This window comes from Helicoverpa armigera, chromosome 12 (genome assembly GCF_030705265.1).
Source record: "Helicoverpa armigera isolate CAAS_96S chromosome 12, ASM3070526v1, whole genome shotgun sequence".
NCBI lineage: Eukaryota > Metazoa > Arthropoda > Insecta > Lepidoptera > Noctuidae > Helicoverpa > Helicoverpa armigera.
Window position 1 is genome coordinate 5,813,595 of NC_087131.1, and position 538,409 is coordinate 6,352,003.

The window sequence follows — 538,409 nt, forward strand, 5'->3', positions numbered from 1 at the left end:
GATAAATTACCTCGTGTTAGCTAAATGTGTAATCTATAGAGGTAGTCATATTGACTTCCGTTTATAATAAGATTTTGCTTATCAGTATGTATTATTGGCTTCAGTACCTATTGCTTATTCGAGGTGTATCTCTCTATAGAAATAGGAAATCCTTGAGATAGAATATTTGAGTATAACGTTTATAGAACTAGAATAAACTAAATAATATAACAAAATACGGGCGAAATTTCTTTAAAATAAAACACAATTTTCTTAATATAGATAAGTATATTGAATAATTAAATAATATTACTTCAAATATGTTGCCAAAAAAGACTTAGGTATAGTGTAATCGTAAAAGTAATAATAAAACGTTCAAGAGGTCAAAATATTTCGAGTTTGAGTAGAAACATACATTTTAAGTGGGATGATATTGCAATTAGGTTTAATGTACCGAATATCGAAAACGTTGTGGGTTGACATGCAACCAGCTAACTTCAGAGCAGAACTTGTCATCACAAAGTGTTCATATAATTCGTTTGCATGAGAAGTGACAACGTGTGGAAGAGTTGACACGGACAAACCAGAAGTCGTGCAAAACAGTCTATCATTTTACTAATTAATATTAACTATACTTTTATAATTACAACCATTTGCGACAACGGAGCAAAATGTCTAGTGCTATATATTTAATAAATACTATATGTATGGGCACTTTCTATAAGTAAACAGGATGCCATAAAACAATTTGTTCCAAATCACAAAAGGAATAACTAAGTAAATGTTAACCAGATCAAACGTACAGTACATGATAACAGTATCGTTTTTAGACACCCTGGATTACATTTAAGACTCCACTTTCGACTATTTCAATGTTCTTGTCAGTCTTACGTCCTGCAAGTAAACATGGCGGACAGTTTTAAACGATCGTGGCACAAAAAATTAAACAGTTCGTTTGATATTTACGCAAAGAATGCAATAATGTAATACGAGCTGAAAAATATTTAACGGATACGTAAGTGTTTACTGTTTCCTATGCACTGTTCCTCCGTGTGTTGCACTTAAAAAGTGTAACGACAAAACAAGAAATGTCACTGTGAAACTACGATAACACCATACTCGTTCTTACACTTGTTGTTGATTTATTTATTTATCGATAAAATGATAAGTGCAACAACCGGTATGACTTTCACTAAAACTCTTATGATAGTCGAAATTATTTAAGTAAGTACTTTTAACCCGTTAATGTCAAACGTAGACGTTCTTTGTTTTGCAACTACACTCTTCAAGTAAGTAAATATGCGATATGAACAATAAAAATATCATCATTATATAAATTTATTACGTACACTAATAAGTAGCCATTCGAACTCTGTAAATGGTTAAATACTTTAATAGGCGGAGACACCACACTTACAAAGTGCAATAATTAAACTACAAATCCAGATGTATAAAATAATTATGCATCTTCGATTTAGAACTAAACAAACTTGCTAGACTGTTATTCTCAATACCACTAACTGACTTGTGATGTGACGTAGTTCGACATGCATACATTGCCATGAGTATTAAAGAACAAAACTCAGTACAACTGTTGCAGCTAACGACCCATTGCCCACGATCCTGAATTAACAATATGCTCTAGTAGTCGTGCCCTACCAATCTAAAGATGCAGACCAATATTGTGGAAAAGACATACGATTTCCTCTACATCTAAATCATTACGGTTACATTTATCTGTTCTATTAGATAGAGGCACTGGCGGCTTTACGCCTTCATTTGTTGTTCAACAGACAGAGTCGTCCCAAACCTGGCAGTCGTTCTTAACAGTTCATTCTGCTGTATGTCCAATCCACATTACGCCTATGACTTAGAAGTTAATTTAATATTTGACGCTACAATACAATCTTTGAATTGTGATTTAATAAAATTATGCTCATTTCAGAAGTTGGATACCATTGTTCTGACATTTGCCAGTACAACGTGTCCCAAGTGAAGTACGACTGAACTGATATGTGATACCGATAACTGCAAATCAATGGGATACCGCAACACCTCGCGAACTTGCCTGACACTGGGCGAATTAACTCTATGAACATGCATTAAACGACTAATTAAAATATGCTCCGTACTAACATTCTATATTTACGAAACTAACGATATATTTTATATTTTTTTTTTAGTTTAAATACGCTTTATAGTGTAAAAATAGTTTTCTTGAGACAAAAATGTCAAAGCGCTCCTTAATGCCAATCGCGAAATGAACATGCTTTTAGATAAAACTATACCAGTAAATGTTAATAATGCCCGACGAGCAATATAAGATAACCATTCGGTAATATTGAATTATAAATATGTACGTTGTATTGTTTTTACTTCTTAATAGGAAGATATTATGAAAGAAAGACTACAGTTTTACAGAATTGCAAATAAATTTCTGGACGGCAAATCTCTATGATAACTATGTCTTTCCAAATATCATTATTTATATAATAAATATTAATGTGATTGCGTTAAAAAGAATAGATTTCGTGTAATCGCAACTTAATTGATCCAAAGGTTCACGACATGACGAAGTAGGTATACCTATTCTGATAAATAGAATATAATATTTAACAAAATTATTATGTGAGCCATTGAAGAGACCAACTTGACGTGTTTTAACCTAATGACATTAGATAAACTCTTGATTGCTAGATTTCTAAGTCTGGTAAACGAGGTAGTCAAAATCAAAATAAATAATATGACTGAGTAAATTAACGGACGCGATTGGGAGATTGACTGTTAATATACCTACAGAGAATGTTTATACAAACAAGAATTCCTATTCAGATTTCATAATTGAAACAATTTATGTTTGTATTTCTTTAGTCCTATTTTAGCAGGTATACAGTATCTGAACAAATAAGACGGTACGAAATACTATTCCCTAACGATCACACAAGCGAGACCAAAAACTCAAAGTGCATTATTAACGAGTTGGCAGCGGTAAAACCTTTTGTGCAGAAGATCTAAACATGATTATCAAACTGACAATACTATATTCAGGGAACTCTATACAACCATCCTTCTGAGACATTCTGAACGTTATTTAGAAGACATTAAAATCATAAACCTTAGCTTTGATCCAATTGTTAATTACCTTCAATTTATACTAACTAGCATTCTAAAAATTTACTATCTACTGAATGCTGAAAACATCCACACTTAATGAATGCACATAAACATCTAATTTTATAAAGATATTGAACTAAGCCTACTTGATACTTGAGCTGGCAATAAATTCCATTCCAATGTCAGACCAGTATTCTGTCAATTAACAAATTGCATGTTGTGCAGTAACTTACATAACACTAAAACAAGATTTAAGTAATGTGTTATAACGAGGCCCAAATTGTTATTTCTCTGATTATTTTGTTATTTGAGCAATTTCATACAGTTTTCTGGGAGAATGAACTGAAAACGCGAGATGGGACTATTCGGGACGAGATAATACAAAGCTAAGTAAGTTACATAATTTAAATTCATCAGGAAATATAATCTTACTCCATAAAATTTGCAAAAGGATATTCCGTTTTTTTGTCAATCTTCATTCTTCAAGAAAAAATATTAATGAAATAAATACCAATTCATTAAAATTCCGGGCATTGGCCAATGTGATATCAGTCCTTTAAAAAATAAGACATTGTTATATTATCTGACTGTGGAATGGCAAACGTAATAAACTTAATTATAATGAATTAATTATATATTTATTTGCAAGGTATATAAACTAAATGAATGCCGTAGGTCTTGAAAAGACACTAAAAGTAGCTTTTAGCAATGATACGACCGTCATTTAGAAAGGGATATTTATTTAGGTAGCGGTACTAATTTATTGCCAGCGCATCCATCATAATACATAAATTACATATATTTCGGAGGCTCTCAACGCTACTATGCATTACAATATATTTATAATTATATATATTATAATATATAATGTAATAAAAACGTGTAAATAAAGTTACTATAGTTAATAGAACGTACGTCTACATTTATCTCCGCAAGACGTTATTACTTAACATTCATGAAACTGCAAATTTCGACAAGAGAATATCAAAAATAGTGTATCGACGGTCATCGCCTACATTCTGTCTAATATTCTGTAGTCTAATGACGCTATTTAGGTCACTTGAAACATCTTAAGCCAATTCACATTATAATATGGACTATGGTTTAAAATGAAATTTCGTAATTTTTGCCATAATAGTTAAGAGTCACATCCAAAAACATTGCGATTTATAAATCGACCACAATAATTACTGTTCTAGGATTAACAAGTCTAAAATACATTCAGTAAACAGACAGCATGTATACTGTAGTCGCTTTATTTTGTATAATAGTTCACATAAGTTCATGTAACAATACGTTCTTGAGAGTAGAACCCAACGAAGTAATATAAATAGCGCAATTTATACTTAAACAAATAATCAAACATATACCGTAACACAGTCCTCTACTTCCACATCTACGAAATAGGTAATAACCCACATTACACTAAAAACGGTGAAACGCGTACAATAAATGAGTGACGTACTATTTTCTAAACGCTTACAAAATGATAGAGATCTTCACGATAATCCGCTAAGTGGACACTGATTCATAATTAAGTAAGCAACGCCTTCATTCCTTGATCTTGTTAAGAACTCTTGATATAAATGTCCACGTCAAGCTATGAATAATCCAACGGCAATATTTAGTTCTTCTGATAGGCCGAAACTCAGGGAACTATTAGGTTATATCGATACTATAACTTGGTTAGAGGGGTAAAATGAATCTAAGCAACACATCTCCCTAATATTTTTCCAACAATAGTCAATTCTTCTATATTATCAGATGCCCACCTAGCATGTAGAATTAACTAAAAGCAACAAAATGCTAATCATAACTGAAACAATTCGGCTCAAAATTTGCATTTAAATTATGGTTATAGTTTCCGCTACTGATTAACATTCTTTATTAATTCGTCATCATTTAATACCTTTTACGCGAATGCAGTCATAGGGCACTACTGGCCCCTATGCATAAATAGACATTAAATTCAAACCAAACGTCTTACATTACACTATTCAAAGAAAAGAAAACTAAATGAGCTACAGTTATGAAGTTCCACTGGTTCTCCAAATACGGATCCTCAAAACCACTGACTAGTTAAGTGTGTCAAGAATATTCAAAATTCACGGAAAAGACAAAAAGAAGTTAGAGATGATATTGTGCAATGCTTTATACATTACGCTTGCATTTAGAAGACGAAGTTGTTAACATCATTAGAAGTTACACTGCACACTCTAAAAGAAATACAAATTAAATGTTGCTAAACTCCCCGATAATTAAGTAGCAAAGGTGCAAATATGATTTGTCTTACAATAAAACTTCAATAACAACCAAATCTCAGACTATTTAAAGCACAACCTTCAAATGAGCTTAAACTTGCCTCTCATGTTAGTAACTTGAGTTCAAACAACAATGAAGTATGACTAACGAATGTTCAATAATCTCTTGATATTTACTACGACACGAAAACGGACGCTTCTCGCGGAATTCAAAACGTACTGAAATTATACGACCCATACGAACATTGTACGGGTGTGCCAAAACGTTCAAAAGAATATTAGGAGTTAGCAACATTTTTCTGTGATCATCGATACATTCCGTTTGTGTATATTGAGATCGATTACCCTCAAAGTCGAGTGTTACTATTACTAACAGAGGTTTTCTATCCTTCTCCAGTCGGAATTATATTATTTGTAATTTAAGTTATCCTCACCGCAGAACTTCAGGCGTTCTGCTCTTTCAAGTACCAAGATTTACAAAGCATACATACATATGCCACAGATCTATCAGGAAAACGTCATTTTCTTTTTAATATTACTGGCGTGTATTCCATTATCTAATCTGTAATTATGTTATCACTATGAATCGGAAGAATAGTTTTGGCAATCAGAACGACTTCTGTAACAAGATGACGGCGTGCACATAAATTACAAATAACACAACATGTAATACAGTTAGATATTATGTAGATGGTATACGAGCCGATAACGCGGCCATCGCCTGTGTTGTGACAGTTTGCGCGCGGTACACCGCACTCTACAAACTATCGGCTGCCGACGTCATTTGCCGTTTGTCTGCAGAGCCGCATTCAGCTGCGTCCACAGATCTTTCTTGCAGGATTTTGATCTGAAGATAAATAAATTTTTGTCTCACTTTTCTGTATAAATTTTATTTAAAATATAAGGCTCTTCAGTTTATTGAAATGCTATTCTTGGGAGATTATTCGGGTTATTATTACAGTTTCTTGCATACCGTTTTCAGGAAGACTAATATACACAGCTACCTTGTTTAATTCATTTAAACGCAACCTTTGTTGCCCAAAGCCATTGGTGTACAATACGCAATCCGTACCATTATTTATAAAATGAGCAAAAAAATCACGTTTGTTGTATAGGAGCCCCCGAAAACATTTATTTTATTCTAGTTTTCAGAATACATCATCTGTGAAAATTTCAGCTCTCTAACTATCACGGTTCATGAGATACAGCCTGGTGACAGACGGACGGACGGACGGACAGAGGAGCGAAAACAATAGGGTCCCGTTTTACCCTTTGGGTATGGAACCCTAAAAAAGGAAACAAGAAACAACAGCTTAGATTTAGAAATAAATTACTAACCTGCGCAAGGAAGCAAGCCACTCCTTGAACTGTGTGTTTCCTTCTGGTGTGAGCTGGAAAGCTGTACGAGCCGACAGAACGATGCTCACAAACTCCTCATATTCCACTGTAGTCAAGTGGTACAGCTTCTGATGAATGCATTGAATGTACCTGTGAACATTTAATTTTTTTATGTCGGTAAGTAACTCAGTCATCGCTATTCATAATAAGAGAATCGACGTATGAAAGCAAATTGTATGCCATTCTCTACATGGCATTGGATAATGAGATGTCAAATAGCCACCACAATCTATTTACTTATAATGCTACATTACCTAAGCAGCCAATATAAATTGCACTGTGGCAAAATTCTATGCCATATGTATTTTTTTATGTATGTTCAGCGATTACTCAGACTCTTGGACCAATTTGCAAAATTCCTTTTTTTTTTGATATGGTATACTTTCGTAGTGACCCCATAATGTTTAGGTCATGAACTCACGATGAAGCCTCTAAGAAATCGAGGGTAAACTTCTAAGAATTTGTAGGCTTACGTAGAGTAAAATATTAACACTATGGTTATATCTAAAAACATAATAAAAGGTCAGCTTCACGACCTGATGATGGAAATAAGAGAAATTTGAGGGAGCTTCGCAACGTTATGCACAAAAAATATGTCAAGGATCCGTAATATTATGTACAAAATATCGGTCAGATTATTGTAGGTAAGCGAGCAGCCTGGACATGTAAGACTTACATCTGCTGGCACTTCTGCACGAGCGGCGCCAGCGTGCCGCGCAGGTGCTGCATGACGAGGTGGTGCGGGCCGCCGCGCGCCAGCCAGTGCGCCGACTCCACGCACAGCTCGTACAGCACGAACGGCGACACCACCGAGTTCACCGCGCACACGCAGAACTGGTGCAGGTACTGAGCTCCCAGCCGCTTTGAGATGCGGAGCAGCCATTTTACGTGCTCGCCGTATGGTGGGTTTCTGTTAATAATAATGAAGCTTTATTTAAACCATTTTCTTGAATGTAGTAAATTAAAAAAAAAGTTGTGGTGGCCTCTAGGGTAAAGAGCCAACGTCTCAAGCATTAGTACGTCATGTAGTCCCGGAAAGGTTTGCCCGGATAACGGGGTTGACTAGGTCAGATAGGAGCTCCTTGTAAAACACTGGTACTCAGCTGAATCCGGTTAGACCGGAAACCAACGCCAACATATGTAGTTGGGAAAAGGCTCGGGAAGCGGACGGTGTTGAATTTAGGAAATACATACCTGCCAAACTTATTCTGTGGGCGATCATCATGTACCCGACGGGCTTGTGTCTCTAGGGCCAACATGCCTACTCGATACGCCGCTAACAGTCTACGCAACTGCGTCTGATTAACGGCGGGGGCGGGGGCCGCGCCGTTGGGCGGGGCTCCATTGCCTACGCCCACATTTGGGGCGGGGCCTACTCCGTTCACGTTGCCCACGTTCACGCCGGGAGCGCCTGATACTCCGGGAACTGGCACTATCTGTTGTGGAGCTGGCATCGGAGGAGGAATCGGCGCTGGATGCTAAAAAAGTTTGACTTTAGAAACGATTCTTTTGATGCAAAGCACCGCGAACTTGAAGATAGAGATACTTACAACTTGATGCACAGTCGCATTGACTTGTATAGTCTGTGGATGCGCAACATGTTGCGGCATCGGCGGGTGTGGCGCGAGTCCCGGATGCTGCATCGGTTGATGCTGAGGATGCGGCATCGGCTGTGTATGCTGTAACGGTTGAGGATGTTGCTGCAACGGCGGATGTTGTTGTAACGGCGGATGTTGAGGCAATTGCTGATGTTGGGGGATCGGTGGATGTTGGGGGATCGGCGGGTGCTGTTGCAGCGGAGGATGCTGTTGGAGCGGCGGATGTTGTTGTAGTGGCGGGTGTTGTTGCAGCGGGGGTGTTGTTGATGCTGGGGGTGTTGTTGCAGTTGCGGCGCTCCCGGCGGTGCCACGATGCCGCGGACGAAATACGGCGGCAGCGCATACTGTGGTGGCGGATGCGGTGGGCCCGTTCCAGCGTACTGTAAATAAATAAAAAATAATAATGAATCATTTCTTTTCTGAATCTTATGTCATTATCATCTCCCGAGCCTTTTCCCAACTATGTTGGGGTCGGCTTCCAGTCTAACCGGATGTAGCTGAGTATTAGTGTTTTCTGAATCTAAAGTGTTAGGTTGTTTTTAGGGGTATGTCGTTCTGCATAATTAGCTCGAAAGCTTTAATAACCAGCTTGATAATTGTCTCTTTATTAGATATACATAGATTTCAAATTGTTATATACTGACCGGCAGCTGGTATATAGCGGGCGGGTACGGATGGTAGGTGAAGGGGTACGGTATGGGATAGGGCACGGGGACTGCGAGGGGCGGCGGCTGCGCCCTGTACTGTGGCTCGTCCAACAGCGGCTCTGATTCCTCGTTAGCTTGACGTAGATACAACTCGTGCCAGTAGCGGGCCACTGTGTATAGTACTTCGGGGTACACGCCGCCACCTGTGAATAACAGTAAATTTAAGTTAGTTGATACACTTATAGACACATTGTAATTAAAATCAAGTGGTAGAAAGACTTGGGTCTCATAAATTATGAGTAGTTCTGCTTACGAGCAGCAATTATTATTTACACGCCTCATAGGAAAAAATTACCATCCGTTAGCACAACAAACAGCTTTATGTTAGTACTAGCTGGTGCCCGCGACTTCGTCTGCGCAGGTTTAGTATTTCGAACAATATGTTTACAAATTGTAGCCTATGTGTTATTCTGATGTATAAGCTATATTATTGTAAAGTTTCATTAAAATCTATTCAGTAGTTTTTGCGTGAAAGAGTAACAAACATCCATACATCCATACATACAAACTTTCAAGTTTATAATATTAGTAGGATAAATCATGCATATACGCTCCCCAACTATAACATATACCAGCAATATAATTTAGCTTTTCAACATATACCAGCAGCAGTGACGTCAAAATCTTCAATGTGCGCCTCTTTTCTGTTTGTTGCAAGTTTCCCGTCCTACTTTAACTGTTACACCTTACTTATTAATTCCTCAACAGTTTTTCGTACCTTTAGCAGCAGCTTCAACAGTGAGGCAAGCTCGTTCTAACATAGCGTCGCTCTGTTCCTTGCACTGCAGTACAGCGCGTTGTATCTCGTTGTAGTTGAGAGCGTGAGCGTGAGGTAAGACTGACAACGCTAACTCGGCGGCAGCCCGGACTGTGGGTACGTCACGACCGGAGGACGCCTGTACAAAAGCAACACAAGTTTGAAAAGTCACTATACAAACAAACAACAGAACAAAAATCTGGGCTGCTAACCGTTTTAAGAAGTATTTTTTATTTTTTTTAATGATGGCAAAAATCATCAAATAATCCCGCTGTGGGTTAGCAGCGGTGAGGGAGTGTCAGACTTTTACTGACTAAAAATCCATCATGTTCCGTCGTAGGCCTTTTATGTACCAAGGCCGCGGTAACTCTTTCAAACAATGTCGTAGCGACGGCGGGCCTTGGCCCTGTTGGGCCCCACTGGTTTAAGAAGTATCAAAGCTTGTTTATCTTTCAAGTGCACAAAGTTATAAATTTAGGAAGTGGGTGAAACCGCAGGGGACAGCTAGTGTTCAATAAAAATGGTTCAAGCATAAAGATTATAAAGTATAAGATCATAGAGGTTGGTCTTCAACTTACCTTATCCGCAATGCTGGCAGCTTCGGGAGGTGTCAAATGACCTTCCCATGCGTCGATCAAGAATAAGATAGCAGGCGCGCCAATATCCATAGCTTGACCTACAAACAACAACCAACATGTAAATAAACAAACATTTGCACAAATCTTAAGCTTGTTTTGTATAATACTTGCCTGTGATCCAACTAACGTGTGATGAATAGGTACGGCTGAGCCAATTAGCGCTCACACAGTTGTGTAAGCCGAGAGCGTAAAGTCCCAATTGGAAAGCCGCCATGTGTAGTCCTCTGAAAAAATCACAATTGAAACTAGGATTTTTTGCAAAGCCTAAAGCGCTTTGTACACAGAGCAACTTTAGTTGAGGAAATGTACATACTAATTGAAAGTGTGGCTTCAAAACGGACCTTATTTCAACGTCATAATCTGTCATTTTTTAGACAAGAGTTCAACAGAAGTTTAAAAGTTTTTGTGGTACGACGGTTAGTTACCAATTGCTGCAATAGTTGCCCCATTTTCATACTTCATCTTTAGTGCTTACCTATGCGGTCCATGATGTTCCCTAGCACACGACGGCTGAGTGAACAGGCTTGTACTTGAAGAGCCGCCGGCTTTGAACAGCACGGACTTAGCCAACTCGAACATAAAGTGAGCAGACGCTTCAGAGGGTTGATTCGGCACTGAAGGGTATAGGCGCTTGCCTTTGTATCTACAAAAAATTAAACAAATGTTTTTAACTATGATCAGTTTTCTTCAAAAGTCAAAGAAATCAATTGATTATTATATTTCTTAAATAGATAATTACCTATATATTTGTCCAATATTTTATGGCAGATTATTTTTATTATAATTAGTACTCATACATATGGCAGAAATAAGAAGAACTCACTTGGAAGTTGGCTACTAGTGAAAATATACAAAAAATCACAACTAAAGATGCGTGAGGCATCAAAAGGCTGACTTTAGAAGGAAAACTTCACTAAAGTGATCTAACTGAAATTCAAAGCACAAAAAGTGATAATAACCTGGAATCCTTCGCCCTGGAGATGGGCGGGTGCGAGGAGGAAGCATGTGGCGTCGGATGCGGCGTGTGCGTCGTATGCGATGCATGCGTCGTATGCGACGCGTGCGATACGTGCGACGCATGGGACGCGTGCGATGTATGCGACGCGTGCGATGCGTGCGACGCATGTGATACGTGCGACGCATGCGATGCGTGCGATACGTGCGACGCATGCGACGCGTGTGACGCGTGGGATCCGTGCGATGCGTGCGACGAATGCGCGGGAGGCGAGGCGCCGCCCTCGGACACCACCAGACGCTCCATGTCCCCGCTCAGGCTCGCCGTCTGTGCTCGCCACTCATTCGACCCGCATTGCGTGCTCATCTACAGACGTCACATAGTAATTAGTATAGCGGACAACAATATTACATTTACAAGTGTGCAAGCGTTTTATGTGTGAACTGTTTATACGACTACAAAGCTTTATTGACACAATTAAAATAAATTGGTGCACTCATTTTTGGTTTCAAGACGTCTATCATATTGAATATCAATATCAAAATAAGTCAGAATAGGTACTGTAGAGAGCATTGTTCTCAAAATTTAGTTATCCACTTATCAAAAAGAGACAGTAGAGAACAGAAAATAATATTAAAATTTTTTGCTTCACATGAAATGCGAGCGTAACATTGTGTATAGTGTCGGATGCTACTGAGCAACATTTAGAATAATTGATCTACAAAAAGCATCAGCTTTGCACACTATATCAGTTATAACACTACATCAGTTCCATAGCAGTAAAGTATAAGGTACCTGCGAAGGTGTGGCGCTGCTACAGTGCGGCGGGCTGGGGTGCGCGTGAGCATTGTACGCGGGATGCGCGGACACGTCGGCGCGGTACGCGGCCAGGCGCGGGTTGTTCATGTAGTACAAGCTCACCATCGGACTCTTCGTCAACTGGTGGATTTCGCGGTCTAGAAGCTGTGTACAACAAATATGGATATGTGTTAAATTATCATAATGAATAATGCAATTATTATAAATTGTGAACAACAGATTTGCGAAGTGTACACAATTATTTACTTGCATTTAATTACTATAAAAGTACGACATAAGAATACAGTGTAATTTTAATTTACTATATTTTAAGATTGAGTATTATATGACAACTTGATTGAGTAACTATAGTTCATATAAATGAGTGTACATATCATATACATAACTGAGTACAGTAAAGCGCTTACTTTATTCATAATCCTGGCCAGTTTGACCGGATCGTCCTTATAGAAGGACAATAGAGTGAGAGACAGCTCTCCTCGTTGCCTTCTTGTTCCCTCACAAAGAAGAGGATGTTCTGCCTCAGACACATTCGCCTTCAGTCCTAAAGCTGCAACGGCTGCTTCGAACCCTAAGGTTTCATCGTTTGGCGATCTTGCCTAAGGAACAAATATTCAAAGATTAGTATGCTCTAATTTGGGTCCAATGTCATTGAATTATTTAGAGAACACTTACAGGATGTTTATTCTCTTTATCAGTAGCTGATAAAACGAGAACATCGAAAAGGAAGCTCGCCAGTGCAATCGGTAATAGAGCAGGTCCGCGGTTCCTATAGAATAGCATGAATTTAATAATTTAGGTAAAATACACAACAATTTACGCACATGACATAGCATTAGGACATTCTTACCTCAAAGTACCGTCACGCAGTTGCTCAGCCTTCTCGCGAGCTAAAGCCAACTGTTCGGCCCCTGTAGGCAGCTTCTTTAGAAGAGCAACCAATTCCGTCTCTTGGTTGTTCAGTTTTACTTCCAAAGCTTTAGTACTCGCCGGCGGACGAGCCATCTCGAGCGCAAATAGACCTATGCGGAACGCAAGCTCGTGATGTTCGCTGAATTCTGCTAGAACCTAGAAAACGGCGTAAAGATGATAATATTATCAAGAGTTTCAATGAGTTAGCTTATATTGTGGTCTTAGGTATCTTATGAGGAAAGTATTTGGGGCTCTACCACGAACTTTTAAAATTATTTAAGGACCATCCACTTTGGCACTTAAGATTAACCTTTTGACCTGAAAAAACCTTAAACTCAATTTTACACGAATTAGCAGCACAAAACAAGTAAGAGTTCATGGTAATTTTCCCCCTGAAATGTACTCACAGTGCCGAGGAAGGCGCACTTCGATAGCGTGGCAGAAGCGAGACATAAGAGGCGATGCGTGGCCAGTCTAGGGCTGATCGTATGCCGCGGTCTGGGCCGGCTGGGATCGTACGGGCCGCGCTGCTGTCCGCTCGGGGCGGCCGGCCGCGCCACCGTCTAAACGGGTACAAGTTTTAGGAAAGAGAAAACCTTTTCGTTGGGTACTCACGGTGCAATTTGCGAGCGTGGACGACACACACAAGAGGCAGTGCTAGGCAGCGCACAGTCTAGGACTGAGCGTTTTTTGTTGTCGATCGGATCCAGCAGGTTCGTTGACGTCACAGAATCATTCCGGAGCAGTGAACATGGGAGGTGTTACTCACGGTGCAGAGGAAGGCGCACTTGGCGAGCGTGGCGGAGGCGAGGCAGGAGAGGCGGTGCGAGGCGGCGCACAGGCGCGGGCTGGGCGTGTGGCGGCGGCGCGGGCGGCGCGGGTCCAGCGCGGGCAGCAGCGGCGCGGCGCCCAGCGCGGGCGGGCGCGCCAGCAGCTCGCGCGCCAGCCGCGCGCCCAGCGCGCACGCGTCGCGCGCGTGCCCGTGCGCGTGCAGCCCCTCCGCGCGCGCGAACGAGCCCTCCCAGCCGCACGCCCAGCCGCCCGCGCATCCACTGCCGGACGCGATCGCCTAAGGAAAACACACGGTCAAACTGGCTACTTCAGCTGTCACTTCTGATTATCCATCCTCTGTAAAGGTATCACTAAAAGTCACACTGTAAGTAGAACATCATTAACCTAAGCAGGTTTATTTATCTAACATTGTCTTATTATCAAACGTGAAACTTACAACACCAGAGCCGGAGCTGGTCCCCTCTCCCGAGACAGCGCGCCTGGCGGCCGCCGTGTCGTAGAAGTACAGGTTACAGTCGTCATCCGACACCGATTCGTCATTGGACACGCGCCGCTGAGCATCGTCAGACGAAATGGGAGGAGAGCTAGACTCCTGAGAATCCGTGTCTCCACCGCTCTGCTGAAGAATCTCCTCTTCGTTCTCACAGAAACCTAGATAAATAAGTTAACTTTTGTGTAGTAAAATTGCAAACAATCACTATGTATTATAATTACATTGAGTTACAGTTAGCAATGAGTATATGAGGCAGCAGAACAACATAAAGAAAAGTACATAAGTTACCTTCAGAAGAGACACTCGAGTGGTTTCCATCGCTTGGTCCTGAATCACGCGGAGGATCACTTGGTCCTTCCTCAGAGCCACAAGGCTACATAACAACATTTACATTAAAATTTTCAATAAAAGAACAATATTATACGCTTTGTATATCTAGTATTACACAATACCTGATTTGAGGGTCCAGGAACAGCTAAGTCCACATTTATATGACTATTCCTATGAATAGTAGTACGGTGTCCTAGCAGTGAAGGATCGGGATTTGTTAGCCTATAGCTCAATGACATCTCGTTATTCAACACTGCTTTAGACGAATTTACCTGAAACACTCTCGTAATTACACAAAGAAACCACTGTGCATTTAAACAACAGCCTTATGTGGTGTGCGGCAACCACGGTATTTTACGCTTTTCAACCGCAAAGCATTTTACATTAACACCTTAGTAAAACCCACATACCTGATGTACACTATCGTTCTGTTTATCAGCATGTCTAAAGATAGTGAAAGGGCTGTGGTACAGCGGGTTCAAGTCTTTAGTGTAGGTCACCCCGGGTATCTGATAGTCATCCCACTCTAAGAAGCAAGCTTCCATAGCTGGGTGGAACCCTGGGAACACTTCGTTCTCGCTGATACCGTTGATGTAAGGAGAATGAGAATGCGATCGCGACGCATGTCTAGCGTGCGAAGACGAACTTGTAGTTATATGGGTATTGCGATTCTTCGCCACCTGTTAAAAAATAAACTAATATTTAAGAAAAATGTTGGTTGAAGAAAAAGTTGTAGCAACAACTCTTTGCCTACTCAACTTCAAAGTTCCTCCCTATTAAATTAAGTACATTACTTCAGTCTTACCTTATCAAGTACTTTCATGTGCCATTGGGCAAATTGTTCGTGAAGCGTATCACGCTCGTGAGGCGCCAAGGCCGGGTTCAAAGCGGCGAGACGCCACAAGACGACGACCTGTTACAGAAACAACAGGTTCCTATAAAGTCTCAGTTAGTTGTTTAATAGTTAAGGCTATCTGCCAGAGAATGACTGCTTATAAATTCTGCCAGATATTGCTACCCGAGACCTGTGACATTAAGTTATAGATAGCCCGTCCAAATAAGTTCCTCCTAGGCTGTCAGAGACTTTATCAGCAACTTGTAAAACTGGCCATAAACTTCTAGGTATATGATCTACAATAAGTATAGTTACCTCATCACAAAGAGAGGAGCAAGCATGCTGTGCAGCAGAATTGCCTCCACTGCCGCCGTGCTTACCACCGCCGCCGTTGCTGCCCCAAGCCACTAGGGCTGCCTTTGTCGTGTACCACCACACTATAATCTGCAGAAAAACAAACGACTGTTTCTTCAACCATACAAAAAGATGACGCCTTTGTATATTTTCGGATTATTATAAACTGTAATTTTTGGTAAGAAACGTTGAATTTCATCCCTTAGCCCCTTACCTGTTCACATGCCATGACCTCTTCAGTTATGATTTCCAGAAGGGGTATAGCATTTCTATCGTTCCTCTTGAACATCTCTCTGACGATGGAGAGCAAGTTCCACATGCCCTCTGGCTCCCTGCCACGTAGCGGTCTCAACAGTGACGACCATTCCGCCGCAGCAGGGGGCGCGCTTGTACTTAGATAGTTGACATCGCTGCAGAAACGTTAAAAACATGAATAAAACGATTTTGTGTGGATTACTGATAATCCACACAGTTTCAAAATAAAAAATTGCAATTTCATGAAAAGTAATGGGGTGTGAAATCAAAATAAACTTGTGTATTTGAATCTTGAAAGAGGAAATCAATAACTTCAACAATTTTATTTGAAAAATGCATTCGACATTACCTAAAGACAATAGGCGTTGGGACGCAAAATTTGACTAAGATCTTGTTGATGTTGTTGTGCAATGTCTTCTCATCAAGGAACCAGGAGGTATATTCGTAGGCCGAAGCGCCCGCAGTCGGATCCGGTGCACCACATGTGGTGTTTATGGAGTTCGGCTGTGCCGACAACAGTTCGTCCAGTATACGTTGCGCTGTTGGCAAGACTTGCCGAGGCAACTCCGATATCAAGTACTGTGCAAACTTCTGCAGTTGGTCTCTTCGCAAACGCTGCAGAGATTCCGACACAGGTGCTCTGAGGCATACTTGAGTTGGCTGGAAGGGATTAACCGCAATTAACATACAAGTTTAATTAATTGATACGTAATAAATATAGAACTTAAGTCACTTTTATAAATAGATGTTTATTCATGCAAGGAATTCAGACTCGTGAAGTTTACTGAAGAGTCACTTCAAATGCAACTGACTCATATATACTTTTAGAATTACTAGCTCTTTAGCTAGGGCAGAGTATTTTAATAATTCATTTAGAATCTCAAGTGTAATACACAATGCTTTTGAAGCACTTTTATAAATAAATTATCTAGTTGCAAGTTGAGCCAGTAATTTCAAAACCAATATCAAATTAAAATAGAACATTGCACTTTACGAACATCAAATCAATGAGATTCAGCCACCAAAACACCATTTTCTATGTCTCAGAATCAGAAACTTCACAATTCCTTCTAAGACTCTAATTAACAAGAAACTGTTAACAAACGAAACATCAAAATATGTCTGCACTCATTATTACTTACAAGATGTATCCTGTACAGGCACACAGCTACAATATGAGAGCACCAATGCGCCGTTGAGGAGCAGGTGCAGTTACAAGACGATATTCTTTGTCTGTCAAACGTGACAGCAACATTGAACTGAGCCCGCGGCATGCTTAGAACAACCACTGTTGCAGACAAGTGAAAACCTACGAAGATAAGCAAGGTTATGTACATCTGTATCTAAGGAGACACTCTTTAATAAAATACTCAATTTCATTTTGTTTTATTTATTTCTATTATGTATGTACTTTAAACAATCAAAATAATATTCAAGTCAACTTTATTTGAATAAAATAGAGAGTGGAATTTTTAGGTAGTTACAATATCTGTAAATTAAGGAAAATGCAAATTCCAGTGTCTATTTATATAGCCATCAAGATCAGAAAACTAACCAATTTGTAGAACGTCTTTCACTGCTCTATCTCTGAACAGGTGTTCTCCTTTCTGAAACTCATCAGCTGAGCCATTTGCAAGGCAGGAGTACAACCTGATGTCATCTTCACTGTCTGGGAAACTCCAGAAAGCAATCTGGAGTTGCAGTTGCTCCGGTACCGGTGGATAGACATGTTCAACTAATTCAAATGGTATGTGAGATGCTACACATTTTGCTGCTAGTTCACTTAGTGTTGAAACTGTCTTTTCTGTAAAGTTTAATTTATATTGTTTCATGTAACTACCGTAATTCTGTATCGCCACGCTATAATACATATTATAATAAAAGAAAAAGTATATTAGTATCTGAAAACAAACTTAAAATAATCAATTCTTTAAAATAATTTGTTGGCCTACAATATTAATACTATGGTACAACAATATTGAAAAAATAATAATATTATAATTACATATTAGGTATGTAAGTATATTATCTAAAACAAATTAATGTGTTTATGATTTATTGTATGTAATTTTAATTATAATCAAAGAATTGTACAATAATACATAATAAAATATGCATAATAACCTATTTAAATAAATAATTAGCTTTAGCTGCATATTTAGCTGCTATTCTCATTTGTTTTGAAATGTATTCTTTGTTATTCCAAAATATGTTACACAAAATCAATACATTTTCTTCCATTTTAGAACTTTACTATCTGATATTGGAATATCACTCATGTATTATTACATAAACACATATTATCCACCTACAAACCTCAGTGAAAGTTAGAAAGTTGCCCAGAACCAAAATATTCCATTCACTTTGGATCAATACTCAGAAGGATCCTGATGCAGTAAAAAATGCAAGGATTTGAAACCTAAGGTATATCACTGTACTGTTCACTCCAAAGGTAAATGACTTTTAGCACCTGTTCTTTGTATCACTGAACACAATGTATATTCAATTACTACCTATAGATCATGACATCCAAAGTATTTACTGAAAATATGAGCGAAATAAAGCTACTTATACAATTCATGACATAAAATTAACATAATATCGCCTGTAAATGCATGATTCGTCAACAAATGTTAAACACTGTCATCATTTCGTTAGTTCGAAACAAAGAATCAGCTGTATAGAGTTACCTTGAATATTCTTTTTAGTTGATCGGGATCCAAATGAGTTCTGAAGATTTGGACGCCGCCATCCTCGCCAATTGTTGCATAGGCTCTCGGGCTCTGAACTCCAGCTACACAGGGAATCTTCCTCGAACCGTTCAGAATCCTCAAAACTAAAATGGTCAGCCTCCTCCCAGTCGAGTAAGGGAGACCCCACATCGACTGGGGCGGCTTGTCGGCCCCCTTTGCCATTATTATTTGATGCCCCCGCCACGTTAATGAGATTTATTGAAATAATCCCTCAAGAAAATTCGCTGGAACACTTCAGCGATCTACCACAAGGGGGTATCCACGGTCACTGAATTAACATAACTCTTTCGTTTTTTGAAGATATTATGTCACTAGATAAAAAAATTCAAAAGGAGAATACAATGAAACAAAATACATCACAGAATGTAAAACTTTCTAGTTTGAAATCAAACGATATATATAAATCCCCATCAGCACAATAACAAATATGGCCGAACAACGTCCCATAGTCTCTACATCTATCTATAACTATCTATGTATCTATACCCTACGTACGAGTACATAAATATAGATTTTATACATACAATACAAATCGACTATTGGAAAAATCAATAATCGAATAGTAAGAAAGTTAACTGTTGAAAAAACTATTCGATGTAAAATCTACTTTGAAAAGCCAACACGTTTTAATCCAAATAATGTATTACTATCGTATTTATTTGTAGCATGACTGTTTTTTGGCACAGTATATTGGAGAATCCATGTCCTGTTATACCTATAGTTTCGTATGCTTAGTCAGCCAGAATATTTAAACAAAAGGCAAAAATGTTAAGCTGGTTAGCCTTGAACCATTTTGCATGTCCAGTTCGTGAAACTAGTGCATCATCAGGTTCCCATTGTAAGATTTGCCTTTGACGACCACTGAACTGGTACTTTGTAAGGCGCCCCCTAGACATCTAAAATAATTTATCAAACATAACTCCCTCATTTCTAAGAATGTAAAATATTGTAAGCCGTTTTGTATGGCAGGTATGGTGAGGTGACTGCAGAGTGCTTGCAATTTTTTTTTGCATGATTGGAAGAATAATTTCAATAAATATTTCAGCCAAAAAATAAGTGCATTCTAAAAATCGACTAAAACTTTCGTCCTAAGATTCTTGAAATTACTGAACGCGACTTGTGCGACATAAATTTTGAGTTTTTGACAGCGCGAACGACAGCCGAAGTTGAAGATTGTTCTCGACTTTTGAAAATGCTTTTTTATTATTTTTATCCACTATGTTGCAAATAAAATTAACTGTGTAAAGTCACCGGTTTAGTATAATCAGATTCCTAACTACCTCTCAATCAGACTGATCTGGATCGGAAGTAGAGGTTATACATTAGTTGTAAAATTTAAAAGTCATTGCAAAATAATAGCACAAAAATGTTTTGTTGGGGTAATGCGACTCATCATGAACTGTGTATAGAAGGACCGGAGACTCTGGATTTGGTAAGTAAAATTAATACATTTCTGTGGTTATACAGCTTTACAAACGGATTAGTACCGTAAAACGAGGTGACTTTGAGATCCGGGGCGACATTGATGATTACTCAAAATTTATGGTTTTACTTATTTTTATATTTGGAATGGAACGTAATAATTTTTATTTTTATTGTGTTGGCAAGACTGACTCATCAGCCATGTTTTCCGAAAACGTCGAGGTGAGAGGATTGCTGTAAGTAATTTATTTATTTGTTTAAGTTAATATGTAAATAGGACAGTTTTTTTAATACCGGACAACTTTGAATGCACAAATGTATGTATTTACTTGGTATTTATGGAAATAGGATATGTGATTGTATGTTTATTTGAGAACAAAAACAAGTTTTAACCTTCCTCTTGCGGTCGCCATTTTGTTTTCTATGCTTTCATTTGTAGACCGGGGCGTAATTGATTAGTCATATGAGGCGACATTGATAGCTATCAATCTCGCCCCAGTTAATATAAAAATGGAAAGACATAAGACATTGTATCATTTATCAATCTAACCCCAGGTATTTATTTTGTTTGTAGAATCAGAATGGTTCGGACTTACAAGAAAACTCCGGGTACCCGCAACTACAAAAATTATAGTAATGAGACCAAGTTATTGTTGTAAGTATTGTTGTAAGTTGTAAGTATTTATTATTACAATGAGACCTATTTACAAGTTTCCGACTGAAGTAATGATTAAAGAGTTGTGAAGAAACCTTCTACTAATTTAAAAAATGTGGCATTATTTCTATTGCTTATATTTTCTATGTTTTAATTTTTTTTTATTTTTTTAAGTCTGTACCACGTACAAATAATTCTAAGAATGATTGTGTGACCATGTTGATAATTGCGTAGAAATATTTAGTTTTGATAATTATGTTACCTACCTACTAGGTACTTTTTGATCTCTGATTACCCACCTATTATGATTGTTGAGACTGATTATTATAACAGAAATTAGTAAAAACTTTAGAAAGTTTGATATTATTATTAATATACTGACTGATGTTGATTAGATAAAAAGTTTAAAAATTATTTGCGTGTTTTAATGTAGACCCTTTATTACAAATTAAATAAACTTGGACTCAAATATAACACTAATCAATTTCACCCTAGAATCAGTAGCCCCAAAAATAAAAAATAGCTATTTTGGAACCAATAATGTCAATTTTATTTTTTATTGTTTTTGTTCCTTAGCGGGGTGTCTTTCATATTCGATGAAAAAAGAACGTGGTATCAAAGTAGCCCCAAATTCAATATTAAATTGATTACAAGCTTTTTATTTTTTTTTCTATATTAATACCAACTTTTTCCAATAAAAAAAAATTAAATATCAAAGTATGTCGTTAGTCCACCCTACTAGCATTTTTTTTAAATGTGTAACATTCAAATACAAAGAAAGGCATCAGTTTACATTTTAAAATTAATCAATGCCACCTCGTTTTACGGTAAGTAGCTTGAGTCTACTTTGTAAATACTATTGCATAAATTAGATTTACGTAGGTATTCTCTGCGTTGAATTAATCGAACAGATAACCAAGTGATGTTAAATTAGTAGCAACAATCTTATCTTTAACTTTCTTTTATTTAAAAACATGAAATGTTTATGACTGTCCAAATATGGGCTGGTTTAACTGCATACTTATTGCGTAAATAGGATTATATTACACGTAGATATTCCTTTAAACGCTTTATATAATTTTAATTTTTACCAGGTGATAAAACCAACATTATCAAAATGGCGTGAGAGTAACCATATAAAATCAGTAGCTGCCGGAGAGTTTCATTCAATGTACCTTACAAACACTGGCCATTTATATTCCTGTGGAAACAATGAGGTTGGCCAACTGGGACGCCATACAGACAATAGAGAAGGAAAAACTCCAGGTATTGTTACAGTTTTAATTTTTGTTTTGTATTTCGAGTGGTGGTCCACAAAAACAATTCATAGTGTTTTGATATTAGAGACCATAATGCAATCTAATCTCAATGAATATGATGAAAGATTCTTGAGAATTGTGTAATGTTAATGTAAACGTGATATACCTAGCTAATTTTAAAAAGATACAAATAGTATTTGCAGATAAGGGTGTAGAAAGGATGTATGCACAGAATTTTTCAACAAAAAGAAATAAAAAATCTTATAACTTATCACAACATTTTTAATATAAATAGAATTCATTTATGCATAGCCCAAAAGACATTTGTTTACCATACCAAACTATATAAATACCACTATGTATCTACATGAACCTATCTGTTATTTAGATGCGATATGATAAGGCTGAACAAAAAACTGTTAATGTATTTATTATTCATACACACACATGTTACACCTTGATTTAAGGAAATTTAGGGAATACTTTCAGTTGAATTTTAGTTTCTGTCTGCATCAATATTTTTGTTATTAGTGTACAAAGTAAAGGGATGACTATAGTTTTTCTTCTTATCATAATTTACCTTCAGTCAGTATCTCAATAATGCAATATTCTATGAATACAATCAACAATATTATTATCTTCTTCTTATAAAATTTATCATGTTTATCTTTTCAATCATTTTTTTTATTTATTTTTCAGCACTAGTTGAGACTTTCAAAGACTGCACTGTATCGGCTGTAGCTTGTGGTATCCAGCACTCAGTGGCTCTTGATGAATGGGGCCAGCTATTCAGTTGGGGTTCAGACAGTATGGGACAGTTGGGTAGCAATCTAGGTACACATGCTCAGGACAAACCCAAGTTTGTGAAAGGTTTAGCAACAAGGAATGTTATACAAGTTGCATGTGGTGCATATCATTCCATAGCGTTAACAAACAGTAAGTAGATTTGTTATAAATAACCAATGCATTAAGTGCCATTTTAGAGTGCATAAACTGAATGCAAGCTTGCACTATGAAAAAATACAGTAAAATATTGGCATACACTGTGAGGTTTTAGCACTGATGCTATAAAAAATGAACATGCATGGTTCCACCAAATTATGTTTATAAACAATACCTCTTATCACATACATTTATGACATAGTAGTAATGTACAGAACCAAAGGTTACTTAATTTTACAAAACATTTGAAAGTTACAATATCCATAGTGTGTTTATTTTTCTTTTAGATGGTGACCTATTTTCTTGGGGTGCAAATAGCTATGGCCAATGTGGATTAGGTACAATGACAAACAAGGAAATGATACCACAAGCAATCACCTCTCTGCTTGGTGTTCCTATTGCTATGATTGCATGTGGCAGTAACCACACATTTGCATTATCTAAGTAAGTGCTTATTAGTAACTATTCAAAACATAATTTAACACTCACCAAAAATGTTGAAAATAATTTTTTTTTTTAATGGAAATAGATGACAGTGTGCATCCATTTCAAATTTGAGCTCAGTAAAAATATAACCTACAGTAGTTCCCCTTAACATTGCCAATTCAGTTGTGCAAATAACTGACTTAAATGTAAAATAAGTATGTATAGCAAACATAAATAATGTAAATTGCTATGATGTGGTGCATCTCATTGTGCCACACGTTCCTTTGTAAACAATACACAAACTAAAGAAACTAGTTTACATAGAATAACAATTCCAGAAAAGTATGGAACACATAAACAGTTGTTATCACAAAGTAGGTATGTTTTGTTAAGTATTATAGAGCTTTATCTAATTGTGGTCAGATAAAGTTTGGTTTGCAAAATGGTCATACAATAATGTGCCGTGTCATTTATTATAAATAATACTAGGTATTAATAAATTGAATCCAATTTATCTATACATTCTTTTATCTATTGATCTATACTAGAAATTACAAATCACTCCACTATCAGTAATTTGACCTAATTAAATTATTATCTTGCAGATCCGGCGCCGTTTTTGGATGGGGTAAAAACACGCACGGCCAGTTAGGCCTACAAGATAGAGAGAATAAGTGTTACCCCTCGCATTTGAAAACTTTGAGGAATGTTAAGGTATCAGCAATATCCATTTTGATGTAGTTTGATTCCAATTTCATTAAATCGAGATACTATTTCAGTTAAGCTACAGTAAATATAATTTGTATATTGTTCTAGGTGTGTCATATTGCATGTGGAGAAGACTTTACGGTGTTCCTAACATTAGACGGTGGCGTCTTCACATGCGGAACTGGTGAATACGGCCAGACTGGACATGGCACTACAAAGGATGAGCTCGTTCCCAGAAAAGTAATATATTATAATTTTATGGGAAAGCAATAATAGTTGAAAATACACTAAATTAACTAAAACCAAAAGAATAAATGTTTTCTTTTGTAATCTGATATTAGGTCTATTTTGTACCACTGGCAGATACATAGCTGATGCAATACATACTACCTATTGAAGGCCTACTTTCATTTCTCAAAATATCAACTCACTTTTGCATCATACACCAAAAACCAATATCAACTTTCTCCATCCACAAACCCAAAAAAAGCTTTCTTAATACATTTACCCCTGCTGCCCTCAGAGACATTTAATGATTACTTAAGTCACTCCTTAGTGACAGATTCTCATAGAAATTCTGCACCAAGGAACGGCTTAAGTAACCATTAAATGTCTCTGAGTGTGTCCATTAATCATGTTTCCCAGGTTATGGAGCTGATGGGCAGCACAGTAACGCAAGTGGCTTGCGGGCGCCGCCACGTGCTGTGCCGGGTCGGTGACCGCATCCTCGCTTGCGGGTACGGTGCGCGAGGACAGTTAGGCTGCCCACACATGGCCTTCGCGTTAGTGCCCACGCCGGTCAACTTCACGCCTAACGATGAGTCGCCTGTAAGTCGCTTTGATTTCAATTTATCAACTAGCCCTTGGTCAGTGTAACGGCTGATCCCAATATCTAACCGTCTTACCACAAAAACTTTTAAACGTCAGTTTAAGGCTTGTCTAAAAAAATGTCAAATTATGACGTTGACATAAATATGGTTCATTTTGCAGCCACAAATTTTTTAGACAAGTGTAAATCAGGTGTTTAAGTTTTTGTAGTAAGGCCATTAATGTCTGTGGTTTTGCTCACTAGAGATGGTAATATGACATTACTTGTATGGGGTGATAAAATTCTACCTCTAGTAAACAAAACATCAGGTTTGTGAAATATTGGGAAAGGTCCGTTAGTCGGGTCCATAGATTCCGTGTTTCGGAATGCATGTTAAATAAATCCTTATATTACAAGAAGGTACAAAGTCTGAAAACCAGTCTCATTATGGGGTATTAGTTTGTCCAGCCTACGTGGGTCCTGCGCGGTCTACAATGCAGTGTTTCTGATCTGAAGGCACCCTAAGTGCTTTGTGTGTTTAAAGCCTAAAATCTCGGTAAAAAAACACGGTAGTCATGAATAAAACAGAATGATTATTCAATAATGCAAGCTGGGCGTTATTGATTTTTTCACGTGTATTCAGGATTTTGTTTCGCTAAGTACATAACGCTTGAAATTTTAATGCTCGCCTTATTACATTATATGTTATAATAATATATAATCCACTTTGCTACGCCCATTTGGTAGCCACATTTATTAACTAGTAAATTCATTTCTATCATAACATTCAATTCTATTGTTTTCAATACAGACTGAAAACCCTGGCCAGAGTAAGGTAAATAAGTATTTTGCTAAATTATAAGGCCGTATTAGTTTGTAGTTTTCATTCTTTCTTTGCATTTTCTTACTTTTTGACACCTTTAGTGTAATACTAGCACAGTGGTACTATCTATGCTATACAGTCGATCATTTTCTATTCAGATGATCGATTTGTTCATCTGACAATGGTCTTCAATGGAAATAACATTGGCGAAGCTATCATTATGTTCAAGCCTAATATAGCGACTTTGATTGAAAATAATACTATTCCGTATGACCGATCGTATAGACATAGATATCTATAGACTGTGAAACTAGTCAGTTTTATGTAGGAATTTATTTCTTATGGATTCCGTTCTGGTTGCTAATATTCTTGTTTTATTCTTTTGACTCAACAAAAGGAATAATAAAGAAATGTTTTTAACCTAGTAGTGAAAGATCGGCTTGCCACTCTTACTTATGCGAAGCCTTGAAGTGGCTAATGGCTATTTTAATTGAAATTTAATGGATATGTTACTCATATCGTTAACAATTATTTCTATGTTTTAGAGATTAAAAAACAGCAGTTTTATTTACATTTCGATGATTATGATATTACCATCAATGTTTACATTGGTGTGATAATAGCCTGATACGGGTTATTAACATGAACTATTGTTCTTCAGCTTAAGAAGAAACCGAAAGTCGAGGCCGCGACAGCAATATCTCGAACTAGCAACGCGGGCGTGTCCAAACTAAATGTTGAGTCATCTGTATAATATTATAAAATGTATTAGTATTATGTTCAATGTGCTGCAGTTTATCAAAAAATACTTCTTAGATTTCTATGTAATGGTCTATTCTGTAGCTAGGCCTTTTTATTTGTTTTTAGTTCTATCATATTTTTTCTTGTAGCTAGAACTGTTAGATAATTGCATGATAATTTTTATTGTTAGTAGTTAAATCTAAAGAAAGTGATTAAATTACAATGAAAGTTATAAATCACGCGCTAATCTGAAGGCTGGCTACGGATCTGAACTGTATGCTGTTATGTATCACATGATTGTTTTAAATGTTTTGGGGACTCCCCGTAATTGCGAATGCAATTTTACTTTGCTATTTAAAGTCTCTGCGCGGGCAATCCCCCAAACGAGAGGTGGTTGCTAATGAGATTGTCACACGGATGCGTGCGCCTGGGAACCAGTATATACAGTAGCGATAATTTACCACGATGCTTGATATATTGATACTGTTTTGTGTTTCTTCGTTTTATTATTGTCATCGGTTTCGGGGTTAAATGCGTAAATGGTGTCAGAGTTTTCTAAAGTAAACCAAAACTAGATACTCTCTGACGAGGTGAGATAACTTCGTAATTCATTTATCAAAAACATTTCAACGATCCCATAGCCTGCCTTCTCTAACGCGCGATATTTTATCTTCTAACTGCTATCTGTGTCTAATGACAGTGCATCGATAAATAAAACTGCTTTATGCACTGTAATATTAATGTCATGTCATGATCATAATGAGGAAAATAATAATTTACGTTTAATGTTATTATTAATTTAATTAACAGGGTGTTTATTTGAGGGCTAGGCATGTTTAGAGCAGGTGATAAATCTAGATATCAACCGCAATGATTTATAATATATATTATTTGTTATATCCTAAGAAAAGATTTCAAATCACCTATTTTAAACTTGCCTACAAACAAATATTCACCTTGTATTAAAATCAAATTAAATTAACAAAAATGTTACGTTGATTGCAGTTCTCGCAAGAAATCTTCAAGGGTCCTATAAAGGTGTTTGCAGGCGGAGACCACAGTTTTCTGATCATAGACCATGATAGGTCTGGCCCCGTCGATTTCCGTATACAAGACCATACGAAACAAATTATGACCGTGACTTTATCTAAGTTGGCTGCTTGCGAAGTGTTTAAAGACTGCGATGTTGTTAATCAGGTGAAATATGGTGTTTTGTACATTGTCATAAATATTAAATTAAAAGGCACTTAGATTTCTTCTAAATAATGTTGGTGAACTTGGACCACCAACAACATAAACGTCAGATTTCTTAAAATATTTATAACTATGAATAAGAAGTTTAATTTTCTAAGTCGTAAAACGGTCTTTATGTTGTTGGCGAACTCAGGCCTTATTTAGAAAATTAAAAAATAATTTAAATGTGTGTGTACACAAAATAGACTTAAATCTGCAACGTCAAATTAAACTGTATCCTTGCCTTTCAGGATACGCTGGCTTATTTAGAAACCGTGTTCGGATCCCTGGCATGTGTAAACGGATCGTTCTTAGCTGCCAACAATGCCCACTTCGGCTGCAATACTAAAGTGCCCGGCGTTGATCTAAGAAAAGCTGAGGAAGCATTCACACTAGTTAGCAGATTTGAAAATACTACTATAAAGGAACTTGTAAGTATGATATATGTCATAGGCAATATATATAATCCGGCATTGTATAGAATGACAGTTGATGCATAGGTAATGTATGTAACGTGTTTTTTGCAAACATACATACATATACCTACATACATTTCATAGATAAATTGTAAAATAGTTTGAACATTCAATATCATTTCACACATTGCCTGGCCGACCCTGGCATTGTATACAAGACCTAGGAAATGTATAGAATGCCTGCATTATACACATTGTCTATAAAATAATATACATTGTTGACTTCCTAATAGAATTTTTAGCTCAGTTTTAACTGCAAGGTTTATCGATTCAGGTTAAATTGTTTGTTTTTCGACCGACCTCTGATTGTGAACTTGACCTTCAATTTCATACCGATTGGCGTGAGCGATCAAACAAACATGCAATAGTTCTATTGAAGTGTGATTGAGAATTCTATAGAACTTGCCTATGTCAAGGTCACATTTATATTAATGCAGGTAATGCATACGTAACCTGCGCTAATGTGACCTTTTAGTACATTTTAAATACTGCACCGATTTTTATTAGAATGTTTTATCCTGCACTACCCGTTCCCGTGTCCTGAGTGATCTACATCCAGATAAAAATTATATGCCTATGTCATTCTGAAGTATAAGCTACATTATTGCCGAGTTTCATCCAAATCCGTTCAGTTCTGGCCTGAAAAAGTAGCACACATACTCGCAAAGTTTCTCATTTATATATATGTAAGAAACCTTTAGAGTGTATGTAACAAATAGCCCGTATGTTATCTTATTTTCAGATCTTCAACCATCTCACAGAGAACATAATAAAGAAGATGAAAGTGTCTCCCCCTGATGCGGAGGCACTTCGAATGTTCCTCATCTTGCCTCTTTATCACGAAATGCGTAATCCTCGACGACATGTTGAATTACAGGTAAAATTGCCATATTATATAAAAGTATATAGTTAATCATCTGCAGTTAAAATTACATGTATACTAAAGACAATAATAAATCATCAATTATCATAGCACTTCTCAGCAAAGATTGACAACACATCTCATGATCTTATCCACTGAAATGTGGTTTAATTTGGAGAAGACACCCTGGTAAATATGCCTTCATACGAAAGAGCACGGACTCCTGAAAATTTTTCCTTCCTCTAACAGAAACACAATTTGTTCAAGTACTTACACAAACTTTTGCTCCCTCAGGGTCCGTTCGCGGAAGCATTCAACAACTTATCAACGCATCCACAGAGAATAGTAAATCTATGGTGGGAGGCTCAAACCCCGGAATATTTCGAGATGCTAGTCGATATATTCAAAAGTGTTATTGTTTATGAACTTATGCAACCATCAGTGAGAGCGAACAAGGTAAAAATATAATACGCAAAAAATATGTGTAACGAATTCGATTTCAAACTATCACCGCCGATTTCTTTCTGGTTCCAGAAAATATACTTTACACATAGCATAATACAAATTCTGAATACTCTGTCGTCGTTGAACAAAATAAACTTCACAAATCCAAAGAAACCGAAAATTCCTGCGGAATGTTTTTATATTGAAGACCTGTGTGATCATGTGGATATTGCTACCGATTATATTACATGGCTTTCTGATCATGCTGTAAGTATACTTACCTTGCAATCACATGCTACTACATTGTTGCTATTACATGTTCTACCAAACCTACCACTTCAAAAGTTACTCATTGCCTGGTGTGACACATGTATTATCTAATTAACTTCAATGCATTTTGTAATCGTTTTTGTGTAAATTTTCAGTCTGCCCATCCTCATATGTGTAACTACGCGTTCCTATTCGACGTTCAATGCAAATCATTGTTACTAAAAATAGATCAACAGTTGCAAATGCAAATAGCTATAAGTAGAGCGGCCACGCAGATATTCACCCGATTGTTTATGGATCCTACGTATGAGTACCAAAGAGACCAGTTCCTTAACCTGACAGTTTCTAGGAACCATATTGTAAGAGACACCATGACGCAAATCAGTAACCATGAGACTTCGCAGTTGAAGAAACCGCTTAGAGTGAGTATTTGTCAACGCTATACAGAAAAAAAAAAATTCTTGATTCAGTTTGTTATAATTTATTTCTTAACGCGTAAACAATAGAGTCGAATATTAGAGTTAGAATGAATCAAACTACATAGATTAAAAGACAAAATGGAAACCATTTTTGCGTCAATTTTCGTGACATCCAATGTTCTTTCAGGTAGAATTCGTTGGTGAGGAGGCCGAAGATGCTGGTGGTGTGAAAAAGGAGTTCTTCTTATTGCTCCTAAAAGAAATCTTCGATCCAGTCTATGGAATGTTCAAGCAGTCTGAGGAAACCAACATGATTTGGTTCTCTAACAACCCGTTCGAAGATGATGTCATGTACTACTTGATCGGTAAGTCGTGGTCCAGGCTATGGAGACCAGAACTCCAGATTATGGATAGAACTTTTATCCATAAGGATAATGTATCTATCCCTAAATCACGTTGTAAGACGGTGGTGACATTGTAAACTCATACATATGTACATTAGAAATAAAATAAATAATTTTGTCTTTTTAATAAGTCTATGGGTTTGCCCTAAGAGATATCAATAAATTAACCTTAATTATTATTATTCTTTTTTATAGGTGCGATCTACGGCCTAGCTATATACAACTCGATTATAATCTACGTTCCGTTCCCGCTGGTTTTGTACAAGAAGTTGTTAGAAGAAGCTGTTATGTTGGATGACTTGTCGGATCTCTATCCCACGCTTGCCAATAGCCTTAAAAGTTTACTAGATTATCCTGATGAAGATGTAGAAGAGGTTAGTCATACTTATGTTTCGTCATTATTTTAACAAAACACAAATTTTGCTTTGGCATCTTCATTGTTGGTATTGACCGTTATTTATTGTCCTACGGTTTACAAAATTAGTCCGGCGGTTTTATCCACGTCTCGTGGAAACGACTCCCCTTACCTAGATTGAAATATAGCCTACGTTACCTGGGGTTAGCTTCCCAACAGCGAAAGAATTAGTCATACTGAGTTTCAGAGCCGTATAAAAATATTTCCTCTTCATTATAGGTATTAATATAGATGGTTGATATAAGTGCTACACTATTTTATTGTAGGGGTTTTGTCATTGAATGCGCAACCGTATATTGTTCGTCCAAATCTTAATTCATTCCAGATTGTTTAAATTAATTAGTCTTGTCTCCTTCAACAGGTATTCAGCTTATGTTTCGCAGTAAATACAGAAGTTTTCGGTCAGATACAAGTACATCCCCTTAAAGAAAATGGTGAAAACCTTCCTGTAACACATGAGAACAAACAGGAGTATGTGGAGTTGTACGTTGATTTCTTGCTCAATAAGTCCGTTGAAAATCAATTCAAAGCTTTCAATCAAGGGTTTCAGAAGGTAAGAATGATTTTTTAAAGGTTTATATAACGTACTACTAGAGAGTAAAAAAATTTTCGATGTGTCATATTTTACACACGATAAGCTGTAGGCCAACTGTCATTTGAACATCTTTGACAGTTGTTACGGGTAGTCACAAGCCAATAAGTCTGACAACCAGCTTTACCTAGGGGTATTGGGTTAACGGGTACCTGTATTGAGGAGACCAGGCAATCGCTCGTTGTAAAACACTGGTACTCGGCTCGGCTGCATCCGGTTAAACTGGCAGCCGACGCCAACATAGTTGGGAAAAGGCTAGCTCGCTGATGTTTTACACCTTTTCTTATCTTCGTTATACTTTACAGGTATGCGGTGGTAGAATAATAAAATTATTCAGATCACACGAAATGATGTCAGTTGTAATGGGCAATGAAGAATATGACTGGGAAGTGTTCGAAAGCAACTGTGAATATAAAAATGGTTATACCGCTAGTGATCCACAAGTCAGGTAAATATGTGCTTTCAAGTAAAACATACATACTTATTAAAATTAGGTTTAATTATAAAATTATAAAAATATTTAATGTTTTACAGGTGGTTCTGGGAAACTTTCCATGAGCTTCCATTGGAAGATAAGAAGAAATTCCTTTTATTTTTGACTGGCAGCGACCGTGTGCCTATTCAAGGAATGCGTGATATTAAGGTGAGTACACAGTGGCAATATCATTTACAGCTAGATAGAAAAGAGAAATGGGAAGGAAATAATAAAAAGACTAAAGTTCCAACTAATGATATTGTATTTTGTTACAGATTAGGATTCAAGCGGTAGCTGACGACAGGTACTTCCCAGTAGCCCACACATGTTTCAATCTCTTGGATCTTCCGCGTTATAAAACTAAGGAACGTCTCAAATACCACCTTGTCCAAGCTATTCAACAAACACAGGGATTCTCACTCGTATGATTCTGTAGTATGTAGTCTATTGAAATTTTACCAAGATTTCGGCTGTATACACACTGCGTATTAACGCCGCATTCGTATTCAGTGTGTATAAAGCTTAGCACTATAGGCTGGGGCTTAGAGCGTAGTAGTGGAAGCGAGGTTTTTGTTGCGTCTAAAATATATCAAAAGAAATCGTCCAGCGAATTGTGCGAACATTCGTTCATACGTAGTAAGAACCGTTATAACTCAAGGAAATTTCATTTACACAATATTATTTCGCACGTTGTGTGTTAATAACTATTACGATTGAAAGGTTATACCTCCTCTACACTACTTGCATAATTCTTTGACGAAGTGCATGGGAAGGTTGGGCGAAGTGAGACGAAGTGCGACACTGCACACTTGAACTTCGCGGAGCTCTTCGGGCCCTTTGCCTCGGTCGAAAACCCACCGACAACAAGCGGTACTCGTTCGAGGCAAGGTGAAGTTGGACGAAGTAAGACGAAGTACCTAGCAACCTTTAGACACTCTTATATTCGCCGAACTTTGGTCAACTTCGCGAGTAGTGCAGAGGAGGCGTTAAGAAATGACTTTCCGTCGAGGTTCCAGTCTGATGTGTGAGAATGTAGCTCATATTTTTGATTGCTATTTATTATAAATTTAAAGTACACGTGGGTTCGATGCCTCGTTTTTTAGCAGAACTCCATTTAGAATAAACACATTTGAATAATGCAACAAAAATATAATTACACAAACTAATTATATTTTTGTTTTGTTAATGTTACGAAGCTGTCAAATAAATATTTGTCATATAAATTGTTTTAAGTGATGACTTTAGCATACTCACGGTGCCTTTCCATGAAAAAGTATCGATATTCCTGATATTTATATATTTTATATTTATATATTTTATCGTGTAATAAATCAGTTATGTTATGCAACTTTTATAAAGAGGAATGTTTTATTTATTAGTTCCGATGTGGAAAATTTGCATTTAATTGAATGCTGTAAATCTTTATGTGATAACCGGGAGTATTCTGACACATAGCTGGGAATGCGTAGTTTGGGTAGCTATGTGTCGAATAACTTTCGATGGTAATGTAAAAGCCGAATCACAATAATGTACCCAAAAGCACGCACTAATATGACAAAATAATTAAGACCATATGAGTGATCAACAAATTGGTGCGTTTCCACGCAATTAAGCCAAGCATGAGAGAAGAAAGAGGCTTTCTACTATTTATGACTTATTGACTTTTGTTGTGAGTTGATATCAGTTAATCCTCCGCCATCTTTTCAGAAGACTGTAAGCAGGTATTGACGGCTGCACATAGTACTCGAAATGCAGGACAGATTGGGATTTAAAATATTGGTTGACCGAAAATATGACAACTGTGTTTATCTATACTAATATTATAAAGTTTGGTTGTAATGAATAGGCTCAAAAACTACTGGAAGGTTTTTAAAAATTCTTTCACCATTCAAAAGCTACATTATCCACGAGTAACATAGGCTGTATTTTATCCCGGTACGGGCAGTAGTTACCACGGGACGCGGGTAAAACTGCGGGAAAACGGCTAGTTAATATATAATAATAATATTGTAAAAATATCGGTGATTGCGATGCTTGGGTCATAGTCATATTATTGCGTGCTTGGGTTGTTGTATTAGAGCTTTAGAAAGTTATCAATAGTGTGGGATGCCATTTAGTACAGTCTCGAACCTTCTCATGGAGATGTCTGGGCAGCCTTAACTATGGTGACGAAACATGTAGCCACAATGATTTTGTACATAAATCGGCTACCTCTGTGATATTAAACGTATGTAATTGGTTACATTCGGCGACAATACAACGGCTTATTAATTGTTACTGTATTTTGTTATAAATTGTACATGTTTTACATATTCGTACTGTACGTAGCTTGGCTAGATTGCTGTTATTATTTGGAAGCATTTATTGAGCACCTCAGTCTAGGTACTCGGCGTGGTTTGTACACGATGTATGTAATGTATGATAATATAATATTTTCATACACAAATATCGTTTTATTTATCTGCAACCTACAAACCTAACCTACCTACCTAAAACTTCAGCAATTTTGCTCGTTAGATCTATGGTTTTATACATTTTGTTTGAGCCTGTCGTCAAACTATAAACTTACCCATTCTGATGCAGGGTTGCAATGAATAGCCTTGTAAATTCCTAGTGCTTCTTAGCAAGGTATGAAATTGTGTAAAATCTGGAGTAGTTCTGGTATGATACGATATGCTTAGGAAAAAAATAAATTCAAATTGGCATTTAATATAATTTATTTAATTTAAAATATAATTACATAATGAATACCAAATCGATAAAGCCATTTAACATTTTATATACAAAATATTCGTATAATCTCTTCATGACTAGGAAGGTACAATAAGTTTAGCCAATTGTTAATTGTACGTTGGCGAAAGCTTCGAATTTATAATTATCCAATATCACAAACATTTCCTTTACTTACTATAATATTTTATTTAATAGCTGTTTGGGTGTTATATTTAAAATCTTAAAAAAAAACTGTTTATGACATTGGGTAGTTGAGCATTATTTACAGTTACATTTAAAAGCAACTTCGGATTTGTTCGCAATTTATAAAGCCGCACTTTTATAAAGAATAATATAATTAAACGAAAATGATATTATTACATTTTTTTAATAATCATTTATGAATATGACTGTTATTTTTATATATTTTTTTAAGTTTATATATTTACTTACATCCTAAATAATGGTTAAAAATAAATTAATCCTACAATTAAGTACTGATTGAATTCCAATTCGTACATGCCTCAAGACTTTATCACCTAAAGTCTATACAAGTACCTACTCAAAATCCCCGCGCTTTAAGCGAATCAATTAAATTGATTGATGTTTACTTTGATGAGATGATACCTACTATTTTTGTTGACGTTACAAAATGTTTTGTCCCCTAATTAATTAGATATGTAGACACTAGACATTCTGACATGAGTAAAGTCAACAAAATTAATTAAATCGAATTTGAACATCTTTGTGAATATTCCCATTCGGGTTATAGACCGATTGTCAGACTATAATATTCATTGTAGTGAGGGATATGTTAGTAAATACTAAGTTCTAGTTTAGTATGAAGATCGGCCTGAGTTGTCATCATAGTGTTGTGTGCCGGGGGGCGCGCGGTATCCGGGGTAGTTGTGGTTGAGAGCGTGCTGCGCGAAGAAGCTTGAATAGTCCTTCTTAACCTGGAAACAGAGTACACAATGTATAGCAAAATCTACCTCGTACTTACGTGTAATTCACTATTTTTGTAGACCTAAAGTCTCTGACTTCGAAATGAATTGTGGAGTCAGTGATTGCAATGATTGAAAAGTCAATTTGATGGCGTATTAAATAATGGTGCTCGCGAATAAAATACTAAACATCGACATACGCTCACATAGATCATAGACTTTTGCTAAAACTATAGAATTTTATTTTTTATTGGAAATAATTCAGATTTTCCAGAAACCATGCATTTTCGATTCTAAACCTCTACATTGCAAAGCTTTGCAGAAATTGAGGAAAATGAATGTCTTGGTTTAAAAGAATGATCTTAGTCTATTACATGAATGGTCGGTGAAATAGGTGTACGACTCTGCAATCTCAATTCTGGGCCATATGATTTGAGTATACCTACCAACATATCTATTTAGGTACTTTTGGAGTTGGTCCATCTACGATACCTAAAGGATGAATTATATGCATAAAATGTAACTCCTACCAGGAGTTACCTTAAATCACTTGCATTAACGGATGATTGATGATCGGCGTATGTTGTAACATGTTCCTCAAGTGTCGGCAAATTACTTTGGAACTTATATTTGATTTATTAATACTTCGTAAACAGCCAGGAAAACAGTTGAACAATAGACCGAGTAATTATTTGCTAATATCTCGTAAATTAACACTTGTGTAGTATATCGGTATTCATTGTAAGAGTCGTACACCTAAATAAAGATATTGCAAAGCCTACTACGCGAGTGAGGTGCTCGCGACTATAAAAGAACTAGGTTTGCCCTTCACCAAGTGCCGAGATCTGTTAATGGAAAGTTTGTCCAAACATATAGTAGCACTATGACCCAAACTGCACTTACACCTTCGTAATAAAGTCCGGCTATGTACGGACTGGGAACGCCTACACCTCGTTCATTGCAACTAATTCTGCAAGCGAATATTGGCGCAGCTAAAACAGACAACGGTTTTGTTCAACACTGGACGTCATTCTATCAATTCTCTACGTTTTTCTCCTGAAATTTTCTTAAACAACTGGTGTTCTTTTAATGTAGTTAACGTTAGGAAATTAACTCCGTAGTATGAGTGGAACTCCCAAACTAATTCGCTTTTAGGAGCTTTCTAATTAAATCTGTAGTAGAGGTGCTCTGTATTTTATACTGTGTCGTTAAGATTTCACTTTTTAAACTAGAAGTTATGGAAAAACTACTTAATAGCTTTTATGGTAGGCGTTGTAATATTTGAGATGAGATATATTTACAAAGTGTGTTAGGTCAAAAGTCAAATATTTACATCATAATAATTAGCTAACGGTTATAAACTTTGTTCTGCAGCTGTGAAAGAAAATAAGTACTTAGTCAGGGGATTGCATGAAATAGTTAAAACTGTAGTTTAAACCTATATACAGCATGCGGGCTTGTTAGGTTTGAAGAGGTGTTTTTTATATATAGGTAATTTATTAATTTTTACCCGAGTAATCAATCGTAGTTTTTTTTTTTATTCTAAAGATATTTTACCGTATCATATTAATAAAACAGAGATCAAGGTTACCTTGCGCGGTCTGCAGGCAGGGCCCCTGGCCAACTGCCTTCTGGCTTCGTTCTCAGCGGCAACCGCCTCTTTCACCGACTGCGGTGGCCACTTCTGGTCCCCACGCATGTTGACGCCTCCTGTACAATCGTAAGCCCCTTCATTAATATTCACAACGTTCATCTATTTATATCGGAGCCTTCAAATATTTACTTTTATCAATGTTTCTTCAAAATAACTCATGACGCTTCTAAAACATTCGTTGGTATGGAAAATTTGCCAAAATTCCGGCGACAGCAAACATATTCTTAATGGCAGTGTTGTCATTGAGATTACAATGCACAACTGCCGCTGTCGATCCTCTTGGCATAATCCTTAAGTCACCTTTTGTTGTTATTTTATTTATAATCTAAAATGCGGAATGGATTTGGCGTCAGCTAGGAGTCGGTGCACTGATTAGTACGCGACACCCCTAGAGTATTTGTGCCGAGCCGTCGACACATTTAGGGTTAGTTAGGCATCCATCAGTTTGAGTCTGTTAGTGTTTAGCTTAGCTTTTAGACTACGACTGGAGCGACAGAGGATTACAGAGGTTCCGCTTGTCTCCTCGGAAACGGCAATTAATTGCAAGTCTATTAGCAGCTCTACGTCGCATCACTGTTATTAATATCTGACTAATAGCATCAGTACTTCTGTTTGCCTAAAAGTTGTCTTATTAAGGGACAATAATTTGTAAATCTTTTCGAAGAATTTTTAATAATTTGGCCTAGAACCTACTGAGTGTCTCTTTTTTTGGAAATATTGTTTATTGTATTGTTGTGTATGTGTGTGTATTGTTTTTTTTGGTATGTTGGCAACCCTAAATCCCAGCTTGCGACGTTTTCACTTTGTCTTGTGGGATTGGCACCGCATAGCGCACCTGCCGTGTTTCTAGTTTTGCTAAGGACGTATTGACATTTTGTCACTCAACATCATGATGATTTAAGATCTTACTCGCAACTATAATAAATCTAAATGTTTTTCAAAATTTTAAGATGATTAGACTAAATAAAATATTTTATTTCAGACTAGGTACTTTTAGTTTTCCATTAGATAGTTAGAAGTGTATAGTATAGAGTGACAAATGCCATTGACGCATTAAAGCAACGTGTGACAATCTTAGTCTAATAAACGAGACAATATGAGCAATAATTGAGTAAATAGTAAAAGTCTTAACGCGTCGTAAGTCTCTTTTCTAAAGCGACATCGCATAAAAAAGCGATTCTATAAACAATACACGTGGAACTCGGCATATTATGTTTGCGAAGGCGTCTTCAAAGTACCCAGTTTCTTTATGTTCGTTGATATTGCCATTAAAAGAAATGAAATGTTCCCAGTTCTCAAAAATCTGGTACACGATTTATTTGAATGCATGTTCAAACGAGACAGACTCAGAAATAAATGCGTTTGAGTTAATAAATTCCTGTAAGTATATAATGCCTTAATATAGGTACCGCCTCTTACTTTTGCTTTATACTATTTCTGAGATATCTAAGGGACTCTAAAAATAATATTAAGTGAGAAGACCAACCTTGAAATGAAGCTGTGGCGGGTTGACTAGGGAAAACCGGTGGAGGTTTCTGGTGCACAGGCTGTTGCTGACGAAGAGTGATCGTCGCTGGTGGGGGCTCGAACTGCTTCTGTGGGGCCTGGTACGAGGGCTCCGAGTACGATGGCGAGTACTGCGGCTGTGGCGAGTACTGCTGCGGCGACAGCTGCTGCTGTGACGGGTACCCCGGCTGCGAGCCTTGGATCTGCACACAGAAACACTGATAAAGCATATAACTAAAAATTAAATGTAGTTGTTAATCAGATACAGCGCAGATTATCACAATTGTGTGTTCACTACATGTTTACAAGTGAGTAGGAAACTAAAATAATAACACTGCGTCACCACCCTGCAATCAACTCTTTCTAAATCACTGTTTGAACTTTTATGACGACAGTTTGCAAAGTGGCCACGTTTGTACAAAGATCACTCTAAATTAATTGTAGATTCCATTCCAGAAGTATCCAACAAAAAAGGCATAGCATTCGTTATGAAATAGCTATCTGCATTTTACTTACCAAGATATAATTAGTAAAATGAAAACGTGCAAGTCAGTAATGAAACTAAGTTCTATTCGACGACGTTGACGTTGCAACTTCATTGATTCCTGGTACCTGAGGGGAAAGAGGGGCTGGTACTGGTGCCCAGCGGCTTTGTCCCGGGCGATAGGGCTGCGGCGCGACGCCTGGTGATGGTGGGCCTGGCCGGTAGGACGCGGTAACACCGGGACCGACAGGGATCAGCTTACTCAGCCCTGTGGCCTCCTGTCGCCGGCCTTCACAGTACGAAGGATCCGACTCGGGGGCTTGGTACTGAGGCTGCGGGGACTGGGGTTGCTGGTGGTACTGGGGCTGTGGTTGGTACTGGGGTTGTTGTTGGTATTGGGGCTGCTGTTGGTATTGCGGCTGCGGTTGGTATTGGGGTTGTTGCTGGTACTGGGGCTGTTGCTGGTATTGAGGTTGTTGTTGGTACTGGGGCTGTTGTTGTTGGGACTGGTATTGGGGCTGGGGGGAGGCGGGGGATTGCTGCGCGTTGTTGTAGTACGCAGGAGTCTGTTGCTGTTGGGATTTATAATGTAGCGTATAATACATATCGTAATAGTTGTAATAGCTTTGTTTTGCATGCAATTATTGTTGCTTCGCCACCGTAAAGCGTTTGCTATGTGCAGCTGTGATGTCATTTGCATCTAAACCAATCCCGTATATACATACATAATGTAATTGTGTTTCGATCTGAAAGATGGTAATTATAATGAACTATTACTTAATTACCTGTTGTGGTTGATGATATCCGTTCGTTTCGGGCACTGGTGGCCACACTACTTTCTTCTGGCCTGCAACAATGTAATATCCTCGTAAAATGGTGTGTTACATAAAATTGTTTTGGGTATCGTGCCAGACATAACTTTCAATTTTTGTGACATGCGTTAAAAATACTTGTTTGTCGAAATGTTCGTAATCAAGACGTACAATCTCAATCGTCGGGTGATATGATCTTGAGACCACGAGACTCGCGGTCTTCAACACTATGAAATGCTTATTATGACACATCTCTCTTTAAATTAGCGCGACCCACCAAGCAGTTGGAAGTACGCCAGACCATCGAAAAAACAGATTTCGAGGATATAAGTTCGTTTTATTGTGGGCGAACACAGATTTATGATTCAACCTGGGTATTCCGGGAGCTTACAATTTGTTCCAGCCAGTAATGACTGGCAGGAATGCCAGAACACTAGATGAATGACATGTTAGCACTATCTAAATAAATGTATCTGTTCGAGTTTTATGTCTGAAAAATGCGTAGGAATACTGGAGTTACGATAAACAGATGCAACAGAAATTCTTTAGAACGAAATTAACTGGAACTCGGCCTTGCATTTCTACGTGCATTATAAAATCTAATTAAATGAGGTAACGACAGCATACGACTGTTATTGATGTTACAAATGTACTGTGTACAATGTCAGCAAGGTTATGAGATAATTTCAGTGTTGTTATTTTGGTAAATAGATACGAGTACCTACCTACATTGTAGTATTCTAGGACGCAAAATTAATAATGCAAATTGATTGATCTTTCAGGGTATTCTTAGAGGCTTGCGGAAGTAACGTATGTAGAAACCAAAACCTTTATGAAACTATTTTAAGGGTTTGATAGCTGCTATATGCTCCAAACATGACAGAACAAATTCAAAATTAACTGTTATAAGATAATGCAAAATACATGAAAGTTTGTTCAAAATTAATACATTGAACAGTGGACACATTTTCTATGAAAGCCTGACTTAATCAAGCTTCTTTACCAAACATTTTATAGATCTACTAGGTCCACCGTAGTATACGTTTCTGTCCGAGAAAGTGGTAGTTCCTTGCATTACCTAACATTGTTTGCAAAGTTCGAACCGCGATATGTAGGGAACCTATTGAGTTTCAATTTACTCTGTATTAAGGAAACCTCCCTAACTATGTTCAACTGTGCACAACTAACTTACTTAGCTGAAGTTTCGGCAAAATAAACCTGTTTATCCTTTAATATGTGAAGTCCTTTACTTACTTAGTTGGCAAATAATGTCACAGTTGCACTCAATAGCTAAGCAAACATAATTAAATAAACAAATAAATAATTGAATGCAATTCAGTTAAGTTTAAAAGCTTCGTTCAACAGCTGTAATCCGGATCTGGCAGGAGTGCACTCTCAATGTGAAAAAATACTGATAAACTGAAAGCTGTCAGGCCAAATGAGTTAGATAAAAGTGATTAATAAATCAGGAACTCACGATTAAATTAATCAATTTGGGAAGTACGTGAGACGCGGCAACCGCCGGCCGGCCGGTGAGCACTACGTTTGACTACTCAAGTCGCCAGCAGGTGCGACGAGCGCAAATATCTACCGCATATTATATTTTGAGAACGCACATTTTTAGGACACTCATTCGCCAACTCCCTCACGCCCGTTGATACCCACACCCGAAAAATGGACACACCTACTAAAATCTATGACCTTAGACTTCAAGCACCCTATCTGAACGTGCCTAATAATAATTTATAGCTGTTGGAATAGAAGCATAAAACCATTTACATTAGCTACGTACACTCCACAATGAGATCGTAAATTCTAACAAAACGGCAAGACGGAAAATATATTTCACCTGTTGCGAAACTTGCATACCAACACAAGTGATGAAGGTGCATCATATATTAAAATAACAGCCATATTCCTAGAATATAATATGAGGGAAATTGGTACCTAAGCAATTAGTGCAGTAATCTGATCCATTTGGGATTATGGGACGCAATTGAAATTACTTCATCCATTGGTCCATGAGTCGTACATAAATTACAAACGGTCCACATAACCGGTAGTCGCCGACGGCCACTTGCGAGTTATTAACTTGTTTGAGCGATTTAGCGAACTTCAACGTCACTTGACCAGTTTGATGGGCAGGACGAAGGAATAAATAACGATTAGAAATCAGGACCTCAGTCACAAGATGATGTAAATAGGCTGAGCTAGGTACGTGCCTCAGCAGGAAAATTTGTACTCCCATTATAGACGTTATTAACAATTTTACAGAAAACCAATAAACGATCAAGCAAACATATTTACCTAATAAACAGTCTTTAAAATTCTGTATAATAATTTCTATATCGAAGGCAACTGTAAAGTTATTGGCGAACATAATGCCAATAACTAAGAGAGTGAACGAAAAATCCTGCTCTCAAAAATAGTGCACACCTGGAGAAAACGTGTGAACTATGATACTTATGTCGTTTGCATATTCAACACCTGCTGTAAAATTAGATTCTGATTCATGAGCCTACTGAGAGGAACACAAGTAGAAATAGTCTGCGTGACGTCAAACAACTTTTTTATAGATTTTAATCCAGTATCAATGTCTAGATTTCATAGAAATACGAATAAATCGCTTTCTTGTAAAATGAGTTTGTGATGCTTGGTTATGTATTTTTAGGATGCATGTATTCTTGGAAAACACAGAAATAAATTCACAATAGAGATCAATAACTTATTCCCTGGTAAGTAATTATGTTTCCATTCTTTGTTAGCATTTTATCACAAACAAGAAAAAGTATTCACGAGTACTTATAACGGCGTGTACAAGAATTTTCATCGGCTATGGGAGTACAATTATGATAATTACGCTTGGACTTCGCTAAGACTTTTTACTTCTCCGTTCCTATCATACCAACAGGTGTCTAGGTACTGTTGGTTTCTTTGGAAACATACTTCGTGTTACAGCTATTTTTATCTTCAATAGATATCGACACAGAATAGGACTGTGAGTAGAAATGAACTTTGTAATCGTCTCTCAGATACTTGACTATTTTGCGAAAATTAAGAAGGTACCCAAAACACTGCGTACCAAGGTGTTATTTTCGTAATCAAACATCTGAAACATTCATGTTTAACTTCACGGATATAAATTAGGTTTATGTTCACTAGATATCTTCCTACGTTTATTTTCGTTAGCGAAATGGTTAAGCTAAACATTCCGATTTCAGGCACTTCAACAACTTTAGCACTTTAATAAATTAATAATAACGAGCACTTTACCAAGGAACACTGTTTCAGCCATATTTTCGGTTTGTATTCTTCCGTTGTCGACTGTGAACTACTAGAAGAAATAGCAGGTAAAAGCACATTATGCGAAGCTTCCAATCCTTGCCAAATGCTTTCCACTAATGAACATTTAGTGGGCGATTTTTGACAATACGGAGACGAACAAAATGACGGATGTGATTGAACGTTAGGACGTTACACTCATCCTCAATGTTTCATTCATTAAATTGAGATCAATGAATCATCCGCTGTCGTCTAAGCTTCATATAACGTCAGGTAGCTGAGGGGTTTCCTGTTGAACCAGTTAGTTGTCTGTGTAATATTAGCAAGTGTAGCGGCTTCTTTGTGCGTGAGTTTAACTCTACTAAGGCATACGTCCTCAATGCAACACGAGGCAGCATTTGTTAATCACATTAACGAAATGTATGGAATTTTTGATATATAAAGTTCAAACCACGATCTACATGTGTCTACTATTTGTAGGTAATACAAATTGTGACGCCTAGAAATTAAAACCAATGGTTTTGATTGACCGATGACGGATTAATGAGATCTGACTGATGTTACGAGTTTATTTACAGAGCTTGCACAGTCAAAGCTGCATCTATTCTACCAGGCTGTGCTGGTACCTTTAGTAGCCTTCATAAAGTCTGAATAAATATTCCCTGTGGCGTTGAGCTGGCCATCCCAGCTGCGAGCTGATCGCATCCTCGCGTTATCCGGAGGCCAGTACCGGTCAAATGGATGGCGCATGTATACCATGTTCCGCTTGATCGCCAGCACTTGGGTGGGGTCTAACTCTGATAAAGCAGGGAAACTATTAGTAGATTAATAAGCTTACGGTTCTCGTTGAGGAGTTTGGGTGTGTGAAATGTGAAGATACCTCATCAAACGTGTGTTTTAAAGTGAGATTGAAGGTGGTGTTTATCAATTTCAGTGCGCGAAACGGGATCATTCGATAGTTGGATAGTTGTGTCTAATTGTTGTGTGTGACTAACAAATTAAATATTAAACCTTTCTGCAAGTTGAATAGAAATGCAGAAACTATTCAAGAAAGTAGGGAAAAGGATCAGGTGTGGCTAAGAGAGCTTACCTAATAGATTATACTCGAGCTAGCTAGGTGAAGGATCTTGAAGGACGAGTGAAATGTTCCAATAAATTTATTTCACCTCGCCATTTCTAGACACTTACTAAGAGGAACAGGCAATTGTGTTGCACGGTAATTGTAGTTACAAATATTTTGGAAAAGTACTTAAATAAATTGAACCAGAATCCAGTTTGATATCCAGTGCTTAGTCCATTACATATAGGCAATAAATACAATAAGCGTGAATTTAAAGCCACTACTACCATTTCTCAATTTAATTCCATTTCCCAAATTTGTATGTGTTAGAGAGTTATGTATAGAATAATTTAAAAAGTTACTCACTGGGGCGTCCCCTGCCACGGTTGCGTTCTTCTTCCTCGAGCATCCGCAGAACGGCAGAGTTGGCCAAGTTCGCGGGCTTGTCTGTGGTCGGGTCACTGAAGTCAATTCTGTCACAAAAGAAAAAGGAATTTCAAATATGGAATGTTTTTTTATGATACTTAAAAAAAAACACTATGAATCAACAACGTAGCCATCTATATTGTATTACATAATTTTATTGTTGTAAATATTCTATGCAATAATCATAGAAAACGAAAAAATAACAATAGTTTCATCAATTTTACTAAAATAAATGTCATATACCTATAGCTACACCCCATTAAATGCCTATATGTTCATAATTACACGTTACCCGAACAATACGAACGCGGCCGTTCGATCCGATTCAAACATGTTATCAGGTGCCTATCAATCATAATGCTCTAACTATCAATTATTTGATTTCTCAATTGCTTTGTGATTGATTGTAATTGTCCCCTATTAGTACATGTTAGCTAATTGGGCAGAAAGATGGACTGCGATTTTCAAGTAGCTAATGACTGGTTTTAGTGCCAGAACACTAGTCTTGAACAAATTATACGCTTATATATTATAATTACTTCAGTTTATAATCACGCGATTTTGGTTTACGAGTGTCTTTGAAAGATGTTTTGAACATCTGCAATTCCTTTTTAGCATACTGAGAAGTGGTTTTATCTTCTAACCAATAAAACAGATTTGTAAAAAAAATAGCTTCTTTGTCTCACTTTGTCCAGACAATTCGTTGACACCACAGATACACGTCAACCAACCTGTAGATATTTGTGTCATATTTTACGACATAACGTTTCAAATTAGATTTGACAAGCGCTATTTTTTATTTCAGTTTCCGAGAATATGTTGGCAAGGATAATAATACGTAAATATATTTAATGACAAAATATAAAATGTTTGAACGTCATAGAAAGCTGTTTAGTTTTCCGACACTTTTTTTTGTAATTTCTTATAAAAAACTATTGACACCCATGCCATTGGAATCGCATTCAAGTACACGGAACGGACCTTTAGCTAGACCTCTTTATTCATGTTTTCCTTTTACAGGAGAAATGGTAGTTCCTGCTTCATTTGAATTTTCGTAGCGACAAAGCTTAGTAAAGTCTAATGAACCGTCGGTATTCGATAGCTATTACGAACTTAATTCCTTATTGTTTTTCCCTCAATCAATTTGTGAGGGGAATAAACAGTTAAAATGTATAATAATTTGAAATAAGAACACTAAAAAGATGAGTGAACCTCTTATATTTCAGTCTCATATTTTTTCTTTTTAATTATAAATAGTGTGCTTAAGCGAAAAGGATCTGCCTACGTGGCAATGATTTTAATAGTGTGTGGGCTGTAAATGATGTTGATTAATATTCAGGCATTTAAAAGAAAACCTACAGCTATTTTGAGAAATATTTACAGTCTGTACCTTCAGGCTGAAAGATTTAAATTATGTACCAAAGTTTTTATTGAGTGGCGTCACTATTAATCAAAGACTAAAACGAAAACAAAATGACGTTAATTTCCTCAGAATTCGTGAATCAGTCTGTTAGGCAACTTTCACTCACTTTCGAACTAAATCGATTATCATAGCCATTCGGAAAGTCATGTAAAAACATTAACTTGGTTATACAAACACAGGAAACTACGTGGGAACCTGACACAAGAAATCGTGACAAAGCGTTAACTCCACCTTGATTGTGTTACCGAGTTTAGTCGATCAATCCGCGTATTTAGAACCGTACCAGCCTGTTACAAGTTCTTGTTATTTATTGTCTCGGATTTTGTACGCTATTATGTAATAATTGGATACGTGAAAAATTTATTTTTGGGTATTCTAATCAGTCTATTGAATCCTTTGTACTGACACCTATAGAGTTTAAAATAGATAGGCAGGTACAAGTTATATAGTTATCTACTATACTTATTTCATTTTATAATGAGCTCTTTTCAGCTACTAATATTAATGAATCTAAATACCTATTTCCATAATTTCATTTCACATAAATTTGTGCATGTCACCCTTTTTACATGCAAAAGATATTCGATGTAGATACGAAAACATACGTTGATTACTTACGTCATGTTTTCAGTATTTATCGAGACCTCTTGAAGTCTGCATAACATTTTGCTATTAAGATTATAAACTTCTACATACATTTTGTACAAACATTATTCGTATTGTATGTTTATGCAAACGTAACCGATATAATACAATAACCTTTTTTTAGATTAATGTTATTGTAACTGATCGCGACGCCCTGTATACCCAAAATAAATTATGTTTGCCCATTTTGATGAAAAATTCTTTATCAAATTATTTTGGAAAAAAAACGACTGTTATCTGACCTCAATCATAAAGCCTTCTTATATTTCTTATTATTTATTTAAAGTAAAATTAAAACCTTACCACCATTGTTCCAGTTCAATTGGAGTTTTGGAGAAAAAAGATTGTTTATAAAATGCAGACATCAAACATTGATTTGCTAATTACTTATCTGCCAAGTCAACTAAAATGTAGCGAAGATAATTTAAACGAGTAACAGGTGCGTGGAAAATTTACACTGAAATCTTTGTCTATATGATCTATACAAACGAGTAGATATGTATCATTAGGAAAAGGGGAAAGATTTATCTATTAAAAATGTTAGTAGCGGTGCCAACATTTCTTTTATAAATGAGCTTTAAGTCGTAAAAATAAATAGAGAACAAAGGATGTGTCTGGCAAAGACCCGATTGAAGAAACAATTGAATGTAAACATACAATGCATGGCACCATCGCATGTGTGTTGTTGCATGATACCTTTTTTGTTTAAAGACTGCAGGCGGCCAATTGAAAGTTTAAATACACTTTCACTCGACTTCATTACCGTCGTACAAAGTTCACGATCGTGATCAATATCAACATTACCAAATCGTGCGTTCTCTCTCGTTATGAAGATTATGTCATGGCGCATATTACGTCTGCTTATAGGAGAATAATTATGGAGGTTTGAGAAAGTGAGAAAGCACTTGACACCAGTCCAAACATGAATCAGCTGAAAAGACGCTACCATCTTCACTGTGATCTTTTTTATACAATTTTATTTAAGCATAGGAAACATTTTAATTTAACCTGGCCCTTTAATACTTAACCATATTATAAAAAGGTTGTTAAGTTAGTAATCAAGTTGTAACATCAACGATGGTTAACGCGGTGGACCCTGACCGAGTACACACTTCATTAAGCTCAAGATTACATTATATATTTTTAATCTAGACGAGAGCATGAAGTTTATCGCCTAACGCCCACACGTAATTGATACAATTAAGTATTATAAGTAAATATTTTGCCCTTTTCGTAAAATTATAAGGAAAAAAGCTCTGGTATTTAACAAAAGTTTACTTTATCCTGTTAATAAGTACATCAATTAATAAGTTTTCAGGAGAAAGAACTGTATGATAATTAAGACATTTATAATACTCTTGAGAGAGTTCTGGAATAAAACAGGGTCATACAAAATTACAAGGATAAGTACTATAACTATGCCTATGACACACAATGCCTCATTCTCAAGCAGCTTGGCGGCAAAAATTCATGATGAGTAACTTCTTTATAAGAGCAACGTAAATCATTCGAAAATGTTTAAAACAACACTCTTGTTTGCCGTTGAATTACTTATTGTTGGCTGTATTTTTTTTATGTTTTATGGCTGCCTCATTGTGTCATGGTTTGTTAAAAAACTTAATAGTTATGCTGTCTACTAAACTTATTATTTTTTGGTAGAGCTAAGTTATTTTAAAATTACTACTACTACAAACTTATTAAATATTTGAAAAATATGAGCTAGGTACTCGGACGAAGTTCAGTTTCCGACATTCATTAAATTTTATGCCTTTAAATGCATATATACGGTAGAACATGAAGATAAATCTAGAAAAACTTTTAATGGTTCATGCATCATAGAAAGCAAGAAGGGGCAGATAACCTTTTTAGTATCTTACTAAAAGAACCTACCGGGCTGGTCTTATTTTAATTTACAGCATTTTAATATTTCAGTGAACAACGCTACGCCTGCATTAATTGGTAAATGCGATACTTTAGGAAAAGGGATAAATTACACAGCCTTCGATAACGATCTCTGATTAGTTTTGATGGAAAACCATTGAAACGTCTCTTTAATTGAAATTATGTACCCTACTCAAAATGTTAACTCCTGCTATGGTTTGGTTAAGCAATAATTCAAATGTTATTATATTATGCCTTTCACTAATTCTACAATGTTAATGTCGGGCATCTTTTTATTTTTCTATATTTCCAACAGATATACATAGTTCAACAAACGCAGATACGTACATATATTTCATAATCCTGCCGAGATGTGTCAGGTGATTCAGATCTATAGGGTGTCTATATCTTCGGCCGCACTTAGCGCGGTTATGTATAGAGATGTAGTATGATGTACAATGTAGGCACTAAATCGACATTGTGCTCTAGAAACACTACCCTGTTTATGTGTTGAGCTCTGAGATGGAGATACGAAGCTGGTATTCTATAAGCTTGTTGCATCTTTGACGTTTCAAGTGCTAATAGCTGTCAAATTATTATGGGATGTTTAAAATAAAAATAGAATAGAATAGAAAATTGTGCCTTCTTATAAGTTACAAGGAAATTAAGTTACAAAATGTACTTTGTTATTACAAGTCAGTTACATTGTGAAAACTTTATTTTTATTCAAAAGTATTTGTTTATACAACAAATACGGTAACATTGTATCAATTCATCACCTAGGCTTAACCATGTCACCAAGCCTACCTATAACAAACAGCTGCCATATAAAGAAATCGAGTTTACATTCACCTCACTGCACCTTTATTGGCAACGTGATCAGATGTCAATGTCAGATAATTATATCTTGTGTCAGTGCACAAATATAACAGCCTGTATGTGAAATGGTTATTCCGTCATATTGCAGATTGATGAGGCTTATTAAGTAGCCACATAGTAATTACATTTACGTAAACAATCTTGTTGTTAAATATATAATTTAGAATTTAAGAATCTCATAAATCATATTACTGCGAAAACTTAAGCTGTTGCATTTTCCACAATAATAAATAACAAATATTAAATGAATGAAATTCTTCCAATTAAAACCATAAATTGGCCAAGTTTCCACACAGTCATTTATCAACCAGAACACGTAAAATATTGATTTATAGAATCGAATAAGTACCTCTTATAAAGCTATGTTGAGAATATTAATGGTGAATTTATGTAAATATTACAAAGAAAGTAATTACTGCACGCCAATAAAGATCTACACGTCAATAGCTGGACAGTCTTCCGTCTGTTTTTACATACTTATTTGAATAAAAAGCAGGCACGTAAATGCCCAATAACCGGAATAATTCTTACCCGTTTGTCTCGATGACAGTACCCATTGTAACTAGCACTCACAGTACACTTTAGGACAAATTAATTAGCTCGACAATGTATTAATTCTCCTTTATATTTATATAGCGATGAGTGTGCGGTCGGTTTTATGCCAAATCCTGACTCGCTCGTGAGTCTGCTTTGCTTCAGGCTAACTTCTATTTTTATGATTATGATATCACTGTGATAATTTTGCAGAAGACAATGCAATGAGACATTCAAATGAGAGCAATCTTTTTATCAAAAATTACACACTTCAGTAAATACCTATGTTATTTTTCCATATTATGTAATTTCATATAAAAAAATATCAGTTAAATGATTTTTAATTAATAACTTTCCATAAAAAGTATTTAAATTAAAGTATGTAAACTTTTTAGACAAAAAATTTATATGATGAATTTTGAATTATGAATATGGAATTTGAGTATTCGCGCGCATGCGTGTTGTGCGCGGTTACGGCCGCGTCGCGACTGTGCCGGCGCGTGCGCCTTCTTCCTCATTTGCTTGTTTATTTCCACTTTTTGTCGCTTTTGCCATTAATAATGAGATAGGAGATAAAACACGGCGTCAGGTAGCAATTACTCGCACGAAATAACATTCAAAGTGATTCCATTGTACTGAATACATTTAATTTGTAGATTAAAGTAATATTATGACCGTAAAAGAGATTTCTTATTTTTTGGCGAACATAAATTATTGCGTTTAATTAAAATGTGGTTTTGCATTCATTTACAGAGACAAAATATATTGGCCCTATTTGGAATAGGTTGCTTAACCCATAAGGATCTTCTCATGCATCGTCAAGAATGCAACCTTTTTTGCATTGCATTGATAAATTGTAGTAGATCTCAACGACTAACAGCACCTAATTTAATCCTGGCTAGAAACCAATACTTTCCATACACACCTAAATCAAAATACAAGCAATCTGTCTTACATCAGATAATACTCTTAAGCAAAGCAAATACACTGAGTGCTTCCATCACTAGCGTTGAACGCAGACATTTACCAAGCGTACTTAGAACGTTCCAACACAAAGGTATCATGTATTGCACCAATTTATTTTAGCATTACTTTGATGATCCACATGCACAACGGAATGCCCAGTATGTTGGCGCGCTGCTAAATTTCATCTGCGTAAATGTCAGTGCCCCTTCGGTAGCGCGCACTCCATAATTGATCGGTCAACGGCATTCAAATCGGCACAACGTTTATCTTTGGATGCGGTCTTCAATGAAGGTACCTTTGTCAACAGGTTGGTGTCATTATAAAAGGCTTTCTATCAATCTTTTTTCTCTAGTGTGAAACTTTGTGAGGCAACTTTGTGGGAGCTCCCGAAAGTAAATGACACCCGATACACATCATCACAATGAATAAAAGTAATGTGACTGTAGTAAAAAAATGTGCCTCGTTAAAAATGAACACTTCAGCGGTCAAAGCTTGTTTTTAATTAACAAGTTCGGTACCCTTATTCAGTATTCTATCAGCAGAAGACAGTAGGTACGGCGTTGGTGGGAGGCAAAACATGTTATGCAGACTGCACGCATTACAATAACCAAGCTATAACTTATGTCAGCCGTTTAATGTGAGGCAGGTTAAGGTTAGCCTGTAAAAACGGCTTGTTTAAATATTTATGAGTACTCCATGCTTCTCTCCAAACTTGTATTAATACAACTTTATAGGCGAACCAAATTTGACTTATCATTAATCAAGTGGTGAAACAACGCTTTATGTTAAGGGTTTGCGTAAACCGCTCTTCAGTGTAGGTCTGTGAGCGCTCCACACTTCCCGACTGGGTATTGTAGGTTGGTTAATTGGTAAACAATGTTACGGTTGCATCAAAGTCGTTTAGCTGGAAAGTGAGGACGGTCAGTAATTGAAGCCACATCTTGGGTATTTGACCTTCAAGACAGCCGATATAGGTGACCCAGATATTATATTGCGACACCAGTCAACAACAACAAAATTACATCTTGTTTATTTTATCAATTTATTGAGGCTGTGTCTACGTTTTTAAGATATTCATGGAAAAATGTTTTCAGGTCAGCCTAGAACCTAAAAACTTATCGCTTTTTACGACCTTCACCTGAAATCGTTCATCTTACAAGAAATATTTCCTTAAAGTTGTATTGAAGGTGGGGTTTCACAAAAGGATAGAATTTTGAAGAAGAGAGAAGTCGTATAAAAGCCAAAACAAATGAAGCCATTAAAATCAGGGCGGGATACTTTCTTTGAACAAATGGTTTCGTTTAAGAGTCATCCTGTATTTTGTTCACCTAAGCCGGTGGCGTCATCTATATGAGTGACTATTTGTTCGTTTTTGAATTGCACTTTCGAATTGGCCTGTCGCCCATAAGATAAGACACGGCTGCGGCATGTTAACTGCGACAACAATCTGTAAATCATTGTTATTGCACCGGTTAGGCTTAACAGGTGGTAATAAAATGTATACTATTCAAAAGCTTTCAAGTAGCAGTGCATCATGTGGAAAGACGGTGTTAGTTGCGTTTTGGTGCTAAGTATTTTCAGTTTTTCTATCTTTTAGGAAAACCTTTTAATAAGGATTATTTTTGCTCTTACACACGTGAGCAGTTTCATTTATAAAATGTTGATGTGGTCCATTCTTGATTACCTACGTTGGATGTGATTCATGTTACCTACATATAGAATATTAACTTCACCTACTTAATGTATCGCTATCGATAAATACTTGAATATCGAGGGAAGCTCCTCATTCGAAACACGATCCCTACCCTAATGTACTCCTACTGCTTCTTCCATATTAATTATCATAGTGATCTTCATATCAGAAGCGCTTAGATAAATAAGATCGTCATGAAAGCTCGTAAGATTATGGCACAATCATGGGTTTTAGCTAAACAAGCAAAGACAGAAAATTTGGGCGAGCACGGTACGGATATTTGAATATGTTGTACAAATTGATGACGCATGTACCAACCCGCATCGATCAAACGTGGTGATTAACGTTGAATCCTTCTTCGTGTGAAGAGGCCTGTGCCCAGGCAGTGGAACCATAAAAAGGCTGATAATGATAGTATTTTTGTGCATAGACTACGTTTAATTGGATAATCCACAAAATACGCGATGTTTAAATATTTTCACGTACCTATTCGTTTTATTTTTAATGCTTATGGGTTTTCGAATATCCGAATTTTAGTTCAAGCGAATACGTTATCACAGTCAGTGATTCAAATAGGCTCACTGCACATTGTATTAACGTCATAGATTTAATTAGAGCTCTTCCATTAGAGGCTCACGTGAGCCGATCATATATTCCACAGATACAAGTAATGTTTATAAGTACGGATAGATCATATTGATTCGGGGTGACTATGACTCATGGACCGCCTATTGGCACGTCTATTATTTTGTTTTGTTTCCTATGTTTGCGTGTGTGCGACTTTATTTATAACTCGCGACTGTTATTTTTAACGCCGTGCAGTCAGTCTACATTCCGATTAGACTGATAATGTTAAGTATTTTGGTTGTTTAGTTCGGGATTTGTGCACATTGTGAAAGTTGTCTACGAATTATGCCTAGGTATAATTTGTATAAAATATTCACTTTCGCTCTCAATATGCTGTATAAATTCTATTTTTTAGGGTTCCGTACCTCAAAAGGAAAAAACGGAACCCTTATAGGATCACTTTGTTGTCCGTCTGTCTGTCTGTCTGTCTGTCTGTCTGTCAAGACCCTTTATCTCAAGAACGCATGGACGTATCAAGCTGAAATTCACATGAAGTACTCAGGTCTATTGTCCCTTTAAGCTGTGAAAATATCAAACTTCTAAGCCAAGCCAATCAAAAGATACAGCCGATTATGTCGATATTTTCAACAAATTTTCGACACTCGCAAAGGAATCAAAACCTACAGGATACTTCCCGTAAACTCAGAGTCTTGAAATTTGGCATGAAGCATTGTCATATAATGCAAATATAGAAAAAATTACGAAAATCTCATTTTTTTAGTTATATAGGTAATGTAAAAAAAAAATATTTTAATAAAATGAAACTTACTACCTTATTTCTCACGAACGAATAAAGGTATCAATTTGAAATTTATACCAAATACCTAGGTCTATTGTCCCTTTAGGCAGTGAAAAAATCAAACATCTAAGTTAACGCGACCAAAAGATACAGCAGTTATACCGACGCCTTAGACGAATTTCCGTCACACGCTAGGGAATCAAAACCTACAAGGTACTTCCCGTGAACTCAGAATCTTGAAATTCGGCAAGAAGCAACGTTATATAGTACAGATAAAGGAAAAATTGCGAAAATGATAAATTTGAAGTTACATAAAATATTAAAATATTATCAAATCAAATAAAATATTTTCCTCATTTCAATGGGGAATTTAAACGACCAAGTTTGACGGATTTGAGAAATCATTTCTTTGTAGTAAAAGAGTATACTCGCCGTTTATTTCCATTGTCATCAGGTCAGGATCTGATGATGGAAATCCTGAGAAATCGAGGGCAACTATCAGAAATTGTAGGCATGCATAGGATTAAAACTTGATTCTCAGATGTATGTCTTATGATACTATCAAACAGTGAAGGTTTAGAACTTTCTTGATGATGGAGACGTGAGAAAGTCGAGAGAACTCCTCAACGGTATGATTTAGTAACGTCGTGTTTGGGCTTATGTTATTCGTATTGACGAGAACTTTTCACAAAGGTTAAAAATAAAAACTTTTTACAAAAAAAAAAACAACTTCTAAAAACAACAAGAAAACTGTTTATATGCATCGGTCTAGATCTCGGTGGTAAAATAAATATAGATGCATCCTCTAGACACCGACTTCTAGACCGATGCACCTAACATCTTTTTAATTTCTTTCTTGCTTTTGTTTTCTTGTTGCTTTTTTATATGTTTGAAGTTGGATTTGTTTGTAAAATGCTACAAAATAAAATAAAGCCGACTTTATAAAACAAAGAAAGGGACAGAATTACACTTTTGTCAAGGCTCTAGAAACATAAAGCCAGCAGCCCCGAATCCTACTCTCTAGCAGTCGTTGTTACAATTCGACAGTTACAAGTCGTCAGGCAGTTTCGAAAAATACCTGAAACTGGGGCTCGTTAGGTGATTAATCCCTCAAAAATAAAAGATCCCATTAGTACTGAATTCGCATCACCTAAAATAAAATAAGCTCCAACACAAGGTTACGTTATAAATTGTAAAGGAGTTCCCATAACTATATCTGATCTTTGCTATCGATCCCACAATGGCAGTCAAACCTATCTATGTGGAAAGTTGCGGTTGGCGCGAGACTCGCTTTTTATCTATACAGGATTTGTACGGAACCCTCGGTGCGCGAGTCCGACTCGCACTTGGCCGGTTTATTATTTTTTGATTAAAATTAAAGGTAATCTAATCAGGTTGGTATATCTTTGTAGAAAAAATGTGCGTGAAATATATTGCGTTACCACAAAAGCGAATTCTTTTGCCTTTGTTATACTATTGATATTATCCGTAGAATAGACAAATTACTCCACAATTGTATCAACAAGACGTCATCGCCCTGGCAAATGGTCAAACACCGTGAAACAATTACTGAACCACTCATAAATAAACACTTTCTTGTACTTTTGACATTCCTATTTGTATTGCTTTATTTTTACACAATTAGTAACTTACTATAAGTAATATATCTATACTTATGCATGCAAAAATCATCAGAGCAATGCATCTAGCTTCGCCTAGGTGTTATAATGAAATAATAAAGCATAAATTAATTAGCATTATAACCATTAATTAGAAACCAAGTAATGACTGGTTTTAAACAGGAGTTTGTGGCTTAAACCGACAATAATTGCAACGTACATTTAATGTAATCAGTTTTTAAGTCTACGCACGTGTCGTCTTTCAGGAAAGTAAGTATTTTGTTTTGAATTCGCTTTCATTTAATTATCTTTGTTCCCATTTAATAATCTAAGATAGAAGGCGAGTCGCAATGTAATTTCTTATTTATTAGATAGTATTAAAAATTCCTGGACGGAAAGTTGAAAATGATTCTTGCTTCACAATAGTGAAAGTAGAGTTAAAATAAAAATCTTAACAAGCGGAAACAAGCGAAATGAGTTATATTTTATTGAGTTCCAACGCTGTAAGTAGTTGTTTACATCTAACCATTAAATACCTATGTAGAATTCTGCTATTTTATTAATTTCAACGTAATGAAAAATAAAGCATTCTACCTACTTACTTATAGTAAATAACGTTGCCGCTGAAACTAAGTACTTTTAATCTCCCCGAGCACTCTTGATCTTTCATCCAATCATTATAATTTTTATTTTGTTTTGCTCTGCGTAGGTATATAAACAAGCTTCAATCAGATAGAAATTGTAATAGTGAAAGCAAATGTAAATTCTATAACCGAAACGAGAATTTTATCGCCTGAAAGGCATATTGAATATCATACACGTTTACCTATTATACTGTTTCCGTTTGCACTTGACTGTCTGATGAGAATGACCTGTTTCCTACGCTTAGAAGTCAACGCCTTTCAAAATCCATAAATGCAATCCTGAAAATAAATATAAGCTAAATATTTGGCATTTTGTTATTCAACAAATTCTAAGGTGACAGACTGACCATGTTGCCAAAACGGACCTTTTTTAACAAGATCATTTCATCACGCTGGGTACCAGACGCGTATTCTTTATAACAACGAGACCCCTATTCATCAAGTAAACAAGTAAGCAGGTACCCAATAGGATTATTGCCTTATTTATTACCAGAATGTAAACAAAACATGTGACAGTCAAACCTTAATTATTTATACCTACTTCTTTCTTTTTATTCATGTAAACATGACCTTAATCTCGGAAAATATTGAAACGTAGGTAACTTTAGTCGTGGTCATTTCTATGATTTTTATTACTGTATAAAGAACGAAAGGATTAATTTTGGTATCATCTTGTATACTTGCGATACAAATATGCCATAGTGGGCATTCCACACCTATCTGTAAGTATTAACATTTTCATTAATGTGTTCCTTATTAGAAAATACACGTATTTCTTACAATGTAGGTAAGTGCAAATAAGATTGTATCACACGAGTTGATGGATATGGGTAGTATCATTCAACTGTCACTGATCATTGTAAATCGGAGATAAAACGGCCGGTAACTGTACTTTGCAAAACCAGAAGGAAAGTGTGACGTAAAATTGCCATTTACAGAACAACACGCACAATTCCGAAAAGTGGGTTGAAAATAGCTTTGCAATAACTAAACTAAATTAATTATTATTCTTACTATATTGCTTTGACCAATATCAACAAATATCTTCTGGAGCTTTATATTAACCCACGAGGGGAAAATTATTTAAGAAATACTTTGTCACGATTTAATGTATTTTAACAGGTAAAAAATATTTACCCCGAAGCAAATGTCAATGTACTACATCACAGGTTTATGAAATAAGGAGGTGTCTGTAATACCGGCTTATTGCCCTTACCTTCTATGAACTTATCTCCTCCAATAGAACATAATAAAAGTAGACCAGACAGATTAATTTAATACGATCTCGAATTATGACGAGGGTAATCGATTCAATACATATCTACGTGGCATTGACATTCACTCTTCTTGAAGAATAAGACGTCTTGGTAATTAACACCAGATACGGCATATATCATGAAACTGTTTCTATATTATGTGCAGAATATTAATGTAAGTATAAGGACCAGTTCTTCTAAAATTATTGTATGTAGTAACCTCTTGCCTCTTGCTCTTGAATGAGCTTCAAGAACGCACAAGAGCTTAGGTAATAAAATTGAGTCTCTCCGTTGTCAGTTATTTGAATGAATCGAACTCGATCGAGACGAACAATAAAGGCTGGTTTCCAACTTTAGAATTCGCTGTAATTAAATGAAGAGTGTTTGAAAATCAACTAAGTGTGCTCTTCTGAGGTGTTAAATCAATCATTAGGTACATTTCCCAAAGGTCGCAGCCGTTACACATTATCTTGCTTGTTACGCACGTTTTCACATCATTTTGTACAGCTTTCGCTTAACTCAATACAGCTACTGACTTGCACTACCTGTAGCAGGTTCTTTGTATAACTGATATGGCAGATATTAGGACTAGGCTGCACTCCGATAAAATGCTAATGTTTCTAACAAGCTTCTTAACGACTGCAGCTTAATCGTAGTGCAGTCAAGTTCACTGACATGTTTTTCTTTAAACTACTGTTTGCTATGAATTTTCGCCTTCTTTTAAATTAAACGGTTATTTTAAAAAAGTACTTAGGTGCTTGTTTACTTACCCCACAGTGCCGTTGCCAAGGTTCGACATGTGCTTGGTGAGCGTCTCCTTGATGTTCTGCTGGGAGTACAGCCCGATGGGCGAGTTGAACTGCTTGTGTACAATCTTCGGGCCGGTGGCCATCTTTAAGTCGTTCGTTCAGCGCTGGAACGTGAAACAATCTTGTTAGTAACCTTCGTCTTACATTTAGATATAACATTTTTAAATATATCTAATGGGATTGTAATACTTTAATCTAAATGACGAATTTATAATTTAAAAATTGGTTATAAATAATAAAGTAGGTACTTAGTTATTTAATGAATAAAAACATAACAGTCGTAGATACTGCCGCATTTTAAATCAGATTCAGTTTAACTGCAGACTTGAAAGCATAATAAAATTTACGATGCATGCAGACATTCAAAAATACATTGGTTTATGACCCAAGAATGCATGCAGAGATTGTAGATAAATAAACACTTCGCTATATTAGATTCTGATGATGTAAATTATTGAATTAGTTTTGAAAGCTTTGTTAATGAATATCCTAATTTTCATAGTAAGTAATTGAGTAATGTCATCTATTGCTTACATGTATCAATAAAATTTAGTTTCTTCTTACTGGCAGGCTTTTAGATCAAAAGTTCATTAAGTGTAACGAGAAGCGTTGCTTAGTTTATTTTACTAGCTCATTTTGTTGCCCTAGCTAGAATATACGACTATTTACCCCAGGACGCGTATCAGAAAAATTAGGATGACAAATTTTATCCTTCTCATGAGATAATTTTATTACACTCTCGGAAGATTCACGCCTCGGGGTTGGCGTCAGAGCACCTCGTGTTATTGCGTTTTTATTAGCCGAGCCACCGCCAACGACGGCTATCATATTTTTTCCGAATAATGTGTTGAAGGCAGCCAGCTTTGTGCGAATAAGTTCTCAATACTAGAGCTTTCGGTGCAGAATATTCTAGTATTGAAATATGAATAAATCTACGATCAAAACATTGGCGGATTAAATACTTTAACAATAAACCAATGAGATATTTATTATCTAATTGATGATTCTCTAATTAGTGGAGAATAATGTGGTAATTCATCGGCTTCAGAGAAATAGCTTGTCACTGGATTTATTTGTGTACGAGTGTCGTTGTAATTGCGAAATGGACACGGAAGGCGACTTCTCACACCTCCGCGACAGAATTAGCTTATTTCATATTTCCACGTCGCGGAAAACAACATAATATTTTACAATATATTCGTTTGTAAATACGAACATTATTTTGCTTTGAACTGTTCGTGTTACAGATAAGAGATGATATGTATTTTTAACGTTAGAAGAAATTCAATTAGATACGTAGGTACGTTAATGTTCATGTAGGTGGGCTTTCAGTGATAAATTCACACTTCCCACATGTTAGGTAATACCAACAATTAAACTTGAAACGCGAAAGTTTTCGATTTAGGGTTAGGTTAAAGTGTAGTTTTAATTCTATTTGCAGTGTCATAAAATGTGGATAATTTAAAATCTGGTTTCTTAAAATGTTATTGACGGCTGAACATAGTCAGAATCGTTGACACATTAATTAACTACAAATGCATGCACTTCAGTGCCACGTAATAATTACATTTCTCTAAAATGAAATCAAAACCAGGATCTGATACTTATATTGTGTTTACATAATAAATGTACTACAATGTTCAGCTTACGGATACAAACATCGTATTTAAATCAATTTATGTTAAACTATAAGTGTGATAGGCTTAAGTGAAGATCAAAGGTGTGCTGGCTATTACTGATGCATGTTGAAAACTGACTCGATCTCTGTATCCGTTTGCAATCAACATATTGATGCATTTCACATGCTAATGTTATCCCTGTAATCTGGGAATCAATGAAACGACAGCTGTTCGCACTTCGCTGTCATAACAAACGGAAAATTGATTATTTTTTGCTATTTATGTACGTCTAGAACAAAGTTGTCAATTTTATATAAACATTTTTATGTTCAGAAAGTAAACTAGAATAAGTAGCGCTTTTATTGTCTCTTAAAAGTGCAAGGTTTGTGTCCCTAGTATCATAAAACTGCTTCGCGACATTTCAAAGACGGCGGAGCTTTGAGAAAAAAGCAGTTACTTTCATACGTTGATTGAAGCTCTGAAAATGAATGCATTTCAAACAATATCGCTGATGTAAATTTTGTTACAGAATGTGTGTAGGTGTTGGAAAAATAGTTCGTTATCTCCATGCTGCTCAAGATGCGATATTTAATGTGAACGCCGAGAGGTGTAGTCTATTTTCGTTCTGGACTCCTTGCCCGCATGCGTAATAAATATTTGCGCACTTATTTTCGGAATTATACATTCAAGATAACTGAAGATGTTTCGCTAAAGTGTAATAACACTTGAAAGCTTTGTTACCTGCCCACGTGTTTAGTGATAGTAGCTCAATTACACTAATTAGCTCATAAGTAATTAGTTAGACTGTTTGGAAGTTCGCATTGATAATAACTTGCCCCGTGACGTTAACACTGTCCTGTTTATCATGTAATAATAATGAAGCGGATACAATGTTATGGCGTCCTAGATAGGGGAGAAACTAAACATTAAAAGTATTTAGATAGTTGGAAGGTCAACAAAGATGTTTATAGCTTGGACGAGGTTAACAATATCGTCATCAAGGCTGAAAATAATCCACTCGTATAATTCAGACAGTCTGATTCTGTTCAAGAATAAGATTCTATTCTAATACAACATTACACATTTATAAACATTACGATAGTCGAGATTGTTCGAAACTTTTATAATCATTGAGTGATAAACACTGAACTTTATTATTGACATGTAACAGTAGCATTATTCATGAAGTGACAAGGAAGAAAATATTCCCGTGACCAGCCAAAATGTAACAGCGACCGCTTGAACGGAACGCGTTATTTCAGTCACATGAAGTCACGGCGAATTATTTTTGTAACTGTACACCTTGTTCATGAAGTTAGTCATGGATGTCGAGGTCGCCAGGTGATTAGTGTCGAAAAAAAATACACAGACATTTGTAAGCTTTTATTAGTGCAAATGTTATATGAAGCAGTGAGAAGCGTTGTTTTTTAGTGTTTATACCTTGTGCGGCGTTCAGATTCGTGCGAGCGGCGGCGATGCCTGTCTCTAACTGAGTGCGCGGTCGGCGCCCGCCCACTGCCTGCGCACGAGTCTGGGAAATGGACGCCCTCACCTGCAATGTTTCAGCAATCACGGTTATGTTGTTTGATGATCGTATCGACGTATATAAGTCTGCCAATTGGAAAGTATCGGTGATTCATACTTCAGCACATTATGATTTATGAATTCAAACGCAGGCTGATCGCAGATGTAAATAGATGTGCACATGTGTTGACTATAAATAATTTTACACATAGTTGATAATAAATCAATTACGGGAAAAACAAGCCACAATAAAATTACATAAATTACTTCTAGTATTAAATCATAAGTAAAATAATATCACCACAATATTTAATTTTTATTTTGTTCATTAAATAAATTCTCACTGTCTCACCTGAAATAAACAAACAAAGGTGCACAAAAGTCCTTGAACTTAAACTTCACCGAGATTACAGACAGACGGGTAGTGATCACTGATAGCCGCGGCTTCCAACCAACGAATGAAAACGCTTTCCCTCGCTTTAGTTCGGAATTTTATCTAGTTTACATCAACTATTTTTAGTCGGCCTTATATTAAACTTGATGTATAAATTATAATTTCCAGCTTGTGTGTTCTCGGTTTTCAGATAATCAATGTTAATGGTTTAAAAGTTATGTTGGTAGTCGGCCATTGACCTTCATTAGCCAAGTAATAATTATCTTTGTGTAGGTTTGAAATATTAGGTTCAAATACCACTCATTATGCTCATCAATAAAATAAACCTAGGTGTAAGTCACAATTGATGTTTTCTGGAATTGGACTCAAACAAGAATGCAGTATAAAACACTCAAATGTATCTTATTTTTTTAAAGTTTAATTAATATTTACCACGTTTAATACAAAAAATATGAGTAAAAATATTATTGCATGCGAAAAACAGACGGGACTTCTGAAACATAAGATGATAGGTACACACCTTGATAATACCCGTAACCACATTTCTGAGGAGAACCGCTGGCTTTCTGCACCTGTCCAATACATAACCCAATAATAATTATGGGTTTCATGCGGAAAATCGTAGTTTATGCAAATAACACCAGTCCTATTTTGTGACACAAAACAAGTATTCAACGAACTTAAGAACAAAAAGACAAATACAAATTAGAATGGGATTAAAGATCATACAGTGGAAATTAGCCAAATTATCAGAAATATGCAGATATTTTGCTACCGGAGCCATACAAGTTTTACAAACCGCCTTGACGTCAATGAGTGACAATAAAACAAAATAGAATTTTATCCAGGAAAACATTAAAATGTTTCTATCTTGCGAATGTACTTACGATGTATTTTATATCATCTGTGGGTTTACTTTTATTTTAGAACAAAAGAATATCACGCCTCCAAATATTTTGAGTGTTCCCAAGTTTGTTTTTTAGATTTTCACCTTTGTGTTTTTGTTGATATATCCGGCTTTGTCTGAAACCCTGGAGGGCAATTAAACACCGAATGTGTTTTTAAAAAAATGTTCATATTCCCATTCGTTGTTATTAAACAAATAAAAATTTACGGCGTACACAGCTATACAGTATACCACAGAGATTTTCGTAATGTTTCTATCCATGTTTTCTGCCTTTCTTTTGACTTTACTTTCATGAGTTTTTCTGCAGTCTCTATAATTTGATATTTAGAAGTACCTACTTTTTAAGTTCTACCTATTTTAGAATATCTGCTTAAGTATATTGAAAAAAAAAGATCTAAAATCTCAGCACGACAGTCATTTGGCTGAGTTTCGTTAAGCGTCTGTTTATTTTGTACTTTATTGTAATTGTTTCCATGCGTCGCCGGATCCTCACCTTGGCTAAGAAATGTATAAATATAAGCAGAGTCACGGACACATATGATATCGTGGTCAAGAGCAAGTCATGCACTTGTTCTATCATAACCTTTACAATTATGTTTTCATTTAGGAGATAATTTGTAAACAATTTGAGAAGTTTCCAAAGTGTTTATAAAACTGGGCGGGGTTTCAATTTCAATGCTGTCAACATTCTTTAATTTTACTTCGAGAATGCTCGTTGGTAAGGAGCATTGTCTTGATAGCCAATTGGTGGGTAACATTTCAGTAGAATGACGCCGATTTTTATTGCGTTCTTGTTATTAGGATTGAGGCAGATGCAGCTGTCTGCTGTCTGAGGCAAATGTCTTACAAATTGGACGTATCTAACATAGGTACCTACTCCAGAATTATCTCATATACCTATCTAAGTGAAATTGTTTACTATCTTATTTAAACAAATATTTTTCTTACCCGGAAAATAATATGAATAACTCCTGAAAATATTTTCACGGATAATAAATAAAAAGTTTCTATTTTCAGCCAGGTACAAATAGTCGGACAGGTGTGTTTCACGTAACAGAGCTCTGTTACGTGAGGAATGGATCCAAGGTCGATGTATGATGCATTGCGAGCCAGTCCTATGAATCAACGTGATGCAATAACATTATATATAGACGAAACTTTCTTTTTTATTAAACAAACATACTCCAGATTTCCGTCCTCGGTCGAAGATCAAAAAGTTGCCCCAAAGGAGGAGGGATGTAGTGGCGAAAGATATAAAGGAGTGTCAGGTGTCCGAGAATGATATCGTAGAAGCGAAATGGGTAAGAAAAAATGGGAAAGCTATTCTCACCACCATAGTATATGTTATATATGTACGTACATCTATGGTTACACAGCAGGAAAGACAGAGAGACTCTTGTTTATTTTTGTCAATGTCCATCTAGGCTCCTAGCCTAGACAAAAATAAACCTCTAACTACCCTTTTGGAGGACGTAGGTACATGAAACTATACACAATTTCAAAGACCCTCAGGACCCCAGGAAGGTACTTACCTGTTCCAAGGATTTCTCTAAACATGACCCCTTTTTGCGTATCAACCACATTGGTTTAAAATAAAGGGTTGAGAAACTCTGGCCTAGTGTAAGGTCTCACATCTATTATTGGAGGAAGTGTTTTTGTTATCATGTTGAATTTAGAAATTGTCTTCGAAAATGCATTTTTTCACAATGTTTTTTTAACTAGGAAGATAACATAGCGAAGAACATCTTGCTTACCTTCCTCCTGAAAAGGCTTCGATGTGTCTACTCTATATTTATAATAACCTAAATATTAAAATCGTAAAAAAAAGTTTAAGTGATGACCAGCAGTTAGTCGCTCTATTGTGAAGGTGAGCTGGCGAGCAGTACCTACTTTCGTATTATTAAAAGTTAAAACTGAACTTTACAAGGTACAAGGCGAGTAGCGATTAAGTACTCTGTAGTAATTTACTAACTTAAGACAATTTGTTCAGGTACAAATGTTACCTTTAACCGCAGTCTATAGTTATGTCTCTTTAAGTAATTCATTAGATTAATTACCACTAGAAGGTATATTATGAAATAAGTTACAAAAATACTATATAGGTACATACATTCTGCTACCATATACCCATATAGCAAATTTTTCAGAACTGTCTTTTCCTAGCTTTACAATAAGTAGGTACCCAAAAGTGAATGTCTGTTACAGTTCAATACTCTTTGTCATATATTGACCTCGATATATTGTTTAAGAAAAAAATTGCTAAGAATAGAAAGTGTTCTTTTTTCAAATGTATATTTCAATATTTCAGTTGACAAGAACGGTCATGTCGTTGAACTTGTGTAAAAATAATCTTGTTTTCAACTAGGAAGACAAATATTTGCCAAATAACTTTAAGAAAGATGGTTTGTATGATTGATTGCAGCTAGATTTGTGGATCGAAAAGTCTTGCCATAAATATACTTTTACATAAAGCATGGATTGTTTAAAACTCTATCATCCAACATCCTTGACAGTCGTTACGGGTAGTCAGAAGCCAGTAAGTCTGACACCTGTCTAACCAAGGGGTATCGGGTTGCCCGGGTAACTGGATTGAGGAGGTCAGATAGGCAGTCGCTTCTTGTAAAACACTGGTACTCAGCTGAATCCGGTTAGACTGAAGCCGACCCCAACATAGTTGGGAAAAAGGCTTGGAGGATGATGATGATGTTTAAAACTTCTTTATTGGTATGAACTTGTCAAACGGTGTTCGATTGTCAACTGTCATTAATCCATTCGTACATTGTCACATACCGATGAAATCACGCGTTTACATTTAATTTTTTAATTTTCACTTTAATTAAGTGCAACGTTCGTTAGTTAAATAAAAGAAAATGCAAATATTCTTGAAGAATAATAAAGTTTTTTATTAAAAAAATCAAGATGGCTGCTGCATAAACTGCACGATGTCGACGTGACGTTTAAAAACTTCGTCGCGTAAACACTGCGAATCACGTGCAGTTCAAAGAAGTCTCATCTAGAGTCTTAGCGAACAAAATCATCGCAGCTTTTATTAGAATATATAGTAAGTATATTACGATTTCACGTGAATGTGTATGGAAAATACGTGCTAAGTTTTCCTTAGAAATATAAGCTTTAATAAACGCTACAGTAAATTTAGCATAAGCATTTTCTATACTTAGATATATAATCATATCCCACCGTATTTTTACCAGGTATGACAAAAATAAAACATGAAGCGTATCTAGGAAGACTGTCAGAAACCTCATTGGTCTAATTGTCAAAACAATACAATTAGCATCTCAGAGCTGCGAACAAAACACTATCAGGTAATATTGTCCTTATCGATTGGATAGAAGAAGCGTGTTGGTGACACATTGACAAGTGTTCTTCCTCCTAAGATATTATTTGCAGGCTGCCCTGCTGCGATTGCTTGCAAACACTTCAAACGCTCTCCGTACCTATACTTGGGAGACGTTGGAATATTGCGTAATACCGTTTAGAGTATTGTCTAGAGGAACCCGTGTACCTGGTACTATAGTGACCTATTATATGTAGATGAAGTTTAATTCTTCATGACATAGACAGGCGTTGACGCGCACGATCGGTGCTTCCAAAGGTTTTGAAGACGTACCCACGACGTGCATATTCTGCCTAGCGTATGTTGATATTTTCATTAGTTTGAGGTTTGTATATTGTAAAAGTGTAATTTGATATCTATCTCATTTTTAATTGATAAAAAGTTTGACAAATGTAGATAGATTCTAATTGAATATAGTTTTTAGCAAGCTACTTAGGTATGTTTAAAAGTTCGTTTGCAGTAAGTGATAAATCTGCTGCGTTACCATTTATTTCGATCCGAATCTCTATTTCACAAGAAACAACACAAACACAAAATTAAATTATTGCTTGGATAACCTACTAAACGCTTGCAAACATTCGCATGGCTGGCCTAGATACGATTTTTAATGTTAGCACATATTTAACAGCTAAGTAGATAGGTTATGTTTTACAAATTGAAAAAAAGCTGCAATGTTTAAACTACTGGCAGTTTTCCCGCGGTAACCAACAATGAAAGAATTTATCAAAGTTCAGTAGTTTCGGACACTTTATTAGGTATATGAGTAGGTAGGTATAGATACTATAGAGAGAAGACAGGTACTAAAACTAGACGGTGTTGTATGCACCTACATAGTTACCTACTACAGGAACACTGTTCTGAAAATGAAACTTGTAAATATGTTGACTGTAGTATATTGAGCTAAGTAGGTATATAAAAACAGACTTCATCAAGTCCGACTGAAGCGGGAGTGGAAAAAGTATTATTAGTTTTATTAATAACTTCTACATCAATTATTGTTGCTTGACTGAACGCTAACAACCACTCTACTAGGTTTATGGATCTTCATAAAGGCTCCTAGCGCTAATCGATTTAATCATGAACCAATAAATAGATTCCCAGTCGTAAAATATATTCAGAAAGTTTTTTTTAAAAATTCTCTTTTAATGAATTCTGAATCAAACTTATACTATTTATGTTTTCAGAGATATTTTGCCAAAAAGGCCAGATCTAAAAACTCAATCAATTGACCCTTTGTTTTGCTGGTTTTTCTTTTGTTATACAATCTTTTTCCTAGGAGACAGTTACGAAAACAACCATAATATATGTAATTTTTGTGAGCAATGCAATTATTTAAAGGATTATCTTTTAGCCTTTTTCCTTCACTTTGCTCGCTATTTCTGTGTCCTTATAAATATCTGAGTGTACCTACACGAGTTAATCCCCGGATCCGTTCCTCTATTCACACGGATTCCCCTTTCGTCTGATAGGTCGGAAGTCCGTAATGGCCGTCTATTGAACGTCTCGTGCTCAACTTGAAAGACCAGTCGAAGTAAAGGTTACAATCAATTGTTTTATCCTTAAATAAATTCTATTGTCCTTTTGTATTACTGTGATATTGACTTTGTAAACATTTGTCGTAACCGAAACGAGTAAATGCTCTTTCTGCATACTAATGTAATAATTATAATATTAAATGTAGGTAAATATGTACTTAGTTAAAAAAAATATATATTTGAACTACACATTAATCGTTTAGAAAAATATTAGCTTCTCCACTACGAACCTAACTTAAATTTATGACAAAAATCACCGATTCATTCGTCTAATAAATTATTCTTATTGGGTTCCTACTCGCTTTTAGAATAATAATTACCTACCTTTAATTTTTAGTTCAAATTGTCTTAAAATATTCATAATTTTTTGTGTTGACTTTACGCGACCTACCTCTAAAAGCGAAGGTTTAATAAAAACAGTGCTAATATGTACTAATATTCTTTTTATTCTGCTACAACAATTTTAGATATTTCCGAGTATAAATTCTGATTTTTGATTTCTGATTTATTGGTGGCACTTCATTGTTTTATCAGGTAGATAAAGTTAAACAAAAAAGTATGATTTATTTTAATTTCTGTATAAATGCTTAGGAATACCATTGTGGTTGTCAACGTAAGGTTGATGAATCATGAAACTTATCCAAAAAGATAAGCAGATGAAGTTAGAGTGTCTGTTAATTTATGTAAATCGAGGCTTTTAAACACAATGGCCCAGTCGCAGCTACACTTCAAAGTTTCTTTACCCTTCATTGAGGATCCGGAATAATAAGTCACTACTCATGAAAAGGTTCTTTGCCTCTGAAAAAAGTTTTAATCATTTAATTAGGTAGCACAATCAAAAATTTTTTTACGTTATTGGAGTTACAGCCTTTTATCGTCCTACTGCTAGGCATATTCCTCCTCTCAAACGGAGAAGGATTGAGCGTTAATCACCACGCTTGCTCAATGCAGGTTGGTGATTTCAGACCAGGTTTCGTTAAGATGTTTTCCTTCACTTTTTTATCGGCCATTGGTGTTCAAAATAAACTTAGAAAGTTAATACAAACTTTAGAAAAGTTGCATTGGAAACTTGCCTGACCTGGAATTGTATCCACGCACTCATGCTTACTTGAGAGGTTGGTTTTTTACCCACTAGGCCACCACGACTTTATTAATGTGTAAAAGATTTATAATAACTTTTCGTAATATGCGGCAAAACAGTATCTTAACCTCCCCCAGTTTTTAAAGCTTGCGTGACATTTTTCCACGTTTTTCTGCCTTCAAAGCATTTTTGTTTTTCCGCGATAACGAGTTGTGATTTATGGCAAAGTAATTTTAAGAAAAACGGATTTATTGATGTTGATAAAAACCGTTCGTTTGTTGTTAGGCAAATATTAAAATTGAAGTTGGAGTTTATGGAATTGGTTATATTTTTCAGGGATACGAGATGATTATGTACGAGTATGTGGTTTATGTTCTCGTAAATTAGGTGCTATTTTTAATGTTATTCTACTTTTAGATTTCTATGTTCTTACTTCCATAAATACCTACTTAGGTACGTACATATGTACATCATTTATTTTACTCACCTATTTTTATGTCTATTTATTTTGTAATTAACCTTTATAAACTTCTCGGGCTTTTCTTCTACTCACATAACATGTCGTACTTCGGTAGGTATGTCTGCCATTTGGCTGTCCACGTGTAACTACAAGAATCATCGATAACCAAATTATAGACGGACGGTTACATCCCTGAAAACATATCTTAAATACCTACGAATCCATGTGTTAGTTGTCCTATAAATATTCGGCGACGCGATTGATTTTCCAATGAATAGTCTCTGGTCATTTGTGACTATATTATCTACCTAAAAGTATTTAAATCTTGTACCATAGGGATAGACAGCAAATGTTAATACCAGGGCAGATTGTTGAATTGCATTGTTGATGTGGAGATAGGTACTGGCAATTTTATTTGTTGTGTGTGTTTTCGTAGCAACCTCCTTCAGAAGTGTCTACTGACCCGTGTGTTAACGCGTCATGTAGGAAGTCTGATCCTATGTGAAACTATGCTACGATCTGATAGTTCTGTTTCAAGATCTGATAGAAATTCATAAATATAATGACTACCAAATAACGACTTACAAAAGCAAACATTCTTGATTTATTCCCAGTGGTTAAAAGTTAAAGTACGAACACAGAATCTAAACAGTTCCAGATAATACAAAATCGAACTGCGAAATAAAGATTTTCCTTGTAATTCTGTTGATCTCCTAATTACCTGACTCAGGAAGAAACTTGCAAAGCTAGTGTTCCAGCTTCCCGGAATGTCACAATTTGGTGGTGGTGAAGAACCGAGGAAAACTCGAAAATAGGCTCTCGTCGAGTAAAAACCTGACACTGCAAAACAGTGAATTTTTGAGCTGTCTTTGACAGAGACGATATCGGGTGAATGGAACTTCGTAATGATGTGAAGTAACTATCTCGCGCTTGAGTTTATTTTTCCAAACGTTTTGTCTTGAATTTCCGAAAATAACCCCTTATCCAAACTAATATTATAAATGCGAAAGTAACTCTGTCTGTCTGTCTGTCTGTCTTTCTGTCTGTCTGTCTGTCTTTTCTTCACGCCTAAACTACTGAACCGATTTGTGTGAAATTTGGTACAGACATAGTTTGAAACTTGAGAAAGGACATAGGATAGTTTTTATTACAAAAAAAAATAAAAATAAAATTATTCCGGACATATAGCGCCATCTATTGGTCAAATCAAAAATCTGCTGGTAGTCACTATTCCACGCGAACGAAGTTGCGGGCAAAAGCTAGTTATTTATATTTTCTTTCTGTTAAGGAGTTTCGGTGTAACACCGAAATAGCATAACTCCCACATCAGGCTCAATAATTAAGGTAAAATATAGTTTAGAAAACTTTTTAACGGGTAATAGCAGCTTTCTCGTGTTTGGGCTTATTGTATTAGTATTGAAATATATCAATCATAGCTCGATTGCTGCCCTGAGGGTTTGAAGTGTTAAAAGGATTGACAACAATAAAAATCGAAAACCCATATACAATTTATTTAGGAGTAGCCTTTTATCTATATTTTTATCCTGAAAATAGGTACGATTTTTAAACACCCACACTAAGATTTTTGAGCATTAACAGTGAGTGTTTTCAAACCCACACCCGATATTTTTATCTGCATTTAAGTAACATTCAGAGGTAGGTAGTTTTGACCGTTGAAATAATAAATTGCCTGTCCATGAAATTTTAAGATAATTGAGTATTTCTGAAATTAAACTCTTAATGAAACAACAATGTGTCCCTTGGAAATATTTTTATTTTTCAACTCATTAATTGCACTATAATATCCATACAAAACTAAACATAGTTTCACTACACTTAATATAATAAATAATGTGTTTGCATAATGTACTAAATTGAACTACGAATTTTTAAATACTGTTCTGATAGTTACCAAGAGATCAAATCAAGTAGTACCTACAAGTAGCGAAGTAGTTTTACATTTACCCAGCTCTAAAAATGTACAACTCTTCGCGGCAAGTTTTATAATATACATAATATATATCTAATTGGAAATAGAGATCAAAATCAAAGGAGACAGTCTTACTTCAGTATTGACTAGAGTATCATCGATATTTATAACATTTATAACACGTTAGCTGATGATCTTGGGGACAGAAGCGTTTGAAATTTCAAAAATGTATTTATTTAATACAATACAACTGAGTACTGATGATAACTACACATTATATCCTGGGATAACATTTCGGTTAACAACATACAAGGTACTAACTGATTATTATGTACACATAGCTTATAATTAAGTTGAATAACATCTAAAAATCGATTGTATTTTGTTTAATATGACACATATGTACGGGCAGGACGTAATGTCCTTAATTAAGAATTGTTAATAAAAGTTTGACGGGGCGGGTAATATTTCTATGTAGTTAGTTGGTATATGCGGATATGTTGTTTGTTTATTCCTGTTGTCTGTCGTCTTCCACGGAGCCGTTGGCTTTCACTTCCTGGGGCAGAGCCGACTGGAACACAATTTATAGAACATTAGTAATGCAGCGCGTCTGAACACTTCTCGGAAGTTACGCCCGCTTAGGGAAATGTTAATGTTCCTTTCTTTATGTACGAAACACCTAGTAATGTTGCCTCCATTTGAAAAACCGCAACACAGCGCCTCGTGTGAAATGTTATTCTAAAATTAACATTCTAAGAAAATTATGTCCTTGTTAAATCTGGCGTCATCATCTTAACAAGCAAGATCTTATTTACAAAGTAATTTAGTAATTTTGGGAGGATTTCCAACGACATTCAAAGAAACTTGTAAAGTGTTAGGTACCTAATTTATGCTTCATAAAAACTTTTGCTTGTACAGTGGACTACAATAATTTTGCAATTGTAATTATTTAAATACCGCGAGAAGCCTTTACAAGAATTACCATGTTTATCAACAAATGGAAACACTTACTTCGTAGGGCAGTAAGAACATGTTGTTGTCGGACCGGCGTCCGAACCGGAGACGGATGGACGGGGCACGCACGGCACGGTCCTGCTCCTGTGTTAAAAACTAAACTTCATTTATTATACACACATAAGTATACACTAGGTATGTTAAGGTGGCCAGGGGTACCTAAACATATCTCTGTGATTCAGCTTTCTATGTATTTTTGTACCCCTCTAACATAAGTCAGTCCGTAGATGCCTTATTTAACGTCAAAGAGATCTTTTCTTATCCATGGACGAAGCATAAAAGTCTTGATGGAAATCTAGTGCCTTTCTACGCTATTTGCTTTCAAACCATATGGGACATGAATTTGAGTGACAACCTAAAGCATGTTTAAATAAAACACCAATTAATTATTTTATGAATGCCTACTACATAAATGTCGCGACAAAAAGGTGGTATACAAATATTGACGTCATTGACACATTTTACTGGTGATTGATTAGTCATTTTCAACAGTTACTTCATTGTTGTCCAATTAACGGAAATTCTTCGAAAATTATTTATTTGTAATGTTCTTTTCAGAATTTATGGACACACAGTGTTTAAACAATTAATCATGAAAAAAATGTGCCAGTTTTAGGTACAAGCTCACGTGGACCAAAGGTTCTTAAGCATCTTATAAAATAAGCAAAAGCTAACGTAATTAAAATTATTAACAACTCGACGGCAAGTTAAGTTTTGAATTATAAATAGAATACTTATGTCAAATCTTACGACTTTTTCTGAAAAAGAAGGAAAACTTCATTTCTGGAATATTTATAATGCCTCAGGCGCTTTAAACTTTTGAATGTGCTAAATTACTTTTTGCTATGGCTATAACCTGCAATTATACTCGTATTTAAGGAAATAGCTCGCATAGTTAATTAGTTCGGACCAATTTTTGCAATTGCCTAACCAAAAATTACAATTTCAGAATAAGTGGAAAAATTACACATTTAGGATTGTAAATAAATTCCATAACTCGAATGGGAATTTATTCAGTACCTGAAATCTGATAATATTAAATAGCAAAATACAATTTGCTTTCCAAATAATGGTGTCCTCTGATTGTTTTAGAAAAAAAGGTCGGACATAAAACTGGTCAATTGTCGTAAAAGATCTTATAGTGGCTTGTTAGAGGGAATAACTTCATTACACGGGTTTACACGGCATCAAGGGTTTTACGATGTTCGAATCAATACGATCTTGGAGTAGATACGTCTCTTTTCACAAGATATTTATAGTTTTATGAGGTTTTATATAGCCTGCTATGAGTTCGTGCAACAAAATTAAATTTTGTTGTTATTTTTATGTGTGGTCTAATATTGGGGGTTTGTTTACACCTTCACATTAAACAGTTATTCTCAAATATAAGGCAGTACAAATAAAAGTTAAAAATATCATTAATAGATATGTAAATTATTGGTCATGTTCAAATAGAAGTAAACGTCCTAACAATGTTTATATTTGCCTTCGACGACACAATGAATGGAAAGAAAAGGTTAATTTTGATAAACTAGTATTTACTTCTTTCGAGATCATTAAAATGATTTATGTAATTGTTTACCAACTTGTAATTTGGTGTACTTATGGTATTTTTCTTTTACATCACAGTTGATCTCACATTTGCATACGTTTATTTAAATATAATTGTATGTTATTTATTTACCTCCTGGGGGAAGATGTGGGGCACGGCGCGTTCCTCCGAGCGGCGGCCGAAGCGCAGACGCACGGGCGTGCGGACCTCGCGCAGAGAGAGCAGCTCATTCATCTCGTCCAGCTGTAATCATGTACCATTTAGTAACATCGTATATTTTGGAGTATTTAGTTAATATTTAATCGTTTTTTTTGTTATCATGATGATGATTGATGGTGGAATTTTTTATTTACATGTTTGTCTACTGCCGTTTCAACAGATTCACATTAACGTGACGCCTATGACAAAAACAACTGTATAAAAACATAATACTAAATTCCCGTTTCAGAACTTGCCCGCCGGGAAAATGTTGAGCTTAAGAGGAAAATGGATGAATTTTTAGACCTATTAAGAAAACTGCCTAAATATCTTCAAAGTACTCAGGTGGGTAACATTGCTTTTAGCATTATATCTACATTTTTAATGCTGCTTAAAACTTAGTAAAGTTTTCGTGGTCACTAACACACTGTCCTCAACAAGTTATTGATATATAAATTTTAATACAACGTAAAATGTTAAACGCAAGTGAGCTGAGAAATTTTATCGCTAAGGTGACATAATATTAAAGGCCAAACTATTAACTCGTTGTAGGTATATGAGTGTCTAATGGAGTGAAGGATAAGACGAGCTTCATAAAATTAGGGATGAAAGGGTGTATAAGTTAACAAAATTGAGTTATACAAATGCGTTGGGGTTGAAACGACTTGCACGGTTTTGTGACGTCATGATCACGTAAAACTGCGCGGTGTTACGAAAATATTGTTGTGTACTATATTGCGACGTTATTATAGAATGCGTATTTTAATTAAAATATCATGATTGTAATAGATCTATAGGGATTCCAGAGATTACGATTTTTCCTTAAAGTAATTGACCTAGTATGCTTTCCGATTCAGGAAATCACGCCAAATTATCCGACTCCACTACAGCAATAAGATCATTCTGTTAAATTTACACGCTCATATACTCACAACACTGAATTAAACAATCCAATTGGACACTTTTAAATGCTCTCCATTACATAATTATAATTTCTCAGAATGTCTACTGTTTCCATGCATGGCACGCCAAGCGTAGTTACAAAATTTTACCTTTTCGAGTAAGTTTGTTCAGTTTTAAGCTTGATTAACCCAAAAAGCGGTTGACGTGCATTCACGAAGCGCTTTCATAAATTAGCAATATTGATTAATGGCAACTCCTGTTTATGAGAGATTCATAATTTTACGCTTCTTAGTGAATTCTCGTAAGTCAGGGTCAGGTCTTAGAATAGCGCTTGTTATCAGAACCAAAGGGATTATAGAATAACTGTTCATTAAGTTGCAAGTCTATAACGATGACGAAGAAATTTTTTCATACTGGCGGGTATTTTTATCCCAGAGTATTATCGTATAATCGCTGATAGAAGATCTTTTTATAAGAAAAAAAGCTGTTTAACGATGATTACGGAAAAATGGGTTCTATTGGCTCAGCGCTAATTCTTGATGTGTTTAAAATATTGCTTACATACAAGCAAATATTATCACTTAGATAAAGTGTTACGTAAACAATAACATTTCATAGTAAGTGTGTCTATGTCTAGCGCTCGCTCTCTTTACGTATCCACTTATACGTTAATGCAATAAACATAATATACATCAGTCTGTCTTCGTATACGATAACTACAAGCAGAGGGTAACTGATAATACAGACCAAGTCAGATATGACAAATCGAATTACTCTACGCATTCACTGGTTTAGGAAATTAAGATATAATTTGCCAAAAAGATGAAAGGTATGTCTGCGAAGTATGTTAAGGACAACTCAACAATTAAGATCTATGTAAAAGATAATACAGGAGCCATAATAATAGGTTTAACGATGAATAGGTAGAATTTAATGAAAACGTGAGGTCTTTTGATCTTGAAACTTTGGTTGACAGAGTGAAATGAATTGTTAGATAGCTTTTACGAGGGAGGTGTAAGGATATCTGGTCGTCGTTGTACCTACATTATAATGCATTATCCACTCGAGAAACACTTAGAGCCTCCGACAGAAAACTGTTGCGGTTCTGTGGGAAACCAACCCGTGGTACGCTGCGACTGTACCGTTTTAAATATAACCCTTCACTTTGCTTTTATTCTTCATTCAAGCTTTTTGTGGAACAGGTGTTTTGTTAATTTACTTTTAATGTAACTTTTTTTTTTGTTTTTGGCTAATGATACTTTGTTATGATACACGTTAAACTGTAGGTCCCGGCTGTCATTGAACATCCTTGGCAGTCGTTACGGGTAGTCAGAAGCCAGTAAGTCTGACACCAGTCTAACCAAAGGGTATGGGTTGCCCGGGTAACTGGGTTGAGGAGGTCAGATAGGCAGTCGCTTCTTGTAAAGCACTGGTACTCAGCTGAATCCGGTTAGACTGGAAGCCGACCCCAACAAGATTGGGAAAAGGCTCGGAGGATGAGGATGATGATGGCTAATGATACTTTGCGAATTCTTATATTTTTTATTTTGTTATCGTACGTAATCTTATATATTATTTAATTCTTCGTATTTATATTTCTCCACGACATTACTTATTGGCTTATTCTAAAACTGTTTGTTTAAGTATCTCTCGCTTCGCGGTGTAGATACGATATTGCAACCATCCTTTTCTTAAGCCCCGTTTACCCGTCCTTGAGTACTTGTACGAGTGCTTGAACCTTTCAAGTTTGGAATATAAAGCTCTGAGCTTGAATGTTTGTATGATAAACAAAAATATATTTGTATGACTTTCTCAACAAGCAAAGAAATAATCTTAAAAGATTTTGTATAGAGGTAAATTTTCTTTATATTTAAATGTCAACTGCAAGTGTTGGCACGGTAATTTAATATAAAGTAGGATTTAAATATGATAGTTTGATAAAGATGATTCTTGAAAGCAGTTCTTGCAGAATGTGCCTTTATTGGATTGACGACGAACCGTCAACCGTCAAATTACTGATGTATTCAAATTAATACGATTGCTAAATGCGACTGATTGAAACGGATTGCTCTGTGCGTTAAAAGATGCAGCTTAGACTACGATTGGTTAACTGGGTATAAACTTTTAATTTTTATGCTCAAGTCCATGATATTAAGGTATTAGAAAACTTTTTCCGAAAAAGTATAGATAAACCGACATTACAAACCGTTGAAAGGGACAAATTATTAAAATGACAATGGGACCAATCTGCAAGCTTACTCTTTCATATAAAGACAAAATTTTCCAAATCGGTCTACCCGATTTTCCTCCTTCTTTCTGACAATCTTTGAGAAGATGGTTTAAAAGTAATTTATTTAATTTTATAAGTGACTTACGGGAGCTTGAGGAGGCATGTCGGGGTCGGATCGGCGTCCGAAGCGCAGACGACGGGAGGGCGAGCGGACCGACTTGCGGGCGAGCGCGTGGCCGCCCAGTGCGTCGTGCTGGGCTAGTAAGGCGTACAGCCCGCCTAACGCGCCCCAACCGTTTTGACTGTCCGACGCTGCTGATGCTGCTGACAAAAGAACAATATTTTAGGGGAGCCTAAATCCAAAAAAAAAAAAATATGGCTCAAGTGCACCGACCACATAAACGTCTGTTCTTATTAAAACATCGGTTTACTATTTCACGAATAATCACGTGCAATTCACAAAGTATACAATTGTTTTAAGATAAACAGCGTTCATGTGGTTGGTGAACTTGGAGCTAAGTTATGAGTCTTGAAGTTGGTTATTACCTACTTTTTGTGACATCTTCCTAGCCAGCCAAGATCTTTCACGATCTTGATCAGATCAGTGGGTAACAAGAAAGCATTTAGAAACTTTAGGTGTTAGATTTCAATTGTCTACAATAGGAGGCCTGAACTTAAAACTTAACAATAGTATACAATTACTAAATAAGAACACTTATTTACAATTAACATGTAACTATTAATAGGTAAGTAAGTTCATCAAAAGGATTGACACAGACCTTTGACACAGGTATTTCTTGTAATTAATAAATTAAATTATGTCACACAATAGGAGTTTTAGAGCGTAATTTTGTAGGTGTTAGTATTAGGTCCTAAAAATAAATATCAGTTTATGAAGGCTAGGTGTTTATAGTGTTCTAGTTTATATTTATGTAGGTATTGTTGCCCTTCAAGTTGTTTACGCCATAAGAGATTAAACCCTGCGCGGTCGACTGAATACGCACTAGTACTTTGACAACTGCTTTACATGAGGATCTATTCATAGAAGAAAATCTGAACAATTGATAGTACGGTACGGCCTGAACAGTGGACTTTTTTTTAAACTTAATCGTCGATTGATTTGAATTTCGAAGCAATGGCAGTTTTTGTAAAAACGGAGAGCTACCAAATGCATCCTTTTTTTATACGTAATTTAAAACTGGAATAGTTAAGAAAGCAAACAGCAAAAATAGCAATCGAAGACACATTTATAAATAATTTATTGTTTATGTAAATAATATAAAATAAATAAAAATAAAAGAAACCATGAAAAAGAGACAACTTTTCTTATTAATCAAGTAATATAAGTTTGTATATCAAGTTTTATTGGAACAAGCCTTTTGGGAGACAACACAAAAGTTCTTGCAACTCCACTGCGGTACAGGTTAACTTGTTTAAAAAGATTTATCCTCTGTATGTTTGTGAAACGATAACTAATCTTTGGAACAAAACTTTTAATATGAGCGTAAATACTGAGATAGCTTCACAATTTAAGTAAGACACTTTTTACCTAGTAGAATATCTCAAGCTTGAGCTGAGCCGGGTTGCAAGAGAATTTGATGCCGTGTACAAAAGGTACTTTCTACACGGAACAACACTTGCCGTAACAGTTCAAAGGTGTAATGCTTTATACATGAGACTGAAGAACAAATGTACTTCAAAGAAAAATACACAATGTCCCGATAAAGGACCATTCTGAACATTATCCTTGTAGTCTTACTTTGAAGGACGATAGTGTCGTAACTCTATCTTTAACGTTAACCCTCTATTATGACTGTAAAACATAAATAAATTGAGTGAATGATATAAGTATACCGTACTGAAAAAAATCTCATCTTGCTTGGTTTCAAAATTGATTCTGTTTGCTGGGAAACAAACCTCACTCTTGTGTTATATGCAGCTCATACAAAACATACCTATATAATCTCATTCATGGCACCTATAAAAACGAAAGCTTTATTATATGAGGATGTGAGCAAGAACTATAGAAATAACTTGTAACAGTCCTTACATAATTCTTTAGCCCCATCTAATATTCACTCACACTGGACACGCACGCTGAACGTTTGTGATATTAAGTACAATCTATCATGACTTTGTTTCTTATAAACTTGTATGAAATGAGGGTTCCGGAAAACACGAGGGCATCGTATTATAAAATTAGATCCTCCGTAAGATTTAGCGAGGAGTGCGGGACGGTCTAAGGGTCGAAGGGCAGTCAGCCATGCACAGTGTCCCCGACATCGATGTGACATTTACACGGACACGTCTTCATTTATTATAACTAAGTATGATAAAAGTTGAAGTTTGTTGCCCTGTAAAACGCATTGATACTATCAAAAAATTGGGGTTTGTTTTTCATCTGCAATTTAAAATACTCTGTCGCATCACTAGAAACTAAAGTTCGTTACTACACGATAATCTTTACAAATTACTTGTACTATTACACACAATTAAATTGGATTGGGTATGATCCATTGTAACAACTGTAACATTGTAATTCCCATAACTGGGGAACGATAATCGGATCTATTCGAATGTTACAGACTATAATTAACTACGCTATTACACAATTTCTACTTACGACTCAAAATAGACGTTAGAAGAAAGATATTATTAGATTTTAAGCCTTTTACTAAACCTAACCCCTAGAAATAACGTCTTGTTTCCTAGAAAAAAATTATGTATAAATTAATACTCGACTGAAGATCATTTTTTAGACTGGAAACGGACACAACGTAGTTGGGAAAAGGCTCGGGAGACGATGAAGATCATTTTTAAAAAGGATACCTATTAATAAAATACATATGTGATTTAGTTACATTTCCATAAAAATCCGAAAAAAATGTTACATATTTTTCACTCCATATGATTACAAACGCATTTCATTTTAATTCTAAAGCACGATGAAAATATGAATGACAGGAAAACCGCCTTTGACGGGAAAAATATCAAGCTCGTACATTTTACACAGTCGCCCTTGACTCGTTTCATATGGCTTCATTACTGATGCGAAACTGGGTTGTTGTGTGTTCTACGAAATGATAATGGAATTTGTGTTACATTGTGTCAACATAGCTTTGACCTATTGTACAAAAGCCTAACTCTAAACTCATTTTATATTGAATAGATTATCACGCCGTAGTGGAAAACAAAAGTGCAATTTTAGGAATCTTAGAATATCCTGTAAGGTATAGGAGACAGGTAGTAAGACTCGTGCAACAACGATCCTCGATATTTATTACCTATCTACATAGGAAAATAATACCTAAGTGCTGCACTGACATCGTACTTTATGATCTGCCGTCATGTTCCATAACTGCAAACATTTATCTATCAAGCAGAACTTGCGGTAAATAATGCAGATGCAACTACAGATCTTCGTAATAGCTTGGTATTAAGGCCAAGATAATAAATTACCACCGTTCTAGTATTTCGAAAAATTACAAACAAGTTTAAAAATAATAATTCCAGAATTCTAGAATAGAACATAATAATGTGGAGACCGCGAGTTAGTTTAAATTTAATCTCGGAACAGAACAAAGTTTTCAATAGTAACATATCGTTCACCGTCAAAGGGAAAGTTCAATATTCAAAATTATGTTTGTGATACACAAGTTCCGAGATCTTAATCCGTGTCAACCCGGGAATGTACACGGTCTTAGAACTTGACATAAGTTCACAAGTTAGTTTGCTACAGACCTATTAATTAGGAATGTTGCTTTGCTTTGCCAATCATTTGTGCATCCCACACTTAAACTTTGTTCCTACGAGGTTAAAATCTGAGGTTTAACGGAATTATCTCATTGTTTCGCAAGACTGAAATTGCTCTCGCATCGAAAAAGGAGGATTCCTCGGTGGTTTGAAAAGTAATTACTCGTGGGACTCGAAGTGGTTGACTCTTCAATGTTACTTTAGTTGTTTCTTAGAGAGAAGCGTGACAATTTCATTTCGTTGGAATCAATAAGGGAGTATAAATATCTCCGGAGTAAATGCCATTTAATAATGAAATACAGAACGTTCCACCTGAAATCTTTATTTGGAAACTGTAAATACGAATAATTTAGGAGGAGTTTAAAAATGTGATCAGAATATTTAAGAAACTTTGGTGGACGATGCAAGATTGAGTCTGTATTAAGAAACTTAACACTTCTAGCTGCTGAAAATAATTATTTTATGAAACAGTAAGAAATTAATTCGGAATACAAACAGGTCTTAACAAGATAGTTAGTATTCAAGTTGCACACCTTGCATTTCAATTTTGAGAGGCGGCCCGGATTCGGAATTGACCAGCCCAAGGGAATGCTGATTACGCACGAAGCTAGATAGCTCATTTGATAGTTCATAAATAAATATAATCCTTCGAATACTTTGGAAGTTATATTTTGATACATTATACCGTTATGTCCACTGTTGAAAAATCTCCCGTACCATTCCTGCTATTATAAATTTTAATATTTCTAAATATTTCAAAAGTCTCAATCAATAAAGATTATACCAAGGTTACCTACCTATTATCGCTACAATATGACAGTCAGCCTAATTCTCAATCAAGGATCACGTGAAACAGGAATCGCACAGCGTTATAAATAAAGTGAAATACGAATATAATACTCGGGGCCACTGGGCCGTGACTAATGAGTTTTACCCATTTTATTTGACATCGGCATTCAATGCGTCTTTGTAATATTTTTATTTTGATCGAGTAACGTTTTTAATTATGAAGCGTACAATATTTGAAAACGTGTTGTTTCTACTTGATGAATTTGGGGAAGAACAATATGAATGTCAGTATTGTTTTTTTGTGATACGTGACTGGATTGTCTCGTAAATTGGGTCCTTTTAAAGGTCAAAATTGAATAAGTGAACTTTAGTATGTATTTGTAGTAAACCACTTAAATCCTTACACTTATGCTAATCAGTGAGTTACTGGTGAAAATAATAACACTGAAGTCGTTTTTATAACAAAATTAAATGTTTTTACTGTACAACTTGTTAATTGTGTTTTACATACAATAGGGACAAAATTATGCAAATCTCTCTGTTATCCCTACGGGCGCTTTGATTAATTTTCTGAGTTAGCTTGATTGAATTTATGGAAAATTATTTGGAAATAAAATTGACAAACATTCATGGTCTCAATATCTTTACGTTTTCTAAACTGTTGTTTGTCAAGTAATGAAACTGTATAGTGCACAGGATACATTTTAGAGAAACGAATACGTCGCCTTCTTTTACACTTTTAATTTGTTTTCATACAGTGAAATAATTCCTTATTCCATATGCATAGTAGCATTTCACTGATGTGAATACACATTACAGTAATTTAAGTTACATTAACTTCAGATGCCTTAAGCGTACCAATACTTGAGATTTAAGCACTTACTCGATACAATGTTTACTTAGACTTGTGTCGCGAACATAATAGTATTAAAAGCTTGACAAATCGACTGTTGTTTGACACGCCACATTCGACTTGACATACCTATACTTATCAGTTCGATATTTATTAAGATGAAAGAATTTTATTTACCTAATAAAGTGTTTGGTACTGAAACCTAAGTAATGTTTCAAATAAATCTTTAGCACAAGCATTAAGATTAAATTTTATTAATATTTGTATCAGTAAAATTTGTTACACAAAGTAATAGGTACATTTTAGTTGCAGTTGAAAGCTTGAAGTTACTGCATCGCACCCTCAAAGGAGTTTAAATAACTTCTCACTTCCCTCGGGTATAAGGTGTTTAACTGCCCGGTTATTTATTTTTGAGCCTCCTCAGAGCACTTAATTATAGGAAGCTTGTGATTGAATATTACATTTTTGTGGAAAATAATAATGCTTTTTAATTTTCATTCATAAGTAAGGTACACATACCATCAAAGTCAAATATATTACGTGTATTTACCGAATAAGCTACCATTCGATTTCTAACTTCATATGCTTATTTATTATTTCTAATAGTAATGTAAGCTTTAGAATCAATCGAATGAAAATATAAGCATTTAACATTACTTTGAACTATTCTGGTAATAAAAGCCTTTCGATTGCAGAGGCGTAAGTATTATTTATTTATCGTATTACATAAAATTATTATATTATTTTACATTGGGGCTCGAGAGCACGGCCTTGTCTTTACTGAAGATCAAATGTAGGTACAGACCTACTTTAAATGTTAATCCCATCTACCTCGGTCTGTATAGCGGAATCATTCAAACGCGTTCAACTGTTGTAGCGTAATTGAGCATTAGACATCCAAACATCCCCATTTACAATATTATAGAAGAGCAAAATTAAACGAAATGTAATAAACCGGTTCATTTAAGCGTCGAAGAACCTGGTTATGGTTCCGGAAAATGCTAAGATGTACACATGAGTAGGTGTAATAAGGATTCTTAATAAATCCCCCAAAATTTTAGCGTACAAAGTTTGAAGATATGTTGGGGCACGTAGAGCAGCTTTGAACAATCGTCGGGTGTTAAAATCATATCGTGTTTTAGTACCCGCGTCGTTAGTATGACATGAAAGCACACATCGCTGTAAGTTGGTACTCAAATTCTGAGTATTGAATAAAGTCGATACTTAATACTTCTTTTATACTTACGTGATGCTTATAAGTGCGTGTTAAGTTACATAACATTCGTCACGCAAGGGTTATTGAATGGTTTGGGGACGATATGTTTCTTACAGATGTGCATTGAAGAAATAAAGTTTTAGTTAATGTTGTGTAAAGAAGGGCCGAGCAGTTATAAGTTTGTTTCCTGCTTATTTGTGTTGATGACTGGATGCATAAGTTTTGAACTTTAGAGAAATATTTCCAAGATATATTTCATATGTTTACTGAACCAGCTTTTTATTTTTTTAGCGTCGAACTAAAATACTTACATTCATAAGGAGACACAAGCGCCTGCGCGGTGGACACGGGCAATGAGCAGATCGCCGCGAAACCGCAGACAGCCAGCGCGCAAACGAAGCTCGGAGACATGACTGAAACAATACAACACATTGCATTTAATACTCGAGTATAAAACAAATAATTCCTAACTTATTATAAAGATAGTCAAATGAATAAAAATGGAGGATTAACATTTAGGCCAGATTAAATGCGGCTAACAGAAATACCATTTTAACACAGCTTAATTCATTTAGAAAATGCAAGTCACTACTGACACTATTACGCGAATAACGAGTAAACAATGATACGTCCTAAACTACCGCGTAGCTTTAAAATCTTTTTCACTTAACCAGACTATCATTTATTTAAATTATACTGAACCTTTCCCGTCTTATACATAAGTACCCCAATGTTTTAAAAATGTTTACAATGTGACTATTTATTGTCGGATTTGTTTCTCTGTTCTACTGGAATTATTTTTGTAATTGGCTACAATGTTTATTGCAAAATGAAAACATGAACATCACAAAAATAGCATCTGTTTCGTCGAAAAATAACCCTCTCCATTTTATATAAAGCTGTACTTACAATACTTGTAAGTATCTCAAGTTCTATTTAAAGATACGAGTATATAAATAGTTATCAATACGGCTTCAACGTTTGTCGTGTTTAAGAAACCGTTTTGTTCCAATAAACATCTGTCCAGAGCTATGAACAAATAGAGATGGAAAATACACTCGTCCGAGCGGTCCTCTCAATAAATATAGGATGTTTAGAAAAATAAATGAACTTGCCGGTCCAGTACATTCAAAAATATCTACAGGTATTTATTGTTTGAGGAATAGATTCCTTTTATATTCTAGATATAAAAGTTATATAAGGTGTCATATGCATCGTCGTACTCTAGAGAAAATAGCTTACTATAAAAATAATATCTCTTATCCTGCTATCTATAAGAATTTCATGACTAACAAAAGCTGTAAATCTGCACCCGGAACTAATGACCAAAAGTCAATTATGTTCTCTAACTAGTTAAGAATAATTGTTTAGCAGTCTGTTACTTAATATTCATTAATAACTGTCACTGTTTAATTAGGCTGGAAGCATTCAAGTATCAAGATTTACGGATTTTTACGGACTATAAATGAGGCTGTATGATATTTTTGGCTTCTACTAGTACGGTATGCAGGTAAGAGAGATCCATTTATCACTTTCCCATTTCGCCTTTTTATTCCGCTAGAGGGCAGCATTCATTTGTCCGAATTATGCGAGCATGTCCGCCATTTGCGAACAAGCTGGGCCAAGCTTAACCAGATGTTATGTGAATGTAGCATTAACCCCTTTTTGTTAGTAACGATGTTTTGTCATAACCGCGCAACCTTTGCCTAATGCGTATTCTTAGGGAGATATTGTCTTTGTTTCATGAAGTCTGTAAGATACATATTTAGAACTTCAATTTAATCTTATTAAAAAGTTACGTTGTATTTTTTCCCAATTACTAGTTAATGAATTTTCTAATAACGACATAAACAAGGACGAAAACGTTTCAGAACAAAAGTATTAGTTTATTATATTTCAGAAAATGTTGTACACTTTTTTCGATAGGTCCATTAACTTTGACAGCTCAAGTACGCCATCGGATACCAAGAGTTACAAATTATGTACATCTTCTCATTTCTTTTTAGGGAGACAAGGAGTAAATAATACACATTTCCGCTGTATGAAATGCTCTCACAGTATCATCGTATTTTATAAATTGTGCTTAAATTATGCGTAACCTAAGCTTAAATATGTTACGAACATGAAATTATTATCACATTACGAATGACATTTATGGAATATCGCGAGCGTGCGAATAAGTACGTGAATATACGAGCTGTCAGTCAATATGGCTGACGCCCTGACGCCATGGATATAGATGTACGGCCCTCAAGCCGTCGTTATAGGCTGATGGAAGGCTCAACAAGTAGGGTAATGCCGTGTCGTCGACCCTCCCCCGCGGACAAATGTCGCGGTGACGTCATCAATCACGCTTATCACTACTGACGTGACGTGCTGACGCGTCACACGAACCTCTGCTACTACATACTCACACGCGAATGCTAACATTGAACAAGTACGTGCTACGCCGTAGAGCCTAACTGCTACGAAATTGCTACGTTCAACTTTAAACAGCGATTTCGTAGCAGCGAATGAGTTGTTAAAAACAATCCTTCAAAAAATACAGCAAACAATAATAATTGTTAGATTGATGCAATTATTTTTTTACGATCATTAAAAGTTTTTGTTTTTCGCACCTTTATTTTTACACTCCTATAAACACAAATAAACGACTAACAAACAATGTCAAAAAAAGAAGTTGAGAACAATGAGCTAACGACATTTTAACTAAGTTAAGTTATAAACTTAGAAGTAAAATGTTGACAGACCGAATTATATCAAGATTGACAATGAATTAACCTTTGGGAAAACGGTTTACTCAACTAAAAATATAAGTTTGTACAAAATGTCACAGAACATTTTTGTAATACAATTGTATAAAAAGAGGTTTTATATCATGGCAACACTAACTAAGCTGCCCTCTGATCTCGTGTAGAAGAGACGGCTGCGGTAAATAACGTCTGTTCCCGTATACTGCATAATATTAATGATCGTTACCATTTAATTAAATCCCACCACTCGCGTAAAGTGTGTCTACAGCTTTATAATGAGATATTTTTTTCTAGGATGGAATATTAATTTACATGGAACTAAAAATATTAATAAAATGTTTTTATATGTTTTCGGAAGGCAGCGAGACAGAAGTATGTAGTTAGTTTTAATTAAAATGTAAGATCTACTTAGTATGTTTAGAAAATATTTTAAGTCATACATCAATATTTATCGGAGTATTCACTAAACGTGTCATGAAATAAAATAGTGTGTATCTATCTTTTACTCCATTTAAGATAAAATATGAACAAATTATATGAAACTGACATTCAGTTACAGAGCGCACTTCAGAGAAATGCAATTTGTAAATGCTAAGCAACTTTTAATTGATGGTAACGCAATTAGGAGTTAGGCTGCAATCGAGATGTTGCTACTAATATACTTGCTTATACTTGTGTATACAAAGTTAGCCCCAAGCAATTTATTGCTTTATGAACACCGACACTTCACCCATAGTACCTCGTATTTGCAATCCATTTTAGTATTGTATACACATTCTTGCAGCTACATCCGAATCCCCTCGTAGAAATGGAAAATTGGAAATATACATACGTAGTGACATACTAGCCTTAAACATAGCCTTCGTTCTCTTGGGCATTCCCGTTGTAAGCCAAAAAAATACGCATGAATTGAATCCCTCTCAAATAGTTTTATCAGACACTGTGCGAGTATGTCTGTCTGTACGAAAATTCCAATGTAAAATAATACCTTCCTGCAATCAGCTAAACTTTTGTTGTGGTCGCATATCACTGACGATGAAGATCATTTAAGGCATTAATTAACTCTGTCCAATTATTATGGCTGCTATTGAAATATTTTAAGCTTATAAATTTTCTGAAAATTTGTGAGCCATAGAAACTCATACGCACCTTGCTTTAATTCTGCTCGAAACGTTTGTTGAGTTCTTTTATTTTAAACGATTTTATTATTTTACATGTGAATCCGGAGTCGAGAAACATCCGTGACCAGCTATGGTTCAATAAATACTCCGAAATCAATTTCAAAGAATGTATTGTAAAGACTTCCAAGTAATGTAAAAAGTATCGAAAATTTTCCCTAATTCCATATCATTTCCGTACGTCTAAAGGAACGCAGATCAAAAGCGGATTACAAAAACATATTATAGATTCGCATATTATTGTACAAATAGTAGAATAACATCAAAAGATTCTTTGAAATATTTTATCAATGGGTATACTAGTCAGTCTCGTGTTTTCAATTATTTGATGCCACAATATGCTATTCACGTATTTTTCAAATTTATAGACGTGTTTACGTCCTCATCTTTCTGGACTGACATAAAAAATGTTTTATAATTGTTTTTACAGATAGCTTCAGTATTGCCTGCTCTCTTGCAGCGAATCAAAAAGTAGCCGTACCGTACAGAAAAAAAATAACAATAGACTTCTAAAATTTTTTTTTACTTGACAGTAGAAAATTAAATCGATTAAATAGGTAATGGATAGCAAATAAATAATAATAAAGGCATATAATGACACTGATGATACACTATAATACAAGTACGAGCGATATTTCTAAAAGGCCCGATCCCATAAGCTGAGGTATCCGTTTTTGTAGGCAAGTTCTTTCATAAAGCGGTCACTGGTCACCCGCCCTCTATTCTGTAATGTCGTTATCTCATGTTGTGACGTCATCATAAAATAATGTAGCCTCATCAATCAAATGTTTTTCCTCACCTTTTCGGCACAAGTCAAGTATTTTTTTAAATAGACTATTATTAAAATTAAAGCGGTGTTAGCTATTTGTGTAATGGCTTTTTTATTCCGCGTCGTGAACTTTTCGGTCTTTAAGTATCTAAATCACTTTAGGTCTTTTATGTAACTAAATTATATGGCAAGTCTAAAAATAATGTAATAAACTATCTACTATTTACGAAACTCGCCATTTATTTCAGTAATTCCACGATTTTTATATAGTTTCAGTCAGCTCGTTGCTATCACTATGAGTAAGGCAATTTCTGACTTGCTAGTAACATAGTTATTTACTCACGACAGATGAGACTTCGTACCTATAAAAATGGATTTGGTAGAAGATTTGAAATACTCTCCAATTCGACCGAGAGTATCTACGATTGTAAATTCAGAATGGTATCAGACGGTGCAATAAGCAGTAGCTACTAAGTTATATAAAAGTGTTATCTACCTCCGATTTTTAAAGTTATAAAAGAGAATGTATAATGATTGATTGGTTCGTTGACATTTAACTAAAACTAGTAAAGTTAAAATAATGTACAAGTACTTATGTTTCAAAGGTGAAAAACATTCCACTTATAAACAAATAGACATAACTTTTTTAATAATGCTTTGTTGTGTCGCAAATACCTTTCTGACGGGACAGCTAAAATGATTTTCGTCATAAGACCCACACGTTTTAATTAATTTTAATTTATAATCATTTTGATTGTGCAAATATGAAACGATAATCATGTTTCATAAAAGAAATTAATTATATGGATTTTTATGTATTAACATGAGACGGAAAATATTTTCATAATTATTAGTTAAGTACAGTGTTCCGGTGTCGATAAACACACATTGTTGAACTACGGGAAAATGGCGATAAAAATAGCAATTTGCTTCTCCTAATTAGATTCCGTATCCTCCTCATGAAAACACTTCATACGCCATTCTCGTAAACATGTCAAGTATATATTTATAAGCGTCCATAGGTTTCGAGTTCTCTTTATCCTGTCCAATAATTTGCCATAGTTAGGGTCTTTTAAGGATGTTCATGTTTCATATTTATGTATAGAGGACCATTATACATATACATAGATATACTACTTAAATCCAACAACCCTCTTACTCAGATATCCTTTATGAAGAAGGCTTATGTTCAATTGGATGATCACATAGAATTAATTTAATCGTCTTGCATCAACTTTGAAAACTGCAAAACAGTTGCTAAGAATAGAATACGTACAATCTTTGTTATTTTCTGTCACTGCCTACACTATGGTAAGTATAAGCTTCTAGATGCCTCAGAGATTTAAAATGTTTTCGTCAGTCAGGTGTCTATCTGTTTTTACATTTTCCCGAAATAACAATAGTTGTAAGAGACTCGTAGGCGTCCGGGAGTCTTTGAAATCGTAGTCAAAGAAGACTAACAATTCCGTTTATTTCATTGATAGTTAGTATTGATTCTTTGTCACCTTAAAGTTGTATGTAAGTTTGTCCAATTATTTTGGACGAGTATTTTAAGCATTTAATACGAACAAAATCATATTGTTGTGCCAAAACTGAATTTGATTGATGGAGTTTTCGAAACACTTCAAAACCTAAGCAAGCGGTTCATTAGGTTCGAAATCAAAAAGTTAGTTTGCTTTAATCATTAATATTTGTCAAGAGGTACTATATTTTCCTAAGTCTGGAAGGTTTTGTGGTGAGTAAGGTCACATTTTGTTCCTTCATTCAATTTTCCATTTAGATGACTTTATATCACAAGATAAGATGTGAATCAGTCTGTGTGTAGCTAGACTGAAGATAAAAAATACCTTTAGATAAACAAACTTTGTCTTTCAACTCACCGTTAATACAACAATCTAATTTTCTACAACGGAAAACGGAACGATCATTTTTGCTTCTTGGTTGTCTTCAACTAAGATGTCTTTTCGTACGATTCTTCTCAGATTGGCATACCTGTGTATGCCAAGGAGAACTTGAATGTCAGTATAACCGCACCATGTCAAAGTCAATTATAAAGTTGGCACCAAGTAGCTACCTCATAATTACTGATAACTAACAAGTTTGTTATTAAGTATATTCAGATCATAAATAGAAACATTTATACATATTTCGTTTTACAAAAAAGAATCCTTATTACGAATATTTCAAATGGGAAAATCCAAAGAAAACTAAAGCTTGTAAAATGAAACGCATGATTCGGTATCGGCGGCTGGTTATTTAACGACCGGTGTGTGGCTGTACGCGTACGGTATTAGCCATACGTGGCTGTCTTTGATCATTCGAGCGGTAAATTGGAACTCCACACGAAGCTACAGGTGTGCACTAGCCTAACACTATATGCGCTTACCCTATTCACTGACGAAAAATCGCTTCGAATACATTTTTAGATTTTTTTATTATTCAAGCAATATTCTGCATATGTAAGCTTTTTGTAATCCTCTTTGCAGCGTTCGGTTTAAACTGCAAAATGTTTGTCGGACTTTAAAAAAACGGGTATAATATCCAACATCACCGACGACGGCCAACCGAGGTAAATATGAAATGCAAAGTCGTCCTTTATAAAATGCAATTTACATTTCCCGCATTTGTCACACAGATGTGCACCTGACATTTTGAGCTAAAAATGTTCCACAATTTTACGCTAAATGCTGTCTCCCACAATAATACCTACGGTGCATACGTCAATTCGACTTGAGCACTAGAATCAGCATAGGATCAACACCATCCCCTGATTAAAATACTTGAAAACACCTGCGTATAATCGTTTATCTTTCCGTGACACTTCGTCGGATATCGAACGATAAACTTTGTTATTAGTTCAATCAAGAGAGAAACTTGTAATCAGTTTAAAATTGTTTCATTTCTTTATTAAGTTTGATATGATTTCTTAGGATTATTAGTGGCAATTTTACCAAATTGCATTGGGTGTAACTCTAATGCCTGCCTCTCTAATGAAACCCGTATTATATGTGTCAGTGTTAGAAACCCAATTAATTCGATGGTTCAATGTCATCAGAGGGCAGAAGTCAAATTTCTAAGCGTCGGCGTATTGCTAGCGCGCCGAGGTTACGCCACTACCGGGTAAGTTTAATTGGTTCCCCACCGACTGGCTCCGACGGCCGCCCACTAATAGCAAAAACCTATTTAGTCTCAGGTGAATTTTAACTGACGAAATTATTTTAGCTTTCATTAATGAACCCCTACAGAAATTTCTCTAAAAATGTAACTCCCACTCGCACTTAAAATAATCTTACGCGACTCACGGCAATCAAAAGATTAGAAGTTCACCAAAAATGTCACGCAAAAACATATCTATTTAGCTAATCCTCTTAGTAAACTTCGAGCTCAATACCAACTTCATAAGTTATCTTAACGTAATCTTTTCCAAAGCTATGAGATGAACAGGTTTTGTAATTAAAATTTTTTTAGTATCGGCTTCCAAAATTGACTAGAAAAGCGGGAATGAGTAGCGCGCCAATCACGCTGCCGGAAAACATGCAGTAACGAACCTCTTTCATGAAGGAAGGGGAAAACGGGAAAAAAACATAGTAATGGTTCGTGAGAGTAGGGCAGTTTTATTGACAATATCGTATGCAAATGTGATGTAACAATCCGTCATTTTGGACGCCTAGTTTGATGACGTCATGCATCGTTGCAATCTTGACATAAATTGCACACAAATTGTCCGAAATATCATGGTCGGGTGCACGAAGCACTATTAAATCTGACAACTCTGATATCGGTTTGGAAGGGTCGTTTAATAAAATTACCATGAAACAGCTTGGGATAAGCAGATATAACATAATTTTTAAGTATTTTTTTCATTGTCCTGAGCTGGATTATTTCTTTTCTATTCAAACCGCTTCCCAGTGGGATATGTATTGTTTGGTAGATATATCGATAGGAAGCGACTGTATTAGGGAGGTTTTGTCGAAAATGTGTTGTACCAAACTGGTTTATATTCCCATATTTTGCGATTAGGAGTTCTTCGCTCTATCGATTGCTTTATTTTAAAATAACTTTCTAACTACTACTTTTTGTCCCTTACAGTACTACGTACTATTCCTTACCCAAATAAGTATGCACTGTGTTTTAATAAATGGTACTTTTTATATTCTTCAAAAGAAAAATGAGGAGATAACTTGTACAAAATAGCTCGTAAAATATAGCTACCTCTACATAGGTATGACGGTAGCTTTCTAACTCGGTTCGTAATGAACCTCTTTCGCTGGATAAAGGACATCTTCCATTTACCAAAATCTGATTTTGCAAGCGCAGACTAAGACGTTCCTGCTTCATATTTGTGGATTTAAGTTTAACTTATGAGAATACGACTTAGCTTATTGCAAATCAGTGAGAATATATCTGGAGAAATCTTATAATATTTTTAGAATTATTGAAAAATATAAATAAGATCACTTTATGAAATCAACGCTGGCTGTTGACTCGTAAACATACCAAACGATATTTCATTAGAAACCCAACAATGCAGTCACCTTTAGGTGCCATTGGCTTATCAATTTAATTCATGACCTTTAAACTCATCTATATTTTGAAATATATTTTTAAATATAATTTAACAGAGCATCTTTATCATTAGAAAATCTTTTTTCGTGATAAAAATAACAAATTGTAGGTCAACAGGAAAAACGTTTTCCTACGAAAGCCTCGGAAATCAAATTATTAAAACAACGTTATTTTTTATTGAGATAGCATTTTTTTACATTAGGTACCTTAAAAGCTGCGAGTTGGCCAAATCAAACGCTATTGAAATGTAGTTGCGAGTTTAGCTGTTCTGAAATGGCTCAAAGGAAACATTTTACCAGTTGTCAGTGATATTTGTATATTTGCTTCTCTTTGAGCTATCAAAGAGGACATTTTAGATCCCATTTCCCGTTAACTACACCTTTTTTCTATAAAACAGTAAACAGCAAATAGTTTCTTTGAAAAACAGGATACACGTATTTCCACTTCTACGTAAGTCCTTAAATAATTATCTGTAAACGGATCTAAGAAAAAAAACCCTTCTATGCCATATTTTCTATTAATTACGGTACAGTCGTGAGGCAAGCAGCAAATAAAATACGATGCACATACATTACAAGATGATAAAAGATGACAGTTTAATTCTCATTGGGCCGCAGTAATTCTGTCTCAGAGCCGCCCTGAGTGTTTCAAGAAGCCACAATACTGCGGCCGTTTGGATTAAATTTTCCTAACAGAGTTAGGGGGAGAGCGACGTTGATGTGTATGCGTAGCAATAACACGGATTCACCGGCCTAGGGCTGCCAGACAACCCTCGGGGTTTTTGTAAAAGTTGAGGACATAATTTATCATCAGACGACGTTTAGTAAGGTAGGTGTTGTTTGCATTTTTTTATCTCAAGCTCTCACATTAAGCACTTGTTGACTAGTGCAAAAATAATATATTTCCTGTTAAGTTATCATTTAGGTACCTACCTAAGTAAATACATAATAGCATCGTCAAAATGAAAGGGTATCATGAAATTACGTGTAGTAAATTTAAGTATAACAGAAATAACACTATTTACTATTAGGACAATAAGAATTACAAGTGACACAGTAGTTCAAACTTGTATTTAACAAATAGAATGAGGGTTTCCGTAATTTAATTTTAAGCCTCGTTTAATACCGATTTGCATTTTGACGTAAACATCGAGTCGCCGCTTTGACTTACAACTGTATGTTTACGATACAGAGTTACCTCAACCTTCATAGTGTATGAAGGTTAGCAAAGGCTGGCTTTTATTTCGCACAGAGGTTGAGCATTGCCATCCAACGTGGCAATGCTGCCAGTCTTTTGGGCACATTACCCAGTGACAGCGATGAGGAGCAATTTTTTGATGCACTGTATTAGTTTTAAGTTGTATATATATATAAGTTTATTTTATTTTTTCAATTAATGTAAATATTTTGTGAATAAAATTAATTTTCTTATTAAAGTTTCTACTAACTTCCGACACCGATTGCAAAGAGTTTTCGTTCATAATAGCTCACCGGTACCTATTAAGGTTCAATATACGGGTAAAATGAAAAGAAAGGACCGAGTCATAAATAGGCTATTACCGAAGAGGACACCTACATTGTACCGTTCAGTACGAACCTTCCTAGAAAAAAAAGACGAAGTTATTAACACGCAATACTAAGAATCACTCTGTTATATAAAGTAAAATTGCTAGCCTTTGTAATTACAAAAAAAATAACAAGTATATAATTTATTACCCATTGATCATTTCGTTTAGCGTAGCTATTCGTTAAAAAGGGTATTAATTAAATTACACGATGTCAAAGAGCACAGCTTGTTGACTTTCCTCCAAAAAAATGTTGTAACCTGTTAAATAGAATAAGGTATCAAAGAGTTTTTCAAACTTCCTTTTTATCTTTGAACCCTGTCTACTTAAAAAAATACAGTTCTTTGAATATTCCTTTTTAATGTAAACTAGGCGTTTTTTACTCCTACAGTGGATTATAATTAAACAACTCTTTAATCTTTAGAAGTAGGTTAGAGACCTAATGAAATTAAAGTTAAACAAGTCTTGTGTATCTACGACTACTTCTTATGCTTTTAGAAATGTACTTCATTTATAGTTTGACATTTAAAAATGCTTTATAAAATTACGATTTTATGGCCTACAACTTTTAGAGATGCAAATATACCTTCGACGATCTATCGACAATAGGCCACTTTATCAAACTCCCGCTTTATCTGACGGAGCTAAGCGAGCGAAGTAAAGACAGAAATAAAAATAATATCGGCGACAATATAACGCACGGAGCCGTAAAGCGCGTCGTTCAACAAACACCATTCGGTCAATGAACGATCAACCGTCGCCTTGCTAATTGAACGGCTTCGGATCCCAACGATGTATTAATGAAAATGTATGAATTATACGCATGTCCTACTTATCATACTTCTTCGTCCTGAATAGCGTGACTTTGACATAGGTCACACATTAAATATCAAGGCCTACGTAATTAATAGCTGGAGACTAGACAATTTCTTCTTAATATATTTTCCATTCTCAAGATGAACACAAAGCTATAATTATTGCTAGTCAAAACAAAATTTCTAAAACATTAAAAAGTTTCGCTTTCTTTCTGTTACATTCCTTTGTGATCCAATGCATTTTAAAAGCTTTCTCATAGCAAGAAGAAACTTAATCTGCTGAATAATGTAGAAATATTATTTTAATAAATGTGTGAAATTTAATTATTGTAATGCAACCTATTGAGATGAATTATTAGTGATTTTTATTATGATAAGTTTAATTTATTTGTATTGTTTGTAATTTATATGGGTGTAAAGGCCTGAAATAAATGATTTATTATTATTATTATTATTAATCCCAAACGTTATAGGCATTTATTTGGCGAACGTCCAAAAAAGTTTAGCTTAGCAAAAGACGCGCTCATACATTGAAAAGTCACAAGGCTGTTTACCAGACAAATAAATCCAGACAAAAATGTTGACTTAAAACTCAAAGTGAAAAATTGAAACCCATTTTATGCTCCAACAAAATAAATCATAATGTTGTGACGAAAGATGTTTATGACATACCTACGTAAGATGCTTGTTTTTGCTGATATGTTTGCGATATATTTTATCGTCAATTCACCTCACTTTATTCAATCTTATTTGACATTCAACTGAAATACCTTACTTAATTTCATAAAATTGCTTTTCAATGGTATCTAAGTTTAAATTACCATTAGTTTGCAAGGTTTCTTTCAGTCATTCTATCAGGTCTATTGTATCGACCTTTCTGAAATAATGGTTCATATAGAAGCAATGATGCGGAAAAAAGAAAACTGAAGTATGCTATTAAGATCGTTTACATAAGCCGGGACCGGCAAACATGGGCTCCTTGATGTGAGTGATACCGAGTGCCTCACCATTCAGTCGAGGGCGCATATTATTAATACAGCACTGATAAGCACTCTCGATTTTTATAGGCACACAAAGCAAGAGGAACGTATATAGGATAAGTCAATTTCCTTCCAGGTGGTGTTTAAAAATATAGTTTTCGTATGACTCTGATTTTCACACTTACAAGACATGCTTCCAGTATTTATTTTAGTACTAAACTAAGCTTGTGGATTATTTTGTTAATTTCGTTGAATTAATTGTTATAGTATTGAAGCTTTTCACCCACAAGAATGTTATTTTCTTAGTGTTTCTTTATAACTAGTCGTCTGAAATTAACGCCATCAGAAGTCCCTAAGGCGAGATAAATTAGTAGGATAACTATAAAACTACGATAAATACAATACCATGAACGTGGTGGGTTAAGATTTACGAGAGTTAACAAAAGTGGTAATATACAGTCTGCGAGTGAAACTAAAACCATGATTGTAGCTCATTTGATATCATTCTTAATTTTGAAATAGAAGTCGAGATAGTGTACTGGTGGAAATAAAACATACGCTCTTCCTTATTCTCTTATATATTTGGGCATTCATGAATGAGACGTTTCAATAAACAATCCAAGTAAAATCCAATACTGATTAGAGCATCATTCTCAAATGCACCTACCAATTTAGGTTTCCGGGCTTATAAAAGTGTCATAACATCGACACACGAATGTTTTCAAACTATTATTTCACGTAACATATTCCAAATATGTAATTTAAATTGAAAACCAAGCAAAGGCATTTCTAAGCATAGGTACTGTAAGAATCTGTAACAAGAATGCTTTGAAGTAAGATGGATATAAGTCCTCTTATAGACGAGTTAATGATGTACATGCACGGTTATCCAGGAAAAGCTTTATATATGCAAAGAGTGCAGTGCACACAGTCGCCGGCACAAAAGGAGTTTTGTCCCTCTGAATAAAGCACCCACAATTGTTATTCAGTACCCGTTAGAGCCCCTGAAGTTTCTGCTTCGCTCGAAAATTGTTGCTCTCTTAATATTATTATTTATAACATTCAAGCAAAAGGTGAATTCCCCCTGGGTAAGCCCTTTTTAAGTACTGTATAACCATTTCTTTAATATCTAGTCATTTGAAGCCTCATCGTTTTTCATTAGTGTTATTATACCTTGTGGTATTTTGATCTTTTATTTTTATAATTCCTCTGGATTTTCCGTCTTGTCATCGAATGATTTATAAACTACCTACTCAAAAATGGCAGTTACTTTATAAGTACATAGACTGTATATTTGGGATGAAATGTGTGACAATTGTCTGATACTTATATCATTGCTTATAATAAAATTTAAAAGATATGTGCGTCCATAATTTATTTTCAACTTTGATTATGTGCCTCTACATGTAAATATTCATTTGATCCAACTAAAAAAAAACTAAAAAATGTAAAATTCCACGCCCATAAACGATATTTTGTCAGCATTTCCCTATGATCGCTTGTTCATTTTAAAAGGGTTCTACTTCGCACGCCATTAGAACGCTCTTATAGGCGTCTATTGTTCCGCTAGCAGCTACATTGGGTCTAAAAATACAGGCGTGCCTAGACAAACTGAGATAGAATCCGGTCCCAATAATGTCAGCTTTTTGTTGAGTCCCATAACCAATTCACACCCTCGGATTTCCGTGGGCGTTAGGTACAAGTACCAATAAAGGATTTTGTTGAATCGATAGTATGATGATAGTCAATTCGTTTGCTCAAGTGATAGTTATAGACCTAGGCATTATCAATTTCTAGGGCCATATATTGAACTAACGGTCATTGAGGCATCTGAATTGGACATTTACGGGGTACATTAATACTGAGCCTATTGACAGCCGTGTGTGAAATGTGAATTTACCGTTTTAAGGTGAATTCAGTGAACACGAGTGGTGTAAAAATGTATATTGCACGGCCTCACCTGTTAAATAGCGGGATAGCACGCATTTATAGTTATATTCGTGTGACAGATGTGCTTATAACATGAAACAGTACTACTAATTAACATTATGGTTCTTGTACAAACCTTTGTATTTTTGCTGCTGGTAGGCAATCTGTAACAAAGTAATGGTGGATTAGAATTGCTTGCGTCTTAACACAAATCACAACATAAGCTTTTATAAATGTAACACATTAAATGTGGAAATGAAATAAAGTACTCGATTATTCTCAGCAAATAGAGGACTTATTTTGAGTACGAGGAGTTATTTTACTGTCGGAACCAGAAACCTTTTTAATAAAAATAAGTACTCGTTTCATTATTTTTGAACACCTCCTTGTTTCCTAAAAATCTTAAAATAAGCATCATACAAATAGTCTGATTTGTATTTTTCATTCAAAACATCTCTGCTTTACACATCATTTCATGGGCACCATTACTTCCCCACATTTAGGGCAAGGGCAATGGCAGAGTTACCACTTCATTACCTACGCAACATAAATTTAATTTTCACATAGATACGTATACCATTTTTATTCGTAAATTAAGCTTTTACACTTGACTCTGACAAGCGTATCAAGAATTAACTTTTCTAAAAGAGATGTATTTTTATTTACTTTATATTTTACATTCACAAATAAAATATTATAACATTACTAAATGAATACGCATGAAGATTAAGTTGCTTTGAACTGCTTAATTCTATTCAATAGAAAAAGACTTAAATTAAAAAAGGAAAAATACGCTTATACTCTTTGGAACACAAAACAATCAACAAGCCACAAAATATTAAAAAGAAATTGGAATTCTCAATTTAAATTCACCAATTTATGTAACACGTCTAAACGGTCGACCTCCGTGTAATACTCGGTCATAAGCTAACACGATGTTTAACAAGATTCAGCCCTAATAAAATCAAGCTCGGGACCGGTAATGGGAAACTAATTATGGATTCAAAGTGTTTAACATCTTGTCCGCATATACTAAATGGGAAATCCTATGTAAACTTTGGATGTATAGTTTATTGTATCAATACTATAAAGGTGGACATCTCATCACTAAACTTTGGGATTATAAAGGTTAGGTTAAGGCTTTGACTCATCAATTGTATTAATATAATGTACAGGTAGGTACATTTTTGGTACTTCCTATCGTTAACCTTTGGCGGTTAAGTACTGAAACAATCGAAATCTTAATCGAATCTTAATGTCTTTAGAATAAGCGTTGCAAAACAAAATGCTTCCCATAAGATACGATAAATAAAGGTGTTATATTATTTTATAAGTCTTCCAGATTTGACCATCTTTTATACCCGCTTTTGCCTCAAGTATGGCAACAGTCAAGTTGTGTTTTATCCCCAAAAAGCTTTTGCTCAGTCTATAAACTTTTACTTTAAAATACGTTAGTCTAGTCGTTACTTTTTATGAATATTACCCCATTTCAAAACAGCATTACCTGAATTTACAACTACTTTATTTTAATTTCAAATGCGAATTCATTAACGGGAGTTTTCATTATCAATTAAGTGACAAAAATTATACAAATTTTGCTATAGATATTATAAAATAAGGTAAATTCTGTTTAAATATTCTTGTTTAAAATGTTTGAAATTCACAACTCAGAGGGGGGAAACTCACTGACCGTAATTTGAGCTGAGTAACTTAGCTTTTTTGGGGACCTCAATTTAAAAATTATATCAATTAAAAATAAAATTCAGTAACCTTCAAAGAGTGCCTGTTGCCCTTTCAGCAAGGTAACGAATTTAAGGGAATAATAAAATATTTCTTATCATTGTGAAGTTATCGTTGATAGAAAATGTTTGGTAGAAACTGCGTAATTAGAAAGGCTAGTTTCTTGTAATTGGAAATATGCAAACTCAGAGCATCATAATCCCCTGAATGTGTGCGACGTCTTGCCTCGTAAGCGCCAACAGAATTTCGGACGGCAAAATTACCTTTTAAAGTAGTAAGGTAGATAGATATTTGTGTACTTAGCGCAAACAATAATTGGCTAAGTCTGATTTGCACTAGACCTGTGCCGAAACATCTATAAAATCACGTATGTTGTACGGGAGTTACATATATATTTTTTTATTTAAGTTAGCAACGTTTTGTAATAACTTGCCTGCAAAATGAACGAATAACAAAAATATTAGTTATCATGAAAACGCAAAACCGCTTATTCTCAATTTAAAAATCAGATAAAATCAGTAAAGGATTAAGCAGATTTCATTTTTTCCCGAAGGAAGCTTTAATCAAGTGCGAATTCACAGTGTGCTGCCCGTTTCCAATTCCTAGGAAAATCTTTCAGTCTTAATCAAGTTTAGCGCCGTGCAGGGTTTTATCTGTATTGAACAGACAGATTCGCACATTCGCTAATTCCGAGTTTGGCTTCCTACGAAATAAAGGAGTGCTCAATATTACGTACCTACAATTCAACTCCAGTAGTCTATCCAAGTTTAATCAGAATTAACCCTTTCCTTGTACCTACTAGGTATATGTCTAGTTGACTTGACTTCTAATTACTAATTTCGTGTCTGAAAATGTTAAGAATATATGAAATTTCTGCAGTTTGTGGTGCGAAGTAAATTTCTAGTTTAAATTCGAGACCGCTTCAAAGCAATTTCGTGAAGTATGTTTCACGTTGGTGTTATGTACCTACTTAGTTGTAAATCAAAACATGTTTTAACACACGTTTCTATTATTTTATTTAGTGTACATACATTAGGATAGCGCGTATAAATACTCCTACCTTTTAGGGATTAAACATTAATTTAAATTTAGCAGACCCTTTGAACGTAACTGAATATTTTACGTGTAAGAAATATGACTCTTTATTTAACTCATACACAGAATTTAATTGATACACACCAACAGCGGTAGTTGGAAATCCCCGCCAATTTAATTATAAAGCCAACTGACCTATTAAAATGTACCTAACTAAATTTGGTTCTACCTACGCAACATAGTACTATAAATAAAAGTAGGTTATAAATAAAACCTAAAAGTAATTCAAACCATATTTTAAAAATAAAATGTGTCTGACAAACTTATGAATGTTGTGCGCTCTAGGTCACATTGAAACGTTTGCTTAAATCTAATCTACAAGCTGAATATTCATAAGTAGTCAGTGAATACGATGGGTCAGCCACTAATTTGTGTAAATCAAACGTGACTAATCTTAAATTTAATTTGCTGAAGACCTATTTGTTTCGCGTTTGTATTACTGTTCGGCCTCGTGTGTCGGCGTCCTCGATTTATAGCTTGTATTGTGTGCGTTCATTTAAGGATTTTATATGTTTGTTTACGGTAATTCATTTTACGCCTAGAAATTTATTGTTTCACTTCTGATCTTATGATAGTAAAAAACAGCAATAAATTGTACAGTGTTGGCTGCAGAAACACCGTATTTTTTCTATTAGAAGTCGAGTTAGGGGCGTGTCAGTTATGAATATAAATTCAATTACGAAGCAACGAGTTTTTGTCCCGTAGATAAAGTTTCTAACATTTTTTCACAGAGTCCTACCGCAGCATAAATTAAAATTGTACCAAAGGCTTTAGTAATAAATAAACCCAGATGATTGCCGGAAAACTGTAGGGAAACTTTTAACGAAGTGATTTTTGTGTAAAATAAAGTTGGTGGCCATTCCACCCGGTTAAACGAATACTGAACAGCTTTTATGACGTAAACATTATTTCAATTATGACTACGTAAAAATTCAAGGCATTTTTAAAAAGTGCTTTTGATACCTAATTTGAAAGCAAATGTTTGTAATTAGGTAACTTTTCTAGGCCCTAGTTCAACTGGGTTGGGAGAAGCTCTAGCTTACATGATTGTGAAATAACATATTACAGGTAGGTATACGCGTACACTTAATTGTTTTAAGACCATCCGAATGTAGGTACCCGAAATACGTCAAAAGCAAAAAGGTAAAAATTGAAATGATGCGATGGAATTAAATTTCCTCTGAATATGTTAGGGTACATAACAAGCGGTCGCACCGGATGACGACGAACAATAAGTCAACCCGAGCCCTGATCACTGTGTAAATTCGAATTACCTTCTATTTGCCTACCTACGATATCAACAGGAGTTCACATTTTTTCGTGAACATTCGGTGTTCTTAAAATATACCTTTAGATTGCAGATTTATCATTACATAAAACATTTTTTTTTTGTATTTTTTACAACTGTGCATCTAACAAGGAAAAAACAAAAGTTCAGTAATGAAATCAATCAGTGATATTATTGATTGATAGCAACAAGGAAACAGCTATTTTATTTACTTTCATCGTCTTCGGGGAATATTACACCCTCAGAGCCAGAGGAACCAAACAAAATGATTCTTAGTATTAGGCATTATTTCAGTAAAAAGTAACAAGTAGGTTCAAGAAAAAATCTTCGTGTTTATATTCATTTCATCACATAGCTGTCTTGGCTCGTAATATCGTACATTATTCATGAACACTAATGAGTCAACCCTTCACATTTTCAGTCTGTCCATTGTGCAGTTCTAAATATAAGCATTTGCACTTTTCAACAATTTAATAAGTAACATTAAAACTCCAGAAGCGCATACAGTAAAAGGAAAAGATACAAAAATTTAACTAAAGGGCAAAAGTAAATGTATCCATATTTTCTTTTATTATTTAGGCAGTCTATCATCCTTAAAATCAGACAAGAGGAATCGGAAACCAATACGATAATCCAATTTTAGACATTCATTTGTCTTTATTATTGTTGAAAGCCAGTCAACGATTGAGAGCCCCTTGAGAATTATTTCAATTTGGGTCAAAATATTACGGGTTATCAACAGCCTATAACAGCATCTTAAAAATTATTGTTGCGTATGAAATGTTACAGAATCTCATGTAAGACCCAAAGTCATATATAATTTAATTAGTAATTGCGTTTCAAAGTTCAAAATGCCAATCAATACAGGGAGGTCAAGTCGTAGGAATGAGGATTAATTGTTAATAAATAGAAACAATTTTACTGTTAGAGTAACGTGAATCTCTTCGAATGTCAGTAGGCCGGGAAATTTGGGCAGAGGCACGTCACAGGCTCTTAGTAAAATACTCTGCGTGATACACAAACAAATGGCGTTGTTTTATTAGGACTACTTTAAATATGGAGTCAAAACAAATTTTGTTTGAAGATCATCGATAGAACGAAATGGTAGGTATGTTGGCTTTCGTACTTTAATGCTGAACTAGACTTGTAGTAGAATACCTAAACAAAAGCCTGTGGTACTTAAGTTCCAACATGCTTAATGAGCATGCTATGCATGGAACGTGCGAAGTACGAAGCATGAGCACTGCTCACGCTTGAGGACTGATGACACACTGATGACATTTTACACTACACGCTTATCTAAATGACAAACCCCTTATGAACAATAGATCTATATTTTAATGTAAAACTATTTACCTACTACAAAACTTATCTTTTCACTTCAAGCAATACAAAGGCCCGGAAAACGTTAATAAAATCAATAACAAGCAATATCCGTGATTCCATTATTGATGGCTAACAAAAAATCTTAAATAGAGGAAATTGTATAATGTTTTGTTTCTTTTAAAGTTATTGTAACAAATAAGTTTATCACTGGGGACGTCAAACACAGCCCGTTCGATGCGTAGGCGGCACGTTTTACAATCCGACACTGGCGCATAGATGCTGATATCGTATTTATTATGAATCTATATCGCAACTGGTATTAGATTAAGCATTTTAAAGTAGACTGCAGTCGGTTTACAGCAGTGTATAGAGAATAAATATACAGAAATGTTTTGACTCACAGTAACTTTTATGTTGTACGAAGTCGGCACAGATCGTAAATGAGAACACATTTAAGCTTAGATTGTTCTAATCGACTGATATTGATATGCGCTTCATTGCGTCAAAGCAAACGCGTACTATGATATCTTAAATGCCGAATTAATGACGCCATAGCCAATCTATCTAGCCTTTAACAGCCACTGATGACGTTGCAAAAATGTATAGAATCGCAACAAATGATGGAACATAGATTTCCGCGACAGTGTGTCGGACATGTGCCAGCGACGGACGCGATTCTGAACGGTGACCACAACCGACGTCCTATTGAGGCACGCCGCAAATCGATCAGAAGCACGTCACACAATGAATGTCACAAACAAAGATACGAAACTCGACGTGTCGACCAGTCGACGATGTTTCGTGTAAACTTGCATAATAGCCTTCTAGCGGGAACGGTGATGTAAAAACGTAGATGCTTTGACAAAGGTATACGCACAATAAACTTCTACCTGTCCCATATGATCGATCACCTCATTGTGTGTCATGTATGAAATGTCCACTTGAGCATACTTTAGCATACAATTATAATGAAAATAACCGTACTACATAACAATCTCTTATAGCAAAGTCGAAACATGTTTTCATTTAATTTCAACCATGTACTTGTTGACCTTGTGTTTTACCATGGTTCACATAAATTAACACAATAAGTACCTACGTGAAACTAGAAATAAATTCTCTTAGGCACGACTTCGGGTTTTTTTCAAGAAAACTGATACTTAGAAATCCTCAGTTAAGATACTTTCAGACGCCATTGATGAACTTAAATAGCTTTCTACAGTTACCATACAAAACTATCTCAGACAATATAAAAAGCTGAGTATTTGAGCAAACAAAGCGGTCTTCGGTCATGAGAGAACACGTAGGCACAGCTAGTCTATCAAACTACAAAGCTGTTTGCCGAACACGGTCTCTCGTTATCCTCGTAGTCGGTCGAGTGTGGGACGGCTCTTTGTTAAAACCTTCATAGGACCTCTTAAAGTCTCCGTGTAGATCGAACGAGGAACTGTGTCATCGAACAATAGGAATCGCTCTAATATACGTTTATCTTTGGACAGATGCCTACTGATTACGTCGTCCTACCCTTTTTATTGCCAGTCTAGTGCTGGTACTGAAGATTTAGCGATGAATACTTGCGTAGGTACTTATGAGTAGGTACTCTTTTTATAAAATAGGAGTTATGTTCTCGACAACCTCTGGCTTTAATTCTGAACAATGCTTAGGACATTAAAAAGATAAGAAAATATCTAAGTAGATACCGCTACCTTAGACAGATTTATATAAAAGTTTTTAGGCACCTTTCTAGGTTTGAAACTCAAAAAAGATAACAAATCATAATTAAGTAAATAACACAGTTCTTTTTTATGAACACAATGAATTTATGTAGCAACTTGAAAAGCAACAAAAAATAAGAAAAATGTAGACCTACGTAATTTTGTTTCGTAACTTTTGAGTAATAATTTTCCGGCCATCCCAAGGCTTAAACTTAGACATAAAGAACGTGACTTGTTAATCTGTTTTTGTGCATCGGTCGCCAACTCTTTACATATTAAGATTTAACTCTGTCCTGTTATTTATAGACTATTTTAATTGCGAGTTCATGTCGTTTTTTATATCTTTATTTGTGTATTTATAGCTTTATTTATTTGTGTAATGTTTTACATGATATGTGGTATTTTTTCTGTCTAATCTCTTTCCATGTATTAATTCAAAAAATCTCTTTAGTAAACATATAAACAGTTAAGAATTTTACTACGGTAAAAAAAAGTAACATTAAGTTGATGAAAAAAATGCTGTGTACACCAGCGCGTTTATAAACCTCATTTACTAAAATATCCAAAAACACATTTGCCGGGGCTGTAAACTGAAGATTCCATTAAGTAATCACAGGCGCGTTAACTTAGATTTTTATGATAATGAAATAGTGTGACTCCGTAAAAGCTTTTTAACTGCATATCAGGATGCATACAACAGTCATCTGAAATGTCTGAGCGTCAATGAAACTGTAAAATAACTTTACTGCCGTCCGGTGGGGCACAGGAACGCATAATTTCACCGTAAAACTCAGTTTTATTATCGACAACAAGGCACAACTCTTTACAGTTTACTAAGCTGCGGACGTAACGCCTGCAGACGTACACAATACTTCATATTTTTATATCGCCATCGTTTTACATGAATATAAAAAGTTCTGCATAACACCGCTCTAAGTAATATACTTTATTGGGGACGCCATATGCAGGATACCTTATAAACTACTGAATAGAGAATCTCTCAATATAGGAAGTATGTTAAAACTTTGTAACCTTGATGGTCAACCCTCGACTTTGTTTCAGATTGTTTACAACCCAAAAGTTAGTAACTTTACGCGTATAATATTCACGGTAACCAGTACCTGAATAGGATTCAATCGGGTTTGTCACTCCACATCAATTTGCATGGGGAATGACACCGAAATCGACAACAGAATAGTCTTTATTTGATTCACGTCGCCGTCGACGGGTAGTCACAAAGTATGACGTGATTCACCTTGAATCTCTACTAAAAGGAATTTCATTTTCACCCCTAGCTCTGAATACTTTTGAAATATTTGGAATCTTAGCAACTGGGCCAGTAGATCAAATATTTTTTACGTTTTATTCGAAAAAAATTGAACGGTTATTTATATTTACAAAATATCAGGATGTTTTATTTTCGAAAATTTTCACTAATTCTACAATGCAAAGACGTCATAAAACTCTACATAACGCTTAACATAAAATTCCATGTTTTCGAGCTTACATAAAAAGTTTAAACTTGTTATCCACTTTACGTACTAACTCGATATTCATTTTAAAATCACGTACACGAACGTTACAGAGTATTAAAACACCTTCACGCAACTAAAGACTAACTTCATTACGTAGGTGGCGGCGTAGCAAGCTACGTGATCTAAAATCGTGCTACGAGGAAGCTACGGCGTAGTCTCGTAGACTTGGATGGTAAACTGAATGACCCGCATTGGACAGTGGACTCAACTAGTGAGCAAACATTGCAATCGGTTTATAAATGAAATCTTAGAGCAAAGACTCTTGACATTGATGGAGAATCCCATGGAGTCGAGTATTATATCTATACATTCGTGAGTAATATGATTTTTGTTTTTTCGACTATATCGTTATTTTTAACTTAAAAATTTTTAGGACAAGCAGAAAATCGATGATTTAATAATAATGTTAAATTCAATCATAATACCTAGAACCACAGAACCCTTGTATAAATGCACTAAATACCTGCTACCGCACTGAGTCCTCATCAAGTGCTTAATAAGCGGTGCAATGTTCATTGGGAAGCACAAATCATATTTGGATGAGTGAAAATCGCATAACGTTCATCAGCATACCACAGATCGTACTCAATGAAGTGAAATGTTACCGCAACGTGCACTAATATTGAATGATTACTTACTGTATACGCTACTTTATTGGTATGTAAACTTTTGTATGTAGAAACATATTAGCTATTGACTTTTTTTAAGTACCTACTACTTTTCTGTTACTGCGAAGATTTGACTGACAATTTAAATTGCCATAGGCTCGACAAGGAGAAGAGTGATTTTTATTTCTACTATCAACATTGGCAACTATAATCTTAATGACATGCTTAGAGCTCAAAATCAAAAAGCAATTTGAAACTTTATACTATTTAAAAACACTCACATTAGAGGTATTTACTGAACAAACGCAAGGAGCTTCTAATATATAAAGTTTTTCGACCGAGCTGCTTTCATAGCTCACGACTGTACCTATCTACTTCAAGTTCGTGCACCCGATATCTAAAGTTCGCGCCATATTGCATCAAAATCCGTTTAGTTAATTAAACACAAATGAGCTACCACAAACGTAATCCTTTTTTATTTAGAAAGCAATCAAAGAGACTTTATATGAACACATTTCACAACAGTCACGAAACTATTTCGTTCAACATTTAAATATTTATGTGACTAAAAGACCTTTGTAACAGAATATTTCGTCCAAAAATTATTTCTAACGCGATAAGTTTAATAAAATAAATGTCAATTTGATTGCCGTTCGCGTAACTCCTGAGATTTATGTTGATCAGCTTTAGAAAATTAATTTGTGTTCTAATCTGACGATTGTGAATTTGTACCGTTTTAGTGAAAATATTTATTTTTCGTCCGTTGATATTTTGTACTAACAACACCGTCACTAAGCGGCGTGTGCTGAAAAATGAATTAACTATTTTATTAAATACCGTCCGGGCCCATGGCTATCTACAGCTTTTTTACAAAAAAATGTGATAAATCAAGTACCGCTCGACGATTTTGTGCAACCATCTAAGCCTAAACATTTGGTTTCGATAGATATAACCGTTCTTGGGTTATAAAATTATTATGAAACTAGCATTTGCCTGCGACTTCATTCGCATGGAATAGTGACTTCCGGCGTATTTTTGGTTTGACCAATAGATGGCGCTATATGTCCGGAATAAAGGAGATTGGGCAAGAATGTATGAAGTTTGGTCCAAATGTCCACCACGAACGAGACCTATATAATTAAATAGTCCACTTAATTTAGAGTAACTTTTACTAAGAAAGTAAAAAAAAAAACAATGCCAAAAAAAAGTTACAGCCAAAAATGTATTCTTAATTTTCGGTAGTTTTGTATGTTATCATTATTATTTTTTATTTTATTCCACTTCCATTTCCGCACTTTATCTAAAACTAAGATGAGTAAGACACATTTGCATATAAACAGCCCATATTTTTTTGCCCGATGGATGACGAATCACTAACCAATTGAGGCGCCAGAAGTGCTTGAATATACTCAGCGGTGCTTGGATCTAAGAAAGTTCGATGTAGCTGGCGGTGTCTTCTCTCTAATAATGAACAATTCTATTTTGTCAGAAAGTACGAAAATCGAACATCACGAAAAGTAATTGAAAAAATGACATTGATAAAATCTATGCAATGAGTTTTTTGATTTTGCTATAACTTTTTTCTGGCATTATATTTTTTTTTACTTTCATTACAAAAAATGTTCTATATTTAACGGGCTATCTAGCCATATAGGTCTCGTTCGTGGTGGACATTTGGACCGGAATCGCCCATTGTCCTTTTATTTTTTATTTTTATTTATTTTTTTGAAATAAAAACTATCCTATGTCGTTTCTCAAGTTCCAAATGTCTGTACCAAATTTCACACAAATCAATTCAGTAGATTAGGCGTGAAGAAAAGACAGACATACAGACAGACAGACAGAGTTACTTTCACATTTATAATATTAGTTAGGATTGCCACTCATTTTATACAATACTTTCATTATTTCTTGTATTAGCTGTATTCAATTAATATAATATGAACTAAATGAAAATGAATAGACGAGTTGATAGTATGCAACATGATTTAATCACCTTTATCTACACTCAACTCTCTTTGTCGGCCGCCCACTCTATGACAATAAACCGATTCTCTATGAGCACTAGCAAATAGACTGTTAGCGCGCGGGATTAAACTTTAATAATATTTTATTGATACTGATAGTTGATGAACTAATATAGTGACTAGTTTGTACTATAAAACGCAGGTGTTATGATACTCAGAAAGTAACATGTTATAATTTTATATCGATTCATATCAATTCAAGTTTGCTCGCGTTGAAAACTGATCAAATATTTTACATAAGTAATTTATTATGTAACTATATAGAGTTTATTCTAATTAGCTTGCTCGTACTACAATGAAATCCTCATAAAAGTAGGAACCTCTACAGCCTAAATTTAGATCTACTTTACTGAATTAAAGCTGTCACCAAGCCGTCATGGTCAGACTAATGCTCTAATCACTAGGTATCTACTTTGATTACATCAGGCTAATAGATCACTGAGAATGGACGCACAAATATATTTCACGTAAACGTACCTACCTTGAAAAACAGTGACATACCTAGAAAATAAACGATTGATTTTATAATGATACAGAAACTATTATCGTAATAAGATTGTATCCCGATATTCAATATTACAAATTCAATTCAGATCTTCCACGTCAAAAACAGACCCTAATCTCATTATATATTAACATAGGTACATAAACTAGGATACTAGTTCTTCTTTTAACTCAACAAATACCTACTTAACATACTTCCATAAGCTCACTAAGAAAGGTTAATTGTTTACAAGGGCAACAGGTGACAAATAAAATTAGTCGACCGTTACTAATGAAAGGTGGAACACCTAGGGACGTTAAGTGGCTATTGCACAGATTACCTACGAACATTATTCCGCTGAAATATTCGCTAGACTAGAAAAATATCGAGTCGCGCTCGTCCTCGATAATTCAATGTACGGTATCTTTACATTTACGACAGCTACATGTGGGGAAGGAAATAAATATTCCCTTCTGTTTAGATGTAGAGATTTGTGTTGCCTGCCAGCCCTAATCCAATGGAATTGGAAAAATAATCCAACAATTTCAAACTTGGAACATAGACTTCCAAGATCCACGCGATTACATTTTGTAAGAGTGCTTTCTAACTCGACGCTTAACTCGATGTCAGCGAGTTAAATCGAGTAATTAAGTTAAATTGTGTAATTACATATTTATCTCAGAAATTGGAATATCTTACGTAATAAGTATGTGAAACTAAACGGCAGAAAATTACCTAAGAAATTAGCTTTAATTCCAATATTTCGTGTCTAACTACGAGATAATTTTAAATTACAGAACATTTAAGTTACCTCCTCTTATTAGAGACTTGTTAATTTATTCTAAATCGTGTTACATACATTTACAGTGCTAACGATTTGAACTGTGTGATCTTGAGATCTTGCGACAAACACTTTTCTAAAGGTGTGTGGTGACTAGATGAGCGTTATTTCTTCAAAAGTTTTTCGTCATTAAAGTTTGAAAATGTAAAAATGTTTTTCTTACCACATCTCCCAAAAACTTAATATCCTGTCAAAGTGAGTCTAGACTGGACGTCACCGGTTTAGTATTCTAGGACTTACTGCAAGTTTACGGTTATTTAATGGTTCATACGTTAATAACTTTATATTAAGTGACAACGTTTCGGTTTAGTGACAGACACTAGCGTTGACCACTTGTCTGTTTTCTAAGTTTCGCTCAGAAACTATTATATCTAGCAACTGTTGGTAAGATTTAAGAAAATCTTTGTTAAATTTTCCCATCTGTGGTCTTGGATTGCGGCAGTGAATAGTCAGAGAATGCGTCTGCGCATATGGGCGTACGCTAAATCGGTCTAGAGGACATATCATCAATTAATGAAAACTATCTACGTAATTACATAGATAAATTATATCAAGAAAAAGTTTGACACACTACCCGAATTCCGATTACACGAAGGGGTGATTTCAATTACGTGTCGGGAAGTCGAGAACTTTCCCCGATGGCCGAGGTTTGTGGTGAACCAGCCCGGCTTGTTGGAATACCAGCACCAATTTATCCCACCAAGTAATAAATACTTTACTGCTTTATATTAACCAGAACTTTATAAGAGTTCTCGTAGTACTGTGTTACGTAAATTTAATTCGATTTCCCAGCAAAACTTGTCCCATTTCTATTATATAGTTTAGCAAGTTTCCGTATTAGCAGCCCTTACCAATTGGATCCGCTACACTTGCCTCGTAATGATTTCCTAAGTGTTTTTGTTTGAAAGCCTAAACAAAAAAGTTTGGGATGAATAAGCTGTTACCAACTATTAAAACAGCCTATAAATTTAGGAAAGCTTATAAGAAACTGATATCGATTTGTGTTAAGAAATAACTTTGTGGTTGTATTGAAATAGACTGAATTTGAAATTGTCGTATTAACAGACTTGTTGTTCTACTTAATTTAATCCACTAGCAGGCAAGGAAACTGAAGATACACACTTATAGCATCTACCTACTAAATGTGTGTCATTTCGTCATTATGCTGAGTGAATCCCATTCTCGTAGAAATCGGACCCTGTGCTACTATAAAATCCCACGTAGAAGATGTTGGTATAAATTATCCAAATATGGAACTGTATCCATGGCTACCACAGTAACGAGACATATCAGTCACTCCCACGGATAAATAAATTTCTTTAGTGTTTATTTTAAAATACATGGCACGACATCTATCAGCCAGCGACTTTATAATTCAGCGGCAACAAAATTAATATTCATTGCCGCTTCAGCACCTTAATATAGAAAAAGAAAAAAATAACAAATAAGCTTAATTAATTTAAGAGAAATTTATTAGCACCTCGAGTTACGTTTTTGCAACCCTTTAAGGCTTATCCGGGCGTTTAATTACTGCTTGCAAGAGACTGCTGTGTCATCGTAGGCAGTTCTTGAAATTACCAACTACTCGGCAGACTTTTGGAATGTTCATTTTACTCTTAGGATCGCCATTGCCTATGTTGCCTAGAACGTTTGGCACGTTCACGAATCTAGGTATCTTTATAAAACTAATCCGTTACTTTTAATTTGCGAATTAAACTTCAATATAAAATACTGATAGGTATGACATTTTTATAAGACTTATGACTTTTGCATTTCAGGCAAACCTAATTAATTTTAGAGCCAAACAGAAATTTATTTTTAGAAATTTTCCCAAAAAAAGGTCTTTTTAAGAGATAGACATTCTATTTTAGATATTGCAAACACAAATAGTGGGTGACATTTGAAAGGAAAGACACTTAGCTTTATCTAAACGTTTGCACAATATGCTTAAAAATTCATGCTAATGTCAGAGAGATGAAGACGACTAAACTAATGTGAATAAGTCAGTTTAATATATTATTATTTTATATATTTTAGTTTATTTAATCCTAACAGTTCTATGAAATTGGAAACGCAGCATTTGAACACTATTAAAATGTTCTTATTAAATAACAACCTCCGTGATAGAAAGGTAAAATTGATTGATTATTATGAACGATGATTTCTGGGGCTGATAAATCTTATAGCTCTCTTTCTTCAAATAAAATATTTCAGTTGGTTGATATATTTGTTATAAAAAATGAAATAAGTAATTTGTATTGATGAAATGAGAATTAAGACTAGGAAATAAGTAAGGAAAGCCTTTAAAGATTTTTACATGTTTTAAATATCATTTTTATTATAGCCTCACTTAAGTAGATCTTAAATCTTTAGAACACTTTATATACCTCATTACCGTGTTACCCATACCTGATTGCATATTCCCAATTTTTACATAAATTATCGACTTTGTTACGAAATTGTTTTTCTTTACATGGACACTGTTTGACCACCGCATGATACCGAGATAATGAAAATATGATGAAGCATGACATGTTTGTAATTAAAAATTTCAATCGGCAGCTTAATTTGTAATGTCTCAATTTTGATAAATCTGTTACCCACGCATCGACAATTTCTTCGTTTAAAAATTCAGCGGGCATATAAAATCTCTTTGGTCGTGATTGCGTACGATTTCCGATGTAAGCTTCAATGCACGCTTTTCGCATGCTGGATTAGTATTAATGGGATTATGTTTATTTAAAAATATAACGTCACATTTTATTTTCGTCTTCTCACAAGTATTGGCGCTTTCTTAGCTCAAGTATGTATTGTTCTGAATCTGAGACGATGGTATAAAATAAGCTGATAATAACTATATTTTTTTAAAGTTCACACTTAAATAGAGTCTGATTTTTACTTTTGTTATTTTGCCTTTTCTAAAGAAAAATAAATTGGTTTGAGATAAAAATGTCGCTACAATCAATGTAACCACGATGCTAAAAATAGAATTATCATTTTCAAAACTCTTTTCCTTAAAACTGATCGTATACAGAGCTTTCCCTACAATAAAACATTCGTACTGAAAGATACACTGGAACAATGTCCTATTGTACTCCTCCACTTGATCTGAAGTCCATTGTATGAGGGAATGCTGGTGAGAAATTATTTTCAAAACATTTTTGTAACTTTGAGTCTACATATCTATACTAATATAATAAAGAGGAAACATTCGTTTCTTTGTTTGTATCCTAAAGTCTCCAAAACTGATAATGCGGATTTGAAAATTTCTTTCACTGTTAGAAAGCTATACCCTTTTCGATTAACAAAGGCTATATTTTATCCCGATAGAGGCAGAAGTTACAGAAACCGCGGAAAAGCGTAAATAGAAAGTCAGTTGGCTAGTTACAACTCAGATGTAAGGCATATTATGAGATATATATGTTATTAAAGTGCTACTTTGAATAAAGGTCAAGCCCAGTTGCTGTCAAAAGTAAGAAGGGCCCATACCTATATTATCAATTACTTGTGTCCATTTCACTTCTGGTAACAGTGACGTAACTTTATAATACAAGGGAGAATGTATCTGTGCCGTGTCTCTTATTTTCAGAGAAAAAGATTTCAATAGTTTTCTAAATTAATACTTGGAAATCGTATATTACAGGTTTAAGCTTATTGTCGAAGTTGTTTTAGTAATTTTGAAGTGAAAACTATGCAGCTTACGTATCAAAGGAGATGTAATTTGACAAATAGGTTTTAGCAATATTTTTTTACCACTGATTCTAAATTCGATGAGATTGTAATTCATTACATTAATTAGGACGTGTGTTAATTAAAACACTGTGACAATACCATACTTAACACCTTTTACGAGTTAGCCACATTGGTTTTTAGGTACTAATGTGACTCTACAGGTGACGATTGCAATTTGCTAGATGTTCATTAGATTACAAACTGACTAAAAAGCCTGGAAGCTAAATGTCCGATTTTAGTTCGTTTTTCAGTAGGATTTTGGAGTTTATAGTTAGAAGTTTTAGCAGTTTTTCAGTCTTATAATCAAAATATTAGTGTTATAATTATGTACAATGAACATTGCGTTGCGTTTAGAATTTTATGTAAGGTATTTTTTTCTGTCATTAATAAATATTTGAATTTAAAATCTTCTAAAATATTCGTGAGAAATGCAGGCATTAGATTGTTACAATAGTAGTCTTCTCATTAAAGTTTCTTCAAAATGGTGGATTGTAATTTTTTTGGTGCTTGTTCAATAAATAAACTGTGCAATGTATTTTAAGGCTATCTGTAAGTTTTTCATAGATTTTTTTTTCACAAAAAATATTTGAAAATAGAAAACTACTAGATGAGAGTCCACACCTCTTATTACCTGACGTCCTCACGAAAAAATAAACTTTTGAACTTATATGTTGGCTTTACAGTCAAGTTTATTCTGTAACAAACTTTCAAAAACTCAGTCAAAGTTGAAGCGAATAAGGAAATTGCCCTTTACATATCTATTATAGTTTTTGTGAATATTTATTTTATTTTGTAGTAATTAAACTACTATTGAAATATTATTTCTTATCTAAACAGTCCGGAACCGACAGTAAAAATAATTTGTAACCAGATATTTACGAAGGTGCATAAAATCCATAAATCAATTCTGAAATAATCGAAAACTTAACATTCATAACGCATCTAACAGCTCACATTCAAAGTACGTGATATTTAAGTCATACATTTCCATGAATATTTTTCTACACGATGGAGCAATGTGTTACATACCTGAGCTCTATGTGTCGGGAACAGGAACGTCGGATCGTCACAAGTGAATACTTCGAATCACGTTTTCGAAATGATCGCGCGCATTCAATAACAAAGTTTCAGGCATGCAAAAGCTTATATAGGTGTCCGCCCCGCCCACCGACCGCCTTCGGGCGGGACGAGGCGCGCGCTACAGCCTTCGAGCGTAAAACTTAACCATAACTTTTGTTCCGAACTTAATTGTAACTTAGTAACTTTTTAACTCCCGAAAAATTTGCGTGAAAGGATTTTTTGCCAATCGTAACTTTGGTACACGGTATTTTTATTTAGACAACCTGTCATTTCATATTTGTTCAGCTTTTAAGCCAGTTTCTTGCGCACGTTTAGTATTTTTTTACGAAATTTTTATCTCTATATTTTTAGGCGATATGTAATCATTGATATTTTGTCAAATAATATTGGTTTAAAGAAATCAAACCGGGTTTATGTAAACATTTCAAATACTTTTTCGAATTGGTGACATGTTAGTGTCACAAATAGTTTTATTTGAACGCAGAACTTAGCTAACATGTTTTTTTCTTATATTTATATTGCGAAGTGTTTACGTAATAGTGTACAGTGCAATATAAAATATATAAATATAAGAAAACATTTTTACCAGTAACATTAGGTAAGATTAAATAAAATGTTGAGGAAAAAATACAAAAGTAATGGAGTTTCGTTTTCAATAAAACATCAATTCCCAGATGGAGGTACCGCCTCACCTAAGCCTAATTGTAATAGAGAACAGTTCTTCACGAAATCTATGAAAGTATAGTTATGTAAGTGGATAGATCACATTCAGTATTCGTTCATACATCTGATGAAATAACTCCTACACCCGTATTTTTTTTAAAGACGAAGAAGTGCTTAAACCTGAACTCATGCAATGCTGAAAAACTTGCTACCAAGTGGTGAATTATAAAGGGACATTTACTGTATCGGAAGAAAGAAAACTGAATAGTAACGACTTCATCACAGTTTACTTTAAAAATCAACGTGATTGTTAGAACAGAATTTATTAAAAATAAAGGCCCAATGAGGTTTCATCTAACAATACGTACATAGTGCCTTGTAACACTACAGTGATCTGGTGAATGTAGACTTTCTATTCAGGCTTACATTAATTGTACTAAAGGAGTACAATCTACAGGTGTCTGTAAGGTTATTCAGAGCTATTCCCCATTCACCAGTTTGCAGTCGGTACAAACACATAATACGATTCTATACCATATCGTTACGGGTTTGAATAATTCAAACATATTATGGAACCCTTTTATAAGTCGTGAATAATATTTGTATTTATGCATACCAGGGTTTGTAATGTAACAATATTTTTCGGTGTGCTTTGAAAATATTTTTCAGGAGCTTTTATAAATAAAATCCTGCAATTCAAGATGAATGAACTAGTAATCACAATTTTGTATGTATTCAGAGTTATTCTTTCGATTTCGTCATCATCAACAATTTATATTCCTAAACATTTAGACAGGCTTTGTATGTATAGATATTATCATAATTATAAAATTGTTAGCACTAGATATTATCATAAATACTAACACCTACGTAGGTATACATAGGAAGCTACCGGACATCGTTTCCCAGAGAAATTACGTCAAAACACTCATACTGCAATCAATCACTCGATAACCACTTGAAAACAATAATTACACATTGTGTTTACATAAAAAGCAATTAAAAACGATTTTTGTTTGACGTACTCCAATTTCACAAATAGACGGTGCCCATTATGGATATGTGATCAGCGTAATGTGAATGAACTCATAGTTAGGGGAAGCTAGTTAGAAGTAAGAAAATATTGTAAAAAAAACTAAAGACAAAATATAACACTAATAAATTGATGCTTGGCCACTTGATAATTTCTCTGCCTAATCCTACCAAGAAAGTCGAAACGCATCGTTTTCAAATTATGTAGGTACTTATACATAAAGTCCTTTAGTTATTCCTAGTTAGTCGTGATAAGTCAACACATTCAATCAGGAGTACATAGACATCGTGACCTACAGAAATAGTTTTTGGGACACTCATAAGTGACAACAAGATTGCCAATGAAAATAAAACTGTCTACACAAAAACTTAGGAAGGACCTTTTTGTAAAAATTTCAAGACACAACTCTTTAATCTGAACTTTATCTTGTGAAGAATAAAGTACTTTTTCGGACGGACGCCTATCTCGTGTAGTTTATCTTTCTTAACAGATGAATGAACCCTCACGCAGTAGAAGAATATGTAAAATTTATCCCATTCTCAGTGGGTGCTTGGAGTAAACTGCTATCTACTCGATATTGTTTTCCAACGATGTTTTCCACATTATAAAATCTTAGAGATGTTTTATTTTAACATGCCATGAAACATTTATAAGTTATACAGCTGCTTTCAGGAATATTGCCTGTAAATTGCATAAGTAGCCATCCTTATTTTCAATAAAGGTGTTTTAAGTGCAAATTGTAGTATTTGTATCAGTTCCGTTATGGTTAAAAAGCTGTATTTTGTCGCAGTGAATGCATGGATATTACAGTAAATAATACACTATGTATATTATATTCATATACCTTGGAAATAAATGGCATATAACATACTTACCAAAAATAAGAAAAAGGCTTAGGACATGATTATGACAGATGTAATGGAGAAATACACCATTCTTCCGAATACAAGAAATTCAAATTCAGGAATCATCCTTTACTTTGATCCTTTTAGATACCTTATCTCATAATTCTCAAGTAAATTGCGTGGGCCAGTTTGTTGAAATAATCTTAGAATTGAGGTAAACCCACACGATTGTATTGAATTCTTCATATCCCTAATATACGGAATATGTTTTTCTATTTAGGCATATTTCCGTAGAAGAAAAACATGCTAACGTTGAACATTTAAATCCCACTATGTTGCTACATAAATATGTATTGAGACGTAACCAAATACAACAATGAATATAATAATTTTTGAGAGCTCGTATTATTCGTCTTTCTAAGTTAGATTTACCACCTTCCTAGTATTAAAAAATCTTACTAAGACGACCCAGAGGCCTGGACTAGTTCATGCAAAAACAATAATAATAATCGAGTCCTTATGACCGTGACATATGTATCCATGCTAAACTATCTCACTTACTTACAAATCTGTCTGGCCATAAAACAGGGCTCTTAATGGACACTTTCCCTGAAGCCGTAAAAGGGGACCCATTAAAGTTATACCTTACCGATTTTGACGTGCCAAGAGTATTGCTAATGTCCATTACCCATTTTCTATTTAGCACAAGAATTGTGACTAAATCACAGCAAGCAATGGATGTGCAAAAGATCGGTAATGTAACACAGTGTGAGGTAGTGATTAACATTTTCGGCGATAAATCGGTCATTAATATCACACATGGGAGGTTAATGCGTCTGTCTGCGGAGGGTTAGAAATGTACATTTCTACATTATCAAATATCAAATACATATTTTGCTCAACTACCTACGGTACTGTAGTGTAACTAACCAACCTAATCAGCTTTAAAATTGCCATTACATCAGGAACTATTAAATATGTGCCTATTGTAATATATCCCTTTGAATGCATATTGGGTATGTACTGTGTTATGGACCTCGCATTTTTTACAAAAACCTTTTTTCTGATAAATTTTATTTCTTAAACAATACTGGTCGGTCATACATCAAAAAAGTCACAAAAAATCCATACAAATCTGATTTAAACGCGTGTCGATTGTGTCGAACGACATCAAACTTTTTTTTGTAATAAGACCATACATATTTAAAGACTTTATTATAATTGATTTTACGTTTCATAATTTTCAATTAAAATTTAAACTATTACTATATTTACAAACTTAAAATTATTACCTACAAGTTATGTTTGAAGACTACCATAGAGAATTCCCATAGTGATGCACCCGGTAAACCACGAAAAATGCACGTCATCCAGTCGGTTATAAACTTCAGTCTCGGCAGACGAGATCGATGGAAAATAATAAGAGGACAAAGGTCTTCTATTAATAGGCCTGCATAGGGTTGCTGAATCAAACATTAGGAAAAAAACGAATTAACCTATTCAATTGGAATGTATAGTATAGAAATATTTCAGGATTTATTTTGAGCTATGTAAACTTGATGAAATGTAGGTACTTAAAATGTAAACTTCAAAACAAATAATTCAAAATTATAGTTGGCAACTCGCAATAAATTAACATTAAGTATTTTGTTCAAAAGATATCAATGGAGGAAGATGGTAATCTTTATTACCATCCAAGATTGTGGTACTTTTACCACAATTTTAATTTTTTTGTAGGTACTTTCTTAAAATTATATTCATAACTAGCTGGTGCCCGCGACTTCGTCTGCGCAGGTTTAGTATTTCGAACAATATGTTTACAAATTGTAGCCTATGTGTTATTCTGATGTATAAGCTTTATTATTGTAAAGTTTCATTAAAATCCATTCAGTAGTTTTTGCGTGAAAGAGTAACAAACATCCATACATCCATACATACAAACTTTCGCGTTTATAATATTAGTAGGATGTATGAATAAAATTTCCAATTAAAACAAAATTCATATAAAAAGGTTAGGATCAGTTAGAAACAAAAACTATTCATCGGCAACCCTATTTACAGTGCATCCGAGCGATGCTTCCTACGTCGGTGTATCTCACCACCTGCCTCATAGGTATCAGTGATTTCATTTTATACGAGTAGTTAACAACCAATAAGTTACCAGTAAGTTAATCATTATTATTGACTGTACCTATATTTGTACTTTATTTCTATTCATAAAAAACTGGTTTCCGGTTACACTGGAAGCCGACCCCAACATAGTTGGGAAAAAGGCTCGGAGGATGACTTGCCGACTGTACCTAGAGAGAGTTAAAGATGTGAATATAATTTGTTTTGGGTTAAATTATATTTTTAGATATAAGATGATAATTTTTAGAATACTATAGGGCTCTTAGATCTGCTGGAATTAAAGCAAATGTACCCCAAATCGTCAACAAACATCTAACAAACGTGCATGACGTTATATGCTATGGACGCCAAATGTTGCCATTGCCACTGTCATACGCGTTGCATTGTTACCGCAAGTCTCGAACAAACTGTGCAATAACTACGAGAACTCACAAAGATTTCACTTTTCTTTTCATCCAACAAATTATGTGGGTAAGCCATAGGTTCTGGATTGATGGAGCATACGTTTTAAATGGGATGTTTCAAATATAAACTTAAATAACTTTTTAAGTTAACGTGAAAAATAAAAAAATAACCCTACCAGTAAAAAGAAAAGTTCTTACATATTCTTTATATCTCAGACATTCTGTGTAAAGCGATGTGTATTTTATGTAGGTACATAGAAGGGGCATATTTCAATATACGAAAAAGAACAACAATAGAAAATCTGTGGTATTACATTCTGACTCCCACATTCAACTTCATAGTAGCATCCTAATAAAATGTATGGGAACAAATTGTACACACGCGCCCCGTGCGATATTAGAGTCGACATCGACACATGCTTATCTACATTCAACGTACACACCATAGCATTAGCGTAAGCGATGTCAGAATTACATTCGTTTTTAATATAAAAACGCGTTACAGAAAAACGAGAGCGTCCTACTCCCTAACGGGATTCACTTTATGATATGTAATTTGTGCTCTCGCTCCTTCAATTTTTCCCCTCGATTCTTACTTAATTTTTAAAATATTTATATTTAAAATTTTAATATTTATATCTTAAGGAATGTTGACTTGTTTGTTTTATGTATTTTCTTTTTTTCTAAATGGCTGGTTATTTGTGCAATGCAGTTAAGATTTCCTTTAAATGATCTTTACGTATAAAGCTTATAATATCTGTATCAATTATTTATGAAAAATGCTAATTTGAGTATTCCTCATAAGCCAGATACGGTTCATTTTATTGCTTATAATTCATGTTTTTTTTTCTGTTATTTGCTGGAAACACGGCAAGACCACTTTTCATATACCTACATGAAAAGGCCATACCTAGGTAACTGTATAAACAGTTGCTTCATTTTGCACAAAATACTGTGAGCATGAATCATGACAGGAATTACCTATTACGCGTGCAAATATAGTCTAAATTTAAGCAACTTAGTCTAAAATAGAAACAAGTTTAATCTTATTGTAGATATTAAAGCCTATTTGCATTTCTATAAACGTTTTCTGTTATTAATTACACTGAACCAACTGAACCAAATATCTCTCTCGTAAATCAATTGCCACAGAATCTCTTTAGCTTAATTCGACACAATCAGAAGGTGATACTTGAATGAAACATTTAAATATTCAGTTTGTATTAATTTACACAGCCACCTCTCGTTATAGAAGCTTTCTAATTAAAGCAATGATTTTAATTAGATAAAGTAAATTTCATTGCAAACAATCCAGTTGGACCAGAGAGAAACGTCTTTCTTCAACACCAAAATAAATTAACACTGAAAGTAGGTAGTAGCTATCTAATCTCTTGTGGCCTCGGGGGGGTGAATAAAACGAACAACGAAAGATGCTGAGAGATCTCTCTTATATCTAGGATTATGGTTATACTTTGTAATAATGCATTTTACCTACTTAATCATATCTCTGTCTTAAAATATGCAACTCGCATAGACACATTTTGATTTTGTTTGGGTTTTTGCCTCTAAATTACCTAGGTATGTAGGTCAGTGACCTCTGACATTGGGAGAGAACTCATTTCTTCAACTAAGGGAACTGAACATTTCAGAAAATCATGTGGAAAAACTTCTTGTTTTTTCTCCTACCCATTATTTACTGTTAAGAAGAAGGGTATGCCAAACAGCTGCATAGATACTTACCGCGTACCTATAATTTGATTGCATACCAACTGCTGGCCTTCTTTTCTTTCTAAATAATTTCCGCATGCATCAATGGTCTATCTATTTGCTAATGCAGTGATATAAGGCTCGAAGTAGTTACAAGTGCCGGCGTCAGCTCACTACATACTCACTTGCCGGATACTTGTCCACGCGCGCCTCTTAACCCTCCCCAGCCAACCCGGCTCGTACAGTTTACTTCGGGACTTTCAAACTATGAATATTGAATGTTATGAACTACAAAGTTTAGTGGTTTAGTTCTGACCCGATATGTTAGGTGGCAAACCACTGGACTTAAAAAAAATCTGTGGTTGAGTTGCATTATTGAACAGGGTCATGAAAGTGTCAGTTGAATTAATTGAATCAAAATTATATTTTCAAACTCATGTTTTTTATCCAATCGATCAATAAATCGATCATGATGCATGTTTCTGTGCTTAATTTTACAGAAATGAACTTGTGAGCATTTTGCTACATTAAGTAGGTAATCTAAGGCAGCCATAAAATACTTGAATCAGTATTACATAATGCCTCTCTTCCCATATAAATCTTAATGAATGACTTTACCAACAAAGTTGAGATGCGTTTACTAGGAAATAGACATGAAACTAACACGATCAATTCAACTCCAATTAAAACAAACTCATATTTGTCCAACTCTATCAATGCTCATGCATGTGTGGAAAGCGGATTAAAGTCGGATTAGACTTTGTTGCTACTTAGTTTCCTGTATTGGAATGCATGCGGTTACCTACGATTTTACAGTAATACCCGCGCTAACTTCACTAGTTCTCAGCTCTCTCTATAATGGAAATATTTTGTTTTGCATTCCTAACCCCGCTCTAAGCCCGTTATACTACTTCGAACCTGAATTTTATGTGACTATAAAAAATGCATTTTAGTTTTATTCTGCATAAGATTTTCTGTACATGTTTTTGCTATTAATTCTCTTAGGAAAAATAAACACAATGTACTTAGGTAGCTGCAAATAGTTTTTATTTATATTTTATACTTAGTTACTCTAGCTTTTTGGTCATTTTCAACTTTAGTAGGTACCTAATAGGTACAGGTACATAGGTAAGTAAAATAGATATTGTTTAGGTAAGTCCACAGCCGTAATCTGCACCCTAATTAAATATTAGTTGCACACTCATACCTAAATTAAGTAAATATTTATCTACGTATCGTTGCTTCCTTGCAATAATCTCATATCTCCATGTGAACATAGCTGAACCCAGTTCTTTAATCCCTCATCATCATCGCATTAGAATTTCTAACGAGTCCTCAAAAGCGACATAAAGGGATTCCTATTATTAGGAAAGATTCAGCTGCTAGTCCCAGACATCGTTAACGACGTACTCCGCTTTCATTGATAGAATTCTTACTTAGGAGGTGAAGGAACGTCTGTAACATTGCGCCTTACTTAGGTATAAGTTACATTTAACTTTTTTTACCAAAGCCAGTTTACGAACTCTCAGATATAGTTCGTAAGTACCTCTCTAGATATTTTAAACCTATTGGTACATACCAGAGCTTATGATAAATAATAATTTTAAATATCCTCCCTTCTTTTCATTTCATGCAATATATTACATACAATGTAGATATGTATGTACCTAAAATAAATCTGCTATTGAATGGTGATCAATACATAGACATCTACCTATTTTAGCTAAGATTTTAGATATCCAATTAGTCCGTTTCCAGTTCTCGTAAGTAGGTGAGAACTTTTATAGTACCTAAACCTAAACAAAGTATAACAAAGCTGTAATTCGCATGACGTCATACAATAAAACGTTTAGGTCTACTTACGCCCAAACTCTTCATGCGAACGTTCGATTCAAACAGTAATATAAGTTAAACGAGTAGGTATCTCCTAAATTTTAGCGTCCGTAAAGTGAAGATGTCATTACGCTGTAGACGTAAGAAGCATCACTCTGAATATCCGTTTTATTGTTTGAATATAAAGACCTTTATTATTACCCCGTTTGATTGTAACACGTTTGAATCGAGTTTATGATGAAATTTTACATATTAATCATGGAGATAAAATTGAGTTAGCGGTGTTTTGAACTGGTTTATTGATCACTTTATACTTATCTACCAGATGGAAATACCTTTATTGACGTTTTGCTAGGTGCTACTGGGTTAAATAGTGTATGATAGGGACGTTCTCTCGTATACATATACTTATGCCAGGCGCTGCCGTGAGTAACGATGTCATGTCGACTGACTAAATAGGCGTTTATTTCTACCGTGCAGTTCGTCCTACATTTCGCGACCGCCGTAAAATGGATCGCGTTTTGATTTATTGCTCAAATATTGGTCATACGTTTGTTATATCACTTCAATCTTTGATGAATATGACCTTTTGTCTGATTTATAGGTATAGAGGCTATTCGTCAATTAAATGCCTGTTTTCAAAATTGTCCAAGAGTGATTCCGAAACAATATCCGTCTTACCACAAAAACTTTTAAACGTCAGTTTATGCCTTGTCTAAAAAAATGTCAAATTATGACGTTGACATATGGTTCATTTTGCTGCCAAAATTTTATTAGACAAGCGTAAAACAGGGTTTAAAGTTTTTGTAGTAAGGCCCTATAGGTTTAACTGGTTCTATTTTTATATCGCCCTAAAGTACTCAATTATTACAGCTTACTACTCAAAAGTGGGACACAAATAAAAAAGACGTTTCTGTATATATATTATATTGAAAATGTTCTTACACAAGCTTGAACAAGACAAAACGAATACCAAGTGAGTAAATTGTGCAACAGGCAATAATAACAAAGTTGGCTTTTATATCTAATTAAACAAGTTATGCATAAAAGCTTCAACAAATAAACATAATATCAAATTAAGAAATTTTACATCTCGAAGCCACTGGTAAGGCTAGCGCACATCGGCTAAGCAAATACATACAAACGGTTAGATTGTGCACTCAACCTAAAATAACTTAGTATTCGAATACACTATATCTAGTGTAACAAAAAACTTAAAGCAATCATTAACAAACAGTTGAAAAAACCAGCAAAATAACGTCAGCTTTCTAAACATCGATCATAAGGCACTGGTATGGAAAGCCTCAACAATGGAAGCCACCCTGGCTTAGCGTTTTCATTCAACAAATAATGTATAAAAAATCAACTCTTTCAAATTATGTTTGTACTATCGGGCTTCGATAAAACAAACAGAATTAATACACTTACTTCACTGATTTTGTCTCTGTAATATTAAACTTACAATAACAACATATTGTGAATAACGTTACATAGTCTATAAGTACATAACATAACGAATATCATATTCGAATATTTAAGTAGTACAGTCTACAGCAATAGACTTCAACTGAGTATTGGAACAGAGAATTGATTACATATTAATTTCCTTTTTTAACGAACTTTAAATATTTGAAATATGTAGTACCAACGGTATAATAAACTCAACGGCGTAAGTCAATAAATAAGTAGTAAAGGAAGACTGAAATCTTGTAACAACTTACAGAATATTAATCTTAAATAGGTAAATGCATAGAGATATATTTAATATTTAAATATACTTTTAAAAAGTTTAAATGTATTTAAAGTACCAGAAAAGAGATATTTTTAAACTCATTCACCTCTTTTGTACTCTAATAAGGCTACATCCTTCTACACAGCTACAAGATCTCGATAAGTCTGGAAAGTCAGCCAAAGAGTAACCAAATTCTCGACATTCAATGATATTTAAGGTCATGTACAATATCTCTCTCATTTTACACAAGGTTGGTATATTACTAAACGGTAAAAATATGTAAAATAATCAAAACTCTAACTACATACACAACATGTCATAACCACGATATTCAATTCCATAATTGTACTCAGCATACAAATTGCATTGACACCATCACGTAAAAAGGTATTATAAAAATATAACAAGCACACGGTTCTCAAAACAGATAAACACCGATACGCTAAAGTACATAAATACATAGTCCATATGAAGCACTGCTCACAGCGAGGGAAGGGTTTAGCGGAAGCCTTTGGGGCCGAGGTGGTGCATGTTAAAGTGATAGGCGAAAGTAAGCAATGCGGTGCGATAATCAAATATAAGTAGAAAGAACTGTGCCAACCATTCTGAAGGCGTCATTCTTTCTACTGCCTCATGTCAACGAGTTTGCATCAGCCGCTGGCACTGTGCGAGCAAGTACTTCTTCTGTTGTTCGTCGTAGAGGAATATCACCTTGCCGGACCCGGACGTGGGGAACATTCCTAGCACCTTTTTCTTGGCAGTGGGGATGTAGACGCCTTTGTTGACGGCTGTTGGCACTTCAGGGAGCTCCGACCAGAGATACGTCCATACAATCTGTTTCAAAATTATTAAAATTAGGAATTTCGAAGAAAAATATTCATATAACTTCAAAACTGCAATGGCATATGTAAAACTTCTAATTAAGAAAAAATAGTGTTATGCAGTTTCTAGAGTTTAATAACAAGTTTGCTACATTACTCGGTATCTCAAAATTTAACTTTAATATCGAAAGATATTAGAACTTTCTTAGCACTTTGCAGTGGACATGTGTTTGTAAGGTCGTTGCGGAGTGTATCATGAAATATTTACTAGTTGCAGGAACGAGCGCCGGACGGGATAGGTTTGATATACATTATACATGACCTCAGTTCTCGATAAACAATTTTATTGGAAAGATAAGGTATTATTTTTGATTAGTTCGTACCTGCCAGCCGCCGAAGACATTGTTCTTCTCAATGTATAGCATGCGCTTGTCGGTGCACATGACTACTTCTTTACCGGCAATTACCCACACGTGAGCTTCGTACGTGTCCGTGCTGACGTATTTACCCTGTTTCAATATAATTATAAAATTAGTAAAAATATTTTTTGATGAGGTCCTAGTATCCGAATTTCTGCAGACATCTCACAGAGATGATATTAACGAAATTCAGAAGTGCATTTTCAGAATTTTAATACAATGCGATTTTCAGACAAGAAGTAGGCAGAAATGGAAAGATTTACGGACAACCTAAGGGCTGTGATGGATGGATAGATGTGATTTTCAGCCATGGTATTGTTTATTCTCGTAATATATTTTGGTGCATACCTTTTCAAGCTCGAACAACATCTTATATCCTTCAGCATGGAGCCTCGAGTATGGCCTGACGCCACAGTCGGGCGCCATGTATCGCGCAGGTCGACGCTTCGTCACTTCTTCAGACATATCCGCCGCTCTATAGTTACACAAATACAATATTAGTCTAATTATGTACAAGTTTCGTAGAAGTTTCATCATACGTAGTATGCGATATTTTATAAATTGTGTGCCGTTAATGACACAAATTTTTCCAAGAATTTAAGTTTGAAATACAGAATTTTAGAACGTAATAATAAATAAAAGCATAACACTTAATTATAGAACGCCACATTAAATCATAAGCAACAGAAATAAAGCATTAGTAACACACAAACAACCACAACTACTTACTTCAAATGAAACATGCACGCAATGGATTACAATAATGCAAATGAAAATGTTTTTTTGTTATTATTACATGATTGTTTTAAATAACAATTACATTTTTTGCAGTAAGTATTTCACTTTACTCAACTACCCTCCATTATCTCTTCTTACAACCTTTAGTACTTCCTTCTAATAAACACCACATTACATATCTAGTATAATGTACCGGATGCACATGAAAACGTCTTTTGGGTTATTACATCTACGAAGTTTCTTTGCTATATCTCACTTCACTCAACTCCCCCTCATTATCTCTACTTATAAAATACATTTGTTTAGTACTTCCTTCTAACAAGCACAACTTTACATATCTAATCGAAAGTACCAACTTTACCTACAAAACATCTAACCCGACTGTTAACCTCACCACCTCTTAACAGACGTGAGCAGTCCCGAGGTGAAGTCGACGACGCCGCCGACGGGGCGCACTACCAGCCCCACGGCCCCCCGCCCCAGCCCCTTCACGAACCCCCCCGCACCGCCCTCGTGAGCACCCTGGAGGGGCCGGATCAGCACGCCGCGGACACCATCCACTACGCCCTAAGTTTAAACGTACTCAGTGATCGCGATTCGGAAAGTTAGATGATGATTTATGTGATATCGTCGTTTGCACCCCTGGGATTTTTTTGCCAAATCATAGATAGCTCATTCCGATATGACTAGCATGGAATACTTCGAACACTAATAATTCCTACATTTTTCTTAGAATGTATAACTGCCAGCGAACTTGCATATGCACAGCGCTGAGTATTTTCAACTGTCTTTAAAATAAGATCCAAAATGAAATGAAAAAAAGCATGTAGTCGCTCCTATGCTCTTAAATTCACCATTGAGTTAATTGATTCAAAGCATTCTTTGAATTGCGATAATTTCAATAAACATGTCGACAATGAGCAGCCCTACGTCGTAAAAAAATGATTAAAAGGCAACACAAAAGAGCATGCAACGCGTATAACAAACATGCAACACACAAGCATGCAAAAGGCTCTTCATTCATGCGTCACCTCTTGACGGCGTCAAGTGAGCCGGACGCGAAGTCGACGACGCCGGCGGTGGGACGAGCCACGAGCCCCACAGCGCCTTTACCGAGCCCCCGGAAGAACCCTTCCACGCCCTGCTCGCGAGCACCCTCTATGGGCTTCGTGAACACTCCCGTCACGCCGTCTACTACACCCTGTTTATATCGATGACATAATGAAATTTAGAAAAAATCGTAGCGCATTGGCTACTCAGTAGATAATTTTATTCATAGAATTCAAGCTCATAATCGCCATTTTGAACTTAGCGTTCATTTTTTTTTTGTTATGTCCAAAATTGTCATTCAATTCAAAGTCGTTCTAATAAATATTTGTATTAGTTTGCGATTCATCGCTTTACATAATAAAAAACTAGCACGTACCATAACCAGTCCTTTACCGCTTCTCGCAAGACCTTCTTGAAGATTCGCTGGTGGCTTATTGATATTGTCCCTACGGCGTCTCTGGTAATCCTAAGGAAGTACCATAACAGTATGTAATGCAATTCAAATAGAAAGTAAATAAGTAGTCAGTAATTATCTATTTTCATTGTGATTAATGTTCCTGCGTGTTCAGAAAAAGTTGGGTAAGTTCTGCTACTTATGGCATCAGTCAAAGGACTTAACATTATCAATCCACATCCAGAAGTAGGTACCTTCTCTAGGGACGCGGGTGAATTTACAAGAAACAGCTAGTATTTTATATTTACCTTATCTAGCGAGAGTGCAGCAAGCCCATGTCCCATAGCGCCTGTGATACGCGACACGGCTCCAGCCGCGCCGCCCACTGTGTGTCCGACCAGCGAACGTACGCCCAAGAACAGACCCTCGGCAAACTCGCCCGGACCTTGGATTGCACCCTGGATAAGAATGTAAGTCATGTTAATATTATAAAGGCGAGAGTAAATGGATGTTTCTTATTACTTTACTGTTCCTTTCTACTATTCCTTTTTTTTTTCAAGGTATAACATCTATTGAAATGGATTTGTAGTGATCCGATAGGATAAATAGGATACGATAAGTAGTTTTCTCCCAAGCACAGATAAAAGCGAGATATTTTTTAAATAGTTTATTACTGTGAAAACGATAGCGTCAAGCTTTATAATTACGAATGATAATGTTTAGAAAAAATAATGTCTCATCACCAACATAACTATAAAATATCAACATTGAGTTTTTAATTGTATGTACATATGTATTATGAAATAAATTACCTGGAAAGGCTCATAGAACAAATCTTCAACACCCTTCTTTAGTCCCACGACCAGTCCATAGGGGTTGCCTATTACATCTAACCCGAGGACTAGAACATAAAGTTGCTTGAGAGCTTGTCCCGTGTAGTGGTTCTGTACTTGACCGATCAACTCCTTCTGAGATAAGAACTCGTAGTTCCTTTCGTAGTACGACAATCTGGTGGAAAAAAAATATGTTGATAATTGTGTTCGACGTTTAGTATCAGTAAAAAGAATAATCTGATTGATGCATAGGGAAATCTTATCATTCTGAGCTATTCATATTTTGCAGACGGTTCTTTAATATGAAAATGTCGAAGTTGCCCATTGAATTGGGTTGATTAGATGAAATATGCATGTAAAACACTGGCAGCCGACCCAAACATAAGTTAGGCAGATGACGATGAAATGAAGACAAGGTTGTCATCATGAAATTAAGCCACATGAAATTACCTTATCATGGCAGTATTATTATCATACTCAAAGTATACAAACATGTTTCTCTCATATTATGAAAGCTACTCAATTTACTCAAAGATCTTACTTGAATACGACGTCATTCATGTCCGTCAAAGTAACACCGATGCTCTGCAGTACTGTGCCAACAAACGTTGGTAGTTGTGTCGTGCCACCGAGAGAGAACGAAACGTGAACCTAAAGCACAAAGTAATAAAGTTCAAAATCAAATTATAAAATCTATGTGAATATTTTACATCATTGGGTTTGGGTTTTACCTTGAGTGGCGACAAATGCAGATTATCGTAGAAATTCTTGAGATCTGATGCGACCCCTATCGCTGCTAAAGCTTCTAATGGCTGTCCTGCTTTTTCTAAATCGAGTTGGAATGCGTCCAGCTGCAATACAAAATAATTATTAGGTTCCGTTTACATTGACAGGATGCTATTACATATTTTTCGGACTCAGTAAATTAGCAAAAGATCTCGAGCCAAAACACAGACACGAAATTTTTTTTTTCTTTGCAAAAATGAAAACGACTTTAACAATATTACTAAAGCCTTCTAAGTCTGACAAATACTACGCCGAATCTGCATCAAAATCTGTTCAGACAAACGTGAGATTATAGTGTAGTAGTGCGCACAAACATACATATTATATTCATACATATGGGTAAAACTGAGAAGCTCCTTTATTAAGTCACTTAAAAATAAAATCACTAACCGCTTCTTGTTCATTGAGCGACCGTTGTGGGAACATGCCCATGAGTGCGTTGATCAGTCCCATATCCACCTTCACGTGGAACTCTTGAATCAGCACCTTATAGTATTTGTACTGACGGACCATACTGTGTTCCATCAACCGTTCGACTATCGACACTTCGATAAACGGTTTCATACCTAAAATATACAAAATTATTAAGCCATATGTATTGAATCGATTACTTAAAAAACATTGGTTAGAAAACTTTCTAATTTACAAACAAAACGTAGTATCTGTACTGTATTATTACTATTATTTTACCTGTCAAGCAGGCTCTTAGTATATCCTTACTAATATTATAAATGGGAAAGTGAGTTTGTTTGTTTGTTTGTTTGTTTGTTTGTTCCGCTTTCACGCCGTAACTACTGAACCGATTGCTTTGAAATTTTGCAGCCGTAAAGTTAGAAGTCCGGATTAAATAATAGGGTACTTTTTATCCCGAAAAAAATAGATATTCCCGAGGGAAAAAAAAATATTGTTTGCTTGATGGATGGATTGTAGATGGCGCTGTGTGTCCAATATAACCGAATTCCACGCGGGCGAAGCCGCGGGCGGAAAGCTAGTAAGTATCTAAATGCGAAAACATGTACTTGGTTAATGGTTGCACAATATAGGTATTATTTTTGTTAGCTTTTAATACTGTATGTTTTCCGAATGTATTAAAATAAAAAGAAACGAATTATATGCTTTTAATAGTCTATCGAACAAGCGTTTTTGAGCAAGCAGTTAGCCACTCTCGTCTATATTCTAGCGGTATCAAGCATTTACCTCGAGGCACTATGTTCGAATTCCCCAGTCATGCAAAAAAGATTAGGTACAATTTAGAATAAGTCCTACGATTTTGTAGAACATTGGAGATGGATGACATGACCAATGGTGTCTCAATAATGAGTAGATGTTCATCAGGTTTTTTTTCAGACATGTCAACCATGGTGATTATACCGAATTTTCATGTAGGTATTTTTAATATTATTCTAAATTTTATTAAACAAACATGAGTAAACAGTATCTTAGTGCGTTTTCAAACTGGTGTTGTACCTATACACCCAAAAGGGTTGATTTTTAACATGAAATATATTTATTTTCTGTTGATAACTTTAACACGTAATTTTTTTAAACTTTGTTTGCTAATAAATTAAGCCGGTTTATGAATCCGGTATTTCCAGAAGTCCAGATTGAAGAAAAATAATTAATTTGTTCACCACTTATACCAATTTGTTGAAAAAAACCCAATGAAGTATGTATGCACGTATAAAACGATCATATTAAGAAACATATTATACTGACCACTAGGATCCTCATTAGCGATAGACCTTGGGGGAGGTACGGGAGCCAGCACGACTGGGAAGGTGGGCAGCGGCAACTGCTGGTCTACTTGCAGGCGGTGCAGGCGAGCGTGCAGGCGCCGCGAGTGCGGGGTCAGCCCGTATGACGCCCAGAGACCGGGTTGCAGGGTACGGCGGAGAAGACGGACGGATGGCTTCAGTTGGCGCATCTCTTCGAAGTCCACCTGTATCGAGATTAATATGTAGTGATTTTTAACCGACTTCCCAAAAAGCGCAAGTTCTCAATTTGCCCGTATTTTTTTTTTTATTCGTGGTTTTACAATTTGTAAAGTAGATGAAAATAAAATAACATCTATTAAGATTTTAAAAAGAACCTACCAGTCTGTTGTTGTTTATAGCATTGTACAATGAATATTTAGCGAGCTTGACTTGATAATAACATATGCCCTGATATGCATTATTTATTTACTTATGTTTAACTGAGCAAATAAATAAGCTAATAAGTTTGTATGTGGATGATTTTTATATTTGTGGAACAAATTTTCACTAATCGCAGGCCAAAGACGCAAAGAAGATAACACTTAGTAACACACTTAACACAGAGTAGGTGCACGGAGAAAAAATCTTTAACATCTAAATCTGTGTGAGTTTTTGATGAGCACTTCAAAATTAATAAAACTTACCTCAACTTTCTCATCAATTTGTACTCTAGGCGAGAGTATTTCAGTAGTGCTGACCATCTTCTCAGCCATGTATCGTTGATAATGTTCTTCTAACTGCAGCAGCTTCGGCCCTTCAATCTTTTTGTACCGGCGAGCTCCCACTTTGCATTGCTCCCATATTATACCAGAACTAGAAACAATATTGAATTATTGAATCATAAATGTACTGCCCAACTTTAAAAATTACTACGAATGATCCTCAAGAAATATCGAATTTTGAGTTTAGTTCATAAATTATATGTATTTTTTTGCTTTGAACATTTCAAAAATTAACATGTATTGATTGAGACTTCCTCGAGATACTCGTCCAAAATACTTGATCTAGGGCAAGTCGAACATAATCACAGTTTTACTGTTTTGAAATTATATAACCGCACTATAAAACAATAACAACAGTAACATACTTAGAAATACTGATGTAAACAATCTCCAATTGTTCGGGATCGTTCACCAGCGACAATCCTATGCCTTGCATAGACAATACAAGTTCGGTATCGACTAACTCAGCTTCGCCGATAGTGTGGGCACCACTAGCGAGTATCGGATCGTCAGTGAATAGTATCACTCTCTGTAGACCGTCGAGGAACGATACCCAGTATACTCGGGTGGTTTCGTTGATCCTGTAAAGTTATATTTATATCAATAATATGTTTTACCAAGCATGCCTAGCGCGATGAGTTGTGAGGAGATTTCCTAATCTCCTCACAACTTGGGGGTGACCTCTTTCGAGCAGTGTAAGTTTAAGGCTATGACAATATGAGGGAGTATGTAGGAGGAGTACATAAGAGAGAATATAGGGACAGTGAATAAGGAAGAACTTAGGATTAGTACACAAAGAAATATAGCAGTAGACTTCCTCTATGTACTCTACTATGTACTTGGATTATAACTTGTGGGATTACATCAAAATAATAAAAAATGGACGTTCCAAGTAAATCAGTGTTGTGTGCACGCCCAGAAAGCCATCTACGGTAGATCCGTCAGAGTAATAAATGTGAAAACAATTTTACATGTTACTAAGTATCTTACCGACTGTCAGTGAGATGTAAAATAAACAATATAACAGACCCCAAAATGACGGATAATAAACAGCTGCCGATTATAACAAAGTATACATACATAAAATCTCCAATGCCATCTTTTCTCAGATCGTTTTCAATCTCCTTCTTCTTGTGACCTGCAAATATCATAACGCGAGGTCCTGCGGGGTTATCCCACGTGTAAAGCATTTTGTGCATTGAAGACAGTGACCTGAAAATTCAATGATACATTGAGTTTTATTTTGAAGATGAATAAAAATTTCCTACAATATCATATAAGAATTAAATAGGACTAGTGACTTTAGATAGAAGTACATTAATCAGCACAAAATACCATTACCGAATCCCGTGTAACAGCTAGCTCTAATATTTCACAGGAGACGGTTATGGTTATTGAGTTTGTTTCTAAGCAAATCTACTTCAAGCGGTTCAGTCGTTTTACAGTAAAAGCGTATAAACGCAAAATCTATTTTTAATCCATACTAATATTATAAATCTAAGTAAAAATTTAAAGTTTGTATTGTAGGGGGTAATCTTTGGAACCGTTGGTCGGATTTCCAAAAACTTCACTGACAGAAAGCAACAATATTTCTGAGTGCCATAGGCTATATTTTATCCCGATATGGGCAGTAGTTCCTACGGGACGCGGGCGAAACCGCGGAAAAACGGCTACTAATTAATAAACGGATTCTCACTTAGTATTAACATTCTCCTTCTCATAAACAGTGATGTCGTAGGGCGAGAAGTTGACGAGTAGCGCGGGCGCATGTCCGTCGCGGTACTGACGCACTGTGATGTACGTGCCGCCTTCAGTCAGCTGCACTTCCACGTGGAGACCGCCGAACTGTATTAACAGGAAAATATAGTTAATTTATTACCTACTGATAGCTGATGTTCCATGACATATTAACTCCATAGCCTTTTCCCAACTATGTCGAGGTCGGCTACCAGTCTTACCGGGTGCAGCAGATTACCAGTGTTTACAAGGAGCGACTGCCTCTCTGACCTAATCAAAACTTAATGTCAGTGTCAGACTTACCGACTTTTGACTACCCGTAACTTATAAGTATATAGGTATTGTAATAATATGTGCTCCACTAAATGCTCCTTTATTTGCTCTAGTATGTACTTCCTTATGCATTCCTTCATGTACAATACCTCCCCTATAATATCCCTTATATATTTTCCCCCTATCTACCCTCTCATTTACATAAATTTAATTAATGTTATTTTTGAGAAGGATGGCCCCACAAACAATTTTTTTAGGTCTGGAATCGCCCGTGTGCCATATCAGATTTTCCTCAAATGTTTCAGACATCTAAACAGCTCATTTAAGATATATTAAACTACATACATACACAAGAACTTACCTCGTTATTGAGCTTCAAGCAAACTGAATGTTGTTCGGTATATAAGAATGGTGCGGCGTAGTCGGCGGAGCCAGCGACTCGCATTAACAATAACTTGTCTTCCCTCTCTATGACCGGCCATAGAGGCGCGCTTGATTTTTGAGCAACCTGGAACATAAACCATTTTTATCAAACAAGGGCCGATTTTTCAATCGCAATTTAATATTTTACTGAAGAATATGGTTGATACTTTGACAGCTCTTGTGTAAAAAATGTGTCAAATCTCTATATTTAGATAGAAGTTAACTGATGATTTTAAAACCCGCAGTCAAATAATCTCCCGAATAAGTATTCCGATGTAAAGAAATTTATGACATCAAATTACTTCCTACCCCCATACAAGCATTCAGTCAAGAGAAAAGTCGAACTGATTGTTCAACGTAATCTTACCGTGATCCAAGGGTCACCAGATCTGTGCAGCTCTTGGTATTGAATATCGAAAGGCGCTTCATTGATGATCAAGAAGTACGGCGTGAATATAACCATTTTGGTCAAACTGTTGAACGTCAGCTGATTTGTAACTGCCACCTGAGAACATTAAACATATTTAAAAATAATTTTATTTTTCACATTTTCTTTATTTTTTCCTTTTCAAAAAAAGTCCTTACCTGATAAGTTCTTCCCTCATGTTTACAAATAATAACACCAGAACTTCCAGGAACGTCCAACGAGAACTTGTCAGACCATTCCCCAAACTCCACCCTTATAGCCGCTTTCTTCTTACCAAAGAAATTCTTTGCGCGGAACGAAAACAGTATAGGCTCCTTATATTCTTTAGGATGGAATATCACGTTGCCTGTTTCATCCACATTCTAAAAAAGAACAAAAATTTTAAAAATTTACCACAAATGTGTGTGTCCCGCGATTTGTGAATGCTGCTGTGCGGAGCATTATCCTGTACCTTAAAGCTTGCTTACCGTAACCCCGAAATTTAACATAAATAACGCTAAACAAATATACATTAACTATGGTGTTATTAAATGGAGCTCGGGTTAATGTGTCATCATGCAATACCTAAGCTCATGCTACGAGTAAATACGTCACTGGTTCAACTGCTATTAATACTTACAATACTACTACATGCTGCTAAAAAGCAAATAAATGCAGTAGGGTCATGGTAATCCACAAAAACTAAAGCTACAATTTGTGCATTTTTTTTCTCGTTTTAACAAAACAACATTTAACAGACAAACTGACCCCAACCTTTCCAGCGAAGTTGAGTAATCTGTGTACAAATATTCAGTAAGTATCAATTTTTAACCGATAAAATGTGTGTGACTCAAAATTCCACCACAAGTAACGTTAAAACGTGTACAAGTTTAACCAAAACCTGTCAGGAGTGCTTTATGTAGAATAATGCCGTTTGCAAAATAATGTAACCATGTATATCTTAAAAGTTCTAATATGACGTTTGCACTTACCGGCAAACAAGAAGTATGGCGTCTAAGTAATTTACTGCAACATGAATGCTTAATCTGTAATTTCATTAAAATAGAGAAACCCATACAATATTCGTTAAATTAGTGCCTATAAATAACACTTATCTAAACAAATAAAAATATCTGTATCATTGCACCAACTCTATTGTGTCAATACACTATCACATAAATACTCTGGATTAGGCTATGACCCCACTGAAAAACGCATGCTATAAACAACAATTTATTAAATACAAGGCAATGATCATAAATATCGAAACCAAAAAATCCTAAAACTATTGCTTTGAGATGAAGCTTGTTAGACTTAGAAAGCAGTATCGGGACCGAATAAAGGATTAAAAAAAAATAATGAAAGAAAAAAAAACTATTTAAAAATATTCACAGATCATCTCAAAGATACCTTGTTGGGTGTGCTGGAGTCTTTTTCTGGTTTCTTTGATTTCTGTAACCACGCAATGTATTTATGACCAATCGTATTTAAAGGTCTACTCCAATATTACGAATGAAGCCAACTTCACGAGATGTGTCAATGACTTAGTATAATGACAAGACAATACAGTTAGTATAGCTTGATAGAATGACTACTTACTGTACTGCTCATACTTGATAGCTTCAATAAAGTACTAAATACACAAGATACAAGGTGTTAATTGATAATTACTTCCTAGCTTTCAAACTTCATATACCCCTACTGACTGCATTAATACATCTTATCAAGTAAAACAATAATGAGTATAAAAACGAACAGCATCGACTGTTAATATTCATACTCATCACACCAATGTGTTCTGAAGCGATGAATGTCTTTTAAAATTTTGAATTTCCACCTTGTTATTGAACAACATTTAAACCAATTATTGCCAAAACCATCGCACACATGGCACAGAACACCTCAATTTTAAATGAAGACTTAAAATTACTACTTACCCTATAACACAATGTGAAGCCGGTTTTGTTGAGCATCCAGAATGGGCAATATAGAGATAAGACCTGAGTTCCTTCCATGTCCACACTATGCATACCCAAGTCTAGAGTCATTACTGAAGGGCTGTCGTGAGATTCGAAAGACCACACTGAAAGTTCTGTCTCACTATCAGGAAGGTTCTTCGTACAAACCCAACATTTGTCGAGGTAGTTTTTGATCTAGAATAACGAAAATAACATGTTTTTTTTTTAATTTCTTTTTAAACATCTTGTCAGATTCATTTTTAACCCGAAGGTTTCCATACCATCGCACCATTACAGAATGTTGTCATTACATAAGGCGGTCCTTAGACAGCACGATATGATCGCAAAATATCACGATATTGTAGAAATTTATCGACGTTTAGGCTTAGTATTGCAGTGCAGGGCAAATTCTTCTCAACTTAATTCCGCCGCTTACAAATAAACAGGTTTTAGAAAGTCCTAGAAAGATTTTAAAACTTACCATAATAACAATAGAAGCGCGGTTAGGCGACAGATGCGACAAGTGGAACATTTCTCCTGGCTGGAATACTTGCGTCCTCTTCAGACCTAACTGAGAGACGACGATCTCAACGGGCAAACAGTTCTGTAGCTTTACAGCTGGCTTCAGTACTATGTCGTAGCAAGATGAAGCGAACGTGTGCCGGGTCGTCTGCTCGTAGAATACTTGTTCCATTGTACCTAAGGCCTGTAGGTAAGTTAAATTTTAATGGAATTGTTTAAAGAATTATACAAAAAAATCGACTTAGGAGGTTAACAAAATTTTACACATGAATGAATCAGTATTTTTGCCCTTATAATAAAAAATGAATTTCGATAGATATAATCATCGATTTACGAAGTTAACATTAACACATTTAACTTGCAAATATCAATGGATTAATATTACATCAAACAGCCTCTGAAAATAAAACATACCCTCAAATAGAATTTCTCTCCGCTATTCTTATCTTTAGAATCGCACTGCAACAGTCTCGATATCTTCACTTCTTGTTGCAGTTCCCGCCATATGAACGGTGATACAGATACTGTAAAACCTGATCAAGAAAGAAAGGTATGTCACACAAATGGCCTAGTAGGCAAATATACCTAGAACGGAAGAATATTTGGTTAAAAAAAAACGGATTTATTGTCGACCAATGACAGTGTGACCCTTAGAATCTTCCTCTATCTCTAAATGTATATCAAAAATAAATAAAATCTATCATACGCATTATAAAGTCATAGATTAACAAAACACACAGCTACACTTGTCAAATTAAAAAAAAAAAAACACCATTTGATCATATCTTACCTTCAACGGAGTAGAACAATTCAGCAGTGGGCGTATGAACAGCCTGTAACGGCAATCGTAGAATGTCTCCGGGCTTCACGTCGCCTAGTAAACGCACCTCGTTGCCGGAAAGAGTCATGTAGTAAACTGACACGTTCACTGAGAGTGTGTTTGTTACCTGATGGTGAAAGTATGTAAAATCAAAACCAATAATCATTTATTCAAACTTGGCTGCAAAACAGGACTTTTCGAAAGTCAAATTTTTTTTACAAAAGACAGCCCCAAAACGCGCACCCGTTGCCACTTCCCATGTGTTTTTGCTAGGAAGAAGTGGCGCAACAAACTCCCCAGCAACACATATCTGTCTGTAGGTTAAAAGAATCTTTCAACAATTTTTTAAATATAAATTGTAAATATTATGGTGATGGTTCATTGAAAATATACATGAACTAATGTCCCATCAAGACCTATATCAAGATATAAACAAGATACGGCAGTAATATAATTTTTGAAGTTAATTTTTACTGAACAAAATTATGTGTCTTTTTCCCAAACTATGTTGGGGTCGGCTTCCAGTCTAACCGGATGTAGCTGAGTACCAGTGCTTTACAAGGAGCGACTGCCCTATCTGACCCCCTTAACCCAGTTACCCGGGCAACCCGATACCCCTTGGTTAAACTGGTGTCAGACTTACTGGCTTCTGACTACCCGTAACGACTGCCAAGGATGTTCAATGACAGCCGGGACCTACAGTTTAACGTGCCATCCGAAACACAGTCATTGGTGTCTAAGATATACTTAGAAAAGTTGCATTGGTACTTGCCTGACCTGGAATCGAACCCGCGCCCTCATACTCGAGAGGTTGGTTCTTTGCCCGCTAGGACACCACGACTTCCTAACAAAATTATGTAGTAAATTACTGAATTTTGTGGCGTCAAAATTTATACTTCAACAGCTGAATCAGTCTCTTTTCCTTCTTAGTTCACTTTCAGTAGAACCCGTAATGATGATGGCCTCATGACCAGACGTCTAATTTGCATTTTTTTATTCAAGTAAACAATTATAACAGACACTCAGTACACATACCTGCACAACACTTCTCAAATAAATATGCAGTGCCGCTTCCTGCATGACCACTTCGGATATAAGTCCGCGCGGTTCAACCGCGGCTACGTGCGGAACGTTCTTCTCAGGAACGCTACCCGCGAGCTTGCGGCCGAGCGGGAAGTACCGCTTGTCCGCGCGGTCCACCGGGATTTGTACGTCATCGTCTATTTCTACTATCTGAAACTTACCAGTATTTTCGATACATAATCACGAATTTGATAGTAATGTTACAACAGGAAATAAGGAATATCCATACATGTTCATAGGTTCAAACTTAGAATAACTTTACTCCGTAACTATCAGTAGTTTAGGAGTATATGTTTTAAATGGACTTTGTAGTACATCTGTGAGACTCGAGTCAGTTGTGAAATCAAACTTTGAGTTACCTTAACATTCAGCTTGAGCGGTGGAGGCGGTTCATTTAGCTTCATCAGGTTGAGTCCACCATGTTTAAGTTGCAAGGGAACGCAAGCACCCGGTTCTAAAACCACTTCCCTAAATAACAAGACATGATTAATTTAACAATTGTGCTTACAATTGCAAAACACCACAAGATTTGAGAATAAATCGTTTCTTTTATATTTTTACCTGTAGTCTGAAGAAACATATTCTTCAGTAAGGCACACCGAGAAGTCGTGGTTATCATTCAATATTAACTTGGCCGTCAAACCGGTGCAGTTGTGAAGAACATAAGGCGCTCCATGGAATGTTTTTTCAAATGACTACAAAAAATAGAATGCAGTTTATTATAATAATAGTCAAAATAATTCCAGCATATAAAGTATATATTTCTTGGTAATGTTAACTCACATCGAACTTGGATTTGGAGACAGTGGCGCCCTCACTCGCACCTTCAGCAATGGACGATGAAAATGAGTTTCCTAGAAGAGTTAGCACCTGAAATAAATCAGCAATGTGTAGAAAACCTGTTTACAACAGTTTCTAAATATTGAGAAAGTTTATACGTAAATATTCCAGTATAAAAATAATCCTATAATGTAACACTGTAAAAAGTATAAAATTATATGTACAATATATATATAAATAAAATTATATGTACTACAATAAATGTATATTGTTGTAGTATACAATTATATGTTTTTATTTAAGGGAATAAAAATGTTAGGAAAGCACCAAACGCCGTTTTATTGACCGTTATATAAAAAAAAACAATAGAGCTATTAAGTCACGTTACTTATTTCTTTGCTTCACTTATACACATAGCTTCATTTATTAACTACCCGTGCCCACGGTTTCACCTGCATCCCTAGGGAACTACATCGTACATACGGAGAGAAGTAGTTCAGATTTCTCATTATAGCTTCAGTGCCAAAAGGCGGAAATGGATATTTTTTTTCTATGGGATTATTCCTCGTGCAGTGAGTCAAAAGCTTACTTGAAATTATTAATTAATTATTATTAGGTACTTGAAATTTACATTTTAGTGAATTGTATAGATTATCCGATATCTCACCTCCATGCCAGTTCTAGTGATGGTGATCTCCAATGGCTCACTGCTAGACAATGTGATGGTCTTGTTGGCTTGCCTCTGAGCTACCGTTTGCAAATTCGCCGCTTCGTCCGTCGTGTCTATCGACGCGTGACCTTCTTGCGTATGCATTACGATCTGACAAAATAGATCATATTAGTACCTATAAATATATTTTTTATATACAAAAAATAGAAATCCTGCAATCTAAATTAAATTATTAGGGTGAAGGCCCATGTCAAACTTTTTGTATGACAGATAATCGGACCAATTTTTTGTAGGCTTTTCTGTGTTTGTAGGTTTTTCTGATAACAACGAAGGAGCCAAAAACAAAAATAAGAAGAGGAAGGCTTTTCTGACTAGGATTCTTCAATCAATTGTTTGTAAAAACCGGCCAAGTGCGAGTCGGACTCGTGCACGAAGGGTTCCGTAAATTACAGTTAAATCAACCTATCTCAAAAACTATAAGAGATACTTTGATCAAACCAAAAATCGTTGAAAGAGTTAATTAGCATGCATCACCTCTATTTTTTTTAGAATTTTATACCCCGTAGTTATAAAAATAGAGGGGGGGGGACATACTTTTTACGACTTTGAGAGCTGATATCTCAAAAACCGTTCACTTTAAGAAAAATGTTTTTTAGAAAACTTTATATCATTTTAAAAGACCTTTCCATTGATACCCCACACGGGTATGTACATCGAAAAAAAAAATTTCATCCCTCAGTTACATGTATGGGGGGCCCCACCCCCAATTCTTTTTTTTACTATTTAGTGTCATATTTTTGTAGCGGTTCATACAACACATATTCCCATCAAATTTCATCACTGTAGTACTTATAGTTTCCGAGTAAATCGGCTGTGACAGACGGACAGACGGACAGACGGACAGACGGACATGACGAAACTATAAGGGTTCCGTTTTTGCCATTTTGGCTACGGAACCCTAAAAATTATCAGTGTGTTTTATTTTTCTTCTACAAAAAGACGCTCACCGCACGGGATAAACGCTAAAGCTTTGGTTTCCTAGGAAAGCGGTGCAGTCATATAGCGGCCGTAATACAACGGCGAATGACGTCACTAGAATGTTGTCTATATAAACAAAATGGGGCGGTTTCCTAGAGACCGGTAACTGACACCGTAACTTCAAAAAGCGGTGCCGCCATTTGCATGACGGCCGTCTTGTCGGTGTCGGATGGTTTGGTGAACGTTTTATTGAAAGCGGTGAAGCTTTTTTAATCCGTATTTGTGTTTTTTTTTTTAATGAGTTCCAACTCTTAGCAGCGAGGACGACGAAATTTTAATTCGAGATTTCGTTCGTAACCACGAAGCAATAAATAATATAAAAAGTAAAGATTATAGAAAAAGTTAACTAAAACAGAATTGGTGTCGTGAAATTTGAGAAATATTAAATAAAACAGGTTAGGTTAGTAAGTATAATACAACTAAAAAAAACTTTATGACGGTGTGTTAAAACGGCCGTGGAACTTTCCACATGTCATCACCGTAAAGACGACCGTCTATTTGCGTCCGTAATATTACGGCCGCTATATGACGGCACCGCTTTCCTAGGAAACCCAAGCTTAAGAATAAGAAGAAGAAGAAAAAGACGGTCACCGATAATCGGAGCATCTCAGATTTTTGAAAATTGTAAGATTACCTCCATTTTAAGTTCCCAAGGCACATGTTTGTACTGGTAGTCCTTTAGTACTTCCACTGGTTCTATGAGCGGCTCCCATACTGCACGCTCAATGTTATAGTATGATACTTGCATCGCCCACGTCGATTCCGCGTAGAACTAAAAATGTATAATATTATAATTTCATATTACTTTCAACGCCTTTTAAACCGACTTCTCAAAAAGCCTCCTCCTTTTTCCTCAATTAGTCGTTTTTTATGATTTTTAATTATAATCATCATCTTGATAGCTGAGATAGCAGATCACAAGAGCTGTACTTTGCTGGGTACACATATAAGTAAGTCGATACATGCATCGGGAAACACTACCCTATTTAATATTTCTCCTAGAAGATAAAAAGATTTATCCGTTACAAGGACATGATTGCAGGGTAGACATATTTTGCAAAAATATCAAGAAATAAAACCACAATTATTTATACTTTGTAAATGCATAGTAACCACATATTACTTACATCTGAACTCCAATCTTTGACCTGTCCCGTGAGCGAGGCCTGCATAACGAGTACCGGTATAGTCTCGTTACCGATCTCCATTTCAAACGAGGCTACGATTGAAGGACACGATAGCAAACAGATTTCGCCTATAGGAGCGACTGTTGTCATCTCAACAGACGATTCTTCAGCGTTTATAGCTTCTTCGGCTTGCTCTGTAGGTTAAATAAGGTAAGGGTTAAGTAGTGTTGTTCTTAGATAAAAACATTATTCAAATAAATAGGAATCGTTACTTGAGCTAAGCAAAGGGAACGGACAAGTCTTTTGTAGATTATCCTGACACATAAAACATCGTCAGATTTATTTTCAATATATATCAATTGCAGCTTGTCTGACTATAGATAAAATAGAACAAGAGAGGCAAATGTAACATAGAGAATTTTAAGCAATTATTTATTGGAGTTAGTTTTATCCCAGAGGTTTTCATTATACATGATTTGATTTTCTGTGTGCACTTTTCTTTCTGTACGACTCTGTTAAAAATACTATAAGGAAAAATTAACTGCTAAATTACTTACCGGTTTTTAAGAACCAATAGGAGTTAGGTTTGAACGGTTCAATAGCCCACAAGTTATCATAGAATATCGCCTTGTGTTCTTCTACTTTATTATCTTCCTCGCTACTCGTCATCGTCGCCAACACTCGATTTAGAAGAGATATGATATCTGTTAACATAAAAACAATATTTCTTATATTATTTGAAGGTGCAAAAGTAAGGCATAAATTGTTTTTGAAATTTGTGTTTTAAATCCAGTCCTTAAGGGATTATTTGCAGTTTGAATTTTATCAGTTACAGTCTTTGTACATTCCGTGTTTTAAAAAACGCCACGAGTTAAACGATAGTATAGGAAAATTGAGATTTACTTTAGGTTTGTTTTCAAACTTAATCCCAATAATCACGAACCAACTGATGCTAATCAAAATTTTCTAATTTGATGTAAATTAATTCATTTAAAAAGTTACCTGGCGACACAGTAATCTTGATATCCGTAATAGCAATATCTACATGCATGCCCGACATCGGCGGCTGTGAGAGCGCCAACGACAAATGCGTTGGAGCCAACAAGAACCGTGGTGTAGAGCTCTCTGCTTGAGTTCCTAACTGTCGTACGACCATCTGTAGGCCTGAGATACCGCCGTCCGCTACCATGCGCTCGGCCGAACGACGGAGCTTGAAGCGAGCTTCCATCTAGAAAGTAATAGACTTGTACATATGTACTTCGTAATGCTATGCAAAATAAAACTTGAACTACCGATCTTATTTATCAGTTGTACGGTAGAGAATATTACTGCCTTCAAAAACACTATACTCCATTCAAAATAACATTAGAAATTTAAGTAAGCCTTTTTTACTGTTTGCTCAACCAATTTTGACGTCTATTCCGTAGACAAAAGAACGAAATTGAATGCAAAATAGTGGTTACAATACCGAGTATTTACTGCAGCCGCCATTAATCATATTACTAACGCAATAGAAGTCAAAATCGGTTGAACAAACAGTAAAAAAGGTTTACTTAAATTTCTAATGTTATTTTGAATGGAGTATAAGTATGTCGAAAAAAATAATAATATAGAGAGTTTGAGGTTAGATTGCTGCGCTTTAATTGTAAGGAATAAATTTTGAACTGAATAACTTATCGACTAGTTATAGGCGCGCGACGTTGTTTCGTTTCTAACATATTGAAGCTAATAATATAAAAAATCCCATTCAATATATATTCCATTCAAGGAGTTTAATACAAAATACAAACATGAGTTATGTATCAATCCTCTTAGCTATCATAAATCTTCTCGTTGATATCACCTATTACCATCGTTGATCCTGAGTTATATAACCAGGGTAATAACTACAAAATGATATACAATACGTACATTAAGCACCAAAGCGTCACAGGTCTTGTGTTCAAGGGACTCCACTAAGATAATATCGGGCTGTTCAATCTTGATGTTCACCGTCATCATGGCTAATTGACGGGGTTCTATAGCTGCTGTCGATATAGCTGTCGATCTCCTCTTCTATAAAGTAAATCACAAAATGTGTAATTATTTTTTTTTACAATAAAAACTTCAAAATAAAAGGTTCAATGTGTTAAACTGTATGAACGCGCATAACAATAATTTGTAAATAAATTATTATTTGTGAAAAAGAAAACTGCATTTATGAATGCGCATAATTTATAGAGGTACAATTTTTTTTACAAAAAAATATACGTAAAAGAGCATGTTCGGAGTCATATCATAAAGGACCCTAATAAAAATATACTAAACCTACCGCTAGGGTCTCAACAGATTTCTCTGGCACAGTTGTCCTTGGGCCCGGTTGTTCATCTTTGGTTGTCTTTGCATCGTCTACCAAGCCCGTTGTCATGAACTCTGCGATCTTGTTAAGGAAATCCATTGCTAAGATCAGATCGAAACTGAAGATCCTCATGTCAACTGTAGAATGAAAGAATTCATTTTTATTTATATAATTAGTTCTCATTTACTTAAACGGCTACTAAAACAGTCATATAGTAATTTACATCTAAAGATTGTTCGAAAAAGTTACCCTGTTACACCAAAACAAAAATTGGCCCTGGTACACCAAAGGGCTCAAGGTGGACCATGCTACACCCACAGCGGGAACTGTCATCTGATGATTTCTGTTGTAGATTGAACAACGTCATCCTTCTCGGTTATCTACAGTTTATGTTTCTCTATTGTCGACTGGCCTTGTGACAACTGTCAGTTGTAACTCTAATCCCGCGTTTTTAATAATTTACTTTTTCAACTATGCCCTATCACAATAATATTTCCTTCCAAAAAAAAGATGCGCGATATAACTTACTGAATGTGTCTGAATTCTTCATGGTGTACGTGACGTCAATCATGCTTCGTATCTTATCGTGCAGATCCGAAGCTGCCTCGGCTTCTTGACGCTCGGATTTTGTAATACGACGCCTCTCTAAGTACCTGACAAATTGATTATTTACAGATAAAAAATGAATTAACAAATGCTTTATGAGGAGCAAAAAGAGGCTGTTACTGTCCAGGGTTAATTTGTTACGAAATCTGAACTCTATTGTGGCAAAATACGGTCGTAAAAAAGACTTGCCATCCTGTGCCTTACTCCAAACGTACAAAAATATTATTATACAGTAATACCAACTAACCTGGTGACCTTAGTGCCTCTACCAGGCCTTGTGTCATCAAGTGTGCAGTCTACTAAGAGCAAGGAGGTTTGCATCGAGTGATCTGATAGCATCCTCCCCTTGACAGAGAGTAATGTCATACAAAACCGCGCCAAGTCCACGTCTTGAGAGAACATGGAGTATTCAGTAGTCTGTAAATGTTTAATTATATAAAGTAAATAAATAATGTATTTTACCCTTGTATCATTGTTAACATAAGCCAGAAAGTATCAGTGAACTTTGGAAAACAAGCAAGATTTTGACTGTTATATATAATATGCCATGTGTTTTCAGTTGACGTATGATAATTTTAGCTATAGAAAGATCATGTATATGGTCAAGTTTGAAATGTAGTATAAAAAAAAAACAACACAAAAGAGCGCAACAGGCAAAATATTACTTACAGCCGTTGCCGTATTCAGAAGGTCAATGACCAGGCTTTCCATCGTGAAAGAGAACTTTATCGACGTCCTAGGTTTCTGTATCTCTTTAGAAGATATTATGGCTGCCACGGACTTGTTCTGACTCCTAATAGTCTGTCCCTTTACTTTGGAACTAGTTTTCAGCATGGCCGTAGCGGATTTATCGTCAACCTTCGCTTGGCCTTCTTGTAAGTTCTGATTCAGGATTCTCATTATACTCTTGTAGTCGCAGTGGCCTACTGTGATCTGAAATTCAACAATGTTACCATCATTGTTAAAATACAAAATTAACTGCTGAGTGAATCACTCAGAATACTTTTGTCCTGCAAATTTTATTAGTGGTCTGGTAGACAGGACACCTTACATTGTTGACACAATAAAGCGTGTGACACTTCTGCACCACTGTATTGCATCCTCAATCTAGTCTTAAAAATACTTACAGCAATAGTCTTCATTCGTCCAGATATATCCAAGTCGGGCAGGGTATCATACCAAGCCGACAGACTACGTTTAACGAGCAGTTTGAAACTAGTCGGACGCAATAACTTCCTCTCATGAATCGCTTCCTTGTAATCGTTATCAAGCTTCACACAGGAAACCTTCATGTTTTCCAAATCAAGGGTTAACTCTTCGACTGTCACAGTTGTGCTTACATCCTAAAGAAAAAAAAAAGTAAAAGTAAATCTATACTCAATAGTTGACTTGTTTTGAAGCGATGTAGACATTACTATTACCACAACATAATATGGAATTGCAAATCATCACGACAATTTCAAAAGCAACAGTCTAATCTATATTAAGATTGTCTACTGCATACTTACATGAACATTCATGTCCACAAAGTTATTGTTCAAAGTCATGCGACCCAAATCGACGAGCATCGCGTTCAAACTCTTCGAGTTTTCTGGTATTATGATGATAGGCGCCGCCAAACGTACTTTAAGTGATAGCTTAGTAGAATTCGTGTAAGCATTTTGTACATTAGCCCTGGCTGCATCAGCCGCTTGCGAAGATGCGTCTATAATAGCTTGTTGAGCTGTTTGGAAGTTATTCAAAAATTCCTGTACAAATAAAAAAAATATTACTCCCATATCCCTATATAAGTCCTTATCATAATTATATATTTTTTTCGTATAGTCGTGGTACTTACCAACATAGAAGTGACGAACCAATTCAAGAATATAATACGCAAACAGTTGATTTGGCAATCAATCGACATATTAATGTCACTGACAGCCGGGTATTGGTCTAAGTTGTACATTACTATTTGTACATTCATCACATCACCGCCGAGTACTTTGAGAATCTGGGAAAGTATTATTCATCAGTTAGTAAAAATAATTTTTCATTTTTATATTAATTTTAAGTCCTTTTTTATGTAAAAAATATAGATTCAATTTAATTTAAAATAATGTAATTTTTTTAAAATAATTGAATGTTTAAAAAACACACAAAAAATAAGTCCGGTATAATTTTAGTCCTAAATTAAAAAATATATATTTATCCAACCTCTTTGTGTATTGATGCAGGATTCAAATCTTCAACCTTAATGGACGCAATAGCACAGTCTACTTGTGTGTACGAAGCTTTAAGCACCAATCCGGCAGTAGCACCTTTCAGTTGCACCATAGACAGGGGACGGGACTCCGTCGCGAAAACTATCTCTATTGCCCCGATCTTACAGTTCACTTTCATCTGAATGCTTTCCACTTGCTTCTTACGAGATGGCTTTGATACACTCGCTGTGAATTTGAGAATTATATCTTATAATCATAAATATCGAGAAAACATGCTGCGCCGACCCCAAATAAAATTGGGATAAGGGCAGGATGATGATGATGAAATATCGAGACACTTCACACCCGGTTGGTTAGACCCATAGTGCTAGGGGTGCTAACACAACTCATAAACTACATATAAATATTTGTAGATACATTTTATCACCCAGAGTAGTCGTGGTGGCCTAGTGGGCAAAGGACCAACCTCTCGAGTATGAGGGCGCGGGTTCGATTCCAGGTCAGGCAAGTACCAATGCATCTTTTCTAAGTTTGTATGTACTCTCTAAGTATATCTTAGACACCAATGACTGTGTTTCGGATGGCACGTTAAACTGTAGGTCCCGGCTGTCATTGAACATCCTTGGCAGTCGTTACGGGTAGTCAAAAGCCAGTAAATCTGACACCAGTCTAACCAAGGGGTATTGGGTTGCCCAGGAAACTGGGTTGAGGAGGTCAGGCAGGGCAGTCGCTCCTTGTAAAGCACTGGTACTCAGCTACATCCGGTTAGACTGGAAGCCGACCCCAACATAGTTTGGGAAAAAGGCTCGGAGGATGATGACATTTTATCACCCAGACTAGAGACAGCTATGCACTTCACACAAATGTTGACCGTACCGGGAATCGAACCCGGGACCATCAGTTCGGTAGCGCGGGATGGTGACCTTAGCGTCAATGGGGTCGTCGAATTCATGTTAATTTCCTATGAGATATCCTGTAATATGGCGATTTCTGATGAGATGTAACATACCTTTAGATTTGGCCGTAGTGAACTCCTCGTCTTCCACAATAGTTTCTAATGGGCCTGCGTTCGCTGTTCTATCCACTGTACTCTGAATAGCTTGCAGTCTTGTCTGTGAAAGTTTAGAAAATTCTATCAATATGTTATTTTTGCATGAACATACATAATTGATTTAATAAATACATTAAATAACTATTTCACACTTTAACACGATTTTTAAAAACATACCTGATACTCATTAACAATGACAAGAATTTCTCTTAATCCCTCCAGATGCAGTAATACCCTTAAGTCAGTGAAATTTAACTCGATCAACTGTTCTACTGATCCAAACAAACCTCTGAAATCCGGACATTTTTTATCCACCTAGAAATAATACAAAAAAAAAATTAAAATAAACGGAACAATGATACAAAATATCCACTGTATTTTTCTTTCGTCGCAGAACGCTAATTGCAAAATACCCTTGAAAGTAAAGATCAATTTGATTAGAAGCAATGTCAAGGTGTTGGAACCACTTTTATATAATTAGGATTATGTACAACTTAAATTATACTTACATTCCTATACGTAACAGCAAACAAATACTGCTGACAATGAAGCATATTTGAAGTGCTATCTTCAGTAATAGTAATCTCATCATAAGGTAGAACATCTGGTGTTTCGATCATATTCAGTACTTTAAGGCCTCGGCCCACTCTATGATGTTCTAGTTTCACCGCTCCTAAGCGGACAGCGGCGTCTAATGTGAAAGTCTTCTGTATGGCAGTGACTTCTAATAGTGATAGAGAGAACACTAGGAATCTGTCGTAGCCTTTTGACGTGTCTATTGTTTTTCGGTTGATACTGAGGACGAGTTCTGTAACGAAAGTAGTTGGTTAGCGGGTTTTGTAATTGGTAGTTTTATTTCTTCTATCTACGTGAAATCTGACATGAGAAATTCTTGATGAAATATTCATCTCAAAAACTATATTTTTTATTATTACTATTGGTATATTTTTCTTACCTTTCATAATAAAGAAAGCTTCAAGCTCAGTCATTTGTACTGTGTGCTCATCTTTGGCCTTTTCTTTAACTCGGGCGTTCTCTCGCCTTTGCTTCTCCATTGGATCCAAATATTTCAGTAACGAAAGACTCGATCCTTTTGATTCACTAGGCTAAAATAATTACCAAAATTAATACAGTCCATCATAAGTGATTTATTTTTTATACACTGCGACTAAATTACACTCATTTAAATTAAAATGACAACTAAAATAAACAAAGTGCTAAAGATATTGTGAAGTAACAGTTGCTATTTTATTCTAAGCTACTTTGTATACTGCTTAATCTATATTTAATGCGTATCGATAATATAGTGATGTCTAAAGTAAACGTAGTGAAGAAGTGACATTAATCACATCTACAGTCTGTTGGCAAAAAGAGTTACCCCCTGTGCTTGAAATTGCTGTGAGTTCTTAACAGTACAAGTTGTCTCTATCACAGAACCAGTTATAGTGTACGCAAATTTGTAGCAAAATATCTTTAAAGTTGAAAATAAAAGAATATAATTAATCTTTGTGAAATAATAAAAAGGAAATATACGTCATTCAAGAACTCATTTTATTGTTATGTACAAACCTTAAGTTGGGTCATCTCATCAGACTTCGGCAGAGGCATGCTTACTAATATTTCACATAATGCTAATAATCTGCAAGAAAATACGTATAATTTTAAAGTCAATTCACAGCACAGCTCGCTTTCTCGATTGGGTAGATCCAGAATAATAGCGCCAGGTGTATTAACTCCCCACTTAACTAAACCGCTTTTATCCGGACATAATTCTGATATAAATAAAAACAATCAATTTTATCATAGAATTAAATAAAATGGGTCATGCAACACAGTTTTGTTACCATTAAATAGTAAAATAATGAAATATATTTCTTCTTACCAATACAACGGCGTTAGTGAGAAGTACTAAAAAAACATTTAAAAAAAAACGTACCGATCTTCCGAAGCACTGATGGCAATCTTTTGCAACTCGCCCTTGACCCTGACCTTGGGCATGCGCGGGTCGTCGGTAATCAAACACTTATGTATCTGTATAACTAAATTGGTGGGTTGAAGTAAATGCAGTGGGGTTCCTACGTCGTCCGTCGATGCTATTGCTGACGCCCAATCTTCTCGCTCATGGGCTATCACAATCTGTAAAGAGAGATATAAAGCTAATACACATTATTATTTGCCGCTCGGATTCATCTTCCCGGTTAAATGTAAACAGTTACACGGACACAAGCTTAAAAAAATATGTATCAGGTGTCATCGACACGGTCAGTCTTTAAGACTCGCGGTTGTCGCCTGTAGGTATACGCACCTTCACGCGCTGACTAAACCTGGCAGATAATCCGCTAGAGTGGAAGCACTTTGAACGTTACTTAAATTTTAGCACTCTCAATTAGATATGCATTTTGGACATTAGTATATTGAACAGTAATTTATGTAACTGAATGTATCTACCTTGTCTGTACTACTTTCATGAAACACATACCTGCATCTCAGTAAGTTCGAGAGCCATCTTATCGTAGCTGTGTTTGGTAATTTCCATCAGTATGTCTTCATCGGCGAGCCCTTCTTTATACAACTTGTGTACGTCGAGTGCGTGTGAACGAGGCTCCGACTTCACTCTTATGGCACCGAGTTTTACTACCACGCATGCTTGGCCGCTGAAAAAAGCATTCTTTAGGAATGTTGTACTTTTAAGAGGTAGTCAGAAACCAGTCAGTCTGAAAACCAGCCTTGCCCAAAAACTACACGTGCTTGGAGCCTAAATTATGAGGGTTTCTTTTAGGCGATCAAGATGGGACTTTGCAAAATTCAATACCTTTATGGGAAGGTGGGTTCAATTCTCACATTATGGGTGCAAGGCGAGGTAGTTTCACTCTTACTGCCTAAAACCCCTTAAGGCAGTAAAAGAGTAATAATTTTGATATGACAAACACCGACGAATTCGCAACTACAAATCACTAGTATCACTAAATATTTGACGAAGAAACACTCACTCAGAATAAACGCCAGTCTTCGGCACGATAATATACGAAGCAGCAATATCTATATCGACGTCTATAAACGTGTGATGATGTACGGCATACTGCATGCCTAATGCCGATTTCTCTTTGAGATCCGATAGTTTGTTCTCTGCTACTGCTTGTAAACTATAAAAGGATATGTTATTTATTAATGTAGGAAATATGTTGTATATAGGTTTATCAATATCACGGAAGAAAGAAAGATTAGCGGTGATGCCAAGTTAGGTGGGTCAGGCGCCTTCTTGTATGTCAAATACGTAAGATGGGCGTGATCAAAACGATTAGTTACGGGAGAACTAACGAGGCTTTCGGGTTCCTTGAAACACCTATCGTAGCTATTTAGTTTTAAAAAGAATGACGGAATTTTACTTACGTAGATAAGGCAGTAGAATCGGAGGCTGGTTTGAATACGTTTACTATTTCGATGACAGTTTGTGCGTCGTATATAATTTGTAGCGGCCGAGCTGACACCTTCACTCTTTGGTTACACAAGCCATCTGAAAAAAAAACATGAAGATTGTAAAATCTAATATTAATTATATCCTGAGGTTTCATTCACGTGACGGGAGAACCGAGGCAACTTCCTGCAACCGGGAATAAAGTAGTTTCTGTGTCCTTTCTCCGGCTCTAGCTAGAAAATCTGTGTTCCAAATTTCTTTCAAATTGGTTGAGTATTTTTGGCGTGAAAGCCCGACAAAGTTACTTTCGCATTTATATTATTATTAGTAAGGATTAATTAATGTGCCTTACCTAGAGGATTAGTTTCGAATACAACGTTCAATAGATTGACATCTTGTGTGACCTCTTTTGAGATGACCAGTTGAGGCTCAAACGTGCCTTGTTGTACGCCAGTGACACTGAAAGCCTTCATCTGGACGTCCACTCTGGAACGAAAAAAATATTATTGTAAATACAATAAAGTACGAAATCCATATTTTACTTGAACTAAATATATTTTACTTGAAGTAAACTTTGGAGGAAAGAGAGTAACATATTTTTGACTACGATATAATTTCATACAAATCATCTCATCATCAAATGGTTTGTACCAAATCTTGACCATTAACCATCACCTTAAGGTAGACAGGCAGAGAACGCCTTGGGCGTTATACCGCAGTTGTACATTGTACATAAAGTATAAATAAATAAATAATTGCTTTTGTTTTTGTTTCTGAGATGCTGACTATAAATCTACCTATCACAAGTAACTAATTTACGTAATTTTTTGTTGTACCTACCTTACAAAACATGATCAAACAAAAGAATTCCCACAGTTAGTTCACGAAACCGTGCTTACAATTATAAGCATATCTTGATAATCACAAATTGTTACACACATTTACACTACTACGTACCGTAAAGCATTAGCACTAGGCCTCTGCTTCATATCGACTTCAACGTGATCGACACAGGCTTTCAAAACTTCCACTTCATCAGTCACATTCAGTTGAAGTCGGTCTAATTGGAAGTAGCTCTCTATGGCCACATACTCTATGGGCAAGTGTAGAGGCGCCGAGTTCTCTTGGTAGTCTATGGCTCGGAATAACTTCTCCTTTTCTTCAGGCGTCATTGCTTTTTCGAATTGTTTCACTGGAAAAGAGTTTGCGAAGTTTTTTAGAAACTATAAGGGGTTGCTACTTTTCTAAAGATACATTTTGAAAAGTGTGACAAGGCTAGAGAAATTATGATTTTAGTAATTACTTACTGATAGCTGTGCCTTCAGCCAAATCGTCTTCTTTTGAGCCCCCACCATACCACCAGCTGCTAATCCAACTTCGAGTCTTTTTAGCTTCCTCTTCGATTTTACCCAGTCTTTCCACCTAAAATTTTATATTTTCGGTTATATGAGATACACTATGGCTAAGAGATTTGAGTGAGAACCGAAAAGATGTCATCATTTACAGTAATCATACCTCCATTTCAATCTTTTGCCTAATAACGACCAGATTGAATAAATCGAGTGTCTTCTCAGCCTTTTCCAACACACACGCTTGATCAGTGGTCACTTTGCCTTTATTACTAAGTTTGCATTGATAAACAGTCGCATAGTCTTTGCAAAGCTGTCTGTGCTCCAACATATGATTCCAGTCCCAGTTTCTACGTCGCCTTAGAACTTCCTCCTCTAATATGCAACGGTATGCAAACTGCCACCATTCTTTGTAATGGCGTTTGTAAGTATTGAAGTCTGGACGGTACTTTCTAAAAGAAGAAAAATATACCTTAAAATCTGGCTTCCAATATGACTCAGGAGCTTGTATAAAGCAATAACATGGGTCAATAATACAATTAACACCAATCAAGGTACCTGTAAGGCGCTTGCTTGTTCATTCGATCCATTGAATCCGCTAACAACATCATATCTTGGTATTGTGCTTTCGTAAGACTGACTGAAAGCTGCTCCATATGTAGACTAAGTATCACTTTTGGTATACTGAACTTTGGTGTGTCGCCCTCAGGTTTCGGATTTAGTTTTAATTTTGCAGTTGCATTTATAGGACCGAGAGCTAAAAGTAAATTGAAAAATGATTTACTTTGACCTCGTTTCACTTCTTGATTGATCTGATTCATCGACGTTTAATTGGATAAATACAGATCACTATAGTCTTATTACCGTATAATCCACTTACCGTAGTTGTAAAATGAAGGTTTAGAAGATTTTGTGGCAATTTCTTTTTGCAATCTATCCTTTATCTCCATAGGCCCTGACTTCGAATATAATTCAGTTACAGGATTCCAGTACATTGCTAAACCTTCCAAATCTAAAATCTGAAGAGGAAACACATTTTTATTACTGGATTGTTCTCTTTTAGACATGATTATTGAACATCCCCTTAGACTCAATATATTACCTTGAAAATCTTGGTCACAGCGTCAGTTATAACCGCTTTCTGCCAGTTTTCGTCAGTAGTCTGGACGGATAGGTTATGCAAGGTGATACCGAAAGAGAAGGGCGCTTTAGGATTCGTGATACTGTCTTCATAACGTATGTGTATATCTGTGATCTTTAGCTGAACATTCTTGATGATCTGAGTTACCAATTTTTCGACGAACGTCTCGTCGAGCTTGGTCTGATCTAAAAAGAAAATATATGTATTGATATAATAGATCAAGAGCCAGTAAATGCAAGACCTTCGTTACTTTATAAAGGTTGAAACTTTGTGCACGCATCTACCTTACAGAAGGTATACCTCTAATAAATAGACTACTACGAAGTTTGGTTGACGTAGTCGCTGGCTCTTGGGCCATAATATTATCGCTCAAGTATCAAAATCATGGCTGGTCTTAAAAGAAGGCATTACATATATCCTTTTAAGTATAATGTTTGCGTGAAGAGCAATTGTCAAAGCGGCATTTAAAACAAATGGTTTTCCACCGTAATCTAGTGTTTCAGTAAATTGAACAAATAAAAAACCTCATAGGTAACGTATCTTTATATGACGTCACCGTTCGGGCATTTACAACCAGATAACCTTCACCTTTTTACTAATACATATTATAAAATATATGAGAAACAAAATGATGCCATTTCTACAAGGTTGGTGAACCAGACTGGTTATTAATGTGTGTAGCATGTTTGTTTTGTATGTGTGTTCTTAATTAATTGTTAAAATTTTGTACGTACTTATCAGTAGTTTTTTACTTAGTACTTACAACTACAACGAAATTTTTATCGAGCAGTAATTTATGCACCATTCGATAACAGAATGCATTTTCGCAGACTGGTAAACATTGACACAATAAATTAGAGATTGCAAAATAAAACATCTATTTATACTGTATAAATATTCAGATACTGTTATTAATTAATTTAAAATTAAGTCCATTCCATTCACAACAAAATATCATCCTAAATGAATTTCAATAATGACTCAAAACATAAACCTGCTTCATTAGGCATATTAATAGATTGCAAATTAGTTTTTGATTTTTAAACAGTCATCTTAGCAATATATAAAAAAATACTATTAAACGCGGTTTCACCCGCATCCTGTGGAAACTTCTTGTACCTGGATAAAACAGAGCCCAAGTTCAGCGCAGATAATGTATCTTCCAAACAATGAAAGAATTATACAAATTGGTTCAGTAGTTCCGGAGCCTATTCAATTCAAATAAACAAACAAAACTTTTCTTATTAGAACAGGTAACAATACCTTTTAAGGCCTCTCTCTTCTTGGCTTCTTCAACCCTCGCCAGTTCAGCCTGTTTGGCAGCAAGGGCGATCTTCTCTTCCTTCTCAGGGTCATATTTAACCTCAGCGCTAGGGTTGACAATCAGAAACAATCGGTCAACTGTAGCTTCTACTGAGGCGCCATAGAGATTCTTCCAGGGTATTTTCAGTACTAGTTTTCCTGTATAAAAAATAAAATAAAAATAAAAACTAATCTTGAATTAAATACCTGTATGTAATTTTTTAAATGTCTGAATTGAAATCATTTTATTCTTATCTAAAGAACTATTAGACTAGACTATTATTAATTTCATCAATTAAATCGATAAATGTTGAACAAGTACTAGGTAAAAATAAAAATGTAAAAGGCCAAAATGTTATATAAAGAAGTATTTAAAATTATTTTTATTTTTAGTTCTGAATTGGGAGATATTTTTTCCTATTGGATAGTTGCGTGTGGCAATTCTGATTACATCAAATATCTAAAAATACTTTAGTATTGGTTAGTAAATAAGGAGGAAAACCATTATTTCTTTTGTGCTAGATTAGTATGCATTCTTTGGTGTACTTTTCCAAACTGCAGCAACAAAATTTTTATGGTTTATTTATTTTAATTAAAGTGTCTTCATGTCTTGTTTATAAAGTAGTAACTTTTGCGAAGAGTTCCTACTGTTAGGTAAGGCATCCATCTAGGTACTTTATTAGCGCCTATGGTAGCAAATGTGCTAATTGTACAGTTTTTGAGGCCAGCGATTTCTTACTCTGGTTACGTGGATTAGATATTTATAGCTTATATTACATTTTTATATAAACTGGACCAACATGTCATGCAGTGTGATAAACTATAAATGATAACATCATAGCTATTGTTTACATTTAAAGGCTTTTAAAAAAGCAATTAAGATAAGAAAAATTAAATCCTATTACAAAGTCATTCAGGTGTATTAGATTATCCATTATTGTATATTGTTGTATAGTGTAATAGGTAAATGTATAAAAATGGATTACTTTGAAACTTCATGCAGTGTAGTTTATTTCCTAACACATAATAAAATTCAGTTGCATGATAGTAAACAAAGAAAAACATCATTGACTGATAACCAACCTATTATTTATTGTGCCCTGATAACATTTTATGTAGAGGTGCAACAATATTGAACAGTAAGCTTCAAAACATGAATCAAGATGTCCTACAATTTACAATTTAATATTTATATTATTTAATCAATACCAAAATTTGATTTATTTACATTAAATAACACATATCAAACACATTTTATCTTGACAAAAATATTAATAAGCTATGTTCAATGCCAACAATGTTATGGTAAAAATAATTGAATATAATACTACAATTTTCCTGTTAGGGAAATTCGGCACAGAAATACATTTGAAGGTCAAAGTATTGGCCTTCAGACAGAGTGTTCCAAATACAGAATAGTACTGATTTGATGGGATGATGTCACCGGGCATAAGATATGACTGCATTACAATTACAAACAGGGATTCTAGTATCTTTGTTGCATGTTAATTGGTAGCCAGTGATAACCTTGCCTAATTGGGTAGGCTGGCTGGTTGCCTGTTTTTTATTGTATGAATTAGTTTTTTGTTTGTTTGGTTTATACTTTCAAAGCATAAACTGTAGAAAATAATAAATTAATTATCTAGGGTTCAGTTGATATAGTCTTCAAGAATGATTTGAAATATTTCTTTAATAAAAAGTTCACTTTAAAAATATGCAACTTGTAAAGTGCCAAGCCCAATAAGTACTATCTATAATGCATTGAAGTGTTTATGATTAGATAAAAATGGCATTGTTTTTAATGCTCCACTCAGGTGAACACTCAAACACTACAACCTGTATAGTTATAGAAGGTAAACATGAAATGTTTACTCTTTAACCATAACTGTTTGCCTCACCATTAAAATTATCTAGAAAGTAGTTAAAATGATTTAATATAGTATTTGTTATGGAATTTGAAAAGTGGATACTAGTTAATCTAGAAGCTCGGCAATATGATTTATTAATTGAGAACCCTTGTTTTGTGTCACACATGACCCATATTAACTACAATAGATGGAAAGTCCCTGACCTGCTCAGTATCAGTTAACAACTATAAAAATATATTGCACAAGGTTAACTGATACAAAGTAATGGTCAACTACTACCTCCCTAACAAACTTCAAGCTGTTGATTGAAAAGCTTCGATTTTTAATTATACCTCTTTTAAAATGTGATCTAAATCAGTTTAACCAAGTGTTTATTTTTGATGTTTATGATCAATAAAAATACTATAAACATGCCTCACCTAAGTGTCCATAAACTGTCTGAACGGGTATATTGAGTTCCTCCAAAGCATTCTGCTTGAGTATGAGATTTTCCAGCACGACATCGCCTGCAAAACATATACCCAAGACATAAATAACCGCAATCAAAGAAGTGCGGCAACTATGACATCATTCTGGTGCAAAAACTTACCGCCCCATATTCCTAGCTTTAGTTGGGACCTGTTCAGATTCTCCACATAATTGCCTAGGAATCTGTTCAGCACGTCCACCACAATCGATTCGAACACCATCGTGAGCTATAAATTTCTTATTTACTACAGAAAATTGAAATTTTCGTCATTCATGTCATGGTCCGGTATAACACATTATTTCTACAATTTTAACCAATGCACTTCAGTTGATATTAATTTACCAAGATGTTTAAATAAAAATGAATTACACCATTACGCGCGATAGACTGATTTGAAAAATTAAAAAGATTTCCCGAGTTCAATTCAGACCGCAGCGCAATAAATCAGTGTTACAAGTATAGACTCACAGATCACCCCACCCACTTCCACATTTAAGTTTGTATGGATGTTTTACAACAGATCATAGTCTGTAAATGGTATCGATTTAAGTGATTTACTATTGTGATTAATATTAAAGTTATGCCTTAAAATTATCCTTTTATTTATTTCAGCAAATAATCAAATCCATAAGCAAATGAAAGGAAATTCATAATTTTATACATAGCCAAATTAAAAAGCTTTTACCACGCTCTTTAGCAAAATAACTACTGGCAATTTCGTTGTTTGCCTGTCAATTCATGGCAATATCTGTCAAAATCAGCTTGGCAGTTCGGATATTTTGCTAAAATATGCGAAACCAGATGCAAATATTCACATTGATACAATATAATTTCTGTCCTTCTTCCTGCTTTCAAACGGTAGTAGTATTTTAAAACGGAATAAAATAAATACCGTTTTATAAATAAGACCTTATTGCTTTCGAAGTACATGCCGAGCCGTCGAACGTGAGTATAAATCTGATAGTTAGGGGTGAGGAAGACTAAGGCCGGCAATACACGGACCGCTTGAAGCAGTCAGGGGCAACGGGGCAACAGCTTCAAGCTGTCTCATGTCGACCGCCCGAATCAGTTGCAACTGCTCGAGGGGTTCTTGTATGTGCATCTATAGAACTCTGCAGCTCACTGAGCAGTCTAAGACTAAGTTTGCTCTTTTTATTAAAATATGGTCATCCTATCGCTCGTCTTTCCACTTATGGACAAACTCAAACTCAAAATCGATTATTCAAATTAGGCTGATAAATCAGCACTTTTCGAACGTCAAACAACGTTTCGGACGTTTCGTGGACAGCAGAATTTGAAAGCTATGTTAAACTGCAGGACGTTAAACCACTCTAATTTCTGAAAAAACTTATTTTTTTCGCTAAATCCATACATTTAAGATCCCACATTGCCAAAACTAGTGCTGTCTGTAAGTTGCCAGGCTGCGGTGTAAAGGCACAGGTAGGGCTGCCGTCTCGAATTTCGCCAAACCCGGATAAACATTAAAAAAACCCGGACATTTGGCGTAAATCGCATTTTTTCCCCGAACGAGTACGATTTTTTTTAAACAAAATAATACCTAATTTGTAATCCATTTACTATTAACATATACTTAAATTCAATGAGGTGCTTCCTTACATGAAAAGTGTCCGGGTTTTCCCCGGACACTTCTTGAAACCCCGCCCGGACAGCCCCCGGACGGCCTCCAAACGAGGACAAATCCGGGGAAACCCGGACGGATGGCAGCCCTAGGTACAGGAGACCTTGACAGGACACGACGAATTCATCTTATAATTCTAAGCTCGATGATTCATCTCGCGTTCATTTTCTTGTTCAACTGACGTTTAACATTGGCCTCTGAAATAAGGCCAAAATAAGATCAGGGGCCCGATTCTCCTAATTTTACTTAAGCCACATACGATTCACGTTCGTCTGAGATCCAATCCCGACTCAATTACGATTGAAGCGTATGTGGCATTCCGCTATTTTTTCTTTGAAACGTTTTTATCCTTTTCTGTCATTCAATAATGAATCATTTTGTCTGCAAATGATTTACGATTGCAATATGATTGTAGTGTAAAATACCGTATAGACCAAAATCAAAAATAGCAGACCAATCGCAAACCAATCGAATGTCGTTGGAATACGATTGGTCTTATATTAGTAGCAGACTGCAGAATACCCGATATGGTTAAAACTGCTATTGCGATCATATTGAGATTCAATTTCTATTAGATTTTAACATTATTAACTTAGGAGAATCGGGCCCCTGCAGTGCTCAGCGGGCCCAATAATTCGTTTTACAGCACTGTTGTAGTTGACAAAAAAGGAATGGATGAAAGGAAATAAATATATAAAAATTAAAAACACTATTCAGACAGAGGAAAATTTATTGGCTTTTTCAATATAATTACGAACAAGAGTACTAGAGTAGAGAAACGTTACAATCGCAAGAAGTGTAATGGAATGCTTTTTTAAATTTGAAATTTTTGCCTGCATATAAGAAGCTCAGACATGCTTATGAATTCTATTGAAAACTTAAGAGAGGAAGCGAAAATTGATTAAGTATACGATTATAATATGTAAATACAAATAGGTTTTAGACCTAATGGATTGTCCATAATAAAATATATATTTTTTATCATTATACAACAGCCATATCATCACCTCTGAGTTAGTTTATTTAACATCACAATATATATAACATTTGGGGCTTAATTAATATCCAAATAATAAGCCTGTCCAAGACTAATCGACATCTTTGCTACAATCTAAATATAATAGTTTTTGCTGTAGTCAACTGCATATTGTTTAAAATGATTGACTATAATAAAATAACAAATATGTGAGTTGCATACTTATTGAAACTACTTGTTGCACCATAGTTATCATTTGTTAATTTACAATGTTAAAAACTATAACAAATGCAAAAAGTAATCTTTATATTTTTGTGATCATGTAAGTCAAATAATTATACTTTTAATTGGATTTTCTTCTGAAATAATATGCTAGCTAGGGGAAAGCTAAACATCAGTTCATTATACAAGTGACTATGTATAATATTGTTTATTCTAATATTTTTTTTTGTCCTATACTGAGCTGGTAGTATGTTATAGAAAATCTATGTAATTCTTCAAAATGCATAGTTAAATCATAATAACCATTTATGAGCACCTACATACTTAAAATATTATTTGTACACGTCGGAGAATTTTACTGGGTATACATAACAAATACAAGTTCCAAATTATTCGAGTAAAAAGTTATTTCGACATACAATTTATCACCATTTTTAACAAAAAAAAAATCGCTACAAAACATTATGCTTAACTATTATTTAAAAACAAACAATCTTTATCACTTACCAACTAAAATATTGAAACAGGGAAACAGGTGTCATGTAAAAGGATTAATAAATAAAAATATTTTACGATAATAACTTGCATGTTTACATTTAATAGATGTTATATTATTTATTTCTAGATTTTCTAATGTATTTGATTAAAATAATACATACAGTTTGTATTATGCTTCAATAACAGTTTATACCACTGGAAGGGTATATTGAAGAAACTTTGTCTAAAATAACTTTATAAAAACAGAAGTACAAAATGATGGTATTATGAATTGGAACTTACTAATGTTATACTGGTTTTCATTTTGACGTTTATATACTTTTTCTTTAGAAAAATATCTCATTTCACATACAATCAGCATACTGTTTGATTATATTTTTATAGAATTAATATCACTTATGGATAGTGATGTTTGATTATATTATAATAGTCATCTACCAAGTATAGTTTTTATTTGCTTACACCATTAACAGCTATACCATTTTCAATGACAGTCTTTTCGTCAGTTATACTTAAAGATGACACTGATATATCATCCTCATCTGAAAATAAAATATAAATGAAATAAATACACTCGAAAAACAATTTTATAATTAAAAGAAGCATGTTTTGGAATCTTCTTCGGAAAAGTGATTTTACTAACCTGAGCTGACATCTGACTGATTTCGTGGACTCAACCTACAGCCCTTTGACAGGTAGTTTTTCAGTTTTCCAAGTGATGCCAATATTAATCTATAAACAAATAAACATAATTAACCTTTAAGTACCGACCCGTGGTCTGACAGACACTTTGTGAGTTCGAAATGTCTAGTAACACATGTTAGCGAAGTCGTAACCCCTCTGGCTTCTCTCTACCCCTCGGGCAGGCGCTTGGAAGCATTCCTGGTGAGTAGCTGCGTCGGCGCATGCGATTACGGTAAGTTATGATTTTTTTTAAATCGCGAGTGGTCTGTCAGACCACTCGTCTGTACTTGTGTAACTTTTTTTGGATCCGACTTTTTCTAAATTATATCGTTTTTCTAGTTTATTTTTAGTCAGTTCTAAAAATGGATATACCAGGAACGTCGGGTATGAAACGGGCAGCCGCAGATGCAAAAAAAAACGGTGTCAATAATTCACAGGTTCAATTATCGTGGTAGACGCTTATTCAAATATCGGCGATATTTGAATAAGCGTCTACCACGATAATTGAACCTGTGAATAAAAAGTGTTTTGGGTCCAAATATACCTGATAATGTTAGGAAAGAAAATGAAACAGAAGGTAATCAAACCAGAATACTCTGTCCTTCAAAAATGAAGTGCAAGACTGCTCACAAATGTGACATTTGTATGAAACACGTGTGCCTACAATGCAGCAAACCTGTATGCAAAGAGTGTTTCTAAACTATGATAGTTTGGTGCCTGGGGATGTTGAAAAATATGTTTGATTATGTGTTAAACTTTTATTTTTATTGTTACTTACTTATTAATCTTTTAAAAAAGGGTAGTAAAAAAAATATATATATTGTAAAGTTAACACATAATGATTACACTAGTTTACAGTACATCTGTTGCCGGGATTTTTTAAGCTGTTGTTGACTACTCATATTTAACCATATTTAAAACTATTAGTAGTTTTTTTTTATCAGCTCTAGTTTTTGAGATTCAGCCAAGTGCGGTTTAAAGAGAAAAAACGTGTATTTACCTTAAAGAATATTTGTTTAAAAATTATATTAATTGTTAAGTTCCAAAAAACTTGGCTTTAAAGCTCTTCTCTTATGTGTAGGCTTTGGGAAATGGCGTATCAGAGACCAGCAATAGTCAGACATCATATTTACATCCCAGAAACCCTGATAACGTTCTTCCATGACACGTTAATCTTGATACCTACGTTCTCCCTGCTCTTCGCTCATATCTCCTAAATTTTCCGGAAATCTGTCCAGATGACTGAAGAGGACGTGAGTTTATGCTCAAATTGCATCCCATACCTCTTAATTGTAAAAGCAGGTCTTCGACAAGTTCAACATAATTTTCATTATAATTTTTCAAAATTCAATATAATTTTTATTCTCTGAAAGCTCAAGTGAATGCTGCACTGGACACTGAACACATGTACTACTTCGGTTTTGCCATTTAGCTGGATTTTTGGTGTTTAAGCTGTTTATGTTCACGCTACAAAAGTAAGAGTCGGCGAGATGATTTTTCGATTCTTTCCAAATAGTTGGTGTTTTAAGTTTAAAAGTACTTCTTTTACCACTTTTCCATAATCTTAAGTATTCAACGCACGATTTACAAACAGAATCAGGAGCCCAAGATTTGTCATTTTTATGTAACAACATTCCAAAATATAAAAAATAAGTATTTTTAAGCGTCTCTGATGACATTTCTTCTCTTCTCAAACACATATTCTCCACATAAGTAACAAACATGGTTTGGATTGTTCAAACAACGCCTCCTTGAACTACTCGTGTTGTAAAAAGTTCACATATTTGTATAATTACAATAAAATACGTACTTTAGCGACTGAAAAAGGTTCAGAAAAGAGAAAGTCAATAACAAGTAAAGTCGAGCTACAAAAAAATTTTTGCGGGTGTAATTAATAAAAACTAAACATAAGTGAATGTTGCCAGCCATTAAATCCACGGCAACAGGCAAAAAGTTTGATTTTGTAAACTAGTGTTATTCAAATAAAAGTTAGATTTTTCTCTCAAAAAAATTAGAACTGCTATGTAAAAGTCTATAATTAGTAATAAATGTAATTAAAATTTAAATTAATTGTAATTACTTATGCAATAACTAATTGAATAAGCAATAGATAGTAACATATTTTTTAAGCAGAATACAAAGAAACAAAAAAAAAATTGTAATTAAAGCGATGGTGGTCTGCCAGACCCCACGTCGGTACTTGTGTAACTAAAATAGGACGTCGGTACTTAAAGGTTAAGTTGATGAATTCACACACCTACATTTACTCTCAATTTACAGCCAATGCGAATTTATTATTTAAGTTGTCTGGATATGGCCTTTTTCTAAGACACTTCGCTATCTTCAACTTTTCCCCCAATCCTTGCACACAGAAAAGTCTGTCAACCAATTGGCTCGCAATAGCCATAAGTTCCGTACCGACTGGTATCTCAGCTTGTAAACTAACAAAAGAGGCTACTACCTTGGTTTGAATGGACAATAGTTATAGTTTATGGCATACTGCACAACTTACCCTAAGAAAGGTGGGCTAGGCGACAGTGGTCGTGATAAGTACTCTGGGTGAAACTGTACTGTCACATAGTAAGGATGATTGTCTACCACAGCAACTTCCATTCTTGTCTTAGACTCGTCTTTGCCTACGAAGCGGAGACCAGCCGCTTCTAGGCGTTCTATATACTCTGGGTTTACTTCATACCGATGCCTGTGACGTTCTTCAATTACATCTTTCTTATATAGTTGGGCTGTAATAGAAGTATATTGGATAATCAGAATACAGTTTCGGCAAACTGATGAAGAGAAATAACAAATGAGAGAGAATGAACAAAAGATGAAGTAACATGAATAAATGCTCACTTATTACACTAGACTCCAAATAAGTCTTCCTCTTTCCTAACCGCATGGTTCCACCAAGGTTTCCGGGATGATGTTCAGGCATATCAATGACAAGTTTATCTTCACAGTTGGGATCAACCTCTGTTGTGTTAGCACCTTTAAGTCCTAGAACATTTCTAGCGAATTCTATTACCGAGGCTTGTAACCCGAGACAGATACCCAACATTGGTTTTTGTGTTTCACGGCACCATTGACAAGCTTCGATTTTTCCTTCCATTCCTCTTTGACCAAAACCACCGGGTACTATGACGCCACTGGAAATAAAATAGAAAGTAATAAGACATTAGAAATAAGCTGCGCAATATAAGGACAAGTAGGTATACATATTCAAAACCCCTTTTTAAAAACGTATAAGTACGAAATTTTATTGGTAGCCAAAGTTATTGAGAAAACACTTACTCGCTCTTGCACAGATTCTGCCATGCTTTGTGGTAACTGACTGGATCATCTATTTTCGTCTGACGTTCCAAGTTTACAGCTTCAATATACGTGAGGTTAAGTTTACTGCCAGAAGCAATGCAAGCATGTTGCAGAGCCTTTGTCACACTTGCGTAGCTGTCTTCTAATTTTGTGTATTTTCCCACAAGAGCAATATTCACTTCTTTGCGCAGATTGTCTACCCGTTTTGCGAGATTGTGCCACTTCCTCATAAACCTGTAATAATAATGATTTTTTTTACTGAATATTCAAATTCAAACCACAAGAAAACTGGTTTGGTTGGTCCTAAAAATATATTGAGTACTTGAATTTTTATGTATTAATTTACATAGAACGAATAATTATAACACAATTTTTATTAAACAGTAATCCAAAAGGTGAGGCTTGAAGGTATGATTGCAGTTCAGTATACTTAATTATTCACTGTGAAATTAAATACGTTACGTTGTTTTTCTTAGAATTCAACAGACAGTATCTTCGGAATGTAAACGATAAAAAGATAAAGGCGTAATACTAAACTCAATTAAATACCTCTTCAAAATATGATTTGTTAAACTAGGTCACGAACTCACGACCAATAAATATTTTTACGGTCACGATTAATCAGTAGATATAAACTAAACAATTAGATTTGAAAACATAACATCGTGGTGTTTTTTTTGCCAAAAATCTACTGTCTGATACTTACTTTCCTGGTCGTGGCATAGACATGTTCAGCTGAAGCCTCTCATTTAAATACTGTACTACTCCCTGCGCTTCCATTAGCAGGGGTACATGATATACAGAGGTCAAGTCGTGGATGCATATTACCTGTAAATGAACAAAAAAAATTAATTATTATCAGTAGTGATAAAATAAGAAAAGGCCAATAAAAAAAGTTAGCATTTTGTATTCAAACTTCTGACTAACAATTTTGTTTCAAGTTGATGTTAACACTCAGATAAGGGGAAACTTTGGAGTGCCACTTGACACAAATTAAAATTTTCTAGATCGAATGCATTAGTGTTTTAATAAAAAGAACATGACCATAGAAATCGTTAGATCAAGACTTTCAGTTTCTTACGGCCTCATTTTATAACTTGTTTTATTCATTTCAACTGGACTTTCGCAGTTGCTAAGTCACAGTTTTAATCTTTAGTAAGTGGAAACGGATTTTGATATAGAGTTTTATTTTGAAACTTCTGTCATCTTCAGTTATGTATTGTAATACCGAGAATTTATCTGGAGTGCTATTGATTTATGATTAGCCGGAAATACTGATGGCAAAACCTGTTTATTAAATAAATGGGGAATTCCCTTAACATCAAAAAGTCCTGTGTAATAGTTTAGGTACTTTTTAAAAACGTAAATGGTAGGTAGGTACTTTAAAACCTATTGAAAGTAGTGTTGCAATCTTGCTTATCAAAAGCAACACAGTTCATAGTATGACTATATGACGCTATTCCAAGCAGGTTTTAACTTGACTGGTCTATAAATAAGTTATGAACCTATTCTAAAAGCGCGCTCCATACCGGTCCATCGCAGAGTGTATATGCAAACCCTGCATGGTTTGCTCGATTTTCAGCTACCGTTGGTTGCTGAAAATCGCTGCTTCCCGGCCATTTTTGAACCATTGAATCACAGATAAATGGGACCTCCACTACTGACTGTCTCCACAAAGTATCGCCTTACAAATCCAGAATCGACTAATTTCATGGGTACTGTGTCTCATTAGCTATAGTTTTGTATCATGTATCGGTACCGTATTTTGATACGTTATGATAATGAAGATTCCATTGCACGGTATATGCTTCTCAAATAACTCGATTTATCCCTCACAATTGAATTCTCGTATCATAATACGAGCTCTTAAATGTGATACAAGATACCTACCACATGTTATAAGATATACGACAAGGAATTCACGAGAACTTCAGCTTTCTAGAAGATCTTTAGAACCTATACTTTATAGGCAGATCTCGTAGGAACTGTTAATCTTCTTAGATCAATTGAATTGTTTACAATACGGAAAATAAAGTATTTGTCTAATCTCATTAGTTTGTTGTGTTTTCCATTCCACTAGCATAGGGCTGCCATTGCGAATTTCGCCAAACCCGGACAAATATTTAAAAGAACCCGGACATTTGGCGTAAATCGCATTTTTTCCCCGGACGAGTCCGATTTTTTTTTGTTAAACAAAACAATACCTAATTTTTAATATTACCATATTACTTAAATTCAATGAGGTCCTTCCTTACATGAAAAGTTAAGTAAAGAAGCCGCGAGCGAAGCGAGCGCGAAAATTTTTGATATTTGGGACACTTCGACTTCTGCAATATTAGGCGCCCGGGTTATTCGCATACCCAGGTACCATAGGTTAAGATGGCCCTATGAAAAATGTCCGGGTTTTCCCCGGACACTTCTTGAAACCCCGCCCGGACGGCCCCCGGACGGCCTCCAAACGAGGACAAATCCGGGGAAACCCGGACGGATGGCAGCCCTACACTAGCAACATGCGATAGAGCACACTATGCTTAGATGATTATGTTTTTTAAACAAACGTGCGAAACTGTACAGCTAGTAGGGGAGTAGGCTTTATAGTAGTAGCTAAACTATAAATTAGGTAAGTATTCAAAATTCGTTTTGTTTAAACATCCGAAATCTCCAAAAATATGCTAAAGACAAAATGTATGCTTGAATCCCGTTCACGAATACCTAAGCAGTATAAGCAACTGGTTTGTTAAAATACAGAAACGAAACAGAAAAATAAAACGGCAATCTACTTCGCGCTATCGGATTGAAAATAATATTAACCTAGTTTTACTCAGAAACCGAGTTCTTATCGATATGCCACCTGATTCCCGCTTCCGTATTTCAGAATCAAAGGGGTCAAACATCATTGACCTCTTCTCATAATAAGAACTACTACTAGTTACTAAGTAGTTAAATATTTATTTTATAAACATTGATAAGCATAACTGGCTCTTGAATGGAACCAATTGAACAATGGAGTGTGAATAAGCCTTCATACTAAATTATATGTAGGTACCTTATTTTATTTCAAAACTGGTAATCTAGTTCATTATAAGTGGTATTATTAATGAGCAATACATGGTTGGGTTATTTTAGTAATGAACCAAGTTCTCAAATTATTTATGGTCATTGTGGGTTTTTGTGGTAATTCCATATCTATGACAATATCCTTTTGTCTTAGTAATATGGGCTTGCCAGTGTTGTACCCTTAATGCCCTCGAAGAAGGATGTTAAACAAAGCACAAATAATAATGATATCTGATGTTAAATTAAGTAAATAAAACAAACACATCATATTTGAATTTCCCTAACATTGTTGTAGCAAGTACAAGACTAATGAAGAGCAATACAATATCTTATACCATTCAAGAAAATTAAACAAAAGATTGAAAATTTTGTTTTCATTTCCAATTCAAAACATTAAAGCATGAAAAAGAATATTACCTGTTCTGGGCCAACATGACAAAAGTTGGATATCTTTTCTTTGACCCCTTGGTTTATTGGTTTCTCAGATCTGCATAGAATCAAGTCTGGAGACAGGCCCAAGCCTCGTAATTCCCTCACGGATGACTGTGTTGGTTTTGTCTTTGGTTCTCCTGTTGATTTTGGCTAAAATTTTAAATGATAAACCATTATTGAGTATCACAGTTTCTTATTACTTTATTACACAAGTTTAAAACATTCATTGAACTGCTCTGAATGTTTATAAAAGTGTCTTTTACACTGTTTCAATATACTTAGAGCAAGAGCAGAGAAATTTGGTTTGATGCCAGGTGACATTTCAATAAACATTCAGATAAACTATTCAGAATAAACTAAATTGCAGGCAAAAATACAGTGAATTCCAACTTACCATTGGTATTAAAGATACGTGTGCACAACAGAAGTTTTCCCTCTTGACTCGGAACTGAAATTGTCTGAATGCTTCGACAAATGACATTCCTTCGATGTCACCTATTGTGCCACCGAGCTCCACTATGCATACTCTCGGGGGAGCATTGTCTGGTGTTACAGGTATATGGGCTACTCTTTGCACCCATTCTTGTATGGCGTCAGTAATGTGTGGAATGACTACAAGAAACAAAATATTTAGTGGTTCACATAAACCAAATCCATCAAATCTTAAATTGTAAATTATACTCATTGACAGTCATATTTTTGTTAAAAAAAAATGTATGATGAACCTGTTCCTTTGGAAATTAATGTTAGATGGGTGCACTAGGAGCAGGGTAAGTGTAAAGTATGATGAAGAAATGAATATTTACCCTGTACTGTTTTGCCGAGGTAGTCTCCTCGCCTCTCACGTTCAATAACCTGCTGATATATCTTGCCAGTTGTTATATTATTGTCTCTATGCAGTGTGATATCCAAGAAACGCTCGTAGTTGCCAAGATCAAGGTCGACTTCGCCACCGTCATCGAGCACGTAAACTTCACCTAGAAAATAAAAATAGAAGCATGCAATATACGCATCGCAACACGCGGGGTAACAAGTCGAAATATTAAGGTTAAACACAATAACATTTGCTGCACTTACCATGTTCGTATGGAGAAAATGTTCCTGCGTCGATATTTATGTACGGATCAATTTTTATTGAAGTCACATCGATTCCACAGCTTTTTAAAATTGTGCCAAATGAACTCGCTATCACACCTTTTCCAACACCACTTATAACTCCTCCGGTAACCAAAATATATTTCATATCCGGCATAATTACTTTTTAACGTTTGTGTCTCGCTTGATTAAGAACTATTCAGCATTCAGTATTTTTTATATTATTTGGGAACGATGTATCAATTTATTAGAAACGTCAATCACACGTGCTTCATCCGCAAACGCTGCGCGCCATTTGCAATTTTTGCAAATTCTAGAGTGGAACTAGTGTTACTTAGTAAGTTTCGGATATATAAAAAAAATCGGTTTTTATAATAATCGACTAACCACTATTATCATTATCATCCCTCTGCACTCATCCCAATATTTCCTGGGTCGGCCTCACTGACCTCTATATTTACCACTGGACAGGCTGTTGTCAACGTGCTTTTGTGCCCGTTTGATAATCGCTATTTTGGCGCTGTTAGACGTAGCGAGTGTTCGTGGTACTAAAATTATTTAACAGTGAACCAATGAACAAACACGTCTCTCACAGCCATTTGAAATTATACGTCAAAATTAGTTCTGTGGACACTCGCTTAGACGATATTGGCGCTTCAAATGGGCACAAAAAAATTGCTGTCAAACGTACGGAACAGCCGGTCCAGTGTGTAAATATAGAGGTCAGTGGTCGGCCTAGTATATTTTCTCCTTTCATACTCTTCTGTCTACCTCTAAAAAAGTCTAAAAAAGTCGTGGTGGCCTAGTGGGCAAAGAACCGACCTCTCGAGGATGAGGGCGCGGGTTCGATTCCAGGTCAGGCAAGTACCAATGCAACTTTTCTAAGTTTGTATGTACTTTCTAAGTATATCTTAGACACCAATGACTGTGTTTCGGATGGCACGTTAAACTGTAGGTCCCGGCTGTCATTGAACATCCTTGGCAGTCGTTACGGGTAGTCAGAAGCCAGTAAGCCTGACACCAGTCTAACCAAGGGGTATTGGGTTGCCCGGGTAACTGGGTTGAGGAGGTCAGATAGGCAGTCGCTTCTCGTAAACCACTGGTACTCAGCTGAATCCGGTTGGACTGGAAGCCGACCCCAACATAGTTTGGGAAAAAGGCTCGGAGGATGAGGATGACTCTTCTATCTACCTCTACCATCATCATACAATTATAACATTATTTTTAGCAACATCGACTGCACACTATCGATGCATCTTTTCTTTGGTCCCGTTCCACATTCCACTATATCCATCCACGTTCATGCTCATCACCTTCACAGCATGATTCTCATTCCTCGGATGTTTGTATAGTTACTCCACATTTTTTGCAAGCATACCTTTCTCTTTCACAACACTATCGACTAAAACCGTTAGTGTTGCCATTATCTAAGATGGCGCAATCGACTCTAATATTTTATAGTCTGTATCATCGAATGAACGAAAGACCGAACGAAAGACGCCATTCAGCTTCATTCGCATGTTTGTGTCATTATTTCGTGTGTTTTGCTTGAAACTTTGCAAGACTGTAACCAAAAATGCCCAAGTACTATTGTGATTATTGCGACACATATTTAACGCATGATTCTCCAAGCGTTAGAAAAACTCATTGTACGGGCAGAAAACATAAGGACAACGTGAAATTTTACTATCAAAAATGGATGGAGGAACAAGCTCAACATCTCATTGATGCCACAACAGCCGCATTTAAAGCTGGTAAAATTGCCCAGAATCCGTTTAATAAGGGAGCAGCTATTCCACCGCCATGGGATCCCAGCGTTATGGGTCCAGGAGGGCCAAGACCCCCGGTTCCTGCACCTGGAGGGCCACCGGGAATGCTGCCACCTCCGTCGATGGGTCCGGGAGGCCCTATGGCTCCACCGATGATGATGGGTCCTCATGGACCTATGCCACCAATGATGGGAATGAGGCCACCTATGATGGGTCCAATAATGGGACCAATGGGCCCTATGGGACCCATGGGACAAATGCGACCACCTCTAATGAATGGACCGCCTATGAACAAATAGTATCAGTTTATAGTTGAAGAGGACTCGGAATAGTTTTTAATTGTGCCACAAAGTGTGATACATTCTAGCGATGGGCTGAGTGATGATTTTTCTGTATCAATGACTGCGTGACAATGACAAAAAAATATCGATGACAGGAACAATGACAAAATCATCAATGATTTTTGTTTGAGCACATCACGGGCCACGGCACTTCAATTATGAGTAATGATTTAATGAATGAGTAGATGAAATGAAATGATCGCGGAACGGTGTAAAGGCTTAGTGACTTTATCATTTGTTATTTAGTAGTAGGCGTAAAAACTTGGTTGCGTAAATACCAACGCACCTTTCCTACAAGTAATATTCCAATCTTACCTTCATGCTTTGTCCAGGCTTAGGACTGGCAAAGACTAGCAAAATAATACTGGTACCTAATAAAAATATAATATCATTTTGCTTTTCTTTGGCGCATTTAAAAGATTGGTATATTTACAATGATTAAATTGAGGTACTTACTTCTTGGTACCTATTTGTTTTTTTTTTTTTTGTTTTTTTTTTTTTTTTTATGTGTATATCTACAAATATTTACATTTTCTTGCCTGTTGTGCCTATTCATTGGCTACAATTGACGTTTAAAACATAAGCTGTTTTACTTTTGAAACTCCTAGGCGAGTGCGTCTTTCGGATACCATGGTACCAGCTCGTGAAAATACCCTTTCACAAGGCACTGATGTTGCCAGCACACAGCACTTAGTAAAAACTAATTTCGTCAAATTTGGGTAAACATGTTCGTGGTTTTTCCACCACTGAAGTGGAGTGTCGTGTTCCGATCCCATTAGAAGGATGTCATCGTCTAGGTACCTTTGAACTTCCGCTATCGCTCTTGATAACGGGGTTCCTTTAGGCTCTATTTTCGCAATTGCTGTCCTATATAAATTCCATATGGATGGTTCAGTATTACTTCCCGAGTTTTGTGTCGTAGCTAGGGTTGGAGTAGTTAATTGTTTAGTTTTTGCAATTGACGCAGCTACCAATTCGATGACAACTTTTTTCGTTTCTTCAGCCAGATGTTGTGGAAACATGAAAATTTTAAACCTCGGATCTAAAAAAGTTGATAGTGCAAGTGTTCTGCTAAATTCCAAATTGCGAAACCTTTCCGAAGTTTCCTTTTTTAGCTTTTTTAAAACCAATTTCACAACATCATGCAACTCTCTCAACTCTAGAGTTTCTAATGTTTGCAAAGACACTGTGTGATTGGAATCACTTCTCCACCCGTCAAATATTTTTCTCCACTCATACGCGTAGACACTTCATCGAAGGGTTTAAGCACGCACTGCAAATCTTGAATAATTTTCCAATCATTGTCTTCAAGATATGTACCTTTGAAGTTGCTGAGTGGAAGTGTTGCAGTTACAGCCTCTCTAAGTTCAAGAAACCTTTGCAGCATATGAAAGTCAGAGTTCCATCGAGTTTCCACAGACTGAGTGAGTTTTTTTGCTGTTTTTGCCTCCGATTGTTGGACCTGATATTTTACAAACTTTTCTGTGGCCAAAGGGCTACGTTTGTAAAAAGATACAATGTTCTTCACTTTGGTGATTGTCTGTTGCAAATTTTCAACGCTTAATCCACTCTTGACAATTAAATTTAAACTGTGTGCATAACACCCAAAATGGCGCCAATTCAGCTCAGTCGTGATAGCGGAGACTATGTTACTCGCGTTGTCAGACACAACTATGGTAATTTTGTCTGTAATGTTCCAAGTCGATGCACATTTTCTTAATTGAGCTGCTAAGTTTATGGCGGTATGATGTCCAGGGAGGACTTCACACTGCAGGAGAAGCGACTTCAAAATATAGTTTTGATCGATGTAATGAGCTGTTATGGCCATATATGACTCATTTGCTTTTGATGTCCAGCAGTCTGTGGTAAGGCATACACTTTTGCTTCTTCAGTCATTTTGTTTTGTTTCATTAAAACTTGCTGGTACATTGATGGCAGTAAAGTGTTTGAAAGGTACTTACGACTAGGTAGTTGGTAAATGGGATTTAGACCATGAACAAATGCAACAAAGCCCTCGTCTTCCACAATACTGAATGGTTGAAAATCTAACATGAACAATTTCATAAGTAGTCTATTCAACCTTTCCTGTTCAGATGGTGTAATTTTTTTTCTCTGTGTAAATTGAGCTATTGTAGGTTGTCGAACTAAAGACTGCTGGATAATGTGTGGTTGTGGCAACGGATTACCCTCGGCTGAGTGACTAGCAGAAGAAGCAACAACAGACTGTTGAGTCAGATTTTGGGATCCTGCTTGATTAGAAGGGCCAGCTTCCTGTTCCAAACGTTGTTCTGAACTGTTTTGGTGCATACCCATGTTCCTACGTTCATCTTGAATTTCAACCGTAGGATGTTTTCTTAAAATATGTTTTTAAATTTGTTGAGGAAGTTTTATAGGATAATTTTACCCTGCACAGTTTACACACTGCTGTCTTTTCACCAACGGATTCAATGTCAAAATGTACCCAGACGTTGGATGTTTTTCTTAAAGTTGATGCCATTTTTTATTAATAGGTATTTAGGTAAACTGTAACCACTCATTAAATAAGAACGTTAAGTACCTACCATACGTTTTTAATATTTTAGGCACAAACTGCAAATACTAACTTGGTTTTAAAATTTGTAATACACTTCAATATTTACTACGGCATAAGTCAATTAACAAATTACACTACGTACTTCGTAAGTTCGTACGCGTAAAATAAAATTAGGTAAGGATGCTCGTCCTTTCCTAATCAAAAGTTCAATCCAAAACAATGATTCACAAAAAAACAACCTTTCGAGTCAAGTTCGCGCGCAAACTTAAACAACGAAGTGAAAGAATTGTTGCCGTTCCGTGCGCCCAGTCATACGATCGGGCAAGCCTCGCAACAGTCACACATAAGTGTCGCAACGTTGCGATTCGAACCGCCCGCCGCCGGGCCGCCGCTGCGCATTGCGATTGCGACCGAGCACACCCGAGCGGGGCCGAGCGAAACGGCCGAAAATCACCGAAGTTGGCATTCAATTCATTCATTGTCATTCGATTCGAGTAATGATTTAAAAGCATTGATGATTTTGTCGTTGTCATTGCATGATGAAATGATTTTAAAATATCGATGATTTTAACATGTGACATGATATCGGACTCATCTCTAATACATTCTAGTGTTCTTAATTAACATTTGAGGTTATAGAACTGTGTTCATCGGGTTACTGAACTGCTGGTTTTTGTAATTACTGTTAAGATTATGCAAAGTAACATTGTTCTCATAGGCATCTCATGCTTTTGAGAGTTTTAAGCTTTTCTTTGTAGAGCCACAAGTGTGAATTTTAATTTCTGAGTATTTGAATACTCACAAGTTCAACTGACGTGCTGTCACTGTCCTTTAGGATAATTTGTTAACCTTTTCACCGCCACGCCATATCGGTATTCCTATGCCCTGTACGCCAAGCCCGAAAATCTTAATTAAATATCTACAAAAAAATACATAAAAGTAATGATTTAATAGGTTTATTTTGTATTTTTCTGCGACCTGTTTTTTGTCGAGTATAGCCGTCGTTGGCGCACAGGGCACGCTTGCTCATGTCGGCTATAGCCGACATTGGCGTTCAAAAGGTTAATTAAGTACTACTTATGTATGATAAGATCAGGAATTCTATCCCTGATTAGAAACATTTGAAAAAGCCTAAAGTAGAAATATGTCAGCATCCTCCAGATTAACATTTTGATACTACTTTTTATGAGCCTGATTGTAATATCTCGAGTACCAAGACTTTCATTGTTTGACAATGATATTTATGTAATTGTGTACACTATGTATGTACATTTGTATTTTGTGGCATATGACTGTAATTTTTATTGTAAAATAAATAACTATTAAGTCAATCTTTGTTTTTGTATTCAACTTGATTTGCAGAATATGAGTGTACAAGACAGTCTACAAAACTATTGTTAATAATAGCCATGATCAAGCTTGCTGGCATGTATATTCATAACTAGCCGTTTTCCCGCAGTTTCACCCGTGTCCCGTGGGAGCTACTGCCCGCACCGGAATAAAATATAGCCCATGTTACTCGCAGGTAATCTTTCAGCAGCTTTCTAATGGTGAAAGAATATTTTAAATCGGTCCAGTAGTTTTTGAGTTTATCCATTATAACCAAACAAACAAAGTATTCCTCTCTATAATATTAGTATAGATGATAATTCAAAAATAACACAGCAATTAAGAACCATACCCTAAAATTGGGAATAATAATTATTCTCTTAATGCATATGTTTTGAAACAGGATTCTCTTAATATTCTTTTTGTAGTTTTCAATGTAGCCAAATATAGCCCATGTTACTCGCAGGTAATCTTTCAGCAGCTTTCTAATGGTGAAAGAATATTTTAAATCGGTCCAGTAGTTTTTGAGTTTATCCATTACAACCAAACAAACAAAGTATTCCTCTCTATAATATTAGTATAGATGATAATTCAAAAATAACATAGCAATTAAGAACCATACCCTAAAATTGGGAATAATAATTATTCTCTTAATGCATATGTTTTGAAACAGGATTCTCTTAATATTCTTTTTGTAGTTTTCAATGTTTTTTTCTGACTTTTACCCTCAGCGCAGGACCTGCACGTGCAGAATAATTGCATTGTTCCTGCTAGATAGGTACAATTATAGGTAGGTACCATAATTTGCCTGGATCTATCACTTGTATTCAACCAGAGATTTAAACTTACCATATCTGAGTCAACGAGCAATGTGCAAAACCCCTTGATATGTATAATATTTACTGCATGTTACCATAATTGGGGAAAATAAAAATAATAACATCGCATAATTCAACACGTTTATTTAAAATTGTATTCCGAATAACTTAAAAACTTGAAAAAGTTCAAAACGCTACTAACATAGTACCTATCAATATGTACTCAATAAATACTTACGTACTAAGTTTTTTAACCAGCTATTGTAGAAAATGTAATTTACACAAAATAAAATTGGCCCCACAGAGCATTAAAATTAAAATATTAATTTGAGCTCGAATTACGAAGTAGTCAAACACTGGTTATGGAAAATAAAAGTGCCTGCAAAAATGGCACCGTAAGCAAAAGAAAAGACTAGATTAAAGCTTCTATGAATTTCATTGCCTTATGAACAAACTTTGAGATTGGAATTGCTAAAGCACCGCTTTGACACATCAGTACAAGCTTTATCATAATGCTGTTTCTAGTGTTGTAGGCGATACTTTGCCGCGGTCTGGAGATGTTTTGCTTCGAGAGGTTGGTGACGGGCCAGCCGCAGTTGGACTCTTGAAGGAGGATAACTTGGGAGGAGATGATTCAGGGCAAGTATTGAAAAATTCTGCTCTCTTTGCTTGCATTATTTCAGTCCTTGATAGACCTTGTGACCTTATTAACTCAGTATTAAGAGGAAAAACTCCTTGATCGTTTGATTGAGGAAAGTTTCTTTCGATTTCTATAGTGTTTTCATTTACTGGTATTAAATTTCGCCGAGCTCCAAAATGTTGATTTGTTACAATAGGAACTGTTTTCGAAGGTGGGGTTTCAGGTAAAACTTCGTGTTTTTCACCAGAGCTATTAGAATTTTCATCTTCGTTATAAGCTTCGGGTATTGGTGTTGATAAAACATCGGATCTTGGGCTAGCAAATCGCCACTGCGACTTAGGTGATAGCAAAATTTTGGGCGTGTTTTTGTGTTCTTTTATTAGCGCTCCTGTTCTTCCTGGTGAAGTTGGTTGAGCATTTGGCTTGATGACTTTTCTATGCGTGTATGTTTTAGGTGAACCGCTTAAATCGAGAATATTTACTTGTGATCTGTTCGCAACTTGCGAAGGCAGAGTCTGCGGTTTTTCTCTAGAAAGTTTTAATTGCTCTACAGCTGACAGTTTATTAGTTTTATTTTGTGGCAATGTATTTAATTTAACACTATGTTGTAATAAAAGTTTTTTGAAATCGAGTCTGGAGGTTTGGGACATTGGTCCATATCTATCAGCACAGTTGGTTTCTTGTTTCTGGCCATACACAGGACCAGGAGCAGGTACAATGTTTTGTTTTTCTGAAGGCGACCAGCTCATTCTGTTTCTTGGTTCCCCTAAATAACCTGTTTCTGGGAACCGCTGTGAACCCTTTGTGTATAGGGAAGTTTCCGAGCTCACCGGGGATAAACTTATAGTAGACAGCGCAGGTGATTCCGATCTCTCGGGGGTATCCTTAATATTAAGTTTCTTCTTGCTTTTATGTATAACAGCATAAAGTTCCTCGTTAGTCATCGTAGATTTGACAGGGGAAAGTAATTTTGAACTTAGGTCTACAACATTTTCTTTATTAGACGGTGTAGAAGATTTAAAAGGTACTGATGTCCGAGGATCGATCGGCGATATTCTTATGGATTCGTCATTCGAGTTTGCAGAATTCTGTATCCTTTGGTCGGATGCTGTTACAGTTTTCATGCCATAGTTTGAGGCAGATCTTGGAGGCGGGTTCGATTCTAAGTGGCTTCGTTTAGGAAGCGTCCAGAATTTCGGTTGCTCTCTTTGAACTGCGTTTGAAGAGTTTTCGTAGTTGACAACGCCATGCTTACCACGTAAATGAGCAGTATGATATCGATGTAAGGTGGGGTTTATCGCATTCAAATCTACTGTTGGTCCCTTGTCTTGGACTAGACTTGGCGGTATGTTCAAGTAGGGCTTGTCAGCACAGGAATGTCGATAGTCTGGAAAATATAACATATAATTAATTAAACACTAGTTTAAAATTAATTGTATTCTGTCACGGCTTTACCTTTGATATTGCCCTATACCCTACAAACTCGCGATAGTTAAACTATTTTTTACATAATTTATAGCTCACCGTCGTTAATCGGTACCATCCCATATTCATGCTATACCTACGTACGTGTATTTAATATACCTACATATAAGTTTATCTATACAATATTTTAAACATAAGCTCAGATAACGGTGTAATAATCAATCTAAATATGGAGAACTTATGGTTGAAAAAGAACTGTCACCAAATATTTAAGATTTGAACTCCCTTTGTGCCAATACCCCGAAGTATGTAACAAAATGTGTTATTTTTTATTAAATACATCGACACTCGATATTCGAATAAATTCCGAGCTATGTGGAAATATACATTCTCATGCTATTTAAATAAATAAACACATAGGTACAACCAAAACATCAACTCATCTACAAATTACTTAAAATACTAGTAAATATCACTTAAAGATATAATAGAGGTCCAACCCAAAAGCAGAACTACTTAGTGCTAAAATAACGCTTAAATCATAATAAGTACATATCTCTAACGTATGTAGGAAGCGGGTAATTGAACCATTACATAATAATTATGCATAACAACGTTCACAAATATTAATTACGTATACGAAGTGCATGGTATTTTATTCTCAACGTATCATCATTCAACCAATTTATATTTAGTAAGTATATTATTAGTTACAATTTTGTTTAGTGTGGGCCACTAAGTGCTTGTTTAATTGTTTTAGTTTTGTTAGTAATTTAGAGTCCCCATGCATCATGCCAAATAAGCAACACAAAACTTTACCTTTCAAGGAGTTGTCGCTAAAGACGAAACATTGGAAGCAATCTCCTCCACTGTGCAAAGCGATGTAAGATGAGTGCAAAGAACTGTACACCTATGTTTTAATCCTCGGTCTTTGTTAAAAATTGAGTTCTCGTAGTCTCATGTTATCCACAAATTAGTCATGTTATATTGAGACTCAGATTTAGTATTCATTGTTCAATAGGTTATAATTGCCCATAGGTGTGATGTGAAAATAGATTCAGTGGATTATTTACAAAAAAAAATTTAGGTTTACTTAATTTATTGGACAAGTCCTGTTCAGTGTAATGATAGCAAAGAAATTAATATAATTGAATTGAAATTCAACATCAAGTTTCTTTAAAAGGTGTGAAATATACATGATCTATAATTTTTTAACATCATAAACAGAACTTGTTAAAATTTCATAGCCCAGTGCTATTATGAGTAAAGTGAGGGTGATAGCTGAAGGTGTGACATTAAATGAAATAAGTGCGTTAATTCACAATAATTCTATAATAATATTATTTACATTAAAAACACAAGGACACAGAATAACACACCATGCACTTACATACGAAGAATATGAACCACTCGTAAGCTGTGCACACTGCGGTGAAAAAAGCCACCATGCATAATTTAACACTTATCAATAAAACATTATATTTTGTAAAATAAAATACTGATACATCAATGTAGATACAGAATTTAAAATTCATTCATAATATCATTAAAATTAACATTCGCCTACAATACATAAAAACTATCACAGAATTCACAAATTTATTAAATCCAGGGAAGACCGATATCGGCACTAATTGTACGTTGGACGGATTAGTTCCTAATTAATCTAATAAGTAATTTCTAAATCTATATCCAAAAAGTAACTCACTATAAAGAAAAACGAACTAAATATTTGTCTAAAAGTTTCAAGTTGATCTAAGCGTAGATAACGACATTATTCTAAGATTATTCGGTAACAGGAAAATGTGGTACCTTTTTTTCGAAGAAAGATATATATTTAGAGAGATTAGAGAAAGCAGTTTTAAGAATGTTTCGGAAGCTACCAGATCTCAGTGCCATAGTCAGATTCAGAAATTGATAAGATCCTAGCGCGATGCATAGATCCATCGACAGGTACAGTGACTTTGCTGGGAGTGAGGGGGCAAGCGGGTGGCGAGTGCAGAATACAGACATCGTCTGGGTCAGCATCCAAAATTGCTGACAAAATATCTAAAGAATTGTCCCTTCTATCAGGAATGATCGCCACTGTATGCCTTTTGGGCATAGGAGTGGCAAACGGACTGAACGTCAAAGCAGTCAATTTCGACTCAAACTTATCGTCAATAAATGAAGTGTTATTGTTCATACATTCGCACTTTTCTAATTCGTCAATAGCAGTTCTATGACTTAGTTTAGGGGAGACAGTAGGAGGATAGTTAATCTGATCGCGTAATAAATCTGCCGCGATTTCGGCCTGAATCATTTCTAACGAGTCGACTTTTTTGGTATTTGTGCCAAAACTTTCGAGTTTCAGTAGCTTTTTTATGGGCATCAACGGAGAGTTTGCTAACTTATAGCTATCGCTTCGTTTGATTTTGTTGAGATTGGATTTATCGGAAAATTCATCGTTAGTGCTGTTAGGGCTTAATAATTCTCCGTTACTATTAGCATTATTTCTACTGGTAAACATTCTTAAAACTTCAGCTACTTTACTGCCAGACTTATTAAACTCTTGTTTATCGTATTTATTCTGCAACATTATAGGAGTTTGGAAGTTCGGAACGAATGGAGTTATTTGTTCATTTACTTGGGGTGTTAGGTCAACGACATCTACATTTTGCAATTTGGTTTCGAAAAGTTGTCTCGAGATAGACTTTGAGCAAATATTCTTACCTGCTAAATCGTCTTTCGTCGGAGATAAGCTGACACCCTCCGCATCGTGTATATTTACATAAGCCCCGGTCCTAGTGATTGCTTCTACTACTCGCGGTATGTCTTGTGGTTTTTTAGTAGTTTTCGAGTGTTGTTGGTTGTTAAGTACAGGTGTTTCGGTAATAGGTGTAGCAGTAATAATTGTACTTGGTTTAGGAGTTGGTAATGTAACGAATTCTGTGGTCATAGGACCATCAGGAGCGATCGGTGCTTTGATAATCATTTTTCCTAGTTGTGGCGAAGTTGGCTTACTTGAAGGTGGCGGTGGTTCATAGGGGAAATCAGTTTCATCAATAACTTGCACAACATCAGCAGTTTCACGTTGGATGACCGCTGTTGTTGGCTTGATTTCTTGAACAAAAGGTCCTGGCTCAAATGTAGTGTGAGCTCCTTTTCTTCTTTTAAGCGTATCAGATGAGTAAATAACTTGTCCTTGGGAGTCAAGAGTAACTTTTGCGCCCTTTATTTGCACATCATCTAGTGCCGGCGATGATTTGTCCTCTAAGCTATGTTCTAAATAATCTTTACTTCCACCTAAACAGTTTGGCAATTCATTTAGGGAAACGTACTCAGTTTCAGGCAGCTTTCCAGAAAGAACAGTTTGTAAATTTTTCTTAACTACGTCACTGTTTCCATAAATACCTCTATTGAGGCTTAATTTCTGATTATTATTTTTCACATCAGCTATAGTAACGTAATCTCCCGTATCGTAAAAGTCTTCATGTAATTCGGGTTCCTTTGATACCGGCGATTTTTTATTTGACAGTTTATTAGGGAGAACACCTTTTAATTTGCACATTAAGCTGTTAAATGGTTGTAATGAAGATTTTATTTGACTTGTTTTGTTAGTTGGCTTCGTGGAATCTGTAGGCGTTTTCACTTCTTTAACAGGTTTTTCTTCGACTGGCAGGTCTAACTTAGGCCGGCTGGCTACTTTCGATAATTCAGTTTGGGGTTTGATGACGATTTCAGATTCTTTATTACTAATTTCACTTTCGTCATCAGAGTTGGATGGTGTGATGACACACATCGAGGGAATCCGAGAGCTATTAATTGTTGTTTTGTATCTTATCCTCTCTATTCTTTCTGTTCCTTCGAGATCGGATGATTCAGAATAGTCCTGTTCAGATAAGCTATTTTTTCCATGTGCACTTGAGACCGAGTCTTCAATAGGTGAACTAGACGTGTTATGACCCGAATCTGGTGAACTAGTACCTGTACTCTTCTTTGCACTCTCAAGTTCAGTCTCTGTATGAACTTCAGCCACAGCTGTTATTTCCTTATGATTACCAACGTTTCTCGTAATAGTTATTGTTGGAGGTGGAGCTTCGTTTATTTCAGGTGAAGAATTATACCCTTGCTTATCATATCTTACTGGGTTATATCTAAGGCTACTGAACGGAGACTTTGAGAACGAAGTATTTATACTCCTGTCTAAACTAGCATTAGCACTATGTGCGTTGGTACTTCTATTTCTGCTCATCATAGCTAACGAACTCTTTCTCTCCGGGACTGTTGGTCCGATTACCAGAGATCTATCACTTCCCGCAGCCATAAGTGTCGTACAAACTGTTCCAGCGGAGCTCGTGGTTGTACTCGTTGAACCTTTGCCGAAAAGTTCATATTCATTCTCCGCTGTCATTGTTTGACTATTGGAAGAGTTTGAGAGGGCGTTGCTTGTGTGCATTGGAGTGCTAGGAGTTATTTCCTCTTCCTTCAAAGTCTTCAAGCCAGAATCCATATGGAATGATGTATAGTAACCTTCAGTATCACACGAGAATTCTGAACTTGTTTCCAAATCCTCATGCAAATCATGAATTATATCTGGTGTTAGAGTGCCTTCACTTGTAACGCTCCCTGATCCAGAGGTATTAAGGAACCTTCGTCTACTAATTATAGAACTTGGTGGTCCGTGGTGAGCATTAAGAGAATTATTAGATGTTGCGGCTGAAGTAGTACTCTTGGGAGGTACAGTTGTTGTAGTTATTTCGGAACCTATACTTGTACGACCAGACTCGGAACTTGCCGACCAGTTACCACTTGACGAATGCGGTTCATCTTTCGCAGTTCCTGATCGTCTCAGTCTTCTTTGTACCGATGTACCCCGTAGTTTAACACCTGTATTAATTGTCGCAATATTTGGCTGAACGGTTGCAGGAACACCTATGCTCTTCTCGGAAGAGGAATACGATGCACATCTTTGATGTGTTCTCCTGTCCTCTTCACCCGGGCGCTTCTTACGCATGGTTACTGAATCTTGAACCAACTCTATCTGTCTTGGCGGTGATTTGGAATCCTTGCCTTTTTCAGTTTTTGACGTATCCTTAAAGTTATCCCTACTGGCACTAGGAGATCTACCGATTAACCTTAATCTGTTTTTGCCCCATTGTTTAAGAGAGTTGAAGTGTCCTTTCTTGGTCACCGGATCAATAGGACTTTTCTTAAGTAAATCACTAGACTTCGACCTGATGACTGTATTGCTATCTTCGATTTCTTCAGAAGCTGCTGCATTTGATGTATCGCTACGATAGAACAAACCAAGCAAAGCATTAGTCACACGCTAAATGCATACCTATGGTTGAAAAAATCTTTAAAGAGTGCCGCTTAGTCTTGTTACAGCGGAACACTTTAAAGATGAAATTAATCATGAAGCTAATGAACAAATGGCACTATTAGTGTTCAAGTGCACAAATGATTGGATGTCTTTGTTTCCGAGTTATAAGAGCGTTGAGCCAAACAATGACACCCAATGTTAAACATAATGTATTCACAGAAGCACGATAGTATTATCAACGAGTTGTTAAAATGTGTGCTTAAGATTTGAATCGTATATCTTCAAAGCTGTCCACACATGTTGTGCTGAACGGTTACTGTCGTTAATTGAAACGCTTTGAGATTACATTATCTACGAAACAAAGAATAAAACAATAAACAAAAAACATATAGTGTTGATAAGTGATAGATAATGTAATCTGAGTGAGTGTATACAGTGCATACTAGAAGCTTACCCAGCTATAGCCTCTCTAAGCTCTTTTTGATCAGTGCCCGAAATGGTGTTTCGTCTTTTACCCCGAGGTTTTCTCGTGCGGGTCCTTCGTTTCACCGTGTCCGTCTCACCGGCCGTACTCTCTAAGTGGAGAGATTTCCGGGAGCTGCACATTCTGTCGAAGAATTTCCCTGACGTGTCGATAGCTACTACCTCCGGGGAAAATCTGTTGCAAAAAAATAACACCATTAAAAATCAAACATTTAATTATTTTAACTAAGTCAATTACAAAGAAGAAAAAATACTTGAAAAGCAGCGCAGACTGATTAAACTGTCAGGTCAATTTACAGGTCACAAATACATAAATTTTCACATTGTATACAGTCATGTCCATCTTATCAATTGGCAATATAATTAATTAGTGACCTTATTTATTGATCATTCCTTGCTCTTATGAAGTGTTTGAAGTAAATTTATTGATATAAGTATTGTAAGATAAAAAAGTCATTTTGCTACATTATTACTTTGCATAAAAATATGAAGCTTTTATAACATCATTTTATGAAGCAGCTGCATTAAATAGCGATGAACAATAAAAATGGATTAACGAGGCACTTATTTGGACGGTGAACCGCGAAATTGGCTTTTAAGGTGCTTTATAAATCTGTTGCGGCTCCTGGGAGGAAAACACAACTACTGCATATTTTTCTTGGGTGGACCAACAAACATAAACATACAATCCAAATGCTGTTAGATTTTATCTCAACAGATTGACTCTGTCAATAAAGCAACTGTATAAATTGGTTGTCAATCGTCGAAGCGGTTCGACAGCGATGCATTTTAAACAGATACTAGAAAATCAGGGTTGTCAGAACGAAAGTTTTACTTGGAAGCAATGATCCTAAGTTGTTCATCTGGGCTCGGCAGCCTGTGGTCGATGGGTTCGTCGTCTCCCGACCCGCACTCCGACAGTTCGTCGGGAGTCAGTGTGACGCAGCTCGTGATCCTCATGGACGCGTCCGGCAGGGCTGTCACGTCACCCACTGCCTCCTTCGACGTCCATTTCCGAAGCTGCTCAACGACTGACGGCTGGAAATGAGGTCGCGTGTCAATGCTTAATAAACCGAGTATTGGAAACATTTCATTTATTACGCAGAATATCGAGATTATGCTGATTTTGTACTTCATTGAACTCCAATTTGAAGGCGTTGACATCGGCTTATTGAACCAATTTACAAGTCCTTTCTGAACAAATTACTAGTTTTATCTTAAAATTTGAAAGTCAATCATTGTGTGTTATGCTGATACTTTTTACTTATGAGGGTTCCCTAGCGGAATTCGAAGTAATTAACCTTCAGTCCTACAAATTTTAGACATAAAATTTACATATACCAGGAACCTTATAAGCGAAGAATCTGAATTAATTGGACTGATTTACTTACAATGTGGGTTTCGATTTCCACATCGACCTTCTGGTAGACTCGTCTTCGCTTAGTACTAAGGACGGGGGTACACAGTAAGTATGGAGAGTGTTGAGAATCCTTTCGCAGTTGATCGAGGATCGATGCAGACAGCCGGTCTGTTGTTGCCTTTTCATAGAGCTTGCGTATACTTGACGGTCTGTAAACATAACATTATTCAGTACAAAAATAAGGAACAAAGAATAAACTAGAATAAATATTCGAATTACCTATATTTATAACATGCAACCTCACAGAAGTCACAGGTACCTAAGGGTCATCAGGGAACGTGGGTGTTACAGTTAATAAACCAATTGCCTAACCCGAAGGGACCAAAGACGTGACTGTTGTGTTAATAATGCGCATTATAAAACCTTGTTAGCCATTGAGAAATAATACTTCGATACTAATTGGTAATAAGGGTACGATTGCCGACTAATCAATCGTTACGAAATGAATCGTGAATTTCATAATGTACCTTCATTTGGTAACTTACAAGTATGCCCAAAAGTATAAAGCGGTACAAGTTGTTTCATTCATTGGCGCGCATTAATGTTCGTTTGTGATAATTAAATTAGAAAGTTAGCGTTTACCTTGAATCTGGCGTGAATAGGCCCTTTTTGAGGGGATGACTTGCCGTGTATTGGACTTTGCGAGCCGCAAAGTCGGACAGGCTTCCCTCCGCTGTAAAGAAAAGAAACGATCTATTAAAATCTAATGGCAAAGGATGATCATAGTAAGTAAACATAAAGTCCATCAAATATGAAGGTATATATCATGTTGACGGATACCTTCTACTTGCTTCGTTAGTAGTAAGCACAGGTTTGAATGTCGTCCTGTATACTCAATCAAGTAATCACCTTGCCTCGGACGAACGATGGTAGTTTATGGTTGACTCATAAATGTTGCCATATATCTGGACAATATACTGGCCAATAAGTTATGCATGCTTAAATCTATTCTCTGATAGTAATGACTTCAGTAGAATCTTCATGTACCTATGTGTAAGGTAGAATATAGAAGACGTATATTAACAGCAAATAAAATAAACCTGTCTCTTGCGTAAACGTAATAGAGATAAAAGAAAACTTAACACTATCATACATAATAAGGTAACATTAAAAGATAGTTAGCTAACAAACAGATAAATGGCCGCATCGAGTCCCAACACTGCATGAAACAGACAAATAATCCGCCATTAGTCAAGAGCCCGCCCCCCAGGTTATCGGGATTAATGTTACCGGTCCTCACGATGCCTCATTTCACCTTTTCTTGATTGCCCCACACCTAAATCGCATTTGTACCTTTATCAGAACATTACCACTTATCATCATGTACCATGATCTACCGTGACCTTTTAAGCCGAACCCTTCTATTCGATTTCACAAATCATTGTCAGTAACACCTAATAAATTTCAGACTAAATTAATCACGTCGACAAACGGCTGTTCAGTAGTTGTGTTGCATAGCGAACATACTTTGTTTTGATAATGAAGAATGCTGATTAACTGTGATCCAGTCTAGATTATAGTGGTTTATTACAGAAGGAGGAAGCGATGTAAAAGCGGATACAGAGAGAGACAAGTGAGTTATTGCCCTTGCATAGAATCGTGTTCGAAGATCGTGACATGACCATACCTATTTTAGTTTCTAATTATCGATAGGAGAAAATGGATGATATTATTTATCGGCATCGGGATGAAGCACAAAGCTGCATCTGTGGCACAATGGGAACAAATGAAGCAATCAATCCTAAGTATGCAATCCTAGAAAATATGTATCATATTGATGTATCAAACCAGGGGCGATGTGTAACCATTCAGATAAAATAAATGAACTAAGTGAAAGAAGAACACATTATAAAATCAACTTCCCTTCTATTGCCGATTACATTATTAGAAGTATCTCTACTCCGTTAAACTGCATGCCTCATAAGTAGTATTTTAAATACACAGCAATGCAATTACATTTTACTATCAATACGATGATAGTAAAGCTTAATTGCATTTCAAGGTATGCACCAAGCCTGGCCGTTGTGAACTTTGACATCAAATGACTGAAACAGTGCTGTTAAGATAACTTTACAGATAAAGCAAATAAAATAAAGTGAAGTCAATTAAGATAATACAAACAGGTTCCTAAAAAGGAAATTGATAATTCAAAGTGAGATCGGGATAACAGTTAATCGTTTTATCATAAAATTAAAAGATTTTATCGGCGCGCAATCAAATTCATATCCCGCGTTTATTTGTATTTAATCTACCTTCCAATCGAAGTTACGGTGTTAATTGAAAATGCTTTACAAGTACCAACAAGTGTCGAAAACGAGGAAAAGTTCTCACGAAACCCGTTTGTGAATATCGTGGAATTGGAGCTCGTATTTTAGTATGTGGAAATGTTGGTTGTACGGTCAAAGACAGCAATGTTGCACATTCCGCAAGACTGCCAGTGGGGAGAATAAATTTCCAACTGTGGTGGATCCGTGGACATACGAACGCGTTTGCATATGGCCTGACATTGGTCATTGTAGTCTGATAATGTATGCCGCATACAAAGGTGAAGTCCGGCCTCTTTACGTGGCTACTTTTATACAGTACCTACCATAAGTCAGCAAAATGGCAATTCTGAGAATTAAGTAATTTATTATTTTTAATACGGCTTATTGTTCAGTTTTATATTCGGTACACACATCTTCATGGAAACGATACATCAGCCTAACGTATTTACCAGCTCATAATAAATTGATTCATTGTAAAAAATATCTAGTGAAAGTTAAGATCTTATTGCAAATTCAATACAGTGAGCAGCAAAGTCTATGAGGGAAATGGCCTCAGGAAACTAGTTCCATATAAAATAGATAGTGAGATTGAATAGTATTGGATCGCAATAAGTACTGCAAAAGTGGGCCCATTGTGAGCCGGCCTTGGCTCCCTGCGGGACGGCGCGAGCGCAGGGACTACGTGGGTGGCGGGGGTACCGGTGCCCACATATTTACGACTGCCGGTAAAACAAGTGAAATCTTATACTCTATGATGATAGTTAATATTATTTACAAATTATAGCAGCATATATCAATGCCAGATCAAGGTTCGTAATTTTAATCTCAATTGATAACAGTTCGATGGATTATTTAAATTAGAGTTCTTCAAATAGGGGAAAGCTTTGCTTTATGACTTTCCAATTTGAATATATTGCTTTCATAAAATTACCACTATCAATGCACTAAAGACAAGGAATAGTACAGATAACCAAGTTAAACACTGGATGCGGCTTGATGCATCATACGTAACACTATTGCACTGCGTATAGAAACTGCGCTAAAGGCAAGGTCCTATGAGGTCACGACTTTGAGAAGGTCTTGCAAGGGCGCTTTATCAGTGTATATGTAGAAGCAACCAGTTGTGTGAAACTGGTTTCGTGAAATGGAATATGATGGGTATGGAATGTGCAACCAGGTTGTAAAAGTACACTAAAAAGAAAGTTTTTCTAGGACCTCTCTTCCAATGAATAAAATTACAGCTACAATCAATGAAAATATATTAGCCATGAATACAAAATAATATTCTAGTTTTTCCGCTACGGAACTGTGGATCAAGTTCATTTCAGATAAAATGTCGATGAACTTGGTGGAGGTAATTCGCACGCAACCACCCGTAACAATTTATCGCATAAAACTTGTAAAACGGCGCGATGCCTTGCAATTGGACTGCTTTCATCCGTAACTCCTCATATAACAGCGGATACGAAAGATCCCCTTTCTTTGTTTTCGGCATACCTTTAACGATTCCGTCGCCCGGTTCATTGATTTATTGCTTGTTCAATATTCATGGGTGCAAGAAGTAATTTTGTTATTATAACTGTACACAAGAGGCCAAGTTTTTGGAGTGAAGCTCAATAACCACTATATATTGTTGTTCATGAGTTTGCTTCTATACAATTACTCACATACCTAATATCTATTTTTAAAGTTTTAACAATTTCATGATGGCTTTCTACGGCTTGAATATTAAAACCACAGGGTTCGTGGGACGTGTGGGATTAAAGAGCTATAATCTGACAAGGCTTCTTTAGAAGCATTAAATTTTCATGGGCAAGGTATTGCAACCTTTTTCATTTAAATTGAAGCCTACGTATGTTTAATACAACGTATCCAATTACGTGCAGGCAGTGTGCATATCATATGGAACCTGGTAAAGTAAGTACCGCATTTATTTTTTTATTACGGTAGAAGCGCAAGATTTCACAAGACTCCGTTTTATTTTTTTATCTTTACGGCGCGGCGTGGCCTGTTTCCTCGTGGGGACCCTTCGTCTAGCTCTGGGCGTTAATATTAAAGTTTATTGCATCTTAAACCAGGTAGAAGTAACATCCTAATCATTTTATAATCATAAAATCTGCTTTGAAACCACGTATATGCGCTAGGCGACTTTCCTTCTGATTTAACTCATAAACGTCTTAAAGTGTTATGAATTACTGTTAGACGTTTGTCTACAGAATTTCAATTATTTGCTGGACATAGCATTTTCCCGCCAAACAGATAACGCATGAGTCATTCCGTGTTACTGATGTATACCTATTTTGGGATCGTCTGGGAATCACAACAAATGCAGATCGTCTTAAGTAGTCTCTACTCATCTGTCTCATTATAAATCTTTCAGTTAGTGGTACACCGCTAACAGTTAATGCCAAGGTAGACAAGGTTTGTGACATTAAGGGCTGATTTTTCAATCGCCAGATAACTTTTATCTGAGGAATATTTTTAACGTTTTGACAGCTTTTGTATGGAAAATATGTCAAACCGCCATATTTATTCCTCAGATAGAGGTTAACTGATGATTGAAAAATCGGCCCTAATAGTAACAAAATTTAAAGTGCCCATTGAAAGAAACATCAATCTTGTTCCCAAAAAAGAAATATTATTTCTTCAAAGCTACTACAAGGAACTATGTTTACAATTTGTACCAGTACGGCGATAAATAATAGCACGCTCCAAATAAACGAATATTCACTTCTTTATCGAAGAAGGGAGAGCTTCATGAATTGCTGATGTCAGCTGTAGTCTATAGCGTTTCTTTTGCAAATAAGGACGTTGCATAAATTTATAAGCTGTCATTCCTGCAAAGTTTCCTTGAGAAAAAAACTCTTTATATCTGGTCATGTTCGGAGCAAAGTCGGGATCTTATATAGGGAACGAGTTTTGCTACAACTGCAAGACAACGTACATACATATTTAAACCGAAAATGGTATCTGTAAAAAATTGCCTGTGACACTGAGTTGGCTCTAAACGTTCAATTTGGAGTGTACTTATCTTGACCCGCCATAAACCCTGGTCCTAGTATGGTAATACGCTAACATATAATATGCTACTTTATTTAAATTCTGTTATCAATTCAATATGTGAGCTGAGCTATATGAGTTTATACTGGCTTTTAACTTAACAATCATTAATTTTAGCCTAATTTGGATTCAGAAGACCGCCATAAACCTTTATTTAAAACTTTCTTTACAAACAGGGTTGGTACCTAAACGCTTTGTCACTATGTAGCAAACAATTCCTTACGAACATAAAGTTAAAGCTCCCTAAAGTTGACCGCATACTATTATACGTTATTATGATGGAAGGGAGGGTCGAGTTTTATACCAATATTACTTGTCACATATGAGAGTTATATCAGCCACAAATGTAGGCTTTCCCTTACATTGTACCAGCCAAGCTTGCCAAACAAATCTCTGTATTGCTCAAATTTTGTACGGCTTTCTATTGCTTATAGACATCATATATACCTAAAGATTTTGCTCAATTGATAGAAAATGTTTAACTAACTTCTAATAAAATTTTACGATGAAAAACGTTTAACGGTTGATGTTTCACAGTTGGAACACATGAAAAAGGTTTACTATTGTTTGTGAAATAAGTACAAATTACTGGCAAGCAATAAACGGGACATTTTTACCGCAGCAACGATTTAGTACGGGACTGGGGATACCATTGGCACGTTCGAGAACATTAAACCTGGCCCCAACTGTTTCTCGCCATCGACAGTTCTACGTTCTTTCTCTTCTTGAATTCGAACGGATGCTACTAAAAAGTAATGGTGACTACGGAAATACAATAGAATCTTGAAGGCAATATTTTTAACTGGACGGATTTATTGAAGGTTCAGGTATTTCCAGCTGAAAGGTTTATGACTCGGAAGGAAAGAGAATTGGCACTTTACCGCCCCTTTTAACTAATTTCCAAAGTTATTATTCATCATGTCGTCTGTAGATATGGTAATGGTTTCGATATGAAAAACTGATAATTCCGATTAGGATAATAACAATGAATAAATGAAATAATTACTTTCCACACGGTAAATAGGTAGTTTGTATTTTTATCCCTACGAACATTGAGTCCACATGCCACTTAAATGGAATGAAGGTGTACTCGTGTTAAAAGCGACTTTGTAAACACCGCACGTATCTCTGGTCAGGATCACCCCTGTTCGCCGGTACTGTGCATCGGTTGGAGCATGGACCCAAACATTTCGATCTCCAGCATGGTACGAGGGTAATGGCTTCGAAAATTTCAAGATTGTATTTTTTATACACTTCGTTGGTGCGAACAATTTCGGTTGTCATTGATGGACATCCGAACGACGTGTTTAATAATGGATGAAAGCGTTTGAAGCACTCCATAAAGCAAGAAATATGTTTCAGGAATTGCTGATTGTAAATGCAATGACTAATCTAAAAAGCAAATTTTTATTGATGTGGTAATAAAGGCAGTACAAAGTTACGCAGTATACAAGTTACTTGAGGAAGTAATATTCTCTGCATCGTATTAAACAGACAGTAGCTTCACAATACAGGTAATATTCAGCCTCCGTTTTACGACCTGCGGCGGCTGCGTTAAAATATGTTTTAATTATTAGATACGAAGTGTGAGAGCAATAAATATTACATAGTGCGTACGCGGCGTTCTCTGTAAGGATTTATTGTGCAGTAGTACTAGTGCTTCACGCGGCCTTCAATTGGTGCATTACCCCGCGATCCGCATCTAGATTCTAGAACCATTTTATTCCTGCCAATACATTTTAAAGCACTATCGGCGCACTAGGAACTTTGAGTGCTGTGACTACTAGTTTACGACACAATAAAGGTAGAATTCCGTGGGTCGCGGCTTACGCAGCCGCGCGCGGCTTACGACAGTCGTCGGCCGCGCGCGACAATAGTCAACCTATGAAAATGTATGGCGCCGCTGCCGAGGCTCGCGACAGTCGCGCGCGGCCGACGAATTTCGTAAGCCGCGCGCGGCATTGTGTTGAAATTAGTAGATTTTGTTCGTCCGTTCCCTCTAGTCGAAGTGCTAATTGATATCCTTGAAGAAGAAGAGGATGACGTATTGCTGAGGCTGTATTATGAAAATAGATTACCAATCGACCCTATTTTTAAAAAGTAGAAATGATGAAGGATACTACCCAATACTGATTCAAAAGCATTTGTATTGTAATGAAAACAAAAGGAAGTTTTGCCGACTAAATAAAAAACAATTCAATTCTAGTTTTACTAAAATTATATAGATGTTACTAAGCGCTAGACCATGTTGAGATGCATACGGCCGCGCGCGGCTTACGAAATTCGTCGGCCGCGCGCGACTGTCGCGGACCTCGGCAACGGTGCCATACATTTTCATAGGTTGACTATTGTCGCGCGCGGCCGACGACTGTCGTAAGCCGCGCGCGGCTGTCGTAGCCGCTATCCACGGAATTCTACCTTAAAGGTCAATTTATTATTGAGCGATTGATGTACAGCATTAAATGCATAACTAGCTAATGGCTAGTATACTAATTCAAAGATGCAATTTGAAATGGGAATGCCTGTTCCCATTTCAAATTGCATCTTTGATGATTGATCTTATGATTTTTACAGAACAAATGAAAATTATTTAAACGGTTCTACGTATAATTTATCCACACCGACTGTTTATGTACAAGTCGGTACCTAGTTATACTCGTTGAAGTCTATCACAACTGATAACAAATCCATCAAACCAATAGAACAAATCGATAAAGGTGCAGCTTTATCTGGGGATGCAATCAACTCCGATCCATTTCAATAAAACGAAGTAATAATGTAAGTCTTTCACAATATGAACGATGACTTTATACCTTATTGCCTGGCCTCTCATGTAATTTAGAGTTCGTGCGAGCGAACCATACCAACACCAACATTATTTTATTATAGCTATGACGTAATAAATTCCGGTACTGAAAAAACCCGGAATGATATTTGACGATCTCATTATCAACGAGCATATGTCAAGATCAATTTAATACGGCACGCAAAATAACCATCTTGGTGAAGATTGACAAATAATACGTTACGAGGTGATTTTGTAAATGATCGCATGGTACGAACTGTACCCACAGAAAAGCTAATCAAGCACGAGTATTATCAATTAGGGAGCGAAAAAATGCATTTTGCTTCGAAAATCCAATCACAGGACAATCCATGTGTAATGGTATTGGATTTTTACGGTTTGTACACAACGGCATGCGGCACGGCGAATAGATTTTCAGTGCGTCCCAAGTATAAATCACAGCGCCAGCTGACGCCCCATTCCTGAATTCTGAATGAGCTAGCCGAGAGTTACTTTAAATTAAGAATTCTCATGGTACCTCCTGCATTTTTTGAAGTTTCCTGTTTTTACTTCTTTTATGTATTCAAATTATTTTATGAAAATTGCACAAAGAAAAACCCCGCGTCTTATATTTTTTGATTGAAAATTGTATTAAAGAAATCTTTTTGTACTTATTTCAAGCGGTATAAAATAACCTCTGAATAATACTTGGTCGTTGCAATGCAAGGGGTTCATTTTATATTTGAGACTATTCCATACAAGCAAAAATGTTTCATCCATTTTGAGTGAGTGCCAAGGATTTTACAGTCACGATTTATCAGTATTTCAAGACAATATTTTAAGAAAATAAAAATCGCCTTATTGTGTAGTTTTTATAAGTAGTTTGGTTAAAAGACAGATTAAAAATCGTATAATCGCAACATGAAAAGAGGTGAACCGACGTCAAGATACGATTTCTTGATAAACGGCTTAGTAGACAGTCTACAGCAGAAGATAACTGATGAATTTAATAAAGTTAAGTTCACTGACCAATCAGTCGACGATAAAGATTAGACGCTTCTTACTGCGACCATTCAAAGTATTCGCAAAAACATATGGTACGGAGAAAATTACACGCGTTGAATGACGAATAGTGCCGCTTAAGGATCATAGCAGGAAGCATAGCGACCGGTTCCAGATGGCACCGCGGGATAGGAACGCGGGGGAAAAAACTAATCACTTCAGATAACTGAACATTCTCACAAGCCTCGGATAAAGTAGCACTTGACAAATATGGTATTGTTTTTAATACCGCTAGTCTGGCCGCTACACGTATAGATACTCCACGGGATGGCTCAGGTTTATTCAATTTCGTCTAGCAACGCAGAAAAGAACTAAGTGATTTATTGGCATTCCTAAGGATTCAATGTGTAGACTGTATCACACGCGAAGTCACGAGGACGCCTTATACAATATGCTATACGCTAAGCCCTTCCAAGTAAAATATTCTGTAAGTTTGCGGTTTTATGTGGCTTCTATAAATCGCATGATTAACATGGTCAAAGTCTAACATACATACATATAAAATTGCATTGTATTTTCTCACATCCATTTAGCAATATTTTAACGACTGCTCCCTCGTCATAATTCAGTGATGAACATTATTGATGGATGAAGAATATGAAAGTTTTTGGGACCAAGACACACATAACTTGTTTTCATACAAAAATATTTTGTCAGCAAATTGGACCTTCTGTTTTCGTTATAAAATTTATGCAATACAGGAAGATGTCAGTGACCGCATGTAATGTGATTCGCTGCGGTATCCGCCAGCGTGTATAAAATTGATTTATTCACGTAACTATGTGGTACACACAACACAACCCATAGGAGTCGAATGACAAACTGCTGTAGTTTGCCAAGCTTAGATCCCCATCTAATATGTTTGAAAACCTAGACAAACATACAGTTCAAGACCCTGAAATTTACTCTTCCACGCCTGTGCCTTGTTAAGACACCGTATTTTCGCGTAATTTAATCTGCACATATACGAGAAAATTAATATTGCCGTCACTGGTGATACGCATTCAATAAATTAAATTTTAATAACGACGTTAAACGCGTTATAACAAGGAATAAGGTAATGAATTATAATTATGCGCGGAGAGGCCCGACCCACGCGTTCTAATGACTATGGTACAACATTAGCCAAACACAAATTACCAAGAAATGTGTAAACAGGTATTAAAGGGATCGCCGAGTTTTACGTAGCCGAATTAGGGGAGAGTAATGTTCCCTTGTTGTTTTTTATCATTTGTGCCTAATTTATTTTTTGCGCAACTTTCCTGATGACGCGGAATTAATGCGATGCCTGAATTAAATTACCACAAAGAGAACTTAAGAAAGTTTTGAAACTTCCATGTTTAAATAAGAAATTGCAACAGAAGCTATTGTAGGCTTAGAGGATTATTGTTGGCATTTAAAGTGGTCAGGAGCCAACAGTGCGATAATATCAAAGGCTCGTTAACGTTTAAGTTATAAATTTAAGAGACCTGTACCACAATGGAGGGCGTGGTTGAAACTCGTAATATTTTCTCCTTGTGTCGAAGTTGGATCTGCTTCTGCAATGTGCGGCTCTTTTTATAACATAATATAACTTTACGACCTGTAGGTACAATTAGATGTACGAGCAATTCTTCGTGCTTCTTCAATTTAGCTCCCTGTGCACAGTTCCAACTAAAACAAGATCTATTTGCCAGCGGCGTATTTGAATTTCCAGTCGGCGTAAATGTCCGGCTTCCCCTAAAGAATATTGGTTTGCATAATAGCAATCACGATCACAGTAGCTACAAAGTTATGTTACTGTTGTCCACTTGCTTATTGTCTTAAGAATAAAGTTGAGAATAGATAAGGGTGACAGTATTCTGCAGGCTGCTTTACATTGCTCTGTGGTATGGTATTGAATGACGTGTCCTTATTTCTGTGCGCCGCATTCACGTCATCGGAGAATAGATTGAAATGAATAGGAAATGTATGGAGTAGACAGCGCATGTACCGTTGCGTTGTGGTGTGAGCTCAACCACTCCTCGTTAACGTTCCGACCATCAAAACGCACCTGTCTTCGCAACTGGTGCCATTTGATGTTTCCAGTGTTATTGTCACAATTTTATAATATTCGTGAAATTATCACGGAAAGGAAATAACATTTCATTAACAGAAAGTAATTTCAGACCAAAATCGACCATTTAGTTATGTACTTTCCTTTATAAGTAATACTAATTGTAGAGTAGTATGTACATCATTAACATGGTCAGTGTTAGTAAATCGTATCGGATACTCGTGTGTCACCCTTCATTCTTTTGGCTTCACCGCAGACGGATCAATTTTATTATAAACTAGCTTCTGCCCGCGACTTCGTACGCGGATCCTGTCCCTTATGCCAGCGACTACGGGGTCAGCAAAATCAAAGATCTGATTGGTCGCAATAGACGTGACCATAGGGATAAAAGTAGTGATTCTAATTAGTCCGCATTTAAGTTGTGTGAGGCAAAAATATTACACGTATTATTACGTAAAAAAACATTAAATAGATGACAATGTCGGGGTGACTTAGTGGAATTCGTGGTGGTTTAGTGGGTAGAGAACCAATCTCTCAAGTATGAGCGTGCGTCTTTGATTCCAGGTCTGGCAAGTGCCTGCCAATGCAACTTTTCTAAGTTCGTATGTACTTTCTACGTATATTTTGGATACCAATGACCGTTATTTGGAGGGGATGTTAAACTGTAGGTTCCGACTGTCATTGAACATTCTTGGCAGTCGTTATGGGTAGTCAGAAGCCAGTAAGTCTTACCAAGGGGTGTTGGGTTGAGCGGGTAACCGGGTTGTGGAGGTCAGATAAGCAGTCGCTCCTTGTAAAACACTGGTACTCAGTTGCATCGTGACTGGATGTCGACCCTAACATAATTGGGACAAAGGCTCTTGAGAAAATAACGACAATAATAATGAGATATAGGCACCGCAGGACATCTGAGGCTGATGACGGGGAGTAGCGACCCCGCGGGGCTATATATACTGAGTTCTCCAGGGAGTGTATACTGTCCCCCATCTCCGGCCGGTCGGAGTGAACCAGGACGGGGGTAGGTCTCACGCCTCTGGCTTGGCTTGGCCGTCCAGAGTGGAGTCGCTAGAGCAGGATTAGTAGCCCTGCTCGGAGGGTAGGTGCCTCATGGTGAGCACAGGGGAGCACGTAATCTGCGTTTAAAATCCGCCGAGGTATCCTCACCCTTCAGCCGCTCATGTCCCTGTTGCCCTCTTGTTGCTATTCAGTGACTGGTTCCCGGGGGCCCAGTAAGTGAGGTGGCGAGTCTCCACCTGCCGTTTTTACATGTACCTAATACATTGTCATCCACTAACATCCCATCACAATAGCCCAAGTAGTTTTCGTCCATAGTTAGCAATAGTTTAGCACAGAACCGGGAAAAAAAGACAACTTTTTTTTAACGACGTCCACCGGGGATTGTCCTTGGGTTCATTTCTATAGTGTATAAAGGGATAATCGTCGGTTTTGTGTCACCATTTCATTAAAGTTGTCTCAAAAGTTCTTCAGCGTGTTGGCTTCGGCTCCACGTTTGCTAAAACGTCATTTCTTCATATGCTTCATATAGTCTAGCAGGGCTCCTGGAGTTCCACATCAGGTATTTTACATCTTCAATTTTTATAAGTCAACAGAGAATGCTTATCAGATTGAACAACTTTTGCTAAAACGTCATACCTCTATATGCTATAGTCTAGCTGGGCCCCTGGAGTTCCACATCAGGTGTTTTAGATCTTCAATTTGTATTAGTCAATAGAAAGTGCTTATCAAATTGAACAACTTTTGCTAAAACGTCATACCTGTATATGGTACAGAGAAGCTGGGCTCTTGGGGTTCCACATCAGGTGTTCCAGATCTTAAAATTTATTATCTCAGCTCAAAATGCTCATCAAATGAAACAATTTTTGCCAGGCACCATATTTGTATCTCTTATAGTTTTATTGGTCTGTTGGAGTTCTCCACCAGGTCTTCAAGTTTCAAAGATAAATTATAGCCTATATGTTGACCAGGCTTAATACTGATACAACAAAGAAAAAATCATTGAAATCCGTCCAGTAGTTCCGAAGATTAGCGTGTACAAACAAACAGACATACAGACATACAGACATACAGACAAACAGACAGAATTTTTTTTTTGGATTTGTGCTCCATTACTGATTCTAAACCCCACCCAATTATTATTTTTTTAATATATTCAATGTACAGACACAGTTTTTTTACAGATTTATTATATGTATAGAAGTGCGTATTGCTTAACATTAACATTGTAGTTTTATACAAAGGTCTGGAAAAGCTGTAATTACGATAACTTACAATAATTCTTTGATATTTCGGACGGTATATACAATCGCTCGTAGATACGATAAAGTTACAGCAAAAGTTATACAACAATGATAGAATAGATATGTGGAAGATTTCTAGACTTCGACATTTAAGAGGACGAATTGGAATTTTTGGCCCCAAGGATTTCAATTTTTCTCAGTAAATACAAAACGGATCAAAATACAACTTGGTTATCTGAAAGTTCACGATATAAACCTTATTTTGTTTGTTGTAGAAACATGATTACGTAACTTTTATAACAGAGAAAAATATATCAAACATACCTCTTTTTAAAAAGAGATTCACATATTATGGGCATACGGGACCGATTTAAGCCTCTTAACTTTTTTAGTAGTTGAGTATATACATACTCTTTAAAATGGTAGTAGGAATTTTTATCAAATTATCATTTCTAAATAATAAAATTACAAAACCATTTTGTCGCTTACGACTTTTAGTTATAAGCTAGCGCGCGTATTGTTATCCTCGCCCCGCTCAGACGCTCCGACCCCTTTTGGCGCCTTAGATGCGCGTGCCGGTTATGGAATTATTGTTGACCACTTCCTCGCCTTAAGTGTGTCGTAACGCGAGTTAAATGTTTCTGGTATTTCCAAGCGAACAATAGAAGACCAAGGAAATACTGTGTATTAGGTAACAAAATAAACGTTAACGTAACTAAATTGCTAATGGTAATTCATTCTGGAGAACTGAGAAAATATCGTCATCGAGTTTTGCCAAAGATCAGCACGAGCAGTATATACCTATGCAATGAAACTATTGTACCTATGTACATAGTGTACTTATAAACATGAAATAAGCAATCACGAATAAATGAGCATCACGCAGCTAATATATACTGCAGAAGCACTACTGCATGCGCAATCATAAAACAAAATTGGGAACATCACAGGAGAGAACAGGTACATATCTAAAATCCCTGGAAAAGCTATTGGGCAAAACTTTGACAGCAAACGTCGAGGATATAAAATTGCAAAATGTGGGAAGTTTGCTTTCTGTAGAAAATTGTAGATAACTCTACAGGATTGATCCGTCACTGTAGCTTCCAAAGCGAGAATTGCTGTAGGTGCCGAACTAAATTTACCCAATCCAAAATTGGAGTCAAGTTTGAGTGTAGTATGGAATATTTGAGGAATAAATCCATGAAAGATCGAGCAACTAAATTAATTCTGCAGATTGAATAAGAATACGCAGCTGCGGATTTGCGTGTAGTTCTGATTTGTGCAGTTGTCGATAACGCTATGTAAACAAGTAAGCACCGTATTTATTGCTTATAGGAATATTTATAGCTCATATAGTAAAAACAAAACTATGTAGATACGGTTGCAATTTGTTATGTTATCATTTATGATTCACTGTTAGCAGAATTGTTTAGTTTCTTTTGAGGAATATTGTACGACATCAATAAATGTGTTTGATGTCTTGAATTAACTATTTATCTATATTAACAATCTTCTGTTGTGTTAATTAAGTTTTTAAAGTTCTTTTTCCAAGTTTGTCATGATGTCTAAAGCCAAATCTATTATTAAGGAGTTGAAAGCTTTCATACTTGCTGTAAGTTAAGTTTATTATAGCGTTTTAAGTACAGCTACACGATCCAAGCGTGAAATATAAAGTCCGTGGAATGAACACCCGTCATATCTTATTTAGTTTTTATTATTTATTTACGGTCCATGCGTGTTTCCAGTGTTTGTGTTTTGTATCTCCGCGGCCGTCCGGGAACTACGGTATGGTGCGGCTAGTTTCTTGCCAACATCCCACGAGGTGTGCCGAGTCGATGACCTTTCGTTCTCCAGGAAGTCTATACCTCAAATTAATAGCTCACTCCATCTCAGAAAGCCGTTAATAGTTATAGCGCTAAGTAATGCTACAAAGAGATATAGTTTTGCCGAAGGTACAGCTATTGTTATGAATGGCAAATTCATTCATTTATGCAGGACTCTGGAGATATTTTCTTCACATATCTTGTATTGTGCTAAAGTTATTTATTAATGTGACAGTATGAATTTGAAAGCTTTTTGTCGCTGATTGCCATTTGTTTTTACATAAGTTCTGACCTAGAGTAGGAAAACAATTTTATTCGACTATAAAATAGTTTCTAGTAGACATAGGGTAGCGTAATAAAATAGACTGATAGTAAAGCATTCATAAACCTATTTGCTGCTAATATCAAATGTATCTTTTTGGAATGATATAAAGCAACTGATGTATTCATATAACTTATCCCTCATATCTCATACATGCAGTAAAACATTTCAGTGCGACACGTATGATATCGCCAACGACGTCTGCCCCAAGGGTTTACTGGTACTAGAAACTTTCATAGAACCAATAAATTTGTAATCCATACATAAATCATGTCGATTTGTTACGAGTTTAATAGGAAACTTTATACCAACAACTAATGGATTGACATGTTGACATCAGATTAAATGAAAATTATATACCGACTGTACCTAGACCATTTTTTACGATAAATTAAATAGCTTGTTTCCTTTCAATTTAGGACTATCTAGACTATAATTTAGAAACAGTAAACAAACGGTAAATTATAACAGTAAACTTTTGATAGCTAATTTATGTTGTTCGTGTAAAAATCAAAGAAAGAGATAGTACTAAGTTATTAGAATGAGGGCATAGGTTGCGGTAAACACCGAGAGCCAGATATCTGAAGCATTAAAGGAGACAGCCTCGTGCAGATAACCGCAACATAAACGAACCGTAAAGCTGTTTGTTCACTGCTTTTACGATTATTTGTTGGCACTTTGCTACGACGAAAATTCACAAGGAACCGTGTAAAGAAAAATATCACGTAAGCGGAATACAACTGGAAAGAGATAAGGTCTTCGTATTGTTTCGTTGGCTTTTTAACGCGATAGTAAAAGTGTTTCTGCAAGCCCCAGTGAGATAACAACGACTACCAACATCGCGGAGAATGTACTAGTCTAATTTACAGAGTCCGCTATCCAGGCAGTAAATACCATGTTGGACACAGAACCGCGAACATTGCATTAGCGGTATCGCCTGTTTAAACACAGCCCAAACACTAGGCGCTTTGAAGTGCCGATGGCAGACGTTGTTTGACACAGGGCCAAACAATGAACCTTCATATACTCAACACCTCCGCTTTTTAACGTCTTCGACGGTGTGTCTGGTCCAATGTTTGGGTTTGGAAACAAATTGAGAAATTGTTATCGTGTATTTACCGTTCCGAAGGGAAAGTCCAAGTCTAAGAAAAACATTTACTTGTTTAAAAATAATGTTTGAGAAGTTGAATTCCACAAAAAATATGAGAAAATTTTAAACATGATTTTCTGTGGATAAACACAAATGTATTTTTAGATGGCGTTCATTTCTTAGAATAATAATTACACTTTCTTCTTTCTTCGTTCGTTACTTGCCTGTCGTAACATTTACTGCATGTCCGTCTGTTTAAATGCATTTGTCAAACCAGATGTAACCAGAGTACTTGCAAGAGAACACATCAAAAGCATTACAGGAACTCTTAAAATAACCACATGAAAAATGTTTGATCGCCATCGATTGACCTAATCATGTCGGCACCGTTTACTTTGTGGACTAATTAAAACGCAGAACAAGATGCACGTTTCTCATAAACATGGTTGAATGAGTGCAATGTATGGTCATCGTCAATAGGCTATACCAAGCTCTATTGCCCAACCATTCTTGGTGAAACATTAATCAGCGTCGATTACCCACGGAAGATTACACCAGGATATCGAAAAACGTAACGTTATCAAACGATTGCTCCTTCAAACGTTTCTACAATCAAAATAATATTGAGTTTCCGACATACGATTTCAAAACGTAATAGGCAATTCCGATACCGACTTGCCTTGTTATACTCAAAACAAAAACATTTTTACTAACGATCTTATTCCTTTTATTATCTACAGTTTTCCCAAGTCTGTTTCGCAGAGATTTCTTGGAAATCTCTTCAAGAGATCGTGGTTTCTTTTTGATGTCTCTTAAATGTCGGTCACAAGTCACGTGAACAGTGAAAATGTCTATTAAAGAGTCAATTACATTCAAAGCACTTAAGCTAGTCATTGACACATATTAGCTTCGTATAACGATGCAATTAATGTCAAATCGAAATTATGTTTTAAATGAACAGTAGCTTTACATGAGGTTAAAAACGAGCCAAAGACGGTATGTTACACACAGGGGATTGAGTGTCGTTTAATCTATCATAGGTACAGGCAATATTTCACAAGCGTGTGGTTACACCAAGTTTGTGCAACAAGCTCATAGTCATTCAACAAGTACACAAATCAAGGTTGTTAACCTATTTGCGTTACGGTCTGATACCGACTCTGTGTAGCTTCCTCGTATTCATTACCGTTTCGTTGGTATTCATTCACAAAAGCGTTTTGATCGAAATTATGTAACCCTTTCATGTGCCGTAGTGATAGTTTAAAACCATTTTATGTGGGTACTTTGGCAGCCAGTTTCAGTTTTCAGATATCTATGCATGAAAAATGAGGAGCGCTTGCTGGCGTCTAGCCACTGTTTTGCTATGTATTGATTTTTTTCTTAGAAGATTTCAACGTTGTGGTAGCTTTACAAAATTGGTTACAAAACTAAAAAGTTAAATGATTGAATTTAATATGATTATTACATTTAAAAGGTCTGTAGTAAATATGTCTTGATATGAATGAATGAATAAACTTTGCAAAGATCACAAAATCCCAAATAATTTAATTAGCAAATGGCTAACTGGAAAATTAATTATAAACGCGAAACGGATTTTGTAACCAAACACGAACCTTTAAGATTAAATATATGGAGGTACGTGCTTAGCAATGGTGCTTAGTGTCACTCAGGATTATGATTAATTTTCTGCGTGGCATGTATTATAATTTATTACCTAAAAACGTATATATATTTTCCAATGTTACTGAAATATGAGCCTTCACTACGCAGCTTTCTATCTACTTCCGAATAGATGTTCAATTGTTATCTTCGTAACAATAGCCTAAAAATGGCCCCCAATCTCTAGCTCTTTTCATAGACATTTTATTCAGCAATCTCTTACAACTTTTATTTCGAATACATTACGGGTAACTGAGCACGGCGTGCAACGGTGCATTCACATTCATACAGCCCGTAGTTCCGAGTACAATGTTTTAATAAATCACCAAGTAACGAGCCTGTTACAGTAGCCGTTTCGCCAAATCAGGACACTGGTATGAAGAGCGATTTATTTCACTGGAAAACGTTGTGGTTCATTGACGAAAGATAGCGATGTGGGTGAGCATTTGCATGCTGTACTTGAAATCGCGAGATAAAGTCACTGACGTATGTTACAGCTGAATATTAACAGAACGTTACTGAACATTACGTTCAGTCAAGTTTAGATTTATGTTGATAGGTACTCGCTTTAGTTTAGTTTGCAACTAAATCTATTTCGAGATACCTATTTCTAGTTCGAAACTTCATCTAAAAGCAAAGCAACTTAGTTTCCGCGAAGTGCTCATAGCTTGGTCCTCGCTGAAAGATATCATCGAGGTACAATACATAGGTACCATCAAAAACAATGGAGAAGTGTTTCTTATTTCTTCCTTTTCTTAAGTTTTGAGACTCTTTACCAGATAGGTCATCGAGAACAAAATTAACCTCATTCTGATTTAACAGCCATCGATAATGGGCAATCTTAAAAGTTAACTACAAGGTAAATGTGGAACTGTTAAAACGACATCAATCATTTATGACACCCTTCAAGCACTCACTAAAAACACATTACTAGACTGTTCTAACTTGAAATGAGAGGAATAAAATCAAGCCGTTGGATCCGTATCAATCGATGATAACCTGATTCTGGAAGTAGGTAATCATTTATGCAAAATTAAGAAGAATAGAATAAAATTTATTTATTGTCCCGTTAGGCTGCCTTTCTATAATGTAAACAGACATTGAATATGTATTTAGTTTGCATTTTATATCCACACTATCCACAAGGTAACTGTAAGCTTTGGTTCGATTAGCGGGACTGACTCCGATGCTAGGGTCCACCTCATTAAAATTTTACAGCAGCATCGCTATGATAAGATTAAGAGGAGTTTCTTCTCGGTCCTGTATTTACACCTAGGTGTTAAAAGGATTTGGATTTTTCTCGGGAGCAACGATCAAATGCAACAGGTGTAAGGTTAAATGCAACCATGAAGAATAAGCGATTCACTGATTTATTTAGATTACGTCGCTGAGGTTTGCTCATTTACATATCTGTCGCTTCGAAACGTAATGTAGGCGCGATGAGCCGAGCTTTATGCTAAATACTTGTGTACACTCGCATACAATGACAAGAAACGTTAGAGAAGTGTGGTATTTCACAAGGAAGTGGCACTCGGGCTGCGGTCGAGCATTCGCCAAGTCCGCCTTTGGCTAGGGCTGTCAATCTCGTGACCACGACACAGACAAGGTGCAAGCTTCCGGCAACTAGCGGTCAAGCCCTGTATATAGCAGGTACAGGTTTCCCGAAAGCGGTACATCTATGAAGAACTCGTATTATAGTAACGTGATATACTGAATCCGTCGACGGTCTTTACAAGCTTTTTTCTTATTATGATGTGAGAAATTATGTTACAACTATGTTTCTCTTTGCCTTGTTAACTGAGCTTAATTAATCTTCTTACTTTGCAATTATATTTTATTTATTACTATCAGTTCACAGTTACATAGATTAATACGAAGTATTTGAAACGATACTCCACATAACAATGCCAGAAAATTCTTAACCCTGCTCAATCATCCAAGAAAAAGCGACAAGGGTTCAAGCAGATTACGTGTATTATTTACAATCTTCTTTCGTTTTAAAATAGGTTCTACTACTAAAATAGTAGGTGAATAACGAATAGTTTTCGCGGGAATTAAGCTGTAAAAGCAATTCAAGAAACAAATAAAATCAGTTTATAGCTTCGTAGTGAGATTGGAAGTGCAAAAGTTTATAGTAGGAGAGGTATCAAGGTGGCCGCGGCGACTTACTTATAGTTCACGACTAGCTTCGGGCGCCGGGAATCACCTGTGTGGTCCGCCGCCGCGTTTCTACGGGTTAAAACTTAATTATGTGCCCTACCTCGTATTGAATATTCAAATAAATGTAAACAGACCACCTATCAATATGATAAATAAAGGATTTCAATATCGTCGGCTGAATGAAGCCATTGGGGAAGAAAATTGATAGCATCACGAATATACGGAATATAAACAGCAAGTGAACTTGACAGTTTTATGGACAGTAATTTGAGGTCGGCTTGATTTACGTGAATAAAACCGCGGTCTGCACAATTTTCGTTTAGCGCTCTTTAAATAAACGGATACACCATGAGAGCAATTAAATTGTTACAACTCTAATTGACGAAAAGTATTTGCTTACATTAGATTTATTCGTATTTAATGCAAATTCGTAAATTTTTCGTCCGTCGGATCTTCCTTAGCAAATAGAATTCTGACGCGCTCTATTCGAGTAAGGAAGCAATTCGCGAGACCCCTCAGAATACGCAGCTGCCAAGAAACTGTATAAGAGGTCCCTCGTCAAAAAATACTATAAAATAGCTCAGAGTTTTTGTAAATAAAATTTATTCGTGTCACAGTGATCAAGTCCAATAAAATTAATTATCTACAAGAACTAATATTAATCAACCAATGGGAAGCGAACATAACGGAAACATAGGATGATATTACGAAGCCCCCACGATGGGCTACATTTATATGAGGAATCATATTCATTCGACCGGTTTTAAACTCTGGAATGCAATATCAAACTCACCAATACATATCAAACAAAGGTTTAGTACAAAAGCCATAAACTGCGCTCTCGCGAAATATAGTATTCTAACTTTCTAATGCATAGGCTACGATTGTAAACATACAAATAAAATTGTGCATTTTATAACCCTCTGCACTCGCAAGGATCGACTATGTTAATAATAGGCGTCAGTCGACGGCCATGCTTTCAAGGAACAAAACGTTGGCGCACTGGCAGTCAATCTTTGCAATATCGGGCTCTCGGTAACTGTTTCTTATCGCGAATGGCAAAAAAGCCTTTCCATGTCAAGAGGTGTCGGTACGAAAGCCCCTTTGTTCCTTGTACGACACTTATGGATGCGAACTGTGCAAACGATACGGTATTTGCAGTTTTAGGGTTTGACACCTGCGTGAAATGTTGCTTAGCTGGCGTAACAAAGGTTTTAGTGACTGAAATGGGTTCCAATATTTGTTTGTGTCCTTTTCCTTAAATACTCTAAATTTTAATTTTCAATCTGCTTTTATTGGATTTTAAAATGTCCTTCAATAATAAAACCTTTGCCATAAGAGCTATCTTTGTGTCTCTTTCTTGCTTTACCAAGTTATCTTTCTTTTCCAATAAAACACTTTTTCCAATTCTCTGCGGATAGAAGAGATGAACGCCGACCAATAGTACTCTAACAATCAACTATTATGGGCCTATCGTATTCAAAGTCCTATTGTACGCCCCCGAGGTGTTTTACAATCATCTTGAGATTTTCATTTTATAGCACATTGGAGTTTGTTTTTGTTGTTACACAGGGTTTATAGTAGGTTTATGTATAAGGTATACAAAACTTTCTAAATTAGTATAATGAAAAATTAATTAAAAGGTATATTAAAACTGCATTATAGCATAACTTTCTACAATACAAACATGTTGTGAATACAGAATGTCTGTGTCTGTCGTTTACAGTTTACACAATGTAGACACAGATGTACTGTATATTTATGTATGTATTCGGGTTCAATAGGTAGGTCGGGTGAGGCATGCAGTTAATTTGTAGTCGTGATTGAATTAACGAAGCCGACCGCTTGGCAGAGCTCATTTCAAAAGATGTTAGATCCTATCATGTTATGCCTTTATACAGGCGACCGTAATAACGAAAGCAGTTCCCAACTTTACTACAATTCAACGACTTTATTGCTGCCAGGGGTTGGCCAACCATAGAATCTCACAGGTAAGTTACCGCGCTTGTAATCTAGCTCAAAATTGAAAATTCATTCACTGTGACGACTTGCCATTGTGTGCCCATGCAAATGAAACGAAAACAGAAACCGAATAGAGAAATATTAATTTGAAACAGAAATCTACACGGAATTGAAGTGAAATGAGAAATTAATCTGGTTTGGTGTGGTATTGTCGGCTGCGTAGAGATTCTTTTTGCCTGTCAACTCGTTTATGTTTCAGTCGCATGAAGCGAAGTGTACATTTTATTTCACGGCAGGGTTCTAGCCTTGAGGTTGTCGGCTACATTGCATCTGTCCGATCGAGAATATTACGCATATGTCAAAGTAGGTCTGGGTAGTATTCTCATACAATGTTTATGATTAACCAAACATATCTAAATGTGCATGAAACACGTTCTGGCAATGATTTATTTTGAACTTTATGACGTACCGGCTTGGGATTAAGTTGGCTTGTATTCGAATGGAATTGTTGGTACCGGTGAGATGTTCCAGTCGGCTGGATGCTTGTCTAACGAGAACTGACTGCTCTAGGACACAATACTTGGCGGTTCAGGTGTGTTAATTGTGACGGCAAAGAATGCTGCGTTCACACGACTAACGTAAGCCTATCATAGGTACAACGAATTTATTAACGTGGAAATATTGTACGTCAATCAGTGTTAATGCTCGACAAGGCATAACAGAAGTTACATGCATATTTATGCCGCACAATAATTATATTCACGCCAATTAATTCGATGGTTTTCAGAAAACTTACCACAAAATTTCATATAGGTACAACGATGAAAATTTAATGAGTCACCATTACACAGGAAACAAACGGGAAGTTTCGTAATTATAATTACTCTTTGTACTCGCAAAGAAAGCGGTCAAATGTTAAAGAGATAATTGTTAGTACAGGAAATTAAAGGCATTTAGTAATGTAGGACAATCCTTGGTGGGTCCGTTTGATGGCAATCTTGAACAAACTCAGCTAACTTGTTCTTATTACTGCCAGTAACGCTCACTCTAATCTTGTTCATCTCACGATTTTACAGGCTTTCCAGTTGACATGCAAAGTTAGTTTTTCTCAACTAAAGTACTTAACATTCCAGAGAGATTTAATCTTAAATTCGTATTCAACTTGTTAGAGTTGCTAGTTGTATTATTTGATTTGATGGCCTCAGTTCTGTGATTAGATAATGTTGTTTATTTTGTTTGTGTCTCCTACACTTGATTATACAACTTATCCATATCCATTCACAGTTATTTGCAAACTAAGTTTGTTTGTTTGTTCGTCTGTGAACCGTCTAAGTGCGTGAGTCATACGCGTGGGATTCAACTAGTGTACTGAGTTAGTACTTTACCAGTTAAAATGATCATGATTCAAGGTTTCTCACCGTAGAATAGACCTTTAATAAGCTAAGTGTTCTGTGGGAAGTGATTCATAAAACCATTTTGGTCGTTAGCGAAATGGTACTATTTTGGAAGAAGTAGGTTACGGGTTGTGGGGTCTAGTACGATATCTTAATAGAGGTTTAACATAAACGAATTTTATTACGCATTGAATATACTTACCACAGAAATCGAGAAACATAAGAGAAGCTGCATAAGGCAATAAACATCTTTATTATAGATCAAAGCTGAGTCCAAGTTATTATTGACCAAGTTAAAAGCCTGGGTGTTGTTTTTAATATGCAATATTAAGTCTTACAAGACTCATAAGGCGAGTATGCGAAATGATCGTGTAAAGTCTGTGCGAACATAGATTAATTTACTTTTACGAGCTGCTGGATGATTACAGGATACTATATTTGAAATAATCTGCATTGGTATTTTCTATATGAAAGCTTAGACTAAAGTGTAAGTGACCCTTAGATTGTAAAAATTGAAAAGCATAATAACCCTGTAACAATTCGCATATAGATTCTACGGCTAAGTGTATATTTACCAATCAATTAGGCAGGACTACAGTATTGCGTGGGTCACGCTTATCTGTCGAGTTTTTTTTGTTTACGGCTTTTACAGGGCGTGGGTTCGCAGATAAGTCGAACGCAGGATTTGTCCCAAATATTTGCAGTGCCATTTTGTGAAACAAATTCTTTATGTTCACGCAATCTTCAACGTAATTTCCCGACAATTCTTTTCATTATTGAAGTCCCACGCTAAAGTATTATGAATAAAATAAATTGCTTTGAACAATGCTTGTAGGCATCGTCACTGTCAATTAACTTGAAGAAAGTTTTCTTAAGTCACTTATTTTTTTGTAAAATTGCAAAATAATTGTAAATTCGAGATCATTTAAAATTCTCGTTTTTTCAGACTATTTCTTTGAGATGACAACATTCCATAAATGGAAAACTTTCCATGCCGTTCACAATCTTAACATTGAAGACTGACATTTATCGAAAGTTTAAGGTGTAATCTCGTTAATTATATTTTGTTTTATTAAATAACTGGTAGTCAGAGATGTGAATAATATTCAGTTTACAGAATATAAGAATGAACTGAACATTTACGAGGAATTTTGGTACTTACAAAAATCTACATACTGGACCAATGGTTGCCTTGCAGTGAAACAACCGTGATTTCGTACTGTGTTATGTATACTTCATGCAAATATGTATGAAGTATAGTTGTGTTACTGTTAAAGACAGACGAAACAAATAACACAATTTTCAATTCTAAAACCCGATTCGCTTGTTAGTAGTAGCTTTAACAACAAGTGGCTCAAATAATTGAGTAAGTACCATAACAAAATGGTTTTGAGTTCGACTTCCTTGGTCTATACCTACCTACTACGAGTTTGTATTGTTGGCTGTCACGAGTGGCGTGACTAAAGACCATCGTGGCTTGATCCATGCGAGGTCATTCGGCCAACATTTGGCGTAGCGATGCCAAGGTCAACACAAGCTCAGTACCTCCTTCCATAAATTAAGTTCAAGTCTTAAACAGCCTCATTGAAATTCCGATGCTCAGAGATTAGTGCCAGCGCTATCATTGGTCAAGCTGCTTTAATTCATCATACTGCTACAGTCAGTAGAATAAATTCTGCCTCTTGTAAAATGGACACGGATATTAGTAAAATAATAAAGGTTTTATTATAATGTGTTAAACATCGAATAATTGGTCCATTAGCAGATAGTATCCAAAATGAACGTGATCCACTTAAAACAAGCTTATGTCGGTTAGTAAAAAATCGGCCTTGTAATATTTTAATATGATTTTTATTGGCACTATGCCAATTATTATCACATGTATTTACATTCGAACAACCGGTTTGTTTTTATAGCTCCGTGTTGTTTTTTTCTGTTACGTAGGTATGTAAACGTAACTAGTGGTCTTACGCAAAAATTACTATTGCTACCTACAAACCTTGAGTATTTCAATAATTGAAATAAGTACCAGTAGCAGAGCATTACATATAGGTACAATAGGTATAATTAAACAACTCGGGCATTGCATTTTTAGTAGAAACAGGAAAATGCAGAAATAAATGAAATTTTTCTTTGCCGGCAACATGCGTGCATAGCATATGTCAGGTTATTCACCTGATATAAGCACCTACGTAGTCATTTTACATATCCATATCACGGACGTTGTTTGTAAAATGAATAGCTATTATAATACAAATAAAAATCGACGAATGGATATTAATTAACAAGTGCTTGGAAAGGAAGTAATAAACGTTGCTCTACGGAGCGTACAAACATACACCTAATTTTAGAAAAGCGCCAAGTGCGCTTAAAGCGATCTCTTAACTTATGAAATGGGGAAGGAAACTTGCTTCATAACAGTGTAAGGCCTTTTCTTAAGTTACTACAATTTGCATAATAGGGGTCACTTTTTTCTGGGGTTTCGGCATCCGATCCGAACGGAATAAGAAAAGGTGTTTCAATAGTTTAAGATAAGGTACAAGACATATCTCTGGATTCAATATTTTTGCACACTGGTGGCAATAAATGAAGTATATAGTAAGAACTACGAAGGATCATATCGCGTTTTCCTGTAGTGAAAGTGAGTTTATATCCCGTGATTAAACCTCACTTATCTGATAAACAGTTTCTACGTATTCTGGTTGAACGACATTAAACACATTTATTTGTGCAATTAAAGCAATGTGTAGGTAACACCTTTAGGTGCACTCGGGGGCACAACATTATTTGCATCTGTCACATTTGTCTTCTAATTGATGTCGCACCAAATGCAACATTGTGCGCATGGAAATTGTATCTTCAGGGCGTATCGTGGTGTACGGCAGCAAAGCACATTAGCTTCTGTCAGTTATCTGACTATTCTCAGATTTACATACTTCCAGGAATAGTCAGTAATTCAAAGCCGCGCTATATCATGTCGCACCAGGAAACGGCGCACCTTATTTTGTTCTGTGCTTGCAAGACATAAACATTAGTTAGATCTTAATGCATCTTTTATGTGCATTTTCATTGAGCACGTATTTTAAAGACGACGATATTTAAACTACACGTTCTCTAAGTTTCTGGACTTATTTATTTATTTAGCCGTTTATGTACACAATAAACACATGACAGAAGTACATAAGAATTAAATCCAGTCATGTTAAATTGTTTTTGAAATTTTATATCGCATTATTTATATAGCCAGAATAAACAATCCCGTACGTTGGTGTGTAGTAGAGCGGAGAACGTGACTCCCGGTTTTAGTAAACAAACAATGTTTGTATTGTAATTTCAGCAGGTGGACTTTCTAGGCACGTTTCATGCTTGAATAACTTGAGAAAAATGTGCTTGCATATGAGTCAGAACATAGCTTACACTTAAGTATATTCGTTTACTATCGGTATCTAGCTACCCAATATAAAAGTAGCTGTTCTTTTAAATCACTTATGTGATGTATTCTATTGCAACCAGAATAACGTTAAGACTGTAAAAAATATAATCTTCTCAAGAAAACTAGTAACGTCATTAAAATTCTCAACAACCAGCGTTTTCTTTATTTAATAGTACACCTTTTATTTTCATATTTTATTGGTACTCATACTTATGTATTACAAAAATAAACCGTGTATAGAATCTGAACCGAAATACAAGTAATTTTATACGTTTTTTTCCTTCAAAAAATGCGATGAGTGGCGCAATTGCCTGACCTTAGAGGCCAAATTAACTGACAGAGCCATCTAAAATTCTTTCACGTCCGCTGGTCACGCTTGTAATGATTTGTGGTATCTGCCTTCACCCAACAATAATGTTTATTCCGGGTTCCGGGACTGTTTTTGTTACTCTTCGTTCACATTACTTCAAACGCATGAACATTTAAACTGATTTAAATGGGCAATTCAATATGATGACACCGACAAATTCTTGGCACGTGGACAAAACTTCGTGCTCAGGAGCTCATTAAGGGCTTAACTAGAGGTTTACTTGGCTTGGCTATCTAACAACTTGAATGTGAGTATTAAAATACATAGAAGGTCTGGAAAGGCTTGGTCTCATTGTTTCCCTTGAAATATATGTACAAAATGTACATAAATAGACATATATAGATTTAGGTTCGAAATAAAGAAGTTGAACTACTTAAAATATAAAATCGTCTTTCCAACAAACATCTCGTTTTGATCCATTTAACATTCAAAAGCTTACAATACAATAAAACTGATGGTTTCATCATCTCAATGTTACCATATGCTGTTGTAAAGCAGATAAAGGCGAAACACAAATAGCTTCAGGACATTACCCTTGTCAACGCTAGCTTTTCACTTACCTAAGTTATGGTCCTATTGTTCTAAATGCCGTGCCGAGTGCCGTCCTCGCATGGCGGGGCGTCTATCTTGTTCGTAACTCCTTACCACCGGCTTATAGAAATCATTTTAACTTTCCAACGTATTAATGACTTGCGTTTAATATCCTACGATTCATTTAAACCAGCTTGATATCCTGTATTTCATTTTAATAGCGTTTGCACGACAAACATTGGCGATATATCTCAGCAATATGTTGGAAATGTTTGCGAAGCCTCGCTTTCGTTACCCTTTGTCATATAGATACGCCAAAACAATGCTGTGATTTATGTGATCATGGTTTGCAAGTTTGCTTGGCTGCACACCTACTTGTAGTTACAGAGAATGGATAATAAATTATGTTTGGGACAAACTGTCAGCTACGCGGTTCAGTCCGATATTATCAAAATATTCAGAGCAGCATGCGACTGCGAATTTTTTAAAAGGAAAATATAAGTCTATTCTTGTTTCAGGAAGATGAAATGCCGGGATAAGGAAATGTTCAACCAGTGTTAGCCTGGCCATTAATTTACAAGAGCCCCTAATTGGAAAATCCTTTTCAACAAGAGCCGTTGTAGACTAATGTGCATAATTGGACCCTCGACCGTGGACAATTGCTAGCGAAATGGGGCCATCCCAAGTTTTTGTATAAGTGAGAAGTGGGCAGGCATCGTTTGACAGAAATTTAAGACGTTATTTTAATCTCTACTGCAGTATGTAAATGCCGGAGTCCGTGGATAATCTAATTCAATTTAAATATAAATGTAGGTCTACACATTGAAGGGAAAGATAGAAATAAAATGCAAACTAAAATAATGTCAAAATTGGGCCTGCAATAAAATTTAAGTTCAAGGAACATGAGAAAATCCTTAAACTCGTCGTCTCATTATGGCAGGAAGTTACTTGTAGCTGGTAATTCAACATTATCCGGCTCGACTACATCCTCTGTCGAGGGCACTTTCGCGTCCGGATTGTTGTTCAACAAAAGTGAGGACTGAGACCATTTATGCACTATATGCCTACTAAGTTAACCATACGAAAAATATAAGAATTTAATTGAATTTGTGTCGCTTCAAAACGGAACGTAAACGAAATGTCAAACTTTTTGCATAGCTCGATTTTAATTAAAAAGCCTCGTAATTAGGTAACGATGACTGGACGAACGAGTGTGGACGACGGAATTAAACCATTAATTAATTCCGTGTTAGTGTCAGATCACACAAAAATTACTTAATTTGTGACACGAAAACGATAATTGAGCTAAATTTTGTACTTAACATTCGTGTTTAACGCAGTCCATTTAAGAATTTATGGCTTCGTAGCATATATTATTTACTTGAGACCAGTAAGTATGTCATAATCATAATATGCACATAACTTAAAAATCCATTTTAAGGCCTTATTGATTAAGGTCTTGAAAATTAAATTGAGGTGGTAATAATATACGTAATGTCTCGTCGAGGTCGTGGCAGATCATCTTAATAAGAGGCCGACATCACAAATCGTTTAAGTGACGTGTTTGCAGAGCGGTTTCGTCTTGATGAGCTCTCGCAGATTCAAAGATCATGGTTTGGTACCGGGTACGCATTTACGCTATCTACGTAAGATTCGTCAGCTTCGAAATTGTGTATCCATTAACTATGTAAATATTAAAAATCCGTTAAACTTCTAAATATTTACAGTAGTACGAGGAAGCGATATAAAATGTTTCGTCGACTATGCGATGGGTCTTAATTAAATTCGTAAAAATTTGATCATCGAGGGGCACAGCTCACAAGAGAATTCATAAAGCAAACTCGAGGTCAGTACGAACAATGGTTTTTTAATTAAAATTTAACGTTGCTTCACTTTTTTGTATGTACATCAGATTCTGTGTAAATTCTCATTGTGTGTTGTCTATTAATAAATTTTAGTTTTGGTAAACTTTAATTTGATTTTTAGAGGTCACAGAATCTTGTTTACATTGTAGTTCAGTATCCAGTAAGAGATAACTAGCGCTTCGGCCGAACCCTTTCAGTCACGCCGCCATTCGTGACTAACATTGATGTGGCTTTAAGATAAGCCTACGATATTATTTACACGGAGAATTTATTCTTTAGACTGTTAGACCCACGATAAAATGAAATAAATTTGAGATAATATGAATCTTATAAGATACAGTGATATTTTATACTCAGTATTACTTCCAAGTTCAAATGTAAGAAATAAATGTTAAGTATTTATTTCCCGTTCTTCGGTAACAAAATTTGCGATAGGTGACTATTTATTTAATAAAATAATACACAGGAAAACATATAACATCGTTTCTGCTTAACTATCATTGGGGAAAATACTCGCACTAAGCAGCTAACAAGGATCTGCAAGGGGCAATTTGTTTCGCAATAAAGTCGCTTGCCCCATCTGCACAAATGAAAGGTCAGTAGATGGCCAGACCTTAATTAAACTCAACGAATTCGTAATCCAGTCAGCTCGTTCCTATTAAGAACATATCAAGAACTTCTGAGAAACGAAGCAAAAATACTACAAAACTTGTCCTATCTCATAAGTTTCCTTAACTTCTTCTAGTTCTAGTAGTAACAAAACTTCATGAAGTCACATTTTGCTTTACTTGTAGGACGAGGTTTGCTTTGCTTGAATAAATTATGAGAATGGATGGGAGCATTTATGAGCGAGACATGATGAATGGGCGCCTGGCTGTGCCAAAAGAAAACAATGTTTTAAGGAAAAAAGGTTGGCGCTGTGATGATGATGAAGATCTACGCTCAGAACGCTGCATCATTATAATACATTTAGTTTAACTTACCCCGTGATGTTTAAGAACGTATAAGCAAAATGTACTTACCTGAAAATAAAAATAATTGCATTAATCACATTGTTACAAAAGACGATAAAAGAAAAAAAAATACAACTAAGGGAACTCTACGTATAAGGATTATAGGGCCATTTTATTGTTTTAGCGGTTACAAGAATAATTTCAGTATGCAGGCCGCAACAATCGAAATGTTCAAGTAGGTTGACCCCGCTACATGTAAAAGGGCTACGGGATCGCTTTTAACAATAACTCAGTGTTACTTATCCCACTGCCATTAGAGCATAATTTCGTTTGAAGAATTTTGGGATAGATCCCTTTACAAATTGTTTACGACTGCGAAAAGGCCAATAAGATCGGCCATTGTGGTCAATAATGGATAATTGAAAAATGCTAACAAATTCGATTGTGAAGCCATGCGAGAATATTTATGATTTACGATTGGGCGAGGTTAAAATACCGCGGTAGGTTATTTTTATGTTGAGAGTTAAATATTGCTGTTTCTTTTTTGCACACCGTAACGATGAAGCAATGCACGATCCGGATTCGTGGCGTAGAGAATGTAAATTGCGATGGAGAACGTTTTGATTATGTAATTGGAATGTTTTACAACTATCCATTAAAACTACGGGCGCAGAATACAATTACATTTAATTCTAATCATCTATCAATGGCGCATTGTGGCGCTCGCGCACTCGGGCGTGAAAATGTAAACCGATCAGAATAGGAATGCAACGATAAGTGAATAGGGCCTAATTAAACGAGGGCCGTTGTTAGATAATAATGGCCGGCGCACTGTAGGTCACGAAGCTAAGGGCTCGTGATGTGATCGCGCTTTTGTTCACCAGATGTTCGCTCACACATTGGATGCAGATGCTTGCGAACTGTGACAGATTTGGACATTGATACTGATTTGGCTTTTATGATGTTCACCTGCCTACTCGGTTTAATTTATTTAAATTCTAACTAAATATTCTAGCCAGAGCAAAAAGTGCCTAATGGATTTTGAACAAAAAATTCAAGTAGGTACCGAAGTATAAAAATAATGTATTGGAAAGTTGCATTCATGATGTACGCTTTTATACAACATAATGGAGTTAGTGGTGCATGGGGGAGGTGAAACGACATCTGGCGTATATCAAAATGCTATTTTAAAATGATAAGCATGATAACACCCAAGCCACTAATGCACCGCCCCGTGCGTTAAAATACAATTACATTAAAGTTATTATGCTGTGATTACTATTGTATACAGTCGAGGGGATTTACTCGATGAAAGGATCATTATTACATCCTAAACGTTTTATTTCTGCGGTTACATCCGCACGTGTTCGAAACAAATTGTCAACCAAACTTAATTGCGAACACGTGGTTTCTTCATATGTATTCATTATGTATTAATAAGTGAAATTGTTCCAGTAACTTTCTTAAAGAAGACTTTTATGGTCATATACACGAAAAAAGGCAGCACTCAGATGATACGATCTGGTTACGACAACCCGTCAGGACGGTAAAGTGAGGTAAAACGTCGATAGTAAGTGCCCCAGTGAAGTCATCGGTAATTTCAAGCGTGCCCAACTGACCGAAGCGAACAAGCGTGAATAAGGATGAGCCCGCACATCACGAACACACTAAATTAAATAAAAAAAACTTACGCATTAATGTCCTTTTAAACTACACTAATAGAATTAGTGGGATTACAAAACGTGTTTTTGTAATTAGCTTCTAATTTTTGAAACGAGCTGATTAATGTTTCAAAATTATTTAGATGTTGTGACGTATTTGAATTTATTAAGCGTCAACGAAATTAAATTAATTAAGGAACGCGGAGTCCTGCGTTCAGAATTTATATTGTTACACTAAAATCATGGCACGTGTTTGTGGCAGCTGTTGTAATAAAAAGCGACGAAATATAAACGTTATTGTGTAGACTGATCTGTTTATTATTCGCTAAGCACAATACACTTTATCATCTGTCCGCTTAGCACAATTTGGATTCTGTTTTTTTCTCGTATTTCATGTACACACATGGTCATCCTTTTGTATGCTTACAAGTTTTACTCCAAAAATGACTCCCCTAATTGCATTTGTAACATTATTCTTCGATTATAATAAAATTCAATGCAAATATATTTACGGAATTATTTGAAAAAAAAAGGAACTTCCGAGACCTTTTCTGTCTACGAACAACGTAGCTAGATGTGCAAAAACTTTCGAAATGTATGAAGAATTTTAACTTGTGTTTGATCCTTGCATAGATTAAAAACACGTTTGCAACCCATGTTATATGATATACTGCAAATAAAGAGCCTATTTACAGTTTTAATTAAGCTGTCAAACAATGCAATTTTACTGCAATCGTAAATGCAATTTCATTATTATCTTCTATTTTACGAGGGTTGATAATAATGTCCATGAATAACCACAAGCCATATGGGGAAGCGCAATGCATCTATAACTAGAACTGACATGTGTTTGAGAGACCTTTTTAAATGGTAAGTAATAAAAATATTACGCTATTTTTTATCCTGATTTGGTTTATCCATCTGTCAAGTTTAATAACGCTTTCACTACATAACCTCGCGTCAGTCATGAGCGAGAAAATAATAACTCAATAAATTGCCTTTAATCACTGTTACAACTAAATTAATTCAGTTTATTGTTGCAGGGAGACTAAAGGCAGCCAATTAAATGGTTAACCGCTTTCATTATCGTTGAAATAGAGAAATCTGAGCATAAAATGAACGGGAAAATGAATACAATACCGTAATGTGATCACGTCGTTAAAGTTTTCATATAATTGCAGACGTTGTCACGTAGATATACCGAGAACTGTTAAACTTAATACTGTACGTATTTATTGAAGAAACGCGCCAGAAACTTTCCTAATCATAACTTGAATTCAATATAGCAGATCCCGGGACAAGTCACTGCCTCTGGCTCCGAATCTCCCCAACTCCGAAATGGGGAATCGTCCCTAGAATCCTAAAGGAGGTTGTTTATTTTCCGGACGGTTACTTCTGGCAGTTATATTAGAAGAAATTTAAGTTTAGATGATATTTATCCCAATTCATAATTTCAGTTGACTCCAGTGGGATAAATCGCCCGCTGCGAAAATGTAGGTAATTTCTTGAGAATTATGATTTTCTGTAATCAACATCTTCGAAGGCTCGGATGTTTGGGAAATTTCAGATTATATGTACTTGTACGTTTGCCCCCGGCGGTGTTCCGTCGATTGAGTTTTACTATGCCATTAACCGTGGCGAACAACGCATAAAACGCATCACTTTGCAAGGGAAAAACAAATAAATTAACTAAAGGAGGCACTTGAAGAACAATTTATCTCAAGTTCTCGCTCTCTAATAATTCACTGTTATGGCTATGTTGGCAAACAAAAGCAAATGCGGAAGAGTTGTAAAGTTGGTCGATGTTATAATATTGTTTCCTTGTACCTTACTCGCGTAGGGCAAGCGAAAGCTTGACTTTATTCACTCAAAGCATGAAAAGCGAGTTAGCTGAGCACTTTGTCTTCGTGTTCATGTAACGTAGACTAATGTGTCACCGTTACGTCGGCGTCCGTAAGCTTACAGGTAACGGCACGCGGTTGGATTATATTTGACGCAAGACAAACATTCCGTACGTACTTATACATCATAATGAAGACAAAACGACATGATCATGGGAACATTTTTTTTGTTACACCGATAGCATTGTGTAAATACTACTTTTGTAAATAGCGAATTCTGTTACAATCGGTAGTGACTACAGGCATAACATAAGAATGGAACCCAACGATAGGTAGCAGATGAAAACGTCGTAAAGTAATTATGATGCAGCTTTTTTCAGCAGTCATAAGAGTAACTGTTTGAAGGTGTATCACATATCGGCCTCCCTGAAATGCTCAGACAATTTCGTCTAAAAATAAAAAAGTAAAAGTGTGCATGAAAACAAAAGTTTTATAGTCGGTGTGATAGTACGTGACAGGATAATGTGTGTTGCAATGTGAATGCGGCGTCTAGCCTTAAATGGTTAAGTGAACCATTGGGTTCAAGTTCGTTTGGACGATAGGATCGCGGTGGGTGTTTGTTTTGTTGTGACGTGAGAGCCGCAGGCGCCGGCTGCGTCTGTGCTTCTAGAGGTGCTATTATAAACACTGAAGTATATTATGGTTACTGAAAACGCCTGCATCGCGTCTATTATTATTGTGGCTGATACTTTGGTAATAGAACCAACCAATGTTAGTCAATACTCGTAGGTAAGTAAATTATGAATATCCTTGCAGCATATTGTATTTATCAAGCCTACAAAGTTGTACCTATCTATTATCATGGAGAATCTCTTGGTGGAAGCCCCTATTTTTATGGACAGATTCACGGTCAAAAACATTAAACTATCCAATCAAGCTAACAATAAAAGTCAAGCAACTGATGCTGAGAATCCCTTATAAGATCAAACTGGTGACCATAAACCTTGGTTTAATTGACAGTGTACTACCACACCTCAATAATTAATAAGTTGTGTGGCTACTAAAAAGGCGAGCTATTTAAATGCGAATGGTTTTCAAATTCAAATCACGCTCAATCCTATCCAGTTACTCTAATTCAACTATTAAGTCCTCAATAGCGCCGCACCGTATCTGGTTTCTATATCCGATCGGTGGGAGGGAAGAGGGAACGCGGTACAAAAATGTAAAGCCGAAAGACAGAAAGTCGAGGTGAAGCCGGTTTGGGCCGCGTAGGCGTGTGTACTCTAGATTACTGTGAGTAGACTTGTTCAGCGTCGGTGGAATCGCCCTAAAATATTTTTGTCTTATCGAAGTTGATTTATGAATGTTCCAAGCGTCTTTAGGACAAGGATACCGAGATACTTATCGTCGGAGTTCTTATTATGAATGGAGTGTCTATTTTCGTGTGTATAAAGAGAATTATCTGAATATGCAAGCAAACCGTCTGGCGTTTATTTTTACTTCGATTTGGAGCAGTGAATTTATATGATTGTTTATCTTCAAATCTTTTAAGATGATTAACATCTGCTAATTATTGAGTTGGTTTTTCTTTATGTGTGGATTGTTCTATATCATTAAAATTATCTTCTGTGCCCTTGTCATATTTCGTATTTAATGAATGAAAGTATATTATTTGTTAAGATTTACAAAGGCAAGATTTCAGTGGAATGTAATAGTCAACTGGTTTGCTTTAAGGGCTTAATTGTACTCAAAGTTAAAATCATAGCTTCAGTTACCAGGTGTAATTGTACACATTTGAACACTGACATCTCTTAATTAAAACATTGGTTTAAGTAGTCCATTCGCTTGTAATAACATTCCCTAAGTGCACCTTGAAAGAACATTTTAACAGTAGCACATGTATTTGTTTGTAGCGCTCTCATTAGAAAGTAAAGACGTATTTATTGTTGTTTAGAGGTTTTAAGCTAAAAATAAAATTACTCTTAATGAAGGGTGTGAAAGTATGCTTTACTTCGGTTCACACCTTCCACGTGTAGTGTCATGAGGTTTGATTATCTTAGGAAGCGTGTTTGGGCTATTTTTGTTACTATTTAGGGTGCCACACACGAAATTTGTAATTTTCAAAGAAATTACACTTTCCATTATGTCGGAGTTATAAATAAACATTTGGAATTGGTTTCCGTAACAATCTATCGTTTGTTGTTAAGACAAATTGGATCTCTGGAAAGAATGCTGACAGGTTCCGAATAGTTTTTTCTCATGATGGATTTACCTCATATTTTGAAACTGGCGGCAGTTCGCTTTGTTTAACTTAATACTGAAATATGTTTTTTATCTTAAAAATAAATATTGTTCTTGATAAATTTTAACTGGTTGTCGTTGTTTAACTATGATAGTTTAGGCGTAGATATCTGACGTCATCTCGACTTAAAATAAACAGTCCTTCAGTAGAATTCAATTTAAAATCATAGAAATAGTGGTTACATTTTTATAATTCGTGCGTAGGAGTATTGGAAAAGGTCTGTCGTCGACATGCGTCTGACCTCTCGAGTGCCCACGCACATAACTGTACGGAAACGCCACACTAATACTCAAAATACCCATGTAATTGTACACACGAACCCTATAAACGATCTTAAGTTTCTACGTGACTAACCAATGAACCCTCCCATAAACTGTCTTACATCAATTTCGAATCATAAAGTCATTTTGAACCGCTTACATTATTCATAAGCCGTTTCTACATTAACAAAAGACATTGTAATGACCCAATTTAATCCACCTGTGATTAAATCGATACAACGATCAGTTTCAGTACTTAAACTAAATGATAAGTAGCAATTTAAGTACCTACTGATAGTCTTAAATGAAGAACTGAAACCTGAATAACAAGATCTGCAACGATGCGACGATTACGGACCTATAATGTTGTGTAATGACGTAAAAGCATTTTAAGACCAACAGGCAGCGGTAAACTGTGAAAAAAAAATACAAAAGCTGCCACACCTCGTAAGCACTTTAACTTACATCATCCGAGGTATTTGGCCGAGATTTGTCACAAACAAGGTACATACGTGAGTTCATACAAGGATAATAAAGTGGTCCAAATTTCTTTTTAAAACACCAAAAAATTATTGAGTGATAAATAATTCTTTAAAAAGAAGTTATCTAATCTTGTTAGTTACATACTTCTGCAAACACATTTTCGTGATAAGATACCTACTCTACTCATTGTAATCTTTCACCTACATTTGCGTTACAAAATACTGATGCTTGATTAAATAACTTTTCCTTTCATTAATGCGTTTAATATCTGCAATGAAATCCTTACAAAGGGGTCAATTTGTCCATTAAGAAGACGATCAGACAGAGGTCACTGAACTTGACCATGATTTCGAATTGACCAACTCCGACTCAATTTCCATTGATTTATTATTCACATATTGCATTCAAAGAGATGCGTGGCAGTTCATACTTTGAAAGGCGAATACAAATCAAAACGATGAAACGTATTCATCCTGAATAATATACTACAGCAGTCATCATTTTGTTACAGAGCCAGGCACAATTGAATAAGCACAGTTTCAAATTTTATTTTTCCTGGTCTATTGTGTTCAGTTGAATGAAAGAATTAGGTCTTATTTCCTGTGGTAATGTTTAAATCTTAGGAACACGTCAAGTGTTAAACTACCCAAGAAACAGCGACGAACACACATGTAATGATTACGATAATATTTTTCTTGTTCGAGTCTGACGACTACATGTATGAGTCAAGATCTGTAATGAAGGCCAAGGTGTCAAGTGTCGCTCCCTACAGATGCATTATGTGGAACGCTGACTGAATGTTTGCTTTCACTGGCTGCATGCATGCTCGAAACTTTACACCGACCACCTTAGAGAGAACCGAGATAGCTATACTGGTGGATTAGGAAGATATATCTTAAATCGTGAAAAATTTGAAAATCTGAACGAAACAGGACTGTTTTGCCATCAGTTTCGCCCTCATTTAATCCGAGTAAACAACGAATTTATTTAGGTACATCTTTGTAAATTGGTACGGAGTATTTGTATTTACGAGGCGTGAACAGCGGTAGACCGAGATACGGGGTGCTATGTTCTGTTTATTTGAGCTAAGGGCCGGTCTGCCCACACCCTCACTCCCACGCCCATTGTATGATGACGATCAAACTTATTTACATCACAATAAGTCGGCTTGGTCGGCTTAGTTTAATGCCATGTCATCTTCGTGGAATGAGCCTTCAGTATTTTGGTTATCGATAGTTTTCAGAAAGGCAGTGAATAAAAACATACGAGCGATGATTTCAGTTTGGATTAAACATAATATTATCGTAACCATTACAACATTCACCTAGATCTCCGTGGACTATTCGAAAGTCGGCTATCCGACTAAAGGAGGAAAATGTAGATACCTATACGAAAATGCAATTAATTTCTTTCATTACAATCCAGAGATAATAATGAAATCAAAACCATATTATTCGTAATTTTGTATGCGGTAGGTAGTACATAATTGCGAAATATGAGGTAAGCGAAAAAATAACAATGTAATAATGAAACAGAAACAACACACCTTAACTGAAATTCGATTCGTCAGACCAATTGTTTGTTCTTGCAATAAAATGTTCCTGCAATTTGTATTGTATCATGCGAATAAACTGACGTCCATCGTATTTAAACTAAAGAACTTGATAAAGGTTTATTACTAACACGAATTCAGTAAAAAGCATCATGAGATTGCCGTAGTCATCACAATTACATTGTTTCTTGCCTCGATTATTTCAGAGAATAATAAAAAAAAAACATTAAAGTTCTTTATAGCATAACTCAATAAGAGTTTTTGTGTCTGATAAATTGCTTTTCTAAATCTAGACCTCACTGAATGCTGGAATGTTTCCGGGTCATTGTACTTTGCAATTTATGGTAGGAAACATTCGTAAACAAAAACTGTCGTCGAAATCGCTCCTTCACATTTACAGGACGAGATAAGGGGCGCAGGCGGCGAGAGGAAAACATTATATTAATGTTTCGGAAAATACTGGGACCAGCTAAGTAATGATGGCGGTGTTCCAACGACGGTAGTAGATACAAAATATTTTAAGTAGAAACCTACTTAAAGTAATACTGTTGTATAAGTTTTCATAGATCAAGCAGGTTTCGGCTTTTGACAATTTTGGTGTAGTAAGTAATCAGTAAGAATACTTGATGTCATATTTAACACTGAAATATTTGAATATCATTATATCATCTCACAATTTTGTGGCTTATATTTTCCAATTTAGCTTAAAGGATTACAAGGTCCATTAAAAGAAGGCCCAAAGTAATTTGTGGGTCTCTCAGATCATTTAACAATCGATATTTGATTTATTTTTGTCAGTTCAAACAATTCAGTTATCGGTATTTCAATATCGAGTCATCACTACTAGGAACTGGGTCAAACTGAGACAGAGTTTATAAGATAATCGTTAAACAAACAGTCGCAGCCGGTGGCTAGGTGTCAAAGTATCGAGTGTCTATGTCGTAATGCGATCGGTCACGAATCGATATCGGTTATCTCACATGCTGTTTGACTTACGATAAATAGCGGATGCATCGCGATGCAATGGCGCGTTCTATAAATATTTAATTAAAAGTGACATTGTGTAATCTTAAATTACGAAATGTATTGCGCGTGTATAAACATTTGACTTTTACAAACGCAGCTGCTAAAAAGCTTCATAATTGCGCAAATAGTGCCGACATCTGTTGCTGTAAAAAGATTAATTGGAGTAATTATGAAATTATCAACTGTTTTAAAGACAGAGACGTCGTAACATTCATCTCGGTGTATAATTGCCGCGCGGTGGTATCCCGGTAACATTTTTTCAACTCGAAGTAACTAGTTATTATGCAAACGTATGCTATTAAGGTTGGGCTCCACGTGTCTGGACACACGACACACGTCGCTCTCGGTTCAGTGGGCAACGTTCCCGCAGGTGGGCGACTAACGGTCGCTACACAATGCAACCGGTTGCAAGCGACAAAGTACACGCCGAGGTCTCAGCAAGCGTGGACATTTGCGCGCCAACCTGCCTTTAACGGTCGATGATGTAACTTTCAAGGGGGTTGTCAAGAATCGATTTAAATGCAATTGCTAAGGACTCCTGCTTCCATTAGTATTCATGGAATATTAGTATTATACAGATATTACACGCCACACGCTTCACTAGGAACCGAAATAGCATTCTGGACAATTTGTTTTTTTTTCGGAAATTAGGGTCCGTTGGATTTATCATTTATTTTATGAACCATCACTCAACCCCATATAATGGACTTTGATGCCATATAAAATGATACAAAGTGTGTTGTTAAAGTTATTTTAATAAATTGATGATGCACGTGATCGAAATGCATGCATGCGATTTGAAAAATCGATGGAATACCTTGCCTGTCTCAAAATAATAAACGCTCATGCGAGTTCCAAACACGACACGTAAATCGACAAATAGGGGTGGCTCACCCTTCTATAAGACTCGTTTTATGGCTTTTAATAATTTGGTGGGTAAGCTGGCACTGATTGTTGAACTAGCAGCTGCTCGTTGTTACAGGGATTACCGGTATAAATAACGTTTTTTGGTAACCAAGCTAAGGTGATCTTCACACTGCCCCGCATCACGCTGCATCTTGCGTGTCGACGCACCTACGCGCGTTCTTGCGGGAGTGCAGATCTGCATCATCGTGCGGGTTTTTCACGCTCTCACGCGCGTAGGTGCGTTTATTAGATTCACGCACGGCGGCTTCCATTTTCAAATATACACGTCACGCCCATTCAAAATCACGCGCGTCACTGCAGGATCAGTGTGCCATACCTTGCGTCTCGCCCCGCACCTACGCGCGGGGGTGCGTGTTTCTCCGCATGTATGTGCGTGATCCGCATGAACGCGCGTGGATGCATTTTCAGTGTGTTGGACTATGCGTGTTTTCCATACAAACGGAGATATTTCCATACAACGGAAAAAAACGCATCCACGCACTACGCTGCATCATGCGGGGCAGTGTGATAATCGCCTTAGTGTGGAAACGATAAGATTAGTTTACGTCATGTTTGATTTACATTCTACAAGGTTAGAAAATCCATTAGAGATGCAGTCTAAAACGAGATTCGTCTCATCATTATTATAGCTGAAGAATCAAATCAAAAGCTGTAAATTCATAGCACTACATTTCAAATCACACAAATAAAATGTGTAAATCGAAGATCATAGCACTATAAATAACAGTTTAATCGTTCTTTACAACAGTCATGCATTCGAAGTGTGAATTCATGATACTTCGAAATCGAATTGTGGTTATATATCACACAACATTCACAGCTTATGCAATCCGTTCCTCGAATCCCATTCAATTGTACCTTTATGGATGTAACCTAGTCATTTTATCTCAGCCGGTTTGTAATGAATGAACGCACTATGAGGTTTCATGCCCATAAACGGTCAATATGCGCGTTGGGTACAAAATCTTCTGCCGAAGTGCCGAAACCTGTAATACGACGTGGCGCGGTGACAGGGTTCGTTCACCTACCCGGCTAGCTTCCACTGCCGCTGCGAAATAAATCATCTGTTACATGATCTCCGGTACCCAATGACGTAACAAATTAATGAGGCGTACCTAGGGCAAATATCGCAAATCAGTCGTATTTGCTGAACACTTCGTAAAAACTTATTATAATGTGCGCTTGATTGCAGTTACTGCGAGCAAAACTGTAATTACCGCTCCAGATGCAATTACCAGACTACTTACGATGACTGTAATCACTTTCTTGATTTACTGAGTGCATGCTGTAACAGTGTAAGTGATAACTTTGCACAGTTTCTTATTGTGTCTCGTACTATTCCGTTTGTGCATTAAATGTTATCGGTAATTAAGTAGTACTAGTTACTTCAACAAAATAGCTTTATTCATAACTAGCTGTTGCCCGCAACTTCGTCTGCGTGGGCAATATAGAATAGTCAAAATACTACTTATCCCGTAGGTGCATTCTTTCACGTGACAGTATAATTAGGATTAGCACTTAGCAGTAGCATAGATGTCATAGGTGTCATTGAACATCATTGGCAGTCGTTACGGGTAGTCAGAAGCCAGTAAGTCTGACACCAGTCTAACCAAGGGGTATCAGGTTGCCCGGATTACTGGGTTGAGGAGGTCAGATAGGCAGTCGCTTCTTGTAAATCACTGGTACTCAGCTGAATCCGGTTAGACTGGAAGCCGACCCCAACATGATTGGGAAAAAGGCTCGGAGGATGATGACTTAGCAGTAGCATAGATTCATTGATCAAGGTTGTGTTGTGGATGTGACCATTTATCTAAACGAAAGAAGTAAATTTTGTGACGTTGTGAATATCTCTGGATCTAGTCAGCCAATTTGGAAAATTATTACGTATGGTGCGTAAGTAATTTTAATGAAAGACAATTGCATGCGGCAGAGATGAGAATGTTAAGAGGTATGTGTGGAGTTACGCGAATGGATAGAGTGAGGAATGAGTATATAAGAGGAAGTTTGAAAGTAGCGCCGGTATCAGAAAAACTGCGTGGAAACCGGCTGTCGTGGTATGGGCATGTGATGCGGAGGGATGAGAGTCATGTTGTGAGGAAGGTGATGAGTATGAACGTGGACGGATATAGTGGAAGAGGAAGACCAAAGAAACGATGGATGGATTGTGTGAAAGTAGATATGGTAAGAAAATGTTACTTGTGAGATGACGGCAGATAGAAGAGTATGGAAGAAGAAAACATGCTGCGCCGACCCCAAATAAAATTGGAATAAGGGCAGGAGGATGATGATGATGGTGCGTAAGTAATTTTCACAGGAAACAGCTATAATCTATGTCTATATGCTTTGAGTCTGACAAAGCTTTCATTTGTAAATTTTCTGCAGCTGCTGCGACTAATCAGAAGCCAGAAAGTCTGTCAGTCTTACCATGGATATCGTCTTGTGTAGTTGACTGGATTGAAGATAGGTAGATAGGTAGTCGCTCCAAGCAAAATATTGGTACTCAAACAGATTCGGTGACTGGAAGCCAACACCAACATAGTTGGGGAATAGCTGGATGGATGATAAAATGAGTCATCATCATCAGCAGGCGCATAGGGTAGGATAGTTTCACTTTCTCACTATGGTAAGGCTGACCCCACATTAGGCGTGCGCGATCCTCGGGCGTGTGAGTAGCGCGGGCGTCGCGAGCGCGCTGCGTGAACGTCGCGTTTTGCTGCCCTGCGGCATGTGTGAAGAGTGCAAGCGACGCGCTCGCGGCGAGCACGCGGCGCTCAAGTTGCGTATTTACCCTTCGCCCGCTATCCCCGCCGCTCACTAAACGCCTTAGCAGTTAAACGTCAAGCGGCGCGCGTGCGCCGCGAGCGCCCTGCAAACGCCGCAGGGCAGCAAAACGCGACGCTCATGCAACGCGCTCGCGACGCACGCGCGGCGCCCGCGCTACTCACACGCCCGAGGATCGCGCACGCCTAATGTGGTGGCCTAAGCCGGGACTCCACCGAAATGTTTGCATTAGTTCACGAATAGGCAAAATGTACGTATCTGTGAGAGTCCACTTCATGTGTTTGTACTTGAAACCTGCAGTTTTGCCAAGATTTTAAAAATGTGCGCTCGCAATTTGTCATTTCTTGGTGGAGCCAGCAAATCAAAAGAAACATAAGTGTTGTATACTGTGCGTCACTACCGCACACCGGGAAAATTTCGCTCTTGCGGAGGACGTATATTTTGTGTCACACGTAAACAGGACGACAGTAAGTATCCACCGAAACACTTTCAAAGATCTGATGAACGAACAAATCAGACCTGACTTGGTCACCTGGAGCCAATCAGAGCTCTATGAAGCGATAATACGCTTTGGCTCCTACTGTTATTGTGGTTTCTAAAAATTTATTCACCTCATTCAACGATGAATGTAATTCTGATGGCGACGTTGGCAGATCAACTCTTTGACTTCTCGAATAGGATACCATTGGTTTTTGTGCTATGCACACCTGCAATGCATTCTGGATTAGGATAGGATATAGGTGGATAGGATTTGCAACAGAGAACAATTCTGTCTTTAGATTTGTGATTAAATGACATCAAACGTAGTTTTATATAAAAGGTATTTTTTTAGACTTGGCTCGGGTCGTACTGAGACTGTTCGTAATCGTGAACAGTGTACTTGCGATCAGAAGTTGAAAGTAAGCATGTCTCTGGTATGCGGCGCGTAATTTGTACGTTTTCAGACGCATAAAGCATTTTACGTGTGTATGGTATTAAATAGAGAAAGCTCCCATTTCTTATCTGCATTTGTATCTGTTCTTGTTTTTAAAGCTACAGAATCCTACATTACCTACCTCACGCTTAGCAGCGCTTGCGAGAGATAGATCCTCATTTCTTCTAGGATTAAGTTTACATATTTTGCATCAGAAAAAATAATTAAGGTCTACTTAATACTATTCACTCAAAGTAATTTGTTTTAAGGCCAGCACATTAGTGGAAGATATGGCGATTATCACACTGCCCCGCATGATGCAGCGTAGTGCGTGGATGCGTTTTTTTCCGTTGTATGGAAATATCTCCGTTTGTATGGAAAACACGCATAGTCCAACACACTGAAAATGCATCCACGCGCGTTCATGCGGATCACGCACATACATGCGGAGAAACACGCACCCCCGCGCGTAGGTGCGGGGCGAGACGCAAGGTATGGCACACTGAATCCCGCAGTGACGCGCATGATTTTGAATGGGCCTGACGTGTATATTTGAAAATGGAAGCCGCCGTGCGAGAATCTACAAAACGCACCTACGCGCGTGAGTGCGCGAAAAACCCGCACGATGATGCAGATCTGCACTCCCGCAGGAACGCACGTAGGTGCGTCGACACGCAAGATGCAGCGTGATGCGGGGCAGTGTGAAGACCACCTAAGCTAAACTATGTTTATGAAAAAATCCTGATATGAACTCCATCTGTAACTTTAAACGATAATTAATTGTTCCACTAAAGTCATCATTTTTGACATAATGTTCAAAAAATAATTTAGATGGCACCGTTTTAAATTTGGCTGAGAACTATTAATTTTCTTTTCATCAAGGTAATAATTGTAGTTGGATTTTGATGTGGCACGGCAAACTGACAAACACTATTGAAATGTCTATCGAAAAATTACACTACGTGTTAAAATATGGTGAATTACGGAAAATACACAACTCCATCTGTTGAAATAATAATCCTCTATAAAGAATGTATGGTAATATTGTCATTTACCACCTCGCTCCTTTGACTAATTTGATGTATTTTATTTACCACAGATTTAGCACAGATGGAGCTACTTTAACCTTGGCTAAACAAAATTTTCATATTTTTTTTTTCTTCCGAAGTTACTTATAAAGGTGTGATTTTCTGTGTAAAGATTAATAATAGGCCGATCAACTAATATAAGTACAACATTCAAATGTACAGTTTTGACAAATAGATTGTGTGTCGTAATATTTTACATCTTGAATTCACAAAATTTATCATATCTTTTGATAAAGTGAATCGATTTCGATGAAACAAAAACTAAATAATACCCCAAGTTACGTAGAATTTTTGTATATAAGCATTGTCTGCATTTAATTCGTAGATTTTACGTGAATCCCGAACGAACAAACAGACAAACAGACAAAAATTACAAAAATGATGGAAATGGGTTCTGTTAGTTATTCTTTAACATGCTGGCTATTTTTTTTGTCAATTTCTTCAATGTACAAAAATTACTTTTCTACAGATTTATTATATGTATAGATAAAATTATAAATAGCATCTGCAACGGTTAAAAAACTTACGGATACTTTTTTTTGCATAATAACTTTTGGAGTCATTCAAAACGACTACACTATAGTTACCACCATGCCTTTGGTTCCTAGATCCTATTAATATCCATTTGGCATAAAATTAAGTACAGTGGAGTTTTGATGGCTACACAATGGTTTGGAAGGAACACAAAAAAATGATAAATGGCAGCGCTGAAAGATAATAATTGTTCGTCATAATGGAAATAATTATTGTCGCTGCATCACAGCACACCTTTATAAGCGGCTATTATCGCATGGTCGTGGTTTCCTTATCTAAATAATACGTCGGCGATCAGTTATTTTCACCATTATTTTTATGCTGTCACCCGACTGAAACACTGCTTTATCTGTATGATTCACGTCAACCATTTGCGCTGTGGAGCGAATGCAATTAGGTTTATTTCAAATGGATTTATGTCATGCACATGCAATCAATTCATTTCAGGATTGGTTTCCAATCAATGATGCTGACATTACTGTTCTGACTTTAGGAGTAATAAAACGTGTGAACGTCTATCTGTTTCTATTGAACAATACTTTTGTTTAAGCGTTCGTACGTTCAATGGGTACGCACAAGCCATTGTAAATCTATGTCTGTTTTCTTTTATTAAATTCTAAAAGACTCCCCATGGGCCTCGAATACCATGTAGCACGAGATGAAACATGACATGAGCGAGGCTATCCAGTTAACAGACAAGTCATGCCATATAATAAAGGCACCACAGCCCGTTGGACCATTCGAAATCAATTCAATTTGTTCGGCGTTCCTCGGTATTGTAGATCGAGATTATTGTACGAGGAAAGTAATCTCTCTTGGATCTGTTCAGGTTTTTGGTAGTAGGTAAGGAATGTTAAACGACCAGCTAACGATGTAGTTCACGAAAGCTGCAAAGTACATCCGCTTGCAATATAAATGAACTGATCGAACGAGAGCCTGCAATATGGATGAGAGCAGGCTTGTTTTGCCCATATTGGCAGTACTTGTTCTACCCGGGCAGTATGTGGCACCATGGTACGTGATGTGCGGACACACCGGCATTGCTAATGAGCTTGCAACGGAACTGTGTCGATAAGGTTAACATGATTGATTTGAGAGTTGCTCTGAAAACGTTTGTGTTTATGGAGAACTGTTCGCCATGTTTGCGTACGTTCTCCGTTTGAACATCAATGCGGCGAGCTCACGCTTGGTATATGAACAACGAAAGTAATTAGCTCCGACCGAGACTCGTTTACATAACATGCACCTCTCTTTGAAGTGGTCATTTTTATAGTTCACTTCTTAGTTCTTGTTAGTGTTATAAAATTCTGCAGTACTGTCTTTAATAATGAAAGTATTTTACGTCTTCTACAGTTTTATACGATCAGGATTAAACAATGTGTGACAATAATTGCGCATAATTCAGTCAGGATTAATGCTATCACAACACATTAATTCCGAGCCGCGTCAATGAGAACAATTGCCGCACTAATTTCTAGGATCTAGTAGCAATTTTGAACATAGTGGTATCACCCTAATTCACAAGTAGCCCGAGCCTTCTTTTCTACGAAATTATTGTATTCGCTAACTACGAAAAAGTTCACATTCAAAAATTGTGGCAAAGAACAAACAAATTATTTAATTTGTATTAAGGAAAATTAATTCGATATCAACATTAAACTTAGGTATTCATAATGAACGTATTACACCCAAAGGTTAGGTTCCCATTCCCAGTGTTTCATTACAAATTACGAAAGATCATTTAACCACATCAAAGGCGTGCAAATGCGGCAATACCACGATCGTAATCTCGCAAAACATCCGATTATATAATTAGCGTATAGCCTACTTATCTACCTTCTGATACTTTGTAAATACCATAATGTTTCATTTATTTAATATTGAAAATTTCAATTGCAATAATCTTCAATTTCAAAAGAACTTAATTTAAACTTATTTCCAAGTTTAAATTGAGAACAAATACAACTTTAATTTGAGTTAGTAAGTAAACAACAGAGCACCCTCAAAGTATGCTTTAAAACATTGCTATGTCTATTTGCCTACAACTTTCTTAGCTCTCCCATTTCATCTCGAAACACATCTCAAAGCTATCAATAAGCTCAACGTCTCCACCTACAGGATATTGCAAGAATAATTATGTTAATAATATCCCGTTTCCTCGTCCGATTGCATCATATTCCCACGTAGTCTTACGTCACGAGCTCACTTCAATGGACCATTGACAGAAACACTGAGCACATTACCAACAATCAGATTTCATCCACATGTTCGGACCAAAAAGTTAATGTACCATAACAATTATTGTTCCTTTATTATATGACAAAAAAAAACGTGGTAGTAGCACAGCAGAAAAAAATATTGGTAGCAGACAGCTGGTAAAAACACCAATTAAAAATTATTCAAAACTTGTCCGTTGGGAAAAAATATGAATGAAAGTTTTGCTGTCTCAGAATGAGTCAAGGTCTTACGTGCTCAATATTCTGATTAACAGTCGGTAGATTGATTCTTAGAATACCTATTTCAATATTTCCGCTGAACAAAGTTTGTGGGGAACCATAAACGCTATTTGCAGAAGCCGCAAAACTGACGAGGTTGTGTAGCTGTCGACTCGAACCGAGCACAGCGATGCCTCGTGCCACTTCCATGCCACGGGAACTCGGAGGTAAAGCAATTAATTAATTAACAACTGCAAACACGTGACTAAGTTCATGTTGATTTGATATGAAATAGATTAATAAGCTTACATCTCAAACAGTATGCAAACCGTCAGCATGCTGTGAAGAGCTATAAAGCAACATGCAACAAAACCGTTTTTCTTTTTTGTAAAATCGAATACAGGTCTAGTAAAGAGGATATTGTAATAAATCATTAGACAAAAATAGTTAATGAACGGAACAGAACGGTGTATTGGGAAGGGCAGGATGTAGTTTATAAAAGGTAAAAAATAGTCTAGGTGTGTAGTTCATTTATATTCGCATTGTGTCCGACAAAGCCGACAATTTAAAATAACCGCCTCCCTGTATATCGCGAACAATCGATCTTGTCGGCAATGGATCACACGCTGCGCGTGCGCCGTGCGCGGTCCACCATTGTACCCAAAAATATTCAGAATAATGGAAGCTTTCCCTCTTTGTCTGGATAAAAAATGCGGATATTTCGTAAGGGACAATGGAGCGTAGGACACAAAAATCGTGAGCATGAAGAGAAATAACAATATATAAAAGGCTACTATCTACATACGAAATTGTACAACTATTAGCTCTTTTTAGTGTCAAAATTAACGAAGATATCGATTTTGTAGAATTCTCGACATCCTTCCTTCCTAAAACTACAAAAAGTGTGGTTGAAAGTCGAACAAAGGGCAGGACTTCCGATCAGCTGTCAGCCAGCGCCCCTACGTTTTACGGGCTTCATCTAATATTAACTAGGTGCTTAGTTTGTCGGAGTCACGCCAGAAGATAAGTAAAAAATATGGGAATGTCTTATTAAAAATGAATAGAGCCACGTGTTTGTTTTCCTTATTACATTTACTTTGTTCTCACCTTAGTATTTTTTTCGTAAACTTGAACCTTATTAAAGAACTAAATGGGATAATTACTTATACCCAATAATTGACGTTGAGCACGAAGGTTTTATGATTTATTTTTCACTTCTGGCCAATACTTGGTAGCCAGACTGGGCAGTCGGAAATACATCAATCCTAAACAAACAAATATTTAGTTGAAGGATTAATGAATGTAGATCCGATTAAGTATTGATGGTCCGTATCGTATTAACTTGAAACAAATTGCATCGAAACCTTGCGGAATACCTCGGACCCTCGTCAATAGTAACAATGTCAGAGAGGGGAAGGAAAGAGGATCTATGTTAAGTTGCTGTGGTTACAACCGAATCAAATTAAAATACACACTAAACAAAACGGCCATATACCAGATACGAAGAAAAAGGAGAGATTGCGTTTTATGATTTTATTTCCTTGCTTTCAAGCTTCTCGCACCAGCAAAGGATTTTATAGGTCCCAAGCGACGTCCATTTCATCCTATCTTTTTTCCGATTTTATAGCTATGGCAAATATTTGTAGTTGGACCTTCGATATTTGTTTTCGTCGGCACTTTATTGAAGTTAACGAATGATCAACTTCAGCTGTCGTACGGGAACATGTTGTGGAAAGAACCGACTTAAACAGGAAATGTTTCATATTGTAACAATCGGTTTATAGCTAGCCCAATCCGTTCATCATATATCTAACAATCGTTCGTAAGAACATCGGGTAAGTTAAGTAGATTAGCGATAGCACCATATGCTGGTAACAAGAGGGGTTCGTAAAATTTATAGCCGTCGAATCGGTACGCTTATTGCATCATAAGCATCGATGCACGTTAATTGAATCTGCCTTTTCAATCTTTTTTCCGTACGTTCAATTAAACTGTGTACGGCAAACAACTGTTGGCTCTAATTAATTTAATTGAATCTTCACATCGGGGAGATAATTCAATGTTCTCGGAATTCATTTATTGTTTTTCTTTAGCAATTCCAAAATAAATTTACTATTTAATACTGTTTAATTCTTCGATCACTAGTGTGAGAGTAGTTAAATTAGGCACTTTATTATATTGCGTAGCTGTGTTGAAACGTGCCATGCCATGAACTAGTCTGGCACCGGTTGTCGATGTGTGTATAATTAGCGTGGGTTTCTAAAGGTCATTGTCACAGCCTCACTGCATTCAGGAATCAGATTTAAAATAGACTTTACAGACGCATTATATAGTGTAGATAAGTAGGTACTCATATGATATGACACATTTAAAAATAATTGTGAGTGTAATTGTTATGCTTCTACCTCATAATATTTATCTTTTGATGAGAATTCTGCAATGATTTGCATGAGAAATGTGAAACAATAAGTTCAAAACATTAATCTTTTATCCATGACAAGTTAGGTCATTTAAGACGCCTATTAATAACGTCATGAATTACTCAAATTAAGACAGCTTGATTGGTTCCTGATGTTAGAGTTAGAAGATTTTTTTATCAATCACAGTATATTAGAATAAAAGACAGGATGGTCAATTGCAAATCTTCTAACGAGTTAGGATACAAAAGCTCGCATTAGTACCCCGCTACCTGGGACGCATTCTTAGAACACGGGACAAAAAACCCAGCTTCCCCGTTGCTTCTAAAAGTTCCCACAATGACTTAAGAGAGGGTGAATTGTGAATATCTCAAGTGTGGTTTTTATACCCTTACCCATTTGAAGAGTGCGATCATAAAACTGTAACGCAACTGACGTTTTGAACTTAACAAAAAAATATCAAGGTGGTGCACAGTCTTGCCGCTCCATACTAAGTCACGGACAAAATTATTTGTGATATTAATTTACTACCTAAAGACAGTAATTGTACGAAAAATACTTATCCAATGAAATTAAATTAGTTTTTACATGTATCAAATGTTTTCTATTTTATTTTTAGTTGTAAAACCCAATATTGACAAGTTCCATGAAAAAACTGATAAAATAATATTTTCATTTACCTACTCACGTATCCAAAATAAACTTATCTGCCGTCATTCTTAATTAAAATGATATTTAAATGATTGCCAGGCTTAAAAATTTATATAAAAAATACTATTGTAAAGTTTAGAAATATTTACTCCTAATAGGATTTGAATCAAATCAAATCAAATCAACTCATTTATTCAAATAGGATTTAAAAAAAAAACCGGCCAAGTGCGAGTCGGACTCGTGCACGAAGGGTTCCGTAAATTACAGTTAAATCAACCTATCTCAAAAACTATAAGAGATACTTTGATCAAACCAAAAATCGTTGAAAGAGTTAATTAGCATGCATCACCTCTATTTTTTTTAGAATTTTATACCCCGTAGTTATAAAAATAGAGGGGGGGGGACATACTTTTTACGACTTTGAGAGCTGATATCTCAAAAACCGTTCACTTTAAGAAAAATGTTTTTTAGAAAACTTTATATCATTTTAAAAGACCTTTCCATTGATACCCCACACGGGTATGTACATCGAAAAAAAAAATTTCATCCCTCAGTTACATGTATGGGGGGCCCCACCCCCAATTCTTTTTTTTACTATTTAGTGTCATATTTTTGTAGCGGTTCATACAACACATATTCCCATCAAATTTCATCACTGTAGTACTTATAGTTTCCGAGTAAATCGGCTGTGACAGACGGACAGACGGACAGACGGACAGACGGACAGACGGACAGACGGACATGACGAAACTATAAGGGTTCCGTTTTTGCCATTTTGGCTACGGAACCCTAAAAAATCACTTTTGCACGTCAGAGAATTTATGATTCAAATTTGAAAACACTTTATTGCACGCGTATAAGATGTAACGAATAAGTAAAAATAACGAAAGATAGAAAAAGTAGGTAAGTAAAATAAAACAAAGTCTTAATCACTAAATTCACTGGCACTATCACTGTCTCCTTCTGTAGATGAACTTTCTGTGTCCATTCTTTGTACATTAAAGGGCAGAAGCATCTCTGTAACTTCACAAGGTAAAACCTTAATCTTTTTTATAGGAAGTTTTTTATTTAAAAACAGTGACACCTTATACCGAGTAGCATTTTGATTGTCTGGAGGACAGTTAGTCTTCGAAATTATCATTTCTTGTAAATTCTGGCCCTTTCGATCCCAATTTTTTACAGGATCTTTAAACATGATGTCCACAAGTTCGCGACGAGTAAATTCAACCACGCGTCCTGTGATAAACAATTAATTTTAAAAAATCGGGTAGTGTGTAGTAGCAACATTTGTTTTAACATGCTAATAGTATGTAGTCCAGAGATAATTACTGTTAAAATTTTGTTACGGAAAGAAATAGAAAGAACATACAAATCTTCTCGTGAATTTTATTTATAATCAAATTCTGAGTCGTATATTTAAGCACGCTATATGCGTAAATAGGTTTATGTTTAAGAAACTTATGCATAATTTCTAAAAGACCTTACCTTGAACTGTAGATTCCATGTTGTTTATTTTGGAAATACTAATCACTTCTAAAATTATTACTACTTTAACTATGTTAAGTTTTCGCTTTAAACCGCAGTCACTTACGATAGTGTACTTTGACAAGTGATTTCTCGCAGTTTTTATTACATAACTACCCTCCATTTTTTGGAATATGATGAAGTACCTATTCAATTTTGATTTCCGTTTATGTTTTTTCATATACCTTCAAGTTTTCAAAATTGGTTTTTGTCCGCCCGCGGCAACACAGTGTGGTGGTTCTTTGAAAAGAATATGGACTGCAAAATTCTGTAGTTGAAGTTGTAAACGGATATCCTATAGTACTGGTACATGAAGTACACTGTTACACTAAAGCCGCTTGGATTCCCAACCCTCCTTTCTAAAAGATATTATTTTTCGTAATTTATTCAGGCATAAAGCATTAGGTACAAAGCCGTTAGATTTAAGCTGGGGCTCAGATTACGCGACGAAGACTTGCTTAATACGTACCGACTGCAGTCATTCAATAGCCTGCAAAACAACACCGAGGAAAGGCACTATCGGGGACGAAAGGTGACACCGAAGCCTGTGGCATAGATCTATCTGACTAGGTATTGCATAGACATAATATTCAGTGCATTGTGTAGTTGCGCTTATTACTGCTAATTCACCTAGACAGATATGAACGTTCGTACTTTGTTTGCATTCACACGCAATGCAATGATTTATCAATTGGTCGTTAAACATTTAAAAATAAATAATAAAGCGTTTGGATCAACTGTGGAACTGTGGAATACAAAAATTTACTGCAAATCCTGTATTATGTTTCCAAACCGATCTAGACAGTTCTATGTTTGTGACAAGTCTTTAGTACAATAGTGAAAACAATTTGCCAAACTCGTTTCGGGAACACTCATCCAACTCTTTCAAGACATAATATCTGATCTTCTCTGTCGAAACGTGGAAAGCGCCTGAACGATGTATTACAAAAGAGTATCCCAGGATGATGTCATCGAGACTCCCGATAGGTACTCTAGTCGAGTATGTGTGCGTCTGTTTGGTCTGCCCGTTTATGATGTCTTGTTAAGCACGTAGGACCCGTATGTGATAACAAGATCGTATATTATGATAGACAGCTCAGACGTCCAGACCTACTAAATGTCATTATTCATACGAGGACTGAATATTCATTCAGTTTAGATATAATTTGGTAACCTAAAGGATGTGGAACACCTTAAATTATCTAACTTTCACTGTCAAGAATAATGCTTGTCTGGCATTGATGAAACCATTTTGTTTAACCTCAATATATGACGTTTGAGAAGTTGGCAGCAGGCTTGGGTCATAATAGAGTAATAGCTTAGAATTCATATTAACTTAGTTTGAAATGTGGTGTGAGTGTTAATCTAAAGATCTAGCTACTTAATAGCCAGTGACTTTATCGACTAGGTATAGTTACTGAAAGATTAACATCGTGTCCGGTATAGAAAGTTATTAGATAAATATCGCTGCATTTGATCTACCTTGTTTATTTAATAAGGATATTATCATTGATATAAATGTATACTTTTGCAGAGTATCTAAACAAACTATAGTAAAGCTATTTGAACATAAGAGAAAATTGCATTAAAATTAAGATAAAGGGGAACTGATGGTTAAAGAAAGTAGAATAAGCTTATCTCTTTCTTCGATTAAAACGTTACGGCAACTGGGAACAATTTATTGCGCTTTGTATACGCCAGTAGTTTTAACTGGTTTAATATGCCTAATACAATTATCTGCTGGAACTTAAAGCACTTAGAAGAACAAATTGCCCTCCGGATCTTATAAGATTTATATATGATCAGATTCATTGGACGGACGCATAATTCCATCCGATGGTTAAACTAGAGGAATATCTCTTTATCTGAGATGCGGGCAACGGAAACATTCTCTATAATTTCCTCCTATTCAATATTTATTTAGATTAGTGATTTATGTAGCCACTGTCACGGCCCATCATTATTTCACTGTTAAGGATCAAGAAGGCATAGTATGAAGAACCATGAGAAGATTTGAAAGAAATCCGTTATAAAATTTGATACCGATCGCATACCATTAGTAATAGGAGTTAACGACTTGAAAACGAGTCGAGGCCACCTTGAAATAGTTTTAAGTAAAACAAATCAATTTGGTTATTCACGACTCTCAGGATACGTTTTCTGTAAAACTGGTTCCTGTAATATGTTGTAAATAAGGTTTGGTATTGCGTAACCAGGTTTATTTAGCTTACATCGGCATCCATACGGTTGAATGGATGTTCCTCACGCAGTAGATAAAGCAAGCATGGGAAAAACCAACGCCATGCTGCCACAGCTCTCTTTGTTTTCCAGACACCATGACATTTGATCGCTTGCAAATGCAAAACAGACTTTGTATAGCTGAATGTCGAAGGCGAATCATGATGATCTTTGCTCACCGCGCATTTCTAACAACTTTTGAGCACTGTACTGTAGTTGTCGTTTGAGATACACCATAATACAACAAAGTTTTACTTTAAAGCGCGTTTTATATAAATTGCGAAGCTTATCTTAGTAATTTAGCCACCGCCTAATTAATTCTTGCGACACGACTTCGTTTCCTAGTTACAAAGAAAACTGATAAGAACTTTATCGGGCAACGAACTCTGTAACAATTGCACAAATGGCGAGTTACAGTGACCATTGTGTACCTGAATTATGTAACGTAGATTGGCTATTCATAGATGTATCAATAGGAGCATTTCATTTGTGTTTAAGAGTATTGTGAGGCATTTAGTAATGAACAACGAAGCTGCAATAGTTACTGGCTAGGACACTGCAGTTTAGGCTGCGGGTTCGAAATCGCAAATTACTTGACAAGCTGTACCTTGTATCAGCTAACGTTTGCCGGACATGCGATATTCAATACCAAAGGTCTGAAATCAACTCGGAATCGTCTTCTAACCACTTCACAGTTCAAGTTGGAAAATACTACTGCATTAGTCATCTTCGAAACATACCTAGAAAGTTTGCCGTAATTGTGATTATACCCTTCACTTTACATGTTTACCGATAGCATCTGTGCAACCGGCCAGGTTGTGCGGCTAATAAATTATGAAACACGTCGTGTAACCGCACTAACTTACAATATGTAACCAACGTTATTTTGATACTAAGCATTACATGCGAATCTGAGAAAGCGAATGATTTTTAAAACATATGTATTTAGGCTAGGCTAATAGGCTAATTTGCTTAATGTATTTCGAAGTCCTACAAAAAAGATATTACGATAAACATAAGCACTAGGTGACACTGAACAAGCTAGTGGGTCATTAAAAGCACGACAGCTATATACCCACGTGTATTTGTGAAAGTATGAGAAGATGGTAGCATTAAATTCACCAAACTGCCAAATGGACTTTTTATACGTACTAAATGTTAACCAAATATGGACTGTGTTTAAGTCAGGGGATTCTTTACAGACAAATAAACGGAACCATAAAAGGACAGGACCTCCACGAGATGACACTCAAACAACACTTAGCGCTTATCGTCCAGGTGAAAGGTTGTCCAATGAATTGCAGTGTTTACCCTCACCACAATACCAACTAAGTCAACGGCAATTTTTGTTTGTCTCCTTTCTTTGTTGTTTGTCTTGCTTTGTTTTCCGTAACAAATGCATTTAAAGAGATTTTCGTGTCGCTGTGACTCTCTGAGACAGAGTCGTGGTTACACATAATAAATGGCCCCATTACCGTGTAATACGATTTGCTCTGTAAGGAATTCAACTATTCGTGTTATCTGTTTGAATATATAACAGAACAATATAACTATATATATAACAATATAACAGAAATCTTGATAAAGGGCATACCTATTTTCGGTATTGTTCCAATGCCATTAGTAATTAAAGGTCGATTTTATCTTTCCAGTCGATCGGAATAATAGGAGCGTATATCATGAATAGTTAGATGGTGTTCATAAATAAAAGAACAAGGAATTCCATCGTTCAAGTGTTAAATACTTGAGCGGTCAGAATCATCAAGCGGCGGGCAAGCATTGGATGGGTTGGAAATTATCTCGAGACGTTTTTATGGTTCGCATTGGAATCTGGGAGTTTTTTTCCCATCGCGGGTCCGTTCGAACGCTCAAACAGGTTTTTAGATAGCGTTCAGAGTAATGCATCAACGTGGTACGTTTTTGTAAAGGCGGCATATTCAAGGAGGACAAGGTAATGAGGTTTCGGAACGGTCCTTTCAATGAGCTTAATTTACAATTTTAACGTCGTTTTTGTTCTTGATGTACTGATGGAAGCTAGAAACATTGCATGTCTAGTTAGAGGAAAGTTACGAAAGTGAAGCTCTTTCTAAACATAAACGTAGGTATCTGAGAAATTCGCAAAATTGCATGTTATAGATAAAGTAAGGTCCACATAGGTACTTTTAATTATGCAAGCTGCCTTGGATTACTGGCCCATAAGGATTATTTTCCTTATAAGCCTGTCCTAAGCATAGGTAAGTATCTAACAAATAGACCTACCTCACTGCTCGTCTAATTGGTCGGTAATCGACCAGATCAAATACCTTCATATGGACAGCTAGGTAAACGTTTAATAGGCAAGTGGACTGATAATACAGACAGATGCAATAAACTTGATAGCATGTAGGTTATAGGTAGTATAGGATATCATCTCTAGGCAACCTTTTGCTTGGAAAACAAGGTCTTATTTTGATATTTACGTAGTAGGGATATTGTAAAGTATGTATAACTAACTACCTACCTATATTTTCATACTGGCACTTATCAATGCGTACCTAAAGAGACCTCGTTCCATTTTACGTCAATAGGTAGGTACCTACTTTAAAACTTTAAATTAATAAATTTTCCACGAGTACCTAGGTAGGTACCTACAGACAATAGGCTAGTTTCCTAAAAAATAATAATTAGTCCGTCTTGTAGATTGTCCAAAATTAAGCGATACGTATTTTTTCTTTTTTAAATTGGATCAGAACTTGTTAAGATATAGCGTGTTAAAGCTGAGTGTGACGTCACAAGTTGCTACAATTTTCAGGACACTGTGACGTAAAAGGCCCCCACTCCTAATTTTTGAAGCGTATTATCTTTGTCATTTTATGTTTAATTAAAAAAAGAAAAAATACGTATCCAATATTTTTTGATTATCTAAAAAGCGGACTAAATATTATTTCATTATTTCGACCCTGGAAACTACCCTATTTAGATCTGACTTCAGATTATTAATTAGGCTAATTTCATTCAATAACGACTGAACTTACTGGGTTATCAAAGTCAACGGAATCAGTGTTTATGTACCTATTAATTTTGTAAACAAACGAATTAAGTAGGTATGTGGGAGTAGGCGTCGGTAGGTAGGTACCTATGCAGAAATGAAAATTGGAGAAATTTAAACCATCATTGGCCTGCTTTTCCATAAGTCAACAGAGCGTGAAGGCTTAACCTTTTAATGTTAATAGCTGTGTGATTAAACCATTAGTACCTACCTACCTACTTGGAATAGTTACCTAGAAAGCCAGTATCGTTGCTCGATGCATATTAATTAGCAATTAGGTTGGTACCTAGGTGTCTCGGAGATATCTGAACGTTAGCGCCAGTTCCGGCCATGGGTTTCGCGAGAACTTAGGATGTACCTACGACAATCCGACTGTATTTGAGTAAAACTATAACCATAAACTGTGATAAAAGTTGTACTTACGGACTGGCACTTTCTTCGGATCATATTGTTCAACTATCTCGTTTATTTTGATGATCTTCGTTTGCGCTACTTTTGATCGCTCAGTAATATCTTGAAGTTGTGCGGTCAACTCGCTGTAGATATCTTCCGCCAGCAGCACTAACGAGGCGAGTTGTCTCAGCGCATTGCTCAGGGTGCAGTTGGTCACCGCCTGGAGCTCTTCGTCCGACACTCTCGGCTTGCCATCGTTGTCTCGTAAGCTTGTGCGCGATAAAAACTTAGGTTCCACTGCACGCTGCACGAAAGGCATCTCGATAGTAGTCCCAAAACACCTTGAACCACTTACTCACCCATCCCCGCGCCACGAATTAAACGTAATTCCGACATCCATTCAACACACCAACACAAAAAACGTCAGGTAATCGCCACTTTGAATTAACCGACATCCTGACCAGTGAACTTTTACTAATCAGCGGTTTTTAACAGTGCTGTGGAGTTTTTGCTACGCTCTAGTTATTTAATACGAGTTTTAGTTCATGGATTTAAGTTTTAAAAGTTTGACAAAACTTCATGTTGACGAAATCCCGCCATAACAGAAGCCGCGCGATACACTACTGCCCGCACCTGCTGCCATCGGCCGAATCACGGTCGTAACAGTTCGTATAGAAAAACTATGTACGGAGGCTGGTTAAGATATTTAGTTTTGAAAATTAACGAGAGGTGGCGCTTTGTTCAATTTTGTATATTTTTTTTCGTTAGCAACATTATAATGTGGTGTTGCTATCGACTGTTTGTCAGTTCTTTATACGCAAAATACTTACGTCTCTAACTTTGAAATAAGCTTTTTCTTCAGAAAAAAAAGAGGAATGCAAACTTCAAAGCATCTAAATCATAAACAAAATATGTCTACACATGTGATCTACACTTACTTGTTGTTACTTGATATTTATTAAGGTAGAAAATCGCTTTGGTTTTTTCCAAGTGGTTTTGTAAATTTTTGTGTGTAATGGAACGCATATATGTCATGGCGTCCGGCCGGTACCCTTTAAAAGTTGTTGATTGTGTTGTGTGGTGCGTTCTCCTGTTTTTCCGTATATTTGTGGCTTTTCCGACAACGTTTGCTTTCCAAAGGACACCGAAATCTCCGCTTTAATTTTACACCTGTGCGCACTACTTTGGACTCCGAGTTTTCTTTACGATTTGGATTTGACGATATGGGATCTCCGTTCAGATGTTGTGTTCGTTATTGCACTACAACTCGCAGTAAGTTTTAAATATACTATTTTAATGTGGACTTTCCCATTATAAGTATATACAGTACAGTATTATAGGAGATACCGTAGAACAATAATAATATGTCTTCATTTACAGGTGATGATTGCAATGTTATTTTGCATTCATTTCCCAACCCCGATAAGGAAGAGGACAGATTTAGATCTTGGGTCTACTCAATTGGGGGAGATATTCTGGTTTTGGATAACCAATTTGTATTCAAAACAGAAAAATATGCCACAAGCACTTCGAAAGTAAATACCATACAAGAAGTTCAAGATTAAGTGCTAATGCAGTTCCTACTTTGCATTTAAAAGGTACTTGAAATGTGTTTTTGCCTGAGTACAACTATAGATTTTTATCTATACTATTACTATATAGGTAACTATCTATACTATACTAATATTATAAAGAGGAAAGACTTGATTGTTTGTATTGAATAGGCTTCTAAACTACTAAACCGATTGAGATAAAATTTGGTATGGACATAGATTAAAACCCGGTGAAAGACTTGGATTGACACCCAGGATTTTTCAGGATGCGGGTGAAACCGCAGGCAGACAGCTAGTATAATATTAACAGGAAAGATTTAACTCAAAAACTACTGGTGTATCTACTTGGGAAACAAGTGAGACAAGTTGTTGCTGGATAAATACTGTCATGCATAGGATAGTTTTTATTTGAATATGAGAAGTAGTTCCCTTGGGATGTAGGTGAAACCGTGGGTGGACTGTACGTAGCTGTTTTCTGCAGCTTCACCCGTGTCCCGGGGGAACTTCTCCCCATACCTGGATAAAATATAGCCTATGTCACTCCCAGATAATATAAATATTTAATGGTGACAGAATTTTTAAAAATTTTCCAGTAGTGTTTGAGTTTATCCATTACAAACAAACAAACAAAGTTATCCTCTTTACAATATTAGTGTAGATGTAGACTAGCGCTATGCCTGTGAACGTAATTTGAATAAGCATTACTGCTCAAAACACTTTCTATTTATTTGGGAATGAGAAATTTTACTGCAGTAAAAAGTTGGCAATTAAATATGTGACCGACTCCACATTTGACACGATTTACATTTTGTTTTGCGTAATTATTACAATTAGTACTATGTTTTAGTTTCAATTTAAACATGGCTTTGTAGCAGTTTCAACAATTATTCTATAGAGAAAAATGCCAACCAAGGATATTTTGAAATATCATTTATTTAGTAAAATATAAATGTGACTGACACTACATGCAAAAGGAAGTTGTTTTCGAGAGAATTTTTAAAGTTAAATAACCTTCCTTCGTCAAAGATTAAAACAGGCACAATTTATTAAAAAAAGAATAAGTGCTTTATCAAAAGTTTCTAAAAGTATATGTATTTCATTTACAGGCATACCTTGTAAAAGACCATTATCAGATGTTACCAATGTGACCAGTTACAATCCAATATTTGCTCAACCTTCAACATCCACAGCAGGTAAGCCATAATTTTGTTACTGAGGTAATCTTGAAAGCATGTTAGTGTTATTCAGTAAAGTGAAAAGTTTAATTGTCACATCAACTTTATTTTTAAAGTAGTAAGTTTTTTTATTTGATAGAGTTAATATATGATTGTTGCACTTGACTTAACATTGGTATAAAAAATATTTTGTAAATTATTTGTGATTTTTTCTTCAGAACTGGTTAACTTATTTTGGCAGGTCCACTTCATTCTGGTGAACCAATATCTATCAAGACCAGTGAACTTGAGAAGCTAGCAGAAGCAGGTAAATTTCTTAAAACACTTATAGTTTTAACTAGCTTCCGACCGCGGCTTCGCCCGCGTCCAGTTCGGTTATATCGCGTTTCCAAGAGAACTCTCCAAAAGTCCGGGATAAAAACTATCCTACGTTCTTTCTCAATGTCAACTCTATCTCTGTACCAAATTTTATTTAATTCCGTTCAGTGGTTTAGACGTGAAAGCGTAACAGACAGACAGACAGACAGAGTTACTTTCGCATTTATAATATTAGTAGGGAAGTAGGGATTTAACCCCTATTTCACCCCCACACTGGTAAAAAAAATAACTTTCAAAATGAACAAACGATTTTTTGTTTCTTATGACGTGATATTTGATGAACTTGTGTACTAACTTTCAACCCTTATTTCACCCCCCAGCTGGTCGAAATTTCAAAATGCTAGAAAAATGTTTAATGATTTCTTATCAAGTGCTTAAATATAAAGTTTCATGGTTTTATCTTTTAAAATTAAGAAATCCCATACAAACTTTCAACCTCTATTTCAACCCCTTCATCCCTTTTTTCGAAATAAAAGTAGCCTATGTTCTGTCTCGGGGTCTAAAGATTGTCTGTACCAAATTTCATCAAAATCGGTTGCGAGGATTAAGCGGGAAAGCGTAACAGACAGACAGAGTTACTTTCGCATTTATTATATTAGTTTGGATTAAAATCAGTTGATAGGTATGGTAGATATATTTATTTTCTACCATCAATGTGTATTATTCAAGTATTCTATACAATACCTAGGCAATTTATAGAATACTTGGGGTGTTTAGGGTTAAACAATGTATGAAAAATTGCAAATTTGATTGTCCATTAAATACTTTGCCTAGGTAATGTATACCATACCTGCTGGTTCTTCAGCAGTGTATATATATATATTTTATTATGTTTATACATAAATGCATTAATTTAATTTTTCAGATTTAGGCAAACCTGTAAAGACTTCAGGAGTAAAACATATTTCCCTAAAACAAGCAGCTGCAATGACAAAAAATGGTAAATATTTATTTCATAGATTGTATTAGTATACTATGTGGCGATAAGGTTATCACTAGGGAAATTGTTTATTTATTTAATACAATTATTAGATCAATAGTTAACTGTGTACTATTTTATGTGATACTGATAACATTATCGCTACACTGTATATTGCAGTAAGAATTTCAAAATAGAGAATAGAGTTTTGGTCACATAGAGAGGAAGATTGGGCTGAAGTAGATTTTCCTCCAAAATAATTAATTGAAAATCTCATTATGTCAAAGTCGCACTTGAATAAGTTAAGTTTTCAATTTCTATGAAAGAGATAATTGACCTACCTTTTAACAGGTTTTTTTTTTTCAGTACCAAACTTAGCGAATCTGCAAAAAACAATCAAGAAGTTACAACAAAAGAAAGAAAGTTACGCCACACGACTGAAAAGAGCCTTAAGACTTTCTGAAAATACCACTTTTCAGAAGTGCTTACAAAAATTTTCGACTTTGGCAGCCTTGTTTACAGTCATGCAATTTCGCGAAATTTCAAAAGGAAAAATGGGAAGAAGGTTCACAAAGGACGAAAAATCATGGCTCTCAGTTTGTACAAACAGGGCCCAAAAGCATATAGATGGCTCAGTAAAATATTTATTTTACCATCTCCTATCACTCTGAGTCGTCTGATTTCCTGTGCTGGTCTAAGACCAGGAATCAACAAAAGGATATTTAACCAGTTGAAGAAAAGAGCCCAAAAAATGACAGAAAATGAAAAGTTATGCATTCTTCTGTTCGATGAAATATCTATTACACCCCATTATGACTATAATAGAAAACGAGATGCCATTACGGGATTTATTAATAATGGAAAACAAACAAACAGGAACATAGCGGATCATGCACTTGTTTTATGTTAAGAGGGTTTGTAAATAATTACAAACAACCATTGGCTTACACATTTTGCAAAGGAACAACTTCCAAAGGAGATTTGAAACTTTTAATAAAAATATTATTTCCGAATTGCAACAGTGTGGGTTTTATGTGCTTGCAACGGTCTGTGACCAAGGGACTACAAATGTTAGCGCTATAAACGAATTGATAGAAGAAAGAAGAGTTGATTATATAAGAAAAAATCTAAATTTTAAGCATCAAATATTTGAAGTCAATGGCAAGGAAATAATACCTATTTTTGACACCCCCCACTTAATAAAAGGGATTAGGAATAATTTAATTACCAAGAATTTGAAGTGCATTATAGAAGATGAAGTTAAAATTGCGAAGTGGGACCACCTAATTAAACTTCATGAGGAAAATCCTTCTTATAAAGGTATACGATTAATTAAAAATCTTACAGAAGCCCACATTGATCCAAAGAAAATCCCCAAGATGAAGGTTAAGATGGCAACTCAAATATTTAGTCAAACAGTCGCTACCAGTATGGGATACCTAGCAGGTGAGTAGTAATACACGCAAAGTACTGGCACGGGTCTTGAATGCTGACCTTCAGCTGCGCACATGCGAAATTTTGGGTTATACTGAGTTTACAATGCGAAAAGCGCCCCCACTCTACGCCGAGCGTTCAAGATCTGTCCCGATACCTATAATAAAATTTGTACAGATAAGTGGTAATTATACACTTTCCTGAGCCTAAAGTATTTACTAAAACTTGATAATGTGTTTGTTTATAGAAAACTAGCTTTCGTCAGCGGTTTCACCAGCTTCTTGAGGGAACTACTATATGTTTTTCCGATGAAGGCTATATTACTGCCAAGTTTAATCCCAATCGAGGTTCCAAATGAGGTTTCTAATATAATAAGGAAAGATTTGTATTTTTGTGTGTTGAGTAAACTCAAAAATTAGTGATCCAATTGAGATTAAAATTTGTATAGACATAGATTTAAATCCGAGGAATAACATAATGATAGTTTTTATCAGTTCCCTCACGACGCTGGTGAAATCGCGGGCGGACAGCTAGTAGTCATTATACCAAACATGATTTCGAAGTTTCATAAAGCACCAATTACCTGATCACTAGTAATATGCAATACAAAGTTTCTTAGGGATCATTTAAATTAAATTAATTTTATTTCTACTTTTCAGATAAAAGAATACTTCCTTCGGAGTGCAAAGATACCGCAGACGTATTGATGTTTTTCGATCAACTTTTCGACTCTATGAATGGCAGTTTTGAAAATTCAAAAAAAAGAAGCGGTAAAGTGCTGTTAAAATCAGTCACCCCAAAATCTGATCACAGTAAGGTATGGGCGAGGGCAAAAAAAGTTTTAAAATCTATGAAGTTTATTGGTAGAGGAGGAAGGGAAGGTAGTGTGCCATCAATTACAAACTGGTTACGTACGCTGGAAAATATTGAAGTTTTAAAAAATAAGGCATTCAATGAATATAATATAAAATCATTCTGGATGAGACACTTAAATCAAGATCCATTAGAGAATTTTTTTGGCTGTATACGGTCTCATGGATACAGAAATATATCACCAACCCCATCTGGCTTTGAGTCAGCTTTTGCAAGCTTATTAATAAATAATTTATCAAGTAGTCATTCTGTAGGGTCAAATTGTGAAGAAGATGACTGTAAAATTTTTCAATCAATGGACTACTTATTAAAAAAGGAGGATATTAATGAACTCACAGAAATAAATGAAATAGATATCGATGATATTAATTGCGAAATTATAGATTTTAATGAAAAAAAGTAATCCAAAAATTATAAGCCAACTCAGCTACGTAACCGGCTATGTAATAAAACAGGCAAAAAAATGTATTTAAAATTGCAAAATTGTAAAGCAATTTTATATTGTAATGAAGAAGAAGAACAAGAAATAAATGAATATATAAAAATAAGAGAGTACTCTTCGTTTAAATCACTCGCCTACCCTTCCGAAAACACAACAAAACTATTCTCTGCAATCCAAGACGTAGTCACTTATATTTTAAAAGAAAAGTGATATGCCTCGCATAAAAATTATATAAAGACAATTTTGTACACAGTCATAGATTTTAGTTTTTTGACTTGCCCAGACCACAAAAGCGAGTTGACAGATTTTTTATTTGACTTTTCTTCAAGATTTTTTATAAATAACTGGTGCCGGGATGTAAATTTGTTATTAAATGGCACCAGGACAGAAAAAGATGAAGATGATAGCATTAAAGAACGGGCTATTACTTATTATAATAAAAGACACATTATCAAATCATAATAATGATTGTTTTATTTTTTATTCCCTTAGAACTTTTATACTGTGTTCATCTACCGTTTCTCTGTACTGATAATTAATATTTTTCTGTACTATCATAAACATCAGTTCAGACGAAACGGTAGATGAATTCAGATTTAGGTAAGATTTTTGTGCAACAGAGCTATATAATGGTTTTGCTAGCTATAGGTATATACATAGCAAGTTGTAGTTCCTAAAATAAACAAAGGATGGCGCTGTACTGCATTGGCCACTGATAACTCTATTCTTGTAATGTACTCTGTGGGCCGAATGAAATGAATGAAGCGGTCGGTATTGCTACAGGCAACAAAATTCTTTCCCATGTTTTTGTTAAATAATGTTTCGTCGTACCTATAAGACAATTCAGATATGTTACATTGGTTTTACCTTTTATTGATGTCCTGTACCTATTTTACAAAAATTCTAAACTTACATAGCATAACTTACGGCACTAAGAAATTGTATAGCTTTATGATTGAAGAAAAAATCTCCGTCATAGAGAAAAAAAATATAGGAGAGATGAGAAAATGACGAATGAAAATCTCTTAGACCGATAGATACCTACCTACACTTTATCGTGTAAGTAGGTAACAAGTATAAGTAATTATTTTAATTTATTTTAATTCCTTTATAATTCTTTTAATTAAACTTTTCATCAAAAATATAGTCCTCAGAAAACAAACATGACTTCGTCATTATGGTCTCAAATACTATTTTCATTATTATTTACCTCAAAGTCATGTAAAAAAATTTAATTAACTATAGCAACCCCAGATTATTTTAATAAAAAAGCGCCATCTAGACATGAGAAACAAAAATATTTGAGAGAGTAAAGTGCTATGGTGGCCAATAGTTCAGAGTCGTAACAATAGATGGCGCCACTAGCGAAAATAATGTTGCTTTTACACTTTTTCCGATAGATGGCAGTTTTTTACGTGTAATTTACGAGAGACAAATGTTGCTGCATCTTTGTTTGTAACTTTTTTATTTAACACAGTAACTAGTTATATCCCTCGCCTTTTGTTGATAAGTCACATATTTTAGAGATTCCCGTTTGGACTAGCATAGTAGAGTTCTTAAAACTACTAAACATAACGTCAGATTTTTTTCAAAAGGTTTTTTACAAATACAAACTACCCACCTACTTTTTTAGCCGTAAGGCAAACACTACTAGGGATCGCGGAAGGTTTCATTAATTGGCTTGATAACTTAAGCTTGGGTAAATGAAACTTCGAGTAGCACAAAAAATAATGTATTACATTTCATATAACAAAGCGTTATAGCGTGACATTCCGAATACACGTCTACATAAATCTAACGTTAACGTAGGTAATGCCTGGCATTCATTATTAATCCTATATACCTAAATGTTTATTATAACAGTAACATACACGATACATGGATGCATTATATACCTAATAAAAAAAAACAAAAAATAATAAGTAAGTATAACCTTTAAACTCAATCAAATAATGTAAGATACCTGAATAGGTGGTTGTTTGAATCACTTTTGTGCATTTTGGTTATTCATGGCACTAACTAAATGATTCATAATTTACCTTCAGTTGTTACAAAGGTAACTTTAAGTAATCTGTGATTTGACTAGTAAAGCGCAGTACGCAATTTTTACAGTTGTATCTACCTACTTTGATTTATTTTATTATAAAATTATCCATGGGTACCTAATTTTTAGTTTTTAATACCATGTGACAGTAACGTAAAGTGGTTAACAACTAACAACATACCTACATTCACAGATTAATTGTGTATTATAATATAATATTGAAATGCACTTATTTAGACAATTAACGTAACAATTTGGAATTTTATTGCAAAAAAATTTACATAGAGCGACATTTACCTGTTTACTTAATCTATACTTATTTTATTTTGTGGTAAGGTAAGCAAAACCATTATTTTTAATTTAATATAGAATTTCTCCATTTTCCTTGAAAACTACTGATTGCATGGTCACATAAATAACTCCAAGAAAATGTGGGTAATATGAACTAGAATGACTATTGTCTATTAGATATTGGTAGCTATGATGTGACTTGTCTCTAAAGTACAGACTAGCACATCGATTCATTCCCAATTAAAGTTGAACCAATACACACAGATTGCAGTGCCAGCGTCTGTAGTCTGCAGGACCTACTTAGATGTTTGAAGTACCAAAGAACATCGATTTGAATATGTCTTGAAGTTGTGGCCCACTGAAAAAACATACTGACAGACATAAGCTGTTCGGCCACAGCGTAGGCTTTTAAAATATATTGTTGTTTACAGCTATCGACTTATTTCCTAAACATTAATATTATTTTTACTAATCACCCTAACACAATGGCAGTACATTATTATTTTAGTCATATTTTATAGGTACGTATAGCCGCACCTCGGCCAATATAGAAAATGGCGTGTGATTAATAGTCCCTAGATTTAAATATATTTATACAATTATAGGAATGTTTAAATGAGGAATGTTAAAATTGCTATCTATATTTGTTGTGAGCATGACTGAGATGGAATTAATATTCTGTGCATAGGTAATTTGGGAAGCTACGTCGAGTCCTAACATCGTCGATCCCACAGTGCCTAAAGACGAAAGTCTTCAATCAGTGCGTCCTACCTGTCATGACTTACGGAGCCGAAACGTGGACACTGACGGTACGGCTGGTCCACAAGTTTAAAGTCGCTCAGCGGGCTATGGAAAGGGCTATGCTTGGCATTTCTCTGAGGGATCGCATCAGAAATGAGGTAATCCGTCAGAGAACCAAGGTCATCGACATAGCCCACCGAATCAGCAAGCTGAAGTGGCAGTGGGCTGGCCATATTAGCCGAAGAACCGATAACCGTTGGGGTAAACGAGTTCTAGAGTGGAGACCACGCCTCGGCAAGCGTAGTGTAGGACGTCCTCAGGCACGGTGGAGTGATGACTTGCGCAAGACGGCTGGCAGGAGCTGGATGCGAGTAGCCGAAAATCGATCTCAGTGGCGTGCACTTGGAGAGGCCTATGTCCAGCAGTGGACTGCGATAGGCTGATGATGATGATGATGATGCATAGGTAATATGGTTTCGTTCATCTTTTCTTTCTAGATCTTTCTAGTACTAAACAGTCGTGTAGGATAGACTCACTCACTACTTATGCTTTGTCATAAACGTAATAATTTCTATACATATTAATAATTATGTGAGCATTAACCGAAAATATTAAAAACTATAAATATATTTTACTTCATGCTTTTGATATATCTATGTATTTTTCTAGACTAACATTTTGACCTCACTATTTGCTTTCATATTCATTTAATAGTACAACATACAAAGCTTACATGTAACTATAATAAGTACCTACCTATGTGCTTACTTGGCAATGTAAGTAACTAATGATATCTATTCTGTAAGTATTTCTTAAAACCACAATTTTAGAGATATGGGATAGGATATGACAAATATTGAAACCCCTTCTTAACTTGGAAGTTGAGCAATATTAATAAAATGATTTTATGATACTTGTAGCTTGTGTATGCCCGGAAACCAAGTTCTGGGATGCGTGGATGTGAAAACCTCAAAGCTATTAACGTTGAAAAGACCCAAATAGTTCCATTCAATTGATTTTGCAGTCGTACCCAACTTCTCAGGTTCAATAACAATTACTAATATTATAAAACTAATACAGATAAGTATATATTTTGGCATTTGTCTCCAACTAATGTAACATTACTTATTTACACATTTAATCCAAGCGTTACATATAAATCAGACAACAAAATATGAGTTCTGAGTTCTTCACTGCATTGTGATTATATTTTTTTGTAAAATATGCTTATATTATGAGATCAAAAAAAATCTAAACACAGTTTCGCTCGGTTTTTCCGAGTTATGGGTGTTACGCAAGAGAATGCAACTCGCGTAAAAGACAGATGAAAAGCGAGCGGAAAATCCGCTCGTATGGAAGCACTCTATGGTTGTTTTTATCATTAGATGAGCTATTTGATAAATGGTTTGTAGAGTTAATAGTTTTGATGGGGTAAGTCAAAACGGAAATAATCACCGACAATCAATTAAAGACTTTTAGGTGGATGTTTTTACAATTACTTCAAATTGCATATTTATCTATTAAGTTGTTACATTACGATATAGATACATATTTTATCCAGCAAATAACTTATCAATGTTACATACAATGTTGAACACAGACAATGGCATTGCTACTTATTATACATTCACGTACACCCCATACATTTACAATTAGTATTTTACTATCCTATATTGGAATACATTATTACTAGGTACATTTTATTGATAAGCATGCCACAGACTATAAACAGTGACAGAAAAAAGATACAATAGTGTCTCTTATAAGAGGTAAGAAAGTTCGTGGTACATAGCGTTTTCAGTGATTAAATACAAATAGAGACAAAATCTTGATATTGTTGTAGAAAATGGTAAATTTTCATAGGACTACAGTACACAGTTCATTTAAATAAATTCTCTCATCTAAATTGCGATATTTAATAGAGTAATGATATGATTAGATAGGTACATGGAAATATTATGATTATGACTAAATATGTGTAGAGTAACATAGAGTGATTATGACCTCAGAAGCTCCTCATAGATACAGCAACAAGATATGTTTGAAGTTGTTCAAAAAACTTTAAGAAGTTACGAATATAGACAATCATTACATCGCTGGGCTAGAGAAAGTTTTTAGTTTATAGTTTATAGTTTTTTTATAGTGAATATTATTGCACTTGATACAAGGTTCCCATTTTTTAAGCAGTGCTGCAGATTTTGAAAAAGGAACATTTACAACGGAAGGACACATAAGGACGAGTACAGACACACTAAAATCTAAACTTACACTAACCAAAAAGTCCAATGAACCAAGTAGCGCAAATTAAACGAGTACTCGTCACACTACGCGACGCCAATTCCACCAACACACCTATCTATTATCTACCACCTTTCATATCCGACTCCTTGGAACCAACTTCGTACATTTTTTTTATAACTGGCCATAAAAAAATGTTTGGTATTCCAATTTTGATTTTCCACAACTGGTTAAAATTACTTCAGTTCCAAATACGAATCTGATTCCAAAATAACAATTGACGGTGCACAATTTCCAGATGGTAGACATGAGATTACCGTTTCACTCCAACTGTTGCTCACCCCTGGTGAAACTAGCGACGGCACGACCTCTGCCGGTCGGTGAATGAGTGCCTCATTTATTTGCGCACCCCGCGCTATGGGTCCACCTCATGGCACACCTCCATGTAGTCAGGGTCGTGCATGATATCCTTGATCATGTCTTTGAGCATCGTGTAGCGAGGGAATATCGGGTACACCTTGGAACTAACGTAATCCGACTGAAAAAGAAAGAAGATTCAATATAATCCACACACAATCCCTGTATATAAAAGAAGGATAAAGGATATCGATTAACAGATCATAAACAAACAAAAAGTTACCTTCAACTCCCTTATTAGGTTTCGTAAACCAGTGTATTTCTTGAGCAGACGATACAAGTCATTGGTCATCTGAGTATTTTCCGTTTCAATCTGAATTGTTGTCATGTCTGAAAAAGTGTTATGTAAAATTATGTCCACGAAGAAGATTTAAAACCATGAAGCTTTTTAGAAATCCATTCTCAACCTCTTTGGTATCCCCATTTTTCATTTGGTTGGTATTCCAAACGTAGGAACGTATGACAAGCCTTATTTACAAGTACGAGTGTATCCATAGAATACATGAATGCGTATTCGGTCCCGAGTGTATTTGGGTTTAAGCCCGGTTTATTGTTTCTGCTTAATTCGAGCCTAGGTCAGGTTTGCGGGCGACCTTGGCGTTTAATTTAGCTTCGAGAACACCCAAATCAAATTACTTTACAACGAAATTGGTACCCGTAAATATTAATTAAAATAGAATCGCAACGTTTTGCTAACGCGAATGTTATGAATGCTACAGATAACGAATGTAGACTATTCGTTTTTACCATGGAATATTTTTTAATTAATCTGGACATTTGCTAGATCTATAAGGAAATAAGGCTCTTAAATTAGTAGTAACGCTCATAACATTTCACACAAAATCACAAAATTAAAAGGACTAAAGACCTTAATAAAGGTTTAATCACGACTCAATGGACCAGGTTTGAAAAATCACATAAAATGTAACTGCATGGCCAGACAATTTGGCTAGCAGCCAACAGTCTTAGGTTTTAGGAGTATGGTTTGGTTTATTTTCCTAATTTAATCGTTTGCTTGAACAAGCTTAAAGTTGATCCAATATTGGTAGATACGTGTTCGATATCAACAGTCTCGTATTGATTGAAACTCTATTGTTCTAGTTTCGAACCTATAGGCGTTCTTTAAGTTTTAGAGATCAACTTAAAGTACCGTCTCTCTTGAATTCTTTGCTTTCATTAGCACATTGATACACAAAAATACATCTTATTTAATGAACTAACGACATAATTATTTTCTGTTTGAGAAGGTGATTTACTAAAGTCATAAGTGTCATTACCGTTCAGTCTTTCTATCCGCTCTCTTTTATCAGCGGCTTCTTCAGCCAGCTTGGCGGAGGTCTTGACTCCTTCTCCAGACTTCTGCGTCTTCTCCATGATGGCACAGGCGCGCAGCACAAACGCCGGCACGGTCTCGGCCTTCTCCTGCCGAGGGATTTCCACCAACGACCAGTATTGAGTCTCGAGCCGAATCACATCCTGGAATGTAAGAATGGTAAGCAATCAGTACCTACGTATGAACTGTAGATAGTATTTATACTATTATATTTTAAGTAAAAATTGAATATTGCAAAGCCATTTTGCTTTACCAGAAAATAGTGCATGAATGTGAATGTGTAATTTGAATAATATTATCACAGATTACCTTAATAGTTACTTCATTTTATTCTGTGAAATTTGATAAACGGTGTGCAGAAAACTGCCACGCGAAATAGGCTTACACTGAGCCTTTTAAAAGGAAAAGTTTTCAGGCAGCTTTAGTGAAACTCGCACGAATCTACAAACTAGTCGGTTATTATTATGAACAACTGAATTGAAAAGTGTTTTTCTTTGTCTTGAACATTGCTAGTTAGTCTAGCGAGTATCTGCTTCTTTTTGCATCATTCATAAATATTCGTGTTCAATGAAAATAGCGTTTACTTGCTTCGAAGCAAGGGCAGCGTATTAATAACAAGTTTTTAATAGTTGCGCTTTTGTTTACAGTTCATGAAGTTTTATGTAGCCTTTTATTTACCTTATGAAATCATGACTCTGATTTACTGCTACTTTCTCAATCTTATATTTACTTTTTAAACTTTAACTTTACAATAGTTATCAAAGTCAATAAAGCAAATCTTTTGGCATGCAGTTTCTTTGCGAACTTAATTCCAGTAACGACTTTCAGCAGACTGTGTGCCATGATATTTCAAAGCGGATAACTTTTCGCTGGGCCAGAGCCAATTCCGCCGATAAAGATCGTCTTCTCGCCTTGTAACGGCCCGTCTAATGAACCGTCTGTATATTCAAGTGCAACTACACCCTGTAGTTTGGATAATGCTTCGGGTGAAAGTTTATTTTGGGAGTTGAGAGCGTATCAATGTACTGGTGCTACTTGGAGATTGGTCTTTGAAGCATGAAACCTTTAATCGTAGCGTACATTGAAACGCAATTCAAGTAAAATATAATTGCATATTCCGGTCCATAAAATGAGAAATTAAGTTAAATGAAATAAATTCCTCAGAATAATAAAGAATGTCCATTGGGGAGAAGTTGAAAGAAAAAAAGGAAAAGAAAGGAAACTATTATTGAACCGTTGTTGTACCTCAGATGTTTTACTTGCAAGTCTCCTGGGAAGGAAAAAGTTTCCTTTAGATATAAACCAGGATCGCTGTGCTATTGTCTAGAACATGTTGTTGGTATATTCATAGCTCCCAGGCAAGATTGTACGACTATATTAGCGTATTCTTTCGCAAGATGTGAGTAAGAAAATTCTTTGTTTTGTTTTACTTTTATATCATGAAAACCTACTACATAAGAATTGAAGATATTACGTAAATCTTTTTATTATCTACAAACAGATTCTGAAGGTTTGTGATTTGGGAAACATATAAACAGATTCTTTTGTGTAATGTCATTATACTTACATCCCTTTTTAGAAATATAATAATCTTATATGTTGTATGTTTAAAGTAATTAGTTGCTAATAACTTAATGTTGATAAGTTAGTACTTTTATAAATACAGAATTTTACGAACGATAGGTACAATCAGTTTTGGAATTGTGAAACATGATAAATTGCTTCATACTTATTATCTGCCATCGCGGGCCTGTATCGAAATTGATGTTGCCGTTACAGCGGATTTTTGGATACCTCAACTCGATAATACTTTGTGACGGGTTTGTACCAACAAAAGTTGATGAAAATGTAATTTATGATAAAGGACACGCACGAAGCGAGAACACGCTATTATATTCGTTCCTTATTAAAGCATTCCGAAAAAATATTTCGCATGACTGCGCTTTCATACACGTTTTTAATACGGATATAACATGGAATAAAAGTTTCATTAAGGAACTTAAAATTGTTTAAAACCGTAATATCCGAAGCAATATTAACTCTTTGATTTATCGACTAGAAGCAAATCAAGTGCAAGAGAACGGAAATTAAAATTCATTCCGATTTTTCTCGCAGAGTTCCCTGGCTGGTGCATATTTTTTTATTATTTTTTTCTTATGCTCGAATATGTGAGATTTTATTACTGTTTGCAAGTATGCCTACGTAGCTGAAGTGCCTACTTAGCTGTTTTGTTAATTGATTTATTTCGAACTTCGCCAGTAAGTACCTACCTGCTTTTCAATCATTGCCATTCAATCTGTGGATAAAATCTGGATTACTCAACAAAAATCAAATATAATTATTTACATTCCCTTTATTTTGCAGAAGGTAGGTATCTATGTAGTCCGCGCAAGAAAAAAAAAACACAACTGTTTCGCACAACTTTCAACTGCGCGTTTTTTTCTTTCCGGAACAGAAATTGAAATTCATACAATTTGCTGTGGTGTGTAAAACAAAGAAATACATCGGTATCGCATGAATCGGAAGCAAAAAGTATAAAGCACAGTGTCGGCACGTTTCCTGAACGGTGCCGGAGCAACTTAGTTTTAATAATTGTATCACAAACTGGAACATCTGTAAGTTGGCCAGGCGCCCGCTTTCCAGCACACTCATTTATGTATATTAAACTACTGTAGTGTTTCATAATGATAATAACCACAAGGATTGTCGTTTTCATATTAAAAGAGGTTGTGCTTTTATCATTTTCGACAACGAAGTACCTATACAAAATATAGTTCCTACCTATGCAAATCGTGTTCAAAATTGAAAATGGAAAGCCCAAGTATGTGGTTGAATGGGATAATAAACATAGTAATACGTGGTAATACGAGTACATTGTAATAGAAAATAATTACTAGGGAGAGACGAATAGTTTCGTAATTACATTTACGACTCGTGCCAAGCCCGATTCGTTCGTGTTTACCCAATCACGTGCCGAGTATTCTCAGAAGGGAAAAACCAACTTTTTCAGTCTTCTTTGCCATGAACTGAAAATTGAAAATTACTGCGATATTTTCGTGTATGAGATATGGATACAAATAGGTTGGCGATGCTATTTTTCTTCAATGAAATACTGAATCATTTCTTGCAGCTTTTTTACAACTTTTCAGCTTGTGTAGGCAGACAGTGACATAGACGTGATACTGTATAATAAAAAGCAATGACAAAATGTTCCATGAAAAATCACTCATGCTATCCGGCGACGTAGGGGAACGTGTCATATATAGCAGAATAATGCCAACAGGTTCTCCTAATAATGCGTAAGTAATTTAGGATAAAATCTTTTTATTTACGTAGGAAAAAATCATGTCTCAAGCTGCTCGCATCATCTATGAACTTAAAGGAACAAAGTCGGGCTCATAGCACAAACTGCATATTTATGAGAGAACTCCGTGACGAGACGACATGGTTGAGACATCATCTTGACGGAAATTATTCTACGTATGAAGCTTATTTATTTTATTTCAATGTCAGAAGTCGACTACTATGCTTTGTTTGATTACCTCGAGAACAGATAAGCAATTACGCGAAGTGCAGTGCTTCACGGCTGAATTCAATTATCTATAGGTATGTGTCATTGGAAAATCAATCAAACGCAATATCTACATGTGGAAATCGGCAATATTTGTCTCAACATTATTTCAAAGTTCCCGGTGTTAGACTAATCAACAGACTAATCAACAGACTGAATTGTTCTGGAGCCCCGCACTGCAATTAACAAAAAATAGTAGAAGAAAGTTAGAATCTGAAGAGAGTCAACTCACACACGGTCTCAGTCGTCAGAAGTGTTTCAGTGGACACTTTCCTGACCGACATTTTCTTAAAGCTTTTTCCACAATTTGGGTTAATCAGTGTTGTGCCCTGTAAATCATTTAGGTATTGATTGCTCGGTTTTCAAGTTCATAAAGCTGTTCAACATAGCAAAGGACATAAAATCGTGATGTCCAACCAACGAATGATTGATGGCATCGTGAGTCGACATTCGTCGTGGATTGTGGCTTTATTAAAACCTATTCGAAGATTCTATTGTTCACCAATGTAGGTCACGATTATTATTGTTAGTTCTATCAGAAAATTAACGTTCTTGCACAGGTTTGGTTATGGTAATTTTAGTACAGAATCTGATTTCATTTAAGAATTAGGGAATGTTTAAGACGATTTGAATGCTAAAATATCCTCGAATGGGAATATGAATTTGCATAAAGTAAGAAAATTAAAAGCATTTCCTTTTGCTTTTCATGAGACGTTGAGATAATAGATAGAATCTTTGTTCGGAGTTTTGTGTTGCTCAAAATTATCCGATATACTTACCTAACCAACTAACGGTTCTTAATACGATTATTTTTCCACAATATAGTGATATTTTTCCGCAATGGTTTTTCAAACCGAAAACGGAGAACCGAGTCATGTTTCATCAACCTTTTTCGGTCTATATTTGAATAGCTCCAGTTTTTTAAATAAACTTTATTTAGGGAATGAATAAAATTCATGCTTAATTCATATTCATTTCCAATGTATGGAGATTTTAAAAGCATTTTCCTGTAAATAAAAATATGTATGTAAAATGGATAGTTCACGTGTTGCGATGAGTTATGCCTACGACATACTCGCTTTGCATTTGACATGCAAAAGCTCTTTTATTGTTTTTATTATTTGCACAAAACTATAGGTACCTATAAATTTAGTTAGGATATATTAAGATATGTATGTATTTGTTTAATTAAATACAATTGGTATTAAAATCAATGTTGCAGTAACACAAAATGTTGTTGGTGTAGCAATTTTATCAGCCACTTCATTTTAAATAGCGTATTTTAAAGTAGTATGTCCGAGGGCACAAATTTTCTTTTGAGGTATATGTTCGGTATGTTCCATAACAAAAATAAGGTTAAATACAATTTGAAAGTACCAAAATGAATGAGATTACCATTTATAACAAGCAATAAAAAAAGGTTGAGACATTTCCTCATTAAATATATGCCAAAAACCAAAAAGACACGCTCGGCAAATATAATAAAGAAATAAATATATTAGAGCGATCCAATTGTTTCCTATTTCACATTCGGGGCGCACAAAATGTAATGGTGGCTTGAAATTCTAAGGGCAAGCCTAACGCGAAGGTTGGAAGATAGTACGTGACATGTATACAATAAGGGTGAATTTCGGGTGGCACGTTCTCCGCGATATTGCTAACTCTGTTACAATGTTTTTAACCCAATTATGGTTGTTCGTAATTATAAAACAAAAAAAGATTTTGTTTCGATTACATTTTGTTTGAAGGGGGACAACATCGAATGCAGCATCGTCATTTGTTTTAACTGAGTTTACTTGTTTCAATGGAAGGAGTGCTGGTCGAAAACAACAACAAGGCAATACGAATGTAAACAAGAGATTTAAAGCAGCTAAAACTATTGCACATACCGAATACCCAAAATTAATTACAACCTTAGAATCAAACGCACGGCAGCGGTAAATCTGAACTAAGATACAAATAATGAAGACGAACGCGCTAGTAGGGTGGTAATTTCTAAACGCAATTAAACAATGGCCCCAGTTGCAGGGCACCGTGTAATTTAACTCGACGCGCTTACAACGACATTCTGCAGAATTCTGCTTATTCAGTCACCCACGTAAGCTAACAAAATGGGAATGAAGATAATGTTACAAATGATTTTGGTAATATCGTAAAATTATGTTACTTTCGTATTTCGAAAGGCTACTTTTATGATCTTAATTTGATTCTGAGTTATACGTTAATAAAGTGAAATATTACAAAGCTCCGTAGTTTTTAAACTACATAGTAAAATTTACTATACTTAGGCCTACGTCAATTGATCAACTTATTCAACTAACCTATAGAAGGATCCTAACCAAAAACCAATTTACCTTACCAGATAACACTAAGCTTACTTTACTGGAATACTATCCTGAACAGATTTCCATAAAAAAAAATAGCAATTAGCTTCTTAAATCCTAATAAAGGCGTAACTAAGCCCGGCTTAGCGCTTCTATAATAAGCCAGTCTTACACTTCCAAGCAATTTAAATGAGTCTGAGCGGCGTAATTTCAAAGTGCATTGAATTCAAATGTACTAGGACTTGTTGCGCATTCATTTCATAAATTATACTCGTACTGGCACAATTAGCTGTCTCCCGCTTCTTGTTTTCGCATGATTTATCATTGTAATGAATATATTTTCATTTATTTTGTACCAACTCGTTAGTTATTTTCCGATGTTGAAATAATTTCAATAAAGTTGTGTACAATATTTAATTGACTGTGTGGAGTAGGTATATTCGTAATTAATTTGGTTGCTATTTAAAGAGGTTCTAATGTGCTTGCCTTATCTGTTGAAAATAGACAAAAACATGAATAAATTGAATTGATGGTGTTAATTAGAAAATACCATACCTGACCCAGTACAAAAAGGTAGTCATTATAAATGAATTAAGCCAAGATCATGAACATTATGTCACCATAACCTTTTCACATGACTGAGGGAGCTCAGCCTGTTGTTACTGTTAGATAATTCCTATTTTTATATTTGTGTCTTAGATTGTAATAAAAATAAATACAGTACTGAAAAAAGGCTGAAAAAGCCTTAAAAAAGTTATGGGTATATCCATTCGATATGGAGGAAAATTCACATCAACATTATTTAAATTCAGGTTTAAAAAGTAAATAAGGGACTACATAGATGAGTATATAAAAGGAATACACAGGAGGCAGAAAATATAGGGGAAGTGAATAAGAGAACATAAAACGGAGTATACACGAAAGCACGTAAGAAAGTGTACAGGGTTAGTATAAATGATTATTTTTTATTGTTTTGAGGTCGCTGTATAAGGGAATCAAAGAGGAGTAAATATGAGAGTACATAAAAAAGTAAATAAGGGCATACATTAGGGAGTAAATACTTAGCGGTAGTTTATAGGAGACTGTATGAGGAAATAGGTTCTCCACAGGAAGTTCCTTCAAAAGAATTGAAGCTCAAGTCTTACCTTAATCATAGCTTTGAGCAAAGCATATCTGGTGAACACGTTCCTCTGACTCTTGGACTCGCTGTAGCGCGCCATGAGCGTGACCAGCGCCTTCTTAGCCGTGTCATAGTTCTCGTCGAGACGCACCCTCACTCCTCGCAGACGTTCATTGGTTTCTATCACCTCTTCCTTCGTCTGCCCGCCTGGTAGTTAAAGGTCATCTTAGTATGTTGAGATATTACATATTATTTATTTATTTATTTAAAATACTTTATGCACATTGTACAACGGCGGACTTAACCTTAGGGTGGTGGTGAAACAGAAATGGTAGGTGCAACACAGTTTGAGCATAAGTGCAAGATAATAAAAAATATATATATTTATGTATATATAAATATAATAAATATATATATATATATATTTATATATATAAATATTCCTGAATCCAAGAGAAGAAAGTGAAGAAAATGAACTAGTGTAATGATTCCGCCAACTTGCCATGGATGGATGGATGGATTATTACGTTAAATAAGAATGTTTGGTATTTTTCCGTTAATTACGGTAAGATCAAACAAATCAATTACTTACAATTAGACATAGTTTCGAATGATTTGTAAAATCTTAGACATTTGAACCGATTAAGTAACCTCTAACATTCTTCACGTGTATTCAATTAATTAAACACTAATTGATTTGATTAAAGGACAATATTTGATTTACTAATAAAAATGTTCAAATAAATAATTGCAAACCAGAGCGCATTTAAAAAGCAAAGGAATTAGGGAAAGCGAGAACTTAACAGGAGGTTTTAATAATCAGCGGTGCTGCCAAAATTCTGTGAAACGAGCTCTTATATTTAATGAGGGATATAAATAGGATTTGAAAGAAAAATTTTAGGTGGAGGTTGTATAGCTCTTGAAAACTGTGAGGTATAAAAAAAATAAGCATGTTGAGGTCAACTATGATTTAACCATCATAAAATGTTCTATATCAACAGTGTTTTGTTAATAAATAATAATTGGAAAATGTTTAGTGATGTGTTAAACACTAAAACTGAATTCTATGAAAATTACTGGTTGGTTGAACATTTCTATCAACATCAATGCAGCGTTGTCAGTTATTATATTATTCTGGGCCTAATGATAAATTAATACAGGGTTCAAATGAATTCTATTTGATATTCGCGAAACATGGAATACAAAGGGAATTAATGTTCATTCCACGAATAATTGTAACTAAACATGAAATGTCATTATGAAATATCATAAGTGCTACTAGAAATTAATAATTTGATGTGAGTTGCACTACTTTACCCGTATCAAACGTTTAACCAGTGACAAATAGGAGCTATAACAAATGGGTAGACGTCTTTGCAGGCCGTGGTTCTCGGCTACACAAATCAATGACCGGGTCGGCCGACCAGCCTCTTAACATTCCGCCCGTCTCTGAGACTAATCTACTCCTGTCTCCCTGCTTTCGCGCCTAGCAAGGCTGCCTTTATTCATAAGCTTCTTAAAATTTAAAAAGCGTCCATCTTTTACAGAAAACACGGTAAAATGATAATTGTTATTAAGATTTACATCAGCAATTTATTTATCATTAAAATAACCGAGTAACCCCGAGTGCGCATTATTTATTTTATGTATCAATATGATATGTGCTCTCTCACTTACCGTGAACTTTCATTTGAGGTAGATCAGTTACCAGAGAATTTGTGGACTGTCGTTCACAAACGTTTATATGATTTCATAAATTTCATCACCAGTCAAGCATTCCTTTGACCGATTATCTAGCCCATTGCAAGACAATTGGTCCAATCACGACTTCACAATAGCAGGGAATTGATTGATTGATATAATCATATTTTAATATTGATGTAACTTTAATGATAAATGAAAGATGGTACTTACTGGATGTGCCTTCATCTTTGACATCTTGTACGATACGGCGGACGCTCTGCGTGAACTTGCCCACTAAATTCGTGCTCGCTGTAACAAAGAAAAATCTCTTTAGAAAAGTAAGTATTAAAACCGAATGACTTGACAGTTTTAACGGTGTTAAAGCTTCAACAAAGAGCCGAGATTGTCAAGAAAATTTTGCGGAATTAGTACACAATCTGGCGACTGAGGAAAATAAGATAGTGTCTTTAGTGACATAAAATGAGGTCTATCTCTCCGAAAATCTTCAACATATTCGGTTTAAACAAAGCTAGTGGTCTCGTGTCGTATTGGAAACATGATTGTGCACTCAGATCCTGCGAGTGAGCGGTTCGAGGCGAACATTGGGAAACAAAAGCCGAATGAATGAACGATGAATAAACCCAACTGGCCAGCTTTATTCTAGGATTAAAGTAACATATAGTCCGCAGTTTAATGCTATGGTACGCCTGTGGCTTTGCGTGTAGTCCGTTTGAACGAACAAAAGATTAAAGGAATTCACTTCTAAATAAAATGGATTTTTATCCGTCGTGAAACACGTGAGTGCTCTAATTAGGATATGTAGGATAATATCGAATGCGGCATCAGTTTTAATAAATGAAAATGCTTAAATCATATCATCTCAGGGGAGCATACTTTTCTAAAAATAAAGTAAATAATGAAATAAACCATTTTGATGGTTAAGATAATGGTTTCAGTGTCCTGATACATAAGTTTTTCGTTTGGTTTGTTTCCTCATCATGCCTCTGATCATAGCTTTGATCTTCAGAATTACCAAGTGTTCCTAGTAAGATTAACGCGTAATCTTCTAGCTAGAGCATATTAACATAAGTCAACAGGTCAGGTTCAGCTTAGCTGACTAACATCATATTGTAATGAGATCATATGTGGAATACCCAAAGTTAAGACTCCGTCATCTCATTGTTATCGCTATATTGTATTGTACATATGTATTATGTTGATGCTATGTTTATGGATACTTAGGCGGAATAATCGTAGTCAATGCGCACATACCTATGCGTATCAATTTAGTTTTTATTGCTACTGGATAATTCATGAGGTAGCATATAAATCAGAAATATTTACTATAAATAGTTTACGAGGTGTTGTTACTTTAATATTTGTTTTCATACCAATCATAGCTTCCTGTACCACAGTCTAACTGTGTTATATTATTAATATGTGTGGTATTATGTGTCATAATTATAATAGATACAATTACCGCTTTGCGATACGCAGGTACTCGAAAAGAGAATCTCAGAAACATTAAAATTAACCTTCCTCTTATTCAAGAGATCAAATCTATGAACTAAAACACTATTTATATTGAAGTTCTACCTACCAAATCAGTATATTGTAGCACAAGTTGCGACGGATATTGCGTCTACTACACTATCCTGTTTCACCGAGGTGCTGGGAATTGAAAAACTTTGACGTACAATGTTATAGGATATTCCGCAAGAAGACTATCTCACAAGAATTTATTATAATGTATTGCCACTTTAAAGTTCTCAACACGAACTTACAAACTTGCGATAGTGTGGCTTTGACTTTATATTTGTTTAAAAATAAAAATATTAATTGTTTTTTTTAGTCTAGTGGATGAAGAAATTAATCATATCGTTGGACCGCATAAGTAAAGAAGAATGAGTGTGCTATAGAATTATAAATCAAAATTGCAAATATATCATACACAATGCCAACTCTGTGCAAAATATAAATCTTTAATTTAAATAAAAATAGTAACAAGTCTAACGCTCTCCCGCCTCGAGGAGTTCACGCCGTTATTTTAAGACTGAGAATAAGTTGTTCATAAATAATTTAAAGTGGAGCAGGAATTAGTAACCACCTCAAGCAAGGTTATTAACATTTAAATATTCAGAATAATGTTCAAGTGCTTCTGTACCTTTTCACTGCTGTAAAAGACTGGAGCATCTTTCTAATTTTTAATCGCTCTATTAGTTAAATTCCCCAATTTGCTTTGTTTTACAGTTACTTATTAATTTTTTGTTTCTGGTAATGACCTTTTTAGAAATAAAGCGATCTTGGAGTCTACCTTCTTATTTAATGCTTTAACAACGTCCAAAATATAATCTGCACTGAAGAAAATCGTTTCGAAAATGGGAAAAAAGTCTATTTGGCTGAAATGGACACTTATTTAAAGTGGATTGCATTTTAAAATCTTCGCTGAATTGGAATGGATTCCAGATAAAGTTATCCTGAGATTTAGAAGTAGGTTTTAGTTATAATACAAGAAGGTACTTTATGTGTTTCGATTCAGCAGAACTTTTGATGTTGTTTACATTTGTTGTTAAGAGAATTGAATAGTATAACAAGCTTATCTTCTTATAACAATTTGGTATTGGATATAGAATGGACCTTCACATTCAGGATTTTGACCTTACTATCTAATGTCTAGGAACATTGTATATCCGCCGTCGTCATAAAATAATAATAAAAGCTTTCAGTAAGCAGACAAAAGTACGACACTCCATTATAGACATATCGTAATATTTTTACGGGTTCAACAAAGTTTCTCAATCTAGGAAATACGAGTTTGAAGATAATCTTTCCACCTATCCATAACCCTAGATTTTCATCATATACCTATCTTCTGAAAGTCTTCATAAAAGATAAAAAAGTCCACACCGCAAGCGTTTTTACACCCGGACAGTAAATAAAATCAAGATTTAGGTTACCTAGCTATTCGTTTATAAATTCCATTATTTACCTGGTCCTTTACAGAGTACAATAGATATTAGTCAGTGCTCAAACATGTCGCTGATATCAATGATTTATGAGCCGTGACCGAATTGTGGCTAAATGCACAATGGATGCCATACAAGCTTGCACATTGCAGCTATATCTACATATAGACAGATACATAGCTATGTCTATTTTGGCTTCATGGAGAACAAAATAACTAGCGGAGGTGCCATCAAATTGCCTAAGAAAGTAGCGCAACAAAATCCGGGTGAGCACGGGATGAGGAACGTTACTATTTTCGCCCATATCGTAGGTCTTCTTTGGACCAAAGCATTTTTCGTAATACCAAAAATCGTTGACAGATGCCTCGAAGAACCCGAACGCCTCGTTAGTTCACTCGTAACTGAACATTTTGGTAATGTCCAACGTACGAATTTGACCTAGTAGAAGGCGCCTGACGTACCTGCATATCCGCTCATGTTTTTTACTGCCTGGTTGGCTTATAATGTGATTGGAATTAGCTCCATTGATTTGGAAGTGTATTAGTGTTGCATGATCTTCTGTGTATTAGGCTGAAAGAGTATTTAGCTGTGGTTCAGTGATAAAATTATATTTTATAGATCTGTTCCAAATGATATTACGGTAATAATACTGAATTAATGAATTATCTAAATTATGCCTCCGATAAGTTAGGTAAATTAAAAACTCAGTTATTTTGAAAAGTTATCCTATAATCATAAAAAACCCTCTATATTTTGCCGGTCGTGTTTCTTCTCATTTAACTTTTTATTAGAATAAAAAACAAGCTTTTTATCGGTAATTGGTAATGTTATTCACTTAGTAGTACTTAGTATCTAATTAAATATTCAAAACCCTACCACATCCGTGAGGTAACGCGTGTATAACAATCATATGCCCAATTTATAATAGCTATTGACCTTTCCATCGACAATGTTTGTAAAATGAACCTTCTTTTTCATAGGCTATGTTTTTTACAGTCCCAATAAAAAAGTGTCCGATTTTAACGTACAAATACTGAATTCGGTTGAACAGTGTTTCAGGTGAGGAGCTCAGTCGTGAAATACGAGTAGCCATTCTATTATACAAAAATCTAACGTTAGATTTTTTGCTGCAGTGAAATGGCCAAACAACATTGCATGCAGAAGTTATACCTAGTAGGTACCTTATAGTATATACTAACAATTTAGATTCTGTTCTTCTGAACAAAATAAAATATGAAGCTACCTTTAATTCACTTAGAAATAATAATAAAAAAAGCAATTGGACAATATTTCCCGTGTATTACCTAGTAGTATAAAGAAAAAAAAACATCCAACAAACAAGCTAAAGTATCACACAGAATAAGTCAATTTACCAAGAATTATCCTAGTCTTCAAACGAAACAGCTTTCTTCACATACCTTTCAGCTTCACAATACGAATAGAATAGGCCGCTAAAAGGTTCAATACGATGCGAAGAAAGAAAGGGAGCTTAGGCATTTTGTGATAGGAATCCGAATGCGAAATTGAATCTTTGAAATCCTTCCAAATAGAATAATACTTTGCCACAGAGTAATTGAATGCGGTTGTTTAATCGTATCATCTCTAATTTGGGAAACCACAACTATGTAGTCAGATTGTTTTCTACAACTATGTTACTGTGTTGAAAATTAAGTTGTTCGTTACATTTGCAGTAACCACCTGTTTGAGCTTTTGTGTAGTTTTCTCTTCATTAAACCGTTTTCCATATTGTATGTTACAGATTATTGCAAGAATGCAGTGCTCAGATTTGTGATTATATTACGGCTAAAGCTCAAATTGAAGCTACACCTAGTTCTAGCCGTGTAAAGCTAGACGTAGCCAACCACATACGGCCAAACTTAGTTGCATCCACTTATTATTGGTTACCATTTTTTGAATCAGAATTATTTATTCGTTAAACTACTTATTTATTTATTTATGTTTATTTACTAAAACTACTAACTTATATTATAGCTGTAGGTACCGAGTGATCCAATATCAGATCAGAGGGAATTAGTCGTGGAAGGTAAGATAATAATTGCAAAACAAAGCCAAAATGTTTGACTGAACTGAAAATTTAGTTCTAGCCAATAAATAAGATTAAGTTAGCTGTACCCACCTATGTTCAAGTCTCCATAAGATGCTCCTAAATGCGTTGCTTTGAACAGTCAAGCACAGATTAACTAATGAATGCGTAATTACAGCGCATACGTTGATTTCTATCGCGTACGAACCTGTAAGGCGGTTTTCATCGCAATTAATAGGATTAGCATGTTCCTTCCGCGGCGCTAGTTCGTATTGCATTTCAATATAATATTCTATTTCATAGAGAAGCGTATGTCTGCTGAAAATCTAAGCATCTGAGATGTAAGCGCATGTATGTACCTAGGAATTACGAGCACACTGAATGAAGCTTTATCCTTACTGTGTCTACAGAGAGAGCATTAATCGTAAGTGTATAGAATTTGCAAACATGTTGATATATTCATTTTCAATGTAAGTATGCATGTAGCCTAATGCTACATATTCTATTCTACTTACATAATTCTTTGGGAACAACTCATCATCATCATCTCCCGAGCCTTTTCCCAAAAATGTAGGGGTCGGCTATCAGTCTAATCGGTAACAACCAAAGTATAATTCTTCGAATGTTTCTAGTACCTCGGATAAAAGTTACATGCTATAAAAATATTGACATCACTACGAAATCGTTTTTAAAGTGTACGATACATACGAGCAAACATACAGGATGAGGTCGATGCCAAATCGTAGCAACACGATGTTTGCACTATCAAGCCAGGAAATGGAATTTCTTATGCCGACAGATGGAAACTGAGCGTGTGTTAGCGTTATGGTTCGGTAAAGATAGTTTCATATTTGATGATGTGTTTAGTTTAGACCATAAAAATATCGAAAGTCTAGGAATAGTATTTTTCTTATATAAGTTGCCACTCCTTAATTTTCAATATTTGCATGCAAAGAAAAAACTCTATAATTCAACTTTTCAACGTGAAAATGGACTGAAACAATAAACTTCATTAAACAACAATAATTATGAAACTTCACAAGGAAGTCGGTAAATAATTATGAATTATAAAAGAACTTATTTAAAGGCAATGAAAATTCATTCAACAAAAGTTTTGGGGTGTTCCGCTTTTCAACACGAATGCCCGAAATGCTCCAACTGTGCAACTCTATTTAAATCCTTCGAATTTCTCGAAGAATTTCAGTTTGGCGTTAAAAACAAGTCGTTTCTAGCTAGCTGATGGAAATTAATTACCACTTCGTCGGATTCCTTCCTAGACGCCGCCAATTTAATAAAGTTATTAGCACCCCAAGTTTTCCTGAACACGGTTTAGGAACACTGTTGGGGAATCGATTTGAATTTATTTACACGTGCATAATGAAATCGTGTTTCTTGTATCAAGATTTTCACTTGTGTAACTAACATTTTTGTAAAATAACATTTATACAATTTCGGGTAGGTATTAACTGTATGCATAATTACTGTACATTACAGTAGGTCCATGTCAACCTAATTCCAATTTATCATCGTTTATTTGCTAAGCCTTATGAACCCGACCCTTATATTTTGTTTTCAAATGTATACTGCGTAATATCCTGTTAATGTTAAGTAGGTATATAAAATAAGGGGTCAATAAATGTGTATCTATTAAATGAGAGTTTTGATAGGTAAGTTCAGTTTTCATACAACGATACAAAATATTTATTGAACATTTATATTCACTTCATCGTTTATTGCTTGACCTTCCAAAGGATCTAAGATAATTCCGTTAAAATAAAACACAAAATTAATGTTTTTCTTAAGTAAAGATTTCTCAGGGAACTCAAAACCACTTCCACTTCTGTTATACAGTTCGCTGACTAATCCGTATTTTATATTTTTTCATTAGGCAAGACCCGGCCTGGTGTCAGGCTTACGGTCTGTTTATTACAACAACATAACTAAGAGTTTGGCGTCGTAATCTTCACGAATTAAATACATAAAGAATTAACAACATATTTTATGGAGGGAAATAAAAGATGAGTGGTTTCGCCTTCAACATCTTATTAAATCTTGGTTTTCAAGTACATTGAATAGAAGATTGAGAGATCTCAATTTTTGTACAAGAAAAAAAAGTCTGACCAGTAAAGAAAATTCATGAAATGGCACGTGCAACTGACAATCGTTATAATTTGTTTTCCTTTATTTCAATATAAGTCATTGTATACGCATAGACTGTAGTATAATTACATTGAAACACTCCTAAAGACTAGCTTTGCAAGTGCAAATTGAGTTGCGTGGAAAACGGCTCACGGTCCACGTTTGTGAAGAAACTAATTACGAAGTCTAATTAATTGAAAATGCGAACGCCGTACGTAATGTTTTGTAAACTACGTGGTGGCTTTATTTTGAATTCCTTATACCTATGTATACCTATAAAATAATAGGAGATATGACGAATTCAGGAAAACACTAGGAGGTAAGAATCTTAGATTTTATTGACGAAGTCTTGTGAAGCCATAAAAATGACGTTATAAGAACGAACGTGTGATGACGGCATAAGCAAAATCGTCAATATCATTCAGTTCACGAATTATAGTACCAACTTCCTTTTCAAACCATCTGTTCGTGATTTCACTGTCAGTTTCTCAGTATAAAAGTATGATTACTCAGTAGATGATGCTAAAAATACGTAAAAGGAGCCTAGTGGTATACCTACTACATGATTTTATCTACAATGCCATAGTCAACGACTTAGCTGGAAAAATATTGGCTCAATACGTCACTGAGCTTTAATGGACAGCTATCGTCTTACCAATCTTGATAGTAGCTATATTTTTCAGCTTACTGCGGTTGAAATGTTCGATTTTAGTTTTCAGTAGATACTAAAATTTTGAAGCATAAACCTCATACGATAGAATGTGGAATTTGATAGTGCAATATCTTAGTGGAAACTCTCCCATTTAGGTAGTTCAAGCACTCACTGTTAAAAAATCGAGTGGTATCATAAAACCGACGGCGTATTTAATGTCTCATTTTTTATATAACCTTTCGTAGCTAAGGCTGATAGTTCTTAGTGATCTTTCAGCCACATCATCTTCCACAAAATCCATTTACCACCATTACATGATTATAGTACCCTATGATTTATTACTTCAAAATATGATTTGTTTCAAGACATGTTTATTGAAAAGGTAGGTTTAACTTTATTGGAAAGTGCCAATGCGTGGTGTTATCACAAAATGTGTCATATCATATCCTGGTATTACATTTTTTATTAGCAATAGTGATTTTAATTCACTCTAGCCTGGATAGATAAACCTAAAAGTGCCTATAAAAGTAAAAAAGCCTCGCGGCTTCTCTTTTGAAATACGACAGGACAGCCTTTGTTGTGTCGGTCCGTTATAGTTCGGGACTCGTAAATTGAATATCAAAATGGAACAACCCTGTATAGGTTTCCACATAGTTACGAGAGCCACCTAGCGAGACGTACGTGTTGGGGGTTTCAATTCGATGATGGAAAATCTTTTGTTTTTTGGCCAGGAAGTTTTTTTGAGGGCTATGTGGAACACTACTTCGAAATTTAAAAAGAGCGTCAATGTTCACAAACACGGAAACAGATGAATAACGTAACAGTTAAGCTTTCTATATGTACCACATAGATAAGTTATACATAAAATTCTTTATCCCGCTTTAGGTATAACTTTACTCCAAACACAACCCCTTCCGTCAGATAGATGAAATCACATCATAAATGCATAAGGTGCATGACAGTACATCCCACACACTGGCTTTGACGCGAAGACACCTGAATCACAGAACGCTTTGCATATTGAGTCACCACGTGCAACAAACGAGCTTACAATTGTAATGACTAACGTACTTGACTGTACTACTGATATCATGTATACTTGGAAAACCACTATCACGCACAAAACTCTTTGTTCATTATTTGTACAAAATTAGGTACCTACAGAATATTTAATTAAGTACACAGTGTGATTAATACAGCTGTGACTAATAATTAACGAATAATAGATTTCACAACGGAAGTTTTAACTGAAAATAATTAACTACTTCAGGCAGTGGGTAAAAGAATAATGGGCAATCCCATGGTGGACAAAGTGGGCATTGTAGAATAGTTATAGTTTTAAAACAACTGACGGTGACAATGTCAGTGCTGAGTATTTCAACAGTTCTCAAGCAAAGTCTTGAGACACATTGTGATATTTAAAGGGACGGGAATGCTGAGAATTCCGGGTCCTTGCCGGAACGCTTGATGAAATTAGTGGCACAACCTTCGCTACGAAATTCAGGTAAGCTACAAATGGAATTTTAGGTGGACGCTTACAGAATTATGAAATGGAAAACTGTTCTGTTACCGTTGCTAATATAAATTAGACAAATTGTGCTTAAAATTTTACACCTAAAAATAAACAGGTAATACCTACAAAATTATATTTGGTAATTAGTTTCAGTTAGAACTGGTTTCTATTCTATTGGATGTTTAGTTATGAAAACATCTTGAAAACAGCCTGAAGTTTATATTAAAAGGCTTAGTTATGAAACGCTCAGAAATGTTATATTAGGAGTTGCAATATTTGATATATTGCTGTCATATCCAAAGTTAACAGATTTCATTATTATGTTATGTGATGTTATTAGTTTGGAACATGACGGATATTCCAAAACACATTTGTATAGCCCAGAATATAATAAAAAGAACCGGATTTTGGACAGTTTCTAACTACAGTTTCTAATTAGCTAAGTACTACCTAGTATTAGGTACTCATGTAGGTACATTCAATTTTTTATGTTTAACAACGCTTAACTAAGTTAATGCATTCGTTTGACACAATTATAGGTAGATACCTAAAAGTGGCAAGACTGCCACTATTGCATAAAATAGACATTGTCACAGGTTTACAGCACGCAGTTTTATAGGAATTCACATAAAAATACATAGTAACACTGATATGTTCGCAATAGGGTCGTACGTAACAGATGGTAATGTATCCAACCATGAACGCGACGCAAGTATTTTATCAGAGGATTTCGGTATGTCATATAAGGGGAAATGTGAGGAAAATAGATACGATGCGCGGAAATGACAAATTATTACTGTGTTGTCAAGAAGGTCGTTATATTAATGTACTAGCTCTGATTCTGGTTTCAATATTTGTTATTAAATATTCACGTACATTCGGTGATGCTTCGCTTGTGTAACGGGAATGGGAATAATGGAAGGCATATTGTATAGATAAAGGGATGAATCAGAATTATATGAATATTAAATGTAAATCAGAGATCAGATAGATTCCACAGATGCACAGACTGGGTATATTAAATGTTCCCATCTCGGATTTCGCAATCCTGGGTTCCGGATTTCTTTTGAATTAATGGTGTTAAGTTCATCCACTGCTTATTGAGTCTTAAATCTTACAGACGGAGTGACATGTTATTGTCAACCTTCTAAGAAAATAGGCACGATGAAATCAGTTTGAACCTTAGATTTACCAGAATCCATATATTTATACGTCCAAATATGAGCTTCATGTTTTATATTCATATATAGATAGATAGATAGATAGATATATTCTTTATTATGCACACCAATTAAAAATCAACAAGAATAAACAAAAATTTTGAAGTTGGTGACACAATGGGCGGTCTTATCGCTAAAAGCGATCTCTTACAGACAACCTTTGGATGGATTGTGACAAAAAGGAAATAACCATATCGCAGGTAGTTTTGGTGCACTATGTATATAAAAAATAATAATACCTAAAACAATAACAAATAAAATATAATATATATATATAATAGATAGATATAACAGAAATATGTATATATGTTACCGTAAGATTACAAACATCGTTAGATTACAATCTATCTCGAGAGATTGCAAACTGTCGAATTATTGTGAACCGTAACATCTGATTGCAATTTAACGCATTATTTTTCGCTATATTACAATCTATCGATGAGAAATTGTCAAATTGTCAACTGTCCGAAAGCTCTCTCTGATTGGTCAGTCTTTTTGTAAGATCGACCAATCACGACCAGCCGTTCTGTTCCCATGGAGTTCCCGTAGAGTTAGGAATGAAATAGAGGTGTCAGTTAAATAAAATAAATGCTCTTCAAAAATTCTTCAAGTATTAAATTTATATAAAAATAACTCTTATAAAATACAGTTAGGTATTTTGTCTTCAAATACAAACTAATATTTAAAAGAAAATAAAAGGGGTGCTAATTAAACAGGCTTCTTTTTAATATCATTATTCGCCCCCAAAAATGTATGTTGCCTTCTAAATTACTAAGTCAGCCACAATTAATAAAGCGTCGAGCATCTAAATAATACTATCTCAGCCACGAGTTATCTTCCACTCTAAATACAACTCAGCATGGTGGTTATTTTTTTGCATCTAAATTTGTAGCATGCATTCTAACAGTAAACTTCTTAAATACTATTAAATGACATCATAAAAATATTTATTTACCTTCTAATTTTTTTACTCGTACCTACTGAGTTTTTTGTTTAAAATATAACACATCCCATATTAATTGACCCAGCATGGAAGTAAGCATGCAACATGCAGCAAGCATGGCTTCTGTCACGGCTCCGGCGCTGCGGGGCTCCGGCGGTCCCATGCGAGCTTATCGTCGCAGACGGTTTTCACGCTCACCACCGCAGCTTCGGCTTGCTGGCCGGCTCGGCCGGCCAGCCTCAGTTGCGGCGGCGAGCGCTGAAACTGCCTGCGCCTCAGCTCGCAGGCCGCCTCGCCCCTCCGCGCCTACGCGGTTTTGAATTGCACTCTAGGGGTAGGGCAGACAAGACTACGTGGAGTCGGTTTTGCAGCGATTCGTTTTCGTCACTAACTTCAATTTTTAATACAATTTTTAATTGTGTGTAATTTGAGTCTTAAAAATTAAGTACAATTTTTGATTTTATAAAAAATTAAACCGTCACTTATTTTTGCACGTCAAAGAGCTGTGACACCGGGAGTAGCAAAGAACATTGTCTTTTTTGACGTTCTACCAATCAGCGCGCAAGATGCATTCCGTTCTACGCCAGTTGACAATTTGACCGCTCTACATCGCTCTCGATCTGACAAAAAGACTGACCAATCAGGGAGAGCTTTCGGACAGTTGACAATTTGACAATTTCTCATCGATAGATTATAATATAGCGAAAAATAATGCGTTAAATTGCAATCAGTTGTTACGGTTTACAATAATTCGACAGTTTACAATCTCTCGAGATAGATTGTAATCTAACGATGTTTGTAATCTTACGGTGACATATATATGATATATATTTAAAGTTGCCAATTAAACTTGACAATAGTCTGCAACAGTAGGGTATTATACCCAGCTACAAATTGGCGAATAACAAATAATTAAATGATTGTAAATAATATTGAAATACCCAGATGTTATTTCATGCATTGATTCATGTCGTTACTCAATAATGATATTGAGAAGTAATTTGATCGGTATTTCAGACGGTATAGATTAGACTCAAAAGACATTCAGACTTAAAAGATTTGATTGATTATTTTATTGCAATCTCTTTATCCGTCTACCTACAGCTATCTAATGATCGCTATAGGTTTACTTGCTTAGGTATTAAACCGAAAAGTTATATTCTTTGTAAGTGTTAAATGAGATCATTATCATAAATACATTCTTCCAAAACCAAATTATCGTGATTAATCACTTTCTATAATCTGTAGCAATTTTTAGGGTTCCGTACCCAAAGGGTACAACGGGACCCTATTGTTTTCGCTCCTCTGTCCATCCGTCCGTCCGTCTGTCACCAGGCTGTATCTCATGAACCGTGATAGTTACTTAGAGAGTTGAAATTTTTACGATGATCAATGATGTATTTCTGTTGCCGCTATAACAACAAATACTGAAAACTAGAATAAAATAAATATTTTGGGGGGCTCCCATACAAACATGATTTTATTACGGAACCCTTCGTGCGTGAGTAAATCTTCGTTCGTCAATCTGGTCACGTCATTGAGACATCGATTAAGTCCAGTCGTGATCTATTGTAGAAGGTACGTTGGGTAATTATGAACCTATCTCTGTTTGCGCAATTATTGTGATCCAACTCTGAGAGCAAATTACTGTGTTTCTGTACCAAGTTGTTATGAAACTATTTATTCGTTGTTAGGTTTAGTTCAAAGGTTCAAACCTAATGTGACAAAACTTGGCGTGAGTTCATTAGACTCTTCATTTTGTACATGGTACATACGTGCTCATTTAATACATTGTGTAGCCGATTATATAAACAAAATCCAACAAATAAAAATGCCACTATCAGAAGCAGAAAAAATAAACGCTATAAACTGTGCAACTTTTCTACAAAGCCGTATTCCAACTTCAAGGTCCGAGTCATTTGTTCCAACTGAAACTTTTATTGATAAAAACGTTTTACATTGAAACTTGACCGTATTAGTTCTTGGAAAATTCCTCTAGATAGACTTGCTATAATAGTTCTGTCAAACTTTACATATGTACGATGCCGTAAAAGCGTTAATGAGCAATGAAAACAGCCATCTTTCCAAAACTTTTTATTACTAGTCCTCCATCGTTATCTTTTAGAGAAGAATGAACTACGAAAGACCATTACAACTTTTTAAGTACACAAAATAATTAGCTCATAAAAGTGGATTCTAGTCGTAGCAAAACTTCACGAACATCCGCGAACTGTTTTTACTAGATAACATCCTTAATGAAACGTTGGCATAGTGTTAATTGGACGTTCTTTTTTTTGGAACACTTAATACTTTATTCTATCAATTTGTTGACTTCAAACTTCGCCTTTTACTAAGTTTGAAAGTGCCTTTGGCCCAACTTTTTCGACCCAAAGCAATCCGATTTATTCGAAGCTTTGAATTGTGTTATCCTATTTCGAAGATTGCAAATCGTTTTGCGTGAATTGGCCAGTTTTTTCTGACACAAACACAATAAAAATGATAATTTTGGGATAGAACTGAACATATAAAAATTGTTGTGAATTTTTTCGTTACTTCATCCAGCTGTATTTATATAATTTTATATGTATGGTGTCGCTCATAATGAGCCGTGGGCGGGCCAACACCCAACATTCAGACTAGCAAAAACTTAAGCGATTTGTTATTAACAATTTAACAATAGGCCAACTACGGTTCGGTACGCATAAATTGTACAATGATCTCAAGTCTAAGATCAGCACGATTCCAGATAATCATTTGAATTACAAAATGTTTACTTACGTACGTACACATGGGAATAAGAAAAACATGTTGACAACTTAATAGTACATTTCCTGTAGTTCCACAAGTAGAATTAATAATTGTTAAGTCTCAGTGGAACTAAAAGTTTATGACTGAAAGGTTCGAATTAATATTTGCTGGAATAACGTTGCAATTTGCGCTGGGTGAGAGAAAATTGCAACGAACTTTATGTTTTGCTGGTACCGTAACAATATGTATAATGTTTCATTATTTATATCACGAGATAGGTATATAGAGACTACTTTTTACGTGAAATATGAGTATGTATAAAAATAAATTATTTAAAGAGGTGTAGACGTATACGGATAGAACTTCAACTATTTTCTAAAACTGTTGATAATAATCGTGAAAATTCACCGAAGCAAAGACAATGTTTGCTGTTCGGTTATACTTTAGACGTACTTAAGTAGCTTATTGGAGAAACGTCTGCGATACAGATATTCTCAGAAGAGGATAGATGCTATAAAAGAGAATAGCTTGACAATTGCATCGTTTGTATATGTACATACGTACCTATAGGTAGGTATTGTATACGTTACGGGTGTAGTCAAAGACTATAAGGTGTAGTGCAATGCATACAAAATGTTACTAACACGTAGGAAAACTTATTTAAAAAATAAGAGCCCTTCCTTCAAAATAAAACGTTATCTTTCCTAGGTTGCATTTGCATCATAAAGGAAAACCAGGTTCTTAAAAACTAAGGACATATCCGGGACGTAAAGTTTAAATTGCGTATTTTAACCATGGAAGTGTTACAACCATGAATTTTTCAATGATTTGCTTCCTTTTTTGCAAGATAAGGCTGTGTAAATGAATGCACAAACCATATACATATTTATCACCATCAGATAAGTAACATACTTACAACAAAATGTTTGCAGCCTTTTTCGGTTTTAGTCTACATTATCAGACTTTTTTACTGTCTGTCTGACAGACAGAGGTCTGTGTGATGTGACAGAGGTCTGTGTGATGTGACAATGAAAATGCACATAGACCTCTTCTCATACAGAGAAGGATCTCATAAGTCAGTCTCAGGCCTCAGAGTAGAAAAAAACATACTGCACTTTAAATGAATTTAATTTCAATGGTTTATGTTAAACAGATACATACAGAAGTAGGTACACATACCTACAACAAATGTACTAGGTGTTAAAAATAACATCTAGTACAATGTAATAAATACGTTGAAGGCCAAAGAAACGATGTTAAATATCCCTAAAGAACAGAGGCAATCTAAAACTGCAGCCACGCGATAAACGTTCTATTACCGTTCCATAAGGATTAAAAAAAAGAAAAACTAATAACTCAAATCTCCGATTGGCTACGACAGGTTTGTCAATATCAGGAGGTCGATTCCAAAACCAATTACTCGCCGCAGTTCAAATAAGACGTATTTCTTTCTGACGCGAACCTTGTCCTTGCTTTATTTCTACCATTCACTGTTATAACAAAAATCTTTATTATGATTGTATAGGATATTTATATTAGCGTCTGAGCGACCAATCTGTAGGTCCGTTTTGTGACGCGATTTCTTGACGTAGTAAGAGACCTTTTTCTAGGATAGGAATTGTGTGTTCTTTAGGAGGAAAAACGTGATCAGGGTTATTTCCTTAAAGATTGGATAAACAACAGATGTTTTTATTTTTAATTCAATTAAAAAGGGGGAAAAGTTTAGAAAAAATATACTTGGTTTTTGATATTGACTTCGGCAACTCTAAGCAGCATATCACTTTCTAATAGGTACTTTTTGCACATTAGTGTTCAGCAAAAGTTTGCGACTTCAAAAGGCTGTGAAAGTTTGGCCTGCAAATTAGCTCCTTCAAGTCACTGGGAACGAAGTCAGAGACCGACAAATTGCAAACATTAACTCAGTCTTTTGTTTCCCTTTGTAGGCTAGCTGATTTTGAATATGGCTGGCCATTAGTATCATTCATCAACGGAAATGTACAGTTAAAAATTGCTTTGAAGTTTAATCTGTACAAAACCGGAGACGGCCGCTTGTTAGCGAAGTAGCTAATGCTTCATAATGATCAAGGACAATAGGATTTTGTCTTCATTAATTCCGCTGCGAAAAATGTTGCTAAATGAAGTTGTCTTTTGACTCGTTTTAAAATTAACCTGATGAAAAAGTATGTGTTCAATCTGAAATAGATAAGTACAATATTTTTAAAATACTTTCTAAGAGCAGGTACGAACACATGTCTAGGTACCCAAGTTTATGGAAATAAAATGCAATCAAAGGGGAATCAAATGGAGCGCACAAAGAATTATTTAAAAGCAGTTTTAACTAACCTCAGTGATTCTGGCTTAAAAGTGCAAAGAGAATATGTGTTAAAACCCGCACACAGAAAGGGGTGGTTATAGGAATTTCATTTGTGGCTTTTTCAATAAACGATTGGAATTAAGGAAATCAAAGTGATTTTGTTCGAGTGCAGAACAATAACGTTTTGCAGGCGCGCTGCGGTTCCCTCATTTCCTTTATTATCTCTAGTCTTATGATCTCCGTTCGTCGTTTCACCTCAGACTGCTCAGCTGTTTCCCGGGAACATGGAATTACTTTTTGTTGTAGGTACTCTTAATTGGCAATTCCTTGGGGTTTGCATCTTTGTTCGATTTATTTTCCAGAACTGTTTTTCAATTCGTTTATATTGCCCATGTTTTGCTTAGATGGAAATTGTTATTGAAGGGATTAATTTACTGTATTTTACAGGTTCATACGCTTTGGATTGAAAAATACGATTATGGCCCCACCCCGAAACAATGAACATTAAATACCCCGAAACACTGGTTTTACTGAAATAAAAATCCAGCTTTTGTAAATGTAAAAAGAAAAAAGTTTTACAAAACTCGAATCCATAAAAATGTTGGAATCCATGGCGGCTGTCAACAAATCGACGTCGATTTGCATTTAAATTCTGACCGCAGTGGTTGGTCGGCAAATCTGAATTCTTTTCAGCTTGACGCAGTCAGTATAATATTATTCATGGTCCAAACAAAAGGTTTTGTATATTGGCGATCGAGATAAAATATTGTCAGTCACATCATACTTTGGACGGAATAACAACCACTGTTTGCATGCAAATGTTATTTATTTACTGAACTACACGGTGCGCTGGCTTTGCTTGCTTTTCCAATGGTATAAATATGTGAAACGTTCGCTAGACGTCGCGCTCGAACATTCATATTTTATGGGAAAACTTTGTAAATGTTACTTTGAATACATGACGACTGAGTTATAAGACGAATTGATGTACTTGAGTGTAAAGTCAAAGTAATTTATCATCTGTTAACAATACTAAAATGGTATAAAAATTCAGTCCTTATGAATAGGTACAGGAATATAAAAAAATATCGTGCTCAAGGCTCCCCTGTGATTAGAGAGGATCCAAAAGTCTTATTTGTAATTTAGCCGTCTACTCCATTCTTAAGAAACTGCGAATGTTGTTAAGAAACTGGAAAGTTTTCTAATAAATCAAGAGATTGTTTCCATTTAAATTCGCTGCGGGTAAGAAGATAATTTAAGTTACCTACTGAGGACACCTCAGGTTTCACCGCTTCGGCTTAGTTTTGATTTTTCAGCACAATTTGTTTATTTCTCCTTTGTTTTTGAAATGAGGAAAGTTGTATTCTTTCCTTAAATACTTTTTGGTGTAAATGTAAGATGTGATAAGTTTTTTCCCTACTGTCGAATCCTTTTTCCTAGCTAAGCTACTACGAAACACCAGAACGCACACCTTTTCCTAAGAAGAAAAAACCTCATATTTACCTATCTATTATTCACGTATAACTTGACATTGACATGATTCTGATTACAATAAATTCCAGATATGCTAACTATAATAGTTTATCTTTTAATGTGAATTCTATTTTAATCTATGAATTAATTCGTGTCACATTGCTGGAACATTATAATACATGACATTAGCATACAATCGTTGTCAATAAATCATTTACGTAATTGTATCTGAATACTTGTCATCAAGTTAATGCAGCTTAGTAATCAGCAATATCGTGTTAAGCTTCTGTACATGGAAATTCAATATAGGTAGCTTTTTCAATGTCGTCAATTACCGAGTTTTATAGAATCCACAGACAATTCCACAGATAAGTTGAAATAATAAAAATTATATTCCACAGTCAGTCTTTAAGTACTACTAAAAACTAAGTAAGTACTGTCTTTTAATTAATTTATATAAACTGAACAAAGATAATATATGCAATTCATAATTTTATGAATAAACTCTCTTGTTACGTGCAGAATAATTCAGGATAGTGCATAGTACTTTCAATTTGAGATAAATTAACTGACAAGTCGTTTCCCAGAAACAAGCGTAGAACTCGCGAGAAAATGAGTTCGTTTAGAATTCACGACAGTCGTTCCGCTTAATTATTATAAAACCACGTAACTACTCGTATATTTTACACGAAATGGAAGTGGCTACTGTTAAACTAAGAAATTAAACATTGATAAAGTTTAATCAGGGTCCGCTAGAATATAGTACCTACGTTTGAATGCTATTACGGTGTAAATCTTTTCTGTATCTATTTTAATTTGGTTCGTAATATTTTTAGTACGTATAGGTACTCTTTTTTCATTAGTCGAAAAAATTTCGGTTCTAGTTAGTTATAGTTTAGGTTTTAATGATAATAATAATATGCATATAGGTGATACAAAAGCTGTTTGCAATAATCAAACTTTAGGTGATGATGATGTCCTCCGAGCCGATTATTGGTCACGGCAGCTGGTCGCATATAATTATTAATTATCAACAAACAGTAGAATATATCATTGGTTAGACACCAGTTTGATGTAAATTGAGCAACAAGTTAGTAGTTCAACCTTGCTAAACCGAGAAGCATTTGTTTTTCTGAAACATGTAATTAATTGCAAATGCGATCGACCTTTCGATAACATCGGTATTGCTTCTAAACATACAATAACAATAACAATAGAATATCGATATCATCTAAAGGCACGATTTATTGCAGTGCATAATTATGATGTTTATAAATCGTTTGGTTAATCGCGGTTAAGTTTTTTGTTCACATTAGTAGATATTAGACAAGATAAATCTAATGATGTAATTCTTGGTGGCAGTTGTTCGTTACTTGGACAAAAAACATCATTGGGAATGCAATTTTTATTTAAAGATACTGATATAATAAAGGAGTAAATTTTTTGTTAGTTTGTTTGTTTCCTAAACCATTGAACCGATTTGAAAAATCCTTTCACTGTTGGGTTGCTAGACTATCCCTGAGTAACACAGACTATGTTTTTTCCGGATAAGGAGAGGAGTTAAGGAAACCGTAAGAAACAGTTATTACAAAGCTAGTCATTTAAAAAAAAACTTCTTTAGTAAATTGCAATACGACTGCCACGAAGTTTCGAGCAAGACTCCATCTTTTTGTTGAGAGCATTTCAGTGGAGTGCAACTTATACGTTCAAGTTCGTTGTGGTTTTTCAAGTATCTCTCGACACGCGAATATGACTCATACGGTTTCAAATGACGCAAGTCCACGTAGAAATAAGAAACCAATATTTTATACAAAAATAAAATTATTTAGAATTTTGGATGTGGTTTTATTAGTTATCTTGGTTTGTGTTTTGTAAACTACAGCCCAAATGTCAACGCGTCATTGGGAAGTAACTCCAAGAAATACAGACGGAAAATAAGGAACGCCAAGTCCGAGTAGTCCAGCGCTATCAACTTTAGAGCTTTTGCGGTTTGTAGTGGCTGCATAAATAAAAAATATAACGCAGAACCATTATAAAAATAGTTAAAAGAAAATATTTAAGTGTACCTACTTTTCTCGTATGTACATACGGAGTTTTCTCTGTTACAGGTACAATATCAGTTGTTGTCCCAAGGGAAACCTTTAGCAGGGAATTGGCTTGATAGAAAAATATTTAGCAATTTGGCAAGAATACTGTTTAAAGAGTAAGTTTTCCAGCAATTGTTGTACCAATAGGTACCTACCTAGATAGTAAAGTTAGGTGTAGGGGGAAAATCTCGGATTTTCCCTAAAGTGGATGAAAAAAATAATGTATAATGCTGCGCATATAACACATAGTAAGATAAGTAGCTTAAGTTTGTATATATGTATAGTGTGTACATTGTAGAAATTCACTAAATAATTAACACATAGTAAAAGTATTATTAAAACTACAATAAACTTTATTCATGTAAGCGCAATATGTAGTTTGTGATATTGCGATATTTAAAGAAAAAAAAATACAGTTGATACCGTGATTAGAGACGCATACATTTACCTACCCAATAGTTTTTCATTTACCTATTTGCTTTTATAAATATGAATGTTATGAAGCAAAAACAGATAAATGGAATGTGCACTATTGTATTGTATTTCGTATTAACATTAATGATGTTCTCATAATTAAATTTAATTAAAGGCGGACCTGAAGCTTTATTCTTAAACTATAAATGTAATATCGTATGCATGTTTCATGTGTATTATTTTTTATCTCGATACTCTGCGTTTTCGTTAACTCATTTCCATCGAAGAAATAGTTTACTGATTCAGTATAATTTCGCTACAAATGAATGGGAAATAACTAAACGAATATTTGAACTTTTTTTTCGATAGGTTTTAAATCTTCTGATTTTCGCATTGTAATCGAAATAGTCAAGAAAGACGACTGGCTAATAAACTTCATTATAGTTTCATTTTTTTTAATTTACAGATATAGGTATGTTTATCTATGTATTCCCATACACGTATATACCTACCTATGAGTACACACAAAACTGCATCTAACTCATCCTAGAAAGCTTTACGAGTAAGTATTTAGGTATGCTGAGTGTAAAACGAATTTGTATAATACATAAATAATGCCAAAACTCCCTTTCAGATGTCCTTGAGATTGGCTAATTAGAACATTTGTTATTTTGTACTATGATTGTTACACCACTGACATTGTTCTCAAGGCAAGAGTCCATTGTTTCGGCTATCCGTATGAACCAAAGATGGTCTGACGAGATGCAACACCGTCTGCCGTGACTTTATCAGATTACGACTACAGATCAGATCAGGTTTGCGCAATGAATTTTATGGTTTCCCATTATTCTAACGAGATACACCGATTGTTAGGACCATAACAAAATTCATTGTTATCTTCACTGTTTAATTTTTGAAACGATCTATCTATGGAAACCTTCACCGTTACTGCAATCTGCCAAATGTGGATTGGGTATCAAGATCGCGTGTACGGCAATGTAACAAATAAATAGGAGGTAATAGGGAATTGTTTTTCCATTCATACGTATCATATATTACGTCAGCAATGTATCTAATAACACTCTAATTAACTCCATCGCGAAGAAACAAAGCTCAGTGTTGTAGACACAGATAATAATTAGCTGACATGTGTTCGAGAACGGACGGAATAAGCCAGTTCCGCAGCTTATGTTCCGCACAAGAAAGATGTAACAAAGCATTTTTATAAGGAACTTTCAACCTCTTCGTCTATAGCTTCGATCGCTACAGAAATTCTTTATTGACAATATTATTGAATTCCATCACCCTTGCGAAGGGACTTTGTTCCAAGAAACATCCAATTTTAACCGCCACTGCTTTTGCGAAATATTTTATTTATTGTTCTGCATGAGCCTTTTATAGAAGAATTCCGTGTATTCAGCCATACAAGAATAAGTAGGCGGTTTTTGGGTGAAGATATTTTGAGTAAAGCTATTATGTTTCAGGAAAATGACTATGTTAAACCTAGCAAGTTGTGTATTTCACGTGTTATAAATGTAGTTTTTCGCACATTTTGCAAGAATACCTGTATTTGGTTAAGCAAGGTTCAGCGTATCGTTTCCGTATAGGTAATGAATGAGAAGATTTACTCAAACATAATAAAGAATCAAATTGAAAGAACTTTTCATTTAAGAAGTCCTCGGAAGTTACAAGTACTTAGCGACTGTCCTCAAAAATCTCTTATAAGTATTCTTGGGAAAAGTTGATATTTACTTTCTTATGAAGTGTGTCTAACGTACATTTTACATGGAGTTTTAGGCAGGGATATTGCAAAGAAGATAGTATTATCATGAGATGAATGATTAGTCTTATATCTAGTTTCCTACGGAATAATTCTAAGAGTATACAATCAGTAGTTTTGTCGCCCAGTTCCACCGTAACGTGGTATCAAAGATAAACCCATTCAGGTGAATATACGCCAGCTCCAAAGGGGGAAGGGGTGCACGTATGTAAATGTAGAAGCATAAATTAGCTAGGAAATAATACCAACTGTGAATACTGCCGTCCAAAGTGTTTGCGACGGTTACGGACCTTCGATGTGGTTTTTGAATTTCCATTATTGAAATCCTGAATTAATTTTGTGGAGTCTGTTGTATGTAACAATTTTTTTCTGTTTCGGTAAACATCATATTTTTATTGTTTCCATTCTAATCTTTCAAGATTTTCATGTAATTTGCTGAAAATGCATCAAAATAATTTATTACATTATGTGTTCAATTATCAATTTATTTATTGAGAGAGAGAAATAATAATTTCGTTATATAAATTGCAACTTATAAATAATATTATAAACCGAATCGCTGCAAAGTGCCCGAGTAACAAATAGCAACTAAATTGCCAATTAGTTTAACGAGTCGGCTTTCAAGTAATTACCTCTTTAAAGCATCTAGCTTTAATTTCTGTAACAAACAGTTTGAAAATAATGTACAAAATAATTGAAGTAGGTATCGCTTCGTAAGGCGTTTAACCCTACTTGAAACTTTGCCTGCGCGATTAAAGTTTACGCAAGCGATAGCTCGCTGCCAACTTTTTTTGTTTTTACCTTATTTTCCATGCAAAGTCGGGACTCTGTTCGCTGCCAAGTAAGCGGCTTGGTCGACACAACGGAGCTAATTGTACAAACAAATTGAAGATAGTGGGGTACACTGCACTTTAAACTTTATTTGAAAGAAGTTACGACGTAGTTCTGCTTGAGAGAACTCAGTTATTGCAATATTGTAACCGGTGGTCATTACTTTTAGGGATCCATACATTTGCTGACTCATTCTCGTCATTGGGAATATTAAACAAACTGATTGCGGTCAAGTGCAGGTTGTGTAGATAGTTATGTGTTTGCAAGTGCGAATAACATTTATACATCTTTGACATAAATCTGAATTATTTGTCCTCAGACAACTCACAAGGCTTTAAACTGGTGTCATTTTATTGAAATTACGACGTTGTCCCGTTTACAAATCAACGTAAATAATATCAATTCATTTATTGAGGTGTTTAATGTGTTTATTATTGAGTCGTTAATTTTAAATGTCGTATTTCTTTATTTACTCTATGCTATGTAATATTCTAAGGATCATATTTTTACACGTGTTCACGCAAACATTTACCTATAGGACTTACTGAAAATTAAAAAAATGGCATAAGTTACAAAAAAAGTATCTGTAACCAAAGTTTTTTGTGTCAATTCTGGAAATAATCACCTCGAACAATCGTTTGAAGTCCCCAAAAATTGACTTCGCAGCAGTCATTGATTTCCAACGATTGCTTTTATCCATTTTGTTTGTACCTTTTTCGAAGCTATCGGTATTGTTCGCAAAGTAGGAGCAATATAAAATGGCGACCACCCTATGAAACATTCATGAGTCGCATTCGCTTTCACAGAAATATTCAAGTCTATAGATTTTTTGACTTGTTACGCTTTTTCTGGTGAATATATAAAGACAGTTTATCAAATAAAGCTGTTGCTTCCACGATGTTTTTATTTGGGTCACTTAAACCTAGTAACATTTTGACGCGTACGTGGTACTCTTAGCAACAACCGTACATGACAATGGAATCTTGCCACTTTACCCAAAAAGTAGATGAAAGTGGACCTCAGTGAAACCTCTTAGAACTTTTATTATAATAAATTACGTCTTATTATAATGCTTTGTTAATTGCTTAAAGTACGTGCGAGAATTTATACAAACGTTGCCGGGTTTTTATACCCAGGAAATAATTCCAACGCGTCTTATTTTAATTCCTTAGATTTATATCAATAATAAAAGTTATCAATAGTATTACGCACGATTATACAAAGCCCGGTTGTATTGGTCCGTTTACTACAGTATGCGTTACTCCTGTGCTGATCGCCTTGAGAGACGTTTATTAACTTTAGTTAGACGATAATATAAAATAACAAGACATAAAATCGAAGTAACAGCGCGATACATCATATTTCTTATCACACACTGCCAGCTTGAAGAGCGATGACTTGGTGGAAAATGCTCGAGAGAAAAATACTACCTAATCGTAGCTAATTTGTAACCTTAGCCTTGGGTCGCTCGAAATTTTTTGTCAATTAGTAATTGATACGTTAATTGCCACTTTAGGAAATAATTTACTGTGCAGGTCGAGTATAGCATAAACTATGTAAAACATGTCATGGTGAGTTTTAAATAGATCAGATTATTTAAGTGCTCTACTTATATGTTGAAATCAGTTAAAATACGAGCATTTTTTGAAGGAAGGAGGTAACATTACTCATAGTTATGACGACTCGTGTATTACCCGTTTTGGAGGTTGAATGATTTGCAGAAGTACTTTGTTTATACGTGGGCTGAATACATTTTGAATTGAGCTGATGTTAGTGGAATACAAAATAGAATACTAGGCAAGATAAGGTATAAAAACGCGTCGCTGTTCTCAGGGGACATTAACAGAATAGCATAGTGGGTCCTTAGTGACCAATAAAATAAGAAAAAAGATTAACAAATAAAAATATTAAAAACGAAAAACCTTCTTGAGTGAATCAACAATCAAATTTTTTTTTCAGCGATTTCTCACTGGCGAATTTTCAGAGAGGACTTTGCGCGTGAAAAACCGAGCGGAAAATTCGCCTGTGTGCAAGTTGTTATTTGTGAAAATTCGAAATCCCACCAAAAACATTAAATGTAAAAAAGCCAATCCTCTACGCAATTCCTCCACCGTAAAAAGTTTTGAGATCGCATAGAAGCCAAGTCCTGTTCAACTTTATTTGTAATAATAAATCAATATTTTGTGACCATATCAATAGTTTCGTTCACTTTACAATAATATTGACTTACAATAATATTGGATGGCGCTATCACATGAAATTATTTGATTTTTTTTTTTAACTAAAAACCGTAGCGCGATTCAGACCAGGACAACGCCATCTATCGAGCGAGCATGCAGTATTTATCGCACTGCATTAATATGAAAGATTTTATCATTATTCATTTTATTTTAACCTAGCTTTTTTATTCATATGTATGTATATTTAATACATAATAACAATATACCACACTACGTAACAATAAAACAAATGGTAACATTTTGTACATAAATAAATAACAAAGTTATCAATGCAGTCAAAATTCATACACAATGTTCTTGAAAAACCGCAAATATAAATTTGTTTCCTATTTTTTTTATAAAGTTTGATCGCTCATAACTCGTAAACTATTTATTCAAATTTCTTGTAATTTTGGGACTGAGCTTGTTCTAATACTTACTCTTGGTCATCGAAAACCTAAACTCCTAGCTTTGTTCACATGGAAGATACAGGGGGCTGAAATAGCCGCGAAACGCTTCGAGAAAAGATGGTACGGCCGTGCCCGCTTTGCTCGAGTCTTGGCTGGGGCACTGCCGTGCCCTCAGATTAAATAGACCTGAATAGCAATAGTTTCTGATATCAAATTTTTATAACCTAGATTTTGGAATTGGATAAAACCGGAATAAGTAGTAGCATTCAGGCAAAAAAAAGCGTGTAAAAATTTGTCGTTCAATATATCTTGACTTTCGTTCTTGATGGTGTTTACTGCCAATTATCAGCAATGTGTGTTAATTGAACTGCAGACCAATGTACGTATTCCAAGTACCTAATGTACAGTCCCGCTATACAAGATAGCTGTCACACCTGTCCTAGATGTACATACATATATACTGTATGTACTAGATATGGCTCCTAACGGCCCACTAGTCATTGTTGATCAAAGGTTCCGTTGCGTCAAAGATACGTTCAAATTGAGATCGCTCCTCTGCTGACAGAGCAATTTGTAGCGTGCTATATTCGTAAATTGTTCTATTCTATCGAGTGGTACTTCTATTTACCCTTGTTCCGTGTTATATTCGTGCATGTGTTATTGACACCTTGACGGGTAAAAATGTTTACTATTTTATTTATTTATTAAGTAGTTATGTTGTAGGTGTATCTACGTCTCTCACTGGGATAAGCAGAAGCGTATGGATTTAATTAAATAGCTTCATGCCAACATGTTCAACTCAAATAATTTTATTATCTGGTAAATAATTTTCGTACGTATGTTTACATTAATTTATTAATAAGGGTCAATCATGGGTTCGTAAACAGCCTCGATATTGGTTATTCAATGCTGGCTGTGGCTTTTGTACTCCTGATGGCATCGGAGGCTTAATTGAGTTGGTTGTGTGCGAGATAATATGGTATCCTCATTGTTCGATAAAAAATCGATCGCACAAACAATAAATCGTAATTAACACAACATAATTTGCTGTGGGGTGTTATTTCTCTTTATCATACGATGATATTACACCGTTAGCTTACTCATATAAACTGGTGTAGTCGGGTAAATAAATCTTGCTTGCAAATTGTGTAAATCAAGTTCGTTTGCGATTAACTGAATAAGGATTCCTTTACAATTTACAAATAAAAACAGACTTTCAAAGCTAAGTACCTATATCCTCATAAATAATCCAAACACTTCAATAAGTATCCAAATGAATGGCAACATCTACGACACGACCCCTGATTAAAACTCAACGTAAATAATTGTCACCAAACACGACACTTAAACAGGTAAACAAGCTTATTTGTTTAATAAAATAAACAGGCTATTTTGTCCAATATTTTCACGTTAAATTACAGGTAATTTTCAAGAGGTTACAGACACTGTTAACGAGTTCTTAGACCTATTTAAGTGGAAGAGGGTTGTTTAAGTGTCAGTGAGGTCTAACAAAGGGCTGGAAATGTCGTTTCATGGCCTGCCAACCTTTATATACGGCACACCTTAAAATTATAGTGAAAGTAACGTAATTAGTGGCAATGTTCATTTTGTGTATCGTGCTGGATAAACATAGGTAAGTGTAAACATACTATAGTAACTACGAATAAGCGAAAGGTGGGGTCGGTCTGCCCACATAGGGTTACAGGTTAACATGTGTAGGGTCCTAAATATAGGTACAATTAAGGTCTAGCTTCTGTTCGTTCAGTTTATTTAGGACCTACGTAAATAGCTTTCGTATGTTCCATAATATATTTTGTCAAAATATAATCAATGTTTATTTATTAACAGATATTTGTATGACGATAATTTGTGTAACAATATCAAACTTAAAAGCACACTTTGCACACAAACTTTTCACCAGCCTCGTTTTTCACGTAAAACTGTATGTACAAACACTTCTTAGTCATAAACCTTCAGCAGTTACGCTTGTAAACAATAAAATTAGTGGGAAACCTTCAAATCGTAATTGCATTATAATATCCCAACTAGCAAAATTCTCCTATAGCAATTGACTAATAAGATTACACGCCTTATAGAAATCTAGTAGACGCATTAACTTAGGCCACTGATCCTGCTAAAGCATCTTTTAAGATGATTTGCACTACAAGTACTTTCGACCGTATAGTTTAGTTTTATAAATGTCAATAGGATTATTTTACACGACTCTTACTAGAGCAGTCAGTCAGGATCAGTCTTATAAATGCAAGTTATAAAAGTTATTAGCAAAGTGTGACTTTTGATCCGATAATCGCATTTAGTAAGATTGTTTTATCTTGTTAACGTCTTGTTTCATTCTTCTATAAGACATGCACTTCCTATAAATGCCACAGATAAAGCTGCTAGAGGTAAAGATATTATAGAACAATTTTATCTTAGTCGTGACCCTTAACGGATTCTTAGCAGCAAGCTAGCATAGCCTCTGATTTTTATAAGAAAGGAACCTTGAAACTTAAATATGGTGGCGTAGGTATGTCATGTAAGCGTCTTAACTTAGATTAAAAAGTCATAAAAAGGTTCTGATAAATGCAATGTAATGGCGCCCTATGTAGGACAGGTATTTATTAATTTATTACTGAATTAACAAATAATGAAAATGTTAAATTTTGAAGGCGTATGAAGATATGTTTATTATCGTCTAACATTTAATCAATAAAATTATTTTCGCAAGTTGTGTAGGCACTCTTTACGAAACAGGCACACGACAAACCTTATTATAATGTGACTTTAATTATATTTTGAAAATAAAAGAGGATTCAATGTCATGCACAAGCACAGTACAATGAATTAACGAAAAAAGAACGAATGATCGACTGAATGAATCTACTAATGATATTACGCTGATCACTGTAGGACCAATTACTCTAGTAGCGGCACGCGCCAGGTCATAAAAGGACCAATCGCTCTTTTTGGATGCATTTACCGGATTTTTATAGGTCAAATATGTTTTGTTAAAGCACTTGATAAGGTAATTATAAAATCAAATAGCACTTTACCGGATTATAACAAAGCGACTATAGGGCGAAATAGTCCAATAAACTGCGCCCAAATGCGGCTATATTATCGTTTACAGGATTTCTATAGGATTAAAAAATACGTGCTCCTAGGATAATTACAGGGCTACATTTTGCTACTCGGATAGTCTCATAGCTTTGAACGTTAAACTATTACAGACTCGACGTTAATATTTTGGCAAGAGATCAGAGCTTTTATAATATTTCATGGCTAGAACAAATAGATCATTTTACGGGTTTCCCGTCGTTTTGAGCTATTATTTTGGGTAAAAGAAAAAGGTTGGCTATTCTAATCATCCTATTCATTGAGTTTAACAACTTGTGACCCCGCTCGCTAAAGGTGCCCACGCAAGTTGAAAATGTCGCTCCGACGGTTTTCAGAAATTGGCTAGTAAACTGAAATCTGTCATCACTATCTAGAGCGTTGACGTTTAAAAAGGTTGGTAAGATAGTACAGGGCTATTTAACTCAATATTTTTGGTTATACCACACTAATATTGTAAAGTTTGTGAGTGTGTCTCTTTTGTAATTTCTTTACGCGAAAACTACTGAAAGAAATTTAATGAAAGTTAGCAATAACGTAGCTGTGTAATTTATTCAGTAAGCTGCATTAAAAATAACTTTTAACGTCACTTTAGCAACTAATACCGATCTTAAATAAACTAGACCTGTTTGAATATAAGCTTTTAAATTATAAACTTAGATATTATGTCATGTCGACAACACAGTCCTGCCCGTAAACAGAGCTACTAATTTACTACGTTATTAATAGTTAGTGTTTACTATCAGATACCAGTTGGCTGGTACAACTATAAACTATTATATTATGTTTGCCAACGGTCACAGTGAGTGTAACCTCACGTATTTCGAGTAGCACGTCTGTGTGAATTAGGATGCTTTTACGGGTAGGTAGGTTAGTTTTAACGACAAAAACTAATGTGAATTTTACTAGCGTGCTGTTGGATTTGGCCTGCTTACGTAAGATAAAACTACCAAAACAAAAATGTGAAAGACTGCCAAGTTCGATAATATGGGAATGCTTCGCCTATAAAAGAAGTGAGATCTGAATAAGTACCAAGTTCCATACACATACCTCAGTTAAAAATAGTTACTTTTTAATGATGTTACTTGGCAGTGAGTGTATAGTAAAAATAGCGATTTTCTGACGTCAATATCTCAAGACCTACAATAGGTACATTAATGAAATTTTGTATTTTAGATAAGTGAGGGGGTCTCAACAGATACTAGAAATTTGATATGCGTAAATAAAATAGATTTTGAGTTACAGGGGGGTCGAATTTGGCCCGAAATGGTTCGTGTAATATAACCCACGGCCGGTGTGTCGCTTTTTTTGCTCGAACTTGGCGGACACACTGCCGTGTGTCTAGATGAAGTAAAAAACCTTGAAAGTCCGTTTCAATACTCTCGAAATTCACACCCCTTTTTGTAGATTTGTGAATAAAAAGAAGGTTTACTTCATGGATAATCCCTTAGGTTTGTAACTTTTCCCTAGATAGGTTTTGGCATGATATTAGTTACACCACATACCTACTCTCCGAGTGACCTAGTTATCTGAATAATATCGAATGCAAGTATTCGATGTCTTTAATTTGAAAACGTGTTTAAAAGGTTACAAAATGTTAAAAAACTGTCAAAATGTTACTTTAGTTTTATTTTCAGCTATATCAATATGGGAGATTACAGAGTGCTGATCTCGATTCATTAGCCGTCTGACTAATGATCCTTTACAAATTAAGATAACTCGTACGGTGGGAAATCCCACCATGCAGTGGCTATTGCGCAGTAATTTGGCAGTTTCCTAGGCGGATGACGTACAGCGGAAACTACGTGTAAATATTGATGCTGAGCGTACCTGGATAGTTCAATGGTTATTGTGAGTACTAAAACAGTTAACCTATATTTATTTTCATTGACTGAGTACCTACCTAAGTGAAAACCTGTCCTTGAAAAATATCTTTGAATTTAGTCAGTTTTATTGTACCCAGGATTTGGATGACTCTGCCTTTAATATTTTAAAACAGAAAAAGTAAACGTGTGAGCTACCCAACTACTTACTACATACATGGAACTTCTCTCTGTATTTTCCAGAGGAGATTAACAATATCCTGTGCGTAATTTACCGAAGGGACTGAAGTACTATGTATTTGTGTAGGTAGACAGGCCCCCATGTTATGTCAAGCGTAAACTACCAACTATTTGTCGTTTTGGTTTTTTATAACACCTGCAGGATAATTTCATAATATTTCACTAATTTTTAATTAGTACTCACAAGACCCAGAAGATTAGCTGTGTAACTTACCTGAAAACAGAAGAAAAACAAAATTACATAACACACCAAATATGTATGCATTTAATACAACAAAACGCTTTAAACTTAAACATGTATCGTTTTAGTACTAAACCCGAAAAGATTTTCAATGTCGCGACCTAAAATAACTACTAATAGAGCGAGCTACGGGTCGTATAAATTATTTAGAGCGCCAGACTATGTCCTCACGATTTAAGGTCAGTGCCACATATGTTTGTACAAACGAAGATATATGGCTCCCACCCACGATAATTTTAGAAGGAGCTTAGTACTTGATGAGTATATGAGCTATAAAAACCCGTACGTGTCTAAAAGTGGTACTAACAGCATAAACGGGAAAACCCATGTCAATTAAGTAAGCTCATTAAAACATTGCTGACACATACGATGCATGATTCGGCTTTTACGATCGAGGAAAATTTGTTTATTCGTATTTCCTTTCGTTGTAAATTTTATTAGGGTGGGTTTCTGAAAGGCTTTTCCTGATAACTTTTTTGGCAATATAAAGTATTGTAAATCATTATGTGCAATTAGTAAGGCGGTATTTTTGTTTAGTATTTTTTATATTTGTGTTGTGAATTCCCATTTGCACATCATTAAAATAATTTTCTAGATCCACTCTAATTCACATGGATTTTACCCTAACACAATAATTTCAGTACAGCAATTTTCAGTAAACATAACATGAAAATTACATACATTAAATATGGTGACACAAATACATCATAATACCGAAGCATACAATTCGGCGACATGCTGAGTATCATGTGCGCTTGCAATGAATCATACTCGTCTACCTATTTTACCGAAAATAGTAACATAATGTGTAATAGAAGAAAAATTTTGCTTATACTTATGTGTAAAGAAAGATTTTGGGTTTGTTTTGAAAATCTTGTACTGTCTTGTGCGACTTCGTTCAGCGTAATTATCTTAGTGGTAAAGTATCTACCGCTATTAATTCTACTACAATTTGGGTAGGAAGTTTTGTACGCCATTCTGCGTAATATTTTTAGAGAAATTAAACGGGCGAAAAACTAACCCCTTTAATGGAAAGTGGTCGCCGTTGGTACCATGTGGATAGTTTCACAAACAAGCATTCATGGAAGTGTTTTGAGTTTTGCTCACTCACGTTAATGGTTATTACGTCTGAAATTAGAAGGCCAGTAATCTGATAAAGGGATTGTTTGTTTGCTAATGTTAATGAACGTACGAAATGCTCCTGACTTGGTAACAAGCCAAAAAGGCAGGCCTCTTTAATGGTTTGAACAAACATTTGGATTTTAGTAAGGGACTAGTGTAATGTGTTTATGTACAAAAATAAACAGTAATGTTAAAAATAAATAAAAAATAATTCAACATTTCATGAACGTATAACTAACTTGAATAATAAAATTACCGTAGTTGTAAAATGAAATACTTGAGAGAGCAAGCTCATCTTGCAAATAATATTCTATTTCTGAAGTAAATCTTCCTAAACTACGTGGAGTTGTCGTCAAAGCTCAGACCAAGAATATTCCTTCTGGCTGCATATTATAACAGTCCGTTGAATTTTACAGCGACCCGCCTCACTAACAATATTGAATTTACAGTAGAAGCTGTTTTCAAGTGGTATTAATAAATGGTTATTCTATAGGTACTTACTGCAGCTCTAATATTCAGAATATAATAGCTTCATTTAATATTTACGTCTGTTTTAGACTATTATACTATTGTTGGTTTTGTGATCAAATAGGTTTGAAAATTAATCTGCCGATAGTACCTAATGTTACTAAAGCTTTAAAGGGTTGTATTTCCTTCCACCATTTAATAGAAGATTTTGCCTTCATTTTACATAGAAAGTAGAAAAAAGAAAATTGTACGTATGTCAAAACCAGTTCGAGCAACTGAAAATAATGACAGCGAAGTTTAAAAATACAGTCACCTTGATTTGCTGTTCTGTTAATCCCTTGAAAAATAGGTACACAAAGCAAATAAACCTGAGACGAATGGCCTAAAAAAGTCGTGTTGAAATTACTACGAACTTTGGTATTATGGCCGAAGTATTTTCCTGTGTAATCAGTGGCACGAAGGCGTATCTTTGTGTATTTGTATACACTTTATTACAGTCGAATTTCCCTTTTCGCCTTTATTTTGTAAAGGTCTTTGCGTAAATATTGTCTTTCGCACATTTTGGGATCTGTAATTAAAGGCAGGTAGAGAATTATCTTTAAGAGTATTGAATAGGAGCTCTTTTTATATAAACTTTAAATAAAGACTAAGAATATCTAAGGAGGCATGATCAACAATAACAATTAGCTTGATTAATGAAAGCATGAGAATCAGGTTAACTGTTATGAAAAGCATCATAAATATAGTTTAAAATACTCTGACAAATCTGTTTTTTTTAACGACGTCAAAAATCATCAAATGACCCCTCCTGCTGTGGGCTAGCAGCGGTGAGGGAGTGTCAGACTCTTACTGACTAAAAACCGTCGTGTTTCGTCATAGGCCTTTTATTTACCATGGCCGCGGTATCTCTTTCGAACAACCCGCAGCCCCGGCAGGCCTTGGCCCTGCTGGGCCCCGCTGGGGTTGCTGACATCTCTTTGAGGAGCGCGTGGAACAACGCGCGCCGTCGACACGGGTCTGTCGTCTAAGCAGACAGAGGGACGATGAGCCACCCGAAACAAATCTGGCTTCAAGTAATAATCGCGTCAAGATCAATTTTTGTTGTTCGGTTAATTTGCTGTGGTGTACGGTAGTTATTGACATCTGTTAGCTGCGAAAGAAATATTATACTTCGCAAGTGTGTGCGCAGGCACAAGTGAACTATCTATTTCCTCACCTACATATGGCTAATACCACCAGAGAGAAATTATGCGCAAGACCGACATTTACATACCACCAATTTATGAAACTCCTGGCTTTTTATGAAAGTTTCTAATAACCGAACCTAACCCACAAAGCGATTTAGGCCTCACCCGGGAACAGTACTTACCGTATCCCGAACATTACCTAGTACAAAGCTATGAGAGCACGTGTGTCGTAACGTACGGCGATAAACGCTAATTTGACCAGCTATTATCGGCATTCGGCACACAATTGTGGCCAGCCAAATTATGTTATAGGTAAGAGGAATTTATCGCCAGTTTAGCGTGGTAAATTTCGGCAAGGTGCTTACACCCACGTCCTTTGTTCCATAGGTTGAAAACAAAGGTGTGTCGCTACTGTTATGACATCATTTGCTTCTGGGTTTTTTTTAAGCAGTGAACTGTAACAGTATGACTGTACAATACGCATTATCGTACGCTACCATATCTTATTACGCTATCGTATCGTACGGGTCAAAACTGATATATGTTCCGAAAAACCGTCGATACCTATACCTACGAGTTTTCTTTTTGTATAAATGCTTTGACTTTTTAACTTACAGAAACCTAGATCCTAGTGTTTATCCTTTTAAATGTGTGCTCAGCTATTGTTCCGTACTTATCATAGTCAGCTATAAGCTGCTGTAAGTCTAGACCACCTTCACACTATGAACACTCCACAGACGCTGGATTTCTGCTGAAGCCCTCCACAACACAAGTTATCCACATCAATCGCATCACCACTATATTAGCGATCTTAATATGGCGTATTGTCATTTCCCCACAGCACGCGGTGAAGGCATTAAGTCCTATGAATAGGCGGGCCAATCACCAATTATCGGACACAATGCCAATCCAATTTTCATCTATAAGGGAATTGTGCGAACGTAACAAAGAAACTCCTTATAACATGAAGAGTGTATTGTTGGTAACATAATTAATTGAAATATCGTATCGTATCAATGGTTATTTTTAGAACACTTGATTTGATCAAGGTTCAAGTATAAAAGTCTTCAATTAAATTCATTTTCCAATTGTGAAGTACTTCCATGTTTACGGAAGAATTATAGGAAAAATATTGCAAAAGAAGCAATCTGTATATTAATCATTAAAATCGTCTTTTTTTTGACGCCGCCCGTCTTCAAGTAGGTCTCACTTGATCGACAACTACATGTGAGAAAGCTATACTTCATCACAATGTTGCCAACATGGTCACAAGTTCTCTAAATGTTATACAAGATCCTTTGTCGAACTAATATAAATTTTTCATGGTTCCTCGAGTGGAACGGGCCATGTATCATCACGTTTTATCACCAAGAGACCGAACAACGAGCTTTTGAGAAAAGAACGGTCTACTTGGATATACGACACTAAAATTTCTTGGTTATCAGGTTAACTATTATAACCATGACTTATTTAAAAGTTAACCGTAGCTAATCGGTTATTAAAAGTTAGTTATGAAAGGTTAGGTAAGCGGCACAAATCACCGTACAGGAAATTGGATTTCCTCACCTGATAGAGGGATATGAAAATAAAATAGGGATGTATTAAAATTATAGAATCTATATAAGATAATCTATAGAAACGTATACTGGTTGAAAAATAATCCTCGCTATTTATAAACTAGAAATGCTTACACTGTTATTGCTTGTTGGCTAGTTCGGAAAACCATTATACTTACATTGTAACGCTTAAAACTAACATGCTTTTAGCCACCCGAGTTTGATTATTTTACCTACAACGACCGAAGTTTTATTTTTGTAAGGGCTTTGTAGCGTGCTCACCAATGCCCGTGCTTACCTCTTTCGTAGACAAGAGGGCCTTTCGAAACAATAAAAAAGCATTTTAATGCTCACTCTTTACAAAGTTTCGCGTTAGAAATTCAATGTTATAAATTAACTACTTACTTATAACTTAAATATAATGTAGCTAAGGAAATAGTTAGCATAACCCTATTTCTCTGACGTCATAAACACGTTAAGTTATTACTGAATTATTTACTAGTCCTTGACTCAGGACAACAGAATGTAGTTTGTAATATTATTCTAATCATGATATATTACGTCATACAGATGTCAATCAGCAGTCAGTAACGCACTGTTATTGCCGAAGTTAATCAATCGACTTATTGCTTTGACAATCTCGCAAATTGTTCACATTGATATCGTTAGGATTATTATTTATGGATTATAGATTCATTATGGACATGGCTGATTTTGATTATATTATGATTGCTAATGTGGATAACTTAAAAATGTTGTGTCGTGTGTCAAATGTGACATCATTATTAACTGACATCAGGCCGCTTAAAAGATTTTAATAATCTGTTGCAACATAAAAAAAAAAAACATTGACAAATGATCACCGTAGGAAGCTACTTTGTAAAATGATTGTACTACGTTGCAATGAAATAATTAATTTTATTGAAATGGACAGAACAAATAAAATACTTAATTGAAAACCCATAATTTAATTGAAAGTTAATCTTGTTTACATCGTCATGTTTCGCTTGTTTCCAAAATTGCTGCAGTATTTGAACTGATTTAAAATGATGGTACAATGTGACAAAATACAATATGTACCTATGAGTTCTGATTTTGTTCGCCTGAAAAACTGAACTCGTTACTTTATTGCGCACTCCTAAAAATCACAGCGCTGTTAATTTACGTGGAAAATATTTTCAATATTGATTGGAACATTGTTAACTCTCACTCGCATGACCTGTTCGATTGAAAGCGGATGTAATAATGACTTCATTGATTTGGGAAGTATTTATATATAGTTAACTGTACGTAATTGCTTTGTTCCGGAGCTGTGATTAGTGTTTATTATTCCTGGTTTAAATATGATTGAGCATGATTATGTTATTGACCTAAGAATAATTATATATTTTGTTTTTTACCTTTTGTTGTCTAAAGGTCTAACAAAAACATGTGTGTATTATAATTTCAAATTGTATTTAAAAAGGAAATAAATTATATTCTAAATTCTATTATATTCTATTCTAATAAATGGTGTCAGAAAATGAAGACAACATATTACCAACTTATCACTTTTGATGTGTCAGTTTAATCGAAATAGTCATTAAAAGAGCAACCGAATTGAGGTACAGTCAGCGCCAAAAGTCGATGAACAGAATCAACATGACAAAACACCTGTTCACAATAAAATGCCATAAGTTATAGTCGCAACTAGGAAACAAAATGGACTGTACACCAGAAACTTACAAAAGTCGTTAGACACGAGTATTTCAAAAGTATCTGTGCACTAGTATTCCTAAAGTCGCTGTACACCATCAATCCAAATGTCGCTGAACATCATTGTATCAAAAGTCACTAAACAGCAGTAAATACAAAATTAGGTTAACAAAGTGTATTTTTAATGTTGCCGTGTGTTAATCTACTTTTGACGCTTATGTTGTTCAGCTACTTTTGGGACAGTACTTGCTTGACTTTACTAATGTATGGTAACACGTTAGCATCTATTTCAATAATTTTAATAATTATTTTGGAAATACACTCTTTTGCAAAAAAAAGCGGGCACCTATGCGAAATCTTAGTTTTAAGGACTTTACGTGTATTTCAAAGGGTTTTAATGATTGTAGTATGTTTTTAGCATCAAAAGAGTTAGCCGAGCATGCGTGAGAGTGTATTCTAAATTTGAATTTTGTACAATTGCTAAGAAATTGGTTAAACCTTGTTTTGGACTAATTGCTGGCAGAAAGTTCGTCGGTGTTTTGAAAAGTTTTTGAAGTGATTTTCAGAAAACTGATAATGGAGTTTTAATTAATGATTAATGTACCTTTTTGTTAGATAAAATATTTTTGAAAAACTATGCGTGTTTGATAAAATTTTCACCTGCTCTAATTGGGCTATACTGATGATTGATGGCAATGTTAAGAGTTTCGGTATTTTAGTGTAAAGCGTTCTTCTGTTTAGATACTTTAGATATTACACCTACGTGTTTTAAAATATCGCTTTTTCATAATTAAACACTATTTAGAGGAGTATCAGTACATTGGGCTGCGACAAAACCAATTTGATCGTTTCAAGATTTTTAAAAACGTTAAAGTCTGAAAGGAGACGAGTTGTGATCGGCACTGCTTACTTTAAATTGGTTTTGTCGCAGCCCAATATACTGATACTCCTCTAAATAGTGTTTAATTATGAAAAAGCGATATTTTAAAACACGTAGGTGTAATATCTAAAGTATCTAAACAGAAGAACGCTTTACACTAAAATACCGAAACTCTTAACATTGCCATCAATCATCAGTATAGCCCAATTAGAGCAGGTGAAAATTTTATCAAACACGCATAGTTTTTCAAAAATATTTTATCTAACAAAAAGGTACATTAATCATTAATTAAAACTCCATTATCAGTTTTCTGAAAATCACTTCAAAAACTTTTCAAAACACCGACGAACTTTCTGCCAGCAATTAGTCCAAAACAAGGTTTAACCAATTTCTTAGCAATTGTACAAAATTCAAATTTAGAATACACTCTCACGCATGCTCGGCTAACTCTTTTGATGCTAAAAACATACTACAATCATTTAAACCCTTTGAAATACACGTAAAGTCCTTAAAAGTAAGATTTCGCATAGGTGCCCGTTTTTTTTGCAAAAGAGTGTATTTCCAAAATAATTGAAATAGATGCTAACGTGTTACCATACATTAGTAAAGTCAAGCAAGTACTGTCCCAAAAGTAGCTGAACAACATAAGCGTCAAAAGTAGATTAACACACGGCAACATTAAAAATACACTTTGTTAACCTAATTTTGTATTTACTGCTGTTTAGTGACTTTTGATACAATAATGTTCAGCGACATTTGGATTGATGGTGTACAGCGACTTTAGGAATACTAGTGCACAGATACTTTTGAAATACTCGTGTCTAACGACTTTTGTAAGTTTCTGGTGTACAGTCCATTTTGTTTCCTAGTTGCGACTATAACTTATGGCATTTTATTGTGAACAGGTGTTTTGTCATGTTGATTCTGTTCATCGACTTTTGGCGCTGACTGTACAATTAAAATATATCAGTAGCATTAGTCTGAAAGAAACTGCATTGACCTCAAAGCAGACAGACAGTATTATTGAGTTATTAGGACAAGGCCATTTAAAATGCATTCAAAAATGTCACACTATTATTTCTTTTGCTGGGAACTTTAAAATGTTAGACTTTGCGGTTTGGCATTACTTGTGAAAAATATAATTACAGAGAGATTATCAAGAAGGTTCGGGCATTATGCAATTAGAAATATTCGTTTAATTATATGGTCGCCATAGAGAATGATAACAGAGACAGATCACAAAATTCTATGCGGATCATCATCATCATCTCAGCCATAGGACGTCCACTGCTGAACATAGGCCTCCCCCTTAGATCTCCACAGATACCTGTTGGAGGCGACCTGCATCCAGCGGATAAAAATGTATAATTATAGAAAGAGAAGACGACAGTAAAAAATGTTCTTTTTTTTAAGTAATCGATAGTTGACACATACTTTTATATGTTTCAAAAAGTCACGATGTTAACCTTTCAGTAATTATATGTGCGACATTAAAATTAATCTAATACCCGGATGACGTATTAGATTTAATGCAATTGGCATTATCAACTTTAACCAGATAACATTTAGAAGATTACGTAATTACATATTTATACTTGTTGTTTTTTAAACGAGAACATTAATTATATCTGTTTTATTGACATAATATGTGAAAAATGTTACCTAGCTTTTATTAAATATAAATTAAGTTTTTCAAGATGCTTTGTATAAAAATCAAACACGTAATTTAAGAGAACCCTAGCTACGGCTTTTTGGCTGTAACGATGATACATTCTGTTATATTGTTTCGTTTCTCACCTCCACGTTCATAAAAATTAAGAATATGCTACAGGCAACCTCAAAAACTCTTGTAAAAACGCATTTAATATCTAAAACCACTAAACTGTGGTTTTGTAAAAACAATGTACTTAAACACAAAAAGCTATTTAACATCTATTGATCCAAGAATATGAAGTCATCATATTTTGACAGTTCAAGTTCACGGTCGATCACCTAGACAAGGCCTTTTGCCATAATAGGAGGAGACCATGTAGCACAAAATGACAGAGATTTCAAAACGGAAAATCTCTTAAGAAAGGAGTTTGCTAAAATGCTGGTGTTCGGGGGACAAGGAACGTTGCTGGCTCTGCTCGCATACGCCTTTTTTGGAAACAGAACATTTTTTTTAAACCAAATCACCTATCAACCTCTGACAGATGTCTCAAGACATCCCGAACGCCTCGTTAGTTTATCTACTGTTAGTTTTGGTCACGCCTACCGTACATTATTTTGACCTACAAGAGGGTGCCTGACCTACTTGACCTATGACATCTTTGCTCATCTTTCCTTTCTCCGTGGAGGAGACAGACAAAATAGTGACGTAACTATTCCCCTCAGTAATGTTCGCTAAACGTTTGGCGCAATGTGAACGTCGCTAAGTGATCTGATGAATTGCCCATCATGGCGTATATGTATAATGAGTAAAAAATTACTTCACATTTGTATGTTAGATTTATGAAAGGATTATAGTCGTTTGAGTCCCATGCTATAGAGAGTACACACTAAGATACTGTGCAGTAAGAGTTGAATGGACATATTTATTTTGATTCTGTACATATTCAGAGATCGAGTGCTTGGATAAAAATGCTTTAATAAATTGAGTAACATCAACTTTTTGCCTGTTTTTCTTGTGATAGCTAAAAACTAGACATCTGAAAAGCATTTTGACTCAACAATGATTCATCATTGTTAATTTTGTATGTCGCAATATATTTATTTTGTTTGATTGACAGCTCGACTTTGACCTTCAGACACGTTCTCGTGTGACAAATTTTTTTTGTAAACTAGTAGTATTTACATTGTAAAATGTTTTAGGATGCATTAGGCGTAAATTACCCAGAATTTTAGAATTTAGAATTGAAACTCATTTTTCGTCTATACCTTGTAAAACCAGAATTTGGACCTGCAATTTGCCAGAGAACCTTTGTTCACAAGACTATTTTTAAAGTTATTCAGCTCACATCGGTAGCACAGACACGATTGGTAACTAAAACGAAATACAAGGAGATGCCTGAATCGGCACGTAGAGGGGAAGTTTAGCTACATTCTGCTGCAATTTCGATACACTTTCGTGCAATGCTATTTATACAGGGTGGGGTTCTACCATGTTTTGGAAGGCACGGTAAATTGTTGGATCCCGGCTATCATTTGAACATCCTAGGCAGTCATTATGGGTAGTAAGAAGCCAGAAAGTCTTAAAAACAGACTTATGAGGGGTATTGGATTGCCCGGGTGGGTTGAGGAGGCCACATAGGCAGTCGCTCGTTGTAAAATACTGGTACTCAATTGCCCCCGATTACACTAGAAGCCGACATCAAAAAAGTTGGCAAAAGACTAGACAGATGATAATGAGGCGTTTTGATGAAACTGGAATGATGTTTGATTATCATCAGGTAGACACCATGGGCGCCGGGTATCGCGAGATGACTCCCGGCCACCGTAGGCGTGGGTCTGTGGGCGGTGAGTTCGGGTGGCTCATCGTCCCTCTGTCTACTTAGACGACAGACCCGTGTCGACGGCGCGCGTTGTTCCACGCGCTCCTCAAAGAGATGTCAGCAACCCCAGCGGGGCCCAGCAGGGCCAAAGCCTGCCGGGGCTGCGGGTTGTTCGAAAGAGATACCGCGGCCCTGGTACATAAAAGGCCTATGAAGGAACACGACGGTTTTTAGTCAGTAAGAGTCTGACACTCCCTCACCGCTGCTAACCCACAGCGGGAGGGGTCATTTGATGATTTTTGACGTCGGAAAAAAAAAAGCTAGCATCTGGTGTCTGGATGACTGGTGTGTTAATTAGGGAAAAATTCGCCAACACATTGTTACTCAGCTCATTAGGATCTTATATTTCGTGGGTTTTTCCAAAAGCTAACGATCCGATAGTGCAATGAGTTATGAAGAATTTACTTTTAGCCGTATAAGTATAGACCGTAGAAACTTATTGATGTGTCTCGTTTATTCGGCTTCATAGTATATATCAATTGCCCCTTACCTCTCTGAAAACCAAACTTTGTATAAAAGGTGTGTTAAAAAAATACCTAGTTTATTCAAACAATAAAATTTTGGTAAACAAATAATGGATAGATTACACTATTGTCACTAATAAGGGATTAAAAATATTTTAATAGGACATTGAAATGAAGCTTCAGTAATTAAGTACTATATCCGCTCATTATGAAGCTTAACTACAACAAATAAATGAGTTCTATGTGAAGCCTTTATAACGAAATCAATAGGCATTTATGTATTGGATAGTGATATTTGAATTTAACATCAAAATTATCTTTGTTTTCTGTTATTAACAACTCGCTTCCGTTATAGCGCGTTCGCGTCTCGAGGTAAAAGGCATCTTCTGGTGTGTTAAGTGGAATCGTAATATACCTGTTCTTTCACCTCAATTCGTTCTGGTGTGTTTGAGAAAAAACAGCAAAAGTCACAAATCACGGTTGTAATATAAGTAGGATATGCAGTGAATACAACAATTTGATAAGATCACTGAGCAATAATATACATACGTATACGTATAGATACCTAATATCCAAAATAGCTAACTGTGCATATTATGTTACATTACATGTGCGTACTGATTAAAATATTCATACTAATTTAAGCCTGCCTAACCTGTACAGCCGATAGCGAACATCAAAGCAACAATGTTTGCATTAACCAAAACTAACATGATCGTTTATAACCTAATAAAATTGACAACGTTTATGATATTATCAGCACAAACAGGTAACTAGTTTTAGCTACATAAAGTACTTACTGCATGCATGAGAGGGTTAAAATCATGGAGAACAAAATGACTAGCGGAGGTGCCATGACGGGAAATTGCCTGAGAAAATAACGCGCCGAAATGTGGATGTTCGGGGGGCGAAGAACTTTAATGTCTTCGCCCTTATACATATACGCCCTGTTTGTACCCGACCACTTTTTGCAATTCCATAAATCGTTCACAGATTTCAAACAACCCGAACGCCTCGTTGGTTCACTCGTAACTGACCGTTTTGTTCATGCCCACCGTTCGAATTTGACCTAGCAGAATTCGCCCGACCTACCTGCATTAGGCATCTCCGCTAATCTTTCCGTATTCTGTGGTAAAAATAAACGCTTATCGTGTCGAGCGTTTACCCTTTCATACTTGAGCCACTTGGGTTCAACAATTTATAACTACGAGCTTAACTTCCTTAACAATTTTCACGGTATCTTGTAGACTTTTACAGTTATTTCAACTATTTCCTCGTTAATTGTTTCAAAGTATGAGATAAATTCCTCGATAAGAATATACGCATAGGTACTTAAGTTTATTTACATTGATTTTGAAGTGCTTCGGAATCTTGGTACGCTATTATTATAGAGACCAACTCGTACTTTACTAGGTCTTATCTATATTGCTGAATCTCCACAAGGGAGAAGTTTCTTAATGCGGATGTTTACACATGTTTTTAAGTTTGTACGGGAATAACTCCGCCGTATGCCAATCGATTTGAAAAATATTTATGTAAATCTTTGTGATTTACATAAATATTTTATTCATCCTATTTCATAAATATTTCAGCTATTGAAATTCCTAAAAAGTACTTCTCTTCGTTACTTTATTGTTACAAACATTTTATTGCAATAGTCGAAAGAAACATTCTGCATTCGGATATTATTTATTTAGAAATTAGCGCTGAAGCGCTGAAGCGCGGATCGATAGATGTGAACATCTATCGATCGTTGACCTTTGGATAATGGCTTTATCATTAGCACAAATATTGAAATCATGAAAGTTACAACCTTCAGCGTGTGAAGTTTACGACAGTCAATATAATTGCTAACAAAATGAAATTCTATATTATCATAACTATATTGAAGTTGTATGTTGCCCGCATGTGTTACTGGCAACTTTAAAATTCTTTTGTTTAAAAGTATCTGCATATGGACTTGTAACATTTAATAATATTGATTACTTGGTCTGAAAACACGATTGAATAAAATTATTATTTGCCTCGTTTTATATTGGTTGGTTGTCCAATTGTATGCACAGCTGAATTTATTTTTTCCACGATATGATTTGCGAATAAATAAAGTTGTGCAAATGAAAGTATGAAGGATACTTGTTGCAGTAAATATGATGCCACGAATATTATTTTTTTATTAGCTCTATCACTGTATTGCACATACGACAATCTTTACTTCTATATCTACTAACTATATCAAATAAGTTTAATAAAGAGGAAAAAATTTGTTTGTTTGTTTGTTGCCCTTAAAGCTCCGAAACTACAGAACCGATTTAAAAAATTCTTTCACAACTACATCCTTCACAAGAAACAAAATTATGTTATATTATATTCCAGTACGGGCAGTAATCCTCACGGGACACGGGTGAAATCGCGGGAAAACGGCTAGTCTTATACAAACAACGATAATAAAGTGTATTTTTGTCACCTCCATCACGAAAAGACTGTCAGTAGTGGTATAAGTTACTCAGAATATCTATTTATACCATACCTGGAAAAACCGCGGTAAGTAAGTAGGCAATCCCGAATCTAATCATTTTGAACTACGTTACATATAATTGGATTTTACCGAAATCCGAGTTGTTGTTACTTCGGAGGTAAAATATAAATTCGGATAAAGTCCAATAGTTAAAATTGTTTACCATTTTTTTAAAATTAACATTATTTCTTATATGACAACTACTAAAAGCGACCCCGGGAGCTTTGATTAATTCAGCCTTTTTTCAAACGCCTTGAAATGTATAAGCAGATAAATTCACTCAATATTAGAAGTATGATTTCAGAGAACCGGCAAAAAAAATGTTTTTATAACTGATATTCAGACATATTACTTACATAAAATTATAAAACCGAGTTAATACAAGTTTATTGATATAACTTTGTAGATGTGATGAATTTACTTGGCTCTTGTTACCCTACACCATTTAATATGCCGTCTCTGAAACTAAATTTACACATGTCTTCAAGAAAATTGAGTTTAGACTTTATGTAAGTACCTACTTCATTAAGTTTCATCGGGTTTATTTTGCATAACTTTTTTATAGGCTTGTTATTGCTATTATAGTCGAGTGTGTTATCATTTTTTTATGCAAGGAAATAAATTTAGAAAAAATAATAAAATTATTCTATTAAAGCATTCCTACTGTTTTTCATAACAATTAAAAACCCTTGGTAATTTACATCTTCGCGTTAGGGAAATACACACGTAACTCAGTGAACAGCTAAATACTTATATGAAAACTTTAAGTATACTGGGCACAGTTGGAGGTTGAAATGCATCAGGCAAATGGTACACAATAGGTACAGTGTACACACACTTTATTTGTAATTCGTTCCAAGCACGAACACACCATATATTCAGTTTATGCGATTTTAAAAGCGTTCACATGCTGCCGCTATTTACCCATATCCAAGATTGATTGAGTGTTCAACGTTAAAGTTTACTATGAGTTTTGAAACCATAAAAGCTTAGGCGATTTTCACACGACACTGCACACCGCCGCGGAGAGCCGTGGCGGCAAACAAAAGTTAGGCTGTCTTCAAACCAAACTGAATGTGAGAAGGTTCACTGTAAGCCAATATGAAATATGTGATAAATATAATTATGTGAATTGAAGAAGATAATTATGCGATAACGTATCGTCGGTTGCATGTGAACGAAAAATTGAATAATATGCATGAAAACTGCTTAACATTCGCACACCTTCGGTGGCATAGTCAGATTAGTTTGAACACAGTCTTAAACGTAATGTACGTATAGGTAGTTATTCATTACAATAATGATAAAATTATTTATTTAACTCACTTCACATACCACATCAAGAAGCATAAACAGTTTTCAACAAACTGGGCCAATGAGCCTAATTGCCATAACGATCAATATGTTGAGAGCAATATTTCAGTCTAAATTGATAACATGATGCTTCAAATCAGTGTCAGTATGTGCTGATGCGATGTGTAATTAATTAAACACGAGGCTGATCTGATTCATAATTCAATCGTCAATAATCTGCGGTTTAAATGAACTAATTGGGTAAAATATGTATCGTTGGTGCTTTTGTAACATCCAAGTATCTGCGGGTTTATCAACCAATAAAGTTAAAAAAATGCCAACAAAGTATTATCAGTTTTACTGATCAGTCATGAGCACCAAATCTACTTTTCTACTTATTTTTACGTAAAACCAAGTTTAAATTTAAAACTTCATACTTAACAACTAAAACATGTTACCTTGAATCTTTAAAAAACATTTTTGTCAAAAGATTATAATATGTTGCCGCATCTAACGAGTTCAGAAATCGATTTTAAAAGACTATGGTAGCTTTAAAATTCAATCGTAGTCGGTTGAAGCGTCTGTACTGAATTCCGATTACCTCGCAAGAAAAAAAAAACATGCAAAATAAACATGTGTAATGAGAGCACGTACATACACTACATAATGTATGGCAACTACTGGGTGGCCCGCATCGAAAATAGTTCGAATAATTCACATATGTAGCGGTGACGTCAGATGCGTTTATTCGCATTGCTTCTTTATAGAAGCATTTTGATTGGCTGCTGAATGAAATCTGTTGGCACATTAATGAGTGAAGATATTCATTTTGATTTATGATGCAATGCTGTCGGGCTTGCATTAAAAGAAGGAATGATTTATATTAAATGTACAATGTGCAGTCAGGGACACGCAAGTGAGAGATATGGGTTAAATGGCTCCTTTCTGAATCAACGTTAGGTGCTTATTCAAAGGTCAAAGTTGATACATGACTTATTCACAGGTCAAAAGTTGACATATGGAACACTTTTATACTATGATCCGTAGTATTCAACCTAAATGCGGATCACAATAAAATTATGTCATAAAGAAATAAACACTTTATAAAAAAGAAATGCCATTTGAATGATTCTCCTAAACAATCCATTAGCGAAATGTAAACTACACGTCAAAGTTATATTCCACCCTGTTTGAGAATGAAAAATGTACAAATAATGTAGTCCTCCGCGAATGTTACTAATGGTTTGAATATTTACTAGGAATTTTCCCAAGGACTTCCAATAAAGTATGTACGAAATGATAAACGACGGAACGTATCGTGTACTTATTCGTTATTTTCTCATAACTGGAGCTTTTGCCTTTTGGTAAAATGTGGGAGAATGTACGCAAAACATATTAAATAGTATCGATGCCTTTTATTATTGCTTATTATAGTAACGAAATTTTTTATAATATTTGTATGGCCAGCATGTAAGTATGCAGATGAACAAATGGAAGGCACAAAATAATTTTTAATAGTGAAAACATTTCTACGCTACTTCGCATTTTTTAAATAAGGTTCGATCAGGTTCCAGATCTATTGCCTTCATAAAAATGTCGGCAACTCAGCACTCTAATAATACTTTAGTGTACTAAGTATAATTCTTATAACGTACGTACAAGCTGCAGCACTAAACCCATTAAGTACTTTCTGTTTAAAATTTATAAACGGTCGGTTAAGTACTGGCTGCAAACAAAGCTGAGGGTGATCACACACCGTAAATCCGGCCCTCAATTTGCAAATACAGAGTTTAAAATACTACAGACGGATTAAATTACGATAACTTTTGCTAATTTTACTTCGCTTTGAAGGTTACCTTTTTGTATACAAAAGTGGTGAAATTAATGATCATTCTGCTGGCTTTAAAATTTTTGAGCATTTTTCGGTGCTGTAAATATTTGTATAAAGATCTGACTTTCAAGCTCCAACGTATTCCAACTATAGCACGTATTTCCCAATAAAATTTTATACATATTAAAAATTTAAAAAAACCCCCGACTCAAAAAAAGTACGCAATAATTATGACAAAAGGTTAAAAACGCTAAACCCTATAAAAAGCAAAAAATAACTTCTAACACTACGTAAACTAAATTTTGTCGTGTCGGGGGACCGCTCTTTCATTATTTTAGATACGTGTTTTTTTTAAACGAATGTTGTAATTAGGCAGGTATCATTTGATTTATGTAAGTATTTATGAAGGTAAAAAGCGGTCCCCCGACACGTCAAAATTTAGTTTACGTAGTGTTAGAAGTTATTTTTTGCTTTTTATAGGGTTTAGCGTTTTTAACCTTTTGTCATAATTATTGCGTACTTTTTTTGAGTCGGGGGTTTTTTTAAATTTTTAATTTAATTTTATTTCATGCTTTTTAAAGGAGCTCCTTAATTTTTCCTTCTTTCATTTAATTTATTTTATCTTAAGATGGGGTCGCTATATGCAATCTCGGCTAAAGGAAGCTGTTTAACAATCCTCATGACAAACTGGCTCTGGGAGAATTGCACAGATTGAGAAACAATAAAGATTAACCTTTGGACATTCTAGATTTTCAGCAAAAATGTAAAACGGTTTATCCGTTTCATTCCGGCATTCCAGGGTTTCATCCGCCACATCCCATTTCCAGCATCAGGTTCTCGTCAATCAGAAACATGAAGAGAACTCGTCAAGACAAATTCAACGAGCCCAAACTCGATGGGTTTACTAAAAGGCAGTTCAGGGTTACGTCTCCTACCTTCGTGCCCTAACAGCAGACCAGCTCAGTGGTTCCAAAGGACATTAGTGTTTCAAATTTCAGATCCCACATATACTTGCAAGAAAACTGAGCGTGTAACATTCCTATCACATCTAGCAAACTAGCTGATGACCTTGAAGACCTGAACCGATTTCCACCAAATATAGCTAAGAACACTCCCGACTGACATACCTTTTAAACAAAAAAAACCGCATTACAATCGGATCATCCGTTTGGGAGCTATGATGCCACATACACACACACACACACACACAGACACGTCAAACTTATAACACCCCGTCGTTTTTGCGTCGGGGGTTAAAAACCACTATAACCGAACGGTTATATTCACTAAAACACTATTTTCGCGCTAATGCAAATGAACAAATATGCATAAAATATTTGAATTTCGAATGCGAGCGTCCGCCATAATGTAATTGAAGTAATAACGTTGGTGCGTTCATGTTTAGCCAGCGATTTAGTGTAAACAGGCCATTATGGCGCCTAATGTTTTTAAGCGGGAACTTTCATACTGCCATTTGCTGATCCAGGATATTTTGGGCTATTTGTTCTAACATTTGTACGGAATCCTATGCCCAATATTATACAGATAAATGAGGATGGATTTTAGAAATTGGCGTTGGATAGAAATTGAGTTGTTTGTGTGGGATTTTTACGCGTACAGTGGTTTTCACATTCCACATCATTTTGCACCGTGTTGCAAAATATTTAATGCAAAAATAGCACGTGTGTATTTTTGTGTAAAACTACAAAAAATCTCAAAATTTGTTTGTGTGAAGCTTTGAGCTTTTGGCATATCATTGTACTCACAACTATATGGTAATTAACTAGTAACAGTTCAAATTGCGACGTGCATTCGTTATTTTAAATATTTTAGACTGTAGAGACAGAATCGTGTGTGGTCCGGGACCATCTTGACGCCGTTAATTAATTTATTATACTTATTAGTGAAGCGGCAAAAACATCTGCTGCACAAAAAAATGTTATAATTACGTTTACGTATGAAAATACATTTTGTCGCACGATTAATTATATTTATCGTTTTACAAATGAGAACAGATTAGGTTTTCAGTTTATTGTGACAATAAAGAATTAGAGATAGATTATTCTTTGTAATAATTTCGATTACGTGTCGGAATACGACGTAGATACAATATGCTGAATTGCTGACCTATTTTTCATTTAATGGACCAGACATTTAATTGACCAGAAACAAGAAATATGTCATTTTTAATCTATATTTGCACGCTGCTTAATCTTTTATTTTTTAATTATGTAAATTTTGACCATTCAGAGCTTTGGTTGAACCAAAATTTACACTTTCTTAAGGATTTTGAGGTTTAAGTAAGTTAGTATTCCACTTTACATACCATGCTGGTTTTAGTCAGGATTTGACCTAGCTTTTTAACTAAATCATTAAAGCTTTTATGTAACAAAGATTGCTAATTATATTTTAAAAATAAAACTCCATCTGAATCGTTCTGTAATTCCAAACAAGAAAATACTGCTGTATAATTATAATTTTATTTTATGTGAAGTTTCGAAAATGCTTATTACGTTAATTGTGTTCTGGTATATTTTTTAAAATAATATTCTTTTCTAGGAATTGTATTTCTGATAAAACAGTTGCAGAAATGTTTTAAATGCAATATGCACTTTTCGAAAACTACAGGTAGGTAGGTTAACTCGAACGTAGTTTTCTTCGTTTTTTTGATCGTAAAATGAAAAAGTGTTTTTTGCTACGCAATATTCAGTCAGGCGTTCAGTTTTTATTATGTATACTGCAATACTGGATTTTCTTTGACTGACATCAGAAAGTTATTTTGAATATGTTAGCTTTTTAGATCCCTAGGGCATTTTCTTTCGATTAGGATTCAACTGAACAAAAAAATCGATTTTGGCGTATTAAGTAATAAACTTTTTGTTTGCACTGTGGCCGAATCGCTGATTTGACGACTAGTTATGGTTTAGTTAAGATTAATTTACAAGTTTTTTATATCGACTGTGTATTTGTGTCGTAGACCAACAATAAAGTAACCATTTTTATCGATCCTAAAGTCACGAGTCCGATCAAGAATCGATTTGTATTAATTTTCGATAGCAATCAATGAAGTCACCCATTCGTGATGTCATTGGGTTAACAATCGTGCCTCAGACGACAGATCTTGGCCTAAGGGGATTAGGTCAATTAGCGTTTTAAAATGACTAATGTGTTTATTCATAACTTAATTGCATGTTTATACTGCGTCTGTTATTAATACAGATGTTACCAGAATAGTTTTATTGGTACTTAAACTGATAGGTCGGCACAATATAAAGGTTATAACAAACCTATTCATAACTTTTACAGTTCTACCATTTTTACGTCCCTCCACCGTATGAATGCGCTTAGAATGGTGTTTGAGTCATTTTTTTTATGAATTAGATAAGCAGAGGCATGGTATGAGGTTACGCCATTTTTCAAGCATATGTAATATATCAAGCAGTAAGCTGTTACTAACTTACCCTTTCCACAAAATAATGTTGGTGTATGTTCGTGTTTATTTGGTTCGATATCTGTACGATTTATGTGATGGCAATACATTGCCCTAATGAGAGCACTTTGTTAGGTGTCTGAAGTTTCTATTCGTCCCGCGGGAACTCGGACTGGGCGTAAAATTGGTAATACACCCGTTGGCTTAATTGAGGCGGGAACGAGGCATTTTTGGCCGCTTAATGACTTTTTGTTGAAAATGGGGGTAAATATTTTTGTCAATTGCTCGAGTATTCGTAATAGGAGTTACTAATTAAAAAAATGTGGAAGTTTAAATATACGGAGCCTCATAAGACTTGTCGGATAACTGATTCACACTTTCCAATTGACTGTCTATAACTTTACTGACGTTTGCACTGTGAAAATTTACTCAAATAAACCTATCGTGCGCATCATGCCAGCTACTTGCATTAAAATAGTCATAGTCATACGTACTTATATCTAATGTCCCTTCGTTGAGCAATTTCAGTAATACGGACGTAAATACAGACTACGGACCCTTAACGGACCCGCACCGGATTAATCCGGAACCAAAATATGCAGCATAAACATTTATGTTATCACAGTCCCCGGATGCGGCGGTTTGTCCCTAAATTAAGGGGAATTAAAAACTTTTTGGCACGACAAATTCTTTATGGTACCGCGAAACTCGCTCCTTATTATGCTTATTAGAATATAGTGGAGTAACTTTTCTGTCAAGTTATACATTTTAGTCTCGGATGCCATTTTGTGTCTAGTCGTTTCATCGTCTAACTTTTCAAGGAGTATACAGCAAATAAGTTCAAATTGATTGAGATATCATTTGTTGACATATTTTTATATATTCGTATTTTTATAATAAACTTATGTACCTACTGAAACGCATCTACTATCAGCAAACTACCGGTCGGTTATAGTCCAATAGTAAACGTTCTGCAAGAAATTTACGATATGGACCTCCCACGGCGGCGTGCAGCAAAAAAGTAAATGCAAAATTACACTATTTACCTACTCGGCATTTTTCCAATACCTACAGAATTATACATTAATTTAATTACTTATATAATATATCTACAAGCGAATTCCTGAAAACTTTCCCAGTTTATTTTCACCAATCGAGGACAATTTCTGTAAGCAAACAGCTATATTTTTACACAGATTACAGATTGTTTGTCACCGCTTTTATTTTTCCCCCACATTCTGTGTGGTCAGTTTTCTTTATCTTTTCCGCCAATTCGCTATAACTACCACATGTTTTTTGCATCTTCATTTCTCATCGATTTTTTTCAGTATTTAATTTTTAGCAGTATTGCAATGTAAAGAGATGTTTTGTTATGACCTCGAGGTTCGCACCTCTCATCCCGGCCGCCGCGCTGGACCAGGTAGACACCATGGGCGCCGGGTGTCGCGAGATGACTCCCGGCCACCGTAGGCGTGGGTCTGGGGGCGGTGAGTTCGGGTGGCTCATCGTCCCTCTGTCTGCTCAGACGACAGACCCGTGTCGACGGCGCGCATTGTTCCACGCGCTCCTCAAAGAGATGTCAGCAAACCCTGCGGGGCCCAGCAGGGCCAAAGCAGCCGGGGCTGCGGGTTGTTCGAAAGAGATACCGCGGCCCTGGTCCATAAAAGGCCTATGACGGAACACGACGGTTTTTAGTCAGTAAGTGTCTGACACCCCCTCACCGCTGCTAACCCACAGCGGCATTTTTGACGTCGGAATAAAAAAGGAGGTACCTTTATGTATGAATTGAGTATTCTTCTAGGGCAACACTTATTTAAGGGGTCTAGGAGAACCCAATTGCGATTATATAATTCCACTCGTTTCTATTTTATTGATCAGTTTGGCCGCTACAGGCATTTAAGAAAACCCAAATAGGCCACGTTGATGAAACAAATACCAAGTCATGAGTTGAAATCATCAAATTACTCGTACTCAGAAAAATGATCAGGCATGATATATAACACATGTTCAATTAATCAAGTAATTTAAGATACAATTGCATCGCGTATGTATTGCACACGTACAATAATACATTCTATAGGTACATACATTTACGGAAAATGCGGGTTTTCTGATGAATCCGTGTATCCTTCTGCAGCGATTTGACTAACTCATGCAATGATTTTGCAAGAGACACGCCAGGAATTAACAATGACTTGACAAAGAGGAAATGGCTTTGTTTGGGAGGTACTTTGGTACGTAACATAGGCCGGAACGTACATATGTTTAATCAAAATGACGTAAGTATAGGAACATAATATGGATAAATTAAGTCATGTAAGTAATTTATAAAAAAATGTTGTTATATACTAACTTGATAAAAAAGAAACTGTTTGTCCGTTCATAGTAGACGTACAATGCCGTACAACATTTTAATTCAAGTTATTTTGTATGTTTATTTAAAACACAATTCACAACTGACCTGTCTAAAGCATTATCTTCCTTTTTCATATTAAAAATACAAGATTGGAATAACTGAAGACCACAATCGTTCATAAAAGCTTAGAAGGTCCGTCTCCCTCAATTTTACAGCACATTAAACAGTAATAACGACTGAAGATAAATGGAACAAATGTGGACATAGCAAGGTGGGATCAGTGGGATGAGCTCAAATTACTATCCCGAAAAAACCTTTCTGCTATATAGAAATCCTTTTATCATTATCTGAAGGGATTTAAGAAGCAGCTGGCACAAAGGGTTTAAAAAGAAAATGATTACAGTAGCTGCAAATTTTCCAAAGAGATGTTTGCAATCTTTACGGGCACATAAATAAGACATAATCTTTGTTTGAAAATGAAATCAGGCGTTTTAGGAACGACGGTAATGAGTAACTGATGTTAACTACAGGTACAAGATCTGGAATAACACAAGGTTAAATAACTAAATAGTTCGGTAAGCGTTACCCAATTGTTTACATAGAACTTTGTTTAACAAACTGTGAGTTTAACTGACGTTTAGCAGAAACCCTTCTTGGAATCTTCATAATTTAGAATTTATTAAAACTACAGGTGTTGATAAGTGAAGGATACCGCCCATCCTGTTGAACATTAAAATAGAATTAGATATAATGGTGAAAAAAGTTCTATAAATATTAATTTACATATTTTTTCAACTTTCCAATCAGACGTCTTACTATAATTTCACCAAACAAAATAGGCTTTTCCGTAAAACATCGAAATTGATTTTCTCACTTCTTATTGACCGTTCCTACCTTGAGAATTCAAATTGTATTTAAAATGCTAATTGCCTAGTTAAATGTTTTGGCGTTTCCTTGCTAGTTACCGACGGTACCGTACAATAGAAGATAACTTTAGTAATATCACGCCTATTAAGGAAGATAATGTGCGCATTATTCCAATTCTAAACGAGTCTTGTATGCTATGCTGTTGTTTTTATGTTCATGTATTCCAAAAATGGATATGACAAAATCTTTGACGTTAGTAAGAATTTTGTTATGAAGAATTTGTATTTTCTGAGATCAGCAGTATTTAAAGTACAATGTGTTTATTAATGCAAGCCTTCAATTTCTGATTGCAGCAAGCGTCCAGGAAATCATAGAATAAGGATCCTATCAACGATGTGGTTAAACTGAATATTGTTTAGGTACTCTAACAGTTTACATAAGTGAAATTAATAACAAATTGGCAATACTTGTATTTCTGTAACAGGGTAATAAAAACAAGTAGGGAATTAAAACCAATTAAACTTGGTAAAACCCCAGTCCCGTTATTAATGAATTGACCGAGTAGTAGCTGTAGCTTTACGAATAAGGGAAATCTATTGAAAGGAAAATAAAATTTGAAATTCGAATTTAACAAAAAAGCAAAAAAAAAACTTATACTTTTTCTTTACCAACCTCCGTTTGAAAACCCGCTCGAATATGTAAAATCTGCTGTTTGGACAGAAATGTATGCGTTAATCTGAACTTCGGTCTTGAAAACGATACTGAATGAACTCGACATAACTTCAGTAGTATATTTTCTTATCTTATAATACATTCATAACCGATGAATGTACATGGGTAGGTAAGTGGAATCAAACACAATTTCTGCCCGAATCGTTGTCATACGGTATCTATCTCGATTCACAAGAAAGGAAGTACAGTGCACCTTCTTATCTACCTAATCAGTATGTTTTTCCATATCCGTAAATCATGTAATGTGTCACGTTAATAAAACCAATATGGTGAGATCATCACTAGTGAGTATTTTTAGAGGACCCACTGACGTTAGTGTCTAGTCAAACAAAAAATAACTGCAATAGAATACAACAACTATATATTTTTATGTAGAAAAAATACATACAGAGTTATTGGCAAGTTCATAAAAAAACGCTCCAATAGTTTCGGTCAAAAAGGGTGACCGAGTAAAAATGAATGCTGAAATAAAAAAATAAAACCGATGTGTGCCAGCTATAGCAAATATTGCAAAATATATATTTATTTTGAATCAGAATAACGGCAGCTGTTTCAATAATATCGATGACTAATTATCTTATCATTATTACGTACAAATGGTCCTCTTCAGTAATATGTAGGACGAAGCCTTGGATAATTATACTACACAATATTATAGCTCCGGTTAAGTAGCCTTCTGTTTCCAATTTGGGTTTATATGGCATGCAAAAAAAAGTTAACTGATAAAGGTGAGGAAGTACCAAAAAGGAAGGAAAGATTGCGCCTTCTTGTGAGTGAAATAATGTACGGTAGCGTGTCCAAGCAGCAGCTATTTGTAAGTAACGAGGCCTTCAGGTTCCTTGATGCATCTGTTTTGACAGATGAAGAATCTTTGGATTGATACTATCAATCCAAAGATCTATCAATCTGGCAGATTAAAAAAAAATGGGCGGGTTCCAAAGAAGGCGTATGAGGGCGGAGCCAGTAAAAGTCCAAGGCACTCGCTTTTTGGCCACGCTACTTTCTTAGGAGATTGTCCGGTAGGATGACGTCCCCGCTCATCGTTTTGTTCCCTATGGGAAGTCCGAAAAGGAGACACATTGCACTTTGTAGCCTGGACCTAATTTCTACAAAGTCGCTCACACGAATTACTTCATGATCGGTTTGCGTGTTTACGTCATAATTATAGCGTAATTTTATTCTTCGTAAAAATCGACGTCAGAAGTCTTCGAACTAATCATTGATTATAAAAAACGGATATGATGCAGTTGTACGTGTAGGTATCAAGGAATTCAGCCTTTTATTTTGAGAAGATGATGCTAATAATTTTTTACGATTTCAAGAAAATCGACCTTGTACCTTCGGAAATGCAATTTCGAAATAAAGGTGCTTTTTCATTGCTACAAAGTCAAAGTCAAAAACGTTTATTGAAAATAGGACAGCACCCCCAAAACGCCCCCCTTTCACTACGACAAACAAGCTGGAGTTTGTTCACGTAAATCATATTTTAATTAATGTAGAAGTTTAATGTAGGAAAAACGTACCTAATTGAATAGGAAGGCATTGTGGTACTTCAAATAAGTAACCTACTCAATATTTAGCTATGAGTAGTGTATTAAAAAAGTTTAAATTAATTTATTAATTTAATTAATTAATTTTGAAATTATCCACTTGGCCACACTAATTTTTTAAATAATGAATATAGGTCACTTCTTTGTGTTGTTCAGTGAGAAATCTGCGTTTTTGTCTTGATCTGTGTTGAATTGCTCCGGTGCCTACAGCTTGAAGAAATACTTTTATTTATGCAAAAAGACTTTCAGTCCAATTTTACTTAAGTTTGGTGTAGATAACGTTTTCCAGTACTGAAATATAAGTTCAATGACCATTCTGTTATTATATTGCTAACAACATCGCAAGAAGGGTTCGGAATGTATAGCTAGAATAAACATTAATGGAAGATTGCCAGACTTTGGCGATCATTACTATTTTTACCACGAAAGGGATAATGTAACAGAGCAAATAGTGGACTTATCAATGCGGAAATAAACATTTATACTCAGTAAGGTACATACTCACCAATTTTGTTAATGAAGTGTAGGTAAACTAGCAATTTTTAATAACTGCTAAACTATTAATATCAATGATTACTATTGTTATTTTATGCCTATTTTTTATTTTATTATTTCAAATAATTTTTTTTTTTAATGAAAAAAATAGGGATACCTACTCATTTTTTGGGATTTCCAATTTCAAATAAGGGACGCTTTATTTTATGTGAGTCATAGTTCTATCTCAAAACCAAGTGAGTTATATAAATTCTCTCACCGAATGCTCAAGCGCAGTCACTGCCACGGTCGCGTCAGTCGCACCCGCCAGTCTTTAACATAACCTCAAGCGGACCACACACGTAACAATATAAACAAATAGTTAAAAATTAAAACGTTTGCTTTTCAATAGATATCAGTGCTGTGCTGTGTGACGTAATAACAAACCTGTTTTAGTTTTGTCTGCGATTAAATAAGGTGTGTATTTACATATCTACGTGGGTTTCGGACTTTGAAATTAAAAGATCATAAGCTTGTTGTTGTGAGTTTGTGTGTTTGATGACAGAAAAATGGTTTTAAATTGGATAGTGAGTGGTTTAAAGTAAAAGTTTCTTATGGTGGCAATACTCAGTGAAGTATTTAAACCAACGGAAGCAGCGGTGTTCAGAAATAACTGTTATAAAATTACCACTGGCAGTTACTGTTCATTTGTATGCTTACCATCTATGTATTCAGTTATTTCCACATCATCAGAGAAAACATGTTTTTATGTTCTATTAAGAAACATTAGTAAATTAACAAGCTTGACGAGAGATGTTGTTAAAAATTAATGACTATAAATTGAAACACAAACAGGCCTTAAAATGACAGTACTTACTGACATTTAATTTCTATCACTTGAGCCCATTTAGGGTAATTAAATTTTCTATCAGACTCCTCGTCAAGTAATAAGAAGAAGTCTGTTAAAGACTCTCAAATATCAATATACCTACATACAGAATATTTATTTCTGATATTGTTAACATCGAGGTAATCTATATGACAGAAACCGGCTTTTATAAAGGAATTTTGCCACCTGACGATACAGGGTACTTAAATGTCAACTGTGCTATTTTGAGGATAAAGATATAAAATTGAATTCAGCTAAGAGGTCACAAACGACATACCTACCTACGACATTAAATGACATGCGTAGGTACTTACTAAACGTTACAATGAAACTCACTACAACAATCACCCTAGTAACCTAGGTCTATCTGGTCAAAACATGTGTTCCGTTTAACAAAACAATCTATATAAACAACCTTCTTGTATTGACAAATAACTGTCGTAGGTCGGCTGCGAGAGGCTATATTAATTTCGTAATTCTAACACACCAGACCGGCAGTTTTTCTACCAAGCTCACATTCAAAAAACTGCATCAATAATGGACTAGACGTTTCCGTGTTCAAGTTGAAGGCTGACTTAACTGACATTATGTTTATTATTTCTTTACAGATGAATACGCTTACTCTTCTCTTCGTGGTATTACTATGTGGGGTCGCGGTTTACGCCCGACACTTGGACGATTTAAGTGATTCGGATTCTCTATCACCTGAAAAAAGTGAAGGTAGAAAGCATGGATCGGACCTGACGCGTCATAGGAGGAGAAGGTGGCAAATGAACTATGGTTACGATTACCCACAGCCACCCACACATTCTTACTATCCGGACAGAAGGGATTATGATAGAAATCAACAAGATCTCTTACCGCAGATAGTTAAACTACTTGAAGAGATCTCTGTTTACGTCAAAAGACCTCAACCACCTCCAGTCCCACAGCCAATCTACATTCCTTATCCCGTACCGTACCCCGTCCCTCAGATAGCCTCTTGCTCAGATAATGGAACAAAGAAACCTTCTGTCCATACCAGATTTCCTGAGATGGAAGATACTAACCAAAACTGGGGATTCGTAACTTCGAAAGACGATGATACGGATGATCTTAGCGAATCGAGACCAATATCCTTCGATCCGATTGCGCCTCTACGTCCAATGAGGCGACCTGCACCAAAGGTTGAACATGGCAGCTCGCAGGCAGACGTAAGTAGTCATCTGTATTATACGTAAACGGTAGTAGACAGATAATTACGGTCACTCATCATTGAGGCTAATCAAACATTATTTGAAGCATTGTTTGAAGAACCTCGGCACTCATAAAGATTTCCTGGTCTAGACCTTCAGTTTAGCTAAACAAATATACTTGTGGTATTTTAACCTTGAAATTTTGATCGTTTTATGTAATTCTCCGAATACGTTACATAAACCTTGTAGCTGATGTTATTTCAAACATCTTTGATGTAGTAAAAGAAGATACAAACGTTTTTTTTTTCAACGAATTTCATTGTTATTACCAGCAGTGAAGCAGTAAACGTCAGCTATCCAGCTATTTGCGCGTTAGTTGTTCCACTTTCTGATTTCGTGCGCACAAGCTGGCGATTCCTTCAGATGACAACATATCAATGTCACATTTAATATTGGTATCTTTTTTCTAGGCGCAGACTTCTACTCAGGCTCCGCAGTTTAACGATGAACCTGGTGTATTGAAGATACCGAGCATGTGCAACGCGGCTATCCTGTCGTGCTGCGCTGACAACCAGTCACAACAGAGAGTATGCTTCAATAGATTTGGGTGCGCTGTCTCCTACGAAAATGGCAAAGCTTGCAGTGATGAATCAATAAATGCTGCTCTGGACTCCTTCAAGACTGCTTACTCGCCAGTGCAGTGAGTCCTTATATAAGTACGTATCATAGAGTAACTGTCAGTATTGTGAACCGCGCCCGTGTGGTGCTAAATGTTATTGTTCTGTTGTATTTCTTACTACATATTTAAATTGTTTATATTCTCTTCCAAAGCTAACAATGTATAATTTAAGAGAATTAGGTATGTTTGTATTAAATACTTTTCAGAATAATTGACCACACTGAACACAATGCCCGAGCTTGTGATTTTTGTAAAAACTTACTCGCTGGAACCTCATGACCAGTGAGTAGTATTTTGATCGGTATTGATAAATTACGCAATTTAGCCTGCCCACGCGTAACTTTGTTCAAATCTAGCGATGTTAGAACTTAGAGTTCAACGAAATATAAATCAAAATAACAAATGTAATTGAAAATAACAAATTAAACTAACTTTGTTCACGTACTAACTTCGAGATATGTCTATTATTTGCCACAGACCAATTATATCGATGTTCACAACATTCTATATTTCGTAAGGATGGATCAAATTGTAAACAATAGCTAAATTATTTTTTGCATTATAAAACATATTTGTAGTTTTATACTAAATAAAAAAGTTGAATAAAATACTTCTTCGATGCCATATTTCATGTCGTTCCTTGTGTAAATATATATAATTATTTTAGCAGACTGTTGCGCACTATTCTGCTTAGGAATTCGTTAATTATTATAATTTATATATTGACATATTTTTTGTCCATCTGTGAACTTTACAAGAAAGATAGGTGAGTACTACAAAACAGTATTATTAAACATTTTAATGCATTAGAATATTATGATTATAATTCATAGGTACTTACTTTTTGTGTTGTTAACAAAATAATTAAGGCCAAACGAGATTTTAATTGTCAGTTTAGTGTTTAACAGTCTATCAGCATTTATGTACGTCATTTAAGTTAATAAATGGTAGTTTGTATTGGCAGCTGAGCAATCGAATAAGTGTTTCCTAGTCTGTAGTCTAGAATTACAATTACATCGTGTTTAAGTATAAAAGTAATAAAAAATCAACTAAAGGTACATTGTCGTATTATTACAAAGTAACCACGAGTGAAATAAAAAACCGAGAAGTTGTGTGGTCATCATGAATAAGGTACGAAGATTGAAATTGATTGGACGACCGTCATAGATGCCAATGTCCTCTCTGTGTATAGTACTTTGAACTCTTGGGTTCTCTCACTAAACATTTTTACTTAAAACTTAAAACCACGAGAGGAACACAAGGTCTATTACACCCACGAATGAATTAATATGGACGTGCTATGTCCTAGGAATTCCTTGAGGAAAAACCCATAACTCTCGTGGCACCGAGAATAGTATACAGGTAAGCTTACGTAGTTTAGTCACAGTTTACCAATAAATAGTTTGGAATTGGATTGATACATGAGAATATAGAAAGTAGGTATCTATATCGGTATTAAACCCAACTTTGTTGATAGTTATTAGTCAACTGATAACGCTAATTAACTCATCGTAATACAGTCTATAATGCACTACATGCAATATACTAGAATGTAGACACGAATAACACATGTGTTATGTCTACTCAATACAACAGTGCATCCTCAGATAATGCAAACAGTTACTCTCTGTACCGCTGTCCTACTAAGATAACGGTTAACTTTTACTGCGTTGTTATCAGCAAGGTTAGTTTCAATACGGGTTTACAGGATGACTAATGTATTACCGTAACAGTGTTTATTTTAATTTACACCTTTAACTCAATTCTGTTAACCTCTTAACTGAGTATAGTCTTTCAACTAAACATTGAATAAGGAATCTCTTTCATCCTCGACGGAAACTCCCCCTGAAACGCCTCTGCGCAGCCTCTGTCTGTGTTTCCTGATAACTATAACCTGGGAGTCTTAAAATCAAAAGGTTATTTCTAGACAGGCGTGCTACATTTTCGATCACATCATCGCTTACCAATGGGTGAGAAACGGGTGCCTATACAAAATAAAAAAATCCTCTTTCTCTTTCCCCTAACTGCAATATTATTCTGATGTTTGATCGATTGCTCTAAGAATTTGATGCTGAAATAAAAAAGGGGTAACGATCGAAATATTGGCTGTGGTCGCTCGATATTATCAATAAAGCGTGCCCAGAGTAGTTGCGCGGTTATTTAATAGTACGCATAACTCATTTCTCAGAACATAACAGAGGTATAATAGTATTTTTGACGAAACTCATTGATACGAGAATAAAGAACCGCACCTCACACGTAGCCATCGCAACGCGTGCGCTGATTCAAGACGCCCCACTTACATTTTGTGACATGCAATGAATGTTACATTTTTGTTACAACCGAATATATTTCTTGTTGTCTAATAGGAAGCAAGTGCTCATTTTTACAGGTGCCAAAAATCACATCTGTGGTTAGTTGGTCTATTTAGTTGAATCAGCAATTGGAAATAATATATCAGTCTTTCAAATTATAATTATTATTTATATTTGTTAGAGGATGAGGATTATTTTGTCGTAAATCTCGCTTTTTGTAGTTAAATACTAGTGGTATCCATTTTACTGGGACCATTGCAATTTTGTTTCAATTTAAAAGATACACTGAAATATAGTTCCTCAATATTCAAATATGTCGTACATCCTCATTTTATTTACAACTTCAAGGTGGTGGATGCATTTTTTGCAATTCCTTTATGGAGTCCCAAAGCAGGTTTCAGACCGGTTCATCGACCTAAAATGCCATGGACGACCATGGTCCTGAGACTTCTACGTAGTGTACCGTCGTCGTCGTGTAGTCAAGAGAATTCTTTGGTGATGTAATTGTTGAATAATTAATAGTTTATTTTCATGCTAATTAAATGGCATGTTTATTTAATTTCACGTTCACTGTTTGGCCATAGTTTGATAAATCTTGTAATTCTCATTTATTTACCAAACCACGTCCGAGAGGCTGGTATTTATAAAGGACTTGCCGACTTGCTCAGGTGAATTATTTGCATAGATTAACTTACTGCACATCTTCTTGTAATCATTGGTATCATCTTGACCATGAGAGCCTTCAACCCCTTGAACGCCGGTGCGCGGATCCATAAATGATTTTCTATTGTTCTCTAATTAGCGGCATTCAAGCAGTTAATAGCAGAATTGCAATTACGTATCAACTTTAGAGAAATGGGAATTTCTCTAAAAAATATATTTTTTTAGAGACATCCAGACATAATAATAATTATTATTAATCGTTACTGCATCAAACTGCAATTACCTTTCCTATGGGAAAACCAGCGGACGGGTTGCATCGTAAAACTGTAAATATAACTACTGATTCATTTCTATGGTGTTCCCATCATTCATCAGTGTCAAGCGGGATCCACAATTAACTTTTGAACGGGTTCTGCGTACTATCTCTGTTTCCATGTGGCTCATCTCTTTTCGTGTCAGGGTTAGCAGACAAACCAACTGTATGACGCTTGACGCACGCGTCATTGTAAGGTCATTCGGCTGCGTGAGTGACATCGATTTAATTATGGGATTCTAGAGCAGTTTTATAACAATATGTGTTTTTTGCAAACGTTATATAATATTTTCATACGATTTTTTTTTGAGTTGGATGCGACATGCATTGCATTAAATAAATATTTCTGCATGTTATGCTATTTTACTCGTGAAAATGACTAAATTCTTTTTCGGATAATTTCTATATATATTAATTTGATTAAACTTCCTCATTAACAAGATCATGGACATATGTCATGGTAAAGTTGCCTTATTGAATTATTTCCGTTTTGTCAACAAACCTTCACTGCCATTTTTAAATTATGGGTTCGTTGGTGTATTCAAGGTTCCTTTATTTTTGGTTAAGAATGTTGATCGATTTTAAACTGGTTTTATTTACAATATCGTAAAAGGAAAGTTTATTTTTATTTCACCTAAGTTTCGTTTTCTACATTGTCAGGTAGAAGAGGGCAAATAATGCATTGTATACTGGTAGCATATTTTTTTGTAAATTCATAATTTCCAGCATTTTCATCCCGCCAGTTTGGTTACCATGTCCTATTAACAATTCTGGAATATTGTAAATTGCTCCGTAATTTATTCCGGAATTGGATTATAATTTATTAAACCTGAATTCGTTGAGAATTTCTTTACCAGAATAAATTGAGTTTTTGTTTCGCAATGATTGCTTTTTAATGACCACAATAACAATATTACTGAACATTTTTGAACGTTTGATTGGGCTTTATTCGAAATAATTTAAAGTGGTAGGTCGATCATTTACATAATTAAACTTTAAACATATTTTTTGACCTACAATTTTCATTGGCAATTTCTGTCATAATAAAAAGCGGAAAAATAATGTAATTTTGCAAATATTCTCATCTGACTGGTTAAACAAGACCAGTATGTCACCACTAAAATAAACATCGGTAGACAAAACGAATGTTAATAAAATAATTATTACTGTTGTGTGTACACTGATATTATACCTACTAATGAACACAAACAATCTTAATCGCCTTAAAAGTTTCTCCCAGCATCTTCGATGTCATCAACCAAAATACCCAGAAAACGCCTTTACATTAACTACAATTGAAATCTGTCACATCAAATCAATTGTGCGTAGTTTCCCAAATTGATTGTCAACAACTAGGTATTTCAATTGTACTTGTAATTTATGGGTCATAAATTGTTCCTTTGAACATTACACGGGACGAATGACCTAACCGATAGAAACATACGTTGATGTCATGATCCAAACAAAATCATGCTCCCTACAGTTCCTGTTATATAACTTTGCTACTTCTGAAGTTGGCTATATTACGATGAGTCACGCATGCGTATGGTTTTGTGCGTATTATTTTGACTCTTACGCAGTTACGAGTGGCTAACTTCAATTCACTTTGCGTGAATTGAAATGAACAAAATTATTACCATAACTTACATAAAGATACGTAATTTTAATTTACTTTTTTGTTAATTGACATAACTGCTTCATTCCTAACAGACGTTATTTATATTATTTATATTCATTAGTAGAAGTCAGAAGCCATTAAGTCTGACGCCAGTCTAACCAAGGGGTATCGGGGAGCCCGGGTAACTGGGTTGAGGAGGTCAGATAGGCAGTCGCTCCTTGTAAAGCACTGGTAGTCATCTGAATCCGGTTAGACTGGAAGCCGACCCCAACATAGTTGGAAAAAGGTTGATGGGAGGATGATGGTCCTCTAGGCCGCAGGAAACACCTAGTAAAATATGCCAGCTATAAAAAATAAACTTGACTTTTATAGCTGTTTTAAGTTTACCTTAGATAGGGGCAGGATCATGATAATAAAAGCGATGAGGTAGTGGATATACTCAACCAAAACAAGGTATCCTTTACGATGATAAGAAGATTATGTTACAAGATAAAAAAGATAGGAAGGACGAATGCGTTATAGATTCCAAGCGAAAAACTCGGTGAATCTTTGAAATGGTAAATTTACATATTTCGAAAGTCTAAACAATCTTAATTTAAAATCTAATGACCTACATTTGCCACGTACGTAATTATTTAAAATAACTAGGTACATGGTTATGTTTTAAAGTTGTATAATAACGTTTTCTGATATCATTTAACCTGGATAGTTTAAATGAAAACGATCGTGTATGATCGTCACGTGCGAGACCTCGCGGATTAACGTCCAAACAAACAAACTCTTAATAGATTTATATTCGATATAAAAGCATAAATAATAATGCGACTATGACACGTAGAGGATTTAAAAAAATATATTTTAAACTAGAACAGTTGTGAATTTGTGCTCTGAGATGTGCAGTGGGCCAAACCTGGGCCAAACCAGGCCCAAAGTATTACCTTCCAAAGAGTTACCCTAGTTCTGGTAAATAAAGGGCTTAAAAAGGATTATGGTGGGTTTTAGGAATCAAGAGTCTGACACTTCCTCACTGCTCTGAGGGGTCATTTGATGATTTCCCATCAGAAAAAGGTATTTAATATTTTGTTGTTTGTTGTACACAAGTATCGACTCATCATTTCAGTTAAATGCATTTTGCGTCACTTATGACAAAACTGCAATTTGAAACGAAGTGCAAAGTTTTCGCAATACAGTGCATACAAAGATGCATCGGTTTGGCCTCAGTAACATTAAGGTATAGTGTATTGACATAAAATGTCATCCTATTGAAGTCGCACACTAAAGAGTACCTACACACTGCAAAACTTTTAGTTGGGCCGATAATTTGTTTGGGCTCATAAGTACTTATTTACCATTCATCTTCATCAGTATGAAGATGAATTATTCTGACGAAGATGAATGGTAGAACGCACATTACAAAGGTCAGGTATTTAGCCGGTATCAGACCGACTGAAAAGATTAGAATAATGATTTCTTCAAAAAATAAATTTTGCCAAATAGGTATCGGCTGACTGTTTAGTCTGCAGTCTGCAGCTACTCCAAAATCACATATGTGTACCTGAATAACCTTTACGAACAATAAACTGGTTTGGTCGTTTTTTGTGAATATCGTTTAAATTGTGGTTTTAGTAGGTATATGACCTCCAAGGTCGACTAATCGGTTTAAATAGGCTCTAATATTGTTGGATAGTCTCTTAGCAATATTGCTGCATTTCCTAACTTACGTAGGTATAGTAAATAGTGCCTATCTGAAAATGTTCACCATCTTACCACAAAAACTTTTAAACGTCAGTTTATGCCTTGTCTAAAAAAATGTCAAATTATGACGTTGACATATAGTTCATTTTGCAGCCAAAATTTTATTAGACAAGTGTAAAACAGTGGTTAAAGTTTTTGTAGTAAGGCCATCAATGTTTACCACTAAAATCAGGGTTTAAGAAAACCATTCTAGAGGACATTTAAAAAGAACAGAGATCTTTCTCATGGCACCCCGGGGGGAATAATTATATTTTTTTCATATCTACTATTGTAAAAGGGAAGAAAAGGTATTAAAACGAGGAAAAGACAGATTTTCTATAGTCAAATCGCCGATTTGAAAGGCGGCTAATTATGGTTTGGATACAGATATAGTTTAATGATGCACCTTTAGTCTTTATGTACCTATAACCAAAATTGAACGTCATATGCGCTCATGACATCATGTACGAATTTAAACGATGCGACACATATTGTTATCAATGCAAATGCAAATAATAACACATATGTATTAATAATTAGTTATAGTGAGTCAACATACGTAGGTACCTAATACAAAGGTCGTAATATTTATGTATAAATAAAATAAGGGGTAAAGGTGCACACAATATCTCTTGGTGCATAATTTAGTCACGAAATGACTAACCTAACCAATTAGGTACATAAGTTGAATATAACATGTTGTAAACGTATGTCATGACTCACTTTTGATCAAAATGTTACGTTTCCGACCTACATTTTTACATTTAGGTTACTTATTTTTAGCCTTCTTGCGGTTTTCCTTACTGCCACGATTAGTAGAAAGCTTCATCTAAACTATTATTAAAATCGAGGAAAAACTAGGAAAAGTCGACGATTTAATGAACTCATTATATTATTGGTACTAGGTAGGTACTCTACTATTAGGTATTATAAAGGTAAGACACACAGTCACAGTTGGTACACTCCTACAATCGAACCCGAGATCACAGCAATCATATTTGACCACTAACCCATTGTCAGTCTTAAGGTTCAAAGCCCGTGCTTTAGTTGACGTTGGTTAATTACAATACTGAGAAACAATTAGGTACCTGAGACCACATAATTGTATGTCTGTAATTGTCAGTTCATGACAATTGTGGTATTGCTTCATGGACACGTGTCATCATGTCAAAGTTCAATGACTTACGTATCAACTAAGCATTCGAGTATGTCATACTTTGAGTCATGTTGATAACAAGAGAGGTGTGCACTTTGAAGTTGCCTCTCGAATCGGTCAGAGGGTTAATTGTTGCGGGCGAAGAGTAACAACAAGTAAACAATTACTAATAAGACCAATTCGGCAAATTACCGATGAGTAAATAAATGACGACCAACTGTCTGGCATATACCTACAATTTACATTAATACTTACGATACAATCAAATTAAGTTATATTATAAAAAATAAAATCTTATTTATACTTACAAAAAGATTTGCAAATTGAAAATTACTTTGGAGAAGAAAATGGAACACTATTATTTTTATTTTCATACTTTCCGTAAGCTGTGAAATATTTATCACCCTGAAAATAAAATGTAATGCAAAGCCTTAAAAAAAAGTTTCACAGTTCATTTCTTTGTGCGTCACGCTAAGTAGGGAAGTTACAAGATATTCGAAGGCTCCATTTTTTGCTGATTAAATTCGTTATTCGTTCTGCAAATCACGCTGTTCCTTCGAGATCATGATTTACCATTTTTGATAATCCTAGCAATGTCTGATAAGTTTATGTATGGAGGATCTAATTACCTATGAGTTGTGGTTATGACGTCACTTCTAAGAAACTTACGCAAAGTAAAGCATAAGTAAGCCTGTGTATGGGGTTACCTGGCCTTGACTCTTCCTCAACTTATTGAATAACGTAAACAATATAATATTTTATTTTTACATACTGCTTCAAATGAATGGACCTGTGCAGATTAGTATTCTACGTTAAAAAGAAAACTAGCATGGATCATTATCATCCTCCAAACCTTTTTCCCAACTATGTTGGGGTCGGCTTCCAGTCTAACCGGATAAATATCAAACTATCGGACTACAGCATAGAGAAAACTCTCATGGATGATTGTTCAAATTGATACTTTTTACTAAAGTGGTACAGAGTAGATACTTAATTCTGTATCTAATTATTACGGAACTCCCAAAAAAATCTGCCATTGTCTAATTACACAACATCATTTAGTATCAATTATCGAATTCCAAAGTATTGTGTTTGTTTCATAATTAATTGGATAATAACAATTTTCATTGTGTGTTAATAACCCAACTACACGTTATTAAGATATCAATTTGTGTCATTAATAGAACATGAAGTAACTTTTTGCTGAGATTGTTTTTTATAAAAATTATTTGTGAGAAATCGGCGTTTCTGTTCTGGTATGGAGCAAGTAATTTTTTTTTTAATTAAGATAATATGAAGAGTGTTGATAGAAAAAAAAATTGTATTAATTATTTTGGTAGAGTGTGAAATTGCATATTTAATTTATTTATTTCCTTATCTCTCATTCAATTGATTTTACTGTTTCTGATTTCCAATTAGGTGATAAACATACTTTACCTAAGTATTTCAGAAATGTTTCGATCGGAACTAATCGTATGACACTTCTAGGTTTATTTTGATCTTATTTCGTCCATTATGAGAAAAAGGAAAAGTTGTTTTATGGTAAAACCCTAATATAATAATAACATACAAAACACTAGTATAGGCTTATTCATTGACCTACCAATAACGGAATTTCCATTATTTCTCTTCCTTAAAACCTACCACGAATCGGCCTAGCGTTACTTGTAATTTATTTCATACAACGAACGTAAAAGACCAATGGCCCATGACTATTGCAAACACATTCACAATGAATGCAATCAGAATGACGTCATTAACAATGAACATAGTACCTAAATGCAAGTCAGTATTAATTACCTAGTCTACAAAATGAAGGAAATTAAACATTTATATATATTGGTAATTTCCCAAAGGATAAAATGGGAATACTAGCTAGGTTAGGTACATACATATGTTTCTTGCCTTTTGTATTTTTTAATACTTTATAAATAATTGGTCATTATTCATGCAAGCTAATTATAACTATACATACGTCGTAAGAGTGTAAATAAATTTCATATATTAGCAAAATCACATCATACATATGTGTATGGGCACTTTGACGTTGCTTGGCGGACGGTAATAGGCTCATGTGGTATGGCTTTTGGAGCCATTTATACTGTATCTGTACTTCTATACCTACTAATTATATAATAAAGAGAGAAAATTTTTTGTTTCTTTGTTTGTACCCTAAAGGCTCCGAAATTACTGAACAGATTTGAATAATTCTTTCATACTATCCTATGTTAGGAAGACACACAATCCCCGAGTATAATAGTATGCATCGATTGTAGAAAGAAATTTTCCCGGGAGGCGGGTGGAACAGCTAGTAGTATATTTTATATGTTTTATGATTTATGGAAATGAAATAACATTAAAAAACAACAAACAAAACATGGCACCGCACCAAACTTTTTTCGAATCTTTCATTCACGTACCTTTCATTAGTGACCAATATTATTGTTTTGCCTCTCGTAGTAACTTGCTATTTTAAAAGTATTGCAAGTAAAATAAATGTGACATCTTTCACAGAGAATTCGTCTTTGAGAAGGCCACTGGATTTTTTACAGGAAAATATCAACACAGCGAGAATATAAATTATTTTTGGAAAAAAAAGCATTCTCTTCAAATGAAAATTATTTTAAATAAAGAAGTAGTGAATTTACTGAACAGATTTTGTCAATTCTTGTAGCTTGTTGTCGTAGGATTTATTTTGTCCTGTTACGGGAAGTAGCCAGGGTGACATCACGGTAAACGCTTGTTTATCATATAAAGTTATTTTTAATTAGTATTGTGAAATCAATATCGAGATTAAATCTTGTCTTATTTTCCATAATAAAATAAAAAAATACATATTTATCGAAGCGTACATCGCCTTGCGTGACTATGCAATCATCAACAGGATGCAGACATAAAAATAACCAGACAATATTAAAAATACTTAAGTAGTTATATCTATAACTATTTTTGTATAAGATGGAATAAAGAAGAGCTCACGACTTCACGCTAAGCCTTGATATTTGCGTTATCGCTTTCCGATCACGAAGGAGACATTTATTAAAGTGCCAACAAGTGGCAAATGAATTTAGAGGTATATTTCAGTTAAAAATACGACCCTGGCTTCATGTGACCTAAGTCTGGTCCTAAATGAGAATGAATGAATTTCAATCTATGTACATATATTGGGAAAACCCAAGAACTGAAAGTGGAGCTGGTGAGGGGAAAAACGTTTGGCATGTATTTGACCCGAGTTGGCATAAATGATTGTATTTTTTAAATTAATTTGCAAATATATTTTCTTGCTACTGTAAACTTTAGTAGAAATGTATAGATACTTTATCTGAAATTGACCTTTTGAAATGAATGAATTACGTTGTCAATAAGATTTTTTTTAAGTTTCTTCTAGTGTTTTACGTTTGTAGAAAGAGCATATTAGCTTAGAAGGTTTGTAGTACTTGCTTATTGAGGTATCATCATTAAGAGAAGCTCTTTAAAAATATTAATGTCATAAAAGCTCTAAGGTACCTACTTATACATTTGTCATTCAATATAATGTATATAGTAATAGCAGAATTTCTGTTTCTATCCCATATTAAAGGGTATGAAGGAAGGAAGAAGCATAGTTGCGTTATCTTGTTCCTTTTTATTTATCTTTATACTTTATACAACCTTCCATTTGTCTTATAAAATATATGTATTAATCAGGCTTTCCCGGAAATTCTTCATCCTATTCTACAGGTGCAAAAAAATATTTATGACAGGTCCATTTTCACCTAACATATAGTCTGAACGTGGTCAAAACTCGAGAAAAATGTTCAAAGTTTCCCGTAAGATGAGTAGAACAGTCGAATAGAAAACTTCTTTGAAATCTTTTCTTAAAGGGTGACATGAAAAAGCTAAAAATCTGTTATTTTTGGATTATGAATGACTGAGAAATTTTTATTTTTAGTGTCGTTACGTTTTAAATGCATAGCATCGTCGTAATACTAAAAATAGTATGTTTGGCAATAGTGTCGCGTACACGCAAATCACCGCATTCACGCAATCGGTTATTCAATTCCTAGCTTTTTATTATTTGGCACTGATTCTTTTCAAGCTGATCCACAATAGGCTCATCATCTCCCGAGCCTTTTCCCTTGTATAATAGGCTGTAACTAAAAATATATTTTCTTCATTTACTATCGAGCCAAACTTGCGTATTGTGAACTAAATTATCTACTTGAATAATGTATCTAGTTTGAAAACCAGATGCGAGGTTCATAATTTAAATTGTACCGAGGATTCAATCATTATCGAGAGCATGTGTTATTCAGAGCACCGCTGAAAGGTTCCTGGCTTATGACGCACTAAATCATGAATTGGAGTAGGCATCTACGAATTGCGAACACTTTCAATAGGTTTATGGTTATTGATACTCACTGGATATGTTTAGGATATAAGTCGATGTTTTCAGAAAAGTTGAAGTACTTACCTGAAACAAAAACAAGGAACATATTAAATTTGAGAAAAAAATGCAACAAAAATAACATAGATTAGGAATAAAGTAAGTGCAATTATGATTGCATCTAGACAGCACTTTATTTAAGTTTGGTAAGATTCTTACAATTATTGTCTGAGAACGTTCACATGCGAATTAGTGTTTCAACAGTAACGGCAGTTTGCAGGTGAGATTATTAAAGAAGTGGAAACTCTTCTAAACATGTTGCTAAAACTACTGTGACGTATTATTGAGTACTGATTACATTGATTTCCAAAATAATATAAATTAACTTCACTTTGCCCTCGCGTGCACAGTTTAACAATGAACCCTTGCCTCTTAATTTCTGACCACAACACAAGGTTGGTATCAATCAAAGAATCTATCAAAAGTTCATTCAAACTTCATTAGATGTTCTTCGACAGCGAGCAACCAGCCTTTTTTAAACTTCCATCCCGATTTCTGATTGGCCAATTTTGCAACTTCTGACATATAACCTGACATTTGACATGTACCGAGATTTGCTGATCTCTGAATGTTGGGAACTAACCGTATTGGAGGTCAACGCTAACTATACCATTATAGACAATGTTTACAAAGTAAATAAAGGTTAGGAACTTTACTTTGGCTAAATGTAGGTGTTCTTATGATCCGGGTAAAATGCCTTTCAAAATAGAAGTTAAATTACGTTTAGACCACTTCTTCTACCATAAAAATATGTAGAAAATATTTAGGCCTAATCCTAATTTATCAAATGTTCTTGCTCTATTTATTCTAACAGGCAAAAATAAATCTGAATATTCCAGGAGTCAAATCTTTTTCTACAGCTTAATTAAGTGTAAATTTCAGTCAGGCACATAGTTGGCTATAAAGCTCTATAAGCAATATACACCATTGAGGACAATAAATTCAGTGTAGTATCTACAGTGGAAATTCATAATTCATATAGTATGTTGAAACCTATTGTGTAATTGGTCCGTAATTTGCTCTAGTACGATACATTGCAAACATTAATGTGGCAGGCGCAATAACTGCAGGACCAAAACATACTTTTGTTTTCTCAGTTTTCTACATAAAATATTATTTATATTCTGAATTTAAGAAACTCATCGCTAAACACAGTGATGTTGAAAAAATGTATGCATATCCATATGTGTTTATGGGCTATAAAACTGCTGATGATAGGTAATAATTAAAAGAAAACGTAAACCTATAAATAGAAAGGCGCTTAAGATAGCTTTATACTGAGTAAGACAGGACTCCACTCATCATAAAAATGCTTAATGGTTGCAATGAACTATAATAATGACTGCTAACGACTCCGGATGTTATGTAGACAATTGCTATCGCTTCTAGTCGGTTAGAAATCATTATCTTTTTTTCTTTTTTATCCTGCATTAAGGTTTAATATCGTTAGTTGCTATTTTTTCATGATCTATGTGACATTGAGAGGTTTAAGATTATGATATAAAATTACATTAGTTATACGGAGACGTATTGTATCAATTAAAGTCTTACAGCCTACTAAAATAAAATTTTCTTTTTTTGTGATTTGTCGGGAACACATGCGCCACGGAGGTAGGTACCTTACTACATTCCATGGTTTTATCCATATCTTGGGGAAATTTGGGTCCAATTTCTCTCCACACCACATTAAAATTCAGTTTTGAGAAATGCATATGAGTCATAAGAAAGTGCCATGTGTAGTTCATATTGTTAAGTGAAAGCATAGAATGGGACAGTACGGTAGGTAACCATTATATGGACAAGTTACTTCGCTAACCACAAGCGAAACCCGGTCACCACAAAGGTTTGCATAGAAACAGGAGTTCTGAACAGCTCAGAATCACTTCTCAAAAAAACTTTCTGTTTTAAATTAATATTTCTGTAGTTAAAAGAAATAAATTCCGAGTGAATTGCACTGATTTTGCTTTAATGACTGAAAGAACGACATTAAATACAGATAGATATAAAATTATTATTAGAATAAAAAATATGTGATGATTGATAATATATTCGTAGTAGGTAGTAGGTATGTAACAGGAAAATAGCTAAGAAATATGTTTGAATATCTGATAGGAGTAATAAAATTGTTTAAATTAAATTCCGCGTGTTTTTCCTAAAGTGAAGATAATATTATTTACATTAGGTAGATTAAATATAAACCTATTGACATTATAGGTCATTGAAGGAAGAGCTATAATTTTTGTACACGTATTGTGTGTATCTTCTTAAAAGTTTGCGAAACTCTTATTAATTTTATATCAAAATGTAAAATCGAAATCTGAAAATAACAAAATAGTTATAAGAAGCAATAGAGGCTGCGGCATGAAGATGTACCTATACAAATTGTCACGTCTATCAAAATCTGAACCAAAACAGATGTATGGTTAACAATTGTATTGATTGTTTATCTCCACTGCAGTTGAAGGGTTATCAAGTAACAATTTCGCGCCTCAATCACACAAACTAGCGTGCACTATTGAGAAAAAAATACACATAAATCTAAAGAATAAGTATAATCTCCCACGGACGTAAGTAACGGTGTTAGAAGCCGCTAGTCACCAGTGTGGAGGTGGCGTCGTGATGGGCACCAGACGTTTTCGTACCTCTATAAACCACTCTTGCTGTATCTTCGGCGCCAGTCGCATACAACCCTACGTCGGCGCGCCGCCTGCTCGTCTAAACATTCGCATTGTGATCGAATCGTGAACATGACATAACGAAATCAAGGAAATTCTATTATTATTGTGTGAAAGTGCTAACGTGATTAAATACTACTGTAATTCGGATTTCTTGGAGTTAAGGTGAGAATTTGTTAAGATTTATCAGTAGCTCGTACGATGGAATAACATGGAGTTTTGTGTTATAAATAGATTTTGTTTACCTTATATAATATATAATACCAACAGGTCAATACTCAGTGAGTAACACATTGTTACTCACTGCAGTAAATTACAGTTACAGGTTTTATCATGTACCTAATAATAAATTATTGTGTACGGCAACGAGACGTGTAAAATAAAACACGTTTATGATTTTTGGATTTAAATAGCAAGTTTGATTAAAAATTATTCACTTTCACCACGTGTGGAAGATTTTTTAAATTTAATATAGAGAATCTTTCAAAACACTGTTAAGATAATCATACTATGTTACAGATATGTAACTAAGAAGAATATCTTTATAACAATTTTTGAACTAATATATTATATTATCTAACCTTGTGGTAAATGTGTACTTATGTTATCATATAGGCAAGATTTAAATATCAAAACACAAGGTAAAATTACTTTCTTACTTGTATAATTAAGAATTAACTGACCCATTTTTTTATATCGTTATCAACTTCAGCAAACTATAATCAAGGTTTAAGAGAGACGTCTTTAAAACCTAGACTTAGTTAATTAGGTTAAGTACTTATTTTTGAGGACCTTGAAAGTAAACATTAAGCTTAACTAGTCATTGATTTATTTGATTACAGTAATTTAATTTAAGTTTTGTTTCATTATTTTTGTACAACTCACTTTATGATTATAGCTATCGTGGAATATAATTTTGTTTTATGCATTATTGACTAGGTACTTACAGCTACTATATTGTTTTCTAATACAGCTTACATAATGACCTATGAATACATAATATTAATGCTCAATCCTTCTCCGTGTGAGAGGAGGCCTGTGCCCAGCAGTGGGACGATAAATAGGCTGTAACTAACTAACTAACATAATATTAACATTATGTACAATTTTGTGTTAATAACAATACGTGCAAATATTCGTCGTGCATTGCCACTTTACTACCAATTATTAAAATGACAAAGAAAAGCGACTGCTGTATACTATTTTAAGCATACAATCTTAACTCGATAAATAATATTTGCGTTTAATACTAAAAATAAATCCCTATAAATAATACTTGTTTAATGACGGAGATTACCAACAAGACGGTTTTGAATTATCTTGTTCCTCGTTCATTGAATCTTTTATGCTAATGGTGTCCTTTGTAACTTATATTGGATCGTAGATAATGAAGTAAATACATATTGATAAAATGCTGCTATGCAACAAAGAAAAGCATGCATATAAATATGTGTATATTTATATACATGTAAATATCTTTCGATATAATAGGGTATTTTAAATACACAGAAAATAGTGTGGGTCCTTATTATGTACAAGCAAATTGCAGATACATTTATTCCGATATTTCTCTAACATACGTAGTATTACATATTAAGTCAATTATCAATGCACAAAGCAGAAACTCATTTACCTTCACAAGTAGGTATGAGACCATTTTCCTCTTAGTTTATTCCTTTTCATCATTCGAGACAGTATTAAATTTGCAAACTACTAAGCCGAGTAAATAGGTAGCATTCAAATATATGTGGAGATTGAATAACAGACGCACATCTGATACAAAAATCGTCCTTGATACGTTTTTTATTGTAGTATCATTTATTGAGGCTACAAGGTTGAGCAGATCAACATTAGGCTGGTAGATTTATGGGTCATTAGAACCAAATAGTCAAACCTGTCTACAGTTTTCATAGAACATGATAACAAGATTAATTAAATTTAAAAACAGCTGCTATACCTGTAAGTAACATTAACACAAAAATTATAGTATCATAATCATAATTATGGCTCATGACTGGAACGTGGTAAAAGAAAATGTATCAATGTTTTTGGAAAACAACAAAGATTTCGAATTCATTTCCAGTAAGTGTTTACAATATAAGGATTGCCTTTTTTAAATATTTTTTATTTATAAACATCAGTGTCGATGCACAACAGCATCAATCCGGTACCCCAAGGACATCGTAATAATATCTTGGTCACGAATTCTAAACCTCTTCAAAAGGCCTCTCCCAAAAGGCCGATGCTCCGAATTCAAATACCAGTATGATAATCAAGTTTCGAAATCCAAAATACAAGATGGTGGCATGCGAAACGATTTTATTGTTCGAATCTTCGAAATTGTCAGGCAATTGGCGTAAAATGAAATAAAAATCTCATGAATATTTACCATGGCGCTAATATATTTTGATGGATTCTGTAGAATCCCAAAGTTATGGTGATTAGAACGTATTTAAAAAAAATGTGGAGCCTAACGAATTAAGTATATTGGTCACATATTTCTCGGAAAAATAAATGTGGTATAGAAAAATGTTCCAATCTAAGAAATGGATGTAGGTATCTATGGATGTACCTAGTCATGTCCTTATTTTAACTTGCCTCTCACTAAAATCTTAGAAAAAACTTAAAAAACTGACCAAAGAAATAAAATACAAATTAACCTTACATGGAACACAATAGCTTTCTATCAACCATACTGGATATTTCTTGCGGCCTGAAGTACATTGATACCGTTCTCAAAAAGGCTTCTATTAAGACGACACAAACCTACAAATACTTATTGATTTCTGACACTTACGCGAATATTAGACATTTAAATAAAACTACTTTTACGGATTTTATCGCGGTTATATTAATATTATTTAATCCCGACGTTTCGGATCCTTTACAGCATCCATGGTCACGGGCAGACTAAGGTGTTGGTCGTCTTGATATATTAGTTACAAACAGCTACCCTACATTATGTTGATTATTATTGACAAACCCGCCCGTGACCATGGATGCTGTAAAGGATCCGAAACGTCGGGATTAAATAATATTAATATAACCGCGATAAAATCCGTAAAAGTAGTTTTATTTAAATATCTACAAATACTTCTTTAAGGTTTACCTACTAATATATTCCTATCTTACTGTTATCTACTTAGGACTACATTCATAATTGTATGTTTATTGTTTAACCATGTTGTTATTGCACAGTGGATTCACCTAATTGCTATTCTAACATACTATTACCTTCAGGCATTCTAATGTTACCAGTAACGGCATTATGACCTTAATAACAAATGTTTTGTGAAATGAAATCCTCGAAGTAGGCATTGTACACATTATTATGTAAATAATGTATGTCTATAAGTATGCGAAGAAATATTTCAAAATTGACTGTCGATTTATCATTGACAGGTAAGTTAGAAACATAGAAGTAGAAATATCTTCTGATATTATATCTGATGATATCTTCGATACTTAACTATCTACCACTGTTTAAAATAAGTTTGTACGTAATATAGTTGAAAAATCATCATCCACTCTAACTACGAGTTCTCGGGACTCGATGGAGATTACATATAATTCACAGGTCAAGGGTCAATTGGCAATAATCTTTAGATGTGCTGATTTAAAAAGTGAATAAGCTTATGCACGCAATGAAGATGAACAATATTTTTAACGTGATTCAAAACATCCGGTTATCACAGTCCCCAGGTGTGTGATACGGTTCTACGCCTTCTTTCCTTAATTATTTTGGAAAAACTACCAAAACCTCGAAGAAAACCGTTTTATTCTGATAAAGACGCAAGAAAAAGGAAAGGAAAAAATACGTTAGGTAGTACCAATTACAACAGCACGTGTTCGTGGTTAGTACTGAAGGTCAGAAGTGTTAGAAGTAACATAGGGTTATGTATGCACGAACCTTGATAGACAGCCAAGAGCGCGAATATCATGCATGATGAATCAGTAGATACGGCAGTAGGTACCTTCCTACTTCAAATCGCGGGGGGCATGATTTCATGATGCTCTATCAGCTATTGATCGATCGATCAATTATAATTATTGCTAAATCGTGATTGTATATTGAAAAAATATAAAATTCATGATCAGTTAAAACATTAAAGGATTTAAAAATACATATATACATACTTCTTTAACCAGTCAATCTAAGTCGGTATTTGTAAAGTAACTTTAACAAGATTAGCAACAAACTACATACGTATGTAGGAATGTAATTAACATAATAACGCATATATAACACTTAAATGTCTTCCTAAAAAAACTGGTTTGAAAAACCGGTATATGTGTTATTTCTCGTCACGATCGATTTTGTCGACAAATTGGTGTTTATTAAGTTATCAGGTAGCTGACTCAAAACTTTAGGTGATTGATTTTTATAATATTTTGCATATTGAGACTAAAAACGTATTTTGTGTGATTTAAAAAAAAAAATTGTTACTTTTGTAACTGCTTTTTTTTGCAATTAAATAGGATTTAGTAATTCAGCATAATGTTGGGGCCCCTATCCTTCTTATTTTAATTTTTAGTAATTGGTAATTTTTCGGCTATCGAATGCTTTCGGGATTTGCAGAATTCTAAAAGTTTTGGTCGATTTCTCGAGGCGGAAAATTCATACATGAAAATTAATTTACTACAAAATGAGTAGGTCTATTGAAGGTATCTATTGAAGTAACAGTAGAATACCTAGTTAGTCGTACTTATGATCCTGTGTTATTATTTGTCTTTGACATTGACTTTAATTATAAATTTTGATTCATAATCAAGCAAGGCTAAAATGCACTGAAGTTCAATAAATAATAAACATGTAAGCAACGAGTCTTATTTCAGTTGATTTACTTGCACTTGCAAGACTAAAAATAGATATCTAATTTAAGCTTACGTCTATAAATGCTTTATATAATTATTATCCGAATATCAAGTTTTATTTCAGACCTTGTCTTTGAAAGTTTCAATAGATATAATCTAACAACTGGCCTTTCCAATAATTTTTAAGCATGAATTCTTATAATTACTATCCTTATAGGTACTTATAGCCATGTGTTTTAAAACTGCATAACAGAAACGGTCCAGTCAGGTCAGGCCAATAAAAAACAAGATCAAAATATTAGGACAGCTAACCTGATGTATGCTTCAAATTGATGCTACAAGAATTATCTAAATCTAAATGGTTTAATGGTAGGTATCAGCGGTGCACACATAATATTTTGATAAAATATATATATAAGTGCAGATTTGTAGATATAATAAAGAAATATTTTTATAGGAATAGTTAAAAATAGTTTTTAATACAATTGGTTAAAGAAACATTAAAGATAAGGCTAAACGATAATATTTATTATTCTTATGCGCAAATGCATTTGTGTGCATTAACCGCGACGTCCGCGTATCCGCAAGACGGAAAGATTAGAAGATTAACTTGATAAAGACCTTTTTATTTTAATAAAAAATTAAGGAACCGGATATGAAGAACGATTCATCTAGATAATTTATTTCGATGTTAATGACACACATCCTGTACAATCATCATGGAATTGTCGATACAATTAACACGTTTACAATGTTTGTTGAAGACCAACCGGGAAATCTTCAGAGCTTACGTCACACGAAACAAAAACGAATCGATTATAATGTAGTTATCACAATAACGTTTTGATAATTTGCACCTAAAAACAATAGACCACGTTGGTCTTTGTTTGTGATCACGTCATCTCAATTAGCATTCGCGTCATGTATCGTGCATTGATCCCCGAGCAGTATGATACCACTTCATAACTGCTCATACAATATAAACACAGCAATTATTTGTAGCAAAACAATTTGTTACAGAATTGCACATTGCATTGTCTGACTTCATATTCACACGCAATTTAGAACAGTGACTTCACAATTTTGATTGAGAAAACTAAATATTTTAGAACACATAGTCAAGATATAAGAATATATTCAGAGAATCGGAATAGCTTTACAAATCGACATGACTACGAGATGTCCTAAAAAGTTGAGGCCCTATTACGTTAAAAACTCTTTAATTACAAACTCTGCTCTTATTACTAAAGAGAAACAAAAAATATGCCTACGATCACTGCCTGGTTTCCAAAAAAATTCCAAAAGTTAATAAGCCTATTAAAACGGCAAGATAAAACGAAATTGACAAGACATAATTTGAAGCAATTAAACAATGATGTTGTGTGAAAATGTATACCTATAATAGGTACCCCGTACTTTTAATACTTGCATGCTTATATGAAATGAATTATGTCCACGTCTTAGAGGCATACTTAACAAGTAACATTTACGTAAGTGCCAGAAATCAACATGGTAATGATAAACTTTCTAAGTAAATGCACACAAAAAAACGGCGTAATTAGGTATGTTCAATTACGTAAAATAAGAATTAATTCCTATCAAAGAACAATACTAAATTCTACTATATATGTCTGAAAGGGACATAACGATCTTAAGCTGGCATTATCAAGAGAGAAGGAGTTTCTCTTTTTTTCTTTAAAATGGTCTGAAGAGTTAATAAACTAAATGGTATAGTGAGTGGCAGGGTTCGTACAAAACTAATCCTCGGGGGACAAGGAAAGGCTTCCTTCGAGTTACAAACTACAAAACAAATTGCGTTTAAAGTTTGGGCGCGTTTTATATTAAGTTGATACTGAAATCGTGCCTTCGTCTGCAGACAGCCAGCAACAAATGTGATATAGAACAAATCCCTAGTAATTTCAACTAAGAAAAGTTAGTTATAATAACGTATACCTAATTAAATTCATGAACGTAACATTTATGTGCCATTTGTGTTTTGTAATTAACTTTAGCATTAAGATACTGTTAATTTTATGATAGTTGATGTAAGTAAATATCATATAGGTGACGCAATCCCAAAAAAAAAAATTAAGGCCTTAAGGTCATTAGCTTCAATTTTATGCGTAGGCAAAATCACCAAAAAACCGTTTGGTAATTCTACAAGATTGTAGGATTTTTGAGTCAAAATTACTTATTGGTTTTACGTTAAAGTTTATTGTTATGTTACGACTCACTGAAGGTAAACCTGTAGTTAGTATTCATAGCGCGAAGCGAATCTTTAGTTGTTTTAATAGAGACTTAATTACAGCTCTTAACATATTCGTATAATGTGCTAACATTTGCAATATTTCATTGAATTGTCAAGTACATCGAATGTACCCAAAAGGATTCTTGACGAATACAAAAATACATATACCAACGTAAGCACGTATTAATACTAGGTACCTATAACAGATCTATGATATTTTTGTTTGCTAAGGTATTAAGATTATATTTTTTATGTTTTATTTTAATTTTGCGTGTATTAATTGGATTCAAACCAGAATATACGAGTATTTTAGTACAATTCATAAATGTTTTGCGGTCAAAGTTTGAGAAAGAAGAGTCACTAGTGTGAAACCTAAATTAACCAATGTTGCTTCTGTATAGAGAATAATGTGCACTTACACAATTCTTCATATTTCAGTCATTAAATATCACATTTTCGGTTCAAATAAAGACACAAATTGCTCTTTACAACACACTACACATCTAAAGGTCCACCAATGCATTAATTTTAATTAAATTTTCAAAACGACTTTCAAAAGCTATGCACGATTTTTAATCAATCTGTCAGACATTAGCACGCTGCATTGCATTTGTATTACAGCACTTAATGGATATACAGTAATTAATCCTCCCCAGTTCTATTCTAACTTCGTCCAAGGCCGACTTCAGCCACGGCGGCTGTTCTCATATAAGGAGATCAGCCAGATGCGCAGGACATATTATAGTGCACGAGCATTTGCGCAGACACAAGTGCACTCACTATTATTCACTCTCATAGCCCGATGGGACGGCAATCCGACACGACCGGAGAGAGATCAGGCGCAAGACAGACATTAACGTGCTCTCCGATGCACGGGTGTATTAATTACCAACTTCTAGACTGCGGGTTGCTATTCTGCTAGTTATAAATAATAAGTGGCTGTCTTATAAACAATGCTAATATTCGAAGGCCGATGTTGCTCTGATCATTGATTCATCGTTAGGCACGGATAGTATAAATAAGGTAGGAGCAGTTAATTGTGAATTACGAGTACGTACCTTTAAGTAGACATAAGCTGACGTTAGATTATTATGTAATCACATAGGTATATATTAATCACGGTTTTTTAGGTATGGGTTATGGCAGAGGCTAAATGCAAACGTTACAAAATATTACTTATGTATTTTTATTAACTACAAGATCTACAAGATATAACTATAACTACAAGATGGTAAGAGAAGAAGAATGTAGAGTGTGTTTAACACACTGCATACTTGATAGTCGGCCGAAAGTTGTGAAATGCCCAATGCTTGTCAATTGTTTTTTTGGAAATCTTGATTCCAATCAGTTTTCAGTCGGTCTGATACCGGCTAAATACCCGATAATTTGTGTACTACCATACATCTTCATACTGATTTAGGAGCCCAAACCCACTATCAGCCGACTAAAAATCTGCAATTCGGGTAGTTACCTACTATAAACCTAACGATTTAGTCCAAATGTATAAAGGTCGTTTTTAAATACGAGCAAAAAAGTTCAATGTTGCTAAAAGTGCTGCTTTGACAAGTCTGTTGGACCTAGCGAGTATTTAGTTTACACTGATTAGCTTCCGGGACTTGCGGTAGTTTGGCTACAGGCAAGCACTACCGTATAGGTCGTCTCATTAATACGCCGACATGCTATTACCACAACGTGCCCTTTTGCCTCAAAGTTGTGAGGAGAATCTTAGTCAAAATCAAGGTTGTCGTTCGTACAGCATGTGGTATTAATGCGATGAATTTAACGTCGCTCTGTGAGAAATTACCTCATACCTTAGAGAACTGTAATGGCGTACCTACTAGTGTGTACTATGTGAACTGTGTGGTTAAATATTTGTGGTTTCTTCTTAAATATTATAAGGTTATTTAATTACCCAGACACTCAAATGTTAGGGTTGCGGTCTTTCAGCAGAAAATAAAGTAGCATCACGAGCTGCTATCCTCTAGCTAAGTATTGCTTTTTTTCTGTAATCAAGTATCTGAAGTATCATTGTTATACCTATAAGCACTATCAAAATTTTCACTCATACACTGAAAACATCAATGAGTTGTCCGAATTGCTCTCCTAAAACATACAAACACGACTAACAAGATCCTTCCTTCTCGTTCACCGTTTATCTCTTCGGATCACGATTTCCATGACTTTTGCGATACTGCGCCATTATTAGTTACCCCATAAGTACCTACATGGAAACGCATTACAATGACTCACGAATACACCCATGATTGTCGTGCTAAAGTCATTTGGTTCGGCTGTTTGGCCGTATTGAATTCAATGGCCGCGGTTTTTATACCAAATTCTTATAAGGAACAATTAATGGTTCGAAGCGAATTCACAATGGTACCACGCTTTTTTGGCTGTGACTATCTTAGAGATGATGATATCTTAAGTACCTACACTATTGTTTGTTCTAATATGTAATTAGACATTTGATATGGAGAGCTAAGATTGATTATAAATGGACCGACTGCCTCATCAGATAGATCTATATTGAAGCCTGAAATCTAATAAAAAGGCACTGTGACAAAACCTCTACAATAATATATGCTTTGAATGATTAACCTAACCGTATTAGATGCATAGAGAATTTGTATATGCAATACAATACATACTTACTATTTACCAGCATTACATAAACTTAATCAGTTCTCTGTAATTTATTCTCGGAGGAAGGCTTTGTATAATGTTTCAAAATGTATTTCGTATTTCAATAGTTGATGTTGAACATTGCAAATGATGTGTAACATTCGTGTAAAATAAATTATCCGTTTACAAAACTAGTTAGCAAATAAGAGAGAATTCATGTTACTATTAGAATTGAAAATTGAAATAGGTCATATGAAAACTTCATAAACAGCGAAGTGCAGAAAGATGGTACCTTTGTTATTTTATATTTGTTTATTTGCATTTTGAAAGTTCTATATAAGATTTATGGCTTTAAAGTAATAGGTACAATGGTAGATACTCAGTAACATGTGTTAGTACCTAATACAATCGTACTTAATGTCATTCATCTGACATTATTTTGGTATTAAGGTTAGAAGCACTAATATAAAGTTTGCTGGCTAAAAGAACATTGATAATGATTTGAGCATGTGAAGTCTTTAAACTTTATACATATACTAGTAGGTACATACATTGAATCGCTATAATTCGTGTTTAATTTGTTTTTGATGGCAACTTCGTAACACCGCGAGAAATATTCGCATAAGAAACAAACGACATTCAAGTTTAAATTGAATCCTTTCAACACGCGAAGTTTGTATAATCACCATCGTAATTAAATAATTCTATTAATTTCAGAATTATTAAATTAATTTCTGAAAATGTCTATTAAAAACACTATGGTATAACTTAAGCTACGAACCTTAACCTTACCTAATACAAATCGTGTTGACGTCAAGATTCATACAAAATATTAATTTATTGACATACCTATTCAAATAACACAAAAGCCAGTGATCTCCGTTTTTTCCTCGTCATCTATGATAAAGCAATTTATTTTAGTCGTCGTATAAGACACTTTGATTATTCTGTAACTGGTTGAGCTGAGCACACAAATAGGATTGAATACACACACAATACAGAAAGGTTATGTGCACACACCGGCCATTCCCAATATTCATACTATAGATAGGGATTTGATATTAGTGCGATACAAGTTATGTCAAAGTCGTATTTCTAGGAAGCAAAAAAAAAAGATAGATAGAATATTGGAAACGGCCATTAGTCTATACTTTTTATTAAACGGTTTTATTAAACGGTTTTATTTAGCTCACCCTGTTTGTTTTATTATTTATTCATTCTTGGGTCAAATTTAGAAATTGAAATTTCAGTGCCTTCCTGTTGTCAGATTGATCTGAAATTTGGTACACACCTTTATTTCCGATGACAATACAATATAGTAATATCAATAACATTGCAAATCCAAGATGGCCGCCGGTACAAAATGGCGGATAACGTAGGTTTTATCAATCCCGTCAATGTGGGTATCAAATGAAAGTGCTCAACCAGTAGAATACAATGTACTATATAAAATTCAAATCCAAGATGGCGGCCTCTACAAAATGGCGGATAACTTAGGTTTTATCAATCCCATCAACATGGGTATTAAATGAAAGGTCTCAACAAGTAGAATACAATTTACTATGCAAAATTGAAATCTAAGATGGCCGCCGCTACCAAATGGCTGAGAACAATTTTTAAACGGTTTTATTTAGCTCATCCCGTTTGTTTTATTCTTGGGTCCAATTTAGTAATTCAAACACCCTCTTCCTGTCAACCGATTAATCTGAAATTTTGTATACACCTTTAATTCCGATGACAATACAATATAGTAATATCAATAACATTGTAAATCTAATATGGCCGCCGGCACAAAATGGCGGATTACATATTTTTCCACAACCCCCTTAATATGGGTATCAAATGAAAGGGCTACACAAGTAGACTACTGTTAGCAACCCCAGCAGGGCCCAACAGGGCCAAGGCCTGCCTGGGCTGCGGGATTGTTCGAAAGAGTTACCGTGGCCCTGGTAAATAAAAGGCCTACGACGAAACATAACTATTTTTAGTCAGTAAGAGTCTGGCACTTACCGCTGCTGACCCAGGGAGGGGTCACTTGATGATTTTTGGTGTCGTTAAAAAAATTGACTTTAAAAAAAATTAGATTGTAATAAATTATCAGGTAAGAGACCGTGTAATAATGATGCACTAAATGAATTAGATAGAATGAGGAATATTCGGTAGGCATTTTCATTAAATACTAAAAACTAGAAAATAAAAAATCGGTAAAAAAACTTTTAAGTCAAACGGTTTTATCTTATGTGCACTGAAAACTAGAAAATAAAAAAATAGTTACTTACCTGCCAACCTACGTAGGTGGTCCCGGTCATATTAACCTAAAATAAAAACGTGGGGCCCCTCTGAAATCCTACCTATGGCAAAGCATATCTTTATACTTTGGTAGATCATGAGCTCGCCGTTCGCTGGTGAAGCCGCTACGGCTGATTATTGATTGTCAAAATCTCCAGTTACGATTATAGTAAGTCGATGCAATCCACACCTATTATACCTCTAGAAGAAAGTACTACAGCAACAGTTAATGGGCCCCACGTTTTTATTTTAGGTTAATATGACCGGGACCACCTACGTAGGTTGGCAGGTAAGTAACTATTTTTTTATTTTCTAGTTTTCAGTGCACATAAGATAAAACCGTTTGACTTAAAAGTTTTTTTTTAAAGGTGCGCCTGCGGTTGAATGGTATACAATAATCAATAATACGGAGCCTTTACATTTTGCTCAAAGTTCACTTTAGGAGCAATGACGCTTCTAGACAAATTGTCGAAATAGTCTATAGAATTAATATTGAAATACAGTGAATTTTAGGTAAATTACTTAAAACGATGAGATTTACTTACGTTAATTTTCTTAAGAAAATAGGTCAATAGTTGAGTGAAGTATGATGCGCGTGAAATCGCTTGAAACAGTTTGTTGTTTAAGTAATATTACCTGATCTTATAATCTGCAGTGAGGTAGGTGTAAAACTTGTTCCAAGTCATCCTAGTTTAGATAACGGTACTTATAACTAGCACAGTTTTAGTTAAAAGAAAACTGAGCTGAGTAGAGTTAGTTCTAACGTGTCAAGAAGTTATAATTAAAACCAAATTCCGTAATTGCAACGTCAGTCATACCTGGGTATTTCTTAGAAAATTGTTGGTTTCGCGATTCTGACGAAAAACATCGTGAGTTTTTATGATTAGGAAAAATTGTATTGTTTATTTCGCGTGGTATTTGGTGCAAAGTTCTTTTGTGAAATGTAAATTATGCTCGATAAGACAGAAACAGGCGAATTTTATTGTTTACATTTGCAAATTATATGCGTCAAGGGTTTTTTCGATATGAATATGGAACGCAGTTGTAGGACTTATCAATTGTTGCATTTTGCTTCATAGTTATACTGATTAACAGCTGTAATATATCTATTTATTTTCTCTATTTCCTCATGATGTCATGTTTGGTACGAAAACACAATAATACTTAGTACATAACTACAGGTACTTAGATATGCAGTAATTAACTCATTAAACACTAAATTATGACCAATCAGAAATGCAAAATGTTATACTTCAGTTAATAAAACTGAATCGATTTTCATACAAGACCATTCACAATTGATCAATTTCCGAAATATTATCGAACAATTTGCCGCTACCTAAAAGGGAATAAACTCAAATAATCGTCTGTAAACATTAAATGAATCGAAAATTTCCATTTGAATCCACATAGATAACGATGGGAAAGGCAATGAACTGTCTTAGATTTTCCTTCGTCGATTATACGCACAAACCTGCTTAATATACAGGTTTTCGTACTTCAAGTAAACGTGTGTATAGTAAACTAGTTGTTTTCCCTCAGTTTTATTCCCATCCCATAGACCCTATTCTCAGTACCGGGATAAAATATAGCCTATGTTATACATATATATTATGTACCTACTTGGGAAAAGTGTAGCTTCCTAACTGTGAAATACATTTTCAAATCAGTTCAGTAGTTTCGGAGCCTTTAGAGTACAAACAAAAAATCCTTTTTATTATATTAGTATAGACATACCTAATACTACTTATAGCACTAACTTCACACCGATTAGTGGAAGTATTAGAAATGTCTCCTTTGGAGAGAAAAGCTTTCTAACGACGCATTTGGATAATTAGAAACGGCGAACACAAAAGTTGTGCTAAGTATTAATAAGTTGGTCATGTTCACCGAGCTCATTTCTATAAGTAATGGGAATAGGAATGGTGTCACATGGAAGACAATAGCTATAGTCTGAAACTTCGACTCTAAGACTCTGAGGCTGTAGTGAAAGCTTACCTAGATTTAAAAGTAGACCTTTTGTAAGAAATGATGATTGTTGTGGCATTATACCTACCTACGTCCGTACAGTATAGAAGACATTTTAGACAATACATAGCTTGATTTGGTTTCATAAACGTTTTATTTGCCTGTTTTGGTAAAGGAACAACATAACGTTTGGGTTATTATCATCTCATAATGTTTTTTCGTATTGTGAAATCTAAAAGGTTACTGACTCCATGTTATTTCGTCAATCAACTTCTCCTAAATAAATTATTATGAATATGACTATTCAAACATCCACGTGCTTATATCTCATCTTTAATTTACTAGGAAGGATTCAACTATTATTGCATAGCTACTTATTATATCTGGTAAACAATAGCATTAGCGTAATAAGAGCCATCAGATAACCCAATTCTCATAAAAATGCAATGCACTTCAAAATAATTGCATCGTTATCTTGTGAAACAGCAGATTTTAATTAAAATTTTCTAATATCTATGAAATAACTATAACATTTTCGAGATGACTACCAAGAATTTTACATTTACTAATTGGAGACTAGACTGATAAACGTTCGTAAAATCTGAAAGAGTATTGAATATTTTATAATTTACTAGCCGTTTTCCGGCGGTTTCACCCGCGTCCCGTGGGAGCTACTGCCCGTACCGGGATAGAATATAGCCTATGTTACTCGCAGATAATATAGCTTTCTAATGGTAAAAGAATATTTAAAATCGGTCCAGTAGTTTTTGAGTTTATCCATTACAAACAAACAAACAAAGTTTTCCTCTTTATAATATTAGTATAGAAAATAATATTATTTTGACTACGAAAGTTGGTTGACCGAAGAAATAATGTTATCTGTTCTTCCATTGCAGATGGCGAAGCTGCACCACGTAGTTCTTGGCATTCTCATCTTGCAAATATACGTCCATGCTGCTCCCAATGACGTCAGCAAGTTGGAAGATATTGCCAAAGTGGAACATGCCGACTCCGAAGTAGAACAAACAGAGACAAAACTTGAAGCAGAACCGAAACTTGATGATAACCCAAAACTTGATGCAGACCCAAAACTTGATTCGGAACCGAAACTGGATTCACAACCAAAAGAGATCGAAATTGATGAAAACTTGACAGAAACGCAACGGCAAAAGAGATGGTACAACCCTTACGGATATGGATTTCCACCCATTAACCCATTAATTTACCCCAGCCTCAATATAAGAGACGAAAACCCCAACTCAAGTTTCTATGGGGGAGAAGATCCTTTAGAGCAAATACATAAACGAATACAAGAGATAGCTCATGCTGTTAGGCAGCCACCTATACCACCTCCGACCCACTTCCCTATATTCTATCCAGTGCTGTTTATTCCCTCAGGAGACTGTAATTGTAACCCGAGCACGCCACAACCCAATACACCAGTAAGACCCCAAACTAACGGTACGGCACCATCGGTAAATAATCGTTGGCCCGTAATGGAAGACGAGAGACAGAACTGGGGTTTTGTGATCAATGAAACGGATTCAGATGAGGATGAAGATTTCAGTAGACCGATTTCGTTTGATCCTATCAAATTGGATAGACCTATGAGGCCACCGCCTCCTGTGGACCATGGAACTGTGCAAAGCGATAGTACGAACAATCAAAATCAGCCTAATCAAGCTGATGCTAGCCCCGGAAATTCGCCTATGATGCCACAAACGACAAGACGACCTCCGATTCCACCTTCAGTGCAGGGTAGACCTCCATCGGGCTTAGCACCTCCCAGTCCCTGTGATGGTGCCATTCTAACTTGTTGTCATCAGGCTCAAGTAGCCTATGATTGTTTCGCAGTTCAGGGCTGTCCCGACCTCACTGGTTACGGAAACCCGTGTGACCCAAGTCTTATTCTACGCGTTATCGAGAGGTTCCAGACTTACTATGGACAAAGAAAAGGATGATGCTCAAAAATAAAGGATTTGTAGTGAAGTCCTTTGCAAAGCTTTTCTTTTCAGCTCGTAGTTTAATCTGTAATTTATAATGTAATATAGGAAAGTTGCTAGTATAAGCTAGCGATATAGCAATAAATATGCTTCAACCAAACTCTTGGTTACTTGGCTAGGAAAATAAGGTCTCATAAAATATTCCGAATGTCAATAACCAAACCGCATTGTAAAAAAACTGTGTGGAATCTAATCAACTGAAAATATATAAATACGATAAACTAATTGAAATACACGCTTTATTAAAGAAAAGTAAACTATTTAATGTTTTGTAACAAAATAAGTATTTCTTATTTTATTGCATGAAATTAAATGTAGTTATTAAAAATCGTACAGTGCTGGCAAAATGTAAATACTCGAAATATATTTTTATACTCATTCAAGTACAATGTAAGGATAGTAACAATGTTCCTATCATCTATGTATGTAACAAAACTGGGAACGTGACAATAAATGAAGTGATCATGGACTGTAACAACTTAGTTTTATTTTTTAGAAAAGTATTTTCTATATGAAATTCTATTTTGAACAAAATAATTTCAGGTGTATAACTTATGTGAAACAAACATCATCATTTTCCTGCCCTGTTCCCAAGTCATTTGGGGTCGGCGCAACATGTCTTTTTCTTCCATTCCTCTCTGTCAGACGTCATTCTTAATCCACTAACTTCAGCTTCATGTCTTCTTTCAGGCAATCAATCCATCTTTTCCTCTTTCTACCTCTGCCTATCCACCCTTCCATATTCATACTTAGCACACTCTTTGTAGCGTGCGTTTCACACGGTCTAATCACATGCCCATACCACGACAAACGCTGACCTCTCATTTTTTCTGTCACTGGCGCTAATTTCAGGCTTCCTCTGATATACTCATTCCTCACTTTGTCCATTCTGGTAACCCCACACATCCATCTCAACATTCTCATCTCTGCTACATGCACTCTTTTCTAACCCTTCTTTTTCAATGCCCAACACTCTGATCATGTACCTATATTCAAATGACACACAAAAATAAATACAGTAGCCAGAATTTGTTCCAAAGTCGTCCAGAGGACACGATTTTGGCAAACAGTATTATGTGTAGCTAGTATGAAAACAATGGCAGGAAAATTATTATGATTCTAATTACGATCATCATGAGTGATCCTGTGGTTGATGGCTTCATACTATTGATGCTAATGACATCAGTATACTGTAATAATTATACCAAGCGAGTAATGATCGGTCGAAGTCGGGAAATGGAATAATACAATGGAAATTCCGAGTCCAAAGTTTTTGTATCAAAGTCTATGATGCTAATACGCATAATTATGCAGATTTAATAAAAATCTTCAAATAAAAGTGGGTTTTAATAAAAGGTAAAAAGGACTTCCCAAGAAGAGAATTTTAAGACTTCCCAAAGAGGTTCTCAATTCGGACACTCGTATATTTTTTTAAAATAAGTGTTTACTATGACCACTTTATAACTTTTCGCGTTCAATTTTGAAAGTAAAAAGATGTTTTTAGAAAAATGATAGTCGATGTTCTAGGTAAATTATGAATCTTAACTATGACACATAACCAATTTTCAAAAAAATCGTGCAAGAGGTACTTACAAGCAGTAAGTAAAATGATGATGATTCATTTAAACCGATTGAGGCTTCCGAGGTAACTTACTTGGAGAGGTCAGACAACCAGTTCGATGTATACGACTAACTTAAAGGTATTCAAGATATTATCGTACCTTTGAAGTGTCATATCAAGGTATCATCTGTAAACCATATTGTCATCGTTTAAAATTAATATTTTTGATAAAGGCAATATGTACCTACTTATGTCTGTTACTGGAGATAACTGTAATTGGCCATTGAATGGTATTAGTAGTTAAAGTATCCATAACATACTCTTTCTTTGCTAATACGAGTTAGTACAAGAGGTTATTACCATCAAATACCTTATCCAGCTAGATCTCCTACACTACTACTAGTTTAGACATATCTAATGCAAAATCACGGAATATCATATAGCAAAGCTTAGTTTACCCAACCTATTGCTAAGAAATTCTTCTTGTAACCACTAAGACACACAAACAGAAAAAAAAGCAAATAGATTTCTTTTGCGAAATTACTTAGTACTTTCCAAGGCAATCGCAACGTAAATTACGCGACAGTCTAGTTTCGAACGCCCGTATCCTTTCAAAAATTTCAAAATAAATTATCGATAAGGAATACCCAAAGGTTAGCTACTAATATCCGTTTGACAGTTAGTTACACTGGTAAATTTTGTTTCGTAAGACTAAAAACTCAGTAACAGCCAGTTTCTTCATCAAAAGTTAAAGCCAAAGTAAAAGTCAAAGTAATGTCTAAGGTAAAAGTAACGGTCAAATTCAATTTTTCTATTAGTTTTGCTGTCACTTTAGCCTTGAAAAAACGAATTTGACCGTTACTTTTACTTTAGACATTACTTTAACTTTTACTTTTGATGAAGAAACTGGCCGTAAATGTCACTAATATGTAAACTGAGAAAGAAATATTTGATTTGTAATTGACACAGTATACATAAACTTGTAGTATTACAACTATATGATCCTAATAACTAAGTGATCTTGCATTTTCATTTAACCTTTTCAGAAAGATAAGTTTCAGTCCGGTTATATTTAAACGATACACTAGAGAAGCATTTCTTAGCAGATTTAGTAGTAGTATTCACCCACCTAAGGTGAATTCGCCAAATGTTAACATTTCACCAAAATTAACTACGACACAATCACAAAAAAGATACAAAAAAACTGGTTAATACAACCAAACATTTATTAACTAGTTAATTAATTAAATCAAATTCAGCGACATTAAAATTTATTGACCGCTCATATACGAGTATTATAGGTGAACATGAATCAACTGTTACATAAAAAGCTGGGTTTTACCCAATAGGTACCTACTTAATATAGTAGCAATAAAAATATATCGAGAAATGGTGATAACCCGAAGTCCAAAGCATCATATACGTCATCATCAAATTCCAAGATAAAGCTAGCTTTAGGTATCGAAATCCCGCATCCCCAGATATCGGAAAGGAAAATGAGTATGCAGAAATACCATGTTTATATAGCTTAATAAATACAAACTGTCCTCAGACGATAGTGGTGTGAACTCGGAGAAGCACGTACCGTGTAAACAAGTGGAACCACACTAAAACCAGTGTTATAAATTAATACGGAAAATACTTATACACAGGAAGGAATTAGGTAAGTCAATACTAATCGTATTCTTATGGAAATAATATTATTTTCATTTTAAAATCAGCTGTTTAATCAGAATTTTAAATCGTTTTTGCGATTTCATCACGTAGTTGCTAAAACGTTTACCTAAGCTGTTGTTAAACGAATATTTTTGAGGTTATACACCGAAAACATGTTTTTTGTTGTGAACATTGTTATTTTAGTCGCAAGTGTTAAACGTAGGTCACACGATTTTTCCCACATAAAAAATAGTTGCAAAACTGCCTGTTCGTGCCTCTACAGTTACTTTTTTTAAGGAAGCTTTACGTTAACAGTGGCTTAAAAACAATAAATTATAATTTTTCGGTACATTGTGCAACTATAGTACGCAAATATCAGATACTCCGTGAAACCCCCGCATATTTTTTCTAAGAAACTACACATGAGTAATATTTACAACAGCTTGTGAATGGCTAACTAACGGTCACGCCTTCACGACCTTGACATTGCATTCATATCCTCAAAGGTTCCAATAGGCCCAACATTTGATCCAACATTTTAAAGAAACAAATATAGACATGTTTATGTTGGAAGTTGGCCGTATCGACCGACAACGTTCGTTGTCCTCGGCTCTGGGAAAACCAACCGCGTCTGTAAACGACTCAAATGCATTTATTACACAAAACCACGTTTATTCTCACGTGGTTCCATAGTTTAGTTATATAATGTAATATATTTTATGACTATGTCTTCTACGGACACAAAAATGTAGCTCACCTTCTCTACATACTTGGAGAAGATATTTCTTTGTCTGTGATGGAAATAGGGAAATACAACATCCCTTCTCTTTTGTATTTTAATAGATTAAAAAAATAACTTCCTAAACTGTAAGGATGTCTAACTTTGGAAGTCAGACACTCAAGGATACATAGATATACCTTTTTTATGGAAATTACAATAACTGTTAACTCTATTGCAGAAATGGCGACCTACACAATAATGATCATAGCTACAATGATGGTTGCTCAAGCCATCTGCAGGCCCGAGGTTACCAAAAACGCTATTGGCAGTAATGGCACTATTAAACCTCCGGCCAGTTTATCCTACAACGAACTGAGATATATCTTACAAGCGAGGCATGGAGTAGATGTTCCTCAACCGAAAGTATTAACACCATGTGCTCGAGCAATCCTCGGTTGCTGCAAGAATAACCAAATTAACGAGTCGTGCTCTGAAGCACTCCATTGCGGAGCTTACTTCTTCGACGATAATCCTTGTGATGAAAAATTTATACTGGACGCTTTGAAAGCAGCCAAGAGTTTCTACCAGCAAATAAATTAAAATGTTTTGAGTGAAATAAGTGCAAGACTGTGCTCAACTATCCAAAGCGTGCTTCGAAACTCAATGCCCTAATCTGATAGCCCTTTGAATTCTTCGCTACAAAGGACGCGTCTAGTGAAACATTATTTATTGGGTTTTTCTTTTGTATTATCGAGGCTGTTATCGTAAACCTTGTTACAATTATTATAAATATGCATTTTTAGCGTGTGGCAAAAATATTTCTTCTATGTAAGCAAAATATGGCTATTGCCTTACGCGAATAAATTGCTTTCATTGCTACGTAAACACTTTGTAAGTTTGAATTATGTTCTAGATAGCTAAGAGAAAATGTATGAAAGTGGTCTCGCCTAATTGCCGTGTATACGTATAGTAAGTAAGGTAGTGTTTGTGTAGTGTTAATGTGTGCGTGAATGCCTAGGCCTAGGGCTATTGTGTAGGACTAATGAAGTGTCCGCTCAAGTAAGACGCGAGATAACGTATCTCGGGTCAGAATGAGCTAAGAAGTGGCTATTGTTTGTACATTATAATCATTAAATTAACTAAATTCACACCTAACAACGGAAGTTTATAATCGATAACATTGTTCAGGATCGATTTCAGTGAATATATTTTATTTATTTCATTTCATAGGGAAATATGAAATTTCCTCTAATTGGGTGTTATCAGGAAAACGCATTATGTTGCTCTTATAAAAAACGGCATAAACATTCAACTTAGAGATATCAGTATAATACGTAATTGCGAGAATGGCTAATATTATAATTTATTCTATAAGATAGTTAGTTTTGTATGGTACTAAAAATATTTTTTCTGAGAATTATTCGATGTTTACCATGACATACTACAGAATATATTTTAAACACTTATTTCTATGTAGAAACAAGATTCCAAAGGGCCACAAAATCCCTCAGTAAGAGGATCGGCTTTGTAGCATGACGTCACAGACTAGTTTGTACTCACCACTGCCATTATTTATTGTATAAAGAAGATTATAGGATGAGAAAAAATATTCCCATCATACCTATAATCTTCTTAATAATTACTTTGTTTTTGTGACCGTAAATACCCAATAACTTTCTATAACCGATGATAATTACTCTTTGATCGAATCTTCCAGTGATAGGTATTACTATTAAATGCATATTCGTACAAATTACCTATAGTTATAAGCATATATTAATAAAATAGATAAGAACAAAAAAGAACAAACTGCGCCTATTTATACAAAAAATTAAATAAACAAAAACAAGAAAAATTATCTCTAGTTTTATTTAAGACCAAAAAAGCAGTTGGGTTCAGATAAAACACAATTTAAACCGAGTAAAGCTTGTTTGGCCCTGAGCCAAGATAGCTGGGGGCAACAAGTGATCGCTGCAATAATATAAATGTATTATACTTTATATCCCTTTTATTTAACATACTAGTCCTACTATAAATTTTGAATTCATCCAATATTTTGATAACTTAATCAACACAGAAAACTCTTCTTATCGTGGTCTAGAGTCTAGATGCCTTCATGCCCTTGAGCTTCTAGATAATATCACCCATATTATTAAATTAGTATACCCCCAAGGGTTAGTTAGGCTAGCTGTCTCCCTTAACCTACATTGAGCCACTATATTCCTAGGCGACCGTCAATTGACGTCACCCACACAAATAAACACTACAGACTATCAGAAATTCCACGTGGAAAAAACCAGTAACCTCCCCTCACCCCAGACCAGTCTAGAATATCGGTATTCGAGTATTTATAGCATGGAGTAATTAAGATGAGCGGAGATGCCAAATTGCAGGTAAGCCAGGCCTTCTAGGTTACATAGGTACGGTGGTCATGCATGACCAAAACGATCAGTTAGGAGTAAAGTAACGAGGCGTTTGGGTTCTTTGAGGCCTCTATCCATGAATGTTGGTATTACAAAAAATTTAAGGTTTACAGAAGGCGTATGAGGATGAAAACAGTACGTTCCTCTTCCCCGGTCACCCGCATTTTAGCGTACTACTTTCTTAGGCGATTTTCCGTTATGTCACCTCCGCTAGTCATTTCTTTCTCCATGATTTATAGCCATTATTTTATCTTTGTACAGATACTAGTTTTATGTTCAAAATAAAATTTGTCTCAGAGATCGTAAATAAATTCTTTAAAACGACTGCTTTATAGCTGGTGTTGAAACACTATGGGGTTTACCGTCTACCCCTTTTACGAGTTAATTCCATTGGTATTAACGTTTCCCGCTACGAAGCAAAAGCTCTTTCAGCGTCTTTTCAACGGAACAGTTTGCAATATATCTTTGCTATAAAATATTTTCTAAGAATAAATATTATGTTTTCTATTAAAAGCTCGTAAAATGATTATGTTTGAAATCATGGTTCATAATTGGAATAACTTTACGGAAAACTATCTATTGCAGGACACAATGTGTTCTTACTAAGTTTTTATAATTCTTGGGACTATTCAAGTTTGAATAGGTTTCATCTCAAAATAGATCCAGCTTAGATAACTTATAATTAAACCCAAGCATATGGCTGTTACCCTAATCTAACAATCCCTTATATTCGAGAGGTTAACGTTCGGCGTGCGGTTTACCCAGCCTAGCTTACCACTTCCTACGGTCCGCTAGTTCGTAACGTGTAATTGATATCTACGCTCATTTTGGTCTGGTTAGTAACCAAGCATGATACTAGTGCTACGTGAGTAACCTGAAGGGATATTGAACTAATCTTTGGTATCAACAACCAATAATAATCACCATCATCATCATCATCAGCCTAACGCAGTCCACTGCTGGACATAGGCCTCTCCAAGTGCACGCCACTGAGATCGATTTTCGGCTGCTCGCATCCAGCTCCTGCCAGCCGTCTTGCGCAAGTCATCACTCCACCGTGCCTGAGGACGTCCTACATACACACGACTTAAAATGTAATAATCACCATCAACCATCGATAATTTTGAATTTCGAAGCTTAGACCTACTTTATGAAAAGGTTACTTCCATGAGACCAAATTAAAATTACACTTGCAATCTATTATTGTCTTCCTAAAAAAATATAACTAATGTAAACAAAACGTTTAGACCCGAAATGCATGACAAAAATTCGATACGTGCCCCACTGCAGGTGCAAAAACGACCTACAAAAATACAAAATACGGCACAACATGTTCCGCCTCCGATATGCTTTTATGACGTAACTTTGATAATGCCGTCATAACTGTAGCTCGTTATCAGTGTCCTTTGGCAAAAGCAGTAAACTGAACAATGTGGCCACCTGTAACCATTTTATTGCCGTTTAAAATATGTTTTGTTCAGGACCAGGAACGTTTTGGGACAATAAAAACAAAATGGTTTTGCTTTGAAGTATAGAGGTCGTGGAATAGAGGTTTACATGCGAAGTTTTGAGCATGAAACTTATGTTACCATGCAAAACGTTTTATGTTCCAAGCTTCAGCTATATTAGTCTCGTGTAACATTTTAAATTTGGCCTATTATCATGCATTCCATCAATAGTACCTAAAAGCCCAGTACTATAAAGTTAGGTAGGCTTCTACAAATAAATAATTAATTGGAAGGCCACATACTTACGCACATTTTTAAATATTCAAAACAGTCCAAAATAGTAACATTAAATAACAAACAATTTGTAGGTCAACCACCAATCTTTACGTCTCATTTGGGTTTTCCCTTAAAAAAAAACTCACAATTAAGTGATTTTCCTCGTACGACTCCAAATCAAGTTGTTCGCGGTGTCACGTTGTCATCTCTTGAGTGGATGCTGACACCAATTCTGCTGACTTTATCCCGGAGGCGCCACTTGTCAAATCCGGGGGAACAATTGACGTTACTTAATTTAAGAAAAATATATATTTGCGTCCTTGTTATTTTTTTTCTTTGTGAAATAAAGTCATTGTAATTTATTATCTAAATATCATTGGTACTGAAACGGAGTAGGATCTCTTGAGATTGCTTAGAGGAACTTCTAAGTATTTGTACATAAACAATTAATGACTTAACTTTGACTAATCTATGCATTCTGAAAATATTTTTGCATGTTCGCATCGTACCGTGAGTAGTTTTTCATCGAGTACTATTGTACTATATGCACTAACAGTACCTAGCTTACATCAAACTTGAGTCATTTATTTTATTTCATCATACAGTTTTGAGTGACTCACAAATACCTACCAATAAAACAATTATATGTAGTAGTGCTTCCGGTTTTTCCACTACCTAGCATTCTCATGAATATTTATTTTCCATGTTACTACACAGTTCGGATCTATTTGCACGCATTAGGTAAGTATGTTACTCATTACTCATTATGCAGTTCTCTTCACTAGCTACGGAAATCGGATCAGATTTCTGCTGAATTGAACGATCTTGTTAAAAACTTGAATAACATTAAAATTAAGTAACTCATCAACTACTTGATTTAGCCACAAATTATAAACTACTTTTAACTACTAAATTAAAGGACAGTTAACCAACTTGTCCCATCTCAAATGTTAAATTGTAGTCAAGTTAATGCTGTACAATTTTACTCAAGTGCGTACTTACAACGATGCTCCTTGGCTGACGGCCAGTAGTATCTTGCTACTTATTGTGGTACTTATTTTTTATTTCTTTTACAATTTTGTAGTATTATTCGTATGGTTGGAGCAGTGCCCCTTGTGGCGGGAGTACAACCTTGGAGCTTAAAGTGCGATATACAAAACATATTCGTTTTTAGTAGCGATGTGGGTGCTGTAAGTGTTATAGAATAGTGATATGCTTATTATTATGTTTTTGAGGAGAAACAAGAGGTAAGCTCGCGTATATAAAAAATAAATAGCGAAAATAGTGAAAATAAAATCATGTAAAAGAATAGTAAGATCGATATAATATAACGCGAACTTTTCATCATTTCTCTATCACGACAGCTTGTTAAACAGTTAGTCAGCAAGGCAGTGAATTTGGACAGATTTCAAGACACTGAAAAAGGTCCCAAAGGATCAGTTATTAAATATCATCAGAGCTATGAAATTCTTAACCTTTTATTTTCTAAAAGTATAATCATGAAGAGTATTTTAATGTACAAAGGTTATGTGAATAATATGATGAATAAGAATGAGGTTTAGAGCTGTACTTACAATATTAATATCACAATGTTCTCAATTGTATTGCCCAATTTATTCAAACTGTTTAGTCTACGAATTTAAAGAACAATAGACGTCTAAATTACATAGAAGGATGCTTTAATGTTGCTTTTATCTCAGCTTCTAGACGCACAGTAAAGTTCAAAGACGTTTAGCTCGTTACACGAGATAATCTAAATACTAAGAGGTAGAGCGATGTTAGTAACATTGGCTTTTAGAAGTTCAAGTGTGTGCGTATCTCGTTCATCCAGTGTTATAAAGCGATCATCCAGATTCGATTGGTATTGCAGTGAATTGTTGATAGATTTAAATTTACTATTACATTAAAGCTTTAGACAACGATATTGCCTTCTGTGGCTTTCCACGGTGGTGTATCCAGTTTTGTGATACCTATATTTCAATGTCTCTTTTCTACGCATCTTCTGATCTTCAAGTGAATGTATAAGAATACTACCTAACTTTAACTACATATAATATTCATCTCACATAGAAAGTAACATAAAATCTGGGCTATTACTTATTTCAACAGTATTTCTGTCACGTCTGCGGAGTTCGGTCTCTTCGCAAAACGACCATTTTGAAATCAGTGGGAACATTTCGTCTGATATGAAGAGATATGATCAATAAAAGCATGTTAGATTTAGCATCCTTCACAAGTTACTGCGTTTTGTATAGGAAGTAATAACATAAGCTATATCTATATAGCTATTAATTGAATAAGCATCGAAACGTAATAGTTGCTTCCGAGTTCAAAACGAAACGATTAGATATATATTATATCGTACAATATTTTAAATACTAAGCTTTAATATAACATGAACGGATCAGACAAATTTATTTGTACTTGGCTAAAACATACATTGTCTAAATAAAACTCGGATCCCTCCATCTAATTGTTTCCTGGAGCGGAAAATTTAGCAAAACTTTACTTGTTAGGGACAGTTGACGCATTGTTTTGTTTCCCAACACTTTAATTGGCATCAACAAAGTTTTCCCAGTTAATGTTCATTTCAAACCATATATTAGGAGTCTTCATTTGACATTTTGGGTACTCCATAGTTAGATAAGAGTAATTGGATTGCGAAAAACGGACGCGTTTGTTAGAAATACGTATGAATAAATTGGGGTATTCAAGGCTTATTAAGAGAGCTGTAAAGGTTTCATTTAAGAAATAGCTTGTTCAAAGAGTAAATGTTTCTTAAGCTGATATATAACGAATCTTATTAGAACGCTAAACTCTTTTAAGCTACGTGCAGGATTATAGTATGGTTTTCATAAAAATATATGATAGAGATTCGATTGGTATTGGGACTGTGTGAGTTTGCAAGAGTGCATCCGTGCCGAGCTGAGGCCCTCTTGTGGAACATTACCTACAACTAACCAAATAGGTAGGTATACTAACAGTAGTTCTAATCTCCCATTTCCTCCTATTTATTTTCACTCCTAGCCTAATTACTCGTGACAAGCAAAAAAATTAAAAGGATTAATGTTCGTCAAACGTCACCATTGTTCCATATTTCAGTTTAGGCAGTTTAATTTAGGAGAACGATAAATAAAAATACTCTTCGCGACACTCTTTTCAGCCAACCATAATTAATGAAAAGTCATCAATCAACTTTCAAACAACAATTGTCTGCGTGTACGCGTACCTAAATAAAAATAGATTAAACAAGTACGAACAATAATGTTGGATAAAATACTTATCAATATTATAATGAATGATATAAAAGACTAAACAACTACCCTATTGTTTTCGCTCTTCTGTCCGTCTGTCCGTCCGTCCGTCCATCCGTTATTGCGTTATTGTTTGGCCAATATAATTAAACAACACAAATTAACGAATATTAATTGTGTACACCTACTTCAGACCCTCGTTAAATTAACTCTAACTTTGCCCTACGGTCAGTTTAGCTAATTGAATTCCGACTTACAATTAGTTTAAATTGTGTACTGTTGTAATTGCACCATGAGAAATTCGACCTTTCTATGGAAATTAGGAAAAAACGGGCCATTGAGAACACATGTAACTGCCGCTTCTTAGTATGTATAGTCAAGAGAAATAAGGGTGTTAAACTTGGTTTGGCCTCGGTAAAACTTCTCTTAATCCAAATACGACCACTTTAAATTCAATATTTCTTAATATTAACGTTATCAATAGGTAATTTTAATATGCAAATGTTTATATAAGATAAGTTGATTATTGCAAAATGAATACATATACATCTATTGGTACCCAAAAATACGATAGCTAACACATTATTTGACCGCTGACCCATTGTATCAACTACCTATTGCTTGGGATTATTGTTTTTTTTATACACGTTGGATAGGGCTTTATAGATTGCTTGGACCACTTAAGTAGAAAAAGGTAAAAAAAAAACTCAACTTGACCGAAAGGATTAGTTACTCAGTTTATATTACAAAGATATATAAATAACAATAACAACTCTAAGTGGCTCTAGCAAACTCTTTAATTCCCCAAAAACAAACAAAACACAGTCTGTTTGTAGAACCCATCAAAAACACCGTAAACGAGAAAATAAGTCGTCAAACACTTACCCAAACATTTATACGTCTACAAGGCGCTTAAATATTCATCAAAGCTGAGTAAGTTAAACACCAAAATTCGACCGCTTCCCGATCGGAAGTTTGAATAATATCGCAAATTCGGTGCCCGTCGGCTAGTTTCCGACTCAATAAATGTTCCTTGGTACAATTCTATCGGAACAGTTTAGTCAATGACCTGGGAACAGGCTGCCATTTTAAGTCCCCTAGGATAGTGATGGGGAATACTCGGGTAAGTTGGTCCGTGATATATTAGGACGGCCGAGTATCAGTGCGTTCAGCCGAGTATTACGGATCGGGTAGGTCGTCTATTATTGTCCTCTGTTTAAGTATCGAATGAGGCGTATTGATTGAATGATGGCTAAGGTTTTGTAGTCAGTTTCATCCTATGAAATATAGGTAGCCTAAATAGGTATAAATATGTTCGTAATCATGAGATTATAGAACAGGTTCTCAGTCTAATGACCTACCATGAATTCTAATAGTAAGATGCTCATTTTCCTCATCAAGGTAATTTTCCTCTTATAATCAAAAGAATAGGCTACGTAAACGTAGGTAAGTAACATGTTTTCGCAACCAATGTATTGGAGAATAAAGGAATATATTCCAATGATGTTCGCCTTGAGAGCAATTTGTCCGAATTTACGCTTTCCTCTTCTCTCGGACCACCGATGACGTAACACGTACCTTCAATTTAAGGTACGGGAATTATTCTAGACAGATTAATCCGTATATTTGGTACGAATTGCTGAAGTTTTATCGCTGAAAGTTGTTCAATCATAATAAAGGACGCCGATGGGAGAGTGTTTAATTTTCGGTCAATTTTCATTTACCGAATAAAAATAAGTATTATTAACAAAAGCTAACGTTATTAACATTACCTTAACTAATATCTCTCCATAAAGACAAAGCTACGTAACCTAGCAATTATATGTTAATTAAACAAATACTAAAACTCAGTTATTTCTACAATTTAACACAATAGGTAAGCGCCGTTATAATATCGTTATCTTTATAATGTTATACAAACGTTTTACGGCAGATATTTGTTTTTATGTTTCACTTAGCTTTTTAAGAGTCTTTAAACTACATTAAAAGCTATTATTCTGAAATAACTGTAAATTGCTATCACGTTTTGTTTACCCAAATTATAATAACGCATATTATCTACAGAGATTATCTGAAGCTTGAATTTACTTAGACTCAGTGAGTATTCGTATTAAAGAAAGTAATATAGTACTAGCTTTTGCCTGCGACTTCGTTCGTGGAATAGTGCCTTCCGGCGGATTTTTGGTTTGACCAGTAGATGGCGCTGTATGTCCGGAATATTTTATTGTGTAATAAAAACTATCCTTTTTCAAGTTAAAAACTATGTCTGTACCAAATTTCACACAAATCGGTTCAGTAGTTTAGGCGTGAAGAAAAGACAGACAGACAGAGTTACTTTCGCATCTAAAATATTAGTTTGGATAGCCATACAATCACTCTTAGCTTGAACTTAACTACTTGGTAAGTGATATCGTAATACCCTTTATCGTTTTAGCACACATCATGTTTCCAGGAACTGGTGAAAGCTTTACTTACGACTTACGCTGGAAATCACATTGGATAAGAGCGAGGTTTTATTGCCTTACAACTATAACACTTAAATTCTCAATATCTATATGCCTTAGCAGAAGGTTTTTTTCCTTTACAAATGATCTATTTACTCGTGTTTTTTTTTCAGATTTCATTATTTGAAGTAAAAAATTCAATTAAAAAATATGTTTTAGAAACAAACCAGCCTGGTTTGTACATAGCAGGGTCTCATTAATGCGCCGGCACCCGCAGCTTCGCCGTAATTATATTTCTGACCTACCCTTGAATTTAAACCACATGCACAAAGCAAAATAACGAAAATTTTGCTTACGCATTAATTATGGTACCTATATCCAAATTTTCGTAGATCATTAAAAAAATTGATTAAAAAATGCTATTGAAATACTGTTATGTAGAAACAATTTTGAAACAGTCGATGTATCGTACATCGACTCGCCTTTGCTTATTTACATATCTTTAAAGAACTTAATATATTGAGAAGTTGAATCAAAAGAAAATAAATGCACCTACATCATCATTAAGAAGGAATATTCGTAGCAAACATCAAACTACTGAAGCCAAACTATTCTCGTCAATTTCAGCAGTAGCCTGTCAAAAGTACTGACTTAATAACTTCGACGTCACTCTTACGTCATATTAGTTAGTACACATTGAACATGGAAATATCGATTGTAGTTCCAATAGTTTAGTCTAATCAAAACTCGAAGACTTGGTACATTTGATTAGAAGCTCAAGTCTGAGTCACTTCAGTAAGTTTAGTATCGGGTACCTTAGAATTGGGTACCTAAATAATTCATTGTATAACATTATAATCAATACCTAACTAACTATGTATGTATGTAATCTTACATATTTCGTAAATTATGAACACTATGTACCTACACCAATTAATATTTCAACACTTTGCATGCGAGTTCAAGGACCTGAAGAAAATGACGTACCTACAAATGTTTGTACGACCCCACCCTGTAGCAACGTTACATGAAAAGGGGTACATTTGGTTAAACTCCTTTGACATCTGCGAAAAACCCCACTCACCCGAACCACATGACATTTGTCGTATGCATTTTCAAGTGTTCTCTTTTTGGCGAAATTGTGCATTGGTAATGTGATTTTGATATGAAAGTTGGCAAAGAAATATTAAGCATACCTCAATGCAAACGGCTCCTTTGAGTTTCAGGGTCTGCAAACCAAAATTAAAATGCCCAAAATCTTCACACAAATTTTAAGATCCCATAATTAAGAAACGCCTCTTTCCAACCACGAAACAAGAACTTAAAACTTTTCCATTCAGTCAAAAAATCACCATTTATCTTTTTTAATCCACAAAGTTTTCACCCTCAAGAATCAATTCCGCCCCGTTCCCGTTTCTTAACTTTTTTCATTCTTAATAGTAGACGAACTCCGTTTTGCTGCCGATTTATTGAAGCTTGTAAATATTTACATCTTCAAAGAGGCTGAAAGCATTTAGAAGTCTGAAAGTTTCACCAACAAATCTGCCAGATATAAGTCGGAAAGTCACTATTAAAAAGATTATTGCATATCATCTGCAATCAGTTTCAGTGGCAGCTGATACTAACTTGGTTGGGAAAAAGCTATGCGAATGGTCGCCTGCGGCAATTCACATAGTCATTAATTTTCCGGGATGGAATGCTTTGGATAATATGTATTCTTTTTCTATTTATTTCACATTTTTACGTTATATCTTAGAACGAACCAGAGAAAAAACGGCTTGAATTTTATTTTTCTAGTTTCTAAAATGCATACCCGTATTAAAAGCATTTGTGTAGTATGAACTGGACTGAGGGATTTAAACCTTATGGCTTTTCCGAGTTGAGGCTACAGATCTAACGTTGCTCAACTTTAAGCTCTGTAAAGTCCATTCTAGACGTTCTAAATCTAAAACAAATACAAATAAAATGTTCTAAACGTATATTTCATTCATAAAGTAACTAGTCAATTGTCACTAGGTTCATAGACACAGGCTTAAATGCTATTTAATTATTTTAATATCGTGTCTTAAATATGTGATTAATTAACATAAATGAACGCTTTCATATCATTGCGTGGATAATAATGACCTCTAATACACATTTATTTATTTCCAAAAGGGGCTTTTAGGGTCGGTTCATATCTAACGGAATATGCGTCGCGTATTATCGGTCGCGTAACGCCAGAACTGACAAATATACGGTAAAACATTCAATCATTCACACCTAACCGATGATGCGTTAGTGCGTCGATCATATATTTACGATACGCTCGACGCATTTTCCGTCAGATATGAACCGACCCTTAAAGATCTGTCAATCATGCACACGAAACGATGGTGCGTTAAAAATAAATGACGCTGATATAATTCGTGCACTCATCCACCGTGATTCATTACTGATCTGCATAATTAAAGCCTGAATGTAAATCGTGAAGCTTGGCTGTTTATAGCATTAACTGTACACAAAGGCACGGCTATTATGAACAGGCAACTGTATTGCATAAAACCAAAAGTGATTGAACAGCATCGTCTGTTAGAGATCCTGGCACGAACGATTACTATCTTTTATATTAGGGTATATAAGAAAGAAAACCCATAATATTCTGATTATATCATTGTCTAATGAACATGAAGTAAGTAAGTGACACATCTTAAAGTCCCTGAAACTCTGTCACATTATAAGTAAGTCGTTATCTCTCCCTATCGATCAGCATTCTCGCAATCTGTTTTCAAAGAAAATTTCCTTATCGATTGCCATTTCGACACGTAATAACGACGTCCCGAGGGATCAGTAAATCTGTAAGGCTTGACGGAGTGCTCTGAGTAACACCTCGATATATCTGCGCCGTTGACGTTTGATTCCGTGTTCGGTACAAAAACTGTTCACAGGGAACTTTGGTTTATGTGCCTAAATAATCTGTGTAAATCCTTTTTCAAGGATTTAATCGTAAATCTAGCAACTTCGGAGGATAAATATATAGCTATAAGAACTCACCTAAAATGTTGTTAACATAGTGCCTTTGTTTAAGTAGGTGAGTAGTTAAGTAGGCACGTCAGAAGTCCGACATTCCGAAGCAAATAGGTCACAGTTTAGGTAAGGTTAAATACTGAGAATGTCTGAGCACATATCTGGCAACTAAATTTCCGAGTAGTGGAGAAAGACGTAGTACCCTGCCCCTCCCCTTCGTCTTCTAATTTCCTCACCTCGATTCCTCGGCACGCCTGGCGTGCTAATATAATAGACAAGCCTATAAAGGCCCCTAAAGCATTTCCTTTATAGATAAACCTACCGCAGCCATGATACCCGTTACAGCAATCACAGCGACATATTGCATATGCAAATATTTTGTGATGTATGAAGCATAAATCGTTATTGGTTTAATTTCTAATCCTCTGTGTCGGTACACAATTTATTAATGTATATTTTAAAAATGTTTAAAAGTTATTTGTAATCGAGCTACTATCCAAAAAGGCCTACAATTAATCAATCACCCTAAATATCAGTGTCTAACATAAACTAGGTTGGAATAAGACGAGAACTAGTTTGTTGTTGCCTGGCATGATTAGACTGTAATCTTTTAATAGGATTTTGGTTACACAGGCCAAAGTGGCTGAACTTTGTTTAGAGTTGCTGAGCGGAGAAATTTCGCGTTATATTAAAATTCCATCTACACTTTCAGGCTTAATTATACCTAACGTTTGTAGTAGATAACCTGGGATTGAAAGAGTTGAGCGAGCCAATCGGTTTTATGTTATACATTTGATTGTAATTGCATCGGAAAGCTTAAGAACAAAAAAAAATACTAAAATATTTTTTCAAGAAACACAAATCGATTAGAAAGTGGTTTAAGAAAATGTGACGAGAATCTAGTCGTAAATACATCAAACTAAATATAGTAAAGTAACAATTTTTATTTATTTCATCAACGGTTAACAGTCAGAGAGAAACTGGGAGCTTTATAAATAGAATATATAGAATTTAAATACGATTACCTTCTGAAGCATCCTATAGTCAAAACAATGCTCCTTTTGAGAGTATAATTCAATTTTCCCTCACATAATAATATATCCAGGTACATTATATCAAACATAAGTATTTTTGCCAGCTTTGAAAGCCTTCGTAATACGAGATAAGTACAAAAATGTGTATAGAGTTTCATTTTTCTTTTATCAAATAATCTGTGTTATTTTTTCCAGCTAATTAATACTGTTTTCTTTTCTTGTTTTCATATGAGAGGCTAATTAGCAGTGGCGAGGCGTCCTTATAAGCCGATTCCCATCGGCTTCCCTTTCGAATTTCAAGAAAGAAGCATAGGTATAAGTTATAATATAGATATAGGTATAAGTTACAATATAGATATAGGTATAATTAATATAATCATTTAAACCACACAATTTAAATATGTAGGTATAACAAAACGCCTACCACCGTAAAAAAAATTGTCTATAAATTACTTGAAACATTTTGCTCCTACTAAACAAGCCGCGGCTTCCTCGTCCATACAAAACTACGCTTGCGTGATGTCATCCACGCCGCGCCACGCGATGTTCGCAAAGTATGGGCGAGCGGTAAGCCGGCTCATGGAGCGGGTTCCAGCCAATCAAAACTCGCGAGTGAACGAGAAAGAACGCGTCAAGAGTAGAGTAGCTATATCTGTCTACGCGCGAGTGACAGCTCTCAAATATGTAAACAAACAAATCAGACAAATTCACTCTCATTGTTCTTATTTTGTTTTAGATAATACCATTAACAATTTTTTATTTGTATTACTTAATTGAATTTATTGGTGTGTGTATCATTTGGAAAATACATAGTTCGTGTGTGTACATTTGAACAATATTTTATGTTAGTTTAAGTGTTTTAGTTACATTACGTCAACATAGATGGCGTTGTGCATTTTTATGCAAATCCTGAATCGCGGTGTTAAGATTCTCCGCGATTTAATGACCCTACTTGGGAATTTATAATTTTTTGTATTCATAGTAGTGGGCAATATCATTACTCCGGTACTCCCTACTAATCCTCGCGATCGCACTGTGACCTGATACTCAGTACAAGTACAGTGTGGTGAACATAGAGAGACCTATGCTGAAATGAGTTATTTTGATACGTAGACAGTTTGCATCAGGTTTCTTTTTAGTGTACCTACTTTTAAAACTTGTCTAGGATAGCATTTATCTTATCGCATTAGATTGTTTTCCGACAGATTATTTACTTTAGGAAGAAACCTATTTTTCAAGGTTAAGTTTTGAGAATAAAAACGTGTTTTAAAACTCGGGCACGCCGCACGGGTGAATTACCTACCTATATTACGTCAATATTAAAATTACTAACGTCCTGTCCTGACGGATTTATGAAACATATACCTACGATAAATATCAATGGCTAACAGGCCGTTGTAAATTAAATACTTAAAATGTATTGTTTCTAGTGCCAACTTTTCTCAGATTCTAGTAGTGAATATACCTAACTAAAGATAATAAGGTTTTATAGATATTAATAATCTGCCGAATTCGTCGAGAAAACATGTTCAAACTATCAGTCTCTCAGTCAGTGCTAAAAGGTGGACTGAGAAATTACCTTCATTACCTCTCCCCTCCATCCCTGAGTACTCCCCCCCCAGTTTTTTTTTTTGCTGCGGCTTCCCTATTTCATTAAACCACCCTTCGCCACTGCTAATTAGTTATGATAAAATACGTTTTCTCGCAGACACATTAATTTGTGAGTATACAAATATTCGTTCCGAAAATATGCCTTAAAAATCTCGTCCATAATAAATGGCTTTATTTTTTAAACATTGGTGGCAGCGAGAAACGTGCTTTCAGGCGAGATACAAAGGTATCAAATGCCTGCCCAAATATTTTTCGATTCAAAAGAAGTCCTAAATACAAACTTCTTATCTTTTTAAATGAAATGCTATCGTTACGTAAAAAGAACTTCGATACCTAATGAGAAAACGTAAAGTGACGTCACAGTATCGTTTTGATTCTTCAGAATTTCATCAAAGGGAGTTGGAGGCGCTACGATACTATAAAAGAGCCTTGTTAAAAACCTTGTTTAGCATCCAAATTATCTTAGCCTGAGCTAAATAAAAAGTTATTGGTACCTACGTTAAAAAGCTATTTGCATTGAATTTCGGAATTTTCCAGTTTCAGCATTTAGTTTTTAACACCGAAAGGAATAGGTAATTTCTTCTGAATAGGTTATTGATTGCTACAATCTGGAACAGATTAAAAACACGAAGTAAACGAAGCCTTCATAAAACAAACTTATTAGTTAGAAAACGTAACAAATCTAAGGGTAAGTACTTTAGTTATCGCACCAATTACGAACTTGGCAGTCATAAAAGCCGGTCTCGGACAAATGACAAGGAGATTCATTAGTGATCTTATGAGACGGAAAACGATTGGACGTAGCTTCAATGAAGAAGAATGAGAGGGAATTGGACACTTGGCTGTCTCTTCGAGTGGCAATATTGTTTGGGGGTCCGAGTTCATTGATTTTCTGTCATTAGGATTGAATACGCAGAGCGCTGTGTAAACTCTTCATTGGGTTTGATACGTTGTTATTGTTAGATTGGGGATAATTGTTTGAAGGTATATCATTTCTGTGTCTATTGGAATGTTCCCTAATCAAAAATATTTTCCATCTAAATGCTGCCTTGAAGATGTCGCTATTAGCGATATAAGTCCTATCGTGCCTTAAGTTTAATTAAAAAGCCTGTCTTTATTTCGCTCGGTGTTGATCTAATCGGGAACATTTTTATAATAATACTCCCTGACTATGTATATTACTATTACACAAAGCTGATTCAATGCAATAATTATTTTAAAATCTACATAGTCAATATAATGTAGATTCACTAACTATTTAAAATAAATGTCTGTTGGAACGCAGGTGCATGAATAAAGTATTTTATAACATCCATATAAGAAAAGAAAAAGAACTAAGGAAGACATTGAATAGTCGTTTTAACCACGATAAATACATTTATGAACAGGATCGGAACGTGAACATATTGGCATATAAAGAATGTGCTTTGTATAGCAATGTACCATTCATATTCGATAAATTCAGGGTTGGAATACACTTCTAGAAAATTCCAGCTATAGTTGTTAATATTGCTGATATTTTAACATTTTACAGAGTGTCCGTTGTGTACGTTGCGTGGCACAGAAACGGTATATAAGGAATTTAAAAATTTAAATCACAAGCGTATCAGAGCATATTACAGTTGAGGTGGAAACGTCATGAAAAAGAAATTAAGGTTCGGACTTAAATGATAAATAGAGGTTACTGGCTGCTCTTTTTGTGGTTCACATTTTACAACTTTTTTAATCCAGTTTAACAGTAAGAAAAAAAATGCTCTAAATTATGCCAAAATATTTTTGAACCCGTATGAAGATATTAACCTGCTTTTTTGTATGATAATCTGCAGCAACAAACTACTATTGTGGTAGCGTGCCTCATTTTACATCGTGGTGACGTAAATGTGCCCAAAAATCATGGCACGCAAGCCATCAGGCATCTTCCTTCCCGACCCGAGCCCTACAGAGATATCAGCCAAACAAAAATATTTCTCCACACATTTCCACAACACAGTATAGGTATACAGCCCTTGTTAACACGAGGAAATGGTTTTTATCTTATAAAAACGTTTTCATGCAACCTCATTGTGGTTCCTATGTAGCTATCAGGATTTGAACAAGATGTGCTTATGTACTTTTATGGGAGCACATGCATGTTACCGTACCATGATAAAATGCTATTATATTCGCAAAAGCTTTTGGCACAAACACGGTATATTTTATTTAAGTCATTGTCACAGCCACTCGACGCTACATATCAAATGGAATTATCAAACACAGTCCCCCAAAATTGCATTTGTCTAACGTGGAAACAAAATACAACGGACAGCGGTTCTAGAGTTTCACAATACGGGCGGCCCTGTAATCTCTTTGCGAATATGTTATCGCAGTTTGTAAAATAACAATATATTCAAGTAACGCGTATAAAACGAATGCGATACCATTATGTTAGATGCTCCACATTGTAATAAAGGTCGTAAACAGCCTTGTGAACATGTAAACCTTTTACTACGTATATACAAAATATACTTGTAGCTATGCAATGGTTTTTGTCCTGAGATGTGATGTCATCCTTTACTTTAAAGCTGGGTAATTTACGTCAATTAATAACAAAAAATGTAAGTATTACTTTAATTTTATGTAATTGGTTTGGCCCACACCTTTTGAGTTTTTATGAAATTTTGAATTTATTGTCTGATTAATTGGGTACAATGAAATAAATAAGTAAAATATTATTGATTCAACGTCCATAATATTTTATCGTAGAATCAATAATATTTTACTTGCACTGATCTAGTACATAAGCGTTGACGTATTTTGTTATTCTGTGTTTATATAAACCTTTTCACATGACTCTAGAAGTGACTTTTGAATAATTGGGGAACATACGTAGAAACAGAAACAAAAGTTACCTCCACCTTTAGGAAGATGCTAATTAAATCTTAGATAATAGAGGAATAATAGTTTTGATATTTGCAAAATCCCGATACAGGTAGCATATTTTTAATCACTTAGAAGTACTCAGGAAGGATAAAAGTAACACGAAGAAAATAAGTAAACGAAAATAGACTGCTGCAGAACTTGCAGACACTTTTATCTCGATTGCGTCGAACATGCATTTGTAGAAAACCGATTTCAAGAGTCACGTAGACAAAAGCGAAGAGTAGCAAGGAAATTATGCATGAATCGCACTCCTACGTACTTAGTGCAAACGTATGCAAAATCTTCATTAAAAAAGCTCTTTAGAATTTTTTGCTTTATTGCACTCGAACGCAAATATGAAGGGCCACGTGGTTATTATCAAATTACTTTTTAACTAAGATATAAACTGGCTTAAAAATAAGCATATTTTGTTAATATGAAAATTACAAGAACACGCAAATTGGCCAACATCCGCAAAATAAGGTGAAACCTTTGGCTGTCGTATCAAAATCTCCGAGTTGCCTCCATGGGCTACTAAGGTTTAGCTACCTACAAAAGCTTATTTGGAATCTACTATGTATGTGTTCTTCTTGTTTTTGTTGGCGAGTTTAAATGTAGCAAGAACTACAGTAGCCATCTAGAATGGAGATCTGAATACCACATGCCACGCTTAGAAGATAATATCTTTCGCTCAAACTAGCATCGTTACGGTACCTTAGATCTCTGTTTGAAGTGCTCTCGTTTGTGCACTATTTTTGTTTTTAGAATTCTTTTGATATTTTTGTGACCATGAATGTTTATATAACCCCCATTTACTATAGCGTAGTAAAAACTACATACGTATTCTATGCCTAGATGATAAAACAAAAACAATTGTCTGAAAACTGCTCCTCATTTTAAAACTACTCAGATATAAAAATGAAACATTACCCACTACAAAATGAAGTCAAGCTTAGTCCTCAACAATGAAGTAGACTTAAATAAGTAGCAATTTCCTTGGGGTATTATTTTAAACGATTCATCTACTCAAATAGCTGGAGGCAGTCAAACCAACTCACAATAGTCAAAGGGCAGTTGGCTTTACTTTACGATTCTGTTTCTAAATCGTTGTGTTATTAAAGACTAGAACTCAAAGGGAGGCTTTTCAAGCGAAAAACTCTGTTGGCCTTTCTCAGCTTTGACGTGAACGTCATAGTGAGGCGTCAACCTAGAAACCTAGAAAGGTAAGGAAGTAATTAAAGACGCCTGAAGGCAGATACTGTCACTGTCACCTCACTATTATCACTATAATGTGTGAGGCTTACAATATGTCTATGTGATATGAATTTCCATTTTAAAGGTAAATATATAATATGGTGGCATCAATACTGTAGTTTCTTTGGGGTAGAAATAGGTTTTCGCTGTGAATTGCAGTTTCAGGAGCCTATTTCCCGCTTATATTGTTCTTATATTATAAGCTGAGCTGAATACCAGTGTTTTACAAGGAACGACTGCCTATCTGACCTCCTTAAGCGTATGCGTAAATTATGTACAAAAAATAGGATTATTTAATCCAGTACTCTTTTGGCATCAGCATTTTACTTTACCTAGTTCGAAAGTATGACATAATTTAAAGCCTTTGTAATTATATTCGCAACGGCTATTGGTCGTTAAATTTTATGGCAAATACGCCCCATTCTCTCCATTGTTTCCTCCGTATAATATTTATTTGTTTTTTATTAATATTGCCCAATAAACTGTGCTGCAAGAATAAAATTTCGCCAACTTTATTAAATACAGGTATCATAATTTTTGCTTATGTTATGGCCCGCTTTGTTTTATAGGTTGAATTAATGTGACATTTTTACGAGCTAATTAAAAATTATGAAATATTTTACAAATAAGCAGCATAAAATTTTGTATGTTCATAATTTTATATAAACCATTGAAGATGAATTAATAGAGCTAGGTATTCATTTTGCAGATGAGATGCAAAATAAAGAGATATAAAGTTCGCTATATCTCTTATGATCTACTTAGCTAAGTAGGATCCAGCGAGTTAAACCGTAAGTTAATGTAATTGAATTAATAGCTCATTAAAATTTGAAAGTTAGCTTCTGTACCTATGTATACATCCCAATATCAATTACGTATTTATACATAATATAATAATTCTGATTGCTAAGCGAATAAGATGGGAAATTACAGTAATAAAACAATTAAAAGACAATATGGGTAAACCCCTGTAGGTACGAAAATACTAATTTATCACTTCTTCATTTTGAGGAAAATGTCAGGAAAACCACAACTATAATTAATTAAGTAACACAAAGTATAAATACTTGGAAACCATCCACTCAACCCAGGATACAGTCCTGTAGGGTTCTTTGTAAGGAAAATCAATTTTGTTTTTCAATTAAGTACATGACGCAATTTTTCTGAGATAAAATTCAAAAAGTATCCCCATCTAGTACTTGAATATAATGTCCTAACTTGAGCTTTGTAATAGTGCATCTACACGGTGCATGTAGCTGGAGCAAGTTAACATGAGCAAGTGACAAGAGCACGCGGGTGGGTATTTTGCTTTGGAACATGCGCGATTCGCTGGAACCGCACGTTATACCGTGTAGATGCATCCTTATAATTTTCCATGTATGTAGAGATCTCTAGACCATTTCGTATAAATGGCGTTAAGCTTTTATCTGTAATGTAAAATAACTACCAAAATCTTGTCTGTAATGTAAAATAACTACCAAAATCTTGTGTGTGGTACCGTATATATTTAAAGCTAGTACTCACATTTTTGCGAGTCGGTCTTCTGCGTTGGTTTCTTGTCGCGCACCATGGCTGCGGGGCGGTGATGCGGGGGAAGCGGCCGGCGCGGGCGCGAACCTAGATACTATCGGCCCCGCCCGGCGCCGCTCGCGCTCAACGCGACTGTGTTCTCGTGGTTGTGCCAAATACCTGCAAAAACATCATGATCATGATCCTTATCTAAGTAATCTAGTCTAGAACGGCGTCAAAGTCAAAGGTTTTTATTTCGTGAAGACCTATTACAGGTGCTTAAAAAGCGTCAAGCTATTTGCGCGGTTCCAAAGAGTGAAGGAACAGTGAGTGGAGAAGAACCGATAAGAAACTCCTCTATACTCTATAGAGGAGTTTCTTGTCGGTCTCGCTCATCCTCATCATCCTCCGAGCCTTTTCCCAACTATGTAGGGGTTGACTGCCAGTCCAACCGGGTGCGGCTGAGTGTTTTACAAGGAGCGACTGCCTATCTGACCTCCTCAACCCAGTTACCCGGGCAACCCAATACCTCTTGGTTAGACTGGTGTCAGACTTACTAGCTTCTGACTACCCGTAACGACTGCCAAGGATGTTCAACAAGAGTTCATAATGATCTTTTGTTAGGGGCGAAAATCCTCATGGACTGACCTCCATAGGTCGGTGAAGGGGAGTGCCGGACTCTTAAAGGTTAAAAACCCGACCTGTTGCCTCGAATTACTTTTTGTCGAGGGCACAAGTATTGCCAAAGCACCCCCGACAGGTATTGGCCATCTAAGTAAGCTAGTCTAGAACGACGTCTGATTTAAGTTTCTCGACAAACATGTGGTATTAGAAACACGCAAACAAGATTGCCTGAATTATTCAGAAGTTTGTAGTGGTGTGTTAATAGTCTTGCCTTCAAAATATGCATACTGTGGGGCACTTGGCAGGACGTGATGTGGTGCAGTAAACGTGGACGGGAATAACGTAGAACAGGGTACATATTTCTACTAGCTGGCACCAGACTAAACAAGAATTTCTCAGACCACTTATCGAAGAAACCTGTATCTACTACCAATATTTTTTTTGCGAAAATTTATGGTGAAAAGGATAAAAGTAATTTCCTAGAGACGAGGATCAATAGTGTTCCAACCTATGTACTTTAAGTATCCAATGCTCTCAAATAGGGAGCAAGGGCAAGTTTCGCCATAATCTAATCTGCAGACATCAAAGGATCCGTCCTATCAAAGAGCAGGAAAAGTTACACAGTTCAAAGTTCCTCTAACTCCATACAAAGATGTATATGCACAAACGAAACTATGAAGTATAATGTTATCAAGAGCTTTATTTATTCCTTTGTTAAAAGTAATCTTGAAACGATTCGTAAACTGATTGTTGAGCCTATTTACGGAATATAATTTGAATATTTGGATATGTTACACTTGGATAAGTCGTAGGCTGCCAATATAGATAAAAAGTTCTTCAAGAAATATAGCTATATTTTTGTATGCCGTATGTTAGCTTAGTATAAGCGTCTTTGAGGTGTCGTTTTATCCGCAGGGCAAAGGTCAGACGATGACGGTCACTCACTTACATGTTGAACTAAAAAAAGGTTCTTTCTTCGAAAGGTGCCACTCCTTTTGTGTTCTAAATGAAAAGCTAAATATAATACAGCTACTTCAGTTCTTGAAGAAAATACTGAAAGCTAGCACTTGAGCAAGTAAGTTCCAGTGGGGAGGACTCTTGGGTAAAATAATCTCTCTGAAACGCTCTCAGCACCTTCAGAACTCATTTACGGAAGTTTTCAAAAACATCCATAGTTATGATTAAAAGCAGGTAGGACCGTGTTTCACTGTTCACAGCTTTTCCCCTGTATATTATAATTTATATAACATATATTAATTTATCAAAATATATTATCATAACTTCATTTTACCTCTTATGTCGCTTTTGTATTTCAAAACATTTATACTTTTTGCCTTCCTGTCTTTGCCAGTTTGTCAAAGCGGATTCAATTTTTTCCGTATGATTACCTCGCTATACGTGAAGTGGCAAACTTGATCCACGATTTCTATTGCCTAAAGATTAACTTCGATTCGAGCAACTTTCGAAGCTCGAGTTAGTCAATAGTTAGTTTAAAGTTGCGCAAGTATGTACCAAGTTTCTAGATTGAATTTCGGCAGCAAATGTTTTGCTTGGCTTGTCTTGTGTATGATGTTAATAACGTTTCTAGAAAGATGAGTTAAATATTAAGAAATAATCATTAAATCATAATTTTAGTCAAGCATTTAGTTAAGCAATCAAAAGTAATTAATTTAATTTGTAGGTAGAAAGTTGCAAGATAAACACCTTTAAAATATTCAAGGCCTATAAAACTACATTTCTTTCTTCCAGGATTCGCTGCTGCGACCCTTAGGCGAGCCCCGAAGCTGTTACGTCAACCATGCCATCAAAATAAACCGCACAATCTATTCGCCTCTTGTCTGGCGTTTTCTAAAGCAGTGAGCGGCTTTTCCTAGGAATATAGAGAGCACTTTTCGCTGCGGATTTTCCGCTTGATGTGCATATACTCTTAGAGCAAACTTGTGGTGGAAACCGCTTGAATAAATAATGCAGTGGTGTACCTACAATTTTGACCTGCGCTTCTTACACCTTAAGAATATTATTGACACCGTAAAATGACAATTACATATATGAATGTTGTTAATTCTACTCAGTGGAATAACATGCCTATGACGCACAGTTAAATAGATAGGCAAGCTACTGCTCCGAGGTGTAATCCCGGTTGAACATTGACGGATTGCCACGCCTCCGCCTATCTGCATTATTGAGTTACCCATACCTCTCGCTTGACACTTACAAGCGTTGCTCGATAACAAATAATATATTGCTACACTCTGCACAATTTACAGCCTTTCAAATTTCAAACCAGGAAGCTTTCGAGTTACGCAAAAAAATAAAAAACTAGCTGGGTTCTAAAATACGAAGAAAGTAGAACACCGAAAATTGTTAACAAGAAAATGTTTTACAATCCGCAAGAAGATTGACAAAATCCTTTGACATTTAAATTAGCGTAAGTATTTCTCCGATTTTAGTCCCTTTTAAACTTGGGTAGATATTTCAACGAATCCAAAATCGGGCAGAATGAACGTCCCTGAAAAGTGACAAATTTTCGCAACAGAGAGACGACAGCGATGAATTTTGTTTTACGACGAAAAAGATTTTCGAAAAGAACAAACCTGACGGCGATTAATAAAACACAATTTGAGCAACACTGGGCACGCCAGTCGTTTTCTAGTTTCCGCCGTGATTGCTCACTCAAAGGCCAAAAAGAGCCAACAAAAAGCATTGCGACGTGCGAAAATAACAATGGCGGAGCCACGGACTGTCGTCCAAATTACCGAATTTGGAGCTGCTCCAAACAATCTCTTATAAACACAGCCATTTTAATTGACGACTTAATATTAGTTACAGAGGCCTTCCCGTGTCGCTGGTGAGCCATGCAAATTATTGGAGCGGGAAAATTCATTAGCCTTCCGGAAAAACGATCAAAGCAATTTAAAACCATTTACCCAACGTCGAGCGATGGTGACGTGTAGCCCAGACAGGTGATGCATTCAGCACAACAGACCTGTCTCATGATTGCTACGCCCATTTATTATGGATGAAATCTATCTTTTGGATCTAGAACGAGGTATTATTGAACTGCAATTTTAAGTTTTTGTGCATTTATGTGAGCTCCAGACATGATTATAATGATTTAAATTTTTAACGATCAACTTCAATAGGTCCGTATTCCAAATGTCAATTGCGTACGTAATAGAAAGCTTGTAAATAATTAAATTATGATAACTCAATATAGCGTGTTCTGTGTAATAAATAAATTAACGTTAATGTAGTACGAAATTAGGAAACAATTAATTATTAAAGCTTATCTAGCAATGTCCTCTATCATGCACACGTGTTTGTTGATTTAAAGTCCCAATTTATGAGACAATACTGGCATTTAAATAAGGGGAAAGAGCATTTTGTGCTGTGGTCTAGCGTACCAACACCCATAGAGTTGCTCTTTGTAGTATCGAGATCATTGTTGCAAGTTTAATTCATCTTTCAAATCGAGATTACATCACACCAAACTAATTCATATTAAAGTGTGGACTAGATAAAAAGCATAAAGTCCAAACATGCTCCTGACAATTAATTAATTTACAATTGCAGTGGACACCCGATAAGCTAATGGGTTTGTTTAACAAATAGATTTGACAAATACTTGATCGAAGTTTAAAAATAAAAATTATATCTTCTCACATTTCTCTAACTTTTAAAAGTATTCTCTTAAAGAACGAAGAATTGGAATCGTTTAAAATGCATTGTACGAATGTGGCAGGTGCAATCCTATTTAAGACCTTATTGGCCGTGCGATACTCGTCCTCAAGCGCGCCGCTGAGTGGTAAACCCAATCACCCAGCTTTCGATTCAATACGCTATGCTCGATGTAGGGACGTCGAAGACAAGAGTGCGACTTGCATTGATAGTTCCCCGCACACTACAAACTTTTAGTCGAGATTAATGGTAGTGCCCACATTATAAAAGATCAGTGTTTTCGAGCCGGTATCTAAACGACTAAAAAGGAAAGCAGTGCAAGAATCCCAGCTATTGTATATCAGCTGATTTATCAGCCTAATTTGAATAAACGTTTTTGAATTAAAATGTTTACACAGTACGGGGAAGTACATGTATTACTAAAATGTCAGCCAAAGTATATTGACAGACAAGTAAGAAGGCTATACCTAATCATAATCCTATTGACGTTCACTGGCGTGAATATTTTAAATCAATATTCCTCATATTTGTCGGTGCTTGTAGAAGTAAATCCGTCCCGAAACCATTCGAGAACATTGTTCCGCCATTTAAGCCGTGCCAGTGACGCTGTCGAATGCTCCTGTGTATACCAAAGACATCGATATACACCCTATCTTCACGACACAGACTCTAGACAGGCAGTTTAGGAACTATTCTGTTCCAAAATTAAAAAATATGAATTCGGTACACCGGAATAGAAAAAAAAAGGATACATAGAAAAAGATCTTGTTTTATTCATAACCACGCTAGGGATGCTGGCTGGACAGAATAAATATTTTTTTGCTATGACACGGTGTTGCCATAATGATCTTGTTTGTATAGTAAGTCAGTCTTATATTTTACGAATTGAGATCGTCTTGAGCGTTTATTGTACTTCGAGCGTCTCTATAACTTCGACAGACAATCTTATTGATCTATCATCTGCTTGGATGCCAAGTTAGGGGTCTTAATAAATTCTTAACAGCGACTTGATTTCGATGAACATAAGATGACTTATTAAACAACGTGATAGGTGTGTGATGGTTGAATATTGTAAGTAGGTACATGCAACGCATGATTTTATTATTGATGGTACAAAAGCTGAAAAAGTTCCGGGAAATAAAATATCCGTGACCTTAAAAAAATATCTTGTTTGCTTCTGCTATACTCCCTGGAAATATTCGTAAGATAAGGCTACATTTTACGTTGAAACCTACTATAATACCTATAGCAAAGCAAACCACAATATATGGGCGTATATGTAGGTGTAGGTATTATATTAGAGGTATTATGACTCGAGATAAATGGGTTCGTTGAACTCAAACGAATACTGATGACATAATATATTAGGTAGTCAGACTTTAACCGTAGTTACTGCATTAAAGACTGTTTATAGTTATCATGCTAGTATGGTTCTAGGAAATTCAATAAATGTATGCACCCTTATTCTACTGTAAAGCAACTGAACTGTATTTCAGTTTGCATTGCATGAGTGCACCCCATCTGCGATCGTTCTGGCATTCCAAATATTATACGTAGGTATGTTAAATATTGCATCCTTAGGAAAATATCGGTGAAGTAAGAAATTATTTTGTTTCGTGAAGATATAACTTATAATGGTTTCATTATTCATTTCAACTAGAGTGAGTTAGGTACAAATCATAAAAACCAACTAAATAATAAAATCCTAACAGTGTTACAAGTTGCCAGTTTTCTGTCGTATCAACCTAATTTTAACAATATTAGAAACAAATTAAAAGACGATCTATAGTTATGTGATAAAATACTACTTGTATAATAACACTGTTTATCATGTTAATCTTCAAAATAGAAGTTCTAAAATAATTTTCAGTCCCTGTTGGTTCAGAAATGTGTACTTAATTAAAACAAGAAACTTGAAGAAGCGATATTAAAATAGCTTTTCATTGATTTATTACCCTTGGCTTCGTCTTGCAAAGTTCTGCACATCTCACATTCCGTATATCGCACAGATTACATGAAACTTGGTCGGTACCGGTCTAGACTATCTATCTATATCAGAAATGCAAATTTTATATACTTCACTGCGATAAAAATGTCAACTATTAGTTTCTACGACTTTGAAATAAGCAACTTCGGAATTAGCGAACATCATGGTTCTGTTCCCGACTTGGTCAGTTGGTCTCGAAGTTAAGTGCGCGTCTGGGTTCTTTACAAAGCAAGCTAGTCGGCATTAGGCTGTTCTTTAGCAAATATGTACCCTCTTCTGCTAATCTTAGAAAAATATTAAAGGCAAAAACACTGTCTAACTTTATAAAGGCTTTAAAGACCCCACAAAATTACCCCCAGCGAATTTCCATTAAGCAGGTTATGTTATTGGGATGCTAAACCATAATATACAGCCATCAACACAAGTGTTACTCCCCAAACCGCTGCTCAGATAAGATAAACAATGATCGATGTACCACGGAACTCTCAAGACGTGAAGATACGTACATACAGCCCTACAAAATTAACGTGTTTATATTATGTTTATTGACTATTAGACCTTCATAAGAAGGGTAGCTCTCTCGATGAGTTTGTTAATATGTTAGAATTTATGGTCATTATGAAATAGTTAAAGGTTTAATGCCTTTCAGGTAGAGAACTTTATGCTTCAGGTTGTACATAAGAATTAATATACTTAACACAAAAAACAAACATTCATTTAAGAACAATACGTTAAGAACTTTTACAAAGAATACCGGTTGTCTAACGCGGTTACAAAGATCCTTAAATACCTACTAACTGACAATTGCTTCGCCCACAATGACGACTTACCTAACAAAGGCTCGTGAGTGACTTTAACAAAAAGTTACTTCTTCACTTTCTGCTCTCCTGGTTCCAATTAAATTAAGTACGAGTACACAGACAAGTTTAAACCATTCTAATAAGACAAAGTTTGTTACAGTTTAAGTCTTTGTTGACATCACCCCGAAACTTCTCGTTCTTACGTTTAATTCGTTTATTGAATAGGACGAATTAGATTTCGTCTTACGGTCCAATAACTATGAATTTGAAGGGAGACAGTTGAGTCGAGAGTTAGTTGATTTGATGTAGAATTATTGCATTTCTGTCAACAGATTCTATCTATCCTTATAACTGGCTTTTCTCTCACTCTTTAAACAAATTCATGCACTTACACATATCAGACTTTTTTAACAGCATAGGTAAGTTAACATAAAGGCGTTATATATACAAGACTTTGTAGTCTCTAAAGGTGTCATTGTAACCGTCTTGTTAGTTCATTTATAGGACATACACCTAAATCGCTTTGTCGATATCGTTATTGCTCTTGGCTTTGTATCTTAAGAGCTGCAGAAAGCTGTGGTACGTGCCAATGTGCAAGACTGCGAATGGAACTTGGTTCACTACAACAATAAAACAGTTACAAGTCGTATGAGAACTTTGAACATTTATTTAGTATAGGTATTCAGCTTGCATCACCTGCATATCCATACTAAACACGGACACGCCTTATCTATATTATTATATACCCCAAATCTTTATGTCATGGTTGGGATCGAGCAGCATATCAGCGTCAGACAAACTATCATCGATGAACTTAAAAACATTTGCGATGCGCTGCATACACGACATTTTTCATTTGACGAAAATTTAACATTTAAAATTAGAAGCCAAATAGTCTACAAACAAAAGCCATGGGAACAAGATCAGTGTTAGATTCTGTGCGATAGTTACAAATCATAGGTACACGGTAGTCTAGTAAGCAATGTGGCCGGTCATTTCATCCTACGTCAATGCTACGGCAGATCGGCCAATGTGCTTGGTACCTGCAATTAGGCAGTATGAACGGTCTAACATCGCAACGTGCGTCGGTCGGGTTACACGCCGTGCGTGGCTTGCATATTCTGAATAACGGAGCTCGGCCTATTTGGGAGCTTTCTCATCAACCGTACATTACTCAGCTCATTCAATGTCGATATTATTATGTCTAGCCATCAAGGTATCCAGAGCAGGTTCGGCCATTTAAAATTTGACTAAAATTCAATTAATAAACAGGCTTTATTAAAATTTTCATTACTGTAACTTATGCTAAAAATATGACTGTCATAATTTTGATGTTCCGTTTTACATAGCTACCGCCTAAACATATTGGTTTCTATTACTACATATCCCATTAGACCTTCCAAATGAGTTTTACCAAAACCGAGCTTAGCTCGGTTGCCTATTTGACCTCACAAATGGGGTCCCTCTGGATCTAAAGCCAGATAAACCGTTTTATCGTACCCGAGAAATTGATTTATTTCGTCAAAATCCTGAGATTCGATTCAAGCGTTCGTTAAGAATATAAAGTAAGTCGTTTGAATATGTAATAAATGATTTATGTTAACTTTCACTGAATCAGTTCTCTGCTACCTATATTTTTTTGGACGTGATGTACAAAATGTTATTTCGTTCAATAGGTATATCATACAAACTGACTTAGGAATGAGCAACGTTAAAAATAGATCTAAAATATTTTTCCGTAAATTGCAATTTTTGATCGAAAACGTAGTCGAATTCTAAACTGTCCCACTGTAAAATTAAAACGGACTTATAAATAACGGCTGGCTTTTTGGTAAACATTATCTTCTATGTTAATTTTAACCCGGGCATAAAGCAGCAGCTATCTAGCTATGCTAGGTGCCTATAGGATAAAATTCGCTTTAGAGAGAGGCAAACTTCTGGCGGATGGCACCCGGTTTATCTGCGTTTTAACTGGGACATTTGTTATTGTTGCGAGGCAACTGTCGCTTAACTAACAGATATAGACCCAACGTAGTGCTACAAAATGGACGAAATCTGATATTGCTGTAACGTTTATACAAGGCGCTAACAGACGAGACAACTGGGTTTGTGTCGGGGCGTCAAAGTTTATGAGATCGATTGACGAAGGATGGCTAGGTAACAAACGTAGAATTATATGAAAAGTATAATTTTAGGTTTGTTTGCTTAAAATAAATAAGATAATCATGTGTGTGAGTAAGCACATTTCCTAATATAGGTACATAATCTTTAAAATCCTACGCTATTCTACCTTTTGGTTTTACGACCAAAACCAAGACAGAACACGAACGTCTGTTTGGTCCGCAACTGGCTATTTGAATGATCACCCCAGTGATTGCCGCAACCACGGTCAGCGAGCCTCCCTGAATAATAAATAACGTGGTCGGGTTGAGTAGCAGCCCCATTAGTTGGCTGAATTTACTCACACCCCGTCACCCTCTGATGGTACGATTAAACTTTGAATTTTTGCCAACAGACTTAAGGACGTATTAACGAGAGCGCCGCATAGAAAGTTGGCGTGATTAATTTTTAATTTTGGAGTACCGAAATTACATTTTAAAGCTGTTTGCTGGCACCGACGGATGGAGTTGATTTTTTAATCTCGGTAAAAGGTATCCGTCTAATGGTATCATGAAAATGTTTTGAATGAGATTTTAAATTAGCAGTAATTGGTTAAAGGCCAAATAACAAAAATATAATGGTATGTACTTCTACTGACCGTTTTTTTTTTTGTTAAATTACCACTAATCATGACAATGTTGTATCTTACAAATCATGAAAACTTTAGGCCAAGAATATGCCGAAAAGTTGCTTAGCACACACTCAAGCTGCAAAGTCATAATTTTATTTCTCTAAAGTTCTAAGTTCAAGCGCACCCTAAACAATTAGCGAGAGGCACCGAATGGCACTAAAGTACCTCAAGTCCAAATAAGTGTTAGCGTCACTACTCCACAGTAATGGAGATCTCTTATTCAAGTATCTCCCTTACGAAATAGATTAGGTCCAAGTGACGGCGATTTAGGACGTGATGATGCAATTACTAGGGGTGGGTTGCACCATATAGATAACTATAACCAAATTTTAACCCAGCTGATTTGCCAATTTGAGGAATTGGTGGTAGTTTATGACAGTTTGGTTATTGTAGTAGTTACAAAGTGCAACCCATACTTAATAACTATTTTTGATACTAGAGAGGAAGTTCACACAATGCCATTTCCATCGGTATAGTTTTTAGAGGGAAAGGAGTACTTACTGAACTTGTGCAACAAAACTTGAGACTTGAGGCTTTCGTCATTCTTGGCAGATTGTCTGTTTAAGTAAGTATGCTGTTAAGTAATCAGGCTCATCATATTATTATTCTAATATCTTCAAAATGTATCAAAAACACGAGGCAACATTATACTTGTTATGCCCAAGTTTCCCTTGACATAGTTCATGATGAGGTGAACCGATGCACTAACGACTGCAAAACTAAATCAGGTGCAAACAAAGCTGGGAATCAGACTACAAAAGACTATAGATTTTTGCCGAAACGAGTACGTGATAAACTTTTTGATGTCTACACAAGCAATAAAAGGTTTTAGTCAAGGCTTTAAAACAATAGCACGTAGATATAGAACGAAATCATTGAAGTGGAATTTATAACCAAGAGGATAAATGGAGGTCGAACAATCGCTAACACTGGAAACACAGCTTTATCGCTGATAGTTTGGAGCCAAATGGAGCTCATAAGGACGTTTTAGGAGGTAAAGTACGATTGCAAATAGTACTTAAACACGTAAATAGATTTTAGGTCATGACAGCGTAGAAACATCCAAGTTTTATTACTTACCTTTACGTACCTACTTATCCGACGAACGCTCGTTTAATTAATCTACTTTGAAAGCATGTGAGTACGATAAAGTGCCCAAAATACTTATGCAAATAAATGTGAATTAATCTTTTAACCCTTTTCCGTGTAAACAAAAGGGTTTTCTGTATGAAAGGGTTGGTTGGTACATTGTTAAACACATCTTGTTTATTACTAAAATGTATTTAACAGGTCTTTGAAGTTATTTGGCAATTGTTTTATCTTGTGTTAAGCTTATGGTTTTGCCTATTGGAAATTGCGGATTGGAGTTTTTAGACAGCTTCTGGCATCCAAACTTAAAATAAAGTATTCGCAGAAGTGCTCTTTGGATGCCCATTAAGAGGTTGACTGCGTTTCTGATATCGACATACTTAAGATTACTAGACAAGAACAGACTACCTTGAAAACAAATACTCGATTATACACTACTGCCTCTAGACACGCAGTAAATAACAAGACAAGCAGCATAAAATCGAATCCGAACAAACAGGAGACTGTTAAACAAAGTGCCACCGTCGAATAACAGTCCGACATAAGACAACAGCTCCAATCCATTGAAACATGTAATGAAATTGCTTGAAACGTATTGCAGTTCACTGTAAAACCGTACCAGGTCTTCTACGACAGCTGTCGTATGCAATACGTTTTCCAGAACATTCCGTTTGAGGAATGCTATTCTAGTGCAGCTCGCTTATCAATCTGTCTCATAAAAATGTTCAACTGTTTTTCGTTTCAAATCAATGTGGTACGAGTGAAAAATTTGCTTTTAGTCTGATTGCATTTTGTTCAGTCCATTTTGGTTGAGAGCTCAATTTGGTATTTTTGTTCAAATGTGATATTTTTTATTAAAATTCTCTTTGTGCGAATCAACTTCATTTAGGCCGCTACGCTTTGCAAGGGTTAACAGTGCTAGTATATTGAATGGTACGTACGCATAATTGTATAATGCAATAGAACAAGCGCCAGTACAGATTTGTCTAACACAACATAGTCTGGGACAACCCTAAAGCAATCATTGTAAGTACCGCGTTCCAGATAGTTTCGCTGTCAGCTCCCGATGTCCTCTGTAATCTCTGCGAACACTAAACATGGAGCGCTTGACCGCACCACTGGCCTGGCACAGCCCAGCTCTGTAACTTGTAACGTCACACAAATTGTATTCGCGACGGACAACAAACTGTTGTGGCAGTTACCCAATACCTACGTAATTACCGACACGTAACGTGTTAGTTGGGCAAACTTTGACGAACTCATACATTCCCAACACAAAGTCTAACATACAAAGTTTAATTAGCAAGTGTACGGATCTGGTATTAAACAGAGGGGTATTTGCCAAGTAAGACTAACTTGTGTTAGGTACACAGTGCATGAAGACATTTCGCTAACAATCTGCAGGTGCTGAAGTTAAAGTCAATTGTTTTAGAGCGAAGCGCGCGGATCAGTGAGAAAATCCTTGCGGTACAAGCAATCTACTCAAGCAGTTATGCTAATGCGCAAATTACAGATTACAAGCAAATTGAGAACCTATTTGTGCTCGTAGATCTAATTCCAAGCCTGTTTATTGCTATCAAGGTGCTCAATCACCATGCATATTCAATACACCCAGTTCATTACCAATGGCAAAGGATTACGCACGGATTATTTATTATTTCCCGTAATTAAACATGGATTTTCCGCACAAACCACTTCAAGTTACAAATCCGAGGGAATTATGATACATTTATGAATATATTCTATGATTTGATCATCAATATGTTTGGAAAACTTGCCGATGATCTCAGAATGGTGGAAGTGGGTAATAAAAATATATAAACTAATGTTCATTTCAGTATTATTTAAAATCGTAATTCTTTACTTACTCAGCAAACGTTAATGATCTCGTTGGTGAGACTATTCTTCATTCCGTTTGTCCGTATTAAAAAGGAGTTTAAAAAAACATTGTACGCCAGTCTACCTCTTACCAAACATATATTCCTTCGGGCAAAACCAATATAAAGGGACAAAAAATAACACGATAAAATTGCTTGTGGTCGGTAGACGGATTCTGTTTTCAGTTACTGAATGTTAAAATACAAGGAAAGCAGTTTGCTACGGGCGGCGTATCGTTTTTGTAGGCGATCGAATTTAATTTGATAGTGAAGAACGAAACCTTAATCGTATGAAATGGAAACACGGATAGGTAAAAACTTTTTAGCCTTTTATCTATTCTAACACTAGCATTTTAACCTCCTGAAAACAAAGAGGCCTCCATAATTTAGTAGTCCAAAGCTTTATTTGTGTTTTGTATTTTCAATTGCACTAACTTCCCCTACAAATAGCTAGGTAATGTAAGTCCTGTAAAACTCTAGGGAAATACAGCTGATAAAATCTTTTCGCAGCAACGAACTGTTAATGTTGTTACTTACTGACTGTCTTAATTTATGGAGCGGTGGCGAAAGGAATTGCAAATTACGCGAGAAACAAAGGAAACTAAGCTATAAAAAGCTGGGGGTCGACCCACCACCGCCGCAATTAGCAACTTTTATTAGATTTTAATAGAAACACACCACCAATTAGATTATTTTCTAGGTAGAATGAAAGTCTGGTTTTTATTTAGAAAATAAAAGACGAGGTGGAAGATGTAGAAAAGGTTGAATTTAATAATAATTGTAAAGTGTATTGTGTATTATGATTGTTCTATGTCTGAACATAGATATTAAGTAAAAACCATTTCCCATGATGTAGTTAGGAGACAAGACTTTTACCTATTTTATATCGGTTAGAAAATTAAAGAATCCAGAATCTAACTTTAATTTGGCGTTATTCATAATTAAATCCAAACTCCCTACAGGAATGTCCATAGCAAAGGAATTAAAACCACATCAAAATAATTTAAAGTACGAGTATATTAAATAAATGGAATGTAAAAACTCACAGCTCGCAATATAATACCCGACACACCAAAAAGGGATTGATAAATATTAAGCCAACGGATTACCTAACGAGATTTTCATTTCCACGAAAACTCTCAATGGTTTCGACAGATACCAATGCTACTAAAAAACATGAAAATATATCTACATTTGTTTTTACAATCAACTTTAATTAAAGCTCTATATTAGTTTGTTATTTTATGCAATATATTTTATTGAAATGATTTTTTATGCCAATGACCCCAAATAAAATTGGGATCAGGGTAGGAAGAGGAAGAATTAATAGCTACTCTGTAGGTACATAGAATTAAGCACAACAGATAGGTACTGTAGAGATTAGGCTGCTGCCCCGATACCTTACAATAAAACAAAGGTTAAACGTAACTTATCAAGCCGAGTTCCCAATTTTAACTTAAAGGGCACAAACTGTCGTCAGATATTAAACAATAGCTGACTGTAACTGTAGATAAGTTTGCTAGAACGTTCTACGTGACCCAAAGTTTAAGCTAATCAATTCAAAGTGAGGGAATTAATTTATCCGCTCGCGGTGATTTGTGATTTCGCGTGCTAATCTGTTTTTAATTTTGTAAATTGCTGTCGTTGAAGATAACATTTTGAATACAAAAGTTACACAGCTTAAGGCTTAACGAACCATTAAGTTTAGTCATGAACATTAAACAAGGACTTGTGAATGTCGATTAGCATAAAAATATATTTGTCCTATGCCAAACGATGGTGAAAAACCTTAATGTTTCAGGTGACAAATGAAAAAACGACGAAACGACTCCAAAGAAACTACGAAACTATTTAAAAGCTGCCAAGCTACCACGACCAAGTACCTAACTAAGAACGCGAAAATCCTTTATCACACACACATAAGTGCAGAACCATTGAAATTGAAAAACTTTTCAAAAAGTATTTTCGCAATAAAAACCTATCGCAAAGCATCTTCGGAACAACAGGTGTGCGATATCAAAGGTAAAAGGACAGAGGGACGGCCGACATCGGGACGAGAACGGAGAACATATCGTACGGCCCAAATCCTATTCTTTAAGAAATAATCCAATGGGCACGTCCCAAACAGTTTTATGCTCCAGAGATTGCCATGAGTGGGATTTGAATAAAACGAATCTTAAATCCCGACGACAGAACCGCCTCTTTAACTGATAATATAATTTGCATTTTCTTTTGCCGCGTAGACATATTACAGTAATGCGAGATGGCAGATTTTTCCGTGGTAAACGTATTTTTCTTTTATACTTAAAACCTGATATATTTCTCAACTAGCTTCTGCCAGCGGTTTCACCCGCATCGCATCCCGTGGGAACCTCTGCACGAACCCGGATAAAATGCAAGAATCCTAGCCTATAGCCTTCCTCGATAAATGGGCTATCTAACACCGAAAGAATTGTTCAAATTGGGCCAGTAGTTCCTGAGATTAGCGCGTTCAAACAAACAAACAAACTCTTCAGCTTTATAATATTAGTATAACTAATTAGGGAATACTGTTAGCACGTCAAGTTAAAGTAATTGAAAATGTCCTGTTTAATAAATACAATAAGACTCAAATATAATAAGAAATATATTTCCTTTTTGTTTAATCAAAATGTCCTCAGTTTATCGAGGTGGCTTTGCAAACAGTCAGAAAAACGGGGTCCCGTAGGGGCCGTTTACATTTTGTTGTAATCGCAATTACCTGACGAATTTGACTCGATTTGGAACGATTCCCTGTACAGCCCTATGGAGCTCATATATTGCTGTTTCAAGTTGGACATTCAACTTTACTGTCGAGCAATAAATATAACACTAAAACGGACCTTTGACGATCGGCAAAATTATTACTCCATTTTATTTGATCACACGTATGACATAATAAAATCGAGAAAATCTCTTTTACCTATTTGGTCCGCTTCGCAATATTATTACATACGATATCGTATTGGGGAAACGATAAATATTATGTTTTACGTCGGAGTTGGTATACCTAATTATTTTTTAGCCAATAGAGAACAATCTGTTTGTTCTTATGTCCACATTTATATAATCGAATGTCACAACATAATAAAAAATCCAGAGTGTTCTTCTGTTATATATTGACTTTCATCAATACTGAAAAATACAATTTTAAATTTTGGATAATAATCTTGGATTCCGGATACTTACTCATTATTTTAAACGAAATTGTACTTACCTTTAGTTTTAGCTCACATTAAGGACTTCCCACCACGAAGGCAGAGAATTACTAAGATAAATTATTTTCTTTCTAGACTAGAAGAAAACTAACTACTTTAAAAACACTTCTATAACAAACATTGTTCAAGAACTTCAAACACTTCCAGTTTACGCTTTTCACCCATTTCTTAAATAGGTATTGAAGTAAACTTAGCCGTAAAACTATTTACCCGATGAATCCTATCTTTCAGTGAAAATTGAATTAAGACCGATTTTAATATAGCTGGATCATTTAACACTATTTCTTACACTCCCTTCTTTGTAAATTGCTACGGCTCGTATAAACTACCCACTTATTAAAATTATCTAAATCCTATGAACCTAAATTAAATGTTTCATTGTAGTTATTCTTTATTAAAATTGTTGATATGTGGAAACGGTAAATATATGATAGTAATAAGTAGAACTTCACATATAAAAATTACTTACCGATCATTATATCCGGCAGCTACTACGTAAATCCTTACTCCTTACAAAAATACTTTGAAAAGTTTTGATCACAGCGTAAACCCGGCAAAAAATTGCCTGAGTAAAGCTAGATATATTTTATTTTTAATTCAATGTCCATTCAAGATTTAAAAGGTGAAGGCGCAACCACTAAACTCAGCCCTTTGTAGTCAACCACAAGGGAATGGGTTAGGGAAGTTCGCGCGCTGAGTGCCCCGAACCGACTGAATCGTGTCCGGGATGGCTTTTCCCGATTTTCCATGAAAGTGTAACTTTGGGAAGGATGGCTCGGATCTTTCGGGAGCTAAGCAAACCCAAGACGACGCCATCTATGTTTGATACGCGGTACTACATAGCGACCTCTGCAGATTCTATTGGAACTAAAACGTATTGCTAGAGAGGAAAATTCACGTTACTGAACGTGCTGGTAGCGTAACAGTTTGCATCATATGTCAAAAGATGGCGCTGTTACTTTATTATGATACTCAAAAATGTACCCAGTTAAAAAGTATCATTACAAAGCCGGCAGAGCGTGAACAAGTGAATAGGTGAGTAGTAGCAATGCGTAGTAGTTTTACGACCGAAACAAATTATAATGTTGTCTACCAATAAAACCGTTGCCTGCACTATATAATTTATTAGCACTGTAATCAACCAGGATGTTAACAAGTGCCAAATATTTACTCTGATAATAATTGGGTGGGTTGAAAGACATCATAGTCGTAGTACCTACATAAATATTGACATCAAGATGAAACTAAACTTATACTAAACTGAATAAAACTTTTTTACAGTGATCTTTGACTTACCTACTCATATGTAGCAACATAAGATGTACTTAATACTGTTTGAAAATGTCCAATCCAAAGTAATTAAAATTCTGAGTTGATTTATCATATACTTTCAAGACCCATACCTATGTAAAAATAATATAATTAACTTTCAGGTATTCAGCAGGGTTCTAGTCTTGGTCAACTTTTTTTGTTTGTTTGGTTCTCAGTGGCTTAAAAACAAATACGTAACTAAGGTAAGATAACTAAAGTCAATAGAGTATCAATGAAAAAAAACCACTTACTAATTATCCAATACCATTATTCTGTCTGCACTATAAAGTAATTCGACCTCTAAATCTAAACCACTTTGTCTATAAGGCTAATCTATCGATTTCGATTCGATCAAAACATGTAAGTATTGACGGAAGATCGCTTAGCGCCAAATGCCACCGAAACAAATAGTTAATCACGGAATGCATTACAATCTATCAGTATTATATTGTTTTAAAATATTCAAAGTACGTCATACAGACGTTACGAATGCACAAAAGATTTATATTAATTGTAATACTATTCTGTATTAGCATAACATTATTTATGCATATGTATGATAGCAGTTGCCCGCATACTTAAGTACCTGATTAAACTTTACATTTATCCCGTCTGGGAATTGAAATTAGAATAAGCACCTATATTTAGACTGACTAAACGAGGTGTGTCATGCCGACTTAGAATGAAGACATTAGTTTTTTAACAGCACCAAATGTTTTAACTTGATAAAGTTCATATTTTACACACAACCAGAATTGAATACATAAATAATATTCAATTCTGGTTGTGTGGTATGAATTAATTAAGATCAAATATCTGTAGGTTTTAACTGAACTGATTAAATTCAAATAATTGCCATACCTACCTACATAATACCTATGTAGATAACCATTAGTACATTTAGTAATCTGAACTCGACCTGAATACTAAACACCTAATATGCTGAATATTTAAATACCAACCACTGGTGTTTAACTAGATTTTTTTAACATAGACGTCATTTTATTGCTATCATGATTATTAACTTGGCGTTTAAATCATTTTATTTCCGTCTTGTCTACAAGAAGTGTGGTATTTTTACCATTTAAATTATATCAGCTGTTTTATTAATTATCGACAAAAAAGGATAATAAAGAAATATATATATATATGGACACCGATTAGCTTTTATCCAATAGGTATGTGACTTAGTTAATTAGTCAATCTTTTCTAAGAGATTTGGAAAATTGAGTTTGTTTTGGGAGACTGCAGGTGCAGGCATTTCAGATTTTATTTCGTAATTTTAAATATGTTAGTAAGCTTGAGGCTATTTAAAGAAATAGTAGCCGTTTTATTGACATTTCTAGCAATCTTCGGAACAAAGCTTATTACTGGCAACAGGCTTTCTATTTACCGATTTATAAAAATCCGTATTTGCGTCTACGTGGATATGTGGATTTCCTACATACTTAATACGATTTATCACTTGTTTAGGATCCTACGAAAGTTTATAACTAAATTGAACTTAAAATAAATATAAACTTGCGGTTCTTATTATTTTCCGGTGACATATATACCTTGCACTTGCATTAAATTATAGGTAGATGTAATGTGCCAACTAACATTTGATGTACGCAGGTATCAAACTTGCCAAACTCTGAATAACAACACGCATCAAATATTTGTTTACGGCATTTGTTTTATTTTTAGCCCAAGTTATCTATCCCATGTCTCGTCTCGGGGTTCCCTCTGTATCGTCTGCTTATTATAATCCCGGTTTTTATTTTTAAGGCTTCCACCGTACTGCCGAATTATCCTTTCGGATTATCAATTTAAAATATTAATTCTTTTGATGAAAAGGCTATTGGGGGATGATGCACAATTTTACAACAAGTTCAAAAAATTTAGATTCAATAACTATCTAGAAAGTACAGATTTTAGTCAGGTACGTAGTTATTACACTTTGAATGCTAGCTGCTGACTGCAACTACCGACTGATGCAGTCGCCCTCAGATAGCGATCTATTTCATGCAGTCACTGCAAGTGCAGTCGGCAGCTAGATTTCAAAACGCACATTTACCTTCTGCTTTTTAATACAAATAAAATGTTAAGTTCAATTTAGTTCCCAAAAATATTTCTGCCTAAAAAGGCGTTTTCGCCAAAAGTCCACCAGCAAATCACAACTACCCTTGGAAGAATTAATCATAACATACGAGCGATATAAATGATCAAGTGAAGGAAACAGAGAGTATTTCCTACTTCCTATTGAGTGGGGGAATAATATCATGGGACAGGAAGGGAAGTGGACATCATAAACGATACTCATTGGTAAGGGTTGGGTGCACACGATTAACTTAATTTAAGGTGTGAGGCTCGCGGTAAGAAGTATTATTATTAATTAGGTATGGTTTTTGCGGCTTTACTTTTGTTTTCCTACTTCCTAACACGACATACGATATTGGATATTGATAAGGTTCGTTTTGAATGCTGGATGCCGACTGCAAATACCGGCCGGTGGAATCGCCCTCAGACATCGACCTATTTCATGCAGTCGCTGCAAGTGCGGTCGGCAGTTGCAGTCGGCAGCTAGCTGTCAAAAACGCCCCTTTACCCTTTGCTTTTAATACAAATAAAATGTTAAATTAATAATATTCAATAAAACAATTTCGCCTAAAAAGTCGTTTTCGATAAAAGTCCACCAACAAATCACAACTGCCCTTAGAAGAATTAATCATAACATACGAGCGATATACAGTCATGGACACATAATTAAAGACACCCCCCGACTCGAAGTGAAATAAATAGTTATGGTACTGACATGAGCTTAAGCACGGTATAAACTGTAGTGTAATAATTATTAAAACAAACATTACATTGTGTTCTTTAAATTAAGGACAAAAAATATTTTCTTTCTTTAATACTTTACATATAAAGCTCTATGGGAAATGAACACTAACTTTTGTAGCTGATACTTGGCTGGTCAGCTAATTAAAGACAGTTAAAGCCCAGTTAAGAAAAAAAAACGAAAGATACAAATAGTTGCCATACTTTTTTTTAGAAGTGAGTAAAATACTTATGAAAACTCGAATTAGGTAATAATTTAGGTTTATTTCATTAAAATTTTTCATTTTAGTCCTATCAATAAGACTAGAACAAAAATTCTGGTAAGTAAAATGTTTTAGGCTTTTTAATATTATATTTTGACATACGGATTTATTCATACCACTTGATCTGTAGTAAGGACATAGTAATAAATATATTATTAAAGATTTCTTATCAATGGCACTAAAAAAGGCATGGTTTGAGAACAACTCAAAACCGACCCCAAGGAAAACTTGTCCGCAAACAGACTTTAAGGCGGTGCTATAGGCAAATAGTGAACCATTTACATGATTCGGTACAGGTTTTTTTGGGAGTCATCTGATGCTAAAAGGACGACAATTGTGTCTGCAGAACTTTTAGACTACAACCGGGACGGGAAAAGCTGTAAGGCATGGGTATCGGAAGATGTTACTTTTGGAAAAGCACCTCGTGCCCATACTGTAGTTGGCTATTTTATCAAATGTGGAAGGTGCAGTTAACAAGTGCTCAAAAATATATTTTTTTTCTCATTAAACAAAGGGATACGAATAATTCTAAAATAATGTATCGAAATTAGTCGCCTCCAAAACATGAGATGGAACCAAAATACACTAAGAAAGTTCTCAAACATAGGAGGCGAAAAAGTAATAGTGTGGGGCTTCTCTCCACTACTTGGTGTGGTGATCTTTTAGAAGGATATTATTAAAAATAGGCGAATTCAAGTACTATAATATTTTAGAAATAGCATTTTGTTATATGCTAAGCATAATTTACCGGTCCTTAGCTCTTTCCAAATTAGAAAAGTTCTGAAAAACACTGTAAGAGTAGTAAAAAGGACTCTTTGATCGAGCAACTTATGACGGTTTTGGTTTGGCCCATCGCAAATTTAATAGAAAAAAAAAACTGGTGATCGGCCAGAAAACACAATGGCGATAAGTCATACATGAAACATTGATCAATTTTACACAGATTTTTATGAAGCATGGAAGAAAATTCCCGTAGCGACTTAAAACAAAACTGACCGCTTGCACGCTTAGGGATGTCGTGCTGTCATTGAGGTAAAAGGAAATAAACCAAATATCAGTACTCATTAGTATGCTTAGTTACAGTGTAGGGAATGTTGTTATAGAAAAGTACCATCAATAATATTAATAATTTGCATTTCTTCCTCTGAGCAAATGGAGTGTCTTTAATTATATGGCCAGGCCACGTTATGGTTCATACCGCTCGAGATTCGGATAAAGCGAAAAAAAACTTGTCGCGAAGGATCACTGAAGATAGTCTTTAGTTTTAATATTTCACAATGCCCTCTTAAATATTTTAAAATAGAAAATAAAGTTCCAGTAGCAATCAGAAAAAAGAAATACAGATAAAATGCGGCAGCAATTTAAGATTCCAACAGTGTCTTTAATTATGTGTCCATGACTGTAAATAATCAAGTGAAGGAAACAGAGAGTATTTCCTACTTCCTATTGAGTGGGGGAATAAAGTTACGGGACAGGAAGGGAAGTGGACATCATAAACGATACTCATTGGTAAGGGTTGGGTGCACACGATTAACTTAATTTAAGGTGTGATTTTGTCTGACTTGAAGCTACTTGTAAAAATGTTCTCACTTCTTTAATTCTTAACGTCATCTTCCTTTCGAGCCTTTTTCCCAACTACGGTGGGGGTCGACTTCCAGTCTAATCGGATATGGCTGAGTACCAGTGTTATACAAGGAGCGACTGCTCTATCTTTAATTCTTAACAATAAGTATTGTTACTATTTTCCAGGCACATGAAGTTCATACGATTATGCTCATCAAAAATCTTCCTCATTAAAAATAAATTAGCAAACAAAGAAAAGTAACCATTTTCAATACAAGAATATGAACATCTTAAACTCGTGAACAGTTAAACCCCATTCATACCTATATACATAATATGTAGACCTAAGTATATCCAATAACAATGTAAAACAAAAAAAGGTGTTCGTAAGATTTTCTCGAGAACCTCAACATGTGCACCCAGTTAATCTTCAGTAATGACCCTTTCAACTATTTAATTGTAGCCGCTAAGGCTTCTTCCCCAAATAAATTAACGACCCCACATTCACAGGGTTACACTTGATCGGAAAATTACAGACGATAATTATACTTGGGGATACAAGTGCCTACTCTGATCACTTGGCGCGAGTATATTATTGAGAACTATATTACAACTAAATCTGATTTATATTATTCGTGTACGATTACTTTTTTTTTAATACTTATTCAGATAATAGATGACCTTACCTTCAGCCTTCCGAGATGTGGAAGCGTGCTGGACCATAACCTCTTGCTTGATATAAAGTAAATCTGATTTATTTCACTTTTTTTATAAAAATCAATAAAAAATAGAAAACTAAATTCAACAATAAGCAGTTCGTCAAACCAGTTCATCCATTTCGCTAGAAAATTCTAACTTTTTAACACTTGCCGTCACTTTCATGGGAAGAACACATTTTTGTTCTTTTCTCCTCAACCTTCCATCTTGTTTCGTTGGATTATACAAAGTTAATAAAAGTTTACAAATCAATGTCGTGAGTTTGTAATGTAAAGTAATTAATCTCTTGACTTTTTGCAACAATCTATTTTGTTTGATCTTACACATGCCTTCATAAACTTTAACATGTGTAACTTAACATGTCACATGTATTGTTTGTGAATTATAATAACATAAATATTTTCCACGGAGAAAAAGATGTATCTACTATAGTAAAACCCCCTTTTTATGGAAAATCATCAAATAACTCCTCCTGTCGTGGGTTAGCAGCGTGAAGGAATGTCAGACTCTCACTGACTAAAACCCATCATGTTCCTTCGTAGGCCTTTTATGTACAGGGGGTCCCCCCACAGCGTTGACTTCCACGTAGTGACCCCTGGGCAACGCCGCGCCTGACCACCGTAACGGAGTGGCAGGCCGGCGGCTAACGAACGCTGTGCGTCGAAACATCTTCAACAGTCTTGCGTTTCGATATTGTGGGTGGCAATGCCACGTCCTGTGAGGGCCGCCTCCGGGCGCTGTCTCCGCAAAGGCCCTTCTCAGGGCCAACCCAAAGGCCCTTCTCAGGGCCAATCTCGAGATGCTTCGGCATCAGAGACCAGCCGCGCAACATCCGCGGCCAGTTTCTTGAGGGATAGTGACATCGTGTCGACCGATTTGTCCGACACGGAGTCACATATAAGTGAAACGAGCGGCGTTACAACCCGCCAGACGAGGAAGAGGGCCTTCCTCAAGCGCGGCTCCGAAGGCTCATCAGACGCAGCTGAGAAGCCGGCGAAGCGGGCGGTTTTACAAGCCGACTTGGAGGAACAGCCGGCGCGAAGATGCAGAGCCAAGGCCAGCCACGGCGCCTCCAGTGTCCTCTACGCGGACCACACAGTGGAGGAAATGGAGCGCATGGCTCTGGAAGATCAGATGGAGATCTACGAGATGGCCTCCAAGTCCTCCAACTTGAAGGGGACCTTACAGAAGGCCCTGAAATGCCGGGCAGCGAGCTTGCTCGGCATTGTTAAGGAATTGGCGCAGCGCACCACCTCCGAGGAGACGCGGCAACTGCAGGCGAAGGTGGATCGCCTGCAGAAAGAGGTGTCCGCGCTGCACGCGCGCGTTGCTGAGCCCACGTCTCGGCCCGAGGGGATGTCGGAAGGTCCAGGACCTATGCCTCCTCCTCCATCCTTGAGGATATTATCCGCAAGGTAGTCATGGAGGAGAGGGCCTTCACCAGGGCCTGTCTCGCCGGCATCGAGGACCGGCTCCTGCCGGAGAAGCGACTACGCCCTCCACTCGCGGCAGATAAGGCACCCGGACGGATGCCCATCGCACCGGGGCCCTCAACGGCTCCAGCCCAGGCTATGCCCCAGGTGCTAAAGACCACCAAGGGCAAAGGAAAGGGCAAGAAGACGTCACCGGCCCCGACTGCTCCGACGGTTCCTCCCGAACCAGTGAGGGAAGACCCAATGCTGCCCTCCACCACCCCTTCCAACCAGCCTTGGATTAAGGTGGTACCAAGGAAACAGAAAGGGAAAAAGTCGGCTCCTGAGCCCCCTGCAGCCAAGCCTGCAGTTTCAGCGGACAAGAGGAGGAAGCTCGCTCCTCCTCCAAGAACTGCAGCCGTGTTAGTGACATTGACCCCAGAGGCAGCGGAACGAGGGGAGAGTTATGAGTCCGTGCTGCGGCGGGCTCGTACAAACGTCGACCCTGCGGAACTCGGAGCTGGCAGGGTCACGTGTCGGAAAACCCAAACAGGGGCCCGAATCTTCGAGTTCTCGGGGGCCCAACGCGGCACCAAGGCGGACCTCTTCGCGACGAAGCTCCGAGAGGCTATCTCGGATACGGCCAAGGTCGTGAGAGCCGTCAAGTGTGTGGCTCTTGAGGTGACCGACCTCGACGATTCGGTCACGCAAGAGGAGGTGGTGGCAGCGGTTGCGGCGGCGGGGGGCTGCCCCGTCGCATCCGTCAAGGGCCGAGCCATTAGACCAGGCCGTAAGGGCATGGGCACTATGAGATTAGAGTGCCCGGTCGTAGTTGCCAAGGCAGTTCTGGCTAAGGGTCGCCTCCCGGTCGGGCTTAGCTCGGGTGGGGTCCGAGTGCTTGAGGATGCGCCGATGCGCTGTTTCAAGTGCCTCGGCATCGGGCACACCCGGGCTCTCTGCCCGTCCACTGCCGAGCGTGGGGAACTATGCTTCCGCTGCGGAAAAGAGGGGCACAGGGTGGCCACCTGCGAGGCTGCCAACACGCATTGCGCAGTATGCGCTGCCAGTGGTCGTCCAGCTAACCACGTGATGGCGGGCAGGGAATGCCGACCGCCACCAAAGAAGGGCAAACCGCAGGCACCGGTGCGGCCTGCCGCTGCCGCCGCCGTTGAAACTTCAGTTCCAGTGCCGGTCACCGAGGGATGCGCGATGAACACCGACTGATGGCTGGGCATCGACGACGTGTCCTTCAAGCCAACATCAACCACTGCAGAGCAGCCCAGAGCCTGCTGGTCCAAACCTTTGCGGAGTGGTTGGTGGATGTGGCGGTTGTCGCTGAGCCGTACTCTGTCCCTGGCAGCTGGCTGGGAGACGACAACGGCTCGGTTGCATTGGTGGCGCGGTCTTCTACGGATTCCCCTCCCCTCTCGCTCTTAGAGAGGGGATCGGGATACGTGGCCGCCGCGTGGGGTGACATAGCCCTTATAGGGGTGTATTTCTCCCCAAACCGCCCTCTCACGGACTTCGAGGACTTTCTAGAGGTCCTCGCCAGGGTGGCAAGTGGAGTGGTGCAGCACCGGGTGTTGGTCATGGGCGACTTCAATGCAAAATCTTTGATATGGGGTAACCCAGCCACAAATGCCCGAGGACGAGAGGTGGAAGCCTGGGCCTTGTCGTCCGGTCTGTCCCTGCTGAATAGGGGAACAGTTCACACCTGCGTGCGGCAGCAGGGGGGCTCCATCGTGGACCTCGCCTTTGCCTCCCCTTCTTTGGCGGCCTGTGTAGTGGACTGGCGGGTGGAGCTGGTGGAGACGCTGTCAGACCACCGATACGTGCGGTTTGATGTTTCCACCCCGGGCTCCCAGGGGACCCAGGAGGGTCGGTCGCACTTCCCACGGTGGGCGCTCTCCCGCCTAGATCGGGAGGCCGCTACGGAGGCGGCTTTCGTCCAGGACTGGCTGTCCCCTCCTGTAGTAGTCCGGGATGTGGACGCCACAGCGGCCCATTTAAGGGTCTCCCTGACCGAGGTGTGCAACTCTAGCATGCCTCTGTCTCATCGTCCGCCTCCTAGGCGCGCCGTCTATTGGTGGTCGGAGGAGTTGGGGGATCTACGGGCCGCCTGTGTGGCAGCCAGGCGGGCCTACACAAGAAGCAGGCGGCGGCGCCTTCGCGACCTCGACAACGAGGACCGCCTCTATGCAGCCTACATAGAGGCCAAGTCAACATTGACGGCTCAAATGGGCACAGCCCAGGATCGCGCGAGGGCGGAGATGCTTGAGGGTCTGGACATGGATCCCTTTGGGAGGCCCTACAAGGCGGCACGCAACAAACTGCGCCCGTACGGTCCCCCAGTTGCCGAGACCCTCGAGCCGTCGTTACTGGATGGGGTTGTTCAGTCCCTGTTTCCGCGCAGGGACAACTTCACTCCACCCGTGATGAGCGCCCCGCAGGGTGCGGCTCCATCGGCCGAGGAGGTCCCACCGGTTACGGAGGACGAGGTGGAGATGGCAGTTTTCTGCCTCAGGGGGAAAAAGACGGCCCCAGGTCCAGACGGCGTTCCCGCAAAGGTGGTGGCCATCACCGCCTCCCAGATGGGAGAAAGGTTTCGGGACCTCTTCAGTGCGTGCCTGACGTGTGAGAGGTTCCCAAAGCCATGGAAGGAGGGCCAGTTGTGCCTTCTTCGGAAGGAAGGGCGCCCGGTGGACTCCCCATCGGCATACCGACCCATCGTTTTACTGGATGAGGTCGGTAAAATGTTCGAGAGGATCCTCGCTGCCCGTATCACCAGGCATCTGAGCACAACTGGCCCAGATCTAGCGGACGCTCAGTTTGGTTTTCGAGCTGAGCGTTCGACACTGATGCCCTGTCCCGACTCAAGGGCCAGGTGAGGGAGGCGATGGATGCAGGAGATGGACTGCTGGCTGTGTCATTCGACATAGCCAACGCCTTCAACTCAATTCCTCACTCCACCATACTGGAGGCCCTCCGCTTCCATGGGGTGCCCCCGTATCTGCGGGGCCTTTTGGCTGACTACTTAAGGGACCGTACAGTCATCCTTGTGGACAAGTCGGGCCAGCTCCGACGTTACGTCGTCGAGTCCGGTGTCCCGCAGGGTTCTGTTCTAGGGCCACTTTGGAACATCGGATTCGACTGGCTTTTGAGGGGCATCCTCCCCGTGGCACTTCTGTCATCTGCTATGCAGACGACACCCTTCTGACTGCCCGAGGCAGAAATTTTGGAGAGGCGGCCAGCTTGGCCTCGGCGGGCGGTTCTCAAGTGGTGGACAGAATCTCCCGCCTAGGGCTGACGGTGGCGCTGCACAAGACCGAGGCCGTGTTCTTCCATGGGTCTCGGCAGCACCAACCGCCCGACGCTCATATCCATGTGGAGGGTGTCCGCATTGAGGTACAGCCCCAGATGAAATATCTGGGCATAGTCCTAGACAGTAGGTGGCGCTTCAGAGCACACTTCAGCGGCTTGTCGACGCGCCTGATGAGGACCGCGGGCGCCCTCTCATGGCTCCTCCCAAACATCGGGAGGCCCGGCGACCAATGCCGGCGTCTATACGCCGGCATACTCAAAAGTATGGCACTGTACGGGGCCCCAATCTGGGCAGACTCATTATCCAGTCGAGTGAACGCCGCTGCCATCCGCAGGCCACAAAGGGCCATTGCACAGCGGTTGGCGAGAGCGTATCGCACGGTGAGCTTCGCGGCGGCGTGCGTTCTGGCGGGAACCCCTCCCTGGGAGCTCGAGGCATGGGTGCTCGCCAGAGTGTACGACTGGACGGTGGCGCAGAAGGCGCTAAACCGGCGCCCAGACCCGATAGAAAAGGAAGAGGTGCGTGAGGAGGCAAGGGAGGCAATAACTCTGCACTGGGCCGAAGACCTTGCCTCGGCAACGTACGGGCGCTGGACGCTGGATGCCGTCGGGCCTGTCCTGAACGGATGGCTCGATCGGCGGCATGGGTGCCTTTCGATGCGTCTGGTGCAGGTACTGTCCGGGCATGGCTGCTTCGGATCGTACCTGCACCGGATTGGGAGGGAGGAGACTCCACAGTGTCACCACTGCGAAGCCACGGTGGATACAGCAGAGCACACACTTCAGGTGTGCTCATCGTGGGCTGAACCCCGCCGCGCCCTGATGGCAGTGGTCGGGAACGACCTCTCGCTTCCCAGCGTGATTGCCGCCATGCTGGGAAGTGAGGAGGCATGGGAAGCGGTAGCCTCCTTCTGTGATGACATTATGTCACAGAAGGAAGCGGCGGAGCGCATGCGGGAGAACGACCCTCTCGCGGTGCCGCTTCGCAGACGAAGAAGGGGCAGAAGACGACAAACACGATGTCCGTCCCCATCCGCCCCGGGGGGTGATCAGCGGGCGACAGGCACGGGGGCGCCACCGCCTGCATCACAAGGATCAACCCCTGCGCTCCGGCCATTATAAGGACCCTTCCCTACTAGGGGGAGGTATGAGGGGCCTGCCGTAAGGCGGGCAATCGCCGGTGGGGGACTGGACGCCATAGATTCCCAGACCCCCTCCACTCAGGCGAGGTCGGAGTGCCGCTGGGCCTTTTTAGTGGGTATACCGGAAACGATTTAACCGGGGAGTCCACATACCCTCTCCCGTCCCCGACGGGAAGGGGATGCGTAATAGCATTTTAGCCCAGCGACAACAAAAAAAAGTCCTTTTATGTACCAGGACCGCAGTAACTTTATCGAACAATCCCGCAGCCCCACTATAGTTACACCCTCTGATAACCTGAAAAGTACTAACTCTTCTTACAGATTTTCTTTGAAGGAAATTTCAGATCTCCAAATATTTATCTCAGCTAGTACCACTAGATCGCAAAAGGAACATAAAGAAATAAAAAATCCGTCTATATTCTACGTTTGGTTAAATTTTAAACCTTGAGCATGAAATTAAAGTTGTTTATTTATATCTATGTAAATTTTAATTTGGCAATGCAGATAGACACTAATGTAACATTTGAGGTAGGCAACGTGCGTGTTTTATATCCTTCGTTAGTTTTGTTCCTTGTAATAAAACTAGAACTGTCTGAGTTGGACTGGTATGTCACGTTATTATTATTCAGTTGCAAGTATATTCATTAAAATAATTATGTACTTAATTTCGTAGACGATGAACTTAATTCAAAATCCAGAGCAAAATTTTTATCCCTCCTGCTACGAAATATTTGGGCTACTTGCTACGAACTACGAAACCGTAGCAATTGAAAAATAAACTTAATTTATTTTAAAATTAAAATTTATATTCGTCTGTAGATTCTGTTATTGATACGGTTTTGACAATGACTTGCATGCTATTACGTTTAACATTTTTCAAGGAAATCTCTAACGTATTTGCCGTAACCGTGTCGAATTTGTAGTCAGTATAAACGAATCTTTCTTAGCACACGTTGACATTGTAAGAGACAGGAAATAATAAATATTTATTGATTAATATATCCATAGAATTAAGTTACATCATGTTATACTATTCTGCTGTAAGACCAATGGGAACGTATCACTGCGTAGCGACGGCGTAGTACGCGTCGCATAGTAAACGGGCGTAGCGTAATACGCGGTCGTAGCACAATAATGTAATACTTTTTGCTGATGTAAATATTTGTGTAATAGTTTTTGACTCATTGTTTTGAAAAGCTTTGGCCCTTTGGAAAGAAACGGAAATTGGAAAACCCTAAAATAAATCGGTCCGTATTTCCATGTCGTACATACTTTGTTAAAAAGTACTTGTCGCAAAAATAGTATCAAAATTATACAGTACATAGATTTAACATATTGCATTTTTGTTCTTAAAACCTTCCAAATTAATTGTTGTTATAAATCTTGTAACTACTACTGAGTACTTACACATAGTTGAGTTTCTAAAAAAGTAATAATGCAAAGTCATAGAAGAAAGCCTTTTTAACTTGCAATAAATTGCTTTGATTGCATTTGACAATTATTATAATTAATCGTTTAACTAGTAAAAGTTATCAACAGTCCGTGTAACCACAGGTTAAGATATTAATGCTGTGTCAAATGGAAATTTACAAGGTTCATTTTATCTAGGTAGGTAAGTTCTTACCTAATACTATTATTAGCGTAATGTGATATACCTACCTACTCGGGTGCTTACTCGATTTAATGCGCCAACTACTACATAGGAATTAATTAGTTCCCAACGAGGCGGCCGTACGCGTGTAAATAATTGTATGTAAACAATGAGGCATGCAGAGGCCGCCTGATAGTGTTACACGCGTTGCCCGCTACACACAGTTATCAGGTCGACAGGCCGCGGCTGCCGACTGCCACTGAAACTGAAAAAGTTTTCCTTTTAGTTGGAGTGTTTGTAAGTGGCGGAGATGCGTGCAGGACAGTGGAGCGGCGAGCGCGTCCGAGATGGCGGGCGCGCGCGGTCATACGACGCCACTTCTCTCTATCAGCGCCCTCCGCCGCCCTCCTCTCCGCGGGCCGCGCGGCGCCCGCTGAGCGGAATTTGCACAAGCGGCGCGCCTGGCGACGCGGTTCAGTGTACGTGCGACCGCTCGCGGCCGAGGACGAATTGCCGCGTCACGCGCATTGCTCTGCTTATTACGCAGTTAAAACTATCGCTGACCGCGTGGACTATCGTGAAACTACTTTTAGTGACTCCTTACCTGTCATATGCCCCTATAAACCACATAACACGTGAATTATCCCCCGATAGACCCAGTGATAACTCTTATCAGTGTGGAAAAGTTACAAAGTGTATACTGAACTCGGAAGGACGTCCGAATTTGCGAGTTTTTGGGACTTTGGTCGTCTCTGACGACTTGAGAGGATAGTTTACCCGTTGTTGGCCGATTCGAGCCACGTTACAAGGTTATCGCGTCTCTAGCCCGCCAGTGATGAATTGGAAAATCGGCGCGTAGTCGCTCACGTGGTGTGCGCCCCGCCCCCGCCTCGCCCGCGCTTATATTTAGCGAAAATCGCCTCTCGGGAGCGGCCCGACGGCCGACGCTCTTTGCGCACATCGCTGTTTATGAACGTTAGCGAGACGCCACATGTTATTGGCTTCGAATAACAGAACCGATAAGCAGAAGACAGATAACCTCTTCGGATCGCGATCTGGCTCTGAAAAATCTGGAAGTAGTTAACTTTTCACCGATTTAATCGGTGGAAAATATTAGAAAAGAGAGCGCGCTGTGATGCTAACGGCCGGTAACGGCACGCGCCGGTGAGCGCTCATACCGACACACCTACCAAAAAATTCCACTGTTCGAGAAAGAGTGGGCAACATGTCTATACAGGGCAGCGGTGGATACCAGAGCCCGTGGTCGTCGCAGGGCGGGCACTCGGAGCTGGACGGCACGCTGGAATTGGAACCTTTGGGCGAGCTGACAGAGGTCGGTTTTGAACCGCAGACGCGCGCGCGATCCAACACGTGGCCGCTACCAAGGCCAGACAACTACGTCGAAGCGGCTGACGACACCGGCTCCAAGAAGAACTCCAATCAGAATTTGAGTGGTAAATACCATTTGTCCAACCAAGCGATAGTGTGAGGTCGCAGTCGCGATACGCGCTGCTATTTAGGTCGGCCCACGTAGGTAGTCCGAAATCACTCCGCGTGTAAAATCCCAATAAAAACAAAAACACGCAGAGGGAACTGATACAAATAAAAATAACAATCTTTGTTTACCTGCATAATTAGGTATTTGTTACTCGCATGGATAATAATCGTTGCATCTACCTACATTTGCCATCAGTTTGACATTCCTATAGTCACGTATAGCTAGGTAGTATACAAATAAGTAATCGAAATTGTTTGCGCAGCACAAATTTACCACATGATAGCATAAATGTATGAAACTCAATAGGCCTACGACGTAGGCGCGTAGGGTGACACCGTCATATCCAGTACATTTTAAATTCTTCTTTTACCAATTTCGGCTGTAATGTTACCAGTTTTAACGGATTGAATAATGAATCATTAAAGTACATGTTAATTGCTTATTTTACCTCATCGTAGGTATGACATTTCTCATTCATTTGTTAAATTGATAGAAACTACTAGAAATATTGAATCACTTTTCATTAACGTTTAGGTATTTCATGAAAGTATAGTTGTTTACTTACCAGTATTGGTGTTACAACTTAAGTATGATTACCTAACCACGTATCCTGCATCTAAAAATATTGTTATGGTCAAAACAAAAATAAATATTACAAATCGCTAAGGAAAATAATTAAATATTATGAAAACCAAGTCGAGTTATACTTTGGGTCCATATAAAATACGTAAAAAAGGTCAAATGTGTTTTTAAACTTTACAGGGATAAGCTGTTTTGGGTATTTTATATGTAGAAAACAAAAATGTAGACGTATGGCTTTCACTAGCTATATTTTGTTTATCTACATTTGGCAAGCCTGAAATCACCAACCCGCATTGAGCAAGCATGGTGATTAATGTTCAATCCTTCCCCATGTGAGAGGAGGCCCGTGCCCAGCAATGGGACGATAAAAAGGCTGTATCGAACGCAACGTAACGTATCTTCATTTGGCTCAATAGTAGTAAATAGTTCAAGTATTATCTTGTATGTCTCTAACCGACCACGGGACTACAGAGTCCCGGATTTTTGGAAGGCGAACGTGGGGCCGAAGCCAACACGCTGAAGCCCTTTTGAGACAACTTTAATGAAATGGCGACACAAAACCGACGATTATCCCCGTATACACTATAGAAATGTACCCAAGGGCAATCCCCGGTTCTGTGCTAAACTATTGCTAACTATGGAGGAAAACTACTTGGGCTATTGTGATGGGATGTTAGTGGACTAGGAATGGGAAGACTATGGAAACTATGGCACCTGCCGATAACAATGTTTGCACACGTAAAAATGGCAGGTGGAGACTCGCCAACTCACTTACTGGGCCCTCGGGAATCAGTCACTGAATAGCAACAAGAGGGCAACAGGTACATGAGCGGCTGAAGGGTGAGGATACCTCGGCGGACTTTAAACGCAGATCACGCGCTCCCTGTGGGTCCAGCATCACCGGCCCACTCGCCACTTACCACGAGGCACCTACCCTCCGAGCGGGCTGCTAACCCTACTCTAGCGACTCCACTCTGACCGGCCGATGAAGGCAAGCCAAGAGGCGGGAGACCTATCCCCCTTTCATGCTTCACTCCGGCAGGCCGGAGATGGGGGACTGTATACTCTCCCTGGAGCACTCGGATATATAGCCCCGCGGGGTCGCTACTCCCCGTCATCCGCCTCAGATGCCCTGCGGGGCCAAGTATTTAAATTAAATTGTTTGTAAGAAAAACAAAACACATAAGTAGTTATCTAATTTATCAGCGTAAAATGAACGGAGACAAAGAACTATACATAGGCACATATATTTTTACATATTTTGCCTTAACCAAGTAAGTAATTATATAATTGTACCTTAAACCCGTTTAAACGCAATAAAACGAGCATATTTTCTGAATGAATGGAATTTATAGGTAATAAATATTATTAACGAACAGTACTTTCCTTTAATGAAACAAACAAACTAAATGAAGTAGTGTGTCATCGTTATACTTCTAAAACATTGTTGGTAATGATGTAGGCACTTACTTCGCGTTCGTTGTGTATTTTTTATACATTTAAGTCTTACACGTGGTAAATAAATTGATCGTACATTCATATTGCATACTACTATATACTGCTACTGCTGCGTACATTTTTCATTCATAATTTACTTCAAACACAACAGATAGCAAATCATAATGGCAAATTAAAAGTGTCATCAGTTGCACGTATTCTGAGCCGTAGAAATATTATAATACTTAAATAAAATTAGTATGTATGTTTGTTTGTAGTAAGGAAATCTCGAAACAATTGAATGGAAGAAACTACATCATAACAAATAGTGGAGTAGCGTAACGTGCAAATAAAATGAATGAAACAACACAAAAACTACAAAACAAACTATAAGTAATACTCATTATGAGAACACAATAATATTTTATCAAGCCTAAAATAGGGACATAAAATAACTATGTGCAAAAAATTCCCATTAAATTAAAATCTACAATAATTTCTTGTACATTGCTATTTTAAATTCATATAAAAATACTAAAATGTTAAATACATTCAAACATCGGAATACCTTTGCATGATAATTGTTTTGACTTTTATTTACTTTGTTACGTATCCACTTAATATGAATAATATGATCGCACACCTACGAAGTGCTTTGACATTGCTGATGCGAAAGGCTAATGCACTCGAACTTTCTTAGCACATTAGCACGTACATACCAGTATTGCTGAATATTAGTTTTTCATTCAATTAAATATTTCCATCATCGTCATCGGCCTTTTAATTTACCAAATTGACCGAATGCTCTTCTAGTACAGAGAAAGAATGAGCGTTCATCGCTTGCCTAAGGTGGATGGACAATTTCAAACTTCAAAATCCATGTTTCCTTAAGATTCTAGATTCAAGATCCTTCAACTTTACTCACTCATTGTTGTCCAAGATACACTTAAGAAAGTTACATTGCTTCTTGCCTGACCCGAAATCGACATTCCTACTGGAGAGACAAATACCCTATGCACATCATCACGTAAACGTGTTTCATGTAAACGTGTAATTACAGGAAACTAATAATATCGCGGTTAAACATTCAAACTAAAACTCTATTTTAATATTCCTAATTGGAATTAGTTGCGTTGACACCCGTTGAATTATTGATAACGCATTTTGCCGAAGTCTAGGGATGTCACCGCTGGTCAATAGATAAACATGACGAGTTATTCAAGTGTTATTATTATTTATTTTGTACTGAAGTATATATTTACGTCATTATCACGCAATTGTGGGGGTTTTTCACGTCATTTGATTGACGATTCACGCATGTACTAGATTCAGAACGTGGTTTGTTAATAAAAACAAACAAATGTTGACTTAAATGTGACGGTTATGTGGTGTTTACAGAGGTGGCATTTGTTATACCTTTTTAATATTTTTACTCATTCACAATCTATATTTGGCATTGTATGCTAATTGTGACCTTCTATAAATGTCATCAAAATAATATTTCATGTTGAATAATGAAGAATTTACACATTAAAATAACTTTACTTTTTTTCATACTTGTCAAGTTTTTTCAATGTGTAGCAGAATATTTTTATAATAGTATGCACTCAAAAGTTTAATCATTTTTCCTGAGCGAAGAAAAATAGGCGTGGAGGATTTCTGGAATCAGTCCAGTATTTCAAGCGATTACCCCACACATACAAACTAACAAATTTTATTTTCTTTATCACACCTACTTCTCTTGAAATACCTACATTTGAATATCAGTGTCATAACTTCTAATCTAATTTTGTTTAACATCTAACTAAAATGAAATATTATCGTGAAAGACGTATTTTTGTAAAGATAAGACATTATTACATTTAAAATTTCGAACACAGATATGCAATTACACAATCTTTCAATAGGTACCTATACCTACTTATAGTGTGATAAAACCTCCACATACATTAAGGAAATAAAAATAACAGTAGTTCAAGTTAAATATGTCTCACTGCACTTTTACTCAGTAAAACCCACAATTCCAAAAAAACAACTTTGTTGCTGAAAAAATTATGAAAATCACAAAGATAACTACACCACTAAGAATCATTTATTAATTTTCACTAAATCAATACTTCATTTATCACAAAAAATACCAAATCTAGTGCTGAAAAACCGCTTATCTACCCTCTTTTTCTAGGTGCCCCACCACTACCCGCCGTAGGCACCAAGAAAAATTCGTCCCGTCGGAATGCGTGGGGTAACCTCTCCTATGCTGATCTCATTACCCAAGCCATCACTTCGGCGCAAGACAACAGGCTCACGTTGTCGCAAATATACGAGTGGATGGTTCAGAATGTGCCATATTTTAAAGATAAGGGAGACAGCAACTCTTCGGCTGGATGGAAGGTAAGATTTGATATTTTATTCAGAATTTAATAAAAATAAAATTGGACCCAATACTTAAAATGGTATTGATGTTTAATTACATATTAGGTGTACATTTTCAGCTGAACAACAAACGCATTCCAAACTCTAACGTATTTTATTTTGATATACCTGAATTGGATTATTTATGTATGATTGTGTGTCATGTTACCTAACTAAATCTATTTCAGAGTGATTTCGAATCAAGTTAAAACGTTTTTCATGCTGTCTGACAAAGCAGTTGAACCCACTTTAAGCCCTGTGGTCAACTAAATTTAACTTGTATATTAGACCCGGAATAATTTTGACAGTTAAACCGGCGTCACCTTCAAAACAGATTCTTGTAAACATTTATGACGAGTACTATTGAAGAGTGCTTTGAAATGTTGTTTACAATTTATTCTGTGGTTTTCCTGAAAATTGTATCGAAAGTGATTTAGAAAATATTTTTAAGGGCATTCCTTAATATGAGTCATTTTGGCCAGTGTCCATCAGGTTGACTGTTTAATATAAGAAGGTGGCATCATGCCATTTTGTGCGTTATATTGTGGTATCTTATCTGGGCACTATATCGCAACAGACAAATAAGCCTTCATTAATTTGTCACAATTAAAAAGGCAGTATGTTTTGATGAGATTTACCAGGTAACATTTTCGACGTGATGTCTGTGGTAATATAGGAAATTTTATTTAAGAGTAAAAAAGTCACCAACTCTAGTCTAGTTGATGAAAGAACAATAAAAGAAAACAAATACCAGAAGAAGGTTAAACAGTAATTCACACTTTAAAAAGCACCTACTATCCTAATCTACACCATATTATATAACTCAATTTTCATTCAGTGAGTTAGACCAATCAGAATCATTTCATGTATGAAACATTCCGATTCAATCTTTTTCGGGCTTCTAGCTAACTGACATTGAAATTGCGCGTCAATGCGCTCACGCAGTTAAAAGTTTATGAAGCGTTCCGTTCGTGTTTTAAATCCACCATGAATTAGTCTTTCCGCGTTCTTCACTGCCAAATTTGATAAAACAATAATTGCATGATTGCCACGTGTAAATTAGTAGGAAGGAAAATTGTAGCACCTTTTTAACTATAAATAAATTATTTTATTATTTATTTGATTAAATAGCGTATGGATATAGGCAGGACCTATATGGATGTGTATTGGTAAAGTTAGATCTTGGAGAGGCCTATGTCCAGCAGTGGACTGCGATAGGCTGATGATGATGATGATGAAAGTTAGATCTATTATATATAAAAAAAACTGTTTTAATATTCATCAAAATACAATTTTATGGAAAACCCGGTCTTTTTTCAGGATTTTTAAAAGATTGTCTAAAATTTAGTAATAACGAAAATATACACAAATACGTATCCAATTTGTAAATGGTATCTCTTAAAACCGCTTAGGAGATATTTTATTAATGTGATTCGATCTATAAAACTCACTCTGTAAACACATAATTTTAAAGCTTCACGGATTTTTTGTTGGAACTGCGCAGTGGCACACGTTATCCCAATCGGCTGTGACACGACCGATAAATGATAATAAAAACATTATTACGCGCTCAAATCTTTTAACGACGTTATCTCCAAGTTGCAATACATTACTGTTACGCAACGAATTCCTCCACGAGCGCCGTAAGTAAGACATCGATGGACATCATTCAACTCGAATCATTTAGATTTTGTTTATCTCGCGGTCACACGACGTTGACACGCCCTCGCTACGCTGTTGAATAAAAATATAAGACATGAAACTATTCCGTCTCGTTCTTAGATTGTATTCAATGTATCACTAGTATTTTAATGTTCGATTGAAACTATTCGCTTGTCGAAGATTAGCGTAGAATACCACGAACTCGGTGACCTTCACCAGCGTACCCATGGCATTGATTAATGTTTACGCATACAATGCTCATTCAAGCTGCACGCGTCTTGAGCAATTATAGCAATTAAAGCCGGCGCAATAAGGTCGAAAATCGGACCGGCCCGCCTCGTGTCATTGTGAGCTTAGTTAATTAGCAAACTGTTGAAGTCGTGCGTCACATTCTTACATGACACGATTTATGTAAAATAAAAGAGACGGATGATATGACACCTTGTAAGGTGAATGAATCGTCAATTACGGACATGTGTTCATTAATTTATATCAATCAAGGGTGGTTTATTTCAAACAATGTATCTAAATTGGCATACAAAAAAGCCAGTTGTTAGCTAAAGTAGTCTCGGAAATATAAAAATATAATTAAAATGTATCCATGAGACAAATAGTTTGCTACGAAAATTCCTGAAAGACAATGTCTTGTCAAGCCGCTGATGTAGTTTTACTTCAATTTGAAAGTGGTTTTCGAGTTGCGCATTCCAGTATACTTTTACACTTCGACAAAAATAACTTTACTGTTGCAAAGCTGAGTGGCGAGCCCACTACATCACGATATAGAATGCAAAGACGCTATGCTCAGCGGCAATTTATTTATTGGTCGATGGCAAACGTACGCACTTACTAGACTGGTTTTAAAAACTTGTCGCTAGCTTAAAATTTTAAAAGAATATGAAGGTCCTGCTTAAATTTTAAGTATACAGAAAATACACTAAAATCAAATCATGTAAATGCGCAAAAATGTTGTCAACTTCATATTCATTAGAGGAATTCAAATTAATTTGTGTTGATAAGTTTTAACTTTTAAATTATTAAAATCAAATGAAAACTACGTAGGTACCTGCACAAATCATTTTCAATTTGAATGGCATAAAAAATATTTTTTTTTACATTATTTTCAAAACAGTAAGCATAGCTCAATTCTAATATACTGGTGTACTTCTGTCTCCAGTCTCTAGATTAATGTGACTATGCTGGTATGCTAGTTCACAAGTTCAAATCCCGATCAAGAGCTTTTTTATTTTCTATTTGTGCTTTTTTATGTTGATCGTACCAATCTTTATCGTATGCACGTTAGGGATGTCAGTCACGTCACCGTCTAAGATCGTTTCGATAAAATCTTTACTATGAGTTTCTGTACACACGTTTACTTTCACCTCGAGTAATGCGGCTTTTATAATTACCTTTTTTTTAATGATCGTAATGTGAAAATTTCTTATCAATAATTGCGGAGCTACATTCAATTTTTGAAAACTTCTCGTGACGTCAATTTGGTAATGAATATGCCAGTTATTTAATTATTATTATTTAATTCAATTATTTTAAACGTGTAGGTAAAACATAAAAACAATTAAAGTTGAGTTTAGTCATATCGTGTGACATATTACCGAGTGGTAGGTATTGTTTTTCTATCGTTAACACCTAAACAATTTTTGTTTTTAAAGAACTTTGTTTTGGCAACGACTACAACCAATGATTCAGCTTTTTAATACTGCGGTTGTAGACATTAGAATTTCAAATCATTATAGTAGGTACGTACTAGTATGTTCAATATTAATTAATTCGTAGTAAAGTCGACATATAGGTATACATTTTTTAAATGTTTGATGTTTTTGCCTAAATGTAAATTTTGTTTATAGATTTAAGAAAAGACTAACGCGTCAATTATTTAAACTAGATGAGGCCGGTTTTTCCTCCATGATTACCTCGAAAACAGACTCCAAAATATACATAGAAGAAATATATATACAAGGGTCACAGACTCTTTGAAAGTCTAGACATAATTGTTGTGATATTATATATGAAAAAGTTAGGCTCGTGTCAGTTAAAAAAGCAAAATAATACGAGGATCATTAACATACCGTAATATTGAATATAATAGTTTTTTTTTACAACAACAAAGTAGTACGAGTTTTGTATAAGCATAACAAGTGACTAACTTAATTAAGCATTTATTTTTAAATATGCGAATGGCCGTAAACACGGTTTATATCCTAGTAGTGCCGGATGTGTGAATAGAAACGTTTTTTAGAACAAAAATTCGTATTCGTCGTATTGATGTCGCGGTGGGTCCAGTTGAATAGCAAATGAAGACTACCGTTACCCGCGACCGTTAGCACACCTTCGCAAAATCTCTTATATCCTTGCTAGGTAACCCATATGTGAAAAAAACTTGCCATAGAAATGTAATGGTCATGTCAGTTGTGCTTCTCCTGGACTCGCAATATTTTCAGTTCTATTTACAGGAATACATTAAAGCAATAAAATTGACCTCCATTGTGTTGACGATGACATCGCTTTCAATATACTTTAACGGTAGAAAAAAAGATTAAAACGATATCATAATTTCACATTAAGAAGTTCGTAAAATCTCTAACTATTAACTCTAAAATAAATGTCAAAACCATTACCATTGTACAAAACATCTGTGACAGTATTGTCTCGACTAGAGAACTAGAGAGACAATTTCACATTACCTAATCGTAGGAAAATTCCAACCGAGACCTTTCTTAATAAGTAATTGAGGTTACATTGATTTACACCGACGCCATCTTGGTTGTTGATAACACTGAATGATATATTTTCACAGCAGTATATGAGCCCGATAACAAAACCATATGACACTCATTCATATATCTAATTATGATTCGCTTTCCGACACTGGCGAATTCAATTATTCGAACATTATTTAATTTTAAAGTACGTTAAAAAAACAGAACTTCGTCGGCAGTCGTTACGGATAGTCAGAAGCCAGTACATCTGACTCCATCTTACCAAGGAGTATTGGGTTGTTCAGGTAACTGGGTTGAGGAGGTTAGCTGCATCCGGTTAGACTGGCAGCCGACCCCAACATAGTTAGGAAAAGGCTCGGGAGATGATGATTATAAAAATCAGAACTTTAATCATTATTAAAGTATTTGTTTCAGATTATGAGACAATAACTAGTATAAATATAAATAGGAAATATATACACAAATAATTAATTGATATCATGAAAACAACATCATGTTACATAAAACATGACGATTTGCACTAAGTATATTCTATACTGACGGCAATCAACATTGTATTTCTTTTATTTTTGTTTACAATGCGATATTACTTATACAGCTACGTCATACTTATAATATAGTCAACATAAACTTTTATGGGCAAATTCTTGGAAATAATAAAAAGGAAACCCACATTGACTCATTTATTTACACTTAATTTATTAAAAGATACTTTAATTAACTTGCAATAGTTTGAAAATCATCGTTAATGAATCGCACCAAGTGGATGTTTAAATGCATTAATAAACCACGTATTTTTGATAATATAAAGAAAAAATAGCTAGATTAACGCAATTCTTACGTAATATATGTAATAAAAGCGTTACAATCCCAATAGGTATATGATATAATATTTAATAATAATACTGCAATATAGATTTTTAAGATATCATTTGTTACGATAAAGGTAGCATGCATTTTTGCTTATTCATACATACTTATTACTTTATGATTAATTCATGTATCCACTTAAGTACAAAATGTAAGACCTAGCATTTCTTACAACAAAATGCAAAGGCATTCACATATCCTACGCGCATAGAATGACAATTAGATTGCAGTACATATTTGGAAGTACGAGTAAAACAATTTACGAATACTTAGTTGCAGACGCTAAGTATTAAAATGAGCTTGAACGAACCACCTGCTGGACACGGCAAATGCTAAATTTATAATCACTTGGTTTTAGCTTTATAATTTGCAACTTTAATTCCTTGTGCATATCAATGGTTTTGGTAGCAGCTAATTATGCACTTAGGCCGTTTTTCTTTCAGATGCGCGTTTGAGCTGTTTTTCAGTGTTACAAGACAATGTGGTAGCATGTAATGTAATTTGTAATTTATGTAATTTATAATTGTAATTTATGCAAATATGGGTTTAGACATACATAACATAAAAATGGGAAGTATTCCACTGACTATAAAGTTTTTCCTGGTCCCATTCTAGTACATTAAGTATGTCTAACCGAAGCTACCTACATCCTCTTAGCATGACGGGTTTTTGTCCCACATTAGAGTTGACGTCAACCGCATTGAATTCCTTATACTTTATTTATATATTCTGTACCTATTTTATTAAAACAAACTCATATAATAGCTAGAAAGGTGTCACAAAATGGTTCTATGAATAAAATCTATTAGTTTGAGGTCAAGTATTTTTTCATCAGGTTTCAGTAGAAAAGTGTAATGCTTTTTTTTACAAAGTTTAAATCTTTTTGGGAATCACAACTACTGAATGAAAGAAAGTGTAAACTGATTCGCTTTCTTTTTATCTAGTTTAATGATTGCAGACTCAGCTTTGCCTATTTTAAATGTAGTCCTTCCACCAGGATTACAGACTTATAAACAAAAAAAAATGGTATGTCAAAAACTGAATTTCAAACAGTAGCAAGTTAAGGCTTAAAAGATTTCGACGTAAAACGTACTTCATAATGATTGACAGGAAAATTGTACTCGAAACGAAACATTATGTTCTTGACCACTATCAGTATATTCTTTATTTTTAGAAACCACCAGTAGCTTTAGTTGCAAATGACATTATCATTGACATTATTGATAAGATACAATACTGACATTGACACATTTTTGCAAAGTATCTCAGCTTACATACCTAAATACTGAGCTAAATATATGAACTATTATCAGTATTAAATTAAAATGTACAGCGGTACTCTGCCTGACCTACATATGGTGGACAAAAATAAAACTGAGAATAAATTTACGCAGGTCCATAAATATATTTCTTTACGGCATTCCCTTCACGAAAGATAAGAAAAACTGCTCTTGCGTTCATATTCATTTAATTTAACATAAATATTTTTATGAATTATTAAATAATTCTTGTTATAAATAACAATTATTTTGTAAAAGAAGTCGTGAGAAAAACATAGATACTGACATGGACATGACGGATGGCTGTTGCAGGATGCATATTGCACGATTTATGTAGGAAAAACAGTAGCGCACTGCGTACTTCAGTGTTGTCAATATGAATGGCTAATGCAATGAATAAAACACGTGTACGAAATCATAGTAGAGTAGAGTAGGTGTGTATAGTGAGTTCTGCGAACTACAATCATAACATGGATATACCGTTACACTTTTACTAAGAAACATGTGCCTTCGAAGTGGAATTTGTTCGGCCTGTGAAAATTGGGTTTTTGCACATTTTTGCTATTTATCATCAAGTGGATAACTCATTTATTAATACGCACAATGGTAATACACTTATTACCCTTTAATTTGTCATACATATCTCTTAGATGCAGATTTCACAGAATCTCTTAAATACAATTTAATTAAATGTTCTTTCTTCTAAACAATATAATTTCTTACCAGTTATGTCGTAGTGAGTATCGTTTACAGTCGATGTCAACCCACTGTTAGGTGTTGCGTGTCAAGCCCACGCGCTTGCGTTAATTTCCTTACTCCCTTTTATCGCCAAATGATGTCCCCAGATACACTGAGCGGTTTTCACACCTACTTTTCACTGAATAATATAAAACAATTTTTAATGTGGTAAAAAACAAACTTAGCCGAACTTTGAATAATACAGGCTTGTTTGCAAGGAACAAGTTCCCTTACATGTACCTACTTATTCCTAATACTTTAGTTGGTACTCAGTCTAGAACTAACACATCTCAATTTTCCTTTTGTAAAATTTTCAGATGCAGTACATAGGTACTTGTATAAACTTAAAGGTCTCTGCACACAGCGGGCGCGGCGCGGCGGGACGGGACGGCGACGCGACACGATGTACTAGATCGTCGCGTCACGTCGCGTCGAGCGGGACGGCTCTGTGTGGTGTCATCCGTAATATCTGGTACATTACAACTGCTCAGTGTCGCGGCGCCGTCCCGTCCCGCCGCGCCGCGCCCGCTGTGTGCAGAGACCTTAAGTACTCTAAATGCATGAACTTCAGGAATTAAAAATAAAGACAAAGTAATTATAATTTATCATGTGAGTGACTACTTATGACTTCTTCGTAATATTTTTGGTTGATCCATTTCAGGGAGGCAATGCCGAAAGAGTATGTAGTTTTCAAACCGTTATTTATGATAATAGATTTGCATCAAAGTAAAACACCTGCTTCAAGTTCAAGATACTTATTTATTTCATTTTTATCATATAGTGCTGTTATGAATTATTTCCAAACGGCATTTTGAGCACGCGTTTTAATCGTGGTCATTTCTGCGCATATTTTCTTAATAAGAGAATATTTGCAACTTCGATACTTTTATTTCAAAACGAATAATTTTAATCGAACCAGAAAGGCCATTAAATGTCGAGCTATAGCCCAACCTTTCAACTAAGTCGAAATAAATACTTCTTCGTATCTTATCAACGGGTCTTAGCAACGGGTGACGTGGGCCGATAGTAGCTCCACTGTGATTTGTGTTATCACTTCACACTTTATTCCGTAAATTATCTACATTGCGGCTTTCGTGAGTGGAGGTTAGTGCTTTTTATCGTATTTAACGAGCAATGTATCGCGTCCACAGCAATCGGTCGTTACATTTGATAAATTGTAGCGCTTATAATAGAAGGTGTGACCACTCTCAGTGGATAGCAACTGGCCTTGGTATCGCTTATTTAAACGATACACATAGGCCTAAATTGAGTTGAGAAGTTGAGGAAGATTTGGTCATTTGGTTTAGTTAGTATCTACTCATAGCAGATAATATAGGTTGAGTTAGTTATGTGAATGATTATATTAGACTTCTAATATGAACGTCGATGTTGTCAGCATACTTTTTATGATACTCTCTCAGGTGGTAGGTATATCTATAAAATTCGAGAAATATATTCTATAAATAAAACCAATGGAGCTGTGAATATTAAAGTAGGTACCTACGTTAAAAACTGAAATATTAATAAATAATGGCAATGATTATACGCCGGGAATTATGCATAAGTAATTTGCTGTTTGTACCTATGCTTAAAAAATTAAATATACAGATAAAAATAAAGTTATAAAACATGTCTCGTTCTCTATAGAAATAACTGCGTAAAAGTAAGTACTTGATTGCTAGTTACTACGATAAGATTATATTTTCAAAATTATATACAAGTATTGCTTATCGACAGGCACGTCGATATAACTTGGAATTACTCGCTTTGACAGTTTTAAAATTATTCATGCTCAGCGATAGGAGAAAAATATAAATCAAAAAGAAATCGTGTAAATAAAATTCGCTCCACCTGAAACTCATAACGAGTTTAGTTTTAACCTTGGCCATAAATTTACCGATACAAATTAGTTCAAGTTTTGATATACCTACGAGCGACACGGGGCGCGGGGCTAAGGGGTGATTGCAATAGAGGCTGCACGCCACCTTGCTCTGATTGATTTATACGTCTTGTTTGTCACAGAGCCGATTTATTTGAATTCCTGCCAGAGCCCCGGGCAGCCAACGGATTAATATCGAACAGACCCCCGCGATATATCCCCGACTTTGGGCAATAATTCAATATTTCATCCTTCGGGCCGGGACCTACGCTGTGAATTAACATACAAACGTCAATCGTTTCATGAATAAAAAATGTATTGGATTTAGTGAAATGACTGGCGCGATCGCCGAGCGTTTACTGTGTTGCCGCCCGAAATGCCTATTGCGGAAATATAAAATGTTTCGGATTACTGGGTTTAGTTTGATCGCACACTATTCGTATTTGCTGGGAACACGCGATTTGGCAGCTAACTTCTAAACGATGATACTGGGGACTCGAAAAATCTCACAGTCGTAAACCCCGGCGGCTATTAACTGAGCAGCTCGGGAATTGGGTATCGCATAACATTTACTGCCGTTTAATGCAACCAACCAAGTACCGTCATTCTTTTATTGGGGGAAACAGTTCACGTGTTGCTGATATAAAACTGGGGGAATGCATAGCATACTTGAATTTAACTGCTGAAGTAAACGTTGATAAAATTATCTTGGAATGTTTGAAAATTAATAAACATGCAGCAGTTTTTGAGCATGCAGGTGTAGTTTCATAAAATTCTTATGGTTTGAAAGGCGTAGATTTGCGGTACCGCGTGTAGTCATCCGCACGCATACGTACAACGGTAAAGGGTTAAGCAACGAACGGGCGCGTTTGAACGAAAAAATTCCACTACGAGCCATCGTATCTAGTAGAACCGGTTCTTAGTTCTAAACTACATAAACTACTGCTACGTCCGCGTCGCTTCGCCAATGCGTTCGCACTTACTTGTAGCTACGAAAAAATAATATGTATTAATTTCCCAACACTACTATTAGAAAATATAAAATCACAGGGATTTATTATTTCATTTAACGAGTCCATTTTATATCTGTATCTTAACATTTGAGATTACTAATGTCTGCGTTAGATGGTAAATTCCATACACTGCTTGCTTAAGCTTTCACAAGAGCGGAAACATATAATAAAATATGCTTCTTATTAATTGCGACATAATAATTATAAAGAAGAAACGTGTAACAGTATTAACCAGGGTTTAGATACATCCGCAACAATCATCTACTGTAATAAGTTAATAGCACATCAAATAAAAGATAACAAATAGACATTCAACATCATAATCATATTTGTCATTGATATCACAATCGCTACAGTAGACCTTATTGCTCTTATTACCATACATAGAGAGGTTTAATCTAATGTACATAATTGTAGGGCCACGACCTCAATTAGACCAGAGAGTCTAATAATCGCGTTAATCATAAAATTACGAATACGAAGATTGTCGATTTCCGAGCTGTAACGCGTCTGCCTACTCGACGACCTCTACTGGTTACGTACACTTGAGCACAAAACTCATTTGAACCTTATCATTGATCAGAATAAGACGAAGCATAAGACGTTTATTGATTGAGTAGATAAGTAACTTTAATATCGAATAATTTACAATACATAGTTATTGTTTAATTTTAATTCTAATACGCAAACGAGTGGTTGCTCAAAATGTATGTGCTAAAGCTATACATCCACATTTAACGTAAGTGTGCGTTAAATGTGGATGTATAACTTTATATAATTTGTCATAATTCGCATATTTTTGTATCATTGTTTCAAGTTTGGCGTGAAAAACGTCTAACGTAAACTATTTAGATACTTACTTACCTAAAAAATAACAGCGTAATCATTTACACAGATATAAAGAAAAATATTACGTTTTTCAGAGATTATGATCTCTCGTCACATTTTTTATGCAATGACTGTAATCATCGTTCCTCTTTTATTTTATTTTTTGTAGATCTTGACTTGTGCACTTGACTGTATAGTACAATGCGATTATCATAACCGGTCGTGGCAAGAAGCGATTATGATGAATATGTTAATTACATCTCTCAGTAAAAAGAACATTTATTGTGCGTAATATATTTAGTACAGTATTTTATTGTACCAGTTAAAGTTATCACACCTCTAGGAAGGATTCCCTAAGGCAACTTTGAAGGACATATTTTTAACAAATAGCTTTATAACACGCCTCTGACATTTAGTTATTTTTAGAGCACGTTGACATATATACTTAACATGATATAGAACTGGTTTTTAAGTCAAGCATAAATGTAAAAACCGGTCAAGAGCGTGTCGAGCCACGCTTTAATAAGGGTACTGAAGTCAGTCATCTGTTATTAAGTAAAGCCACCCGAGTGTCTCGGAGCACGCTGGGTGACCACGCATGTTGATAGTGCAGGGTTTCCTACCATATGCCCATAGGAACGTATTTAGTTTTACCAAAAAACTTTATAACATTTTGTGAACAAAGTTAGATAGCACATACACATTTATCCGTTCTTGCACTCATTTAAGTAAGTCTGTAGTGTAGTACCTACCCATAAGGCAGTTATTAGTCAGTAAACTAAGCAGCCCTCTATGTACTCCTAGCAAGAACAGATTCTTAAAACCATCAGGAATATAGAGATATCATCATATATAAAGATATCATCTACCTGAAAATGGAAAGCCAACATGTGAAAACCTTAATAACTACCTAAGCCTGAAAACTGGAAGTGTTTTAAAGGTTTTTGTTCGGTAAAATTATATGTTACTCGAGTGTCTGCGTATGCTTACACCAAAAATAAAAAGCGAACCCTTCCTGACATTTTGAAAGTTCTCTCCTCGATGCGAAAATAGTTTTCAAGGCCACGTCTGTCTGGTTATACCGACCTCCAGCGATATTAACAAGAAACACTACAAAACAATAACTAATTCTACAGTTGCATCTATCTTTATAGACTAATTACAGTTAATTTGGGTTTTTATCTTAATTGGATAAGTGTTTAATTTACTTTAAAAAATCGTGAAACCACTGGGTTAAAACGTCATTCAAGGATAATTTTCTAGTTTTTTTTTCTTTACGTTAACAATTAACTGATAAATGTAATTATTATGTAAAAACATAAGAAAAAAATTTCTAAAAAAATCACGACTTATCTCTATAATTATGTTATTGACGTCGATTTCCTAAAAATGATGGTTTTTACGCGTATAGTCTGTACTTCCTATTTTGTCGGTGACTAATGTTCATATTATTTCATTATCAAAATGCGCAGTAAGAGGTTTTTATCCTATTGGGCGTAGAAGAAAAGCAAGTCATACCGAGAGTTTGTGAGATAAAGTGCCCCTTGAGTGCCCCATATAAGGTGTTTAGTCAGACCGTGATAGTTTAGTCACAAATATACAATGATATAATATCGGTAATAGGGTTCAAAGGGATACTGAGGACAATATCAAAATGGGACCGCAGTTATAAAGTACTTTCACACCCTTTTACTCGCACCACACTGAAGTACTAATTATCTTAACTGATATGTTAATTATAACCACAGTACATTAATACGTGTTACATTTACACCAGAAGATTCGAGTATAAATTAACAAAATTACTAGTTCCGATATCAATTTGATTGATGGATAGTGTATAGTTAAATTTCTTCCATTAGTTTTATTATACGGCTTTGTAGGCCGCTACATTCCAGTAGCCATTTGGCATCATATTCTCGTCAAGTGAAAGTTGATCGATGAAGCACGCCAGTTTAATCTTGAAATTATGTTTTTTTTATATGTAAAAAAATTGAGGTTTAATGGAGCTTCAAAAAAGAATATTAAATCTTCATTCTCGTGCTAAAATCTCTATCTGAAGATTGTGGGATTAATAGTGTTTTTATGTTGTTTGTACGATTGTTTGGATTGCTACATACAGTCGATATAATTTCATGTAAGTATTACAGGATGTCCGAATCATACTGTTTGCTCAGTATTTATATGAAATGCTGTGGAATGTCGTGGGTGGACATTATGACAGGTCTAAAAATAGCATTATTATTGGTGAGAAACTATCTTGAGGATTTTACGATATTACTGTATTTCAGTGGACGCTAAAATTAAACCAGTAGAGTGGACTGTGCCCAGAGCTTTCCAATCGTTTTAAAACCGTTCTCTGATTTTATCTGTGGATCAAAGTTCTGCGCGCCAATATTTTTAATAAGTATCTCGTGATTCATTTTTTTCTGTTTTTACTAGTCTATTGACATCAAATTGCTCAGAAAATATGAAATAACCATTCCTGGTTATTCATACAGATATTGTATTGTTTATCTTTTATTTCCCTGGAAGTTGTGTAAATTACCAAATTAAACCCATTTATTATTTATTGTAGGTTTTTTTCTTCGATAAAACGTGGTTTTACCGATTTCTACTGCGGATGAGACAAATATCATGTTATCGGTACACGAAAACATATAAACCCGCAAAAAAGGCTGATTTCGTAGTAGTCTAGATAAAGCAATTGCGCAATTATTATTTTTATTGACAAACAGTGGTACACTCCATACGATAAATTTGTATCGAATGTGGCCCGATTTAAATTGCATGGTACATTTAATAGGATTTCTCGGTAAACGTGACGATTGCGGCTGCCGATGCGACGGCGATTGTTAATCGCAAAACGAACAGAAATTCTGAGAATCGTTCGCCATTGACATTTCTAAGCAACGTGGTCATGTTTACGTTCGGTGGCGGGTTGCGGCGGGTGTTTACAAACAGTAAATTGTTTACTCGACTGACATAACGCGTTGTGCAGGCGTCACGGAGCGTCACAGCCGGCGTCACTCGCCTCGCTAGTCGCCGCACGCCGCCGCGCCCTGCCGCCGCCCAATCCTGTTCTATTGCGTCTTGCGAATTATAATAGCGCCATTTTTTTTCTACTTTACACTCGTTAAGGAAACTGCGTACTTAGTTCTTGAGAACTATTTCGTAATCAGTTTAATATGAAGGCGGGAAAATACTTCTATTATTAAGTGTGACTTAACTAAGTTAGGAGATTAGCGATTTCATAAATTTTTTGTTGTCGATATAACAGTAATTTCTGAATTATGTAGGCTTAATTTTACGTAGAATATACTGTTTTAAGGTCATTTGTAATGTGCAAGACAACTTTTGTATTGAAATTATGCGGTTTGGGATAATAATCAAGAACAAAAAATTAACACTGTTAGCATGTGGTTACGTGAATATCTAATGAATAATAATAATACGATCGTTAATAAGTTTGAAGGTTTCGTGGAAAAATTCATAAGATATATAATTTTTGTTAAGTATGTTAATGTCAGACATTCTACTGGGTGTATTTTTAGATATTCTGATTGATTTTCTTTGTAGATGTATTTTACACAATTTAGCATAAATTATAATCCTGTAGAACAACTAATATACATAGGCAATTATGACTGATACAATGTATGTTACCTGTGTAGTTTTCCTGTAAAATTATAGCTATGTTTCGTGAGTAAGGAAAACCAGCGGTACTGTATTTGTGAAAAATATTTGCAGGTATCGGGGACAAGCAGCTCGGCCAATATTTGCGGATAGCTCATAGGCGACTTTATTGTTCTTATTTATTAAAATAATACGTCATTTGTTGGAACAAAATATTATTATGTATATCATCTATCTCCAACGTCACTACTTTGTCATTGGTCATGATATCAGGGCTAAGATTTAAATTCTTCAAAGCAGGTAATCTTATCTATAAAAACTATTGGTTTATCTAACATATCTAATGTTATGGAATATAATCTATGAATATATATGAGTACAACGTTTTTATTTGACCTCTATTCGATCAATATCAGGAGACTATGTTTCTGGAAGCTTCTAAGTATCTTGTGGCTTTATAAGTGGTTTTTAGTGTTATTTTCACACTAGATATTGTTTTTTGTGATTTATCTTTTTTACGCCTGGGTACCTACTTATTGTAGTAAAACTGTTTATCAACACCCGTAGTAAAGTGGTACAGAAGTTTTCGTGACAGTTTCGTTTTGTTATTTGACTAAGTTACAAAGTAATATTTTAATAGCCATCTTCCATATAGTAATTGTCCTTAAGTTAATACAGGTAGTGCGCGACACATAATGATCTTTTTAACATAAATTGAATTTCAAATAAACTTATAGTATTCGTTTACATGTTGGTCTCGTCTATGTGTGATTTATTTCTTAAATGCAATGAGTTTTAAATAAGATTTAAGGAAAATCAGTTACCTGACAAGTAACCAGGGCATTTGTTAAAACATTTGTTTAGCTTTCAGCTTTCTTACACAAACTCATCTTTGAAATACTAAAAAGACGCATCATGAAAAAAACAATAAAAGCAATTTTAAAGTAACTCTCCTTTCTCCTTTCTGGGACGAATGAACAATTATTTAATATTCTATTTTCTACAAGTATGGGAAATGTGCAGTGATTACCTAGTTAACATTGAAACGTTTTACAATAACGTTTGCATATTGACTGCGTCTAGTTTACTTATTAAGATTTAATTTTCTTAGCAGTTCCTTATTAGTTGCGTGAATCATTGATTAATGCAAATAAATTAAGTTTATGCACATTAGTTTAATGACTTTAATGGTGATATATCGCTAAATTAATATGAAGGTTTTAAAGACAAAGATAATATCGATGACAGTTGCATCTGGAAGTGAAAAAGTGTTACCGTAACAGCGTTTTTACACCAGCGAATTTTCCGAGCTGAAAACCGAGTGAGCAAACAATTGACAACTGTTTCGTAGGAGTAACAAATTACATTAAAAACCACGTGACAGACTTTTTCCGTTGAGAATAGGTCTCGCGTAAGTTGTATACGTATGCTTGATTTTGCTACGCACGGAAAATCCACCAGTGTGAAAGCGCTGTAAGAACGGGCTTCTTTTAGGCACTTATATAAAAGATTTTAGTGTTTTTCTCCATCCGTAACCTTTCACATTTATTTATAACGTCATATGTCTTTACTATGTTTTGAGCCAAAAATAAATTGATAATGTGCCTCTCTGAATTTATTATACGTTTTTTATTATATTTTTTTAAAAGCATTCTTAAATTTATTCATTGAATATTCTGTTTGAGGTTCCAAGCTGCACAAACCCATCATACTACTATCACAGTTACATCAATATCATATCATGTTATCATGATATGTCTTTATCACTGATAAGGACGTCACACAATTGAGATAACTGAGTGGAAGAAAATTTCCTCCATTCTCTATAGATAATTATAATAAGCGTGAGTAAAGATTTGCACAACGCAGTCTGTAAATCGAAAATATCAATAACTTACTACTTTTTTATAATGAATTAAGTCAATTTCATGAATAGGATTATTTTCAATAAGTTTTTGAAGCTAAGTTTTGTTTACACTGATTCATGTGAGTGATTCAGATACATATTTCCTGAAAACAATGCATCTTGATTGATGCATTTTCAAGAATAGAAATCCATCAACTGTCTCACACCTTTGACGTCTGACTAGCACAATAAATCGGTGCAATTGTAATACTAATACCAAGTTCACCGACAACATAAGAGTCAGTTTCCTAAAACAACAAGTTTTCTAAAAATGTTCAAAGTACTAAGTTGTTTTAAGACAAACGTTTTTACTCTCGGGCGCAAAACACAATGCGCTCGTGTTGCATTTAATAGCGTACATGTGTGTAGTGAAACTTGAAAAATGATCATCATTCAACAGTCAAACTAACAGAATGGCGTAATTTGCTCCTGATTGTAAATAAACGTTACTATCACGTACGTACTTACAAACCTATAGACGTGAGGTCACTTAAACGCGTATTGTTTTGACCTGAAACTTACACAGATCACATCTATATTCAAACGTGACTCATTTAGTAACATATGACATTCTGTTTATCCAGCCATTCTGCATATCTTAGTGTTAATTATATCTACCAATTAAAGTGTGGTCTTTGAAGTGACCATCTGTCACCGCAGGCAAAACGAACCTTACCAAGGTCAACCAACTTTGAGTGTATTTCGACCTTCGAGAAATTTAAATAAAACAGTAATAAATTTTATAATTTTTAATTATTTTAGGAACTTTGAACGATTATTGCTTAACGGGTATTGCGATCAGAAAATTTTCCGAGCTTCTGTGTTGTGATGAATATTAATTCAATCTTACAATGTCTGATGTGCGTAGGCAGCTAGCTACGCTTCTAGGTACCAACTTAGAATATTTTATTTTAAGCTTTGATCGTTCTTGCCGTACCTAATATCATTTCATTTAGATTTTATAGTATGATGAACATACCTATGCTGGTACTAAGATTAGCATACAATATTATAATACATAATAATCTAAGCACTAAAATACAGAGCAAATATACTGAGACGTATGATATCTGCAATTGCGCGCTAGAAACTTCAGTGCGCAGTTAAATCTAACCAGACCTAGTTATAGCCTGATATTATGAGGGAAAACGTCACTTGGCATTCCGACCTCATAGTCATTGAATATAACTATTTATAATTTGTTATATTATGTTAATTCAGGCGCGAGTCGAAAGGCGGTTGACCTTGTGAGGCGCCGCGGTGTACTACTGCTCACTGGCGACAAAGTGGATCATTGCGTACAAACTTGTCAATTATTTGTATCCTGACTTTTATCACTGAGCTTACTGCCTTGATATATTTATGTAATCCACCTCATTAAGGACACATTACTTATGTCTTTTATATGAAGCAAGCTTTCGATCATTCCCAAAAACCTTTGTTTTTTTTTTTAAATGCGCCTGAAAGATAATGAAGACGAGAATTAAACTCGATCTCCTGTGCATTTTATGTCAATTATCTCCTAAAATTTAAAACAACCAATGCTTCCAAATACGTGAAATTAGAAGACAGGTAGGTATTTCTTATTAAATAATGACATTCGCAACCCATTCCGCTTAACGTCGAATCTTGAATCTAACCTGCTCTTGGTCAGTATAGTAGTAGGTACGGCGAGAAATCATTGCTACGTCTCGTTGAGGCGCCACACACATCCGCCTCTACAATATAATTGGGTGTAACGTAGTGAGAACGTGGTACGTAGTAAGACATAATAAAATTCGCCGCTTGACGCCCGCGAACCCATTAATTTATCGGAATGTGTACTGCGTATTTAGTTGTAAGTGGTCTCGTCAACAATCGTTCGAGATGAAAGGGTCATTCAATATGCCATTTCTAGAATATTACTGATGAGTTTTGATAATAAACTTTCAACTTATTTTCAATATTATTTTCTATCACTTTCATCATCATCATCATCAGCCTATCGCAGTCCACTGCTGGACATAGGCCTCTCCAAGTGCACGCCACTGAGATAGATTTTCAGCTGCTCGCATCCAGCTCCTGCCAGCCGTCTATCACTTTAACACCAACTTATTACATAGTTGATTGTAATGATGAAATTCGTAAGTGTGTAGCTTCTACGTAGTATTTATTAAGCAAATTATGAAGACTAATGTACAAATAGTTGTCCTGTACTTACTCTTATTCGCTTGAGTTTGAATTCAGTGCTTATTTCTTTAGAAATAAATATCATTTTCAAATGGCAAAACTGAACCCACTAACAAAAGACAAGTGCAATCAAACTAAATGAATGGTACAAGAGGCTCTTCTGTTTACTTATCTAAATAGTGCACTCTATACGGAAACTATATCAAGTACGTCAAGTGCATACTACATAATCTATGTAAATGACATAGATTAGTTACGTAGGTATAAGAAGTTTATATTTTCTTGTTATTGAAAACAGAGTTACGTGATTCCGACGTTACTAGTGTCAATATTATGAACAATGGTAACTTCCCAATTATGCGTTGCCATTTATATAATAGCTATTACTTGATAAGGTTATTGGTTTATGATTCAAGTGCCTTAATTGGCAAATATTGAATGAACGGAGGTCTTTCCCATAGTAATGTTGCAACCACGTGTACTCAGTATTAAGGACAGTGTTTTGATCACGCCACACACTTTTGTTTTGAACTCTTTTACGATTTACCTACTGATAATTACATTCTACGATTCTGACACCAGTCTAACCAAGGGGTATCGGGTTGACCAGGTAACTGGGTTGAGGAGGTCAGATAGGCAGTCGCTTCTTGTAAAGCACTAGTACTGAGCTGAATCCGGTTAGACTGGAAGCCGACCCCAACATAGTTGGGAAAAGGCTCGGAGGATGATGAATTACATTCTACGATTCCTGACTGAAATTGCCCTTTTACACTTTGACTGTGACCGTATTATATTACTGCTAATTACATTTAGTACTTAAAATAAATATATGAACCTATTACGCATACGTACATACATACATGCGTATTTAAAGTGACAGGAAAACCACAAAGTTTCTATCTCCTGACGTTTGACTTCGACAAAGGAAAAACATTATTTTAATGTATGTTCTAACATGCGTGTTAATAAGGTTCATAATAAATAAATTGTAAATTAAATACATGGAGACTAATAACCACGTCTAATTCTGATTCGGTTTTCCTCAAATGATGCAGAGTCCATTTCAAAATCCAATTATTGAACTGTATGTGCAGAACTGCACACTACCTATTCAGTGATTTTGATTGAAGTAGGTATTGAATAATTCGGTAATAAAGATCTACAAAAAAAAACTAAAGAGGTTGCATTACCAAACTTAAAAGTACTTAAGATTCTAATACTCCATAGTATATTTGTACATACCTATAAGTACAATGACAAGGTATCATAAAATCCTTCTCATTGATAAGTAGATTTTATTGAAAGATAGAGAACATTATCTAGATTGACGGATTACTAAGTTGTAAAAGTTTACATTTCTTACAAACCACATGGCAAAGAACCAACTCCATAATAACAAAAGCATTAATATAATTACGAAAATATTAAACAAACTAGATACAAAATTATCGTTCGTTGAAATTGTTCTTCTAACCAATAGTAGGTAATGCGTAAAATAGCTTGGCAGTGTGTCAACATATTACTTCTTTGCGACTCTTGTGTATTAATAGCAACCATATCGGCTACCCACGAAATCATCTCGTTCTTAGTTAAAGCTTTGCAGTAAGTAGGCTTTCAGTTGTGAAAACTATGGTTTTAAACTAAAGATCATGAAGACAGCGTGCTGGAGCAATATCTTCAGAATTATTTGTACCTAATTTTGGATTGGTTGTATCTAATTCCGATACACTCGGGGTCGTCAATCCGTATACATACTAAAAGGATAAATATTTTTAATTAACACAAGTAAATGAGCTGTTTATAAAGCCATGTAATGTTGTAAGGAATACCTATTAAAACAAAGCTGTCAATAAGATTAATATGAAGCGATACCTATCTAAAGACCCTTAAAAACTAAGAAAACCCTAAATGTTTAGGCTAACCAATTTTAATTTAAAATAACTGGCTTCAGCCGCTTTTTGACGTGATGAAACTAATTTGAAACCCTTGCAGTTTGTATGACCGTAATAACACGTTCAAGGTTGTATTACGTAACAAACAACCCGCGTTACATAATACCAGACCGGTTAGTTCGGTATTCGAATGATTGATTTATTTTTTATAAAATTTTTCTTTTACTTTTAAGGAATATTTCATTGGCAGTTCATGAAATGTTCGTGGTTACGCTCTCTTTTCGACCTATTTTTTTAAGGTTATGTATTTTGTCATCGCTTTTTAATTAGGTAGCAGCATGCAATATTCTGATCTTTTATAAATGAATAAATCATTCATAACTCGCGCACAAATCATACGGCGTTTAATTTTAATGACTCCTTTTCGCCCTGACATTGTCACCTGCACAGTAGCGAAAAAACGACATGAAGCTAAGTGGCGTTTGTGTAATCTGACGTGTAATAAAAAAACATGTCTGTGTCACAGCTGGGTAAAATAAAACTTCTTCGCGTGTTAAAACCGGTCTCACAAACATTTTTTCGTGAATCTTTAGTGCTCAAGGATTCAAAGCTTAATAAAAAACAAGACTATCAATTTGTCTCTTCAGCTTTATCAATATAAAAAATTCAAAGGTTAACAGTCGTCATAATCACCTCATTTGTGTCGTCACAGGTTATCTGCGAACATTTCATTATCATTTGAATATTTTGTATCACTCGTATTAGCTCTGTAGAAAATCAAGTAGAAAAGTTCACGGTTTCATAGAGAACCACGATAAATACTAAAACGAGCATCGTTATAAAACTAATTTATCTAATTAAGCTTAAGTATGTTCCCCGCTGATTTTTTATTAAGAGCTCATTTCACCAATTGTGGTGTCATTACCTCAATTGGTTTCCGCATTGTCTGTGAAACGGCCTGATCGCTAACTATACTTGATGATGGCATTTTAAGTTTAACGTAAACGTTATAGTTACGTAATTGGAGTTATTTTTGTATGTTTTATTGGCACATCACGCGTTGTGAATCGTGTGTTATCAATGTATAATGTGACGGTATGCCGAGCCCATCATTTGTAATACAAGCAATTGTATTTGATAGACGTGGTGTTACTGTTGTGTTGAAAGACTGAGAATGCGCAACCAATGTAATTTCTGGAACGGGATGATTGAAATGGAAACATTTGTTGGATACGAGTTATAATAGCATTATTGTTTTGAAGGTGCAGCATTGATTCATCATCATCAAATTAACTGTTGACACAACTGCCAGAGTAAGCCTGTGTAGAGCCTAAATAGTGAAGGTATTTAATAAAGAAGATATTGCTACACATCTTACATATACTTATTACATATCTACTTATCTTACTCTATTTATTTTTCACAAATATTCTGAATGTCTCTTATTTTATTAGTCCTTTTAACTTAAACTATGCTTTGCTTTCAAATTAATTAACCATTTTGCGACTAGGGTTCAATGTCAAGACTTTGCCCAAATGAACTTGCATAGCATTTGGCATTGATTATTTTATGTATTCAGAAGTTCATACAAGCCTATTAGATGGATCTGACAACCTGAGGTTCTGGACAAGAGTACTTTAAAGGGAACGAAGATATTAGAAAAAATTTTGAAGTTCTATATAACAGTAACCCTATAATACAGTTGCGGAATGTCTCGTCCGACGCCGACATGCGGTCTATAGCCACATCCAGACCGTTACTGAACGTTAAGCAATTATTTATAGCCACTAATAATAACAAACAAGAACATTTTAATAACCCGTTCGCCTTTCCAATACAGTTTCACATAAATCGGTAACTGTATAACCTTGGTGACTGAATTATATCGAGAACATACAATTGTTCCAGAATTAATTAGTTTAAACGTGAATTGTAATGAACCTTGTATGTAATCGCAACTCCATGTTCCGCAAGAAATGTAAACTTCATAATTATTGAAATCCACAACAGGGAAAAGATTTCAGATTTCGGTAAAATTGATTCGCATTGAAATCGTCTTTTATTTTGTGTTGGCCTGCTCTCTCAGCAGAAAAACGGCAAAATAACTACACATGTTTTTTAAACTGAACTGTATTCTGACTATGTACAAAAGATTAAAAAAAAAACGTTTTTACCGTCAACATAACAAACTTTTAAACCGAAACTTTTAAGGCTGCTTTTATAAGCTTTCATACTACATATTGTTTAACGGAATTTAATTTACGATTACTTCAACATATAAATTGTGTAAAAGGTAAGGCTTTTATAGTTTTATCTTATTTGAAAGCGAGCCTTGTAAAAGTGGTATTCAGTTGCCAACATTTACCGTAAAATGATGTGCAATTTTCTCCGTCGTCTATGTTAATATGTGGCGTATTAGGACGAACGTGGTCGGGTAATATCATTTTAAAACTAGCTCTTCCAGTGCGGCCCACTCATTTGGTCGTGTCCGCCTCCGGCTGCGTCCGTGAACTCGGCGCAAGAGCATTCAATCGTAAACTGTGACATTTTACTGACATTGCGCTTCTATCGCTCGTTTGACATGTGTAACCTGCTCCAACCTTGTATAGAAGTTGCCTTGTACGCTGCAATAGCATATAAATGCTTATAAATTAATAGTTTTATCACCACTACCTAATACGTAGTTTAGATGTCGCCTCCGATGCCCTGAGGAGTACCGTTCGAGTTGACGTGCAAGCCCCATACAATAATTCGGGATTCATCAGTCATGTCAACCTTCAATTAACCCACTGGTGTGCTACCCTTGCGATGTAATACTTATATGACCGGTTTACGACCTATTTGACATGGTTCGTTCACCGTAGTACTTACATTGTGAGAAATATAGTACAGATGCGGTTATCGCGAGTTTATTTTCTCGCATTGCTCTTTATAAAGAGCTAGCTGACGCACTCGCAAGGAGAGGTCGGTGAACTTCACAGTTACAGCGAGATCGGTGCGCGGATACCGACTTTGTGACAACTGCAACCTTGACTGACGATCGCAGGGTTTTTGCTATAGACCCTTCTGGCAATCGAACGGGATCTAGATATTTTCTCATACCGATGGGACGTGCCTTTAAAATAATGAATCGTAACATGCCGTAAAACATTATGTTTTGTTTAATTTTTTAAATTATTTCAGTGTTTATGACTGTAATAAAAATGTAATTGTCATTTATAACACTTGTTTGAAATGACTAAATATTTTAAGACTTTTAGCTTGTTGTCCGCTTTTTAAGCAGTGAAAAAGTGGGTAGTTGTTTGTTTACGATAGTTTTCTCGCTTTATTTTAGTTCTAGGAATCAATGAAGGCATTCCCGTTCAATTTCATTCAAATTCATGAATCAATGTTATTCCTGAAGTTCATCTGTTTTTAATCCGGTTTATTCTATTGTTGTAGCAGTAAGTTACATACAATCTTCACTACAAACCATATTGAGACTATAAGTACTGGAGTAGGTAACCAATTTACTGGTGTAACTAAAATATAAATTATTCTAATTTATATTTTAGTTCTAATTCTGGAGATTAAAGACAATATGTCAAGTATATTGTCAGTGTAAACAACTAGTAAATAAATCGGAAGAAGCAAACGCTTACAGTAATAGTGATAAGACTTGTTTTTATTTTTTAGCGAACATTTCTGAAACAACACAGTTTATTTGGATAAAATTCTTAGCATATTACTTATTAACTCAAAATGTGTTTCTCTGTTAAGGTTCAAATTGAAGGTCTTGCAAAGGAAACCGAAGGACAAAGTTAGTGTAATCATGTCACTTGATGACGCTACGGTCATGTTTAATTTTATACCCAAAGAATATAGAATACGATTAACAGAACTTAATTTTTTACAATCAATTATCTAGATCTTAGAGATTTTAGATAATCTCAAGTTTAGTGCTTAACAATAGGTTTTATTTTTTACTAAATGTTTTTCTAAGAATTATAGTGATTATCTATTAATCACATAAAAGTAAGAATGATGTCAATAAAACAAAAAACGGTAATTACTTTGGATAAAATCTCTTTGAAAAGAAGGCTTCGAAGGACGTCATCAATCTATTTAATATTGGTTCATTGTTGGTCGTAAGCCTTAGCCTCGCTTTGTTTTGCCTAGCCTAGCATATCCTCAAGTTGACATCAGCTTAACGCAACAAATTTCTTCCTTTCATACATCCTCACTGCATACTACCTCTTTCAAGGCAAATTAGCTGTATATAGTTAAAACCCTAACGACAATATATACTCGTGTAATGGTCTCTTACTATCAATGATGAAGAAAAACATATACCTACGCCCGTTTTTTCTTAAACAAATGCTTAGTTTGAAAATTGAACGTGAAAATTCAGAGTAAACGCAAAATTGACGTGTGACGATGACTATACGTGGCCGTCGACAAGAATTTGTTGAAAAGTAATGTACACAATAATAGCATTGTTTTTTTATCGAGCCCTACTCAACCGTAACATTTATCGCTATTATCGTTTCAACCACATCTTCAAGGCTGTTCGATGTATATCATTAAAAAAGAGCGGATCTATTAATAGATAAGTAGAACAAAATAAAACATTCGTTTAGGAACATTTACTATGGAAATTGTTTTAGCACCGTTTTGTGCGCACGGGCAATTACAGCCACCTCAGCGTGCTAATTAAATAGCGGGGTATTGAAGTTTAAGTGAAATATGAGTTATATGGGGCCCCATCATCTACGTCAGTATTATATTGTATGCCGAACATTAGTGTGTAGCGTGAGTCATTTACACAAGATGAAATGATTACTAACAATCCTTTTTCCGGAGAAAACATTGCTTGTGAACATTTTCATTAGTCATTTTCCGCGAAAAATCGAATATTTATTACCATGAAAACATGCCAAATTCTACATTCGAGTTTGCTATTAGAAGCTATGGGGGGTTTTGAAACGGTATACTTTTCCCTTTCTTTTCCTCTAGAATCCTATATTTACCTCAAACCTCGCGACCTTGTCAAATAAAAGCTTAAATGTTATTGTGCTATGTTTTATTTATAACTGAGAGGCAATTGTTTTGAATACACAATATTTACATAAGCACCGATGTGTTGAACATACGTTTATTGTCATGAACAGGCACAAAGCGTGTGTAAGTAAAGCGCGTAAGGCTTAGTTCAGCTGTCAGGTGACGATCACCCCCCGGTTCCCACAGCCCCACGGCTCCCGGTGGGGGCGCCCCGGCCATGTGGACGCAACAAGTGGACCAACCACGCATGCGCAACTCACCCGGCCGAAGGAAACCAAAAATCACATCAGTATTTTTCCACTAACGCTACTACGACGCCTAGGTTTACGTTAAGTTTTGTTGTCATCTCAAATTCAACTGTACGTTTATTGATAGTTGTAAATGTCCCATTTTACAGAAAAGATGAGAAGTAGTCATGGTATGGGCATGTAATGAGGAGGGATGATATGCATGCAACAAAGTTTGTACTAAGTATGAATGTAGATGGATGGAGAGGAAGAGGAAGACCTAAGAAAAGATGTAGTATGACGAGTAACAGGAAAAATTGAAGCGGAAGACATATTGCGCCGATCCAAAATAAAATTTGGAACAGGGCAGGAGGAAGAAGAAGAAGAAATGTCCATCTCAACGTAACTACTGAATTATGGTGGAAAATTTCGCCTCAAGTCTTAGAGAAACCATAAATAAATCAGTTGTCCTTTATTATAAAAGTAGAAACAGTGTTTACCATCAAAATACTTAAGTAATAGATAAATTACATAAAGTACTTGGAATTCGTTAAGAAGATTTTATACACATTTTATGTCTAAGTAGTATAAATAAGTGGAATAAAACTTACACGTGTACGTATTGGCACGCCTGTAAGGTGAACGCTTGGTAAAGGTCGAACTCAACCTATAGGTACATTTCTCCAATAACTTCTAAGAAGCTTCTTAACGTCTATAAAGTACATTAGGGAAAAGAAAAGTTAAAAAGTCAACGCAATGGAACTTACTAAAGTAATTCATGGAAAATTACGATGTGCTTTGAAAGAAATTACGTTTAAAAGGCACTATAATAATTGCGTGGCACGTCATCCACGCAAACTTGACACGGTGCCCTATTTTCGGTTTGTACCTGCCTACGCAGCAACACTAAAAATATTTTATCAGAATTGCAAGTAGGTTTGTAGTAATTAATTTAATTAATTAATTTCACAAAAACAATTTTCAGGCGTAGCTGGGTAAAATAGAATGTAGTCTATGCTTAAGCATAGGAAAACTTTTTCTCCTGAAAATTTATAAAATTGTACAATTTATCGAATTAAAACACTGGCATCAAATAAAATAGAATCGACCCCAAGAATGTACACTACGATCAAAGCGTTCAAGAATCGAACACGATTAGCGATTCCATTGTGTTCGGAATCGTTGAAACAAGAAACGCGGCAAATGTCACAGATCGACAATTACGTGACGATTACTGGGCGATTACGCGACGATTACGCAAGCGCACGTAAAATCCGTAATTAAGATGCTAAATTCACCGCCAACACTGGATTGTGTGAATTAAGCTTGTAATAATATGGCTTTGTAGAACGTGTGGATTTGAAGCTCATAATTTATTTGGAAATTGTTTCAGGAATAGACCTTCGATTGATTAAGGATGAACCTCTTAATCAATTTTATTTTCAGTTACAGTCTCTTTCCGTACATAAAATTGCATAAAATGACGCTCAAATAATATGCAAGGTACATAACTAAAATAGTCACCCTAATTTGAAAGCACGATTCAATAAATTTCAAGTTCGACTTTACTTTGTGGCCCGGTAGCCGGCGACTAGAGGCGCCTCGCGGTTGCCTAGCAACGGAACATCGACGACGACGCTCAAAATACGGCCTTTTAGTTGAGTTAGCAGCTACCCCGCGTTTGGGAATATATTCTATTGATAGCCAAAGAGGCACATAATAAAAAATATTTCATCTTGATCAAATAAAATGATAAAAGTGCTTGTAACAACTAAATAGGATATGATTTTATATTTACATCACATATTATCGAAAACAACACGAGTAATAGAAATCTCGATTAGAAATATAATAAGCCGTATTTATATCAGGCCACATGTTTTACTTTCAAGATTATTTTACTGATAACTTAAGTCGTTACTTCAATTAGATATTATAAACATCTATGTATGCAGATCAATAACACGTTTACGGCACTGAAAACAAATCTCGCTAGTCAACATCCTCCTATATTATATTTTTTCTAATCTTTAAATATTTAGCAGGAATTCATTTCTCTGTAAGACAGGCTGTTATATTTCCTTCTTCTACCTTGTTTGATGACCTTTCAACAATCTGCAGTAAGCAATTTCTAAAATCGTTTTTCTTTTATTAATTATCCTTCACTGAACTAATTAACTATGTTATTTTTAGCTCAGAGCTAACTAGAACTATGTCAATAAACGTTCGTATCTATGACAAACAGCTATTTATTTAATAATCAATTTAGGTCCTTATTTAATGAAAAATCTGCGTGTTCAAAAATAAATCAGAACTACCTAAGTACGCCTTTATACGTATATACCTATATACGTATGTTTATCAAACGTACATACAGGTACCTACATATAAATAAGTAGGTAAGTACATACGTTCATAATAAGCGAGTTCGCGTGTAACTTTTGCAGTAGAGATCTGTACAGTGCATTTGTGCTATCACTATCATCATTAATTTTCCTAACCTTTAATCACGACCAGTTTTATCATAGTCGAGCGTCACCAGTGATGTAGGTATCGCGTGATAGCCAACGATCATGACAAAATTATCGATAGGTATCGTACCTAAAACGGTCCCATTCAGTTGCCCTGATTGGCTGCTAATGTCAAGATAGTAGGTACTTTGATATATCGAAGGAACATTCTAGTAAATTATAATAAATCATGAATTTTGATGTCAGTATCGGAGTTTTGACATGACTTGAATTTCGTTTGTGCAGGCTATGTTTGATTAACACGTGACGTTTGTTGTTAGTAGAACTCCTTGGTAGCACTTTTCAGTTTTACTACAAAAGCTGACACGCAATTCTTAATTCTAAATCATATTAAAACGTACGATATCATAGAAGATGTAATCTTTCTTCGAGAATTAGTGTTAGTAAATAAGTTTTATAAGCACTCGTAATTCACGAACAAACTCGCAGTCACGCCTCCTAGGAAGCGTTATTCTATGAGATTTCACGTAACACTGGGCTTAACATTAATTAGTGTGGGTTTTTACAAATAATTAATATCGTACAGGGCTAACTGCCTATTCAGATGTTGTGTAACTCGTATCGTTTTATTTCCGTTAAATATTTATCTTAGCCACACGGCTTTGTCGAATGACCATGATCGGGATGAGTGATAAGAGTCAAACGCTTCGCCTAATAATATTCAGTGATTTGAAAATACATGTTAACATTTTCCACAGATATATCTTTTTGGGTTTGGTCTAATCGTAGTAAAGTGATTGGACAGAGATAAGCATTTATGATGGCTTTTCTTAAACCTGTTAAGGCAGACTTGCCTGTAAACACCGAACGCAAATGAATTTACGGTGTGTTTGACACGAGATCACAAGAGGCTATAAATAAAACACTTATACATTATTTGCGTACTTACTCGTGTATAAATAGGTATTCGGTGACTATTATTAACGATCTTCCTATTTTTCTTTTTTTATTAAAACGTTGGACCCACGTTAAACGGTCATTCGCAGAGACTGTTGACACTTGTCCGAACGCATTAGCCGATACAACAAATAACCACCAATTCTTACTACAAATAGAATGCCTCCGTCATAATTTTAGTCAATATGGGAAGGAACATAAAAAACACAAGTACTGATAAAATATATCACGGTAAAGTAACACTTAATGGCCATTACTTGCTGTAGAAAAATCACAGACAAAAAATCTCTCGTGCCTTCGCGTGGCATTCCAATGGTAACAATTCGTTGACAAGCAAGTTCGTTCCTAATTGCCTATCTGATTAAGCGATTGTTTTTTGTTTCAAACTTTTTGTCCTCAGATTTTTGACGCAATTCCACGTGCTGGTAAGAAAGCTTGAAACAAAATTATCAGCCAGTTTTTCCTCTTACGCTGTGCTCGTAATAGCTCAACGAGTCGTCGACTTATAAAATGTTCCATAGCCTTGGTCTACTGGGATTTCACGGCGTAACAGCCTTATTAATGTAACTTGAAATTACACGCCCTATCCACTCACGTCTGGAACGATTGCTAATGTTTTCTTAGATTTCAAGGAAATTTTTCGTCACCATATTAGAAGTTGTATTTTACTGAGCAGTGAGTCGGGTAAATGACATTTAAAAAGTTGTAGATTACATCATGAATGTTTACAAACAGTGTTGGGACGATAACAAGCGATCTATTTTTGGAGAAATAAATTGATATGTCGTTTTATTGTTAGGCCCACGCTTAGGTTCCTAGATCGTTAGATACGCAAGTCAAATATTTGCTTCCACCTATTTTATCTTTGTTTACTAGGCGCGATAATGGGTAATTCGCAGAAATTAGAAGAGGTTTTTCGCGAATATTGCAAACTACGAAAACAGCTTAAGAAAAATCGTAGGATGCCTTAGAAATATTCATAAATTATATTTTTTTGTCAAAATAATGTTAACTCAAATATGCCAGAAGATTCTGCGAATAGACAGAAGGTCTATAAACTTAGTTCGTCATTGAAAACTTAAAATAACCCTGATGGGACACACGATAACTTCTTTATCTAAAGGTTGGCTGTCGGTTAATCGGTCTGTGTGGAAAATACTGACGATACAGAATATTTCAGAGCCAATTTGTTTAGTCATAGCACCTTGAAAATGTATTCAAATCATTGTGTTAAGTAAAAAATCTAACCCTCTGTATAAAATTAAAAGAATTTGAACATCATGTAGGTACCTACGTTCAGCATTACAACTTATAGTTACCTACTTTATAATAACCACCTACCGAGCTAAATGCTATGTATCATGGATTTAATCGTGAAGGTCGAATTCTTTATAACCTCCTTACAATAGTTCCAGTTTTGTAATGCAATATTTTCAGTACACATGTTTAAACAGATTTTATTATAAGTAATGAACAAGTTGCCTGGTGCACTAGGCACCTCACTATGTCTTATGAAAATCATTGACATTCAATATACAGGCTTTTTTTTTTTTTAAACCTAACCTAGAATCTTCTTATCCTGGGCCTCATTCAAAGTAGGTTCTATGCGTAGGCATACTAAATTCATACACACGTATGTCGTTATGACAGGCCGTTGACTTGACATTACAGCCAAATTCTCATGCTATTCCGGAGAGCGTAGAAGTCAGAACGGCAACGTCGCAATAGCCGCAATGAGGCAGCGGGCTCGCGGGAGGGGGGCGACTAGCAACAGGCGCCTCGGCCACGTGCTCCGCGGCCTTGCCACTGCCGCGATGGAAGCTTCGCGCCTTTTTTAGATATATGAAATAATCTATGCGTCTAATCACACAAGAGCTCGATTTATGTAACATGAAACACGTGATTATAGGTGCTTTATTTATTTATTTACATTATTACTATCGGTACGTTACCTTTTATTCGTTGCCCACCTATACTTTGCACAAGGTCATTAGGTCTATGATCATAATTTGTTCGATACGACTTTGAGTAGTAATGAAAATCGTATGTGTAGTAGGTATATCGATAGTGTATTAGCAGGTGACGTCTACGTATTTTTGTCTCGCTTTGTTTACAAAACATTTTCCACGCTATCGATTTGGCAAACCACAACATACATGACATAATATTGCGAAGGTAAATAAATAATGAGGACTAGGTATTTCTGACCTTGAGAGCCTTAATGTTGATAATAATTACTCGCCTACACCCTTATGTGGACCAAAATCTTTATGATTATGAGTGTTTAATAAGTTTTTAGGTTAATGAGTTACAGAAACCCACGCGTCACTCTCATGGCAATCGACGGAATAAAATTATTATAATCCTTCGTTATCTAATTCCATCACTTGTAGGTAATAAGGTCAGCGCATAATGTTGTCGTGAACTAATCTAGTGTACTGGTTCGCGTACGTGATTATTAGGTTTGCTCTATTACATCATCAGGGAAATAGGGCGCAGTAATTCCTACTCGGTCCCGCGGCGAGCGAAGGTCACAAAACGTTAATGACTTCCGTGTGGAATCCTATCTACATATATAATTTATATGCGACGACCGTTTCACGGCGCCGACTGCTCACTGTATTGAATCAAGCATGCATTCATACTTGTGTAGATGGTGCTAATCTCGATCAGACTGTATAATCTAAGAAAAAGTCTAGTAACGTGGCCTTAATTATTTTTGCAATCGATTGTTTATGGGTTATACCCAACTGCAAATCTAGAAAACTTATTCACAATATACCTATCATGACGAATTAAAATTGGGAATTAAGCAATTTGTGTATAGCTTTATCATTGTCCTCTACAGCACGACAAGCCAAAGCGTCGAAGATTAGATTAGAATTATCTAAAAACATCGTACGATTACTTTTACGAATGTCACCCGTCCCCAAAAAGTCTGCCCAATGACCGATAAAACGGCAACTATCTACAGAAAAGAAAGTGAATCCAATAAAAATAAAGAAGTTATACAAACCACATTTTTCTGCTTTCGAAACATGGTTACTAACTTGGCAGACGATGGAGATACTGTAAATACACATTGCACTAATAAATTTTGGATGGAAATAAAAAACTGCACTCCTGTGACAACGTTTTATTCTTCAAATGCCTTTGGAAGTGAGTTTTATGCAAAACTTGGGGAAACGTCTGCACTCTCCGCTTGGCTATTGGCCAAGTGAGATGGACTTGATTGAATGTATTTTTTTTTTACAGTTATCACTTAGTATCCTTGGCTTAAGTATTTAGGCAACTATGTACTTTACAAGTTCTGGCCTGCTAAAGCAAAATTACTGCCTCGATCTTCTTTAAACGCTAACAACTTATTATCCTCGTCTTCAAGGAACATTTTAATTTTGACGTTATCTTTTTAATTATGTTAATTAATTACACTTAAATTAACACTTTTTATGGTCATGGTCCCTTCGTCACTAATTTATATTTTTGTTCTGTTTCAGGTAATTCAACATAGTTTTCGATCATTACAATTTTACTGGTAAGAAATTCTAGCTTTAAAGTCTTATTATTTAAGAAGTACATCTCATGGAATAAGCATTGTCTACCTAACACCAAATTTCTACGGATTTTTCGTTTAATATCTAAGCAATTAGAGAGCTATGACATTCCTTAAATTATTCAAATCCACAAACTAGGGCCGTTTTTGCAAACCTGTAAGTATCTAGTTTGCATTAACTGTAAAGACAAAACCGCTGAAAGATATTTAAACACCATTTTATTTTTCTTAATTAAAAACAAGTTACAGAGCTGAAAATAAGTTTTAAATAGGGTATGTCCATAATAGTTAGTGAATAATGGGCCCAGTTTATCTAAAGGTGACTATAATAAAACTTGCATGAGAAATGGTGCAAGTTTGCGTACGAAACTTGCATGAGCGCAAATTGAGTAGGCTCAGTACCGTGCGACTAAACAGGTGGTCGCCGTTGCACCCATCAGTGCTGTTATCGTAGATAGCACTATTATTACTCTACCCACTCGGCTTTATTAATGCTTCTATTAATATTCACAGCTGCGATAGGATAGGCTACCTACCTACGTAATAGAGCATCTATGGAAATTCTAACGCACCTCTTATGGTGTTTTTGAATGTCTTCCTAATACATTTTAGTACATCCATCAAAATTATATGGTTGGTATCTAGTCCATTCATAATTTTGTTCCTTTCCAAGAGATCTTGCATAATATTCCTCATAGAATATTTCGTTTTGATAGTTACTTGTGAACAAATACATTGTTTTGAGAATTATGATCTCAGCTTAATGCGATGCGCGTTAGGTACCTATGTATCGGCAAGGAAAATTCATGGACCAACCTTATCTTAGTTAATTAAACTTGAATTCAACCCGCCAAAGTTGACGGACTTGTAGATTTGTTTCTAAGAGGAAACCGAATTATAACTATAGTATTATCCTAGTTTAAAATATAACACACCTGGTTTCTATGAGGACAATACAGCGACAAATTCAGCATGTAGGTAATAAAATTGAATATGTATAATATTTACAAAATTATTAAATTAATATACACATGTTCCATAGAGTATTTTACCTACGGAGTTATTAGAGTTACACAAAATCACGTCAATTATGACTGTTTTAATCAGTTCCTAATATAGCAATGGGTAAACCATAAAACTATTTCATAATTAATATCAATAAATAAAACCTATATTGGTAAAAATAACTTCAGAGTACTTTTAGGAATTGTAATTTCATAATCATGTCTGGAATAATTCTGTAAGTCAAGAGTTGGTACAAATTAAGTTGAAAGTATTGTAAATGAATTTCTGGTAAAATCGTAGTAGGTAGTTGGTACGCTCGGTGGTTCGTAGAGCATGCATCGTACTAAATGCATTAGTCGAATTAGTCCACTGAGGCATGGCAAAAAATTCAATTTGCCTTCACGTTGTGCAACCGAGAAAAAAATGGGGCTGGCCGGTAAAAATTATATCCATTTTTCCGGAAAGCCGGTCCGAGAATAATAGGGGTACGGACGTTTCACAAATCGGATTAATATTCGCCTTATAGGGAATCGTTAATAAGCCTCCAAGATAAGAGGAATTAAAAATATCTGCGGATTACCGTTACCCGAGAGAATACCTTGTACGGTCCAAAAAGAAAACTGTTTTATCTCATGAATGAATAACTCTTTGAAAAAGTTCGCTTTTGGAGGTACCTTCCAAAATTTCATGTAGGTAGTTCATTATTGTGGAAAGACGGCGTGAATTATCGAAAATAAAGCTAGTAATTTTTCTACGGGGAAAAATGTGTTTCATATTTCCAAAATAAACGTAAAATGCAAATAAATAACCTTCGAAGTTCGTAGTACATAGGTACCTATCTACTTACTTTTTTATTCAAGACAATGGCATACGGAAACGTTTTTAAGGTACAACAAAAAAGAACCTTCAAGGATTTTAGTGATCAGCCAAAGGGCTAAGGAACCGGTTTTATAAATTAAATTAAAATTCCAAAGAAAACTTACAAAAACTGTACCTACGTGTTATGGGTTAGTCCGTGATTTATATTATTATTAGTAGGTATACAATTACTTACCTATCGTAAATTATTTCTTAATAATTGAATATGTATGTATTGTATGTTTATGTACTTCCAAAAAACATCTTACTCTGGAATAATTTGCACAATATTTCAGTAAGTAATATTATTGGAACGAATTAATCCTCTTTAGTTTAAAGAGAATCGCAGATATTAATTCCTGTAGGCATAAATATACCGCAGCTTAATGTGGTTTACTTAACAAACCAATGTGTCCTTATTCATAGTCTATGTATGTTTGTATGAATACACTAGATTACAAAGGTCAATGGTTAAATCATCGTTTATAATTCCTAACGATAACGGTATTATCACAGCGCGCTGTAGAATATGTACACCAATTAAATTATTGTACATACTCCTATTATTAATAAGTACTTTATTGTGCATGTGTTTGCTCACGTACAACCTATCATATGGCTGTGTCTACAATTAGTATAAAAATAGATTCATTATTTTACACACATAAACTACCCACTTTAATTTATAACCAAGAACTTCAGTCGTACAGGTTAAATTAGTTTTCCACAGCTATTTAAATTCATGCTTATTTAAGGACATTTTAATTTAATTGCACTTTTAAATTCAGCTGAGCAAATAATTATAATAATTATGATGTAGACGTTTGTAATAAGTAGCTGCATTGAAAGCTGCGTTTAAGGTTCAATGACACATAGTTAGCTAGGTTCTAGGTACCCGTGTACCAACGAATGCCAACCGCATACATTACCGTAGACATTATGCGGTTGAAGCTATAAAACGGATCCCTTGACGTTCTAAGGATTTTTACAAACGCGACTAAATCTAAAACGGGCTTTCAACCGTGATTCTTTATCACTCCGAAGCGTTTATATCACATTACAACGTTACCCCAAGATTTATGATGATTTTCCGACTCTTTCGCTTGTTTTACATGTTTATATCCTTAAGGCGTTATTTTAATGCCTTCGTATCGTAAATTTAATGCAATAACGTTTATATTTACATGATAATTTGGGTATTAAACTTGTATTTACATTCGTTACGCTTTCGCTTACGTTTTCCATTGAGTGGTTGTACAACAACCGTATAATACAATTCATTCCCATATAACCTTTATGTCTTCGAAAAAATAACATAAATGTCAAAGATAACGCGTAGACATAAAAATGACATTTGAATAATTCTATTTTTCTTTGGTAAAATATTATAACAATCATAATTTTATTTTGTTAATTAAGTACTGAAGTATTCTTTTTGTATTGATAAAGTAAAATTTTACTCTGTTTAAGATTACAGACGAGATAGCAATGATTGATTGATCAAGCATATTTCATACTTGTCTGTGGGCAATCGCGTTGACAGCCCTACTTAAATAAGTGCCAATCGGAGAGATACTAAAGTTGATCTGTGTGAAGATAATGGAGGCCAATTTTCTATCAAGGATGAGTCTCATAAAGTGCTACTGCTGATTCTCGAACATTTCAGAGTGCACACATGCGAATACACGTGATTGCTTTTGCGCATGTGTTCATTGTCAGATCGTCGACGTCGACGCCCGCGCATTACTGGGCCCAATGTCACCTCCTCAACCTTGCCGCGCCGGGTTAATCTTCAGGTTGATGACCGGTTTTATAGATTAAGTACCTACAATGTATAGTTTATGAATTGGGACACCTCAATGAATACATCCGAAACACGATTTGTGATACGTGCAACTCCGTGCAAGGTTCCAGATTGGGACAAAAAATAGAAGATGCATAAGGTTAGAGCAACAAAACAAAAACTTGATTTGGGAAAACACACCTTTGATATGGGCTATAATAACAACTTTTCTTTTCTTTTTTGGGAAGGATCTAACATGAAGGCATAAATTCGATTTAGGTAATTGTCCCCTTCAAAATGCATGTCTGATGATCTCTTTGACAATTAGTACCTACCCAAAAAAGTGACGGATATGATGAAGCTAAACGCTAAAAGAATTTCAAGGTGATCCCCCTACGATGAGATGAAGCACCGAGCTATGTCAAAATAAATTGGGCAAATACACAGATTTTTATCTAACATTTTTGCAGACCATGTTTAACGATAACACCATTCAGACATCTTAATCAGTTCATTACCCTTACTGAGGTTCGATTCAAATTGCATCGGAAGCCTTTATCTGTAGATAATATACCGCAGGCGGGCGTACCGTCTAGCCTTTTACAGACAAAACTGATACTTTCAAAGGCAAAGATAGATTCCTGATATGACTCATATTTCCAGTAACTTATGGAACCTTTGATTGAACGATTTCTTGGCTCATTTAATAGTTAATCACGAAGTAGTCCACAAAAACACGTGGGAGTGACCACGTAATTGACACGTCTTATTGTCACAGTGAATTCGATTCATCTATTCAATGGGTACAATTCTGCCTGTGCTTAGGCATGTTGTACACTATAGCTTTGTAAGACACATGATTAATCACACCTATAAATAATTTCTTATTTCCATAGTGATCTAGGAATGCAGAGAAAAACTATATTCATTAGTCATTTACCTTTCCGCGTTGATGTATGAATCAACTGAAGGAAACGGTTGCTATGGTAATCTTAGGTCTTGTTGCTAGTTACCGGTAATGATCTTCTCTCTTCGGATAACAATTATTTTATAGAAAATTGTGTAATAAGTGAAGAATTATAAGAAATGTGTTTCCTTCTGAAATATGGATCTAGAACACCATAAGAGAAGACCCGCGAGGACTGGTACCCAGATTAACAATAAATTAAAAGCTATAGGTAAAAAAATTGTGTTTAGGTCGTTAGTCAAGTATGTGAAGGAAAAGAATCTGCAAACTACAAAACCTACTTACAGCACGTATTGGCAAGGTCAGTCACCTCTGCTATCTTTGGGATACCTACTAGATTTTTGGAGTATCACGATATCAGATTAGCAAATTGATGGGCTCGGCATGTGTTATATAAGACCTGCCTATTCCTTCAATTTGTTGAATATTCTTCGATACTTGAACTTGCAACTTACGCTACGCAGTTCAGTGGCGTATATTTTAAAATACTGTAATTATATTTGGAATGTTGCATTCTTATTTTTTGCGCTCATCGCCATTCGTCCGGCTCTGAGTCAAGGCCGTTCGTTCTCAAGTTTAATTCGGCATTCGGCTCCAATCGGTTACCGTCGGCTACCGTACATTAATTCGATACTATTAATGTTTAATTCAGCTGCGGTTTTATTAGGTTGGTCCGATACTAAATCAAGTATACCTATAAAACCAAATGACAGTTAATGTGCTGGTTGAAGATTAGGAAAAATGTACTAAAAATGTCTTAAATTGAAATTTGTTCAAAGTCTGAATAGAACAGATGAATTGTTGGAGTTCATATAATTTAATTAATACAACTTCTTTTGTATTTTTATTAAAGTTGTGACGGTGACGACTTTTTGCCCTTTATAATTTAATACTTAAAGTGTACCTACGTATTAAATATTCGGTTAAATTAACCAAATAGTTAAGCAAATTAGGTCATACAAAAGTTTCACTGACCCTGTTTTATTTGGGAAGGTAAACTTAACAAAAGAATTAATATTTCAGTTAAATATTTAAATTAATTGAATTTGTTAAAATTTAATACCAGCTGGTGACGAAATTCTCAATTCGTATTTTTTTTAATTACCTATGTAAAAACTGTTAAAATAAATAACAATATTTAAAAAAAAATTGGAACCTGAAATTTCTCGCTTAAGTAGGTGTTGATAATTTATTCATTAGCCCTTGACCATTTCTCAGGTGGAATCAAATACTATGAATGTGGAATCCCTATAAATTCCTCTTGTATTCCCTGACCTAACCAGGAAGTTCAAGAGGTTTTATTGGAACGCTCATAGAGTAGGATAATTTCCACAATTAACATGAAGACGTGGTTACAAATGCATGCTCATGTTACATGCAGCGCAAGCCAGAACGTCCCTTATTTGCATTAGTCTTTCATGTACTAAGGAATCGTTAATGGATAAGCTCATTTATTTCTACGAAACTATTATTTCGAGGCAGAATAACAAGCTCGACGAAAACCTTGAAATCTAATTTACGGATATTTTCAAAGCCTTTTAGTATCTATTTGTGACGTAAAATATTGCCACTAAAATATATTAGTCTTAAATATTCAAGTCATTTTTGGTATATTATGCTATACATCATATTAGGAACCAAACTTTATATTCAACAGTTACGATATATTTTAATTTTGTGTTTTCTGCGAGCATACCACATCCGCGAATGCTCAGTGCTATTTATAACTGCAGTGGACGTTGGATAGCCAATCGCAATGTATGCAAATGGTCTGGTAACTCAGGTACCGTGGAAATCTTTAAGTGCCGCCGACGATTAACGAATAGGACATACGCCCGGATCTTGAAAAAAGTGCAGTTTTACTACCGCCGCAGTTTTATTGACGCAAAATTAAGATCCTTATCGTGAATTTGTAATAAGATGACACATAAGATTAAAATAGTTACTCTGAAGACGCCGGACGCAGAATAAAAAGGAGATTTTTATTCAATTCCGCTATCCATAAACTGACCCAAAGTTTTTAAACAAATCTCTAGCAGTGATTGTTTTTCTCGCTAAATTTCCAATCGCCAATAAATTCATCCAATTAAAGTTTGCTCATATCAAGAGTTTTAAATTTTATATGAGAAAATGACAGTCGAATAAAATCGGGAGTTAACATAAAAATTTACACTGAACAAGTATAAAAGCGTGCACGCATATACCCGGGTTGAGCACAATAAAAAGAGTTGCCATATTTCGCCAAGTTCCAACTTGTTATGATCAGAAGGTAGAATGCGATCTGCGATGTGAAACGCGCGTTGTGATTGTGCAAACTTTTAAATCGCGCTTCTGTAACGTCGCAGCAAATTTCCTTCAATAAAGCTTAGACAAATATAATAAGTCGGAACTTTGGTACGATGAATTTTAATAAAAACGTTTCAGACGAGTGCAATCCTTACGGTTGTTAAAACTTGATATTTTACGACAACCATGTTTAGCATTGTAGTTCGTCAGAATCTGATTCAGCTTATTGATGATAACAGTTCCGTGCTGCTTGTGTGGACAAGGCTTTACTTCGCTAAGTACGGATCGCATTTAGCGTTCTCTTTTTAAACTTTAGTCAGTTTCTTTTTGCAGTTTGTCGAAAGTTTTCCTTCCTGTAACATTTTACCGTGAAGCAGTTTCCACGGGGGCGATCACATCGAGTTAATAAGTTCCCGTTTCGATGGCTTCTACGTTTTAAACTTTTAGGATATGAGATAACAAGCTAAGAAAGGGAGACGCCGATTTGGCTAAGTCCACTTTAAGATCTCAGTGGATTACGTTGTTGCCTTCGGTGAATTGGAAAATCTTTTCTTTCGGACAAAAGCTTGTTAAAACATTGTTAGCAACTTTTACATTATAATACAAGCACTTACATACTTTACATTACATGCAAAGTTTAACATAATCAGAAGCTTTAAAGATCTATAGATAACGAAATCTTTTTTATTCACTTGACTTTTATTTTCAAAGTATTAAATTGTTACAGTACACAAGGATTTCTTTGTCAAATTTTTGAAACCAAGCAAACATTTTCTCAATATGGAAATTACTAAATTGATCATCTTATTCTGTATATTTATAACATCCATTCAAAATTATAATAATAGTCATAAAACTAAATCATCTTCAACCCATCACCTCTCCTAAAGTCATCTATCTAAACTGTCGCCATTTTGCTATATTGGAAAGTAAGTTGCCGAAATTTCTCGAAGTTTTCGCGGAAAATTCCAATGTACTTCGGCCGAGACGACGGGCGCCGTCGGCTGACGACAGCCGAATGAATGAGCTAAGGATTCGGAGATCTACTATGTGAACTCGATCCTCTCTACATTTTCCACCTCCGTTGGTCCTTCTCTAAAGTCACTGAATAGATAATGCGCGAGATAGTCGTTTACGCGAGATGTGTGACGACTTTGAGGTTCATAGTAGCGTAAAAGTTTTCGTATAGGCTTTGCAATCGGTATCCATTATAATTAGACCTATTTCAACCTTTATTTGACAAGATAATTAAATTAGATTACAAGGTTGCTGTTTCAGCACTTATTTGAATGAAATATCTTTATTTCACACAAAGGGTTTTACAAACATTTTTGATGCCAGTGCAGTCTTTCGGTAGGTTAACAATCTTAGTAGGTACCTATTCTTTGCATTCACATATTTTGATTTATTCATTTGAATACGAATGGTTGTAGGAAATGGTAATAGGATTTTTGAGGGAAAATCTCCCTACAATAGTTTTGTTCTCACATCCCCCAACCGTTCATGCGATCAACGTTGGCCTGACAACTTAATTTTCATGATTTTTCCATATTTTCATCCGAGCGATTGAATTTGCTCAGCGGTTTCTGCTACACGATAGTTTGTTTCGAATAAAGAAAACGAATTATTGGTCGTTCTATCATTCCTTTATTTGAGAGGTTTGAGAGGTTGTATGTAATATTTACGATAAGTTCAAATATGATCGCTTTTTTCTACATTTACAGACCACTTGATACGTCTGAAGAAGTTTATAACTTCGTACATAATTGAAAAAAGAGACTGCCTATTTTTCCATAACTTATTCATGAACAAAGTTTTCCCTAATGTTGCTAGTTGAACAATTTACCTGGCGAGTAAAAGCTGGCGCCCAACCGGCCTTCATATTTTTTCTGTTCCACACCTAAATAATCCGGGTACCTAATAGTTTTCACCTATTACCGCGGCCGGTCGAAATTTATCGCTTTCGACTGTTGATTTATCTCTGAACGGACCGGATTAACTACCGCTAACTTGGCGATAGTTAAGACTGCTATCTCTGGTGTTTCAGGGCGAAAGCTCTTTCCTTTTATCTAAATTGGTCCGCTACCAATAAAGATTCGCCGACGACTGTCGTAAACCATTCTCCCCATACGCTTCATTATGGGGCAAACTTTCAGATATGATGGAACAATTTTATTGTCCACCGATGTCGCGAGATCTCTATCGGTAATGGGATTTGGTGTCATGAGTTCTACTGTCGCTATCGGACACCAGTTTCAGAAAGATTTAAAATGTCAACTTGCGAACTGCTAGTCGGCAACATTGTACCTGCGTGGGATAATGGTTTGAGTCGCCGGTGCGGAGTAAGTCGAGAAATTTTGCATAAAGTTCGGTCCGTTACAGAAGAGTATTTTTAACTTTAAATGTTTCAAATATTTCAACAATGTTACTATTATTTGTGCTCATTTGGTGATTTCGCTCAACGTCTTACTTTAGCGTCCTTAATTGTTACTTATATCTGCGACTTGGATTTTAAATAATCATTTAAAGCACATGCTGCGTTGTTTGTCAAATACTTACTGGGTAATTCAAATAAATTACGTACAAAAGTAAAAACTTTATATCAAGTCAAACAAATGCATTTACAAATTACGACCAAAACTTAGCCATCAAAGGGTTAGTTTGGACACATTACCGTTCCACCCTAATGGAAAATAGATTTGGTGCCCCAAAGATGTATAAATCTCGTCCTAATTGAATTTGTCATAAAAATTGTAAGTTTCTCCGCTCCCTGGGCCACATTTCACCAAGTAGTTTTAATCCATTCTTCTTTGAAGGGAACTTGTAATTCATTGTGAGTGCTAAGTTTGCTACGACTATTCCAGATACAAAAGTTTACCCCTGCTTCACCTACGCTGATGTAATCCTTTTATTAGACATTCAGGTTTTTGTGAATAACAGCATTTCTGTAAGCGTGATTAATAGCCTTGTCCTAAGTTTACTTTTGGCTGTCGGAAAGAGATATTTGCACTTTTTAAATTGAGTAATCCCAGATGAAAATTAGCATCAACATTTTCTTATGACTTGTGCAATAATGGATTGCTTACATGGAATTTGATTAAGATTTTTATATTGAGTTCGATAGGCGTATGTACAACCTTTGCAAAATACCTACATTACTTTTTTTTAGTTTTGTCTTGAAGAAACTTATCTATCCCCGTGGTCAGTGGCGGCCCTAGGGGTGTGCCAACTGTGCCTTCGCACAGGGCCTCGCGATTGGGGGGGCCTCGCGCTACAACCCACACTAATATAAAAAATATATATCTAGTCCAAGAAAAAAATATGCGTTTTTTCTTTATTTATAATTCATTCTGCGTTTACTTTTTGAGTTTTCAATTTAACAAAAAGTTGAAACACCAAAGTAACAAAAACAACTGGCTCTCGATCCAGTCACGGATTCTTTTTATTTGTGCTTAATTCCGCGTTTAATTTGAGAGTCCTTAAACAAACAATTTAAAAAAATTCGCGCTCGCTACGCTCGCGGCTGTTCAATTGTCAGTACGGTTCATTCTAACATGATTAGAGTACTTTTATGTCCCAAAACTCAAAAATTTTCGCGCTCGCTGCGCTCGCGACTTCACTTTTTGCACTGTTGTTTGCTATACAAGTTTAGGTGCTTTAGTGACCCAGAGCTCAAAAATGTTTGCGCTCGCTTCGCTCGCGGGTGCTTTATTTTCCACTTCTTTTATTTTTTCTACCTTTTTTAGCCAAACCTAGAAGGAAGCGCCGATTGTAAGTCCTTTTATTAACAAGAAAATAACTCCTAGCTCGCAACACAGACTTTTCACGTAGGACAAAGGGCCTCGCATAGACCTGTCGCACGTAGCCTCGCAACGGCTAGGGCCGCCGCTGCCCGTGGTAGATATAAAAAAAGGAATCTCAATTAAGCAAAACTGTGAAACTAATACTTACAGCTTTTTATCCTCATAACTAATACAATAGTTTGCTTCAAGCAACATTACAAGAGCACAGCCTTTTTTTACCATCACTCACCACGTGCTCCTGACAGGTTGTCAATGACAGCGCATCTTTTGTTTTACAAGGATAAAGATACCGTGGAGTATGGGTAAATTTACTATTAACATAACAGATAGTTTGTATAAATATTATACCTACGTTTATTATGTACTGTACCTTTTATCGCGGATAATAGACACATCTATTTCTGTAGAAGAATAATGTGGACGAATCAATTCAATTATGTCGTCAATTTGCATTGTTATGCTAATATTTAATTATTGCAAATTGTATTAGGTATCTTAATGAAAAAATAAAAATAAACGTTATTTTCCAACTTTTTTAGTATCGTTCTCATAACAATGTGTTTGCAACTTAAAATAGCACAACAAATATTAACCTTGATAGTACCATTGTACATATTTTGTTAATTCCCAGAAGCTATTTTTATCTACTAACAAAAAACACTTAATGGACTATCTTATAAAGATCATTAAAACAACTAGTTTAGTGTATAAAACAAATTCCTGAACATTTGCCCGGTACATAAAACGATAAATTAAACTTTTACTACGGACAAGACAGACGAACAAAATCAAGAATTTTCGTAAGCAAATTTTAAGGCGTACCAAAGGATCTATCGTAAAAAGTTTAGCTATTCCACGGGTTTACGTATTTCGTCCCAATTACCAGTTGAAAGAGTGCCAGGCCCAATAAATCAGGGGACGTACCTTCGTATTCCTGTGACATTGTAACTTGTAACTTTGCAACAGTTTTATACGACAGAACTATGTCAATCTAACTTTTAAGATTATCACTTCCGCGTTCGCCTACACGCTACCTGCTTGTTTATAGGGTTGAAACTACTCATAACTTGGATTTATTCATACTAATTTTAGTATTTTTATAAAACTTATTTATAGAACCTCGTTCTCCACAGTCGAATGAGTTACATACAAGCCAGTTTGACTAATCAAATCAACAGTATTTTAAATAAAGAACAAGTAGGGACGTGTATTCATTAATCATGATGCCCAGACACTGCAGGTCCAAAGTCCTGAATATAAATCATACGACTCGAGACGTATTCGCAGCAAGTGTGATATCAATTGCATCAAATGTGTGAATGGTCGGCAGGGCAGCCCTACCTTTAAGGCTGCCCTCCAGCGATGCAAAGCCACGCGACTGAATAGCGAGAAGTTTTATTTTTATTGAATGTACTTTCAGTTTTATTTCTTTTATCCTGGGTGGGTGAATATAGTTACATACCTATTAAGTCATTAAATAAAGAATTATATTCTAAGCTTTTAAAGTTTTACTCGCCAATTTTAAGAGAAAGAAGATGGTAGTCGGCTATATGTCGAGATGGTCGCAGATTTAATAAATTAATTGGCACAAAGTTTTTTTTTTGTGTATTAGGTACATTTACTTGAAAAATCCCAAAATACCTTACATATTTTTTATTTCTTTTCAGCAAAGTTACATCGCGACCTTATTAGGATTTTTACAGTATAGCGCAGCTTTTCCCGTGGAAAGCGACCCCAGGCTGGTGGCGTCAGTGTGGCGCGCGTTCCCCCCGCTACCGAAAAAAGTTGCAAGTCGATGGGCGGCGCCGGCGAACATTCAAATTTATCGATTGTCCCGCGCGCCTCATTACAACATTCCTCAAAACTTACCCACTCACCAACTTAGCCCTTTAGCCCCACCACTATAGCCACATTACTTTTTATACCCCCACCGATGAAGGCCGTTTTTTCATCGTCAGTTATTATTGTCTGTTAAACTTTAAGTGCTTGGCGGCTAACTTTCGATGTCTTCGTGATTTACGACGAGCCGTTTCAAAGTGTTTTATCGAGCATAAATGTAAGTTCGCTACTTGTTGAGACTGAAGGTCGAAGCGGGTTATGATCGTAGTATTAGTGGGTCAGTGTTTTATAGGCTGCTTCAATGCGTTGGATGGTCTATTTTCGTAAGTATCGTATGGTGCAAATAGCTTCCAGTCCAGCTTCGCTCAGTCTATTAGGAAAACGTCGCCGTCGTATAGAAGTCATACGGTGAAAAGCGTTCGTAATTTGAAATAGTGTTAAGTGGAGGAACGAAGGCCATATATCTAGTGAAGGAAGGAGCGATGTCGTCGAACAGTAGTTTCGCATCTGCGGGTGTGGAGGGGGTAGTGAGGTGGGGGGGCAATGATCCATTAATCTGGCAGAAGCCCATGTGGCGCCAGCGACGTACCTGGCGACGCGACGCACGGACGCCTATCTAACGACACAGATCGTACATTTTCAACATGTGCAAATATGTATAAAATAAAAATTTATTGAGTGCCGCACTCTATGGGGAAATTGACGTTCATGCGATCCGTTTGATGAATGAAGCTATGATAGTCTTCTTTCAAATATAACGTTTTATACTGTGGAGTGATTTGTAGGTTGACAGTTTAGGTTGTATGGAAATATGCATGGCATAACTGATAAATAACTAGTTCTTCTTTCATGAAGTTTAATTTTGAAAATATACTGCTACTTCACACGTAGCTTCACTAAAAAAAATTGTTATGTGTAGTACCTACAGACTTTCAGATTATGTAAATGTAAATTGTGTAAAATATAAGTTAAGTACCACACAAACTTTTACTTTTCGATGGCAGCACTAAATGCTTAATTTTCATAATGTTCAATGAAACACTATTTCTGTGACAAGCCATCAATCCGCCCCTCGTCATAAATATGAAGTCGGTAAAATCGTCAGACATGACGCATCTACGTGATTACTCCGCTAGGCGTAGTAGCGAGCGCCTAACTACCGCTGCGCTACTTCCACTTTCTCCACATTCCGGATATCATTCCGGGTAAGATTTTCCGTCTATTTATTGCTCATACGTAGTACTACTGACTCACATGAATACGAACCACGGCCTCCGTACTAGGTTAATGAGACATTATTCCTCTACTACGAAATCCCAGTATCCAGTACGCATCCATAAAACCCTATCACCAACTACACTATTTTTTGATGTCATAGTGATTTACTTAGAAAAATAAAAGCACAGTTCCCTTAATACAACTGTAGCTCCGGTAAAACGGTATGATAATTGTGGCAATTTACGGAACGCAATTCACTAAGTGGAATATTTTACTTATCCTCCAGGCGTTCCGCAAGGCACGACTACCTACCAGCTTATACATTGAGATGTATTGCTGGCATTCATTACTGTACACGCGTTCTTATTAGGTAGGAAATCGATGCGTTGACATCAGCCGATCGTAATGCATGACGATTGTTTTGACGCGATGCGTGTAGACACTGTTATCTGTCAAGGTGCCCGATTTTGGTACAGATAAAATCGACGCTCTAACTTATCGTCCATTCCCCGTGTGAAATACGAGCTCTTTTCTAGTTTGTATGAAATTTGTATGCGAGCATGTAGCATGCAGGGTGCATCGAGTTATAGCACACGGAAACAGTGGCGTCGCCGCCACCCATGCACGGTAACTCCGTCGCCATATTTCAATCGAGAAATTGACACATAGCTCTGTCGTAACGCAAACTTTCGTGCGAAAACTTCAACCTGGCATATTTACTTAAGGTATTCTTCTCGAAACATACCGATAGCTCCTTGACGAGTGAAAACTTTTATTCATATAGATAGGTCATGCTCTAACCGGTGGAAGTTTTCACATAAATTGGCGGTCATTCGACGCGAATATGCTGACTGAGGGGGTAACAAATATGCCAACTTGGGTTGTTATAACAGCGATATGTAAGTTCTGTGATACTTCGCCATTAAGTTTATGGAAACGACGGTCGAGATTACATCACACTTTCTGAAAGCTTTATGTAATTCTTCTTTCTTCGTTATCTCCCAGGATAGTTACTGGAATAAAATTTTCCACTTATCCGAGTATTCACATCCGTCTATTAATCAAGAAGACAGATTTTATGGCAGTTGTAGAAATTCATCTTTTGGTTCGAAAAGCGAATGAAAAATTCGAACGCAATCTGTCAAACGGCTCCCTAATTCTAATTTAATTAGCGGGGAAGTTTTCACGCGTGGGAGGAGACCGAACGACAATGACGCGTTAAAATGATTAATTTTTGTAGAAGCGCCTCTGATACTAGTACGTTCCCGAGTGCGCCTTCCGAACGAACGATTAATCTTTCTCTTTGCACCATTGTACCGCGATCCCGGTATTTTTTCTGTCTTACAATACCATTAAGAAACTGCCACGGCTAGTTGGTACTTCACAGCTCTTCCCACCGTCTCATCGTTAGGCCCATTGAAGGATTGAAAAGGTGTTTGCGTTCGTCTGCGGCAAAATAGGTTTCCCCTTCGGTTTTTAAAACGTTGTCTCGGAATCACTTAGGCTTCGATAGTTATTATACGCCGAGAATGAAATGTTTTAAACTTCCATCGTCATCCGCTAACAATAGATCTAAGGAAAAATTTATACAGTCATTCCTTGTTCGTTCAATTGAAAGATTCTATTTAAAAGATTTTTCTTTCACTCCTACAAGTTTTTGGGAGGTTTCTTTCAAGTGAATGCGTTTTATTGCACTCATGAATAAATTGGTACATTCTTGAACATTGTTATAATAAAATCGCACTGCAAAGCATCTTAGGTGGGGTCAAGAGCATGATGAGCAGATGTCGAATTTAGATCTGGGAACTCGCCAACTGTTCCGGATTTACTCGGTCATCTTACATAAATTAAAATCGCTTTTTATCTATTATATAAAAATAAGTCGGGTTTTCCTCCCTGACGCTATAACCTTAGAATGCACGAACCGATTTCCACGGTTTTGCATTCGTTGGAAAGGTCTTGGGCTCCGTGAGGTTTATAGCAAAGAAAATTCTGGAAACTCGATGTCCGAACTCAACGCGTGCGAAGCCGCGGGCGGAAGCTAGTTTTTAATAAAATGCAATTAAACAGCATTCAATTTAAAGTTTTAACTTTAGATAAATATGTAATTTCAATATTTCACTGGCAGTATTGTATGTGGCTCTGTCTTCTTCAATGACTTAATAGCTAACTACATTAAATAGGTTTATAAGACTGATAAATATATCTAACCTGTTATTTTAGAAATGCATTTTTTGTATTTGGTACTTCTTCACAAAATAGTATAAGGTAATAAATGAACTAATATATATTTTGAAATATGTTGAATTGCAGCTACATTCGCTTGTAATGCACCGGTCATTCCGTGATTATGTGAGTGCAGTCATTGGACCCAATTATAATTCAATATCAGCACCGCACGGCCGAGGTCAGTCAAGTGATAAGCGTTACATCTTCCCCGGTACTAAAGCTAAGTGCTTTTATAAAAAAATATCCTTCGGTTCAAGTCTTCTATGAACCTTTTATACACAAAAGCAAACATTCGCAGATTAATAAATGCAGGTCTCTATTTGATCAACATTGTGTTAGGTACCCTTTTGTGATAGAGTTTCTTATCTTCATCCAATATAATTTTAAATCTATTGCATGAATTCGATATTCAAACTTTGCTACACAAGGATAACTTTAGGACATATTACAAGAATACCTAAAAGCTGCCTACCTTTGCCTTTTATTTTTTTTTGTAATAAAATTAATAAATTAAAATCATGACGCACGTTTTTTTATACCATAAGTAACTCATGGGTTTGATTTATCTTACAGATCACAAAAAAAAATAATATGATTGTGATTAACTTTATTAGTTTCTAAAGTGGGTAATTTGGGTTCTGTTTGTCTTTCTAAAAGCTCTTAAAATGCACTTTGAAATATTAGATTTTCGCAACAATGTTTTATTTTTGTATAATTATAGCAACTATAATATTGGTAGCGTCTGCAGAAGTATTTTTGTTTCTATTTTACTCGGTCTACTTATATCTCGGATATAAACAGTAACTTATGTCTCCTATGTTCTTTTGTTGGCAGCAATTCTGTTGCATATGTCTATTCTGCGTACATCTTACACCTCAGCACGGTCGAGACATTAATCGGGCCATTAACGTGATTTATACGGAACCCAGATATAAATCCAAGAATCCGCGAGCTCGAGCACGCCTGTCGAATTTTTCTTATTCTTTGCGTAATGAATGAATATTGTTACTTATTGGGATTTGTTATATATGTTAGATTTTTTGTAACTATGATTTTTTGTCGGAATCGTATTCTATTAAGAGCAAATGTTATATATGAAAATTTGTGACACTTTTTCGTCCAACGATTTTCCAAAGCTTCTAAAAAAAATTGTACAAAGCAGTATGTTTTTAGCCGGTGGTCAGGCTTAGGTCTGCTTTAGCAAACTATAGGTGAATGATCAATGCTTTTTCTGTTATGAGGCCTACATTATGGCCCCTTTTATTTGTAGTAAGATTTACAAGATAAGACTGTATACGCGTACATACATAGTATTATGAATAAATTGATAAACATGCACAGCATGTCGATTCTATAAAATATCACAACTCACTTCGACATCACTCTCACTTCGACTTCGATCTAAAGGTAGAATTCCGTGGACGCGACAATAGTCAACCTATGAAAATGTATGGCACCGTTGTCGAGGCCCGTGACAGTCGCGCGCGGCCGACGAATTTCGTAAGCTGCTCGCGGCATTGTCAAAAATTTAATTCTGGTTTTACTAAAATTCTATAGATGTTATTAAGCGCTAGACCATGTTGAGAAGCGTACGGCCGCGAGCGGCTCACGAAATTCGTCGTCCGCGCGCGACTGTCGCAGCCCTCGGCAGCGGTGCCATACATTTTCATAGGTTGACTTTTGTCGCGCGCGGCTGCGACAATCGCGACCCACGGAATTCTACCTTAAAGTTTCGTGATTGACATTGTCAAACTACACTAGCGCTTCACTATCGAGCGTGTTGACAAGTTGAACTAAATCAAAGTCGAGATTTTGACAGATCTGTCTAAATCTGTCTATCTATAGGTAGGGGAGAGATGGGCAGTTGGGAGACATGATCAAATCAGAATAAAAGGGGTCCTTTTATTCTGATTTCTGATCATAGTTTTTTATTGGGTAGTTTACGTTACCGACTGGTAACGGTGTTCATCCATAGACTATCTGTCATTTCTGTGAGTTGTCAAGAACAAACACTCGTAAAAGTACTTAAATATTTTGTTGCGGTTTCGGATCGTTATAAAGAAAACTAATGAAAGGTATGTGTATTTTCTATTATTAATTATTGATTGTCAAAATCTCCAGTTACAATTATAGTAAGTCGATGCAATCCACACCTATTATACCTTTAGAAGAGAGTACTACAGCAATAGTTAATGGGCCCCACGTTTTATTTTAGTCTAATATGACCGGGACCACCTACGTAGGTTGACAGGTAAGTAACTATTTTTTATTTTCTAGTTTTCAGTGCACATAAGATAAAACCGTTTAACTTAAAAGTTTTTACCGATTTTTTTCATAAACTAAGTCAAAGTGTCCAATGCTCCCTATGGTAGGGAGGCTTGGACATACCATGTAATGTATAATTTGTAAATTTTGCTCTTCTTCGTCAGTGAAAATTTGTGAGGTTATAAATCTGCGCGAAAAATCCTTTATAGAATCTTGTTTCAGGTACCGTTGCCAACTTGATCTAGAGACTATTATATTTAAAATAGTGTTTAAATAAAGTTCTAAGTGTTTTAAAGTGATTAAGTGCCTACCTTTAACGATGGCTAGAATGTTTTGCTTAAATCTTTATTAGAAGAAGCTCATGCTTTAGATAATTTAGAAAAGCGTCAACAATCTGCTAGAATTCGTAGTTTATCTTTATTAACTCGCGATGATGACTATGTGAGCATATATAGATTGTCAAAGGAGCTAATTGACCAACTGGAGTCTGATTTACTGCCCTGATAAAGCCCACAAAACGTCGAGGCAAAGGACTTACAACTCGTGTAAAAGTAAGTATTGACACAGTTTATAGTTGAAAAATTGTAATCAAGCACACAATAATAAGAAAAACACTTAGTTCTTAATAAGGAGTATTCCCTTTATGTGGTTTCCCCGCCAGCTGATATGTTTTCAAAAGACTCTGTACTTCAGTTATAATATTGGTATTCTCTTAAGCATGAAAATAACCAAATTGGTCTCAATTTTGTTTTCACTAAATCAGATAAAGTAGGTATTACATTTTTATTGATTTATTGTTTCACAGATACTATGTACTTTATCATTCTTGGCTAGTGGCGGTTACCAGAAGGTTATTAAAGAGGGCATCAGAACTTATTTATCGCAACCGTCTGCATCTCGTTGCATAAATGAAGTAGTGGAAGCTCTGAACAATCCGGCCGTAGTAAAAAATATATAAGGTTTCCTCAAAATCAGCAAGAAAGGCAAATTGGCGCTGTCAGTATTTTTTCGTAGGGTAAGCATAGATTATATTCACAGCACGAATTTAGAGATTTCTGTTTATTTTATACTTAAAAGCTGCCTCAAATTCCTTACAATAACAAATTATAACTAAAACATCATATTTAGCTAAAATTCTGTGTCAAAACTGATAAAATTAAAACTGATTAATCTCGGTTGACATTTTGTCGAGTGGGGAAGTCACTAGCACAGCATTGGTCGATGTCGAGCTCACTTCACTTCGCAAGTGATTAGGTGATGTTTACAGAATGCAAAATCAAGGTCGTTCTGAATCGAATGCGAAGTGAGAGTGAATAGCGAAGTGAAATGCGAGTTGTTGTTCGAATTTTATAGAATCGACGTGCAGGCAGGCCTTGGCCCTGTTGCGCCCGCTGGGGTTGCTGACAGTATTCTACTTGTGTAGCCCTTTCATTTGATACCCATATTGAGGGGGCTGTGCCATTTTGTGCCGGCGGCCATATTGGATTTAATTAAAGGTGTATACAAAATTTCAGACCAATCGGTTGACAGGAAGAGGGTGAAATTTGAATTACTAAATTTGATCCAAGAATAAATAATAAAACAAACGGGGTGAGCTAAATAAAACCGTTTAAATATCTCGTAATGTTGAAACTGATTGTAATTTTTAGGAAAGCTCTTTCATTATATCTAGCCGAATATAAGAAATGGCAATAAAAGTTGATAATGATCTGTAAAATCTGATTTTTTATGCAATAAATTGTGAAAAAGTGCCCATCCCTCCCCTACCTCCCCTAAAGTATGAAATGACATTACGAATCGAAGTGAAATGCGAGTTGTTGATCGAGTTTTATAGAATCCCAGTACAGGACTGAACACCTATAGCATATTTTTACAATCCACTGCTTATTATTCTAATCTCGTAGTAAAGGTAGAACTTATGTCATGAATAAATTCAAAGCAGATACAAAAACAATTACATTAATTTCATGTACTCAAAATTCATGACAAATCATCAAAAGTTGTACAAATTAATTTTGTAAAGGTTGAACTTCTGTTACAGAGCAAATTAATTATATAACTTGTGTAAACCGTTTGTTTGGTAGACCGTGATCAGTTTCCTTAGTAGAAAATATATTAACACTAGGTAATTCTATATGGGTCACTCACACAAACTGAAAAACTATGGAAATTAAATAAGATAATTAATATTCAGGTATCTAGTACAGAGATAAAACTTTGATGAAAACTTAGAAACAACATTACTAATTATGTTGTCAAATTCGATAAACTTTTCGTTCATTAGAGTTCCATTATTATTGTTTGAACTGTTGTTTCGATATGAAGCAAAATTAGGCTAAATCCCATACAAATCCAGTGAAGGAATGTTGTTCATTATTTCGCTAACTCTTCTCAGGTGAGCGTGACAAACGGTTCTTAATGACGTATTCAAATCAGGGTGACAGCGGGATCCGACCTCAGTACAATCGAATTACGAAAATTCCAATGTTTTATTAAGTTAAACTTTGCTTCGGCAGCTCTAAGTGAATTTATTCCTACTTAGTTATCGGCTCGGGAAAAGTCATCTTGCTAACGTTTCGGTAAGTTGAATAATTAAATTTGTCAGTGGCGGTTGACACGTCACCGGGTTTCTTCCAAATTTCTTGGGGCCGTCACGTTTGCGGCCCCCCTCGGGCCGACGCCCCTTATTGTGTAATCCCGATTCTCTAATTTGAATTATTTATTATTTGATTTCACACTTCAGAAATATTTCGAACGCTTTATATTTTTTTTCTTTTGCCATTTTATCAATGCAGACTTTGATTTCTTCAAATCGAATATCGATTTGGGCGATTGTAATTAGACTGACTTTTATTTGATGTTTATTTAGGTGCGTTTGTATGAGTCTATTACAATAAACGTTTCATTTCATCGTTAAGCTTTTAGTTAAAAGTAGCAGACAGCATAGCTTTCTCTGTCATTCAAACCGCTTCTCCTATGATCCCGAGGGACAACTGAGACATTTAAATTAAATGGATGTGAGTGGACTCTACGTTTGCCGTTGTGGCATCTAGAGTAAATTTATCTAAATCTACATCTACAGTAACCTTCAGCCAACAAAAACCTTTTTCTTGAATCTTTCAGCAAATACCGTAAATCGAATTGTAATCGAATTCTCATAAAATATTAATAACTTTTCTGAAAACTATATAATGTTACTACATTGTTACAATGTTTCGACTGTCATTTATTTATTATGTACTATATAAGTTCATAATAGGAGCTGAAGTTGCAGCTACACGTGCGCTTAGCCAATACTCACCTACTTAGAGCAAAGTAAACACAAAGGGACGAGAGGTTAGTAAAACTACGTAGAATATGTATCGTACGTTCGGCAGCTTCCATAATTTCATTCATCTAATAACAGTACTAAATTTTTATATGCGCATACATTCAGCTGTGACGCATTGTCTCAGGACCGAACGAAGGACGTAGGGGAGTAACTATTTTACACTTATGTAACTTTCATTGATCAAACCTTTCTGTAAATGGACTTATCTCGGAAAGATACCAGTTTGCCACAAAATGTATACTTTATATATTTTTCAAATAGGTAATTGTATATCGAGCACTGTTTCAACAGAACTATTAAAGAAACTACGCACAATCATTGAATATCTACTGCCCACAATAACAAAATTTCCGTATAAAATAATCGAAAACAGAGTATAGTTTTGTAATACATTAAAATTCATTCTGAAGGTCCATCGTGTGTGCAGCGGGAATGTCAACCTAAGAGAACAATCCCGCTGAATTATTCAACGATCGATTATACTGTTGCTTCGCCTTTCCACGCTCTTTTGTAGGTATGAACGTTTAGACTTACCTATCTGAAAATTCGAATACTTATTTCAATAAAGTATTTACTTAATAACCTTTTCTATGATGAAATTAAATTGAAACCACTTTTTAAATAATACGCGTAATTTGAAGCCTCCTAAGTTATCAGAACAAAGTTACTTTATTTTATGACACTCAATGCTCCTTTCGAGAACGCCAAAGCAGGATAGAAGTAAACTATGATGTCGTAACTAATCAGCAGGCTCGTCAATTCACAGCTATTGGTCCCAGAAAACAAGCGAAGGCTATAAAGAGCGGAAATCATAAGCCATCGCTCGAAGATTGCGTAACGCTATATAATAGCGGTGGAAATTCGACAAAATTTAAGTCGGTGGAGCATTAAAGGGGACTGTAGACAGCGTAGACGGTTAATTCACCCCATAAGGGTCGCAGTGGCGCCAAAGATCCTGCCGTAGACAAAATTCTAAGTACGACGTCTTGCCCCGGTTTGTGCGACGATGTCGCGATGTTCATTTAACAAAGTGCTGGAATTGGCACACTGCGATATATTCCTAATTTGAATCGTATCTACCCTGTATAATTAAAATTATACGAACTCGACTTGTATAATTAAAATACCTTATTCAATTCCAGTTTTGAATGCAGCTACTTAGTTCTAATTAACAAGTCAGGTAAGCGAAGAAAGTTGGAACCGGGTAATAAAAGGGAGATGTGTGTAATTGTTATTGTTTAAGTACGCAGTGGTTTACTGCGGTTGTGTGTAATTAAATGTGCATAAATGTGAATGTGACCTATATTATTAACCTGTTACGAATAGCAATTATTCACTACTTCTGAATCACTTAACGATGAGTTTCAGCTGAAAAAAGAATTGTGTTTCTATTTATTCATGCGGATGTCGATGTTGTTTGATGACATATATTTATTTTTATGCGGGATTGTAGGCATGGGGTTGAGATTTTTTCATAAATTTTATAAAGGTACCGATTCACCGAAGATTTATAGTTGTGTGCAAGACGCGACGCTTCACGTCAGATTATATTCCTCGCATTCGCTGTACAAAGTACCGCATTCGGTACCCGTTCAATCTTCACCGGAGCGAGGAGAAATACGGCCGTATAAACCATAATATATACCGCCCAAAAAAAAAACAGGTAAATTACATGAAAACTCCGTACGTGATATCACAGTAGCAGAAAATTCGATTAACTTAGTTGCCTGTCAGCAAACTATATATCTTTACTGCCCATAAATTATTTTCATGAAATTATTATATAGGATACATTAATATGGAGGCCTCTATAAAATATAGTAGGTATATGGGTTTTCCTATACCTATTAATAGGTTTACGAAGATAAATAAAACACAACTTGTGATGAACCAATAAAGCAATTATCCTTATTTGACATAGTAGGTACTGGTAACATAGTATTACAGTTTTATTGTATCTATTTATTTTTAGGCAGATAGTAGAAACAATCAAATAATTTCATAAATTATTACTTTAGATTTAGTCGCAAGAATTTCTTTTAAATCGTATAAAACCGAAAATCGGTGAAACCATAACTTATCACGCATTTTCACGTTCCACTCGCTTTTGTAACTCGAAACTCGTCGCGAATGGGTCGAGATTTTATACATCGGTGACAGGGGCGTTCGAAGATCAACGCGAGGTTGTCACTTTTATAGCTCACGTAATTCATGGTAAGGGCTCTTGGCGACAAATCCATCAAAGCGTCGACAGGCCATTTGTTGCGTGTGTTTTCACGCTTGATAAATCGCGGGAGTTGTCCACATTTACTGGATTTATGTACACGTCCAATTGTTGTACATCGCATAAACTTAATTGGTCGTACTTAATAGGTACACTTGTATAAATCATTATATAATTTATTCCATTCTGTGGCTTTACTCCTACGATTCTATTATTTAAATTTTTGAAAACAAAATATTGAGGGCACCACGAAATTCATATGACGTAGTTTGAAAAGTCGGAGCGGTATTCTTCAAAGTTTTTCCATAATAAAACGGTACATTGATAGTGGTATGACATCGCAAGGGTACCCAACACGCTACCTATATTGCGCAAATAGAAGAAATGGTTTCTTTCATCGACACATGCATAACATTTCAGTGATTTGCATAACAGGTAGAGGTAACCAAAATTTATGCGTTCTCGCTGAAACGTTTAAATGACAGACATTCTTGTTAAACTACCCGTAAAAATCCGTTAAATTTTGTATAAAATATGGATGAGGATATTTTTTGTTCCAAGAGTTGCATTTGGAAAAATGCACATAATTATGTGAAGTGGAGTATAGCTACAGTTTACCATAAGTGGCAGTTCTCACAGGACACGCAGATATTATTTATGGACTGTTTTATAGCTTAACTTCATTCGTTGCTGCGGTCGCTTTTATTCCTTCGACGGGAAAAAGTTGCAGGATTTTATTGCCGGTGTGAGATAGGACACGTTATTGCACTAACTTCTACGGTAGCGGGAATTAAAATAGTTTTTTTTTGTGGTCAACTGTGACCAAGCCCGGATATCTCAGTGACATTTGCGTTTATTGCTTTCATTTTTAGTGTCGGCTTATCTCCCTAAACTGACTACCTACAAGTGTACCTCAAGGTGTATGAGAAAACATGTACCTATCTAACCGTACATACCATTTCCCTCCTATGTTACCTATCTATAGTATAAAATGATATTATGGGTTTTTTGTACACATGAGTAAAAAAACATGTAACAATTAACATTTTTACACTACGATTTAAGATGAGTTGTGGTTAGTTTAATTATTAATACTCATAAATTAGCAAATAAGCGTAAAATTACTATGAATTCTTCACTCTCGATTTTAGCCCTAGGTAGAGTAACTATTATATATCATTTTATTTATTTAATAATTCCTTAAATCAATAAGCTTTAAAAACACTGGAGTAGCCACAATTGTAATTAAAGAACATCAATCTTTACACCTGTCTACCATACTTGTCCGTATTATATAAACTGTACTTTGAAAGCTAACGATCTATATTTCTTTGCAGAATTCAATCAGACATAACCTGTCACTACACAACCGGTTCATGCGGGTACAAAACGAGGGTACGGGGAAGTCATCCTGGTGGATGATCAACCCTGATGCGAAGCCAGGCAAGTCAGTCAGACGGCGGGCAGCCTCCATGGAGACGTCGAAATTCGAAAAGCGGAGAGGCAGGGTGAAGAAGAAGGTATGATATCAACAGTCATTAATGTAGTTGCAAACCTCTTTTCAGTAGACTTCGTGTAGATAAATACGTGCACAACTTCTAGACACATTTTCTTACATTCTTTTGGAATTTTATGATTTTCGATTTTTCATAGTTGCTTGGTATGACATAATATATTTTAGAATCACGTTTCTATTTATAGGCCGAAATATTAAGAAACGGTGCAACAGCAGACGCAACCCCAAGTCCTAGTAGCTCAGTGTCAGAAAGTCTCGATATGTTCCCAGACTCACCGATGCACAGGTAACTATATAACCTTTTATCTAACAAATATCTTAGCGAAATGTTCGCAGCTTACAATAGAACTTTAGACAATTATTTAGAAATGTAGTACCATCTTCCAAGTGATACAGGTAGATTAGAAAAGAGTCCAAAAGAGTAGTGGCACCAAGCCAATAATGGTAACGGTCTCGGACGCTGTTTCACGAATCTAATTTGACTTTAAAGGCACAATAACTTACCTACACGGTTAATGCAGAAGCGAGTTTTGCCAGAACCACAAATACTGAAGAGTAGGTACATTATTAGTAAATAACCTTACCTTCTTGAGAATATTGAAATTTTACGACTACTAGAAACAAAGTGAGGCACGCATGTTACGCGTACTCTATAATAAAACCATCGACGTAAAGCTGCGTTGACCAGACTAATAAAATTGAGTTATTGCAACTCTGCTACTTTATGATAGAAGGTTTTAAATCATTCAGAACCATTAGATGATGAGTTATGTGGATGCTGAATCTCGTCACATTTTTATAGCCGATTTATTTTATCTGGATTACGAGAGTCATCGACATATATTTTCAATGGTTCGGTGACTGTTGAAGGGCCGGCCTATAACCCGTATCTTACCCCACATTTTGTCACTATTTGTAGTAATAAAGATATTTCTGAGATGACCGCCGAACCCCGTTATAGTGATCGCTTCATTTAGCATACAAATTTATATGTTAGTGACGACATAGGCATTAGATTTGCATGCTCCCCATTACACTTCTTGTTTGAGATTGTATAGAGTCCAACTTAGCTTTAAGGTTTATTTCTGCTAACCATTATAATTTTTTGCGTCTCAATTGTCGATGAGGAAACGATAAGGCTGTATAATTAATAATACCTGTTTTATTAATTATACAAAAGTACCTTTACAATAGGTAATTTAATTACACACCCTAATACTCATCGTCAGTTAAGATTGGTATAGTTTTTTTGATTGCTTTTTCGCTTGCGCGTAGCAGTTTCCAGTTGTCGCCGGACTTCCGTCCGAGGGTGTCTTCCAACGCGTCGTCGTGTGGCCGCCTGTCTCCGATCCCATCAATGATCACGACAGAACCTGACTGGGGCCCAGAGTACACAGACTACACGTCCGCCAACGATTACTCGCAAACGGACTTCGGACAAGACGAACTCGCTGGCTCTCTCGCCGATTCCATGAAACTGGCCGGAACAGATCCATTCCTCAACACGTAAGCATTTTGTAGTAAGCTTAGTGTCGACGTTGGAATTTTGGTTATAGTCCAAAAGTTCGACCTCGACCACTTATTCAGTTATTGTCGTAAATGCCTTGCCCTAGAGTACGCTTTGCTTTATTAGATCTCTTTAGATTCAATATAATATATGAACCAGGCTATTGATTGGATATTTTGATATTGACAGATTTTATGTGGCCTTTGAGAGAAACTGGCCTTTGAATTTCAAAACAAAACAATAATTAATCAATTAACTAATTAATAACGCCTAAGAAAAACTATTTCAATGTCAGTACAGCTTCTAGAATATTGTTCTAAAGCACTGTTTTCACCAGGTACGTTCCAACGACGTCGTCTTCGTCATCGGGCGGCAGCTACCGGTACAGCCCGTACGGCGGGTGTCCGAGGCACCCGCACGGGGGCTGCGCGTGTTCGTCCCTGTACACGCACCCGACGCACCCGGCGCATCCCACGCACCCACACCAGCACGCACTCGATCACTTCGTCAGGCCACCCCCACCTGCAGATCCTGCTGATATTATGCAAACAGGTATGCTACAACCCTAACCTAAAATTATACGTGCGAAGACTTAATAAAAAAAAAACTAATTGTATTTCCAAAAGTATTGCTAATTAACCATGTCTAAAAACAGTTCCTTTTACAGAAAACAATCAGACGCAAATGGTGACGACGTCGGACGCAGCTCTGATGAATGGTGGCATGATGGTGCAAACGGGAGCGATGGGTCCTACCACGGTTATGGGACAGATAATGGGTGCCCTGAACACTGGACTCGCGGAAGACCTTAACATTGAAACACTCGAACATGGTTTCGACTGCAATGTTGATGAGGTAAGAACTACAACCACCCTAAATTGACTAACCTGTTCTTTTTGTAGGCAAATGGAATGTTGTCACTTTGTTTTTTTTTTGTGGCAGGTGATAAAGCACGAGCTAAGTATGGAAGGCACGCTAGACTTCAACTTCCCGCAGCAGCACAGCGCGATGGCGGCGGAGGCCGAGAGCCAGTTCGCAGCGCCCGCGCCGCCCGTGCCGACCACGCTGTCGGGCGGCAATGGGCCCCGCGCGCCCTACTCCGTCGCCCCCTCCTGGGTCCACTGAGACATACCATCCGAACCTTCGGACCTTCGGACCAGTTACCTACTTACAAGTTCACATTGTCCACTGTAAATACGATGTGACGCAACTTTTCTCTTTTGTTACTTTTGCATTGTAGTCGAGATTTTTTGTTCTTTTATCATGTTAACTAATGTTAGAGTTTTATTTAGTGTTAAGTGGACGGTTACCGATCGTTGTTGCAGTCAATTGTGTTAGTGTAGGCTTTAGTGCTAAGCTAGGTGGAAGCTTGTGATATAGATAGGGTATCGTAATCCGGATTGTGGATCCTGGAGGGAGGCGAGCGCTGTGCACCGCTCGTGAATACACGAGAAAGGTAATCTATTTCTACATATACCTATATTATTATGTAACATAAACTCAATAGCCATTCAAATTGAATAGATTTCCTTGGGATTTATTTCAGGCTTAAAACATTTCATAGTACAGGAAATTGCATAAAATCGATCAAGATATTCGTTACAGAAATGTACGAATAAGAGTTTTCTCTCAGCAGAAACTATAATTATACATTTTTCAAACGACTTCTAAACTCTTTCAAAGACATGAGCTGCGTATGCGAAGTGTGGAAAAGAAAATTACAGAACGTTTAATAGTACGGCTGGTAATAAATCTCGTATATCAACGATATAACAAACTTCTGCAGTGCCCGATGAAGTGATAAGTGCCTCCACCAAAGAAACTTATATTATGATATAAAAAAATATTATTAAGTTTTTCTTCAAATTATTAACTTGTTATGAGTAACTAAACTTCAACCTTGCAATATCGCTCAATAGTAACAAAATTAATGCACGAAAATACCGTTGTGAATATTTTTATTTTATTCTACATTGTGTATTTATTTTTTATACCAAGTCGTGCCACCCTTATGCCTGACATAAAAAGAGAGTACCACTACCATGCCAACTTTTTCTCTATTCATAAGACAATTGCTATGAAAAAAATCAGAGCGTAAATGAATTTTCCCTTTTTACGACTATACCTAAAACAGAACCACAAAATATGTAGTTCTCTGCGTATTTTCACGCGACCCCCAAAATCTGCAGTAAAGAACGGATTCCTTGTCACATTCATATTTACGACATTAGGTATTACAAAAGATAAGTACATCACTCATGTTTACGTTTCTTTGTACGTGGATTATGAGACGTGATGCCTTCTTTATTTATGTAAGAACCAAAAGAAAAAGTCTTAGGTCATATCATTTGTTTGCAAATTATATTAGCCTATGAATATTTTTTGCCACTATAAACAACTGAATGTGAAATTGAGATTTTGAAATCTTTGCTAAGTAAGCTATTCACATTGTTTTCATCGTATTGAAATGTTAAAGTTTAATTAAAATAAATGGTTACTCCATTTACAAATCAGAGATAGCTATATGTGATTATATTACCATTATTAGGTAATCTAAATTGATAAACAACAATCAAAACAAAACACCGAATTCGCGGCGTTTATTTAATATGAATAATAATTATAATTAGAGTCCTATTGAGTGTGGTTTGCCAGCGTTCAAGATTCAATTTCACCATTGAACGATCCTATTTGTGCGCTAATGAGGGAGACCGGAGCTACCGGCACTCGTAATTAATCATATCATTTTAGCGTAAACGGTGCCCGTCGCGCCGCGACGAGCGATCGCCTCCGAATAATGGAATATCACGAAAAAATCTCCAGAACACGACGCTGGATTAAACCCGCTTCGGTAATGACTTGTTTTTTAGGGTTACAAAAGAATGAATACGTCCTCCGCAGACGGTGAACTTGCGGTGGAAAATATCTTGTTAATTTTTTAATACTTGGACACGACGGAAAGTTAATGGGGGGTAAAAACTCCGGATCGAGAAACTCGATTTTAAAAAGTACCAAAACGTGATTTAACTTTTCATTTGGCACGCAATTACGTAATGGGAGTAATATTTTACAGATTGCTCAATAAATCGGCGCGTGAGATATTTTTGTTTTATCATTTTATAACACAATTTTAAGAACAAATGCACACTTCGTTAATTTCGTATTCCGATCTTTTGACGGGTGGAGTCCGTGTGCCAAGACATCGGTCAACACTCAACGATTTTATTAACGAGCTGATTTTCATAAAGTGTCCGGGAGTCGGGAGGAGACATCGTTTAAATTTCTGAACTCATCCGGTATTCCATTCGGCTAGCTGCGTAATTAGGTACGGGGCCCACCTTTACACACGATTTCCCGGCACTTGTTAAAAGTTTTCAATTGCGTTAGGAGGGGTCCTTACACGGAATTTATTCATTATATTCTCCCCCCGCCCTTCTACTTAATAAAAAAGCTCCTTTGCTCTTTTATACCCACCTCGGTGTTGCCTTATAGGTAAGTACTTTAAATATTTGCCGCATGGCCTCTCTGATGAGTGATGAATTATACATTTATTTCAGAATTTTTATTACAGTATTAAGATTTTCATTTCCATAACTGACTTGACAGTTGTGACAATGGTTCATTACAGCAGCGGGTAACTCTTAACTGCTTGTAATAAATACAATTAAGAAATTTCAATTCAAAAACGGTTGGTCAGTCTAAAAATAAAAAAAATATACGAACACTAAACAATCACTCAAAACAAGAGTGTTAATTTTGAAAAAGTGACGGGTATTAAAAAATTGTTTAAATAACCCATGTCCAAAAATAAGACTTCCTATGTCAATTTTCCTTATTAACATTGAGTGGTAATTTACCGTTGACGTAAAACGGCCAACCTTCAATATTTATAATTAATACATAAATAATAGGAATAATAAAAACTTAAAATATGATTATTTATTCAAGTGACAAAAGGATTATTTGAAGGACACAATTATCCAATAACGGACTATAATTCATAGTTATTTAGTGCAGAAGCCTTTTACTTAAAACTCTAGGCTCGTGACATCGAATCTCAATTTACGAAAAAAGTAAAAAAAATGCTATCAATTCAAAAAGTTGCTCAATTTCGGCGTTCAATATAAGTCTGAAGGATGAACGTCGCATATCCAATAAGTTGGTAGCTCTTTATTGTTTGACAGCTTCGTGGCGAGTTTGATCAGTTATTTAAATGAGTGCCAACATAGTTAGGGATGTCAATTTTCTTGAGATTTACGTGACTCCCACTCCCCCCTACTTTACAGCGTAAATATTCTGTGGTGCTTATTAAGGCGCTACGTTAAGTTTGACTTTCTGAAACATGTTTCAAAGTTCAACAAAATTACTATAACGGTAGCCTTTTTTATATTGTAACTTAATCTTCTTGCCATGAATACTTACTGAAATATCTTAATGCTTTAGGTATATAAACTTACATACGTATGGGTACCTACCTAGTAGTAATTAGAATTTCATTGTTTCAGACGTAATATTTCCGTGAAATAAATAATTTCATTGTTTTTGTCCTTATGTGCAGTTCACACGAATTTGTTACGCACGTCATAAACGGTAATATCGTTCAAATTATAAACTACTCATTTAACTGTTAGTGAATTATTATTTATCTGAATTATTGAAGGAAACTTAGATAGGTCTATGTGCAGGGCCATAGCTAAACACGTTGTTGCATACCATTCTATCAAATTAAAAGCGACCCTATCAAGTTTCAAACAAGCATTACTATCTAAGATACAGGCCGATCACGAAAAGTTGATCGCTCTTCAAGAGTACGTACAAAAAAAAATGTTCAAGGGTGTGTACTGTAATTTTGCCAAGCTCCTTTAGCATTCATCGTTGATGTCGACCGTCCAAATTGGATTACGTGTTAACTGTCTACAGAAGCACGCCCCTAGCTAACGATTTTATGATTTTATTGCGGAACCCCAAATGCGTTGAGATTATGACGATACAAATTAGGTCGGCGTACATTTTGATGTATATTATCCACTTAAAGTTTTAGGAAGGCGGTTTAAAATTCGGTTGAGATATTTTATTAAGTTGTAGGTAGCCTTTTTCCAGCTTTATAATAGAGTTGAAGTGTCAGATGGAGCGACTGCCTATCTGATTTCAACAACCCAGTAACACGGGCAAACCGATATAAAATACAAATTGATTCTGGAAAAAAAGCTTTCAGTTGTAATGAAAAATTGATAATTTTGAGTAGATTGTAAAGAAAATGCCATCAAAAATAAATTAAAACACGACAAACAAGCATTCGTCTAAATATAAACTTAAATTCCAGGGCATAAGTATATAATGTATGTTCACTTCCTAAAACCTGTTCAATGGTGTCATATAAGTGCCGCAGACAAAATTAGAGTCACATAACAGGCAGCTTTTCCTAAAATTAATTCATTATGCAGTGTGCTAAAATTCGAATCCCTATATGTATGTATATGCCTATTTTAATCTACTTTGAGTAAGTTCTACGTATTGTTAATAAGCTCGATTCCATTGAAAGACAATTCCAATATAATTGTCATCACAGAAATTATTTGTTCATGATGTACTTCTACCGAGCACTATAAAGCTATTTGACAGAATGTAGTTAGAATAAGTTAGTAAGCTAATCCTCCTTGGAGAAGTTGTTCGGATAACATGTTCAGGATTTTCAGAAGTTTCACGACACGTGGTGCGATGGGCGTTGGGCGTCTCCGCCCCGCCTTCATGCAACAAGTTACCCGTCCCCCGCACCCCGCACCCTTCTTCAGAAGCCAACGGGGCCGTCGCAAAGACAATCCCATTTTTTCATTCCCATCCCATTGAGTACAATACTTTCGCAGTAAAAGTAATTGCGAACAATCCGTCCGTAGTTTGGTCATGATATCGCTATGAAAATATACTTTCGAATTTAGAAACCGAAATTGGTTTTCGAATTTAGAATATCTTGTCTGACATTTGTCTTCAAGAATGGCAAATGAATAGCGATATAGTTTCATTGTCTATCAAGATTTGTATCTTAATAATGTCATAAAATACCTACAGCATACATCACGACTTTTCATTTAAAGCAAATACAGAAGATAGGGTTTCAGCCGGCAATTTAATAGCAGATTAAAAAAAATAATAAAATTTTCAGTCACTTTTATTTGAAATTGCCCCATCTATTCCAATCTCTTCATCGCATTACATAACCACGGCGCTAAAGCAGCTATTTAAAAAATACTCAGCATCTAACAAATGTCCGTACAAATCGGCGCAAAGGAAGTGTGCCCTAAATAACACAAGAGTTAAGAGGTCGCCAGTCCCCTAGTATGAATAAATTTGCGCCAAACACCGCCCCGCCTCACCGGATTCTCTCGATAACCGACGACGCCTATGCTTTATAACCCGTGACATCCGAAACTCGATTTATTATCACACTGTCATGTTCGAAGAAAAAATCGGAAAAGTTTCGTAAATGTTAGTGCGACGAGCATACCGCTTTTCGTAAATCGCTCTTCTGTGCAAATTAGCTGGCATTGGCAAACTGAAATTTACTTATATAGTCTCTTTTAAATAATTCATTTAAAACTGCTTAAAAAAGTTATGTAAGTTCAGAAGTTAATTGGTATCAACTATCAAGGTATCAAAAAAGTTCCATACAGCAAATTGTAAATCTTACAATGTAAATCGCCTATTAAGCAATACCGCCGCTATGTCTTATCACTTAAACTTTTAGACCCGTAAATCATTTAAGAAAATCTGCGTAGGCTTTTCAGCTACGAGCTACGACGTAGCACCATTGTAGTACTAGACATTATTTTGTTACCGTCAACTAAGAAAACAATGATATTTTTAACAAGCACAAAGAAATTGATATGGCAAATAATAACGTCCTTTTAACACGACACATAATGAGCCGCCTCTACGTCATAATTATAGTGCGTAATCAGAAATCATTATAAAACCATAACATGACATAGCATTAGGGAAGTTCCCAGTGCACTTAATGCACGTGAAACAAACGATACGAGCGATGATAATCTGCAATATTGTGATGTTCATGTAATGCACTCGTGCAATCTAAGCGATCAGAACATTTAATACTACGAACCCGCTTGCTAGTTTTATTTAGGTACAATTATGTTTTGCGAGAGATGGTCGGGAAATGTCTGGTACAAAAGATGTTTTCAAATATCTTAGAAGCGAAATTAGAGCAGATGGGAATAAAAACGTTGAAATAAGTACCTATAAAATAAATAGTTGGAATTACAGTAGGACGTCTATATGGATGATGTTTTATCACAACTTTTTGACCATTATGGCGGCGTAGAATAAAAAAAGTAAAAGTAAATTGGTGCTGAATTGTTATGCGAAATTCTATCTATAGTGCATAAGTAGGTAACTATACCAAGACAGATAAACAGAACCAAGAACTTCCTTCTATTAACATACAATAATATTAAGGATATGACTCATTATCTTTTGAGTCGCAATAATCTTCGGCGCGTGCGAACACTTGAAAGTCAACCGCTCAGACGCGACGAGATGACATTCAAAATGGCTCCTCACAAGGTCATTCCCTATAGATCAATTAACACGCGTGATTCGTGAACTAATCGCCATTATAGTCTAGTGGACAGATAGCTTGTTATCGAAATAGGGATGGCGTTATTAGTTTTATGAGGATAAAAGTGATTAGATCGATTGACTATGTTTTTGGTCTAGAATTGACATTTAACTTTCGTAAACGTAATTTTTGTACTACTTTAGTTTGAATCCTGACTGGCACTTACATAAGAAAAAAAAATTAAAACAAATTTTAAGTTTTAACCACAACAGCGTATGAACCTATCGAATCGGATACTTTTCTCCCATTTGGAATCACCTTATGGGAAAGGGGCCATTAATCGCTAAAGTCCTGGGAAAGGCAAACGAAACGATATTAAGTACCTACCTAAATTAAAATTAACCGCATTGTAATTGCTGAAATAAACATTTCACTAATTAAAAATCAAAATAATTACCCGAAGACTTAACCCATTAAACCAAAGTGTCAAAAAAGTAGAACAATAAAATGGGGGATCATTCAATTCAAAAACTGAAAAATGATTCGTTAAATGAACTCATTAGATGTTGTTTTAATTCTGAGATAAGTATGCCAATTATCCACATCACATATTAAGAACGCACTTATTCTGAGCAATGAGTCACGAAAGGAGAAAGTCCGTTACATCGCTGAATATGCGACAGATTTATCGTGGTTATGTAGTGTTGTCACCACTTCTGCGCAGTCTATCGATACGTTTTAAAAAGCACATTATTACCTTTGTAGAAAAAATACTAGCAGCACTAAATTTCGACATCTCTAGTAATCTTGCAAATGTTATAACAACTTTAATTGACTAGCGTATTTTCACAATAGCATAAGTGTCTAAAGCAAACGTCACTGTTACAAATTGTTTAACTTAGCATTCAAACATTGAGATGTTATATGAGTGATAATTTGCTATTTATACTCACAAGTTGTAAACTAATTTCAGGCCCACCTATAAGCCCAATCGGTAACTACTTAAAGGAAAAATATTTTCTATGGTCACGACCTATGAAATTGATTTTCAAAAAAATTACTTGAAAAAATATACCAATTCCCACAGCCGTGTAAAATAATAATGTAATCGATAAGAATGGTGCAACCCTAGGGGTCGTCACCTGCGAGGTGCGGGGCGCGGGGCGCCACAGACTTGGCGTCGCTTTGGCGGGCAGGTTACGATTTACACTCCACCAACTCAGCAGAAACTCTGCCCGGACGAGAAATGCTGATAATCCACATCCACAGACGTTGCGCGAGAATTAGATCGAGATTACTATGATACCGCCCTGCCCTGAGACGGTTTTATTACTCCTACATATTTAATTAGGATGTAAATTGCTGGTTCGCATACACTCGTGGTATATGTCTCCTAGGGTTGATCGAGTAGCATGGACATTTTGTCTACTCATATTTTTGGACTCGGTAAGACGCAACGTGGTCTAGTTTATCAGATATAAGTAGTTCAGCTGCTAATTGAGAGTCGTAGTGTTCATGATCTTTGATTGACTTTAATCAATTGGTTCATTGATACTAGGAAATAAATTGTTGAAGTATGAATGACGATCTTTCTAAGGGTATGCCAATTATGATTCATGGAACATCGAATAAAGCAAACTCAAAATATCTGCCCGAGAGATTTTTTTACATTTATTTTTGATATCATTTATTTTTGAAATTTTTAAACTGTGCTTGGCAATAAATCCCGAGGAATCTATTGATGCAGTTGGGACACTAACACTCAACACTGAAAACTTGATTTTAAAGTTTACGTATCTTTGTTACAGATTCGAAAATCCATCGGCTATCAGAAATACAGGAGTACTCTGATCCCGACGTGATCTATTCACCAAAGTTTGAAGCTGAACGAGGAGCTCTGATGGCTCTTCGCCTCCTGAGCCAGTTCAAATGAATACAACGATTCATCACAATAAGAACCAAATTAGAGAAGACCAGTTGAATCATGGAGACTGATAAGTGTTCTAAAACTATTATTGGCAAGCAAAATTTACGATCAAAAGTGACATTTTCGTGATATATTAGACATTGAATTTTATTTTTAAGGTAAATGTGACCTCGCGTTAATGATCAATGTGTAGTTTCGAGTTAAACGCTATCAACGACGTGTTAGTGGTAGACGTGGAGTTCGGAGAGGGGTGAACAAGTGCGGTTGTAGCCCCTCCTGCATCTACCAACTTAGTGTTTAGTAAATTAAGTTCACACCACATCTCAGTGTGAGGAGGCACATCTGACTGAATATGAATTATTTCTGAATGTATTGTACCGAGAGTTTATTCTGTCTGAAATGAATCTATGCTTAAATAGACTATGGTAATTTAGTCTTTTGTATTTGGATTTGCTACGGAAAAGTAGAAGATTTGACCAAATAATCATTTATGACTTTTACGCAAACAAAATGGGAATAAAATTATACGAATTATTTTGCGGTTCTTACCGATACTCTATTTCCCGGGATGAGTATTGGGCTGTTAGCATTCAAAAACCGTAAAGTAATTTGTTTAACAGCTTATTTGGCCAAATTGGAAATTCATGTGTGGGCCAAAATTATGTACAAATATATTGCTAGTAAATGTCAAACTAGATTTGTCTAATAAATCCATATGGCAGGAGGTTGATTAAACCAAATATGAAGCATTACAATATTTTTTGCCTCCTGTTCATAATTTTCAAATAATAACATAAAAATACGAACTACTGTCAGCAAAAATGCAATTATTTTTATCAATCATGCCATAATGTAAATAGGATATTTTATAGTTACATACACGTGCGCCATTTTTAACCAAATACCGTTACTGTAATTGCTCAACGATACATCTAAAGACGCCAAATTCGGAACGGACTTCAAATTGCTTTGGAATCAAGAACCAAATTATTCACAGGCCATGGTACATTTGTATGCTGGTTAATAGTACTACTACGTTCAGTTTTTCTATACGATGTAGACTAAATAGTAACTCGGTGATACTATTAACTATCAACAAAACTTGTTCGTCGTAATATTCAAAAGCTCCGACTTCACAATATTGCTATAACATAAGTGTCTACTGATAATGTGTATATGTATATGCTCATTCTCAATAATTGTGTATAATAAAACCAGGAGAAGTTGGAAATTGTGTCTAATAGATGACGCACAAACAAAATCCGTTATAGTCAAATATCTAGTCCCAGATATTATTTTTCAGTAAGCTACTTTTCAGATATATAAGCAGAATTTTACTCATAGATAAGCATTATTGCGGGCTAGCCCATGTTAACTATAAACGTAGCAAAATTGAGTTCATTCTGTGAATTACCTCAGTGGACTTTTTGTGATAGATTTAGCCAATAAGTGTTCAATTTAATACGTGTATCGTATAAGTCAATTCTTGTACTTTTGGCGTCCATTTATATATTATGTGTTTTAAAGACAATATTTGGTTTTTGCATTATGTATTTCGAGACGTTTATTTACGCATGCCATTTATCAAACTTTTACTGCTTCTATACTTTGTTACGTATATTTGCAGCTGACATTGGTGCTATAGATAATATTTTATTGTATAGCTCATTATGAACAGATTTTAGTTTCATAAATACATGTGTAAATGACGTACAATGTGGTTAACTTGATACGCTACAATTTTTATTATGTTGCGCGTATATATTGGTACTAGTAGACAAAATTCAAGATAGCGACGCGAGTTGTGAGCACACGTTATAATTTCTATAAATATGTAGATAGTTAATAATGTTTAAAGTTAATTTTGTGTGACTTAAAGTCTGTAGAGCGGTCAGTGGATGTTCGACATCGGCCCTACCTAGGTGATGGGTTTCTGATAGTAACCATTTGCCAAATATAAATACGTAAAATCCAATAACAATCGATTATATGAATGTACGTGTAATCGGAATTAAATCGTTAGTTTGTATAATGAATGTTTTAGACGAGTAATCAATTAGTCTCTTCGGAGGTATCTCATGAATTAATTAAGGTTGTTAGTTAATATTATCTCCTGGTTGTTGAAATGTAATATTACGATATACATACAATGTGAAGAGACGTATTTTATGTCAATCCATGTGGTCAATTAAATATGGACCGAATTAAAAGTCTGTTCCATTAAAGCCTAGCGTTAATGTGAATGATTGAAAAAACAATGTAGATTGTTGTTGTGCTTTTAGCCCTGGTTTGCTAAATAAATGGCTTCCTTTTTGTAGCTATGCGGTAGATAATGTGAAAACGCAACAAATCTTTTTCAAAATTGAGAACAAAAATATTTCTTTTTACCTTTTTTTTAACAACTACTAAGAAAAAGTTAAATGGAAATGCTGAAAGTTGCACAATTGACATTCGAAATTATGTAATTAGAATCTTTGACTAGAGGCACAAAATACGGGTCAGCTTGTACAATGCACATGATAAGTACAGTATCAGTTGATACAAAACCTACGAACTCGTTTATCGATAATGTATGGGATAATATTTGTTGGACGGTGTCGTTACTTGTGTGGTTAGGTGTACGTCGCGATAGCATGTAAACAATTTGATCTAAGTACATAGATTGAATTGGTAGGTATGTAATATGGAAATGCGTAAACGCATGTAGGCGCATACAATTACCCTTTTGTTTATGCCTATGGGAATTGTCATTAGTTCGTAATAGATAATATATTTTAATATTAGACCATGATTATTGCATTAGTAATCATGTATTTATAGGAGATGGGTGTGCGTCCCATAGAAGAGATACTTCTGTGTAAATTATTTTGTACAATGTTTAAATTTTCTATGTTTGCATCATTATTTTTATGGCGTAACTTTAGTAGGTATAATAATTTTGTTGATTTTTATTTTTCAGTTGCTTACTATTATAATAATCTGTACGACAAAAATGTGAAACTCTAGATGAATTAGAATGAAATTATGTGTTTCAATGTAAATATATAGACAAAACATGTATGTAGAGGTACATAAATATTATTTATGTATTAAATTTGATATTGTTTTCAAAATTTAACTATCCAGTCGTTTTATTCTCCTTACACCCGTCACTTCCAAAAAAACAAGCCTATACTATAAAAGTAGCAAACATTATGAGAGCACGCTTACACGGACTAGTTTCAGGAGATTGTTGATGATCGGTTTTCCAACTTCATGGTCAACAATGGCGAATAAATTAATCGACTAGAAAGCCAACATTGGCTTAAGTTTATGCTCACTGCTCTTAAAGTCTATTTAGTGTGAGATTATTTATTTGCAGCCTGATCTAACAAACAAACGTGAGGTGAGTAATAAAAACCTTAAGGAAAACATTTGTCCAAAAATATGTGACCCAATATCACATCACATTGAAGTCCCACATAAAACAATCAGAATTATTATGAGAAGACATTGCAATAAAAAAGATCATTGATGTGGGCATTTCGCAGTGTGCCGGGTCCGTATTCCCGACCACGATCCCGCAACATAACACATTAGTTTCTCAAGGGACACTTTTATTGTTAAACTTTTGGAATATTTAACGCTTTGAAACTGAGATTTTTTTTATTACGCCTCGGTGAAGTTTTTATTATACCAAGAGCTATTTCTAAAGGTTTTTATGTCAGTTACAGCAGTACCAAAGTCATCAGTTTATAATAAAGTTACAATATAAAATAAAAGTTATGGTGTCACGATTGTAATCCAGTGAAATGGGCAAAGTTTCAGTAAGACGTCAACGTAGGCCTAATGTACCTAGTCATGTTTCAGAATTTTCAATTACTTAGACTTATAATCTATACCTATGTGAAATACTTGAGAACAAACTGTCTTAAATTCCACACAAAAGATGACACACTGACAAATTCTAGAAATCGGTTATGAAATAAACTTAAGTAGGTAGTTGTAAAAAGTTTAAAAAGTAGGCAGGTTTAGTTACTTAGATACCTACCTACACTAGACTGGATAGTCAACGCAATTGACAACAGTCAGATAGGTACGTAAGTTGGAAATCTAGAAAATCATCTAATTGTAGGAATTCTCTGCTGTGACATTTCCGTACCTACCGATCTAAGTCATGCGTAGCAGTCAAAGATTAGGTACGTACTAAGAACTGACCTAGGTAACTATTAGGTAGGAACTGATGGAAACAACGAGAAATAACTCAACCATGAAAACTACTTATCATCATGGTCGGCCTTTTTATTGTTCCAATTGGCCCTAGATCTTCTCTCAGAGGAAATGCACCACAATTAAGTTGAAAGTTGAGCTTCTGAGGCACACGATACTATGTTATTAACGTGTTTCTACCAGCCATAGGTAAGTTCTTTATAAAATAAGGCCTTAAGATAAATTATGGAATCAAGCTCAACTTTGCGGAAATCCACGGCATTAGAATGCTAGGAAAGATAGATATTAGGTACGTGTTAATTCCGCGAGACAAGAAATCGAGGCATGGATGATGCATAATAATATGCTTATTAACCGATTTCCCAAAAAGGAATAGGTTCTCATATTTAAAAGAGTATCGACGTCTGCAAGTTGTCGATTTGACATTGAAAATACTGGCCACTTAATAAGTTGAGGTATTCGCTCGGCTTGTCAACGGTCGCAAATTGAATCACATTGACAGTTTATAAGTTTTTCAAGTCCGTTGTGTAGATACGGAATAAATCATGATTGCAAAAATATTAGGATTGCGAAGAGGTTTGGTATCTATTATAAATAGGAGATACCCCAGTGGAAAATTATGTAAGTTTAAAATCAATTTTACCTAGTTACCGACAATTTACATCTTTCTGAAGGTACAAAAGTAGGTAGACCATGCAGTACCTTGCTACCATGCTTTTTGTAGGCATGCCCAATCAACTGTATAAAATATCAGTGGGTTGTACTGTTACAGCCTTTTTATCGTCCCACTGCTGGGCACTGGCCTCCTCTCACATGGAGAAGGATTGAACATTAATCACCACGCTTGCTCAATGCGGATTGATGATTTCAGACTATATAGACCAGGTTTCCTCAAGATGTTTGATACTTAGAAAGTACATACAAACTTAGAAAAGTTGCATTGGTACTTGCTTGAACTGGAATCGGACCCACACCCTCATACTCGAGAGGGTGGTTCTTTACCCACTAGGCCACCACGACTTCTTCAGTGGTTTGGTACCTACTAATTTTTTATGACTTATTTTTGTTTCAAGTAACTTCACGACATAACTACGCCGCCGGCCTCCTGAACCCGGCTAAATACGGCTCTACAAGTCCGTTAGTAACATCTGTCAGAACTTGTAAGTATGAGAAGGTAACTAAATAGTTACTAGTATGAGAAACAGGACCTACCTACCCACTGACTCAGGTGACTCCACGTAGGTACGGCATCTCATAACATCAGGCAGATTCCAACACTGGCATAAGTTAAAATTCAGCCAGTATTTAACTGTTTCTTGACATCGGAACACCATTTAGGAGTAACATTAGATCAAGATTTGTTTTGTTAATGTACAGGCTAGGTACTAGGTGTCTTTTTCTATGAATGCTTTCCAATGAAGAGTTAATGAAGACGAATTTTCTACAGCCGCATGGAAGAAATGACGATTGTATTTATGTTGCACCTATTTACAGTTGTGTGAATACGGCACTCCTAAAATTAATGTATTTTCAAACAGACCGCTGCGATGCGCACATGAACGAACTGCCGGTGCCGTGCGTACCTTGGGAGCCGTGGTACAGTGACAAGCAAAGCTTCTACAACAAAGTCCTAGTTCTTGGCATACTATGGTAAGGCTTTCTCACTATCAACAAAACGGAAGGCTGATGACAAGCTGCGGGTTGTTCGAAAGAGATACCGCGGCCCTGGTACATAAAAGGCCTACGACGGAACACGACGGTTTTTAGCCAGTAAGAGTCTGACACTCCCTCCCGCAGCGGGAGGGATCATTTGATGATTTTTGACGTTAAAAAAAGGGCTGATGACAACAGCATGCACAGGAAACGTGGTTGGAAATTCATCACGTTGCAAATTTCTTAGAATCTTATCCACCTATTAACTGACCTAATTACGTAGTTGTTTTAATATGTAGCTTCAATAATGAGCAGTGTTCGATAATTATGCATGTTTCGCAGGTGGATATTTTCTTTAGGCATGATGCTCTATACCGACAGCATATACTTGAACTGGGGCCCGCCGCTACAACCCGGCCCTCCGAGTGAAGAAGTCGAAGAATGCGACGACTCGGAATAGTTATTGTAAACCGTATGCTGCTGGCAATAAACTAATTTTAGTTATGAATTATTTTATTTCCTACTAATACACTCTATGTACTCCCCTATATATTTCCTTATGTACACTCTATGTATTTCCTTATGTACACTCCATGTACTCACCTATGTACACTCTATGAACTCCCCTATGTATTTCCATATGTACACTCTATGAACTCCCCTATGTATTTCCTTATGTACACTCTATGGACTTCAGACTAGCGTTTTATTTATTTTTGGTACAGAATACTCGGTGGTGTAGCGGTTGGTAAACCACCGTATAGGTACCGAAGTTATACCGAAGGACCGTAGCGGATGCGGGAAACAAATTGGTCAGTGAATAGGCGGACCGGGACACGAGTATGAGTGAAGGTAGTAATTTTTGAAATAAAAGGGACTTAGGTACATGTGCTGCATATGGAGGCGCACGTTGATGCAGGCTTTTTACGGTGCTGTTTCCCTTACTCACTTAGATACTGTTCGTGTGTGCCGGCTACACTTACACACTGCGTTTCATTAATTATTTCCACATAAAATAACGGAGCGGTGTCGCCGTCCATTCTAAAAATTTGAATCTAGCGGTGGAAGATTTCTTTCTCTTTCTCTTTCTGGTGTATTGCAGCGGAATAGGAGAGAAATAGACGGATAGCCAACTCATACTGTGCGGTCGCGGAAGAATGAAATGTAAGAAAAGATGCATTCGAAATTTAAATTAACTTGCGCGAGCAATACTCGTGTTTGCTCCAACCCAAGTGGCGATTTCGAACTACATTTTTTCTCGCACGAGTTGTGCGTACAGCAAAACCGCAACTAAAAGCACTTTCAGAGGAGTTTACTTAAACGAACATTATTGTTATGCTTGTCTGGAACCTTACGAAAATTTAAGCCAGGGTTACTTAAAGGAACAATAATAGGCGGTTTTAACTTACTCTCTTTATTTCTATAGAGAAGAATTAATAATTACTGCTAATATTACAATGCGTTCGACGCAGTCAGACACGAGTCCATGAAACAACGCGCCTCTAAATTGCATTCGAATTTTTATTGCATAAGTTTGCTAGGTCGCTGTATTATGGCGCTAGTTTCGCACTAATTTGTCGCAAATGCAGCGCTACTAAGTTGTGCATACAGCTTGAGTCCTTATAAGAACACTATACAATATTGAACTGTTACCGGACAGATCTCATTCTTAAAAATATTAATTTAAAATTATTTATATTTTCATCAACCCCTTTCTAGGGATATCAATGAAGTGGACGTAATTATTTCAAGAGCAAGTTACTGAATAAAATTTTCAAATGAGCCAACCTTTAATATTAAGGCTTATTTTACTGATATTGGTAGATATTCTAGATTTTTGTCGGAAATTTAGAAGTCGAATTCATAAATCACATAGTAATTTAATACAACTATTTGTCAACAGCTAGCTTGTCTACGATCCTTAACAGTTATGTAAACACTGCGACACAAAAAAATGGCAACTGAAGACACGTAATTGTAAATATTTCATGAACAAGTTCGCTATTGCAATGCTTCGTATTTGTCACAGCCGAGTTCCCGATATTATTACAATTTGAATGAACAAAATAACTCTGACAAGACCTTAAGACTTCTAGCCGACCGATCTTCCAATTTCATTATGTAATATTGATATTGCATATTGTTTTTTAAGTCTAGTCAACTATCGTAGTCGTAGATTCGAAATAAAGCGCTAAACTGAACTATAATTATGTATAATGATAAGTGAGAGTTATCTGCTCTCTGGTTTGGGTTTGGGGGGCTTGAATCCTTGGATTTTCTTCTTCTTTTTCTCCTTACCGCCACCAGATTGGAACGTTTTCCAACTGTCAACTCGGTTTTGTCGGGATTCCTGTAAACACATTTTAGAAACTTACTAATTTATTTCATTTATATCCTCTTACTATTGTATGTGTCCAATTTTATCACAGAATAGCTGAGAATTGTAAATGATATGATCATTCGAAAAGTTCTTATTTATTGGAGTCTCATTTAAATAAACGTTTTTTAGTTTCTTTAACTGACATAAATAACCACATCTACTACATCTGTGGTCCTACCTCAAAGTTCTTAGCCCATTCCTTTTCAAGAGACTTCTGTTCTTCCTGTTCAATTTCAGCTTCTCGTTTCCTCTTCCTCTCCTCCATGTCTCTGACTTCAAGATGCTGGCGTTTACGTTCCATGTCAGCAAACAACTGGAATCAGGTAAATTATTTGGTTAAAATACGATTAGCTGATCTTAATTGTTTAAGTGTAAAATGATAATCTAACAAGATTCGAAAAAACAAAACATGGATTTAAGTATGTGCTTAATGTGCTAAAATGATAAAAATATAATAAGACAAATGGATCTTTAAAAAAAATAATTTGGTAATACAAAATCCAATCAAATAAACAATGTGTATACATATTTGACAAACACTTTGTATTACCATATTTGACCAGATTCTAGGAATACACTCACAGTACGGTCAGTCTGGCTGCCTAGTTATTTGATATGAAAAAAGAAACAAACATACCTTCATGGTCATAACATAAATTGCATGTTTATATTTCACAGGATCATCCTCCGGAATGCCTTCAGACAATTTGTTTTCCTTTTTCTGCTTTTTTCTTTTCTGCTCAATCTAAAATAATAAATTCAATTAATAGCGTGGGATATAGTAAATTCCATAGCAACTAGTATAAACATTAGCATTGATTTTGTTGATAACAGCAAAATCAATTTACCATGTGGTCAGTACGCTCTTTAGCTTCTTCACAAATGTCCAGGCACTTTTTTCTAGTGTCATCATTCTCAAGCGTCTTCCATGCCCTGTTTACTATCTCAAAAGCCTGTTGTGCGCGTTCCAAGTCTTCCTGTAAATTAAAACAAAGAAATCAATTACTCATTATGAAAGTTACAAAACAATGGCTCTGTCTGTCTATTTATTCTCAAGAACTAAACTTTGATTTATTGAATTATTTTCTGTGCTATATTTTTGTGTCTTTTCACACCTATGTTCCTCGTAGTTCCTTACCTATTACTGGCTGTCTCAGGACGTCCCTCGGTATGATCCGATCTGTGGATAAAAACGAAATGTTGACGGACATAACCGTCTAAACGAATACGAAATCTCCTTACTTGAGAACTGAACTGAATAATTTAATCTTAATCATAAACGTAATTGGGATTGAGATAATTTTAAAAGTAGGTCACTCATTGAAAATTATATTTTAATTTCATTTTTTGTAATAGTATAATGCAATTTGGCCTTTTTTTATTTAAGAAAGTTCACCTATGAAAGGATACAATAGATTTGTTGTAAAAAGTAGGCAAGTTCTAGGTGATGATTAGATCAAAAAAATGTTCACTTACCATATTTTTATCTGGATGTACCAGAATGGATAGTCTTCGGTATTTCTTCTTAATTTCATCAAGGGAAGCATCTGGCTCAACTTGTAGCACTTCAAATGGGTTTAGATTAAAATATGTAGAGCCTGGACGTAGTAATCGTTCAAGTTGTTGTTTTGGAGTCAGCACAGAATCACGTTTTTCAATTTCTTTTACCTGCAAAACGAAGTGTAGTAAGGCGTTGTGCAATCATCACAATAAACATGGTAATCTGATTGTAGTTACGGAAGCACGTTAAATCAATGTATTTGTACATAAAATGTTCGACAACGGCGTTCTTTTGGTGTCGAACAATAACAATACTAATTTAGGTATTATTTACCCAAATTATACATAGTGGAAGTTATGAATAAGAGTCTCGATATTAAGAAAACGTGGAAATATTGAATGTTGTGGAATATTTACAAAATAAGCCTCACCTCTGTGTAGAATTCGTCGAACGAATCTGACCTAGCGGCAGACGGTGCAGACATGTTAAGCTATTGTATCACTATTCTGTGTTACATAAAATACCTGAATAACTAAATTAACAATAGTTAAATAAGCACAATGAAATGTTTTACAAAATTTTCATTTCACCATTCGCTTCACCTTCCAGTTTCTCGACCACAGATTATCATCTTGTCGCGTTTCGCAACGCAACTGCAAAGCACCACAGAGTATAGCCAAATAGTTATACTCTATATGGATTTTAGTTAACTCGATTATTGATTAGTCGATTAACTAAAATATTGAAGTTAATACTACTGGTGAGCTAAACTTTTTAGTGAAACAATACACTCTTATCTGTTTTCTTGAAGCTATTTGAGCAATAAAAATCTTACTGAAAATAAGTGAATAGTAATAGTTTTTCTATTTTTCTTTTGGCAACATTCATTCATGTTGCCAGTATGTCAAAAATATTTTCCACTTAAGTTTTGCTGAATGGGAGGTTTTCTTTATGAGAATTTAAAAAAATGTTACCAAGAAAGTAACAGATAGCGTTGTGCCTACTATATACGTGAGTGTGCCTCTGCAAGTAAAAAAATATAATTGCAGCAAGGCCTTGCCCTTTAAGACGAGACTCAAGAATATTCCGATTTGTGGACAAATTGTTTTCAAAATCTCTCGGGACATTCAGATAATCATCTGACTGACTTCTTTTCTCCCTTTATTCCATTTTTATTCTCTATTTTCTATTTCTTAAATTGTTGATGACAGCAACGTTTCGTTATACGACCGGAACATTATATGATGTTGATAAGACATGACGTTCCGTTCCTTTCATTCACTAGATGGCAGTCAGCGCCATCTAGTCATCAGCTAAATAAAAATAATTTTAAAAAATTAAAAGAAAATCCCTCAATAAGTCTGTAGAAAATTCCACGAAAGTGAAAATAACTTTGGAGACTGGTATCACCAAGTACGCTGATAGTGACGTCATGATTACCGTCGGTCACTGCCGTCGGTGTACTGCCCAGCTGTCGATAATTTCCTTCAAGTTGAGAGTTTAGCAAGTAAAGTACCGGTGTCGAGTCGTTTCTCCATTGTGGTTCTATTTGTTTTAACTCTTTGGTTAAACAGTCAGCTGGCATACGAAGTTTTCTATAAACTTATTGGAAGGACACTCGCGGATTTGCAGTCGGCGTTTTTATTATCCACCGGTTAAATTGTTTTTGTAAGTAAAATCTCTTATTTTTCTGCTTGTGGGGTATCATGTTTTATTGTTATTTTTGATCTTACGGTGTTTATCCGGGAATTTATAACTTTTACTTCCATACCTCGTTGGGTAATTCAAATTCAGAAGAGTTTCGAGCCTATGGGTACTGACCAGCTAGAAAGTTAGGTTATTAATTTGACGATTTTATGGTTGTAGTAGGTATTAGGTAGGTGTGGTAGGTAAATACATTACATAAGTACCTGCGTACCTAAGTAGCTAGGTACTTATATAGCTACTTGGGTACTTATTTAATTTCTTAAGTTTCAGTATACTTACCTTTTACCTTTACAGGTTCCTACTTATCTAGACCTAAGTCTAGTAGGTATTCCGAAGGGAATTTCTAAGTACTACCTATCTAGGTACTTAACTCAATCTCTTTGATAACATTTTGTTCTTCACCATCTCAATAATAAGTTAGGTAAGTATTTATAGGATACCTACCTAAGTTTCAGTTTCTGTTTTTTGTATAGGATTAGGTTGGCAATGGCTTTTCTCCAGTTCTATTTATTTCCGTATTTAGACTCGAGTAGGTATTTATATTATAGAAACAGAACAATTTTCTTTGAAGAATGCCTTCATTTTCTGGTTCAATTCGGAAAAAAACGTCATTGGCAATGTTTATTGTTTTTTGTTTTATACAAAGAAAGTTATAATTAAGAATTAGAGGAAGTGAATCAGACTAACTTGCATACATAAAATAACTCACCAGTTACCATCTACTACCTACATAAGTGCATAATTATATGTAAATACAAATTTATTTTGATGCGTTGCAAGAAACTTAAGATACACTTTTGTTAACCAGGTATCGAAAATGTTTGCAAACAAAGTGGTTCTTATTACTGGAGCCAGCTCGGGAATTGGTGCAGAAACTGCAATCGACTTCTCAAAACTTGAAGCCAAACTCGTAATTACTGGACGTAACAAAGAAAATCTAGAAAAAGTTGCAAAATCATGCCAAGAGAATTCACCTGATAACTTGAAACCATTAATCGTTATTGCTGACATGAACGTTGAAAGTGATGTAGAAAAAGTTATAAAAGCTACTATTGCTGAATTTAAACAACTTGATGTATTGGTCAACAATGCTGGTGTTCTCGAATCAGGTTCCATCGAAAACACGTCACTGGATCAGTATGATCGTGTTATGAACACAAATGTCCGTGGACCATATCACCTGACAATGCTGGCTGCTCCTCACCTTGTGAAATCTCAAGGAAATATCGTGAATGTATCCAGCGTGACCGGTATGAGATCGTTCCCTAATGTTTTGGCGTACTGCATGTCGAAAGCTGCCTTAGATCAATTTACGAGATGCGTTGCGCTGGAATTGGCACCGAAAAACGTTCGTGTTAATGCTGTGAATCCCGGTGTCATTACTACAGGAATTCACATGAAATCTAGTATGAATGCACAAGAATATGAAGAGTTTATAAAGAAGTGCGCCAACAGCCATGCTTTGGGAAGAGCTGGTGATGCTAAGGAAGTCTCGTCGGTGATTTTGTTTTTAGCAAGCGACGCAGCTAGCAACATCACTGGTGTTACTATGCCAGTTGATGGTGGTCGCCATGCTATGTGCCCACGATAACGTTATTAGTCCTCATATTGTTATAACTGCACATAAGATGTGCTAAATGTATCTTATTTATGTTAATAAGTGTCTATTAAACTAATTGACCATTTTCTTTATTTATTACTTCATAGGTGCGACTGTGTTAGTTTAGTAGATGTGTTTCTAGAAATACAGGCATTGTTAAGTTTAGATTGATAGCCTCAATTTTAGGCACGTGCCTAGAAGATTCATTAATTAATCTCAATAATGAGAGTCATCATAGTTTGGAAATATAAAAGTAAATATTATTATCAACATGATCATCGTTGTCCAAAGTTTTATACAAACATTCATATCTGTGTGTCGAGTGACTAGCGATATTATTTGAACGTAGCCATTTGATCGCGAAGGTCAGTAGACACTTGATGTCGACGGCGATAACATTAACGGCAGATATTCAAAACTTGTTATTGTTACGAGGGTTAAACACACCAAGGAGTGTAAGGCATTTTCAGTTCATGACTATTACTATCAAACAACTTTTGCTTGTTTCTTTAAAAATATATATCAGATAAAACTAAGCCACCATCACAATCATCATCAATGTAACACAAACTGATAACTAATACCTAAGCCTCTGTTTTGAATAACATGCTTGATTAGCTGTAAGTTTATTCCTCTTGCATTTCTGTTTTCAGGAAACCAGAATGTTCGCCAACAAGGTAGTCCTGGTAACTGGAGCTAGTTCAGGAATTGGTGCTGAGACCGCCATACAATTTGCAAAGTTAGAAGCAAAACTGGTCCTCACTGGAAGAAACAAGGACAACTTAGCGCAGACAGCGAAGCAGTGTGAAGAAGCATCGCCCAAGAAACTTACGCCATTATCCGTTGTCGCCGATATTGATAATGAAGCTGATGTTGAACGTTTAATGAACGAAACTATTAGTAACTTCAAGCAACTTGATGTGCTGGTCAACAATGCAGGTATTATGCAAATGGGTTCAATAGAAGATACTTCCTTGGCTCAATACGATAGCATAATGAATACGAATGTTCGAGGACCTTATTATTTGACCATGTTGGCGACACCACATCTTATAAAGACTAAAGGGAACATTGTCAATGTATCCAGTGTAGCTGGATTGAGATCTTTCACTAACGTACTAGCTTACTGCATGTCTAAAGCTGCTTTAGATCAATTTACACGATGTGTGGCATTGGAGCTGGCTGGAAAAGGAGTTCGTGTCAATGCAGTTAACCCAGGTGTCATCGAGACTGGTATACATTTGAGAGGCGGAGTCAGTGAAGAAGATTATGCTGCGTATTTGGAGAAATGTAAGGAGACCCATGCATTAGGCAGAACTGGAACTACCAAGGAGGTTGCCAATACAATTATATTTTTGGCCAGTGAAGGTGCAAGTAATATAACTGGTGCAACCATCGCTGTTGATGGTGGCCGGCATGCAATGTGCCCACGATAATGCTAATAAATCTTATATAATTCGAAGGAAGAAAAATATGTGAAACCTAAATAATATTTTATATCTCCATACCTAATAATGCTGTGTTTATGTGTACTTGAATGTTTCTGAAACATACATAATATATCGTTTTTAACTAAAGTGCTTTATTGGGTTACATCTCTTTTTGTAGTGTGTAGTGTGAAAACGCTGACTATGAATAATGAGGGGGTTACAGGTATAACTTAATACAAGTTGGTATGGTAGTAGTAAGCTAAAACATTTATTTCGTCTTAAACATGATTTTACACAGAAAGTACTTATTCAACCTGAGGTTTGCCTATCATTGAGTTGAAGACTCCACTAGCCGAACAACCGCCAATGTCCACGATGATTTTTCCAGTCTGGATTCCAGTTTGGATGAGTTGCATCCCAGCACAGACTTCAAGGGCCGCTGGCAGTGATGCTATGCCCAAGTTGATGCGACCGATCTGTAGAAAAGCAAAAAGTGAAAAAACATAAATATGCTTGTCAAATCAGTACCTACCTAGCTTGCTGGAAAGCAAAATACGCATATAAAGGACATACTCATTTCTGTGTTAAGTGCAGATAAATTAGATACCAGTAACGCAGTAGCTTGCCGAGAGGTGATAAAAGTATAACACTTCAAACTGATGGGAATTTATTCCAGTAGGTATCTATTTACTTATATAGAAATATCTATCTCTTCCTAAGATATATGGAAAGCTATCTTCCATTAAAATATATGGCTATTGTATTCTAAATATATAAAAGGTACAAAAACTAACCGAAACAGTAGACTGTCCAAGAAATCCGGCAGATTTCAATTGAGTCTTGAACGCAACATGCGCCAAGCAAGTCCCAGCGTACCAGATGTTGGTGCTCTCTCCGGTACACTTCTTCATATCTTCCAAAGCCTTGGAACCAGCGGCGATGGCCTCGTTGGCGATTGTCATTAAGTGCTTGATCTCCTTGGAGACTTCAGAAATCCTCTCGTCGACGCAAGATAGAGTGTTGGATAAGGTGTCGTTGAAGACTGTAGCTGCAGCACTCCTGTGGGACTGTAATTACCTGGTTAGTACCTATATTGTTACCTATGTTTAGCTATTAACTGAAATCAGCATCGACATTGATGAAATAACAACACTACCTTCCTAAGTATTATAAATTAAATAAAAAATGCCTTCCGGGTCACGTCACCTTCGTTGGTACCTATAGAGTTAGAATATAGGTAGGTACAATGTATGTAGGTACCTAGGACACATTTAATGAATTAGTTTAACACTTTGTTTAAGTTAGTTAATAATGCCCTGTTCACGATCTTTTTACAATTAGTACCTATGTAAACATGATATTCGTAAGTGGTATCGTGACACGTCTGTTTATGATTTATCATCTTTGTTCCAAATGTTTAATAGTAGGTCCAAAGCACGATACAAACGTCTAATTTTGTCTACTTACATCAACACACTCCTTCACAGCGTGGCTGGAGTTTGAAATCCTGTGCATCACATTATCAACAGCATCCGTAACACGGTTTTTGAATTTCTGCACATCGCCAACGATTTTGTTTTTAATATCGTTTGCCTCGTGTAAAATGCCAGCATTGAAGGAATTAACCGAACTCAAAGCTTCCTGTGCCGATTTCTGCAGATTCTCAACCAGTTGCTCAATGAGCTTTCTGAAATTTGAGTAGAAAAGAAAATTTAGATCAGACCTTAACGTCGAGTACATAGCTAAGGACCTGCTACGAGCAGCCCTTATGTACCTGAAGGATGCCTATGTGCGATAAGGATACAAAAAGATTATTACTTACTTAGCCTAAGCTAATCCACATACCTCGTGTCAGCCATTACGTTGATATCATCACGAAAACTGCCCACGAACAAATCGTGGTCTTCCACATTTGGAGCCCCAAACGCCGAGCACACCTGGAAGGTTTAGGTACAATTTATTATATTTATGCACCTAAAGGGCGACGACGCCCTTATGTACGTATTATGGCTCTGTCTGGTCTATCTGACTGTCGCTGTCGTGCCCTTTTGCTTAATAGTAGATACCTATAGAGAAAAGAAATGGGCACAATAACAAGTAATAAACGGTGGTTAAACATAAAACTTTATATAAAAAAATGATAATAGATTTAAACCCGTATTATAAAGTTAAAAATTCTTACCACGCCCAAAACACAGAATACAATGAAATATTTCATGATGATTTGAAAGGTACCTCGAAGAGTTTGAACCAAAATCTGATACTGTACCTACGACAGCATCCCTAAGGTTTTTATAGTACTTCTCGAAAAACATTGCCCATTCTTTTATTAGAGATCAAATATTATTATCTTATCTACCTAATATGCGCTGGCACTTAATTGCGTAAAATTGCGTTAGAATTTAAATATTTAAATTGGAACTGTTACTCAATTTACCTACTAAATATTGTTTCTTTATTAGCTTATCAGTGCAGCATTTTGTCGCGGGAGTCAATTATGTGCAACTACCTGGGTGACTATTTTTTTTTTTAATAATTACAATTCAATTTAGTTTTCTCTGGGTTAGTAAACATCTACTGGAGCAGTGTATCATTTGTCCATCTGTCCTCTTGATAATGTATACTACCTAGGTGTCTGATGCATTCCAAGGAGCACAGATTATGGAGCACTTGCCAGTTAAGAGCTTAATTATATTTGTGCTAGGATGGTGCTCATGAACGAAAATAGTTATACCTGAAAAAACATTTCTACTAAACAGAGAAAAAGAACCTCCCAGGGCAGTCACGTTTTTGAATGGGTTAAATTAGTCACAGACAAAACAATGTAGGTATATAAGCCACATTTTCAGTAATCATTGTTATTAATGCCTCATTAAGTGTTGAGTAATGCCATAGTGCTCTCGTTTTAGGTTTACATATCATCTATTATGAAACATCATTCTGATACTGATAAACACCATTATATGAGAGATCTCAAGGCCTTACAAATATCTTTATCACTACTATTTTTTATAACATGATAGAGCAATAATGTACTTTATTTATTCACCGTTCAATGACCCACTTTTTGATTTATGAAAATTCTAGAACGAGAGTAAGTAGGTGTTACGTACGTGGTCATATTTGGAGTGGAAAGCACCGAACGTCAGTACTCTGATAGAACCTGGGATAAGTTCAAACTCATTAAGGTCATACATAATATCATCGTCTGTAGTCCTAAGTATTTTTGGCTGAAGGCCTGAGAGTAGGTAATCTCTGTACTTTCGAGCATTATTTGAAAAATCTTGTCTCCTTGAGCATTACTGGTTTTAACCAAATTTAAATAAAGGTGGACAGACGATCTTATAAATGTCGCCGGAAAACGCTGGATACAGGTCGCCTCCAACAGGTATCTGTGGAGATCTAAGGGGGGGGGGAGGGGGCTATGTTCAGCAGTGGACGTCCTATGGCTGAGATGATGATGAAATTTAGGATAGACATATACCTACCTAACCAGAGATGGCATTAATACCGGACCACAGACGTTTAGGCACTTTCCAAAGGGTAAGAACCTATATTCTTTCATCACCTCTTACATCATCCAACTAAATTATAAAACTATAAGATTAAGCTTAAAAATGCTATCTTAAACATAAAATGATCTAAACATTACCCTTATAATTTAAATTAATGAACTATCTCCATAAATAGGCAAAATAGAGGTGTACCTAAGTATCACAATGACAATCAATGGCCATTAATTTCTTATTTATGCCTCTATGTTTGATTATAAATTCATTTACATACATAGTTAAAATAACTTATGTCAGATGGAGAAACTAGGTTAAAGTAGGCTGGTCAGTATGTGATATATTGGTCACCTAGATTATCAAGGTCCTAAAAACGATTGGTCCACTATATTTGAGGAGTCGGGAAGGTCTTGGTAAGGTTTTAATAATAACGTAATTTTATGGTTATCAATAATTGCCACTCGCATCATTAATCGCTTTGTAAACCTTATTATTTGTTGTATGCAGATACATTAGAAGGATAGATATAAGAAAAAGGAAGAGCAAAAAAGCGATGTAAAATTTAAAAAGCAACTATGCTTCGCCGGGCCCTCAAAGTGATGGGGATGAGGGCAGGAGATTGGTGAAGTGTGAAATGAGTGCACCTCAATCTAAAAAAAGAATATAGAAAGGCATATAGCAGTCTTGGCTGACCGACATGTGATCTAATTCTAGGTCTCAGAGATTGTAATTGTTTAGGTCCAGTTATCTGGATCCACTTTTCTTTCAAGGTGTACTTTGCATAAGAACTGTTTCAGGTATTTTAACCTACTTAATTCTGGCAACGTTTTAGCATAGGACTTATATTTTCTAGTTACATTTTCTCACTATCGTTAGTACGTCGTAAGGTTTTATACAACAAGAGACATGCGTTCATAGTAGTCATCGCGCCTACTTGATTAGCAAATCTGAGTATCACTCCACTCCATTGCTGTTCATTATGGCCAGGCGCTATCAAAATTCTACAGTCCATAACCCCGTACAACGTCTTATAAATCATAATTGATATGCTAATAAACACGTGACTCAGAGTAAAATTATAGTATCTAATAAAATGAACCGGTAATAAATGTGCCCTTATAAAATGATTGAACTAATTTACAGGTTGAAGATTGCTACGTGTTGCAATCAGGCGATAAATGGCAGTGCCATTTCGAGGTTAACATCCATATTAAACTCCAGGATCTGCTTATTATAAGCAAGTAGTACGTGTTAGTTAAGCATTGCTTATATAATAGGTACCTAAGTGGTTTTAGTATGGTATTAGATATGTAGGGCAAACGGGGCAAATCAGTTGGCTGACGATGACGGAGATGTGAAGAGAGGTACCTACAATAACATTCATAGGTAGCGCTAAGCAAATTCCAATCTCTTAACAATTATTTTGAGTTTCTGTTTATACATAATCATTATCTACAATTAATAAATGAACAGCCTATGTGATCACTATTACCTAGGTAAGTACGTAGTAAAAAATATTACCTACCTAAGGTAAACGCGGGTGAAGTCGTCATGCCCCAATAGTCGTCAATTAGTCTAAAAACTGTTATAATTTTTTTCTACTGAACTTAAAATGGGCCGGTTTATATGTCAAAATATTGTTGATAATATATTGCACAATTGAAACAACAATACGGGGTTTTAACAGTCACGGCTTCTAAGATATGTTATTTGAAACATGTGTGCCCTAACAAAATCGATTTTTCGTGAAGTTCAGCTGTCAAAAGTGAAACTCAGTACGTGGTTTTGTGTTTTGATTTACATAACTCCAGTGGGGTCTGTGGTATGTTTCTTTGTTTAATTAGATAGTTAAGTTTATTTGCTAACGATGTAATATGCAATTTGGAATACTTTTAACATAGAAGATATATTTTTTTAATGTGACATCTATTGGTACTTTAAAACTCCCATTTGACCCAAAACCCGTCAATTTTACAATTATTATGACGACTACCGGGACATGCTCAAAAGTTGCACCTAAACTCGTCATAATGAGGATATTTTGTGTTTTACAGTACAAAATGCGAATTAATAGCTTATGTCGGGACTTTTACAAAATTGTTAACTGTCTAGAACAAACATATTTAAGGTTTAGTTTACATTTGTTCATAAAGCTGCGTTTCTTTTAAGCTTTTTCTTAGGGGTAAATTTTACACTGCTGGTTCTAGATGAGAAGCCGAAATCAATCTCCGTGGCGTGCACTTGGAGAGGCCTATGTCCAGCAGTGGACTGCGATAGGCTGATGATGATGGATGGTTCTAGATGCACGTACACAGTCATGTTATTAAATTCAATTCATATGTTTCTTAACGGTTAAATCCCCTGTTTTCTATAAGTATGCACTTTCTACGAGTGTTTTTTTAGGTATATATTGGCCGCTGTAGGCATCCGCCATTCGATTAAGCTCTACCGCTTTGGGTACAAGTAGGTCTAGTACTAGCCTTTGTTTCTACTACGCTTGGATTACAATTTGCGGCAAGCAAAAATTGACTGTTCTTACACTATGCTTAACTGCATGTCATCACGCGTATTGTACCGCGTCTCCCTAACGTGCCTTAATAGCGCCTGTATAAAAATGATGCCATTCAACTAGTTTTGACGCAAAAAATATTAAAATCAGTTTTTTATTTTATTTTATTGGCTCACCAACAACTGTTAACACTGTAATTTACAAGTTTAAGACTTATGAGATACTTAATCTAGTGTCACAATTACTTATAGGTAAGCACCACATGAGCTAATTTATTGTGCGATAACATAAACATATTATTATTAGTAACTAACATAGTTACTCATTACACATTACACTAGTTGGCTAAATTGGTTCTCGATATAGTGATGTTTAATGACTTTATTGAGCTTGCCAAGTGAATCCGCATACACGTCAACGAGGTCGCAACAGCTATTCAGCAATTTACAAAGTCGGGGTATGGTATGTTTTAAAACCAAGATGATATAGCTTCCATCGCTGTCACTTCTTTGCTTGTCGTATTCAATATTGGTGGGTAAAGAGTAATCTAAAGTAAGATTTTTTTATTTAAAATTGTATGTACATAGTGATTGCATGATTGTAATTTTAATAGCAGATCATGACTGAAAGAAACTACAAGCATGAGGGCCTTTTAAAAGTCATAAAAGCTGTAAATCAAGGGGCCACACATAACATCAGATGCAGCAAGAAAATTTAAAACGCCCTTTTGAGACAACTTTAATGAAATGGTGACACAAAACCGACGATTATCCCTGTATACATACTACTACCATCCATGTATACTATAAAAATGAACCCAAGAACAATCCCCGGTTCTGTGCGAAACTATTGCTAACTATGAAGGAAAACTACTTGGGCTATTGCGTTGGGATGTTAGTGGATTAGGATATAGGAATCTATAGGAACTACGGCACCTGGAAAAAAAGTCGTGGTGGCCTGGTGGGCAAAGAATCAACCTCTCAATTATGAGGGCGCAGGTTCGATTCCATGTCAGGCAAGTACCAATGCAACTTAAGTTTGTATGTACTTTCTAAGTATATCCTCCAATGACACCAACAACTGTGTTTCGGATGGCATTAAACTGTAGGGCCCGGCTGTCATTGAACATCCTTGGCAGTCGTTACGGGTAGTCAGAAGCCAGTAAGTCTGACACCAGTCTAACCAAGGGGTATTGGGTTGACCGGGTAATTGGGTTGAGGAGGTCAGATAGGCAGTCGCTTCTTGTAAAGCACTGGTACTCAGCTGAATCCGGTTAGACTGGAAGCCGACCCCAACATAGTTGGGAAAAAAGGCTATTTTATTTTAGGTTCTATTTTTTCTTCTTCTCTGTATTCTGTGTGTGTACATAAACTGTTAAATAAATAAATAAAGGCTCGGAGGATGATGATGATGAGAAACTATGGCACCTGCCGATGACAATGTATAAAATACATGTTAAAATGGCAGGTGGGGCTCGCCAGCTCACTTACTGGGCCCCCGGGAATCAGTCACTAAATAGCAACAAGAGGGCAATAGGGACATGAGCGGCTGAAGGGTGAGGATACCTCGGCGGACTTTAAACGCAGATCACGCGCTCCCTGCAAGTCCAGCATCACCTACGAGGCACCTACCCTCTAAGCCAGGCTACTAACCCTGCTCTAGCGACTCCACTCTGGACGGCCAATGAAGGCAAGCCAAGAGGCGGGAGACCTATCCCCCGTCATCCTTCACTCCGGCAGGCCGGAAATGGGGGACAGTATACTTTCCCTGGAGCACTCGGATATATAGCCCCGCGGGGTCGCTACTCCCCGTCATCCGCCTCAGATGCCCTGCGGGGCTTATTAGATATTATTATTCTTGGGTTTGAACGCTTACTTGTACCTAATCATATTTTTTTGATTGATACCTTTAAGACAGTATGAACTGTCTATAGGGATTTTTGCAAATCGTACTTAGCATGCTCTAAGCAGTTCAGAAGCTTTGATGAATGACAACCTTACCTACATATTTATGAATGTTAGTAATTATTTCGCGGAAAGCTATATAAATGAATGTGGCTTTTATTTTTTGTGAAAACTAATTATTTTATTTTACAATTTAAATATTTTAATAGTAATTATTTTACTCGTGCTACATATGCACATGACTGCATGGTTATTATGATTAAGAAATATAACATATATTTTATAGACTGATTTTGTGATTCCAAGCGTTTGATAACTAGGAATATAAATTAAAATGCAACTATGTATCCATTTTATTGAATACCTGCTCTTCTAACAGATTATGACCTGCTGTTCTAAATAGGGATGTGTTTTTTTATCTATCTACCCACCTAATGTTTCAAAGGCAAAAGAATGCTTAACAAATTCAAGCACAAAAAAAAAATGTACATAACTTGAACCTTATGTTCAAGAGCAGAGAGTTTACATTAGCATTAAAAGTTGACGAGTACTGGGAATATTTGACGAGTATCCGTACAAATCAGACGACTATTGGTACAAATCGCCCTTTTTTTACTTTTGCCTTAATAAGTATATAAACCCATCAAAATGATTAAAAAAACATTAGTTACTTAGAATATCGAATAAATACTCTATCACGTCATGCAAAAATTTTCATTTTCTATTGAATATTTAACACACAGTAGCGCTTCAAAGTCAGTGATTTCCGAAATCCGACGACTATTGGTACGTTTACCTTAATCCTTTTCATGTCTCTTCGTTACGATGCTCATTCAAAATTATTTGTAAAAAAAATGTACCAGGTTCAGAAAATAGTAGGCCATGGTTTTCCAGTCACACCGTGGGGCTGGCATTTGCACAATATTATGTATTTTCATTCCAAATATTGTTGCTATTTCAACTTAGTGCGTTTAACACCATTGTTCGACGCTTGTGCAAATGGTTTCTTAAGGTAGGTAGCCTAGTGGTGAAATAGGAGGCTCTGTAAATGTTAAGAAATTCAATAATATAACGGATTAAGTACAGTGGTACCTGTTATATAACTACTTACTTTGTCTTCAAAATAAACTGAAAAACAGGAATTAAGTAATAGGTACAAAAACCACCGATTAAGATTCGCAGAAACCCGACATAAGTTAGATGGTCTGCTTGAGCTGTAGATATTTGAGTCGATTTTCTTGTTTTATACTATAGAAGTAAAGCTGCCTGTCTATACAATTTTATTCCATTCATTTACTTAGAGCTTGAGGAAGGACATGGGCCTTAGATCTATTGCAAAAGAGGCTCGACTTTTGAAATAAGGGTTTTCTTTTATGAAAGGTCGGAAATCGCAACTGCTAAATGACGTCTCCAAAATGAATTAGTATCTGTCCGAACCTTCGAATTCTTTAAAGGTTTCTAATGGCTTCTTATTTTAGGTTTTATACATGGAGATTGGAAGTCTCTTTTAGGCTGTTTTGGGGAATTTCATCCCTAAAGGAGTAAATAGTGTGGGCGTCAAACAAGAGTGGTATTTACAAGTATTCTGCCTACACACGTAAGATGTTTGGTTTCCATACGTGTGAAGAATCTTGCTGAACCTTGGACTATTCTTATAAAGGTAAACTATTTTATATAAACAAAGAAACATGTTTTGTGACATCTTCACTCACTACATGTGCATTGAATGTGCGGGTTAAAAGGAAATAATTAATAGTGTGCTAACCACATGATTTCCGGGGAAAAGAAATTACCATTTTCTTTTCTACAGAATTAGGAACTAACTAAGGAAACCAATTTCGCTGGCCCTGTTTTGCTTGTCGAATTAGCCACTACACAAACTTACATTTTTTTTCATCCTTCCAGTTTCGCATTACAAATACTAAAGTTTTTTTATGTCTTGAACATGCATTTTCTTTCATTCTTCCACTTTCGCCGAAAGTGTTTTTTTTTCTAGGTTTTGAACACTTGAGGTGAAATAGGGCGTGGAGATAGTATACTTTTCATCGGAATTAGGGATCCAATTCCTTGGAAAGCGGATAAAGTCGCGTGCGAATTTAAATGTAACTTAGCTATACTTATACCTAAGTAAGTCAAATCTAACAAGTTACATAAGTATGACGATGACATAACGTTATGTAAGTGCTGATAATAAAATGCACCTTGACCCGCCTAGCCTTAACGAATACAATATATCACAGATAATACTCGTACGTTAGGTTGAATAGGCGAAAGTTGCAGATTGTTAGTCAGAATGTGCGTAAGTAAATTCCTGAGGGGTTAGAGGTTATTGTTTGCCATACAAAATGCATACGAATGGCTATCTTATCTTCTTTGATCTGTGTGAATCCGGGTGAGATGTAAGGTAGCAAATTATCCCCGAGTATAGTAAGTAGGTAGTAATGTATCCGAATTTTATTTGGGGTCGGTCTCAAATTTTCTGCCTTACTTTTCCGTCTGATGTCATCGCTGTTTTTTTTTTAAACAAAAGATGATTAAAATGTTAGTTATAATTTGAGCTGTTTTTTCAGCACTACGCGGCATCTAGACCTGAACATAATTGGGACAAATGACCTAGATGAGATCACGTCAAGAATATTTTCTTAATTATAATTTAATTTATCCACACCTGTTCTGATTGAACTTTAATAATAATACGTTTACATATTAATAATTTGTAAATAAGATGCATTAATATAGATAAGAGTTTTATTTAGTGTTGGTATTGATAAAAAACTAAGATATTTCCGCGACGAGTGATCTTTAGGTTTTGTTTACCTAACTGTTGCAATATACATGAGTTATGTTCCATCTATCACTCTTTTTAATTTCCTAGTGAGTGTGAATCCGGGTCCGTTGCAAAATTATGTTGACGTCAGAAATAAGGAATATCATAATTACATAATAATAAATAAAAAATGTATTCGTTTGGTTCTCCAATCTTGTCGAAATAAATCTTTGTTCAGTTCATCGTTTATTCTTTAAGTTTAACATAGCAAAAGTCGCTTACGTGCTGCTATGATAGATAAATAGCTGCTGCCTTCTAAATTGCTTTACATGCGTACCTATATGGAAATAGAACTGCTGGGTACGAGATCCTAATCAAATTTTCAAATCACGCTAACCACTAAACTTATTATAACAAACTTTTACTATTCCATATCGCTGCTTTGATTGATCACTTTACAAAACCATGGCCTAAAAAGATGCGAACCCTTTTCTCAATTTTTATTTATAAACAGATGACTTCAATCACCTACTTATAACAGTAGGTAGGTACCCAAAAACATTCATATTGCATCATTTTACCGTGTGCGGGAGATCCCGTATTTACCTTTTAGGTCGGTCACGATTTTTGGAAACACGTGCATTTTGATCATAAAATATGTATGACTTGTGCAAAATCAATAAAAAAACAGTTATGGAGTATGTGCCTTCGTATTTCTTGACACAAATACTTCAGCTTTTGTAGTATGCTTAGTTTTCAAAGATTTATTTTCAACCGTAAGCATCTACTTTTTTTTTATTGGGTTTCGAGGTGTTTATAGCTGATTTGAGGTAGTCCCCTTTTTTTTATTATTTCAGCTGAGGAAAATGCCTGACGCATACACACATCGCCGCGGGGCCACTAAAAACCTCAGCTTTTGTGCCGTCTTGTGCCTTTTAGAGAGGGGCCACGAGGACCAAAGACGACTTTCGTGACCTCTCGGCAGTGGCTGGTCGCCTCCATCTACTGGCGATCCATCTCAGCAGCAGCTCGTGCAATGCAGGTAGCAGGAGTTCCCCGGTCTGCTACCCACTGTTGAGGTAATCCCCTGACTGAAGACTGAGGGATATTGAAAGGTTAATTTCAAAGAAGCCTTCATGCTAACTATGCTAAGGCGCAATCAGCGTATAAAATGGTTGAGTTGAGAATAATAACTTCATGAGTGTATTGTCGTGATATCCATGAAAGAACGAAAAGATCCCTAATGATCGGTCGGTAACCTATACCGATTAATCCTTCACACATTTTGAGCATCATGATTGATTAGGTATAAATAATCAGTACCTAGGTACGTTATGTAATTTCTAACACAAGTTGTTACTCAATGTCGAATCATGTTTTACGTGCAAAGCAAATGTGTATACATCTTAATGTCCTTACAATAACAATTGTGATCAGTAACGGTATTGACTTTGATACTTGACAAGGTAATATGTATAACTAGCCTAACTTGACCTATCAATTTTGAAAGACTTCCTTTCTAAGACAAACAAGGGACGTATCATTTTATATTGGCCGTTTAGAACACTTGTCCATATAGATCCAATTTGTTATCGGCTTAGTTAATTGTGTTAACTAATTATGCCAGTTATAATTATCTTAGTTTTGTTCTAAGGTTGGCAGAGCACGAGACTTATCTATTATTTATGTTTCTGCTACGATCTGTTTATTCTGAATTATCTTTATTCGTTTTACGTCATAATAGCTATTTACCTATATATCGGGTAACACAGGTTTCAAAATAAGAAGAGTAGGTATCAGTTTTAGGGAGCAGTCTGCTTTTCATCTTGCTGCTCAAGAACAAAAATAAATTGGTCTTATATTTTTCATTTCACCGATGTCTAAAAAAATCTAGTCTTACCGAGACGTACTTACCTACTATCTTTTATCCTCGTACTATTTATTACACAATACAGACTCGCGAACTTACTATTTAGGTATTGTACAGTAGATACTAAGCTTACAAAGAGAAACCTTTAATTTTGTTTTAATGTATAAATATAAATAATTAAAATGATAAAGTCTTTCATAGTTATGGAAGATTGGGGAGATGATTAGATAAGAACTCTCTTTTTGATTTTCCAGCTAAAGTGGCATACATTTTCCGTCGTCTGAACTATTGTAGTCCACTAAAAATACATTTAGGAACCCCTGAGTGATCATTATAATGTCTAAAACGTTAAAAATCTGCAGTGTGTTCAGCTGTCCGTTGTCAGACAGTAAACACGAAACGAAGTATCGCGTGTCATGCATTTTAAACATGTTACCCAATTTTACAAGAATCCGTGTATTACCTACTGATTTAAAGTTTGATCTTGTAACCAGCTATTTTAGTCTTTAGGCTCAATGTTTTAGAGGAGTGGAAGTGCATGGAGGTTGAGGCGAAGGTCCTAACGTGTATGTGGAAATATTTTATCTGATTCTTTTTATGATTTTTTGTTATGTACTTGGTGAATAATGTTGACGAGGAAAGATGCTTACTTCTACTACTTAATCTTAGTCAGACAAGGGTACAAGGATATGTGCGTACAATAGCAGGTAACCCAGGTCGTTAGGTAAACCTAATATATGTAGTTCAATAGCTGGAGTGAGCGCCTCTTGTAAGTTCCCGGATAGACCCTGTATGGAACTGAATTTCACGCATTTATGAAGCAGACTTTGGGTGCATTAATTCTTAATAATACTACAAGCAGATAATATTTAAATGAACTCTTTGTTGTCATGTAAAAACACTCATATAATTTTTACATGATGACAAGCATATCTTTCAGGATATAGGTACGTAATGAGTGCTTTATGACGCCATTGTCTGTATGGAAAAAAGTATGAATTCATTATTCACCAGTCTCATAAACAACACCTATTTATTCTCGGAGGTAGTCCCATATTTAATTTCATACCGCTTTAAATGACGTATGATTATGGAAGATGAGACTTTTGGGCATGATGCCTTCTCTCGATTATTTTTTTACGGGCAACAATAATTTTGTAACACTGAAACCGATGAGACCGGTTTTCGACACCACAAAAAAGTTGCTTCGTTCTCAAATATTCACGTAAGATGTAGTTATCTTTTGAAGTAAAGTCTGTAAGTGATCGAGTGCATAAGATTACATTTAATTACAAGCCGGTCTCGTTTCATAAAAGAGGTTCTACGAGATTTTATGCATAATCTGTTTAGCAAACATCTAGTAGAGTGCCAGAGCGAGTGGCTGCTAGTTTGTTAAAAGTTAATTGAAGCAAGTTAGGTTTTACGATTTTGCTAAGATAGGTGTTTCTCTATTGGTCTGTGTCAATCTAAGTACCTATGAATTAATTTGTAATCTAATTCAAGGTAAGAGAAAATGAGACGATGGAATAAACAAAAATCTTATGAATATTTCACGAATAGGTACCTAAATAACTTATTTACTATAGGTATGAAATTACAACCCTGAATGTGCCATTTTTTTCTATAAGCAACTGATTTGACCGTAGCTGAATGTAAAATCTAGCATCGCAAATAGAAATCAATTTAATTCACACACTCGCCTAGAATGTGACCAGCATTTATTTGGTCCTGCGACCTTAGCTCCGATCTCCTTTCAATCCTTTCGAATTAAGAAGCTGATAAATTAGTTGGCTTGACAACAAACCTTCGACCTTCATGGTAAGCTGCTACCGGACTCCGTAACGTGGTAGATTGCATCAGTAGGTACCTTAAAAGTTTATATTGTACGCACGCCTTCATTAGGCATAGGGTTTAAGTCAACTAGTTGAGCTGATAAATGCACATTATTTGTTAGTTTTGCGACTCCAATCACGCAATCTTATTCAAAATTTCATCTATTTGGAAGCGAAAATGGTGTCATATGAATTCTTCATCTGTAATTTTCAGAGGACGGATTGTTCATGGCCAATAAAAAAAAGGATCTGCTGAAGTATAGAGAATGATGTAGGAATTAAAGATTTTAAAATTACTTCAATGTATGAAGTTCTCCTTGCTTGTTTCGAAGAACTTTAGTAAAGAACCTTCTGTAAACCACTACAGATATATTAGATTACATCTTTGATGTACTAGTTTGGTAGATCATGCTGTAAAGAAACCTTGGACTTTTCCCCAGCGTCAACACAATGACTTCTCAGAAGAAATTGTGTGTTTCCAGGTCAGTCCACGGTCATCATCTGTCAGTCAGTCGATTCTATTAATACGGCGTAGGTATAATGTGTCGGGACAATGTGTCGGGACACCTTTTCACACACGGTCGGTTAGCCCCATGGTAAGTTATTAATTAACTTGTGTTATGGGTGCTAACACAACTGATAAACTAAATATAGCTACATATATACATATTTATGAATACATATTATAACACCCAGACCACGGCTAACAAGCATGCTCATCACACAAATGTCGACCGAGCCGGGAATCGAACCCGGGACCTCAGGTTCGGCAGTCCGGCATGGTGACCATTGCGCCATCGAGGTCGTATTATGATAAATGTATTTACCTACATTCTACTCCAGTAGGTACTCCGTTCAGCCAGTGATATAGTCCGGTTGTCTCTTAGATTGTCTGTCTCTTGATGAGAATTAAAAAAAAATAGTTCCCTCACATATAATAATAATGGCGTCCACGGCCGGTTTCGGCCACGGCGGCTGTTCTCATTTAAGGAAATCAGCCAGCTGCGCAGTACATATTATAGTGCACGAGCATTTGCGCAAACACAGGTGCACTCCCTATTCCTTCACTCTCATAACCCGATGGGACGGCAATCCGACACGACCGGAAAGAGATCAGGCGCAGGACCGACATTTACGTGCTCTCCGGTGCACGGGTGAATCAATCACCATCTTCCAGACTGCGGGCTGCTTTGTGAAAGCTTAAGAAAACCCACAAAGCGATTTCGGCCCGACCCGGGAATCGAACCCGAGACCTCGAGCACAGCAGCCGCGCTTGCGACCACTAGACCAACGAGGCAGTCAATAACAATATTAATATAACCGCGATAAAATCCGTAAAAGTAGTTTTATTTAAGTGTCTAATATTCGCGTAAGTGTCGGAAGACTTTTAAGGGTTTCCAGAATACGTTCCGGTCACTCTTTAGTATATCAACGACGAAGATTGTACCTAAGTGAGCAAGTTTAGAAAATGGTGGTAATTACGAGGAAAGCAGGAAGAAGCTGTGCACGATGCCGACACTACGTGACTCGGATTGGGGCCATGTGGAGCAACTAGCCAGGTACTTATCCATCATTTCAATGATCGACGCTCTCTTTTTCTATTCTGTACTGAATTTGAAAGAAAAATGGCTTCCGTAGATGAAGTAACAGATTGTTAGCAGTATTATTATAATAATACAATGACACATGCAAATATGCATATTCATTGAGAACATTTTTATGCAACAGGGTTTTAAAAATCTGCGAATTGTGATAAACCTACGGAAGTAATAGGTTCTAAAACTGTGTTATTGCATTGTGGTCTATGGATGTTTCGGCATTAAGAAGGTTTGAAATATAAAGTGGTCTCAAAGTATTATTGTGTCAGATCAATGTTACCATGGACCCAAATCGATCATCACGTGAAAATTTCCCCCTCACTGAAATTACCTTTCTCAATTGTGACATGTGATCTAACAATTTGTCGAGTCATGTGACTCATATCACGAGTTCTATTGGATCCTTTGTGAAGGATGTGCCAAGTGTAATCGTTATTGCTAAATTACACTCGTGAATAGACGAGAATTGCTACAGCTCAAGAATTTTCGAGATGATGATGACGGTTTTGACGCACTACGTTAAGATAACCCGCACACAGTCGGGTGACAGTTGACCCGATGGTTGGCAATATTTTCGGTCTGTTATCGGATAAATACCTGATCTTTGTAATGTGCATACTACCATTCATCTTCAAATTCATTTATGACCCCAAACTATATATTGACCGACTAAAAATCTTGATTCCAAGTAAGAAATCGATTCGATTCGATTCTTCGATTGTTTGCGGTTATATAATTTCATTATCAAATTGTTCATAAAAGGTAACGTGCTACTGTGACATTGATCGTGTGTCTTTGACTGCATAATCATGGCTAAGGTCTTCCTAACTGTAAAGATGATATGTAAATAAATAAGAAGGAAGGTTATATACTAGCTAACTGAATATAATTTGGGCTTCTGAAAACATAACGCAAATAGACTGGTTCAGAATTACATAGGGTTGTAGTCACGTCTTGCCGCTATTATCTGGATTATTAAATTCGATAATCAAGTTGAATGAATGGATTGTAGGCTGGGGTACTGCCTTCTCATCTTCCACGGTTACTGCATTAAAACAGTAAGGACTGTAATATTCGGTCCCAATTTTTAAATCCAAACGTAATGAGCAGTCATAGACTCTAAAGCCATGATTACGAGGAATGCTATAAAACGTCATTGGCTGTAATCGATCATAACTGTTCTTAGTTGCATAGTTAACACAACATAGTTGACAAAGTCCTTGCAATCCCTCTTGCAACAACAGACAAAAACTTCCAAATTCCAATACCTCTTAGTTTTAGTGTGTTTTAGTCAGCCCTACCTTCAATAGAGCAGCGTATGTTACATGATAGTGTTAATTGGACCGTATCAGAGGCTCCTAAGTATTATATTCGAGGTGATCTGCCGGTGACCTAGCCCAGGTCACCAATAAGGAGCATTGTATTGCGGCGATAAATAAGTTCCGCTCGGTTATGCTTCAATAATTTCTTTGATCATAAAGATATGCGTCATGTGAGGTATTGCGTACAATAAGCTCTTAGATAATTCTTTATACGCGTATTATGTATCTGCTCCTGTCGAGAAGTTTTACCTCCCACTACGAATTATTTAAGAATTTTGCAGTTTTTTGGAAATGCAGCTATGGCTCGATCTCCATAAGGATTGCTCATTAAAAATCAATTTAGGCGATTGAGCCGTTTTTATTGGAAATTATGATTACGTAGGTATACCGATCGATATTTGATCATTAATCATCGTATTGCTTGTCTTGAGCCAATGTGACATCTTCAAAGTTGCGATGTTTTGTAAATTTTTCGTCTGTTTTATCAACCATCGGATATTATAATAAATAAGTAATTTATATTAAATCGATGCAGTCTAGATACTGCGACAGGATATCGATGCCGTAGGGCTAGAGAGTGAGGTATAAGAAAATTCCGGCTTGAACCAGATACCCGCCACAGACTATGAATCTGTAGAAAGATGTCAGGTAAAATGATTTTAGCAAATGTAACATTAGCCAAAAATATTCAGTGATATATAATTTGAAACAATTAGAATTTACTTTAAGTAGACCTTCTAGAATTTCCATTGCTTAGGTAGTAAATATTGGTGCTTGTTTATTCTCAAAGTGACATGTAATAAAAGTGTAGTGATTTTATGTTCTACAGAAGGCTAGTGTAAGGCCACTAACAGATTGTAGGAAAACATTTTTTATATGCTAGTTTTCCTTCAATTTTGACGCATACCTATGTACCTACTGATATTTTAAGTAGTTAGTCGCTAGATTTCCTTGTTACTGACTAGACTGTAACCAGTGTATTCAAGTTTCAATTGTGTCATATCTAGATCCTAATTATTGTCATATCTTGATTCAGAATATAGGTCTGAATATTTCCAAGGAAGTCTATGACCTGTTTATCGTAATTTTTGATCTCGGTGTGCTGTTTTGTCATTCCGGGTTCGTTGCAGTCCGACTTGCAAACAATTGCTCTGTTACGCTAATGTCTCTTAACTATTGATTTAATAGGAAGCTGGTATTGTTGTGTAAGTGGTGACAGGTTGTTAGTTCATCACTTACGTATTCTAAGTAATGAGGCGAACATGATCGTTCAACTGTTCATGGTGACGTTGGTATTATGATGAAGATGACGTCATCGGCCGTGTTGCAGCCGAACTGTGACTTTAATGCGTTTCTTATGTTACTTTCGTAGCTTATGTGCTTTAACATGCGCAATGGTACATTAAGGTTCTATTACATATCTGTAAGTGGTACCTAGAGTTAAGTAGTACTCAAAATTAGATAGGTACGTATGTAGGTGTTAATGTTTGGCTATGCGTGGAGTGGGTCAGAACTTCATATGAAGGTAACATTAATATTTAGTGCCCAATTTACAGCTAATACTACAAAATAATTACTAATTAAAACCCTTGCCTGTAGCAAGGTCTGTTAACATCATACTATAATTGGGTATTTAAAAATACGTTTACATAAAAATAATCAATATTAATTACAGAGATTATTTTTTGCAATGAGTGCTAAAATTAATACAATATTGATTATTATTCTAAGAAGTAATTACTTGCATGTAATCCGTGAGCGTGCTATTAAAACGTCAACTCATTCAGATTACAATTAAAGCACACGATTTATTACAAGCGCTATATGATTTAAGCTAGATTACATTGGGCCAAACTTTGGAGCAATATTTGACCCAACTTAACGCTCCTGTTGATTATAAAATTGCTCTTATCTCGTCATTATAATTACATAATCGATTTCCTAGGATGAGAGTAATTAGTGCGGATATCCTCATTAAACCACTTAAAATTCGCTTGATTGACCTAGAAAAGTAATATTATTTTCTAAAAAGATTAAACTTTAATAATTACATATTCGATCTTTTGAACATTGATTTGGCCAAATGTTGGCTCCAATGTTTGGCCAGCCTCATGCTCTACTACGCCTACACTCGTAAGAATCTGTCTGACAGTATAGAGAATGAATCGTGATGATTTCAAACTTTACGTTGTTCATTGTGATTTTAATTTGCGTCGCGCTAATTAAAACACTAATTCAAGTGGTTATGGACAGAAGTTATGAGATGTTACAATTTCTGAAACGTTTTAGGTAATTCATACTTTCGTATAAAATAGAAAGTAGCTATTGCATTTCGTACCTAATAAATTATATTCAGTGAGATGGCGTTCTGAATTTATGAAGATTCGTTATTTGATTTGTGAAATAATCTCATTTGTCTTTTTTAAAACTAGTTTATTTATTCACATTTATATACTTTAATTTACTTGACGTTAAAGTTAACCAACGTGTCCTCTAGCCTTCCTGAAAAATATTCTTTCCTTTATGAAAAATATTCTACGTACTTAACAACACTATTATCTCGATAAAATATAAGGAGGAATCGTTGTTTTGTAAATAACTGTGATATTATAGTAAATAAATAAAATAAAATAAATCATTTTGTACGCACATCCAACTTACTTTTCTGGCGTGTATTAGGTACAAATGCATTTTAATAACTTCCCTTTCCCATGAGTCATATGTGATACACACCGATTGTTTAACTATTGGGTCGGCATCGTGGACAGTGAAGTGGTTAAGATAATTTATCCAACAGGATTCAAGCTACAAGAAGTTATGAGGCTAGAAGTATTCTTTGACGTCGATCAGGCATTTTTCAAAAAAGTATATGGGTAGGTGTATGTTGGTATTTCAATAAGTCGTAATTATAATAATTATGCTGTGTAATTATATAACGTGTAAGAAAGTTTTATTGACCAAAAATGTTTCAAAGAATGAAAACGAAAGTGTATTGAGTGAAAGTGACATAACAATTCAGTTTACTTCAAATTATGTAAAGTATTTTTATACGGCATCTAGGGGCGTAGGTATCTAGGCATTACAATAAAATATATCTCGTTCAACGCAATTCTTTGATCTACCCAAAAATATGTTTATCTTTATATTTCTTACGTTAATAAGAAACTACATGTCTGTTCTTGAATTTATGAATAAAGTCAACTTTAAGGTAAAATTAGACCTACAATTAAACTGAACGTTCATTTTCGTATCATCATCATCATCATCAGCCTATCGCAGTCCACTGCTGGACATAGGCCTCTCCAAGTGCACGCCACTGAGATCGATTTTCGGCTTCTCGCATCCAGCTCCTGCCAGCCGTCTTGCGCAAGTCATCACTCATTTTCGTATAACAACCATTTACTATGAATTTTCACGAGCTAGTTTTAAAGTAGCCTACTTACCTAACAGGAGGTTTTAAGAAAAATGGACGTTTATGTAGTCGGTAAACTAGGGCCTGAAGTTTAAAAATAGCATATGTTAAGAAACCCTTTTCGTGTTTCTGTACGACAAAGCCTTTGCCAAAAATACAAAGGTGACGTCATTCTTTGGGATGTGTTAATTTATGAATATAACCAATTTAATTTCAATTTGTGGAGAAATAATAATCGTTATGTTATTTACTGTAACTGTAATTATTAAATGTAACGGTATTAGCTAGCTGGCAAACGGTATTTTGAATGCAGTTTTATTAATAAAGCGTTGTGTTTTTAACTGCTGTTAGCAATTTTATTATTGTGACTATGAATATATAGAATTTTGAAATGGTTCTGATATTTAAGAGACTTTTTTTCTTCGAAAATATTTTGATGTTATTTTTTATGAATACAACGGCAGTTATAGAGTTATGGTCATTCCATGTAAAAAGCTGGTATTCAGCTAGACTGTGCATCCCGTTAGACTTGAAGTTTCATCATGAACATAGTTGTGATAAGCCTAGGCAAATGATGACAACGAGAGTTGTTTATCAGTTAATATGACAAGGTTTTTTCGAACTTCGTCTTCACTAATAAGCAAAGACTCTTCGTGTACATACAAAAGGGCAGTTTTCCCGCTAAGAATCTACTTCTATCAATTACCCATAAGAATGTTTATCAGGCATCTGACTCCGGCTTCGAACCTTTTATAAAAGATGTTTCTAAAAATTCCAGCATCTGAACAGACCGGTTGTTGTGCGCATCAATCGTACCGGTTGCAAAAGTTGATATTTCGTAACAAAAAAATGCACTCGCACAAATATTTTTAAAGTCGGTTTCTGACCTAAAAACAAAAATAAAATGAAGATCTGTTTGCGGTGCACTAGGTGTGGCCAACAATATAATAGTAGATTTCTTTATTCCTGTGGTTCTTTTTTATTTTTTTAATTAAATGTATCTTAAAAAGCTAAGTGTAATAAACCAGTAACATAAATTAAAAAATACTTCAAATTAGTTTATATAAGGTTTCTATTACATGTAAGTGTTTTGAGCAAACAATATTTGTTAATGGTTCCTACTTAGACCAACTCCTTTGCATTTAATTCACCCAAACTACCTGTGAGTGGACTTAAACACGTACGTTACAAGAATTTAACATACAACAAATTGAGTACAGATATCGAATTGTGACCCTTAATACCTGACCGTTAAGGTTGAATATGACTTTCTTTGTTTCACTTAATGACAGCTGATACGTTTTCTATGTGAGTTTAGCAGCCTTGTTCCACATAAACAGTGTTCGTATGCGCTGTAATTTAGTGAAATATGTTCTAAGCTCATAACTTGAGCTTGAATGGAATCCTTGACACAATATCTCTGTATCACGTGCTATTGATAAAATAAATGACGAGCGATCAAGAAGGCATTTATAAATAAGTGATGAGTATTATAGTGACAAAGTATTGATAGCCTTTTAATAACGGCACTATGTATTATCTAATTAGTAGAACAAGAGAACTCTGTTGGATGATTATTGAGGCAATATAAGGATGTTTGTTGAAGACTGAATAATACAACAATTAGTCTTTTATGTGTGCTTTAGTGCCTTCTTTTATGACAAACAAGTTTATAGATAGCGTCATGCGTGTTGAAAACTGGTCATAGGTATATTTTATTGATGATGAAATGATGATGTCCTCCTAGCCGATTATCGGCTACGGCGGCTGTTCTCATGTAAGGAGATTAGCCAACTACGCAGGACATATTATAGTGCACGAGCATTTGCGCAGACACAAGTGCACTCCCTATTCCTTCACTCTCATAGTCCGATGGGACGGTAATCCGACACGACCGGAGAGAGATCAGGCGCAGGACCGACATTTACGTGCTCTCCGATGCACGGGTGAATCAATCACCAGCTTCCAGGCTCCGGGCTGCTTTGTGAAAGTCTTCTAAAACCCACAAAGCGATTTCGGCCCGACTCGGGAATCGAACCCGAGACCTCGTGCTCAGCAGCCGCACTTGCGACCACTAGACCAACGAGGCAGTAAAGTTCCATATTTTATTACGGGAGTTATTACAAATGTACCTATATAATGCACATATGTACTTAGAATTTGAAGAGGCGATTATATACTTTATTGTCAGGGAAAGGATAAGAGGAAAATAATCGCTAAGAGGTCTGTTATGGGGTTGGCCTTTGGACCTCAATACCTTGTGTCACTGTACTGGGTAAATAAGACGATTCTACTCACGGAGGAGAAAAGTCTTGTCCTCCGTGATTCTACTGGATCCGGCAAAAATTATGAGTTCTATTTACTTTTGTTTATGTGTGTTATTTTATTTATTAAGTATATTTGCGAATTCGAAGAGAAAGATGTCCTGAATAGAGGGAAGTGGGAGAAGAAGATACGGAAAGCGGACCCCGTCACAAGATGGAATAAACGCTAAGAAGAAGAATAAGTACTTACTCAAATAAGAACCAAAATATCATTCCACGTGATAAATAATCATACGAAAACGTCTAATTAGCTACTGCATTATATTTGTTTGAGCTCTTAACCACAGAGTCATTAACGTACAAAAGTGTTAGTGATTTCCCAGGTGTGACGTTACTAATTGTTTTGTCAGAATTAATTGCCTTAGAAATTACTCTATATTGGTAAAATAATGGTAAAATAATTAACACAGCTTGAGTGATAGGTAACAGGTATCTGTTACAATGATCGGTGTAATGTTTCTTTTTGTCTCAACGTTTAAATTTGACACTTAAATCGTTTGTAAGTGATACTCTCACGCATTCGTGGTAGCAAATGATTTCGTATTTCAAACTCTCTAAAATTTAGCAATGTTGAAATTTCTATGTTCAGTAAAATTATAAATGAAGTCTAAATGTAGCATTGCGGAATCTTATTATTTTTTTTTCTAATTAATATAATATGCCTCTAACTATTTTTATTTTATATGGTAACTTACAGTTCAGAAAGTAACAGGGACCTAAAATCGTGGGAATGAAAGACAGACAAGAGAAACAATAATCTGTACATTACCTGAATTGGTGAAAGCAGTATCTTATTACAACAAGGTAAAAGTAGTATGTACACATATACTGTCTAGGCACTAAGTGCTTACAACATGTGAAAAAAATACCTACCCATTTCAAAATATGTAGGTACAGTTATTTCACCACTCAAAACTGCACAATGAATAATGCTGGTTTTCGTAAAAAAATATCTAACGTGAAAAATATTTACCTTATCTAAATATTCAATGCTTTCTATTTGCTACCGATATTAATATTTGCACATCCAGCTGTTTAGCGAGATTTTTAGAGAAATTATCGCCCGGCTTTAGCTAGCTAAAGAAGTCTCTTGGAGTCTCTCGGATGTGAAATCCGTATAATTTGACACCTTACGAAAATATTTTGACGACCTTAATTCAACGGTATAAGCTTCAAAATTGCACCACTCTTTTTTTCTACCGGTCTAGTTACAGTGGTTTTGACTCGAGACGAAACGGCTTGATTTATTGTCGAGGTGATAAAACCTTTCTCTTCACGTGAGATGTCCATTTTAGAATGGCATGTAGTGTAAATTGCATTGTAGATAACAATGTTCTGTGCACTATAAAATGGTGAAATTATTGGAAGTAGATATCAGCCAGATGTCTGATTGTAGGTACTTTCTATGGCCTATAGTGTAATTTAATGTCGTGTTTTAGTGTTAAATCAGCTTATCTCGGTCCTTAGGTTACATAGAAGTCTTTGGAATTGCGACACAATACCCGATAGGCTGTTGTCCATATCTGGCTTGTCCCGGCGGTTTTCTTATGGTTGTCGGTGTTTCCAGGATAAAGCTGACTCGTAGTCTGCGCTTTAGGACCCGTCTGCTCAAGTGGCTAACGGTCCTTAGACAGGTTACGGCTCATAAATATGTTAATGAGTAGCGCATATTAAGCTGAATAGAATCTTAGAGAATTCATAATCCTGATTGTTTTGCTCTTCTTTGGGTTGAATACAGACCAAGAGTCGTTCGACTAGACCACTGCATGTGTTATAATAAAGATTCACCAGTGAAAATAAGTCCTACCGAACAATAAGAATAATAAATAGTTGTACCGAACAGTACGTAAATTAATATCCCACACGAAGATACAGTTACCGGCACGGATGTCGGGCTCTCGACGGAAGAGTGGGGATCGCTTTGCGCACCCGTACGCATAAGGCAATAAGGCAGTAAATCGCTTGTGCGCAGGTGAAGGTCAGGGCCCGACATCCGTGCCGGTAACTGTATTAAAGTGGCTTTTGTAGTTTTTGCGTAGAGCATTTTTCACTCGCATTCAGGTTCGTTAATGGATTTAAGTTTTTATTGCACTGCTAAGAATCAGAATTAAAGTAATTTTATTGGTAGCTGGACCCATGGGAGCTATAATTGCAGACCTTCGTCGTAACTCGGAGCAATTTCGAGCCTAAGGCGGTTAGCGTAAAAGATTTCAGAGAAAAAACGCAAAGTCCGACCACGGCCTAAGGCAATTCAAAAGATTTGAACGTAGAATAGTTAATTGTCGCAGAAGCGATTTTCCTAAAGATTTCATTCATATTTTATTTTTATATGGTATCTATGTTATTTTTAACTGAGACAGATTATGTATTTTTTCAAACTAATGTTCCAACACTAGGACTTGTAACCCTATGAAAACCTTCTTCTTTTCGAGAAGTAAGTTAAAAAGTTCCCAAGTTATTCACATTATAAAATACATACCATTCCTGAAGTTCCTTTACTTTATTCCAAACAAATGGAAGCAAGAAGCCAGGATGCTTTGCGAAATATATTTTTTGGGACGCTTCCACTCTGCCTCCCGTCAAAGCCTAAAGCAAAAAGATGGTGATCAAACAAACCCGCCTTCATTATAATGCTGGCACAACACTGCGTCCCAGAATTGGGCAGACGTCGATCAACTCACCGATTATGACGGAACACACATCTGACCAGTTTCGATTCATTTACGGAATTAAAACGTTGTGGAAGTGCATGGAAGAGATTAGGTTTTTTTCATTAAACAATGACATGTAATAAAACAAACAACAGACGATATTACAATAGACAATACCACGAAAAGAAAAGTAATAACAGGAAATAATAAAATCGCATAATATAACGCAAAAATCTTAACTTTTGAATTGAATTATTAGTTCGATAAATAAGTTTCCTAAATGAAAATCTAAATTTCATAGCACTTTCAGCTTTAGAAGGTTTACTGAGATTTAGCTAAAGCTACAAGATGATAAAAGATAAATGTCGTCATATTCTTACCGATGTAGCGTTTCGGTTGTCAAAGACAAAAACAGGTACCCGACACACCTTTCATAACAAATAATATTATTAAAACATCTTATCTGCTACTGTAGGTACGTTACGTCTTGTCTACTTTATCATAGAGGTCAGGACCAAAAAGTATGTTTAGTAACTAGTGTTGGGTACAGTGCACTTATATCTATCGAACATGTTTTGTATTGACAAAGTGTTATCACAACAATGTGATGTAATAACAGGTGTAACGAAGGCTTGCGAAAACTCCCTGTTCAAAATATTGATGAAATCTATTTTCAAGGACAAACATAACGTCTTAAAATGCCACTTCTTGCTTTCTGTACACTGTAAAATTGCAAAATAAATAGCTAAAAACCATAAAATGCGTATAAAGATGTACGTTCAGAAATTTCTGTGAGTAAAATTTTATATGCATAACGAATTTAGCGCAATTTTTTCAAGCAATTTGTGAATTAATTCACAAAAATTCGTTCAGGCTATTTGTAATCAAGGAAATACCATCTATGGTCTAATTTAAAATTTAAGAGCATTAAAAAGGCAATAAATGACTTGCCTTTGAATCTAAGATGCATGAAATTATAGATTTAATTTAGCAAAATAAAATTTACATAAATGACCTAATCAATGAAATTATGATGCCTTGAACTACATAAGGATTTTAAAATGTCAAGATCAAACATAGTTCAATTACCGTGCGTCAGGTAAACTTCTCATGAATATAATAATCTCAAAAGGTAGTGCGCATTGAAAATTTTATTGAATGCAAGTAGTCAAAACAATACTTTCCGTTATTGTCATAAAGGAACCGATTGAAACTACCGGGACATTCAAAGATGAGGAAGACGAATGATTATTTATAAACATCGCATTCAAGAAACTGCAGAAAAAATAAAATGCCTCAGCAACCAGATGACTCATATGAAAAATCGGAAAAGTATTGTATTCGAGAAATGTGCATTTAAGCATGTGAATGTTTCCATCTGCTAAGGTATGACTTACAGAAAAGCGGTAGTCATTGAAGACTTTTCAATAACTTAAAAGCGCATTAATGTCACCGCTGTTGAGCTACAATCTGCAACCTACATGCCTTATTAAGAAAACGAGCAGAGATGTACACAGCCACTCACCACCAGCATTGAAAATTAATAAAAGAAAGCTGACTCATCTAGTTTACCATATACACGCGTTGAGGGTTGACGACCGGCTACGTCGGTCAAATGCGATTTAATTGAAACGCCATAAACGGAGACCGCACCTGTATGGATGCGTACGGCAAGAAGATAATATAGTGACGTATGTACGTAGCCATTAATCTCGCAATCGAGACTCGAGAAATTGCAAATGTCCGACTTTACGACTCGTCTAGTGTGAGCCGATAACGAATTAAATCCACTTTTATGTGGTGGAGTGTTAAAGTTGTTCGGTGCTCGACAAATTGCGGTTTGGTTGGTGCGAACTGCCCTTGATATTAAATGTTCTGTATCTTTTATTATTTTTATGATATAAACCTTCAGGCGAAAAAAAAACTTATAACTTATATCATAGCGACATCATACTTTGGGTTATGTTTAAAGTTTCAAGGAAACTTACTACGGCATAAATTTTATACCCTGTGGCACTAAGTCATGCTGATAAAAAAATCAGCGGGATGAGAGTATACCAAATCTGTAATATGGTCATTATTACGGTACACTGACGAAGGCGGCTGTCAAGTAATCAGGCTTCATAAAAAACATTAAGTAATTACGTTTAAATTATAGGCCTTTTTGGAAGATATATGTGCGTGGCTAATATGGAATAACTTGTAAAAACTCCCCTTTTTTGGCTTTTTCATTTTTCTTTGTTGGGTTAGTGACCTGTGTTTTTGCAATTCATATTTTTTCGTGCATCAAAGCTTTTGGAAGGTGGCATTTAGATAGCGAAGCCTTGCACCTACCGAATTTCAATTATTTGATGATTGGTTGATATGACGTTACACTAGTATAGTTCAAAGATTTATAAAAACTCACTTTCACAACGCAGTACATGCTTTTGAAAGCTGTGTTTCCAAAACATTGATTTTACCCTGCATTGAAACCTCGTACAAAGAAAACATAATGTAGTTATATAATTTGTTATAATAATGCGTCACAAAGTTATCAGCAAATGCACGTGTTGCATTGATTGAGATGTACTTTTACTACTTCTGTATCCTGTCACATAGAAACTATCGTCGGAAACTAATGAGACAGATGTATGAATCTGTTTCCCAGTCTGTATGCCTGTATGTTTACTTGTCTGTATGTCTGTTTACTTGTCTGTATGTGTTCCAATTTGTCTGCGGCCGAATTCTTCAACAGGTTTGTGCACTTTTAAATTGTGAGTCACCTGCGTTTTCAGTAATGGGTCTCGATATTGGAAGCATCAATAATGTTGGCTGTCGATTAAAACTTGAATGTCTTAAGAATGTCGAAGATTGAGGGTGCACAATTTTAGTGAGCTTACGACCAATAGAGTTGAACAAAACTTAAGTGGAAACAGTACCTTAATGTATTTGATAAACTAAAGCTTACTTTACCATGTCCATAGCACCTTATCGTTAAAGACTCGTCATTCAAAACACATGTTCAGTGACTTCAGAATGCCTATTATGTAATTACAACACACCTTGTCACAGTTTTCACGTAGCTGTGATCTTTGGCCTGGACGGACATATAATAATGGAAGTTGTGACTTTCCGTGAGGTTTATTCAGTATCTGACCCTGACAATATGTTTTAGCATACATAGTAAGAGGAGTTGCACATAGGTAGGGTATATTTCAAAAAGTATTTACTTATGTCGTTAGGAAGATTTAATCCTATAAAGGATGTTTTGCCATACTAGTCTGTGTAAAAATGACAAGATGTTTCTTTCAAATTCGTACTTCGATTTTCAAAAGGTTTATAAACTGGTATTGAACCCAAAATTTGAGTAACAGTAGGAAAATTACATTTTGTGTAATTTCATGGATATAGAAGCAAACATGCTGCTCCAACCCTAAAAAAATTGGGATATGGGCAGGAGGTGATGATTAGACTGCATATTAGGGCAGTGTATATAACTCTGCCTCATCAACATGGATTCCTCATTCAAATTAAAAAAAAATGCATTTATCTACAAATTTGATGCACCAACAGATTGTATGGATGGATATCTTCAACGCTTGTGGCTATGCGTTATGATTTCCCCACCGCAGCGTAAATTGGCAATGTTTCCACGTATGCATTGCCAGGCCTCTGTCACTCGACGTACTTGCGCGCGATAAATGCCTACCGCTCGCTGGGTTACCGGTAGCCCCACGCGGCTCAGGGCTTTCAATAGTATCACGCGCCGCGCGCGTTCCAATATTATTATTTTTATTTCGTGGCATGTTATGCTGTTGGTTTTTATTAGTTTTTTAAGCTACCTAACAAACTGATGGATTATTATGAGTTGTGTTGGTTTATATGCGACTATTGTAAGATCTAGAAACATTTTATATTTATGAACTTATCTAGTGATTCAATTTTTTTTAAATAAATTAATAATTATCTACTTTATGATTTTAACAACAGAGATCATTAGGTACTTATTTTACTTTAGATACCTACTTAGTTATATGAACTGTATTGTGAGTTTTGTAGCTCAAAACACTTCTCGAGTGTAAGTAGGTATAGTTCTCGTCCAACTTAATGACGACTCGGAACATTACGCGTGTCGCTACGCAGAAACTAATTTTAGGTATGTATCAACACTCGACGGAGTTGTACCATATGGGGTATGGCGCTTGTGCTCGAAAAATAGTTGGAAACCGCCTTTGATTTTGACGAAAGCTTTACTTAAGTACTTACCTATGCTTACGTATTAGGTAATATTTAGTAATATGTACCTACCCATACTCCATTTTAGTAGGCAATACAATAGTTAACTAAAGAAAAATATTCTTGATATTACTTTTTATTTAAAAACTCAGTTTTAAAAAAGGCTATCTTAAAATAAGCGTAACTTTGTTTTCCTACTTAAATATTAATAAATTGTAAGAAGCAACCCTAAGCACGGCCACGGCACGGTTGCGGTCACTGAACTGTGCGCTATCGTATTGGAATAACAATCAAGCGATCGAGCTTTTAAGGTTCATTTTATAACGCAGCTAGGAATTTGTAGGTAGTTGGGGAACTTGTAGGTGCTTATAACAGTAGGTATGGACTTTTTTCTATGGAGTGATTTATCTGTTAAGTAGTAACTATTATATAATCTGTGGCATTGCTTTGAAACCCGGACATATTACTGTTGCATGGGATATGTATTTGTGTGAGATTGTAGTTCAATATTTTCATTGTCTTCGATGTGTGTTGGTGACATAATATATTGTGTTATTTCAGTCATTGAAGAATTGTCATTTATGTGTTTTCATTGATGTACGAGAATCAAGTAAACCAATCTCGTAGAATCAATACTGTAGGATAAGATTAATGTCTACTTTACTTATGTCTCTGCATAAAGAAATTTAATTAAAGATGAACATACCTGCCAGCAAAGTCCTGACACCATGTCGTATTTAATTAACCGCATAGAAAGCGCTGAACATTTCTATACAAACAAGCACCTGCAAATTATAAGCGCGTGTTATTTTGTAACCCAATGTGTTTAATACTCAGTTGCTGCTGTCTACTGTCGAAGCCCTTTCACCGGCATTGATAGCACCTCGCGAAAAGTCACCAGCACATTGTATATTATAAGTATACGTATATAATTGTAGGTCAACGTTGAAAGTGTACGTTTATCCCCTCATGCCTTGAACCGTTATGACTAATTTTGGCGACATGCGATTCAGTCTTTAATTTGGGGTTTACCAAGTATTGATTGGTTGGTTTATTGTTTTTAGCCGGCTTCCGAAAAGGACGAGGTTTTTACACAAAAATTATTATGATTTTATTCTGTAGATTACCAGGAAATGTTTATTTAGATATTTTTGTTACTGAAGAACTGAGTCATTTATATACATGAAGTTGTGATTCGTGATTGTATTTAGATATAAATGCTCTATTGTTATGTGTAAATCGTAGTTATCATGAAATATTCAGGAAATAATTATGACCGAAAGTAAACATAGGATATTTATATTAACATCTTCACGTAACTATAACATACATATAACTATTGAATTTAGAACTAATTCGTCACAACAATTTGTTCTATAGATTTGAGCCAAGGTTTCCAAATTGATTGAAATTATCTAGTTTCTTTGCACATATTTATTATGAAGATTCTTTCTTGTCTCGTATTTTGAATGGATGCTGAGTATTTCAATATTTTTTCAGTTATTCAAATATCAAGCCTAGAAGAAAAGTTCTGTAAGAAAACAGGGTAGCAAGTCAACACTTAAGTACCTATTTGACTTTTACATAAAGTTGTCACCTGTTTTCGATAGATCCTGAAGAATGCCACTTGATATGAACAAATAGTTGCAATTACGGCACCTAAACGAAGTAGATAATTATCTGCTAAGCACCTATTAATTAACAAAGTAAAATATTCCATTCGATGACGGACTGACATAAACCTTCTTGGCTATCGGATAAAACAATTGAATTTACTGAAAACGGAATGTGGAAGACAGCGTAATGATCAGATGAAGTATCGTTACTTTGACGGTTTGCGGTATTTTTGGAAGACTATAAAATCAGATGTAATAAAATAATCTATTTATTTGGGGAAAGTCTGTTTTTAGTGGATGATATGCGAATATAATGCAAGAGCAGATAAAGACAAATGAAAGTCAGAGAACCACGGAGGAACGAATTTGTTCTTGACTTGACTTCTGTCAAATGGAATTACCCACTTAGAACGTTCAGCTCCATTAAAGAGAAATGCGTAATCGATAAACGCCTGCAAACAATAGTTAATTACTTCGTTAAGTAGGGACTTCCACACCTTGACTGTCTTGGGGCGTGTTAATGCTATCGATACTAATTGGTATGTCCGTTTTCTAATGAATACTGGAACTAACGTGGATTCTACAATTTACATATTTAGCACTTGATAAATAGTGTGACATTATACGAGGGTCACACTGAAAGTTTTTAGAACTGGCCACTTATAAACAATATAATAAAAAAATAATTCTAAAATTCGAAAATAGAACTCTTTACCAATATTACTGAGTATATATTTAATTCATTTGTCATTTGTTTTACGATTTGGCGGCAAATTGAAAATTGTCTGTGTCACGTCAACATGATGCAATGATTTTTTATGACTTTCGATGTCATTTAAGTCAACAAGAAAGTTATGATAGACTACGATTGGCCTTTCACGATGAAGCCCCATCTCGTGCGACTGTTTACAACTGGTTTAATGAGTTTAAACGTGGTCGCACTAA

General features: G+C 35.7%; 17 protein-coding genes and 2 long non-coding RNA genes across 37 annotated transcripts; 10 read left to right on the plus strand and 9 right to left on the minus strand.

Annotated features, from left to right (window-relative positions):
- Positions 1-247: 247 nt before the first annotated feature.
- On the minus strand, positions 248-19,878 carry LOC110374162 (zinc finger SWIM domain-containing protein 8 homolog). Its single transcript, XM_064037260.1, has 28 exons — positions 19,866-19,878; positions 18,888-19,160; positions 17,753-18,001; positions 17,340-17,506; positions 16,547-16,857; positions 16,157-16,352; positions 15,904-16,032; positions 15,559-15,666; positions 15,164-15,433; positions 14,876-15,025; positions 14,712-14,796; positions 14,367-14,581; positions 13,908-14,207; positions 13,077-13,294; positions 12,902-12,995; positions 12,634-12,825; positions 12,203-12,370; positions 11,412-11,773; positions 10,928-11,095; positions 10,564-10,676; positions 10,393-10,490; positions 9,776-9,953; positions 8,995-9,200; positions 8,303-8,730; positions 7,947-8,231; positions 7,429-7,662; positions 6,693-6,842; positions 248-6,201 (listed from the first exon to the last, which is right to left on the minus strand). Exons 1-28 carry the CDS (start codon positions 19,876-19,878, stop codon positions 6,135-6,137), a joined length of 5,427 nt encoding a protein of 1,808 aa, XP_063893330.1. The 3' UTR covers positions 248-6,134.
- A 200-nt stretch (positions 19,879-20,078) lies between these two features.
- Positions 20,079-34,770, plus strand: LOC110374073 (probable E3 ubiquitin-protein ligase HERC4). 4 transcript variants are annotated; one of them, XM_021331648.3, is made up of 21 exons: positions 20,079-20,382; positions 22,122-22,293; positions 22,986-23,222; positions 23,516-23,672; positions 24,260-24,368; positions 24,471-24,602; positions 25,008-25,190; positions 25,982-26,005; positions 26,655-26,729; positions 27,740-27,931; positions 28,219-28,398; positions 29,186-29,320; positions 29,600-29,761; positions 29,840-30,016; positions 30,175-30,441; positions 30,626-30,803; positions 31,038-31,216; positions 31,619-31,810; positions 32,155-32,297; positions 32,384-32,492; positions 32,600-34,770. In XM_021331648.3, exons 1-21 carry the CDS (start codon positions 20,317-20,319, stop codon positions 32,750-32,752), a joined length of 3,222 nt encoding a protein of 1,073 aa, XP_021187323.1. In that variant the 5' UTR covers positions 20,079-20,316; the 3' UTR covers positions 32,753-34,770. The 4 variants fall into 4 exon arrangements, with proteins under 4 accessions (XP_021187323.1, XP_021187339.1, XP_021187331.1 ...); XM_021331664.3 differs by lacking the exon at positions 26,655-26,729; XM_021331656.3 differs by lacking the exon at positions 25,982-26,005.
- On the plus strand, positions 20,429-21,441 carry LOC135117643 (uncharacterized). Its single transcript, XR_010277028.1, has 2 exons — positions 20,429-20,608; positions 20,947-21,441. It is a non-coding gene; the product is annotated as an uncharacterized LOC135117643 (long non-coding RNA).
- Positions 34,771-35,023: 253 nt separating the features above from the next.
- Positions 35,024-62,561, minus strand: LOC110373833 (uncharacterized protein). 5 transcript variants are annotated; one of them, XM_021331218.3, is made up of 11 exons: positions 62,415-62,561; positions 61,979-62,090; positions 58,881-59,023; positions 45,145-45,251; positions 44,345-44,515; positions 40,410-40,471; positions 39,753-40,196; positions 39,121-39,343; positions 37,572-37,690; positions 36,884-36,972; positions 35,024-35,992 (listed from the first exon to the last, which is right to left on the minus strand). In XM_021331218.3, the coding sequence occupies exons 3-10, from the start codon at positions 59,000-59,002 to the stop codon at positions 36,925-36,927; spliced, it is 1,296 nt and encodes a 431-aa protein (XP_021186893.3). In that variant the 5' UTR covers positions 59,003-59,023; positions 61,979-62,090; positions 62,415-62,561; the 3' UTR covers positions 35,024-35,992; positions 36,884-36,924. The 5 variants fall into 5 exon arrangements, with proteins under 5 accessions (XP_021186893.3, XP_021186884.3, XP_021186912.3 ...); XM_021331209.3 differs by lacking the exon at positions 36,884-36,972 and having other exon boundaries at positions 62,415-62,560; XM_021331237.3 differs by lacking the exons at positions 36,884-36,972; positions 44,345-44,515 and having other exon boundaries at positions 62,415-62,558.
- An 8,992-nt stretch (positions 62,562-71,553) lies between these two features.
- On the minus strand, positions 71,554-116,330 carry LOC110375187 (short neuropeptide F). Of its 4 annotated transcripts, none has more exons than XM_021333243.3 (7): positions 116,210-116,330; positions 98,926-98,953; positions 84,547-84,648; positions 77,770-77,945; positions 74,426-74,536; positions 72,739-72,825; positions 71,554-72,298 (listed from the first exon to the last, which is right to left on the minus strand). In XM_021333243.3, exons 3-7 carry the CDS (start codon positions 84,644-84,646, stop codon positions 72,236-72,238), a joined length of 537 nt encoding a protein of 178 aa, XP_021188918.1. In that variant the 5' UTR covers positions 84,647-84,648; positions 98,926-98,953; positions 116,210-116,330; the 3' UTR covers positions 71,554-72,235. The 4 variants fall into 4 exon arrangements, with proteins under 4 accessions (XP_021188918.1, XP_021188901.1, XP_021188909.1 ...); XM_021333226.3 differs by having other exon boundaries at positions 72,739-72,837; XM_021333234.3 differs by having other exon boundaries at positions 77,770-77,948.
- A 9,455-nt stretch (positions 116,331-125,785) lies between these two features.
- On the minus strand, positions 125,786-161,175 carry LOC110374247 (intermembrane lipid transfer protein Vps13). 5 transcript variants are annotated; one of them, XM_049838770.2, is made up of 60 exons: positions 160,825-161,175; positions 160,655-160,741; positions 158,329-158,526; positions 157,027-157,250; positions 156,805-156,943; positions 156,483-156,681; positions 156,091-156,376; positions 155,883-155,997; positions 155,533-155,767; positions 154,928-155,061; positions 154,551-154,674; positions 154,151-154,303; positions 153,640-153,814; positions 153,097-153,296; positions 152,730-152,799; positions 152,116-152,266; positions 151,670-151,968; positions 151,338-151,475; positions 151,119-151,221; positions 150,102-150,334; positions 149,743-149,898; positions 149,414-149,653; positions 149,033-149,248; positions 148,575-148,838; positions 148,153-148,322; positions 147,828-147,952; positions 147,273-147,436; positions 146,873-147,016; positions 145,964-146,189; positions 145,519-145,665; positions 144,962-145,155; positions 144,469-144,606; positions 142,794-142,946; positions 142,130-142,216; positions 141,908-142,041; positions 141,706-141,814; positions 141,299-141,502; positions 140,234-140,390; positions 139,858-139,976; positions 139,403-139,627; positions 138,901-139,116; positions 137,956-138,009; positions 137,143-137,346; positions 136,925-137,062; positions 136,496-136,642; positions 135,821-135,969; positions 135,205-135,336; positions 134,490-134,705; positions 134,047-134,215; positions 133,365-133,587; positions 132,039-132,214; positions 131,594-131,713; positions 131,404-131,513; positions 130,842-131,037; positions 130,338-130,487; positions 130,012-130,101; positions 129,617-129,786; positions 128,196-128,322; positions 127,812-127,937; positions 125,786-127,441 (listed from the first exon to the last, which is right to left on the minus strand). In XM_049838770.2, the coding sequence occupies exons 1-60, from the start codon at positions 160,922-160,924 to the stop codon at positions 127,244-127,246; spliced, it is 9,846 nt and encodes a 3,281-aa protein (XP_049694727.2). In that variant the 5' UTR covers positions 160,925-161,175; the 3' UTR covers positions 125,786-127,243. The 5 variants fall into 5 exon arrangements, with proteins under 5 accessions (XP_049694727.2, XP_049694728.2, XP_049694730.2 ...); XM_049838771.2 differs by having other exon boundaries at positions 141,299-141,496; positions 160,825-161,174; XM_049838773.2 differs by lacking the exon at positions 137,956-138,009 and adding an exon at positions 138,374-138,415 and having other exon boundaries at positions 141,299-141,496; positions 160,825-161,174.
- Positions 161,176-163,055: 1,880 nt separating this feature from the next.
- Positions 163,056-172,931, minus strand: Ctps (CTP synthase). Its single transcript, XM_021332055.3, has 10 exons — positions 172,602-172,931; positions 172,331-172,501; positions 171,919-172,136; positions 171,510-171,674; positions 168,742-168,863; positions 168,015-168,269; positions 167,577-167,869; positions 167,236-167,464; positions 164,683-164,771; positions 163,056-164,581 (listed from the first exon to the last, which is right to left on the minus strand). Exons 1-10 carry the CDS (start codon positions 172,774-172,776, stop codon positions 164,490-164,492), a joined length of 1,809 nt encoding a protein of 602 aa, XP_021187730.3. The 5' UTR covers positions 172,777-172,931; the 3' UTR covers positions 163,056-164,489.
- Positions 172,932-174,104: 1,173 nt separating this feature from the next.
- Positions 174,105-178,562, plus strand: Snrnp-u1-c (small ribonucleoprotein particle U1 subunit C). The gene is made up of 3 exons (XM_064037236.1): positions 174,105-174,744; positions 177,863-178,105; positions 178,324-178,562. The coding sequence occupies exon 1, from the start codon at positions 174,196-174,198 to the stop codon at positions 174,685-174,687; it is 492 nt and encodes a 163-aa protein (XP_063893306.1). The 5' UTR covers positions 174,105-174,195; the 3' UTR covers positions 174,688-174,744; positions 177,863-178,105; positions 178,324-178,562.
- A 971-nt stretch (positions 178,563-179,533) lies between these two features.
- On the minus strand, positions 179,534-248,421 carry LOC110374986 (mucin-2). The gene is made up of 7 exons (XM_021332943.3): positions 247,796-248,421; positions 189,265-189,355; positions 188,654-188,831; positions 188,098-188,300; positions 187,234-187,437; positions 184,187-186,747; positions 179,534-181,436 (listed from the first exon to the last, which is right to left on the minus strand). Exons 1-7 carry the CDS (start codon positions 248,082-248,084, stop codon positions 179,917-179,919), a joined length of 5,046 nt encoding a protein of 1,681 aa, XP_021188618.3. The 5' UTR covers positions 248,085-248,421; the 3' UTR covers positions 179,534-179,916.
- A 9-nt stretch (positions 248,422-248,430) lies between these two features.
- Positions 248,431-254,484, plus strand: LOC135117673 (uncharacterized). Of its 2 annotated transcripts, XR_010277042.1 has the most exons (7): positions 248,431-249,037; positions 249,146-249,363; positions 250,425-250,511; positions 250,735-250,800; positions 251,737-251,811; positions 252,157-253,236; positions 253,884-254,484. It is a non-coding gene; the product is annotated as an uncharacterized LOC135117673 (long non-coding RNA). The 2 variants fall into 2 exon arrangements; XR_010277041.1 differs by having other exon boundaries at positions 248,955-249,363.
- Positions 254,485-259,125: 4,641 nt separating this feature from the next.
- On the minus strand, positions 259,126-402,919 carry LOC110374604 (uncharacterized). Its single transcript, XM_021332383.3, has 7 exons — positions 402,663-402,919; positions 386,127-386,291; positions 270,533-270,610; positions 268,644-268,825; positions 261,548-261,746; positions 260,494-260,600; positions 259,126-260,391 (listed from the first exon to the last, which is right to left on the minus strand). The coding sequence occupies exons 2-7, from the start codon at positions 386,170-386,172 to the stop codon at positions 260,269-260,271; spliced, it is 735 nt and encodes a 244-aa protein (XP_021188058.1). The 5' UTR covers positions 386,173-386,291; positions 402,663-402,919; the 3' UTR covers positions 259,126-260,268.
- LOC110374597 (uncharacterized) lies at positions 327,719-331,226 on the plus strand. The gene is made up of 3 exons (XM_064037211.1): positions 327,719-327,902; positions 328,923-329,507; positions 329,960-331,226. The coding sequence occupies exons 2-3, from the start codon at positions 328,923-328,925 to the stop codon at positions 330,191-330,193; spliced, it is 819 nt and encodes a 272-aa protein (XP_063893281.1). The 5' UTR covers positions 327,719-327,902; the 3' UTR covers positions 330,194-331,226.
- On the plus strand, positions 344,958-366,789 carry LOC110374587 (uncharacterized). Its single transcript, XM_064037147.1, has 4 exons — positions 344,958-345,233; positions 359,910-360,973; positions 364,230-364,240; positions 365,193-366,789. Exons 2-4 carry the CDS (start codon positions 359,910-359,912, stop codon positions 365,552-365,554), a joined length of 1,437 nt encoding a protein of 478 aa, XP_063893217.1. The 5' UTR covers positions 344,958-345,233; the 3' UTR covers positions 365,555-366,789.
- Positions 402,920-416,583: 13,664 nt separating the features above from the next.
- LOC110373652 (forkhead box protein O) lies at positions 416,584-494,573 on the plus strand. 3 transcript variants are annotated; one of them, XM_064037102.1, is made up of 9 exons: positions 416,584-417,790; positions 422,036-422,244; positions 480,267-480,449; positions 480,631-480,731; positions 481,721-481,951; positions 482,290-482,504; positions 482,608-482,807; positions 482,895-483,408; positions 491,334-494,573. In XM_064037102.1, exons 1-8 carry the CDS (start codon positions 417,562-417,564, stop codon positions 483,075-483,077), a joined length of 1,551 nt encoding a protein of 516 aa, XP_063893172.1. In that variant the 5' UTR covers positions 416,584-417,561; the 3' UTR covers positions 483,078-483,408; positions 491,334-494,573. The 3 variants fall into 3 exon arrangements, with proteins under 3 accessions (XP_063893172.1, XP_021186671.3, XP_063893173.1); XM_021330996.3 differs by having other exon boundaries at positions 482,620-482,807; XM_064037103.1 differs by having other exon boundaries at positions 481,724-481,951.
- A 1,531-nt stretch (positions 494,574-496,104) lies between these two features.
- Positions 496,105-497,818, plus strand: LOC110373751 (uncharacterized). The gene is made up of 4 exons (XM_021331093.3): positions 496,105-496,282; positions 496,735-496,821; positions 497,200-497,311; positions 497,657-497,818. The coding sequence occupies exons 1-4, from the start codon at positions 496,207-496,209 to the stop codon at positions 497,772-497,774; spliced, it is 393 nt and encodes a 130-aa protein (XP_021186768.2). The 5' UTR covers positions 496,105-496,206; the 3' UTR covers positions 497,775-497,818.
- An 894-nt stretch (positions 497,819-498,712) lies between these two features.
- On the minus strand, positions 498,713-501,831 carry LOC110373712 (dnaJ homolog subfamily C member 8). The gene is made up of 6 exons (XM_064037245.1): positions 501,626-501,831; positions 501,171-501,362; positions 500,543-500,671; positions 500,332-500,439; positions 499,873-500,007; positions 498,713-499,664 (listed from the first exon to the last, which is right to left on the minus strand). The coding sequence occupies exons 1-6, from the start codon at positions 501,677-501,679 to the stop codon at positions 499,545-499,547; spliced, it is 738 nt and encodes a 245-aa protein (XP_063893315.1). The 5' UTR covers positions 501,680-501,831; the 3' UTR covers positions 498,713-499,544.
- Positions 501,832-502,722: 891 nt separating this feature from the next.
- On the plus strand, positions 502,723-506,077 carry LOC110373688 (meso-2,3-butanediol dehydrogenase). Of its 2 annotated transcripts, none has more exons than XM_064037221.1 (2): positions 502,723-502,863; positions 505,156-506,077. In XM_064037221.1, exon 2 carries the CDS (start codon positions 505,165-505,167, stop codon positions 505,936-505,938), a length of 774 nt encoding a protein of 257 aa, XP_063893291.1. In that variant the 5' UTR covers positions 502,723-502,863; positions 505,156-505,164; the 3' UTR covers positions 505,939-506,077. The 2 variants fall into 2 exon arrangements, with proteins under 2 accessions (XP_063893291.1, XP_021186702.3); XM_021331027.3 differs by lacking the exon at positions 502,723-502,863 and adding an exon at positions 504,807-504,957.
- On the plus strand, positions 502,726-504,578 carry LOC110373703 (3-oxoacyl-[acyl-carrier-protein] reductase FabG). Its single transcript, XM_021331045.3, has 2 exons — positions 502,726-502,863; positions 503,711-504,578. The coding sequence occupies exon 2, from the start codon at positions 503,720-503,722 to the stop codon at positions 504,491-504,493; it is 774 nt and encodes a 257-aa protein (XP_021186720.3). The 5' UTR covers positions 502,726-502,863; positions 503,711-503,719; the 3' UTR covers positions 504,494-504,578.
- Positions 506,078-506,159: 82 nt separating the features above from the next.
- On the minus strand, positions 506,160-507,892 carry LOC110374153 (uncharacterized). The gene is made up of 4 exons (XM_049838814.2): positions 507,778-507,892; positions 507,400-507,619; positions 506,727-506,999; positions 506,160-506,408 (listed from the first exon to the last, which is right to left on the minus strand). Exons 1-4 carry the CDS (start codon positions 507,789-507,791, stop codon positions 506,238-506,240), a joined length of 678 nt encoding a protein of 225 aa, XP_049694771.2. The 5' UTR covers positions 507,792-507,892; the 3' UTR covers positions 506,160-506,237.
- Between the last annotated feature and the right edge of the window lie 30,517 nt (positions 507,893-538,409).

Excerpts from the sequence above, each read along its gene's own strand:
- LOC110374597 (XM_064037211.1), top strand. The coding sequence starts at position 328,923 with ATGAATACGCTTACTCTTCTCTTCGTGGTATTACTATGTGGGGTCGCG. Across the intron at positions 329,508-329,959 it reads ATGGCAGCTCGCAGGCAGAC|GCGCAGACTTCTACTCAGGC; the intron begins GTAAGTAGTCAT and ends TCTTTTTTCTAG.
- LOC110373688 (XM_021331027.3), top strand. The coding sequence starts at position 504,883 with ATGTCGACGGCGATAACATTAACGGCAGATATTCAAAACTTGTTATTG. Across the intron at positions 504,958-505,155 it reads GGTTAAACACACCAAGGAGT|GAAACCAGAATGTTCGCCAA; the intron begins GTAAGGCATTTT and ends TTCTGTTTTCAG.
- LOC110374153 (XM_049838814.2), bottom strand. Across the intron at positions 507,000-507,399 it reads CTGTGAAGGAGTGTGTTGAT|TCCCACAGGAGTGCTGCAGC; the intron begins GTAAGTAGACAA and ends AGGTAATTACAG. Across the intron at positions 506,409-506,726 it reads TTGGACAGTCTACTGTTTCG|ATCGGTCGCATCAACTTGGG; the intron begins GTTAGTTTTTGT and ends GCTTTTCTACAG.
- Snrnp-u1-c (XM_064037236.1), top strand. The coding sequence starts at position 174,196 with ATGCCCAAGTACTATTGTGATTATTGCGACACATATTTAACGCATGAT.
- LOC110374247 (XM_049838770.2), bottom strand. The coding sequence starts at position 160,924 with ATGGTGTTCGAATCGATTGTGGTGGACGTGCTGAACAGATTCCTAGGC. Across the intron at positions 148,839-149,032 it reads GACGAATGAAGACTATTGCT|ATCACAGTAGGCCACTGCGA; the intron begins GTAAGTATTTTT and ends GTTGAATTTCAG. Across the intron at positions 132,215-133,364 it reads CGCTAATGAGGATCCTAGTG|GTATGAAACCGTTTATCGAA; the intron begins GTCAGTATAATA and ends TGTATATTTTAG.
- LOC110374162 (XM_064037260.1), bottom strand. Across the intron at positions 16,353-16,546 it reads CCAACGCCTATTGTCTTTAG|CGATGTCAACTATCTAAGTA; the intron begins GTAATGTCGAAT and ends ACGTTTCTGCAG. Across the intron at positions 11,774-12,202 it reads GCAGCGCCACACCTTCGCAG|ATGAGCACGCAATGCGGGTC; the intron begins GTACCTTATACT and ends TGACGTCTGTAG.
- LOC110375187 (XM_021333218.3), bottom strand. The coding sequence starts at position 84,646 with ATGTCTCCGAGCTTCGTTTGCGCGCTGGCTGTCTGCGGTTTCGCGGCG. Across the intron at positions 74,537-77,769 it reads ACATGCCTCCTCAAGCTCCC|CTGGACGAGATGAATGAGCT; the intron begins GTAAGTCACTTA and ends ACATGATTACAG. Across the intron at positions 72,299-72,738 it reads TGTTCTTACTGCCCTACGAA|TCGGCTCTGCCCCAGGAAGT; the intron begins GTAAGTGTTTCC and ends ATTGTGTTCCAG.
- Ctps (XM_021332055.3), bottom strand. The coding sequence starts at position 172,776 with ATGCCGGATATGAAATATATTTTGGTTACCGGAGGAGTTATAAGTGGT. Across the intron at positions 172,502-172,601 it reads ATTTTCTCCATACGAACATG|GTGAAGTTTACGTGCTCGAT; the intron begins GTAAGTGCAGCA and ends TTTATTTTCTAG. Across the intron at positions 164,772-167,235 it reads CCTAGCCCACCTTTCTTAGG|ATTAATATTGGCATCACTTG; the intron begins GTAAGTTGTGCA and ends ATTTGTTTATAG.
- LOC110373703 (XM_021331045.3), top strand. The coding sequence starts at position 503,720 with ATGTTTGCAAACAAAGTGGTTCTTATTACTGGAGCCAGCTCGGGAATT.
- LOC110374986 (XM_021332943.3), bottom strand. The coding sequence starts at position 248,084 with ATGCCTTTCGTGCAGCGTGCAGTGGAACCTAAGTTTTTATCGCGCACA. Across the intron at positions 189,356-247,795 it reads TCCGAAGAAAGTGCCAGTCC|CGGAGGGAAGCCTGTCCGAC; the intron begins GTAAGTACAACT and ends TTTTCTTTACAG. Across the intron at positions 188,301-188,653 it reads TGGAAATCGAAACCCACATT|CCGTCAGTCGTTGAGCAGCT; the intron begins GTAAGTAAATCA and ends CCTCATTTCCAG.
- LOC110373833 (XM_021331209.3), bottom strand. The coding sequence starts at position 59,002 with ATGGCCACCGGCCCGAAGATTGTACACAAGCAGTTCAACTCGCCCATC. Across the intron at positions 45,252-58,880 it reads CTTGGCAACGGCACTGTGGG|AATTGACTTCAGTGACCCGA; the intron begins GTAAGTAAACAA and ends CTTTTGTGACAG. Across the intron at positions 40,472-44,344 it reads CTTTATGAAGGCTACTAAAG|GCCAGAAGAAAGTAGTGTGG; the intron begins GTACCAGCACAG and ends ACATTGTTGCAG.
- LOC110373652 (XM_064037102.1), top strand. The coding sequence starts at position 417,562 with ATGTCTATACAGGGCAGCGGTGGATACCAGAGCCCGTGGTCGTCGCAG. Across the intron at positions 417,791-422,035 it reads CTCCAATCAGAATTTGAGTG|GTGCCCCACCACTACCCGCC; the intron begins GTAAATACCATT and ends CTCTTTTTCTAG. Across the intron at positions 480,450-480,630 it reads GAGGCAGGGTGAAGAAGAAG|GCCGAAATATTAAGAAACGG; the intron begins GTATGATATCAA and ends TTCTATTTATAG.
- LOC110373751 (XM_021331093.3), top strand. The coding sequence starts at position 496,207 with ATGATTGCAAAAATATTAGGATTGCGAAGAGGTTTGGTATCTATTATA. Across the intron at positions 496,822-497,199 it reads AGTAACATCTGTCAGAACTT|ACCGCTGCGATGCGCACATG; the intron begins GTAAGTATGAGA and ends ATTTTCAAACAG. Across the intron at positions 497,312-497,656 it reads CTAGTTCTTGGCATACTATG|GTGGATATTTTCTTTAGGCA; the intron begins GTAAGGCTTTCT and ends CATGTTTCGCAG.
- LOC110374587 (XM_064037147.1), top strand. The coding sequence starts at position 359,910 with ATGGCGAAGCTGCACCACGTAGTTCTTGGCATTCTCATCTTGCAAATA.
- LOC110374073 (XM_021331648.3), top strand. The coding sequence starts at position 20,317 with ATGTTTTGTTGGGGTAATGCGACTCATCATGAACTGTGTATAGAAGGA. Across the intron at positions 30,442-30,625 it reads AGTTGAAGAAACCGCTTAGA|GTAGAATTCGTTGGTGAGGA; the intron begins GTGAGTATTTGT and ends ATGTTCTTTCAG. Across the intron at positions 32,493-32,599 it reads AAGGAATGCGTGATATTAAG|ATTAGGATTCAAGCGGTAGC; the intron begins GTGAGTACACAG and ends ATTTTGTTACAG.
- LOC110374604 (XM_021332383.3), bottom strand. The coding sequence starts at position 386,172 with ATGGTGCGCGACAAGAAACCAACGCAGAAGACCGACTCGCAAAAAT. Across the intron at positions 268,826-270,532 it reads CAAAGATGAAGGCACATCCA|GCGGGCAGACGAAGGAAGAG; the intron begins GTAAGTACCATC and ends TTTAACTACCAG. Across the intron at positions 260,601-261,547 it reads GCGGATAGAAAGACTGAACG|ACATGACAACAATTCAGATT; the intron begins GTAATGACACTT and ends ACACTTTTTCAG.
- LOC110373712 (XM_064037245.1), bottom strand. The coding sequence starts at position 501,679 with ATGTCTGCACCGTCTGCCGCTAGGTCAGATTCGTTCGACGAATTCTAC. Across the intron at positions 500,440-500,542 it reads AAGAGCGTACTGACCACATG|ATTGAGCAGAAAAGAAAAAA; the intron begins GTAAATTGATTT and ends TTATTATTTTAG. Across the intron at positions 500,008-500,331 it reads TTTATGTTATGACCATGAAG|TTGTTTGCTGACATGGAACG; the intron begins GTATGTTTGTTT and ends ACCTGATTCCAG.